Source organism: Penicillium hispanicum (genome assembly GCF_028827665.1).
Source record: "Penicillium hispanicum strain IBT 35686 chromosome Unknown utg000005l_segment0_segment0, whole genome shotgun sequence".
In the NCBI taxonomy this organism is placed as follows: Eukaryota; Fungi; Ascomycota; class Eurotiomycetes; order Eurotiales; family Aspergillaceae; genus Penicillium; species Penicillium hispanicum.
The window spans coordinates 1,220,972-1,757,805 of record NW_026623197.1 but is presented as its reverse complement, the minus strand read 5'-3'; the positions used below and the strand labels follow the sequence as shown (position 1 = coordinate 1,757,805).

Genomic DNA, 536,834 nt, shown 5'->3' with positions numbered 1-536,834 from the left:
TTATTTAAAAAATTTATTTTCTATAGCTTTAAAGATTAATAAATTTTAGTTTATAAGCTTCACTAGTAAATTAAAAAATATATTAGATTTAAGAATTTAATTTATATTAAATAGAATATTTATCTAAAAAAATTATATAATTAAGGTCTAGTTTTTTAAGCCAATTTTTTACCTAAATATACTGAAACTTTATATTTTTAGACTTTAAGAAAATCTGCTTTTTTAAGGCCTATTTTTAAATATTATATAGCTTTAAAATATATTAAATAGTTAACTTAGAGATATTTAAAGGTATAAATATAATTAGCTTATTCTATATAATTCTAGGGAACCTATAATAAAGATAATAGATATACTAAATAGTTTAATCTATAAGCTTTCTAGGTTTACTAGGTCTAGGTAAAGAAGCTAAAGTTTTATATATTTTGAACTATTCTAAAGTTCGATTAATAGTTTTATAGTTAATATTAAAATTGTATATAATCTAAGCTTTTTTTATACTATTTTCGACTATATAAAGAATTGCTGTCTATATCTGCTAGGATAATTCACCTCTAGTGCGTCGATTTAGATTAATTTTGGTCTTAAAAGCTCTTTTTTTAGCTATATTATAATGATTTAAAGTTAGTAGGTTGGTAAGTTCTACGAGCAATATAAAAGTAGGGCCAGACTTTTGATACCCTATATATATCTAGAACTATTTTTTTATATAGATCTAATATAAAAAGTTTATTATAAATATAAATATTTTAGTTTTTTAGGCTTAAATAAGATTATTAAGCCCTATATTTAGTGATTTAATATTTAATTAAATATTAAAGAAGCTATTTAAGAGTATTTAAATTACTAAATTTTATAGAATCTTAAGAAGTTTTTTAAAAAGGGAATAATATAGTATATAGTTACTGCTAATATATATCTATTTAAATATTTAAAAATAGATTTAGTTAGTTATTTATTAACTATTTTAAATAGGAATAGATAGATTATTATAATTATTTATTATATAACTAAATAGTTAGTAATTAAAGTTATTTTTAAGGCTATAGAGGAGGTATTTAGCTAATTTTTATATAAAAATATTTTCTTTTTATATAGCACTTTATAAAAGCTAATCTTTAATAATAGGCTAAATCTACTATTTAGTACTATTTAATATTTTTTTAAGAATCTTAAAGACTTATTATTAAATAATAATGTCTTATTATCTATAAATAAATAGGAAAATAAAAAATATAAATAAAGTATTTAGATAGATATTTATAAAATACCTTATAAATAAACTAATATATATTTAAGATCTATATTTATTATAGGCCTTTTTTACTATATATATATAAGAATATTTATTTATATATTTTAGTCCTTTTTTCTTTATCTCTAGTATCTATTTTTAGATTACTGAAGATCTAAATATATTTACTTTAGATAGTATTAAGAATATTAATTTTTATACTTAAGATATAGTAAATATATAGATAAAAGTAAATAAACTCTTTTTTATATATATTATTAAAAAGAAATAGATTTAGGATTTTATAGTAATAAAAACTAGTTTTTTTATAAAGAATTAAATATTTATCTAAAATAAAAATAAAAAGAAGTTTAAAAATAAATAGTTTAGTCTATATTAAATACTTAAAAACTATCTTTTAAGAATATATATATTTAAAAAATCTAGTAAATAAATACTTTATATATTAATTAATAGATTATATTTAATTATAGTAAATATAAATAGATAATATTTTATATAGTTATAGATATTTATAGTAGTTTATTTTATATTATAGTGAGTAAAAATATATATAAAAATATTTAAAGAAGTTTATATAATTATTAAAAATAACTTTTTTATATTTTTATATATTAATTTATCTATATTTATATATACTAAATAGAATAAATTTAAATAGTTAAGTATTTATTTTTATCTATTAAAAAAGAGAGATATTATTAATTATATTATTATAAAAATAAAAGTAAATATAAAAAAAATATAGAAAAAAATATAGAAAAAAATTTTATTTAAAAAACTATATAGTAAACTATATTTAAAATATTTAAAACCTTTAACTATAGAACTATACTATATTTATAAAAGCTTATTAGGGCTGTATTTAAAAAAATATAAGTTTTTAGTGCTAAATCTAAATTTAATAAATAGGATTTAAAAGTAAATAATTAAGAATCTATAGATTTAGACTTTAATAAAAAAGGTTTAAGAGAAAGTAAAAAAGATATTTTTTAAAATATAGAATTAAAAGAATTAGTATATTTATTAATATAAAAAGATAATATAGTATTTAATAGTCTATTTACTACAGTTATTTTTTATCTTTTTTTATCTATATATTAATAAATATAAAAAAAAAGAATAGTTTTATCTTAGAATAAAGATTAATAGCTTTTATAGAGTTTACTAAAAAACTATAATAATAAATATAAAAAGCCTTTATTAAATATTTTAAAAAATAGAAAATACTAAAAAAACCTAGAAAATAATAAAAAATTACTAAAATATTTATATATAAATATTTATTACTTTTTTTTATTTTTATTTATAATAAATATATTTTTTTTCTCTTTTTTTAATCTATATAAGGTTTTTAGTTTATTTATAGCTATAAATCTTTTAATAAACTAATTAATATCTAAATAAATCTAAATATTTATAGTTTTAATATATTAAAAAGTTAAATAAAAAACTATAGGATTATTATTTTTACTAAATTTATAGTTATTTAAAAATAATATATACTAATAAATATTAAAATTAAAACTAATTTTATATAATTTTTTATAACTAAATTTTAAACTAACTAAACTTTATAAATCTTTTTTTTTAAAGATTTTTAGTAATTTACTATTAGTTTATTTATACTTTTTATTTATAACTATAATATTACTAGATATAACTGAAAAAGTTACTATTTATATTTTATTAATTTATATATATCTATAAAAATAGCTAAATTAAACTTTATCTTTTTAGCTTTTAAAAAAAGATATTTAAGATTCTAAATATATAGAGGGTTTATAATAAATATAGATAATACTCTATAATCTATCTTAAATCCTACTATTAGTCTACTATACTAACTATATATAAAGATATAAAAATTTATAAAAAGAGTTATATTTACTATTTTAGCTAAATATATAGTTAGTATAAGTACTATTAAAAATAAATATATCTTTAATAACTAAAATATAATATAAAATAAATAAACTTAATATCTTTTTATAAGAGTTATATATCTTTTTAGTTAAAGCTTTTACTTTAATCTACTATATAAATATAGCTTAATATATAATAGCACTTTTTACTAGTTTTAGGATATTATCTTATTAGTCTATAAATATATATATAATTAGTATCTATAAAATTATTATATTTAAGAGATTTATTATTTTAGATATATTTATAGTATTAGTTATTATTAAGCTTTTAAGAGCTATAGATAGATTTATAACTATTTTAACTTTAGCTATATACTATATTAATATATATATATTTATATATATAAATAGCTCAAAACGTTTATTTATCTATAATAAAAGGAGATTTTAAAAAGAAAAAGTTAAAAAAAATAAAAATTAGATAGAATTTAAAAAAAGATAGCTAATTAAAAGCTAAAAAAAGTAAAAAAAAAATATAACAGAAAATATAGAAAAAAGATAGTATTTATATCCTTAAAAATAACTAAAATTATATTTATTTCTTAATTAGGATATTTATTTACTATTATAATATAAATATATTTATCTAATTATAGATAATAATTAACTTTCTTTTATTTACTAATTTAGCTAACTAAATACTAAAATTATAACTATTTATAGCTACTTTATTATTTTTTAATATTTATTAGGTTTTAGCCTTACTAATTAATATCTAGGATTAATATTTTATTTATTTTTATAATTAACTATATATAGTAGTTACTATATAACTAGATATATATACTATATATTTTAAAAGCTCCTTTTTTAGTAATAAAAAGGGGCCTTAGTGCTTTAAAAGTATTAACACTAGATAAATATATATTTATACCTTTACTATTATATTAATATAGCCTACACTATTTATACTAGGGCTTATACTATATTTCCTTTATTTATATCACTATATAGACCTTAGGTCTATAGCTCTTTTAATGAAAATAGTACTTTAAGAGTATTTAGATATAAATACTTTATTATATAAGAATATACTTAGATCTAGTAGGGGAGGATATAGTCTAGGAACCTAGGACCTATATAAGTGGTTTCTTTAGTAACTATATACTCCTATATAGTTGTGTATTTAAGCACTCTTCCCCTTAACTTAGAAATATTATGCTATTCCTATTTTATAAATCTCATTATAACTTAATCTTTTATTAAATACCTTATTTAACTATAAATAGTAAATAAATATAGTTATTAAATATATTAATTTTAATTTTATTAATTATAGCTTTTTTAGTAAACTAATCTATATACTTATTACTTTAGATACTATTATATATAAAAATCTATTAGAATATTAAATAAATATCTTTTAAAAAGAGCTATTCTAGAAGCTATATATATAATATTAAGTAAACCTAGCTAAAAGGTATTTAAGGTTAATAAATAGCTTATAAAGTAGTTTAATTATTAGTAAAAATAATTACTTTTTATTTAGTTTAGCTATTTAGTAACTAAAGATCTTTTTTAATAAATATAAAAATTACTTTTATATCTTTTAGTTCTATAGTATATATCACTAAAAAGCTAATCTACCTTATTTAAGATAAAAGATAATATTCTAGTACTACTAAACTAAATATTATAGCTATAGTATTAATATTATTCCTAAATCTACTATTATTAGTATAGATTATTAATGATATTTTATATAGACTTATCTTTATAATATATTTATAGTTTTTTTTAGCTTATTTATAGTCTTTAATAAATATTAATAAAGGTATTTATTATAATTTTTAGATAAATATCTTTTATTTTTCTTAGTTAATATTTATTAAGATAGTTTTTAAGTAAAATATAAAATATTCATTTATTTACTAAATTTAAACTTTTATTAATATCTATATAATTAATCTTTTTTATTTAATTTAGTATTATAATATTATCTTAAAGATAGTAAAAGATAGTTTAGTTCTAATTTTAAAAGTTATTTCTTTTACTAATTTATTTATATATAGTTTAATTAAAAATAGATTAAATTTTATATTAAAAATATTAATTACTATTATTTTAAATATTTTACTAATAAGATAAATAGTTTATTTTTAAATTAAAGTAAATTAGTAAATAATTTATTTATATATTTTTACTGTTATTAATAATAGTTAAAACTATACTAATATACTATATATTATTTATAAAATCACTACTATAAAATATATTTTTGATATAGTAGCTAAAGATATATTTTAGATTAATCTAGCTAGTTTTTATAGTATTTATAGATTAATATTAGTTCTAGCTAATATCTTTTATTAATATTACTAGAATAATAATTATAGATCTAGCTAAAAACTAAAATATCTTTTTATATCTTTATTAGTTTATATTATAGCTTTATTTAGTTAAAAAGAGATAAAATAAGATTTAATACTATTTACTAAATTAATAAAATAGATTAATAAATATTTCTTTAGATTAAAAATTAATATATAGTAATTAGCTTAAAGCTATATTAATTAATATTTTTAGTATAGTATATAAATATTTTTTTTTAAAAAATATTTAATTATAATTAAGTAGATATTATTAATTTAACTATATACTATTATTAATAGCTAATTATTAAGTTTATCTTTTAGATATATATTTAGCTATTTTATATTTAATCTTATTTAATAGTTTTTTATATTAATATACTATTATCTTTTTAGTATATATTTTTAAAATATATACTGTTTAATTAAATTAGTATTATAAAGGAGATATAAGATTGATAAGATTAATAAGCCTTAAAAGATATTTATTAATATAAATATGCTACTAAAAAAGCTTTTTAGTATATAGATATAGAAACTTTTATTAGTTAAAAATATTTTAATTTATAAAACTAGCTAGTTAAGACTTTTTTTAAATTATATAGTAATTAAATATAAAAAATATTATTATATATACTAAAAATATTAAGTATAAATATTAATATTATTAATATATCTCTTTTTTATATATATTTAATTTAATTAATAATTTAGTAAATAGTATAATTAATTAAAATACCTTTTTAGCTATCTAAATAAATATTTAGTAGTAAGCCTATCTCTTTTACAGTATAAGTAATTTAATGTATAATCACTAATTTAAAGAATTTACTAAAGATATTTAAAAAAGCTATTAGTTAGTATAATTTAACTAGTTAAAAATCTTATTTATCTTTTTTATATAGTATTACTATAATTAATCTTTAAAAATAAACTAAATTATAGCTAATTTATATATATATATATTAAATAATTAATAGAGAGTTTTTATAACTATTAATATTTTAATTAACTTTTATTAAAAGGAGTTTAGGAAATTATTTTTTCTTAAAATTTTATTTATATTAACTAATTTAATTATCTTTTTAATCTTATATTATATAATCTTTAAAAAATTAATATATTTTGAATAATATTATTAGCTAATATTTAATAAATTTAGTAAAAATAGTTATAGGAAAAAGATAGCCTTAAATATTTATATTCTTTAATAGCACTAGATAGTAGATTTAGTCTATTATTATTTATTTTATTATTTTATCTATTTATAGATAGAAAGCTATTAATAATTATTATTAAATTAATATTTTCTTATATATTATTTATTAAAAAATATTTATAAACTATAGTTTTTAATTATTTATTATTATTAAAAAAAGACTATAGTATATATAGAAGTATATTATAAAGGTTTCTATAATTTATAAAATAGTCTTTTATATTCTTATTAAGATTATATCTTTTATTAATTAGTTTATAATAATTAATAGATTTATTATTCTATTTTTTTACTAATAAAAAGCCTAAAAAAAACAACTCTTTCTTGGCAGAATCAAATTCTTACAATATCTCAATAACTAGAGGTCCTACAACCTCACTAAAGAGCTTAAATTACCTATAATAATAAGAGCTTTTATCTAATACCTATTTTATAGGTAAAGATAGCTATAATTATAGCTATAGGTGCGAATATATAAAAATTGCCTCCTAAGAGAGATACAAAACCTATAGCCCTATAACCACACTGCTAACCTAGCACTATTATAATAAAAGAACTAGTATATAGTATATAGATTATCCTAACCTATATTAAAAATTTAGGCCTATACCCTAATAAGATTATTATTAGCTTTATTAACTAGGTTTAATAGTATATATTAAGCACTTAATAGGGTAATACTGCTAATATAGCTAAAATTATTTAATCTTTTAATTAGCTAAACTAGTGTATAGAATATATTAAAACAGTAATATTAAATATATCTAGTGTATAAATAACGAACTCTTTAACTAATTCTACTGATTTCTAGTATAATTTCTATATCTATAAGTAGTAATAAAGTCTAGTTATAGCTATAGCTCTAATTAACTATAATAAAAATATATTATCCTTTAAAGTAAATAATATTAAACTATAAAAAGACTATAAAGTAGTAATTAAGATTAGTATATCTAAAAAATAGATATATACTAAAACCCTAAAAGAGTTAGTTAACTAAGTAAAAAGATAAAAAGTGATAGTAACTAAACAGAAAAACTCTATAGTATTAATTAGTAATATTTAGTTTATTATAGCTTAGAAACTATTTTTAAGGGATATAGTTATAATAGTAAACACTATTATTAATATAGAATTACTATAAAAGTACATTAGTTAGCTAAAGATATTTAGTGCTAGCTATATAATCTAGTAGCTAATATAAAAAGTAGTTATCTATAATATATCTATTTAGATAATTAAGTTTACTTTAGAGATAATAAAAAATATTATAAAAGAACTATTTTATTAAAACTCCTATATTTAGATATATAGTATAGATATAAATATATATATTATATATTTAAATTAGTTAATATAGTTTATATATTAATAGGAGTATAGCTCTTTTATTATTAAATTTAATAGTCTAGTTATAGTTAACTAAGCTATCTTTATAGATATAATCTAAAAAGGAGAAATCCACTAGATAATTTATTTTTACTATAAAGATCAGTTAAAGATATACTAGAAATACTAAAAACTAAAATATATCTATTTATACTATTTAAATCTATTTAAATATAGCTACTATATAATAGAATATCTAATCTAAAAATATCCTATCTATAAAAGCTAAACTGTCCTAATTAAATATACTAACTATAATAAAAGATATTATTTAATAAGCTAAAAATATAAGATTAAATAAAGGATTATAATAAAAATAAAAAAAGTATTAACTAAAAGCCTATCTTTTTATTAGATCCTACTTTACTTTTATAGTAACTAAAAGACTATAAATAGTAGTATTATTGCTCCCTAAACACTTTTTTAGATATACCCTCTCTTTTAATAATAGACTTAGTATCCTTTATAGGCTTAAACTACTAAAATAGACTTAAATATATTAATCTATACTTTAGTATTTAAGCTATTTATTATTATACCCTCCTAGTTTATTTTTTTAATAGACTTTATTAAACTAAAATATAAAATAGGTTATCTTAAAGATTTAAAGAATAAATCTAAAGATATTATATTAATATTAATAAAGTATATCTAAACTATATTAATTACTAGCTAAGGTATTAGCTAAGGTAGTAAAATAGGGTATAACTAAACTACTAATAAATAATATAAGACTAAAGCTAAGATTATAGATAAATAGTTAAATAATAATAATCTTGATAACCTAAAAAGACCTTATAATATAATTTACTACTATTAATAATATATTAGAATCTATAAACCCTCGTCTTAACTTAATAAATTTAGAATATTAATAAGCTATTATTAAATTAAAAGTCTATATATTATTATTATTATTACTATATTTCTCTATGATATTTATTAGTAATATACTTAGTATTAAAGAATAATAACTATTAATAAATCACTTTAAAATCCTTTAATATAATATATATAAGATATAACTAATAATAGTTATATTCTTAAAAGATAAAAAGATATTAAAAGTAGATATAATAATAATATAAAAGCTATAAAGAAATATAAATATATTTACTATATATTAACTAATAATAGTAATATTTTAGCTAGTTTACCTTAAATTATTACTAGACATTTTATTAAAGATATATTTTTTAATTTTGAACAAGATTTAGTTTTTATTAAATTAAAAGAATTATATTATCTAATATAAGATAGTACTAGTATTAGTATTAATAAAAAAATAAAGGATTTACTATAGATAATAGATAAATTTAGCTTAGATTTAACTATAGATAAAAGCTAGATTACCTAATAAAGAAACTAATATATATTAGTAATTAATCTTATAATAATTAGCTTTAGCCTTATAAGTAGATTAATCTACTATAAATAAACTAATAATATAGAATACTCCTTAGATCACTTTTTAGTATATACTAAGTTTAATATTACTATATTTTAATTTAAATAGCTAAAATAATAGAATTAAAGTATTATTAATTAAAAGATATTTACTAAATTTATTAAAGCCTACTAGAATATATATAGAAATAAAGAGTATAGGCCTACTATAAATAATTCATACTATAATAAAGAAATTAATACCCTAAATAAAACTATTAATATAGTTAAATCCTAACTTTAATAAAAACTATAAAAAATATATAAGTTAATATATTATCTTTAATATATATTTTAAAATATATACTCTTAGTATATATAAAAATAGTATATATTCGCCTATAATATTAAAATATATCTTATAATAAGATAGATAGTTTATATATATTAATAGTAAATATAGTATAGTAGATATATAATATTTATCTAAATAAGTAAGGAGTAAATTAAATATTTATAAATATAATATTATTCATTTAATTAAGATAGTTAGTATATTTATTTATAGAGATAGTTAAAAAAAGATATATTTAGAAAGGCCTTTTTCTTATAATTACTAAATATAGATTCAGCCAATATTAATAGATTTAATTATCTAAAAATAATAGATATACCCCTAATTAAACTATATAAGATTAAAAAAGTAATATATATAGTATTAATAAATAAAATACTAAAAAATAACTCTTATCTAAACTCTTTATAGTATAAACTAATTATAATCTTAGTTATTAAAAATATATATATTTAGCTATTTAATATTTATATATATATAGGATATAATTTATTATACTTCTAGTATTTAATTATAGTTATATTATAAAAAAAAAGAGAGTAAAACTTTTAATTTACTAAATTATATTAGCTTATAGTACTATTTAATATATTTAGTAAATTCCTTAAATTAATTATTATATACTAAATTAGTTATACTATTAAATAATATAGTTTATTATCTAAAATCTATTTTAGTAACTATTATAGAATCTTAACTAACTATATTATTTATAATATTATTAACTATATTAAGACTATATAGGGATAAATAAAGTTAGTAATACTAATATTATATTTAATATTTTTAGTATTTATAATAATATCTCTTATATATAGCTTATTTATAATCTAAAGAAATATTAATTAAAGGCTTTAATACCCTAGATATAAATATTTCTATTAAATTATAATATCTGTATTTATATATTAATAGGGATATCTAGCTAGATTCCTATATCTATAAATATCCTATAAGGCTTATTTATTTTATCTATCTTTTATCTAATTTATAATACTAATCTAATTAAAAACTATCTAAATAAAGTAGTTATTAATAGCTAGATAAATAATATATATTTTATTATAATAAGAGATAGTAAATAGAAGACTAATACTAAATTATATATAGTATATAAAAAAATAGATCTCTAGATAAACTAATATATATTAGTTTTTAACCCTAAGAAATATAACTTAATCTATTTTATTAATATAAAGAAGAACTATTTTTACTATATAAAGCTATAGCTATTTAATAATATAGTTATTTAACTAAGATAGTAAAGTAATATTTTAATTTTTAATCTAATTTAAAGCTAACTTTTTATTATTATTAAAAGATAATAATAATTAAAATAAATATCTCTTTTTAGGCCCTACATAGCCTAGCTAGGTCTATTTAAGATATATTACTATTAGTAATATATTAGATCTACTAAATAATAGTTATACTATATATACTATATAGTATATTAATATAGTTTTAGCCTTTTTTAATTAATAAAATTATCTATAACTTAATTTATAAGCTATTTATTTTTATTTAAAAATAAATTATATACTTAGTTAGTAAAATATTTAGGACTATAATAGTAAAGATTTTTAATATTAAGCTATATTTATTATTAATTGCTTTTTAAATAAACTAACTAATTAAAAAAACTATAGTTTAATTATATACTAAACTAATATTTACTATATCTCTAATAATAACTAAATAGTAATTAGAAGATAATTATCTCTAAAATATATAGATATTAATAAAAATATAAGCCTAAAAGATAGATAGATATTTTAAGGCTTTTTTAAAAACTTAGCTAAATCTTAGCTAAAAGCTAAAAATACTAAAAGATATTTATCTAGGCGCCCTAATAAATACTATTAAAAATACTTATTAATAATATAAAGATATAATAATATTATTATTATAAAAGTATATAAATAGCTATTAATAATCTTTATTAATAGTAGTAATTATAATAGTTAAATTAGAATAATAATAATAGTTAATATTAGATAATATTTTATCTATAGCTAGATAGATATTAAAAAGATTACTATAGTCTATATAGCTAAACTATATACTATTAAGATAGGCCTTTAGATCGCCCTAGACTATTTAGTAGTTATACTAATTAACTAATTTATATATAAGCTAATTATCTTCTTTAATAGCTAAATAGCCCTATAGGCCTTTTACTAGCTTTAAATATCCTTTAAATAGATCTACTTTATTAGCTACTATATCTTATTTTAATAACTAAATATATAAAGGATATAGTACTAATTTTAGTGGATTTTTATTTATTAAAAGATAGCTAAAAATAAACTAACTAATTAATATACTAAAAAAGCTATTTAAAAGCACTTTAACCCTTAAAATATCTAAAATTAATATATTATTTTTACTGTAATAGCTAAATCCTATATCTAAAAAGAGATAAATAAGATATAAAAGGACTAATAAATAAAAAAAAAGACTAAGTAGCTAATTAAATAGCTAATTAAGATATTAATAAAAAAATACTAAATTATTAGTCTAGCTAGTATAAAATAATATTATTAGTTATAATATAGCTTTAAACTAAATATATTAAGCTAGTAGCTTATTAAAAGAAAATTAGCTATTAAAAGACTAAATAATATAAATATAGCTTAACTAATAAAATAATAGATTATATCTAATAATATACCTTTAATATATAAATAAATAAATAGTTATATAGTAAGCCCTATTTAAATAAAGAGTAGCTATTAATTTTAGCTAAGATAAATTACTATTATAATATATAGTAATACTAATAATAACTAAATTTATAATTAAAATAGGGACCTTAAAATAATCTAGTAATAAATACTATAGCTATAAATAAGAAAAAAGTAGAAAAGAATAATTAATAAAACAGTATAATAGAAATAGAAAAATATATAAAATAAAAGGATAAAACTAAATCTTTTATACTTTTTTAATTATTAATAAATATAAAATTAGCTAATATAATATAAAGTAATAAATAGATACTAAGAGATAAATAAAGATAATTAAAGAATAATTTAAAGATAAAAGAGGTAGTAACAAAGCTATAGTAGTAAAAATATTAATAATAGTATAATACTAATAATACTTTTTAATAGAAGATATAACTATAAGAACTTAATAAACAGTAAGTAGTTAACTTTTTTTTACTATTTCCTTTATCAATTCAATTCTACTATACTTTACTATATAGAATAGGCTAGTTAACTACTTCTACACTATAGATAGGCCTATAGCACTCTTATATAATAATATATATTATAGCAAGCTATAACAGGAATAAGAATTTATTATTATCATTATATATCTATTATTTATTAAAATACTATATTTAGTTAAAATAATAAAAGTTTTTATAATTTATAATAATAATAAATTATAAAACTATTTTCAACTTTAATCTCTATCTTTATAAGATATATATAATTATAAGTAGCTCTTTATTATAGATTTTATAGTTTAACTTAGTAAAAAAGGATTTCTATAAGATAAATATATATAGAATAAATTTATTATTATTTTAGTATTAAGATAGTACTCTTTTAGTTATTTAATCTAATATATTAGTTTTAATAATTATTTTATAGTCTTTTTTAAAATATATTAATATTAATATAGATATAAATAACTTTTTTAGTTTAGTAAATATTTATTAATATTTTTTATTTTATTAGAATAGAATATTCTTTTTTATTAAATTTATTAATAAAGCTAATATACCTATAAATTAAAAGATAAATAACTAATAAAAATTAATAAAAATTAATAAATTCTAAAAATTCTTATATATTATAGCCTATTTATAATACTTCTTATAGATAGCTTTTATTTTTTTTAGATTAATATAGATATCTTTATTAATATATATAATAAATCTAAGATATTTAATAAATTATTATTTAAATTCTAATTTTTTAATATTATACTATAATCTAGTATTTTTTAATTTTTATAATATTTTATTTACTTTTTAGTAGTAATCTATTAATAATCTATTTAAATATATAGTAATATTATTAATATAAATAAAAATAAAATTATTAAAATATTTTTATAGTATTTAGTTAATAAACTATTAAAAAGTTACTAATATATTAATAAATCTAAATAGGGTAATATTTTATTTAAAAAGGCTATATTATATATAAAATATAGTCTTTTATTTTTTATCTAGAGATATTTAAATCTTATAAAAAGTAATAATAATATCTTATTTTATAAACTATTATATTTTATATATATTTTTTAAAATCTCTTAAATTAATAGTAAAAAGTACTAATCTTTTATATTTTATTTATTAATTTTTTAGTAGTTAATATAGAATTATATATCTCTTTTTAGTTTCTATATTAATAGTACTAAGACTATTATAAAAGATTTATTTATATAGATAAAATTCTTATTTAAGAGGTCTATTAATATCTTTTTTAAATATAATAGTTTTTTTTTATTTATATTATATAAAAGATTATAGGGTAATATTTTTTTAATACTATTTTAGATATATTTTAATAAAATCTTATAGTTAATTCTATATTAATAAAATAATAGTTTCTTTATTAGTTATTAATAAAATATATTTAGTTATAGCTAATATTATTTTAATAATTTTTTTTTAAATTAATAAGCTTTTTAAGTTATAAAGTATAATTAATATTATCTAATATAATCTTTTTAATTTATATATAATTTTATTATAGATTATTATTAAATAACTATTAAATTAATATAGCTATTACTTTTTTTATTTTTAGCCTTTTTATTTTTATTAGTCTAATTATATTATCTCTTCTATTCTAATATTATATTTTTTTATTTATCTTTATAAAGATATCTATATATCTTTTTTATAGTAAATATATTCTATTTATATCTTTTATCTAGGGTATATTTAAAATTATAGTATTTATTTAGTTTTTAATAATATAAATAAAAATAATTCTTTATTAGTAGTTATAGATATTAATATTAAAATATATTATATATATAATTTAACCTTAATTTAGTATTACTGTATTAAATTATTATAATTATATTAATATATATAAAAGATTAAAAGTTTTAATAAATTTTCTATTTATAATTATATAATTTAAATAATCTAAGTTAATTAAAGTTTTAATAAACTAAATTCTATTTATTTTAATATTAACTAAAAATACTAATTTTTTATTTTTAAGTAGTTTTTTAATTTTTTTTTACTTTTATTTATAGCTAAAAATAAAAGCTATTTATTTTTTAATTTACTTTTTTTAATAAATAATACTTCTTTTATATTATTAGAATTACTAATTTCTTTAATAGTAAAATATAATTTTTTTATATAGTTTTTTTATTTTATTTTTAGTAGCTTATTATTAGTATTTTAGTCTTTTAATAATTTTTTAGTAATATAGTTTTTTTTTAATATATAATTAAGGTTCTATACTAAAAAGACTAAATATTTTATAATTATATAGCTATATTTACTATATTATAAATATTTTTTTTTTATTTAGTAATAATTAATTTTTTTTTATTAATCTATTTAGCTTATTTAGATTAATTAGTTCTACTCTAAAAATAGTTTATATATAATTTAATATAGTTTATAGAAACTATTAAGGTCTAATTTATTTTATTTAACTTTAATTTATAAGATTTATCTAGATTAAAAGTTTTTATATCTATATTAATTTTATTAAAATAGCTAATTAAACTTTAAAAAATTAAAAATATATTATAATTTATAAGTAATCTATTTATTATTTAGTTTAAATAGCTTAATAAGATTTATTCTTTTATTTTATCTATTTAATCTAATATATTTATATTAATAAACTCTTTTTTTAGATAGAATAAAAACTTTAAAAAAGAAGCTTTTTTTAGCTAATAAAATTAGTATAATTATTTAATAGTTTATATTTAAATATCTAGATCTCTATAGATCTTTTTTAGATATTTAAAAAGATTATTTAGTCTAATAATATTTTAGTAGTATTTTATAAATATTCTATAATTCTTCTATATTAGCTTTTTAAGATAAAAATATATATATATAAACTAATTATTTAATAATCTAATAGCTTTATTATTAATTACTAATTTATTTTTTATTATAATTCTCTAAATTAGCTAATTATTTATATTTTTTATAAATAAAATAAGATTTAATAGATAGATTTTTAGTTAATATTATAGTATTTCTAGAATTAGTACTACTTTATTAGAAATTTTATTTATTTTTAATACTAATTTATTACTTTTTTCTTTTTATTAGTTTATATTTAGCTATTAAAATATTTTTTTAAAATACTATATTTTTTTTCAATAGTAATATACTATTAATACTATTTTATTATTTATTTCTATATATTTATTAAATATTTAATTATATATCTCTGCTAAAAAATAATCTTTTTTATTTATAAAAATATTTATTAAAGTTTTATTGCTATTTATTAAAGATTTATTATTAATTTATATAATTCCTAGTTTTTCTACTATATATCTAGAATATAGTTTTTTTAAGTCTTTTCTAATATATCTTAAGGACTTTTAGTAAATATAAGGTATTTTAATATATCTTAAAGATTTATAATAAATATAAGATATTCTAATATATCTTAAGGGCTCTTAGTAAGTATAAAAGATCTTTTATTATACTAAATTAGTAAAAATTTAAGTAGGTTTCTACTATATATTTAGGATAAAGGTCCTTTTAGGGCTTTTCTAATATATTTTAGGGACTCTTAGTGAGTATAAGAAAAGTTTTCGTTATTATTGCTAAATTAATAGCAATCTAGGGGTAATTCTGCTATAGGCCTAGGAGTAGGACTTAACTAGGGTTTTTTGTTGGTTTTTGTGATTTAACGATCAAGGATTGGAAGATTAATATATATAAAGGGCTATAGCTGAATTAATTTAATAGGACTAGGCCGATATATAGTTTATATTAATCTTAAGGAAATATAGTCTATCTGTGGTAAGTAAGGGTTTTTATATAGGTATAGGCATATGCCTCATGTGATCCATATTGGGCATAGGCCTATTACAATATTATTATAAATAAAAAAAAGATAAAAAAAGCTAGTTTTATTAAAAATATAGTTATATATATAAATAATATAATTTAATTAAAGGATCTAGATTTACTATATATTTAAGATATTAAAACTAATAAAATAGCTAATTTAGGTATAGGATATTAGTTTTCTTAAATATAGAAGATTCTTAATATAGATATATATTTTATATTTATAGACTTAAAGATTTAATAAATCTACTTTTAGTTTTATATAGCTAAATTATAATTAGCTAAATTAATTAAATAAAGCCTAATATAGTAATTTCTATTTTAATTAATAATTTTGGATTTAATTTAGGATATAAATTACTATATTAATAACTTTAAACTATAAATTTTTTAAAAGATTAGTATTTATATATATAGATCTAGCTAATAAAATAATTAATTTATTAGTATATTTTATATAATTATTTATTTTAAGACAATACAATAGGGTAATATCAATCTTAATTCCTTTTTTTTTAAGAAAATTTTATTAGTAGCTAAATAAATATATTATTATTAGTAATATAAATATATATTATTTAGTATAAGGTAGTACTAATATAGATATTAATAAGAAAGGATCTATTATAGATAATAAATAAATTTAGCTTACATTTAACTATAGATAAAAGCTAGATTATTTAATAGAGAAACTAATATATATTAGTAATTAATCTTATAATAATTAGTTTTAGCTTTATAGACAGATTAATCTACTATAAATAAACTAATAATATAGAACACTCTTTAAATCACTTTTTAGTATATATTAAACTTAATATTACTATATCTTAGTTGAAATATCTAAAATAATAGAACTAAAATACTACTAATTAAAAAGTATATACTAAATTTATTAAAGCCCACTAGACTAACTATAATCTAGTAAAAATAAATAAAATAGATATAGAAGTAAAGAGTATAAATTTACTATAAGTAATTAATATTATAGTAAAAAAATTAATACTCTAAGTAAAATTATTAGTATAGTTAAATCTTAACTTTAATAAAAACTATAAAAAAGTATATAAATTAGTACACTATCTCTAGTGTATCTTTTTAAATATATACTCTTAGTATATATAGAAGTAGTATATATTCACTTATAATATTAAAATATACCTTATAAAAAGATAGATAGCTTATATATATTAATAGTAAATATAGTAAATAATTAAAGCTAACCTAGTAAGTATATAGTATTACTGAAGGGTTAGAAATAGAATAGGAGAACCCTATTTCTGAGGTTATTACCCTATATAGAAGCCTAGAGGCTTCGAACCTAGAACCTATATTATTAGTCACTAAGAGTTTAAATCAATAATAAATCAATATTAACTCTTTAGCAATTTAGATTTAAGAGAAAAACCCCTAGATATCTCTAAATTAGATTTTATAAAAATTAGTTACTATTAAAATTAGATATAAAGAATATTATCTTTACTTAGCTAATAAATTATTTATTTTAATAACTTAAATATTTAGTTTTTAATAATTTCTAATTCTTCTTTTTTAGTTACTTAGAAATAAATATAGTATTTTAAATTTAATTAAAGGCTTTTTTAGAGATTATATATCTTTAAATAGGAATTTTTATATAAAAAAGAGCTTTTTTTAAATCTTTAATAATTTAAAACTAAAATCTGATAGAATTATATCTAAAAAAGATAAATAATATTTAGATTAATATAAAGTTAAATAAGATTTAAATAAAAATTATAAAATATAAATAACTTTCTTAGTTATAATAAGACTCTAAATAGTTATAAAAAGGGTTAATAAAAAAATTACTTTTAAAGATAATTTATATTAAAATTAATATTAGATTACTATAAAAATAAATCTATTTTATTAATTAATTAGTAAAAAAAAAAGATATTTTTTTAAAATATTAATATTTTTAATATTTATTTTATCTTTTAATAATACTAAATCTAATTTACTAATATATAAATTTTATAAAGATTAAAAATAATATTTTACTAATAAAAGAAAATTATTGGAAAACTAGATTATTTAGATTATATTTATTATAATTAATAATACTAAAAAATAGATAATAAAATATCTAAATAAGCTAAAAATAGCTAGAATTTATAAAAAGAATTTAAAAATTAAATTTTTTTATTTATTAAAAATATTATTTTTTTTAAAAACTAAAACTATATAAAAATTTATATTAACTTAGTAATAATTTAAATAAGATCTAAAAAAGTTTTATTTTTATTTTAATATTTTAAAGTGTTATTTTTTAAAAGCTTTTAAAAAGGAATATATATTTTTCTTTTTTACTAAACTTTATAATTTATTATAAAACTATATTTAAAAATATATACTATAACTCTTTTAAATATAATAAAAAATAGTATTTATTATATATTAATACTAAAACTTTATAAATAATATAAATTATAAATAAAACTATAATAAATTAATACTATATTAATAATTTAACTATTTTAAAAGTAATTTATATTATATTAATCCTTTTTATTTTTTATAATTATTTTATAAAAGGCTATAATCTTTTTAATAGAGATTTTTTTAATATTAAAATTAACTAATATCTTTTTATTAATTAAAAAAATACTTATTAATAAAAAAATAAAATAAATTTAATTAACTAACTCTATTTATAAAATTATATTTATAATAAATTAATAAATTATCTATAAAACCCTATTTAAACTATTATAGTCTAAATAAAAACTAGAATTAATATTATATATATAAAAATATTAAATATTATTTTTTAAATTATTTAAAAAATAAAAAGGCTATAATTTAATCTTTTTAGTAAAAGATAATAAATTATTAAAAAACTAAATTAATAAAATATTAAAAAATAATAGTAAACTAAAATAATATTTATAATTTTTATTTAATAGCTTTTAATAGATATTACTATATAATTTTATATTTTAATTACTATTTAAAATATTTTTAAAATATATATAGATTTTAATATCTATAAAAAGACTAATATAATTAGCTAGTAATTTATATAGAGATATAAATTTTAATAAATTAAATTTAATATTTTTAAAATCTTAAAAATCCGATAATCTTCTATATCTATATATAAAATATAAAAAATCTTTATTATATTAATAAATAGTAAAAGAACTAAAAAGTTATTTATTTAATCTTATATTATAATTAATTAAAATCTAAAATTTAAAAATAGTTTTATTCTTTTTTTTAGATTATTATTAATAATTATTAAATATATTTATTTTTATAAAATAAAAATTAGTAATTTAAATAATTTATATTCTTCCTTTTTATTATATATAAATTTATAAAATCTTATTAAAACTATATATATATATTTATATAGTTATTTAATTATAATTTAAAATATATTTTAAATATTACTAAATTATCTCTAAAATTATATTAATTTATTAATATTTTTTTTTAAAAAATCTAAAATCTTATTTTATAGTAAAAGTATTAATTATACTATTAATTTTAATTTTAATAAAAACTTTTTATATAGATTAATTAATTTATTTTTTAAATTAAATTAATAAAACTCTACTAATATATTAATAAAAATTTTATATTTTATTATATAATAATAAATTCTTATTCCTGTTATAGCTTACTATAATATATACTGTTATATAGGAGTACTATAGGCCTACCTATAGTGTGGAAGTGGTTAATCAGCCTATTCTATATAGTAAAATATAGTAGAATTGAATCAATAAAGGAAATAGTAAAAAAAGAGTTAATCACCTACTATCTACTAAATCTTTATAGTCGCACTTTCTATTAAAAAGTATTACTAGCACTGTGCTATTAATAGTATCTTTACTACTATAGCTTTTTTACTACTTTTTCTACCTTTAAATTACTTTTAAATTACCTTTATTTATCCTTTAGTACTTATATACTAATATCTATATACTATTTCTATATTATATTAGCTAATTTTATATTTATTAGTAATTAAAAGAGTATAAAAGACTTAGTCTTACCTTTTTATTTTATATATCTTTTAATTACCACTATACTACTCTATTAATCTTTTAGCTTTTATTTCTTTTTTATTTATAGCTATAATATCTATTACTAAAAACTACTTTAAAGTCCTTATTTTAACTATAAATTTAGCTATTATTAGTGCTATAGTATATTATAATAATAGTTTATTATAATTAAAGTTAATAATTATATTTTAGCTAAATAGTATATATTATATAGTTTCTTTTTTATTAATATACTAAAAATAGACTATTAAAATATAGTTTACTATTTTATTAGCTAAGCTATATTTATATTAGTTAGTCTTTTAATAGCTAATTTTCTTTAGATAAACTATTAATCTAATATATTTTATTTAAAGCTATATTATTATTAATAATATTATTTTATACTAATTAAACTAATAATTTAATATTTTTTTTATTAATATTTTAATTAGCTATTTTATTAGCTATCTAGTTTTTTTTTTATTTATTAGTCCTTTTATACCTTATTTATCTCTTTTTAGATATAGTATTTAGCTATTATAGTAAAAAAGATATACTAATTTTAGAGATTTTAAAAGTTAAAATACTTTTAAATAGCTTTTTTAATATATTAGTTAATTAGTTTATTTTTAGCTACCTTTTAATAAATAGAAATCTACTAAAACTAATACTATATTTTTTATATATTTAGCTATTAAAGTAAAATATAGTAACTAATAAAATAGATTTATTTAAAAGATATCTAGGGCTAATAGAAAGTCTATAAGGCTATTTAGTTATTAAAAAAGATAATTAATCTATATATAAGCTAGTTAATTAATATAACTACTAAATAATCTAAAGTAATCTAAAGGCCTATCTTAATAATATATAGTTTAGCTATATAAACTATAGTAATTCTTTTAGTATTTATTTAGCTATAAATAAAGTATTATCTAATATTAATTACTATTATTACTCTAATTTAACTATTATAATTACTATTATTAATAAAGATTATTAATAGCTATTTATATATTTTTATAATAATAATATTATTATACTTTTTTATTACTATTTTTTTATTATTAATAAGTACTTTTAATAGTATTTATTAAAATATTTAAATAAATATCTTTTAACTTTTTTAGTTTTTAGCTAAAATTTTTAAAGGAGTTTTAAGGTATTTATCTATTTTTTAAATTTATATTTTTATTAATATTTATCTATTTTAAAAATAATTATTTTTTTAGTGCTATTTAGCTATTATTAATAATATAGTAAATATTAAGCTAGTATATAACTAAATTACTGCTTTTTTAATTAATTAATTTATTTAAAAAATTATTAAAGATAGATATAATTTAATATTAAAAGCTTTTACTATAGTAATTTTAAATATTTTATTAATTAAATATACTATTTACTTTTAGATAAAAATAAATAGTTTATAGATTAAATTATAGATAGTTTTATTAATTAAAAAAAGCTAAAACTATATTAATATTTTATATAGTATCTATAGTATAACTACTATTTAGTAAATCTAATATATTATTAATAATAATATATCCTAAATAGACCTAATAAAGCTATATAAGGCCTAAAAAGAGATATCTATTTTAGCTACTATCTTTTTATAATAATAATAAAAGATTAGTTTTAGATTAAGCTAAAAACTAAAATATTATTTTACTATTTTAATTAATTAAATAACTATACTATTAAATAGTTATAGTTTTATATAATAAAAATAGTTCTTTTCTATATTAATAAAATAAATTAAACTATATTTTTTAGGGTTAAAAACTAATATATATTAGCTTATTTAGAGATTTACTTTTTTATATACTATATATAATTTAATATTAATTTTTTATTTATTATTTTTTATTATAATAAAATATATATTATTTATTTAACTACTAACTATTACTTTATTTAAGCAGTTTTTAATTAAGTTAGTATTATAAATTAAATAAAGGATAAATAAAATAAATAAATTTTATAAAATATCTATAGATATAGGAATCTAGCTAAATATCCCTTTTAATATATAAATATAAATACTACAGTTTAATAAAAATATCTATATTTAGGATATTAAAGCCTTTAATTAGTATTTCTTTAAGTTATAAATAAACTATATATAAAAAATATTATTAACTTCTTTTATCTCTATACTATCTTAATATAGTTAATAATATTATAGATAGTATAGTTAGTTAAGATTTTATAATAACCACTAAAATAGATTTTAGATAATAAACTATATTATTTAACTATATAGCTAATTTAATATATAATAATTAATTTAAAGAATTTACTAAATATATTAAATAGTACTATTAGCTAGTATAATTTAGTAAATTAAAAATCTTATTTATCTCTTTTTTATAGTATAACTATAATTAAATATTAGAAATATAATAGATTATATCTAATATATATATAAATATTAAATAGCTAGATAAATATATCTTTAATAACTAAGATTATAATTAGTTTATATTATAAAGAGTTTAAATAGGAGTTATTTTTTAGTGCTTTATTTATTAATACTATATATACTACTTTTTTAATTTTATATAGTTTAATTAAAAATATATTTACTAGGCTAGCTTTAATTATTTACTATACTTATTATTAATATATATAAGCTATTTATCTTTTTATAAGGTATACTTTAATATTATAAGTAAATATATACTACTTCTATATATACTAAAAGTATATATTTAAAAAGATATATTAAAGATAGTAAACTAATTTATATACTTTTTTATAGTTTTTATTAAAATTAGGATTTAACTATACTAATAGTTTTATTTAGGGTATTAATTTCTTTACTATAATATTAATTATTTATAGTAGGCCTATACTCTCTACTTCTATATGTATTTTATCTACTTTTATTAGATTATAGTTAGTTTAGTAAATTTTAATAAATTTAGTATTTTTTAATTAATAATATTTTAGTTTTATTATTTTAGCTATTTAAACTAAGATATAGTAATATTAAGCTTAGTATATATTAAAAAATAATCTAAAGAGTATTTTATATTATTAGCTTATTTATAGTAAATTAATCTATTTATAAAGCTAGAACTAATTAATATAAAGTTAATTACTAATAAATATTAATTTTTTTACTAGATAATTTAGCCCTTTTTTATAGTTAAATTTAAGCTAAATTTATTTATTATTTATAGTAGATCCTTTACTTTTTTATTAATATTAATACTAATATTACCCTATACTAAATAATATATATTTATATTACTAATAATAATATATTTATCTAGCTACTAATAAAATAGCTTTTACTAAATTAAAAGAACTATATTAGTATTAAATTAGTTATATATATTATAAATAAATAAAGATAAATCCTTTTTTTACTAAACTTTTAAAATTTAATAGTTAAATAAAACCTATTAATATAATTATTTAGTAAGATTAATCTTCTTTAAAACTAAAAAATATACTTTTAATAAGATATCTAATAATAATTTAGGATAAATTAACTAAAATATTACTATTATTAGTTAATATATAGTAAATATATTTATATTTCTTTATAGCTTTTATATTATTACTATATCTACTTTTAATATCTTTTTATCTTTTAGGAATATAGCTATTATTAGCTATATTTTATATATATTATATTAGAGGATTTTAAAGTAATTTATTAATAATCACTATTTTTTAATATAAAATAATACTTTTTATTATTTAAATCTTTTATACTAATTATATTATTAATAAATATTAAAAAAAATATAATAATAATAATAGTAGCTATATTATTTATTTTTTATAGGGTTTATAGATCTTTAATTTAATAATAGTTTATTAGTATTTTAGGCTTATTAGATTAAAAAAAGGATTTATTAGTTCTAATATATTATTAATAGTAATAAACTATATTATAAAATCTTTTTAGATTATTTCTTTATCTATTTTAATAACTAATAAATCCTTTTAAAGATTATTATTATCTAGCTATTTATCTATAATTTTAGTTTTAGTCTTATATTACTTATTAGTAATTTAGTTATATACTATTTTATTACCCTAATTAATATTTTAGCTAGTAGCTAATATAGTTTAAATATATTTTATTAGTATTAATATAGTATTTTTAGATTTATTTTTTAAATTTTTAAAATAACTTATTTTATAGTTTAGTTTAATAAAGTCTACTAAAGAAGTAGACTAAAAAAGTATCATAATATATAGTTTATATATTAAAGTATAAATTAATATATCTAAGTCTATTTTAGTAGTTTATAAGGCCTATAAAGGATACTAAATTTATTATTAAAAGGAAAGATATATTTAAAGAGATATTTAAAAAGCAATAATACTATTATTTATAGTCTTTTAATTACTATAAAGATAGAGTAGGATTTAATAAAAAAATAGGCTTTTAGCTAATATCTTTTTTACTTTTACTATAATCTTTTATTTAATTTTATACTCTTAGTTTATTAAATAATATCTTTTATTATAGTTAATATATTTAATTAGAATAGTTTAGCTTTTATAAATAGGATACTTCTAGATTAGCTATTTTACTATATAGTAGCTGTATTTAAATAGATTTAAATAGTATAAATAAATATATTTTAGTTTCTAGTATTTCTAATATATTTTTAATTAATCTTTATAGTAAAAATAAGTTATTTAGTGGATTTCTTCTTCCTAGATTATATCTATAAAAATAGCTTAGTTAGCTATAACTAGACTATTAAACTTAATAATAAAAAAACTATACTTTTATTAATATATAGACTATATTAACTAACTTAAATATATAATATATATATTTATATCTATATTATATATCTAAATATAAAAGTTCTAATAAAGTAGTTCTTTTATAATACCTTTTACTATCTCTAAAATAAGCTTAATTATCTAAATAAGTATACTATAAATAACTATTTTTTATATTAGCTACTAAATTATATAATTAACACTAAATACTTTTAGCTAGTTAATATATTTCTATAGTAGTTCTATACTAATAATAATATTTACTACTATAACTATATCTTTTAAAAGTAGTTTCTAAACTATAATAAATTAAATACCACTAACTAGCACTATAAAATTTTTTTATTTAGCCACTATTACTCTTTATCTCTTTATTTAATTAACTAGCTCCTTTAAAATCTTAGTATATATCTATTTTTTAAATATACTAATCTTAATTACTACCTTATAGTCTTTTTATAGTTTAATATCACTTATTTTAGGGGATAATATACTTTTACTATAGTTAATTAGAGCTATAGCTATAATTAGACTTTACTACCACTTATAAATATAAAAGTTACACTAGAAGTTAGTGGAATTAGTTAAAGAGTTTATTATTTATATACTAGATATATTTAATATCACTATTTTAATATATTTTATATACTAGTTTAGCTAATTAAAAGATTAAATAATCTTAACTATACTAACAGTATTATCTTATTAAGTGCTTAATATATACCACTAGACCTAGTTAATAAAACTAATAATAATCTTATTAGGGTATAGGCCTAAGTTTTTAATATAGATTAAGATAACCTATATACTATATACTAATTCTTTTATTATAATAGTGCTAGGTTAGTAGTATAGTCACAGGGCTATAGGTTTTATACCTCTTTTAAGAGGCAGTTTTTATATATTTGCACCTATAGCTATAATTATAGCTATCCTTATCTATAAAATAGATATCAGATAAAAGCTCTTATTATTATAGATAATTTAAGCTCTTTAGTGAGGTTATAGGACCTCTAGTTATTAAGATATTATAAGAATTCAATTCTGCTAAGAAAGAGTTGTTTTGTTAAACTGAAGGATTTACTATATTTTATTATATTTAATATTTAATAAATCCTATAAATACTTTAATTCTATTTATTTTTTTAAAAAAAATAGTAGTTTTTATTTATATATTAACTATTAAAGATTTAATAAAGTTTTAGTTAAAAATTAGTATCTTTTATCTTTTATTTTAGAAATCCTTAATTAGCTTTTTAAAATAAAATATTTTAGTAAAATTAATATTTAAATTATATACTATTAAATTTCAATTAAAAAAAAAAAGTAATAAATAAAAGATAGCTTTTTAGATTTAATATAAATATTTTAAATATATAATAATACTATTTAAATTAACTAATATATTAATAATCTTTTAAAATTATATTTATATAGTACTTTATAGATATTTTAATATTTTTATAATAATATATTTTAATAATATTTTAATCTTTTTAGTAGATTAAAAGTCCTATATATAATATTTTTATAAAGTTCTATAATAAATATAAAAAATAGAACTTTATATAAAACTTTTTAAATATATTTTCTATTAAAATTAAATAAAACTTTTTAATTATATTATTAATTTAAAAAATATTATAATAAATTTTTTATTTTTTCTATAATATCTCAATTTTTTTTAGATTTTATAATTTTTATTAGTATTTTATTAAAAACTATTTTTTAATTATATTATTATTAATTTTATTATTAAAAAGAAATATTAAAAGAAAAAAATCTAGATTTATTTAGCTTAATAATATTAAAATAATAATATTTTATAATTTTATTATTACTTTTAAGATAGCTTTTTTACTTTATTACTTTAATCTAAAAAAATAAATTTAATTAAAAATAGATATTTCCAACTATAGTATAGCTAATATAATATTTTAACTAAATAATAATAAAATTTACTATTTTATCTTATTTTAGTTATAAAAATTTTAAATAATTAAACTTAATTATAAAATACTAGATTAAAAACTATTTACTATTATTTAATTATTTAAATACTAGTAATACTATTTAAAAAAAATAAAATATAAAATTAATATTCTTTTTAATCACTTTAATCTATAAATATTTATAAAATAACTAAAACTAACTAGCTAATAAATATAATAGTATATATTTTTAAGTTTATTTAAATTTATAATTTAGCACTAAAAAAGAAAAAAAAATCTTATAAATATACTTTTATAAATTACTAATATAGATTTAAAAAATGTTTTAAATACTAAACTTCTAAATCTATTAAAAGATTATTTTACTACTAATTTAAAAAAGAATTAAATAAATATTATAAATTGTCAGATTAGAGAATTCCTATCAGGAATATCTATTTATCTAATTCCAATCTAACCAGTATTTAAACCAGAGATCTTTCCCTTTTCCATCTATTATTCTAGGTATCTATTCTTTCTGCCCTTCTATTCTACTAAATTAATATCTAGGGGATAACCCTCCTTCTATTTAAACTATCTACCCTTTTTTCTATTTAATAATATAGGAATTATATTATAAATTATATATTTATTCTAAATTATCTATTTTACTACTATCTAGCTAAATAGATCCTAATTTTCTATTATTTACCTCTATTATTATATAATCTTTTTTATATCCTATATAGACTACTAGCTTTTTTATCTAAAACTATTATCTTTTAATTAATTTAATTTGTCCTATCTGTTTAAAGTATCTTTCTAGATTAGAAGTAATACTATTCCAGCCTAAAATAGATCTTTATTTAAATCTTTAAACTCCTATAATTATAAGTCTAGATATCTTTTTTTTAAATATATATCTATTTTTATCTTAATTATATTATTATTTTTTTAACTAATTATCTTTCTTTTTTAGCTTTAATATCTAAATCTTTAACTTTTTAAATATTAATAAATACTAAAACTGTTATTATTTTATATATATTAAATAACTAAATTTTATAATTTAATTATATCTAATAAATTTCTGAAATCTATAATATATAGTAATATATTAATCTAGACTAATAGTTTATTTAGTTTTTTTATTTTAACTATATAAATCTATTATCTTTACTATCTAAAAAAATACTAGATCTCTATTTAATCTTAATAAAGTTTAATAATTAATATAAATTTAGATATACTATAATTATAAGATTAATTCTTAAGATTATAATTAAATCTTTAGCTATATTAGTTATATAATTAGTTATATTTTATCTACTTTTTTTATAGATAACTAATAAATTATCTTTAATCTTAATTAATCTTATAATATTATTATAATACTATATAATAAATATATTTTTTTTACTAAGACTTAAAAATATTATATAATTTATTAATAATATCTATTTTAGTAAAAACTTACTAAAAATTAACTAATTAATATATAACTAACTAAATAAAAAAGCCTATTTTTTAAAGTAAAAATACTAAATATAAATAAAATATAAGATTTTTAGTATTTATTATATAACTTTTTAGAATCTATTATATTTTTATCTCTATATTTTATAGAATTTTAGTATAATAATTTAATTAATTAAATAAAAAAAAGTAAATCTATTAATACCCTATTTTCTTTTTTTAGCTTAATTAAATATTATTATAAATTAATCTATTTTAATCTATTTTAATTAAAAATCTTATTATTAAAAATAGTTTATACTACTTTTTAGTTTAAATCTAATTAAAAAAATCTATAATAAAAAAAATAATATTATTTATATAATAAAGACCTATATAAAAATTTATATAATTTTACTAATTACTATTATATTAACTCTAAAACTTAACTAATTAATTAAAAGCTATCTAAAAAGGCTAAAGATTAAATTAAAAAAAATATATAACTACTCTAAATTTATTTATATATAAAAATAAACTATTAAATCTATATTATCTAAGTCTATAGATAATACTATATTTAATAAAAAATCAGTATTATATACCTATTTAATAATTTAAATATATTTATCTATTTAATTAAGAATTATTTTATAGGACTAATTAATATATAATATAATATTTAATATCTATATATATAATAATTATATATAATTTATTAATTATAAACTATATATATTAGTAGAAAAAGTCTTAGTTAAAGATAGCTTTACTATAATCTTTATATATAAAATAGTTTTATTTTAGCTTAACTAATTATATAATAAATAGCCCTTTTATCTTAGATAATATATATATATACTAAGATTCTATCTTAATATCTTCTTTATATTATATATAGAATCTATTAGAATCTTTTATTATATATATCTTTATCTCTTTAAAAATTAAATAAATATATATATCTATTCTATATATACTATCTAGAGCTTATACTATATAATTTAGGACTAAAGATTTATCTATTTTTACTAATAAATCTATATAATTAGATTAATAGAGCTTTATTTAGTCTTAAATATCTTTAATCTATAACACTAATAACTAAAATATATTAATACTAAAATTTTAATTTATCTAAAATTAGCTACTATAGGAGTCTTTATTAAATTAATTAATTATATATTTAAAAAAGATTAAATAAATATTATTAGATTATATAATATCTATTAAAAAAGTAAAATTAAATACTAGATATCTTACTATTTTATAAATATAAGATAAAAACTATTTAAAACCCTATATTAAGATTTTATATATATAATCTATATATTTAATTATAATACTTATATTAGCTATTTATTTTATTTTATTATTTAATACTATTTATTAAAAAATATTAGATTAAAGAATTAAATTTTTAAAGCCCTATTTAATAAAATATAATTTATTAATATTTATTTTAGTATTAAATTAAAGTAAATCTATTATAATAGAGATTAAAACTTTTTTTTATTAATTAATTTTCTTAAAAAAAAAAGAATTAACACTAATATTACTTTACTTTATTATTTTAAAATAAATAGTTATATCAAATATATTAATAAATTAATTATTTTATTAGCTAGATTTATATATATAAATATTAATCTTCTAGAAAATTTATAATTTAAGGTTATAAATATAGTAATTTATATCTTAAATTAAGTTTTAAATTATTAATTAGGATAAAAATTACTATATTAGGTTTTATTTAACTAATTTAGCTAATTATAATTTAGCTATATAAGATTAAAACTAGATTTATTAAATCTTTAAGTCTATAGATATAAGACCTATATCTATATTAGGAATCTTCTATATCTAAAAAAACTAATATTTTATACTTAAATTAGCTATTTTATTAGTTTTAATATCTTAAATATATAGTATATCTAGATTTTTTAATTAAATTATATTATTTATATATATAACTATATTTTTAATAAAACTAGCTTCTTTTATCCTTCTTTTATTTATAATAATATATTTATTTTTAATAATAATTACTACTAAATTAGGATATTTATACTATTTAAACTTAATAAGATTATTAAAGATATTAATATATTAGAATTTTCTTCTTTTATAAATATTATAAATAATATAAATAGTATAAATCTTAATATAAATAAAGTAAATAATAACTACTAAAGTCTTTAAAATTAACTAGAAAAAGAAATAATCTACTATTTTTATAATCTAAATAATAAGATTATTAAAGATATTTTACTTTTTCTTTTTATATCTAAAGAAATTAATAAATTAGAATTTTTTAATATATTAAATAATAATTATAATAATTATATATCTTTTTTATCTTAAGCACTTTTTATATATAATATAGAACTAATAGAATAGTAGTTTTTAAAACTAATAGTTATAATTAATAACACTAGATTTAATTAAAATATTTATCTTAGCCTAAAATATCCTAGATTATTATTATTTAATTTAATTAATAAATAATATTAGATTAATACTATTAATATATTACTATATTATTTTTTTATAATTTTACTAAATTAGCTAAAAAAGATTATTATTAATAATCTTCTTTTATTTTTTAATTCACTATATAATATTAATTGCTATATCTATAAATCTAAATTCTATAATATAATAGAAATAGAATATTAAAAGCTAAATTAGATAAATATATAGACTTTTATTTTAAAAAATAATATGATTTATTTATATTAGACTAATTATCTTAATATTAACTAATTAGATTATACTATTTATTAGATTTTATTATTTTAATAGGTTTTTTCTTATAAATTAGATAAAAATAGCTTTTTATTTTAATTTAAAATATATATATATATATATAGTAATCTTTAATTAATTAAATCTTTAAATATTTAAGCTATTATTTTTATTACTAGATTTTTTAAAATCTTATTAGTTATTATTACTATATTTAATCTAAATATATAATAGATAGATATAGTAAATATCTTTTTAAATAGTATTTTAAATAAAAAGATTTACTATTATACTTTATTTAGTTATAGTAAAGTAAATTATATATTTTATAGTTTTAAGATATTACCCTTTCTATAGTAAAAAAAGATTAGATTAAAACTAATTTAATTAAACCTTTTTCTTATTTTAAAAGATCTATATATCTATATAAATAAAAAATCTTTATTATAATTTTTATTAATAATCTATTTAGTATTTATTATTTTAATAACTATATCTATACTATAGAAATTAGGTAAAAACTATATATTTTTTATAATTTTAAAAAAATAAAAAAGCTTTTTTTATTTATTAATATAAAGATTATTTAAAATTAATTAGCTAAAAAGTTATAAATTTATTAAGATTTTTATATAGAGAAAATTATTTATTAATTTTAGATAATTAATTAAAAACTACTAAAAATCCTATTTTTAAATAAAAATCTTTACTAATTTAACTAATTAAATAAAAATATTATTATTAATTAAAACTAATATTATATTTATTAATAAATAGTTAGTTTTATTCTATTTATTACTATTATAACCTATTTTAATCTCGCTAAAATATACTAGATCCTCTTTAAATTTATTTATTAATCTTATTTATATTATCTCTATATAATAAAATATATAATTTTATACTAATATAGGACTAAAAACTATATAATTATATATAATAGTATATATTTTAATTTAATTTTTTAAGCAGTAAATGATACTAACTATAATAATAATATAAAATAAAAAAGTATTAAGAGTTATATATTTATTTTATTTAGTAGTTTTATTAATTAAATATTAAAAAAATAAAAAATTATTACTATATTAATTATTAAAGCTAAATTTCTTATTTTATTAGTAATATTTAAATAGCTTTCATAGATCTAGTATTTATTAAAAGTAATCTAATTTAATCTAGAATATAATATTACTATAATATATAATAACTAAAGAACTATTAATTTTTTAGTTAAAAAAGATTCTATTTTTATTACTAAACTATATTATATAAATATCTATTATTATTAGCTATAGTAAAAGATCTAAATAAATAGAATTAAGATTAAATAGATTCTATTTAATTAGTATCTAAAAAATAACCTTTCTTCTATTTAGACTATCTACCCCTTTTTTTTCTATTCAATAATATAGGAATTATATTACAAATTATATATTTATTCTAAATTATCTATTCTACTGCTACTTAGCTAGGTAGATCCTAATTTCCTATTATTTATCCCTATTATTATATAATCCTTTTTACACCCTATATAGACTGCTAGCTTTCCTATCTAGAACTATTATCCTTAATTAATTTAATTCATCCTATCTATTTAAAGCATCCTTCTAGATCAGGAGTAGTGCTATTCTGGCCTAAGGCAGACCCTTATCTAAGTCCTTAAACTCCTATAATTATATATTAAATTAGTATTTACTATATTTTTAATAATAACTAAATAGTGCTTAAAAAATCATTATCTTTAAAATAAATAAATATTAATAAAAATATAAATTTAAAAAATAGATAGATATTTTAAAGCTCTTTTAGATTTAATATTAATAAATAAGAACTAAAAGAGCTAAAAGGTATTTATCTAAATACTTTAATAAATATTACTAAAAGTATTTATTAATAATAGAGAGATAATAATAAAAAAATAAAATAATATTATTATAATAAGCTTATATAAATAACTATTAATAATCTTTATTAATAGTAATAACTATAAAAGCTAAATTAGTACCATAATAGTAATTAATATTAGCTAATATTATATCTATAGCTAAATAAAAACTAAAAATACTATTATAGTCTATATAGCTAAACTATATATTATTAAAATAGGCCTCTAGATTACTTTAAATTATTTAATAATTATACTAACTAATTTATATATAAATTAGTTATCTTCTTTAATAGCTAAATAGCCTTATAAGCCTTTTATTAACCCTAAATACACCTTTATATATATTTATAATCTAGGGGCACCTTTACAAAATAGCCTCCTAGACTGCTAAAATAGTTTATTTATCCTCAGATATATATTTTAAACCCTCTTTAATACTCCTAAGCTCTGCTATATATATTTCATTACTGTATATATTAGTTAAATAGAGGTTACTATATTAATATATCTATTTATAGGCCTTAACTTTAACTATATTTATTTTTAGGACCTTTTATCCCCTTTTAACCTATATACTGTAAAGAAATAATATCTAGAGTAAGGTTAGATATCCCCTTTAGTACTAAAAGGTGTTAGTATATCTAATAGTATTACTTCTACCCTCTTTTTATACCTTAAAAAGAAAAAATATTAAGTTAAACTCTACTATAAAATCTTTACTAAATTTATTATTAGTATTAACTCTTTTATCACTTTTTATAAATATACTAATATCTAAGTTTTTACTAAAAATATTAATAGCTAGTTTATATAGTTTATATTAACTATTTAATATATTAGTATAAATAATTTTATTTTTTTATAGATATATATTAAATCTTTCTAGGAAGTGCTAAATTAGTTTCCTAGATAAGAGTAGTTTTAACCCTAAAAAACTTAAAGGCTATTTAAAAGGGCTTTACTAAGATTTTTTCAATCTATAGCTCTATATTAGTAAAGAGTAGCTTTATAGTTTTAACTAACTAATATAAAAGCCTATATATCTTTATTATTTTTAAATATTTTAAATATAGTTTATATATAGAACCTTTTACTATCTATTAAGCTATCTATAGTGCTATTAAAGGTTTATTAATTACTATTACTATCTTTAAAGTAGACTATATCTATACTAGCTAGGCTATTATTCCTATTAATATTACTATTTATAATTTAATTATCTTATAAAAAGTAGCTATATATTAGATATTTAATACTATTATTATTTGTATCTAAAAGTACTAATTTAACTATACTGTTTTTAAGTTTTAGGCTTAATTATCTTTTTTAATAGTATATTAATCTTTATCTAAGATCTTATCTTAGATAAAATATAAATATAGATTAAGGCTTAGTTAGTTAGCTATAGATCTTTTTAGTATAATATATATCTAAAGATTAACTTTATAATCTAGATTATCTCTTTTCTATATCTAGTATATAGATTTAGCTTATTTAATATTAATAAGAATTTCTACTAAATTACTAAATAATCTACTTTATCTTAATATAATTTAAGCTATTAAAAATACTATTTCTTTTTTTACTATATATAAATACTATACTATTTAAACTATAGTAAATATACTACTAACTATAATAGTTTAATTAAAGTAAATTATATATAGCTCTTTTAATATATTAATTACTATAAGCCCCTTTTTATTATTTACTAAGATTATTTTATTATCTTTTAAATAGTTAATAGCTAATATTTAAAACCTTTAAAATTAGATTTAATTAGTATTTATTACTTTAGTAATTAATATTATTAATTAAAATACTAAAAGTTTAAAAATACTAATACTTTTTTAGCTTAGTTTTAGTTTTTAAAGTATATTAAAGCTTTTCTAATCTTTTTTACTAAGCTAGGATTAGCTTTTAACCTTTAAAAGTAAGATACTTTTAACTTTAGTTTAGATATAAATCTTTCTATTTTAGTAAATAAAAAAGAATTCTAAATAGTTATTAATAAGTACTAATACTATAGTATTATTTTTATAAATAATATAAACCTTTTTAGAATATTTTAATAGATAGCTATATTTAATATAAAAATAAATAATTTTAATACTAATCTTTTTTAATACTAAGATATTTATAATATTACTATAGTAAATACTATTTAAAATAGCTTATAGATTTTATACTTTATTAAATTAATATAGCTTAATATCCTTTTAGTTATATAACTATCCTCTAAATAGCTTTTAAGAATATTTATAATATTATTTATATTTAAAAGTTAGCTATTTTTCTTTATACTAAGATTTTTAACTATTTAGTATATTAATATTATATCTTAGTAGATTTTTAAAGGTCCCTTTTAGACTATCTTTTTAAGTAATAGCCCTAAATACTTATCTATATATATAAAAGTGCTAAACTAATAGTATAGTAATATTAGCTAATTAATAGCTAAGATTTTCTCTAGATTAATATTAATAGCTTTTAGATCTTTAATATTTACTATAAATCTACTACTCTTAAGACTATTAACTATTTAATAGGTCTTATTTTTAGCTTAAATTATTTAGTTAAGAATAATTTTAATATATAGTATAACTCTTTTAAACTTAGATTAAAGAATTTATATTAAGAAAGAGAGCTAATATACTAAGCTTTATTTAGTAATATAGATTTTATTAGTAAATCTAAGAATCCTATATACTAGACTAGCTATATACTAGACTTTTTCTTTTTTAATATCCTTTTTATTAGGACTATAGTCTAGCCTAATATATACTCTAGTTTTAACTATAAAACTTTATTAACTATTATCCTTTTTTATAAAGAGGTACCTTTTAACTAATTTTATTATTAAATCTTTAAAAAGTATTTATTAGCTTTTATTAGCTTAATCTAAAATAGTATAGCTACCCTTTTTTTACTAAATACTTATATAATACTTTTATAACTAAATTAGTATATTAAAGACTTTAGCTAAGCTTTTAAAAGTACTTTTTAGATATATAGTAGTTTTAAATTTCTTAACTAAATAACCCTTTAATAAACTATAATCCACTAAGATATACACTATAAATAAATCTAGTCCTAGACTAAAAATAATAAATAGATCTTTTACACTATAGTCTATATATTAAAATAAGCTTATTAGTAATATATTATTAATAATACTAAAGATAACTAAGCCTTATATAATATTATCTATTAATATAAACTAAGCTTTAATCTTATTATATTTTTTTATTATAAATAGGGAATACTTAAAAAATACCTCTAATAAAACTAAAATATTTTAGTGATATATCTTTAGCTAGTTTAATTTTATTAATAATCTTTTTAAAGACCCTTTAATAGAATAAGATAAATTAAGATATTTATTTTAGTTAACTAAGCTCTCTATAAAAAAGATTAAATAGACTATAATTAATTAATATTAATAGTATTTTTTTAAATATTAACTATATTACTATATATTTATTTAAGATATACTAAAAATATATTAAAAGCCTTTTTTATAGACTTTATATTTAATATTTTATTTTTAGCTATTTTTTTTATTACTAAAAGTTTATTAAAATAGCTATACTATTTAAACTTAATAAATATAATTAATCTTTAGTTTATTTTTAGTATTTTATTATTTTCCTCTTCTATATAAATAAAAGCTTAAAATATATTATTATATATTAGCTTAGCTAAATAGTATTTATTATTAGTATTTTTAATATTTTATTTTAATACTAACTCTTTTAATATTTAATAAAATAAAACTAGCTTTTATCTTTAATTAAGTTTATTAATAACTTTTTTACTATATACTATATATAAATTTATTTAAAAAGAGTCTATATATTTAATTATTTAGTTAACTATAGTACTTTTTAAAAATCTTTATTATTCTTTACATTTTATTTACTATATATAGCTATTTTAGCTTTTTAAGACTATTAATAGATCTTTTATTGTATTAATAATTTTAGCTCTTTTTAGGCTTTTTACTCTTTTTAAAAGAATACTTTAAGGTTTATTAAAGATATTTAAGGTATTTTATAATAAGATAAAGAGAATAAAGTCCTTTTTATACTTAAGAAGATAAAAATAATCTATATTATAATAAAATATATTAATAATAACTTTTTAATTATTATTAATAATAGATTTACTATTTATTTAGTTTTTTTATTTAGCCCTAAAAACTAGCTTTTAGCTCTATAATAGTTTAAAATCTAATTTAATTATAAATTTATTTAGTACTACTATATCTCTATTTAGATAGCTAAAGCCTAAAGTATTATTTAATATATCTAAGATCTTACTTATATTATTAATAGCCTTTTAGTTAATTTATTATAAAAAGCTATTATTATCTATATTCTACTTTTTTTACTCTATAGTATTAAAGCTTAGTATAAGGGCTATATTAAGCTTATTTATTATCTATATAATAGCTTTATATTTAGTATTTATATTAGCTAAATAGTTAATTTATATAATAAAATATTTATTTTTATTATATAGGGAGTTTCTTTAATATACTAGACTATATCTATAGTTACCTTTTTCTAAGATATTAGCCTTTTTATAGTAAATATAATCTTTAAAAAAGCTAAGCTCTATTTTATAATATATTTATAGACTATTAATCTAGGCTACCTTTTAATATACTATATTATATTTTTTATTATTAACTATAGCTATAGTATATATATATATTAGTATTTTAAGACTAAAATATAAATATTTAGCACTATTTTTCTTTTAGTCTTATATTTAGTCCTAACTAATCTATACTATATATCTAGCTACTATATTAATCTAATCTAAAGTATTAATAAAGATACTATATTAGTAATTTTTAAAAAGTAGTAGATTATATTTCTATATTTTTATATTACTATCTTCTTTAATAGCTCTAAATAGGCTTAAGATAAATAAAAATATATTAGCTATAACTATATTATTTACTAAAATAATATCTAAATTAATACTAGCTAAAACTAGATTAGTAATATTATTTATATTTATAATAGTAAGATTATTAATATTTAAAAAAGACTTAAATATACTTTTATCTTTATTTTAACCTTTAATCTATTATTTAAATAGTATTAGTTTTATATTAATAGTATATTAATTATATAATATATTTATAATATTACCTTATAATCTTTTTAATAAGCCTTTTTTAAGTACTATATTATAATAACTTAATATAATATAAATATCTAATAAGCCTTTAGCTATATTAGTATTAAAAGGAATAAAGAAGTAGATTACTTTATTAATATTAAGGCTTTTATACCCTATAACTATTTTATAAACCTAGCTTTTATAGATTAACCCTTTAACTTAGATTTAAACCTAATTAAATAATTAACTATTAGTAATATTAATATAATTTTTTAGTATTTTTACTATATTATTTAGGATAATTAATAAAACTTTATTTTACTTAAGTTATTTAAATAATACTAATAATAAGATATTAACTATAAAATTAAGCTATTTTTTATTTCTAAGCTCTTTTAGCTAATTCTATATTATTAGCTCGCCCTTTACTCCTTTTATAGGAACTTTAACTGATATTACTACTAATTTAACTATAAAAATATTAAATTTATCTATATTTATAGTTATAATAAAAATCCTAAATATATTATTTTATATTAGCTAGTTTAGCTATATTTTAGTTAGTGGCTATAATATCTAGTTTATTTATTAATTAATTATTATAAAGCTATTAAATATTTTTAGTGCTTTAAGCCTATAGATTTTATAGAGCTCTTCTAGGTTATAGGGTTCTATATTTAAATTTATACTTAATAGGGGCCTTTAAGCCTTATATACTCCTTTTTTATCTCTTTTATTATTATTCACTTTATATACTTTTTTATCCTCTCTTTTCTTTTAGCCTTAGCCTTACCCACTATTAGTATACTTTAATATCCTATACTAGCTAGCTTATATCTAGAATATATCTATAGGCCTTATCTACTAACTCTAGGGTTATATCTAGTCTAATCTATCTATTAATCTCTGTATATTAGGAGGGAAAACAGTTAACTAGCTATATACCTATATATATACTTAAGCTGCTTTCTGAGGTTAAAAAGAGACTAAGTCCTATATACTAATTGGTGTATATAACCCTTTATTTATATAATTACACCTTTAGCTTAGTATATCTATATACCCCTCAGAAGATAATAGGGGCACAGGCTACGCCTATGGCCTGCTGGACGTTAAACAATACCATACTATACTATACCATTAACCCTAAATACCCTCTAAATAAATCTACTTTATTAGCTATTATATTTTACTTTAAAAACTAAATATATAAAAGGTATAATATTAATTTTAATAGATTTTTACCTATTAAGAGGTAATTAAGAATAAACTAGCTAATTAGTATACTAAAAAAGCTACTTAAAAGTATTTTAACTTTTAAAACCCCTAAAATTAATATATCCTCTCTATTATAGTAATTAAATATTATATTTAAAAAGAGATAAATAAAATATAAAAAAACTAATAGGTAAAGAAAAAGACTAAATAGCTAATAAAATAGCTAATTAAAGTACTAATAAAAAAAATATTAGATTACTAATCTAATTAGTATAAAATAATATTATTAATTATAATATAGTTTTAAATTAGATATATTAAATTAGTGGCTTATTTAAAAAAAAATTAGCTATTAAAAGATAAAATAATATAAATATAGTTTAGCTAATAAAATAGTAGATTATATCTTAATAATATACTTTTAATATATAGATAAATAAATAACTATATAGTAAGCCCTATTTAAATAGAGAGTAGCTATTAATCTTAGCTATAATAAACTACTATTATAGTATATAGTAATATTAATAATAGCTAAATTTATAATTAAGATAAAAACCTTAGAGTAGTTTTTAATAGTAAATACTATAGCTATAGATAAAAAAGAAAAAGAAAAAAATAATTAATAAAGTAATATAATAAAAAGTGAAGGGTATATAAAATAGAAAAATAAGATTAAATCTTTTATACTTTTTTAATTACTAATAAATATAAAATTAGCTAATATAATATAGAAGTAATATATAAATATTAAAAGATAAATTAAGATAATCTAAAGGTAATTTAAAAATAAGAGAGGTAGTAAAAGAGTAACAGTAGTAAAGATATTATTAATAGTGTAGTGCTAATAATATTTTTTAATAGAAGGTATAACTATAAAGATTTAGTGGGTAATAGATAGTTAACTCTTTTTTTACTATTTCCTTTATTGATTTGATTCTACTATACTTTACTATATAGAATAGGCTGGTTAACCAATTCTATACTATAGGCAGGCCTATAGTACTCCTATATAGTAGTATATACCAGAGTGAGCTATAACAGGAATAAGAATTTATCATCGTCATCATCATCATCATCATCATCATCATCATCATCATTATCATCATCATAACTAATATAGCTAAAGATTTAATTATAATCTTAAAAATTAATTTTATAATTATAGTATATCTAAGTCTATATTAATTATTAAATTTTATTAAGATTAAATAAAGACCTAGTATCTTTTAAATAGTAAAAATAATAGATTTATATAGTTAAAATAAAAGAACTAAATAAATTAATTAGTCTATATTAATATATTATTATATATTATAAATTCTAAAAGCTTACTAAATATAGTTAATTTATAAAATCTAATTATTTAATATATATAGAATAATAATAATTTTAATATTTATTAATATATAAAGGATTAAAAGTTTAAATATTAAAGCTAAAAAAAATAATTAATTAAAAAATAATAATATAATTAAAATAAAAATAGATATATATTTAATAAAAAGGTATCTAGGCTTATAACTATAAGAGTTTAAAAACTTAAAGAAAGGTTTATTTTAAGCTAAAATAGCATTACTTCTAATCTAAAAAGATATTTTAAATAAATAAAATAAATTTAATTAATTAAAAATAATAGTTCTAGATAGAAAAGCTAGTAGTATATATAAGATATAAAAAGGATTATATAATAATAAAAGTAAATAATAGGAAATAAAAATCTACCTAGATAAACAGAGATAGAATAGATAATTTAGAATAAATATATAATTTATAATATAATTCCTATATTATTAAATAGAAAAAAGGGGTAGATAGTTAAGATAAAAGGAGGGTTACCCCTTAGATACTAATTAGGTGGAATAGAAGGACAGAAAGAATAGATACCTAGAAAATCAGGGAGAAAAAAGGAAAGGTTTCTAGTTTGAATCCTGGTTAGATCAGAATTAGTAAAATAGATATTCCTGATAGGAATTCTCTAATCTGATATAAAAAAATAAAGAACTATTAATTTTTTAATTAAAGAAGATTTTATTTTTATTACTAAACTATATTATATAGATATTTATTATTATTAGTTATGATAAGAGGTCTAAATAGATAGAATTAACATTAGATAGATTTTATCTAATTAGATAATTACAAATAAAATAATAAAAATCTTTTTATTTAAATAATATTTATCTTTTATAAATTAGATAAATCTAAGAGATATTACTATATTTCTTTTAATTTAATTAATCTTATTTTTATTTTTTAAACTAAAAAAGATATATTAGATTAAAGAATTCCTATTAAGAATATCTATTTAACTAATTCTAATCTAACTAAGATTTAAACTAGAAATCTCTTTTTTTTCTCCCTGATTTTCTAGATATCTATTTTTTTATCTTTCTATTTTATCTAATTAATATCTAAAAAGTAACCCTCCTTCTATCTTAACTATTCACCCTTTTTTTCTGTTTAATAATATAGGAATTATATTATAAATTATATATTTATTCTAAATTATCTGTTTTATCCCTACCTATCTAGGTAGATCCTTATTTCCTATTATTTACCCCTATTATTATATTATCCTTTTTATACCCTATATAGATTACCAGCTTTCCTATCTAGAACTATTATCCTTGATTAAATTCAATTCATCCTATCTATTCAAAACAAACTTCCAGACCCGGAGTAGTGCCATTCTGGTCTAAGGCAGACCCTTCTCTAAGTCCTTAAACTCCGACAGGACTATATAGGGGCCTACTACTTATTTAAATTCCTTTTTTATTATATTTAGTCGGTTTATACTCTTTTAATCTCGTTATTTAGTTTATATACTCGTTTATTCTATTTACATTATTTCTTTTATATAGGCAGAACCGGCTGGTCGACGGTTCAATTCCGCCCACAGCATAGGCAGCCACTTTTCTACTGCGGACTGGTTCTATTAGCACTCCCGCATAGCAGTATGTAAAGCTAGCTACATCGGGCAAATGAATCCATCATCATCATCATCATCATCATCACTTCTAAGAAAACGATTTTTGCCAAGAAAGAGTTGTTTTGATCTACTCCGACAATACAAGGGTCAAATTACTACTTCCTACTCTATAGTTAGACAGACCAGCAGTACTCCTATAGAGCGAGCTGCTATCATAAATACAGTAACTTTGATCTGGTTTATTGATCTATTAGGTCAAACGATATGATCATCACAATATTAATAGGCACATTAAAACATCGAGGGGGGTGCTCAAAGAGGTTACCAGAAAAGTGATTAAGCCTGGAGACCAGAAACCCCCCCCCCCCCCCCTAGAGTGTTCAAAAGTAAATCACGACGCCTGGGCAATCGCTAAAACTTGAACGGCGAGACAGGCAGGTCCCAGACCAGCTCACTGAGCCTTCTTAGAAGACGCCTTATTCTCCCTCCGCCGCTTCAAAGCATCGGGCGTATACTCCGTGTCCAGCAGGTAATCCCACCAACGGAAGCTGCTCGAGTAGTTTCCGATGAATTTCTCGTGATGAAGGTCATGGTGATCCGCACCGGCCCAGAATGGAAGGAAATGGTGGAGACTCCAGGGGAACTCATAGCCACTGTGGGCATCGATGGCCTGAAACAAACGCAGCACGATCCAGATATACATGGTGAGAATATGCAAATCGCCCGTAAATGCACACCAAAGGATCGGACATCCCACGGTTCCAAAGCCTAAGATCATAACTTCAATAGGCGACGCGTATTCTGCCGCCAAACCAAAAGGAGCCGAGTACTGGTGGTGGATTTTATGGATTGCCTTGTAGAGCGGGCCCCAGTGCAGGGCACGGTGGGAGAAGTAGTGCCAAGTGTCCTCCATCACGAAAAAAATCGCGATCTGATAGGCCATGGTCCAGAGGGAGGGGAATGGAATCGAGGTCGAGAGGCCAAAAAACTGGGCCATTGGATGGAAGAGCCTGGGAACGAGAGATGAGTAAGGCCTCGGATGGGGCGTCTGGAATAGATACGGCTCATACCAAATTTGAGGCAATTCAACGGTGAAATGGCTAAGGAGCACAAATTTGGCACAATCCCACTGCTCCCGCAGGGAAGGAATTTTGTTCTGTCTAATATATTAGCTGGAGCTCGCTGCGTAGATGCCGATAGACCACCCAGTCCTTTCCCGGTGACTCACGTTTTGAATTTTGTACCCCTTAAACAGGCCCAACGTGTCGATGAAGATCCATGGTAGCGATCGACCGAAGTAGACCAGCTCGTGCATCACGAAAGACATGATGCCAGTGGCTAGGACATCATTCTGCATCCAGGCATACCATGCGGCCCAGAGTCTTTCGGCGATATTGAGGTGGGTGTTGTATTTGGAGATATCCTCAAATTGGCCCCAATAAGTGCTCGAGGGCAGCACTGTGGAGTTCCTGCAATCATTAGAATAATAGTCAATCGGAGGGAACTTCTGGAATGAGAAGGAAATAGATGGGAAGGCGGGAGAGGAGAAGGGAGGTCGCGTACATTGCGTTTCCCGAGTGCTGCAGCTAGCAGGAGAAGTCAAAATCAAAATGGAAAAGTAAAGGGCGTCCAAGGGAATCTCGAAAGATTGTAGATTTGAGGGGTCGAGGTTCCTGTCTTTGAAAGGGAGGAGTAAAGGACAAAAAAAAAGCGTGGGTAGACAGAAGTAATTATTTTCCCAGCGACGGAGCAGGACTGGGCCAATCCCGAAGTGGCGAGACCCGGTTTCCCCTTAAACGTGACTCGGCAAAGCACGGCCCTCAGTGCTTAACGGCAGAACAGGGCCAAGGGGGGTACATAAGGCCACTGGTGAGCCGATCACCATCCGAGCCCCACGGGCCGGGATAATGGGCATTTGCGCACCGCTGGTTGGCTTCACCCAGTCAGGCCATACTGCTGTGTGCAGTATAGTCTACCTTTAGTAGTATACTATATACTACCATAATACTACTTCATATCCATCAATAGTAACGCCCAAAGCGGTATCCTCTGTCCAGCATACCAAGTAGACTCCGTCTGCAGCAGAGTATCGTTCTTGTCATATGATAATAAGTACTAAGAGTCATTCTGTCATGGCAGGGGAACTAAAGTCCCCTCACCCCTACTTCAATGTTAAACATGTATGGCATTTCGCCGTATCTAGCCACACCATACCAGTAATCGGCCCGGAATAATCTGTCGGTCACTACAGTAGTTAACTACCTAGGCAACTACTTGGTTAACACATAATCCAAGATCGTGGTAGCCAGCGGATCGGGATGGCCTGTGCCCGGTATTTCTGAGTACAGCCCTGGTTTGCTTGCTTTGAGTTGTTTGTCCCGTTTGTCCCGTCCATGACGCCATCAGCTGCCGTGCGGTTAACTACTGTAACTAGTTAATTAACCCCCTCAGGCAATTTTTTTTTTCTTTTTTTTTTTTTTTTTTTCGAATAGACACCATGTCCATTGTCCAAGAGTAGGTCTTACGATGTTCAATCGCTCGCTACAAACTGGGGACTGAGAGCCAAGAATTGGGGCACAGGAGCTAAGAGCTGACCGGTGTTAGGAATGCGTGCGGTGTAAACTTCCAGCTCGACCGTCTTCAGCAGCAGCTCATACGTCCTGACAAGCTCCCGCGACTGTACGAAGAGAATCAGAATCAACCCAGCCATCGCGTTCACCATCTACAGAATGTTGTCAGTTCCATATCACTATCATCCAAGACTCAGTCCCTCTTGTCGGCCAATCGACTGATAGATCTTCTATCTGACCCGGACTTCCCGCGTCAACCGCTCGCTCCCCCCGAGGTGGAGATAGAAGAGCATGTGTCGGACTATCTGTGGCTGGTTGCCGCCAAGGCAGCCATCCAAGCATCGGGCCTAGTCATGAATACACTGCTCCAGCATACTCTCCAACTTCAGGAGGAGACCGCCTATTGGAACGAGGCGTTGGGTTCCGTGTGGTATAGTGGGCTATATGCTGCCCAAACGTCGCCTATGCGACTATGGCACTGGACAAGAGAAATATATTTCGAGCAAGCTGTTCAAAGAGTGGCGCCGAGATCCATGTCACGGTCTGTTGCTGCCAGATGGGCGCAGTTCTACCAGATTGCTCGACAAAGCATGAGCACCGTGTCAGATCATTCCGTTCGCCTGAATTTATCTTCGCCGCTTCAATACTACCGATCAGAAATCCGGCAGAAGAGAGATTTTTTGTTGAGTTTAAAAGATATCCATACCAGTAGTCTCGGCCTCCTCATGGGGGGATGGCAATCTCTCCAGGCGGAGGACTTCATCCCGGGTGACTCTCACCGTTCACACCAACAGTGGCAGGAGGGCATCTCCAGAATTGTTATTTTGACTGAGGCCATTCTGTTACAAGTCGGAGGCCAGTCCAGCACTTCAGCGTTTGAACAACAGGTATTCGCAACCATTGAAAAGGACATGGCGAGCATGCAGGTTCAATCCGGTGACTCGGCCACTTCGCCCGTTCAAAAGCCTATGGAGCTGATTCAGCGCTTGGTCAACGCTCTCCGGCAGCACCTCCCGAGTCATACAGTCTCGGTGTCCGCTTTGATTGACGATCGTGGACGTCCCTCCGGAGTTGTTCGGTATTGGCTCCCCTTATCAGTGGCTTTTCTTTCGAGTAGTGCATCTGTCCGATTTCTGGCCCATCGCCAGAAGCAGATCACTCAATGGATTGTCGATATTGGTGCCACTATCATCGACTTTGGTGGCAATTGGGTGGTGGATCCAATTCGAAAACTCGTTGGCACTATCAGACATGATGAGAAAAGCGAGATCGCCATTATGAGTAAAAATAGCTTAGTGGCGGATCAAGCTAGTTTGGAAAGGATGGTGATTGACTTTGTTCGTGATCGCCCTGATCCAGGGAATGGTAGCCTGACCGTCGATGATACCACGGCCATTGCAAACGCAGTGAAGGAGGGAGACCTGACTCCGGTTTTAAGGGCATACGAGAGGGATTTACGTGCGCCGTTTGCCGGAACCGTCCGGGGTGATCTAGTTCGCGCCCTCTTGATCCAAATCCAGAAGACCAAGGTGGATGTGGAAATCGCCATCGGCGGTATTAACGCCCTGCTTAAGAGCCAGGAGCTTGTGTTTGGGTAAGTCGTTTGTTAGTGACTCTTCCCTACGGAATACCTTAGTTGACTCGGTGCAGGTTTGTCGGTCTCACACCGGGTATCTTGGTCTCGTATGCCACTCTGCAATGGTTGACCGGACTCTTTGGCAGCCGACGGGGTCTGCAGAAGGGGAAGCAACGACATGGCATTCGGCGTGGATTACGGTAAGCTGTCACCACTTGAAACACCCCGAGTATAGACTGATGCCCTGGCAGGAATATCACTCGAGTTTTGACGTCTGCCTCTCTATCTCATGGGATAATCTCCTATAAGGACTCAGGACGACTCCTTTTCGAGGCCGAGGCTTTACTTGAAAAAGTGAGATCTGTGTTGGGAGGTGTGCAATACTGGGAATTTCGGGAGGACATCCAGGACCTGCTGAATGTGCAGACCGGAGCCGAGCAGCAGCTCCGCGTAGTGGAAAGGATACGATGGACGTATTTTCAGTAAATCCTGATGTACCGGCAACCATATTATCTCAGCTCTATGTCTGTGTAGACAGAGTATCAATATTAATTCCATCTATCCTGAGGCTAGATCGTGGAAGGACACATAACCGGGAGGACAGCGTCGCTTACATAACCCCGGGGGGACATCGCCGGGCAACTGCAGTACCATCATCACTCCGCTCGATGTGACCACACATCCATCCACCCACCGTTTTCCTCTCGGATTTGAGACTGTATGCTTTGTCTGTTGACTTGAACCCGACTCCAATACAGGCTGAACCATCTCTCTTTCTGTGTCCTGGCCACATTGTAGACTGCTCCTGGCATTCGAGTGACCCTGACCCTCCTGATACTGTTCCTGGAGGTACTCCAGCCTGACGACTCTCTTGGCTACGATTCGCGATCTTCTATCCCCAATATCGAATCGTGCTCACTACTACAGGGAGCGGAAAGATTTCTGCCGAATACAATCTCTCTACTCCAATAATCGTGGAAACCGGCCTGACTTCTGCGTCTCCTATCTTATTCAACCCTTTTGACTTGGACGAACCCCGAAACAATCCAACATGGCAGGCACAAGGAATTATGACTTTCTGGTGAGTACCGCCTTACGGATATGCCGCAATCGTGCTAATCCGGACATTCGTGGTAGATCAAGTTATTGTTGATTGGGGACTCTGGCGTGGGCAAGTCGTGCTGTCTCCTACGATTTAGCGAGGACTCTTTCACTCCTTCCTTCATTACCACTATTGGCATTGATTTCAAGATTCGCACCATCGAATTGGACGGCAAGAGGGTGAAACTCCAGATCTGGGACACTGCAGGGCAGGAACGCTTTCGCACCATTACAACAGCGTACTACCGCGGAGCGATGGGCATTCTTCTTGTCTACGATGTGACTGACGAACGATCTTTCCAAAGTAAGTCGTCTCTTTTCCTTCCTCGCTTCCCTCCTTCCTTCCAGACCTGAGCTATAGCTGATCTGACCTACTTGAAAAGACATCCGAACCTGGTTTTCCAACGTCGAGCAGCATGCTAGTGAGGGAGTACACAAAATTCTTATTGGAAACAAGTGCGACTGGGAGGAGAAGAGAGCTGTTTCGACTGAACAGGGCCAGCAGCTTGCCGATGAGCTCGGTATCCCTTTCCTGGAGGTCTCGGCCAAGAACAACATCAACATCGAGAAGGCATTCTATAGCCTTGCGTCAGACATCAAGAAAGGGATGGATACCTCGAAGACCGAACAAACCGGTGCTGGTGGAGTCAGTATAGACCAGCAGGGCTCGGGCCTGAACGGTGGCACTGGAGGGAAGTGTTGTTAGGCTCTGTACCACTATCTCTCCTGCTTCTGTTCCCTTTATTTACCTACTTTATTCCTTATTTGCGTGCGTGTGTATGTATCCTGATCTTCTTCTCGTGTCCGCAATTGGTCGTTTTCTGCGTTGCTGCCACATATCCTCTTGTCCGCAATTTCATGTGCTAAGATCTGAATGTCCTGTCTGTGGAGAGTTGGCGCCCGTTACAAAACGCCTGAGTATCATACACATCTGTCTATAGCCTGTGGCAACTTGTCTCTATGTTTCACGTCGAGTAGTTGACCGCAAGATTTAATCTTAGTCCCACATTTATTCTCATACGTTCCTGTTTTCTATCGATGCAATCGATCAACAAGCAAACCTGGGCCACGACGTGGGACAGCACGAAAGAGAGAAACAAGACAAAGAGGGTTTTGGTAGGCGTACGTTGTCTGAGATCGTGGGCGGTGCCTCCCTATCGGTCCACTTTTTTTTTTTGCTATCAGCCGCCGATAAGATCCCACCACGCTTTCAGAAGCGATCAAACTGCTCCAAACTCTGGAATTACTTCGACCCTGAGAGGTTGTCCAAGACTACCTGAGACATTGATCGACTCTGAACTGGTATTGAACTGTCAGTAGACTCGGTCCTCGTGTGCTGCATTAAATTGCAGGCCTCGCAATCTCCAAGTGCCAGTCCATGCCCGTTACCAAGTTTTCATGTCAATTCGTGCATGCGATAGCCCTTCAAAACCACACCAAAAACCCTCAGCATCCATGGTCTCATACCAATAGTTCTCGTCCATTCAACTAGACAGTGGCTATTGTTGCCATCCACTACGTTTCTCAACGCTTGTGGCTAGTTCCTGCTTCAAGACAGCGCCATGTCGGACGTTCGCAGTTTCACGGCTCGGCCATTGTCGAAACAGGCCCGAAGTGATTTTAAGGATGCCTTCCGCGTTTATCTATCATCCTCCTCCTTAGCCGCCCTGAGACTCCGTGCTGATGATCTCTGCAATGTTACATCTGCGGAGGGCACACCCAAAACCGCCATTGCCTGGACTGCCGTGGAAAACATCCAAAGCACAGTTGTCCAGACCTCGAGAGCTCTCCAGGATTGCTATGGAATCAAGATTGGGGAGAAGGTTGCTATCAGCAAAATCGAGGGTGCTCTGGAAGACGTTGAATCGGTCATCCTGGTTGACTGTTCAGACCCCGAAAAGCTGTCCCGGTATGGTTCGATACCCACAGAAGAACAGGTTCACTGGCAATGGGCGTTGGAATTCCCACTTCTGAGATGCGAGGTTCTTGCCATAGGCCTGACCTTCGAGTTAGAGCTGAAGGGCCAACGCCGAAACTTCCAGGTGGTCAAAATTCACACACAGAACCCGCAGTCAAGTCGTACCATTTTTCGATTCACGAACAACTCCAAGGTCTCTATTGGTATGGACACAGAACAGCCGGTAGAGCTTCCTTCCAGCTTAGCTGTTCGGTCCACTAGCTTGGGAGGTCTTTCTCGACAGATTGACGACATCAATGAAAGCCTGTCCGATTTTAATATCGACCCAAGCAGACTGGTTATGCCATCATTCTATGAGCATAGTCGCGGGATCCTTCTCTATGGACCGAAGGGGACGGGTAAAACCGCATTACTACAACAGGTCGAGAAAGCCGGCTGGAGACAAGTCTTCAAGGTTGGCACTTCATCTCTCGGCAGGAGCATCAGCGAAGGAGAAGCCAAACTCCGTAATCTATTCCAGGAAGCCGTTCACTCAAAACCCAGTGTCATTATCATCGACCAGCTGGAGTTCATTGCGCCTAAACGCTCCTCTTTCGAATCGCAGTCACTGGCTTCTGTTCTCTGCGAAAATCTAGATGCAATCCGGACCGCCTCTATCCTAGTAGTGGCAGCAACACGCCATCCCAATGATGTGGATGATGCACTTAGAACTCCCCATCGATTGGGGACGGAGATTGAAATTCCAGTGCCCACGGCCCAGGACCGGGCTGAGATCCTACGTGCTATTCGTGGTCCAGCTTCTGCTGGCCTGAATGAGGAGCTCATTGACATGCTTGCAGAAAAGACTCATGGCTACGTCGGAGCAGACCTGTTCGCGCTCCTCCAGTTGGTCTGCCGGAAAGCACGACAGCGACAGCTGCTGCTATCAAGCTCTGTGCCCTCACCTGCAAATGCGTCACTCCAGATCCTGGATTCGTACAGTGAGATCCCTAATGATGAGAAAACACCTGTCAGTCTGGCCATTCAGGAGGTAGATATTGTATCATCTCTGCAGGAGATTCGTCCCACGGCCATGCGAGAAGTTTTCCTGGAGACGCCAAAAATAAGATGGACCGACATTGGCGGACAACATGAAATAAAGAAACGCCTACAGCAGGCGGTCGAGAGACCCCTAAAGGTAAACCCATTATCCCAAACCTTCTCTGGCATCGATCCTAATCATTCCTGCTCAGCATCCCCAACGAATGCAGCGTCTCAATGTCAAGAGCAAAAAAGGAGTGCTTTTGTATGGACCTCCAGGCTGTTCAAAAACTCTGACTGTCAAGGCACTAGCCACAGAGGCTGGATTAAATTTCTTGGCCGTCAAGGGAGCAGAAATTCTCAGCATGTACGTTGGCGAATCCGAGCGGTCACTGAGGGAAATTTTTCGCAAGGCCCGAGCTGCCAGGCCTAGCATCATCTTTTTTGACGAGATTGACGCCATTGCTGCTCGACGTAGCAGCAGCTCTCAAGGTGGAGTTAATGTTCTGACTACCCTTCTCAACGAGATGGATGGGATCGAAGAATTGCGGAACGTCCTGGTTATTGCGGCCACCAACAAGCCAGACGTCCTAGACCCTGCCCTCATGCGCCCTGGAAGATTGGATAACATTCTCTACATCGGTCCCCCGGACTTCGAGGCCAGAAGAGAAATCCTTCTGATTTGGGCTGGTAAGTCGGTTATTCACCCAGAGGTGGATATGGATGAATTGGCGCTTCAGACCGAGGGTTATTCAGGGGCGGAGCTCGTCAGTATTTGTGAGACTGCAGGCGATGCGGCACTGGATGAAGAGGAGCAGACCCATCAAGAGCAATCGGTGAAGCGAAAGCATTTTGAATACGCGTTGGGACAAGTGCGACGGCAGATCACCCATGCCATTATTCAAGAGTACGAGCAATGGCGAGATACGCAGGCATAGGGTTGTTAGATTGGCCTAGTGGGATTCCATTGTTCCTGCTCTACGAGGTGAAGGAGAAAACCATCAGAGGACCATTGCTCGCTGAGAATATATATAGTCATGGAGTCATTGCTGTTATTTGTTGTATCATTGTACACGTAGACCTTGACCTCCCACAATAGGTAAGGTTATTACCCAATAGGGGCTAGTGCTACATATTTCTGGACGGAAGCTTATGTAGTGAACCGGCCCTTGTTTGACTGCTGGACGCCCGCGACTTCACCTCACCATTTTACCTCACTGCAACTCGCCCCTCCCAAATCCTTTACTGTGAGCTATTCGTGCTGAACAGACTTCATGTCACTACGATCGCCTCGGGGGCGCTCGCCGCTTCGCTCCCCCGATGACCTTGCTCGGTCTCACTCATTACGCTCCAGAACTCCTCGCCAAGATTCTCGGCCGCGCAGCATCACTAGAAGTCCTTCGCTTGTTCACGACGCAGATTATCGTGATCGACACACCAGAAGTCACTCGCGATCTTCTTCTCGCGGTCGATCGCGAAGCCGCAGCAGAGGTGGTCGACGCTATCGGACTCGGAGTTACAGCCGTACCCCAAGTCCCAATCCAAGCCCTCCAAGGAGCGCTAAAGTGAGTCCATCATTGAACACCAACAACCTAGACCGGAAAATTGGCTAACAGCACTGAATATCATAGATTGTGGTAGAAAGGTTGACCAAAAATGTGACGGAGAACCATTTGCGAGAAATATTCGGTAGCTTTGGTGATATCGAGTATCTCGACCTTCCAATGAATCGAGCCTGTAAGGTGCCCATCCTCTTCATCGAGCGACCAATCTCTGATTTTGTTCTTTCCAAAGTTATGACCAATCGGGGCACTGCCTATATTCTGTATTATGACCCTGCCGACGCCGAGGCGGCTATTGCTCATATGCATGAAGCTCAGCTGGATGGGGCCATTTTAAACGTTTCCATCATTCTCCCCCGGCGAACATTTTCACGATCGCCACCACCAGTCTCCAACCGGAATGGAGGTCGCTCTAGATTTGGGAAAGGCCCGTTTGCAAAATCACCCCCTAGGAGATATGGCCGTGCACGAGCTCCAGAGCGACATGATGTGTATCGGCCTCAGTCTTTGTCCCGACCTCCATCAAGGTCATATTCCCGCTCGCGGTCTCCCCACAGACGAGGCAGTCTCCGCCCGGACAGCCCACGGCAGCGCCGACGCAGGAGTCCTAGCTACAGTAGTTACGGCTACAGTAGCCGGAGTGATCGGAGTCGAAGTCCAAACAGAAGCCATAGTCGGAATCGACATTGATTCCTCATAAATTCTGAACAGAGTTCAATTGCATTGTGCCTGGTGTATTCAAATTACTTCTCTAGTGTAGCCCCCTGATTGCACAAATCAGGTGTTCAGAATGATGGCTGATATCTTCAGCGGGCCAATCTAATCAATTCCAGTCATCGCCAGGTGCATAGTCAAAGACAAAAAACAAAAACATGCAAAATGGATTGTTCGTCGAGAGACCAAGTCCCCAAGTCCCTGGCTCTGACCAATGTTTTCGTGTCGATGAAATTGTTGAATATGCGCAAAGACGGCGAAGAAACACCGTCAATAGCCAACACCCGACGAATCGCAGGCCTCGCAAGTTAGAAGAAAGCACACCATCCAATGTACATAGCCGCTAGGTTTTTCTTATCCGTTGCTTGTATAATCAGCTCATCTACTTGGCCGTCCACTGAAAGTGGGATAGGCTGTTTGGACATAAACCCTCGTAGCTTGTTGCGAACATCCTCTAGGACACCGGCTGGCGTGTCCGGGACATTTGCATGGTTTCGTCGCTGGAGGAAGCCAGATCATTAGCTGAAGGCGATCATGCGTATTTTGGTTCAGACCTACCCTCTTGCCAATGAAGTCGGTAGTTGGGTCATGCAGAAAGGTTTCAAGGACTGTCATCAATGCATCTTCATTCTGTCGCAGAAGACTGAGTGTGATTTCGCAGGTTCTCCGGAAAGGCCCTGTGCCACAAATTAACAAACATCCCTTACATGCTCCCTGATATTCCCACCATTGTATCCGTATGCACCGAAGGCATCAATCATATTGTGCGTCAGCCGGAATGGAACCACCTCGGGCTTCTCAAACGTTTGTCCCTGTTTGGTTAAGTAATCTCGCTGTAATAGTTCACCTCTGGGGCTCTCTCACCTTATCGAATAGACAGTTGAAATCCACGTGGAGGATGCCTCCGGTTCCTTCTTCGAACGACAGGTTTTCACCATGTCGATCACCCAACCTATTGGATCATGGGTGAGTACAAGAGTTCTATACACAGACAGAAAGATAGATGCATCCAACGGACATACCCCAGAACATATCCAACCATGGACATCACCGCCGTGGATCGCGTATACCGTAACCTCGCCGTGAACCAGGCCTCCGTCTCTGGGAACATTTCAATAAACCACTCATGAAGAACCGGGGGTAGTCTAGATCTGTATCAGCAAATGCCGCTGGGAATTAGTGAGATGGAAAAGGATTCTGACTTGGCCAAGATTTTAGTTGTGAAAAGAGGAAGCTTCGACATCGTACGGTCAGCGCAAATTTCATTCAAATAATGCCTGATTTCAGTGTACTAGAAATGGGTGTGTTAGTTTGAGTGCTTGGAGGAAAGATGAGATAGGCTTGCAAGCATTGAAACCCACATTTGGTGCGATGCCTCTTTCACGCAGAAGTTTTATGACAATCTCTCTCAACGTGCGCAGGTTGTCAACCCATTCGATAAGGCCACACTCTTCATTGAGAGGCGTCACAGCGTAGGTTTTGATATCTTTCCCCGGTCAGTCTAGGGGGAGGATGAAATCTCTTGCAAAGGAGAGGCTACTTACACATTCGTCGTTTGCTGGACTCAACATCTCGTTTCAAAAAGCGATTGATCATGTTGTTGAACTCCATTAACCGTTGGTCCTTTCGTAAATCGTCCTTGGGCTTGCAGAGTGCATTGTATATCTTCCCATCAGAGCCACGGATGCTGATTTTGCGAGGCTTCTGGAGCGAATTTAATATCTGAGCCTCGTCGAGGACCGCTGAAAACAATTTAGTTCAGCTTTAGAAGTGGTTTTCTTTTTGGGGCAGACCGTACCTTCTATGGTCGTAGCATCTCGAGGGAAAGGCCTGAATCCCTTCAAGTACTCTGAATCATGGCTGGCAGGGAGACTGGGAATTAACATCGCCTGGAAGGGCACCACCAACCGGCAAGGGGCAACCTTGTGATTGAACCCCAGACTGCGAGCGAGGTTGACTCGAGAGACTCTTTCCTCAACGCGAGCAAGGCAAAGTTGGAGCAATTCTTCCGAGAACTTTTGACCCTGGTTGATCATGCGGCGCATGTCTGGGGGGGAATCCGTCTTATGCTTGCTGGTATATTCCTGCAAAAATTAACATTTGTTGAATTTTTCTCTCAGTAACTGACTCACTGTGATCTTTTGGAGGCAGTTGTAGCCCTTGGAGGCCCGTTCTTTGTTAGAAGATTTCACCACCGCCAGGACTGTCCACAGACCCTGCTGAGGAAAGTGATGAACAGCCTTGGCCACAATACGTGTCAATAGATCATAGACTACGTTGTTTGGATGACAGATACGAGCCACGACCTGGGGCAGGATTGTGAATAGCTGTGGTTGTTAGCTATTTTCTCTGAGAAGCTAAGACGATATCACTCACCAGAGCAGGCTGCAGGCGAGAAGATATGTATTTTTTCAGCTGGACATGCATGTCATCCAGGCTCTTCTGCCGTTGCGTCTTTGTGTGCCGTTGGAACTCTCTGGTTGATTTTGAGCCCCAAGATTAGCCAAGCGAAACCCCTCCAAGTTTGATAGCAACTCACTCATTGTCTCCTCTTTTTGGATCGATAGGCTGGTCGACGATGGAAGCATGCTCTAACCAAAGAGTCAGAAGTTTAGGGAGAGTTTGAAACACATATTTGCTCCCATAGGTCAGTGACCGAAGGTAGTTGTCAATCACGAGCTTTGTAGCTTCTCCAGTCAGGCTGCAATTTTTGTTAGCATAAGGCAGCCTCCGACATGTAAGTATCCAGCCGTACTATATTTGAGCCTCCTTCCCCATGGGCTTGACCTTCTCGGAGTCAAGAATCTTGTTGTAGTGTTTTCCCAGGTAGTAGTGCGCTTTCTCCCACCTGGATTTCACGATTAGACCCTGTAGATACTGAAAAGCAGGGGTAATTATTTGGCCGACCTCGGATATAGCTTGATGGCTTCCCGATATCGTTGGACAATGGCCTGAGAGTGCGTCTGGCCAGCTCTGTCTGTCCATTTGGCAAGCATTAGATGTGCCTAGTGATCTTCAGCATAATCGCACTCGACGTGTGCATGTCATCAGGTGTCATACCCTCGCGGTGACATCGTTTGGAGTATGCCCACGGCCTGAGAGGAAGGACACTGCTTCCGATTCTACGGAAGTCGAGGTTGCTGGGACCGCTTCATTGGCAGATATTGCACCTTCCAGGGTCTGGATCGCTTTTCGATGATGTCCATCTTTCCAGAGAAGCCGAGCATGCTCGATAGTAGCCGAAAGATCTTTAAGTCGGGCGGCATTGAGCATCGAATGATATGCTTGACCGACAAAGTTGCCCTTGCGTGAGAGGTGAGCGCTAGTGAGCCAAGTAGTAGAGATATCCGAATCGTCGAAGCCACCCCTGAAAAGAGTTAGTGAGAAGTACTGCGATAATGGCGTGGAAAACATACGACAACTCCATTGCCGCTCGTCTCAATCCTAGAAGATATTGCTTGTCTGAAATGTAGCCCCCAAGTACATCCAACCTTCGGCTTAAAGCAGAAGGCAGGTCCGCATACGACGGATTCCCAGCTCCTGCGTCAGCTATCGCCTCCACATCTGCTAGGGCATGTAGCCGTAACATATCATCGTGACAAGATTGCAATGAGGCCACAGAATTAGTCGTGAAAGACTTGGCAATGTTGAGTCGGAGATCGTTAACAATTCTTGTGAATACCTGGGATTTTACAGCGAATAAGTTGCCTTCACTCTCCTTTCGCTGCCTGAGAGAATGGAGAGCCGAGCCCATTCCAACATTGAAATCGCTGGCTCCTTGCTTTGCACACAAGTCCAGATAACCACTGAGACTCTCCCATCTTCCTGCTATCCAAGATGCCTCTACAGCAAAAGGCAAAAATCGGGACGTGGCTGAATCTTTGTCTTTCAAAGCCTCAAAGCGGGTGAGAATCGCGTCTAACAGAAGTGTTAGAAGACAATGATGAATAGAGGAACGAACGACGCGAGGATACCTTGCTGGCCAGATTCCTTCAGACAAGTGATCAAATTCCACTGAGCATCGGCATTCTCGGGTTCCTTCTCAAGCTGAAGCTCATACCAGCTCTGTGCGGTGGCCCATCTTCCTGCTTTTCGATGTTCAAGAACCTGCTGGTCGATATTAAGCGCAGATAAATGGCTTGAGATGCCCTCTATCCCATCAGGTTCGTCGATCTGGCTGTAAATGTCTTGAAGTCGTTGATAAAGAACCTCGGGACTGGAACGGTCTTGACACTCCACTTGGGAATTGTACTTCCGAATGTACTGTTCCCAATGAAATAGAGCTCTAGAAAATGATTTGCATTCCACGGCGCGCTTGGAAATGATCTCAGGAGGTATTGATGCCAGGAGAGCCTCGACAGACTTGATCTGTGCCGTATATTTGTCAATAAGCAAATCTCGGCCAGTATCTCTATGCGAGCGGCTTGATTGGTACGACTGGTGACCCATGCCATTGAGCTGCTTTTTCTTTCCCTGAAGCCATCTAGAAAGATAGTCCAAGACCTCAAAGACACACTGCAAGAGATATAAAATAAGCACTGAGGAGTCTGGTGTCATCATGAAAAGGGGATCATTACCTGGCTGCTAGATATGATTGTCTCTCGGGTGTTATTGTTGGTGTCAGGAAGAGCATGTGACAGAACGCTCATCAACTCCACCCGTAGATCTTGTTTCTCTTGCTCTGTGCCTCCGACAATGCGGTTCAGCACCGCAAATGGCAGAAGAAAAGAGGAGATAGAGATGTCTTGGCCTTTCACGACGCGACTGCATACAGCAAATATGAGCTTTGCATTGTCTGCAGTACCACTTTGAAGCAAATCTTGTACCAGAGTTCGGAGCCACTCGCTGTGAGGTCTTTTGGGAGAAAAGAGAGGGTACTCAACCTTTGGACTGGTTGCAACGACTGTGACTGTGTATGTTGACGTGAGAAACGGGGTAAGGGTATTCCGAACACTTTCAGGTAGCTCCATCCATCGTTGATATTTCTCATCATCTTGAAGGTCACGAGAGCGCTGCGTGACAGCCGTGTTCAGATGGCAGATTTTGAGAAGACCCTGCATGGCATATGCTAGAAAGCCTTGGGCCCTTGTGTTAGATGCGGACAAGAATGCTTCAACTAAAACATTCTGCAGAAAAAAGAGGACGAATTCCACTGTTTCCTCCATCCGATCAAAATTCGACAACACTAGGATGTCCTTTTTCTCCTTGATTGTCTCCACTCGATTTGGGTCCAGACAGCCGACAAGACCCAAGCACCTTGCTGTTAGCAAAGTAATACAGTCAGAAGTAGTGTTGAACTTGACGCAGCAGTCCAGCAAAGCTCTCGTTAGTTGAGCAATAACAGGGTCTGGTTGTTCGCTGAGGACGGATACATGCAGAAACTCCTCGTTCTCAGAGAGGAAAGGCAGAAGTTCCTTCAGAGCCTGTTCGACAACTGTCGCATTTTCACTCTGGCAGCGGCGAATAAGCGCTAGGAACCGGCTGCGAACATCCATATCTACCCCTAACTCGTTGATTCTGGTCTCAAAAGGGGCCATTTCGGGGATTGAAGCCAGTGAAGGCATGGCATTGAAGATGTCCCGCACAAGGTTGGGATGATGTGTCAAAATGTGGTCAATGAGCTGACAGGCCTGCCTTCTGCTTTCTCCGGTCAGTTTGTTCCAGTATTTGATCACAATCGCGAGTGTCTGGTCCACAAGCGGTTCGATATCTTCCTCCTTGAGCGAACTGATTAATGTCTTCCAGGCCGAAAATGCTTGATCACATAGCTCCTCGATATCAAGTGCAGAGCGCAAGCAGGCACACACTTGAGGCAAGGCATTACTGACATGGCCTTGAGCGATATTTATCATTGCCTCGATTGCCTGAAGATTGCGCCTCTTTTCCGCCAACGTTTGCCTTACTTGAAAGTCATTGATGGCGTTTGCAAATTGAGTGATGATGCCCAGAACATGCTCTTCGATGAAGTAGCTTAAAAGGTCGGCCTTTTTGGAGCTGCCATGCGCGAATTTTCGGGGAACGAATGATGCTAGACGGCGGAGTGCTTGGTGGAACTGAATTTTACCGAATTAAGTGGAATTCGCACACTTGAATGTAGTTAAGAGAAACTTACTCTCTCCTTGTTCTGCTCCCCAGCATTTCCTAAGCTCTTTAACAAATCGCAAGCAATAAGAATAGGTTCAATGCGCACCAGCTCCGCCAAGGTTCGGCCTTTGAATGCGGGATCTATGTCCGCTAAAAGAGACATGATCATGACCTCTGGATTCTTCGATTCCTGGGTCAGGAGAAACGCCAGAATGGCCGCAAGATTGTTCTTTTCAGAGCAAACATCGAAAGCGGATCCACCATCATGACTTGCGCTGATTCTGCAAATAATGTCTTTCTTTCGCATCAAGACCAAGTAAGGAAGAACATGAACTTCAGTCAACCGTAGGAAACTATCCACCTTCATGCCAAGAAGCTCACACAGCTGTTCAGCCATATATGGACGAGACTGAAGGTTCTTGACAACAGCGACCGAAAGCGTTCTCCAGTACGGTCGAAAAAGACCTGCGGGCGTCAAGGAAAATTGTTGCGCAAGCTTAGACAACTAATTACAATTGTTAGTAATACAAGAGCCATCAGAACCGAGATTTTCAATAGATAGTGTCGGACTAGCAATGTAATACGCACTGAAAGAAATGAAAGAAAGGAAGAGGGATGGAATAGGTCACGCAGATCACGCGTTTGGGCAACTTACCTCGTTGTAGGCCACTGCACATACGTACGTATTTGGGTGACCGAGATATTCTAACAGACGTAGGAAAATGATGTTTCTCTCTTCTTCGTCGGAGTCTCTGATGGAATGTCCAGTTAGCCAGATCATGGGGACAAGTGAGAATGACTAACTTGGCAAGTCGGCACATCGTGAAAATACATGCTTCCTGTAAAGGCATTTCATTTTTCTCGGAGAGGTTCTTGAGCCATTCCAGTACAATGACAAAGTTGGCTCGACGGACATCCGGTTGAAGGTTGGGGCTCACAAATGCTACAACCGAGTGGCTGAATATTGGTTAGCTAAAAAGGTCCTTGGCCATTCTTTGGGGGGGGGGGGGGTATTGCACAAAGCCTACCCAGTCGCGATTCGAAGCTCTCGGATAGAGCTTCGCAGAGAATGAAGGCAAAACTCTCCAGATGCCGATGACGAAAGATACATCTGATCTAGGATGGGGGAGTGTATCAGGATTCTCCTCAAAGCAACCATAGCGGCGATGCGCGGACCAGGTGCCCGTGTAAGTCTCGGTAGTATAACGTTGAAAATTGCCCAAAGCTTCTCAAATCCAGGACTTGTCCTTTGGGGGCGGATTTCAGACTCAAGTTGCTCGCCATCACATGTAGGGCAGAATAAAATGTCACGCGCTAGGACCTCGGATGGTTTCTGCACAAGCCTTTTTGCTAAGGCACAGGAGAGCTTGCCTATTATTTGCAGAATCTCGGGCTTTTGACCTTCGGTAAGTCGTTCATATGAGCCCCTGTCGAAAAATTAGAATGGCGTTTGTTTCTCATGAAAAATAAGGTTTGGGACTCACTCCACCGCGTTGTACAAGCTTGTCAGGCTTGAAGGACAATCCAGGTCCAGAAAGGAGGAACATGAATCCATCAGTTGCTGAAGTATGCTATTATTTAAGGATTCAGCAGACAGGCACAAACGCTTGGCTGCTCGTCTCTCCTCGCTCTGTTCTTTTTCTCCGCCCAAGTCGGCTGGTCTTTGGCTTATAGAAGAAGGTTCGATCCCTGGAACCTCAGTCAAATTATTGCCTTTCCACAGAGTGTGCTTTGGTTCAGTAAACAATTCAGTGTGAAGAGATCGGATGGATTGCTATAACTAAATTAGTTCCATATCACAATAATTTCTGGTGAACATAGGCCGATACATACCCAAAGACGTGGTTCTATTTGATGGGGATTGGGATTTTTGTTCTTGATGTCATCCAGAACAAGCATGAATGTTTCACCCAGGGACTGCGTAGATGACTTGGATCTTGCCTGCAACACTTCGTCTAGGAAATAACTCAATTTGATCCGAAAGGAAGGCCATGGGTGAATGATGCTAAGCGGAAGAAATTCGGTCAAGCACTGAACCCAGGTAGAAGTCAAACTCGTATCTGATAGCATGGTTGATGTGGATGAGTTGGGCATGCAGAGCCGGTGTATGGACTCCAGATATTGTAGAGAGACTTTCTCTCCATCAGAATGCACACTTGATCCACCCATTTGTAGCCATCGCATGATCACCTTTCGAAGACGGCTGTACGCATTTAGCACCAATGGAAGGGTTTGGCGAAGGTTGATGCCCTGTGGCTTTGTGAAGCTCTGTGCTGTCTGTTTTTGGCTCAACGAGTCTAGTAAAAGGATCACTAGGGAGACAGTCTGAACAAAACTCCCAAGGTACATATGATTTTCCATCAGACCCCTAGACAGGCCAAGGATCTCTAAATCCTTTAGAAGAGAGCCGTGGCTTGCGGGCATGAATAATTTGATAGGCCGAGCACTCCGTAAACTAGTTCCATGGAAAGTCTCCAGCGAGTCAATTATGTCTGTTGAGAAAGTCAGTCATGGTCCTGTTCACAACGTGCATTGAAACATGTACAGACCTGACAAACAAGCACGTAGGAATGCCGAGATACTGAAGGATGATGGTGAAAAACGGACTTGCTTGTGTTGGAAGAACACCATGCTGTCAAAGACTTGGCGTATTTTCTCCTGGACGGTTGAAAACGACCAAGTGCTGGCTAATTTGATCAGTCGAAGGACCAGCCAGGCAAATAATGGCGCTTGGACATCCTCGCCGAGGAGGAGGGGATCCGAGATATCCCACAGAGCCTGCGGGGTTTTATCAATGCTGGCTCGGATTATATCTAAACAGTCCAGGACTTGTTGTTCCAGCCCCTCGCCCAAAGTTCTGTTGCTTGGACTCGCTTCCAGACCAGCCTTCAAAACGATGCATATCAGCTTGTTAATGTCCGTGATGCCCTCATCAACCCGTAGCTGATTGTGCCTTTCGCCAAGAAGCTCCTCCCGAAGCTGTGAGAATGTTTCTCGCGACAGGTGGTGTGCACCGTGCCCTTGGGATACCAAACGTGAGGGGAAATGCGCCGCAAGAATGGACGAAGACGGCTCTGGGGCTCGCCATTCATCGGCAGATACAGAGGCTTGAGCCTTCTCTCGTTCAACTGCCATCGGGGGTGATCATGGCCACCAAATCCTGATTGAGATCAATACTGTGATGTCCGACGCGAGTTGGAGTCGAAAGAAATGCAGCGACGCGGGTGGGTGGGTGGGTGGTTGAGGGTGTCACAGACACCTGAGGCAGCGATACACCCTTACCTTGTCCCAATAATCTCCAATGAGTTCACAGCGAGCTTAGGTGGCTCCAGGCATGGAGATGATTATCTATACGCTCCATAGTCATTCCTGAATAAATCGTCCCTGCTGGTTCCTTTTGGCTGCTGGATACATCACCGGCAGGAATAAGAATTCAATGAGAGTACAAGCCATAACCCCCCGTTGGTAGTTGATTAAACTGGAAATGAAAAATGAAATTCCTCTCCTTCTTCAGCTGCATCAAACCGGTACTGCCCAAGAGCCTTGAACGCGCCGAGGAGATGTGTGTGGCTGAGGGTAAAAGCAGTACCCGCCTTAAGCCGTGATTCTGTTTGAAAATTTCCCACATTACTCTGTGGTCCGTCACTCCCAGACACTCGCAACTTCTCACTCACTATTGAACATACTGCCAGGGAGACATGGAGGTAGAGCCTTCAGCTTATTCGTGCCCTGCCTGAAACCGACTTTATCTCTGAATAGAAACAAGCCTAACCAAACCAGATTTACACCTGAACCCCTCAATGGCAGCAGAAGATTTGAGACATGAGTACTTCATGAAACAGGCGCTACTGATGGTAAGTAGCCTCTTTATTGGTCTATTCAGCTAATAATCATAAAACACAGGGCGAAAGGGCACTTCAGTATGGCGAAACTCCTGTTGGATGTGTCTTGGTTCATAATGGCCAGATTGTGGGGTACGGAATGAATGACACCAGTCGGTCCATGAACGTACGTGCCCCTACGAGGCATCCCGCCATTCGCAGAATAGATCGCTGATCGGCTTCGTAGGGAACACGACATGCCGAATTCCTCGCGATCGCGGAAATGCTCCAGACTTATCCCCGGTCCGCTCTTCAGGCTACCGATCTCTACGTGACGGTGGAACCGTGTCTGATGTGCGCTTCTGCCCTCAAGCAGTACCGCATCCGGAGTGTGTACTTTGGCTGTGCCAATGATCGGTTTGGAGGCACCGGAGGTGTGCTGTCACTCCATTCAGAGTGAGAATTACTCCCATCCAGTGTCAATGCAGTAACGATAAACTGACTGACCACAGCCCCTCTCTCGACCCAACTTACCTTGCGCATGGTGGGTTGTTTCGAAAAGAGGCCATCATGCTGCTCCGTCGATTCTACATACAAGAAAATGAGAAAGGTTAGAATCCAAACTTAGGCTTGGAATCAGGTGCTGACCGAAACACTAGCGCCCAATCCTAGGCCAAAGAAGAACCGCGAACTCAACACAAGGTTTGAGGATGAGGAATCGTTGCCACCGACATCGTAGATGGCCAGTCCATCTTGAGCCTCATACATTTTATCAGGGGCTCATTAGTTTATACATGAATATATTACCTAGCCTCTCAGGGTGTGTGTTGCAAGGATATTTTTGTGCGTAGAACAAGAAGAATTTGTATTGTGAATTGGGAATGCGCCTTATGAAAAAGAAAACACGAAAAGGATATGAGTACAAAACAGATTCTTGCAATCCCTAGTCGGGCATGGGCATTGTGTAGTGCTGAGGAATCATGCAGAGCCAGCCTTGGCTGTCCGATCGGCTTCCAATTCCCGCTCTGCTTGTTGATAATACTTAGCAGTGTCGACGCCGTGCTGATTGAGCAAGTCAATACCACCCTAAGGATGAGATCTGTACGGGAGAGACTGACCTGGTCATGGTTGACAATGTTGATCCACGGAAGGACGTGGATAAACAACTCAGAATACCGAGAGTTTCGGGCAGCCACACCCTGGATATAAGAGGACACTTTGGAAGGGCCGTACAAAGGCTCACCCTTTTTCACCTTGTCAACCATTTCCCGCATGTCCATATCCACTTCCCTAGAGTTCTCGGTGAATCCGTAGAAGCGCTCTGTAAGGATGTAAGCGAATCAATCAATTGACCAAGAATATCAGCGGTACTCACGGCAGGATCGCTGGTAAAAAATGTGGAGTCCTCCAAGGAGACCGACGGCGGCTGCCAGACGCATGACGGGGGAGAAGCCACCCCGGCCGACATGCGATGGGCTGACCCGTTCCATCACCCAAAAGGCAATCGGGGAGACTGACGCCATCCCACCGGCCACCGCATAATCAGAAGGTCGGGCATAACCAAACACACGGCGCAGATGACTGGAGTTTAGGTCAGTCTGGATCTTATATAGATAAACACGAGATTCGAGAATATATCGTACGGGTCGGAGTCAATGAGCTATGTGAGAAGAGAGAAATCAGCCTGGATCACACATTGGAGGGATAAATCCATACAGGATAATCAGTATTGGCCCGCTTGGGAGGGACAATGGCCGTGCTGGGACCAGACGCCATGGTGGAGGGATCTTTGGGGGGAATGAATGGCGTTGTGCAGAGTTGAAGTTCGGAAGTTGGAGGGAGCCAGTTCACTAGCCCCTTCTGGCTTAGTGCACCACGGGCGGGAGCTTGTCAACTAGCCAATCATAACGCTGATAACTCGGCGCGTCCAGCACGCGCTTCTCTGTGTTATCGTTATCGCAATGCTGAGGCTGTACACAGGCGTTCGGCTCTGTACGTGAACGCACGACAACTCCAAGACTCTTATCTTCCAACCTCAATCATGGACGACGATCCTGAACGGACCAACTCGCCCCACGATGTCAATGACCTTTTCGACTATGACGTTGGCTTGGATGAGATTTTCCAGGGAAACAGCGCGTCTGTGTCCGACGTCGCCGCCCAACAGCCGGCTGCGGACCCTACCTCGCTTGGGCTTGGTCTTGATGAAGAGGTCAAAGTAACTAAGAAACGGCAACCCGTGGCAAAGCTAGACGAGGGCCGGTAGGTGCTTCATCTTGAAACAGGCTGGATTAGAAACTGAACAAGGTCTCTTCCAGTTTACTCTCACAGCCAGGCATCCCGAAATTGCGAAGGACCGCGAAACAAAATCTCCGACTTAAAGGCAAAGGACATGAGGTTGGTGGATTCTCCGACGTACTATATGGGCGATCGTAATTGACAGCTCGCGTAGTTTGCAGATGCTGCCCGTCTATTGAACTTCTACCAGCTCTGGCTCGACGACCTGTTTCCTCGTGCGAAATTCGCAGACGGCTTGACAATAATCGAAAAACTGGGCCACACGAAACGTATGCAGACGATGAGACGGGAATGGATTGATGACGAGAAACGAAGGGTCTTCGATCACCTCGAGACCCCACGAGAGGTCCTGGAAAATCGTGACCTACCCACTAGGCTTTCCTCCAAACAGATTGCCGGGGAAGTGGTAGTACCTCGAGAGAATATTGATACTCGGCCGCTGCAGAATGAGGCTGATACGACAGACAAAGACCTGTTCATGCCAGAATCTAAGGGGATGACGCGGCCTCTGTTACCCAGTCATCCTGAGCCCGATGATGATGATCTTGATGATCTTCTGAGAGAACAGGATGAAGCCTTGTCCATGCAGCCTGACGCGATATCTAGTATGTTGAAGAAGGTGCACGATGACTTCGACGCTGAATACGAAGCTATGAATGAGTTGGGGATGTAGCTCTGACAACAGATACTTTGATCATACACGACCGTGATGAAACCCTTCTGAAGTCTTGATCTTTGTGCAGTCCTTGTTCAAATACTACAGAAACAAAATATTCCGTATTACTATGATAGGGTAGTGGAATTGTAGGAGTAGAACTAATTTCACATTGAACCTCTGAGTATTGGGAAAATAAATTGCCGAACGTAGCTATCACGACTGGGACTCCAGGTCCAAAAACACAGGACCGGTAAGATACCGGAAGGGGAAAGGGTGCCTCAGACATTGACAGGTTCGGTAAAAACGGAGAACTGGCCACCTGCGCCAGCCCAGTTCAGTTTCTTCCCACGCACGGCAGTGTTGTCGATAATGGTGGCGACTTCGATGTCGTCTTGGGTACCCTGTCCAGTCTGGTAGGTTGCAGAGAAACCCCATGACCAGGCACGGCCATCGGCGTCAACCGCAAGCGAGTGATCCGAGGCGGCTGCAATGACCTTGGCATGAATACCTGGAATTGGGGTAGGCTCAATCAAGATTCGGGGCCGTCCACGCTCATCCTTGATAAGCGCGTCATCAGCTATGGTGTCAACCTTCAAGCCGCTCTGAAAACCGTCCAGGCGGCCCCACACCAAGCACTCACCATCGGCAGTTCTGGCGATGGAATGATGTGAGCCACCACAAAGCTGGGTTATGTTCTTGCTAGAGAGCGATTTCACGACGATCGGGTGCACGATTGCAGCCTCGTCATCACCAGCGCCTTCACGAATAGCAGTCGCACCGAAGCTATTCAAACCCCACGCGTAAACTTTGCCAGATGCGTGAACAGCGAAGGAATGGTAAGAGCCACTGCCAATGTGTACGATGTTTTTGGGAAGCCCAAATTCGCGCGGCTGCAGCCCGTGTAGCTTGTTGCGCTCAACGATCCGACGGCCGAGCTGATTCTGTTGGCCAGAGCCCCAGGAGAAAACGCTTCCCTTGTCATTCAAGGCAAGAACATGATTCGCACCACACGTTAGGTGCTTGATCTTCTTTAGCTGTGGAATCAATATGGGTGTAGTCTGTACCCTATGGGTCGCGTCGAAGCCAAGAATTCCGTCATTGCTCTGTAAAAGCAATTAGCTCCAGATTGTAATCAAAAAGATTTGGTCAATCTTACGCGGAAAGTCCCCCAGCCGTAAACCTGGCCGTCATCTGTCAGAGCGAAGCTTGCGCTGTCCGCGGCGGCGACTTCAACAAAGACAGTTCCTTCGGGGAAGGCATCCGCAGGGATTGCGGCAGGGGTGGACTCTTTAGGGTTCAACCCACTGTCTTCGTCATCTGAATCCGAGTCGCTGTTGTCGTCGATATCCTTATAACCACCTTCCCAAGCAGTGTCTCGTCCAAGAGCGCCTTGGTCATTAACGCCCCAGGAGAAGATTTGGTTGTCTTGGGTCAAAGCAATACAATGCATACCTCCCACGGCGACCTGAACCACTCCCACCTTATCAGCGGCTAAGAGTTGATTCAGGCGCGGCCGCTTCACGTCAATGACATTCTTGGCCGTACCCAAACCAAGCTCGCCGGAGCTTCCTTCGCCACAGACGTACACGTTCAGTCGATCCTTCGGGGGCTCATTTATGACAACCTTCGGTTTCGGGGCGCGAGGCTGTACGACACGAGCTTTCTTGGGCTCGCGAGGCTTCACCTCGGCGTCGTCGGCCTTGCGTTTTCTCGTCGCGGTCGCGGTCGTGGTAGTGGTAGTGGCTGCAGCTTTCCGTTTACCTGTGCTTTCGGCTGTTTCTTTCTTTACCGTGGTCTTTGTCTTAACCTCGGTCTCCATCTTCTTGGGGCGTCCGCGGCCTATAGCAGCAGGTTTGGCTGAAGTCTTCGTAGGAGGCTTGGAGGTGGCCGCCTTTGCAGCAGTCTTTTTGGTGGCCGCAGCAGTCTTCTTTGGAGGCATATTTGTTGCTTTGGAATGCGAAGCACCGAGGGGATTGTGAGAGGGGAGGGGAAGAAGGGTGAAAACAAAGCTGGGTGGAAAGGGAAGAGACGCGACAAGGGGAAAAAATCCTGCCAAGACACGAAAAACGTAAATAATGCGGCATTCCGGCCCTCCGTATCCATAACATAAGCACGGGATAACCGGCCCGGGGGCCTTCCCCAAGCTCAACTAACGACACAAATCACCAACTATGGCTCCGAGGTCTGTTTAAGCCTAATATAATGTAAGCCGGGACAAGCTTTTGCAAGTTCGGAGTGAAATCCCAAGGTCATCATCTTCTATTATTATTATTATTATTATTATTATTATTATTATTATTATTATTATTATTATTATTATTATTATTATTATTATTATTATTATTATTATTATTATTATTATTATTATTATTCTTATTCTTATTATTATTCTTATTATTATTATTATTATTATTATTCTTATTATTATTATTCTTATTATTATTATTCTTATTATTATTATTATTATTCTTATTATTCTTATTATTCTTATTATTCTTATTTTTATTCTTATTTTTATTCTTATTTTTATTATTATTTTTATTATTATTTTTATTCTTATTTTTATTATTATTTTTATTCTTATTTTTATTCTTATTTTTATTATTATTTTTATTATTATTTTTGTTATTATTTCAATTTCTATCCAGGGAGAAAAGCTTCAATGATCTATTGACCTTCGATCGGGCGCTCAATCTCCTGCGGGCGGATCTTACCGCACATAATGACGTTCTGACCCAATGGTGTCCATTTCACGTCGCGTGGATTCAAGGCGGCATTAGGATTACCCCCCTTATCAAGCTTAGAGTCCGGACTGACTCCCACGCCGCCTCGACCGAGATACGTCGGCGCCACCGTCACGATGATCGAGTCAATGAAGTTCGTGTACTCGGGGTTCAGCAGCTCACTCAAGACTGTGCCGCCCCCTTCGATCATGACGCTTTTGATACCCTCGGAGGCCAGGGCTCGAAGCACTGCCTCCCAGCGCAATCGCCAGTGCTGGTTGTATTCCACAATGCGAAGAAAATCACCTCCGTGGCCCTTGAGCATCATGAGCCGCTGCGGGTTGATCTGAGCTCCGGGAGAGACCACAACCCATGGCGCCTTCCCTTTGCCCTCCACAGCAGTTCGGAGCATCCGGCAGTCAGGGTGAACAGGCCACCGTCCCATGGGATCAACGACTACCGGACGAGGCTGCCACATTCTTCCTAGACCTCCGAACCCGCCGGCCCCTTCGAGGCGGCAGTTCAATCCTGGATTGTCTGCGAGAACAGTCCCTACCCCAATAAGGATTGCATCATGCCGCGATCGAAGATAATGAGTCATCAGTTTTGCCTCCGGCCCTGACAGTACCGTTTGCATCCCGTGTCGAAGGGAGATTTTCGAGTCCATTGAGGAGGCATAAGAGAGTGTAACGTGAGGAAGCTCGCGCCGCTCAAAGTGGTTTGGGAGGTAAGGTTGTAGGAAGTCTAGTGGAAATTGAGGGAAAGATAAGGTATCTGGTGGTAACGAGGGAGATGACATTGATCGGGCGGTCTTTGCCTGCGTGCTCTCATTGCTGCTATCGGCGCCTCGGGACTTGACAATGCCATGACCTTTCTGGTACTCGTAACCTTCATGTGGGACAAGGTTGACCTCCGGATTCTGTATGCGCCACTTAGCAGAGACATTGCGCACGTCGGTCACAGTAAGGAAACGTCCCCCCGCTTCGTGAAGCTTTTCAGGCTCCTCTTGGAACTTGGTATATATTGAGGACGGCAGATATCCTTTGACGGATTCTCGGCGTGCGCATTCCATGAGCCCCGAATTGCGCTTGACCCGGTCGATGTAGTCAAGGTCATGGGAGTGGGCGCTGCTGCTCCCGGGTGTTCTTGCAATGGTGACCGTGGAATACGTTCCCTCAAATCGGACAACTTTAATTTGGAAATTGCAAGTACCACCTTCTCGTACGCGCTTGTTCCGAGGACGTTTTCCTTCCGGTAATGGACGGGTTTCGGACGTGCGATGCGTCGGTCGTCGTAATCGACACATGTAGTAATCCGTAGTGCAGTGACCCTCCTTGCTAGCATTTGATCTTTGCTTGACCCATACATTATCGATGAATGGCCAGTATGTCTCGAATTCCTCCAAGCTGATCTCAATTGGATCTCTGCACTCGAATAACACTCTGCGAATCCTTGATAGGTTGGGCGGGTTGCTGAATAAAGTATGTGCAGATTCGATCTCCGATACCCTTGAACTAGGCCCGCTGGGTTCGCTGGTTTCCGTGTTCTGTGAGCAGTCGGTTGCTTCACCTTGTCGGATTTGCTTCTCCAGTGCGCCGGACAAGTTCATGGGGGTCGCGACTGGTTTGAGCTTGGAAGCGTTCTCATCCGTGGCATCTTCTCGAGGCATGTCGAGTGCCAGTTCTGCGTCGTTGTTTTCTATTGATCTCGCAGCCTCTATCGATCGTATATCTTCGTGGTGCGGGGATGCTGAGCCGCTTCCAGATGCCACCACCTGTGGACTGGAGACTAACGCGTGGGAGACATGGTCCATGTTGTGCTAAGACCCATTGGCGATGCACACATAGGGCAATTCAGTGGTCTCCCAGTGAGCGATGGCGGTGTAACATCTGGTCGATTGGGGCACCTCCATAGTGCGAAGGTGGGACTGCCGGGGGCTGGAGGTCGAAAGTTGAAGAAATCCCCGGAGGCTTGGCATTGCTGGCGGACCGACAAGTCGATGTGCAATAATGAATACTGCGGAAAAGCAAAGAACTTCTTCCTACTTCCGGGAATGAAACACGATACGAAATTTTACCACGCATCTATCAGACGATTTGGTCGATTAAACGCTTCAACGCTAATATATTTCTGGCACAATGTATGGATTGCACAACAGCCAGAAAAGCTTTAGAAGCAATCGGAGAAAGTGCCACTGACAATTACGTTACATGAAGCTAATCTAACTGCAGCAACCTCTAATACGCTCCAATATCTGCTCCGGCACGAGCTAGTGCTTCGTAGACTTTGGGAGGCAATTTGTATTTTACCATGCCGGAAAACACCATGAGATCTTTGGCCATGCCCAGTAACTGTTCCGCAAACCCTTGATGCATATCAGTCTCATAAGGGCCCGAAGTCTGTCGGCGACGTTCATGGCCAATACACGCGATACACCACATGATGACATGGCCGATGTTGCGAGAGATGATCTCTGGGAAAGACGAGAATGCTTGGGCTGCACTGCGGATATGTGGCATAGATCCCCTGGCTTGCAACGGGAGCACTCCCAGTTGATCAATTGCCTGAATAGAAATTAGCATCTGGAACATAAGGAACATAGAACTACAAACACATACATCAAGTGCCGGTGCCCACCTGCCAGCTTCCACCTCAATCTTTGCTTGCATCATGCGTAGTAGCAGACCACAAGCATCCCGGTGAAACTGGCGAATCTTTGCGTAATACATTGGGTTAGAATCATAGAGGACAATCATATTCTTGCCCAAGATGACGGGGTCATCCATGGCAGCCAGGCTCAGGCTGTTTCCGGGTTCCACAGTTCTCGATTGATCGTCCGCATGGCCATCTTGGCTCTGCTCAACCCTGGGACGAAGAGGTTGAAGTTTTGGCATGGTACCTCCAAGCTCGACTGCAATCGCGTCCGACAATGCTCGGTTGATGATATCAATCACACGGTCATAATTCTCAGCCAGGTGGAAAAGAAGGACGGCGTCGGTGATCAAGCCTTTATCGTCCGCCACGCCTGCAGCTTGCACAGTAATGTTCCTGAGGAAATCTTGTTGGTCGACCAACTTGATAAGATCAATACGCCGTTCGATGGCACCCTTGATTCGGGTACCATCTGAACGAATGTCACCCAATAATTTAGCGAAGTCCCGAGTCTCAAGGATGAATTCGCGCAAAGCTTCATGGCACACCGATGACTGAGACTTGCCCAAGGAACCAGGTAGATCCGCATTGAGACAAATCAGGGTGAAGTAATCAATGGCTGCTTCCACGTAGCCAGTACGGAATTCCCGTGTGTATTGCGTGATAACATATCCGAAATTGATCTGTGGGTTCTGTTTCACTGTGAAAGACACTACGCCCGACGATAAGTATTGAGGTTAGTTTTTAACAAAAAGAGCAAGCCAAGTAATCCGGGGCTTGACTTACGAATTTCTTCTCCAGAGGCGTAGAAGTCGGACACGCGCAAAAGACCATAGTATGCCAATGAAATGGCAAAATGAACGGCGGTGACGGGAGCATAAGTCCCCAGATAAGCAACCGCCTGCTCAAACATGCCTCCTAGAATCTGGAGAAGGAAAAATGTCCCATATCCCCCAGATTCTTGGCCTTTAGTAAAATGCTTTTGGCCGATCTCGGTTATGTCAGTCTGGATGTCTTCAAGTCCAAAAACATCACCGGCAGCTTCCTCGGCCCGATCATCCTCTCGAGCGAGGGTAAACTGTAGCCACATCCAATCCTCGACGCTCTGGTTCAGGCCTTCTAGGCGACGCCTGGAGAGATCACAGCGGCCAATAATCTTGTAGCATGCCATCCGGTAAGGGTCAACAGTATTGTCAGGTGCATTTCGTGACCTTTGTTGATACTCCCCGTTAATTTTCTGCTGCAAATCCCGCGGTAGACGCCTATTCTGGGCGTAGGTTGTCATATATGTCACGAATTTGTGGTCCAGCGACCTAAATCCGGGATCCTGACTGACATATTCGGCAGCTTCTGTCACAAATCCGCATCGAAGAAGATAAAAAATCAGGATCCAGCAAAAGTCCTGGCCAACCATCTGCAGTTCTTCGCCATCTGGCGCTAGATCCTTTCTCGAAGCACGAATGCGAATGTAAGCACGGATTTTGTTGATCACAGTGGGAATGCCACCCAGCTGTGCCTCGCGCGGGTTTCTGGAGATGATGTTTTCAATCTCACTGTAGAAGTTCCGTTCGAGGAAACTCCGTGATCCCTCAAGGATCTGTTTTTTGAGGTTGATTGACCGGCGGGAATTGGTTGAATCATCCAAGTAGTCATCGGAATACTGTCGCTCTTTCACTGCGCCAGGTTCTGCAGGACTGGTGATGTTTGGACTCTCGTGAGTGATTTGGGCCAAAGCCTGGTATGCGTCAAAAAGTTGCCGCGGAGCCTGTCATGTAATTAGTGATGAGGCAACAGTAGTCTCAAGTTCAGAATCGTAGAGTTTGCTTACATCGCCCCCAGTATGTATTTCGACTTCCGAGAACTCGTGGAGGATGGGGTACGTCTGTCCCCGAAGCCGAGCGACATTCAATTGCTGAACTTTTTCCGCGTAGTGACCCATTTTCTCTCGCAGAAAACGTAGATCGGGTGTGGATGTAGTAGGTCCTTCAGTTCGCTCTGTCGGATCCTCGAAGAGCTGACGGCTGGCGAGGCCAGTCCCGGGAATACCTATGACGGATTTATCGAGAGCTGTACGGCCAAACACACTTCTACGGGATGCAGCAGGGCCGTGGATTGTCGCAGTTCCTCCTGGCTTGAACTGTCTCCCGGATCGACCGAAGGCACCACGTGTCGTTGATGTGATCCCAGCGCTGGCACCCTCCTTTTGAGAGAGCCCAAAATGTTCGAAGATTTTCTGGCGTTGCTCTTCCCAGTCCATATCCACTTTCTCCTCCAAGAATGTGTCGAAGTCCCTCTGGGCTCGTGAGAGACTTTCTGCGATTATCACCTGCCGGCCACGCTGCTGGATATTTCTTAGGAATCTTTGGTTGTCTGGGTCAAAGTTGTCGGGCTCCCTAGTCGTCACGACGGATGCCTGGGAATCCAGAGACCGAAGGTCCCGTAATGTCCGCCCTGGAGAGATGCCTGAGGATGCAAGAAGATAGTGGCTATTGGAGGACGGCCATAATATTAGCTACTGGCACTTACGAAGTCCTGATGTAAAAGAATTGGGGGAAATGCACTTACGCTTTTGTAGCTGTGGCATTCTGCTGAGGAACCTTGTTGCCCGATGTACCCAGTTCCCGGGCCTTTCTGCGGATATCATCTAGCCCTAATTGGAGTGTGGGAACGTCTTCGAAGTTCCCACTTTGCACAGCAGCAGACAAGGGTCGTTTTTTGCCACGTTCCAGCAGGCTGTTAAAGAATGCTGGCTGCGTTGCTTGGGTTGGAAGCCGTTCTTGGGATTGTCCGTTGCTGCCTAGAGGCTGAGGCCCCAGAATAGAAGACTGGGCAGGTGGTTGCTGAACCTGGGAGGAGCCAAAGGGCAAGGGTTGAGCGTTCTGTGTAGCAGAGGTACTTGCGGTCCCAGTAGCCGCATTGTTTGAGCCGAAAAGGTTGGATGTTTTGGGGGTTGTGGAGGCCCCAAGACTGCTTGCTCCAAAGATGGAACTCATAGTGGATTTCGTAGGCTGTTGCTGTGATCCTTGCCGGATGTTATGATTTTCAAAAAGGTTCTGTGCCAGGCCTGGGTAATGGTTGTAGTATTGCCGTTTTCGATGCGCTTTGCAGGGACCGCGGAAGGGAAAAACTGCGCTGGGCGCTGTCTTGGGAGGCTAAGTGAGAGACCAAAGAAATCCAGTCTGGACCTACACCCACACAATAGCCAATTGTTAGCAGAAGCAGCTTCCGTGATATTCTGCTTTGGCAGGAACCATATGCTGGCAGTTCTAATCCAGGAACGCCAAATTGGTGATGAAGAAAGCTCAAGCAACGCGACGCCCAAACAATTCCTTTCGGTAGCTCGGATAATCATTTCTCCGTGTGATTCGCCAGTCGCATTCACCGGCCTTCAAGTAAATCATCACAGCTCTCGGTCTGCGATTCGCCCCAGAATTTTGCAACAATGCCTACGTTCCAGTCCAAAACCTTCCGTCGAGCACCTACGGCGTCATCCTCACTAGGAGAACGCCTGGGTGCCGTTTACCGGGCACGTCTGCCTCGTCACCCTTTTCTTCTTTTCGGTCTTCCCTTCATTGCAGTCATTGTAGCAGGATCTTTTGCTCTAACTCCTGCCGCGGCCCTCCGTTATGAAAGATATGATCGCAAGGTTCAGCAACTAAGCCAGGATGAAGCATTTGAACTCGGGCTTAAGGGACCAGATGGAGAAGAGGGAATCAAGCGAAACCCACGACGGAGAGTGATTGGTGACGAACGAGAGGAATATTATGTATGAGTTTTCTACCCACGTTGTTTTCAATTACGTCTTTTTAAGATGATGATACTGACTTGTGCCTTCTCAGAGACTCATGGCAAAAGATTTGGACGATTGGGACCAGAAACGAGTAGAAAGATTCAAGGGCGAACCGGATGGGAGACTATGAATGGTTTCAATGATGGCAAATGATAGGCCTTGTGCTAAGACATGAGTCCCGTCCACCATTTGTCTTTGAATTGAACGCCGAGATCAGAACACACCTGTACCCAGAGGCTTCTTCTTTCATATAATATCTGGGATGAGATGTGTTTCTGCGGTCTGTCACATCATCATCATCATCCTTGACTCGACCTTTTCTCAGTCCTCAATTCTTGTACTGTGCCCGCCAACAGGCTTCAGGCCCGAATTCCCGGTGCATTACTCAGGTTCAAAACAGTCTCCTTCGATCAGTCCATCCTATTTGATGCGCACCACTGAAGTGGCTCCCATCGACCTGGATCCTTCTTTCCATGCATATCACACTGACGTGCGACCGGAGTGGATACACCAGCTTTCCTCCATCATACCGGCTTAGAGCACATCCAGGTTCCGACACTGAAGTAAATGGTCTTTGGAGAATCTGCGCTTTTATCGTTATTGATCCCGAAATGGTTGGATCTGGGCCCCTAGCCTCTTTCGAATGTTCTTAACCATGTATGTAGCTATTCGATCTAATGGAAGTTGAACCCACCTCGTTGACCGAGGAAACCGGTACGCATGGGGCTAGAGAGGTGTTGAGCGTATGTACATATATTGTTTGTACCCAGCAACGTGCAGTGCAATGATATATCAAGATACTACCTTTGTATAGTTTCAATAATTATTCAAAAAGGTCTATCTTTCAGCTCTAGTATCCAGATTAGCCGGGATTGTAGTATATCATCTTCCATTTGATGTGGCCAAAATCCAATGTTACCGAACCGAGGGTTGCCCGGACCCGTGGTCCCCACACAATAACGTCATATCCTTTTTTCTGGAAGCCACCCCCCGGTCGTCTTAATAATCATGGAATGACACCGATGCCTCTGATATCAGGTTCTTCCCCTCGCTTCCATTGGTGTATTCAGTTTCGGCCGTACTGGCCAGACCCTTCTCGCCTCTACCCCTCGATGTCATCCACCCCATCTTACGTCAAACAATATTGTCTACAACACACTGCTGCGGATGCGACTGAGTCGTAAGGCTTCGAGGATCCCTAGATCCTAATTTGAGTCCTTACTTGGAGCTTGCAGAGGATCACGACTCCTCGCTGGACTACAATCCCGAGGAAACCAATCAGATGGTGTAACTGATATCGTTTGCCTCGTTCCGATAAGCCACCTACATCTTCGACTCCAAGCGGTTGGACCACGATCAACTGCCATGACAGGCCCAGGGCAATCGCCCTCCTCGCCATGGATACAGGCCACACAGGGCTATCCTCACGATGGCCGGCCAGCACAAGCATTCCAACCCGCCCTGTCTCTATCAACTTCCGGCCTTCAGTCCAGCAGTTCTTTTTCCGAACGACCCAGCCCCAACTACTTCGGCATCGCAGTTGAAAACTCTAGCAATCCACCAACATCAAACCCAGGCCCACATACCCAAAGGAACTGGGGCTCCCAACCGCGCGCCCAGTCCTCTCTGCCTAGCCCCAAATTACAACTCTATTCACAAGAGTCGGTATCGGAGGGGTTGGTTAATCTTTTAAGGTCCGAGTCGGAAACCGACAAAGGACGGCGTGAATCGGCTCTTCAAGGTCACGCTCCCGGTGGTGAGACTCATTCAAAAAATTCATGGCCAAAGACATCTCATTCCTCCAATTTGAAAGACCGTGGGATGAACAGCTGGCCACAAGGGCACGTCAGTGGACCTGGGTTCTCGACTAGAAAAAGCGCGGTATCGTCCACTCAAGGTATGACAGGGAGATTGACAAGTGTCTTTTCATACACCAGATGCTTACTCGTCATTCCAACAGGCTTATCATCGGAGCCATCCCTGTGGATATCAGCTGAGCGCTGCGCTGACTTACTTCGATCCTCGCCACAGAAGGTCTTACTACTGGATGTCCGACCGTACGCTCATTTCTCTCAGGCCAACATCAAAGGCTCGTTGAATCTATGTATTCCTACCACTCTGCTCAAACGCCGCTCTTTTGACACGCAGAAGCTTGAGGGCACATTTACAAATGATCTGGAAAAGAGGAATTTTGCCCGATGGAGAGAGTGCAGCATTATTATTGTTTATGACTCTGCCACTGCCGATGTAAAAGATGCGGCTCCCTTGTTGAACGTCATATCTAAGTTTCAGATGGAAGGCTGGAAGGGTGAAGGATCAATTTTGCATTACGGCTTCAGGGGATTCTCGGCCAGTTTCCCGCTCTTGATACGCCGGCCCCAGTCACAGATGGCCGGATCATCTCCCAAGAAACGCTCTCCCATGAGTATCAACTTGCAATCTGTGGCTCCTGTTGTTGGAGGATGTGCTCTTCCTGAGTCAGCCTCAGCTGTGAATCCCTTTTTTGGAAACATTCGCCAGAACATGGATCTTATGGGAGGAGTTGGGCAGATACCTTTGAAATTACCGGATGGTTTGACAGAGGCAAAACGGCAACACCTTCCTACCTGGCTCCGAGAGGCCTCCGAAGCCAGAGATCAAGGACACGCTGTTTCAGAGAAGTTTTTGGACCTTGAAAAGAAGGAATTGGAACGTATGAAGCAAGCACTGTCATACGAAGGGCCCTCCACATCAGCTGGCGGGGTTTCGAAAACATACAGAGTGGCAGGAATCGAAAAGGGCACGAAGAACCGCTATAATGACATCTACCCCTTTGATCATTCTCGGGTACGGCTGGAGGGTATTCCGTTGGGGGGTTGCGACTACGTCAACGCAAATCACATCCAGGCTGAGTTCAGTAACCGACGATACATTGCAACCCAGGCCCCAGTCCCGGATACGTTCAATGTATGTGGTCCTGTCACTCCATCTTGACTATTGAATCTCTGACGTTCTCGTATAGGACTTTTGGCGTGTGGTTTGGGAGCAAGATGTCCGACTCCTTGTGTCATTGACTGCCGAAGTCGAACGCGGACAAGTGAAGTGTCACCCATTCTGGCGGTCTGGAAATTATGGGCCCTTCAAGGTCAAAGCCTATTCGGAACGATTCATCCATATCGAAACCCAAGGCCGGTCAATTGATCACACTTTCCAGAACCCTTCCGTTTCAGACGGGCAGACACAATGCCCCGACGAGACCAATGAAAACCCGTTCATCATTGTACGGCACTTTAGCCTCTACCACACGGCTTTCCCCTTCCAACCACTCCGAGACATCACACAGCTTCAGTATCCCTATTGGCCTGACTTTGGGACGACATCGCAGCCGACTCATTTACTCAACCTAATTGAACAGTGTAACAAGGTTATCCGTGCCACCAGCAACCCTGGCTTCGGGAGCCTTGATCCTGAGCCGACCGGCCAACGGCCAATATTAGTCCACTGCAGCGCAGGTTGTGGTCGCACCGGGACATTTTGTACGGTTGACAGTGTGCTGGACATACTGAAACGACAACGTGCACAGCGCGCTACATCAGAGGGACGCTCAGAGTGGACTCGGGACCTCCATTTAGATCTGATCACAAAGACGGTGGAGGATTTTCGCACTCAGCGGCCTAGCATGGTGCAAAACCTCAGTCAATTTGTGCTCTGTTATGAAAGTATACTTGAATGGCTTGTCTCTCAGATGGATGAGGGACAATTTTGACGCGGTAACCTTGACGACAGCAGATACCCATTGCTCTTCATTATGGATGCTCTGTATTTTCTTGATTTGCATTTTTGGGGTGTTCAGGCCCAAGAAAGGCTTTTGGTTATATAAATGGAAGTCAGAGAAATCGAGAATCTCGCTTCTCACTTTTCGCTTCTCTCTCTCTCTCTCTCTGTGTGTGTTGATTATACTCTGTGCACAGTGTAAGCAGTCTCACACGATTCCACGACTGGTACGAGGACACTGGCCGCCAACTTGGTACATACCTGCGAGTTTCCTAGCTAGGTAGCGTCATGAATGTGTACGTAGATACAGGCAAAACCCCACATTGGAGCCTATGTATGGATGCTAGTTAACAGAGGCGGCTCTGCCTGATCGCACGGACACCGAGCAGTGAGAGCGTGTGGATCCCCAGGCAACCGTGCGCCACTCCATCTTCCCACTCTATAAATATCAAGGCTCTATGAGCCCTGCCCGCCCTGTCCTCATTGTGTCTTTTCTTTCTCGTCTACAAAATGCTGCTCACCTTGCCCATTGAGCTGGTCCAGCTCGTGCTCCGAAGTTGTGAGCCATCAGCCTATTTGCAACTGGCTTTCTGCTGTCGCGCTCTGTTCGAGATCGCTTCCAACAGTCGTGATCTGCTCGTCACTCAAATATCTCAAACACCGAGCCGAATCGATGATACTGAATCTTTATCAACCAAGCAGCTGCTTCACTTACTCCTGAGATACTCTCATCGTCAATTGTTCGGCGCCGAGTTCCATTCCAAGTTTCAAGTGTTCGATTTTGGGGACAAGGTGATTGACTGCCGCGCATCTACTCTCGAGGTTGCAGATTCCGACAACCAGGCCCTCTTGGTGTTCAAGGACCACCCGGCTGTCTATGTGGGCCGTCTTGATGATGGAGTCTTCAACCTTCAGCGACGGCTAGAATCGCCCGCACGACATCTGGGGGAGATCAAAGTACTTCAAGCGGCCTATGATTCTCACGGAGTCTACGTGCTGCATCGTCTCCAACCCCGTATTGAACATTGTCTCGACACAAACCATCCTTTTGTTAAACAGGCGGTGCAGTCAAATTCAAACGGCAATGTATTCTTGGCCCACCATGAGCTAGGCTCCGTGACAAATACTATCATCCGCCTTTATGGATTCCAAGAAATGAACGGATACGAGCCCTTGGCTTTTGCGGCCCACCGCGAGAGATTTGTGATATCATGGCAACATTTACAGCACTCCCATGACCATCAAGTTGTGCTATACAAGACCCAAGATCAGGACGATGCCGATGGAGAAGATGAAGAGGACCGGATTTGTGATAAGATGGATTCCCCTCAAATCATCAGTACGCTCTAACCTACACTACTAGATATGCGTTCATGCGGTGTACTGATGCTTTCTAGACTCTCGGTATGACTCTTACGTCCTTGCAGAAATGAACGGAGCAGAGACTGAAAATGAGTCACCTGGACAAGGACCCTCCGTGAAGTTATCATTCAACGACAGAGGGTATCAACTACTCCACTACTACAGAGCGCATAGTCTCTATGGCTCCTTTCAGAGACTCCATGGGGTGCCTTCCATTGGCCGGCCGCAGCCAAGTATCAATGAGAATGCATGTAATGTGGTGTTCTCTGATTCGCTCTCACTTCGTTTCTCGATAGGGATTCCATTCTTCTATACTCATGAGGCAGAAAATGGATCTCTAGGGGCTCGTTGTCATTGGCAATATCTTGCAGTTGGGATTGCCACCCACCGAGTGCAACATTGGACTGTTGCATGTTTGCTCAAGTCAGAGGCCTTTACCCCGAGTCATCGTTGTGACCATGCCAGGAATCTTGAGCGAGGAAGGCGGTTTGATGACTGGGAAATCATGGCGCAATTAGGGGGATACCAGGAACCAAGTACTTCGCATGGACCGCCCATCGCTGCATCGCCCCTTGGAACCCGGATTGCCATTGCTAGCTGGAAGACTATCTCTGTCTGGGCTCTGGAGCCCCATGTTCTAATCACAGGGGACGATTCTTTTTACCCGGAGTCATGGCAACTGCCAGAGGGATTCCCGGAGCTGCGACCTACTGTGATCCAGCTAGACGCCGTGTGTTATCAGATGCGATTTATAGGCAAGGAGGATGAACTGCTTGCAATCACTGATCGTGGCCTCATGCTTTTGAGTTTGAAGTCCTACGGCACGGGCAGTCGGATGGTTGAAAGCCGCAGCAACTGGACTGCCGTGGAGGCAGCATCCTGACGGCCATAAGGGGGAAAGGCAATAGAGCAACATAGTGCCTTCGTCCGAGAGCAGGATTGTCCTCCAATGCCTTTGAATTCGACCATTGGGTAAATTTGATACCAACTGCATGGCAGCATTGACTTGGTGCATTTGGTTTTGATCTTCTAGATCTTCATCGAGAGACCTGCATATGTTCGCAGTAAACCCGCATAGTCGGAGGTAATACCGGCATTATCCCGGAGAAGAATTGACGTTTGCAAAAGTTGCCTCGATCTAATATGCGAACTATCATCCAACTCTATCCAATTCTATGACTGTCCCTCGCCGCCTCCAGACAAAGTCAGGAATGTGACAATCAACAGCACCCACCAATATCTGCAAGATAGAGAGCTTAGCTGAAGAAATGTGCCGTAATGCCGACTCTGTACTTACTTCTGCAATAGAGACTTCTCCCCTTCCTCTTCCGTGTCTTGTCCATCTGGTCCGATGATCACCGGTTTGTTTAACCGTGGCTGTGTTCCGGGAACATTCGGCACCAGCTCCACCTGGCGACTGGGAGTGGTTGAGGAAGCGACTAGCGATACGTGGTAGATCTCGGTGGCAGGGCCGAGATGGAGGCGAAAGCTGGGTCCGTGGTCATCATCTGTCAAGGATGACACTGACACGAGACTTCCGCTCCATTGCTTGGGAATTGTGAGGGGCATAGTATACAGGCCAACACGAACGAGGCCATCTTTGCTGGTATCGGTGGGAGGATGGTACGACACCAGGTTGGACTTCAACGAAACCGGATCGTAAGCGACGCGCGCGAGAAGAGAAGGTTGTGAAGCTCCGATGGGCCAGTAGAAGATTTCAGTTGAAGCGGGAAGGTCAGCGAGAGCAGATGCAATCAAGAGTAAGACCACCCCCAGCAGGGACAGAAGGTACATGTTGCGATATTGCAGTGGTGGTAGTGGCAGAGGAACTCCGAGGAAGTTCTGCCTATTCGCTGTTTTGCCGCCGAGCGGTCGGGGCCGTGCTTTGTCCCGCTATATTACTTGCTATACGCTATCAACTATGCGCTATGTACATATACACGACAGCTGCACCGTGGAAATCGGCAGTGTAAGTATGGACTGGTTCTGTCAAGGAGTAGTGTACGCGAGTCGGAGGATTTCATTGTGTAGGATGATAGATTCGGTGACTGGGCACTATCATGCAGTGTAATAATAAATATATACATCATTATTCGTACCGTAGTCTCTGATACGATCTCTTCCCAGGCATCTCGCTGTCTTTACTTTACTCCCAAGCCTCAACAAGGGCAAGGTAGCTCCATCACACAAGACCGTGAAACCGCAAGCCGGTCGGCTCTGTGTGGTCCGTCTTTCTACCCCACAGGCGCCCACTCCAGCGGACCGATGCTATCACATCCTCTCCTCCAACAAACTCAATTGACAGGGCGAAATTTTTCTCTCCAGGTCGATAGATTTTACTGCGCCCTTTATCATTGACAAGTGGTCGTGTATGTTCGCATCCCTACGTCTTTTTTTGGCCCGTGTTGTCAGCTAACCTTGCTTAGGAGCTCCCCCCCCCCCCCAATATTTCCTACGTTCCCCCCTCCGCCAGTTCTGAGCGAGATTGCAGTGACAATATCATGACCTCGCTGCCCTACCGTCGTCCCTCTCGCCAGGGCTCCCGGCAGGCCTCTACTGACCCCCGGGAAGACCTCACAGTGCACCTGGATCATTACATCGGCATCGACGTGGGGACTGGTAGTGCACGGGCATGTATTATTGACGCCAAGGGTGACATTGTGGGTTTGGCTTCTGAAAACATTGGACTCTGGCAACCAGAGCATGGCTATTATGTAGGTCATGATCCCAACTTTCATTCGGGCGACTAATTGACTCGCACGATTAGGAACAATCCACTTCCGATATCTGGCGCTGCATCTGTGTTGCTGTTCAGCGTGCTATCAGTCAGCACAACATTAGCCCTGAGACAGTCCGGGGCATTGGATTTGACGCCACTTGTTCCCTGTCCGTATTCAATCATGAAACCGATGAGCCGGTCTCAGTGACCGGCCCTAACTTCGACTCGGATCGCAACGTGATCCTGTGGCTGGATCATCGTCCGGTCCACGAAGCCGCAAAGATCAACGCCACCAACCACAATTTGCTTCGCTATGTCGGCGGAAAGATGTCTATTGAGATGGAGATCCCCAAAGTTCTGTGGTTGAAGAACCATATGCCCAAGGAGCTGTTTGACAAGTGTAGATTCTACGACTTGAGTGATGCCCTCACTCACATTGCGACCGGAAACGAGAAACGAAGCTTCTGCAGCGTTGTCTGCAAACAAGGTTATGTACCAGTCGGTGTCGACGGTAGTGTCAAAGGATGGCAGGAAGACTTCCTGAATCAAATCGGGTTGGGTGATTTGATCGAGGATAACTTTAAGCGCATGGGCGGAGTCGACGGGGTGGTGAGCCTTAAATATTATGAAGATTGGACGCATAGCTAACCAATGCGCTTTCATAAGATAGAACGGCGACTACCTGAGCGCTGGTGAACTTGTGGGTTACCTGTGTGAGAAGGCTGCAGCAGAGCTGGGCTTGCCAGCGGGCATTGCCATTGGCAGCGGCGTGATCGATGCATATGCTGGCTGGATTGGCACTGTCGGTGCCAAAGTCAACTTGGGAATAGGGCAGCTGAGTGCCGAGGTAGCCAAAAATGATAAGACGCAGGCATTCTCTCGCCTTGCCGCTGTTGCAGGAACCTCAACCTGTCATCTGGCGATGTCTCCCGACCCTGTCTTTGTGTCTGGTGTCTGGGGTCCATACCGGGACACTATTCTGCCCGGATATTGGATGGCCGAGGGTGGCCAGTCTGCAACGGGAGAGCTGCTCAAGCACGTCATCGAGACTCATCCAGCATTCAACCAAGCCACTTCGATCGCTGAGTCGTACCACGCCAATATATACGAATATCTGAACGAGCATCTCAAAGAGATGGTGCAAGATCAACAAGCTCCATGTGTGCCCTACCTCGGGCGTCACTTCTTTTTCTACGGTGATCTCTGGGGTAATCGGTCTCCCATTGCTGACCCCAATATGACTGGATCTATCTTCGGCCTAACGAGCGACAAGACTGTGGATGGTCTGGCCGTCTATTACTATGCCACTTTGGAATTCATTGCATTACAAACAAAACAAATTGTTGAGACAATGAACCAGGCTGGCCATAACATCACCTCAATCTTCATGTCTGGCTCACAATGTCAGAATGACATCCTCGTCAATCTTATTTCTTCGGCCTGCGACATGCCAGTCGTTATCCCACGGTACATCCATGCTGCCGTGTGCCATGGGGCAGCTATGCTAGGTGCTAAGGCTGCTAGCGCCGATTCTCAAGGCAGAACCGACAATTTATGGGACATCATGGATCGCATGAGTAAGCCCGGCAAGAAGGTGATGCCAACGGTAGATGCAAAGGAGAAATCTTTGCTCCAGGCTAAATACCAGGTTTTCCTGGAACAATGCTTCAAACAACAGAAGTATCGTCAGATGGTTGACGAGGCCGTTGGCGAGTGGAGCTCGATCTAGCTCTGTTTGTTACTTTTCTCTCTTATATGTCTCTCGCTGTTGTTTCAAACTTTTCATAAGGAGTGGATGGATGGATTCTACAGGCCTCAAGAATGGACTCAATGAAGTAGCTGGAAGATACTCGGGGCCGATCGGTCTTCATCATGCTTAATAGCCAAACAAGTACTAGGCAATTACGATTCAAGAATGTCTCTCGAATGCCCATCTTTGCATTGTACCGGATATAAAATTTTGCGGTCAAAGAGCCAGATGTCAAATCAATGCCCAACAGAGCAATACAAGGCAGATAGCCATTTGACAGTTCATTAATGTAAGCTATTGAAACTGCTATGCAAGTATTTGTATGCTATGCATCATCTGTGGGAATCAAAAAGACTTCTTGAAGAGAGCAATGATTACTGAAAAGTCACGCCTCAGTACGCCACGCCGGCGCGAGTTCGACCGATAGTATAGAAACTTTCAGACCGACTGGTACCCAGCGCGAGTGTATCGAATCGATCCACGCCCATGCTGTCCATGTTGCTGTAGCCTGATAGGTAGAATCCAATCACGACGACAAGATATGTCAAGACGAGGACAGATCCTTTGAAGTAGTTGCTTTTTCCTTCGCCGTAGACATACGACAATAGGAAAACACACAGGATCACGGTGATCATATCCCACTGAGGAAAGATCAGGCTGTGTTGCAAATTGTGAGAAATTGATGCTTTGTCTGTAGGTAGGACAGCAGGGGAAAAACACTTACTTGAAGGAGTGACTCGCGAGCTCAACTGGATCGAAAGAGCGAGTATATAGGGCACTGAAAAAAACCAAAGCGGGTACTTGTAATAGACAAACTTGCAATGCATAGGCTGAACCAATCTCCATAGACAAGGCAATATTTCCATTCATCGCGAACGAGATCGCATTCTGTTAGTTGTCAGTAAGATGCAGAAGCCCTTAGGGTAGTTCACCTTCGGTTTAACATACTAGGAACTCGGTCGTGTTGGGTACTAGAGCGAAAAGTGTGATGCCGAGGAATTTCTCATCGATATCCACGCTCTCGAGCACCACATCAACTGTGTTGACGAGAATTTCAGCAATTACTGCATAGAGGATTGTGGCTCCCAGTAAAATGATGGAGCTCTTAGCTTTGCTCCAGTTTGGAGCATCATGCCCTCCGCCAGCATGTGAGGGTTCCATGACGAGACCGATATCTTCGGGCTCTTCACCGGAAAGTTTGGCGTGTTCTGTGAGGGTGCGACCAGCCTGACGTCCAGCAAGCGGCTGTGTCGCGATCTTCCGATTCCGAGCAGCATCCCGAGCAGCCACTGCAGCAGCTGTGGCCGCAACTTCGGTGACCTGCCGCACAAGACGTTCGTTGTCCTCCCCAGTCAGACCATGAATTGTTTTCGGTACAAGATGGCGTTCATCTCCGTCTGTTCGTGGAGGAACTAGGTGAGGAATATTTCCTCTGTTTCCTGCCATAGAGCTGGTCTCCATCTGCTCCCAATTGGCCGCATTGGCATCCTCCAAGCCAACATGCCTGAGCGATTGGCCTAGAATCCGCTTGTACAGTTGTGATTCTCGAATTGAGTCTTTGTGACTTGAAGCAGCACCTGATGCTTCAGGGACTCCCGTTGGGAAAAGCAAGTGTCTGGGTTCGTAAGAGAATGATTCCGGGACAGTATGAGAAGCCTTCTTCTCTTCATTTTCAGTAGCCCATATCAGAGCAGCGTGAGTTCGAAGGGTGAACCAGAGGCCGATTATGTACGACAGGAAGAGAAACACGGCAGCAAACCATGCGTATGGTTGAACTGCTTTCTCAAAGAAGGTATCTTGAACCGCGGCGGTCTGGGTGAAATAGCACTGTCGACAGTCTCGGCTGTCCGCTCCAATGGAGCCAGCGCAAGCATGACAGTTCAGCTCATGCTATGACGACGGTCAGTATATGGTCGAATGAAACGGAGACATGACACCTACACTGCCATAGACCTGGTAGAAAAGCGTGGGACCAAAGGCCGCGATCACGGCAAAGAGCAGCATGGTCGAGGTCACTCCGGCGGATTTCACATTGAATCGCTGCGTCTTGCGCTTGATAGCACCGAAGCACATAGACAATCCGGGCAGAAACAGAATACCCGCAAAAATGCTGCCGATGATACTTCCCTCGACAAGTTGAGCCTTGCCCTCGGTCAAAGCCACGCAGTAAAGATAAACTTCTACGACAGTCGAGAAGAACGCGTTTATCGCGGCACCCAAGCCCATTGAAGATTGTGCTGAGATTGAGGCCACAGCTTGACCAATGAAATAGGCCAGAGGAATGATGGAGAAAAGGGCGAGGGTGAAGATGAGTCCAGGGTGCGTCAGCCAGCTCTGCACGCCTAAGAACTTCCTAAGAAGGAAGTAATCCACAACCACGAAGACGACAACGCCGAGCAGATTGATGAAGAAGATGTTTGTGCCGTCAATGGTGTATTTCCAATACCTTGTCCCCGCAGCTCGGTAGGTGCACAGGAGAATGGATGATGAAGAAGATCCACTACTGCTAAGTCTTGCATATGAGGTGTCGGAATGGAACGACAATGCAAGAGGATGACGTCGAAGATGGCTGACCAGGATGAGGGTCACACGACCCATCGGAATCCAGAAGACCAACAGCCAGCAGATGAGTGACACCGCGAGAATCAGGGGCCCCACCAGAAAATAGAAGAACACGAAGAACACGACACGGCCAAGGGTCCACTCGCCGCGGCCAAATAGACGGCGCTTTGAGTGAGGGAGCTGCGATTCTTCATATTGGCCCCGTTGAGGCCGGCCCAGCAGGCTGTCTTGTTCCCCAGCTGAGTCAACGCTGTTTCGCCGACGCCCAACAAGTGACCTGTCTCTGCGTGGACCGAAGAAAAGACGGCCATGTTCCAAGTCGCCATTTTGCCATTGTTCATATTCGCTGATGCTGCGCCCTTCGCCTTCATCTTCTTCCGCGTAATGCTCGTCGGTCTCCAGAAGAACGAAGCATCCAAAAGGGTAGAGAAGGTAACGTGAAAGCCCCGAGAAGACTCTTCCGTAGGCCACCGCGCTGGAGGAATAGGCGAAGAAAAAGCATGCAATCGCGGCGAACAGAGCAGCAAGAGCAAGCCACCATCCGAAGAACAATGACCACAAAAGATTTGTCAAGAAAAGCATGGGACTGACTCGGCCACCCGGGGATGAGTGAATATCACCCTCAGCGGTCTTTTCCACCGAGCGACTCTTCTTGTAAATGGCTGGCTTCCAAATTCTGATACCAAATGGATGAGTTTCGTTGATGGCCTGCTGCCGATCCTTAAGCGTGAAGCTCTCCGCATCACTGGTTGCACCTTCATCCTCCGAGTGGTGAGCTTCGTCAACACTGTCGATATCACTGCCTTCGTCGGACTGTCTCAGAGATGGAAGCTCCCCAGACGCGTCTAACCCAGGATCTGGCAATCCGGTATCATCTTCGCTAAAGTTGTCCGAGTCAGCTCTCGTCAGCGGGCTGGGCCGTACGCTGGGCCGTCGTCTCAGGGTGGAGCTTGGTGCACGTAAGGGACGGATTCTCGGAGAGGGTTGGGTAGTGGAGGCTTGCTTCAGAGCAAAGTCTTCCTCGACTTCTTTGAGATCGTCGTCGGTTGAGAACTCCTGTCCCTTATGGGGCACCTGTCGTTTGGACGACATGCGACGAGTCACTGAGGGTTTCCTCGGCCTTTCGGGACCCGCGGTGGCAGAGGTGAACGCTCGGCTCGAATGGTCCTCTTGGGTGTCGTCGAGGCGCACTTCTGAAGACGAATCGACGGCGGACAAATCCAGGGTCCCTGCTCTCAGTGTATTAGCCCAACTTTCACGTTACACGAAACCCCTCAAAACTCACCGTAGGTCCTTCGCACTGAGGCCGTGGATCTCCCAGGAGGTACTGACAGCCCCGAAGTATAGTCACTGCCCGGTGTCCCCAAGGGACGGGTTGGCTGGGGACTATCTGTGTCTCTCTTATCGCCTGCCATGTTGGCCGGTCCGTCTGAACAAATCGACAGGAGCAAAGAAAACAGAGAGAATCCTCAAAAAGCCAGTATCGTAATAGATATCGTGAGAAAGTCTGTTACATGACGGGAGCGCCTGAAACCAAAATAACTCAGATTTCGATCATCCACATCGCATCAGCTGAGATGCGTATCGAGGCTCGCCCAGGTTGCACACGGCCGCGTGGAGACTGGGAGCTTTCAGATGACCCGTGGTTGACTGCCGCCAATCAAAAGACACATGACTCATCCTGCGGGGAGCTGCCCACCTGGGCAGGCGGCTTCGGTCGCCTTTGTTTGGTTTGCTTTGTGGCTCTGCGGCCTGTGATTTTAGGCACCAATCATAGTCATGTGCTGGTTCCCGCAGCTTCGAGCTGGACCCAGCTCCAACGCCCTTTCAACATCGTCATCGCCTTTACGTCTCCTTTCATCCCCTGTCGGCGCCGTCCTGGACTGATTAGTGGGCAGTTTTATTCTCGATCTCATTCTATTCATTCTTTTTCTCTCCGTTCTAGCCTTGACTCTGCCGCCGATCGATCACGTTATCCCTCTGTCCACCATGGCGTTGGACAACTACTACCGCAATAAGATTGAGGGTATGAAGCTCGAAATCATTCAGGGCCAGGCAGTTCTCAGACGGTTAGAGGCACAGCGTAATGACTACAACTCGAGAGTACGTCTGTTGCGCGAGGAGCTGGGTCTGCTTCAGCAACCTGGCTCATACGTTGGCGAGGTGGTGAAGGTGATGAGTACCAAGAAGGTGTTGGTGAAAGTGCACCCGGAAGGAAAATATGGTACGTTGTTGGTGCACACAAGTTTTTCGCTCAGGTTAGGCTTCTAACAGGGGTATTCAATACAGTGGTGGATATTGCAGACGGCGTCGATATTGCCAAGCTCACAGTGGGCAAGCGAGTGGCCCTCCTTTCAGACTCTTACAAGTTGGAGAAGATGCTGCCATCCTCCGTCGACCCTCTGGTCTCGCTGATGATGGTGGAGAAGGTCCCCGACAGCACATATGATATGATTGGCGGTCTCGACCAGCAGATCAAGGAAATCAAGGAAGTGATCGAGCTCGGTCTCAAACACCCCGAACTGTTTGAGTCTCTAGGTATCGCACAGCCCAAGGGCGTTCTACTGTACGGGCCCCCGGGTACTGGCAAGACATTGCTGGCGCGAGCCGTGGCTCATCACACTGATTGTCGGTTCATCCGCGTGAGTGGTTCAGAGCTGGTGCAGAAGTACATTGGTGAAGGCAGTCGGATGGTCCGCGAGCTGTTCGTCATGGCCCGTGAGCACGCGCCGAGCATCATTTTCATGGATGAGATCGATAGTATTGGGTCTAGTCGGATAGACTCTGCGGGAGGTGGAGATTCAGAAGTGCAACGGACGATGCTTGAGTTGCTGAACCAACTGGACGGGTTTGAACCAACCAAGAACATCAAGATCATTATGGCGACCAACCGACTGGATATTCTCGACCCAGCCCTGCTCCGGCCAGGGCGAATCGACCGGAAGATTGAGTTCCCACCGCCATCGTAAGTCCTTTATTTCCCCGGAGTGGACGCTTGATTCTGGTTGGAATGATTATGTGATGATTTGGTTCTGACTTTTGATTCTTCCCACAGGGTCGAGGCTCGTGCCGACATCTTACGAATCCATTCTCGCTCTATGAATCTGACCCGCGGCATTAACTTGACCAAGATTGCCGAGAAGATGAATGGATGCTCCGGCGCCGAGCTCAAGGGTGTCTGTACCGAGGCCGGTATGTACGCGCTTCGTGAACGGCGAGTGCATGTTACACAGGAGGACTTTGACCTGGCTACCGCCAAGATCCTCAACAAGCATGACGATAAGGAGGTCGCAGTCTCAAAGTTGTGGAAGTAGAGGAATACCCACAATACGGAGAGTGCCCGGGGGCGGGGGGAGCATGGACGAGCCTGTACCACTAGTTTTCAATCCTACCCTAACCACTCGCCTCCCCAACTAGATTGACGTATGACAATCTTTTGCATTGATAGCCTCTTTGAGTGACCGTATCCAAAACCAATATCCGTACTCATGACTGGCTTACTCTTCTGAATCCTGGCGAGTGGCATGTGCATAATGCGCTGTCGCCTACCGGAAACCCGACCTGGCGCAGTAGACTCAGAGGTGGGTGAGAATGAGACAATCATCGGCTGCCAGCGGTTGACACATAAAGCAGGCCAACCTCGGTGCCCTCTGTGCGGACGCCTCGCGAGTAGGGGCTATGCAGGCCTGGGTCAATGGCTTGGCGGTCATCCCTATGCTCTTGGCCGAACTTGGATATGCTCTATATGGAATTGGAGTAAGTGCCGAAGGTCATACCCTAACGTTGGATTGATTGTAAGGTGAATAACATGCCCTGGGCGGAGTAGGGTGAACTCCTGGCGAATATCCACCAAGTCTGAAGTATACTACCGTGTACATAGTTCACCTCTTTCCCAAGAGACTTGGCATCATTATTGTGATTCGAACTATCGGGATCGACCGCTTGGCGCGGATCTCCCCAGTGTCCGGCCCATCCCAGCTGAATGTCTTGGCGGACGGCCATGAAATGACGAATGGGGTAAACTGGCAGCAAAAGCTACTGGAAAGGCATTTGAGATTCGTGGGGATCGTTTAGGTGGCATGCGAGCAAGGCAATGTGAGGACTTACAGCAGGTAGAGATCAATCTACCATATGAGTGTAGTGTACATACTGTGCACATCCTGTAAGCGTGTACTTCCAGACATGGTCCGCAACCATTGGACCACGATAGACTCGCCACCGATCGAATTCGAGAAGAGGAAGGGAAGCAAGTGGATCTCCGCACTGACGCGGCCCTAAAAGTGCCCGCGTGACCGGCGGATCGGTGGGGGCGCTTGGAATCATTTAGTCGTGGATTAAGCCCTGTCCGTAATATTCATGGTGTGGTCGATCGTACTCGGTAACATACAGAGTACCACCTCTATATACAGAGTATCTCGGGACGGATAGAGTGAAGACGGATGGAGAGTACTGGGGGAACGTACAATGGCAACTATATAACTAGGTATATACCGCCATCGTCAACCAGGGTCCACCCCCAACGCCCCTCCCCATATTTTGGCCCATACCGTGCCGATATCCCGCCCCAACGCCAAGTACATCCCGCGTACTCAATACTTCCAATCCTTTTCTCCCTTGCAAACTGTTTCAATTCGAGCATGCCATGATGCGCTATGGGCCCACTCTATCTCGGTGTCTTCTTCGGGGATCTTCATCCTCCCCCCTCCCTCCCCTCTGGTCGATTGCCTTGGTGTGCATGTTCTACATTTATGTATGTACATATATACGAGTCTAAGGGGCACCCGCAACCGGCCTCCGGACTTCCTACATTGGGATCTCCCGCGACGCTGACCGACTCTTCTCATTACTCAACCACGATATCAAACATACCTAGGTAGCCTTCCACCCCGGATCTTGCTTTCCGTCCCCACCGAAGCTTCACTGGTGCTACATACATATCCTCTCTCTCTCTCTTCCACCTCCTCTCTGCGCGGCACCCACTGCACTATATACATCTGGCGCGGGCCAGGGTCGGATGCTGAAGTACACCAGTATTTCAACCGTGGCATTTACCCGCGTCCCTGATTCTTTCCCCCTCAACCCATGGTTCTTGCCCCCCGGTCCTTTATTTCCGATAATAAAGCACCAACCGGACTATGTCCGACGATTTGTGGTTGTCTCAGGTTTCCACGATTAACCCCAACGTCGAAGCCATGCCCGCCGTGCTTCACTCCACCATCCATCTTCTCGAATCCGAGCTCGTCAATGCCCGTGCTGCCCTCCAGGAGATTCAACCCAATGCGCCGCTCTTGCGCATTGGCGACGATGTCGCTGTCGGGGCGATGGCAGCATATCGCCAGGACCTTATCGGCCGAGCCCCCGACTTTTACGGCACCCGTCGCTTGACGCCAAAAGAGCTAGGTCTTGAGCCAGTTGTGCACGATCTTCCGGTGAAGGAAATTGCCCCAGACCCTCTCTCCCAGCCTAAGGCCGTGGAGGCACAGCGATCGCCTCTTGAGGGTGTGTTGACCAACACCTTAATCCTCGATCATATCGCGCCCTACCTCTCTGCACCATCATTAATGGCGCTGGCGGCGACATCGCGAGTGATGCACCATATGATTACTCGAACCCCATATGTTTTCCGGCACCTCGATCTGACTCGCTGTCGAGGCACTCAGCTTTCCATCAAGTCGCAGAATGAGGACGGTTTACAAACCGAGGATGAGGTCTACTCCGCTCCGCTACGGCGGATATTTACCAGCCTTGAGAAGAGGTCGATACTGCAGGATGTGCGCACGTTGGTCTTGGATGGTCTTACAGTGCCCGCCGATCTCGTGGCAGATATCATTCTCACAGACCGTTTCAATGTCAACATTCTCTCTATCCGCGAATGCCGCCATTCGAATGAACGCAAGCTCATGCAGGTCATCCAGTATGCTGTTCGGCCCACACGCCCTGAGGGCACCCCCCGTGTGAAAGGCATCTATCATTTCTCCCCCACGCATAGACTACCGCGAACTGCAGTACGCCGCCGGTATCGAGATTGGTGGGGCTCTCGAGTGGAGTGTTCTCGTAGCTCCAGTCAGTCCTCATCAAACAACCCTCCGGACAATGAAAATGACGACCCCTCGAGCATATTGAAGCAGCAGCAGAATGAGTGGTATAGCCCTTCAGGAAAGCTCTTCAAACATAGTCTGGAGTATGGATGGGCGCAGACCCTCCAGAAATGCGAGGGCATCATTGCCTTTGATGCAGTGCTTTGTCGCGGACCTCGACACAATGCCAACCTCTACACTGCGGCCAGCGAAGAAAATCCTGCCCCTGAGGGCACCCTTCTCGGACCTGCTGTGGCCACTGTGGCTTTAGGGCCTCGCGGTTGTGATGGATGCCACAGCTCACCCGAGGGTCCCGCCATTTGGGGCCAGTCTCCAGACGCACAGTTCCCCTTACTAAGTCCGGTGCCACTGCACCTGTCAAGCGTGGCGGCCGCAAAATGCCCCGAAATCATTCCCGGGGAGCATCCGTTCCTGATTGCTCGCTGCACTGACTGTTTGACAGATCGCTGGTGCTACCGGTGTAACAAATGGTTCTGCTCGAACTGTCTCCCAAACCCGCAGCAGACCCGGGTCAATCTGTCGCCGCATCAGACAGCGGTCCGGCCACCCGGTGGCCAACTCAACCGAATTCCTCAACCACTAGATCTCCAGGTAGGTGTGATCGTTCAGGGAAAAGTCATGGGGTGGTCACTAATCTTCTTCTAGCCACTTGAACAAGGCGTGAGCAAAGATTGCTGGGAATGTGGCCCGACCGTGAGTAGCATTTCAGATTTAGGGCTATCATGTGTTTCTAACGTCTTTGCTAGTGCGCTTCGTGCAAGATGAGCTGTCAACACACCTGTCAAGGCTGTCAAGGGGAGTATTGTATCGACCACAATGAAGGCTGCTCCGCCACGATGGTGAGTCTTCGATAGCGTTCCTCCATAAATGCGCGCACCACTAATACAGATGATCAGTGTGATTGGTGTAACACATCAGCTCGTCATCGCATGCGGGGCTTCCAGTGACGCCGAAGTTTTTCTATTGGATTTCTAAGCGGGGAGTTTGGGGAGGGTTCCAACGTTGTTTGTAGTTTCTGTAATCGCAAGTGGGGGGCGGGGGAGGCTTCCAGAACTTCCCAAGAGCTTCCCGCTCCACCTTAAATTCGCAAAATGCACCTCTCTTTTCCTCCATCATGGCGGACGATATCTTGACTTGGTCTGTCCAGCTGACCGTGACTACTCCCCAAAAAGCCCCTCGACTCCCTGGCGATAAGATTACTTTGCCTCAATCTGCTCTCGAGCAGCTTCTCGCCGCCGCCCCCCTCCGAGCAATTGCCCCATCACGCGTGCACACCACCGCCTTTGACCCCTTCAACCCCCACACTTTTGCTGCCGAATCACAAGCTCGTCATCGGGTTGAAGAACGCCAGCAGCAGCTCCCCCATCCGCTCACGTTCCTTCTCGTGAACCCCCAAAATGGTCGCTTTGTATACGCGGGGATTCGAGAGTTCTCAGCTGCGGAGAATGAGGTGGTGCTGAGCGGTCTTCTCCGGGAATCACTGGGAATTCGAGATGATGAATTCCCAGCGGAAGCTGATGATGAGTTGCAAGGTATGGAGTTGGGCGACGAGGAAGTGCAGATGTCAAGAACTGGTCCTGCGGTCACCGTACATGCGAAGCAGCTGCCGAAAGGCACGTATGCACGTTTGCGCCCACTTGAGGCTGGCTACGATCCAGAGGATTGGAAGCCTCTGCTGGAGCGACACTTGCGCGACAACTTTACAACGCTGACAATTGGCGAGCTTTTGACCGTACCGGGAACGCGTAATGAGTCCTTCCGGTTCCTACTCGACAAGGTCTACCCAGAAGGTGACGGAATTTGCGTCGTTGACACAGACCTGGAGGTCGACATCGTAGCGCTGTCCGAGGAGCAGGCCCGGGAAACACTCCAAAGACGATTGGAACGGGCAGCGCGTGCACCGGGCACAACGAGTGGTAGCTCCGTTGGTGGTGTCCTCGCTTTTGGCGAAGATGTCGCAGCCCAGGTCGTACCGGGTGAATACGTGGACTACGAGCTTCGAGAGTGGAACCGCCGTGACACTCTTTGCGTCGAGCTTACCACGGAAGACCCAAGCTTATATCTTTTTGTGAGCCCCCTTGGTGCTCGCCAAAGACGCCGGCCCCGGTCAGACATACATGTCTGGGGCAATTTCTCGAATCAATGCCCCAAGCGACTGGAGATACGACCAACCAATGTGGCCCTGGAGGATACTGAGGCTCTTTACATATCTACATTTGCCGATCCTATTCTTGAAACTCTATCATCTGCTCAGGCACGGGAGCTAGCTCCCGTGCCATACCATGTGCGGATCACCGCATGCGCTTCCAATGAAGAATCCAAAGTTGAAGCGGACCATGAGCCCAACGATGTGCAATGCCAGAACTGCCGGCAATGGGTGCCTCAACGGACATTGGTTCTCCACGAGAATTTCTGTCAGCGAAATAACATTTTGTGCTATGAGTGTCACAATGTTTTCCAGAAACGATCTCCCGAGTGGGATAACCATTGGCACTGCCCTCGCGATTCCGCTTATGGCAACGATTCCTCCAGCCGACTCAAGCATGACTCGATTTTCCATCAATCTTATCCTTGTCCAGATTGCCCTGCTCAATATGAAGGGCTGGCGGCATTGGCACAACACCGCACCACCGAATGCCCAGGGAAGTTGATTCTGTGTCAGTTCTGCCACCTTCTTGTTCCACAGAAGAGTGATTCAGACCCGGACCTGCATGATCCAGAGGTTATGCTGTCTGGCCTGACCCCCCACGAGCTGGTAGATGGTGGGCGTACCACCGAATGTCATCTTTGCGGAAAGATTATTCGACTTCGGGATATGAAAACCCATCTCCGTCACCATGACCTAGAGCGTGTCTCACGCCCTATACCCCGGATCTGTCTGAACCAGAGTTGCGGCCGCACGCTCAGCAGCTCGAGCAATGAATCTCTTGGCCTGTGCAATATCTGCTTTGGTCCACTGTATGTGGATACATATGATCCAGAGGGTAAAGCTCTTAGGCGTCGTATCGAACGGCGCTATCTGTCACAAATGATGACGGGATGCGGCAAACCCTGGTGTCAAAATGAGTTCTGTAAAAGTGGGAAACAGAATTTGCAAGCTGCTCCAGGTTCCCCGGCAAGCTTGAGCGTGGCTGACATCATGAAACTGATACGCCCGCTGGCAGAGGCTGTCAACGTTCAACCGGGGGTACCCAACACCGCATTCTTCTATTTCTGCACCGACGAGACAGGTCAGCAACGCCGCAACCTTGCTGAAATGATCTGTGCAGAGGGTTCTGTAGCTGGTGGCAAGATGTATGATCTCGCATGGTGTGTGGCTGCTGCGGAAGCGGCGGGGCCCGACTTGGAGAAGACGCGGGAATGGCTCGCCAAATGGGCACCCGTAAAAGGTGAGACGATTGGATGAGCCCATGAGACTCTGAGAACAGGCTTTGATTGTAAACCAGTCGGCGTGGTCGAAAGAAAGGTATACATGAACATTAGAATAGAGAGGTGTCGACGAAACTTATAATGTATAATGAAATGTATAAAATCACTGGCTGAATCTCGTAATATTCATGATGATTAGATGCAGAGGAACCAAATGAGACATTGACACCCCCTGTCATGCGCGCCAACCACCGGATGACGCCCAGAAAGTACAATGGACGGCATACGGATGGTTAGAGAGGAAGGCCATCTAAGCTAACTGTTCTCACGAGGAACGAGGAACACGAAACTGCTGCACCCTCTTACGCAGCACCCGTCTTGGCCGCTAGAGAGCCTGTGCCTCTCGAAGAGAAGATACCCATGATGCCGAAGACAACATAAAACAAGGCCAAGGGGTATGCTACCAAGCCACGCATACCACTCATACGCGCGACAGCACAGAACATGCCTGATGAGCTGTAGGTGCACCAACCGACGGCCGCCGTAGTCAAGAGATAGCCGAACATGGTGTCCATTGGGATGAGAATGCCGATAAGACTGGTTAGAACAAGCGGCAGAAAACAATATCCCAAAACACTAGCGGAGCGAGGGAAAGTCAAAGTGGCAGAGAAGTGGCCAGCCGCCGAAGCGCCAGACAATGAGGGCTTGTGATGTGGGTTATAGTTGGTGGGGTCGGCAGCATGAGGGGCGGGGGCAGTGTCAAGGGCAGGAGACATGAGGCTGAGAATAAGGTGAAGCGCGACGGTTCCAAAGACAGCAACACCATAGATATAGCCGTAGAAGACCTTGCCGGAGAGGAGGAGGAAGGTTCCGTACAGGACAATGTAGAGTAGTGCACCATAGAGATCGCTGTCATCCATCAGGTGGTTGTCGATCGAGGCAAAGGGGTTCAGAACTGTCAGAGTCTTAAGAATGACAAAAATTAGCTTCTCGATCGACAAAAAGACGGTTCATACCGATCCAGTGACAGTCCACGAGGGATCTATAGTCTTGCAGGCCCGGCGCGTGTTGTTGCTTCTAAAGTATCGTGTCCCCAGCAACTCACCTTGGTTCGGATGTGTTCAAAATTGACCCCAAGCTCCTCCAGTAGTGGTGGCTCGCCATCATATCCTTCAGTCCCAAATGCAGCCAACCAACCTGTCCGCAATCCGGCTTGCTCGCCCATTCTTCCGCTCACACCAGCACCGGGAGACCCAAAGCCACCATAGCTGCCACTGACGGGATACGCCTGCGAGGATGAATTAAGGTCACCCACAAATCCACCACCGTATGATGCTTGCGAGGGCGTTGTGTGGCCGGATACCGAGGCGTACGATGAAGGGAAGAACTGGAGATTCTGTGCGGAGGCTTGGGGCCCATAGCCCTGTTGTTGCTGTTGAGGATAGTATTGGGCCATTGCCGCGAGACGGCGAGTGTCAATGAGCGTATCCTGATTTTCTCTCTTTGAAGACAACAGAGACCCAGGGGTTGAAGCTGAGACCTGAGAGCTCGGAAGCTTGGAATTGATGTGTCCAACTGGCGATTGCCCCGAGTAAACTGTGCTGAGTCAGCTAGGCTGGAGCCAGCCTTGGAGCCCTGACTCCCGGGCAGCAGAACTACGTATACGGCACCAAAACATTCAAGTAGAACCGTAAGGGAATAATAAGGTGAGGTATAATTGATTCCGCTAAGCTCTAATCAGGACATATTCCTACAGAAAATTAATGCCAATTCCGAGCTGAAGACCCTTCCGGCCCTCTTCGCCTTTCCGCAAGACCAGAGGAAGAGAGAAGTTCAGCTCGAACCGGGCCACCGGGTGGGCATACACGACACCGACACCGGCTGCGACGCTGGGAAGACCATCTTGCAATTCAGATAGAGTAGAAAGCATCGCATTTTGCACCTCTCCATTGTTTGAAGGTGCAGCTTTCTGCGATGTCCGCAGCGGAAGCAAGCGACCACCGTTCAAGAAAGCTTGCATACGAAAAGGCTTATCAGCACCCACTCTGGGAAGCGGGAACAGCAAGTTTGCACTTCCAGCAGCATAGACATCACCACCGAGAGCATCGGTGCCTTCACGAGGACCCAGGCCACACAGACGGAATCCACGAACGTCGGTGGGCCCGCCAAGCAAGAAGCGATCATTGATTCGGGAAAGCTGGGACTGAGAGTTTGAGTCCAATCCAAGGGGATACAGAAGGCCAGCACGGAAGCCGGTAGTAAAGCTGACACCACTGTCACCCTTGATCCCCGGAATGGGGATGGGAATTGCACCTTGCGTCTCGATCTCCGACTTCCAGAAAGATACATCACCCTTCAACGGTCCCCATCCAGCCACTTCATTGAAAACCTTTGCGTAGTACCCGCGAGACGGCAGCATGGGGTTGTCACGTTGATCATTGACCCAACTGTGGAAAATGCTGCTCTTCACACTGTCACCGGCATCTGCGCGAACTGTAGGAGAGGCATTCTCCCCAAGACCGGTGATTTGTCTCCAGAAACCATTGTAGCCGAGCTCATGGCGGTGCCCGGACTGGGAAAGCCATCGAAGTTTGCTCCAACCTCCTTTCACGACCTCCTCATGACTCGCCCAAGACTTCTGAGTGGAACTCGCAATGCCACCAACCTCGAGGCGGAGATCAGGGTTGCACAATATCGGCGTCTCAAAGGCGGCCTGATAAGCGGACCGAGTCCGAGTACCCAAGGAAGCATTCAAGTTAAGAGTCTCGGCGCCACCAAAGACGTTGCGCCACAAAAGATTACCGTAAGCCGACCCTTCGGCGTTTCCAAGATCTGTCCCGGTCTTCAGCAGGATGCGGGACTTCTCCCGGACGGCGAGAAGGACATCGATGTTGTGAAGACCAGACTGGGCGTCCTTTGTCGATTCATCCAGGTGGACTGAGATTGGCTGTTGGAACAGATCTATGATCCACATTAGAAACCAGAACCTCAGGTTTCCTACGGCTCGGAGTCACCATACCAAATCGCCCGAGCTTGTCTGCCGTTACCGACACCTCCCGCAATGCCTCCGACAGAGTATAAAGGCGGCCCTGATTTGCGCTAAGAAGGGGGTTGACAATGCTTTCAAGAAATCCTCGGCGGGTATGAGGTGCGCTGAGGATCTGGACCGAAGTGATCGTGCAAGGCAGGGTCGAGTTTTGATCGAGCTGATTGTGGAAACTGTTAGCCAGAAGCTCCGCAAGTTGGGCGTGAGTTCGTTGCTAATAGCACCCCCTCTTGAAATGTTGTTTCTCATACCATCTCAGAGAGACGAGCTTGAGCCTTCTGGAGGATCGCCTGCATCCGTTCATTCACGGCCTGCTGTTGCTCTTCCAGGACCTGCGGGTCCTTGCGCTGTTGCAAACGCTCGAAGATCTACCAGCGATAGGACGATTAGTATAATGTCGAATAGAAGCAATGCGTAGGAGAAATACGTACGTCGTCATCTCCGGCGGAGAGTGAGGAGGGCATTGTGACAGCTACAATGGCCAAAGCCTGCGACCTCTCCAGGAGCCGTTGATCGCGTGGAAAAGCGTATTGACACGTGACTCCGGGGCGATCGCGGATAGCAACGCAACGGCGACGCTGTCTCATCTTTGATCTCAGTGCACCTCATCTTGCATGGAGCCTTTGTCTTCCGTGTTCCTCTGACGCATCTGCTATCTCAACATATCTCTCACACAATCATCGAGACCTCTTGAGGAAATGGCAACCAAAGCAGCTTTCAAGCGGGTCTGTGGCTCAAGACACTATACGACGTAACTGCAGCATTCTAACAGCTGTCACAGCTCACTCGAGAGTACCAAAATATCCAAAAGAACCCGCCTCCATTCATTATCGCTCATCCATCCGAGACCAACATTTTGGAGTAAGCAATACCCCTCTTGATTATTTAGCCAAGAGCGCCCCTCCCCCCGACGACGAGCTGACTTTGGTGCAGATGGCACTATATTCTTACCGGCCCCCCTGGAACTCCTTACGAAAATGGACAATACTGGGGCACATTGATGTTCCCTCCCGAGTACCCATTTGCGCCTCCTGCCATCCGCATGCACACTCCCAGTGGCCGATTCCAACCCTCCACGCGCCTGTGCCTGAGTATCAGCGATTTTCACCCCAAATCCTTCAATCCCGCATGGGAAGTCTCGACGATTCTGATCGGACTGCTCTCTTTCATGACAAGCGAAGAGATGACCACTGGTAGTGTGAGTGCATCAGAAGGAGAACGTAGAGTACTGGCTGCTCGATCTCGCTGGTGGAACTCAACTGGTGGAGGTTCGCATGTCAGTGCCACTCCAGGTGTGACTCGAACTGCGAAGGGCATCAACAACGTCAAGGCGGGAGACGGAGGGTTAAAGTTCCGGACAGAATGGCCCGAGCTGGACCAGGAAAACTGGACATGGTTGAGGGAGCATCGCATCGATACCAACACTGGCCAGATCATGCCCGATCCTAGTGCCCCGGTCAAATGCTCTCCAGAGACTAGTGCTTTACGTCGACGTCCGAACGGCAGCGCCCCTGGGCTTGGAGCAGTCATGGAAGGCGGCCATGTGGCTCGGGAAGCCGGTCAGGGATGGGCACGACGGAACCGACTCTGGATCGGATTGGCGGTTCTTTTTGGCTACGCGTTGTTATCGCGACTCGTTAGCGACATGCAGGGATGAGCCTGAGAGAACATAGGAGCGAGATCGATGAGCTAGTGCAATTATGGGAAAGGGGCTTTTTTGTTGTTGTTAGCGGGTTCTTTTGCAGCATCTCCTGGCGCCTTACAGATATACGATTTCTTCCGCCCACTTGATTCTTTGGTCCCTTCTAGAAATGGGGTGCGGTGTTCAAAATTCGCTTCGTGTCTAAAACTATTCTCTAGAGGTTCTGTCGCGCCTTAGGTTAGGATGATGCCGGTGTAACCGGCCACTATCGGATCATCGTAGTTGATTTGGCTCGCTCAATCGGGCTTGTGCTCACCCCACATTGACAACGTAACTACATACTCCTTTTTTTCTCTTCGAAATTCGCCTCCCCCCGCTAAGCCTCTATCCACTTCTTCATTGGTTTACCCGCCTCTCTGTTTCTTCCTGGGCTTTGGGCCCACGATGGATCAGCTGCAGCCCTTCACCTTCACTGCGGGTGCTCAGCCTTCCTCTTCAGGTTCGTGCTCTTCTCGTTGTCGTTGCCTTTGCCCTTGTGTATTTGCAGCCGTGGAGCCCCACAAATATCCCGGCCTTGACCGTGGACCTGTGCGATGATTATTATTATTCCATGGTGCTTGTGTCAGATCCTCCCCCGGGGCCGTGTGGGGGGAAGTTGCTCGGGGCAAATGAATCCGTCAGTTCCCATTTGTCCTCACCTGCAGAATCTTCCTCCCCCTGTCAGGCTAGCAGATCAAATTGACAACGATCATTGGGACCAAGGACTTCTTGTGCTAAAAGCTCGGGCCCAGATCATGATTCAAGAGCCGCTGCGCCGCTGGATCGGCCGTCATTTACTTTCATCGATCATGATGATGACTTGACCTCCAAGCGCATCAAGGATGTCAATGCTCGCAAGGCAATTCGCTCCCACGTCATGCGCGACGTGCGCCGCCGGGAGAGACTTGCGGGGCTAAAACGAACCTCGAGGCGTGAGAATCGTGGGCAACGTCCTGATGTGAAATCACAGTGCAAGGTCACCGATGAATCCGAGGAGCGAAGGCTGGTTCTCCGAGCTGCATCTCAATCCTCCGCTTCGTCGCCGTCACCCGTTGAGACGGAGTCTAGGACCCAGTTCTCGACTTCCAACCATCGTCGAGGGCGCCCAACCAAATGGATGGCTGGCCATCCATTGTCATTACTGAGTCCCAGCCCTCGTTCCTTGCCAAATTCATGGTTCATGGACCCCTTCTGCTCACTGCCAGGGAGCAGTGAGCTGCCCTCTATGGTTGCCCATTTGGTATTCTATTGTAAGTGGTGCCTCATCTCCTACGCTAGCAGTCCCTCCTCTCTTCCTCTGCTTCTTAACGGGGTTTCCCGTTTGAAGCTAACTAGGAGCTAACCTCCACGTCAAGGGAAATCCGTATTCGTTCCCATGACTTTTCCGAGTGGTCTCAAAGACGCGGAAACCCCAGAAGTAGAGTTGATGGTCCGATCCTCTTTCTCGGACCCCGGCAGTTTCTTTGGTCTCATGAGCATGTGCGCTGCCCATCGAGCCGCTTTGGCGATCGATCATCTCGACGTATTGGATGATTCTGCAAGTGGCACTAACCGGGTTGTAAACGACCCCGACTACTTTGTTATGAAGGCAAAGTCTATACGAGAAATGAACGCCAAAGTAAAGGACCCGAAACGAGCGCTTACCAATGAGGCGTTTGATACTATTGTCAACCTTCTCACAGGCTCTGTACGCATTCTCCATCTTCGTGAAGCTCACGACTATGAGACCGCTGACTGATGTTCTGCAGTTGATCGCCGGTCTATTCGATGAAGTTCGTGTCCATTTAACAGGCCTTAAGCGAATGGTGGAACTGCGAGGTGGTATAACCGATGAAAGTATTCGCTATTCCTCAATACTATCAGCTATCCTCACGTAGGTTCGCCACCGCTATCGAATCGCGCCGGGAACGACCCGCTAACCATCCATAGCGCTGACGTGAAAGCTGGCTCTGGCCTGCTGGCCAAGCCGGTGTTCCCGCTAACGTGGCAGGCACAGCCCGTGCCCTGCGAGATACAGCAACGAATTCGACCGCCTGCTTCATCGCCAATTCGGAGACTCGGCTCTGGATTTTGGGCAAACACACTCCTCAGTCAACCATTACTTCGCATTCTCAACGTCCTTCGAGATATCGTTTTCTACGGCATTGCTGTCCAAATGAAACCGGCCGTCATTCATCCCAGTGACCACGATTTCTTTCGTTTAATCAACTGCGAGGTGGAGCATCAACTGCTAAGTTATGTCTACACCGAGACTGCAGAACCGGAATTTCCGAATTCTTTCAATCTAGACCTAGACCTTCACCCTATCGAAATCGTCACGCGTGTGGCTTCTATCTGCTTTATCAACCATTTTCTCATCGTTTCCCCTCCTTCGTCGGGCCTTGGCCGGGCTCTCACAAAACATCTTATGAAAGCCATCAATAGCTGCCACCTGTCCTTTCTCCTCAGCTTGCCGAAGGAGAATTTTGGACCGTTTGCGTGGGCCTTGTTTATAGGTGCTCAAGGTTCCCTGGGCCGGCCTGAGAGGCCGTGGTTTGTAGAGCGGCTGGCCCGAGTGGCGATGATTTGTGAATGGCAAACTTGGGATCAAGTCTCACGGATATTGTGTGACTATTTTTTTCTCCCAGTCGCTCAAGACACGACGTGGCGGTCTATTTGGGACGAGGCAATGGCAGTGTTTGTGATCTTCGCGGACGAATCTTGAATTAATGCTCTCTGATCCTTGAAATCTCCTTCAAATCAAGATCGATGTACATGATGTGTAACTAGGTAATGCTAATACTATGGAAAAGTCGAGTCGAGCAAGTGTGCATATATGGCATAGGTAGATTGCTTTGTGAAGTCCTTCTATTCGTCGCCGTAGGTATATATTTATGTATATATGTAGATGTAACCATGCATCGATCGCGTGATTGAGATTCGGTAAATGTGTTTATACCAAAGTATACCAAACCTGTTTCATACAAAGGGGATATATAAGGAATAGACTGGACTTATAAGCTCCGTAGCTCTCCGAGTCCTACGCGTATGTAAGCTGTGTACTAAAAAGGATGAGTACCCCAGTACCCTCCTAGGATGTCATGCTTGTGGTCCCAGAAGGTGTCAGGATAGAAGGGGACCCGACCAATTAGAATCAAGGAGAAGTCTGTTGCTATTCCGCCCAATCTGCCAATTTAGGGGGCGTACACTTAGCTAATCATAACATACATATCCATTCATTCCGACAGAAGGTGACTAGATAATGCTAATACCGAATGGGCCTAGTATATATACTACTAAAGAACAACTGATAACTCCAGTTGTCCTTATGACCTTTGAGCCTACCTATGTAGGTAGCAATTATTAGCTCTTATGTAATCTTGCTTAATAGGGAACCACGGGTACCTAGACGGGTAGTCCTATTTATTAGTCAGGATCACATGCTCGGGCCGTGCATAACATGTGACTTATTTTGTCATTCCCGCGATTTTCTTCCCGATCTTTTATCGCGCAGGGGAATTTGATTTTGCTTACAATTAACTTTCGCATTTTCTATTCAAAATGGGTTGGTTTTGGGCAGATTCGAAACCGCAGACTTCTGCGGTACCGCGCCAAAATTCATCTAACGCAGCTATTCCGGTACGCTTCTCCAAGCTTATGAATCGATCAGTATCGACTTGGACTGACCCTTATCGACAGCCTGGATGCCCGATGCACGAGTCGCGTTCAACGCCGTCTACAAAACCAGATAGCACTGAAAATTCCAGCTGCCCCATGCGACCTACGGATTCACCTTTTTATGCTTCTCCAAAATTGAATTCCGCTGAGACGGTGCCGGTGCCAGCCGCGCCGTCGAAGTCTTCTTCCACCCTGGCCAAACTGAATCCTCTGAACTACATGTTCGCCTCGATCTCCCAAGACCGCGCGCCAAATCAGACTGTCGATCTGTCCGTGGACCGTGAATTATCTTCGATTCCGAGAGGTGATACCGAGGGTAACTGGGAATATCCTTCTCCTCAGCAAATGTATAACGCCATGCTGCGCAAGGGCTACACTGATACACCCCAAGATGCTGTGGAATCTATGGTCGCAGTGCACAACTTTTTGAACGAAGGCGCTTGGAACGAAATTATTGGATGGGAGCGTACATTTGCCAAAGGCCTTGCGGGTGGATGGGAAAAGTGCCGTCGGGGCGAGGAGAATCTGAGCTACGAACTGGCCAAGCAGGAGATGACTGGACAGGTAGACGAGTCCTCTGAGCCTCGCTTGATCCGATTCCAAGGCCGTCCCAAGGAATTGAGCCCTAAAGCCCGGATATTCCAGGCACTAGGATGGGCGTATCCCGCCAGATTCGAGTACGTTGTAGCTATGGAAGATGAATGCTAGTTGCACGCTAACCCGAACTCAGAACCAATCCGCCCTTTGACCGACACGACTGGTTTGTCCAGCGTCAGACTTCGTGGGGTTCCAAAGAAGTTCGCTATGTCATCGATTACTACTCTGCCCCCCCCGAACCGACTGGAGAGCCTGTCTTTTATCTTGATATTCGTCCTGCTCTGGATTCTCCCACCGCTGCTGTCGAGCGACTTATGAGATGGGGAGGCGATGTGTGGTGGAGAGCAAGTGGAGGTGCTGCCAGGGAGTCTGGCCATCCCTGAACACCCACAACTAGCTATGAAATTCGGTGCTTCTCCACTCCACCTTGTACATTTAGCCACGGCACAGGCGTCCAAAGGCTTTCTTTCATCTCCGGCATTTCTCTTCTTTGTGTTATATTATACTTATGTGTCTTATCGTCTCGCTTGCAAACTCTTACGGATACTAGCAGACAATAATTGAAGGACAATGGCATCTTGACGTTGCATGGATATGACGGTAGTTGAGGAATGGTCTTCTTCTATCAATTGACTCTAATGGCAAGTCTATTTTGTGATATACTCCCTGTTTCTCCAGCATGATAGTCTTGTATCGACTCAATGTCTACTGACGATACGGCTTATAAAGTTTTTGCGTCTTTTACTTCACATCTTCTTTTACTTCACATCTTGGACTATGTTCCCCAGGCTACTGCAACGGCTCAGACTCGGCAGTCGTCGAAGCTGAATAAGATCATTATATCGTCCACGCACTTCAATCAGCAGGATTGTCATCTCATTGGTTCTTTCGTTTGAAGAAGGAACAAGAGAAGATCTATAGTACAAGAAAAGAGGTTCTCCTCAGATGTTGGGTGATAGCAGGTCATATTTGACGCAGTGCTCTACACTCTCGATACTGGCCTGCAGCATCCCTCGAGCTTCCAAGCCGACCCAGACTCGGAGCATCGAGGTGTCGCCCGAGCGCACCGTCTGCAGGAATGTAGCGCCAGAGCCTAGTTCGCGGAGAATGGGGAGCGCACTGCGGAACCTTTAAGTCAGCTCCCTTGTCGAGATCTGGCTCACAAACACAGACATGGTACTCACCTCTTGAAGAGATCCAAATCGGGATTTAGGCTCCGTCCAATCCCTTCAAGGAGAAGGCAGGAAATCACAACATTCACAAAGTCTCCTTCGAAGCGGACGTGATGGCCACGAACCATTGCGAGTACCTCACTGAGGACGTCGCCAATCTTTACATTGCCCAGGGCAAAGGTGCGCGATTTTATGCTCAAAACCAGATGCTGCATCTTCAAAGCGAAGATCTCCGGGTCAATAACCTGCTCTGGGGTGCGGCACCGTTCAACCATAAGATGGCCGGCTCGGTAGCCATCGAATTCCGCGATCGCCCGGAAGAGATCCAGGAAATTGTGGCGATTCGTATCATTCAGCTCGGTGACTAGGCCCGTATCAATGAAAATTAACTGCGGGCGATAACCCTCATTATTCAGCTGAGCGAGCGCGTTTTCCCAGTTCTGTTTACTGTCGGCATGCGGACGCAATCGCGCAAGCACGGATTCGGTCACGTCCAGTTCCGCTCGAGTCGGAGCATCTGTTGCGCGTGTATGCTTGCGAAGGGATAGATCAAGCTCGCTAGGCTGGTAGAAGCGAACCATAATGTTTCCCGGGTGTAGGTCCGCATGAATGAAGTTGTCAATCAAGAGCATATGCAGAAAAGCATCGAGGCCTTCATTGGCGATCTCGTGCTGATAGTCACCTCCTCCAATGTCCAGAAAAGTAGCCAATGGAATACCTTGCGCAAACTCCTCGACCAACACCTCACGAGTGGTGTAGTCTAGGTATGGATATGGGAACCAAGCTGTGGTGCGGGACTTGAACTTTTGACGGAACATAACAAGATTTGCAGCCTCGATGCGTAGGTCGAGCTGTAGTTTCATCATCTCCCCAAACTGCCGGACCTCATCGGGAAAAGAAAGCCAATGCATAGTGGGAATAGCATTGATCAAAGATGCAAAAAATGACATGATCCGTAAGTCTCGATGGATCACTTTCTCGACCCGGGGGTGCAAGACTTTGATCGCAACATAGGACGATGGCACCCGCTGCGGCGAGCTCTTCACCAGCACATCGACATTCCTCCGCACCTTTTCGCTCAGTGTGATGGGTTCCTGTCCCAGCTCCTGGGTGCTATTGGCCAGGCTCGGCTTGAGTTTCGCCTTGTAAACTTGAGCAATTGCTCCAACCCCAAGGGGCTCCTCTTGGAATTCCTCAAAGATGTCTTCAAACGGCAAGCCATTAAAGGCCTTCTGAATAGTCCGCTTGGTATCGTGAAGCGAATGAGCGGGCGCGTTCGAATGAAGTGAGGACATGACGATGCACATTTCGGGAGGGAAGATATCGGTGCGCGACGCAGCCCATTGTCCAAGCTATGGAGATTGATTTTCAGAAAATCCGTCCACTGGGCGGCGCAGTCAGCTAGGGCTAACATACCTTGATAAATGCAGGCCCTGCGCGCTCCATTGCCTCCACGAGAAAACGATACCACCACAGGGTCCCGCCTCTCGCGCTATTCTGGCTTCCAGCCGATCGGCCAAGCCATATCGCAGGAACCGTGATCACGACGGGCATAAAAATGACCACAAGGTGGAGAAACCGAAAGCCGATCGCGATAGGGTCATAAACATAACGATACCAAAAGACCCAAAGTGATTGGCAGAGCCTATTGAGACCTTTTGCATCTGGTGAAACAGCTTTTCGAATTTCTTCTCGGGAAGCCTCGAGCATGTACATCTCACTCGTCTTCCCATGGTCTTCCGAATTCCCCGCCAGTTCTAGAAATGCGCCAGGCGCCAGGGCGGCCATGATCACCCCGCGTATGACCGGCCCCCTTCTCGGGGTGTGTCTGATCGGAGGTCGCCATGACCAAATAAAATGATGCCGCGGAAGGCGCGAGAGCGAGAGCCCGCGTCTGAGACACAAGCGGCCGAGGAGGACCGTCCTCATGATCTGCAATGGAAGTTCATGGAGAGTAAAGAAGGCGGTTGACCGCGGCCAGCGATAACCTGATAAACGGCACGTGTTGCGACGTCATCATAAACACACCGCAGCTTGAACCCTCATGGTTCGTCATTTACTTTGAATCTCTGTATGCATTGTTCTCGGCTATCATTGGTGCTGCCGTATAGAATTCACCGTCATTTGCTCCGAATTGGACTCAAAGGGTCTTGCAGCAACGCACAAGCCCAACCCTCGAATCGCCACATTCCAGTGCGCATTCCTCGACTCTCCCCTTGTCCGCTTTCCTCGAACCAACCTTTACCTATTCCGGTGGTCGACGCCCATCACTTGGTCAAAGCAAAGACTGGCGTCGATCTTGGTGTTTTGCAGCGCTCAGCCTGTCTGGACAATCATCCCGATGTCCCGAAAACGGGTTCAATGTCTTATTGAACGGCGAGAAGGGATCCCAGCGGGTCTAGCATTAAAGGCGTTCCAAGACGCCGAAGCGATCATGATGAACTTTCCATCCACAAACTCCCAGGAGATCGCTCACTAGTGCCCGGATTGCTCACCATGGGTCGCCCGCTGGTTTCTTATGATGTCGAATCGAACCAAGACGAGCAATCCTCCTGGCGCGACTGGGCAGTTGTCTTCACTTGGAGCGTGGTGGGCTACCTGTGCATCATCCTCACCGTCATCGGCTATTTCAATCCCTCTCTGCTCCCTCTGGACCTGATGGGCATTATCTTCAACAAAGACATGTCGCCGTTCTTTGCGTTCTCGCACGGGTCGGGTCACTTCCCAAAACCGCATGGCTTCAAGATCGTCGCTCTAGTTCCTTTCAACTACTACGAGCGCACGGCAATTTTGGACTGTTATCTACAAGTGAGCTCAGATATTCGTCTTCGACGCATATGGTCGGGGCTAATTCATTCGTCAGAAAAATTTGGTCCATAATCATGGTCTCCTGGACCAAGTCGTCTTTATCCCCCAGACGGAGGACCCAGTCAGTCTGGAATGGCTCAACTCGATAGTCCAGCAAACCCCCGAGTATGCAGTTTCTCCGCCCGGTCCTGATATGGACTGGAAAATTGCTCAGGATAACGTCATGTACGTTCGCATTGACGGAGATGTTGTCTTTTTGGAGGATCACACTATCCCCACAATTGTCAAGACGAAGTTGGACAGCCCTGAAGCCCTGATGGTATCCGCCAACGTGATAAATGAAGCTGTGCTCGCTTCACTCCACCGCCATCCAGGCATCGCACTGCCGTATCTCCCAGAATTGTACCATGTCGAGCAGCCATCTCGATCCCGGTCGCAACTGAATCAAGATTGGCGCGCGTCAAGTCTTCCCCGGTGGGAAGGACCAGCAAGTTTCAAAGTGCGACAAGGGTTTACCCCGCCGTTTGAGGGTCATCGATGGCTGCTGCCGGCTGAAGCACTCCCCGATCGAGATCCCATTGCGACATCAGTCTACTCAGAGATTGGACCGGCCCTGCAGGACTGGACTGTGAGTGCCCAGCAGCACTACTCCTTCTTAAACCACCTTGAATCGAACCGATTGAGTCGATACAAATTCCCAATGTGGGTGGACCCGACCGAGCCCATAAGCCAGGATTTTGGGTGTTTTTGGGGTAAGGATGCGGAACGCCTTCGCGAAATCTTCCGCGACTCGAGCGATGAAGATCCTTTCAAGTCATGGATTAGGCCAGATGGCACTCGCCCGCGAGTCACCATCGACGGCAAAGGGCTGGTGTCGCATTACTCGGCGCGCCTGGGGGTTAAGGGTCTGGACTCGACCGATCTGTTAGATCGATATCGCGCGTATGCGCAGGAGAGAGTGTGTCGCCAAACATCATGACTAGAAAGGTTTAGCAGCGGCAGGGTTCAGCTGGGCTGACCGCGACAAGTAAATACATCCATGGATATATCCGTGTGCGGTGCATATCTCTTTACATTCACCTCGATTGCAGATGCAGAAACATAGGTCAATTCTACTTCGTGGTAACTGCTCTCGGGGTGGAATTTCCTTGCACAGTCTGGTTGTACTGAACGAGGGTTCGGCGGTCCCATTTACGTTGCGGCCGGTAACTTCGTCGTGAGGTCATGCAATCTCCTTCTAGCACAACAGCCAGCTTCCCACTTTCCCATCAGCTCTCTGCAGAGAACCAGCACCACATTCAGGCCCTCCTGGTAGAGGTCGTATCCTCGCGCAAATGTTTCGAGCGCAGGGGAATTAGGGCCAAGGAGAGTCATCGTTTCATTGGTGGGTGGGAGACCAAACATACCATAACGCCAGTGCATTTGTTGCCTTCATTCTTGCGGACAAAAATCTTCGAGAGACCGTTCAGCGGCAAGAAGTTCTCAAGAAGAGGAGCTTAGCTCTGCAACAGATGTGCATTACCGAAAAAGACGCGGCCCAACTTCAGCAGTTCGATGGCGAGCTGCAAGCTCTACAGAAGAAGTGTTGACACCAGGAGCAAGAAAGATACCGCCTGGAGTGCTTGCTCCCCTTCCCGTGAGCTCCATGAAAAATGACCATGGGACCTCCAGAAAGAACCCGAAATGCTATCTCCGCAAGAAATTGACGGAAGACTGCGCTGGTCGAGGCGGCTGTTGCAACCGTTCGTGTGGATGTTGCGAGAAGCGCCAAACCGATACCTACCCGGGCCAGAGACGCGGCGTGGGCCACTTTCACCGTGGAGTGTGGCTGTTGCTCCCACTCCCGCGGTTTCGAGCTGACGGAGAAGGAAAAGGAGGACAGTGCCAGCCAGTTCAAATCGATCCTGTGGGACAAAAACCCAGGTACTGTTTGAAGCTGGCCGAGGCCTTTTTCTCGGCGCCTCCAGAGCCTCCCAAGATGCCCGAGCCCCGTAAACCAAGCATCTTGAGCGAGTGTTTACCTAGGGATCGACATAGAAAGGGCGGGTTATGTTTTGCCTTCCATGGCTGTTCGTTCGATCCCGTGTTGGAAATAATGGTTTATTTTGCTATTCGCTACCATTGATAGGCATACCTGGTCAATAGGGATCTCATCTCTAGGGACTGTTTGGATAGTCAGTGTAGTTTTGTCTCTGCATAGTTCGGGCTCGAGGTTAGCTCTTGAACTACAGACTGTTTACATAGGTTTCATCTGCCGCCATAGGAGAATACACCACATTGTGAACCCAGTGATAGGATACTATGCCATAGACCAAGGGTCTAATACCTTCAGGCGACTATTCATCCACTCGGCGCGCATACGACCAAGGCAAATGGCTCCTCGGCCAAGGATAGGGCTGGGGTCTGAATAAACCGAGTGGGCTTGTTTCATTCCACCTCCAAGAGCCGATTCGAGCACATCATCCGAAGGTTGGTTGTGCCATTAGCGCTCCCCACTCGTCACCAAATGATCCTGCCTTATCCCAAACCAAAATTGGTCCTTGGTGATCCATGCGGGTAACCGAATTCCATGCAAAACTTTGAGCCATAGAGGAAGAAAAGAAGATCTTCAGTCAACTTGTCTGATGCCATTTCAAATTCTAATGATGCGAGAGCCCCTTTCATCTAGCGACCGCAAGCGCACACCATAGCCATGATAACCTAGACATGTCCGGGAATACTCCCAAATCTCGTTCAATCCCACGAACTCTTTTCGGCATTCACAACCACCCATGGCTTCCACAATCTCCCACGATGCTACCTATGGCAGCAATAAAGCGGTAGATTCGGTGGATGTTGAGCGACAGAGAGCATCAGATGTTGTGACCATTGAAGCTCCGAGGTCGCTAGGTGCTGGGGTAGGTCATCTTCATTCAAATCAAAATGAAAATGAAGGAGTTAAGAGTAATTATAGTCCGCGCTGGCGCTGGGTGCATTCGGTACCACGCTGACGACGCTCTCCTTGAGCCTGATGGAGTGGCGCGGCGTCACCACCCCAAACGCCTTCGTTGCCAACTTCTTCTTCATCGCCGCGTTCGGCCTGCTGATTACCGCGCAATGGGAGCTGTCGATTGGGAATGGCTTTGCGTACACGGTGTTCAGCGCATTCGGCAAGTCTCGACATATCAAGCTGCATGATGGCCCAGAGCCTAGCACTGACCGTGAAGCGACAGGTCTTTTCTATGCCGGCTACGGGGCTCTATTGACCCCGGCGCTTGGTGTTGCCCAAGCATATGGAGGGGATGACACAGCCCAGTACAACAACGCGGTCGGATTCTTTATGATCTTGTGGACCGTCTTCGTCTTCACGTTCCTCATTGCATCGCTCCCCAGCAACCTCGCATATATCCTTGCGTTCTTCTTCGTCGATCTCGGCTTTCTTACAGTTGCAGCGAGCTACTTTGCTCTTGCAGATGGCCATGTCGCATCTTCCGTCGCCTTGAAGAAGTCAGGGGGCGTGTTTTGCTTTTTGGCAGGATTGGTGGGATGGTACATTGTATTCCATCTTCTGCTGCAAGATTCCTTGCTGGATATTCCATTGGGCGACACTTCGCGGTATTTTGGCAAGAAGAAGAATAAGGGGGAGTAGATGGTTAGGTTGGGGGATAACCATGTTGGATTGCGTGATTGGATCTAGGATCGTTGGTGGGCTCGAAGCCGAGGGGAAACGAGATGTGGAGGGGCGTAGACTATGTGATCGTCTGAATCTTCTTGAAGTCTACAGCGAAATGCATGAATGCGTGTCCGCGGCTTCTCTCTTCCCTGATAGGTGCTAAGTAGGGATCTATTGGCAATGTAGTTCCAGAGGTTCATCCTGCTCGGTCCATACTTCGTCATCAACCCGCAGCGGGGTCCCCGCTGGTCTACATCGCGGTGATAACGACATCTGCTTCCAATGTGACGAAGCAAAGCTCCACTTTGTGTCGGCCGAGTCTCAGTTTTGAGTGCTCTTAGGACTGCACGTATGGTATCATCCTTCATGCCTAGCATGTCATTGGAACGAACGGGTGGCTCCTCGCGATGGGTAGATATACGGGCGCATTCCCGGCACTCCTCAACTAGAGGCATCTTGTTTACCAGACTGACCACCATCAGAATTTATTTATCTCGTTGTGGGAACTTGAAATGGCCCAGACAGAAATTCCAGTGACAGACCCTGCTGTCTACGCTTCATATGAGGCCAAATGGGCCACCCTTCCTGACTCTGCCGAAGCGTGGTTGGCCCGAGCACGCGAGGTGGGCGAAGTCCTGGCTCAAGATGCGGCGCAAAGAGACCAGGAAAATAAGTCACCCCGTGCTGAAATTGCGCTCCTCAAGCATTCCGGCTTGCTGAAGCTGCTGGGACCCAAGAAGTATGGTGGTGGGGAGCAACCTTGGACTGTTGGCTATCAGGCCATTCGAGAGGTCGCAAAGGCCGATGGGTACGTGTTTCGCTTTCATTCATAACGAAATTTCAATCTCCCAAGATCCCCAGCTCACGACAAAGCATAGTTCTATCGGCATGCTACTTGGTTACCACCTCTTGTGGTCGACCACAGCAAACATCGTGGGAACTCCCGAGCAGGCCGAACGTATCCAGCAATGGATCATCTCGAATAACTACTTCGTCGGTGGCGCCGTCAACCCTCGTGACAGTGACCTCAAGATTACCTCAGACGGTGACCACATTGTGTTCAATGGGGAGAAGCACTTCAACACCGGTGGTGTAGTTTCGGACCTGACTGTCCTGGAGGGCGTCTTGGAAGGCACAGATAGCCATATATTTGCCTTGGCTGAGACCCAGCAATCTGGCATCCAGTTCGCCCACAACTGGCATAATATTGGTCTGCGCCTGACCGAGTCTGGCGGCGTCAAGATTGAGAACATTCGAGTGCCTTGGGCAGACGCCTTGGGCTGGGATCAAGCCACCAAGAAGCCACGCGAGGATGTCTTGTTGATTCCGTTTGCCAGCTTGCTGCTTCCAACGTAAGGCTCCTCATTCCACGAGCTGCGTCTTCAAATATCTAACATGTTATTTGTTCGGCCAGGATTCAACTCGTCTTTAGCAACTTCTACCTGGGCATCGCCATTGGTGCCCTTGAGTTTGCATCCAAGTACACGGCCAAGTCTACCCGTCCCTGGCCCTTTGGAGGTGACAACAAAGAAGCCGCGACAGATGAGTTTTACATCCTTGAGCGATACGGCAACTTCTTCGCGCATCTGCGCGCCGCCGAGGCCTTGGCTGACCGTGCCGCTGAGCAATTATCTGCCCTGTACAATCGATACTCTGCCAACCGAGCTGGACTCACTGTCGAAGAGCGAGGAGAGGTTGCCGAGTGGATTGCAAGCGTCAAGGTGGTTACCACCGATGTTGGGCTGCGTGTTTCCTCGGGCATATTCGAGGTGACCGGGGCTCGGGCGACTGCACTGAAAGTCGGGCTCGACCGGTTCTGGCGAGATATCAGGACGCACACCCTGCATGATCCTGTGGCCTATAAGAACCGCGAACTCGGCCGGTACGTGCTCCTGCACGAATACCCCGCGCCCTCTTGGTACACGTAGATAGAGAAATGCGAGAGGGACAATGGGGGATGGCGAGCAGGTGATGAGAAGCGAATGGGTAGTGTCCATGAAGCCATTCTATATTTGAATGAATCAATGTGGTAATCAGACAACGAGCCGAGTGACCCGATAAGAGTGTCAATCGATGTTCCCTATAGAATGTCACCGAAAGCGGGCTCGGGGGGCGATAAACCCCGCGCTCCGATAACCAGAATGCCGATCCGAAAATTTCTCTCTTCCGTGACATTCAAGACTCTTAGATCTTGCGCCTCCGATCCCGTCCTGCTCCTCCGGCGAGATTCGCTCTCTGCGATTTGCCGTACTCAGCCACATCTGATTTCCCTCGGTCATTTTTTCAATCGCCAGCATGCCGCAGAAGGTCTACGTCACTTACAACCAGGTACGCCGGGATCTCCCCCTTCCTCTTTGCGTCGATCGACAGTCACGTCAAATGGACTTCCGTCCTATGCGCCAGAGGGGATCCAGCACGACTCAGATTGGCCTATACATTCTTGAAAAAGCGGGGAATGCTGACCAGGCACTATGTAGGTGCACAAACTGTGCCAGCAGTCGGCAGACACCATCCTGAAGGACTTCCACCCCAATCTGATGATTGCCATTGGCGGTGGTGGCTATGTCCCTGCTCGCATTCTCCGGTGGGTGCTCTCTACAGGGCTGGGCTATCTGCGCGATCCTGCAAGAAAAGCGCGTTTCCTAATCTAATCTAATCTAATCGCTTCACCAGCTCCTTCCTGAAGCGCCCCGGCGACCCCAACATTCCCATCCAGGCTATCGGTCTGTCACTCTACGAGGATCTTGGTCGCGGTGACCCCGAAGAGGTGCCTGGAACCAAGGTTACCCGTACACAGTGGCTCGACCTGAGCTCGCTTGAGATGGCCAATCTGATTGGCAAGAACATTCTGATTGTGGACGAGGTCGACGACACCCGGACAACGTTGGAGTATGCTGTGCGCGAGCTGGAGAAGGACGTTGAGCAGGCTCAGAAGCAGCTCGGGCGGGAGGGCGAGAAGACCAACTTCTTCATCTTCGTGCTGCACGTGAGTTGTCCTCCAGTCTTCCAAATCAGTTGGAATTTACAAGCTAATGCTCCGACTTGCGATAGAACAAGAACAAGTCCAAGAAGGGCGTTCTGCCCGCTGATATGATGGAGGGCGGCCGCTACCACGCCTCGGTCACCACCGACGACGTGTGGATCTGCTATCCTTGGGAGGCTAAGTATGTTCTAGCTTGCATAAACCTCCATACCGATGAGAGACTAACATTTAACAAAGGGACATTGACGAGCACGACGCCCTGGCGAAGGAGAACCCGCTCATCTAAACGGCCTTCGGAGCCGACCTCTAATTGCATAGTCGAACAGCATCGAACAGCATTCCATTCTGCGCGGCGCTTTGATACAGTTGGTGGCTGTTTTGGTCGCTTATTTTGGCGGCCCAGTTCCCGGTGCGGAAGTAGACCTGGGCCGGCCACTGTCAATATTACGATATCCTTGATGAATCTAGAAAAGTTACCCCACGAGACATGCAGCTCCGAATACACGTCAGTCTTTCTAGCGGGGGGTCTGCACATGCGCAATCTTTATCCGACAGCCGTAAATCGAAGGGTATCAAGTAGAGCTTTATTGATGGCGAAAATAGCAACTGAACAGAACCGGGTTTCAAATATGATGTCTGCGCGGAGACAAAAAGCCGCACCATCAAGTCGAACCAGTCTCGGGCCGGAGGACAGCCATGTGTGCCCATCAAATCCACTCCTGCACGCCGGTATCCATAATCTAATCCACATCAACCTTGCCCTGACGCAGCTCGACCTTGGCCAGTTCAATCTCCTTCTGCAGTTCTGCGTGTGCCTCGGGGACGTCGTTGAAGGTGAAGATGGCAAGGCCCAAGCGGCCAAGGAGATAGCAACCGAAACAAATGAGTGCGTAGAAGGGGAGCTAGTGAATCGAATAGAAATCAGTAATTGTTTCTCGTCGGGGAGAAGGGGGGGGGGGGGGGGGCGCGACGTACCACGGGGATAATTTCGGTTTGGACAGTCTCGTTCAGGGGAACAAGGCCAAGGTAGAGAACGAGGTAGAGCTGAAAAGAATTATTAGCCAAGCAGTTTCGGCTTCTTGCTTGAGGATCTGTAGATCCTGGGTGTGCGACGTACGGAGGAGACAAGGAGGAAGACGGAGAGAGTCTGCTGCGCGCGCGTCATGGTGAAGGTGTTGAGTGCGCAAATCAGGAATACTCCAGGACGACAAAAGAGAGAATGAAACTCGGAAAGGGTCTAGATTCCAGATCCAATTGACCACGGGGCACTAAAGGAGAGACGGGATTGAAGTTGGGGTTGGAGTTGCAGTTGGCGGAGTCAAAGCAAAGGCCAGCTTGGGGTGGCGCCGAAGGCGGAACTCCTGAGCCGCAGCGACGCAATGACACCGCCAGCAGCTACGATAAGAGACAAGCAGTGGCCTACTCGGACATAATCCCCCGACCGATCCTAGGCTACTGGGAGTGTAAAGTGCATCGTTCACCCGACGGATGGGAATTCCTGGATCTTCCATTGACGGACTTCCCGACTCATTCGATCGTTAGGCAGGGAAGCACCTTACCCAAACGAGGCGGATGCCTGAGTCCCTCTCAGGCAGCCCTCCCGCATCCACCGCGTGCCTGGTGCGTCGAGCTCCATAAAAAGTGCAAATCTCCAAGGCAGCCAACCTCCCTGTCCAAGCATCATGTCCTCCTCGGGTGGTATATCTACTGATGCCGCCCACAACGAGGCTGGCAGTCAGGATTCCACCATAACCGCGGGGTTTGACTTGCCCTCTGTGGACCAAGTACTCGCAAGCCTGTCTGGACCATCTAGTTCGCTGCCAACCCAAGACCTCAAAAAGATTGATCAAGGCAAACAGCACGACATGTTCTGTGCGCTGAAAAATGTCATCGAACATGCCGAGGGGACAACTGAAGCTGGAAACAGCTTTGACCTGAAGGAACTCCATGCATCCCTGGAGCAGGCCGATGCAGAGGCACGTCGTGGCCGTCGAGATGTCGACACACTAAGGAATGTTCATGCCATACTGGGTCATCTATGGTCGTGCAATTCTGGATATTTGATCCAGGCAGCTGAGATTCTAGCCAACGGGAGCCGAGATCGTGAGTCGTTCGGCTACCTGATAGACTTGTAGCAATGACTGATCTTTTTTAGCATCATGGCGGCTGCCATTTGGCCAATCCGGTATTCTGGAGTTTTTTCTGGAGGTGATTGCTTCGAAGCACCATGTTGAAACCACACTCTTGCTTCATTCATTGCGTCTCGTGGGCAACTCGTGTGCGGATACAGGTAAGTGGCAACGGAAGCTTGGTCTCATCAGCCAGCCTGAGCTGACATTCGTTCAGATGAGAACCGAGATATTGTTATCAAATACAACTACACGCTTGCAATTATTCGGCATTTTCTGAATCCCGATCTGATCCAAGTGGCCATCCCTGTGATCTACAACATCTGTATGGATTACGGTGAGGACGCTTTCCATTCATGGAAAAAAAAAAAAAAAAGGCAAGACAAACTGTTTACTTACATCAGACACAGAGCCTGCGCATGCCCAAATGGCAGCCAGTAGGACGGCGTATATCATTTTGAGACTGCTCAAAGATGGTTGTTCTATCAAGGATAACAGTGCCCTACTCAGCTTCTCATATGACCTCATTGAGTTGGCATCCGAGCAAGGTACTGTTATACCATATCTTATGAATTTCTTTCTTCTCAACTAACATGAGATACTCTCTCAGCCGAGGGTATCGAGAATTCTCCCGATGGAACAATTCTCCTGCTCATCCAACTTGCCTTGGACGAAAATACGACCTTTGAGTACTACTCGCCACTAGTCAACTGCCTCTCGATGTATCTTGAAAAAGAAAGGTTCCAGACTGCTTGCATTACAAATGGTGTAGTCGGAGAAGTTCTATCTGTTCTGCGCCGGTCTTATACCATCGAAGTCGATTCCTCTTCCGAAAATACCAAAACTCTTGCTCAGCTGCGACTGAAGACGAACCAAGCTCTTGCGGAGGTCTCCGCCTCGGCAGTGTTTGCCGAGTACTATCCTCTTGATTCCGAGCTCTCGCAAACTCTGAAATCCTGGATCGTTGCCAGAGAGGATCAACTTCAGATCTGTGCATGCGTGATGCTTGGCAATCTGGCTCGGTCCGACGAGGTCTGCCGGGTCATGGTACGTGATCTCAAGATCCACGAGGAACTTATCACTGTTCTCAAAAGCAATTCCCGCGGTGCTGTTCTTCATTCTGCGCTAGGGTTCTTGAAGAACCTGGCAATCGCTGGCGACAACCGAACAAGCCTCGCAGAAGCAGGCATAATTTCTGCTGTGTCCAGCCTTTGGGAATACGAATCTGTTCCCCAGGTCCAGTTCTCAGCTACAACGATTGCACGCCAAGTTATCATATCATCCACGGACAATATTGCCCGACTGCTAGCCCCGCTCTCAGATGACCCCGACTCTCCCGCCCATCGCAAGACATACCTTTCTTTACTTCTGTCGTTGTTTGAGAAGACAGATTCGTCCCCAATCAAGACCGAGATTGGGCGTACTATTGCTTCGATTTGCAGGACTGTGAGCCCAAAGGCTCGCGATGGCGATGAGCAAGCGATTCTGTTGTTGGAAAAGCTCTATACCCTCCACGAGGGAATTGCCCATCCGGTCGGTGCAATGATTACGCAATCTCAATGGCCTGTGGTTCGGAGTGAGGGCTGGTTTGCTTTAGCTCTAATGGCGACTAACAAGTCGGGATGTGTTGCGGTGGCAGACTGTCTTCACAACGAGGACGTGACCGAGCTGCTCAAGACCACTCTGGCTGCAGATACATCTAACCAGGATGAAACAGACGAAAGAGACCAAACCCAAGTGACCAAGGATCGTGAAAATTCTGTTGTCCTTGTGCAAGAGCTGTTGAAGAATGAGGTGGGAACACCCCTGAGCCTTTCGTCATTTATTATCCATACTAACCTCACGACAGTCTGGCATATTGTCAGTGGGCTTTCGGGGCATGATTGAAGATCTGGTAAAAGAACATACCTCGCGGCACATGCAAGGTACCAAGGACGCTTAGAGAGCAGATGAGCTGAGATATACATGGCCCTAACGAATATGACGTGGCAATGCTGTCAATGTGGTAGATAGCGATAGCGATGATCTCTGAGAATGAACGTTGGGTCCATAGGTTATAGATGAATTGCATTGTGAAGCCACAGCGGGCCTCTACGTGTTGTGGGTCAGCGACTTACCCAAATTCATACTTTCGTTGTGATAATCGATCCAGTGTTTTGAAGCCGGAAGATGGTGCGGTGACCTTGGCACAGATACTATGACAAGCTACCAAGGTAGTATAGCGCAGACTACAGATCTACAACCGAAGTCTCAAGACATCACCTCACACATTTCAGATCTCACATCCCCTTCCGATTAGGAATGATATAAAATGGTCATAGAAACACTCAAAGAATACAGTGACAAAAGAAAAGGTAAATGACACAGGACCTCACGCCGCAGCATCACAGCGTTTCTCTATCATGTCACTGTGATGAATCTACAGGTTCAATGCATGCCCCTTGTACATCGGATGTTTAGATGCCCAGAGTGAACTCAACGCCAACGTCGATCTCACGGGCCATCTTGACGACCTTGGAGAACTGAACAGACTTCTCAGCGGCGGTCTGCAGGTCCTCAATGGAGAAGATCTTCAGGCCGGACTCGTTGATCTATAAGATGTGAGTGATATGTTCTATATGAATTTGGATGACTGAAAAGGAAGGAAGCTTAATCATACCAGCTTGTGAGCTTGCTCCATGTTGGTACCCTGGAGACGGGCGATGATGGGGGTACGCAAACCCATCTCGTTGACGACGTTAATCAGACCCTGTGCGATGGCATCACAGCGAACGATACCACCGAAGATGTTAACAAAGATGGCAGACACCTTGGGGTCGCTGGTGATCAGCTCGAAAGCGCTCTTGATGGCAGCGGGGGTGGCACCACCGCCGACGTCAAGGAAGTTAGCGGGGCTACCGCCGTTCAGCTTGATGATATCCATGGTAGCCATTGCAAGACCGGCACCGTTGACTAGCTTGTATTAGCGCACAGCTGTGCAGAGTCTGGAAGGATCCTTACCCAGGCAGCCAATGTCACCATCCAGCTTGATGAAGTTCAGGCCGTGTCTAGATGAATGTCAGATAAAACGCCACTTGTTGTTTCAACCCCCATGGTTTTCCACATACTCGGCAGCCTTGACCTCATCGGCATCCTCCTGGGTGGTGTCGCGCCAGTCGAAGATCTCCTTCTGACGGAACTCGGCGTTCTCATCAAAGCCAAGCTTGGCGTCCATGGCCAGAACCTGATGATCCGAAGTCTCTGACAGGGGGTTGATCTCAATCTGAGTGGCATCCCTCTCCATGAAGACCTTGTAGAGGTTCTGGATAGTGCTCGTGGCCTCGTCAATGCACTGCTCGGAGAAACCAAGTTCGGTCGCGATGTTGCGGGCAATCTCATCGGTAACGCCAACGTTGATGTCAACGGCGGTTGTGATAATAGCCTCGGGGTTCTCCTTGGCAACGGTTTCAATATCCATACCACCCTGCGACGAGGCGACAATAACAGGGCTCTGGGTACCACGGTCCATCAGAACGGCGAGGTAAAATTCACGGCGGGCAAACTTGCGCTCGCAGATGTAGACGGAGTTGCAAGAACGGCCAGCAGCCCCAGTCTGCTTGGTGATGAGCTTGTGGCCGATCATCTGGTCGGCGAACATCTTGGCCTCGGTAGGGCTGGGAACAGGAATGAGTTAAAGCCGAGTCCAATATCAACAGCAGGCGTTATTGCTACTCACGAGTAGATCACACGGACACCGCCCTTAAGACCATTGTCGAAGTGACCCTTACCACGGCCACCAGCGAGGACCTGGGCCTTGATGACCAGATCGTCGTTACCTGGGACCAGGCGTTCAGCAGGGCGCAATGAAGGGGGGAAGAGTAACAAAACGGGTGTATGTACCGATCGACTTGGCGACAGCCTCAGCCTCCTCTGCAGAGCGAGCGACTTCACCCTTGGGAACACCGACACCATACTGTTCCCTTTATCAGCAACCCGAGGGGGGGGTCGAAAAATAGGTTCCTCCAACGCGACCGAGGGACCGGGACGCCGTTCACATACCTGCTTCAGAAGTCGCTGACCCAGATATTCGTGAATGGACAGATTCCGCTTCTGCTGCTGAGCAAGACGGGCCTGGACGGACGACTCCTATTGTGATTTGATCGTATCAGTCAAATGTCGACAGAAGCCGGGCACGGCCCGATCGCACGACATCGGGAGGGTCTCACCGTCGCAGCCCTGAGAGCCGCGGTAATGGGGCGACCACGGGCGAGCTTGTACATGATGAATAGGCGGGTGTGAGAGGAGAGAGTTGGGTCAAGGGAGAGGGCGCAAGTGACGAGAGAGCCCTTGGGGGATGGATACAAGTCGGATCGGGAGAACAGCTTTCTTTTTCTCTCGGGATGACATTGCGTCGCGGTAAAATCGGGTCTCGCAGCCCGGGAGCCAACCACAGCCCGTCCCTGGCTGACTCAGCCCCGCCTCGGGCGCAGGCGCGAATATCTCACGGAACCTGGCTGTGAGTCGGTATTCTCTTCCTGGCTACTTCCCAGCGCGTCAAATTCAATTACACAATGATTGATGGCCATGACATTTGATAAGGTCTCTTTGGCACAGAAAGAAATCATCTCATGTGCCCTCTAATCTAGACATGTACACAAGATCGGCAAGATTCGCTCTTCGAATCTCATTTGCCCACGGCATTGCGGAGCTTCGACAGCTTGAACATGTGCGTCAGGACTCCGCCAAACAGACCTGACCAGGCCCAGCCGCCGACCAGAAACCAGATGAGCCAGCTGCGATGACCTTCCCAGATCCAGGTCTTGCGACCACGTGCCCAGGGCCACAACCAACGCCACGGTGCCGATCCATGCAGCACTTGAGCGACAACGCTCTGCGCGTAGGCTTCATTGGACATGGCATCGTCCTGGCTATGTGTTACACGGCGAGTGTATTCGCTCTCGATTGGCATATACAGAGAGTTCGGCTTCAATGTGCGCTCAGTACGTGCAATGCGAGATTGCACTCCTCCCGTCACGATCGTGGTGACATTGACCCTAAATTATCGCCTGTGTCAATACTGGACAGCAATAATGGCCGGTTGGATCTGAATTATGCGTACCCATGCGGGGCCAGCTCAACTCGGAGAGTGTCGCTAAACGAGTGGAGTGCCGCTTTGGATGCGTTGTAGACTGATCCAAACACATAGGGGATGATCTGCTGGGCGTCAGCTGTCGTCGTCTCTTGTGTTTTTTGAGTCGAAATGACAGAAATAAAATAAGGAGACAAACCCCGGCTATCGAGCCAACTTGGACAATAGTGCCCTTGGCCTTCATCAGGAGTGGCAGGAAGATTTGGCACATGGTGATGACCGCAAAGAGGTTGGTCTCGAACGTCTGGCGTGCCTCCGATAGCTCCACCTCCATGGCAGGCACTGTGTAGTCTGAAGTTGTTTTAGTTTTCGCAAGACTTGATGTTAGCATGCAGCGACAGACATACTTCGGCCCCTGGTTATGCCCCCATTAGCCAAGAAGGGCCCGGAAGAGAGATGGAGGGACTCACGCATTGTTTACCAAGTAATCAAGGCCCTTATCGCCCAGACGAGTCTCAACTTCTGCAAAGCACGCCTTGGCGCTCTCGAGGTTGTCGACGACCAGACTTAGGGTCTCGATCCCAAGCTCAGCCAAGTCGGAGATTGTGGCCGCCTCTCGGGCCGTGGCCAAGACGCGTAAACCATTCCGATGGAATTCTCGCGCGAGGGCGTTCCCGATGCCGCCGGGAGAGCACCTATCGCCGTCATTAGCAAAGCCCTGCATCTTTACGCCGGCAGCACTCGCCCTGTGATCAGTACAGATTTGCGGTTATCCACGACTCCTGACATGATGGATATGGATCCCAGGGTAGATGCGATAATAAGGATCAAAGAGCATCCGATGTCATTTACGGGTGCAGATCCAGTTTCAGGACCCCGGCTTGTGGCGTCGAAGTTGAAATGCCTCGGCCCGTCACGAGGAACTGGGCCACACCGCCCTAAGCCCTATTGCTTCTCTGGGATCCTTTGCTCTGTGCATACATATCTTTATATGTATCGGTGGAATATCTTCTGAATAAAGCCTAGATAACCTGAAACCTCTCCCAGACAACTGTAACGGGCCAGTGCCCGATGTGGATCACGTAAGGCATATACCTACTACCTAGGTAGGTATCCATCCATGGATATATACACAAAACCCCCAGCTGCCACAGTTAGACTTCCTTTCCCTAAGATTAATGTAAACTGCTAGTCCTATTGAATTAATTCGGATACGGCCCCTCATAACAACAATCTTCAAACTGGATCTCCTTTGCAAACACCCACCTATATATATACTTGACCATCGCTAAAGCCGTGCATCGTTTTATTTGGGCTGAGTGATGTTTATCTTGAATATGTGATTATGTCTCCGTGGCCAAGAATGTCTTGATACCCACCGCTCTATCCCAGGTCTTTTCTATATATCTAGTTGGAATAATGCAGAGTCTATCAGTCTCGATCCATGACCCGTCGGAGCCAACTACTAGGGTGGGCAGAGTGGAGAGCGCTTGTGCCGAAACCCGAGAAACCCAACCGCAACAAATCACAGCGTCCGCTGCCATCCTGCGGGAAAAGTGTATCCGCATCGCAATGATCATGCTCGACGTAAAATCTTTCCGCTGGAATTCGTTCATCTTGCCGAGATCGTCAATGCCTTCTTTTCTCCGCGTTTCCGACTGGCGAAGACCTCTTACGTCGACCTGGGCGCAAGCAATAGGCCTCGCGACATCGTCATTGGAAGCCCACTCATCAAGAGAGGAGCAGTCTGGGAGCACTCATTCAATGGGCCGTGTCGATCCCAGCGTTAACTCTCCAAGTCTCCACGCATAGGAGCTACACATACTTCGTTGGCCCCCGCCGTGTATGGAGATCGCACCCAGCTTGACACCATTTCCCGATGATTAGTTCGCCTCCCGGCATTCCCACAGCCCACTTAATTGCTTCCGAGCCCCCAGAATTCCCGCCCATTTTGCTGTCATCCGCGAGAGGCCGAGGACTCGCGAAACGGGGAGCCCCGGGCAATACACGGTTGCGCTCGGCATTGCCTCCGATCGCTGCCCTCATCGACTCGACGTGACTTGCCATGGCCTCTGAGCTTCGAGTTCCTCGACACATGAGGAGCCCCGGCGACGATGGGTATCGCACACCGACTATTGAGGATGCAGAGCGCACACTCTCGATTCTCGGCGTCGGAGACAGCCCCGGTAGCCTCGCGCGAGAGGTCCACACCTCAGCTTTGGAGTCTGCTCTACAGAGAGCGCCCTCACGAGCGACTGAGAAAACCACCAACGGGGAATATAACCGTTGCGTGGAGAACGACGGCGTCAATCTGGGACGAAGTAATGACTCGCCGACTTCTACCCTCAGCTGGAAGAGACGGATTCGCCACGTTACTTGGGCATACTTCACGATCACCATGGCCACCGGCGGCTTGGCCAACGTGCTATACGAAGGTAACTGCCGGTCCATATCTTTATTGGCTGATGCTAATCCAACGTAGTGCCATATCGCTTCCGTGGTTTGAATACAATCGGAATTGTCGTGTTCCTGATTAATATTGCATTGTACCTTTTTGTCTGGGGTCTCTTGCTTGCAAGATTCTATTATTATCCATATACTTTCAAAGCCTCCTTTTTGCATCCGACAGAGTCTTTGTTTGTCCCCGCCTCGGTGGTCTCATTCGGGACCATCCTGATCAACATCTCCCAGTACGGCCCACAGAATGCCGGGCCATGGTTGCTCGAAGCGGTGGGTATACTGTTTTGGATTGATGCCATTCTTGCCGTGATATTTTCAGCGGGCATCTATCTCATTCTGTAAGATATAGTGCTCCTGCCGAGCTGGAAAACCCATGCTGACTCGCTTTAGATGGTCAACACAGACATTCACGATAGCTCAGATGACTCCAATTTGGATATTTCCCGCATATCCCATGCTCATCATCGGGCCTCACGCGGGGATACTGAGTGCAAAGCTGGAGCAATCGCGCTCGCTACGCATCATCGTCGGAGGGACGACTATCCAGGGTGTTGGTTTTTTGGTGTCGCTGATGGTCTACTCAGCCTTCATCTATCGACTTATGACTCAAAAGCTTCCTAAAGAAAATATGCGACCGGGTATGTTTGTTTCCGTAGGACCAAGTGGTTTCACAGTGGCTGGGCTGGTGAACATGGCATCCGAAACCAAACGCTCGTTCCCGTCTGATTTTATGGGCAATGGGGCCCTCGCTGCGGATGTGGTGAGGGTGATGGTTGACTTTGCTGCTCTCTGGCTATGGGGGTATGTATATTTTTCGGCCGACTCCGTTGGTTCCAGCGTTGACGTTGTGGTAGATTGGCAATCTTCTTTTTTATAATCGCAAGTGCGGCCCACTGGTCAGCAATCAGTCATGGTCGAATGGTCTTTTCGATGACCTGGTTCTCGTTTGTGTTCCCGAATACTGCCTTGATCACGGCTACCTTCGCCATTGGCAAGGCATTTTCTTGCAATGCTATCAACATCGTCGGGTGCGTGGCTGTCTTCCCACTGCTCCTGATATACTTTTTTGTCTGTTACATGATGGTGCGGGCCATCGTGACGCGTCAGATCCTGTGGCCTCAGAAAGGTGAAGATAGGGATGAGGGTGGCTTCGAGATCCAGCAAATCAAGGCACAGGCAGAAGTCCCTGGCACGAGTGCGACTGTGTAAGTCTCTAGAGCGCCGGAAGGACTTGAGGCTACGGCTTGGAAATTCTTTTAGTGCTGTGCTGTCATGTCATATGATTCCCCTTCTCATTCTGGTTACATCGTGTGTGAATATAGTAAATATGTAGAAACCTTGTGTCACAAATAATGATATCCCACCTAAGAAAATATTTCGAGCAGTAACCTTAGTATAAGCGAGGCTTCATCGATATCTAGAATACCGGTTGAATGCAACTGGGCTCCCAGTTCTCGTCAAAGCACCATATCTCCACCTCATCTAAATTGACCATAATCACAAAATCACTGTCACCAAATATCAAATGGCAGTCCATAAACGGCACTTCCCGCAAGACCATGTGTCGATAGAAGCTCGTCTGGGAAGGGGTGGAAGGAGATGCAGGAGAATCAGTAGGAATAGGTATAAAGGAAGTGCTCGTCTTCTCGATGCCCAGAATCATCAACTCATGAGTGGACTGAGTGGGAGCATATATCAAGCCCTGCTCTAGATGGGCGAGAGTTGAGATGTTTGGAAGAAACGGTAAAGAGTGGACTGTAACCTGATCACCCTCTAGAGCAAGATATAGCATCGCATGGCTCCAAGTTCCCCATTCACTTTCTTCTGATCTGGTTCTACGTCTTCGTACGATGACGCTGCTCTGTCCATCGCTCAGATCTTGCGCAAGAGCAAGTATCTGATCGGACCATCCGTCAAGCTCAACCAAGGGGAATAATTGATCCTGCGAGAAGATGGATCGAAATCTGTTGGATCCGACCAAGGCATATTTTTCAGTGTGAAGTCGATGAACTGGGGGCAAATTGCCCGGAAAGTCGTCATCCGAATCGGGAGCGTCATGGCTGTATTGTCTACAGAAACGGACCACGGTGAATTGGTCTTCGACGGGATGTAGTGCTAATACAAAGATGCAATCTCCGACCTGCACGGTGCGGGCGATTTGCGTATCAAAGCCCCACTGCACGATGTAGTCACGGTAACTGAGCGCAATCTTGAGTCCATGGACAATGAAGTGTTGGAACTTTAAGGAGGATAATCGGAATGATTGATGTTCCTGGGTGTTGAGATCCCAGGCATGGCAATACCCTCGGGTGGAGACGGCGGCGACAAGTTGTTTGGAGATCCGGAGCTCAGCTAGCTGCTCTCGGTTTTCGGTGGTCAGCCGAGTCAGTCTTCCTGACCAGAGATGCAGAAGTGTGATGGACGTGCGCCCATCGGAGCCTTCCAGCCAGGCGTAGATACCGTCTGAATACCCCACTCCGCGGAGGTTCATCAAGGTATCATGAACGGCGGACAACGGAGATGGCAGTGAAACCTTGGCAGTTGGTTGGCCGCGTTCCATTCGAAGTCGTTTCTTGATCGCCGAAGTAAAGCCCGAGACGGGTACTTCCTTGCCCGAGACGGCTCGCACGGCGACACCTAGCACTGGAGGCGAAGAGAGTACTCGTTGCCATCGACGCGAGACCCTCTGCAGCAGGACGACATCCGCCAGATCCATGTGCTCTGCGATGAGAGCCACAATCTCGAGGGGCAACTTGCCTAGCAGATCACACTGGAAGGTCTTGTCAGCCGTGCGATATTTCACTTCTCGCCATTCGTCTGGACGTAGTTGGTCCAAGATCCCATGGCATCTGGAGATAGTCAGCAGGGGCATCTACGACCCTTCGGCGAGGACAGATACATGACTCGACGACTCTGGTTGGGCAGACACGCGAAACAAGAAAGGATGGCCTGAAGATCTGAATCCATGAGGGTGGGATGCGAGAGTGGGATGAATGATGAAATGTGCAGGCATAGGCACAGGCGCAACGAGGAGGGAGGCGAGCGTCAGATAAGCTGAATACTTCAGCTGCGTGGGACCGGAGCTGCCATGTACATGTAGATCACCATGCGTCTGTCGCTAAGCTCTCGCCGATCAGGCAAAGAATAAGGGGGGAAACAGAGCAAAAAAGGAATACAAGGAAGGGTGTCAGCGCTGACGACCTCGGGATGGAGGCTGACGGTTATCTAATAAGGCCGGGCGGGTTCTGCAAAAAAGCTGAGTGTATATCGGGTGGAGCAGCAAAGGTCTCATTCCTTTCGACAGCCCCCTTTTCTTCTCCACCTCCCATCGCTTCGTCCTCCGCGGTACGCCCTGTGTCTCTTCCCCCTCAGCCTCATCGCCCTGTGCCCACCCAGGCCATTCTCTCGAGTCCATTTCTGCTGGGCTTTTGGGCTTCGGCTGCGCAGCCGTCTTGCGCATTTCCGCCCCCCTTCTTCCCCGCAGCCTCAACCTCAACTTCGACCTTGCGCAGACTTCGTGCTAGTCTATCCAGTCGTTCCTGGTCCTCAATTCGGTGGCGCGATGACAGACCAGATGTTATTGCTTGGTTGATCTGCGCCTCTCCGGGCTCCGCGAGAATTATTCTATTCCCACGTTTTGCCGCCACGAGCGTCCCAACGGTCAACGCATCCGAGCTGCAAACCCCTCCGATCCTGGGCCCGACCCAGTTCGATATATATTGGTGCCTATCGCCGGTTTGCCAAGTGTCGTCACTTCGTATACCCTGATCTCTCCTGTTTCGCGCGACATGAGTGGTCTCGCCGATCCTCCATCCTCCAGGAACGTCTTCGCTGGGCCTGCCCCCGGTAAAACACGAAACCTCCCGGTCCTTTCATCTTCCGCCCAACATTCCCCCAGAGCGATGGAAATCACCCCGCCCTCCTCCGGCGCAGCCGGTGGTGCGCCCGTTCACGGCAGTCCCGACGGCGACCGCGGCGCGATCAATACGAATGGCGCAGAAACTGGGAACCCGGGTAATGCCCCCAACCCGGCTGTTGGGGCAGCAGCAGCAGCACAGCAGCCCAAAGTGGTACAGACTGCGTTTATCCACAAGCTATACAAGTATGCCCTTGAATTTGAGTCCCTGAAACCCCATGTCGCCAACCTGCTAACCCTCTGGGCAGCATGCTAGAAGACTCCAGCATCCAGCACCTCATATCTTGGTCCAATACTAATGATAGCTTTGTGATGTCTCCAACATCGGAGTTCTCTAAAGTCCTAGCGTCAGTCCCAATTGCTTCCCTGTTTGAATCGGCATTCGCCACTGACGTTCCTAAAGCCAATACTTCAAGCACACCAATATATCTTCTTTTGTTCGACAGCTGAATATGTATGGATTCCACAAAGGTGTGTTGAACCGATGGTTTTGCTTCCTATGCAAGACGGCAGCCACTGACAGCATCTGGCAGTGAGCGATGTGTTTCACACGGGGTCTCCAGACTCTGCGCTTTGGGAATTCAAGCACGGCAATGGCAATTTCAAACGGGGTGATCTTGTTGGCCTACGAGAAATCAAACGGCGTGCTTCTCGACATGCCTTGATCCATCGCGACTCGTTTCCTGGTCACAAAGCTGCCACATCGCAGCCGGGTACCCCTGCGGAGCCTGTCCCGGATGCGACTGAAGCTAGACTGATGAATCTGGAACACTCTCTGTACGATATGCACAATCGTATGATTCGTGCTGAAGAAGGCAATGTGGCGTTGAACTCGAGATGCCAGAATCTGACGGAGGGTCTTGCAAAGTGTTATCATGTATGTTTGTCATTCATCACCGGGGTGTCCTCGCTAACCATATCGCAGTGGACCCATTCCATCTCTCGCTTTCTTTCAGCTGTGGTGCCTGATAGAGAGAGTCCGCTCTACCGTGAAAGTATGTCAAAAAGCCGCCCATGTGTTTCAGTGCCTTATCTGATAGTGCTCCAGTCTCGAACATGCAAAGAGAGATGGAGAAACATCTCGAAACCGTGCGTGCTATAGAGACTTCTCACGAGAATCTCATGCCGCCCCGCCAACCCTACTTTGGGAATATGCCCGTTGAATCTGGCCCACCTCTATCTCCTCGCCAGTTACCCCAAGATGATAGTCGGCGCCAGTCTATGATTCGGCCGCCCGTTCCGCCGCATCTTGCAGTTTCACCTCGTCGATATGGTTCTATTGGGGGTGCCAATGCTCCTCCTGCTTATAATCGGCCCCAGGCTCCTCCGGTTGCGCCTCCGCAACAACCGGCACCACACCCCTTATCAATCTCCACTCCTCCGGGGCCTAACCTTGGCCGTCGCCATACTTTTGCGGACATTCGCCAGCATGATTGGCCACCTACAGGCACCTCTCCTTTTCCACAAGGCCCCACTGCTGGTGGACCTTGGCCTTCGTCACCGCACCGGACGCCAGCCTCCAGTGATCAACAAGTCCGGGATGTTCTTGCCCAGTACGAAATGGGTGCTCCTCGACGGCTACAAGACCAATCCCTTCATGCCACTCCACCAGCGCACGCCGAGCCCTCGCCGTCAATGCTTAGCGCTGATAATGGATGGTCGCTTGGTGGCTCTCGATATGCCCGCCAAGAATCATCTCTACCCGCAACTCGTCGCTCCAGCATGGCAAGCAACGTGCATTCACTACTGAACCCCGCTGATACTGCTGAACGACCCGACGAGGATCAGCAAATGGGCGAGGACCGCAAGCGAAAGCGACTGGAATGACTCTCCTGATCGACTCTGTAGTCCCTCATGATTCGAGCCTTTTGAGTTGATCAACCGCAGCACCCACGCGCCGCAAGGGGGGCAAGTCTGCACGATTGAATTTAATTCTTGGATTCTTGTCCAAATTAATATACGACCACAACCCTGGCGCGCAGTATCTGTTCAATTGGAACAACATCTGTATACTGGAGCCATTCGCCCTCGTCCCTCTTTGGAGAATTATCGACAGCCACCCAAATTTCTGTTTTCTCTTCGTGTCTCTAGATCTCTCAATTATCTTCCGCCTCTTTCTTCTCACTGTTCCCTGTCTCTCTTCCTTCACTTTCTCATTGAATATTCCAGACGGAGGGACACTGTCGGTACTGGGGGACGAAAAGGTTCTGCGATTTTATACTTCATTCTCACCGCATATCTTATATACCCAGGGGTCGGGCGGAGCAACGAAAAATCGTGATGGTTCTAGAAGAAACTGGATTGGCATTTGTATTTTAACCTGAGCCCACTTAATTCGATCGAACCGAAAGGTTTCAAGAGATCTTGGTTGAAATGTTGCTGCTGATGGGCATGGAATTGCAGCGAGTCTCTGATCAGTAGGACAAGACAGGGCCCATCTGTTGTAGATACGACATCATTTGTCAATGATCGACTTTATCTTGTCTTGCCTGGTGGAATGGTTTGGATCGAGCCATACCAAGGCAATTTCCCAGCGGCGAAGAGCCAGGCGACGCTCTAGTGGTGACCTAGAGTTGTCTCGATGACGCCGCCACCACCACCAGATCGAGTGAATTGGGAGGACAAAAGGCCATGTCTAAGTGGCCCCTTCACCTCTTCTTTCGCTTCTTTGCTCTTTCTGCCAGGATTTCATCCAGGTAACTTGTTGCCTTCTTCCTTCCCTTTGAAGGCGCAGTTCGCGCAGATGCCTCCTTTGTAGAACCCGGCTCGTCAACGTCGCCTTCGACGTGAGGTTTTATTTCCAGCGCAGCACTAGCTTGCGGCCGCTTAGTATTGGGCTTCCTCTTCTTACCGACCATTGCAGCACGTCCTTCATCGTCGTCATCGTCATCGTCATTATTATTGGTTGGAGTAATGGACGCAGTGGTCCTCTCCGCCTGCGAGGAGGCCAGTCCGGTTTTCGGAGATGCCGCAGCCGCCTTCATGAACTTCTGATAGTTCTTGCCCAGCAATTGTTTCCGGAGTTGATCGTTCGAGCTCAGCTCGGTGCGGTTCCAGCTTCCATCGGCTGCTTTTTCGGGGAGAGGGGCGCCAATGCCGAGTCTGGGGTGAGCTTCGTAAGCGCACGCCTTGAATGGGCAGGGACATAAGCGGGGCCAAGTGGAATCGGTCAAGCTTACGTCTCTGGAACGGCTGTGAAGATCTCATCTTCCTCACGCTGGAGTTCCTCTTCGGATTTGGTGTGAGTCAATTCATCTTCGGTCTGTGCGGGCAGCCACGATGCAACCAGGCGCTGGCTGCGGGCGAGGGCGACGTTAGCACGATTGAGGATGACGTCTGACTCGCTTTTAGAGAGGGACATGTCTTGTTCATGGCGGGCAAGTGGAAGGTGAGAAGCGCAACTTTTTTGCGACCCGCCGGTGGTGTCCAGGGCGGTGAGTCGAGACCAACTACTCTTAACTAGATACAAGAACCATGGAATTGCAGGAACGAAACACACACTTCTATTTCAGGTCTATGGTACATGGTCCAAGTCGTCGAGGGCCTCGTATCTATGGAGATCATGCTCATCCCACAGCGAGGACGAGACTGCCGATGTCGGGAAGCGGCAGCGGTCCCGAGCCAAAATCTGCGTGACGGTGCGCTCTAGCGACGCAAACAAAGCGGCGCGAGATTTGCGGATCGTGGATCGCTTCGAGGGATGGTAAGATCGAAGATTAATAGAGAGCATTTGGAATGCGGCAGCCAGTGCCTGACATTTAGGATCAGCATCAGTACAAAGAAAGAACCCAACGAAATCTGCTTACCTGGTCGAGAGCTCTGTGAAGTTCAATTACGGTCTTGGCCACCTCATTGTCGGAGGCGAGTGCATTCTGGGTATCCAGATCCAAATGCATCCAAGAGTCCATAGAGATTATGTTATTCTTCCATTGGAGTCGGCCTCCAAAGAGGCACGCCATCAACGGGCTGACGAGAGAGAGATTGATGAGATCCAGGCCTGCCCTCGGATGCCAGAACTTGGTGTTGAAAGCGACTAAACAGTGCGATGGGCCCTGACTTCGAGCAACGCTGAATCCATGTAGCCTCACCTTAGGGTCCAGATTTGTGGAATAGAAATTGGACGTATCCCCTCTCGGTACTGCCACCCGTGGATACAGACAGTGGAGCAACAAGGCCTGGATAAGAGGATAATTTTGCGAATTGGTGTTGAGCTCCTTTCCGCCGTACTGATGCTCCCTGCTTTCACGCTCAGAGTGAAAGTGATGTGGAACCAGTTGTGGCAAGGTTCGATTCAGGACAGAGAGTATTTGACCGGCCGCCTTGGAAGCTTCTCGATAGGCGCGGAATGAGATATTGCGCGAAAAGGCGAAGTGAAACGCAGCCTGGTCGCCTTGCTCGTGCATTGCCTTCCGAACAGCTGAGAAACCATTGATGAGACTGATATGATCGCTAGAAGTCTGTTCCGAAAAATGGACACGATCATCCCGCACTTGAATGCGTTCATCCAAAGACTTTCCCCAGCGAAAGAGACGTGCGTCTTCCCCCATAACACCCAGGATCAAGAGCGGGTGTAAGCAGCGAAAGATAATGCCCAGAATAATCATTTTCCCAAAGGCGGGATCAAGAGGTAGTTGGACGAGAATTTTGCCGAGACTGGTGATGTTCTCATCCCGATCAAGGGCTTGCAGTTGCTTCAAAGACTGAATGGCCTCACGCACATTCACCCCCATAGGGGGGTCGATGGCCTGCTCCAAAAGCTTTGAGATCGGGGAATCGGGAACAATTTGCTTTGCGCGCAAACAAGTGCCTTGTAGGTTCGTTCGAAGCATCTCTGGAGCATTGGTGACCCGAAGAGAGTCGTATCGAGCTTTGGTTCCAAAAAAGAAATACTCTCCATCCTGGACTCGACCTGCTCGCCCAGCCCGTTGCCTTGCACTCGACTGACTAACCCAGCAACAAGCCAGTTTAGAAGTTTTTGTCCTGGAATTAAACGTCATTTGATGCACTTTGCCTGTGTCAACCACGTATTTCACGTCCGGGATTGTAACAGAGGCCTCAGCCACGTCAGTCGAGAAGAAGATTCTTCGGCAGCCAGGCGGCACCTCTAGAGACAATTTCTCCATCTCTTCTGGTAGCTGGGCATGCAAGGTCAAAATCTGGAATCGATTTGCATCCCAGAGATCGACTTTCACTTTTTTCGCAAAGTACTGGAGGTGTTGCTCGATGTCGAGGATTTGCTTCAGGCCCGGGAGAAAGACCAGGATGGCTCCGGTTTCAGTGGTAGATAGAATATGAAGGATTTTGGCACTGATCAACCCCAAAGGCATTAATGGATCTTCAGCATCTGACGTGAGATCCGAACCGATTGGGCGGGGCGACGAAAGCTTGGTTGATGTTTCTTCGGTGGTCTCGAAACTCTCACCATCCGGCATGTCCAGATCACCGAAAGTTTCGTAATGAAGCTGCAAGAACTTCCTTGTCTCGGGATGGCTCAAGAATGTCTCCAGAGACGCCGGCTCAAAGAAATTTGTTAGATCTTCAAGAACATCGTCAAGATAATGCTGTTTAACGTGATATTGACGCCCCGGGATCGAGATGTGTGGAGCAGGTACGAGCGTTCCCTCTGGCCCGCGGTTGCGAAAATAGGAAGAGAAAAGCTCAACGTCCATAGTTGCACTCATGATGGTGACTTTGGGGGTAGGAGCCCCTGATCCTAGGAGTTGGTCCATTTTCCGCTTCAGCAGAAGCATCACGAAGTCGATGGAAACGTCCCGCACATGAACTTCATCGAGAATAATGTGTGAAAACCAGTTGAGCATACTAGGGTTGTTCTGCAACATGTTCAACATGATCCCGGAGGTACAGTAGGTGATTGTCCCGCCTTGCACGGTGTAGTTGTGGTCAAATCTCACCGCATAGCCAACCGTGTCGCCCACACTTTCGTTTCTTTCATGCGCGACCCGTTCCGATAACAATCGCACTGCAAGCCGACGGGGTTGGACACAGAGCACCCTACATTCTCCTCCAGACCCTTGCTTGATCGCATGATTAAGAATGATCTGGGGGACCTGGGTCGATTTGCCCGAGCCTGTCTGCGCAACAATGATGCTGTAGGTATGATCATTGATGAGATCGAAGATCGGTTGCTCCAATTGATTCACAGGTAATTGCATCCTTTGGAACGGGTGGGCAATTACATCCTGTCCATCTGGTCCATGTAGCTTGTGTAGCTTCTTGCTCAACTCCTTGGATCTTCCCGGGTTGCAGTCATTTTCTATGATCAACTTCGGCTTCCAAGACGTGATCTGTTCGGGCTGTTGTAATATGGTAACCTTGGCCAAGTCTTCGGTATGGACCAGATCATTTTTTGCCCAATTCATCACCCAAAGCAGATCATCATCAACTGTGAGTTCGGCTTGAGAGATCCCAGGCTGTACCAATGACTCCCAAATTCCAGCCTCGCGCAACTTCAAAATCAGAGATAAGAATGCCTTCTGTCTCGCTGAGGCCTGTTTAGTGCGTTGTCAGAATAAATCATTTCATTTAAAGCTGAAAGAGGCGTGTACCTTTCCAGGAGCTTCCGCCGTGACTTCCAGTTCTTTGCCCCTGTCCGGTATAGAGAGATGTGCATAGCAAGTGAACATATCACCATCCTCACCAGAGAAAACTTCAAAATTTACCGAAACAGAGATCTTCTTTTGGGACCACAAAATATGGAAGGCTTGTAAGTCATCCTGCCTTGCCTTCTTAGAGATATCTTCCGAGGTATCTTTTGAAGTATCGTTTAGAGTAGGGTTCGAGAAGATCCGATCCCAGATGCCAGTTGCCTGTAACTTCTTGATAAGAAGCTGTAAAGCTTCTTTTTTGGCTTGTTTCTATATATGAGTCAGTGGATAGGAAAGACTTTAGTGAGGTAACAAGAGCATACCTTGGTTGCAGCTATCGCCGTAGCCTCAACCATCTGTTCGCTGTTTGGCACATGAAAAACCAAGTAACAAGTATGAGGAGTCTCACAAGTACTTGGTATCTTCACATCAATATTGGCTGGGTGGGCTTGCAGAAAGCCCTGTAGCCGGCTCAAGTCGTGGGGTAAAGCCAGCGACGGATACGCAGACAAAGGAGGATCAATCTGCAAGAGATGGTCCCAAATTCCAGCTTCCTCTAGTTTAGCAACCAGGATTAGACTAGCCTCTCGTCTGGCCTGTCGTATTTGGGTTCTCTTTTCATTATGTGATTAGTCTAATGCCTCGCCTTGGGTGAGTAAAACAAACCGTATTGTCTCTGGCCAATGTCCCAGCCTCGATCTCCTCCTTTTTGTCCGGCATGGAGAGACTCAGTCTAAGTGGGAAGCCATCATCGGTCTGAGTCAACATCTGCATATTGACAGTAAAGTGGTTTTTGCTGGTCCAGTAATGGAGATAAGAGAGCTTTGTCCTTTCAGTCGGCGGGGGAGGATTGTCGAGATTTGGGAAAGAAGAAACATCATCGCCAGGTTCTATTAGAGGCTGAATTTTTGCCTCGCTTTGTGTACTTTGAGTAGAGTCTATTACAACGGTATGGGACCTGAACTGGAACGCATTGAGCCTTCCAGCAGCGCTGCGCTGATTTCTCGGCCGATATGGGATACCACCTGCCGAACCCTCAGACTGTCCTAGCAATGTATAGTTTCCAGCCTCGATAGCAGCCGATGTCATCGGGTGGAGTGAATGGGAAGAAATCGCGAAGGTTCGACGGCTCGGTGTCGTACGTGTCGTATGCGCTTCTCGCCGAGATCGTGATGGTGATCCATGTGGTGTGCTTCTCCCGGAAGAGGTTTTGAGAGAGAAGAAACCATTTCCGAAATAGTATTGCGCGCGTGGAATACCACGAATGCAAGAGCGTGTGCTTGTTCCTGTTGTCATGTTGCGGAGTCGGTGGTTAACAGCCGACTCAGGAAGGAACACGCGCGCAGTACAGGGAGTTGTAGAGCTCCCAATTAAAGCATGTCTGTAGGTACATCAAAAGAGAAACAGCAGTCGGTACCGTCGAGGCCGCGCCATACTTCTGAAGGCGATGGTATGATGTTGTCTTGAGAAAAAGCAGGGGACAGAAAGGCCGCGACCAGAACTCTGCGGCGAGCGGGCTTGGCACCGTTCAAGTCTGGGGAATCCATGCATTCTTGCCACCCGCTTCAGATCAATTGAACTCGCTTCAGAGAGAAACCTCCGGTGTCTCATAGCAGACATTAGGATTGAGATATTTACAATGGGCTACGCACTGAAGTTATACGAAAATTCTATGTACACTCTATGTATATATATCATCTATGTATGTGCCAACCCATCTAGACTAGACATGCCATATTGGGTTTTTCCAACGTGAGAACCAATGAAAAGCTAGAAAGGTGTGTGGGATCAAGCGGTTGCCTCCTTCTGGTGTTTGATGCGTAGCTTCTTTTCAGTTTTCATGAACTCGCGGATTCCGACTGGAATGGTGGAAAAAAGGTCCTCGTCCTCGCGTGGTGGCGCTGGCCAATTTGCTTCACTGCCGCCACCATCATCATCCATACTCTGACTGGCCGAGTTGACCTCGGCCCTGGGCGCCGCGCGCATATCCTGAGTCCCCTTCTCGGGACCCCCTTTGGCCTTAGCACTCTCAACTCTCGCAGCCCAGTCCTCTATTTCGTCGCGGAAGTCATCCCAGACACAATGCACGCAGCCACTCATGCAGCAATTGTCAGGTTCCTCCGGGCGAGGCGGTATGGGCACCCCATTGACTGTTTTCCACTGGGACTCAGGTGGAATTTCGCCAGGATTGTAGCGTGACGAACGGCCGGGACCAGCCAGGCGAGTGCCAAACACAATGGCCATCTTTTCTTGAGGGGTTTGGGCATCTGTCGTCGAAGCCGTAGTGGGGTTGACCTCAAGCGGAGGGGTGGTCGATCGCGCTGTCGGCGCATTCCTCCGATATGGAGAGCGGCTGTTCAGAATCAAAGAGTAGTAGCCCGATAGAGGATATGCTTGGGCATTTTCATGCAAGGAACCATGGGCGCGATGAATGTCGGATCGGTCATGGGCGCCCTTACGCCGAGGAGTTGGGACCAGGATGAATCGTCGATATGAAACTGAGGAAGCGACCGGAATATGTGATAATAATTTGGAGCAGACTCTCGTCCTCCTGAGCGAGTGCCTGCCCGTTGAGAGACACTCCATCGTGAGTGGGGGAGTGGAAGATCCTCGGCAACTTTGGAATCTCTCAAGGCTGAAGTCATAGGTGTAAGCAAACAGTGCAAACACTATTGTTTATGCGCCGCCGTGGTTTGGCGCGAAAGTTGGAAACATGAAGACCCGAGGTCAAAAATGTTCTCGCCGCCAAAACGTCGCAAAACTAGTGATATAACGGCCGTCGCTGTAGGCGCTCCGGATTTTGTCGCGCCTCACAATGAGACGCGTTCTCCTCATCGGCCATCCTTCCAATCACCAACGAGGTCAAGCTTGGCCAAGTCGCACCCCGAAGTTCTCCAGCGCGCGCTCAGCAGATCCCCCGGTCGACGACCAGCAAGCCGAGAAAGCCAGGAAGGTTATCCAGAGCAGTCAAATTCAAGATCGGTTGGTCTTCGTGACCGCAAAGCATTGCGGCCCTCTTTGGGTGGCACTTCCAGTCCACTAAAAGCACCGCAAGTGTCCAGCGGCACGCCGACATTATCACCCAGCAAAAGTCTAGGTGGCATCCAGTCATTTTCAAAGCCGCCCCGCAGGCTCTCCAGGAAAATCCTACCCACGGACTTCACCTTTGGATCACCAGTCGGAAAGCGGGCACAGCCTGTGGAGCAGGATCTGTCAAATACCCCGGAGGGTCAATTAGCCCTGGAGTTGGGCAGCGCAACAAGAGAGTCGTCAAGGGAAGAGCCAATGGATACCAACCTGGATGTTGGATTCATGGACGGGGATCCCCTGGAACCGGACCTCCCCCCCACTCCAACACAACTAGGGCTCGAAAAAGCGCCCGATCGACCGCGGGGGCTGCTAAGTAGCAGTCCCAGCACGAGGCATGAAAAGCGAGTAAGGCGAAGAACTGCTGATGTGCTTAAAGGGAGTCCTTTAAAGTCATTGAATTTCTACCCCCCAGCACCAGACGAAGGACCAGACGACAAGGGTTCGTCCCAAGAAGCACCATCTACAGCTGTCTCTGGAAAGCGGAGAATGCGAAATAATCTCTTGGCAGAGTTAAGGAAGTTGAGGGAAGATGTTTCTGACTTGACGAAGTGGACGGAGAAGGTCGAGTCCGATGAAAATCTAGAGGACGACTCGAGAGAGCTCGATAAAATCCTGTGAGTCTGGTCTCAAGGTCGGAGTAGAGACGAGACACAGCTAACTGAGTCATAGAAAATTACTTCTCGAGGAGTCTTCGTATATGAATCGCCCAGTCCCTCGGCGGGCCCCTGTGCCGGTGTCATCGCTTCTTTCTACCTTGCTCCCGTTTTCCATCAATCTACCTCGTCCATCTCGACCAATATCACCTCTACCAACCAACCCCTTCGCTTTGGAGAACGCTCAGTATTCACCATACTTGACCTTATTTGCCCCGTTGACTCTCCGTACGCACACAAGTCGCCTGTCGGCCTCCCAAACCAACTCTCTTCTAGAGACGCATACTTTGACATTCACCGCACCATCTCCCTTTCCCTCTAATTTATACAACGTGTCTGTCGTCTATGGAACAAACCCAGAGACACAGTCTCTCATCTCCCTATCAGTGTCTACAGGAGCAGGTAGCAAAAAGCGAAAAGTTCCAGAACCACTTCGTCGGTGGGTTGATTCTCGACTATCAAACCCGCTGTTGAAGCTCGACGTGACTACTGTCTGCTGGGGTATAAATCGGTTTTGGGAAGTATCTTTGGCTCGCGCTCAGCTATGGGCACGAGTCGAGCATAAGTACGGCAAAATTGCTTCATCGCGCCGTGAAATTGATGCAGTGTCCGAGCCGCAATCTGGGATCGTTACCCTATCTGGACTCAAAAGGCTTATTCCGCACCTCGAGCGCAGTACAATGCTCGTCATGCCCAACTCTTCCAGTGCCGCTCCCCAAGTTCTCCTTTCAAACCCGTTGACTATGGAAGAATGGACTGGAGAGCCACAAATCCAGCCGGAACTCAGTGTCTCTGCCTCGGGTATTAAGGGTGCACCAAACAAGAATATTGACCAAGAGGCAAAGAAGCTGTTTCACGCTCTGTTGCGGGAGGAGGGGTCTGCCACCTCTCACACCGTAGGAGAGGGGATTCATGTTGATGCAATTTTACGAGCCACCGAAGGTGCTCTAGGTGCATTATTTGGCGGTTGCTGATACTTGGATTTTTCACTTCACGGATAGCGTTGGCGCACGGGAATGCATTGGCAGCGTCTGTTCGGATAGATACCATGACTATGATTTTACCTATAATAAACTGGGCTTGTACAAGCAAATAGAGTAATTGACATCGAGAAGCTGTCCGTTGTTCCATATACGCATGTAACTCTGTCATCATCACGAATTTCAAAGTACATATCTAGAATATATTTGGCCAGGGTTGGGAAATAAACATCCAAGTATGATCAAGTTAGAAAGATACAACAAAACAGCAACACCGCAGAGGCTTAGCCAGAATTCGTTTTTCATGAGGTTATTGATCTGGGAAAATTTCGGTCTACACAGTATCACAACCAGAAACAGGAAGGACGTGGAACATCGGAGACGTCTATTCATACCTAGGTATGCGAGACTACCCCCGAAAGATGCCTTGGCAAGGCCCGCCATCCTTCTCTGCCTAACAAATCCCTAGTCCCCCCTTATCCCTAGAGCCTCGCTGGAAGACCTTGATACAAAAACCGTAGCTTCTCAGTCCCTGACTGGTGTTTTCCAGAACAGAGAGAAAAGAAACAGAACCAAGGGACAAAGACAAACAACCAACACCAATAACTGCCGGGAGAAATTGAGAAAAATTGGGCGGTTTTGCATTTCGAGAGGATCTTCCGAGTTCTTTTCTTTTAGAGACAAAAAGGGTAAAAGGGGAGGTGGAGGAGGTTGGGGAAGGAAAGGTTTCAGTTTGAAAGGAGAAAAGGAAGAGGTGCCATGCCATGCCAGAGTACACTCATTCCCGATCCGAAAACCAACCCGATCATCATCATCAGCACGAGCAGAAAATTATCACATTTATTTCTTGGCGGCGGATTCCTCCTCAGCCTTGGCCTTGGCGCGCTTCTCGCGGATACCGCGGTGTCGGGCCTCGGAGCGGGCGTCACGCAGGCGGCGGTATGCAGCCTCCTCGCCCTTGGGAAGAGAGTCGCGCTTGACCTCGGTGATGGCGTTCTCAACGGCGGGGTTGACAATGGGGAAAGTGGCACCGACGCGAGTGGCGATACCCTCCCGCTTGCCGTCGGCAAGAGCAGCCTTGACGGCCTTGACGTCCTCAACAGAAGAGTCGAGCTTCTTGAACTGACCGCTCTTGCGGGGGAAGAGGATCAGACGGGCCTTGTAGTCCTTGAGGCGGGCAACGTTGTCGACCAGGGACTCCTTCGAGTAGTTGGTACGGCGGTGGTCGACCGAGATACCGACAGTGGAAGCAAGCTTCTTGGGGATGCCAGCCTCCTGGAAAAGCAGAAATATACAAATGAGCTTGTGGTCTTGGGATGTTCAAGGTAGCGAAGGTCAATTTACCTTCAGCTCAGCCAGGGTAAAACCACGACCGGCACGAACACGGCGGTTGTACTTGACAGTCGGGCAGCGCACAACGGGACGCAGCTTGTCCACCGGGCGGGGAGCAACCGCAGCAGCCTTGGCGATACGGTTCTCACGACGACGGTGCTTCCGGCCGGGCTATAGAGTCGCAAAAAGATCAGGTTAGTCGGGCCGTCTTCCAATCAAGATTTTTCCTCTTTCGTTCCCAGTTGGTGATATTGTTGCTGGGCGAGATAGGGCCGTGAGATGGGGAAGAGTTTTCGAAGTCGTACCTGGTCGAAGTGCACACGAACACGCTTCTGCCAGTCCTTGCGGAAGTCTATTGAAAATGCGTTAGCATACCAAAATGTACTTCACGATGCGATTCCAGATGAGCTAGACAAGCCGAGCCCGACGCTGGATCGAGTATTATCGGGCGTTCACTCACGGTTCTTCTGGATTTGGTTGTTGTGCTTGATCGCCTATATTCCCACACGAGAGTCCATCAGTCATTTGAGTTTCTCGACACACGTCCAACCAATTCATTTTCCCTCGAATCGTTCCATCCTTCTTCTCTTCCCAATCGCAAAAAGACACATCGAAGGGGGGAAACGCACCATGGTGACGGATGGGGATCGAGCCGGGTGGTGGTCGTCGGAGGGTTGCTGGTCAAATCTCCCTTCTCACGGCAGAAACTGAACGTGCCATTTTTCGTGTGGCCGCTTCCCCCCTCTCACCGCCTCGCTTAGCGAGCCCTAACTATTCCTATTTAGGATATCTGTCTGTGAATGATGACTCAGCGTATTTAGAGTTCCAACCTTGGAACCATTATTTACGTATGGTTACTTATTTCTAACCTTGGTTTCATCATCCATATTATGACACAAGGGGATCATAACAACTCAGGGTGTGATGGATTGGTAAAAGCTCTTTGAAACACTGATTCGTATCCATGTCAATTTACTGGATGAATTGTTTCTATTCCTAATGTACAGCCGCGCGAGGTAAATGCAGATTGAACCGCGTTCCTATTCCATGCAACTTGCCTCCAGGGGCTCCCGGCTGTCGGTGTCGAGTACACACCAAATACAACCACCTAGTGTTGCAACGTAAGCTCGATCTGAAACGCCATTGACAGTGAGGTGGTCATAACATGTACCACCGGCACCATGTAACATAGAAAGCAAACCCAAAGCAAGAAAAAGCAACCATTCCCGTTCGCTATTTGTAAAAGAATAACCCCATGCCATAACGTTCATCATTCATAACGGCCCCGAAGAAAGCATTATCGTAACCGATGAAGGCCAGGGGCAGAGAGCAGCGCTAGGTCGTGAATCGTATTCAAGAGGATCTCCGCACGTTCAATCTGGAGTGGAGGGAAAGCGAAATCAGGTCTCAATGCCCAGACCCACTTCGTTATTAGCCTTAGACTTCTTCGTGGCCACGTCACTCTCGTCAGAATCGACCTTGCGCTTGGTGCTCTGAGGTCGCTCCACGCCTGGCTTCTTCACTTGACCAAACAGCTTGGTCTGGAGAAGAGTGCTGGTCTTGGGGACAGTAGATCGCATCTGTGGATGCCGTACCCGCAGGTGTTCATCTTCGGACTCTGGGGCCGACAGAGAAACGGTGCTGTCACTGTCATACTGATGCTCATGCGAGTCACGGAGAGGAGTGAAATATGGGCGGCCCTGGCGAACAGAGCGCGGGTGGTTGGGAGTCACAGGAAGCGAAGAGTGGGTTCCATAAGAGTTCTGTGGCTCATGCATCCGGTTGGTGAATTTGTCCGCGAAGAGAAGAGCGGTCAGACCGTCAGTATGCTCCCCTCGGCAGATCGTGTGCAGCTCATTCTGCATGCCAGGAGAAAGACACCCATAATTGTAAATTTGAGAAAAGTGGCGGCGATTCTCTTCGATTCGTCGCTTGAGCATGTCATTGTGCTCGGCTAATTCCACAGATCTGGCGGTAGCATCGTCAATAGCACGCTTCGCTCTCCGGAGGCGCCGATCTAGAACCCCATTGACGCCTTCCAGCTCTTGCGAGCGGTGGACTGCAGCAAGGTAGTCCTCGGTGGACACCGACTGCGATTGCCTGGGAGTGATAGGCTCAGCGGGACGCGAGCGACTGCGATATTCGGCGCTCTGAAGGATTTCCACCTCCCGTTTGGTAAGTTGGTGCTCGACCTCGGCGCGCTTGACAGCCTCATTGCTGGCGAACGAAACCAGACTGTTCTGCAACTTGAAGTGCAGCGCGGACATGCGGGCCTCTTGGGCTACAGCGAGTAGGTCTTTGGCAATCGAGCGCAGTTGTGACTCATTGGCATTATCGATATCTTCTGCGGTTGGCAGGTTCTCCGAAGCACCGTAAGCATCGCACAGAGATTTGTCCAGATCCGAGGACATGACAAGAGGAGTGCCGGAGCGTGAGCGGGACTGGCGAAGAGGTGCCCCCGGAATCTGGGTGGACGGGGGAGGTGTCATATCAGACGATGAGAGAGGGGGAGGGGACATGAACTTCTTGTCCGAGGAGGAGGAACGGTCTTTGATAGAGACACTGAGGTCTGGCGAAGGCGACAAGGTAGCCCGGCGGACTGGCGTTGCCGGGGCGAGAATCTCGGCTGGTGCAGCGAGGGAAGACTGAGACAAATGGGTGTTTTGAGACATGACCGATGATGGTGGGATTGATAAGAGAACAAGGGGTGTCAGCCGTGGGGAACGGTGCCCTCGCACTAGAATCGGTGTTAGCTTGTCAGGCCGGGGGGGGGGGGCAGTTGATAAGCGGTCGAGCGCATACCGGAGAATGGGGCGATGGGAGAAATGCCGGTGAGGGAAAACCACCAGATTAGATTAGTAGAGGGTCAGGGAGGAGAAGAGTGTTTGAGAAATGGGGGAGTAAGGAGACAAGGAGACAAAGGAAGTAGGAAGGACGAGGTGGACGCATTTGAAGTGATATCGTGGAGGAGGGGGCTGGGAGGCTGGGAACGGCCAGTGCGGACATGCGGCTGGGGGTGCCCAGCCTCATGCCAGTATGGTGGCCAATGGGGGACTGGAATGGAGGACCCATCTTTCCCGATGCGGGTAGCTGGACGATCACGGGACGCTCAGGGCAAGTAAACAGCTGCAAACGACGGGCGGGTTGGGCTGGCAACCGATAAGCTTGTGTTTTATCGTACTCCGTTGTGCAAGTCTGCCGATAGAATCAACTATCACGCCATCGAGGGGCTATAACTATGTAGTTGCTTGGAGCAAGAACGCACCATAGAGAGGAAGAGTGGCCCAAACCACCTAATGTGTGCATAGAGGAGATGACCAATTTGGAGGCATTTGGGCAATATAGTTCGTTCTTAAGTAGAGATTCCCTTCATATTCAAGGTTTTCAAGATGTCCTGACCAAATATGTTCTCCATTCACGCTTACTCTCTCGGGATATACATATGACACGTCTGCTATCAAACAGAAGTGGGGCCGTATGCTAGGAGCTGAGAAGTGAGAAGTATTTGAAATTCTACAGCGACGGCGCTGACTGAATCATCTAGTGATATACTGCCCAGAGAATATTCCTAACTGCTGATGGTATCTATGTGGGTGGACAATGCAAACATGAATCTATAGCTGGTCCTGCGGGTGCACAGTCTCTAAGCAAGAAAACCCACCCCAGATATCCCCTAGGATGAACGAATATAGACGTTTCTGTGCCATATCCTTCTAACTGCCGTGAATGTACTGATACCCCTGGTTCTAAAGGCCCATAACCTGACTGTTTCTCTGGATGCCAAGGAGACACAATCCCATAAAGAACATTTAGGCACTACGTCCCTACTCCCTAACAATGTTTTACCATGGGTGTTGCCCCATGTAAGCTATCTTGTACTTACATAAAACTATTCTCCTCATTAGTTAGAGTCAGTCTTTAACCTTCTATTACAGGAAATGAACTACCTCTGTATCCCGATGCCATATCTGTATTTTACCTGTTAGAGTTGGGGACGTATCGGGGAAAAGAAAATAACAAAGGATGTCAGCAGAAAGCTGATTTTTCGGCGAGTAAAGATAAGTCACACAGAATCCAGTGATATAGCTTTTCATTTATTTTCATTCTTTTGTGCCTCGTTTGTTTCAAAGCGTCATCAGCCCCCTAGCTAATAGTACACAATGTCTATATATAGTTGCAAGACACAATGTATGTAGATGCCATCACTGCATGTAGGTTGACCATAACTGTAGCATCTAACTATCTGACAGATACCAGAAGACTAAGAATATAGTGATCGAGGCAAGGTATTCCTTTCATCTTATGATTATTTATGAACGTGAAAATATAATGTCAGTATCGCCATCCATGGATGTGCTCAGAGAGCTAGTCCTGGCAGACTGGTTTGATGTATGTATTGACCCCCGCATTCCACTTGGAGAATTGACGACACTTGCACAAATTAATATGGAAAACCACTTACACGACTCCGACTATTGTATTTCTGCAGGAATAAAGTAAATCCAAGCTGCAAGGCATGCTCAACAGTCAACTGTATGCCTCATTGATGCCTCAGGCTGCTATCACTGGATCGCGGGTGATATGTAAACAATCGTGGAGTTTCTAACAATCGCCATTTGATGCCCCGGGGTCCTCCACTGGTTCCTTTGTGGCACGAAAGTGGACTGTCCACTCTCCATCGAAAACTCTGTGATTAATTCCCCCTTTCACAGTCTTCGCCTTGAAGTGAGAACCGGACTTGTCCTCTGCGGCCTTGCCCACCCTGAAAATCGACCCCCAGAGATCGCGGACACACCATGGATGGGCAGCCTAGAACAGCGCACCGCCCTCCAAGTGGCATCCCTCGCCCGGTCTCAAGATTACCACTGCCGACGTCTACCGCATCACAATCAATCCGCCCATCACCCTCTCGAGAACGATTGCAGGCCGACCCAGGCCTGGACGACGGACGGCTGCGAAGGCCCTCCTACGAGTCCTTACTCAAGCAGCCAGCTTCCCGATATTCGTCGCAAGCAAAGTCTCCTGTGAGACGCCGCAACAATGTACCCCTCAAGCAACAGGAACTCCCAAGCGATATCGATGGAATGCACACACCAGAAGATGTGAACTCCACGATTGGAGATGAAGAGGTTGTTGCGCCAGCTCACCAGAGCCGCGGACGTCCCCGCCCCTCGCTGTCGGAACGGACAATCGAAACCCTCTCCCACATTCCACCGTCGCCTGCTTCCGTGAAAAGACAGTCAAGTTTTTTTAATGGCGCCAGTCCAATACGCTCCCCATCTCGAACACCGTCGAATGTGTCCAATTACTCCCGATCACCATCACGCTCGTCGTCTGGTCAGCCCAATGGCAATGATCTCCTATCACAGCCTGTCTCCAAACTTCGCCTTCCATCACGGTCCCGCATATCCGTTGCCTCGTCGTCTGGCCTTCCTGAGGCCTCAACCACTAGCGAGAGTCCGACGAGAACGGGAATGCCATCCGTAAAGCAAAGCACTAGAGTCGGGGGCAGCGCCTCTGAAACTAGCGCTTCGACCAAAAAATTGGGATCCAAAGCCATCCCCAAAGTCCCACATGTGCGCGCCTCTCCCAGCACGTCTACTAAGTCTTCTGTGTCGGATATGGGCCCACCAGAGCGACCACTTCATGTTCGAAAGACAAGAAAATCAGCAACGATTAGATCTACTTCAAATGCCTCACGATATGTGTCTGCCGCTTCTAATATGGAAGACTTGACCCCAGAGCAGCAGGCAGAAAACGAATCAAGGAAAGTTTCAAAGTCATCAACCGCTTTGCGTGAGAGCATCGCAAAGGCCAAGGCCGCTCGAAAAGCAGCGGCAGTGGAAGGGAAAAAAGAGCCCGCATCGCAGACCAAGCCTATGGTTGATTCATGGAGTGGCATTGATGTTGAGGACCCTTTCAACCAACTTCCCAAGGGCTCCAACACCAACGTGCTCCGAAAGCGTGTGGAAGGCGCACGCGTATCGGGTACTTTGAACATCGCGGCCCTATCTTTGGATGAGATTCCCAAAGAGGTCGTCAATATGTACGAGTTCGACCCAGAAAGCACCTCTAACTGGTTCGAGAACGTAGACCTGGTCAAGTTCATTGCCGCAGACAACGAACTTGCCCAAGTGTCGAATGCTGTATTCCCCGACATTGACCTCGAGGATTTCGATCCAGACAGCGGCGAGCGGGGTCCTCAATTCGCTGGATTGGAGACCCTAGATCTCCACGGAAATGTACTCCATTCCCTCCCAATGGGGATTCGGCGATTGCATCATCTGCGCTTTCTCAACCTTTCCAACAATGCGTTGACCATGGAAAATATTCCTGTCATCATGGAGATACCCTCTCTGGTAGATTTGAAGTTGGCCAATAACAAACTGCAAGGGTCGTTTTCTGCATCTGTGAGCCAGCTTTGCCAATTGGAGACACTGGACTTGCGTAGCAATGAGCTTACGTCGCTGCCGGCAGAACTCGGCGAGCTATCATGCCTGAAAACACTGGAATTGGGTGAAAACCAGTTGACAACACTGCCGTTCGAAGCGTTGAGCAAGGTGCCCTTGAGCACCCTCAACGCACCCAAGAACAAGCTCGGCGGCACTTTGATACCAGGGTCGGTCGATTCCCTTGAGAAATTGCAATTCTTGAATATCGCACACAATGCCGTGGAGGTTCTAGCAGCAAATAACATGCTGGCCCTTCCTAGCCTCCATAGCCTGTTCATCGGTGTGAACCGTATCAAGCACATGCCCTGCATATCTTCATGGCGATCACTCATGGTCCTCTCTGCTGAAGATAACAAACTAACAGAGCTTCCATCCGGCCTCGTGGACCTGAAGAACGTCAAGACCGTCGATTTCACTGGAAACGACATTACCCGACTGGATGACAAGATTGGGCTCATGCAAAGTCTTTCCTTGTTTCGCATTGCCAATAATCCATTGCGTGAGCGTAAGTTCTTGAGCATGGACACTGAGGATATCATACGCGACATGCGGAATCGATGCGAGCCCGACCCGCAAGACACAGACGATGAAGGGTCCGTGGCGACTCAGTTCACACTGGCACCAGAAACTCCGGCACTGGAGAGTGGCTGGAGAGTTAAGCCGGGCGGTGTTCTTGATCGATCATACTCGGACCTCACCGATCTCGGAACGGACAAGCTGGAACTGATCAATGCGCAAGACATTCGTTGCCTTTATCTACAGCATAATGAACTGCGTTTGTTCCCAAATCTAGCATTGGACATGGTGGCACAAGGCTTGATCGAACTCGACTTATCACACAACCCTTTGAGCAATCCAGATCTCTTGTCGTCATCCCTTGAGCTTCCAAAGCTTCAAACTCTCAATCTTGGTGCTGCTAGTCTGAGCACTCTGGAGCCTGTCTTGGCCAATCTTCAAGCGCCATCGCTCACTTTCCTCGATGTCTCCAACAATCGCTTGGCAGGTCCCCTTCTGCATATTCGGCAGACTTTCCCGGACCTCAAGACCTTCCTTGCCTCTGACAATCAGATCGCCAGCTTGACATTTGAGGCGGTGCAGGGCCTGCAGGTCCTGGACGTCAGCAATAACGACATTGATTACTTGCCACCAAAGATTGGCCTGCTAGGTCCAGAGCGGTCTCCAAAGAACTGGGGCACTGGATCGGCTTTGAGGCGCTTCGAGGTCGCAGGCAATCGTTTCCGTGTGCCTCGGTGGCAGACTGTGGCCAAAGGCACTGATGCAATTTTGGAGTACCTTCGAGAGCGCATTCGAAGCCACGAGCTACCTGAATGGGAGCTTGAACATGATGGCCCTGTTGATGAGTATTAAGCCCATGGTTGCTGGGTTGACAGGTGAATAATACCAGTGTCTGTGGGTTTCCACTGAAGCTCAGAATCCTTCAACTTGACATGCAAAAGCTGCTCCCATAGAGAGTGCCGTGTATAATAATATACTTCCTTTCTTCCGTGTATATACTCTCTATCTTCATATCCTTTCAACACTCTCTGGTCCCTCTCTTTGGGATGCATTCTATTCTCGGGCGAGTCTCGAGTGGATATCATTTGCAAAATGCCCTTCATCCCAGACTACAGGCTCCTTGCGACCATCCCAAGATCCCCATTCGTGTGTTCAGGGTCTATGTCTATTGTCTACCCAAGGAGCCAGTGACAGCGAACATACAGGTATCCGGACCGGATTGTCAATATATCAATCTTTTTAGATTTCCAGTCATAATTTCCTATCTACTCATTTGGCTCGGCATTGATCGACTTGCTGACTTCATCCATCACCTTGAGCCATGTCTTCGACCAAATCGTAAATTTGTCCTCTGGTTTTTGTTCTCCATCGGCCGTGTCCCAGAGTAAGGCGACTGAGTGAACAGCCTGTGTAGCGCTCTTTTGCGTCTTCTTCAAAAACTTGGCTGATTTGCTCACATTGTCCTCATAAAGCGCCCCGGCTGCTTCATCGACCTGCTCGGGTATGTTCTGCAGATTGGACATCAACGACTCCAACCGGGCCACGCCAGACACCGAAGACAGCGGCACCTCTCCGGTATTTTTCAACCGATAGCTGATAATGGTCGGGTAGATTTGAGCAACAGGCTTGAGGAAGCGAAGTGTGGCTTTCTTCTGTTCTTTCAAGGCAGCTGCTATCTCCGAATCGTTTTCTTCCGAGTCGTCCTCCTTATGATCATCGTCGGCATCCTTCTCATCACCCATGATGTCATCAAAGAAATCATCCTCTTCCTCTTCTGGGTCCCAATCTTCAATTTCTTCCACTGCATCCCGAACAAGATCCCTCCATTCCTCAACGCGGCGCATGACAAAGCCCACAACCCCTTTATTCGCGACATCGGCAACAGCATCGCATGCATCCCAGACACGACCGGTGGCTAGAGTGACGGCATCTTTCTCTGCCTTGACCAATTCGTCTTCTTTCTTGTTGGGGCCGTCCTTCTTCGCCTGCTCTTTCTTCTCATGGACGTTCTTGACCTCTTGCGTGAGAGTAGAGAATTCAGTCAAAGCTGTTCGGGCCAGCATCAGAACTTCGGAGTGGAACGCCTTTGTGTATCCGGCTGGGGTGACGAGGAGAGCGGCAGTCACAAGCGAGGGGAGGACTGAATCATTACAGGCGCGGAGCACATTGCTCACGGCAGAGTGCGTGAATGGAGTTGTGATTGCCAGCAGCGACAGCTTGGTGACCTGGGCTTTGAGAGCGCTGGAGGAGGTTGCTAGGAGGGGCAAGGCTTTGGCATCGTTGGATGACTCGGCGGCGTTGGGGGCAGAGGATGCGATGAGGGTGCCTTGGAATTGTTCCAGGAGAGCGAGAGTTGTTGAGAGAACTGTAGAAAGTTGTTTCGACATTTTGAGCGGCAGGTTTGAGCCGCTGCTGGTGGGTTGGTGCAGTTGATCGTTGGAGATGCTGGGAGAAATTTTGGCGGCGCGGCGGATCTCACTGACCGCGGGGCTGGTTAGGGTTCTGCGGGGCTATGTGTGGACGGTCTTGTTGGCCTACCTGGCTGTACGTTAATTCCCATGGTCATATTTTAATGAGATAAACGCATTCTGAAATTCTCTCACGGTGCGCAGCTCCGTGTCATATATCTCCTCAAGGGTTCCATGAGTAATGTATCGACTATTGCCATTAAACTACGCTGAGGGCATAGATGCCAACCTATAGAAAATGGTTATTGATCGCGATCTGCCCCTTCGGGATCATTATTGGATGAAATCCAGAAAATCTTGTGCTGGGAAGTTTCAGGTATATGCTACATGTGGCTCGTGAATCGGTCGTTCTTTACGAACATCACTTTTATCAGTCTAATGTAGGGAACTATATTCCAACTGTAAGTCCACCAACCCAGACCGAGACTCTGTGACGATATTGAGACGATCGCTTTCTGATTCCATAAACATGGACAGTATAAAAAAAGACCAACCCCACAACCTTGGGTTCTTTTAGAGAAATTAAAAAAATTCAAGGAAGCTCGGTCAAATCCATCGCGCGTCATGATCAATGAAGTGAACGGTGGAGCACGGCAGAAAACTAGATAGGCTGCAAACGCGACAAACATCGCGACGCTGGAGCTTTGCTGTTGTCGTTCTTGATCAAGTCTCCAGCATCCACGAGAATGGGAACGACAAAGGCCCGTACTGCTGCAAAGGCTGCAGCAAATTCTCCAGATGTACCGGCCCGGCATATTCCCGATAAGACCTTCGTGCTCGACAATGGCGCGTATACGATGAAAGCGGGCTGGGCTCCGGACGCCTCGTCTTCCGAAGAAGCTTTGTCCTTGTGCTCATCCATACCGAACACGCTCGTCAAAACCCGCGATAATCGGACCGTGATAGGCGCGCAGCTTTCAACTCACGTCACGGACTGGAACGAGGCGATGTTTCGGCGCCCAGTGGAGAAGGGATATATCGTGAATTGGGAAGCCGAGAAGGAGATTTGGGAGCAGTCTTTCTTCGAAGATAAGGCAACTGCGCGAAACAAAAATACTAGGATTACTGCACCGGAGGAGACGACATTGGTGCTTACTGAGGCACCAAATGCTATGCCGGTGTTACAGCGCAACACAGATGAAATGGTCATGGAAGAATGGGGATTTGGAGGATATGTGAGGTGCCTGGGTAAGAGAAGACACGTTCTTGGCCTCATTTCTCATGGCTCTTCCAACCTATGCTCATACTTGCTGTGTTAAACTCAGGACCAACACTTAATGCCTGGAATGAATTACACAGTCTATTCGGAGACCCGCTCGCCGGGAAACCGGACACTGATATTTTGCCCAAGGATTGCCTCCTCGTTGTCGACTCCGGCTACTCTCATACTACAGTCACCCCCGTTTACAAGGGACAGACCTTACAGCGAGCGATCCGGCGCCTTGACGTTGGAGGGAAGTTTCTCACGAACTATCTCAAAGAAATCGTGTCGATGAGGCAATACAACATGGTCGACGAGACATATATTATGAATGAAGTTAAAGAAGCAGCCTGCTTTGTGAGCAACAATTTCACGGATGATATGGAGAGAACCTGGAAGGCCAACCGCAGGCGCGAGGCTGAAGGTGTGGTGGTGGACTACGTGCTCCCTGATCCGAACGCAGGAAAGAAAGGGTTTATGCGACCGCATGACCCTATGATGCATGCCAAAAAGAAGAAGGGAGCCCTGTCTGGTCTCAGCGCTGAAGTGCTGTCCGAGGATGTACTAGTTTTGGGCAACGAGCGATTTACAGTCCCTGAGCTCTTGTTCACCCCGGGAGACATTGGTATGAGACAAGCTGGAATCCCTGACATGATCATGCAAAGCTTGTCCGTTTTGCCTCCTGGACTGCATGCTGCCTTTCTGGCAAACGTGCTGGTCGTGGGCGGCAACGCTTTGATCCCAGGGTTCATGGAGAGACTGTAGGTTTTCTGACGATCATCTACGGGTTCATATCCTGACCAGAGCTCTAGTGAAACGGAACTTCGACAGATCGCTTCGGCCGACTGCGTTGTGAGAGTACGTCGGGCTCAAGAGTAAGTTATCCTACCTGGACGCTGCAGTCTTATTATACATGCTGACGCGCACTGGAAAAGCCCTATTCGCTCAGCATGGGCTGGAGGAGCTCGCCTTGCCAAGAATCGAGAGGAACTGAACAAGGTGGCTATTTCTCGCCAGGAATATCAAGAATATGGGTCTGGATGGACCGGACGAAGATTTGCCGGCACGGCGTGAGTGAGTATCATTTGCCAACAGAACCACTGGACCCGAAGGCGCAGGCATTCAAGAGGAGTTGGGGGTTTTTATTGAACTGGAGATGCTTGATAACTTAGTGATACCCTTGTGATTTCAGTGATTGCTGTATGACGGTCGTGATGAAGTTGAACTCCTATCCAGGATCGACTAGGGAAGTTGGGATCTGGGTTGGTCGGGACCTGACAAGTCACGCTCGACCTGGCCCTTGTTGTACCCTGGTCTACCTTGTGTCTTTCCCTGGTCATAGTTGCGAGCTTCAACGGAACCACCGTCCAAAAAAAGAAGTCTCTTCTACATTATTGTCGTGCTCTTGCATGACGCAGTCTTGACTCGTCCTCATTCCCAATTCTTAAAAAAATCGTTTTACTGCCTAGCCTGCAACCATGGATCGCCTGGTCCGATAAAGAAGCTGCATGTCGTGCACGTTGAGAAGTATAACCACAGCCGCCTAGATAGATACGTGGTTGTCAATTTCCTAACTTTTAGCTAGAGCGGGATGAAAGGGTCATTCTAGAGTAACGTACCCATGTAGCTAGATTCGAATTGATGTATCCCTCTTGTCAGCTGTCACCCTCGGATTGAAGTCGCTAATACCTTTGACTTATGCAAGTGGGAATTGTTGTATAAGAGCGCCCAATCTGCCACCAGCAGTGGATCAATAGACCGTTGCTATCTGATTGTCACACTGCGATATCACGTTTACTGCAACTCCACACACCAAGCTGGCCAATTCCGATACCTGACACATATAGCGCATTCCATCTGTCTCTAAAGCATTCTTAGACGGGAAAGTGTCGATCCAGAGGGAAGAACCCAGCAATGAAGATCCTCACCTATCCCTGCCCTCCGTTGGTGTCAAATTACGGAGTCAACAGTATGGAGTCAACGGCCAAAGAACAGCCAGTTATCAACAACGCAGAGAGTTCCTCGACTTCGAAGCCAGACTCTAGCACTGGCTCAAAACACACGCAGACACAGAGCCATATGAAATTCGGGGAGATGCTGAAGAGAGCTCTCAGGAAAGTACTGCCCGACAAAGAGTACGGTATACTGGCCACATAGACATAATGTGATCATTGACGACCTACAGACAATGCGTTGGATGCTTCAAGCAGATTCAAGTTTCGAAGCTAATAACGGCACCGTGTGAGCACAGATACTGCTACCGCTGCCTCAACAAGATGGGGTGTTTAGCGTTGAAGAACATGGAGATGTTCCCGGTTCGATGTTGCTCACAGGAGATACCAGCCAAGCGAGTTGCGGCTACGATGGACTCTCGAACAAAGAAGATTTATACGTCGCGAATCGACGAACATGCAGTACCCCCAACAGAGAGATGGTATTGCCCACAGCTCAATTGTGGCGAATGGATCTCTCCCCGATATTTGGAAACCCGATCCAAGCCAAAGTGTTCTCGTTGCCGCACCCATATTTGCCTAAACTGTCGCGACGTTGCCCACGAGGACCGAGAATGTCTGGAGGATCCAAGACTGGGGGAATTGCTAGATGTGGCGCGGCGTCACCGTTGGCAGCGGTGCTATAACTGTCATGCCCTAGTTGAGAAGAATGGTGGATGCTCGCATATTCACTGTACCTGCTCTGCAGACTTCTGGTAGGTGTTCTATCTTCCAATCTTCGCTTTGTGATGAACGACTTCTTACTGAGATAGTTATAACTGTGGCCGTCGATATCCGGGATGCAGCTGCAGAGGAACTACGGAGGCCGCCGAAAATGTTGCTCAGCCACAAGATGGTGATCTTGATGTCACAACCGTAATTGCGGCAATGGAACAGGCCGAGATAGTGGAAGCCGAGGTTTTGGAGGAGCAACGGCTGTCTTTAGCGATTCAGCGGCAGCAGAACATGCGGCAGGCGCTCACAGTAGGAGATTGAGAGGGATCTAAGCAATCATTGGAAGGCCGGGCATGGGCGACTTTTGATTCTCTCGGACTCATATGTGACATTCGTGATTTACGAGTGGGAGAATATTATTGGGTTTTTGAAACGTCCTTCGCAAAAATATTTCACACAGACAACTGCGATATGTCAATCGATCATCTACAATTATAGCATTCATGATAAATAGCGTTATGGAACGATGGCGCTGACTGTGAAAATCATGGAGGTGATGACGGCGATTAGTACTCGTAGAAACCTCTGTTGGACTTCTTGCCCAACCAGCCAGCATCCACCATGCGGCGCAAAAGGCCAGCAGGCCTGTACTTGCTGTCGCCAGTCTCTTGGTGAAGGACATTCATAATTGCTAGGCAAGTGTCCAGTCCGATAAAGTCAGCCAAAGTCAATGGGCCCATGGGGACGTTGGTTCCAGTCTTCATAATGTTGTCGATGTCTTCGCGGCCACCGACTCCAGTTTCCAGACAAATGATGGCCTCGTTGATGTAAGGCATGAGGATACGGTTGGCCAAGAAACCGGGCGAGTCGGCAGAAACAGAGGCGACTTTCCCCATCCGCTGCACAAAGGCAATTGCCGTTTCCATGGTCTCCTGAGATGTCTGCAGACCTCGGATAATCTCCACGCCCTTCTGAATGGGCACAGGGTTCATGAAGTGGGTTGAGATCACTCGTGACGGGGCTTGCAGATCCGTTGGGTCTGTGCTAGTGGCTGCGGCAATCTTGGTGATGGAGATGGACGATGTATTGGTCGCCAAGATGGCGTGTTTGGGCGCAATTTGAGCAAGTTGGGAGAATATCGACTGTTTAAGGTCAGGGATCTCGGGCACTGCTTCAATGACAAAGTCTACTGAAGAGAGGTCATCCATCTTTAGACTCGGCGAGAGGAGCCCGCGGGCCGCATCTGCAGCTTCCCGGGTGATGCGCTGTTTAGAAACATCCTTTTCGAGGAGCTTGTCTAGTGACAGTCGTAGTATTAGTGAAATGATGCCAAGGGGCGGACCGGGGACGAAGAAGGCTAATGCAAGCGAGAAGGGGTGCTTTTAATTACCGGCGAACTTGAGACCCTTATCCAGCGAGGCCTGTGAGCTGTCAATCAAGGCTACAGGAACCTGGGCCTTCTGTGCAGCGACAAGAGCAATTCCTAAGCCCTATAATCTATTAGACACCCTGAAATCAGATAGACCATGGGCAACTGACCATTTGGCCGGCACCGATCACACCCAGCGATTTGACCTCGGCTACGCTTGTAGCTGCGGAACAGCTGAAGCTACGGGCCACCACACGGCCATTGTGAGAGAGTGAACGGAACGAGGAGGCAAACATTGGTGCAACCGAGAGAATAATTGCCCTGCAGACGGGAGAGGAGAGAAACGATTGAGAAGAGGAAGTTGGGCTATACATCTTCACGTGTCGGTCCAACGTCATCGGCTATCTTCGGCTCCGGCGGCGCTTTCAGTTTCTCCGAATCGCCGAGGCAGACGCGTCCGAGACGCGTTTCCCGTTCGAGTTACATTTGAGTGCCAGACTTCAGCACCCAAACCCACCATCCCATTATGGAGCAGGAGGCGGTCGCTCTGGGTCACGATGTCCAGGTCATCGACCCGGATGTGCGTGGCTATGTGTACAGCTTGGTCACCGCAGTAGGTGCTCTCCCCCGACCTTGTTGTATATCTCCAACTGACGCGACTGTTTTCTAGCTGGGAGGTTTCAATGGCGAAGATGCTGACCGCTATATGCTGGGCGACGATGCCCTGGCATGTCTGCGGGATATCAAACGGTGGTTGAAACTTTACGACGAGAAGAACAACCGAATGGACGTGGCGCGATGCCTTGGGGAAGCGAATCTGGTGAACGGCGATCTCCTTCCGATTCTCTCAGTTTGGTGGGCCAATGGACAAAAGAGCAAACATATGACACGGATTGCACTTGCATGCTGTAGGTTCTGGGTCGGGGATTGATTGCTCGCTGGTATATGCCGGGAGAAACTAACTTGAGCAGTGGAACTTCTTGTGCCTTTGACCTGGCCAGTCGAGTTCCATAGCCAGATGACGGTCAACCATCACCGACACACTCCGTATATTCAACAAGTTCAGGTTCAGTACAAACGCGGTGTCCTGAAATATGGCGGTTCGAATCTCCTGCGCGCCATTATCCGCATCGCCCTTCCTAGCATGGCGATTCCTCGTTCCGAACGCGAATCACGAGAGGAAGGAATCCTCAAGCTGATGCTGTACTTTCTACGAAACATTACGATCATATCCACGAATTCACGACTTGCGGCCGAAGGTGACGAAGAAGAGACGTCCAGGTCGGCTACCATTGATGCTTTTCAGGAGCAAGACGCTTTCGCTCTCATTCTCACCATGTGCTCCAACGTTGGCGATGATTTCAACTTGCAGGATGTGGTCTTGCTCGAGATCCTCTTTCATCTTGTCAAGGGCGTTAACGTGGATAAAATGTTCATGGACGAGGATCAGCAAAAGGTCAAGCGGACAGACGAGCTCGGCGACCTCCTGCGCCAGGAATCCTTGGTACGACGGGAATATGCGAAAAATGCGCCTACTCGACATGGTAGATTTGGTACGATGATTTGGGTCAAGCGAGATGATGCAAAGGTGTCTACCGTATCGGGACAAGATGTTTTGCGGGATGACCAAACCACTCTTCACAAAATGGACCAGAGCAAAAAGTGGAACAAACCTCGACCTCGCCGCAAAAAAGAAGATGTTGTCCAAAACAACAACTTCAATATGCCAGCCCCTCTTACGCCATCGGCATCCAAAAATCTAAGGACTTTTGTGGAAGAGTTCTTGGATTCTGGGTTCAATCCTCTTTTCACTCACGTTCGAAAGGCGATTGAGCGCGAGGCGGAGCGGATTCTGGATATCAACACCCGTCAATTCTTTTACACAGTTAGCTGGTTCCTTGAAGCCGAACGTACTCGCCGAAGTCGCCAAGCAGCCCAGCGCGCGGAGAAGGGCAAACAAACAAAAGATGCCGAACCTGATAGCTACGGCCTCGTCGCTGGTGTTTTGAACCAGGAGACTTTTGTATCCTTGAACCGAGCTATGCAGAATAGCCTGGACAACAAGGAATGGGATGATCTAACGGCTCAGATGCGTTGCTTCACCCAGATTCTGTTGACCGTACAGGAAATGGCCGTTTCCCCGATGGAAGATGATCAGGAGATCGCCGAAAACATCCAAAATCGAATTTTCTACGAAGAGACGACTCATGACCGAATTATTGCGATTGTGCGTGGATACAAGGACCAAGGCTTCGGCTACTTGGATGCTGCCACAGAACTTTCGCACGTGTTCTTGCGGATGCTAGAGCGCTACTCTAAAGAGAACGCTGACATGCAAATCCGGTCTCGGCGCAAAGCCAGACACAATAAGAAGAAAGCTGAGCAGACCGTCGCCCAAGATGGGGCGGAGAATGAGGAACCAAACTCCGAAGATGAGGATTTGGTCGATGCTGCGCAGGCAGTTAAAGAAAGAGCCTTTGACTTCAAGCGATTTGCAGCGAAATTCTGCAATCAGAGCTGCGTCGACACCTTTGTCGCTTTCACCGAGTTCTATCGCGAGTTGAACTCGGAGCAGCTGAAGCGAGCCCATCGCTATTTTTACCGCATTGCGTTCAAACATGAGATGACTGTTCTACTCTTTCGCCTGGATATCATCAATCTTTTCCACCGGATGATCAAGGGCCCAGGTGCTATGGATTCCAAGAAGCCAATTTTCAAAGAATGGGAGGAGCTTGTTCGCCAGATCATTCGACGACTGGTCAAGAAGCTCGAGCAACGCCCCGCTCTTATAACCGAATTACTCTTCAGCAAAATGAATTCAACAGTCTTCTACCTTGAGTTTGGACACGAACGGCAAACTATGTCGACAGCCAAACGTGCACCAGCAGAGTTGGAAATTACTTCTAAAGACGCGACAACACCCGAAGCCAAATTGGGAATTGTTGCTGCAGCCCTTGCTCTCGATGGACGAGCAGATCTCGTGAAATGGGTTGTCGACATTTTGAGCTCAGCTGCTTCAGAGAGGGAGTCGTGGGAAGCTCAAGACGAAGCCCGCCGAGCAGAGGACCCGGAGGCTGCTAGTGCTTCCAACCCCCTGATTTGTATGTACCCTGAAGATCTAATTGTCAAATTGGCGGCACACGGATCTAACCCCGTTGCAGATGTGAAAGCCCGTGATGAATCCTGCCAGAATGCTATGTTCTTGAATGCGAAGCTCCGTCTTCTTATGAACGTGGTTGGATTTGAACGACTCGGAGTAGAAGATGTGCCTGGTGCCTCTTGGATTGTTCCGGCAGGTCTGACATCAAAGGACCTCCGAGAAAGTATTTCGGCAGTCAACAAATCGCTTCTGAACCCAGTTCCCGAGGGCAGCGCCGAAGATCCCCGGCAGTTCCTTCGACGCAAGGAAACCGGCAGTGCTCGAGATAACACCATCCGAGGGACGCTTGACGTGGACTTTGGCTCGGATTCTGAGGGAGAAGACACTGTTCCTGATGGCCCTCTCTTTCCACCTAATCCCCGGTCGAAGTCTAATGCGTTGGATGAGTTGAAGAAGAAACGCAAGAAGAGAAGGAATACTGATTCCGAGAAAGACCCCGTGGACGACGAAACCCTGGAGGCCCGACGAGACGCGCGTCTCTCAAATGCACTGGCTCGACAAAAGAAGATCAAGAGTGATCTTTTCATCCATGCTAGCGACGAGGAAAGTGATGAAGAAGGAGACCAAGAATTCTTCCGCCTAGAAGAAGAGCGGCGCAAGGCCCAAGCGGACAATGTCAAGAAAGCGCTTCTGATAGGGTCAATCGAGAAAGCCACTGCCAGAGGCAAGAAAGCAAGCGTGCGCAAGCGCAAGAGTGACGAGGGCATCTCTACGCAACCGAAGCGACGTCGACGCGGGTCTGGATCTGCCGGCAGCGATACGGGCAGTGATGGCGATGATGATATTCTCATGGCAGAACTGGAGGCACACTCTCCTCGTTCCCAGCAGGAGGTGTCGACTAACCATGGTGCTCAAGAGGACGAGGATACCCCTCTCACATCCGCAGAGGACGATCTTGATTTTGACGATGATCTTGCTTTCCGTCGGGACCGACAGCAAAAACCATCGGTACCTGATAACCATGTGAATATGGACGAGGACGAGGAAGACGCACCCGTGGTGTCATCCCGTCGGCGTATGCGTGGAGGGTTCGTGATCGATAGTGATTCCGAGTAGAAAGCGCGGATGACACGTTTGATGACCATGATGAGGCGTTCGGCATTTGGAAGCGGATAAGGCTGTAACATGAAGAATACCTAGTTTAAATGCTCATATTGGTAAAGAATTATCCTCTTCTATTTTTACACTGCCCCGTCATTGCAATCTGTCTCTAGGGATCGAATGATAACTGGGACGGGCCACCCAGTTCGAGCACCCCAATCCCGCACACCGTCGATTACCTCGACGCCATCGGCCACCTGTGATATATGAACGACAAGTCTGGAGAGCGGAGTTTCATGGGAGCATACAGAAAGCTATAGGGCCAAAAGGCATTGACCCAGACGGCGGGGAATTCACTCGATAGAGCGAATTCACATATCCCAGCGGCGCGATGTTCGAGATCTCGGGTTAGACTTGTGATATACCTTATATTGTTCATTGTAGGACTCCCTTGCCATGTAGGTCTGGCTAAGAGATGCACAATCACTGCTGTCTGGTAGTATTGCCAAGCTGCCGCTTTCTCAGAGTCAGCCAGACATACAGAGCCAGTCTTACTAGAAGGACTTCACTCAGCATGCCAGCCGTGCAGAGTTCCTATAAACGGAAATGCTTTGCCATTGTCTATCGGATCGGCGTGAACGAAGTCGGAAGATGAGCCTTCCATTTGACTAAACTATCTTCCAGTAAAGTCCACGTCGAAAGGCTGGGGGGGGGGGGGGGGGATTTGAATTATTGCCAAAACAATGGTTAATGGCCTGTCGTAGCAGGACGGTCACGTAGTTCGCGTGGTCGGCATCAAATACAAGGTCTGTTAATAGATACATCGGGCAGCTCAATCATGAGTTTCCGCCGTTCAACTAGAGCCACTGTGATGTCTTCTCTCAGGTAGGCCCAAAAGGCAGCGCGGACTAAGCCCGAGTCAGACTGTAGTTTGATGGGATGGTCGGCCAAAAAGGAGTGACAGCCTTGAAGATGACTTTGGGAACTCAGATTCTCTCGAACGAGATTTAGCTGATGATCACCACTGTAGTGAGAGTAATCGAGACACCAACGTGAGATGATCTTATACAAGCGCAGCAGACAAATCGCTGCAAGAACTCCTCCGTTGGATGATAGGTCTTGGAAATTACTAGTGATGCGCAGCGGAATCTGCATACTTTGCAGGTGGTAAAACGAGGCCATTTGAATTGACTCACGGTTTAACAGGTACGAGGCATTGCTCTTCGCTTTGCCGACCCTGAATGGAGTTATTACCTTCCTTTTTGGCAAATTTGCATACTGCAGCCCGTTAACGCGTACGACCAATTCCAATGATCCGTGGCCGTTGCTGTGCAGTTGAACGAAAGCGAGATTCGGTGGAGTAACGGGCAGAGTGGCGAGAAGCGCTTGACGACGAGATGGGCCAAGGCGCCTAAGCCGCGGATTCCGGGATAGCAATCAGAAATAGTGAATTATTCTAATGGATCGTGGGTACTTTAAGACTGGATGTGTAGCCAGGTGGTTGCGGTAGTTGGCCACCAAGAGCGAAAGGCGAAAAGCGACAAATGAAACCCTATATTCCCATTTACGAGTGATGGCATATATGAGAAAAAGAAATAGAGGCAGAGACATGGAACATGCAGACCGAGTCGGGTAGAATGGTGCAGTGGTTATAAACCGGCCTGCGATTTTGCCTTCCTGAAGTCTTCGTCCGCTCCCACCTCAACCATTCTGCAGTCATTCCCAGTACGACACGCTCACGATGCTTCCAGGGAGACTATTCTTCCCTTGCTGGCGAACGGCGATCTTTTCGAGGTCTGCCATGTCAACTCGATCTTTGAAAATCATGCAGAGCCACCCTATCACCATAACTCCGACAAAGAATGAGATCGCGAATGGACGCCTGGCCTCCGAAAACCTCGAAGTCGCCATCCGAAGCTTGCACCGAGACGGTCTCGTCGTTGTAAACGACGTCATTCCTCACGAGATGCTTGATCGGCTGAACTCGAAAATGGTGAAGGATGCATACAAATTGTATGCGCGAAAAGAAAACAGTCCCTTCAACTACACCCCAAACAACCTTCAGCAAGATCCTCCTCCAATGCGCGAGCACTTCGAGTCGCAGATATTCCTGAGTAAGGAGCACATTGCTACTCCTCTGATGAACCTTGTACTGAGAGGGTCGATAGATTCCATTTCCATTCAAATCACATCGACTGCACTGGGGCCACGCCCCAAGTGGACTTTTTGTTCAGGAAATACGGCGATGCCCCCGACAGCAGAAAGCCCAGCTGTTTCCCAGCCAGTGCACTCCGACGCAGACTTTCAACATCCAGACCACCCATTTGCATACGTGGTCAATGTGCCGTTGATCACGATGACCCCCGAAAATGGCTCCACAGAGATTTGGCTGGGAACACACCAAGACACTAACCTGCATTTCCAAGAAGGTCTGCACGGTGAACGAGCCAGTGGCCGTATCAAATCGGAGAAATTGAACAAGCGCCGAGCTATCCGACCTCCATGCCAACCAACGGTTCCCAAAGGCTCCATCGTCATCCGGGATCTACGCCTGTGGCACGCTGGTATTGGCAACCAGACTGATACCGTGCGCGTGATGCTGGCAATGAGTAAGTTGTTCTTTGTGACTACCCTTGAAGAGCCCAGGCTGATAAGAGAACTTTGCAGTTCACTTTGCACCGTGGTATCGAAACCCTATGAAGTTGCAACTTGTGGACGATTTGAAAGAAGTGATTGAAAAGGAGCAGTCCTTAGAAATTCCCGTGGAGTGGGCTTCCAAAGATGCGATCGATGCACAGTACCTCAACAGAGCATTTGGCAATGCTTATGATTTCAGCCAGGGAGCCGGCTCTTGATAGTCTTTTTGCATCCGGGCTCTTTGCTTTCACCAGAAACCAATCTCGGTGGAGGCGTTATTTCCATAGAGATCCCACGAATGGAGGATATGGCCCATTGGCTAGACAATCCATGTGATGGAATTGACTCGTTTAACTCGTATTCCAACACGCACTGGGTTTGGCTCCATGCGTGCCAAGGCAGTATGCAATTCTGAGAATACGAGCCTCGGTGTATCATACTGTGATGCATAGGAAGATGTTTGAATGCCGGCCTGTGCACTGAATCGTCGACAGAAGAAAGACAGCTTTCCCGCCTTCTGATCCATCAAAGGATGATCATCTTGATGCATGTAGTTTCATCATTACCTCGAATATCAAGACGCCGACAGCTGAGTGTCATTGCCATAGCGTCCGTTTTCCTATCGCCATCCCGAACGAGTTTCTTCCGTTGAAGGTGCATCTGTGCCATTGCAGCATTTGCCGCTACACTCGTGGATCCTTTTGCAGCTTTCACGCCCGCTACCAGATGATGTCCAGCCGCAGTTTATTGCTCCCTCTCATCGGGATGAGCTGCCTACGGGCATTCCGCGTTCCAACCGACGAAATACTTCTGCAGCACATATGACTGTCATATTGGGTGACCTCGTCACGACGATGGGGCATGGGTGATATCCAATGCGCCGTTTGACGCCAATCGAGAAGACCCCGGGATTTGGGATTTCGCTATGCATCTGCACCCGAGCTTTGCACCAGATGGAGGATTATCGGCGCTCATTGCAGCGGTCGACGGGTTGATCCCGTGTAATCTCAGCAGTCCCCTATGGTGAATACAGGGATGAAGGGGACCCAGGAAAGGGAACTCCTAGCTCAATGTCATTACAGTGGTGGTCTTACACCATCTCCCGACTCAGACCAAAGTTTCTCACTCAACCTGCTAGCCAGGGACCTCCCCGATCGAAGTGACTGGCGAGCATGGACTTCTGTGATGAAGCCGTGGGGAAGCTAGCGTGGACACGCAGGATTTCATCGTGCTGTAGTAAACTACCTAGGTAGTTAGTTATTAAGAACCCACACGTCATATGGGACTTGTCCATTCCCGAGGAGGTTGGACTTGCCGATGATAAGCGGGAGGTTTTGGTACAGAGACCCACCACAGTGAGTCAATCCTAGCGCGCAGTGTATAAGACGAAGTCTGGCAGTCGTGGATTCTGGGGCGAGTGTCATCGGGAAGGAGTTCGAGACGCTGCATCAAAGCCCACGATGACTCAACTTAGATTCGTCACGCTGGATGTCTTCACGTCGCAGCCGTTTTCGGGCAACCAGCTGGCTGTGGTCTTCCTGCCCGAACGCACATCGGAGGCGTTGTCCCAGACCCAGAAACACATCATCACCAAGGAGTTCAATCTGTCCGAGACCATCTTCGTGTACCCTGCCAGCGACCAGGCCAAGCGCACCATCGACATCTTCACCATTGAATGCGAGATTCCGTTCGCGGGACACCCAACCATCGGCGCCGCAACATGGTTCCTCTGCCATGCCCCCGACGCCGCCACCGCAGGCGTCAACACCCTGGTGACCAAGTCTGGGGAGATCCCCATCTCAATCCAAGACCCGGCCACCCAGTTCGTCGCAGCGCAGATCGCGCACAACACTCGCATCCACGCCAACCGGTTCAGCCTCAAGGAGCTGCTGCGCCTGCACCCCACCGCGGCACCTTTCTTCCCGAAGGCGGACGTGTCCTTCCCCTTGTTCTCGATCGTGAATGGCATGAGCCAGGTGTTTATCGAACTGCCTTCCCTGGAAGCCCTGGCGACCATCACGACCGCCAGCGGCGGGGAGCTGGTCCCGTCCGAGAAGAGCGACTACCTCGACGAAGGCTGGAGAAACGGTCTGATCTGCGTGTACTTCTTCGTGCGGGACGTGGACGACAGCGTGATGGGCCAGAAGGTCATCCGAACCCGCATGATGCTGGGCTCCCTGGAAGATCCGGCGACGGGAAGTTCGGCCAGCGGCCTGGCTGCGTATCTCACTCTGACCGAGGGTCAGGCGGGACAGGAGCATCGGTACCATGTAGTGCAGGGGGTTGAGATGGGCCGACGCAGTGACATTGGAGTCAATGTCACCCTGGACAACGGCAAGAAGATCGAGCAGGTCGTGTTGACCGGCACGGCAGTGCAAGTATCGGAGGGCACCATCTCGGTGCCTATAGTCTGACGATGTGTCATGAGTAATGTGATCCTCAAACAATCACCGAGTGTGTATTCTCGCTCTGTATGCTAGATAGAGATACTAACGGAGGAGGATGGAGTGAGATAAAAGCGCTGCCGACAAGTCTCCCAGAAATTGGAGGCATTGGTGAAGCTGGAGCTGAAGATATCTCTCAAACGCTACAGAGGCCTGTCAAGCATGTCAAAACAAAGGATATTTGCAACCACAGCAATCGAGCGATGTTACGAGGAACTCAGCGAGAATGCAATCTTCTTGTTGACTTGGCCTGTTCTCTCATGGATTCTCTAGAGCTTGTTCTGGGCAGCCAGTTCGCGCAACACTCTGATCGTCCCTTCCACTGCCATCTGGCTCATCCGCCTCTCTTTCTCCAGCAGTGCTGCCAGTTCCTCCTGCGAGACCCCGGGATGCCTCCACTCGAAGATATAAGTCATGTAGAGGTCGCCGCCTGCACCTTCGCTAACCACATTGCTGATTCGGCTCCCATCTGGCTGCGCAAATTCCACCCGGCAATCGGGAAATGCCGTCACGACCTCCTTGACTTTCTTTTGGCTTTCGCGAAAGAGGACCTCGCGAACCGTGACGGCGTTGCCCGTGGCGGCGTCCACGGACTCGCTCAGCACGTCGGTGGATTGGATAGCTGCCGCGACAAAGGTTTCGGCAGAGCGAATCTTCAAGAGAAGACCAGCCCAGATTTGGCTGCGTGGGAGGGGGGTTTCGCCCGGTGGATTGATCGGGGCCGTAAAGGCGACATTATTGGTTGAGGACATGGTGATGTTGGAGATGAGAGGGGGCCAGCTTGATTTTTGGATGCGACAGGACTCGCAGGGGTTCAGCGATTGTTATATACAGTGGAAATCTCTTTCGAATCTTTGTTGCTGGCATCTCGGAGTGTGATGACGTCAACGCACTTCAGCTCGGGCATTTCGCGCGCCGAGCTCCCAACAATTATCAATCCGATCATCTGCATCCTCCCCCGAACCAGCTCAGCTTGAATCATTGGTGTACATGACATCGGTTCGCATGGTATACTTGACACCGCGAAAGACATCGTCACCAGCATGCATCAGGTTCCGTTGCTGGAAGAGGAGCACCGACCCCGTCCTGGGAAAGACGCGCACAGCCTCTTTCGCGCTATACCCGTCAGTAAACGAAGTCGCGCCCCCGAGAAGCTTCCCTTGCGATCTGAGCGACTCCAGGGCCGAAGCAGGCGCAGGGGTGCTGGGCTCGGCCTCCTCCGTCGCGATCTCCATCAAATCCACCTCCCCATTCTTCGCAAAGAGCCCATGTTTCTTCTCGGCACGCTCGATCTCCGGAAGTAACTCGGCCAGATCCTGCTCGCCATCCCCGTTCAGATACAGATGAATCGTAAAGAGCGACCTCTCTTTCCCGTCGGGCGTGACATAGCACCCATCCCAGTGCGGCCGAAAATAATCCCCGCCGTCGTAGCGCAGGAATCGCAGGCGCTCATTCAGCTGGGAGATATGGAAACTCTCGCCGCGCCGAGCGGGACCGAGACCCGTCACAAGCGGCTGGTTCTTGACGACGTCGATGTGGAAGTCGCGCAGAAAGGGCATCAGGCGGTCGAGCAGTCGCTGCGCGATCTCGCCCGAGTCGAGGATGATTCGACCGCTCTTGCGCGTGTCGACCGACATGACCTGCCTGCCGCCGCCCACGTTGATCATGGCCCGTTCCCACGCTGAGGTGTGGGTGCGCGACGGGTCGGCGTCGGCATCGGGGATGGGAGGATTGATGGATTCTTCTGCGAGTCGGAGAAGGTCTTTGCATTCGGCCTCGGTCATGAAGTCGTCAATCACGGCAGCGAACCTGTCTTTAAAGGACGGGATGGGCGGTGATGTCTTCTCAAAGTCGATGCGGTGGACTGTAGCGCCCCGGGGTGGGCCTCGTAGCAAGGAGTCTGAGATATTTGAAGCCATGGTGGTTAACTTCCTGCGTATGACTTGGTTAGTTCGAACACGAACAAAACGGTGCATTTATCTCGTGTTGAAAGCTCGATGCGAAGACGCTGAGGCTGAGTCTGAGTCTGAGTCAATCGCCACGCGAGGCTCTGCTGTTGCCTGCGGGGAAATCCTGCGGCAGACACGTTTAATCTGAGTAGAGATTGTCTAAATTCGCCGCGGTATTCTCGACTATGTATGTTTATTGTCTGCTCATACCATACCACCTTCGATCGCGTCGATAGGCGTAGTCAAATGTCGTGCCTACCGTCCATTTTTACTATGGGTTGATCTTGCGGTGCTTGTTATATACCTTCTAACGTCTCCGTAACAGGGACAGTTGAAACATAGATCGCGCCTGGGCAATGAGACTAGAATAAAGCAGAGACATTAGACGATAATGCATGGCATCGCAATAAACCCCAGAAATCCATTTTGCGTCCAGTGCGTAGAACTATACAGTGGATGTCCGACCCACGCCGAGGCTAAGCGCGTCTGCTTCGACCGGGCCGGTCTCGGTTGTGTTGATAAACGATAAGGTCTCCCACAATCCAAAAATGCAAGTAAGAAAAAAAAAAAGGAAGAGGGTATATTGATCTATAGTTGATATGTATAGGTGTGTATATGTGTATATGTGTATATGTGAAAAAGCGTAGCTCATGACGGGGCCCGCCGTTCATCCAGCTGCTCGTGTAGATACAGCCGTCCTTCCGTGTTGACGAAGCCTCCGATTCCAAACGCGGGGATGATCCGACACATACGGAGGAGGGACGCGCCAATCCAGTCGCGACTGATGCGGGAGATGCGATCTTTGGTCGGCATTGCCTGCGGTCGATTATAAAGATCTAGGCCGAATAGGTGGATCGGGGTGCTGACGAGCTGAATGGATGCCGGGATGGCGAGTTGGGCGATCAGGATCTTGAGATATTCCTGCGAGGCAATGGAGTCGGGGATGGTGGCAGAGACCATGGCGGGGAGACTAAAGGACCCGAAGATGGTCAATCCGTCGCGGAGAAGGAAGGCAGAGTAGGTGGCCAAGGGGATTCTGGTGCGGCCGATGGAGCGAGCGGTCTTGGGTGGCGGGGTGTCGGACTTGGGCTGTGCAGTAGAAGAGGTGGAAGGGGTAGAAGAGGCTGGAGGAGCGGTACGATTGTGTCCAAACATCTGTGCGAACTTGACGTCCTTCCAGATGCCCACGGAGGAGTTGACCACGAAGGTGGATGCGAATGTTGTCATGCCGGCGATGGCATGGTCAATGGCGGGATAGACCTTATTCAAAAGAGTTTCGGACATGTTGGCCGTCGCGAATGTGGCAGTATAAAGCGACCAGACCAGGAGACTGGGTCGTGATGTCAAGAAGGTCGCGGGCTGTGTGATGGAGAACCATAAATGCTTGCGAAATGCTGGAAGGAGAGGCTGATTGTAGAAGGACTTTTCCACGACGAGTCTGTAGAAAGGATGAGTCGCTTCTTCTTACAGTGATTCCCAGTCTGTGCAGCGTGTCGACTCACCTGTCAAAGATCATCACGGCGGGTGTTATAAGCGTTGCTGAACCTGCAGCAACGAGCGTGTCGGCCGCCAGAAGTTCTCCGAGCCGGCTCCGGCTTCGTTGAATCCCCAGCGGTAGGGGCTTCTCTTGTAGATCTTGCGTCACGTTGGCCATTCTATACTGAATCCTAGAAAGACACCGCTCTCCTCATCCAGTCCAGGGACCGATGGGCAGTCAAGTGATGGGGGCGGGGTTGTGAGCTGAGATACCGGCGACAAGACGTGTAGATATACAATCCGCCCAGCACGAGGGATTCTGTGAATTGCGATTAGATAAAGCAAACCCAACGCGGGGCAGTGCCGTCTGGCGAGACAACTCACGGTGGATCGGAGCAGGCTGAGCGGATTTTGCAGGCCGGTGAAGCAGTGTAGGGGAGAAAAAAAAGATAAGGAGTGGGGTGCGAGAGGAAGAAAGCTCCCCGTGACGCCAGCGAAGATATATGCTTCGCTCAGTCAATCATGATCCTATCCCACCACCATCTTATCGCCCAACCGGGGAGTATCAAGCCGCATCTGCCTTTATAGATCGCCCTCGCACTTTCACCCCCTCGTCGGCGATCTCGCCCAATCACATCGCCAACCGGCCCGGCTGCCGGTGTTGCAGGCGCCACGATGATTGGCGCAATCGCCGGCTGCGATCGGCCCGGTTTTTCAGGAACAAAGTCGTTCTAGAAGAACGGTGAGAGTGAGAATTGAGGGTGAAGGGGAAGACCACCGACGTGACTCCCAGCCGGTATCGCTGCACGCGTGGAATTGCCTCAAGCGGATTCGTTGTCATCTTTCCACACGTTTGGTCACTCTCTTCTGACGGGGTAGACCTTCGAGGGAAGCATGTCCGCCGTCTATGCCATTTCAAGTGATTGGGCATGTCGGGCCTTCACCGATTGGCATTGTGGAGTCGGCTTCTTCCCTGCTGGTTTCAACGAGGTCGCGCCAGAGGAAAGGTCGGTCTGAGGTCGATCTGGCTTGGCCGTCCTCTAATGGACCGGAAGCGCTTCGATTGAGGCTATGGGAAATCACATTGAATCCGGGGATAGCCAGAGTCCCAAGATCGATAGACACCCGCTATCACTTTCAGACCATACGGGCTTCAGGATCCCTTGGTTGCAGACTCATCGAGCCAAAAGGTTCACCCCCTTTTCGACCGCTACTTGTTATCGTCTGTACCACGAGCAGCTACATATACAGCTACGCGTATAGCTAGATGTGTCTGTCAACAGAGACATGCGACCGAACCATATATTTAGAATTCATGAGTGAAGTGGTCCAATATAGGCGAACATTGAGAGTGTGTGGCTGCCGCCTTGAGTCGCAAGATGCTTTTTGATTGTTTTATTAAAGGCTTCTTTGACCAAGGACCCAGGCATACCGTCTGTATTTGGCAGTAACAGGTAATCCGTAGAGCTTCTGAAAATATCTTGGAAGAGATTAGCTAGGCTGCTGGAGTCTTTTGTCGCTAGTGTCGCCGTCTTCCCAATCAAAAATAAGAGCCGTATCTGCATGGTATTCCACAATATTTTGTAGGCTTGCCTTCAGCCCTAATAGTGGGATCTTTGTACACAAGGTAGACGAGAAGGGCGTCAACGGTGAGATTTATGCAACTATATTGTTGGGAAGTTTGGTAGTGAAATAAAGCGGGTAGTTGATGAGAGGGATGAGAGGGATGAGAGGGTATCTATGGATATAGATTCCTAAATACCCCCAATATAAAGAAGCTACGTGTATTTATCAATTCATTGATTTATCTTGTCTATGGATTTGATTCTCCACCATTCTTTGCTATCCTCTCCCCTCCTTATGGTAAGAGTTGAATAAACACCATAGCGTAGTAACCTGAGCAGAGAATTCTGCTCGAAAGAGCTATTCTCAGTCTTGAAAGTCTAACAGTCACTATAGACAGCCTGTTATCAGAGGTCTGGGGAGCTGCCCGGTAGGAAACTTAAGAGGCAAGTCTATTCAAGGGAGTAGTGATAAGACGGGTAGACGGCGCAGATGGGCTGATGTGAGGCTTTGTATATGTCGGTGAGAGTTGAACGGATCTCGATAAGAGGAATGAATCGATATTCTGCGGATTACCTTAACCCAGAGCCAGGACTAGTTGATAATATCAGATATTTGTTTAATAAATATACCAAATCGTCGCAATAAGTAACTCTGCGCGTGACCCAGGCTCTCATTCTCTAAGCTTTATGCAAATAGTCCGTAGTCACTTAGGCCAGGCCAACGATGCTTACTACTCATTACACCTGGAGTTCCCCAGATTTGAAGCTGACTACAGTACTCAGGGAAATTGGAATATTAATGTGTAGAGCCCCAACTGTTTCCTTTGTACATACTGCCTTTCTGCACTGAACGATGCGACCAATCAACGTATTGCTGTTATCGCTTATCAACGAGGAAACGGACGAGTTTCCCATCTCATCCGCCTCTCCGCACTCGTCCTTCATGCACATATGACAATTCATGACACATTTTCAGCACTCCTGAAACGAGAAGGCCCATTCCACTAGCACAGATCCGATGCAATGCCCACAGAAGGGGATACCGCGGCCGCTCTGCGCGTCTCACAGCGCCGGCCCCTAGCATGCCGAGGTAGACCAACACGCTGTTTCTAAACAGAACCCGTCGCTGACATGGGCCAGAATGCACGAAACGGAAGAGAAAGTGCGATAAGCAGATTCCATGCTCAAGATGCCGACGACTTAATCTTCATTGCTCGGTGGAGATTGTTCAGCTACGACGGAATACAGTGCAACATGCATCTGAGATCCAATTTTTGGCATCGGTCCTAGATGATCTGGACTCATTTTCCACGGAGAAGCTCCCTCACATCACTTTCAGACTGAGGGAACGGATATCTCGCCTTCAAACTGGCCATTCTGGGGACTCTGACCAGACCGGTAGTGCTTCGGGACAAGAGCCCCCGGAATTCTCCACAAGCCACGAAGAGAAAAGTATACCCCATCGACTGACCGAGGTGGCTGTGGAAAATACAGATCCACCCCTGCTGACGGCGATAGAGCATCTCGCTTGGGGTCGAAATTCTGCAGGTTGCTTCCCCCACAGGAGATGCGGATGCCAATACCGCAGGGACAGTCCAGAGCAACTGTCGATGAACAGCGGGGCCTTCCAGTTTCGAGGATCGACTCTAGAGTCCTTACTCCGCATCCCAAAGCCTATCGATGCGCGAAAGCTCATTGATTTTCATCTCAACTACGTGACCTGGCACCATAATTGCTTCCATAGAGCCACATTTCTAGAACAATGCGAGCTGTTTTGGAAGACTGGAAGATGTGATCACCCTCTTTGGATAGCTCTTTACCTGTCTGTTCTGAGTTGTACGGTCAACTCGATTCAGCACAGTGCGAGATTGAAGAATCTGATCGATGTTGATCTTGACACTATGCAGTCCGTTCAACAGCTGTTTTCTGCCATGGTTCAGACCCTGTATAGCTCTCATTTTCTGAACGATCTCTCGATTTATTCGGTACAAGCAGTTGTGATCTCCACGGAGGTTGCTCATAACCTCGGCCTCAGCCAGTTGAATGCGACCCTTTTCAACGCTGCAGTCCGGATTGCTGAATGCCTCGGCGTGCATAAAATCAAGAACCACGCTACGGACGTGACCCAAACGACGGATGACTGGGAAGACAGAGTGGAGCGAGAGGTTGGGAGGCGTGTATGGTGTCAGATGGTCATTCAGGACCATTTTGCCATCCCTTTCACCGACACGTACAGTATCTCCCCGATGCACTATTCAACGAGCCGTCCAATGAACGCGGACGACCATGACCTGGCACCAATGCCCGACGATACACCAACAATTAGCACCTATGTTCGGGTTCTCGTAACACTGGCCGCTTTGATGCCAGGCTTAGTCGACGGACTGGGGCCGATGAATAGACGCAAGCCTCATCGTGAACAGTACGAGCATATTCTTCGCGTGGACCAAAGGATGCGAGCTGTTGTGAAGAATATCCCTTCGTTCTTGCTGCGTCCAGATGCACACAAAGAGGCCCTGGTTCCATGGCTGAGTATCGCCCGGCGGAGCCTGGCCATTACAGCGGCCGAGAAGATCATCATGATCCATCGACTGTTCCTGTTCCGCTCGTTCCATGAACCTACCTACAATCATTCAAGGCGGACATGTGTTGCAGCTGCAATGACCATTTTACGTGAACACGAAGCGATTGTCAAAGCGGACGATCTCTCTATATGGACACATACAGCATTCGCTATTACGGCAGCCGTCATCTTATGCTTTGAAGTAAATTCCAGCGGCGCAGATTCAAGGGAGCCAGACGTTGGAATGTATAGAATGGCTGTCCTCGCCGCTCGCGACCGCCTTGCTGCTCGACAGTATGATATCCTCGCTCAGCGTGGCGTTGCCCTGATCGATGCGATATTCATCACTGAACAGTCAAGCTCGGGTACTTCAAAGCGAAAACAGGGCTCACTGAATGATTTTAGTCGGATTTTCAACAACTTTTCAACATTGAGCAAAGTAACCATGAATCCCTATACCGATGAGGGGACACCAAGCAAGACGTCAGGCTGCAGCCCCGAGGATGTTATCAGAGCCGAACCAGATGAAATGCACCTAGCCTGGGATGAAGAGGAGATTGACTTCGATGCTTGGTTTAACGGAATATTTAATAGCCTTCAAGGGTCTCAACTATGAAGGACAAAAAGCGCCATTTCAAAATACCCACTCAGAGATTCAATCAGCATTGGAAGACTTTATTTCCCTCGTAAACTGAATGGGAATCAAACAAAGACATAACGCGTGTCACTGAGACCGTCATAATTCCAGAATGGCTTTCGTGCACTTGTACTGGTCATGGTATATTGCCTAAGCATTCTCTTATCTTCTTCCTCTTTATACTTGGCAAGTTGACCAGCGATGCTGTGCATGACTCCGCCGTTATGGAAGATGACCAAGTCACCTTCCCCCCAGCGCTGAGCATAGATGTCCTCAGCTGCAAATATTTTCTTCTGCATGCTATAGACAGCCTTTCGGACTTCTTCAACGTCGTCCATGACCGTCACTTCTCCGGTCTTGGGATTGCGTGTAGTCAGCTTGTATACGCAGCACCATTGAACCTGGAGGAAAGCCCTATCCGGCTTGAGGGGGGTTTCCCAGACCATCTATTCAAGTATTGTGGGCATTTGAAGGTACATAGTCGTAAACATGATTGTTTACTCACAGGATGCTCCGCAACCTTTCCCAGCTCTATGATGACAGTTTCTCATCTGGCATTTCGCGCCCAAGGTCGAAATTGTGAGATCATCGTGCGAGGCCTTGCACTATCTGAAGTACTCATAGGCTTGTAGATTGTAGGTGACAGCTGTATTGAGAGCGAGCTCTTGCTCCTCCAGGGTCAAAAGTGCGAAAGCCCGAGCACCCGAGAAAACCGTATATCATCTGAATGAGCACATGGAAGGGTAGACAGAAGACAAGGTCAACCCACAAGCTGTAGCTCCTGCACCGACTGGCTTTTCTTTTCCATCTGGGAATTTAAGTTTCTGACCAGGCATGTTGGGAATGCTGGTGGGATGCAAGATAGTCACCTCGCCCGGTAGTCGTTCACAGAATGGTGTATCCATGTGCCATCTATACGAACGGGTATAACTGCTGTCTACATAATGAGCCATCTCCTGGGCTCCCAACTGCTGCGAGATATCCAACATTGCGTGTCATAGACTACTGCAGTTCATCTCTTGGCGATCTTGGAGCCAGTGTTCATTTTAAGCCTCAATTGGCGCCGCCATGTGGGCGTTGGCGCTAGAACCTTCTTGGGCTCGGGTGGCTGCACAATGGCCCTTGTTTGGGATATCCTTGCGTTCCGAGCTGTCTGGAGTTCTAGTGAGAAGTGTCAGTCTTTTCTCATGGCGGGCTATTGTGATGATCGATAGCTGGAATGGAATTTCCCCAGACCTCGACGATAGGCTATCATCGGTGCCAGAATACGGTGACCCATGGTCCCCATCGCCTCTCATGGAGATAGACCTCAAAGTATGACTCGACCACGTTTTTGGTGGTCGATCTTCATGCTGAACGTCCAGGCCAGATTCAACTCGTCCAAGTGTTGTCTTGGGGGCCAGTTCAAGCTGGGCGGCAACAGGGAATGGGTGCATCGAGTTCACATTTCCGAATCGTCAGCAGCAGCCGTAAACGTCACTCCACCAGACTCAGTGGGAGTTGATTCTTTTTTCTCTTCACCTCGTTGCATCGCAGACGTGCGATGTTGAGATGAACGCTCCGAGGATGATTTTGCCGGCGCGCGCTCTCACCGACATCGCAACCGCTTCTTCCGGCCTAAGCAATCCAAGGATTCCGCCCGCGTCAAACCCCGGAATCGCGCAGACATCCATTGGCTTATACCCCGCGTTATCAATTAAGCCATTGAGTGTTGTTCAAGATGGCACTCTCAATCAATCCATTCTGGGGGCCGCCAACCTCCTATCTCAAGTAAGCTGTCATTTCAACCACGTTCCCGGAATGGTAATTGCTGACACGATTCCAGCTTTTGCGAAGAGGTATTCTCAAGACTCTCCAGAGTCACTTAGACTGACAGCTAACCTTGAAATGTTGTCGAAAAGGACTACGTAATAACTCGCTTTGTGGCAGAGTTCATCAACACATTGAGCAGCTTTGTCTTCAGTAAGTTGACACCACTCGAATCCGTGGATGTGAATGTCTCTGACGCCTTCCTAGTTGCCTACGGAATCTATGGACTGGGACGCCTCCGCCAGAAGCCACAGGCCGGTTTTCGCTCGATCTCATATCTCGGATTGATCGGAGTGGGTGTCTGCTCGGCTGGCTACCATATGACCCTAAAATACCACACTCAAATGTGTCAGTCCTGCCCGATTCTTCTATGTGTGATGATTTCTGTCGGCTGACAGTGTCGAGCCTCTAGCCGATGAATTATCGATGCACCTTCTCACCACGCCTCTCCTGTATCGCATTCTCACCTTCCAAGCTAGCCCCCAGCGTACTAGACTAGTGGGCATTGTGCTGCTTACGCTGTTCACCATTGTGATGGTCGTCCACATGGTCATGGACGAATTCCTGCTTCATGCCGTTAGCTTTGGCCTGGCAGTCTACTTGATTGCGACCCGAACTCTGAACATCATTCCTCAGCAAGTTCCTGATCCCGCCGTCAGGAAACCTCTTCGCAACATCGCGTTTTTCGGATGCTGTATGTATCCTATTTATTCATTCACTTAATGGATACTAACTTGTGCTATCAGTCTGCTTCCTCTTTGGCTACTTCATATGGCTGGTTGATGACTGGGCTTGTGGTTTCCTCACCAAAGCGAGACACACGGTTGGTGTGCCTTTGGCCTTTGTATTTGAATTCCACGGATGGTATGTCGGAACTTTCCTTGCTTGATGCACTTCGCGGCTACTTAACTGACTTAACCTAGGTGGCATATCTTCACTGCCATTGGTGGCTATGTCGCTGTGGCAATTGTGGACCAGATCACATCGGGTGAGGTGCACAAAGATCCCACGAGGGACCTTGCATGGCCTCTTCCTCTCGTGGCACGATTGATAGAAACAATGACAGCATCCAAGAAGCAGGCTTGAGTCGGATGCAACTTATCAGCAAGGCAGTATTAAAGTGGACAGATGAACTAGAGCAAATGGGATGCTACATACCTGGCACCTGTGTAAACTATGTCAAAGAAATTTGCCTTTCCCCTTAATTCCATCACTCCTAGTGGGACTGTTATGAACCAAGCTCAGCCTCACCAGCCCCGATTGATCTATATACATAATATAATATAGCAGCAGTAAACGTCTATCTTCTACTCCAGGTCCCTAGAATGTCTAATAATTGACTCGATATGTGCTCTGGAACTGACCAGGAGGCACTACAAGACTCCCCTTGTTTCTCCTCACAAAATTCCTTTACTGCACAGTAACGGCGCCTTAAAGTTTCTCGGTCGTAGAGGCGTAAGCTTTGCGTCACTTCTCAATGACAGCAGGTAATTAAATGTGTCCCAGTATCAAAACATCTTCTCTCCTCTCCCCCATCCCACTCACACCCTCTACACATCACATAACTCACTTAACACCATGGGTCGCTGGGGCTGGCGTACGTCTCACTCCGCCTCTCTTCTCCATACCCGGCCCTGTCCTTACTAAAACATCTATCTCAGGCCTCTTCGAAAGCGATCGAGATCTCGACTTCGCCTGTTCCATCAACGATCATCTCGAGATCAACACTGACAACTGGACACACCAACTAAGCCACATGATCCACCAGACCGACGCGCTCGCACCCGCCGAAGCGCGTCAATACTACCGCACACAGGAGTACACAACCCAGTTGAAGACAGAAATCGTGCCCTGGGTACGTGACAAGCTGAACACCGACAACCTCGGCGATGCCCTCTTCGCCAAGGCCCGTCTCAAGGAGGCCTCGGCCAAGGGAAAGTACATGACCATCATTCTAGGGGCGCTCATGATGCGGGCCGGCGCCAACATCAAGCCCGAGGACATACAGCACCTGCGCGATGTGGCGCCGCAGATCAACTGCAACGAGACCTACACGCTGCCCCTCTTTGACCAGGGATTTCGCAGCCCCGGTCGAGCTCAGTTCTGTGCTGCGCTGGACCACTACCAACCCGGTGTGCCGCGCAACTTCCAGGAGCCTAGGTGCGACCGTGCCCTGGAGAGACAGAAGTGCATGTAATAGGGGACTGACAGCCCTCTCATAGCTGCTTCCAGTGTGGAAAGGTCGGGGTTGACATTGGCCGCACGCCACAGAAGTGTGGCGGGTGCAAAGTCGCATGGTACTGTGACAGGGTAAGGATACCAAGGACTTCTGCCCCCTACTGGTCCCTATGTGTGTTCCTCATGACTGATTCCGGGCAGCAATGCCAGGTTCTACACCGACGCGTGCATCGACCCAGTTGCATTGCCCCGGAGCGGCGCGAATGGGCCAATGTCTAAGCTCCATCTCCACTTCTCCCGCGTACAGTCGCGCCGAAAGCAGAATATTGATCGTCGAGCTTGTCGTGGAAGACACCCAATACCCAGAGGAAGATCAAAGTCATGAGGCGGTGCCGCCAATTTTGGGCTCAGTAGCTGTGACGATCAACTCTTCAAGCATAGCCCACCACCCGCGAGTTTCTTCATAGTAAAGTAGCTATTCAATGAATACCCTCCCACTGAAGCGAGGACCATCCATGAAACGACGCAGTTCTCAAGGGATCATAGGAGATGCAGAGTTTGTCCTGTATTAGGGGCTGTTGGCACATCTAGACTGGCTTAGGCGTCTTGTTTTATATCACATTCTCCACTCTCAACGACTACGTAACTATGGACTCCACGGCGCTCAGCTACAATGGGGCAAGTCTTGTAGTGGAGCAAGAAAATACTAAATGCCAAGCGCAGCCATGTGCCGTGGTCCACCTTGGAAGGCCTCCAGATATCATTCTAGATTCCCCACCATCGTTACTGCTGGCGCGTCTACTTAAGAAAAGGGGGGAAACAGCTGATATCGTCAGGAATCGGGAAGCATTATTTAATTACATTTTAAAGCCAGGGTGGTATATTGGGCGAAATGAATACACAAGAAGGGAAGCGAGGAAGCCGAGAGAAAAAAAAAAAAGTCAATTATACCGACTGGGTATTCACCAAGCCACCCCCGACATGAACAAGAAAAGACCTACACCACCGGGGCGGTTACAGGCGCAGGAGGGAAGAGAAGCGAAGAGAGAAGTAGAATCACATAATGAAGAGCGGCGTGACATGGGGTGACGGCGTTTACTCGCTGTAGTCCAGAGTGACGGCGATACGAACGGGACCGGCGACGAGGTTGCCGCCAATACCGTCCTCCTTTGCCAAGGCGGCGGTGTAGGCGTTGTTGACGGAGCCCGCACCCGAAGTGATGGAAGAGCAGACCTCCGAGTTGTACTTGCTGCACATGCGCATACCCTGGACCTCCAAGTCGGCGTTCTGGGCCTGGATGGCGGAGACGTCGAAGCCGGACCAGCCCGAGTTGATGGTGGAGCCCAAGTCAAGCTCACCCCAGGTGGCGGCGTAACCACCGTACTTGTCCGTGGGGATGGAAGAGCCCTTGGCGGCGGCAAAGCCACTCTGGGTGTCCTCGTCGAAAGCCAAGTACTTGACCTCGCCGGCGGCAATGGTGAAGGTGTGGCAGGCGTTGCCGTACCAGCCGTCCATCTTACCAGTCTTGCCGATCTTGTTCCAGACTACGACGGTCCACTCGTCGGTGTTGGAGCCGGTGAACTCCAAAACGTGCTTGTAGTCGCCGGCAACGGAGGAATGGACCTCCTGGATGTTGCTGCCGTAGGGGTTGCCGACGTTGCCAGCGTAGGTGACGCCGGAGCCGGTGTTGTTGGTGATACCGCCGAAGCCGGCGGTCGAGAACTCGCCGTTGGAGGGCACCGAGGTCCAGTGGGGGTTGGCGCCCGAGGAGCCCGCCGAGGTGGTGGCGACCGTGGTCGAGGTGGACGAGGTCGAGGTCGAGGACCAGGTTTCCACCGAGGTGGTCGAGGTCTCTACGGACGAAGTGGTCGTCGGCTCAATGGTGGTTGAGGTGGTCGTGGGGGTGGGCGCGAAGCTGGTCCAGGTCGCATCCTCACAGGGGCACACATAGACCGTGTTGGTCAAGCGCAGGGTGCTGACATCGGCCTGGCGACGGGCGTGTTCTTCATGGTGAGCCTGGTGGCCGTGACGCGCGAGAGCGCCGCCAGAGAGTGCCAGCAACAGGAGCGAGTTGATGAGTTGCATTGCGATGATGGACTGGCTCGGACCACGCCGAAGCCACACAAGCTAGAAAAGAACTTCCTTGGAGGTCGCGAAAAGAGGCACCTAATGCATATACAGAAACGAACGACGAAAAGAGCGGCAGAAGTATGAAACTTCGGGGTAGAATTGAAGGAGCGAGTGAAGGTGACTGGAGTAAAGGAGTCGGCAGCGAAAGTTCTGGGGGGGCCTTTCAGTTTTAATTAAACGGGGCCAGAAGTATTTTAGCGCCAACGATGGTGCCCGGGGGGAACACGTACGAACGCCAGTCGGGATAGGGCTCAATACTGGGAGTTGACGTGTGCGCTCCAGCCGGTGGGGTCCGGCGCCGCCGCCGGACAGCGGCCATTGGCATCGCTGCAATACAAGCTTGAGACGAGAGTCCCACCCGCTCATCTCATCGGCTGAAAGACCGGAACGGAGGTGTGCCCACTCTCGGTGCGATCATCTCTAGCAGATATTTCATGAGGGCGACCGCGATGGCTGATGAAAAGCGAGGATGAGGCGCAACACCCATGATGGGCAGCAACCAGACCCCTGGATGGAAAACATCCCCAGACGTGCCCCTGACATGACTCGTAATGACGAGTTAGGGTGAGCGGCCCCAAAGAGGATGAGGATGCGAACGGGAGATGAATGCGACCCCCAATCCCAGCTCGCCCCCAGGTCGAGTCGAGGCCATGATTAGCAGCATTATTACTTGGAAAGGCGCGAATCTCTTGGCGTCGGGTACCTGGCACGTGATAGGGGGCCTCCCGCGGCGATCCATGGATCCAATGTTATGATTCGGTATTGCCGTACGACCTATATAACTTACTATTATGCACTATGGATCCTGGGGGGTATTAGACGAGCACGTTTATATGATTGTGATCACCAGCACGGCTCGTCGCTTGTCATCCTGAGTCAGGCCTTGGACCCTGAAACTGTTCGCTGGGGTGAACCAGTCTAGTCTCAGGGGTCCGGGGGAAGAGGCGTATTTTTACTTAGCCTGGCCGATCCTGCTGTTCACTTGGCCCGAGAATCGGTTTGTTGCCCCCCTATCTTTATACATATATAACGACTACACTGCCCGCGTCCAAGCCCCTATACCGCTTGCCAAGCATCTCTCTACTGGAGGATACGTACGCCTAGTGGGCTTTGGGCCGATGACGGCCTTGGGGGGAGCCTCAGGGGCATCGCGGGTCGGGCAATCAATGGCGGTATTTTCCATGGTTCGCCAAGCTGGGGCCTCACGAGGGCATCTGCGAGTACGGATGAGTGTAGAAAGGTGTATAATACCTACACAGCATACTGAAGCCAATCCACGCGCAACAACTCTATCACTGACAGCGATCGTCGCGATCGATGATCATTCCAGCCCTCCAACTTTCCGAGATGATTCCCGTCGCGCCACGTGATGCAAGGGGGTTGTGCTGATTCAGCGGATGTCGGCTTGTGCATTCAGCCTGGATAGTTTACATATATATATGTACATACATGGATGTATACCGTATCATTGAAGATAAATACGCTAGTAGGGCTATGAAATATCCCATAAGCTCGGTATCGCAGGTGGAATCTTCACGGCCCAGAAATCTATGGATGCATGTTAAAGCCTACTCCACCGCAGTAGCGAACGCCCGGTAATTCCACGACAACTCCTTATTTCTTTCGCGCCATCTGCTCCACAACTTTCACACGCTTCTCGTCCCATTCGTCCCACACTATCGAGTACATGGTAGTATGTCTGCCTCGCGGCTCCCCCGACGTCCCATTCCTCTTTTCCAGAGCTTCTACCGGGAGTCCCGCCATCGTTCCTGGCATCGTCTTATCCCACCGCAAAATCCCTTCCAACTCGAATCCCATCCGCTCAGCGACCTTGCGAGATGACTGGTTTCCCATATGGCACTGCCACTGCACCCGTCTCAGACCTAAGCCCCCCAGGGAGGGCGGGTCGAGCGTATACAGCAGCAGAAGCCCGATGGCATTGCTCGCCACGTGCGTGCGCTGGAACCCCGGAAAGATCATGACGCCGATTTCGGTGGATGCATTGGACGCGTTCGTGGCCGTCAGCGCGACGGTGCCGGCATAATTGGCGGTTGGGTCATGTTCTCCCGCGGCAGTGGTTTTGTCGATGACCGCGTATAGACACGCGCTGGGATCTGGACCAATATGCTTGTCGTAGAAGTCCCTCACGAACTCTTCTGCCGTTTCGATCTCCGGGAACATCACATAGTCAAACAGTTCCGGGTGTGCCTGCTTCGCTGCCATGAACTTGGCTGCGTGGAGGCTGGTCTACTCGGGTCAGGGCTTGCTTTCCGTTCACCTTGGCATGCAATGGCGATACTCACATCGAATGGCTCGATGGCGACTCGATCATTCTCCAGGCGTCGCTGCTCGTAAACGAACTCGTTCTCAGGCATGATGAGCGAAGAGGTGATACAAGAAGACTTGCCGTTCCTGCTACTTGTGCAGGTTCACGGCAGAACACCTGAGGTTATCCTACTGCCTGGTCAGGAGACTACCCCTCAGTATATATAGAAGGCTAACCCATTTCAGGTGCGGCTAGCCATCTGCGATTCTATTGGCCCTTGTTATATACGCGGGCAATGGGACGCCTGAGGCCGCAGGCACAGTATTTGTGGCCACCGCGAAGAACGACATGGCAACCTTGAGTGGAACTACTAGTTCAATTTCCAGATCCAGCAATATATGTTAATCATCAATCACACGCCTTGAGGACCAATCGGGCTCTGGCATCCAAGTTTGAAATCAATTTCAAGCTCTCGTGGAGCAACTGGCAACTGCGACGGCCCTTTCAAGGCCCAACATCAAAGTCTATAGAATCTCCAAACTGGCATATAGTCTGCATCCAGCGGCCGATTTTGAAGCAGGGCGCGCGCCAGCTCAATTGGCATGCAATTTCCTTTCAAAAAACGGTCATGAAAGTCCCTCTCTGCCATTAGTCCGGTATCGACCACTTCCTTGCGCAAAGCGTAGATCTGTAGTGCACCGAGCATATACCCAGCTTGATACAATGGTGAATAGTCGCCGTTGAGTGACCGTCTCACCTCCCCTTCGGCCGTTGCCCGTTCATGCCCCACTTCATCGACAAGCAGATCGATGCACTCCTGGGGAGACATTTGGCCGAGGTGGAATTTGATCGAGAACAAGATTCGGGCACATCGGTGCAGTCGCCAGAACAGCATTCCAATGCGATTTGAAGGGGTCTTCTTGAACCGGGCGTCATTCCACAACAGAAACTCCCAGTACAGCGCCCATCCCTCGATCCAGAAGGGCGTGTCAAAGAGACGGCGGTAGGGTCGGTGTCGCGCGTTCATAAACAGTTGCAGATGATGACCAGGAATCATCTCATGGAAGACCGTGGCCCGGGAGAAATGGATGTTGTTCCCGCGCATGCTCATCAGCTTGGCTTCGTGATCCATCGAGCTGACCGGGTACGAGACGATAATGCACTCGCCGCCTAGGAAAAACGGGTTCACCTTCTGGCGCTCCGGAGTCATCATAAACATCTGCCAGGTCTCCTTCGCGAGCGGTGGCACGGTAACGAGCGAGTGATCCTCGACGAACGAGACAGCTTCTTGCGCAAGATCACGCACCAGCTGCGTCTGTTTCCCCGGCTCAACAAAGTCATTCTTGACTTTCTCCAGTGCCGTCTTCCAGTGCGAGCACCCCATGCTGCGTGCGGCTGTTTTCATCTCCTCGACGCACCAGTCGAACTCCTTCTCTCCGATCCGAATGATCTCTTCCGGTGTATAAGAGACCATTTCGGCCTGGAGCTCGGCCATCAGCCCATCGCGCCCAATTGGCTGACCCACAATTGCGTCCTCGTCTCCCGGCTGGATTCCAACAAGGTGCTCCCGGATGGTCGCTGAAACCCGCTCGAGACTGTCGTCCACCACTCCGTAGGGATGGGACACCCACCAGTCGAACATGGGGTCGTAGCCCTTGTAAAAGCCAAACCATTCTTTCAGATGGCCGCGAAGAGAGTCGATTGTGTTGGCCGCCCGGAACGCGTTGGTCTTCTCCATCGACACTTCCATCGAGCCACTGTTGACCTTGTCGATCACCACCGTGATCTGCGCCTGCGACACTCGAACAGCTTCTGCGCCACACCTTGGGGCTCGATGGCTAGCACTAGGGCACGGGCCTCACAAAGGTCGATTATGGCGGGCGCGAATGGAAGCAGCGGCGTGGTCTTTTGGTCTTGCTTCTGATCGAGCTCCAGCTGGCGGAGTTGTCGTTCCAAGTAGTTCTTCACCAGAAGATAGTCCACTTTCTCCTCCTGATCGTACAGGTCAAATGGCTGGTTGCGGAGCGCATCAAGCTCCGTGGTGAGGAAGTGGTGCAGTCGCTGTGCTCTGTTGGGAGAGATCTCAATAGCGAAGAAGTTGGTGATCTCCTTCAGATCTTTCGTGATACGCTCAATCCTGTCGCGGATATTCTCTTCGCGGGCTCGCCAAAGGGCGATGCCTCGGGGCGTCGCGGTCGAAACCATCGCCGACGACGGAGTCTGTGTCTGTGTCTGTTCTGCTCTAGAAGATGGAGGGGATCACCTGCGAGGATACTGCAAGGCTTTGGCGGAGAAAGCGCGAGGAGTGATAGGGGCAGAAGATCGGATTCGCCCGTCGTGCAGGCATATCGTAGCAAGAGGCTTGGTGGGATGGCTTGACGACCCGACATCTTCACTAAAAGTCGCTGGGGAATCCGAGTGGCCGACGAGTCGACGTATCGAAGAGAGTCGTCGTGGCTCCGATAGAATAGCGCCGGGACTCCGCGTTTTTACCGGAATGGGCCACTTGGTTATCAGCCCAGTAGTGGTTATCTCGTCGTCTAGTCCACTTTTAGTCTTGTTCCAATGCATTGTGCGGGGAGAAAAGGAATGAAAGGGGACAGCTCCAAGGTTGCAGTGCTTATCTCGGTGTTGCGGACACATCCGACGAGGAGAGAGGACGAGGTTAAATACACGTGAGACGGTGGCATCTGCTTTCTTTTCACGCGGGCCCAGTTTGACGTGGATTTCCATTTCAATTCCATCCTCCCCTTTCCTTCAGACAGCGTCGAGATGTCGCAGTCGGTAATGGATCCCGACAACAATAAACATGCTCGCAACAACGTCAAGGAGTTGCACGGCATTCAAATGTCGCACCAGTGGGATCCCAATCTCCCACAGGAGAAGCTCGATGCAATCAATGAGACCGTCAAGGCCAACGACCAGGAAAAAGCATTCGAGATCGAAAAGTCTCTCGTGCAAGAATCTCAGTATGAGTCGGTTCGCGCGGCCGTGCGCAATACAGATGGCGGCGAGATCGCAAATACAGTGCGCGCCTGGATCTTAGGTATGATCTTCACGACTATTGGTAGTGGGCTGAACATGTTCTTGAGCATGCGGTGGGTTACAACTATCGATATGGCTCAAGTGTGCGCGGTCACTAACCCTCGGACAGGAGCCCTGCTATCTCATTTCCAGCCATCGTCGTCCAGTTGCTTGTGTATCCAATCGGATGTTTATGGGCCAGAGTAATCCCGACCAGGACGTTCACGACCTTCGGCGTGCGTTGGACCTTCAACCCAGGGCCTTTCACAATCAAGGAGCATACAGTGATTACGGTGAGTTGCCTCTGTCGCAATCCGACACTTTGACGACTTTTGACTGACTTCCTCAGATTATGGCCAAGTAAATAGCTTTTTATACTACACTCGAGCCATTTGCTAAAACGTGCTAGTGTCTCTATCGGTTACGCATATTGCACGGATGCCTTGTTGGCATTGAAAGCAAAACGTATGTAAAAAGCGACCTAGGGCCACTTGATGCATGTCTGACCGGAGTTAGCATTATACAATCTTGACATTGGCTGGGGCTTTCAGTTACTATTTGCACTAAGCAGTCAGGTTGTCGGAATCTCGTTGGCTGGAATTTTCCGTCGATTTCTCGTGTGGTAGGTCATATCCAAATTGATCTCCCTGATATGCGTCCTGACGGTGAGTGCCCAGGCCTGCTGCAATGGTGTGGCCCACCCAGTTTGCAAATACGTCTCTGTTCTATGCGCTCCATGATAAGAGCGCCTCCAACGCCTCCGAAACCAACGGCTGGAGTATCTCCCGCTACCGGTACTTCATGTACGTGATGCTGGGATCCTTTGCGTGGTACTGGTAAGTCGTCGAGAACCGAGACCTGATGTCCAATTCTCACCTACGACAGGCTGCCTGGCGTGATATGGCAGGGCCTCTCTGTCTTCGCCTTTGTTACTTGTAAGATCATGCTCCTGTGAAGGGGTTTGGCCAGTGCTGACACTCTCCCTGAATAAAGGGATCCGCCCGAACAATGTGGTCTTGAATCAGTTGTTCGGAGGCTTCACTGGCCTTTCGCTCATTCCTCTGACTTTTGACTGGACGTGAGTCTGCACTCCCAATCTGTTCGAATATCAAAGCTAAGGGTATTCAGATATGTGTCGGCCTACCTCCTCGATCCATTGCTCGCACCGGTCCACGCCATTGTCAACACAATGATCGGACTGGTTGTTTTTGTTATTATCACTACTGTTGGGATTGCCTATACAGGAGCTTTGTATGTTGCATTCCCCTTCGTACTGAGGAGCCTAGCTAACAGATACAAAGCTATTCCGACTATCTGCCTATCAACACTGCATCCACTTATGATAACAAGCAACAATCCTACAACGTGTCCCGGATCTTGGGTTCAGGGTTCACATTCGACGAGAAGGAGTACAAGGCATATTCTCCAATGTTCTTGCCACCAACATTTGCATTGAACTATGGGCTCTCCTTCGCAGCTCTCACCGCAGTCATTGTGCACATCATTCTCTACCATCGAAAGGAGATCTGGCATCGCTTACGAGCGGCCCGCAACCAGGAGCCGGATATACATTTGCTGCTCATGAAAAACTACAAAGAGGCTCCCGAGTGGTGGTATGCAGCGCTATTTCTGGCGTCCATGGCATTGGGCCTGGCCGGTATTCTAGCATACGACTCACAGCTCCCTTGTACGTGATTCCCGCTATTCGGTCACGAATCCATCAACTTCTAATATGCACTACAGGGTGGGGCTTTTTTGTGTCTATCATCATTGCGGTGGTTTTTATTGTGAGTACCCCATTGGAGCGTGAATATAATATTCATTACTGACTCGAGAAAGGTCCCGACGTGCATGGTTATGGCAGTCACCAACATCCAACTCTGTACGAGCTCCCCATACTGTGTTGGGTCCATACGACTTACTCTTCTAGCTCTCAATGTCCTGTCGCCTTTTTTGGCCGGGTTCATGATCCCAGGTAAACCGATTGGAGTGATGGTATTCAAGGTTTTCAGCACAATCACGTTAGGCCAAGCGTAAGTTATGGGAAATGCTTGAAAATGACAGAGCTGACTCGGCAACAGACAAGTCTATTGTCAATATCTAAAGGTATATCCTCACTAAACGGTTTTTATCAAATGATATCAAGTTAACGATCATTGATAGTTGGCACATTATATGAAAGTGCCACCTCGGGTCACCTTCATGTGCCAAACCGTTGCGACAGTCTGGGCATGCTTTGTTCAGATCGCAGTGATGAACTGGACATTAGGAAATATTGACAATGTCTGTACAACGTATGCCAGACTGCTCCGGTTCTAGTGTCTACGAGTAGCTAACAACGCCTAGCGATCAACCCGCACATTTCACCTGCCCCAACGGAAGTGCATTCTTCTCGTCCAGTATTGTCTGGGGTGAGTGCTATAAGTCCAGAAACTCCCTCTGGCTGATACTAACTGATGAACAGGGGTGATCGGCCCAAAGCGCATCTTTGGACCTAATGCGATCTACACGCCGATCATGTACTTCTGGCTGATCGGGGCAGCCTTGCCCGTCGCATTCTATGTCGTGATGCGAGTGTTCCCAAGATCCAAGGCCCGATACTTAAATGCTCCCGTGTACGTACGCTCAGCAGAAATCTGTCCACCACTGTTTCATTTGCTAATCTATCCTCCAGAATGCTTGGTGCCATGGCATGGTTGCCTCCGTAAGTACATTGACACTCATTGAGTGCCGGCCAATGCTAACGCTTGCGCAGCGCCACACCCCTGAGCTTCTCCTCATGGGTCATTTTTGGCTTGATCTTCAATTACTGGATCCGTCGGCGTTGGGGTGGGTGGTGGCATACCTACAACTACGTCACGGCCGCAGGACTGGACACTGGACTCATCCTATCCACAATCGTCATCTTCTTTGCAATCACCCTGCCCAACGTGTCAGTCCCAAATTGGTGGGGAAATACTGCTCCATTCGAGACGATGGTAAGTCCATCCTGAGAGGTGCAATCACTCATGCTGATCACAGTTTATAGGACTACCTGTACACTGCCGTTCGGAAGACGGTCGCAGATGGAGAGACCTTTGGGCCAACCAGCTGGTAAGTGTTGCAGGAAGTTTCCCTGGGCATCCTGTCATGTCGGATCCGCCTAGATTTTTAGGTCAATATAGGAAGCACTCTTCATGAACGAATCATTTTGTCCATTCAAAAACGCATAAGTACATCCATCAGTTACACATAGACACATATCGCCCGGCCAATTGGACCAGACAGCCAGAGATAAGAATGAAATCCGAGTATCATGTCAATATTTCCATCATCATCAAGAGAAAGCAAAGAAATAACTCCAGGGGAAATCAAACTCCGAAACGAGAACCAGAATCTACTTTCGCCAGAACATGGCTTTGCCGAACGTGCGGCTGACCGACCACCGCGCTTCGGAAATGCGATCCTTGAAGCTGGGACCGCCGTTGTAGCGGATGGGGCGGGAAGAGCTGCTTCCGTCGGAGCTGCCGCCAGAACTGCTTCCACCGTAGGCGCTCGGAGCAAAGTTGGTGATGTTCCCAGCATCGAACTTGGTCTTGCCCTCGACGATCTTGTGGATCAGATGCAAAAGGGCATAAGTGGTGGAACCGACAGCGCGGACGAAGGCCAGACCAGCCACGGACCAGAGGATGATGGAGAGGTAAATGTTTGTGCCACCAGAGTTGACGGGGTAGACTTCGGAGACGATCATGGCAAGGACAAGGTTGGCGATCATCCAGATAGAAACCATGTACGTACGTACGGCACGATAGTAGTCCTCCTGCATCTGGGCATCGCTCGGGGGCGACTCCGGAACTTCGAGGCGGTCACGAAGGTTGCGGAGGGCTGCATCGTAGCCACTGTCGATATCGAGCTGTTCGGAAGGCATGTCCATCAAGACGGTTGATCCATTGATGACCTTTGCAGTACCCAGATCAGTGTTGATGACATTGTCACCCTTTGTACCCCACGTCACGTCGTGGGTATTGCAGAAGGCATACACCTGCAATGTGCAAATGTAACTGGGCATGAGCAGGAAGTACTGGATGGATGAGGTGATCATGTGCCATGGATCCAGGTAAAGCAATGATGTCCAGAAGTACAGCCCGACGGTAGACAACATAGAGATGACGATCTCCACCATCAGCGTGTCACTAACGTCCAAAGACGAGTTAGACGCACCCGTGCGTGAGAGAACCTCCATGACCACGAGGTAGAGGGTACAGAATATTGTGTAGAACATGATAATGCTGTACACAATGATACCGGACAGGTAGAGGTTTTTGGCACCTTGAGGACGATTACCAAGGGAGATGATGAACTGCAGAGCGGTGACCAAGACGCAGGCGTAGCGCAATACATAGAAAATGTACTTCCCCATGCTGTGGCCAAAGGGATCAAGCTTCTTGTCGGTTAAAGAGCCTGCAATGAAGTAGAAAGCCAAATAGAAGTTTGCCTGTGATAGTTAGCCAATATTCTCTTAACTGAGAGACAAAACACATACCAGACCAAAGTAGGTGAACACAAGGTTGAAGAACTGGTAAAGGAATTCAATGTGAAGTAAAATCTTGCGACCCAGCGTATGATCTGTCTGCCAGATCTGCTTGGCATTGACGTTGGAGTACACGGCAGCGAAGAAGGCACCGTTGAGCCAACGTCGACGCTGAGAGATAAACTCAGGGACCGAGTCTGGTTGCTGTTAGCAAGATTGTCTTTATCGAAGTGATGAGTGAGAAGGGTCATACCAGGCACGTCAGTTTCTCCAACCGCACTCTTGACAAACTTCAAGACCCATCTCTCCTCACGCTTAGCCACCAACTCCCAGCAAAGAATACGATCTTCTGCCAGGTACATGTTGGCAGTGAAGACATCGGCATCTTGACCATGCAATGTCTCACCCTTGAAGTACTGGTTCAGAGGACCGTGTCCATCGGCGTCATTTTGCAGGGCGAAGAAGCGGTAGGCACTCAATGCACCAGGCAGCACAGTAATATAACCGAAGACAGACTCCAACGGTTTATCCAGGATGTTTGACATCTTGTACTCAAAGTTCTGACTGGCAACAAGCGGGTTGAGGAGACCAAGCCAGCCCTTGCCCTTACCAGCCTTGATCTCACCGGCGGCGCCGGCAACATTAGAGTCCTGATCGAAGGCCTTCCACAAGTGATACAGTGCAGTCGGATCCGGCTTGGTACCAACATCAAGCAGAATACAGATGTTGGGCTGAAGAGCACGACCGAAAGCATTGAAGAACCAACGGTGCGAGTTTAGCTTCTTCTGATTGTGCTCCTTTAGACAGAAGATGACCTGGCACGGGACGATGCCCTTCTCGGCACCCTTGAACTTGAGGTCAGAATCAAGCGAGACCTGTGTCGTGTATTCATAAACGTGTGCCTGCACTTCCTTCTGGTTGACAACGTTCTTCGCAATGCCCTCCTGGTAAACACCAAGAGCCGCCAACGCGTTGAGTGTGCGCGGGTGGACTTTCTTACGACCATCAGACACGATACACACCACGATCTTCTTCCAGCCGTCTTTGCCCCATGTACGCGACTTGGTACGGGAGCAGAAATGGCTGATGTTGCGCATGATGCCATGCATGGTACGAGTAAAGCCAACTTCGTCCTCGTTGTACATGGTCACACAAATGAACAGCTCAGTCTCGCGGGCAGTGCTGCCAATTTGTTGGCGAAGCTTGTATCCTCGGCTCGTGAAGTCATCAGGATCAGATGTGACGGCCGTGTACCGCATATGGGTGAATTCTCGGTCATCCCGGCGGGGCAGGAAGCTGTGCAGAATAGTTGGAATCTTACACTCCAGTACCAGCTCGCCGTTAATAAGCTGGACCTCCTTTTTGGCCATCTGGGCTGAGCGAACACCACGGCGGCTTTGCTTCTCGGGTGCTGGCCCATAGTGGAGATTGGGGTCGATCATGCTGGCTTCATCATCGTCCTCGTCTTCCAGGTCAACCTTTGCCATTTCGTCTTTTTCGTCTCCCATGACAGTCGACTCGCTCATGAATGACCTAACGCTGCTGCGTGAATTGTGGTTGATAGTCCGGCCACCACCTCCAAAGGGATCCTGGCCTGCTACACCATCGCCGATATCGATACTCGTGTCAGCCCCGGAAGATGGGGCAGGGCCAGAGAACAGAGGCGCCGGAGGCAAAGGTCGTCGAGGGCTGCCTCCATAACGCGAACTCGGCGTACCGGGTCGCGGACTGCCATTTATATCGGCTCGTTCATAGCCGACACTAGACACCGAAGGGGGTCGAACATGACCAGGGCTCCACGGACGGGTAGGAGAGCCTGTCCGAGGAGGAATTGAAGGATACACAGATGTGTCTGCTAGACTCGCAGTTGGTGGTGGGATGTTTGGGATGCTCGACAGACTCGACGGCGGACGCGATGGAGACGTGGCGCTAGGCACCTGGTAGAAACGGCTATCATAACCGGGCGCTTGACCGTTCCTAAGATTGCGAGTTCGAATGTTAGTACGCGGTCTCGCTGGATGCTCCATTCTGGCTCGAGCCGACGGAATTGTGGTCAATGTGGAGATGGAGACGAGGACAATGCGATACACAAGTACTATGTATGCATTGTTTACGAGAGAAGCAGCGCCCAGTGGTCTGCCCAAGGCCGTATGCTTTTATCCAGTAAAAGAACCCATTCTTGAACAGTCCACCAAGGCACCGCACACCCTCATTGGCCTCCTGTCAAGGGAGAAGCCAAAAGCGACCACAGGTGCATGTGGCCTGGTAACAGGGGCAACGCGTGGAATGTGGCAGGAATAAGGCTGCACTGGTTGGGAAGAGGGGAACATACGGAGTAGAGTCATCATATTCGGACTGATAATGGGACGGGGAGGGAGCCCTAGAGCTCCCACGCGGCTCTTCATAGTCGTCGCCGCTAGTGGGCAACAATCGCATCGTGGCACCATTCTGTCGTGACGCGGCGCTGGGCGACTCTGCATCAGAGACATAGGAGGATGCCTCGTGGTCGAAGTACGCGGGAGGCTCGTCCCCGTAACTGGATTGCGGGTGACGGTTCATGATGTGTGGAATGTGTTCGATTCGGCGAGCTCACGTCCTCATAGTAGAGTCCTGCACTGAAATTCAGGCTGCGCGATACACTCCCCACCAAGGCTCTCGACTAGCTGCACTGAGACAGAGATCTGGTGGCAGGTCTGACAGGTTGGCCGTTGTGTTAGCGGATAATTCGCAGCAAGCAGGAATGTGGGCCGGGACGAGGAATGCAAGCTACTCACCTCGAGCAATTGCACTTGGTGTTGGAAGATAGTAACTGAGGAAAACAAGAATTGAGGCCTCCGTGAGTACAGAGGAGAGAGAGAGAGAGCAATAAGAAGCGGCGGAATGCAAACAAGGCCAGCCCGGCGCATCCGTCACGCCGCGATCAACAGGCGGAGGTGCGGTTACTGTGGCAACGCTGTGCGCTTTGCAAGGGCGTCGCCTGCACGGGGCCGTCGATTATTCTTGAGCCCCGAGACTCGACAATAATCTAATTTCATAAAACACTTTAATGTCAAGTATCCCCTTGACTGCCAGATGCAATAGTCCCAATGATCTTCTCCGATCAGACTCTCCTTTCGACTTCTCGTGGTGTTTACGCCGAGCTTCCCAGTGCCGGCTCCACCGCAGTGGGTCTGGCGCTAAGTCTTTACACAGACTCACAACATCGCACGAGTTGCATTTCAGACGAACTGGACTAGACCGACTCCAAGTGGTATTGGGCATCTGGTCAACCAACATTGAATAATGAGATAGACCAACCTTCGTGAAATCAAAGCCATGGGCCAAAAAAGGAGAAAAGAGCAAAACGCCAAACCACAAGATCTGAAGTGGATTATTCACCAAAATACCCCAAGATATATTTCTGCATCCACCCCGCAATTTCCCATGCATGGCCAACGCTTCCACTATACTATCCCTAGGGTTAGAACCATGACTCGGTGCCTCCATCCACTTTCTCGGGAGAGCCTGTTCCCCCCCCCCCCCCCCCCCCGACCTAAACTCCCTCATTGAGCAGGGGCTGACGTTCACGGTCACTAGCCTCCGGGTGCGCAACGCGGCGGAAGAGACTGTCCCGGCCAGTATACTTGGTGGTAGAGATGTAGATCGAGACGACGAGGAAGACCGCAAAGATCACAAAGGCAAAGATCCACTGCAGAGCAATCACCTTGAGGGCGAATTGCCGCAGAGCCAGCGCTACAAACGGGATCAGCCCACTATCTCCACGTGTATCATACACACAAACGCATAGCTCGGCATCATTAGGAGCGACTTACACAGAGTGAGGAAACTCAAGCAGTATCCCAGGATATAGTCCTGTCGGTGGACGATGTCGAATAAGCCGACGACCAGGATGACCCAGATAAAGATGTTAGCCACGATCCGGCCCGGCAGATTGTGGCTGTGGGCGGCGACGGCGCCATTCCAGAACAACGCGGTCAACGTCCAAGCATAAGGGCCAGCGACGGCGGACAGGTGCACAAACGCGGGCAGGCCGCGGTGACGCCAGTAGGTGATGTACTGGTTGATGAGGTGGGCCACGAGGATGATCTCGGCGCCCCAGAAGAAGTTGCGGGTCCAGAGCAAGATCCAGGCAAAGACGAAGAGGTTGTTCAGGATAAAGTGAGTGGCCACATTGGCGGCAGCAGCCACCAGGGCCGTATCCTTGGAGAAGAGATGCCAGACATAGCTCAGCTGTGACAGGAGCAAGAGAATCCTGGCAATTGGACAAAATCAGCGCCTGCGTTTGCGACGTCGTGCATTGACGAGGGTCTTACCAATAGATTCCCGTCACGGTCGTGTTCTGGCTAAACGGAGTCTTGCGCTTGTGAGCCTGTTTCCAGAGCTTTTTACTCTTCTTGACATCATCGGGCGAGTGGATCGAGTAGTAAATGCCGACAATCACGACCAGCGCCCATGTGAGGGGGACAAAGATCCGATAGAGAGTTAGAGCGTGGGCGTGATGAGTCTCACGTCGAGCAAAAGGATTGTACGACGCCATGATACCAAGTCGGTCGATGGGCGATAGGCGAAGGGGAGTGCTGGGTGATGGGCGGGGGCAAAGGCGTTATATACAGGAAAAAGGCGAAAGGCAAAAGACAGCAGGCAGAGAGCGCTCCCCGCATGCATTGGCCACTCATGACGCAGAAGCCGCGAAAGCTGTGTGGCGCCAAGCAGCAGAATGAGGTCTGGAGGAACGGTGATGTCAAATCTTCCAAGGTTGACTTTCTTATCCGGGAGCTTAAAACCTTGGAATCTGGGAAACCTTGCGAGCGCCAGCGCGGTGGAGCCCCAATTCTTTTCGATTTCACTTCCAACTGACTCATGTCGCTCCTGGTGTCTCGACAGACACTCAGACAATCCCAGCTGAAAAGATTTAGTAATAGAGTTGCTGCAGCAGGTGCAACAACGCTGCGATCTTGAATAAGCTGTTGATCCCAGTGCACGGTCCCATTGGGGGGATCTGGGATGTTCGATTTGCAGGCATCCTGGGATGTATGATGATTGTCTACATACTGGGCGGATTTTCCAACCTTCATCGAAGTAGTCTATAGAACCGAAATAATGCACCCAACAAGGAAAAAAAAAAAAAAAAAACCAGGATCGCTACGTTGCAGCAGAGGATGAGGACCCCGGAGAGAGCGCGGGGCCAGGATGGTCAATGCCGCCGAGTCAAAACCACGTCTACGGGATCACTATGTCTAGCCAGGAAGCACCGAAGTAACAAATCAACGCTTTTGATGAAACACGGGGGTATCAATCATGCCTTGCGCAGGCTGACCGCCAAACCCAAAGAGAACAAAGGGGGTCTGCAACGGACTTCATGAATGTACTTCGTCGCCTTCCAGCGGGCCCGCCGCCTCCAGACCATCTAATTACTGGACTATCGACTGCCGAACAACCTTCACAGCCCCGAGGACCCGGGAATGGATGGAGGCAGGCGCCACGACCATACCATGGCAGCCTGCCAAGGTCCGGCCCAAGCCGCAGTCGACCGGGCGGCCCTCAAGATCGGTCACCAGACAGCCGAGCTCCTGCGCCAGCAACATCCCACCGGCATGATCCCAGATCTTCGAGCGGTATTTCTCGCTGCGCGGCACCTTGACGAAGGCGTTACACCCGCCCTGTACGGCGATCGCCACGTACCGCATTTGCGCCGACCAGAGATCTACCGAGTTGGGCCACGGACAGTCCAGCTGTGCAGCGACTCGGACGTGCGTCTCCAGGTTCTGAGAAGACGCCGCCTCCCGCGTATCGACGAGCCGGATGTCACGCGTGTCGGTGATCTGCACAATCGGATCAAGGGGTTGTGTCGGCAGGAGGCCGCCAGCACCCATTGGGCGGATGGTGGCGCCGTGGCCTGCGACTGCCGAGAGGAGCTGACCATACCCATCACGGTCCACAAGATCCTCTGCCACCAGTCCCGATCCGAGATGTAGGTTCGGACAGCCCAGGACTCCAATTCTCTGTGTGCCATTCTCCAGAAGGGCCAGACACACGGCGTATTGTTGTCCGCGCATAAAGGTGGCCGTGCCGTCGACCGGGTCGAGTGTCCACACTCGGCCGCTGCGACCACATTTGCCCTTGGCCCCAAGATCGATCAATTGTAGCATTTCCTCCCGAGTCCGCGGGATGGCGAGAAGAGCCTCGCTCGCTTCGTCGTCCAGGTGGACTGATGTAGCCAGCTCCCACGTTCGTTCGAGGAGACCCGGGTCCTCGCGCAGAGCGGTTGAGTCTTCCTCGCCGACGATGTCGTCATCGGGAAAGGTTTGGTGGATGGCGGCAATGATGGAGGCTTGCGCTGCGAAGTCGGCAATGGTCACCGGGGTGGCATCGCTCTTGTCGAAAGAGCCCTTGTCAACCGCGGAGAGCAATTGTCTCGTCAAGAGTGCGGCTCGCTGGACGGCCAGGCTCGCCAGAGTGAGCTCTTTGGCATAGGCGTGGGAGCTCATCTTGTACAGTTTCCGTTGCCAGGCAAGTAGTCGGTCTGGCCAACCCAAGGTGCGCGCCTGGGTAAAATGCAAGATCTGAGTTCCGGCGTGAATGAGCCGGCCCAGTTGAGAGCGGCTCGTCGGTGAGTGCGATTGATCCAAATATATGTATTTCCTTGCTGATCAGTTCAAGTGGGTCACGTGGGGACCGCTCGTCATCGTTTCACAGGACCGACGACTGTGTGGACGGAGATCTCCAGAGTGGATGCTACATATCAGGAAACCAATACGACTACAGAAGGAGCGTGTCCCACAGGTGGGTGGATTGAGTCTTGAGAGGAAATTCGTTGAGGATGTAGCGTATCTGAACCCAATCAATGCGGATTGACGATCGCCTCTCGCTAGAAAATGGAATCATGCCCATAGGTATATATCGCGGAACGCCAGAAAAAGATAACCGTGACAGAAGTGCGGTGTTCCAGGCACCACAAGGCCCAGCTCAAAATGGCGCAAATGCCAACTCGTAGGCAAAGGCCAGGCTCATCTTCGCATGCTGCAGCATGTGGTCAAAGCTCAAGTACTTGATCTGATCGTCGGTCGAGTGGATTTTCTTATCAGAATTCTCGAACTGAGACTCGATCACAAACGCGGAGGGATAGCCAAATCGGCTGGCAGAGGCGTGGTCGGAACAGGCGTACCCGCACTTGGTCTCGACATATGGGATGTCACAGTACTGCAAGGATCAGAATTAGCGAGACGGCTCGGGTTGACAATCATAGACAGATGTGAACTCACGGTGGTAATGACCTGCTTGATGAATGAGGTCAGGCCCTGATCGACGTAGTCGACGATCACCCCCACAGACTCCTTCAGGCCCGCGTCCAGGGTTCCCTGCACGTAACCTGTCATGTCTTGCTGCAGCATAGCCTTGACATTGCGAGACTGCTTGCGGTAATTGGAGTAAATAGCCTGAGAGCCCAAAAGACCACCTTCCTCGGCTGAGTACCAGTGGAACTCGACAGTGTTCTCTGCGCGTCCATGGGAGATGGTCTCGGACCGCAGCAGGGCCCGGAGAGACTCGAGGATGGTGACGGTTCCACTGCCATCGTCATCCGCCCCCGGCGCAGCCAGGATGGACGGAAGGAACAGATTGATGCTGTCCTGGTGGGCGCCCAGCACGACCGTGTTGTTGGTCCGACCGGGGATCCGCGCAATAATACTGAACTGACCCCACGGGTGGTCAAACCGCTCGACAGTAGCGCCGTACTCGCTCGCGCCAGAATCGTGCACCACGGCATTGACCTGGCCGTAGAGCCACTCGGCCGACTTGATGCCAGTCTCCGATTTGTAATAGCGTGTATGGAAGGAGGTGAAGTGCTCGAGATTGTCCCGCATGTTGCTCTTCGAGAGCTCCGTGGTCAGCGGGACCACCTGGTCCTCATGCTGCATAGCCCCTGGATATCGGACGACTCGCTGGGTGTGCATGAGGCCTTCAGACCCAGATAGGAACTCATCTGTAACGTCGATGAAGTTGACTCCGTCCTGTGAGAGGCACACATGCCTCGTTAGTCTCGAGCAAGAGCGGCATCCTGCAGAACTCAGGCGCAACCTACCAATTTCAACGCCCACTTCTCCTCCTCGGTGACCCATCGCGTTTGATACGGAGCCAGCTCGATCAGCCACTTGTCTTGCTGCGAATGATGGCTGAGGGACTGGGCGACCGGCTGTTGGGGGACTACCGCCGCCAGAGCGGTGGACGCAGTTGCGCTCAGCGCCAAGTGTGTGAGGAACTTCATGATGGCAGCACGCGCGCGTAGATAGACACACACAGGCACACCGGATAAGAATATGCGACCAGAAGGACGGAGACGGGCTTTTTAAGGGATTGAGGCAGCCAGGGATTGGGGGCGCCCGTCACACGCCCTCTCGTCAAGCCCCTTTTGGCCCCCGCGCTAAGCAATCAGGCGAAATGGATCAACCGTTAATGCGTCCCTCACCTATTCCGACCGAAACCGCCCCAACTGGCAGGGAGGAGCGATAGGGTTAAGGGGACTAGATTGGTTCATGCTAAGGCCGAGCTAGTGACTACCAATCGAAAAAAAAAATACTCACTAAATACTAGATACTCTGATCTCTCGCAGTAACATATTTCAGTCAAGCCATGGAAAGGATCTAGTCCCCCGCACTTTTCTCCCGGTCGGATTTGCCCTACATGGGGACTTGCGAGAGAGCCTCTTCTGCAGTTCTCCAGAGATGCGCTGGACTCCCTCAGCCGAGGATCTATACTCGGCTCTGTCCTGCTACCGGGGTGTCAAGGGAATTTTGTAGTAGATCGATCCGACTTAATACCCTTTCTCAACGGCTACTTCTAGTCGTGTAGCTACCATATAGATACATGTGTACCTATATAGGTAGGCAAATATATCTGTAAATATCGGTCTCTGAGGTTGCAACCGGAGGTAGAATGAGGCATTCTGAGGTATTCTGAGAGGAATGAGACTTGGGTGCTGAATGTGTGAAATGGTATACTGGGTCTGCGCCAAATTCATCAAGGTAAGAGGTACATAGAAAACCAAAATGTATACTGTATTCAATTAATTTGAACTCCATATTATTTCCGAAGTATCACCACTCTCATCACATCTAGTCATTAGTTGAGCTCTCGCCGTGAAATATTCCGCTGGTGAGACGAGCTCCAAGTCTTTCAACGGGACGAAACGCAGAGCCACAGTGGTAGCATCATTACGATCTCGTGAAGTTCATCTTTTAATGCGTTCTATACAATCCACCACTTCTCGCCGACACCATTCGTAACGCGATCGGGATTCCTCACGTTCGGAGAATGCCCGAGCAAAGCAATGCGGGGCCCCATTCTCAGTCTCAGGGACTTGACTCGCTGTTAACATGTTCGATATGAAATGCGCCATGCCGAAAGAATGAGCAATACTGAGGCTTGCAGCTCCCCCGCTTTCTTGTTACCTTTGTTTCTTTGCAGGTTCCTCGTTCGACAGCTTCCCTGTCACTATCACTATGGTGAAAAGTACGCGACATTGAACACGCCGCCAATGTATGTGTTGCGTTCCGTTCTTATTTTCCCCTGTGGAATACTTATATCGTGACGACAGGATGTCGAGTTCGATGCTACTGATCCAGGTCTTGAGAAGCGCGAGAAAGGCTTACCAGGAGAGCATATCTACCATTCACTGGCAGGCCTGGAGCACCGATGCGGTGGCGAGTAATGCCTCGGATTTTCTCTCTACTCGTTTGAGCAACGGACCTTGACAACCTTGGGCTTGGCGATATTGATTCTGGGCATCCAAGAGTCTTCTGCTGAGCCTGTCTTACCTTGCTTGATCATCCAAAGCACAAAAAGAATAGGAGAAGCGCTATGAGCAGGCACCGAAAGTCTAACTCTTGTCGAAAGGGAAAGAAAAGAGAATCTTACTAAACTCTATTCTCAGATTCCTTATAGACTACTTCTATGGAATTACTTAGCGTGTAAGGGTAACAGCACTGTAGGATCACTCTCTTGGGAGCCATTGAACAGGGTCAACATATCCGCGTTCGTTTTTAAACCTCAGGAAAAGGCATCCATGGATTTGACCCCTAGTTATGGCTAATAAGCCCCTTGAGAGGATTCTGGAATTTGTCGATGGCTATATTGGCTAATTCAGAATGGCTGGAACTAATTCGGGTCTCTCACTGTGTCTACCCTCCACAGGGACAAGCTTTAGTAACACATCAAGGACTTCCAGACCACTATTGAGAAAGCGCTCGCCAACCTCTGTTTAAGCCTAGCAAGGATTCCAACCTGTAGGGACCAAAATGCCCTAGTCGCCAATCATGAGGCAAGATCACTCATAAAACCCGTCAAACTCCATACGCACTACAATCAACCCATCCCTAATTAATCAGACCCCAGTCATCACACCCACGCTCGACCCAATCAAATAGCGCTAGCGGCAGCACAAACTGCGATGTTACGGCGACGTCTGCTTTTCGCCTTCTTCTGTTTTTTCCGCTCCAACTCCCACCGCTCGGCGTCCTTGATGTACCACTGGTAGTCCCTCTCGTTGTATATAGGCCGCCGGGGAGCGTATTTTTCGCTGTCGTGGGCGGAGCTGTGGAAACACATTGTATATAAATGGAGTCGGAGCGGGATTATAAGTTTGAATTGTCAAGGTCGGCCGTGGATGGAATTCGAGGCAGAGATATCCAGATATGCGAGGTGGTCCAGCGAAATTCTGGCTTTGGAATTATATAGAATGGATGGCTGATCGACCTACAGGCTCCAACAGTCGGGTGCTTTATATAAGGGACAGTATGAATTAGGCTACCAAGAACCAAATATAGCCACCACCGCTTAAGGCTGAGTTGTGGCGCGGGTTTGGCTCAGATCTTACGATCGGCGGCTCGTTTGGGGCCCGCTGGGACTGAATAGGGTAGACATGGCGGCGATCTGTCTGCCTCACGATCTAGATACTTTTTTTTAAAAGGGATATTCGCAGGCAGCTTTGGTGGCCAAGAGATGCTGGGAAAGTGATATATTCACTATAGAATTTTTACTCTCTTTTTACCACTCTGAGCGGTCTAAAGATATCATGCTTAGACTTTAGATTAGCTGTCTTGACGACTCCCGAGTGTCTAGAGTGATGACCAGCACTCTATTGATATTATTTATCATGACTGCAAATTGAAGATGGCTTCGTATTCAGGATTGGAAGACCAAGCGCATTGCTCCCATTTGGGTGTCTCTATTCGATAACTATGTCACTCTGGGCTATCATAACAGTGAGCGCTTGGTTTCAGATTCAAGTCGATGTCGGGTAGAATACTTTAATAAAAAGAATAGAGCATCGTCGGAGAATTACCCGCCCCTTTATATACGGACATGTCACACCCGGTCCTTCCAGGTCAACCATAGTAAGTCGGCAACTTGAAAAGTTGTAGCAATGCCCAGCTCAGATTATTTCAAGAATAGAGGCATACAAGACAAAGTAAACAGGAAGTGCAGTTCCTGTTTAGAGAAAGCCCGTCGTTATATCTTGTAGTAAACCAAGGAGACTTCAGCCAATCTGATAGACCCGATCCTAGCTCACACATCATAAGCAGAAGCAAAAGAGGAAAAAAGGAACAGAAAGAACCAAGGACAACCAATGACCGACCGATCCCAGACCCAGTGACTTCCCGTTCCCAGATCCCGCGCAGCCGTATAATAATATCCAAAGAAAACTCCCGTATCAGATTCACAACAGAAAATCCATATCCAAAGAGAAGCCAGAGCAAGAGAAGAGTTATCTCCAGGAAAATAATGCATAGGCAAGAAACGAAAGAAAAAAAAGATTTTCAAGCCTGCTTCCAGACCTTGTAACTCACCCACCCATTCCCCGCCTCTATCGAGCATATTCATTTCCTTGTCTCCCAGTCATGTCGTACCTGGATTCTTGAAATCCGGACGACCGGCTCCCGTTGCAGGTAACACAGACACGCTTATCTGCCTGGCTCTGGGACATCACGATACCATAGCCCGATCCAGCTGGTTTTTCATGACATTCTTGCAAGCAGCAAGACTGTCTGGTATATCACAGGGAGCATCACCTGCCATCCAGCAATATCGGCATGGGATTCCGGACCGTGTTTCAAGATTCTTGGAGGGGGCATTGTTGTTTGCTGGACGGCTAGGCGGGTGGCTTGACGGGAGAGACCCACACGAACCATTGTTGTCTTCGATGTGATGTGATGTGATGTGATGCGATTTGTCGGCCAGTCTCAGTGCACCTGTAGAACAGCATCACAACCAAGCAACCATGAATGCAGAAGCAGGAAAGGCAGGACCACTGCTGCTAGTGCGATCTCTCGCTATAGCATGGCATTCATCAAACTTTTGTCTTTTAGGAGGCAGGCAGGATGCTGGGATTGAGTGGACGCGCCCATAACTCTGCCGCACTGCAGGCAAGCCGGAGATTTCAGGAGATCTCGTTCCTGAGTTGTTGGGATTGAGAAGGTGTCACGAGCAAGTCGGCCTGTTGCACAAGGCCAAGACCCGGTGCAAGGTCATTTGTGGCCGGTCGCCTGGAGCTATAGCCCCTTGTTCTGTGTGTGTCTGCATGTCGACCCGGGGCCAGGAAAAAATCCGTCTGCAGCACAAGACGAGTGGTCCCATAATGCACACATGCACACACGCGTACATCTCCAGCACCAGCTGCCCTCGGCTTGCCATTCTTGTCCAGACCACCACCGGCCACGGCAACACGGGGAAGGAATCCTTGCTGGTTATTGCAGCGGGCCAGCTGTCATGATTTCACCGATGGACACGTTGTGCACATTTCCGATGCTCGGGGGTCGAAGGGACGAGGGCGCCCATGCGGGAGGGAGAGCGGTGCGTGGTTGATTTTTTTTTTCTTTCCTGCACACCAGTAACAAATGAGAGCAACAGTAAGGGAAAACTGTGTGTTGCTGTGGGCCCGCACAGGGAAGCGCGCAGAGCAGAAGAGAAAGAGAAAAAAAAGGAGATCAGAAAAGAAAAATTTCAAGAGGAACAGGGACACTTAGCCTCCCTCGGCCACACACGCGCATCCCCAGCGGACGGACACAGATTCAAATCAAAACACAGAAAGCCGCCCCAACAAAAGAAATGCATTCGAACCCGAGAGAAGAGGACAGATCAGAATCCACCGGCACCCCGGCCATAGCCCACAGTCTGCTGTGGGAACAGCTGGCCAGGATACACGGTGGAGGCTCGCGGCTGCTGCTTGAGCCGTGTCAGGGCCACCTCGGCGGCGTCCTCTTTGGCGTTGTTGATGAACTGGCCGTCATACCAGTAGCGGGCAGCGATATTCTGGCCCTGCACAGTCACGGTGCTTGACCAGGCGGTCCGTCCTCCTGCAGTTCCGACGCCAAGGGCAATCAGCATCCCGCTGTCAAGTTCGGAACTAAAAGTCGGTGTACAGGGTTCGTTTCTGCAGAGCTCCACTCTGCAATGCCGACGTGGTGTGCAGTCGGCATAGGCAAGGTGCGCGTTTGAACCGGGGAAGAGAGATAGAGGGGAAAAACCAGTCTTCACATCCCCACCGAACAACCGTTCAGGGAGGGAAAAGACGGTGGTGAGGGTAGAAAGGGGAGACAAGAACGAAAGTGGGTAGGTACCTCGCCGATCGGACACGATGTTGAACACCGGGGAAGGCAGCTTGTTTTGTATGCAGTGGTCTTCAGAGAGTCAGTAGATGTGAGGTGGTGAAATGGTTCTCAGCTCGCTGGCGCTGGGGCCGACTCGAGGAGGGGTGTTCCAATGGCTTACCCTGCAGTTTATCCTGCCAGCTAAGTCGGCCTCCAACACTAGTCCCTTGGGGGCTGTTTGGTAGAGACATGGTCAATTGAAAAGGGATCGAAAGGGCCGTTTATAGTTGACGCAGAACGACGGTAGGGAGGAAGCGCTGTCAACGGAGGTCTTGTAGGGGTAGGCAGGATAGTCCAATCCACAACTGTCGAGATGAAGAGGAACAGGCTGGAATTGAGGGTGGAGGGTGGAGGATAGAATGGTAAAGAAAAGAATCCACCCAAATCTCAATGGACGAGGAAGTTTGCGGGACCTTTTTAAATCATCGGCGTTGGGCCTGGGGCGCGGGGAGTCATATAAACGGTTGACGGTGGGCCATATCTGTTGCCCACGCCCCAAGAGAGCGTGAAAATTGAAATAAAAAAAACACCGTTTAGAAAATGGGAAGCAATCCTTGCTTTTTTTTTTTTTTTTCTCTCTCTTTTCCCTTTTTCATTTTTCTGTTCCCATTTTTCTTCCCCTGGACAAACATGGAGCCTAACCGTCAAACCTAACCCGGGCTTATGCATCCAAGTGGACATGGTACAGCATCAGCCAGCAAAGAGAAAAACAAATCACAAATCCACCTCTCTTATCCACCAGTCATGGCAAATCGAAACGGGGGCGGGAAGGGACATGCGGATCATTTTGGAGGCTGCAAGCTGGAACGGCCCGGCGCACGCCGACCAGACCAACTCTTGACGAAACGCTAGGTCGGCGTAAGGGTTGAATGATTGAGAAAGCCGGATATCGGCCTGCAGACCCGGGACCCCCCGTGGAGTCTTGATTCACGGCAAGGGGACCGGAAAATGGCCGCGATGGAAAGGAATAGGAAGCCCGAGAAGATCGATGGCAATCAGGGCGCATGGTCAGGATGCCGACTCTGCGACAGAATGGAAATCAAACCACCGAGGCGCGGATTGGAGAGGGGAATGGTGAACAACTCAGCGCACCCCACGTTGATACCTTGAGGACTCACGCCCTAGGCATGTTTCTACCATGACAGTCCCACGGCCACAAGAAGATTAGCTCTGCGCATGGACATAACCACATCGGCGGGAAGGGTGTTGTTCTTCCAGAACAAGCTGATGAATTGCATGGTGGCGGGGGACGTGGGTGATCTCTGCCCAAGCGGAGCTGCCAGGGGACTAAGAGCACTAGAGCACTAGAGCACTAGAGCACTAAAAGCACCCAAGAACACTAAGAATAATCAGCCCTCTGCCGCCGTCATAGCTTTGAAATGACGAATGGCCGATGCCCAAAGGACTTTCTTGACACAACCGCGTTGGGCCGCACCAGAGGAATCGTTTCTTTTGCCTGTTGTTCTTTTCCCCCTTCGATGCTTAACTACTTCGAGCTTCCTTGCCAGCTCATCCCATATAGTCATAGTTGGTGTTAATCTGCCACCAGCCTCAGATTGGCGAGCCAACCCGCCACCGTGATACTCTCCGGAGTCCACGATACTTGTATATTCTGGATTCAATATCTTCGTCGAACACCCATGATCTTCGGTCGAATTCACCGCGCGAGTAGGTGTACTGCAGAGCTTCAAGCTACTGTACCTCGAGTGTGTCTGACAGTAGTCTCGTCCCAACCTCGACTCCCCATTAGCCACAGACCGGGCCGCCCTGCATGAACATCTGCCCCGGGAATGACGCGAAGAGAATGCCATTCTGCTCCACCAAGCCCTCCGGTTCGCTCCTCTCCCTCCTTTTTCTTCCCTCACCCCCCGGTCTTCTCATTTTTTTTTTCTCTCCCCCTGCCCGAACAGCCTCCTGCGCGGGCTTAACCGCCCTGGCCCGGCATCGCAGCCGCCCAAAAACAGACCAGGCCGCGACCACGCGAAACCGCCCGTAGACCTCGAGCCTGATTCGCCGCTTCCCTTTGACAATGCGAGTGTTGGGCATTCATACCTGCAGCCTCAACCACGATGATGCTGGTGCTGGTGCTGATTCTGTGCATCCTGCGTCCTCGCCGTCCGGAACCATGGTTCTCGACAATGCGGCTACAGCCTCGGCGGATGAAATCCAACCGCTTAAGCCAAGCGCCTCGCCGCCTTGCACAAGCTTAAAAAAAAGAAACGGAAAAAGAAAATGTTGAAGCTCAGGCAGCAAAAAAAAACCCCCGGGGTGTACACTCAGCCACAGATTCATCAGGGGCCAATCGATGCCTAGTCGAAGAGCTCGAGGCGAGCACACCGAGGCATGTGCCACCGTGTGTTGTCTTTCTTCACAGCTCGCGCTAACGTCCTCGAGCTGGGGGAGAGGAAAGACACCCCAAATGGACTGGATGCTAGCATCGAATTCTAGATCCTGCGTCGTGCCGTCAGACCGACTCCGAGGTGCACACGGGAGAGTCGGTGTGCCACCAGAAATGGCTACTACCAGCACCCACTACCGCCATCCTAGAAGCAACGGCACTTTCATCGTCACCGTCATGGTTTTTGGGATGGGAGGAAAGCGGCGGTCAGACGTTCGAATCTACAAGATATGCATCGCCAGCGGAGCAGCGCAGGACGAGAATGCCATGTACACGCAAGGCCCTGCACACAGAGAAGGACAAAGTCGACAATGGCAGGGAACCAGAGCAGGAGGGGTGAAAAAGAAATCGAAAAAAGCCAAGTATGCGTTTTCATGGTCCTAGTCGTCCGTGGTTTCTTGCCAATTGCCAAAATGCAAGCTAGATCGAATGTCGAAACGGAAACGCCCAACGCCCTCCGAGCCTCCGAAAGCTCCTGTCCAATCGATCCGTCTGGAGCAGGTCGGATAGATCTCCCATGCATATTCACCCAACATGGACGTGGTTCCTAATCAGAAAGAGGTGGCAGAAGCTGAAAATAGAGAACAGGATGGACTCGACATCAAAGCAACAGAAAAAATGAGGGGGAGAAAATAGATCCTCGGGTTGTCATCACCAAGTCATAACTGTCGTTTCGTTTACGCATCTCGGCCAGATGCAAGAAAGCGAGAAAACAAATGTACAAAAAAAGCAAGGACCCGAAGAAAAAAAAAGAACTCGTAGCCAAGTCATGGGTCTCATGATTGCTTGGGATGGTTCGTCAGCACGCCTCTCGCAACCCCTACCGGTGTTCCTAGGGCGTCACTAAATCGTGAACTAGGGCGCAACATCTAGGCGGATCCCCGCCGGTGGAGGACCTCGCCGATCAGGCGTCGAGGGCCCATGCGTTCCAGGCTCTTCGTGAACGATGATCCTGCGGGGAGCATCCATGATCCGCGGCGTTCGTGGTGCCAGCGCCGACGGATGCAATCGTCCACGAGCGCCACTAATCCCGTCGCGACTATCGCGCTATGATACCGACCGGATCAGCCTCACTGTTGCCCTGTAAATCTGGCATGGGTGGATATGTGCTGCCCATGCCCATACCAATGCGCGGCCATGTTGTAACCGCCCATGCAAGTATGGTGGGGAAGGGGAAGCACGGAAGTGGGAACGAGAGACCGGGGATGGATAGGCGTAAGGGAACAAAAAAAGTACGAGGGCAATCGGTTCTAATTCAAAAAAGAGAACTCAAAACCAGGGCCAACGGAGTCAACTTACTCGGCAACATCAGGCATCCGTTCGTACACCGACGGATCGCGAATCCACAACGAACAGGGCGGCACCCACCCACCCTTGCTCTCCTCCTCGACGACTTCTAGCGGCGCCATGATCTCGGGCACCAGATGTGCAATAGTCTGTGACGTGCGCGTGTCGACGAGGTAGTACGACACCTCGCGCAGATCGCCCTCCTTGCGGAACTCGCGTCGCCACTGATACTTGGTCGACCAGTATTCATATTCGTAACGCTTCGCTGCGCCGGGTCCGCGTCTTCGCAACTCGACGTGTGCGTAGTTGGAGAACTCCAACAGGATGGTGTCGGCCAGCGCTGGCCCCTTCTCCACGGCTTCTTCCGTTGTTGAACCCACCTCTTCGTGTTTCCCGGACTCGAGGCGCTTCCACTCCTCCGGGGGCGACGATGCATGTCCACTCGAGCCGGGCCGCAGACTGGCCAGTACGCTGCTCCACGACCGCCGGAAGGCAGGATGCATTGGTCCCGGCGACGCTTCCTTGCGAGAGCAATGGCAAACCTCGCGCCCGGAATCGCGACAGTACCGCCTCAGCGAGAACTTGCGTGAGAAGAGGTCGTACATGCGGAGGTGGAACAGGATCACGTCCTGCTGGTACCCGCCACGACAGGGTACGACGGTGTCCACACGCAGGTTCATGTTCCCGTCCAGCGTGGCGTCATCATGCCGGATCAGCAACCTCCGAGATGATGGGAACAGCCCGGCGAACGACGACGGCGTGGACGCCAGTGCATCTGTCGGGAAGGCCTCCTGGCGGTCGTCAACTTCGTACTGGGGTCCCTCCGGTGCTAGCTTTGACGTTGATCCGGTGGTCGATGCATATGTCGAAGTGGAATCACGGGGCCCGCCGTCGTCGTCCTTGATATCGGACCATTCGGTGTGCTTGGACGCCGACGCTGTTCGGTCGCTGGCAACGGTCGGCGCGGTACTTTTTGACCGGTCTGAGTCATTAGTGTCTGTTGAACTCGAGCTGCCACCGCTCCCTGTGCGGTCCTGGCAGGTTTTATAGGAACGCATGGCGGATGGCACGGGCAGGGACGTCTTGATGGATCCGCTGTTGATAAGGCAGTGGTGTATAGAATGGGGGAGGATCACAAGGATGAGCTGGTGTCAAGTGTTTGAAGGGGAAGTATATAAGAGTAACCGAGGGAGATAGCTGGTGGGGATCGGATCCCAGGGAGTATCAAAATAAGATCAATAAGAGTCAGCCCGATCACGTTGGGCGGATCGAACACCAGGTTGCCCGGTCGATGGTTGATGATTGCAATAAATACGGGCGCAAGGCGGGGCTATCAGATTCCCATGACGCAGTCGGCGATGGGAAAAGCTGGCATGAAGGGAAGAAAGGGATGCTGTTTACACCACGCTGTGCGAGAAATGTCGGAGAGGATCCTTGGGAATCATATGACAGGACCAGAGCCGGGGGATTCGACGCGCCAGGGATCGAGGATTCTCCGGGGAAGGAAGTATAGAAAGGTAGCGACGCAAGATCGTCCTCCACTGAGGACGGATGGTAGATGGGAAGGGAAAGACTGGATGGAAATTGGAGCATGTAGAATGTAGACAAAGCGGAGAGGGAGAGGGAGGAAGAGAGGGGTGCTCAAAGGAAGAGTCGACGGTTCAGCACCTCACAAACGAGGCCAGCAATGTCTCCCGACGTGCTTCCTCAAACTGGAATTCGGGCGTGATCGCCCTTTTTCTACTTTGTCTACAATGGGGAGATCCGCGTTTTTGCATTCGATGTTCTCGACCACTTGGATCTCCAATCTCTTTTCTTCCCACACGATTCTCGCTCTTCCTCCAACAGCGCCTTCAATCCACTCGCATCATCATCGCCAGCAGGAGTGATTGACACAACCGCCGTCACCCAAGAAGCTCGGGCGGCAACACAAGCACACACACCCTGGTGTCGCGGACGAATCATCGCAGCCAGGGAGGATTCGAGCCTATGGAGCAAGGCAGGCAGACAACACGCCTCACACCTACCACAGACCAGCAACAACACACCTATGGAACCGCGATGCCACTCTCGTGTGATGGGGGCCCAGGAGTTCGCTTTTTGTCTTTGAGTCTCTGGTGTGTCGGTTCTTCATTCGTCGCCGAACCCCCCTCCAGCGTCGGCCCCGCTCCCAACTCGTCCTCCGTCCGCCAGTGAGCGTCGAGGGATAGGCGTAGACCTGGTCTGGACACGAGTCTGCATTCTGGAATCGCGCCCCGCGAATGCGCTATGTCATAAGGGTCCGATCGCCCCCCGGTGATCTTGGGGTTTCCCTTCGAGCTTGGAGGCTGTCCTGTCTGGTTCAGTGCTGAAGGTGTGCCTGTTCTTTCCTTGCCGTTCTTTGCGCGCCTCCGCCATGCAAAGCTGCGGCACCTTTGGGCGTACAGCGATGCCTGGCATACATTGACCGGGTGCCCGACGTCAGGAAAACGGTGGGCCCGCGGTCCGATCCGGAACCGCTCTTTGCTGGTTCCTACGACGCGTGTGGGATTGTACGCCTTTCTAGCCGCGGCATCGTTGACAGATGATATTACGAGATGGCCATATCGCTAGGGGCCGTTCGACCGTTCAAGGTCCGTGGGGGGGGGGGGGGGGGCATGCTGCGAACGAGTTCCTCCTGGCTTTGAACCTCGAGTGCGGGGGGATGGCCGATAACGGAGCAATCTGGCAGCGAAACTGGTGGATCATCATGCCGGCTCATCGTCACCCTGAAATCTGATAAACCAACTCACTCGGGCACGGGGGATTCACGCCGCTCCTAGCATGACGCCATGGATCGTCGCGTCGAGATGCACGGATGGGCATCGATGACTTTACGGCGGCCCTTCAAACCAGCGTCTACGTCTACAAACATGTTCATTCCAACCTAGAAAGGTTGAGATGACAAAGAGTCAACGTTCTCAATCTCACCGCCAGTCTCAAAGTCATCTGGGCTCAAAAGAGATCTGTCCAATGAGAACTTGATGTATATAAAGAATGTAACCCATCAGACCAGAACTGGTCCCTACCAATATCACGTCATTACAACCAAGTGACAAACCTTTGCCCGGCCGCAAAACCGAAAGCCTGGAATCCGAAGTTCAATCTGCAATGCACGCAGCCAAGACGATTATGAAGGCTTAGACCTGCGCATACAGCGGCTGCGGAAGCTCCTCGCCTGGCCGGAGCAGGTCCTCTGCACGACAGGCCGGATGGGTGACGAGACCAGCTCGGCTGCCCGGAACCGGTGGACGGAAACCCACGTAGGCCTCCCGTCGGGCAGGCTCGCCCACGGTGACGGACCAGGTGTGCAAGCCATAATACGAGGCAATGGAATGCACGAGCCAGCGCCTGCCCATGGGGGAAACGAGTCAGTGCCTGATACAACCAGCAACCATCAACCATTGATGCAAACTCACCCGAAGCCTGCCGCACGGTCGTCGACTAGACTTTCAAACACCATCTTCTCACCGTCACGCTCATGGTGCCTACTCAACTCCTCCCGCAACTGCTGGAGTTTCTTCTTGCGCTCGGGGGAGTCATGCATCTGCCCATTCCGACCAACAAAGACAATTTCGTCTTCCGAGTCGTCACTGACTGAGGCGTCGGGGGCATCCTGCAGACCCTCAGTTTGAAGGAAGAGTTGCTTCTCATTCCACTTGCGAATGAAGAGTCGGATCTCGTTTTCCAGATCCTGAAGCATACCACGGGCGGCCCGCGTGTGCTTGAGTTTCACCCGAAGATCCTTGGGAATGCGATGCTTCTCGTTAGCCGCTTTAGCAGCGTGCTTCCTGGCGGAGTGGTGGGCGGCTATGCGGGAATAGTGAACATCCCAGAGCGGCGCCAGGTAGTATGGCATTGGATCGTGACGTGTGTACGTCGGCTGGACCTCCCAGTCATTTGGAGACGGAGGCTCCGCCCAGGGGTTGTGCAACAAGCGGTCTTCATGACCTGTCAGCATGGTTCATCTCCAGTACTCGCGCCTTAGGGCACGATGAACATGTCGCGATCGCGGGTCAATACCGTTTTCCCAGCGCTGTCTCCGCCGGCTGCCATCTTTGCCCTTCAGCAGAGCCTCTCGGCGCTTCAGACTATCCCGGCGCAGGGGTTCTCGACGTCGGAAGCTGACCGTGGGTGCCGTACGAGTCTCGCTCGATGCAGAGCCGACTACCTTGACTCTGGAAGGCGTCGCGGGAGGCTCATCATCGATGGGAATCGACAGGGACACGGTAGCTCCGCGGAGGCTCGAACGTGTCGGAGTCGGCGCTGGCGCGGTTTCCTGGGCGGGGGTCGACTCGGACAAAGACAGATGTTGCAGCGATGCGGCGGCTTGTTCGGTCCAGGCGGAAATAGCCATTGTCTGCTGGGGCGACAGGCTCCCCTGGGAAGCCTCAGGGCGCAGTCTCGGATGGATCGCCATGATGCAAGGCTCACTTAGATGGGGATGTTGAAGGGGATAAGAATAGGGATTAAAGGATACAAGAGGGAGATAAGACAGATAAGGGGCGATCGCCTCCGGATGGACGATGCACGGGAGGCAGCGACTGCGCTGATTGGCGGGACGAGGGCCCTAGCCCTGGTTTCCTGATTGGGTCACCCTTGGACCTCGACTTGGAAGGAACGGAGTAGTGACGGTCAGAGATGGTAGTTGGTGCAGCGCGGTCGTGCTCTTCATTAATACGGGTCTATATCGGTAGTCCTAGTCAAAAAAATCCGCATATGGGTACATCGTGATATCCAGAGGGCTATGACTCACTGTTCGAGCTCCACTCATTCCGATCCTCGCCGAGGATGACTCGACATGGGGGGAGGCAACCTTGTACAGGCTTCGATCGCGTTGGGAATATTCCCACATTTGGATAATCCATTTTGAAAATTCGGTGACTCAGTGTGGCGAAATTCCGGAAGAATTGTGTGGAGATTCTACTGTACCTGGCTCGATAATATTCCAAGGTTATCTTTATTGCTCATCTTTATTGCTTACAAGCAAGGTATTTACTTCCAAGGTTGTCTACTATACAGTATACTAAGAGAGATCAAATCATTATAGCAACTACGCTATCTTACAGCAAAAGAAGACCACGTAGTATATTAGATCGTCATAGTTAAGATGCTCCAAGCTTATCGTGCTAGGCTCACAAGGACCGCCTAGTGCAATCCCTATGTTAGAGGAAAAGTGATAGGACTTATAGACGCTCACCACGGGTGTAATAGCGCTGGAGCCTGAACCAAAGGTTCTGATAGAAGGAGCCCATAGAGTAGAGAAATGATGTCCTATTCAAGAGAGGAAGAGAGAGAGATCTTCATGGGGCAACTTGGGTCACTCCCAAACCACCCGGTGGCTATACCTGATTCTACCTCCCCGGCCTCGGGTATATATACATCGCCCACTAAGTTGACACAAGGAATTTCTGGCATAATAGGGGCATCCACAAGCTCTATTCTAAGCAAAGAGACTAGAGTATGAGCAGACCTAGAGGCTGGAATCGCTAAATAAATCCCTTCAGGGCTCGTTGTTCATGGCAAAAATCCGCATCACGCCCTCGAATGCAACCAGCGCCATCGCGTTCGTGGGGAACGCTCTCAGGAAGCATGGCAGGAGCCCCCACTAGTATCTTCTCCACTCAGGCTCCCTTCAGAAAGCCACTATGGCATCCGAGTATGAAAATGGACAGAGAAGTCGAAAGGGCAATGGTGGTGCGGCATTCTTCCGCCCTCTCATTTGCGCAAACCAAGCAAACACCTTATCACGCATTTCTGATTGCATCGCAAAGGCTGCGCTCGCGACAATTCGATTGTCTCTATGCAAGGTCAGCGATCACTAGTACGACTTCATCCCAGATCGCTTCGCATGGTACCATCCGTTTCCATTGCAGCCATGTCGACTACCGCCGAGCCCGCCCGCAAGCCCATGCCCTCCGCGTTGACTTTCGATCGTCACGCGAAATGCTCGGTATATTCTTGTTTCCCCAAATTCCGAATGAGAGCATGCAAAGCGGCTGACTCAATTCCCCATTAATTATCATAGACGACCAAGGCTCGTGCGACGACTCTCCATCTCCCCCATGGCTCCGTGCAGCTGCCGATTTTCATGCCCGTCGCGACCCAAGCATCTCTCAAAGGCCTGACGTACGACCAGCTCCGAGAGACGGGGTGCATGCTTTGCTTGAACAACACATATCACCTTGGACTGAAGCCCGGTCAAGAGGTTTTGGATGCAGTGGGCGGTGCCCATAAGTTGCAAGGTTGGGACCGGAATCTGTTGACAGACAGCGGCGGGTAAGGTCACCACGCTTCCCGCAGTGAAGATTGTCGGCTGACCCGAGGCTTTGTGGCCTCGAACAGCTTCCAGATGGTGTCTCTGCTGAAATTAGCGACCGTCACCGAAGAAGGGGTGCGGTTTCTGAGTCCGCATGACGGCTCGCCCATGTATGATGCCCCGCCTTTCGTGGTGTTGCTCGAAGAACCAGACCACTGATGTCCAACCAGGCTGCTGACACCAGAACACTCCATATCGCTTCAGAACTCCATCGGGTCGGATATTATCATGCAACTCGATGACGTGATCGCAACGACCTCCCCAGACCATGCCCGAATCAAGGAAGCCATGGAGCGTTCTGTGCGGTGGTTAGATCGCTGCATTGACGCCCATAAATACCCCGAGAGACAAAATCTTTTCTGTATCGTCCAGGGCGGTTTAGATTTGGAGCTTCGGAAACAGTGCTGCGCTGAAATGGTGGCTCGAGATACCCCCGGAATCGCGATTGGTGGGTTGTCTGGAGGTGAAGCCAAGGAGGAATTTTGCAAGGTGTATGTGGTTCTCCTGGACCCGTTCTACTCATTCAGACTGACACTTTCATAGTGTGGATACTTGTACCGGGCTTCTGCCAGAGCACAAGCCTCGATATGTAATGGGCGTGGTATGTTTCATCTGGAACTCGGGCAATACCTGGTTTAACATTGCTCTGCAGGGATACCCCGAGGATATTGTTGTGGCGGTGGCCCTGGGGGCCGATATGTTTGACTGTGTCTGGCCGACTCGCACAGCGGTAGGTCGCCTCCATCTATGAGTCCCAGAATCTTGTACTGATCCCACGTAGCGTTTCGGAAACGCCATCGTCTCCTCAGGTACATTGAATCTCCGGAACCAACCGTTCTCAAATGATTTCAGTCCCATCGAAGAGGGATGTACCTGCGCTTGCTGCCTTCCCGCAGATCAAGGTGGCCTTGGGATCACCAAGGCGTACATGCACCACGTTACCGCAAAGGAAACCGTCGGTGCTCACCTGTAAGATGCGTCTTCTGATTGATATGCCTATTGCAATTTCATAAAATACTAACGCAGAATCAGTCTGACTATCCACAACGTCCACTTTCTCTTGAACTTGATGGCCTCTGCCCGACAGGCCATTCTAGAGGATCGTTATCCGGCATTCGTGCGTGACTTTTTCCGGAAGATTTATAAGGGCGACAAGTCCAAGTACCCTCAGTGGGCTGTTGGTGCGCTGCAGGGAGTCGGGATGGACTTGCTAGAAGATTAATGTGAGTCTCGGGGCGCGATGATGAACGGCAAGCGGGAATGACGATACGAGATTCTTGATCTGATATAAACATGTGCATTCAAAGGTGTCGCGGTTGGTTAATCTATTTGAATCATGATTCAACGTGACTGACAAATTCCTTCTTCTTTCGCATTTTCTCGCACTTGCAGAGGCCATTTAGCCATCTGGCCCTTGGCGGACTGCCCTATACATAGACGGATCCAAACGGACTTGATGATACAAATGAGATTCACCTGTGCTAGCGCATTCTGAGTATATCAGTCGCATGTCATTAACCTTCTACCAGACACCAGGGGCTGTCATTGGTATCACAAGTGCGAATTGTTGTAGCTTCTTCTTCTCCGGATAGAATTTAAATGACCGGTACGGAATACACCACGACAGACCATCCACACGATTAAAAAGCACCCAATTCTGGACGATATCTCTTTTAGAAAGTATTCACAATTCAATACCACAATTATCGAAGCTGAAGTAAAAGTAGATTAGACCGATAAGATAGCCGGTGTCCCACGTGACGACGTGTCGCGCTTCGACGCGACGTGGAGATCTGCGGATTTCCTCAGTTCCCACATTAGCAAGTGCATCGTCAGGCAAAGGAAAGAATAGAAGCACGAGGCAGTGGTATCACACCTTCAGTCTACCATCCCAAAACCCCGACAATGACCCAAGAACAAGTCCCTACCGCCCCGGCGCCATCGGCGCCACACAACCCTTCGCACGAAGAGCACCAGTACCTCAACCTGATCCGCGACATACTTGCGCAGGGTGAGCACCGACCTGATCGCACTGGCACAGGCACAAGGGCACTCTTCGCTCCCCCACAACTTCGATTCTCCCTCTCAAAGCCCAACCCCGAAGGCGGCGCTCCGATTCCCGTGTTGCCCCTCCTCACCACAAAACGGGTCTTTCTGCGCGCTGTGCTTGCCGAACTACTCTGGTTCATTGCCGGCAGTACATCCTCCCTGCCCCTCTCCGAAGCTGGCATTAAGATCTGGGATGGCAACGGGAGCCGTGAGTTCCTCGATAAGGTCGGACTGGGACACCGCGAGGAAGGCGACCTGGGCCCCGTGTATGGCTTCCAGTGGCGGCATTTCGGGGCCGAGTACGTCGACGCCAAGACAGACTACACAGGCCAGGGCGTGGACCAGCTCAAGGACGTGGTGGACAAGATCATGAACTCGCCCTTTGACCGCCGCATTATCATGAGCGCGTGGAACCCGGCCGATCTACGCAAGATGGCTCTGCCCCCGTGCCACATGTTTGCGCAGTTCTATGTGTCATTCCCACCGGGCATGAAGCTGGATGAGAAGACGGGGCGGCCTGATCAGAAGGGCATGCTCTCTTGTCTTCTCTACCAGCGGTCTTGTGATATGGGCCTCGGTGTCCCATTCAATATAGCCTCCTACGCGCTTCTTACTCACATTCTAGCGCATGCTGCTGATCTTCACCCCGGAACCCTGATCCACACTATGGGCGATGCTCATGTCTACCTCGATCACATCGATGCACTGAACGAGCAGCTCGCTCGTGAGCCAACGGAGTTCCCGGAGCTACACATCAAGCGGGATGACCGCGGCAGCGCGGTCATTGATGGCTGGAAGGAGGACGAGTTTGAGGTGGTTGGGTACAAGCCGCATAAGACGATCAAGATGAAGATGAGCGTTTGATTTGATCACTGTCCATGTTTGATGTCTAAAGGATACCAGTTTTTCGGAACAACGTAAATGCCATGAATTATATACCGTTCAGTCAGCAAACAAATTGTCGCTAGAGTTTCATGCAGTATGGGCAAAAATGCTGCCATCTATCATGAAAATATGAAGAAGAAAGAGAAAGAACAACGCTTCTGGGTGTATCAAGATGCATACGCTCCGGAACCCTAGAATGAAAACAGAAATAGGCTGAAATGCACATCACGACTTCTCCAGAACCGCCCCAGCACCCCGTAGCAAGACAATCGTATCACCCTGCTTCACTTTACCCGCTCCAATGGAATCCGAGAACTCCAGGAAATCGCCCGACTCGACATGGAAAACCCGGAGCCGCGCCTCTTCTCCTCCGCTCCGGTTATTCAAATTCTCGACCCGCAGCCTCTTAGCAGCATCATCGAGCACCCGGCCCACCTTCCACCGCGAGTCGAAGAAGAAATCCCCCGACGGCGGCTCCGCAGCCTGCGTATCCGCCGTGCCAACCGTATGCAGATACAACCGCTTATCGGCGGGGACGCCTGCCTCGCCTTTCGCCGAGCGCTTCATATTGTTCACGCTCACGGCCCGCGCGGCAGGGCTGTTCGGCTTAGGTTTCGTCTTCGGAATCAGATTGGCGCCGGCGGCCTGTTTATCCCGGCCCCAGGTGCGCACGCGCGCAAACATTGACTTGATGGTCTCGTTCGGTGCTGCGCCAGGGCCCTGCCGCGCGCCCAGCGGGGTAAGCTTGGCGCAGTCATGCTCCTCGCGGAGGCGGTGTTTCAGGCAGTACTGGTGGTTGCAGTTGGGGCAGCGCACGCCGGGGTCTTTGAGGGTGTTGATGAGGGTCTTGCAGGCGAGGTGGGCGCACTGGTCTGAGTTGTAGATGGTGGGTTTCTCCGGTGCGGAGCGGTTCTCTTTCTGGTTGGATGTGCCGTTGCGACGGCGGGCCCATTCGCCGGCACGGGCGCATTTATGGGCAGTTTCGGAGCGGTGCTCGAGGCAGAAGGTACCGCGACAGGATTCGCAGCGGAAGGGGAGGAAGTCGAGCTGGCCGCAGTACTCGAGTTGGCAGTGGCGGCCGATCGATTCGAGGTCTTCATCGGCCATTTGCGTGAATGATTCCTTGGGCGCGGCGGAGGGCGCGCGGCCCTTGGAGACGGTAATGGGTGACATAGGTGTATGCAGATGGCTAAAAGAAAGTGCGAGGAGAAAGATTGAAAAGCAGAAACCGAGATTGTATGCAGAGTTGATAGACGCAGATCGCAAGGTGTAGAAGCTGCTGGTTCAGTTGACTAATGTGGAGAAGCGTCCAGCCGTTTGGGCGCCACCGATCGCGTTACGTCAGCACGGAGATCGGAGATCGGCTCTCCGAACTATAGAGAGGCAATAACGTAGGTAAAGATGTATATACTGTATAGATGGGTGGACCTTCGGTAGCCAGGTTCTATTCTTGTTGATTAGGACAGAAAAATGCTCGACAAACAAAATAAACTAAATTCTTTCTACTCCGCCAAAAATAAAAAAGTCGATTTACATTTCTATTGGCTGGTACCGACGCCTCCCAGTCTTGCTGCTGATATGCCTTAGCAGCCTCAACAGAGCCCAGCGCGGTATATACCGCCCGGCATATTGTGAGAATGAGGCTTAACCCTAAAGCCCAACGCCCAGTAACTCGCGGAAATTTAGAAGCACTGTTTATCGCCTTGTGAGTATTCCAATGTCTGCATCTAGCCAGCAGCGACCCTGAACAGTGTTTCCGAAAGAATGATTGAAGAGATATCACAATCGTGCATGTTTCTACATACTACCCCGATCAACTAGAAGAATGACCGAGAGAGGAAGATTAAAAACAAAAAAGATTGTCCTTCACCGACGAGCCTCCACAGAAAGCCCAGCAGAAAGCAAATAAGAAGCAGAAAACCATTCCGGACGCAAGGGGTATATGACGCAAAACATGGAACTGACAACCAAGGACATATGGGTATGACACTAGAGCCCATCCATGACGCCAAATAGAATCGGAAGACCACCCAAGGAAGATAGGAAGATAGGAAAAAGGAAAAGTAAGGCAAGAAAGCGATTGCAGGGATATTTTCAGACATCACAGTGGGGCATAGAAAGAGCGATCGTTTTGAGGATCAGATTGATTTTGTTGTCCCTGGCCCGGCGCAGAGGTATTTGGTGGATGATTGCCACGATGTCCCTGGTCTAAATGTTCCGGCGTAGCGAAGGGGATAGGACTGCTGGATGTGAAGACAGGAAGGCCATTTTTAGTCTGTGCTGCAGACATGGGAGGTGAAAAGATATTCGAGTGAGGATGCGAGGCGTCCGGATTCGGGGTGATGTTGTCAGGGGTCAAAGGTGGAGATGCTTGTGTAGCGAATGTCGTTGTTTGCTGGACTGCAGAAGTAGAAACTAATGGAGCTGTCCATTCAGATGGCTTGGAAGCTGGAACTATCCCATCCGTGGCACTCGAGTCAATAGACTCTGCAGCGGATGCCAACGGCGAAGACGCAAAAGGTGCATCAGACGACATCCCAAACTTCGAAGCTGGGTTTTCCTGCTTCATGACCACCACATTAGGCAAATTTTCCAAGGAAGGCGTCGGCAGTGGAGGTAGCGAGCTGGTAGGCGTGGTCTCTGAACGGACGGCGGACCTGCTACGAGCAGATTTAGAACCACTTGTCTTCCGCGGAGACTTGGGTGACTTTGGAGCTCTTGTTCCTTTCGATGTCTGTTTGCGCTCCTCAGATGTCTTCTTCTCACGCGCAGCCTGCACCTCGGGGGAGGGCATTTTCAGCTTAAGCCTCTGTATACCAACAGACAAATTCTCCACCTCGCTTGAGGGCTGGGTGACCTCGTCAGCAAGCTTTGAAGGTAGGAAAGCAGTAGGAACTTTGGGAACTGGAGGTTGCTTTCTGGGGCTAGCGGAGCGTTTGGGAGTGCCGGGACGTGATCCACTGGTCTTTCGAGAGCCAGTTGCAGAAACGGACCTAACAGATGGTGTCGGGGCCCTAGCATCCACAGGAGTCTCTTGATCATTCAAATCGCCCATGGCAACAGGTGCTGCTGCTGTAGCGCTCTTTCTACGACTGGCATCTAAGGATGGGGATGACTCTCGAGATACGTCTGGCAGGTCGTTGCCATCGATAGTTGTTCGTCGATTTTTGCGCATCGCCTGCTGTCGAGGTGTAGCTGGCCGGGGAGAATAAGGCGTTGGCGACTTTGTCTTCCTCACTCGAAGCTGTCGTTTTTCCTCAATCGGTGGTGGAGGAGGCGGAGGTGGAATCACAGCGGGATTGATGCCACCGTCCAACGCTACCTGGCGTTCACGTCGTTGGCGAGAAGCCTCAGCATTGAGATCCTCTGGTCGACAGCTCATTGTCTGCCTATGCTTGGGAATGAGAACCTTTGATAGCTCGTGTACGGCTGTTGCCCACCCCACTTCTGGCAACGGAGGACGGTTGGGATCCAGGCCTGGATACGAGGAAAAGTATTTCCGGTCGCGAGTAGGAGCGACCACCTTCGCTGAGAATGAGCGAGTCGGGGCAAAGTATGTCGGAGCAGCTTTCTGGCCTTTGCTGGGCGGCGAAACAAGTGCGTCTAGCTCAGCGAGCATGTTCGGAGACCACCAATTGATATCGTATTCGGGTTGCGTTGAAGGCTGCTTGAGAGCATCCTTGGGAGATGTTGCAGTGACACTCGGCCGGCGTGGAATGTCAGAATCACTCGCAGTCACGTTCCCCAATCCAGATAAATGGCTGAGAACGCCACTAGTCAAAGCTCGATCACTATAGCCACCTTCCAGCACACTGATGACCCGGCCATCCACGCCAAGGCCTTCCTCCTGGGACATCCGCACGACATCGGCCGTGAATTTGGCATAAAATTCGGTTGGCACGTTGACCTTGTGGCGCTGCATTCCAGTGCTTTCCCATTCACTTGCATCAAAGCCCGCAGAGATAAAGATAGCAGCCTTCGGGGGAGGCCCATTGGGTGTTTCGGCAAGTCGCTTGGTCTGATTTCGAAGGAAGGCACGAGCTTTGTTGATCAAGACCGTGTATTTTGCGCGGTACAATTTCCAGAATTCAGACTCGGCCTCCCAGGTGTCCAGATGCACATTCCAGATAGACTGACCATGCGCGCCATCAATACATACACTCGCGTTGCGTACTTTATCGGGGTCACCGCCTTCGCAAGGGTATGAGTTAATATCGTGCAAACTGTAATATCCAATCGCCGTTTTCTTGTAAGGCGCAGCATTTCGTGGAGCTGTCGATGCTTTGAGGTTGTGATCCCATGTGATGTCCTGTGAGCCATCGCCGTGGTGGAGATCGAAATCCAAGATGGCGGCATGTGTCAAGCCATGGTTCATGGCCGCGTACGAGATACCAACGTGAACATTGTTGATCCAGCAGAACCCGGATGGGAAATCAGCCGAGCAATGATGGCCCGGAGGACGGATACAGACAAATGCACGAGTGGTTGGGCCAGGGCCGAGAACGGCGTCGATGCCATCACAAACACCACCCAACGCACCCTCAAAGGCGTTCAGAGATTCAGCGCACAGATAAAGATCGCCGGAGTGGAGCGGTGGTCCACCGAATGCCAGGCCATCATTACCTTGAGTGCGCGGCCGAACTAATTCCTTTCCCGTCAGAGCCAAGCGCGACTCTGCGACATCACACATGCTCTTCAAGTCAGCCATCCATTGCGTCCCATGAACATTCGTCACAGCGACGTCGGAAAGCGCCAATGACCGAGACGTTCGGCGGATCTGGAATGGTGGCGGGGGCAACAGATGTAGATCGAGATCAGGGTGCGGGGCGAAGAGTTCCCCTGCATGCCGACGACCAAGGCGCACATATGCCGCAGAGATTCCCAATACACAAGCACGAATGCGCTCCGGTCTCTCGACGATTGACGATAACAGAGCCTTGGAAGCCCGCGGGCGCGAGAAACGGTGGCCGTAACAGGCGTCGTGGACCACCACGACGGTCTTGGATTGAAGATCGACCACTTGGTGCAGGTCCACCTCTTTCTGGAAATGTTCTGCTGCGATCGAGGCAGCAGTGGGGCCCTGTGGCTCCGTTGGACCAAATGCCAACCGCTGTGGCAACATCGCGGGCGACGCGGCGGTGGTCGGGGACCCCGCGATGTTCACGGAGGAGCGACGCGACGAGTCCGCGAGCGGGGAGGACGGACCGTTGCTGGCAGAAACAGATCGCAGAGACGCGGTGGACTGGCGTTTTTGGAGGGCAGGAATAGATTTGCGTCGTTCGTCGCGTAGAGAGCTGGTGCTGGGGATGCGGCGCGGCGCGGGTTGGTTGGGAGGAAAGGGACGCGACGAGACATCTTTGGGGGATAAGAGAGAGGGAGAGGTGGGCAGCGGCGTCGCGGCAGCGTTCGCCAGCGTCAGGCGGTTTAAAGAATCCGAAAGCTCACAATGCGACGGAGGCATTGTGGCGTGGTTGTTTTGGGTGTTATCAATGGGCCTTGGAGGCGGATCATCCTGAGGGGGGTTGGAAGGCTCCATGATGCAGAATCATAAATTATAGATCGGGCATGAGCAGAGTCCCTACTGGTACAAGAGAACAAAGGACTTTGTCGCGCGAATCAAAGGGAAAAGGGGTGAAAGAGGAAGAAAAGGAGATGCGGGATGAACATTGGTTCCCTCCCTGTGGTCTATTCCTGCTCGTATGGGGCAAGGGGTCAGTCGATCCCATCCATTCCAACAACACCGGGCATTCTTCTATACCATCTGGACGCTGGATGAAAACTGTTTCAGTGGGATATGCCTGGTAGGAAATCACATTCTTTCCTAACCATACAGGATCTCTATCAGAAAAAAATAATAACATGAACATGACCATCACCTGTCGACGAGGTCTGGTTGAAACCGATCAATCCAATGGACAAACGCCTTGGAACCCCTGGAAAAGTCCATCTTTTCCAGTAAAAAGGCAACAGATTTCAGCCAAAACACCTAGGCTGGAACGATGAACACGAAAGGAAATCCAAAACCGATTTGACAAGAAAAAAAAAACCAGGGATGCGATCATCTACCGCGATCGCAGACCCCGCCATTGATACCACTGGTACCACCGGCGGCCAAGAGAGGCCTTCTCATCCATGGAATCTTCAGATCGGCGCCGACCCTTTCCCTCTTCCCTTCGAGTCTTGCTCTCCGTTTTGAATCCACGTGTAGCGTGTGAATTGCAGAAGCAGTGCATGTGGACGGTCTCAATGCTGACTCCCGGGCAGTTGTTGCGACGGCGGCTGGCGCAGATGCTCTGACCGGCGTCTTCTTCACAATGGCACCACTCGTAGAGCGTGAAGTATTGACGACACATTGTGAATTCTGCTCTGGTGATTATCCAGTTGGGCGGTAGTTTTCAATTCAGTGTTCTCATCTAACGGCCCGCGCGGGACGATGACGATAGTGGAGTCGTGGAGAGGCAGGGCTGCGAAGACCGTGTGCCAATCCAATAGTCGGTGATGCGAAGACTTGGATGTTCAGTTGCAGAGTAGTAAATCAATCACCACCTGAAGTGACAATTTTCGATACACTCGGGGCAAAACTGCGTCGTTCGAGAGTGGAGTATAGCGGAAGAGTCGGGTCGGAATGGTGCTGCCACTGACGAGATCGAGAAACAGGAAAATGAGAGGAAGCGAGGTTCAGACCAGCTGAAGAGAAATGCGGAGGTTGGAAAGGTCCAAAAAGAGAGGGAAAAGATGTCTGCAGCCCGCAGGGCTCTTTATGGTCTAGAATGTGTGGTGAAGAAGGGCAGGCTGGGGATGGTCAGCCTGCAGTAATAATGAGTGAATGGGACCGCGTCATGAAAGAACCATGGTCAGAGTCCCCAAATCTGACGTCAAAGAGACTATGACCCTGTCTGTAGAGCAGCCGGGATGGCCGGTACAATAAATAGGAGGGTCTACGAGGTGGTGAATTGCCTCATCCGTCCGGCGCTTAATGTTACATTTTCCACCGGCAAGTGGTATTTGCAGCGCTGGAGCCCAACTGGGAGATTTGGTACCACTCTTGTGCCCCTGGTTGAGAACAGTTGCCTGGGTCGTACCTTGGCAAGTGCCATTTTTAGCGTGGCTTGACTGGCTGACAGGTAATGTGAGGCATGATCTATTGTCTTGGCCTAGGCATAAAGATAATGGCCGCAGGATGCAAAAAAAGAAACACAAGCCTCCCGGTGGAAGGGGGTTGGCTCACAAGGACGCAAAGGAAACAAGTGCTGGCGGCTCAGGTAAAAATAGGGCTTTTTGGGGAACAAAGATCTCAGATCTCTTGGACGGCAGGACGTTAGTTTGAAACGTAATGGGCGACAATCCGATCGACAGGGCAGGCAGATCGAGACGAGCAGTCTTATTCTGTGACGAACAGGGATCCGCGCTAACCCGAGCGGCTCTCAGGTGTTGATTTCCGGTGCTGCAGATCCTTGATTGGACCGGGTTGGCTGTCTGAGTTGCCGCCAGCCCCCGGGCAGGTTGGGCCGGGAGTCCGTTGGACGTGTCAGTTGGCGCCGAGGTTCGACCGGTGACTGAACAGTCTGGTGTCACTCGGGCATTCCTAGCGTCGCATGGTTTTGCGATCTGGAGACGGGGATGAGATCATGTCGATCATCCCCGGACGCAAGCGGAAAAGCGGAAGATCGAGGCGCAAAAGAAAGTGTGAATGTGGCGCAGCACCGGCAAGGTTGGAGATGGCGACTGTGGCGGGTGAGGCGTGGCGGTGCAAATGGGACATGGGCATTGTCACATGACACGGAATTCTCCGCGGAATTTAAGCCTCAGGCCACAATGGGGCGTATCGCATCGGCTCCGTTGTGAGTCGACGTTTCCCCATTGCCGCGGGCTGCTGGGAAGAAGGCGCCTTCCAGCTACCTCATAGATACAACCAGCGACTTTTCTATCCTCTGGAATCTTCACGCCGCCAATCCCTGATTTCCAACCGCTCAATTCCCACTTTTGGAATTGCCATGACCACCTCAGAGGACCAGATGCCCAATATGGCCGCCACCCCCGCGCGAACCTCGACATTGATCGCAAACCTCTCCGCCGTCGCAGCGCGTGTCAGCACCGCGGCAACACAATCGCCAAGCCCAAACAAGCCTGTTCGGCTCGTGGCCGTCTCCAAACTCAAACCAGCCTCGGACATCCTGGCCCTGCACCAGTCCCCACCATCGCAGCTCCACTTCGGTGAAAACTACCTGCAAGAGCTCCTCGAGAAATCCCGACTGCTCCCAGCAAGCATCAAATGGCACTTCATCGGCGGCCTACAGTCAAATAAGTGCGTGACGCTGGCCCGCGACGTGCGCGGGCTGTGGGCCGTGGAGAGCGTCGACACGGAGAAAAAGGCCGGCTTACTCGACAAGGGCTGGGGAGAGCGCCGGGCAGAGCAAGTCCAAGAGCAGGAACAAGCCCATTCAGCCGACCCGTCTCAAACGGGCGCAGAAGCAGACACTCGACTCCGGATCTACGTGCAGGTCAACACCTCGGGCGAAGAGAATAAGGCCGGAATCGACCCCGACGCCGCACCGGGACTGTGCCGCCATATTAGAGAAAATTGCCCGCGTCTCAAACTCCAGGGTCTAATGACTATTGGCGCTATCGCGCGGTCCAAGGCGACGACGCCGGAGAACGAGAATGAGGATTTCGTGTGTCTGCGTGAGACGCGGGATCGGATCGTCTCGGAACTGGGACTGACGGGCCCCGAGGCTGATTTGGAGTTGAGTATGGGGATGAGCTCTGATTTCGAGGGTGCGATTGCGCTGGGCTCGAATCAGGTGCGTGTCGGTACGACGATTTTTGGGGATAGACCGCCGAAGGCCGAGGCCCGAGTTGTTTAGTTTCAATGCCTCAGGGTGGGCTTGCATTTCTAGGTTGGCGGTATTCTACGAGTTATGAATTGTTGCATTGGGGCGTCGAGTCAAAAGATTGGGCGGACTAAAGATTGTCCTGGTGGATGAGCCAGCTGCAGGTCTAATATGGCTTCGCGCAAGACGTCAGCCTGGTGGAAAAAGGATGCTGGTCACTGTACATCACTATCACTCTGGTCCAAAATTATACATGAACAAACGAGCTATAAAGTTTTGGAGAACGTTCGCTGATATTTGGCTCGGGAGTTGGTGGAAGATATACATGCATGCATCGTCGCCGTGTAAATGCCATAATTACAGCTCGCGGGACCCTACACCCCGCGCTGAAACCCCCTGCGCCAGCTTCTGCTCCATCTGCTTGACCAGTGCCTGCGGGACGCCTTCTTGTGTAGCGCGAATGGTAACCCGATACATCTGGAGGTCAAGTTAGTACTCTAGAAGATCACAGCACAGGGGGGGGGGGGGGGGGGTTGGTCATATACCGATTTCTCGTAATTGGGCTCCAGTCGCAACAAACATCCCGTTTTACCACCTTCGAACTGGAAAACTCCGCATCCAACAATATTGTTGGCGTTGGGGTCCACGCCCTCCAGAATTTTCCATGCGAACCCTTCCACAATCTGGCGAGTGTGAGATTGGTTGGTGGTTTTGTTCTTACTGCTCAGTCCGAAAGTCTTCTGAGCCTCGAGGGGTGCACCACCGATCTGGCGCCAGCGTTTAAAGAAGTCCTCAGCAGACAGTGAAGATGGCTCCATGTACCGGTGCATCAAGACGGGCAGCTGGAGCGTGTACGCTTGGAGGGCACCAGCCAAGTACGAGATACGAATAGTGGGCGCATCCGAGAACGGGCCGTGTGTAGCGCAGAACAGTGTCTGCTGAGTCTGGCCAGCAGCAGCGACGGTTGAGTCGGGAAGATTCTTGCTGTCAATCTTCAGGTTAGGAGAAGCAGGGTTGTCAAGGGTCGTGGTCAAGGATGCGATAGAATAGGTCGACTTGTTGGAGATATAGATCTTGACAACACCCATATGGCCACGGTACTCGGAGCGCAATCCCACGTGGATCTGCGCATCCTCGAATAGCACACCTTGCTGCGCAAAGTACAGGCGGTTAAAGCCAATGTCCCACTCTGGTGTGAGATGTGCTGCACTGGCCATGTTCGGAGGAGGCGCCGGGGGTCCGCTAAGATCCAGGCCCGCCAAGTCACCCGATGCACTCGTGGCACTCGTGGGAGTTCCATTGGAGCCAGTTCTGTTGCCATTGACAATCGTGGTAAAGGAGCGCTTGAGACCGGTGGTCTGCGCCATCAGGACTTCTTGTTTATCAGCGTTTGCATCCTTGCCGCCAACGACCCAAGTCTTCCTCTCCGTTGTACCGGCTGTCTTCTGGTGCAGTCGCGACAGGAGAATCGAAGTCCTTTCTGAAAAGGGTGGCATTTCATCACAAACGGTCCGTAGGAGGTCATCTGTCGGAAGGGTGGCCAATGAGAGGTATTCAAATGCTCGTTGTTGCAATTCGGAATCGGGAGAGTGGCTGTAGAGTCGGAAGATCTGCAAGAGCTGGGGCTTAATCTCCGGGAACAAGTTGACGAACTTGACAAATGATGACAGAATCATGGCTCGGGCGTTATCAGAGCCGGTGAACATCTTGGCCTGGAGGGCTAGGAATTGCTCAATCGGACTCGACCCAGCACTGTCGGCAATGAGATGACCGAACTCGCCCAGGACATAACACCCGATTTTCACCAAGCTCTCATGGCAATCAGTCTTGAGGTAGGTGAGAAGTGTGTGGGCCGCATATGCCTGCAGCTCTTCGTTGTTGGTCACAATCTGAATGACGCGCTGCCAAACTTCATCGTTGACATGATCGCCGGCGAGCGACAGCAGTTTCAGGGTCATATCAATGTACCATTGCGCATCTGTAGCATATTTCTCAGTGAGAATGGCCACCTTCAATACCATTTCCTCGCGAATGGCATAGTCGGCCGTTTGCAGGTAGCGCAAAAGTTCGTTGACGATTGGGCCCGCGTTGGATGTATCACACATGCTGTATAGCAGATCCAATCCCTTGCGGCGAACACTGATGTCTCGGTCACGGAGGGATCCCAGGATGATGTTCTGGTGCTTCTTTATAGGATCAAGGGTCTCTGCTCGAGCAGCAAAATGGGTCATCGCATCGAGGCCAAGATATCGAACATTCGTTTCACGGGATTGAATGTATTTGCCCAGGCGGGACGAGATCTGCATCATGAGACTGTGCTCGGAGTCAAGATGAATAAGGAGGTTGATGGCTTCAAAAAGAATTGCGTTCTGTGCGTTGTTCTGTTGGACATTCTTGGGGGTCTCCATAGCAGAGTGCATAATTTGCGCCAAGGACTCGCGGATAATTTGGCGGACGTGGCTGTCTTCTGCAACGGGAGTGAGCAACTATAACGAGAATCACCTGGTGAAGACCGACATACCTGACGGAGGATAATACTGCAATAGGCGCAGAAGCTTGACCTGAATCCACGGGCACGGCACTCGGTAGTAAAGGTAATCAGGCGCAATATCATTGTCAACCACAATTCGCTTCAGCCGCTGTGCGGCCTTGACATAGCTACCTCTATATTCCTCTGGCATATCCTGAGCCAGCGCCATGACCAGCGATGTCACAGACAGAGTGACACCCATGTCCGGATCATCCATGATGGAGATAATTCTTTCAGCCCATTCGTTTCGAACGATGTCGGGGTATTTGCGGTATAGACGAAGTAGTGTGAGGGCCGCCTTCTTTTTGACAAAGGCTTTGGAGGTCCTGAAAGATTTTCAGTTGGCAACGCTCTTCAAATATAGTCCAGGATATACTCACGGTGAGATCAGGAGTCGATGGACCTCGGTGCCTAGGGCCTCTCCGAGTTCCCGACCACCCACGTTGGCCACCGCATGCAGCGCCAGACAATTGTTCAATTCATTATGATCCAAGAGATCCTTTCGAATGCTGTTGACAACCAGGTGCAGTAATTCATGCTGCTCGTGGAGGAACAGCGTCACAGACAGATAACCAATTTGCTTCTCGGAGTACTTGGTAGATGAGATCAGGTTGACCGCTTCAAGATGACCAAAATCGACTTCGTAGCCCTGGATATAGACATAAAGCAGCTTGCAGACGTATTTCTTTTTTTGATAGCCGTTGAGGGAGCCCGACTTGAACTTCTGTCGGATGTTGGCGAGCTCCTTGTTCACACGCTTTTCCTCCAATTCTCGCGCCCGCGCATTCCGCAGGTCCGCGATGAATTGCACCAGTCCTCGCATAGACGACATGATCAGATCTCGCCGTAGGCTGCGGGGGAGAGCGCGCTCTCGAACACACAGTAAACACTAATTCCGGGGGGGTGGGGTCGAGGGACCAGGCTCGCATGCCACGCGGAGTTCAACCTCAGGGGTTTGCGATCGGACTGACGACGTCACACAACCATGTCCCTACAGCGTCGTGGCGTCGATGGTACATTGGCCACCCGGGGTCGAGGACGGGCAATGAAATGGGTTGGTGGGAGAACTGAGAAACAGGGGGTTTGCAGGTCGCAGGGGTTCTAAAGTCAGAAGCGGGAGGTCAGCGTTAGGCGAGCCGCGCAGGAGGCGGGAGGGAGAGGAATGAAGCAGGAACCACCATACAAGAGCACGGCCAGGCAAGTCGAGCCTTCAGGAAAGCGCGGGAGCAAGTCGAGTCGAGATCCCCCATAACAGCGGTGCGCCGTCCTGCTTGGGGCCGCTTCCGCTGTCGATCGTCCGGGTTCCGCGGTGTGGCGCAGGAACAATGTTGATGCGCAGTGGCGGTGCAACGATACTACTTTCGGTAACTACGGCACGCTGCTCTGACGTTATCACGTCCAGTAGATCTCGATCGACACTCATTTACAGCCCGGCGGTTGATTCTCAAACCATAAGAGCTGGAAAAAAAAAACATCTTTGAGCATGCGTAGTGACGTTTTCATGTTTCGTAACGAATCACACATCGAATGCGTGTGAATTAGACTATTGTACACCAAGCAATTCACCGAGACGCCACCCTCCCTAAGCCTAAACCATAGAAATGCAAGTCATGATGAGAGAAAAACGAGAGGCCAGTGTGGCCTAAGTGCTGATCAAATCAAGCAATTCAAGCGCGAGTGGTGAAGTCCACCTCGAGGGCAGAATCGATACCCTCAGCCTTTTCGCAGGTGCAGGAGGCTACATAAAGATATTAGACTCTGCTGGCTCCACTCATGTTTGCAATGTGCAGTCTTGGGTGCTTTGAAGACTTACCAGAGGGACGACTGCCACAGGCGCAGGTCTCGCCTTGCACGGGCTTGTTCTCAGTGACTGAGCGCTCACAGGTACACTGGCCAGCGGGACGGGCGCCTGAATGGTATGTTAGCCTACGATATTCCAATCAGTTACTTGGGTTGCATGGATGAAACATACGGCAAGAGCATCGAGGTCCAGCAGTGACATTCTCGGTGGAAGCCTTGTTGCAGGAACAGTGCAGGGCGCTCTCCTTGCCGCAGGAGCACTTGGCCTGGGCAGCACAGACGCAACCTCCGTCTTGGGAGGTCTTGCAGCAGGTAGAAGTGGGGTGGACCATTTTGGAAGGTGATTGGTTGTTGGATTTGTAGATCGGGAATGAGAAGTGTTCTGGAGTGATGTGCTTGCTGTTGTCAAACTCAAGGAGTCGCAGGAATCAAGATCACCGAGTAAATGGAAGAGAAGCTGTGAATACTGGAAAAAAGAAAAGAAAGGCCAGTCTCGTCCGGGACCAACTGACATTTATACTGGATTGCATGCGTCAGAGCCCAATGGCTGGATTATCAATGACCTCCCGCTGATTGGTCAATGACATATATCACGTGATGTATTACCTTCCCTTTCGGGGTTGCCAGGCGAGGCGGCTGAACCGCGCTGCAAATTCACCCCTTCTGAATGGCTGCAGCCCTGGTCAGCGCGGCTGTTGATGACCTTCATCGCTCTTCTGATTCGATGAGCGGCCTATATTGGATGATCTTCACGGCTGGGTTGGCCCTGCCAATTCCCCATGACAGGCAGAAGGTTCCAGAATGGGTCTTTGAGTTCAGAAGTAGGAATTCACAGCACGCAGAGCTCAATCGCGTGGTTGTGCCATGGTTAGAAAACGGTAGTCATACTAGGTCGGATTAAAATAAGGAATCGCCAGCGTGATTCCTGGAATACTGTGAATGCCTAAATTTCTCCATCCTCTACAGACCATTCTTCATTCAAGAACACCCGATCAGCCTCAAGGCGCGGGGATATCCTTCGGTATGTACGAACCGACCATTCTGAATTAGGGTAATTAGGGCAAGGCGGCAATCTCGGAGTTCTCCGATTTAAACTTCAACTCAACTCCTGTTTTGGTGTACAGATAGTCCTATCGTGTCGGATAGTTCTCTTGTGGATCGACAACATGCAAATCGACACCGCAGTGCAATCACCACCTTCCGCCGGCGAGCTCGACAGCAATTCCCATCTCTGTAAAATTAAGGTGGCACCCGTTACATTTGACATGCATCGCCAAGCCGCGGTTCGCTCCCAGATAAGAGAAAATAGCCATCGCTCATCAACCAGTCAAATGGTGTGATTGGCCTTCTCCTCTCCAGCCTAGCGTGGAAGCCTTTTTCTGCGCTTCGCCGAGAGAACTCAATCTCTGTTCCTAGTTTGTATCTTGGGGATTTCCTTGTGGTCCCGACTAGTTGCTGCGGCTATGGCTGGCTTATCCGAGCAGCAGGAGAGCTCTGGCAAGACGGCGAGCCAGTATGTCGTGCACGACATTGAAGATCAATCAGCCCCGCAGTCCTTTTTCCCGTCCAGGCAAATCGTCCCCGACGATGACGGACAGGTCGTGTCCCAGCATGAACGGCTGAGTTTGATTCGAGGATTGTCGCAGCGACATGTGCAAATGATTGCGATTGCTGGTGCGATTGTAGGTGCTCCCGATGGCGGGGAGTCAAGAAAACATCTTCGGATTCCCGCCGAACACCCTTTGTTTTGATCGCTTTGTACACTGACATGAGCGGAGTGCTATAGGGTACTGGTCTCTTTCTCGGCCTCGGCGGCTCCATCGCCACGGGGGGTCCCTTGGGCGCTCTACTAGGCTACTTGTTCGTCGGCCTGGTGGTCTGCGCGATCCAGTTTGCGCTGGGAGAAGTCTCCGCGCTGCTCCCAGTGACGGGTTCCTTCGTGCGCCATGCCGAGGTCCTCGTCGATCCCGCGCTGGCATTCGCCGTCGGCTGGAACATCGTCTACGGATGCTTCATCAGCGTGCCCAGCGAGATCTCCGCCGGCGTGGTGCTGATCCAGTACTGGACCGACATCAACGCCGCGGTGTGGGTGACCATCCTCATCGTGGTGTCCGTGGCCGTCGCCATCTCCTTCATCCGGGTGTACGGCGAGGTGGAATTCATCTTCGCCATCCTCAAGATCCTGCTGGTCATCTTTGTTGTCATTCTGGGCCTGGTCATCGACCTCGGCGGCGTCCCGGGCGTCCCGCGACGGGGATTTCACTACTGGAAAGACCCCGGCCCGTTCGTCGAGTATCTGTCCACCGGCTCGTGGGGCCGCTTCCTCGGCTTCTGGGCCGTCATGACCAACGCGGTGTACTCCTTCGCCGGCGTGGAGTCCCTGGCGATGGCGGCGGCGGAAACGAAGAACCCGCGCCAGAATATCCCCAAGGCCTGCAAGCGGGTGTTCGCGCGGGTGACGCTCTTCTATCTTGCGGCCGTCTTGATCGTGGGCATGCTGGTGCCGAGCTCAGACGAGCGCCTGAGCGACGACTCAGGCACTGCAGCGCAGAGCCCGTTCGTGATCGCGGCCGGCGATGCGGGAATCAAGGCCATCCCATCAATTGTGAACGCCGTATGTCTGACGTCGGCGTGGTCGTCCTCGAATCAAAGTATTCTGGCGGGTACGCGGACCCTGTACGGTCTCGCGATCAAGGGCCACGCGCCCAAGATCTTCCTGTGGACGACCAAGTGGGGTGTACCCTACATGTGTGTCTTGCTCCAGGTCGCCTTCTCGTTCCTGGCGTACATGTGTGTGTCCAATGACGCGTTGACAGTCTTCTGGTGGTTCGTGGACCTGACGGCGGCCGGCACCTTGGTCTCGTGGATCACTATTGCGTTGAATCACATCCGGCTGCTGCAAGCCCTGGACAAACAGGGCATTTCACCCGATGCTCTGCCGTGGCATAATCGTATCACCAGTGCGTACTCACGGTTCCCGTTATTGATCCCGCTCCGTATTAACGTGTCCTGCAGGATATACTAGCTGGTTCGCTCTAATATCCTGCGTCATTATCCTCCTCACCGGAGGATTCGCGGTCTTTACGACCGGCAACTGGGACCCTGCTACCTTCGTATCCTCATATTTGTGAGTCTCCGTCAACATTTGTTTCCGGTTTCAGAACAACGTACTCATATCAGTATCAGAGATATCCCTCTCGTCCTCTTCGCCTACGGAGGGTACAAGCTGATCCGAGGCACAAAGATCATCTCGCTGCACATGGTTCCCGTCCAACAAGCCATAGATGAAGCAAACAACGATCCAGAGAACATTCCAATCGCGAAGGACAGTACCTGGTCGAGGTTGAACATCCTATGGGGATGAAATGCTCTGAGGACAAGGATGAATATCAGGCTCTAGGATACTTTGGAGTACAGCATACAGAAGCCACGCGAAGAGGGCTCGAAAGTAATGGGCTGCTTGAGTCGACCGTGTTGATGGTGACGATTAAATCGAATAAGCACAATTAACACTAAACACAATTTTCCGCTCACGCTCGATGGTAAAACAGCGCTTAAAATGACACGAGTCGCTAGGCCGCCATGAACAATTGAACAAACCCGGAAACCACCTGCCTCCAACAAATGCAGCCAACAGAGATGGGCAGTTGGAAATGATAACATGCAGAGATAGAAGTCAAAAAGAAATTAAATGAAAATAAAAGCCAGAAACCGAAAAGAAAAACGCTATAAGAAACACTATGATTAAAACAGGCCGGTGGATATAGATCGAGTGTGGACCGACAGATGAGAAGAAAGAAGGGGAGAAAGAGAAAGGCACCAAATGAAGTTCCAGTACCTAGAGAGAAAACGCCAGACCAGGCTGGATCAGATGACTCGCCAAATAGAGTGTAACAAATGCTTTTGTGACCCTGCCGCGCATCAGTTCATTGCTGAATATAGCTTGCGTAATTGTAAGAGGGATTGTCGAATTTGGTTCGGAGAGATTCAAGGGTGTGCGGAGTCTGCTGCATGGAGTCATGTGCAGCAGGTCCTTGTTCGGAGGGTGCGAATGAGGTCGGAAGGCTCAGAGTTGACGCATTGGCTTGTGTATAGGGCATTCTACCTAATGAGCCGGAGGCGCTTCCGTAAGAGTACAGGCGGTGGTATTCTTGGGGAGCAGAGACAGGCATGGAAGACGTCTGTTGCCCGCACGGTGGGAGCTGTGAGCCCATTCCTATCCCAGTGTAGTCTTTGGGTGCTGACATTGCGAGCTGGGTCTGGTAGTTTTGTGGCTGTGTACCTGTTTGGAGGACGATGGATTAGGGCTTTGCTCTAGCCGTGCTTGGTTTCCAATTAAAAGAAAGAACCAACCTAGACTGCTTATGTCGTATGTCATCTGGGCTCCCTGAGAGTCAGTTGGTGAAACGGAACCTTCGAAGGGCTGATGCTGCTCGTATGGGATCATGCTGCTGGGATGTCGAGGGACGCCGTAGTCCATTGGTGGGCGCACGTACGGGACGCCATGCTGGTTTGAATGGGACCCATATCGGCTAGGAAATGAGAGTCCAGGGTGGAAGGACGGCGGTCGAGAGGAGGCGTCGGATAGACTACTTGATCGGGTGATGGAATAGTCGTTTCTGATGGTCCGGTGCAGATCGGACATTGACGCAGAGGCGGCCGGTCGGCTAAACATCATGCTCGTTTGCGGCAGACCGTCACTCCGTCCCTGTCCAGCAGAAGACATATAAGTTCCTGCGGTCGATGCAGAACTGAGGGGTGAAACAAGGTAATCTTCGTCGTTGGGGTGCTGGAAACAATCGGTCCGAAGTGCCCTCAAAACCGGAAAATCCGGATTAGGGACACCGTAGTCGTGCGGCGAGGCAACGGCTGTGTGGCCTGTTGATTTGCCCTCAAATGGTGCGCGGAGGACTTTAGTGGTGTCGAAGTCATCCGGGAGCGCTCGCGACTTGAGCATCCTCTCGCGATCATTCGACGTGAGACGTTTGAGCTTCGCTCGCCTGCAGTGTGGACTACGGTTAGACCTGGAACGCACGAGAATCTGCAGTGCAACAGGGAAGAACTACCTGTTCTGAAACCACACTTGGACTTGACGCGGAGTCAAACCAGGAATCTCCCGCGACAGGCGTTCCCGATGAGCAGCATCGGGATGTGCCTGGCGCGTGAACTCACTCATCAGGAAGCGGGTCTGGTTATGCGTCAAACTGTCAATAGTGTCAACGGTTTTGTCTCCAACGGTTCCACTCGTGTTGGGAACGTCTTGAACCCTACCGGAATCGCTTCATTTTCTTCTTCTCCAGCCCCGGTGATCTATGATTTTCATCACTTCCCGCGGTTTCGGCCTTCTCATCGGAAGGACTAATGGTGGACTCGTTGTCGTGTTCGTCCTTTGGGTCAAGATCTAGCTGTGAAGCACCAGTCGAGTCTTCCAGCTGATCGCCAACGACCTGCGGCCCAGCCATCGGATAGCTTGCATTGCTGCTGTTGCCACTGGGGATCTCTAGCTTAACCCGTGGCAGATCTCTCTCTATGCCAGCCTTCTGACCGATCGTATTGCGCGATGGGGTTTCTCCCTCGGGATAAGGCCCGGACCAGGTCGTTCTCACAGGCACCGGAGGCGTAGATGAGGCATTTTCAGCCTTCGTACCGGGCTGTTGCATCTCAGCCGACTGTCCGATAGAGTCACCAAGGTCTCGATTCATCTGGAGGGACAACAACGGCGAGGCAATTCGTGGCCCCGAAGCCCGCTCTCCGGGACGAGCAACTGCGGACAGATGAGAGGTGACTGCAGACAAAGATGACGGGATCGGAGAGGACAGTGAAGGCAGCCAAAGACAAGGGCCGCCGATTGACATGGTAAGTTTGACCCTGTTTTTTTTTTCTGGGCTGGACGGAAATCGAGTCGTGATCAAGTTCAGTTCCACGCCCGAGGGTCCTGGTGGATGAGAACTCCAAATATGCGCCAGACCACAACCACCACACTCGAAACAGAACCAGAGCCGGAAAGCAAAAGGGAGGGAAAGGGACAGCAGAAACACCTAATGCGTTCTTTCCCCGAGATGAGACACGAAGGGGAGTGGGTCTGATCAAAGTGCCGGGGCGCTTGCGCAACAAGTTCAGGGTTCCTTCTGCAATTAAACGGAGTAAAAGGGGAAGCCAAATCAAACGTGCGTGATGCAGGCCTCGTTATAAGGAGTTGACCGGTCTCAGAAGCCCGAGAAGCGCCAGAGGGAGAGGGGAGGGGATGTGGATGGGCTTGAGGCGCCAGTTGGTCCGGGTTGCAGATGGCAAGTTCACAAGCAGCGATGTCACGAAGGCGGGACACCAACACTCCCTCTTCAGAGCTCAGCGCGCGGCGTTTCTACCTCGCACGTCTTCGGGTTGCGTCCCTTTTGAAGATCGTTACGCAGCTGGTAGACAAGCCACGAAAAGAAAACACACCCACACCTACTATGTATGTGGTGCCTGGGCAAAATTCGGCAACTGGGTCTCAGCCGGATCGGCTGGAGATCTCTTAATGAGGGAAGAGGGAAAAGCGAGAGACTGGGGGGGGGGGGGGGGGGGGGGAGTGGAAATAGCAGTCGGGTCGACGTATGCTAAGTTTCAAGCCGGACGCCCGCAATGGCCCAGGGTCCACCGTGAAGTCAGAAGTTGGCCACTCTCAGTACTGATGACCAGGAATGTCTGTCGATCTGTCCACGGCGTCATCCACCAGGCCTGCACGTTGGGGAAGTTATACGCTATACGCCTGGGTGTGCGTGCGTAGTCGACGACGATCCTTGCAATGGCCAAAATGGTCGAGATGCGCGAGGAGTCAAAACGGCGTCAGGAAGCCACCCGACGAAGACCGGTGGGGGAGGGGACGGTTCCAAGCCAATATGATGCGCCGAATAGAATCTGCCAAGGTGCGTTGTGTTGGTTAAGAAATAGGATGGCCAAGATGGGAAGGGAAGCAGCAGAGAGGAAAACGGAAGCAAGTCAACGGGTCCTGGAATCAGGAACGCATCGGAAGACGAAGGATTCTCCCGAACCGTCTAGTGGAAAGCCCGGGGTCTAAGACGCGCGAGAGAAGTACATTATCCGAAAGCTATCAACTATGAGAGATCATCGAAGCCTGGAGATCTCACCCCTATCCGGAATCAGGTGCGACACAACCCCAGACAGAGAAGCCCACATGCGTGTATATAGACCAGCAAAGTACGGGGTAATTCCAAAAAGATATGTACCTACTGTAAGTATGGTTATCCACTGGAGTCCGTGGCCAGAGCACAGGGCTCTTCCACTTCCAAGTATGACCACGGCCAGCATCGATTGCTACTCTTGTGGCGAATCGCGGTTGGCGCAAGCTGAAAAAGAAGCCGCGCGAGATGGGAAAAAAACAGCTAGAATAATCTGGGCGTTTTCTTTTACTCTTTTTTTTTTCTTGTCTCAGACTAGGACCCAGATAAGCTCTAGCAGGACCACCTAAACGACAAGAGACTGGATCCGGATCAGGTCCCACGCGGGCCCAGTCGCAACGTATAATAAATAAGAATAATATAATATATACTGTCGCAGTAGTGTAGGAGGAACACCATGATCATGCTCCGGCAAATGACACCAGGAGATTCGCATCTTTCCACCAGAATGGCCGAATGAGCGCGAAGGTCGATACAAAATAAAATCTCCGACGTGGACCAAAGCGGGCGATCTGTTTGGCCCGTTCACGCCTCGAGAGCTGCATGGACCACTCAGCTCGGAGGATAGACCCTTTGCTCACTGCGTTACTTGACCATGTGGTTCTCTTGGCGTGGTGGCTTCATAAGCAGACTAATGCGGACCCTTGGGGCCATCAATCAGGAAACACGCAGCCACTCAGCGAGCTGTCCGCTACAGCTGCAACTGCGGAATATACTAAGTGATGTGAGGCGCTGGAAGACTTGGTCCCAAGGGAATGGTCCAAGATAAAGAAGGAATAGAGAGGGGAAAATGCCGCCAGTGCAGTAGTAGAATGGGGTCATTTTTCCTTTGGTTTTATTTTCTTTGCTCTGTTCATGATGACCCTCGCGATCGTCCATGGTCCAACCAAACACCCTTATAACACACGTTAGCCGTGGCCGTGCCGAAACCCGATGGGGCGAGGGCGGTACAGGAACAAAGCACAGCTGAAACTAGAAACCGGGTCGGCACCAGAGCCTCCCACAGTGGCCAATTCCAACCTCCTCCCCTGACCAACTTTCCTCACGATCAGCCGATGGTGCTGTTCCTAAAAGAATGGGGGGCAACTGCGCCGTCAATCAATCACGCTAATCACGGAGTCCGGGCCTTTAGGGTTCCGTGGCCCAGTCTGTCGCAACTGACCCCCAGTTAGCTCTTCCCCCCCCCCCCCCCCCCACCGAGGCGAAACAATCCGAGTCACAGTTGGGAAATGAGCCCCCCTGCGCGCTGAGTGAAGGTGCTTACAGCGACGACTCAGGGCCCCTGGAGGTTGAAAAATCCACTGCTTCTGGCCTGGCCGGCGACGATTGGTCCGGCATTATTGCGGCAATATACTGGCATGATCCATCGCCGGCATGGAAAACTTGGTGGATCCGGAAGGATGGACAGCGTGGGAAGACATGGAAGTGCATATTCCTGTCAGTGGCAGCATCAGACGGTACTTGATACCCTGTGCTCAACCGTACGCAGCAGAGATATCCATATATGCGTCTCTATCCGCCTCCTCCTGCCCCCCCGGTCCGCACAGCATCTCTTGTTTGGACGGAATGAGGCCACCTCAGTGCCACCGTGCCACACCCGCACTACAGACTAGAGAACGGTCGTCACTCTGGAACCATCCGTCGCGCCGTTGAACAATGTGCCTGTCTAAAAAATAGCCGATCCAATAGTCGGGTGGAGCCTGCACAGCGCCAGGCGCACTTCGGAGCCTTTTTGATCGGGGGCCAACGTGGAGCAACTGGGGATTGCTTTCGCCCGGGACTCGGGGAGAAAACTCGGAAACGTTGCCGCTGCGACCCCGAATCACGGTGCGCTGCGCTCACTTCTACGGCCGAAAGTGTACTGTTATGAGCACGGAGATCAGTCTGGTTGTACTTTTGACTGAGTCCGATCGTGGGTTCCTCTCGTTTCTATTCGGACACGACGCAGTGCGTTGTTTGCCAGGGGGGGCGGAAAGTATAATCAAAACCTGTGAGGGAAGTCAGAATGTCTCGATTCTTGGTAAAGCCTCCATTATCTGTTCCATTATCTCTCTCCATGCATCCAGATCGCCAACCTCAGGGCCAGAGCGGGAGATTATCTGATCGATTTGGTCGATGGCTGGGAGTTTCTTTCGCATCCACACCCATTGGCCGCGCCTAGGGAGACCGCTTCATCTACTCAACACTCGGTGTGGGGAATGATTGGATCGAGACCTCGCGATCGCGTTATCGCGTGGAAATCGTTGAGCGCAACTTTAATTTCGGGCGCGAGCTTCACGGCACTGATACTACTGCCCAGCCACCCTTTCATTTCCTGCAGCCCGTCCGGGTGCATTAGTTTCCGCATCGACGACTTGTGCGTCTGTGAATGCATCTGGTCATAGCGGGCGGAAGGGGTCTCAGAGGTGACGCAAGCCGATCGCTGGGCGATAGAGTTCTCTTCTCGCACGTTCACCCGGCTAAATGGGCTGACGAGTGTCTATAGTAGACCGCGAGCAATGCCGCCACCGATGTACAGCCGTATACGACGGCGTCTATATCAATAATACATTATTACTGGCAATCATCGACCCAGCGTCGGCCACTCTCGCCTCTTCATCCGCCACTAGCGTTGTAGTACGTGAGCATGGCCACCATCGGACAACTCCCCCCCTTTTCCATCTCTTGCGAGCGCGTAAATCCGATTGACCCCGATGAATCCACGGATCGACCTATCAACTTAGGAAAGGTTGCCAAGCTGGCCTCGTGGCAGGGTATGTACTCCTACTACCGTACATACTCCTTATGTACACGGGAGAATAGTTCCACTTACAGGCTGGCTGAGGGATTGGCTAGAAGCAATCTCCGCTCTACTTCCCGTAGGACAGAATAAATCTGAATGAGCTGTCGCAGTGGAACAAGCCAGATACATATCTGTATATCTGTAGTTCTTAGACAATGTGGCCAGTGCGTCCAACTATCCCAACCGTCTCAATTCCAGATCGCAGCTGAGGTCGCACCACCGGCACGAATCATCAACGAGCGACTTCCGACTCCTGTATAGCATGTACCTTGAAGCTCCACAGTGGAGATTCGCAACTCTCCGACCCAAGCGTCGTGCCACTCAGCGCACCGAGTGCCCACCCTCACGGCACTCTGTATGATCAGTGCGCCTTTTTTTTTCTCGAACAATCTTCCTGCGAACGTTGATGCAAGGCTCTCTCGGTAAGCCGGGTAAGCACGGCGGAGTTTTACCCTTCTGGGTAAGCCCGTCTATACTGTCGCTGACTTGTCGGCTAGAGAATCGACGTGCCGAAGTATTTTCCGCAGACTACCTAGCTGTAGATAGCCAGATCCCCCAAGTCACCAAGTCAGTCGCAGGGGCCAAAACAATTCAATGAAAACGAACGAGTCCACCTGTGACTCCCGCTCATTTCGTTCAAAGCCTCGTGCGATCCTGACGCCAACGTCCTCCTAATCTCACCCCCGGGTTGTGAGGCGCGAGAATGTGAAACATGGCTGGGACGGTTCGACGCCCCAGCCTTCCCACTGTAATTAGACCAGGGGCAAGCGCACCCAGGATTCGACAGCGCACGAGAAAGAAAAATAAACGATTATTGGAAAAAGGAAAAAGATACGGAAAATTTGTGAGGATGGTGGTATATTTCATGCAGGAACCTCTCTTCAAGTTCATTAGAGTTGCCGATCAACTAGAGAAACCTGGTCCCCACGTCGGTAGCTAATTCGACATCTGAAGCGCCCATTTGAGTCCCGCTGATGCCCGACTCGCTGCATATTCTAACCTACTTCTGCTGGATGGGATGACAGGTGCGACTCGGGTGGCATCACCGATCCCACGCCAAAGCCCTGATCCAGAGCTGATCGGATCGAAAAAAGGCATGCCGTCGTATACCGAAGCATGGCCTGGTGTGCGGTCAGGGTCGACCCAGGCAGAAGGAATTTCATCTCCTAGCTCCAGCCGCTGCAAGCGGACCCTCTCTCATTTCCCCGGAAATTGCATGAAGGTGGAAGGAGTCTCAGAAGCCAGGTATCACGTCGGTAGTGGCTTCTTACACCACTCAGAAAGGTTGAAGGAAAAGCAATCTCTTGTGGTCGTAGTTGGGCGGCAAATGAAGCACAAGGCGTGCCAGCCTTGAAGAAGGGTGATGCGTCAAATATCCGTCAGTTTCCTGGATTGCAAGATCGAAGATGCAGTGCAACTGCAGCCGCGTGATATCGATGCATTAGAAAGACGTCAGCGACCCGAGTAGTTGGATGTGGCATCTAGAACGCTACCATCCCCGCCGAACGATACCCGTTGCGGGTATTGCTCCGCAGTTCCGATGGAAGGGGTTAACGCCATAAGCATCCTGCCAAGAAAGCTTTCACATGCGACAAAGCCGCTACTTCATCAGGATGCTGGGTCCTCTTTTGTGTTATCTCCGGATGGCGCGTTGGAGCTGTCGGGGCCTTGCTCGCTAGTCGCATTATTGTCTTCGTTGGCGACAGTCATTTCTTGCTGGGTGTTGGCGGTCTCGTCTTTGTTCTGCTCAGGGGCATCCTCCAGCTCGACATCTTCTTGTGAGGCATCTCTAGGTCCCTGAAGGGCCTCGTCGTGGGATTGAGCAGTGCCATCGGCCCCTTCGCCAGGCTGGGGGGTTTCTGTTGGTGCTGCTGGACTTTCAAATAGGGCTTTGAGATTGTTGCCATCGTCGATCTTGTCAAATGCAGCAAGTTTCGATTTGGCTGACAGACGAAGGACGCGCCAGGTCTTGCTGGATTTGGACCTTTGTGCTGTTTCCTTGTCGTCGGATGTCTGCGCCATGTCGATGTCCATTTCGTCGTCCATGATACCCATCATGAGTGAATCCGCGGCGGGGACAGAGAATCGATCTGATTCCTTGAGCCGCTCAATATTGGTCAAGGCCTCGCTGTCAGAAAGGAACTTGAGGTCCAGAGACCCCATTGGAGAAGGACGAAGACGCTTGTTGGCATATGTCTTCGAAGCGCTCTCACGCGCAGTCACGTAGTCCGGCAAAGAGACAGCCGGCCGCTCAATGGGTGGACAAGCTTCGGCTTTCCAGCGTGCCCAGTTCTTGTCTCTAGACAGGACAGTGTCTACCATGCGGAAGTAGAATTTGCCAATGGCACCGTCTTGCAGATACACCCCAATTTCTTTCCGCATGTTCGATGCCCACTTTGCGTCTTCCTCACTCAACACAAAGCCGTAGAGGACAGACTTATTCGTTGCATCGGCCAAACGCGCCTTGCTCTGCGGGGTGAGAGACAGCATGAAGTCCAGAAGAATAAGGGCCTGAACAAGGACGTGCCGTCTGAATGCCATATCGCTGACTTCAAGGCCAAATAGGTCACGACTGGTGAGATACTTGGGATTGAAGCTGGTGCCGACTTCACCTTCGTCAGCAGTGCGCTTGCGCTTGTGGGATTTGCGTGCCTCCTCGGAAGAACGCGCGGTGCCCTGGTTTTCCATTTCTGGTCTGATCTTCTTGAAAGCAGATAAGGTTGCCTCTAGCCCAGCCTTAAACGATGCCAGTCGCTCTGGGTCAAACGTCTTGATCGGAGTTGAGAAATAGGATTGTAGGCTCCAGAATATGGGGTAGAGAGCATCGAGGTCAACCTCGCCTTTGGGCCTTTCTCCCTGTTCCGCAGAAACGATGACATTGGGCACTTTCGCCGGTTCCTCGGGTGCAGTTGCTGCATCTGGGCCTTCAGATTGAGCGGTCCCCTCCGTTTTGCCTTCGGTCGTAGTAGAGCCTTCGTTGCCTTCGGCCATTGCCGTGTCCCCCTCATCATTGCCAGGAGCAGGTGTCGTGATTTCATCGAAAGTAGTGACATTTTCCGTGTGGAACTCGCCGCGAAGGTTGACTGAGCTCTTGTCTCCAAGCGGGAAGCTTTGGAAGAGGAAGATGAACACGCGCCCACAAAATACGGTATCTTCCGCTCGGGATAATCTTCGAAGGAGTTCGTTGCAAGATCTCAGTATAACCAAACTCTTCTGCTTGAAATGTTTCTTTGCGATAGGTCAGTCGACGTTGTCCAGATCGTAGCGGTCAAGCGGATATGCGAACCTTGATATTCCGCTCACGTCGCGATTCGAGATAGTCAAAGACTTTCCGGCAACCATCAATTGTCTGACTGTCGAGAAGCTCTTCGATGAGCCAGAAGATCAAACCCGGCTCACATTTTTCTGGTCGGTGTTAGCAAGGGCGTTATTGGGTTTCGGTATCGTGCCAGGCGACTGACCGTTGTCGGAGAAAATGGAGACGATGTCAAGTAAATTCCAGATGTGAATGAAGGCAGGATCGTCGATAGATGTAGACGCCTAGATGTTTCATGGTAGATGAGCAACTATCCCAGCTTTCATGGGCTCGTGGGCAAAGCGATCCTTACCAAGACGCGATAGAACTTCTCGCGGAAGGCAATCTCGACGGCAGCAAACTGCGTCTGCTGATTCAAGCTCTGCACGGCTCCTTGAAGCTCCTCTGGAACTTGCCAGATTGATTCGCCCAGGAGCGTCTCGGTCAACGGGGGTTCGATTTGCTTGTCAGACTTGATCTGCGCCGCGCGATCCAAGAGACTGTCCACCAGCCCCTTGTAGACTTGCACTGCTTCAACTCCCGCGGTCGCCATCTTCCAGAGGCGCAAAAAAGGTCGAGAGTGCAATTGTGGTCGCGACGAGTAGGGAGGAAAACAGAGAAGTCGGAGTGACGGGGTTTGCGGCTCGGCGGAGAGGGAAAGCCAAGACTTTCTGAAAAAGCTCCCCCCAGCTTCAACTCTGATGTTGCCGACGTGCGCAGATCCACCTCACGTCCTCGACCAGCCCCAATCTATCAGGATCAGGCACAATATCGAGTGCTGCGATGGCGCAGAGTCTCGAATCCAGGCCGACGGTGGTGGACTTTCGCGAGGACAGCCCGTGGGTGAAGCTGGCCAAGGCTCACTGGTTGAACACGACTGTCCGCAAGGCGAAGCCCGATGTGATCAAGCAGCAATTGTGGGATCCGCTGGAGGCGGAAGGTTTTAGCAGTCGCTCGCTTTTGATTCTGGAGAACTTGAATGTCTTGGAGAAGTATGGTGTCCGGATGCGATGGTCGTTTTGGGCTGCAAGGCTAACCCGATCGCTTCCAGATTCTTATGGCCGACGTACACCGAAGATGCTTCGAATCACCACATTCTTCTGATTGCTTTAATCGTCAGCGTCAAGTATCGCGAACATTTGCCGATATGGGGTGAGTGAATGCGACAACGCTTTGCGCGCCTGAGGCTGGCCAAAAAACTGACTGTAGATGCAGACATTTTCTCCGACCGCGGCGATGATTTCTCGACCCTATTTCATCGCATCCTATCGATGAGCATCGACCCTTCGTTGCCGACGCATTCGCGCATCTCCATTACTTCATTCATCATCGGAGCTTTCCAATCGCTGGAGAATGTCTTGATTCGGAAGGAATGCGCTCCGCTGGTTTCGATCTCCATCTGGCACAACCTGGCCAGTGAGGAAGCTAGAGATAGTATCATTACCAAGTCGCCAATTCTCAAGAAGGCCTGGAGAGCCGCAGGAAAACGATACGATGCCGGTGACGAGGCGGCGAAGGCGAAGATTCGATTTGAGAGGTCCTGGCTGTATACAATGCTCCTGGACTTCCTGCATAAATTGAACGGCCCGGATAAGGAACAGGCTGAAAATTTGCTCTACTGCGAACGCTTTCTGGAGCTTTTGGTCGACCTTTTGAGCCAACTCCCGACTCGTCGTTATGTCAATACACTGCTGAAAGACCTCAACCTGCTGTCTATAATTCGCCTTTCTCAGCTCTACCGTGTACCAGAGAATGCCCTCTTCCGCGACTTCTACAAACTCCTCAAGCACTTCATCGATTTTGCCATCGATGACCACTCTGGAGAAGCGCTCTCGCCTGAGGCAGTATATGATCTGCACTGCCAGGAGTTAATGCGTCTACAGAGAGCAGCCATGAAGTCCTTCAAGGATAAATTGATGATTCTCGCTTTGTCAAATCTTGGATCAATTGAGCAACGTTCTGAATTGGAAGGACAACTTTCCTCTCTGGACGAAGCTGAACTTCAAAGTTTATGCTCACAATTGGGATTCCGAACCAACTATCCCAAAGCATCAAACATTGTACCCAGTCGCCCGCTATACTTGGAAATTCTCTCGTCATTTTACGCGCGCAAGCTCCCGTTCCAGGAAGTTGCGGCGCAGCTGAACATTCTACCCACCGAGGACAGCCTCTACGAGCCGGCCTTGTTAAGGAATGAGACATATGATGGATCGAGACCTCTTGCCATCCCTAAGCTAAACTTACAGTATCTGAGTCTTGGCGACTTTCTTTGGCGGTCATTCCTTCTTTACCGATCGGAAGCTTTTTTCCAAATTCGCAAGGATATGGAAGCCATTGTCAAGCGTATGCAACCGCGTGCCAATCGAGACGGAAGTTTGACATTCGAGGGATTTTCTCGGATGGCAATTCCTATCTCCAAACCTGCCATCGTTGAAGTTGCCCCTGCAAAGGTTGGCTCTCCGACCCCGGCCTTTGTTCGCGCTGAGATCGCAATCGAGGTAGGAAGGCTCGCAGATCATATTCGGAAAGAGTGGGAGTCTCTCCGTCCCGATGATGTGATCTATTTGTTGGCTGTTCAATCGAGTTCCCCCGCACAACTAGGTATCCGAGACAACACAGCAGAGGGGCCGCACCTGACTCACCTTCGTACTGCGGAAGTTGTTCAGATACTTGACGAACAAGGACGCCAGTTACGGCAGCCGGCAGCCGGCCAAACAAATGGGTATCACTCCCGCCCGCGGGTGCGGCGATTTCTCGTCAATTTGGATGCTACCGCATTCAAAGCAGACAAAGAGCGCCAGCTGCAGGGCAAGCCGGATATCTATCCCCTGATCAATGTAATCGCGCGAAGGAAAGGCAGAGAGAACAACTTCAAGTCCATTCTGGAGACTATGCAAAAGCTTATTGTCTCGGACATGACGCTGCCATCTTGGCTTCAGGATATTTTCCTTGGATATGGCGACCCCACGAGTGCTCAATATACTCAGCTGCCAAACCGACTTCCGTCTGTTGATTTCCGAGATACTTTCTTGGACTGGTCCCATTTGGTGGAAAGCTTTCCCGGCAAAACCATCGAACCTTCCGATACGGAGACTTCTAGTTTTGGACCGCCTTACGTCCTGGAATATGCCAAGACTGAATCTCCTGAGGCTCCTGTGGCGCCTGCGAAGAAACGTCGACGCGCTCAAGATGATCAGGCGGAGCAAGCCCTTAGCACCATGCGTGTCTCCACATACAAGCCACCAAATCCTGGTCCTTACCCCGTCGATGCTCCAAAACTGAATACTGTCCGCTTCACGCCTGCCCAAGTTGAAGCAATTGCCTCGGGTACTCAGCCAGGCCTCACGGTCATCGTCGGACCTCCCGGCACTGGAAAGACTGACGTCGCCACCCAAATCATAAATAATCTTTATCATAATTTCCCTTCTGAACGAACCCTACTCATTGCGCACAGCAATCAAGCGCTTAACCAGCTCTTCCAAAAAATCATTGCTCTTGACATTGATGAACGCCACCTGCTGCGACTTGGACACGGTGAGGAAGAGCTAGACAGTGATTCCAGCTATGGCAAATATGGCCGTGTCGAATCCTTCCTTGACAATCGTAACCTCTATCTGTCAGAGGTCATGCGACTGGCGGCATCTATGAGGGCCGAGGGCGCACACGGAAACTCTTGTGAGACTGCGGGCTATTTCTACACGGTCTATGTTCAGCCAGCCTGGGCGAAGTTCTGGGATCGGGCTCACGCCGAAGAAACTTCTAACGAAGACATCATCGCGTCGTTCCCATTCCACGAATATTTCTCTAATGCTCCTCAGCCTTTGTTTGATGCCGGTGCTTCCAAGGAGACACTCCTGGACACTGCTACAGGTTGTCAAAGACACATCGATCGGATTTTCTCCGAGCTTGAGGACATACGACCATTCGAGATCTTGCGACAACCTCGTGACAAGGCCAACTATCTTCTTATTAAGGAAGCCCGAGTAATTGCAATGACTTCGACACATGCAGCAATGCGCCGTCAAGAGATCGCCGACCTGGGCTTCCATTATGATAACGTGGTAATGGAAGAAGCGGCACAGATTACTGAAATTGAGAGCTTCATCCCCACCGCGCTTCAGAACATGAAGAATGGTGAACTTCCTCTCAAACGAGTTGTGCTTTGTGGAGACCATTTCCAGAACTCCCCCATCATTCAGAATCTCGCGTTCCGCCAATATGCACACTTCGAACAGAGCCTTTTCCTGCGCCTAACGCGTCTCGGCGTCCCGGTGATCACTCTTGATAAGCAAGGCAGAGCCAGGTCGAGCATTGCAGAGTTGTTCCGGTGGCGCTACCGGGAGCTGGGAGATCTGCCCTCCGTTGAGACGGTACAAGAATTCAAGCAGGCCAATGCAGGCTTCAAGTTCGACTACCAATTCATCAACGTTCCTGATTATCAGGGTACCGGTGAGCGTGAGCCTACACCGCACTTTGTTCAGAACTTGGGTGAGGCAGAATACACGGTGGCTCTGTACCAGTACATGCGGCTGCTGGGCTACCCAGCCGCCAAGATATCAATTCTAGCCACGTATGCTGGGCAGACTGCTTTGATTCGGGATGTGCTAAACCACCGTTGCGCGAAAAACCCCTTGTTTGGAATGCCGAAGATCGTCACAACCGTGGACAGGTACCAAGGAGAGCAGAATGACTGTGAGTTGCCCTTCGCCAATCTAATCATTTCTGATAATGTACTAATCCATTTCGCTTAGATGTTCTTCTCTCTTTGACACGCACCCGTACAGTTGGATATCTGCGCGACGTCCGTCGTCTTACGGTTGCCCTGTCCCGTGCCCGCTTAGGACTATACATCCTCGGCCGTAGGGAGGTCTTTGAATCCTGCTACGAGCTGAAGCCTGCCTTTGACCTTCTCCTGCAACGGCCGGACAAGCTTATGCTTGCACCTGGTGAGATGTTTCCAACTACGCGAGCGCTGGACGCTGATGTCGAGGGTACACCCATGGAGAGCGTGGAGCATCTTGGCCAGTATGTGTTCGAGATGACCCAGGCCAAGGTGAAAGCCATGGGTGATGGGCAAATGGTTCTTGATGATACTGTTGCTGATGGTGATGATGGTCTCCTTGACGAGGATGCGGAAATGCTGGGTGCCGATGAAGATGAGGATGTTGATATTGTATGAACATGAGATTTCTAGTGCGGGTGTCTACAAAAGCGGATTACAACGGATTCTGCGTGAATGATATTTTGTCTTGATTTCTCTTAATTCTCACTTTGCTGAGTCGTAGAGTATGCGCCTGTCTCTTATATGATACTTAAATTGAAAATTTCTCATAGCTCCATGCTTCATTGGGCCGTGGATCTCGATATATACACCTACAGTCGCCCCATTCGTACCCACTCACCCAGTGTACAATTCATCTGAATATACACCCACCACTTGTCATTTAACAGACAGCACGCTTTGGTTTCGCAGTGTTCCAGACTGAGAGGCTGATACTGAAGATGGAGTAGAAGTGCGTAATAAATACATGCCGTGATTTGTTTCTTTATGTAAATCTACTCGAGTTTGTTGATTTCCTCGACAATGTTCTGGGGATCCTTCCATGCCAAAGTCACATACCTAGAAAGCCAATTAGTTTTCTATTGAAGCCAAATCAAGACGATGCAATATAAGCTTACTTCGTGTGGCTTCCTCGTGCGACAATGTCACCTTTGGCGTTGGTGAACTTGATGTTGGTAAAGGCAAGGGTCTTGCCGACTGCAAAACATTAGCTCGAATCTCACTAAGACAAATTTCAATAAAGTACACTTGTCACAGGTAACCTCCTAGAGTAGAGTTAGCGAAAGTTACGTCCTATGAATCAAGACAAGAGGTTGGCTTCTTACCGCGAGAATCCGGTCACCAATCTTCCCCCCAGAATTGAGGTAGGTTACTGATGAAGACAAAATATGTTAGGCAAATCACAACGAGGGGATTTATTCTTCTGTAGTAGGGATTGTCGCTATGCTTGACCTACCATTCAGGTCAGTCGAGACGCCTGTTGCAAACAGACCTCGGGAGGCCACGGCCAAGGAGCCACCAAGATCAACTACAGAAGACATCAGCCAAAAGAGCATGATAGATCTGTATGAAAATGGATATACCCATGCTTGCAATGGTACCACCATGGAGGATATTGAGGCGGTTCTAGGTGCGATGTCAGTAGTGGAGTATGAAAAGATGGGCGAATACGATAAGTAATGCATAGAGGGGACCAATCTGTCCCAGTCATATTCCAGAACAAGGACTTCCACAATCCGCAATATCTGCATGTCTGCATGTACTTACAGTGTGTTCTTTCTTGATCTCCAGCTCGAAGTTGACAGTCCCTGGACGAGCGGCAGTGACGCGGAGCTAGATGCACGGATGTGAGCTCATACATTGGGCTCAGAGAAACATATGCGTATAGAACAAGTCAAACTCACACCATCCAAGAGTCTTCATGAGCACAGTATACCAGCCTTATCAGTCACGAACACTCGAAATGTAAGATAGGCTGCATTCACTTACCGAGGTTCTAGACCCGAAGTAGCCCGAAAGGACTCCCATACCTGCAGAGACGAGACGGGTCAGCAGTAGAATGACTTATGTTAGGATGATAGTTTGAAAACTCACGGATCTCACAAATCGAAAAGCCGTCATCTTGATAATTGCCTGTAGCTGGGGAGTGAAGAGGCAGAGATGCAGCTCGGCAGTCGATCGGCGTGTCCATCCCGGGAACTGCGCAAGATGGCCGCTGCGCCCACCGGAGCATCGACATTGACCATGACTTCACTGCGCGTTTTCCTCGCCAAAGAAACACAGGCACCAGGGTCTCTCAGGTCTCCCAGCATGGCGGCATCGACGTCCCGTCCTCTCGAGTACCTGGAAGGCCTGCCTGGTACCACCTTCTACAAGCTGTACCAGCAACCATCCACCGCCCTTGCCATTTTCCGGCGCATGCTGCCTGATCTGGGTATCTGGAGCTCTCCACAATTCAAGCACAATAGCTAGACTGACCCTGGGGAACAGCAAAATGTTTTGTCATGGCACTTCTGTACTTGAAGGATCCTCTTCCGACGGCAGACTTGGAGGTTTGGGTTAAATCGGAGAGCAAAAGGTGAGAATAGCGCCTGTCTCACTCGCTCAAATCATTGCGCTAACCGTTTGGACATGACCCCGACAGGCAACGGGACAATGCGCTGTCAATATTGGGCCGACTTCATATTTTATCCACGACCCTCACCGGTGATAATGTGCGGGCATACATGGTCACCAACCCATTCGCGTCTTCCCTGCGCCAAGCTCTCATGGGTTCGCAAGATTCTCAGTCCTTTGGTGTCTTCTCCCAAATCCCAGACGAAAGCCCGATCTCGGTCCCCGACCTGGACGAGTATGCGCGACGGCAATGGGAAGGAGTGATGGGATACATGGTGGGAACAAGCGCACTGAATGGACAGCGGGACGTCGTGAATCTCAGCAAGGGTGTGAAGCAATTGCTTCAAGCAGGCCATCTCGTTGAGATTCACGATCGTCGCGTGGATATCACCAAAGATGGCTTTGGGTTCGTGCTGCAAGATGTCAATACCCAGGTCTGGCACATCCTGATCCTCTATGTGGAGAGTGCCGAGGCGATAGGCATGGACAGTGTCGAAGTTCTCTCATTTCTGTTCTTGCTGAGTAGCTTGGAGCTGGGTCAATCCTACGAGAAGAAGCATCTGTCCTCGGTTCAGTTGCGAACTTTGGCCGATTTGGCCGACTTCGGAATCGTCTACCAAGAATCACCGGAGGCGACACGCTTCTATCCTACACGCCTTGCGACAACCCTGACCTCTGATTCGAGTGCCCTAAGCAATCCTGTAACAGGCTCTTTGAATGGGCCAGCAGGGCAGTCCGGCGGTCCGACGTCCGGCTTCATCATTGTCGAAACCAACTACCGTCTTTATGCATACACCTCATCCCCACTTCAGATCTCTCTTATTTCCCTTTTCACAAACCTGAAATACCGCTTCCCCAATTTGGTCACAGGCAAGATTACCAGGCAGTCGGTGCGCCGAGCAATTGAGATGGGTATCACGGCTGACCAAATTATTTCGTACCTATTATCCCACGCACACCCCCAGTTACGCAAGCACAACGCTGGCCACTCTACCTCGAACACGTCCGGAATCCAACCCTCAGTGCTTCCACCAACTGTGACCGATCAAATTCGACTGTGGCAACTCGAGCGCGACCGTCTCCGAGCTACCGCAGGGTTTCTCTTCAAAGATTTCACCAGCTTGGCCGAATACCAGGCTCCATGCCAGTATGCCGAAGAAATTGGTGTGCTTGTCTGGAAGTCTGATCGGAAGCGCATGTTCTTTGTCTCGCGGCATGAACAAGTCGCAGCGTTCCTGAGAACCAGGAGATGATGGCCAATGACAAGGAAGCAAAGTCACTTCCTGGTTATCTTGCATTTGAACGGTCAAAAATGGATTTGAGAAGGGCCTTTATTTAGAGAACCGGCTGGCGTTTCTTAGATCTGGAGTGGGCATCTTACGAAATAACGACTTTCTGACTTGCAGTGCGTATCTGCTAGCTTGTACAAAACTCCAAAATCCATTATATTCACCCACATATTAACGGTATCGCTCGTCTCCTTGAGTCGATAAGTAGAGGCCGTGTATCGACGTAGGTCCGACATTGGACAGCTCGGAAACTACGGGTTCTCATTGGCTGCAGGGTGTAGAAGTGGATGCAGTTGGGATCCACGCTGTTTGATTGGCCGAGTCTTTCTCTAAAGCCCTCTTCTTAAACCCGCCGTGAGGACAAAATAGAGCGGACACGAAGAATACGGGGCGATCCATTATCAGCAGCGGAATTAACGGAGAATGGGTTGAGGAGATTATTTCTAAGCTGCGGCGTGCCATGGGATTCTATGATTATCTCCGAGAATGAAGGGATATATAAAGATCGATGGGACCTGGAGGAGTCATTCTTCAGACCTAGCTTTCAAGCTTCCCTTCAAAATATCAAGAAGTCCTTACCGCTTCCCCCATCAAGGTTCCAAGCAGCCCAAAATGCCTTCTCCTGTTCGCACTCTTGGTAAAAACGGACCTCAGGTTAATGCCGTGGGCCTCGGTCTCATGAGCCTCGGCGGCATGTATGGATCAGCCGGCTCTCTCGATGGGAAGGTGGCCTTCCTGGACCATGCACATGCCACCGGACAACGGTTCTGGGATACTGCAGATATGTATCTGGACAGTGAAGATGTTGTGGGAGAATGGATCAAGCGGAACCCTGGCAAGCGTGATGACATCTTCCTCGCAACCAAGTTTGGCATTCAGTACACCCCCGGTTCGCCGCACACGATCCGGTCCGACCCCGAATATGTCAAGGAGGCATGTGAGAAGAGTCTGAAGAGACTCGGCGTCGAGACTATTGATCTGTATTATTGCCATCGAGTGGATGGAGTCACACCCGTGGAGAAAACCATCGAAGCCATGGTGGAGCTGAAAAGGTAAGATCTGATCTTGTCCACGGCACTCTTGTCAGCCTGGATTAACACGTGGAATGGCACAGACGAGGAAAGATTCGATATCTCGGTATTTCGGAGGCCTCGTCAGCAACCTTGCGCCGAGCTCACGCGGTTCACCCCATTTCTGCTCAGCAGATCGAATACAGCGCCTTTGCGTTGGATATCGAGTCCTCGACCAACGACGTTCTGAAGACATGCCGTGAACTGGGCATTACGGTTGTTGCCTACAGCCCCATCGGGCGGGGCGTCTTGACTGGACAGATCCAGTCTTTGGACGACATCCCCGAAGATGACTTCCGCCGTTGGCTACCCAAGTACTCGAAGGAGAACTTCCCCAAGATCGTTGAACTGGCACAAGGCTTCCAAAACGTGGCAAAAGCTCACGGCTGCACTGCGGGCCAAGTTGCGATCGCATGGCTATTGGCGCAGGGCTCGGATGTTATCCCACTCCCTGGGACGAAGTCGATTGGGCGAATGGACGAGAACGCGAACTCTGCCTTGGTGGAATTGACCGACAAGGAGGTGCAAGATCTCCGGGACCTGGCTGAGCGCAGTGAAATTGCTGGCGACCGTTATGCTGCTTCGTAAGTTCGCGTCAGCTGTGATGATTGCTTCATAGAACTCCCTGCTGATCAGTCTTCTAGGATGGTGAACTTTACCCTTAGCGAGACACCGCCGCTGTGAGTGTGGTCTGGGTGTCACCCCCATATCGTGTTCTCTATAGTGAAATAGGTCAATTCAAGCCGTTTCCACTATGGCCAGTTTCGGCGAGGTGGTAGAAGTAGTCTCATCAGTCCGTAGTTGGACAAGTAGAGTGGAGTAGGAGTGACAGGCGGGTAAGCATATAGACCGGCGCCCGGGAATCCATCGACCGGCTCCCGCCGATCTTTTTCTCTCCCTTCCACAACTCCCGTTCATGAACCTCAGGTCGCATCTGCCATCTCCGATCGAACGATCTGAGAGCGCGACCCCTGCTCAGCCACGAGATAAGCTTAAAAAGTCAGACCGCGAGGCCCAAGTGCCTCGACCATTCACTTGGTCTGAACCACACCGCGCACGACAAAGGGGAGTCCAGTGGGGCGCCGTGGCGCATCCCCTTCGCAGGAACCAACCGCAGCTCGCCGACGATGCTTTGGTTTGGATCTCTGAATCCTTTTACCTAAAGGGTTTCCTCCAGGCTAACCGGCCTAGGCAACTCTGGGGACTTTCAGCCCCCTCCTTTCGTCGGGCAACCCCGCGAAAAGGCGCCTTTAGGCCCGTGTGTTTCTCCCCCTTCTTTGCAAGTCTGAAATCCCTGTGTTTGGCGCTACCCGATCTCTTCCCCGGCTTCGCACAAATGAAATGTCCTCGTCCAGCGAAGCGAGTCCTGGGAACTGGATCACCGGTAGCTATACTGGCAACAGCAACGGGGTGCGTATCACCATCGCGACCTTTGTGGGTGTCGCATGGTACAACGTGTTGGAGCTCGTTGTCCTCGTCTTCCTCACCTTCCAGCGCTACCATGGGCCGTATTTCTGGAGCATGCTGGTCTCCTCGGTCGGCATCCTCCCGTACTCTGTCGGCTACCTGATCAAGTTCTTCGATTTGACCTCTGCGACCTGGGTCCCTGTCACCTTGCTCACGGTCGGCTGGTGGACAATGGTCACCGGCCAATCATTCGTGCTCTACTCCCGGCTGCATCTGGTCTTGGAGAATCGCAAAGTGTTGCGCACGGTGAAAAGTATGATCATCATGAACATCTTTCTGCTCCATATCCCGACCACGGTCTTGACTTACGCTGCCAATTTCTCTCCTCATTCCTACTCGGCGGTCGCAGGATATGACATAATGGAGAAGCTGCAACTCACCGGATTCTGCGTCCAAGAGGTCATCATCTCCAGTCTGTACATGTGGGAGACCAACCGCATGCTGCAGTTGAATCCCGACCGGGGGACCCGCAAGACCATCATGCAGCTGCTCGCCGTCAACGTCGCCTGTATTCTGATGGATATTGCGCTCATGATCATCGAATTCATGAACTTCTACATCTACCAAACAACCCTCAAGGCCACCCTTTACAGCATCAAACTAAAACTGGAGATTGCCGTCCTCGGAAAATTGGTCAACATCGCCCATCAACACGTCTGGCGGTCATCCTTGAACCCCGTCGGCGGCGGCGGCCAGTATCCCTCCTTCGTTGACCCTAGCCAGATTGCCGGCGACGAGTTCGATCCACCAGGGTCGACGGGGACGAGCGCAGCTTCCAAGGGGCGTGCGACCGGCCTTGAGACAATCGATTTTGACGAGGTTCGATGAGATACATCCTCATTGCTCTCAGCACCATACATACACAACTTACCGCCGACAACTCAGCCCTAGTCCGACCATCTATCTCCCAGGGATCCGGTACACCTGCTCCACAACTGTCACGTCTTACAGCAGAGTAGGGCCGTCGTACTGGCGCCCAAACTTAACAGCCGTCGGAGGCCAATAAATCAAAGGACGGGGAACATGTCGTCTCTCCTTCCAAGGCGGAACTAGCGACATAGGGTCGCTGTCCTGGGGCACTGCAGATTACCACGATCATGGCTAACAGAGAGCCACGGCACCAGTGATGCGGCACTGGACGGAAGCACAGTCGTTTACCGAGATGAACGAAAAGCGGCACTCCATTGGCAAGCCAGGCGATGGACCAGACTACCCTTATTTACCGATCTTCTGTCTGCACGACTGTTACGACATTACGATGAAAACGGGATTTTGTACACTTAGGTATCTAATAGTGAATGCTGGAATTGTCCAATGTTGAATTCTCGTCCAATGATGCAAACTTGACCCGAGCATGAGACTCATGATCTCTGCGATGAAGCTTAAACGATGAACCAGCCCCCGGGTCATTTCACCATCTCGTGCCCCGGTACCTTGTCTTCGCTTTCATGGTCGTTCTGCTCGACGGCTCTGTGAATCCGAAGTAGTTCCGCGATCTTCGCATTGCCCTTTTCCTGTGCCCTCTGCAAAGGATACCAACTATGAGTCGGCAAACACTGATAGGAGTATGTTTCCTTTTTCAGATTTGGATCGGCGCCATGCATCAGAAGGGCCTCGACGGAAGCCTCATTTTCCTCCTCAATGGAATTGTAGAGCGGTGTCCAGAATAGATAGTCTGGTATGTCTAGGTCGGCTCCGAGCTCCAGAAGCTGCCGCGTGTTCTCGACATGCTTAGGCTTTGTCACCAGGCGTAACAGTTTTCACTCTCTGTGTCCCCGGACATCGACAACAAAGGTTGTTTGCTATGACGAGGAGCAGCTCGTATGGGAGGTTGAGCAGAAGCATGGTGGCGGTGATGAGATGGAACTCGCAGGGGAATCCTGGCAGGGCAGTTGGTTGTGCAAGTTGGTGGTGCACTAGAGATAGAAGGAAAGTGAATGGCGTTCATTTGGAGCAAACGAAGGCCCGATCGAAAAGGTTATCTCCATCGACATATGAATGCTCACCTTGACTACGAGTATAGCCACCAAAACCCCAAGGTTCCTAGGCAGGTATTTGCTTGGCTATTGCAGTGGTCGCGATGTGATATGAAGATTGCTTATTGAACCCTAGATATAAACACCCTCACAGTCAAGCTGACCCCCGGAGGATAATATCGAGCAGCCTCAAAATACGCCGGACAGGTGAGCAGCGGAAGCTTTAGGATGAATAAGGAAAGCTGTATCTTGGATATTGGTATGTACAGTCAAGTCGGCTTTCGAAATACAGAAAAAAGTAATTGGACTGATATCTGCAGAATAGGCCTGGAAGGTGAGGACGGTTTCTGTCGATAGTGTCAACACGTTACAATTTTTCAGAGCCACCGATTGATTTGCTTCAAGTTCGTTCAGTCTTTCCTCATCCCAGAGAGCATATCCCCATGCCCAGGTTTTCTCCCATTCACTGTGAAGAATTGCTTCTTCAAAAAACTGGGTTTGCTCCGAAAACCTCAATGCTGCCCTTTTCCAGCCGTAGTTGGGTTGTTCGAGAGGAGTATAACAGACCAGAGTTCGTCAGAAGTGGCAACATTGTTGCATTTGTCCGCAGGATAAACCCAAGGAATATTCTCATCCCAGGACCCTGCTACCTGGTACCCAATCCAAGGCCAAGGATAGTCACTGGCATTGGTAAAGATCAAATCACGACGAATTCGAGGCGTGGCGTGAAGGACACGATAGAGAAACCTTGGGCCAATGCTAGCCAGGCCCTCCGTAAAGCGTGGAAGTTGATACAAGTCGTCAACACACTCAATTTGTGCGCCCGGTGGTTGTTCGTCTTCTGGAAGATCCCAGAAAAAAAATACTTGCCGCAGTCTTTAAGACTGTCAATAATCTCCGGATACAGCGGTGGGTACTTTGTCTTGAGATATGACCACACACATCCGATTTCTTCAGACTCCCAAGGAAGAAGGGCGCCATACCAGAGGCGCCATGCGTCTTCGTCTGAAAGCTCCTGAAACCATTGATTATAGTGCCCACTGTAAGAGCCGTCGGGCTTCTCCTCGGGTTTGTGAAAGATGTGGGAGAGGATCTGCAGGCGACACAACGCTCTGAGGAAGCGCCGCTTCTCGATACCAGACAGCTGGAGAGGTAGCATTTGAGTCCATCGCGAAGGATCGATCCATGCTGGCCGGGGTGCATTTTTGGAGTAGTCGTCCAGAAAGAAATGCATTTCCTTGTGGAAATGCAACAAGTCGATGATCTCTTCCAGGCTGGTTGGCTCATCTGCTCGCGACTCTGGGGTTATTGCTAGGTTGTTAATTTCTTTGCTGCGACGACGGATGTCCAGCAAAGCGATGGCTTGTTCCTTGTGCAACTCCATATAGTCCCCCTTAGATCGAATCGCAACGAGCGCCTCCGAGAGGTCCAAAAACTCGCCATATTGCCGTTTCATGATGTAATGGAGTAGCTCATGCCGTATCATGAGATAGGACTGATGGCATGCTGGGGATGCAAACACGAGGGACTGTAGAGTATTGTGATCAGGTATCTGAAATAAGATGAGGATGAGCAGCTCCGTGGGGAGTTGTTCTAGCGCTGGTCTGGTCTGGGAGAGGGGTCAGTGAAGTTGCTTGACGAAGAAAAGAAAGACGTACCATGTCGCTTGCACATTCAGGAACGAAGCTCTTTGCGTGGGAGATGGAAAGGTAAGAATGTTCCGAACAGATGTTGAAGTACAACTTGGGAAGACTCGCGGTCGCGTCCAGCCATTACATAACGGCTCTAAAAATACGCCCCGCATGGGTTGGAAGGTTGAAAGTGACGTTGGTTGGCGGTTGGCATAGAGTAGGCGCCCAAGATATCTAACTGCCGGCGAGTGGACTGGTGGAGATTTGAGGATCGCCATGGACCGCGCGCGTACTGGATGTCCTCCTACCCAGTCAAGCGCGCGACACCATTTGCATTAGCGTGTTTGGAAACCGCCATCGATAGGCGGCCAACTCCTGGTGGCCGGATTTGACTATTTGTGTGCTGGATGATTCTATTTTGGTGCTCCTTTCTGTAAGGTCCAATCTGAGATACGCGATTGGTGATACTAGCTCATTATTTTGAAGACAGGCGACTGAGACCATATCTGTCAGAGCTAACGCCGAGGCAGAGCCAGGTGAAGAGTAGAACCAACTGATTCCTAGATACTCGAAAGGTCTAGGTGCTGTTCCTGTTTCAGAGAGTGGCACAGCGCATAGGCGATTGTTCTAGACGATCTATATTCAATGTGAGATGTCTGAAGTACAACTACACTTGGCTATGAAAAGGCTATAAGATGCCTTCGATTCTATGGAAGTTCACGACTCACCTTGATCCCGACTTTGAAAATCTGTCGTGACCTTTTTGAGAGCCCCCCAAAGCCTGGGGTACTGTTTTTTATCTTTACCATCTTGGTTATATTCACTCTTTGATTCCACGAGCACGAGATCCCCTCGACTCTATTGCGTGTGCAGCTTCAAGTCTTCCTTCTTGGGGCTATTCATTGCCATACCCACCCACTTCGAACCTCTCTCCTTCAGATCATGGGCCTCTTCAGTACTAGACCAAAGGCCACCAGGCCGTCGAACTTTGAGAGAAAGAGACCCATCGAAGACAGACGATATACGGAGACGGCCTATGATATTCGAAGCCCTCGCAATGCACATGCGGAGAATCGACCACCGCAAGGCTATCACGGTCCACACTTTCAGAAAGGGCCACTCCAAAGTCAGATATTTGATCAAAGACTGGCAAAGGAAGCAGTGCCACCAGAAACTCTACGAGGCAGAGCCCACTCCTTTAGCCCCCCACGATGCGAGCACCAATTTTCAAATCCATATGTAACGCAGCCATGGCTGTGGACTAACCAGATGGCTCACGAATACAGAGAGTACAAGACTCTGGAGCAGAATTCTGGAAATGCTGCTGGTCACAGAGATACTATTTCCCACACAAGATATTGGTCTCAAGAGACCCCTTATACTGCTGAGCAAGGGCGCGAAGTTTACGAAAGTCTGCAGCATATAAAAACCGGCTAAGTGGTGGCTAATAGGTACATCATTAAAGCCACCTAGAAAGTCGAACGTGAAGACTGATCCAATCAATACAGGGCCACGCAAGCCTGTGTGGGATTTGACCAAAAGTATCCACAAGCATACAAAAATCCAGCTAAAACTGAAACTCATGGTAATCAGGCCAAAGATCGAAAGAAAGATGCTTTCAGACTTGGCCAAGAGCAAAAGCACTTTGAGGTGAAATATGTCTCATGGCAACAGAAGATGCAACAGCAAGAAGCGCGACAGAGAAGGTAAAACGTGGATATTGGGGGATTTGAGCAACTTGTTCATATTTTGATTTGATCTGTTTTGTACTCGTCCTGTTATTTTTATACTGTTTTTGTTGCACTCCCATATGCCTTTGTCTTTTACACAATTGATCGCGTTAGTCTATTTTACATCGATCTCTCCTCTTATGTCGTGATATTGGTGATAATCTTCACTTAATGTGACTTCTTTACAAGATGCTCTTCTGTGTGATCATTCTCTTTTTCTGTAATCTCTATCTTGGATATCAGGCCAGAAGCTTTTCGATTCACATTAACCAGGCCCTAGTTCTATAGCCGCAGCTTAACAGAGTTGACTGTAAAAGAAGACTTGGTTTTGGCCTAACACCAAAGTCAGGTTGTGTGACTGATTAATTGGGTGCGATAACTTCCAAAAACAAGGTACAGATACAAGAAGACCACGAATATATCATAACAGCATAGGTGTATATCTGTGGGTCATCGCAAATCTCAAAACTACTATAAGTTTCATTTTCAGGTGCATTTACATACCAAGTTACCACTTAATAGATATAAAGACATATTCACTATAAAGAAAGAATTATGGCCACAGTAGATTTGAATGCTTCACTGTTTAAAAACATGAAGAAACCAAGCCCTCCCTGAATCGATGCAATTTATATCGAGAGGTTACACTGAATCCTCAGTTCAGGACACCGCACTCTATGCAAAACCTGCTGGTGGAAGCAACACCACACTGACCACAGTATTTAACCGCAGTCGTAGTGGCTGTCGCCTCCTTTGGTGGAGGGACACCAGCACCCAACGAGGGTTGATTGTTCATCTCGGCATGGATATCCCGACGAGGCGGGCGAGCGCGGGGCGAAAGGCACCTCTTATTGCGGAGGCAGATGGGTGGGTTGAGGAGCAGCATAAGGTTGCTGGCCGGCGAAGGGCTGGTTGGTGGTTTCCGGCATGGGAGCACTGGTATAAATCACAGTTGTATGCTCGGCGCGGCGGCGCTTCACACAGTAGACGATGAGGAGGACCCAAGCAATGAGCTTCAGGATGCCGCCAATTACAAGGCAGGCGACCCCGCCGTAGAACTCGCCAGTGTTGCCCACCGAGCAGGAGTAGTTGGAGTAGTAATAGCTGTCGTAGGAGTAGCTGTTGTAGCAGTCCGAGTAGGCGTTGGAGACATAAGTGCCGATGAGGGCGCCGCCAATCACGAAGAAGACAACTGCGCCGATGAAAAAGCCGATTGGCCACCACTTGGAGAAGCGCGAGGTCGCGGAGGGTGCTGGATGTGTCTGTGACATGGTGGGACGTGAAGCTTGCACGCGTGCACTGGATATGAGTGAAAAGAGAGTAAAAGGAGAGTAAAGGAGTGAATGAGTCCTAAACCAGGCTGAGAGAAGACCTTGATATTTAAGGGAAAGAACTTCCTACCCAACTCGAACTAGGATACCGTGAATACGAAGCGATCGTGGATTCGGGGGCTAAAATAAGGTGCTGAGCCTGTTGGCGTGGCCGCCAGACACATTTTGGGATTAGCGAGGCAGATATTTAGGGTTGGATGGAACGATCTCGTATTCCAAGATGACTAGATGAAGACGACTCTATCTAGCACAGGCTGGGTCATGTTCCCGTGCACTACATTATGGATAAGTGAGATTTGGCGCCACATGCGACGCTTACCATGAGTAGAACATCTATGGATTTGGGCGAGCTAGTTACCCGTTGAAAACGGCATTCATAACAGCAACAATAGGATCGACACTGATCGACAGGGTCAATTCACCGAAATACGATTGTAGATGGTCCCACACGGCCTGACCTTGAGCCAAGGCCAAAGAGCCGCCCCTTGATGCCAACAATAGAATAGTCTTTTCTCTTTTTCTCTCGCTGGGCTACATGATCATCACTCGATTCACGTTAGCCTCAGTAACCGCCGAGAACCGCCATCGTATTTAGGTGGCCCGCGCGTTCAACAGACCTACAACGTGGTGCTTGTATGGCAATGATCGTCAATGAGGCTCATTACCAGAAGTCTCATTGATCAACCGAAATTGATTCATCGTATCTCTGCCCGAAGCAATCTTGATCCCTTGTAGATCAATATATGGCCCGATTGTCACTAACAACCACCTGATACACTTGAGCCATATTGTTAAGGGAGCCGCTTGGCTTAAGTATTGGTTCTGACTGCTGATGAAAAGTGAATTTGATCATTTCTATATCTCATAGAGTCCGGTCACGAAAAGACGAAGGTGTATGCAAATAAAAGCCTTACCAGCCAAAAATGACAGACTGCCATGGCGCATATTTTCCAATCATTATCCCAAACAGAGCTGACTAGGCTGCAAGAGCTTTCAAGAATGCTGGACTTTCATGGCCCTGCACAACCTTCGAGATGGGAGTCAGATATGCGTCGGGTGCTTGCTGACTTTCTTGCAACCAGCGGATATAGGACTGGGCGACTTTGATCCACAAAGCCTTCTCTCGTTCACTCGCACCCAGACCCTGCCAAACCCAGAGTCTGCTGCCCACGTCATAGAGGAAGACATCGTTTCCATCAAGATCTGCTTGGTTGACGCGTTGTTCATCCTTGACCAGGTCAAAAGCGAGTTGACCCGAGGCGTCGCTAAGGCGGAACAATCTGCGAGGACGAGCGAGGCGACTCTCGTCACTGGCAGGCTTCGAAAAGGGACCTGGTCGCGGGGCCTGGAAAGTGGGTTGGTCCGCGTCTTTGCCGCCTAGCAAGTCCACGATGATCTTGGACCGCGATTCAAGCTGGGAAAGAACCTCCACGTCGATGTGTTTGGCGAGCGTCATGTCGTTCACGACCTGTGCTGCCTTGGCCTTTTCCATCGGGCTGCATTTCTTGCCCTGCCAGACCCAGATCTTCTCGCCCTTGTCGAGGACGAAGACGTCGTTTTCGTCGAGACTCTGCCAGGTGGGCTCCACTTCATGGACGATGATACCGTTGGAGCGAGTGGCAGTGGGGTGCTTGAAGATACGGAGTAGCGTGAGCACCTCCTTTGGAGCTTCCGGCTCGACGTGGGTGAAGCCCGAGCGCACACCTCCGGACCGGATGGAAAAGTGAGGGAACAGTCCCAGAAACTCTTCCGAGGGGTGGTGCTGCGTCTCGCGATGTTGGGTTGCGGCGCCATGCAGGAACTCGTCGAGCTCGACCGTTTTGTAGGCGGCAGTGCCGGCCTCATCCTGCGTGGTCTTGCTTCCGAGCCAGAAAAAGATGTCATGGCCGAGCTTGTCGTCGCCGACCTTGTACGAGTGCAGAACAATGAAACTGTCGCCGTCGTAGAAAACACCCTTCTTCTCCTGGGGCCAGGGAACGACTTCGAAGTTCTCAATTCGCCAAACAAGGAGTCCGGGTGTCTGTCCCACGGTTCCGTTGTTCCAGGCTGGTTCTGAGGCGGCTGAGTTGTACTTGACTCGATGGTCAAGGTCGGATCCAATGAGTTCTACATTGCTGTCTTTGATATCGTATTCCTTTGGGTGGACCAATCCTTCGTGGGGAGCCATGTTGACGTCTAGTTGTCGAAGTTTAGATATCTTCCCAAGGGTCCAATGTTGACGACTTGACAATAATCCATGGATATAATAGTTAACTGACTGCGCAGGTGGGCTGTCCGCTGATGTCATCAAGGATCACATGATCTATCGGGAAAACATTGTCCCGTTGCACAGCCCCGCACAGCCACGACGCCACATGGCGTTTCTAGAACGTTTCTGTATACATCAAAAATGCAAAGAGCTTGACTTGACGAGGTGGTGCTCAAAGAGGTAATGAGTATCGTACACATCATGATATTACACATATAGATAGCTACAATGCAATGAAACAACGACTTCAAGAGTTCTAGTCTCACGGACGGCGATGCTCTTTGAAGTGCGACAGTTCCACCCACCCTTCGGGATCGCCCGTGCTGCTCAGAACCGTGGCTGGAGTATCGGGTTCTTCTCCATATCTGGATATCGAATCCGAGGAGGAAGCTTCGCCCACAGGCACTGCTCCACTCGACACACCCTTGGTGGAGGAGATGGAGATCGTAGTGGTGATGATGGGCGGCGCACCGGCTGAGGTAAGATCCCCTCGTGTTGAGCCGTAAGGGTCGTACTGCTTGTAGCGCGGCTGGCTCCGAGAACCGTTGGACCTGATGAATCGGTGCGTGAAGGGCCGAAATAGCGGCCACACCGGTGGAATGGACATTGAGATGAGGACGACCCATTCCTCGACCTCGCCCCAGCAGAACAGGATGCCGATGCCGTCTTGAATAATGTCAGCGGCGGCGTTGACGCGCAGAAGAAGAAGCAAGGTTTACTCACAAGAAGCGTCGTCGCTCATAATGAACTTGGCGGCCCATGTTCGGACGATGGCCGCGGCTCCGGCGAAGACACCGCAGCCCATGAGGAAGCTTAAGCCCCATTTCAGTTTGCGATCGATCTGCAGGGGCGCCAGCATCGTGACTGGGATGATGGCGAGGTAAAAATCCGACAGCGCTGCGACCGCGCCGACGAAATAGGTGTAGTGTATACTGGTGCTGTGGTTACACTGGCTCTGTCGTGCGGGATCCCAGAGGGCGCTGGGCGGGCTGCATTGAAACCAGGCCAGCAGGATTTGCGGGATATTGATGACGATGTTCAGAGCAGCGACGAAAATCAGACTGTGTCGAATCTTGGGATCTTCACGAACGATGAGTGTTAGATGCGGCCGGGAAGACCAGAAGAACGAATGGAGGGAGACGCACTGCCTTGTCCGTTCATCTCAATCAAAAACGCGGCCACTGCAACCTTGCCGACTGGGATAGCCATGTTGAAAAAGAAGACGGTAATCCAGGTGAAGAGGAGGAAGTTGCGCAACTGCCCGGCTTCTTCCACGATTGTCATCTTGTTGCCGAGCCCGTGGAGAATAGAAATCACGCCGAAGCATTGTGTGACCGCAGTCAGCAACTACCAGTCGATTAGTCGGCGATCAAAACATGCCACTGCGAGAGGCCCATACCCAAGCCACGAGCGACCAAATCAATGCCGTCGTGCCGAACTTGTTGACGCGAAGCCGGACGTAGACGCGCAATGCCATGAAAATGGTGGCCACGGCACCCAGTCCGAGTCCCAGGCGTAGGTCGCTGGGCCCCCGGCCACCGTATGCAGGGTATCGCGCATGTAAGCCCATGATGGGGAGGATAGATGCCAGTGTCAGGTCCGGGCCGGAAGGACAGACATGTCTGAATTTGCAAACCCTCCCAGGGGAGGCGGCGTGCTTCAAGGCCGATTGTGATTCTATGGCTCCAGCCCACAGGCACCACGAAGGTGGAGATGGAGGGGATCCAGCAGGATCAAAAGACTCGGATGGCCGCTGTAAACGGTCTCGTCCGATCCAGTGGAGTCGAAAGTATCCGAGTGAAGAGTCGCACGCCACATTGATTGATCCGCCTGGCTCCGATTTCATCTACCGGTTCTGTGACAGAATCTTCAGCTGAGATCATACTAACTGCTGATTCGCGGTACTATACTGTCCATTGGGCTAGTGTGGTAGTTTCCCAGTCTCTGCCATCACCAATAATGATGATCCGGCTGGCAATTCTCCCATACGGGAATTTCGATTCAGCACATATTCTAGAGACTGTGATTCTCTCAGCGGGAAAGCTCGACGCCACCTAAGCGAGAACCAGAGAATATCGGCGCGACTAGTTGTGGCCGAGCCGTGGAACTCGGCGGAGAAAGCCTCCTTTTCAGCTACTTCTTAGTCAATGAATACTGATCCACTTCCATCGGCGAATGGCGACCGACGAACTGTGTTCATCCCGCAGATTTCATCCCGGCGCAGAAATGGGAGCCGATAATTCCTATTATTGAGTCGGGTTGATCGAGACCATTCCACACGATGTGGGCGACACCATTGGCTGACCCATTTTACCCGAGTCACGCATACATTGTGCTTCAAGGAGAACAGAGATCGATTGGCGTCGTGTCACTAGCCGTGTAGGTTTGGTGGCCTTGACCTGCCTCTGTCAAGTTGGTCATGGCAGTCAGATAGCAGTCATATAGAATAGCTACTCCATCGATTTTCTTCCGACATGTTGCAGCCGCTGGCTGAGCGCCCAGAAATAGATCCAAAACAATAACTGCAGGCATCGCATGAAAAAGATAAGATTGATAAGCAAGGCTAGTAGAGGTATCAAGTATCAAGTTATATAAAATCAAGCTTGGACGTCGACTCTGTTCCCAGCTAGATCGGGTCCTTCCGATCACTTGGATAGGATGGCGGTCCAGCTGGATAGGATGGGGGGTCAGTTGGATGGGATGGGGACTCGGTGGGATGGGATAGTTGCCCCGTTGGGTAGGCCGGCTGCGACGAGGGACCACTCTGATTAGACGAGTGTGTCGATTCCATACTCATATTGTACAGAGACTCAACGAGATGAACAGCCATCACGGCCGCCTATACGTCTACGTTAGCACACGCACAACCGTACCACGGCGGACCAAAGCACCTACCAGGGACAGATCCATTCCCTCGGCGACATCGACAATCCATTCGCGCTTGATTCCCGGAACGTATGGGGTGAGCTTGTTTGCCATCTTCGCCGTCACCACCACCGCGCCGTTGTAGTAGATGTTGGTTCTCAATTTCCAGATGTCTTGGCCGCGCGCTTCGAGAACGACCTCCCGCCCGTAGTCTGCGGCGTTGGCGAGAAAGACGTCAAACTTGTCTTTGAAGATATTCAATCGCGGCGCAATGGTCGCGATCGATGGCGCATCGGGCGGGGCACCAGGTAGCTGGACAAAGTGGGTCACGCCAGTCGCCTTGCGCGTGAGCTCGAAGAGTGGAAGGCCCGAGGCGTCTCGGAAATGACGCCGCTCGCGAATGCTGGCAACCCGGCCTTCTACAAAGAACAGGTCGGAACGCTGCGCGGAGGAAGAGTCCCCGTCGCCGGATGGTATAGTGGAAATAGTAAAGTCGCCGCCGGTCAGGCCGATGCGTTTCTGCACGACGGAAAGCTTTGTCGGACGGGTAGCAACATAGTCGGGGCGAAGGGCGATGGGTTGTTTTAGGGTGGCCAGCGTGGGCGCCATTGTGGTTGCAGAATTGTGCTGACCAGAGAGCCCTGGCGGAGCAGGCTTTTGTAGAAGTTGTTCAATCTTTAATTTTCAGCTGCCCAGGAAAGATGGCTTGCTTAGAATACGAAGCCAGAGCTACGCCACAATGGGGGCGGAAACTATACAGTGACACGGGAATCAGAGCGCAGCTTAAAGTCGGCCGAGCGCCAGATCCAACCAAGTTCGGGCTATCCACGACCACCACACGATGTGATTCGACGGGCTGAAAAGGGCTCCTTGGCAGTGACGTGATGTTTTGGACGATCCCCGAACGTCGACCCACTAGGGCGTTGGCTCTGGGGCCATAGAGCGTTATTCCCCCAGAAAACGCGGGATCCGCCATGTAAATAGACGGGTACGGTATATATATGCATTCACGATGCAATATGAATAGACGAAGCATGCCGAGAGTGAACGAGGTGCGGGCATCGATTTGTATCTTCCTTGTTTAGGAAGGCAATATGACATTTCACTATCCAGTGGAATCCCAGGCTGAACATCTGAATGGATATGACTGGTAGGAAGCCAATATTCATTCCATGGTGGTGATGACCGAGAGCTTTGATTTCATGCTCTGTACCTGGCTTGGTCAACTTCCTCACGATAACTTCGAGACTGGGCTTGTGGAAGAGGAAGAGACGTCAATCTGGCTCTAATCACAGCCCCCACATGTCGTCACAAAGTGCTTGCCAGGCTTGATACTGATTGACTGGCCAAATACTATATTCCTGCCTGACAGCTCGATCAAGGATTTCCGCTACCCGCGGGCAGCGGCATAGGGATGTGAGATTGGAGGTCTCATCCAGGGTCGCCATGCAAACACTAGCGGTGTCTAGACGCGGTGGATTTCCAGCGTGGCGCAATCATTCGTTCGTTTATTGTGTTTCGTCGAGCGCACGCCACAATATATTTATATGAGATGCTTAATGCCTGCAGTCCAGCTTTCCGTGCTCGTGCCGCCTTAAATCCAGATCTCCAGGTGGCAGCGTAGTCGATGCGCGGAAAGCTTCACGGGTCACTAAATAGCATGGCAGCCGGGTTGAAGTCCGGAATGTTGATATGCGATTCCGAAGGCATGAATGGTGAGAAGAGCACGCCGTCATAGATATCGTTGGACGAGCGGGCACTCTCGAGCTCCGCCGGGGCCCTCTGCTGTTCGTCGATCAGCGACGTAAAGAGATCACCGCCCGCCGAGGCATCATTGGCAACACCGCACGAGCTGTGCATTATCATGTTCTGCAGCTTGCTGGCGAGCGACTGCACAATGTCCCTTGCAGGGAGAGCGGACGGGCAGTTGGGGGAGAAGGACTCGAAAACGGCCTGGGCGCGCGTAAGCGACTCGAGCGCCTGCGGCACTGCTGAGCTCAGCGAATTGGTGTAGACGTAAGCCATGATAGCCAGCGTCGCATTCCAGAGTGGCTGCAGGATATCTGACCAGCCGTAGAGGACGTCGGACATGGAGCAAACGACAAAGACCGTGTCCACGATTATGGTGGCGTGATGGAGGGCGCTGGCAATATGTAGATCCACGTGTGGCTGTTGGGAGTCGGGTAGGGGGATCGTGCTGATGGCATCATTGGACTGGACATGGCGCAGACGGATAAAGGGACGCTGGATCAGGATATATGCGTTATGGTAGTGGAGGCTCAAGAGTACCTTTTGCCGCTGCAGCCAGGCGGGCAAGACCAGGTCGCGATCAAAGTCGAACATCTCGATACTGTCAGAACCATTCCCACACTGGCATGGCAGCAACTCTGAGGGTAACTGGTCGCGCCAGACCTCGAGGCTTTGCAGAGCAGACGAGAGGTTGGCGGCATGATGTTCAAAAGCGGCCGGGCTATTCCCGTCGTCGTCGACAAGGTCCGCGGTCGAGACGCACGCACTAATATCGGCGACAATGACGGCGAGCTTGAACAGACGGATGGAGTACGTATAAGCGTTCGTGCCTTCTTCGCGATGGCGGGGGGAGACATAACGGGCGAGGGCGTCCTCGGCAGGAAAGGAGCATTTGACAAGGCTCTTCTGGCTGGCGGCGGGCATGCCAAGCTGCAGCGAACACTGGACATCCAGGGAGAAGAGCGTCCACCACAGTTGCATTCGAGCTGTCTTTTCCGCCTCGGACAGATGACTCGGCGGCAGTCGATGGAGTTTGGCCATGTAGGCCTTGCGAACGGCAATGCCCAGCAGGTTGTAAGCGTCGCGGAAAGCATTGCCCTTCATAAGGTAGAGGGCCATGAGAGCGTGGCATCGTAGGGCATCCAAAGTCAACTCTGCATTGGTCCTCATGCGCTCACGACAGCGATGAAAGTATTCGAAGCCGGGCCAGGAAGCTTCCGGCGACGGGGCTGCGTGGTGATCCTGCCGAGATGGTAGCTGTTGCAGGCCCAATATCCGTCCAGCGAGGCCAGTGGCGTGGCTGTGCTGTATACCCAGTGCGATCACCGAATCGACGAGGGCGGTCCTTGTCGAATACTCATCCGATGTGGTCGGCGGTGGCAGGGCGTCGAGCTCGGCAAATTCTGTCTCGTTCATGATCTGCAGAAGCGGGTGGTAAACGTTCCAGAATAGTCGGAGATAGTAGCCCCGCCGGGTCTTGGGCGTGTTTGACGCCAGGGGGCGTTCGCCCGAAGGAATTGCAGGATGTGGGAGCTGGGGAAAGAGACAGCCAGCATGCGAGGAGGGATGTGAGGAGGCCAGCTGCCCACTGGCGAAGAAGCTCTGGGCATGAGAGGCGATAGTGGAAGATTCCTTGGGGACATTGTTTGGTGGGATTCCTGTCGGCCACGAGCTCGCCTGGTTCATGCTCGTGCGAGCGGGAGAAACAGATGCGCTCGGGCTAGCGCTGGCGCTATGGAAGGAACATGCAGTGTGAGTAGACAAGAGCGATCGTGAGCGTGCATGGAGGGAGTACTAACGATGACTCGCATGTCCTGGGATCGTTTTCGTTATTGCCGGCCTGAGGAGAGGGAGGAGGCGCGTAGGTTACAAGGCACTTTGCCTGGATGCCGACGCAGTTGGCGCACGGCTTCAGCTGGTCGCACTTGATGCGGAGCACGCGGCAGCGAACACAGGCTTTGGCGACCTTTTGTCGCTGGGCAGGAAGGACTTTGTGATTAGGAGTGGAATTGGAGTCGGCGTCGCTGTTCTTGTTCTTGTTGCTGGCGCGAGTCGAGCCTTTCTGGCCGCGAGTCTTTGCAGGCGCAGCTGAGAATTTATGAAACATGGAGGATCTGCTGCGCTCGAAGCGATCGGGATGTGTAATGCGAAGGATGTCATGGTCAAGAGTGAGTTATAGCAAGATTGCGGCCGGTGCAGCTCAAGACCCGCCCTGACTTGATTACAAATTAATCAATGCATCCACGATGGATCTAGGATCCAATCATAACAGTTCATCTGCAGATAGATCGACATGTGGAGCCGTCAATGGTCTATGGTCTAGCAAGATTGAATGTCGAGAGTCACGACGTGGAAAACATCAAAGGCTGTCACTTGTCGTGGCTCGACTAGATCGGTCCGTTACCTCTATAGCTTCTGGGATGTCTCTTGATCGATTATTCTCCATTGATAGCTGTCATGGTGAAACTGTCCATTTCTACATAGATGGGGAATCTAATCTGATCATCGACACCGACTGTTCATCCGGGTTGGCATTTGAAAGATACAAAAACACCCTTTCTAACCTCCACCTTCAGACCTTCTCATTCGCTCCAAAAACCTGCACCTTCTGGTCCAAAGGAAGCTTCTGCGACTTCTCTCCCGGCGCGCTGTCTTTCTTGGGGACGCCAAACACCATCTGAGCCCTCAGTTTCCAGTCCGACGGGACGCTCCACGTCTTCTGCACCACAGCGTCGATAAGGGGGTTGTAGTGCTGCAGGTTGACCCCCAGCCCTAGGGCCTCGAGAGCAGTCCACAGATAGTACTGGTGCATGCCGTTGCTCTGGTGCACCCACTCCTCCACCTTGTCTTGGAAGACATCCGGGGCATTTTCTTTCATCGCAGTCGCGCTTAACTGGTCATCCCAGAACATGATGGTTCCGTAGCCGTTGGCGAAGTTAGCAATGCGGTCCTTAGTACCCCCGTTCCAGCGCTCCTCGCCAAGCTTCGCTAGGAGCACCTCAGCGGTGAGGGACCAGAGTCTTTTGTGGTCATTCCCCAAGAGCACAGTCAGTCGGGTCGTTTGACTGTCAAAGGCTGATGGGACGGTGAGGACGGCGGCCTCGGCTAGCTTGACAATGGTGCTGTCAGGGACCGTCGTCTTTGGCTCCAGGGCGCGGATAGAGCGACGCTGCTGGGTCGCCTCGCTGAAGCTCATTGTGACAATTGGAGACGCCATTGTGAGAGTGGCGAGACTGGCTGATGCCGGTGCTTTGGTCAAGGCTCGAAAAGTTGAGTGAAACATGAGAGCGGCCGCGGCGACGGAAAACAGCCTTGCAAGGCGAGCAAGTCTTATAGCCTTGGCCATCGCTGCGAATTTGTCAGCCGCAGAATACAAGTTGGTTGATAAAAAATAATGGGAGATGGCGACAATTGGGTAGTCCAGCCATATACATTCGACAAGCTCGAAAGGGTATTCCGGAGCCGTGCCAAGCATTGCCGCATTGAGAATGCGGTCCCACATCGGCCCAGGACTCGCACTAATCGAGTTAGGCAGAATTACCAGATGTGGTAATATGCCAGAATAGGAGATTGGCCTATTGACAGCCTACTTGTTTCCCTACATAGGACACAGGGGCTTCCTGACTCGGGGGCATTCTCCCGAGTCTGATTATTGTAGGGTATTAATGATATTGTTTATACGACTAAGCTTGAATGTATGTTCGTAATACTTCGAAACCCATGTCTGTAGTTGAGAAGTCCTGGATTCTTGAGGCGCTGTTCCAGACGAACTCCGGGTCTTATCTTTTACAGCTTAATTCATAGAATTGAGCGAGATAATGCTGCTGACATCTACGTTTCTGAAGTTCCTGCAAATATTGCGATTCAAATTGGTGCTGCATCAGAAATACAGAAACCATGCCTGCCTATTTAGGCAGGGGTGATCTCTCCGGAATCATACCTAAAATAGTAGAACCTCTAGGTCTAATTAGAAATGCGATTATCTCTTATTGATTTCTATCATCCTAGAAATGATTTAACTGTGTTAGAGCCCTCCGGAGAAACTCGGTCTTCGATACAACTCGAGACGTGTGAGACTGACAGTTACTTCTTTTCGACGCCATCGCGAACAATGGACTTTGTCAGACGCAACCTCCGACTGTCCCCCTCAACGACTGTGGTCGGATCTGACGAAAAGTTGTTCTTCGACAAGGATGGCCACCTCGAGTTTGCACCGGACGACCCCGAGAACCCAAAGAACTACTCGTTGGGACGGAAGTGCTATATCACCGCGGTCGCCATCTCCCTCGTCATGAATGCCACCTTCTCCTCCTCGGCACCATCCGGCTCCTTCCAGAGCGTCAGCGACGACCTTCACGTCTCAGTCGAAGCCGCCGGTCTCGTCACCACTCTCTTCCTCCTAGGCTACTGCGCCGGTCCGCTCTTCTGGGCACCTTTGTCCGAGTTCTACGGCCGTCGCTGGATCTTCTACATCTCCTTCACCATCTACCTCGCCTTTGGCTTTCTCTGCGCATTCACGCCCAATTTCGGCGGGCTCTTGGCTGGCCGCTTCCTGACCGGCACGGCCGCCAGTGCTGCCCTGACGAATGCGCCAGGCGTCCTCGCGGATGTCTGGGGGCCTGTCGAGCGTGGAAACGCCATGATTCTGTTTGCTACCATGACATTCGTGGGACCAGCTCTGGGGCCAGTGGTCAGTGGATTCCTTCAACTGAAGGAGACATGGCGCTGGACCTTCTACGTCTTGCTCTGGATGGCGGGTGCCACCGAGCTTCTGCTCTTCACTCTTCCGGAGACCCTTCCCATGATGGTTCTACGTAATAAGGCTCGTCGCCTACGCAAAATACCAGGCAAGGAGAGCGTCAAGGCTCCAATCGAGGCATCAGATCGCTCCCTGGGAGGCATCTTCAAGGTCGCTCTCACGAGACCTTGGAGACTTCTCATCGACCCAATCAGCTTCCTCGTCGCCATATACTACGCCGTCGTGTACACCCTGCTATATATGCTCTTCAGCATCTACCCCATCGTCTTCCAGCAGAAACGAGGTTGGAACGCCGGCGTCGGGGAGCTGCCACTGATTGGCACAATCATCGGCGCGTGTCTCGGCGGCCTGGTGCTATTTATCCTTAGCCAAAGGAACCAAAGAAAGTCCCCTCACAACCGCCAGCCCGTCCCTGAAGATCGTCTTCCGGGCGCCATGGTCGGCGGGGTCATGTTCGCCGTGACGATATTCTGGTTCGCCTGGACGGCGGAATACAACTCGGTCCACTGGGCCGTGCCAACTGTAGCGGGCATCTTCCTGGCAACGTCCATCCTGCTCATTTTTGTCGTCTTCATCAACTATATCATCGACTCGTACTTGATGTACGCCGCGTCCGCCGTTGCAGCCAACACCATCCTGCGGTCCGCCTGCGCCGCGGCGTCCCCACTGTTCACGCAGTACCTGTTCGACGCGCTCGGTGTGGGCGGAGCTGGCTCGCTCATCGGAGGCGTGGGTGTGCTGCTAATGCCCATGCCTTTCGTCTTTTACAAGTACGGCGCTGCGATTCGGGCGAGGTCCAAGTTTGCACCGGCGAACAAGACGCCGCGCCCGCCGGCGGATGAGGAGAAGGCTGTAAAGAGCAGATCGCGCAGCCAGATCAGTGAAAACTTGGGGATACGAGCGAGTGAGTAACTCGAATGAGTGGAATTTCCTCAGCCTGGTGCCAGTGGCGTATCTGATTTTGTAGCCATTCAAGGATCAAAGTCTAGTAAGCATATATATCAAATTCGTCATGCCGATCTCGTCTCACATTCGTCTTGAAATTCCCATTCCCGTAGCAGAACCCTCTTAGGGCTCTAGCACACCTTTCTTCAACGTCGCGCTTGGCTCTGGCTTGGGCGCCCTTGCCACATGCTCTCTTTTCTGGCGGAGATGTCTTGTGCCGTATCGTAGGAGCTCACCAAAGGTATTCGGGGCTGCATCTTTGCCTTCATTCTCGGGCATATCCAGTAGCATCCCGAGTTGGGGGGTATGTGTCAGACCCTTTGCATGCGTCACCTTCCATATGGTGGAATTGGCCAGCATGTCCCATATCATCTTCTCGGCCTCTTTGTACTTGTCTGATGTCGGATCCGCGTCTGGTCCCGAGTATGGGAGCGTCAGAGTGTCGAGAGCACGCTGGCCAAATCCCACAAAGGTGCCATGCCACTCTACACGCGCCGTCTCCTCCCCTCCATCCAACGCTAACACATTGTTGCGCCAATAGTCAACTCCAGAGAATCCTTCTCCGGTGTCTTCTAGACAGAACAGCCGAGTGATGCATATAATCTGGGCCGCGTAATTCAGAGCCACGTTGAAATCAATCCAGTCATAGTCGAAACTCTCCGTCATGTTCTCGAATGTCTGGGGTAGAATTGGCGCGATGAGAGGGTGAGATAAAATCTCATCAATACTTTTCTTATCGCCCCAAAGGTGCGAAAAGAGGCGATGCCTATCATCAATGTGAGCCTCGTCCTGATCGCCAGGATCAACGGGAACTCTCGCGAACCTACCATTGGTAAATCAACGGGTCGTTCTTTCGAGCCGCCACGAAGAAGTTGCCCGGTGCAAGTCCCCAGAGCATGAACATGGCCACTTTATAGGGCGAGTTGGGATCTTCTAGCTCATTCCAACAGACACGATCCAGGTGTCGAACGAGGAAACTTCCCACATCCATCCACACCCCGCCGTGCTCATAGAGACACGCGGTGCGTGTCAAGTCAGCTCCGTGCTGGCCGACAAATGGTCCGTCCATGGTCCGATCCACGAAGGCTCGAGGCATCAGACTCTCTGGGGCGAAACGAAGGACGTGATTCACTGATCCCGCGACACTGTCCAACACACGGACGGTCCATTCGGGACCCAGGATGCGAACCCAGTCAATGACATTTCTCTGATTCCACTTGGGCATGTTGCTCAATCCAGAATCCCAGTAAGCCCACACATTCTTCTCCGAGGTGACTGGCTTGTATTCCGAGAGGCTTGCTAGGATTTGTTCATCGCCCGGGGAATCCGTTGGCTCAATCAATTCCAGCTTGTCGCGGTACTCCTCTGGAATATTGAGGATCATGGTGGCGGAGATCTGAAGGGTGGCTGATGGAGATGTAAGAAATGGTCGGGCTGGGTAGATCTCTACTCTTGAACTGGGAAACGTGTCTTTGGATTTTCGGGTCGTGATACCTAACAGTGGTCGAGAATAAATGGTCTTCAGAGAAGCTTCATGTGCACTGGCTACGTGTTATACCAACCCTCTTCTGATTCTTTGGGATTTCTCCCGTCCATTCTAACTAGTCTTGTATAAGGCTGGGGGCCAAAGAGAAATCCATCTGCAGATTTGAGTTATAGGGCCAATCCCACACCGGATTCCTTCCGCTTCACGCTCCACTATCAGCGTGCGCCTTGCCCGTTGTCCCGTTGGGCTCTTGAATGGGGCTAGCTCCGGGGCCAAAACCATACCTGGATTGCGTACCTTCTGTAGGTCTACTATAACTAATCGGTAAGCGAGTCGGCCATGTAAGCGAGCCGGCCACCCCAAAACACATACTAAATGTGATATTTTACAACTTGATATCTCAACACTCAAAGCTTGGTATGAGGTCACATGATATCTTCATGATTAATAGGTTATACTAAGTATGTTTACCTGGTCAAGAAGTATTTTGAGGTATGACAACGGAGATATATATATCTGCATCACCCGCTTAGAGGGTATTCTTCGTAAAAATACTCGCTTACTCTATATCTTAGTCAAGCTATACGATTTCTTATTATAAGAAACGCCATCCCCCCAAAAATCAAGTAAAACCAACTCGTTGTTGTTGATCCACTATATCGTATTTACTATGGTGTTTTGGGGTGGCCGGCTCGCTTACCGATTACGTTAGTAACCTATCAAGTCTATCAAGTTCTATCATTTTATATATAAACTATATAGATTTAGAGAGCTTATCCTGTCCATATGTCCCTTTCTCTCGATGCCGCCTGGCCCAAGATGCCTACTATCGTATCTGGGAGATAGCGGCAAAGGCTGCAGTAGGCGCGGCTGGGGCTATTTGGAGTGTAGGTCCGAGGATGGCCTTTTTCCACGTATGTTACTGAGGGTTAGGTAGAAATTGGACTTCATAAGCTCTCTCTTCCCTTGGAGAATCTCTATATGATCTTCCAGGTCGAACTATTTAATAAACCACCGCCTCTCATATCAATGCCAAGGCATCACGTGCGGGGGCGCAGGGATTCCGTTTTCGGCTCAGCTTCAGGCGATCTTGATCGTGCTTTCCCACCACCCTGCTTTCTCGTCAGCTTGCTAACTTCTCAGTGCTTTCTTTGCATCCGCGGCTGGTCGCGCTGGCTTTCCCACTCTACCCTCACATGGCCCCCTTGGCGCTCTGAGTGCGCTTCTGGAATGCTGTCAAGATGCCCGTAAGCCCACCAATCTCCTGGAAGGGCCGCTCATCCGGACCCAGATCCAAATTGGGCTGCAGAACATGCAAGTAGGCAATCATCTTCATTCCACCATAGCGATTTTATGTTAAGCGTGTGCTAGAATTCGAAGAGTCAAATGCGGAGAGGAAAAGCCCAACTGTGTCCGGTGCACCAATACAGGTCGCAAATGCGAGTATGAGGTGACAAAGCCTGGCATGATCGCGGCAGAACCCTGGAACGTGGTCGTCCTTGGCAAGCAGCTTTCGTCGTCGCCAACTACAGTTTGGCGGGAGCGCCGCGCCTTTGCCTACTATTTTGAACGTGCCGCACCGCTTCTGGGCGGCGAACTAGACGTGGATTTCTGGCGCGTCGTCGTGCCGCAGGTTTGCCGCAGTGAGCCTGCCGTGTGGGATGCGATCAACTCCATCAGCGTGTTGTTTGAGAGCCCCGGGCCAGGCGCGGATCCCCAACTACTACGCGATGAGCAATCTGGCCCTCTCAGTCAAAATCATCGAGACGCATTGAGTTGGTACTCACGCTCGGTCTCGGCTGTCCGTCAGCGTATTGAGCGCGGTGGCGTGGACCTCTTTGTCGGACTTGTCAGCTGCGTGCTGTTTATCTGCGTAGAGGCCCTGCAGGGAGGTCTGGAGGAGGCCATACGACTCTATTCCCAAGGTGTCCAGCTCATCGTGGCTCTACGGAGTCAAATCGCCAGTGGGGATATGCTATCAGCCAAATCTTCTCTCTTGGAAGACACGATCGTCCCCATCTTTGTCCGCATGGGAGCACTCGCTCTGAGCATCTCTGGGGTCCCAGTGGTCGCGTTACTACGAGACACTGAACATGCACCGGCCCAAGAATTTGTCTCCCTGAAAGCCGCTAGGGATGCTATTGCTCCCCTCGCCACGGAAATCCAGATCTTCCAGGGGATATGTGAAGAGCATCCATTCCAGTCCCGTGTGTCCGGTGTTCTCCAGCAATTGATGAACCAACAGGGAACTCTTTCAGCTAGGCTGGGCGACTGGCACACTTCGTTTATGAGTACGATGGCACGCCTGTGTACAAAAGGTGCCTTGTCGCCTCAGCAGATCTGCGTCAGTGCTCGTCTCCTGTCTTATTATGAAATGCTCTTCGTCTTGCTAGAGGTTTCCATCTCGCCATTACAGATGATAACAGACAAATACTTCCCCAACTTCCAACGCATAGTGGAACAATCTCGCATCGCTCTCGATATTGCCGAGTCGGATGGCACCCAGGTACCGTTTACATTTGAGCTCAGTATCGGCCTCCCGCTTTGGTTCACGTGTCTCAGGTGCCGCGAGCCAGCCATCCGACGATCGGCTCTAGCTTTGCTACGACGAGGTCCCCGGGTGCAGGGGTTCTATCCAATGACTCCAACCCTAGCCTTGTGCGAAAGGATCATAGCGTTGGAAGAAACATACGGCGTGCCAGTGAACACGGGCCAGGAAATGATGAATTTCCCGTCGCCGGACTCATTGGATGCAACCAACGACTTCAACATTTCAAAGTCGACTGCTTCGGAAATGGGATTTAGAGCACAGACAGCAGCCCAGATCCCCGAAGAGGCGCGTTGTGGCCCAATCGTCATCATTCGATCAAGCGGCCGGATTCCCCTCGGAATGACGGAGAGTCATTTCGCACTGTTGAATCAAGGCGATAAATCGTTTCTGCAATTCGCACGGAACGAGCGTGATCCGACTAGCGGCGCCTGGCAAAGAGTCTACGGATATGTTCCCCTGGACTTTGATATATAACTGATACTGCTTTTCTGTGATCTATATGCAATTTTGAATGAGTAACGCCGTATGATGATCTATAATAGCAAGCGAATCTCCATGTCCATGATTGATTGCATCATCGATTTCCGCCCGAATGGTATAACTTCGAAAGCAGACTTTGCCCAGTGAGCAATTCGCCCGTTTTGCCGAACTCAACCAGAGACCCTTTGTCGAAAACTGCAGTTTGATCATAAGACGCAATATGTTCCAAGCGATGCATAACGGAAACAACAGTGCAACTGGCGAAATCCGAGTCGATGATATCTTGCATAAGCGCCTGTGTCGCGGTATCCACGCTGGACGCATGTTAGCTTTCGTACAGGAGCCCGGAACCGGAGCTCTTACCTGCTCATTGCCTCATCCAGAAGCAGGAGTTTGCAGTCTTTTACCATCGCCCTAGCAAAGCAGAACAGTTGTACCTGACCGGTGGACCAGGCATTGGAATCTACCAGCATGTCCAGTCCGCCCTTAGCAGCAACCAACGGCCAAAGCTGGACTCGCTGAAGGGCACTTGTGATTCTCTCGTCCGACACAACTCCGAAAGGGTCGATATTAAACCGCAGAGTGCCATGCAGGAGGAACGGATCCTGGGGTATCACGTTGATCCGCGAGCGATAATCATCGCAAGTCAGAACAGACACGTCAATATCGTCAACCAGTATCCTACCACCTCGGACATCCATCATCCGCATCAGACTGAGCAGAAATGAGCTCTTTCCGCTCCCAGAGCGCCCGCAGACAGCAACATGCTGTCCAGGCTGAATGGAAAGTGAAATATTCCTGATAGTCGAGTCTGCATTTGGCCTGTACAAAGATGTTAGTATCTGACGCATCGCTTCGACCGAGGCTTGCCTTACCCGTATGAAGCATCCAAATCGACGAGCTCGACCGCCCCAGCCAACGGCCATCCCAGAGGCGGGATCGCTGCCTGCTCAGCCTGGTCTTCGGACTCTGTGTCTTCCGAGTATTGCTTGACCCTGGCCACAGCCCCGATGCTGGACTCGAGTTCCGTCCACGTTTGGATGAGACGCACCAGGGTCTCGCTGAAACTCACCAATGCCACCAGACTGACGCCGACTCCGCCAGCACTAAACTGTTTGGTCAGGGTGACAACCATCGCCACTAGGCCAGTAGCCAGAACAGCAGTGATGACCTCCAATACGAATCCGAGACAGTACTGAATACATGACAACATGTAAAAAGGCTGCTGAGATTTGTCGATGACGGAGTAGCCTTGCTCCTGGTATTGAGATTCCCACCCAAAGGCACGGATAGTCACTGCACCAGCCACTGACTCGGTGAAGTAGCTGTATAGCGGTGCTTTTGCTTCTATGCCAAGCAGCCGAACTTGGCGAGATGTTTGGAGGTAGAAATGCTGCAGGAAGTAGATTAAGATGCCCAGAACTGGTATGGCCAACCCAAGGTACTTGGAGAAGATCGCAATGACGATTATTTTCGAAAAGCACATGAAAACGGCTGCCGTGTTTATTTAGCCACTTTCTTCGCCGAATCTCGAAAGCAGACAACTCACTTGATGAATAGTTAACCATGGTAGTTGGTAACTCCATGTCGATAAGCTCCATGTCCTCGCTGAATCTACGAATAGGAAATGATCAGCTTTGCATGCGTTGCACGAGCATACTCATCACGAGCTATAAAGAGCATACCGGTTCAAAATTTCACCACTATCTGTCTTGGTGAAGAAGTGGAAGGGTGCTCTGGTGTTCTTGTAAGCTTGTCGGAACCAAAGCAGGGTGGATATTCACGACTAACTTGAGAGTTGTCTTGAGCACGTCAGAATGCATCTCAGAAGAGGAGTTCGATATCATAGGGACGATGGCAATCCTGTCGCCCCGTGTTCAGTCCCAACTTCATTCACGATAGAAATAATGTTTCCAGCTTACCAGGCAGCGAGGCAGACCCCGATGGTTCCAACCACGCCCAGCATCGCATACATGCCCACGTAAAGGCCGACGCTCTGATTTGGTCGTTCACTATTAGCTGCTGCCCACCACTTTACCCAGATCGCTAATTTCAACGTCAGTCACTGGTCGTAGTGGTCTTCGCGAGGTTGCACTCACTGGAGAATTCGGTACAGAATACCCAAATCGCAACCGTAGCAACATAAAGTGCGACCAGAAGGTAGCCGGAGCGTGCAAGATAGAATTGATAAACTCGCATGTCTCCCTTTTTGCGCTGCAGATCATCAACAGACTGACCGGCGGGCAGCTCTTCAGCATCTGTTTCTGTGTAGCGGATTGGCTGGTTGGTCTCGTGGGCTTGAGGAATTTCAGGCGTCGGCTCGCCATCATGCAACAGTCGGGATCCGAGATTGGCCAAACCATCACGTTCTTGTGGCAGTCTTGCGGACTCTGATGTCTTGATGATTTCTCCATTTTGCAGTATAACAACACTATCTGCGTGATGCAAGGCTTCTTCTGTTTCGTCTGTCAGCATGGTCACCCAGAAACATCGTGTCGGCTATGCACCAACCGCTATTAGTAGCCAAAACGACGGTCACCTCGTTCTTGCGCAAAAGGCCCTCGTCTCCAAGGAGCTGAATCGCAATTGCTTTCAGCGTATTTGCATCTATCCCGCTGAAGACATCGTCAAGTAAGAGTAACTGCGGCCGGGAGTAGATTGCTCGTGCCAAAGCCTACACCAGAGGGGCACATTAGTATTCCCTTTGTCAAGCAAAATTGCAGGGGTGTCCTCCGACTCACAATCCGTTGCTTCTGGCCACCGCTCAGGCTGAGTCCCTGGCTTCCAATCTTAGTCTTGTCTCCCCTCTTCAGCTGTTTCAAGTCTGCGTCCAATGCGCATGCCGTCTTGACAGTCTCGTACCACTTCCACTCGAACGGGAGACTGCCGACGATGTTCCCACGGACTGTTTTATTCTCCAGCCATGGCTGCTGGCCGCAGTATGCAATCTTTCTGGTGCACAGTTGTCGGTGTAAGTCCTGGCCGGTCCAGCTCGGGATCGGGATTGTTTCGCCAAGGAGACTCATCAGAAAAGCCGATTTGCCGCTGCCAATTGGCCCCATAACTGCCGTTATGGCCTTTTGCTTGATCTCTAGTTTCAACCCCTTCAATACCGGCAGGCTGGTTCTGCCCCAGGCAAAGCTTTGGCCATCAAGGAGGATGCCGTGATTCGACGGTTCCTGGCTCGAATCAGATTGGTTTATCGGCGTTGACGGTCTCAAATCGATCAATGGCCCGTTCAGCGGATCGGCTTTCAGGGTCTGTTCTCCAGTTTCTGTCGTTGGCCTCGATGCCGTGTTGCAATATGTTTGAATGCGATCGAAGCTTCCGATGCATTGGGTGACCTTGGGGAGTGTCTGGATTAAGACCGTCACCGGCGTGGTGAGCAGGGAAATAAGAGCGATAGATGTAAACGCTTGGGCTGTTAGGAGAGTTGCATCTTTCCAGTAAACAGCAATAATCACGTAAATGGCCAATGTAAACGCCGGGGCGAGATTGATCGGGCCCAGAGCTGCGAGTGATGGGATTAGTAAATCAGGAGAACACGACACACATGTCAGCGACTTACAAAGGCACAATGTCGCAACAAGGATCTTCCTGAAGATACTGGACGTCTTGATCTCAGCTTGTCGCAAGTTGCTGATCACAGATGAAACGACGGGGGATATTCCCAGCATCTTCACGGACTTGATTCCCGCTAATGTCGCGGAGGTTACCCGAAGACGCTCTTGGACCCTCTCGATCCACTGACGTTGCGCGGAGCTTGCTGCTGCTGAAATCTTTGATGCGCCCACTGTCAGGACTAATGAGGAAATATCCAAGTCAGCGGCTGTTTCATCCAGTCATAGGGGAAGACGCAATTCTGCGGCATACCAAGCACGAGCGCAATGGGTGCGAGACATGCTAGGGAAAGTTGACGTTCCAGCAACCAACAAGCAATGGCAATGTCAACAGTCGAACCCCAGACTTCGTTGAGCAGCTGCAGACCACTGACGATTCGCTCAACATCGGTGCCCATCAGAGTAACTGCAGTGATATCGCCCCCGTCCGCAGCTCGAATTTGCAACATTCGCTCATAGATGAGGGCATCGAGGCCTCCTCGAAACTTGGTCACAAATCGCAGGTTCTGGTATTTGTAGACCGAGTTCGATACCTTTTTTTAATTATCGTTAGTCCTGTTAGTCTAATGTATTAGCCTTCCAAGGGAAGACGACGTTCACTAACCGCAATGCCCAGATAGCCAAGGGCCCATGCGCCTATCAGGCCCTTGCCGTAATTCTCATTGCGATGCCTACCATCCACGAACTGGAGCGTCGTATTGATAAGAAAGGGCTGCATGAAGGTGAAACCAGTCACGGCGAGCCGAGGGAGAATCGTTGACAAGAACGGGCGGGTGTATGCTCTGAAACAGGCTCGGATGAGACTATGGCGCTCCTGGTGATTTCCTATAATGAAGAAATATGAGTCTTCTATATGGAGTACTGAATGCGATATCAAATCGGACTCACTCGATGTCCCCCATGTTGACAGAAGCTCAAAATGCGAGACACGGCTTTCAAGCTTCCGGTCAAGCATTGGAAGATCGTCCAATACGATCACCTTGCGGTATCCCGTTTGGAAGATATCCAATAGCCAGACAAAAGCGGTCCTGTTCCAAAAGCCACTATATTCCTCTCGGCTCTTGTGATTTGGGGTCGTATTCGACTTTACCCGTTGGCAGGTTGATTCCAGCAGCAGTGCTGTCGTTGTCAGCACAAATAAGCTCGTCATGACCCCTGCGTCCAGGCTATAGGGTGCTTTGAGCCATGCTGTATGTACTCGAGCAATACCAAACAATGAGCATGTTGACAGATATAGACTGAGTAATGTCGAGGGCCGAAGTGCTCGCTGATGGTTGAAGAAAGACAGCGGCACTGCAGCTCCTGTGGCCACGACGCTAAGTGTATCTGTCGCAAGAGATGCACTTGTCGAGAATGCTTCATTTGTGATTCGGAGGATGAGATACGCAAGCTGCGCTACCAGGATTGCCATCCAAACCGTCTATGTCAATTTGTCAGTGCCTAGATTACGTGCATTGTATTGACTCGGCAACCTACCAGCTTCGAGAGCAAAAGGCCGTCAAGCTGACCAGACTGCACGATCTGCTTCCGGGATAGCGATCGAATCTCGGCCAGAGACAGACAGAGAAATAGACCCGCCGGTATGCATGTCAACACGACGTCCTCGAATTGCAGGGTCAAGTCGAACGACCGGCAGTCCGGGTCGACTCGCGGCCCCAAGAGGCGATCACTCCATGGCGAACAAGTCATTGCGTCCAGGAGAGATCACTGTTTCCCAACAGCGCCCATCACTACTGGGGAAGCTAGACATTTTCAATGGGGCCATCGGACCCTGAAGCGCAATTGAGTTGCAGTGCGTATGCCGATGGCTGCCTCCGAGGGCACCGCGCCAGCCAATGATGCGAGCATGATAACCGTGACTGTGGGTCTAAAGCGAGCCTCGCGTTGCTTGTCTTCGCGAAAGACCGATCCCAGTGGAGCTGGATGGATGCAATTATCGCCCTCGATTGGCTGCTGTTGAACCGTGACGCTGTCTATAGGTGGGTTGCCCCCGTTCGCACGAACGCGTCACGACGGACGCCTGGTGGTTCCAGGCAAAAACCGCTGGCGCAATCCGAATTGCAACGCGCCCGATCAATCCAAGTCGTGATGCAACGACAGTGGCAAGGCTAGTGGCACATCCACTTGTTTTTAGAGTGATAGCCCCTGAATTTAGCGTCCGATATTTGTGTCTCCATGCGACAGCCCATACCTTGCCCGATCGAACGCAGATAATAGTATTACCATGCACTTCCATCGACGCAGCTGGCGAAGTCTTGTCTACTCAATCTCCGGCCAGGTGCCATATCAAAACATATAATCCACGATTCTCGGGCGTGAAATACGGCAGCTCGGCCGACGTCAGTCTGCCCGACCACTTGACAACTCCTATCCTCGTTGCCGAAATTGTAGAATGTATATTGGTCCTAATGTAATGTACAGATCGCGGAGCCAGTCAGCGGGTCGTCTTGAGAGGAATATTAGCATCCATCTCCGGGTCCGTCTCCAGGTCCATGGCCGGGTCCATCTCCGGGTCGTCCGATTGAACCTGAGAGTATGTCCATCGCGCATATTGCTTGAAACGCGGATACAACAGCTGAATCAGATAATACCCAGCCAGACTGAACAGGCACCCAGCAAGGAAAGTCACCGCGTATAATACCCTACGCTTAGATTTCGTGGGCTCCACGGTGGAATAGGAGGCGTCCTCCACCACTTCCGTCACGGCCTCTGGATCATCGGGCTCTGGCAATTTCGCATCCTGGGGCCAATACTCGGGCGGTGTGGTGTGCACGACAGGCGATTGGCTCAGAACGACATGATTCTCATCTAATGCCTCGACCGAGACCAGGTCCATGAATCCGCGGGCAATGTACGATGTCTCAAAGCCCGTCTTTGGAACGGTCCCGATCTCCGTGTTGAAGCTCCATCCGTCTGCACGGGCGTAGAACCGCCAGTACTTCACCTCCGTGGCGCCGTTCCAGCTGACGTGGAAGACGGTTGACAGCTCCGAGCCGTTGACCCCGTAGACGCCGTAGCACGATGCCACCAGAGTCGGTGGGTACGACGGACGACTCCACCAAGGGAACTTGTAGGCTCGGTAGGTGCTGTATCGCTCGGACACAAAGGTGGCGTCCATGAGGAGTCTCCCGTCGTGGGCGAACTCGCTCATGTACCCGTTCTTACTCCAGGAGACCAGGACATTCCCGTTGGAGAGGGCCTGCATGCTGCCACGTTTGTCGGTGCTGCCGCCGTCCGGGCGGGAATATCGGTTCAAGACGGTTGCCGTCATGGCGACGGTGTCGAGCTCGATATACAACCCGGCCGAAGTGGGCTTCTCGGGTGCAAAGGGGTCGGCATTGAGATAGTCGTCGGCGCCGTTGTCCAGAACAGACACGACCATCCGTGGTCCGTCCACGGAGACGAACCGGGCATGGTGTTGTCGCGCGAACCCAAAATCCTTGGCGAAGTCGTTCTTCTTGCCTCCTAGTCGCCAGATGATATGGCCATCTTGGCCCGATATCAGGTAGAGGGTGTCGGAATGCCGACACGACATCAGATAGTCGCCATTCTCGTTCTTGTCGATGGAATTAACATGTATATAGTCGACGGTGCCTTCCAGGTCGTCAGGGTTCATCCTGGTAGATTCGTCCAAGGGGATTTGATTCGTTAAGCGCCACTCCCACAAAACCTGACCCGATGTGGGGTCGAAGGCGATGAAACCGCCTGAAAGGACACCCATTGACCGTTCCGGCTGTCCAAAGGCCGATAGGTCCCTCTCCTCGCCAAAGTAGACCATCGCGAGAGCCTCGTGTGGCCCCTTGACATTGATGTCATGTAGATCCAGCCCCATGGCGGGGTCGGGGATGGTATAAGCGGGTTTATATTGGTTGTCGTAGAAGACCGCGGTGACACGGCTCTCGGGGTTGCCCCATTCTGGTTGGAGCATCATAGCAAGATATGGTTTGTCGCCGAGGTTATCGACCATATGGAAATCAAAGACATTGCGATTCTCGAACTCGCAGGATCCTGCCCATACGAGTTCCTTGAGGGTGTCAGCACGGAATTCATCTCCCCATGAATACGTGAGCATCATCAAGGCACGCAGAAACATACCCCATCTTGATCAAAGATATACGGTCCGATCTGACATGGCATCCACCGGTTGGTCTTGGGCTCGACTTCGTTAACAAAGTATGGCGAGACGAACCAGTACCCCGGAGCCACGGCAGACCGATCGTAATAGGAGACATCCCATTTCAGAGCTCGAATTTGGGGAAGCTAGCGATATGTCAGTTTCTCAAGACGTTTTGGATGGCTGCTCGCCGATGCTCACCGTCTTGTAGGTGACCAGATCGTCATCCTGCAATGAATCGAACGCCGACACCCCGCAAAAGAGCAGGAGAAAGCTGAGGATCATCATCTCGTATTCGCGACGCCGACCCTCGCAGTGCGCGGAAGAGAAAAGACACCACAGCAGATCAGGACAGTAGGACAAGAGATGGGCGCAGACCGGGTGGTCGACGCGACATGCCTGGCTTATGAAAAGGGGCGTCTACGCAAGCCTAACGAGGCCAGCAAGAAAAACCGATCGCCCGATGGCCGACCGACCGTGCAAAAATGGCCGGAAGGCTCGGTCCTCTCAGCCCGCAAGCCAAGATGGGGACCATCTCCACTTAGAGAGTCAATGGGCTGCGTAATCTCAGCCCATCCCCGGAAGAAGGCAGCTGGCTCGTGACGTCTGCCGCCCTATCGGTACATGTATCAGCCACCAGGGCTAATTGGGAAGGCGAAACGAGTTGAGTGGCCCGATGAATACGTATGTCCGCCCCGCCGATGGGCTTGGCTGCCCCCGGGTGCGTCGTGGCTGAATTGACCCGCAGTTAGTACGATGCCAAGCATCCCAGCATTGCCGAGTCGAACTGCATAGCTGAACCTTAGATACTTCACTAGACACCTGCCACGTCTGGTGTTCACGCATCTTCATCATGGATATGAATGTTCAATCCGATGCCGGTCTCGTCTGCTCCAGAAGCCCCGGTGAGCCTCACTATTCCGGGTATTGGGCACTCCACGATCTTGGCTGATGCGGTACCAATCCTCAGGAAGTATAAACTTCTTTTTCGTCCCTCTTGGTCGAGTAGATCAGGTATGAATTTGTTCATTGCTTTGCAGCCACACCTGGCGATCCCCTCTAGGGAAGTTAGCAAGTGTCCATTGCAAGAACTCTGCTATAACAAGTTGAATAGCGATTTTCCATGGATCCTGCTCCAGGATTCTCCTGTCAGTGTTGTCTCCAGACTTGAAAGTACGATGCAGTATCCCCAGAGGTGAAAGGGAACGTACTTGCCATCCAGTAATCGACTCAATCCACGATACAGAGGATGATGGGATGAATCGCCCTTCCGATATGCAGAAGCTGCTCAAGAATGACACTCAGTAGTGATTCTCAATCGGTGATCGCTGGAATCAGCCTGTCAAGCGGATCCGTTTTTTTAACTTGACGATGGACATCGTGGAGGTGCTCCATACGGCCCTAGAGGACCTCCTAGCCCTATTTCAAGGCTGTTCTAGGATACCGGGTCGTATATCGGCAAAATAAACACTGTCAGAAAGATGCGCCCCGGGAGAAGAATCGGTCTGATGAATCTGTGCGAGTTGATAAGGTCGAATGTCAAAGTGAAACATGAGATCGATGCTTTCATCCCAAGTTTGCCCATCAGTGTAAATTGACGCTAGCCTTAATAGAGCCAGCAGCATCAGCAAATTAGCGAAGGGCTTTCCTGGAACAGTTGTTCGCGAGCTCATAAATCCGTCAATATCAACATCTCCCCGCAGCCTTCACCACTTGGTATCGAAGGTGAAGAATTGATACACTCGCCAGAGGCTTGTCTCCTTTCTCTCTTCATGCAGATTCGTCCATCGAAGCCCAATCGTCTTTATCGTTCGTTCATCGTCTGTTGCCATCTTCGTCTCTGATACCTTGCTGAGCATTTGCATCCTTTATCTGGGTCAGCACCTGGCTCTTTGTTCCCATCTGGATCTGGATCTGCATCTTTATCTGCAAGATCATAAGCATGTCATCGTCTCAAACAGTTCCATCCATCCCAAGTGCATCCCCATCTCCCAGCATGGCCCCAGTGCCAATCGACACCACTCCCAAGGCATTCATGGAGCTAGGCTTGGCGAGTTTGCCCTTCGACATCATCTTCGAAATCGGTGGCCTAATCGGATCGGCAAAGGATCTCAACTCTCTCGCTCAAGTCTGTCGTGCACTGTATTCCCAGGTCAACGGGCTTTTATATGCCCGTGATGTACGCCATCGCAAGGCGTACTCCTTATCGTGGGGCATCATCCACGGGTACTTCTCAACGGTTCAACACTGCATCGATGCAGGTGCCAACTTGCAGACCATTCGCTTTGCTCCCTACTCCGAATCACCCTTACACCGCGCGGTATCCATGAACGATGCACCCATGGTACAATTCCTCATAGATAACGGCGCTGAAGTCGAGGGGTTTGATGTGATAGGGAACACCACGCTGCACCATGCCGCCTCGAATGGCAATGTCGATATCGCCAGACTGCTCCTCCACTACGGCATCAGCCCTGACGTCTGTTCCCGCAACAGAACCTCTCCACTGTACCTGCAGACCCCCCTCCACCGAGCGGTGAAAATGGGCCGCGAAGGAGTGGTGCGAGTGCTGTGCCGGTCCGGCGCCGACGTCAACCAGCGTAATAAGAGAGGAAAGACGGCGCTTCACCTTGCTCTGCGAGCCCCGGAACTCACTAGGTGGAGCATCCTCCAAGACCTAGAAGATTCCGATGCCTCCTCAGGCACGTCTGCACGGGACAGTCAACAGGAAGAGAGCCGGAAGCGCCAGGAGATCGCGCTCTTCTTGATCCGGGAGGGCGCCCATCTCGACGTCAAAGACAAGAACAGCACAACCCCCGTGCTCCTGGCGGCACGGGGCGGTTATCTGAACGTGCTGAACCTGCTGCTGAGGAGGGGCGCAAGCCCGGAGCCGCTGAAGTCTGCCATGCGCAGGGAGGGCTGGGATCAGCTGGACCACACGCTGAGTATTCTGGGCACGACCCCAGAATGCGAGTGTGCAGAGGGGTCCTGTGATTTTTGTGCCTCGGCGATACTCAACCTGCAATATGTGGGTGAGTATGGCGGGTGGTGAAACGGGGGTGTCGAGGACTTGGGATCGTGGGTGGAGGGGGTTGAGAGGGAGGTGCTTTGTTTGTGGCCCTCGAGGGCTTAGAGCCTGACGACTAATCATGTCGACGACCAAGCGCCAAACGTGCGCAATACAGAAAGTTCACGCCCATCTTTGCTTCTGTGTAACTTGCATGTAGATGTGCTCTCGACTTGAGTTCAATCTCGACTGATGGGACGGATTGCTCTCTAGCGCCGCTTCCCTGGAACTATAGGTAAGCACTATAAGCACTTCAGGGCTATAAACCATTTGGAAACGACTCGGATTGTTTCAATGGCCTCGAGGACACTGCAGAAGTTCCCGAGTCAACCGTGTAGTTACAAGTGGTTCTGTCATAACACAACCTATTAAACAGCCCTCAGTCCAGTCTGTCTTAGCTGTCAGTCAGTGCACACCTAATGCATGATTGTTATGTCCACGCCGGACAATATCAGGGACAAGGTGACTCGAGAGTGCACCCTGCACTTACTGCCCCAATCAGTTAATTGATCAACATCCTGAAGCTTATGCAACTTAACTATATCCCTCACTCTCCATGATTGATGTTGATGTCTTTTTCTAGCCGCATCTACTACCCAAGCCCAGTTCACATGATCTTGCGTCTTGCCAGATCACTGCCAGGTGGAGATAGTTCAAGGTGCCAATCTAGTATTTGAGTGACTCACATTTGCAATAATTGCATTGCAGAAACCATTAACAAACGTTTAGATGAGCTATCACATCGCTGTCATCCATCTTCATATCATGAGTCATGAATGCAATGCATAGAATCAGAGTTTCACATTCCTCCTTCCATCTTTGATGAGTTCCTCAACAAGCTTGGCAGCAGCCAGCGTCTCTTCATCCTTAAAATGCCGACCCGCAATCTGGAGAGCGACGGGCGCACCTTCGTACCGCTCAGGACCTGGATATTTCAGCCACTCGCGCTCGTCCACTTCACTCCGGGGTTTGTAGCTCTTATCCTGCTCTGCCAGAGCATCCAGCGTCGGGTCGACAGTTAGACCCGTCGGGAATACGGCGGAAGGCAAGTCCAGGACGTTCCAGATGGCCGTGTAGTTCCAGTAGTGCGATTCACCCATAACGGCAGCCGCAGCAGGGTAGGTCGGTGAGATGATAAAGTCGACTCCGCGGCTCTTGAGAAGCGCATGATACTCGTCGCGGTAGCTGTCGCGCTGACATTGCAACTCCCAGGCTTCGGGGTGGGTTAGTGGTGTTGCGCGGCTGTATGAGAAGGCCCAGTCACTGAGGGGACGGGCGGGTTCGCCGGACTCGCGCAACATTTGGCGTTGCAGACTGGCCGCGTCAGGGTAATATAGAGAAGACTGATGTGACACGTCAGTGGTGGATTGGACGGATGCAAGAGTCGAGGCCTACAATGATATGCCATCCGTGATCATGCTTGTACGGTTCCCAGTCGACGACCTTGATGCCTGCTGCGAACAAACTTTCTTTCGCAAGACGCAAAGCGCGAGTAATTGGTGGATGTGGCCGAACACAGCTACATGATATAGTTAGTCTGTCTTCGGAGACATCTATCGGGAAGGGGACCCGCTTACCCATCATCCCACATAATGGCCACAGTCATATCTCTCGTCGGAGCCACGGACTTCCAGGGTACAGGCACCAAGGAGGTCTCGGTATCCCAGGGCTCCTGCTCAAGCATCGCCTTTTGGAAAAGCTCGAGATCTTCAAGTGAACTGCTAGCCATCGGTCCAACTACACCGTGAATGGTCTCCTGTCCAATGCAGGCAACCTGAATGCCTAGCATCGGGTTACGCATCGCAGTGGGCCGGAATCCATATACGCCGCAAAAAGCCGCGGGGCAGCGAATAGATCCCCCAATGTCGGTGCCAATACCAAGTGGAGAGCATCGGAAGCCCATGGACGCCCCTTCGCCGCCGGATGAACCACCCGGAGTCAACGTCCGGTTGTGGGGGTTGAGGGTGGTGCCGGTGATGTTGTTGCTACAGCAGAGGTGCTATGCGGTGTTAGTGGGAGACATGTCACAACGGCTCGGCTCTATAGGATATGCGTACCATGAGTGTTTGGGGCTGGTTGGTGCGCACATGGAATACAGCACCCGCATTGGCGAGTAGCTGCACCAAGTATGCGTCCTCGGTAGCGACCTTGTCGACCCTACAGCGCAAGCATCAGCCGTAGTCCCGGTTCTGATTTGGATTTTCGACCGACCAAGCCACGAATCCCGTATTGCATGTCCTATTCTTGAATCCAATGTGCTCCTTCACGCTGATAGGCACCCCGTGCTGTAGGCGGTCGTCAGTACCGAATTGGCGAGTATCTCTCGAGAAACATGACGCACCAATGGCCCAACCAGCTTTCCGGTTTGTTGGTAGTATGTATCCAACTCTTTGGCCCGAGCAATCGCTTCCTCGGCCATGAATTCGGTTGCGAAATTCAGCTACATCTCGCTGATGAGTACTCGGCAGTTCGAGAAGACACAAGATAAGCGATGCTCACCAGCTGGTGTCCCAGGACAGCCCTCTTCAGAAATGCAACAACCACCTCTTCAGCACTCAGCTTCCCTGTCCCCATTTCCGAAACTAGCTGCGTTGCGGACATATCCGTGATGGTCAGCTCGCGCTCGCTCAAAAGCCCGCTCTGTCTCGGGAAATCGAGCACATTCTTCTGCGCGGCGGGGGGCAGTTGGTCGGCGGGCAGAAGCCATTGCTTCGGTACCGAGTTGTGCAGGATATCTCTGCCTTTCTGAGCTTGGTGCTGCCAGCGGTCGAGGGACATGTTAACGGCGAAGACACGGCGATCGTATATTGAGCGCGAGTTCCCGGCGGGGGGGGGGGGGGGGGTGAGATAAAGAAGAAGGGTGGGACGAGGCTCGCTCCCCCTCCTCGCTGCGGGTCCCGCATACAGGCGCGTGGTGCTCTAACTATCGGAATGGGAAGGACGATCGTGAACTGTTGATAGGCAATGATATGCGCGGGGAGAGGGCATCCCCGCGCCAGCAAGTGGAGCTGGTTGGTGGCGTCTCTTATCAGTCGAGAGCGACATGAGGGGAGTCGGAGGAATTCCGCATCGGCAGAGCAACTCATTACTGGGTGCCGATAAGCCATTTCCAGGTGTGTGGTAAGAGATACTCGAGAATCCAGGTTGGGCTTCACTCCTGTCTTTCTAGTCAAGAGGCCACAGCCCACGGCAGTATCGGGCAACCTTGGAACTCCTTAAGAATTACATGCAATAATATTGAGGGATCAAATCAGGGAGCAGGCTGTGGCTTAGTCCGATGGACGACCCGTTTCTTGATATCATCCATGAGATCGAGGGCCCCGAGAGAGGAAGTCCAAGTCAGGCAGTAGCTTCGTGAATATAGGTCAATCGTCTTAGAGCTAGTTTTCGTCTAGTCGAGTCCGCTATGTTCCTAGATTTTTCCGGAATCTAGAAATATACCCAACAACTCTAGTATAGACCGCCTGAGATGATTCTGTTGGTGAAAGGTTCTCTGAATGGGGTGTGCTAAGCGCGCCACCCGGCGGCATAACGCATGATTCTTCTGAATTGCCTTTCTCTGGGATAGGAAATATTGCGAAAGCGTAGTGATGGTTTGGTAGAAGCCCGAATGCGACGCAGTGAATGTTCCCCAGCTATTTTGCCCGATCTTGTCGCCCATTAGGGCACGCCGAGAGGGTTGTTCCTCCATTAGCGGCTGTGCCCAGCCTGTAACTTCAATAGTTCCTGGATATATTTTTGGCCTGTTTCTAGATATCTCGTCACTCAGATATAGGTACTTCTCACGAGGAGTAGTGGTATTATCAACGCCCTCGTCTCTTCCTCCTATGAAATATGGACCTTTTGGAACCGAAAAGATGGACACGCCTCGACAGAAACAAGGTATTTACTGCCAGATGACACAAGAAAACAACAGAGGAAACGGTTCCTCTCCTAACAATATCTTCTCACGTCCCAGGAAGGTTGGCCCCTGTGCCCCTTCACCCACAGCAGGTCAGTGCCTCGCACAGCGTGCCACACACCACTTGACATCGTGGTCCCTTCTCCCCGTCGACATACACGGTACTCCCCTCCACCATCACCTCGGGCTGCAGGGTGGCCGAATGGATTCCATACGCGTGGAAACACTCGTTGATCGTCTTCGCCGTCTTGATGAAGCTCGCGACCGACGGGTCGGCGACCACAACGTGCACGGATGCAAGGGTCTTCTGCTGGTTGAGACGCCAGACATGCAGCTCGTGGATGGCGTGGACACCGGGGACCTGGGCGATGGATTAGCCAGATCACATACCTGCAACAGAAGCAGGGGTCATTACCTTCTCCAGGTCATGTTGCACGTCGCCGAGGTCGACGCCCGTGGGAACACTTTCCAGCAGGATGTGTCCGGATCTCCGTACTACCAAGGTGTGAGCTTCGATCCTTGCTCCGTCAATGATGTGGAAAGTGGTACTCACTGAGTGGAATGGACGAGAGAATGATCATCAGCGCTATCCCCATGCTCACCCCGGGATCGGCGTAGTACCGGCCATCATATTTCGCCAGCCAGATTACCAGGGCGGCGGCAATGACACCAAGATTGTTTGCTGCGTCACACACAACATGCAGAAGAACCCCCATCATCCCCAAGTCACCATGATCGTGGCTGTGAGCATGACCGTGATCATGACTATGGCTGTGGCTGCCGTCGTCGTGGCAATGGCCAGAGGCAGGCGCATTGAATTTCTCGAAATGCAGATGTTTGTGATTCTCGTGCTAGATGCCGTCAGTGTGTCGACCACACTCATACAGAGCTCTAACATACCTTGGGAATGGTGTCCTCATCGTCCTCGCTCACTGGTGACACTCCATCCTCAATCGTGGGAGGTGGAGCATGGCTGTGACCATGTCCGTGTTCTGGACGGCGTCAGATTAACTTGCAACCACCAGATCGAAGAGCATCTACCGTGGAGAAACAGCACGCTGATGATGTTCAATCCTAGGCCAATACACCCCACAATGAGCATCATCATGGGGCTCTCAACGCCTGCATTCAATGCGTCATCAGTCACCCAAGAAATACCAATCCAAGACACAGGGCCATACGCACGTTGCAAGGCAATGAACCGCTCAATTGACTGTAAGAAGATGCTAATGCCGAGTGCAAATAGCAAGACGCCATTGAAGAATGCGCCGAGTAGCTGTGCCCGCTGCCAGCCAAAGGACAAATCCTTGGGCGAATCGCCATTTTCCGACACCTGGTTCCGCGACATCAGCATTGCCATCTCTAGCGCAAAGCCAAAGCGATGTGTGACCTACCTTCAAGGCCACAAGGGCAATCACAAAACCGACAAGGTCATTCAACTAGCAGGAGTCAGCCACTGCGAGAGTCTTCACTCAGGGTGACATCGCCTATGGCATCATACATAGTGGAACGCATCAGCTATCAGCGCAAGCGAATGAGTATAGAATCCCACTAACATCCAGTCAGCATCATTTCCATGAAAAGGACAAGCGGTCACGAACAAGAGATCTCTCCCAGGAAAAAGCAGGTCGATATGCCAATGACCACGGTCAGTCGCGTCGAGCGCGATAGCCGGAATGGCATGGCTTATTCCCGTTTGAAGCCCAAAGCCAAACAAAAGCAAGCCCGGTCGCATCAATTGGTCGACACGACACCTTGCAATGGCCAAGAGTGAGAGCCAGGAGATAAGTTGCAAAGGGCAATAGAGTCGCCAATCCTGTAAGGGTCGCAAAGTACTACTGATTTGACAGGTAAATTCCCGGTGGCGATGCAAGAGGGCAACCACGGCTAAAGGCAAAGGTTCTGTAAGGAAGAAAAGTCCCAGCAGCCACCGATGAAGGACTTTTTGTTCCCGGTGCTGAATTCTTCTGCCTCGGCTTGTCAGGAAATCAATGGCTGGGGCACGCGTAGTGGTCGTGTAACTGTGGTGCAGATGGCAGGGAAGTATGTATGTCCTCAGTCGCGGTATGCGGGAGGCCATGGTCAGTTTTCCACGTATTTAGCGCCCTTGATATTCCCCTGGGCTTTCCTGGGCTTTCTTGACTAAAACTGTCACAGATACTTCGTATTGGTCAGTCAATCTTGTCTTGAATTAGCAATAGTCACCACCACCTAGTTCATAGTGTCAACGCACAGGAAGGATACAGCTGGTAGCTTCATCCTCACAAACCAGGAGCTTGGCTGTGAGATCCCGATCTAGTGGATTCCAGAGACCAATAGGCATACGTGACGGAGAATTTCAAATGCATCCCAGCCTTATACAAACGTGTGGGACCACAATTAGGTTTGGCATTCTACAGATCGACCCGTGAGGAATGCACACCTGCTATGCGACCTTCATCTACAGCTACAAGGATACCAAGGTCCCCAACAGCATGAATGCAAGATTCCGCTCCTGTCTACCATTCACAAGCAGTGTCGTCTACAAGAAAATGCTTTATGGTTATTTTGCCAGTGGGAGTAACAACCCAGTTGTAAGGTGAATTCACGTCATAATCATCATTTAAGCATGACAGGATAGAAGCTCAAGAAACCATCGAAATTATACACATCGTCTCACATTTTCATTTAGGCCGCAATCTGATCCGACAGCCCATCAAGCTCGCGCTGCCAGTTCCGGTGTCGCGAGACATGCCAAATAAACTGCTCAGCCAGACCCTTCGAATCAGGACCAACCTTGGCCACCTTGAGGGTTGCCGCAGCATCACCATGGCCCGTCACAACGCCATAAGACTCTGCCAGTGCAGCACCATTGGCGGCAACCTGGACGTCCTCGAGCCCAATCTGCTTCGCGATGAACGGCACCGCCTCGTTGACACCAGCGATAGCCTTGAGATGCGCAAAGGACTCGGTGATCCAGAACTTGGCCACGCCGTTCTTCGCTAGCACAGTGCTGATGTGCTTTCCACCCGGCACGAATACCGCGTCAAACAGCGTGGAGCGCATGCCCGAGAAGAAGTTGTCGGGCACGACCTTCTGGCCCGTCTGGGCGGTGACGCCCTGTCGCTGGGTGCCAATCGTGAAGACAAAGGCCCCGCGAGCCTCGAGCACCTCCTTCATGGTGATGTAGGAGGAATAGTCGAACCCGTCACCAATGAGAATGGAGATGCGGCGGGTGTCGATCGTCGGGGTCTCGGGCTGGTACTCCAGCTGGCTGAGGCCCTTGGCTGTCTGGCCCTTGTTCTCCTTCAAGGCCTTGGCTGGCGGGTCGCCGCCCACGTTTTTCGCGACGGTCTTCGCGAGGTCCAGGCTGACTGCGGCCACGCGCTCGGACATGCGCTTGTAGACGACGGGGTCGTCGCAGTGGTCCAGTTCGAAAGAGAAGGCCTTGGCCAGGTGCATCTTCTCGATCTCCGAGAGCGAGTTGTAGAAGACCTGGGCCTGGTTGTAGTGCTCCTTGAACTTGTCGGACAAGGCTCGGGTCTTGATACCTTGCTGCTTCGATGGATACGTGGTGAATCCGCCCTGGGAGGGCGCCGCGGGAGGATTTGCTTCAAAGCGGTTGGGCCAGTAGTTGACGGTGCCTTTCGTGACGCGGTGACGCATCGCGCCGTCGCGATTGACCAGATTCATGTAAGGACACACAGGGCGGTTCACAGGCAGCTCCTCCCAGTTCGGGCCCAGACGCGAGATCTGGGTGTCAAAGTATGAGAAGTTGCGGCCCTGGAGCAGGGGATCGTCCGAGAAGTCAATGCCGGGCACGATATGACTGGTGCAAAAGGCAGCCTGCTCGGTCTGCGGGAAGAACTCGTCGACGTTCCGGTTGAGCTCCATTTCGCCAATGTACCGGATGGGCACGAGTTCCTCGGGCCAGACCTTGGTGGCATCCAGGATATCAAATTCGAAGTCATCCTGTTTCTCTTCTGGGATCAACTGCATGCCAAACTTCCAGCGGGGGAAGTGACCGGCATCGATGGCGGAGATGAGATCCTTGCGGTGGAAATCCGGGTCTTGGCCACAGATCTTCAAGGCTTCATCCCACACGAGGGAGTGCACACCCAGCTCCGGGGTGAAATGGAACTTGACAAAGTGGCGCTTGCCCTCCTTATTGACAAGAGAATAGGTGTTCACGCCGAATCCTTGCATCATTCGGTAAGAACGCGGGATGGCTCGATCAGACATTTGCTATACCATCGTTAATAGCCTGGATCGAAACACGCAGCAGACGAGATGGGCTTACCCAATAGTTCATGTGCGTCGTCTCAGAGTGCATATATATAAAGTCCCAGAAGTTATTATGGGCGCTCTGGCCCTGCGGCACCTCGTTATGCGGCTCGGGCTTCACCGAGTGGATGACATCGGGAAATTTGATCGCATCCTGAATAAAGAACACGGGGATATTGTTCCCGACAATATCCCAGTTGCCCTCGGAAGTATACATCTTGATGGCGAACCCGCGCACATCACGGACGGTGTCGGCACTGCCCTTGCTTCCCTGGACGGTCGAGAAACGCAGGAACAGCGGCGTGGTGCGGCTGGTGTCGGTCAAGACGCCAGCGGTGGTGACGTCCTCGGCGCTCTCGAAGAGCTTGAATGTGCCGAATGCACCCGTCCCGCGGGCATGCACGACTCGTTCGGGGATGCGCTCATGGTCGAAGCGCATAATCTAGGCATGGAACGCGTGGTTAGTCAAATGCCGGGCTCTGCACGGTGCGAGTTGGAGAAAGAGACCAACCTTCTCCCGCGCAATTTGATCCTCTAGTAGCATTGGACCGGTGCTGGAGTCATTGGCAACTCGCAGCCAGTGATCCGGGTCGGAGATTTTGATGCCATAGTCGGTGGTCATATGCTGCTTGCCGTTGACCTCGATAGTGTCCTTCTGCATGTCGACGAACTTGCCGTCTGCATTTTTGACATTAGTAGTCGCTGCCATATTGATTTGTCGCTCGCCAATCTTTTGAGAGCCGAAGGTGTGGGAAGTCAGCTAGATGGGTATAGAAGATAGCAACGCAAGATCAAAAAGACCCAGTCTTGGGGGGCGATAGCTGTATATATGGAGAGCAGTCCTGTTCTCTCATACGGATTCGTCAAGGACACGCGCTACGTCAATGATGTAATTCAACCCCAGTCGAAACATACCAATCAGCAGGCTCCAAAATGAAATCCAATGCCGAATCCGATTATTCAGGTCGACTCTTCTCGATCGAGAACCACCTTGAAGGTGTCATAGCCGACAGTGGGGAAGTCGTAGCTATGAGGGCGAGCTATAGGAAAGGTTGACTGGATGAGCAGTCCATGGGTCGAGAACTGACCCGGTTTTCTGGTCATCGTGGCCAACTATTAGCCTTAGCTAGGACACGAAACCTGTCATGCAGCCAGCATCAGAGCAAGAAATATTGCGAATCTGCCGAAGCTGATTCGCGGGTTCTACCTGGGGCCTGGTTCTTCGTCGATCTGAAGCTGTGGGTGGCTGACCTTCCTATGTGACTGCAGTCTCAGCTTCCTGTTGGGCAATCGTTGCCCTGCTCACCTTCCTCAGTGGAGCTTCCGATTACAAAATGGATGACGTGCAAGGCTGCTTTCTGGATCTCTGGAATCGTAGGAGTAGCAGCTTGCTTGATGTGGCATCATGAGAACTTGAATCCGGTGAACAACGGATGACGTCACCGCATACTGAAATCGAATGTGCAACTATGACTAGTCAGCCAATTCATCAATTCATATCGGCGAGAAATCTCGACGCTGGTCGGCTGTCTAATTTATGTACTATCTAAAGCTGCCATGAGTAAAACAGTGTAGCTGTACCGGCATCTATGTATGTCACAGCAGGTTGGGCCTGCGATCGGCCAACAAGGGCGGAACGGAATTCACATCTAGGACAACGATCTACATGTTATCCTCGCTCCAGTGACTGCGAGTCTTCAACCAAGCGTCCCGCTCTTCTTTGCTCTCCTGAGTTGTCTTTCCGACTCCGAGGCCGCGCTCGACCCATTCTCGACTACCCATTTCGGAAAGGCGAGAAAGTGCACGGGCAAAGGCGAATCGCTCCTCGTCGCCGCTGAAGATGGAGGTGTTCTTGAGCGCTTGCACGGACATACCTAGATCATCCATAAGGTTGCGCATCGCATCGGAGAGATCGGAGTGGTCATCGCCGCCTTTCAGCGAATCCTGAACGTCCGAGTCGGAAAGGAAAAGATGTGAAAGAGGGACTTCGGTCGTGAGGACTAACTTGGCCTTTGAAACAAGAGTCAGCTGGATTCACCTAACAAGAGGCACTGCGTTACAACAGAACATACTCTGCTCTCATATACCGCATCGATAAAGGTGATGAAACGCCGAGCCAGATCACGTTGGTTGAGGTCCATGCCCGGAACATCTGTCACGATGAATGCGTCGTAATGTCGCACCAGTTCCAGATAATCGGCAGCACCGGTCGCAGTACCAATCAGTTGATTGAAGGTAAACTGCGCGGCCTTGCCACTGGCTTGCGGCACCTTAATCTGACGGCCCCAGACAACCTGGGTGGCCGGGTGAGGAGGGTCATTGATTGGGTCGCCCAGGAAGTCGAACCATTTCCGTGCATGTTGCTCTGCGTCTGCGCCGAGGGGATGGTGGTAGACTGCGGCCGGAGGGCGGGGGATTTTGCGGTAGTCCGTCGGCGAGTTCAAGTTGATGACATTCAGATCGGTTTTGAGGAGATTGATGCAAGGGATAAAGGATTCGCGCTGAATGCCATTTTTGTACAGATCGTCGGGGTGGCGGTTGGAGGTGGTTACGAGAACGACACCGTGGGACATGAGAAACTCCAGCAGTCTACAACTATCAGCAAACAGAAAAAAAGCCATGCCAACGCGCAACAGGCGCAATCTATGAGCACTTACCTCCGCAGGATCATTGCATCAGCAACATCCGTGCATTGAAACTCATCAAAACAGAGCACGCTTGCCGTCTCTGCAATGTCAGCGGCAACCATTGGCAACGCATCGAAGTCATTGCCATGCTTCATCTTGACGACATGCACGCGCTTATGTACATCCTGCATGAAGTTATGGAAATGAATGCGCGTCTTGTGCTGGATATTGGACGGCAGCGTATCGAAGAACAGATCCATGAGCATGGTTTTTCCGCAGCCCACATCGCCATACATGTACAATCCCTTTGGCAGATTGTCTGGGATGTTCGATTTCACATCGCGACCCGCGCCTCCGCGTCCAAACAGCGACCCGAAGAACGACTGCTTGGGTCGAGGGTCCAAGGACTCGATCGTTGGGTGGACAACCTTGGGCGGGTGGTAGCATTTGAGGGCCTGGAACAGATCTTGGAGGCCTTGGATAATACCTGTCCGCCGCCATCTCCAGTCAGCCGTCCGTTCTCGCTTATGTGTTCAAGTCAAGATGATGTCTGCGCACCTCTTTGGTATGGGTCATCCCGTAGCCGGCCCTCCTCCACTCTGGTATCGTACTCCTTCAACGGTCCATCTTGCGGTTGACTTGATGCCGTCTCGGTCTCCGTATCCTTGAGTGTCGCCCCGTCGCTCACAGTCGCCAATCCCCGGCCCCTCTCCGGAGATCGCAACGGCAGCTGAGCACGGCCTATGCGTCCAGCGCGAATATCTCTGCGCGAGGATTGACACTGGTGAGCACCAACCCCCGAAAGCTCGCTCCGTTGAGTGGCATAGGATCGCTCGCGAGCAACGCCCCGCAACGCTCCGGCATGGCGTATCCTCCGCGACGGCCGCAGGGCGCCCAGGAAGCAGTCAGCGCAAACCCTTGCGCACGGCCGACTCATTTGCGATAGTGATGCGTATGTACAGGAGAAGACAAAGAGCGCTGGACCGCCGTCGTACCTCGCGAATGGCGACTGGAACAAAGGCGTAGCCGAGGTAGTCTCGCCGCAGGAATTGCATTCTTCCGGGGAAGCGGCGAGGTACAGGCAACTCCTGGGCGGTGAGTGGCGGAGAGTGATCGGGCTCCACTCCTAACTGAACTATGTAGTTAGAACCACTGAGAACTATATGCCCTCTCTAGGATTTTATGATCCGCGTTTTTGGCTTGTTTATCCCATATTTTTGTGTCAATTTCTGGCTCTCTTTTTGGCTGTTCGCGTGTGCAGGACTGGTTGGAGATGGCGTAGAGTCGGTGATTCAAGCGGGCCAAGGGATGCAGGGTATGGGGAGGTATCATGAGTTCCAGGAACTAAGTAATTCCATTCAAAGAGAAGGAGTCAGCGCTCATACGATGTAACCCCTGGGAAAGACTAATACAGAGGTTGAAATGGAAATGAAGGCGTAGGGCTTGTTGTGACGTTTTCTTGTATGTCCCTGAGATCACTGGTTGGATAACACTGTGGAACTCAGGATTCAATGTCAATTACGCTAGATCTAAATTCAGTCTTAGTTCATATCGTTGCTGGATGCGTGTAAAGGAAACGGCAATTTAAATCAATGTGGGAGTCACTGACAGAACTAACCTTGGAAGCCAGTGCAACGGGGCTTGAAATCCCGGACAGATCCCACCGAACAAAGCTAGGAGATAAAGTACGAGTTTGTGACCAGATAGCCATGCTTACACTAGTCTTGTGGGTTGGTGATACGGTACACTCGTATACAATCACCGCCTAGCGCAAGACAAGACTGTGTGGCATTGAAGCCGCTGGTTAAGAAGTGGTTGAAGCCCGATGGGTCGGAATTGTCCTCCCTCCAAAGACTGTGGAACAAGGCCCGGGTTTGCAGATACATGAGAAGGCATTCTAGGGAGTATGATATTGACTGCTGAATGGCAAGTAGGCAAAGAGCTCCCTTGTGTATGCACGAGAAAGAGAGCATATGTACACGTCACCGAAGCAGACAGACTTGAGAGTATGTCATCCGGGAACAAAACTCGGAAAAGCTATAGATCAGAAAGGATGGAAGAGAGATGACAAGAGATAAAAGACGCCCGCGGAAGGTAAGATATCGAATCAGCTCCATATATCATGACAAAGGGAAGTCGAGGATGACGAGATGAGATATGGCTGAAAAGGCGAGGACGATGGTGAGAAACAAGATTGCAGAGGATTGCAAAAAGATAAGACAACAAGCCTGAACCATATGAAAGGGACAGAGAAAACAAACCATGCCATCCATAACGCATCATATTCGTAACACCGCGATCATCCTTCCCATCTCGAAGTAATTGCATCGCCGAAAAGGCTGATGGACCACGGCAAGCCTTGGGGTTTGGATGCCGGAACGCCAATGCACCGTACCTGTTGCAAAAACAAACAATATAGTTGAGAACTGACAGAAAATCCCAAAACACAACGGAAGACAGAAAACAAAACCCGCTCCACAATGGACAGCAGGATAGGGCAGGTCTATCGCCACAACGCACGGATCCAGAAAAAAAAAACATTGCTTTTATGCGATGCTGACGAAGAGGGTCAACTTGAGGTTGCGCTGCATGGCGTTCTCGAGGTCTTGGTCGCTGATCAGATCGACGTACGTCCCGGACGACTCGTCGCGGTACTGGACAATAATATCCTCCTGGATCTTGAGTCGATCCGAGAGCTTGTCCTTGAGATGCTGCATGCTGACACCGGACGGGATGCGGATGGCAATGAGATCATCTTGGAAGAATACCTTGACCTTCATCGCGCTGGAATTCGAGGCTGAGGAGACCTGCGTAAGGGAACTAGCTTGGCGGTTCATGGGTGGCGGGGCTCCGTTGGAGTACCCTACGGGCGTTTGGGCGCGCAGCTGCTGCTGCGAGACGCGGTCTTGAGGCGCGTTCATCGGCACCTGGGACGATTGGCGGGATACGCTGCGGGAGTGATCCATGCCGCCGGACGAGTGGTGTGACTCGCCCGAGTACCGCGCTTCCTCGCCAAAAGCGTTCGGGTCGATTTCAAAGTCACCTTGGCGGGGCGCAAACAGCTGCCGGACCAGTTGGCAACGGGCGATGTGCGGGGGCATTGACAGCAGCTTCTTGATGTACTCGTCGAGGTTCTGCCGGCGGCCGTTGGAGATTGCATCAGTGACGTGAGTGACCGGACCTGGCATGAACGGCAGAGTCCGGGGGCGTCCTCGGTTGCCAGCTTCTTCTTCAAACTGTGTTAGGAGAGCAATCTGGAAGTCATAGAAATCATGGTAATATCGCGACAGTTCCCAGCATCGGCCATCTTCCATCTTCGCCTCGATGATATACCAGTACTTGTCATTGTCGAAGCAGTAGCGGGGAATAGAAGCGGCGACGGGTGCGAGGAGGGGTTGGTAGCCCTGAGACATGGGGGCCTGCGACGCCAGAGTGCCTCTGCTCGCATTGCGCTGATGATATCCCTGAGAAAGCGAGTAATCAGGACGGAGGCCGCGAGCGAAAAAGAGAAGAGAAAGAGAAGCTTACGTAGTTGTTTCCATTTTGGCTCATGTGGCCAGCATTCTGATGGCCCATAGACATCTTATCCATGCCAGTCGTCAAGGCGACCACACCGCTGCCGCCGCCGCCCCCACCAGCGCCGGACTCAATCTTGCCCAGCGTGATGCTGCTGTTCTTATACTCCGCGGTCATCTTCTTCCACTCCTCGACCTTGGGGACACCGGCGCGTCGGACCGCCTCCAGCGGGTCCGTGACAGCCTGGCCGGTCTGCATGTCACGCAGTTCGATGAACGAGACGGGAATCAAACCGGGGCCCCCGAGACGACCGATGGGTTTGGCGACGAACCATTCCGGGTTGGACTGGGCGATAACGATGATAGCCTCGCCGGCGCGGGCATCGAGCTCGTCGGGGCGCTCGGCCTGGAAATCGTACTGGACAATGCCATAGACCATGGCGCCCTGGCCCTTGCCGAGTGCGGACATCCTGAAGGCGGCTTGTCGGGTGGTGTTGGTGGAGGAGTCAGAGGCGGGACTGCGGTCGGAAAAGCCCGAGTCGTGGTGGTCCTTTTTATGCAGGTCGACGGAACCCCCGCTATTCCTTTCGTTCTTGCCGATGACTTCGAAGAAGGAGACGGGGACGAGCCCTCGGGCACTAGGGATGAGCGGGTTACACGCCTCGTACCAGTCCAAGTCGTCCTCCCTGCTGATAACGTGGAAAAAGTCGCCCTTGCTAAAGGCCAATTCCTGGTTGGTGCCGGGCTCGGGAATGTAATCGTAAAGAGCCTTGATGACCTGCAGCGGGGAGGGTCAGCCAGCAGTCACCGACGCCAAGCGCACGAAGGTGGAAGTGGGACGCTGGAAGGGGCGAGAGGAAGGAGGGGCAGAAAAAAAACGAGGGTTTCGGTAGTGCGCGCGGTGGCTGGGAAAGGGCAAAGGGAAAAAAAGAGCAAGGGCAGCATTCTTGCCCTCGATATCTCTCGGGCGCTCGTCCAGAACTCACCTTTTTAGGAGGGAGGATGGCGATGGCGGATTTGGGAGTAATGGAGATGTGGTGGTGGTGCTTGGGATCTTTCTCCCCCTTCAAGGATCGCCGGATGGCCTGAGTCGAACCCGGGTTAATTTATGACACACCATGGCCTCCCGGTTTCGCGCGCGCGCGCGCGATATCTCATCATTCATGATTTCGCGAGAGAAGGGTAGGGAGGGTTGGAAACACTCACCTTCATCGCGACAGCACAAGGGAGAAGAGGGGGACGGGAAGGGAGAAAGAAGGAAACGAAGACCGTGGACGGTCGAGCATCTGGAAACAGGGGAATCTTGCGTATTGCGGTTCCAACCAGGGCTGGATTGCGATTGCGTTTGGCCCGCTTTTCTCTCTCGTTGCTTATGGGCGAGATCTATTTCTTTTGTCGTCGCTGGTTCCTGTTCTTTTCCAGAATCGCCGTGTACCTTGGAACCGTTCGCGTGGCGAGATTCCTTCTGGTTGCTATCAAGGTTTCTAAGGCTGGGGTCAAAGAGGATCAAAGATTACTCAAGGCATCGCTGCGCCCCCAATCGACTCAAGCCGCCATCGATCATCACTAGAAATTACATGGCGTAATACCATGCGATACCCGCCGTGCTGGGTCGGAGTCTAGAGGACTGAAGTATCAGCATCGCCCCGTTGGGCAGACATGGTGATTCCCTCGAGACTCCTCGACTCAATGCAGATTGGCCCCGGTGGCGGCAATAATTCCAGTCACACATACCCCAACTCCTCCCATCCTCCCATCCTCCCATCCTCCCATCCTCTCGCCCTCCGCAACCCGTGGTCCGGCCACCCTGGGAGCCGTGGATCTGACCACCGTGGATCGGCGCGTTTCTTTGTGGGCACCGAAGGCTGATCAACAAAGAACGTGAGATGTCAAAAAGGTACAAAAGCGTCTCGGTACAGGTCTGTTCGACCAGGCCACGATGCCATCCAACCGAGAAGCAGAAGAACGCCAACGCAGGTTCCTGCGTCAATCCATTCATCCCCACGAGGGCATGATGGCTGGCCACAAGCACCAGCACCACCGAGCGGCGCTACTGTAATCGACCGATAAACTCCATCCATACGGAGTCGTTGCAGAGGCCCGGATGCCAATGGCTGCAGCCTGCAGCCTGCAGCCTGCAGCCTGCAGCCTGCACTCTGCCCGGGCAGTGGCCACCCCTTCTCCAGGAGAGGCCCTGTACGGCCTCGGCGACCGATTTACCTGACACGACATCCAGGGACCGGCGTGTGTACCCGTCGGCTGCCCACTCCTGGGTACACTATATACGCAAGTACGTACCTACAGATGGGATCGGGTCCGTCAAGGGTGTCCATGGCCAGCTGAGGCAGCTCAGCCGCAGGTGAGCAGGAGCGCCGATCGCGGGCGATGATGTCAACCGCGGTGCCAGGAAGCGAGTTCCTGGTGCATTGACTCGTCCAATCCGCTGGAGCCCGGCGTCTAATCAAAGGCCCGGAAGAAGGACAGGTCATCAATCTGGAGCAGACCGGGGGACCATCACAGGGCTGCGTTGCCTCCCCATGCTGCGTGAAGGTGACCAAATGCGTTCCGCATCGCCAAGGGCGCCATGACAAGGCGTGGGCCCCACGCGACGGCGGGGCGGCGATTGCGCTTCCATGGAAGCCGCGTGGAAGGAGATTCGTGTACAGTGGGAGTCGACGGTGTGTGGCGAGTGGGTGGGTAGACTTGGGGAGGAAAGGGGATCAACGGGGTAAAAGCAACGGGAACTCGTGGCCCATCCAACGGTCCTGGTGGCGGGCAAGTAGCATCAAGGTACTGGTTATATGTAGACCGAATCCAGTAAGAATATGGGTGGTGATGGTAGCCTGGAGAGTCAGGCATCTAGCGCCGGTTCCCCTTATTCGCAATAGATCAATCGTGTTCATCAATTAATCAATACTCCGCCACGCAAGATACAATACTACAGTGTCTCGCTATGATCGGTCGTGGCAAGGATCCATGGGAACAATGTCAGTTTGCTTTGAGAAAGGAATTCTATACTGCTGGAATCGGACAAGAAACAATATCTACCTCGGGGGGGCACCACCTGACGCCCACTCCCAGCCATTCATTCCATCTCATCCCCGTCTTCAAAATGCAAAATGCGATGCCAGCAGGTATTAGTATGTTTGCAACTGCGCAGATGGAAGATAACCCTCAGAACTGGACTCCGGAAAATAGAACCAACTTCAAAACAAACGGGGGACGAGGGGAAAAATGCGACCACTCCGGGGATGAAAAGCTGGATGGGACGAAAAGTTTTGCGCAACCAAAAACGCCTGTCGCTGTCGCTCTGGAATGAAAAGAAAGCGGATCGAAACGAACCAAGGCAGTGGCTAAGGATGAAAGCCCCACGGGCAGCCCAGCCTAGGTGTATGTGTGATTAATCTGAAACTCCGGAACGGGGAGACGGGCCTTAGATCTGCCCCTTGATATCGACGACGCGGTGGGCTTCGGTCTTGGCTTGCTCGAAGAGTAGGCCGGCCTTGCCGGTCAATAGCCTCACAGTCCCGTTCTTTTCCTCAAGCAGCTCCGCGGAGGAGTGATCGAGGACGAAACGTGCGGTCTGCTCATCGGACTCGAACCCCAGTTCTTCCGTAATGAATCTGATATTCAAATCTGGTTTATACCTGTGGTCTCGCGTCAGTACAGTTTCTCTCTCCAGCTAGATGATGAAAGTCACTCACGCTCTACAAATGGCGGCAAGAGCAGTCAGCCGCTCACGGTCGACAAACATGTCCATGAGATAGGCTCCCATGTTCGGTGTGTCGAGATAGAGCTGGAAGAAGCGATGGTAGTTCCCGAGAGCGAGAGCGGAGCGGACGTCGAGAGCATGCTTGACGGCAGGGTCTTTCTTGTCTTCTGCAGTCACGTCGGCTAGCGCATCGTTCATGGCCGTCCAGTTGCGGGTGTAAATGAAATAGAGAATACGATACGCCTTGAATTCCGTCGGGTTTCCGCCCAACTGCTGCGCGTACAGGACCCGCAGCTGGGTCTGACACTGATTATACTCACCAAGGTCCCCTCTCTCCAGGGCAATGCGTGCGTGGATCTCATAGACATTGACAGTAAACGCATTCCGTATGTGCTGGACCGTCAAGTCCTGGCGTAGTGACTTGAATTGGTCACAGATGTATCCATAGTTGCTCTCTTGCCGCCATTTCTTTTTCAAAAGATCTAAGGTCTTGCGGAGCACGGACAAGGGACGGACGGTATCCGGGTTGGGAGCAGAAGTCAACCGGAAATAGTTCTTTTCCAGGGTTTGGGATCGGCCGACAACGGGTCCTTGGTCTGCTTCGGCACGGGGCGAGTCGACAGGGGAAGAGGTACCAGAGTTGCCGTAACTGGCCCCTGTCCCTTCAAATCGCTTCCTCCGCATCTCCAAATTAGCTTTGGACTTACTAGACTCATCTGGGGCCATGCGTTGTCTCTTCTCTGTGGTCGGGTAAGTGACACGGTCCTCAAAACGATTGCGATTGTTAGCTTTTCTCCATGGTGGCGACCCGGTCTCTGACTGGTGGTTCTCGGTCGACTTTCGCTTGCGCGCACTGTCTCCGGGGGACGATGGTTGACTGGATATCCCCCAGTTGGAAACACTGGGGTTGGCCAGGATCTTGTTGCGTTCGCTGAGAACCATATGCTGGGGAAGCGGCAGCCTCTCCCAGTCAATCATGTTGATAGTCTGTTTCTCAGCCGCGTCGGTAATGACGTGTCGCAGCTTCTCTTGCATTTCCGTATTGCTCACGCTGGAGATTTGGTTCTCGGGAGCAAAGGACCGCTGCACGTAGAGGCGTACAGCGGGCGAGAACTCCACGCGAGGCCGGGAGTCTGCATCCGCTGTGGACATAGTGGGTTGAGAGGGTGTGCTTTCGTTGGTAGCTGGGTGGCTGGTCTTGTTATGGGCAAGGCTACGACGTGCTTGGACTGGAATATAGGCAGGCGTCGCTGGGAGGCGGTTAGCGCTAGGAACAGAAACTGACACAGGCTGGGAGGCTTTGCCACTTACCAGAAGTTGGGAACGCAGACGTTGGAGCCGAGGCCGTGGCACGCCACGGCGGGACGCTAGAGTTCATTCCGAAATCTCTCGAAGATGGGTGTGGTGAAGCAATAAGGAAAGAAGAGATCGGAAAACGGAGGACGAGGGAAACAGAAGAAAATAAGGCTACGTGGGGTCTGTGGGGATGGAGCAATAGTCGAAAAAGAGACGAAAGGGCTCCTACGTCGCAGACTAGGTGGGTTGGGGGCAAGAAGAGGTAAAGGGTGTCGAGGTGAAGGCGCTGGGGGAGCGAACACACATTCTTCCACGAGATCGAACATCGCAGCTCGCTTACCTGCCGGAACTTCCTTTCTCCGCTGGCTTCCGGGCTATCTCGTTATCGCGACGCAGCCCACCTGCTCCTCGAGATGTCGTGTAAACCAGATGTTTTTGAAGTCCCTGGATCTGACTACTGCTCTCCGACCGTTGCTGTTACCTGACGAGGCTCTTCTCTTTGTCCAGGATGCAGTCGGGTTGTATGAGGGGTAAGTGGTTACTCATTCCCCGCGGCGCTGTCGGCAACATATATAGCTGATACGGGCTGGCGGACTAGGAGATACAAGATTCCCAACTACCAGAATGGCCATGCTTATTTGACATCCCATCGAGTGTGCTACGTTGCGGCTGATGAGCCAAGAAAGTATTCCGTCGGAATTGATCTGAAGGAAATTGACCGTGCCGAATACCAGGTTGGAGCTCTTGTAGAACCCCCATGCCAACAAGGCTGATGCAGTGACAGGCCGGTTTCCTGAAGTCGTCGCCTAAGATCACCATCTACCCGAAACCGCAGAAGAACAAGACAGACAAGTCGCGGAGTGCAACGGCCAGTCCTGCCGCCACCCAGCGGTCAATCCTCCACTCCCTGCACGCGAACGACACTCTTCCTCCGACAGCCGTGCAACAACATTCACCATCCCCAAAGCCTGTAAATGCGACATGGATCTGCCCCATCTGTTCATTCTCCAACCCTGTCCCCTCGAATTTCGACTCGGCAACTGCCACGGCAGCGACACCTCTGCCCCCATGTCTCGCGTGTGGCATCAAACCACCTTTTACAACGGTCTTGAAAGCAGCAATTAGCGCTGCAACCAGCAGAGATTCTCCCATACCTCGACCGAGCTCATTACCCGTCGACAATCATACAGCCCCCAGCACTGGTGCGCAATCGACCGCACTTCCCTCGGGAGGATCGGTGTCATGCCCTCGGTGCACCTTTGTGAACCACCCGTCTCTCATGGAGTGCGAGATGTGTGGAGCACCGCTGGGGATTACAGCGCTTTCAATTGCTGCCACCGGGGATACTCGTGCAGACTCCCCAGCCCCGTTATTCAGACAGACCCGTGTTTCGAATACAGAAGTGACTGAGAGCATCAAGCTCTCGTTCCGTGACGGCGGGGAGAAAACCTTCCATGAACGACTCAAAGGGGCATTGATTCAACGAAAATGGCTACTCCAGAATGCGCCTCCCGTGCCTCCACCATCACAAGCTTCGATAGCGAATGCGCCGGCCACTGCTACCCTACAGAGTCCCCAGCCTGCCGCCCCCCGCACAATGAGTGTGGGGATTGCCGGTCTAGAACAGCGCGGCCTGGAAGCTCGAATCAACAACCAACTGGTCATCGGCAACGCCTTTGAGGATCTCGAGGCCCTCATGGCATCCGCCAAGCAGATTGTTGCTCTCGCTGAAACGCTCGCACGGGAGTCAGGCATGGCTACCAGCGAGGGATCCGCGGAAACCAATGAGGTGCTGTCTGAATCCGCAGCCGCATTGGGCATGGTGACTACCAAGGACATGCTCAGTTCGGGGTCGGGGAACCTCTACCTCTCTGAGCTCTCGCGCAACCTGGCGGAGTATCTCACGGATGATCGACAGGGAATATTGCATCGTGAGGGAGGCATTATGAGCCTTATCGATCTCTGGGCGGTCTTCAATCGATCCCGGAACGGGGTCGAGCTAGTCAGCCCGTCGGATTTCCAGCGCGCGGCGGAGCTGTGGGAGAAGCTGAAATTACCGGTTCGACTACGCCGGTTCAAGAGCGGGCTCTTGGTGGTTCAGCGCTATGACTGGAGCGACGACAAGACGGTGCATCAACTGCAGGAGTGGATGGCCGAGCTGCGACAAGTCCCACCGGATGACGCCGTGCCTTGGGACTGGACGGTGTTCGGCCGGGCCGTGACTGCCCAGGAGGCAGCCCAGCGGTTCAAATGGAGTATCGGTGTGGCTGTCGAGGAGCTGGAGATGGCCGAAGATCGCGGAGCGCTCTGCCGGGAAGAAGGGATCGAGGGTCTGCGCTTCTGGAGCAACCTGTTGTGAGAATCACATCCATACTACAACGAGTAACCAATCACGCCAGCCATCCGTAATGATGTATTTCCCCGCTCGAAAGGGGCTAGGATCCCCCGCGTGCATACTGATGACGATAGAAGGATTCCCGCGTTGCGCTCTGCCCCGGGATTCGTAGGAATCTCTAAGCCCAACTTGGGGAATCCGGGAACCTCGGTGACGTCAGACTCCGATGAGGTCAGCCAGGTTGCTTGCGGGGGAAGTGCGGGTGCGAGCGCTGATTGGTGCTTTCCCCGGTTGATCCTGCTGCACGACTCCACTGCGCCGGAGGCCTGTGGTCCTGCGAGCTCGTCTACCATACAATATGTATTTCCTCACTTTCCCCCCCTTCTTCACCCTTCTCAATCACCAACCTTCATCCATCTTGCATCTTCCACCTCTCGTCTCCCTACCCTGCTCTCACCACTTCACACTTTATTTGCCTCTTGCCCTCTTTACCCAAGTCTATCGGCCTCCAGCGGACTGCTTGGAGCCCAGATAAGCCGACCCGCTTTAGATCGCGTGGATTTCGGGTGGATATGATCGACAGCGCCCCAGAGCCATCGGTCACCACGCGCATTATCCTGTCACTCCCACTTGCTACTCCTTCTTCGTGAACCCCGATCCCGCATTTACCCCAGATTCCTCTTCTTGGCTGCATCATGAGTTCCTCGATCGCCATATCCACCGCCGCTGGGTCGAGGGCCTCTGCCTCCCGCCCCGCGCTCTCCCAGTTGGTGGCTACTCATACTTCCCAGACCCGAAGCATTTGGCGCTGTGCCCGGAACTCCCAGGGCAGCGGCGACAAAGTGGAACGGATCTCGCGACGTATCGATAAGTACCACCGTCACCCAGAAGCCAACTTCCGACGCAAGGCGGAGGTACGCCACGACTGGCCATCCACCGCCCACCGAACCTCCAGTGGGCCCGGTGGATGGGCACTGTGGCGGTCTCGTTCCAGCTTCTCTGATTTCTCGGCCGGCCGAGAAAGGAGTTTCTGGGATAACGAGCGCGAACAGATGCAGCAGCGGATGGCGCACCTCAAGAAGCACATCGCTGAGGACCCGTACGGTGCGATCTTTGGACGCAGACTGGACTCCTTCACTCATCTGGACAAGAATGAGAGTGCCTGGCCGGGGTTTCTACGGTCGTTTACCACGTCCGACCACCCCGCAAAGGCCCATCTTCAAGACTTCAACTTCGCCCAATCTCCCCAGACTGTGCACGGCGGGCTCCGCTACGATCCCATCAGTGGGCGGATGGCCCCCGCGCCCCCGCAACCCTCTGGTGGTCATGCGGAAACCTCTATGCCAGACACCAATGTTGTCATTGACTGCCCTCCAGGAAGCGAAGTCGAGGCCAAGTTCGCATCCAATCCCCCCGTGGTGGAGGATGAACAGTTCCAGCCTGCAGCTTCAACCGCCTCCGAGCACTACTCCCCTTTGAACCCCCAGTCAGTTGATTGTCCCCCCGGAGGCGAAATCGAGGCGCTCTTCACCTCTGACCCAACCAGCTTCAAGGATGCTCAAGTGCTGGCTGGTGTTCCCGAAGAGTCTGCTCACAAGCCCAACATTAACATTGCCTGCCCTCCCGGTAATGAGCTGGAGGCGCTTCTTATCTCGGAGTCTGTGCAGTCGAGTCAACCCCAAGCTGAAACCTTCAAGGTCCGGAACTCCACCAAGCGACTTGATGCTGACGGGGGCCTGAACTCCCGGAGAAGCATCGAGTGCGCCCCTGGTAGCGAGCTTGAAGCCATGTTCATCTCTCACCCCGCTGCTCGCGAGGACGAGAGTCGTCCCTTGGATGCATTTGAGGCACACCCGCTCGTCAAGCAGGCGAGCGTCTCAGTTGACTGCCCTCCCGGCAGTGAGATTGAGGCCAAATTTGCTTCCACGTCCCTCGATACGCCCTCCCAGTCTGAGAACCTTCGCATTAATGCCACTTCCACTGGTGAGGCCAGTATTGACTGTTCCCCTGGCAGCGAAGTAGAGGCCAAGATCCTTGCAGACTCAGCTAGTCGTCGTACTGAACCGGCGGATGCAACTGTCGACTGTCCCCCTGGAAGTGAACTGGAGGCAAAATTCATTGCTGACCCAGCTGCTACTGAGGATGGACCATTTCAGCCATCCATGGTTGCGGAGCCGCCCAACGCCAAGAAGGCGAACATCACCGTGGACTGCCAACCTGGTAATGAATTGGAGGCCATGTTCATCTCTGACGCTGCCAGTGCCGGTCGTGGCGAAAGCGACGATCTCGGCGCTTTGCAAGCCAAGGACATCCGTGCTCGCTACGCCGCGATGAGCAGGAATTTAGCTGCTGATATGCGTGAGTCTCGTCACACGCAGAACCTTGACTTCGATGGCTCTGAGGACCGCGTGGGAGATTTCCTTATGCAGAGCCAGAAGATCGGGAGCCCCAAAATGGAGGAGTTGTCCGCGGAGTATTGTATACTGGCTTATGACAACTCCACATCGGAGGTCACCACAGCCGAGGCCGAGTCTTTCTTCGGTGCGCATGAGACTGTGCAGCCCACCGAAGTTCTTGCCCGGTTGCACAACCCGGCCAAGTTTGTGCCATACTTCGCGCAGCTGCAGCGGGATGGCTACGAGATTGCCACCGGTGGCGGTGATATCCTGGTCTTTCGTAAGGCCGGCCACGCCCGCAAGAGCGCGGTCACCGCAGAGCCAGAGGTTGACCCAAAGGTTCAGTCCCAGGCCGCCCAATATCTCCGACACGACTCGTACCCGGCCGACTCCTTCGCCAGCACCTCCCAGGTGAGTAGACAGTGAAGCTGTCTATTCCAGTGGCCCTCCTAACTGGTCAACTTAGCCACCCTCAGCACCCGGATCTCAATCCAGCTCTAGTACCAACAGCGAACCCGCATCCCCGAAGACCGAGTCTTCGGTTCGCAAGGCCCTTCGCAGGATGATCTTCGCTGGTACAGCCACCGCGGCGTCGTGCTATGCCATTGGAGTCGTAACAGAGTACTTCCGCACTGGCAGCCGAGACGGACGTCGCATTGACGGGTTTACTGCATTCGAGTCGGAGCGGCGTCAACGCGAATAAACCTCATCGGTCTAGGTTTCTTGCTGCCTTTTGTGTACGTCTTCCTTTTCCCAGACCGCCAGTCGGTCATGAATTTGCTTTCTTCTGGGGGAGGAATTGAGACGCAGGCTTCCAATTCCACTGTTCAATATACCCCATCATCCCCCACTTGTGTTTCTTCAACTTTATGATATCTTGTCCAGTTTCGTCACTTGATTCCAGGTTTAGATTGAAGACAATGGAGACCTAGATTCATTCACACTCGCTCTCTAGTAATACACCATCGCATAGAGATAATAATAAGAGTAGTACACACCGAACTCCTCCCCAACCCTCACCTCACTCCACTGTAGCCCTCGATATCAAAGCCTAGTCCCTCAAATTCCCCACGATCATCTCCTCCCCATCCGCCCCAACCTTCCTCGCCTCCCGCTCCTCCGGATCCTCCCAAACGTAATCCCACCAGGACTGTCTCGCGCCCCCAAACCCCCGGATTGATATCATCCTTGTCCACAAACCGCATCGCCTCACGCACCCGCACCGCCTCCTTCCCCGCCACCCTCCTCCGCGCCTCCGCCTCCCTCATCTCGATCTCCACCTTCGCCAACTTGCGCTCCTCCCTCTCCACCTCCGCCTGCAGCCGCGCATCCCGCTCCTCCAGCGACAACGCCGACTCGCAGTAGAAATCCGAGTCGGAGTCGGAGTCCGTCCCGCCCCCGCTCCCCGCATTGCCCGTGCCCCCTCGCTCGTTCTCCCGCCGCACCGGGTGCCGCAGGAACGTCTCCTGCAGCGCGCCGCACCGCGCGTGTCCGCTAAGCAGGTACATCTGCAACGCGACGAGCACGTGCACCGCGGCCGTGAAGTCGTCCCGCAGCCACAGGTCGTACTCGCGGGTCGCGAGGATGCGGATCGTGCGCGGGTGCGGCTCGTGCGCGGGTGCGGCTCGTCGTCGAGCGTGCGCAGCTTGAGCGCGTCTAGGTGCAGGCGCAGGCGTTCGATGTTCTCGGCCGTGTAGAAGCGGGCGCTGTTGCCTGCGCGGAAGTGCGGGTGGCGTGGTATCTCTGGGTTGGGAGTGCTGCTTTCGTTTCCTTGGGGATGGGTTGGCGCTGTTTCGTGGCTGGTTGGGGCTGCGGGTGCGGTTGGAGTTGGAGATGCGGTATCTTTGGTTGGGACTTGGTCTTGAGCGTGCTCTTGCGCTCGGGTGCCACGATTGGGGTGTGAGGCTGCGCTGTCACAGTCTTCGATGTGTGTTGCATAAGGCTCTTTTGGCGAGGGTGGTGACTGCGGGTTCTGTGGTCTTGGTGCCAGAGGCGCTGGTAGGAGGAGAGGCTGGGAATGGAAGACGGGGCTTGGACCGGGGACATCACGACGGCACAATATTGATGACATCTTTTGGCCTGGGAAGAAGGCGCGCATGATGTGTAGCTTGGAGCCGTGTAGACCGACGAGGAAGATTTCCTGGTCCGGGAGCTTGTCGGCTGGCAGGGGGAGAGGGCGGAGGTGCATCAAGAGTTGGCCGAGGATGAGCTTGAATTTGCCGTTCAGGGCTTCCGGGAGGGATTCTTCTTCTACTGTCTGTCTGTTGTTAGTAATGAGCAAAGGTATCCGAGGCTTAGTGGCTGTAGTGTATGCCAGGTTTTGTGCCAGTGAACGAAGCAGACAGGAGTAGATTTAGGGCTGGACTGGTCAGGCTTACCGTGGATACGGGGAGAAGTGGAATGGAAGTGCCGTCCTCGTCGGGATCATATTCAAGCGAGAGGAATCCCGCTGTGTAGGGGCCATCTTTGTGCTTTTCGCGGTATCCAGTCCAGTATTCGAGATGGCAGGAGAGTAATCGAGGCCTGTGGTAGTCAAAACATGTTAGTCCATATACTATACCACGTCCCGATCCACACAGCAGCAAGATAAACCAGGCCAGCACCGTCATCAACAGCTTCAAGCCGTTCTCCATAAATTCACACTCCGAAGAAGGATGCAGTCATAACCCTGCTCACCTCAACTCAAAGATAGCATCCCCATTCTTTGTCGGCCGCTGCAGATCCAGCATGTCGCCAACCTCGTTCATCAACGCATAAATCACCTGTGCCTGTGCACTCGGTCTGCCATCATCCAGCTCCTGCTGGCAATCCTCACAGCCGCCATCCCACAAGCATTTCGAGAAGCACGGGACCTTAGCGAGCGTCTTGAACACGCCGCGGTAGCGGATATCGACCTTGGACCAGGCATTCAAGTCAACGTGGTGGGCGTCCTCGGCACCGTTACGGAAGACCCAGGCTTTGCGCTGGACAGTTGCTGTGATTGCATGAGTTTGTCGATCCTTGGAAAGAAAGAGATGAAGAGAGTGGAGAGACAATAGATGGGAGGGAACGATCTGGGACTTACGAGTGCGTTCTGCACGTCGCAGGTACCGTGCTGGAACGAGGTCTTCTGCGGGTCTGTTGAGGAAGATTTTGGCAGTCAGGTTATGAACGGTACACTCGAGTGGTCCTGGCTGTGTGGGCTTGACGTCTATGGTGAGCTGGTGAGCCGGCGTAGCTTCAGCAGAGGTCTCCATGGTGGGTGACGGAGAAGAGAGCTTGGGATATTAGAGGCTGACGAAGAGTGCGATAGCACGTCGCGTATTTTTGAGCGTGGGGATGGAAAGCAGTGGGTGCGGTTGGGGTGAGAGTGAGCATGGGAGAGGCAGCGCGACTGTTTGGGTGGGTTGTTGCAGTTCATCTCTCAACGTCAATAGTGAGCTCCCTCTTTGACTCTACGTTCATGACACCAGTTGAATCAGGTGGAGTGAGTTGAGAATATCTGTCTAGAGCGTAGTCTCGAGAGGTCGGGATTGGCCATCAGATTCGTAGAATGCCAGTTGAGAACGTCGTGTAGCCCATCTCAGTATCAAAATAGGAAGGCAGTGTCCTGTGTTAAGGGTGGAGCTTCTGGTATAACATGCTTTAGAAGGCACTTCAAGGCTGTATTTTGATTAATTGTTGCTCATTACCTTGAGATATCCTAATAGCAAGCGTGAGAAGCCCAACATATGATGCGAATGGCAGGTGGGATACCACGCGCAAAGAGACCTGGATATCTCCACGATGTATATCAAGATAGCCCTCGAATATTGTACTCATGTTTTAACTGACACGGTTTCTAAGTGATGCCCAAAACACATTTCGAATGGAGCCTTTCACATGAAGCCGAGAGAAGAGTTGATGGGAAGAAATGGTTTAGAGTACAATGTTGTGGACAGACTGTACTGAGGACTGGACATCGAAACGACGCGTCCCTGAAAGATACCTAGGAAACTACGTTGAAGAGTTTCCCTCAATTATTACATGTTTATACGCACTTTAATTCAATCGAGATTCATATGCACGAGGGTTGAACTTGTTACGGGATCGGAAGGTCGTTTGTCGGAGAGAGGTCGAGCTAACATGGGTGGAATCCATGGATATATTTCCATCCCAGCCCTAGACGAACCACACCACACCACACCACCACTGAAATTCTCGACCACTCTGGGGACGCCTCAGCTCCAGACCTCCCACACGTCACCCCGTGGACTCTGGCTGTAGAACCTCCACCGGTCTTCACAATTCGACGGTCTAGAACTCTTGTCGACGGTCGAGAACCGCGCGCTTCTCCACTAAAGCCTAGTCTAGCCCGGGCGCCCATTCGATCTGCACGATGACATAAGCAACAAGCGAGATGAGCCACGGATCAATGTGGAGCCGACAGCCGGTTCTCAGGCATCAAGGCATCAAGGCACCCACCGCCCGCAGGAATCGCTCAGGAACAGGTCTAGCGTGCGTGGCCGGTCCTTGGTACCGCCCTTTATTTACCTCTTTCTGCCTAGCTGTCGTCGTACGGGAACTGCCTGATCAGGCTTCGCTCTCTCCCCCCGCTTCACTCGATGCACCGGTGGGATCCGCGCAGTGAACGGTGATCCTCGATGGCGTGGCATCTCCTCAAAGAAAGAGGCGAGTCATTCTGCACGCTCTCAGCCTCGGTGGAGATTACTCAGTCGGGGGGACGAGGGTAGGTGTTCTTTGTTGCTGATGCATTTCGCCGGGCCGGCTTCTACAATTCCCAGTACGGGAGCCTAGGTATATGCCCTGTACTTACTCGGTACTCATTTGGTACGGAGTTCGGGTCCAACTGGCAGGATGCAAAGCAGGGCGATCCTCGAGGCACGACGCAGAGAAGGCAGAGATTGCGCAGGAAGAATCCGCACACTCCACCGGTTTCAAACGCGTCAAGAATGTGCAAATCCGACTCAACAGGGCTCTGGGGCGGGGACACACGTGGAAGACATTTTCGATCAGAGATTTAGAGAATGTACACCTACGCACTCGGAGTACGCACTCAGTACACCACCACGATTGCAATGGGAGCACTTTTCCTCGTCTCGGTCGCCAATAGCGAGGTGGGATCTCGCTAGTGGTGAATCCTGCAGAAAACGAGGAAACGAACCATTCCGTGCGAAGGAATATGGTACGGTACATATCCGGAGGTGTTCGTTCCTGACTAGGATACAGCAGTCTCCTACACCGTCAGGAGGTCCAATCATGCCATCCAAGATGATTATTCTCATGTGGTGTGCTTCATCTACTCCGTCCCAATTATTACGCACTGCTCTACTCCCCTCTCTTCAACCAGTTCTATCTACTTCACACCGTACTACTTGGACGCCATTCTATTAGGGGCCGCCCCGAAGGCCTAAGCCGCTCGCTAGCCCAGAGCAAAGAAAGAAACAAGCAGGACAAGGCGCACTGGGAAGCGGCTAGTTGCTCCGCAGCGCTGCTTCTGATTCGACTTGGCCCCTTGCCCGACCGCGAGCGACGCTGCACTAACGCTCCAGCGGGCAAGATGGCTGGCCGGTCTCCGCGTGGTATGGCGTGGTACGGCGTGGTATGGTGCCGTACCGCCTTTGCTCGGGAAGGACCATGGGTCCAGCTGGCCTGTTTGCCCACGCACAGCGAGCCTATGCTCACGACACAGATGGAATATAGGCAGCGCCGGCGAGCACTGTGTTGCTGATCGCAGGGGTTGATTGGGATGCGCCTCGAATGGCATTTGACACCGTGAGTCGTAGTACTGCAGCCCCTGCCAACATAACTAGCTCGCTACATGTACTTGTGCTTGTGCTTGTGCGACGGCCTGGTGCAGAACGGGATGATCGACGAGGCCACGCAAAGCTGGAAATTCGAGACCCAGACTGAAGACCCTGAGTGCGAGTCAATCAATTATTGACCACGAAGGAATGTGTGATCTGTCAGGACGAGGCCAGGTGGCTGGACGATACGCATCTATAGGTGTATCTATCTATCCCTATCATCATAAAACTGATGCATCTCTACATGGACAGGAACCTGGGTTTGGCTTCCGGCGTCACGATGAATACCGCATGGCACATCCCAGACTTACAGAGCTCAAACTTCTCCGAGTGCCGATCCCTATCTTGCCCCTAAGTGGTGCCCGGCACAACGGTGGAAACCGTGCAGACATGCCCCGAATGCATCCGTCGGTGATTTGCCTCTCTGTTGCTTTTGCTGAACGGACCTCAGGGGATAAATAGTATGAATCCTGATGGAGAGAGTTCAGGAAATTTCGGGAGGTGTCATCCCGGGTCCTTGCATTGGATCGTGTCAATTCCTCGGGGACTTGGCTGCTAAGTGGCACGAGCATAATAAAACCGATTGAGATCAACAGAAGTCACGATCGGCAAAGGCATATATAGTAGCTCAGGAAGAAAACCCTACTTATTGCGACGAACATCACGTATAGCGAGGACGATCATGGTTGTAGAGAGGACGAGTGCGTGGGCACAGCCCACCCCGGGCTCGAAGCCCGGCCAATTTACGGTAAAACGGGCGTATAGATTACCGTTGTTGTGTTTCCACACGTGTCCCACTGCCCCCATTTCTCTCCTTTCGCCCCCCTACACTCTTCCCCCTCCTAATCCTCTCCTTCATTCACCTTATTCACTCCTTTCTCGTCGTTTACGACGCGCCTTTGACCTGGGTCCAGCCAATTCACGCCCTCCCCTTGCATCCCACGGTCGCGCTTTGCTTTACTCCCCCGGTTTCTTTGATTATTTCGCCTGTTGCCCCGACATCTTGCGCCTCAAGACGCAGTCGTTCGCTCCTTACAGCTCTACAGCTACCACACTCGCTATTTTGCCGCTTCGCCGAGTCATTCCGTCTCGTGGCCGACTCTCCCTTCCATTCGTTTATTCCGGCTTGATCGTCCGCTCGATTCCGTTCTGTTTCACCTGGATTCGGTTGCCCATCGAGACGCCGGGTTTCTTTGTCTATAATTAAAGAACAAGAAAGAGGAAAGGTGCATTCGCCGAGGCGGTTGCGACTGTGTCCCAACCGTTCCCCTCGATTGTATCATTGCGCCAGCTACGTCTTGGAGTTGGATTGATATCGAAAAGGAAAAGAAGGAAGGGGTTTGGGTTGCTGTTTCAGGAGGTGTTGACAGACGAGAACCTTTTGCTCTCGTTCTGTGATACCCCCCGGAGCATCGGACGTGCCTACTTGTGAAGTCGTTTCAAGTCAGACCCGTCGAGCAACAATGCGTCCCGGATCTCTCTCGGCCATTACGGTCTTCGCCCTCGGGGGGCTCCAGCTGGTGGCTGCTGCTCAGGGGACTCAACCCCGGCAACACCCGCAGTACCTCCCTCGCGACATCAAGCGAAACATCCGAAATCGCGCTTACAGCTACGGCCCCCAGTACAACATTCGCTCCTCTGCCGCTGTCGTTGCCGGCGATTCCACCACTGATACTGATACTGATACTGATACTGCTACGATTTCAACCTCGACAACTGGGCAGGATGTTGTTGTAACTACTTCCTCTGAAGAGCAGAAAGACAGGCTTATCTCACCCACAACCCCAGTGCTGGTTGAGCCTACTGGAACGACTACAACAGCGAGCGTGAAGAAAGTCAATCTAGCCATCAACAACAAGCAGTTCGAGGCGGTAAACACTCCTGGCGGTACTGGCAGCACGACGACTGCCAAGCCGGATCAGGGCACTTTGACCACGTCGAGCAGCACCTCCGCCAAGCCTGAGGGAGGTTCTACTCCTGTTGTGCAGCCGACCAGCTCGACCACGTCGCAGGGAGGCTCTGTTCCTATTGTACAGCCAGGCAGCTCGACCACATCGCAGGGAGGCTCTGTTCCTGTCGTGCAGTCGACCAGCTCGACCACATCGCAGGGAGGATCTGTTCCTGTTGTGCAGCCGGGCAGCTCGACCACATCACAGGGAGGATCTGTTCCTGTTGTGCAGCCGACCAGCTCGACCACGTCGCAGGGAGGATCTGTTCCTGTCGTGCAGTCGACCAGCTCGACCACATCGCAGGGAGGATCTGTTCCTGTTGTGCAGCCGGGTAGCTCGACCACATCAAAGGGAGGATCTGTTCCTGTTGTGCAGCCGACCAGCTCGACCACGTCGCAGGGAGGATCTGTCCCTATTGTACAGCCAGGCAGCTCGACCACATCGCAGGGAGGATCTGTTCCTATCGTACAGCCAACGAGCTCAACTACGTCACAGGGAGACTCTGTTCCTATTGTGCAGCCGACCAGCTCGACCACGTCGCAGGGAGGATCTGTCCCTATTGTACAGCCAGGCAGCTCGACCATATCGCAGGGAGGATCTGTTCCTGTCGTGCAGTCGTGGTCGCAGGGAGGCTCTGTTCCTGTTGTGCAGTCAGGCAGCTCGACCACATCACAAGGAGGATCTGTTCCTATCGTACAGCCAACGAGCTCAACTACGTCACAGGGAGACTCTGTTCCTATTGTGCAGCCGACGAGCTCGACCACATCGCAGGCAGGATCTGTCCCTATTGTACAGCCAGGCAGCTCGACCACATCGCAGGGAGGCTCTGTTCCTGTCGTGCAGTCGTGGTCGCAGGGAGACCCTGTCCCTATTGTACAGTCGACCAGCTCGACCACATCACAGGGAGGCTCTGTTCCTGTTGTACAGCCGACGAGCTCGACTACGTCACAGGGAGACCCTATCCCTATTGTACAGTCGACCAGCTCGACCACATCACAGGGAGGCTCTGTTCCTGTTATACAGCCAGGCAGCTCGACCACATCACAGGGGGGATCTGTTCCTATTGTGCAGCCGACGAGCTCGACCACATCGCAGGCAGGATCTGTCCCTATTATACAGCCAGGCAGCTCGACCACATCGCAGGGAGGCTCTGTTCCTATCGTGCAGCCAACGAGCTCGACTACGTCACAGGGAGACCCTATCCCTATTGTGCAGCCGACGAGCTCGACCACATCGCAGGCAGGATCTGTCCCTATTGTACAGCCAGGCAGCTCGACCACATCGCAGGGAGGATCTGTTCCTGTCGTGCAGTCGTGGTCGCAGGGAGGCTCTGTTCCTGTTGTGCAGTCAGGCAGCTCAACTACGTCACAGGGAGGCTCTGTTCCTATCGTGCAGCCAACGAGCTCGACTACGTCACAGGGAGACCCTATCCCTATTGTGCAGCCGACGAGCTCGACCACATCGCAGGCAGGATCTGTCCCTATTGTACAGCCAGGCAGCTCGACCACATCGCAGGGAGGATCTGTTGCTATCGTGCAGCAGAACACCGGTACCACGTCGAGCAGCACTTTCACACCTCCGTTCGGTGGAAGCGTTCCACCCTTCGTCGAACAGAGCACCGCTTCTACACCGAGCAGCACCTTCACGCCCAGGTCTGTGGAAACCACTACTCCCAACCTGGAAGTGTCCCTCCCTAGCTGGCTGAACGGCACCAGCACGAGGTCAGATGAAAGCAGTATCACCAAGAAGGACAATACATTGACCACCACCGCTTCGCCATCTGAGGGCAGCAGCGGTCAGTTGTGGAGCGAGTTCACTTCTGAGATCAACAACCTATCTAATGTCCCTTCCAAGCTGTCGACTGCTCTTTTTGGTACCAGCGAAGCCAAGGCTATTGGTGGATTCGGCTCCACAACCACTACTTCCGCTCCTGCCTCTTCAACCGGCTCTGCCTGGGATCCGCTGGCTGGTGTAGGCGGCACGGACACGACCACAACGCCTACTCACTCCGAATCATTGTCCGTGCCGACCATCTCTGTGCCGACCATCTCTGTGCCGACCATCTCTGTGCCGACCATCTCTGTGCCGACCCTCTCTTTGCCGACCATCTCTGTGCCGACCCTCTCGGTCAGCGTCCCGACCTTCACTCCAGCGATACCGACCCCAACAGGTGACCTTGCCTCGAGCGTCGCTAACGGTGCCAGCTCTCTCTTGAACGGCGCCAGCTCTCTTGTCAACGGCGCCACCTCTCTCGTGAATGCTGCCACTTCTCTCGCGAGTGGTGCCGTGAGTCCCGTCGTTGGTCCAAGCTCCACTGGTGGCTTTGGTGTGATCCCAACACCTCTCATCGAGTCGACTTCCACTGGTGGTCTTGGTCCAGTGCAGACTCCGGGCGGTAGTGTAAACCCCCACAAGTCGATTGGCCCGATCGGTACTGGCTCTCTCATCCCTGCCGCATCTGCGACCAATTCGTTTGGAAGTGTTCCCGCGTCTGGCACCCAGTCTGGCATCGAGGCTTCCGGAACCGGCTCATCTGGCGTTAATCCTGTTCCTACCCCCGTGGGTGCCGCCCATGATACTACTAAGGCTGTTGTCCCCACCACTTCTACCCCCGTCGCAGTTCCTGTTCCGGTAGAGACCACAACTAGCACCCCGATTGAGCCTGCTGTGACGGAGACGCCTACCCCGCCTAGTACTACCGACTCCAGCAACTGGTTGCCGTCTACCGTTCTCATTGTGCCCACCAGCAGTGCGTCCGAGAGCAGCAGCAGCAGCGATGGCGCTGGCGGCAGTAGCAGCAGCAGCAGCAGTAGCCAGACCTCGGAGTCCAGTGAGCCTACGTCGCTTCCTGGCTCGATCACCCCATCCAACGGCGTGTCCGAGGCTCCTGCAGACTCCACTCTCCTCCAGCTTGGTTTTGATGGCAGCCTCCCTTGGTCTTTCGTGGCTACCACTCCCCTGTCTTCATCCCAGATCTTCGATTTCGTTCCACAGGCTTTGAAGTACGCGGTGCCCACCTGGGGTGCCAAGGCTACGATGTGGGCTCTGGAGCCGTACTACAACTGGCAGAAGACTGGCTACAATGCCACTCTTGCAATCTTCTACTTCCCTCGCGATGGCATTGAGAAGCTCCAGGAGCTTAAATCGAATCCCAACTCTGCTCTTTACCAGCAGGACGAGAGCCAGGCTGTCAAGTCGCTCATGTCCATGGTTGACTCGTCCATCCCTCTGATCTTTAACGGCAACTACCCGACTGACGGCAATGACTCCACTGGCTCCGGCAGCGGCTCTAACGGCAATGGCAACAACTCCAACGGTGGTAACCCGAACACCAATGCCGGCTCTGCCTCTAGCTCCAAGGCCAAGGCCAGCTCCGCGGGAATTGCTGCCGGTGTGGTTGCTGGTGCTGCCGCCTATGGTGCCGGTATGTTCTGGGTTGCCCGCCGCTACCGTCAGAAGAAGCAGCTCCACCAGCGCTCCAGCTCGCTTGGTGGCTCCATGGGCCAGGGATCCCACGGCGGCTCCATCTTTGCTGCCGGTGGCCGTATGTCTGGCAGCCAGGGTACTGGCCGTTCCCAGATGATCAGTGCCCCCGTCATGGCCGAGAACTCCCTGGGTTGGAACTAGATGTTTCGAGCAAAGAGTCGACAGCAGGCCGGAGTAGACGCGATCGCTACTGTGCTCCAGCCCCGGCAAGGAAAAGGAGCACTTGTGTCCAAACGCCGTGCGGTTTCCGCCCCGAGCCGCATTCCTCTTTGATTGATCAATGTCGAGGCCGGAAAGTCGTGAGACTGCACAAAATCTGTTTTTCATTGTCCATCCTCCCATCCTAGGATTTCCATGTCATATATCACGTATCTTCTCTCTGTGAAATTTTTGATTGGCCATTTCATTTCATTTCATTTCTTGTGACACTGCGCGACGTCCTCGCGGCGTCCGTGTGTTTTCCCTTTTTCATTTTGGAATATTCCCCCTTCTGTTGCCCTACTTTTATTCTTATATACTTTTTATGTTTGGTTTTCGGATGGCACTGTGACAACTGAATGCGATGAACTGATCCTTAATTCCTGCCCCTGTGCCGCTGGAAATCTTACCCTTTTACTGGCCATACTCAGCTCGGATTTCCCATTTTGCAACTCTTACCGCATTTCTAATGGTCGGGGTGGCCAGGATCCTTGACGAGCCGACGCTATCTTTCCACCCCCTTTTTCTCTTCCGCTGTTCCCCCATCATCTGTCTTTATCCCAACTGCCGCATCATGGCTTGTTTGTTTATCCTTTGTGTTTCTTTTTTACATGTACAGAAATGTGTTGTGTGTGTTCTGGAAGGCGGTTGAAGTAGATGGAAAGTGAGAATGAAGAGGTGTAGAAGTTCTTGTTTCTTTTCTTTACATCCCTGGTCGCCCTGGTCGTTCTGTAAGTCTTCCGGTTGCTGGACTGCCACTAAGTGAGGAGACGCTCCTTGCTGCATCTAGAGCTAGGCAGTGGACAGGCAACACGATGTGTGGGTGATTGTGCGCCTATGGCTGACACCGATGGATCTTGGACTCATCTCCCAGCATCATAGTCAGCCTTGGTAGTTTCTTGTTTCTATATGCCTCGGCCCACCCAGACTTCGTTACCCCGGATGGCTCACTAGCCTAGTGAACCTCATATGGCCGAGTTCACTTGTAGCTTTACGGCAGGCCAATGGCCCTGGATTCTGTTTAAACATGAAAGATGCCAGACCTTCCATTAGTGCCCAATCTAAGCCAACCCATGTAGGCAAGTTCGTGTGATCGCGGTGAGCGACCACCAGCGCTCAACGGGGCTCATCTACTAGTCTTATCGAAAGCCAGAGATATCACCCGGGCACCTGGACAGAGCCATTGCCGAAGGAAGCTTGATTGAGTAGAATGTTATGCCATATGTACAGGAAGGAGAGCGGGGTGGAAATGGATGCAAGCACAGAAAACAACGGCAAGAAAGGCCCGGCTCAGAAGGTCAACGCCATGAAGATGGAAGCAAGCAACACCACCCGGCGCTTACTCCTTCTTCGTCTTCTCGTCCGCACTCGCCCGCGCAGACCCCCCAAACCAACTCGAAAGCGAGAATGGCGTGCTGCCCGCTTGTTCGCGGCGCAGCTCGCGGGCTTTTGAGCGGTCGCTCTTGTACTCTTCCCAGGAGAGTTGGGCGGCGGCCGAGGTGATGGCACCTTCGTCACTGGCGGTGGTCTGGGGTAAGGTGTGGTGAGGGAGGGGACGGACGGCGTCTTCGCCGCCGTAGAGGCGTAGCGCGGTGCCGAAGCACCAGTCCACGGCTTCTTCGACAGGGTGGTCGAAGAGGTACGGGAGGAAGGGGACGACCGAGAGGCCGAGCTGGAATTTGATACCGGTTAGCCAGGGATCGAAATCGTCCACCGCGACGAAAGATCATTGCGACGAAAGGAGGGAGAAATAAAGAAGAACGCGATACATACCCCGATAGGCACCCAGGTGCGCACAAGCGACATCTTCGCATTCCGCACCATGCGGCCCGAGTACCGCACGACGCTGTGGATGGTGAATGCCGGCAGGCCCATGCTCGCAATGCTCTGGAAAACGGCCCGCTTCGCCATGACCATGCGATAGTCCTCCGCCAGCGAGATCTCCGTGGTCGGCCACGGGGTCAGCGAGTCCCTGGCCTCCCAGTCTTTCGACTCGCTCAGCGGCCGGCCCAGGTTGCCCGTCGCCATGCCGCGGATGATCTGGTCCTGGGTGAGCTCGCTGGCATCCTTGTACGCCTCGCCGGGCGGGGCGAGCGCGTGGCGATTGCGCAGGTACGCCTTGTACCCCTCGTGGCCGACGTCGCCGAGCAGGTAGGCCCAGGAGATACCGTAGGCAGAGCGCACCAGCCAGGGGTGTGCGATTGGGCGGAATGACTCGCCAATGTCGGAGGTGTAGGCGACGTAGCGGTGGGCGGAGAGGAGGATGGTGCGGATGCGGTTGGCGTATGCGGCGTAGCGGTATGGGGTCTCGGTCGAGTCGACGGAGCTGTCGGAGGGGGCAGAGGTCATGGTCAGCTGCGTGTTCTGGTCTGATTCTTGGTGCTTGGAGTCTTGGGGCGCCATGGTGATGGTAGCTGGAGAAGTTGTGTCATGGACTGCCCGCAACGGCACTGGGAAGTGGAGCTCCCGCCGGAGTTGCGCAGCGCAATGCTTTCACTGCGTGCAGTTGGCGTTCCTCTTGCTACAACTCCGGCCTTGTCTCATGCGCACGAGAAAACCACTGTACTTGGGTGTGAAGTTTGGGCTGTCGCAGAATCAAGGGAAGTTGGTGGACAATCAGAACGTATAAACCCGGAGGTTCAGTTGGCGAGCTTACTGCCCGGATTACCTCGGGCTGCTGGCTTGTGGCACGATTGTTGGGCATCCAACCACGAGGTTCATATCACATTGTGAAAGATCCAAGACCGAGAGATGATGAATGAAATGGTGGCAGAGCTGGCACCTACTATGAAGAATAAAGGTCATCGTAGAAATCGTCATCGCGGTCGATGAGCTGCTGCAGCGGCGCCGGGAGCTTCTCGCGCGCGATGGCCTCATCCACCATATCTGGCGGGGGCGCTTGGGGGTCTTTCTGCTGGCGTGAACCCCACATCTCAGAGGCTGTAATATCGGACGCGATGTAGTATCGGTTTATCGCTGTGAAAATAAAGGCCGCCGGGAACGAACAACAGTAATGCTGGTATAATCGGACTCGGTGGATGCTAAATGCTCATGCAAGGAGGGAAAAGAGGTCTCAAGAGTAAATAGCAAAAGACAAGAGGATAGGAAACAGCACGGGATCACGCTAGGGCAATCACCCGGCTTATATAGACGCTGGCTGCAATAACCGTCAGTTGCAGCCGAAGAGCCACCGCCATAGCCGGGGTATAGAGTGCTGCCCATGGAAGAGTGTACTTCCCGCCGGGGTTCGGCGGAGAGGTTCCTGGTTGCTGGAACCAACCTAGATATTTTGCAGCCCAACCGTTCACGTGGTCATAGCATGCCAAAGCTCTTTTACGGGTTTCTATGTATCTATATTGCCAATATACTTCTAAATGCATAGTTACTTGTATAACTAGTGGCTTAATGCAGCAGTTCCCACTTATGACGTCTTTCTTGCAGTCACATGATACCGGGCCTTTCCGGGACATCACCTGATATTCTCACGTGCCAATTAATTGCTGAGTCATGCTGTTTCCAGAGCTAACCCAATCAGGAAAGGCGGTCGCCGAGCCGACTTCGACTCTGTCGAGCCTGAGGATTCCGCTTCCACATCGCTGCATTGTCCTTCCAGCTGCTCTCCCATCCCACTCCCTCAAGATGGTCGTCTACTACCAGATTGCCGGCAAGAAGGTCGGCTCCCACGTCGTAAGTGACCTGACCATCTGCCCTCGGGATCCCCCGCTGCGCCTGCCCCCATCCCTTTCTACATCCGGTCCGGCCACCGGTGGAACCAACATGAGCTGACCGGGTCCCTTTGATGTGATTTAGCTCGCCATGGCCACCCTCGGCGCTCTCTTCACCGGATCCTGGGCTGCCAGCCGTGGCGGTGACAAGCCCAAGACCGCCGCCGGCCCCCCGATCAACGCTTCGTCCAAGGAAGAGGGAGACTTCATCCAGTACGTTGCTCTGCTTCCCAACCAGAACCAAACAAAGCGATGCGATGCACCATTCAGATGAACCGAGCATGTGTAATTGGACCTCATGAATAGATGGTGCTAACTACTTCCTACTAGGAATTTCCTGAAAGAGGTTGACGGCGGCGACAAGAAGTCCGAGGCTAAGCACTAAACTCCCTTCGCTCGCAAAATGGATTATATCGGTGGATCGACCTGGCATGAAACCCCGTGACGCCTAGTCGAGTAGTCCCATCCTGTTCGTCTGTCGCTTCCATTCCAACGCGCAATTGAGATCTATCGGCCTGGATGACGTGTTGTCCAGCTCGGTTTTTGCGAAGCTGGATGTGGCCGACTTGCGGTAGTCGGTAGATGGAGCTCTCTGGATCTGTACATAAGAGGCGTGTACGCTGCATAGAAGAAATGCTCCTTCTGCTGGTTCCTGGTGTTGTTTTCGCCTAGAGTTTACTTGGAAGCAGGTTGGCAAGGGAGTGGTGGTATCAAGGTGCTCGAGATGGCCACCGCAAGGAGCTTGTGTAGAAGAGCATCTTGAGGCTCCAGTTTCTGTCCAGTTTCTGTCTGCCGACGCTTTGGAGATCGGGGAAGCTGCAAATAGCTTCGCGCCCTGTCGGAGAGCTGCTTCTAACCAAATCCATATGTAGACTGGATGGAATCATAGCAATGTAGAACTGCAATGGACTCGGGCAGGCGTTCATAGCCAAACCTGCGCTATCAATGCATGGCTGCGAATGCTTCGCGTGCCGGTGCTCTCCCGCGTCCAGCTCCCGTCTTCTCCGTCGGCAACCCTCAACCCTCAGCTTTTCTCCTTCAACCACTCCTTGCCACAAGTCCTATTCCCCACACGACGACCCGGACCATTTTGCCAAATGAAACCACGTCCCTTTCCGCTAGCCCTCAACATCGGCACCGACATCGTCCACCTCCCTCGGGTCGCCGCCCTCCTCACTCGCCGCAACACCAATCTCACGCGCTTCACCCACCGCATCCTCTGCGCCCAAGAACAGCGCGACTTCCACGCGCGCTTCAAAGACACACTCCAACCCCACTCCCATGTCTCCCCTCCCACCCAGCCTGCGCAATCCATCACGCCCGACATGACGCGCTGGTTAGCAGGCAGGTTCGCGGCGAAAGAAGCGGCGCGCAAAGCCGCGCCCGACGGGGCGGCCTCGATTGGCTGGAAAGACGTCATGGTCCAGATCCAGAAGGATGGAAGAGCAGATGTTCACGGAGAGGGCGTCAGTCGCCGACCGGAGATTGTATATATGGGGCGGGAGGAGGACGGAAGTCCTGGCCGTGTGGCGCGGCTTTCTATCTCACACGATGGGGAGTATGTGGTTGCGACTGTTTTGGCGGCGGGGTGAAATTGCGCCTGAAGTGGGCATTCTTTCATATGGCCGTTTTTCTGGCGGGGAGATGCCCATTTCCCCTTGCGCGGGGATTTCTTTTTACTCGTTGGATATGCCCAATGCGGAGTTGCACCTTCGAATATACTCCGGCCTGGATGGGCGCACCGGCTTGGCCCACTGGAGGCATCTCTGGGTGCTGCTTTTTTCTTGGCGAGGGCATCATGGATGCCATTGGAGACGAGCATCTTGGTCCTTGGGGCCCATATAGCATATGATACGCTGAAGACACGACGAAGTATTACCGATTGAGACCTCGGATACTCTGATGATCGTGAACAAAAGAGGGATCCATTCTCAAGTTGAAATAAAGACGCGACAGGCCATGGGAATTCTAGAGATGGCATCGCGGAGATATCATGAAAAAGCGCATATATCCAAATCAACCAAACTCAGTCCTAACGCTATAAATCTGTAATGGAAACTGGATTTGATGAAACCCCACCAATGATTGCCAAAGCCAGATTAATTCTCTCCCATTAAACTCATATCTACCAGCTGTGAGTATGGCTTGAAAGCTGGGTTGCATCCCATCCCGCTTCGGCCGCAGCGGGGCGGAAATCCTTATCGGTCTCTATCAACTGTGCTTCTGCATGACCTGGTCTCTGCCTCGACTACTTCTCCAGGTCGCCCAGCAAAAGAGAGAAGTAGAGAAGGATCGTAAGTTCAAAGTTAACTACATTCTGCTTCATACTCGTCTTCCCATACTGCGGTTATTATTGGGCCATGAATGCCTACACAAATCCTGGCCAGCATCACTGACCATCGCGCAGACATCCCACCGCAATGCCTTTCTCTCATCACAGCCATTCGGGCCAGTTCTGCCCTGGACATGCAAAGGACTCTCTGGAAGAAGTCATCCAGACTGCTATCAGCAAGAAGATGCAACTCTTCTGCCTGACAGAGCACATGCCCCGCCACAAAGAGGACTTTTATCCCGAGGAAGTAGGTCGAGATTCTCTACATGGCCTACACTTTTGGACAATTGAATCACATCACAACACGTATACTAACAACACACCAGGCTGAAGCCGGCCAAACCGAAGCCTGGCATGAATCCAACGAAGCTGCATACTGGACCGAAGCGCTCCGCCTCCGCGAGAAATACGCCTCGCAGATCGACATCATCATCGGCTTCGAATGCGACTGGATCCGGCCCGAGTCCAAGGCCCTGATCGACCGGTCGCTCTCTCGCTTCGCCTTTGAGTTCTTCGTCGGTTCCGTCCACCACATGCACACCGTGCCGATCGACTACGACCGGCCGATGTACGAGCGCGCACGCGAGATCGCCGGCGGCACGGACGAGCGGCTCTTCGAGGACTACTTTGACGCACAGCTGGACATGCTCCGGCAGCTGAAGCCGCTGGTGGTGGGGCATTTCGATCTGATTCGGCTCAAGAGCGACGATATGGAGCGCAGCTTTACGACGTGGCCGGGGGTTTGGAGTCGGATTCTCCGGAATCTGGAATTTGTCGTCTCTTACGGGGGGATGTTGGAGATTAATGGGGCTGCGTTGAGGAAGGGGATGAGCGAGCCGTATCCCAAAGCGGAGATTTGCAAGGTGAGACTCCATTGCTGCGTGTTCCTCCTTTTCTTTCCTTGGAGATGATGGCTGATTTCTCGCTAGGAGTTTATGGCGCGTGGCGGCCGCTTCTGTCTGTCGGATGATAGCCACGGCGTGGATCAGGTTAGTCTGAACTTCCACCGCGTGCTAGAGTTCTTGGACACTGCAGGCATCTCGACGGTGCACTATTTGCAACTGGCGGAGTCGACGGCGCAGTCGACTGCTCCCGACGCCCGTTTCCCCCGTACGCAGATTGCCACGATTTCCGCGGATGATTTGAGGCAGCTGGCCTTCTGGAAGGCCGTATGATCTGACGAGAAATGACCATTGTATAGAAGCTATGTTCCTAGATAGCCTGTTCTACATCTATCTAGGTGCATATCTTACATTGGTGCTACGATTGAGAATAGTGCGACGAAGAGCATCAAACTCGACCATCTACCATCCTCCTCTCACAGTCGAAAACACTGCATCTCCGCCACTTTGCGGAGCGGCCTCGAGAACATCGTTGAGTGAGCCAGCCTTGTCCTCCAGAACGCACAGCTCGGGGAATGGCGGGGAAACCATTCATCACGCCCATTGTAAAGCATCTGCACGCCACCACGATGACCATCGGCGCAGATTGGATCCTTCTGCTGTACGTTACTCCGATCTGATCCGTTCAGCTAGCCTAGAATGTGTGTCTGGTATCGCATGCACCCTATAGACCAGTCTTTTCATCCGAGTGGGACGCCAATGCGCGAAACTTCCAAGGTCCCAGCTCGCCACTCACAAGAAGCTTCGCACGCAACCCACCAGCGGAGAGGCGTCATCCGGAGCATCCAGAAAATGAACAGTAATAGACGAGGCGAGACCGAAGGATCGACAGGCGAAGGGGAGCACAGTAGAGAGTAGAGAGTCGAGCTGGAAGCGTCGAACCTTGAGACCCCCACTTGAAGCCAAAGCGGATAAGCCGCGGTGCCCCGCGCTTTTCACTTGCGCTTTTGCTTTTTGGACAACCTTCATCCTTCATCCTTCGTTCATCTCCGATAATCCGTTTTCATCCTGAAACTACCTCCTGCACTTCACAATGGGTGTCGAGAAGCAGACTCTGGCCGCCGGCAACGGCGTTGACTTCCCCAAGAAGGGCGACAACGTCGCCATCCACTACACTGGCTGCCTGTACGACGCCAGCCAGGCTGCCAACCACTTCATGGGCAAGAAGTAAGTTCCCGCTCAGGATATTTCTGGTGTCTCGACTGTCGTGGTGTCTTTGCAATGCTAATGCGGTCTATGTGGCAGGTTCGACAGCTCCCTCGACCGCGGCCAGCCTCTGGCCACCCCCATCGGCGTCGGCCGTCTCATCAAGGGTGCGTATCTGGGTTCTGCTCGGAGTGACTGCTTCTGCGTGGACACAACAATCCCAGTTGCGAGCTGGTATACGGAATAGCTGACGCGACCCGTTACACAGGCTGGGATGAGGGTGTTCCCCAAATGAGCCTGGGCGAGAAGGCCATCCTGACCATTAGCCCGTAAGTGAAATGCCATTTCTGGATGCCGTTGTATCCCATAATACTGATTCTGATATTTCTATCTATCAGGGACTACGGCTACGGTCCTCGGTACGTGAACATCCATGCTCTATGTCGCCTTCTCTCCGCTTCCTACCCTCTCGACCATTCTACGGAACATACAAGAAAATATGATGGTGAAATGAGGCAGTGACTGACGTGTGGCTCTACAGTGGATTCCCCGGTCTGATTCCCGCGAACTCTCCGCTGGTCTTGTAAGTGTCATCCTCGATTGGAGCATCCCGCTCCACCATTATACTCCTGGGCCGCGTGAGAATGTGCAAGCTGACCGGGTTTACAGCAACGTCGAGCTCGTCAGCATCAACGGCAAGACTGCTTAAGCAGACTTTGATCGTGATTGTGCGATTCCTCTTACTCTTTATTCGTATTCTCGAAGAAGATTCGGTGTTCACTCCAGATGAGTGCCACAGTGGGCTAGGTTCCAAAGAAATCAAAAGTTCGGCGGCAGCTCTCTACAACCGGCTCGACTCATGGCTTACGAGAAGAACCGGGTGGAGCAGCGTGCTGCATCAGTGCTCTGTTGTCTCTACAGCTCCGTAGATCCTCGGTTATAGCCGTAATGCAGCTCCCGAGGCTTCTGTAGGTTACTGTGCAGGGAGCAACCGACGCAGGAAAATGCGAGGCATAGTACAGATGCCTAGGGTGCGCTCGACATCATCTACAGGCGGATTGGCTACCTAGCCCCTCTCCCCTGTCTATCCATGTTTATCCCATTCTACCGAGCAATGCTGTTGATATAGTCGATGCCTTCTGCACGGTACGTATCGGCTTCCACATAGCTCTCGCTCCGCGGCAGTCGAAAGACAAAGTTCGCAGCCTGCGATGAGTACCGCGGCCACGTTGGGATAGCTGGGACTACGATAACTAGTCAGACCGCAATCTACCTGAGCGCAAGCCCTGCGACTGCAGGCGACAGTGATAAAGAATGCTTACCCCCAACACCATTTGGATCCAAGTCCGCCACAAACGAGGTCCACATTCGTGCAGCCATCTGCCCAAGCTCCAGACGCGCTGGGTCAGATCCTAGCGCTGTGATATTCTGTACCGGGTTGGCAAAGACAAATGGAATCTATGCGAGTGCGAGTCACTATAATGAAGGACATGTCCAGAACGGGACAGAAAGAAAATCCCTACCTCTGCAAAATGCTGCACCCCGATACGCGTCGTGTCATTCAAAGCCGCAACGTCCCAGCGGTACGAGAAGATGTTCTCCTCGAAAGCAGACATGGTATGTGCCAGCATTCGACGAGGCGCGACCATCGCCACATCGCCAGCCATAGACTCGTAGCGCTTGTACTGGAGGCCCAGAGCCGGCCAGGTAACATTGCCCCAGCCGTAAGGACATCCCAGGGCAGGAATGTCGGGATAGTAGGATACGATCTTGGTGGCTTCGTCGCGGGTGAGGACCCAGCGTTTAGACGCTGTGGATGGGTCTTGTTAGCATGCTGCATGTTTCCATTCCTAGAACCAGTCCCCGGGGAGTACTAAACTGATCAGCTGCTCGATGCAGTCCTCCGAGGTATTTGTGCCCGTTGTTCCAAAGCTGGTACCTTCGTCTGTATTCGTCCCTAGTAGAAGGGGTACCTTGGCGATCTTCCCTTCGCGGTAGCTGATCTGGGGGTATTGGGTGATGAAAGCTCCGTCGATGGTGGCAAACCATTCCAGCCCTTCATAGGCTACGTCGTAGATCGTCTCATATGGGAGATTACGCAGACATTGGAGTGTATTCGTGGCATCGGTGCATCTGCAGAATTGTTAGTTCTGGGAATGTAAGAGATTAGATCAAGCAAAACATACCCGGCTCGCTCAACGATTCGGTCATACATCGGCTGATGCCACTCTGTACCGTTATACGATGGCCCGACAGCATTTCCAGAGTCCATAATCGCTGTCAAATGGATGCTGTCAGTTCCTCTCCGGGTTCGCAGTGACACAGTTCCTACCGGCTCGAAACAGGCCCTCGTTATCGCCGCCATTGGTGACTAAATGTGCACCGACGCTGTAGGCACCCCTTTAAAGAGGTCAGTTTCTGCAATGGGAGGCATATCATCATCGATTTACCTACGCAGACTCGCCCCAGATAGTGATCCGGTCGGGGTCACCACCAAACACCTGAATATTCCGCTTCACCCACCGCATGGCAGTGCGTTGGTCCCGGAGAGCCAGATTGGTGTTGCCCTCATCCTGACCCCAGATTAGCCCAGCCAAGCTCGACACCATCGACGAATAAACAGAGAAACTCACCCGCACTTCCCTGGAATCCAAGAATCCGAACGCTGCGAGTCGGTAGTTGATCGAGACGCCCAGCACTGGCTTGCCATTCTCGGCGCTCTGTTGGATAATATAGCTCATATTGTATCTAGCCCAACCAGTGCAATTTCGTCAGGACAGTTGCATCATTACTATCGACGACAGCTTTTCACATACCTCGGATCTGCCGTTGCTCCCTGTTGCCACCCACCACCAAAGATCCAGATCATCACCGGCAGCAGCGTTGATGAATCTCCATTACGGGCCTGCGGTCGAATGACGTTTAGATTCAGACAGTCTTCACTCAGACGGATCAGGCCCATGTCGACCAACTCCGTGGTGTCAGATCCATAGCCGGGACAGTCGTATCCATACTCCGTCGCATTGTAATAGACCGAACCAGAGCTGGAATTGGTGCCAATAGCTGCCAGACCGTAGACGCCGGAGTTGCTGTCGCTAGAGGCGTACTTGGTTTTCAGCTCCGCTGGCGTGAAGCGAACTGGTTCGTCGGCGAACTTGATTCCCAAGAAGACATCCTGGTCAAAGCCAGGGAGAGCGCGGCCAACGAAGATTGTGTCGGTGTCTGCTTTGCTGCTTGCAGGTAGGGTGGCTGTTGGGGGTTGGGCGGGGGTTGAGATAGCTCCATTGGATAATGGGTTGCACCATGTCACTGGAACTAGAGACCAGAGAGAGAGGGTGAGCAGGAGCATTTTGGAGGCGTCCCAGGTTTTGTTGGTTTTCTGCAAGCAGGACAAGGTCTTGTGAGGTTTTATATTGATTGCTTCCCCTAGTCGACCCCTCAGTGGGGATATTATCAGCGGATGGGGTCCGGAAAGCAGGAAGAAAGCCCGACTTGGACCGGGAAAACTGTGTTGAAAATGAAACCCCCACAGCTGCTCTGGTCTTCGGTGTGATGAAACTAGAGGAGTGGAGGGCCATCGGGGTGGTTATAGGTGGGAAAATATAACCGAGGCTATCCCGTAGTAGATTAAGGGGGAATGGTCTATCTTGACCTCCTCGACCTCCATTATCCAGATGAACCCTTGATGCGTATGCTCTCATTATAAGTGAAGCAACGCATAGTCGCACAGTTTCACTTCGCAGCTTTTCTTATAATGGCCACCTATAGCATTTGGGCTCCAAAATCAATACCAAAGTTATCAGAGAATTGCATCGCAATATCGTCCCAGTCCTGTTGCACAGACCAGTAATCCTCTAATCCGGACTGGCCACCCAATGTCGGGTCTACAGAGCCAAATGCAGTATGGAAGTCGGCGTCAGTATCCCAAGAGAATGTCGTCGAATATTGACTTGAAGAGGCTGTCTCCTGCCCGGACTGGTCGGGGTCAATATCAATGGTCAGGATCTGGTCAATGTATTGGTCCACCGCGTGGCGGGATTTATGAGTCGACTGCCGCCGGTAGGCACTAATTGTGTCCATAAAAGCGCCGAGGGTCTCACTATACAATCTGGACTGCGGACTCGCTTCGCCGATTTTGTTCAGCATTTCGAGGATCCCCTTGAAGGACTCTTGGATATCAGTTCCTGACTCGGATGCAAACAGCGAAAGGCCAAGAATCAGGCCAGCCCCGAAGGTCCATGCTCTAAGGAAACGTCAGCGTCAGCAGATCCGATTGCGGTGGCTGGATGGTTTGTCCCACGTGAATAGGCAGAGGTTCCCGAACGGTAGCTCCGACGTCATAACGGCCAGCCCGGTCTTCCGAGCCAAGTCACCCATATAGGCCGCTGAGCTCAGGCATACCTGGGCCAGCGAGGCTTCGTCCGGGTGCAGGTTGATATTATAATTGTGTCCGGAGCGACGGCGAATCTTGGCCATCGAATATCGAATTAAAAAGGGGCGAGTGACCAGCATCACAGAGAAATAGTAAACGCTGGACATGTGTATTCGACCGAGGAAAGTCTGCCGATCCACGGAGCTCATGGAGGCACAACTGGGGCATGAGAACTGCCGTAGACAAGGAGGGAGATCCTGGCTCCATCGGCGGAGCTTTTTGAGGAGATCCTCGGCGGTGGGTACATCTATCATGACACCCCGGCTAAGTATGCCGCAGATGTCGTCGAGAAGGGCTGCTCCTTTGAGGACGGCATTGAAAGCCGGAGTGTTGGGGTCCAGAGGGAGGGCGTGGAGATCGTGTCGGGTCGCCCTCGGGACCGTACAGGGCCGGCCGAGGAGGGAGCTTGTCAACACATCCAGGGTACAGAGGCTGTGCCATATTCGCAATCTGGACCGGGGATGTGAGCAGATCTACGCAAATAGATGACACGATGGACCGGCTTACCTCAAGCTTGGCCACTCGGCCTGCTTTTGGAGTCTTCTCCAGCTCATGGGTTGATGCAGACCTAACACAATCGCCGCCTTGGATGCCACCCCAAGATAGATGAAGGCCGCGTTCTGCCGACAGGCCCCGAGCGTAAAGAAGGCCAGGAGCAGAAACAGCCGGACCATACTTATGCTGGGATCCGCCAGCATCCCCTCGAAAGCGACCGAGCGAGCGCGGGCGAAATACACCGCAGCGCATTGGGCGTCTTGAGCGTCAGAAGCACGAGCCTGTGCACCTATGGCCAATATCATATCCAATGCGGCGCGATCAATCTTCTTCATATCTTGACTAGAGTCATCTAGACTTTTCCCCTCGAGTGTCTCAATCTCCGCTGGTGAGAAAAGACACAGAATGGCGCTTGTCTTGACCAGAGTGTTAGCCACGGCGGAAGAAGTTGTTGTTCACAGTAGGGGGCAATGAAGAGAAGCGCTCACAGCCTCGGAGTATGAATGGACCAGAGATTCTTTTTCTTGGGTGGTGAGATCGATATTCGTATTTGTCGAGTCGTCCACATCAAGTTCAAGCATGAGATTCTGTCGTTCGCCATCCGTGAAGCACGTTGTCCCAACGTACGGTCTCAACGCGTGTCGCAGAAAGTCCAGGAAAGACAAGGAAGCGGTATCTCCGATGTATACTGAAGAGCCGTATTAGCAGACCACTTCCCACAACACAACAGCAGGACTAACGGTTCTCTCCGTTCGATCCAGTGATGAACTTCTCGCTTGGCGAGTCCTGGTCCCCGTCTTTGATCGACTCATCGCCCCCGTCCTTGGTGGACTGTGGCGATGGTTGAGCGATCAGTGGCGACTGGCTGTGATTGGACTCCTCGGGACTCCCTATCCATCCGCCTTGACTCAATTGAGGGAGTGCTGGAGGTGTTGACGCGAGCGCTCCATCCCCGGTCTGAGGCCGGGCACGGCGACTGCGCGAGATGCCATAGTTGCAGTCATTGGGACGGTTCCGTTTGACACATGCAGCGCAGGGGATGCGCGCATCGCAGCGGATCTTCGACGCTTTGCATAGGTCGCAGGCCCGCGATGAACGAAGTCGATTCTCCGGCCGAACCTTCGGTCGGGGCATGATGGACTGCTATTCGAAGGCTGTGATGAGGCGACGTTCGCGCAGCCTCGTGAGTTTGGGCCAAAAAGCGTGGTGTCCGGAAGATCTTGGAGGCGTTAAGTGGGCTGGAATGGGAACACTCGTCAGATATCTGACAATTAGAGTCGAAGTTGGGGAGTTGAATGGGGATCGTGAGGGTCCGTTCACCGTCGCCGGCAAAGGTGGTTGAGCAGGGCCCCATTGGTATCCAAGCACCATGAATCCCATCGCGTTTATCATTTGATTGGAATGGTTGTGATTGGAGAGTGCGAATAGCCGGATCTCGATAGGCTCGTCCAAACGTTGATCTCTCTTATCTGCCGGATCCTCCTATCTCTCATTCGCGGGGCCTGTTTTCCCCAGCCATTTGATAAAAAGCATACGCGTTCCAAGGTTGACTCATTCATGTTCGGCAATTCTACGTAGGTATAGGCGTAGCTAGAGATGTGGCGACAGTTGTCTATGCATGTCCTAGTCCAAGTACTGTGTCGTTCAGCAACCCGAAATAGTAAAGCCCTTGATCCCTTGGACAGGCGAGAGGTGCATAACACTAGGTTTAATCCGGGTCTTCCCTACACCTGTCATGTCTTTCACAGTCAAGAGCTATTCATTGAATAGCCGTTTATCATTTATCCCGGTCAATAATGAGAATTCCTTTGGTGCTCGGGCCGAGTCCGGTGCGCTATCCGGCCATATCGCAGTCCTAGCCTGGTAAGAACCCCGATGACTTCGAAACATGGCACATAAAAAAACACCGGCCCAACTACGATGCCTGATTCGCGCTCTTTGATCATACGGAATAACTGACCTAGTCCTCAAATATTCTCCCCGATCAACATGGACCAATTATTCGCCAAAATCGCCGCAAACACGGTCACGGCCAATCTCGGGGATGAAGAGGTGAGTGGGAATTGAACATAGCTACAAGGGACAGCTGCTTACCTCTCTGGTCTAGATCTGGCGCCGACATTGGGAGCCGTTCCACAGTGGCGAGCAACCCCAGGACGTGAGAGTTGTCCGAGACCAGAGATATGGACCAGCGCAACGGAACCTCTTGGATGTGTACATCCCAACGGCCGATTCGCAGAAGGACAGACCCGTTCTACTGTTCGTGCACGGTGGTGGCTTTTTCTCAGGTGATAAGGGATGGAGCGACAAGGTAGGCCCTCGACTCTTCACGCGTCAGATCAAAAGCTGCAGAGTACTGACCGTACTCAGCTCTGGGCCAATATAGGGAATTACTTCGCACAGCAGGGCATGGTCGTCGTGACTGCTAACCATCAATTCGTCCCCTTTGACAACAACGAATCCAGCGACGCAGAGGTCAAGTCAACTGTGCAGTATCCAGCGGGAGCCGATGATATGCAACTCGTTCGAGAATGGATCTATGAGAACATCGCCTCTGAGAAATTTGGAAATGGCTCAGTTGACAAGGTCGTCCTGTTTGGCCACTCGTCAGGAGGCGCGCATATCGCCATGAACCTCTATGCTGCTGGTATGTCCCCAAATCAAGCATTCTGCGCTTACAATGTAGTCGTAAGAGTCAATTATGGCTCAGGGAGCAAAATAAAACTAACGCGTCAGTCTAGGCGACCCTCAGAGGGCTTCATCGAAAGTCGTACATCCCCCCGTGGCCGGCATCATCTACTTGAGCGTTCCATTCTGGTACGACCGGATGAGACCGATCCGACGAAAGATTCTACAGCGCTACTATGGCTCAGATGCCGAGGAGATCTGGGGGGTAAGCTAGCCGTGTAATCTCTACGTGACGCTTCAAACTGACACTCCCTGACAGCCCCGATGTGCACTGGGATTATTTAGAAACCTACCGGACGATTCACCTCTTCTGTAAGCCACACCAGCGCTGCGTGGCCCCTACCACCGACTTACCATTTGCGACTAGGGACTCTTCTCAGATTCCGACCTATATCGGTATCACCAAGTGGGAGGTGTAAGCACCCTGGAAGCTGCAACACCTCATCATACCTGCGCTGACAATGAGTCTCACAGAAAGGAAGCTTGCGATGGCGCGATTGCGTTCTTCAATGCCTATCGCGCTCGTAGCCGGCCCTCGGGGACCCTTCCCATCTTTCACGTCATGGATAAGCATAACCACTTTACGTAGGTCTCTCCAAAGGAAGGGTCATCACAGAAGGCTAATATGTTATAGCAATGTGATGTCGATTGGAACAAGCGATAATACTCAAGCCTCGAAGCTGCTCGAGTTTATCAAGACTTGTACAGACTCAGATTCGAATCCCCCGAGTAAGCCGTCAGTATTCAAGCATGCCACACTTGAAATCACCGAGCCATTACGATTAAAATGTTTGTTTGACTGACCTATCGTGTAGATGTAATTAGAAGTGACAACTCAGCGCTGCGCCCAAAGCTTTGAGCTATTTCGGGAACAGAACTTGTCCCAGCGGGTACATTGGGCCCAGGGCAATTTTTTGTCGAAACCTCGTAATACCTCTAGAAGAGAAAGGACTCAGAGCACCGATAATATGAGATTTCAAGAACTCCTGATATTTCTTACCACAATGATAGTCTCCAGTGGAGATCGACCTCGGAGCCACGTATGCTTAGAGAAACCTACCAAGCTACATTGCAGAGAAAAAGGGAGGGGACTGGATATCCAGGTGACTGAATGTTGTGAAAAACTTGTACATATTGAGCGTGAATGTTCTCTTCCAACACTACCTAATCTCAATATTCGAAAAAACCTATACCGAGAGAGGTCTCATAGACTTGGTTACTGAAGAATTTATTGCTTCGACCATATCAGTCGATTGGAAAAGATCATAGCAGTGGAACTAGCTGCATTGGTCGTCACTATCCGTTGTTTATTCCATCAGCACATCCGACCACACGTAGCTTGAAACAGTGACAAGAGTTCACGACGAGCCTCCTTCCTAACAGAATCCAAATTGAGAAATCATCAAATGGAATATACACACTCTCTCTCCCAAAGGGATGCACGCCTCATCACTCCGGGTATCTCAAGGACTTCTGGTTGAAATCAGTCAAGTCGGCAAACTCTTCGTTCTCGACATGTCTACGAGGGACCCCATCTAGTAAAAGTGGAAGAATTTGTCAGTAAACCAACCAAAAGTCCGGATTATCACATACTTTGCTCGTCGACTGCATCCTGCTTATCACGCTTTATATTCCACAGTCTGTGAATAAGACCGAATAGCGCGAAGAGAAATAGTGAGAATATCAGAAAGGCCAGCATCGTATACTTGGCAATCTGCACAGAAAATTGTTAACAAGCCACCTTGACCAGCATGGAGTTCGGATACTTCACTTACAGGGTAGTCCGGTGCGTCAGAAGCCCTGTAGGTCTGTGGCCCGATGATATTGCCGACTGTGTAGCCGAGCTGATAGGAAGCGCTGAAGGCCAGCTTCTTTGTCGTACCGCCAACCCCAGCAGTCATGAAAGCAACGAGGAAGAGTACACAAATTGGAACTGGGATTTGTTAGATATTGTCAGCATAGATCTAGGGCTTGGACGTACATTGCATAGTCAAAATATACCCGCCATAGCGAGAAACATAGTGGGCCGGATCGATGGTCAGCATCATGATAACGCCAATGCAGGAAAGAAGGAGCGTGAAAATGGCGCCGCCGGTTCGGTTCGTATATTTGGCAACACCAAGCGCAACGAATGTGCCCAGAATTGCAGCAGCGCCTGGCACCATACTCAAGAGCGTAGTCTGCTCATCATTGAATCCAAACGCGGAGATAATGGCAGGTCCTGTGCCGATTGATGAGCACGAGCGCGATAGAAAGTGGAAAATTAAACATTCGGCTTACCGAAGACCGTAATCCCGCCATTGGGAAGGCCGATGGAGACCAGAATCATGAAAACCAAGTAGAAGCGAACGTCGCAAAAGGCTTCGATGAGCTGCGATTTGTTGAACCGCCAAACCTCAGTGCCGGTTTTGTTTTCTCGAACTCTCTCCAGAGCAAGGACTTTTTCCTCTTCGGATAACCATGTGGCCTCTGTAGGAGAGGCAGCCAGAACAAACCACAGCAAGATACCAATACCAAGGGTCAAGCCGCCTTCGTACAGAAACAGTGCTTGCCAGCGGAACGACTGGGCGTGGTAGATGATCCAGGCGAAGAAGCCACCGACTACCGTTCCCAACCCAGAGCTGACATACCAGATCGCCACTCGGGACACTTGCTCTTCCTTGGTGTACCAGGAACCAAGAATGTAAATGACGACCGGAGCGGTGCTTACTTCGATCATACCGAGCAGAAATCTCACGGCCAGGAGACCGCCGAAGTTGTGGCAAGCAGCATGAAGCATCTCGATTATTCCCCATATCATCGACATGACGGCAAAGAACTTTCCAATAGGAACCCTCTGCATGAGAAATGTGACCGGGATTTCCCCAGCAAGGTACCCGAAGCTATGATGGTGCAGATGTCAGTAAACAGTGTAGCAGCTACCGGGGGAAGTCAAAGTGCGGAGGAGCTGAGCATACTAGACGATAGATCCGAGCCAAGAGTACTGGCTGTCTGTGAGATTGGTATCTTCTTTGATGTTCATGATGTTGGCAAATGAGAGACTGTTCTTGTCCACAAGCATGAGGGTATAAATCCCGATGATCAGGGGCATGATCCTGTAGTCGATCTTTTGCAATACGCGCTTCGCTTCAGGAGAGCTTGGATCGAAAGAGACATGGTGCTCTGCTAAGAGTGCCAGAGCTTTGTCGTGCCTGGCGTTGTCGAGGTCTTCCACAACCTTCTCTAGCTGGCCGTCTCCGATGGAGGCGCGCTGTTGGAGTGTCAGTTGACGTGGATACCTCGTGAGGCATTGAAGCACATACCTCACTATCCGGGACCATCTTCATGCCGACGTCCACCTTATCGTTCGCCATTTGAGAAGTAAAATGTAGAAAACGTCGGAAAGCACGCTGGAGCCGATTGTTGCGGATGGCTGCTTGGTGCGATATAAGAACAATATGTTATAAGCGATGATCCCAGTAGGGTGACGGGATGCAGAAACATGAGCTTATTTCAACTATTCTCGACTGTTTGCCAGCCATTGATATTGTGAACATTTCTTATCTCATTCCCGTCCTTGGTCCAATCTTCGCGCTAGGGGCATATCCCTTCCAGATGAGGGGAAGGACTTGTCAAGCAGACTTGTAGACTATGGAGAGCAAGCGTGTTGGCGTTCTGAATGGCAGTACTTGACGAAAGCTTACAGGTACACGAGGAAAAGGAGTAGATAGCTTTAGATAGCTTCGTATCCTTTATCCAATCGCCATTTAGGTGTTATCTGCATCTTATCAAGCCCTCAGCCGAGTGCTCGGTCCGGGACGGGTTAGTCCCCTCGACGGCGTAGTTTCAGCTTCTCCGAGCCTAGAGCCACATCGCGAGTCAAAGGGCCCTGTGATTAAGGGGAGTTGTCAAAATGGATTGCTCACTCAGTACAGGAGAAGCTTACCCTCCGGATGAACATCATTTGCGATAGCCCCTCAAATGGTTGATCCTTTATTTCTAGGTGGCGAGCTCGACATGGTATCAAGGTAGAAATCCTGGAAATGGAGTTTCCGAGAGGCCTTTCGATGGATTGTTCTCTAATTTGATACAGATTGGAGACAAGTCGTCATAAATCCCAGGACAGTTGCTGGGTCATCGTTCATGGCTTCGTGTACGATGTGACAGACTTCCTGGGCGCCCATCCTGGTGGGAAGGAGGTTATCCTCAAGCATGCAGGCGGCGATGCCACAAGGATATTCGATTCATTTCACTCGAGCGATACGATCGACAAGTACCTCAAGCCAGAGTCAGTTTATACAAGCATTCAATGGACCAAGGCTTACTTTTGAGTGCCCACAGGCAAAAGCTTGGACCGGCGACTGGCCCAGAGCCTCCAAGCAAAAACGACCCACCACTGGAGAAGCCAAAAGAAGCGAGGCTCGGTCAAATTTCTCTTCGCAATATTATCAACATTCCCGATTTCGAGGTGGCTGCCTCGAAGGTCTTATCGCCCAAGGCGTTTGCATGTAGGTGATGCAGACTTTGTCTATGATCGAGACTGGCTAATGATTTCACTATAGTCTTCAAGGCTGGCGCCGACGCCGAGATCACCAGTCGCTGGAATCAAAAGGCCTGGCAAGCTATTCGGTTCCGCCCCCGGGTCCTGGAACCAATCACCAAGATCGACACGTCTACGGCGATATTAAACAACCACTTCTCGGCGCCATTCTTCATCGGCCCTGCCGGCGGTGGCAAGCTTGCACATGGAAGCGGAGAAATTCTGTTAACAAAAGCAGCCGCTAAACATGGCATTCTGCATTGGGTGTGCAACAACGCGGGATGCACCCAGCAAGAGATGGCAGACGCTCGAAGTCCCGGCCAGGTCCTGTACTGGCAGATCTATGCGATGAGAGACCTGACTGTCACGGAGAAGGAGATAAGACAGGCTGTGGCATCTGGATATCGCGGCTTCTGTCTTACTGTCGACGCCATCCACGTGGGCAAGCGTGAGCGAGACATGCGTCTGGTTATTTCAGAGTCAGATGTAAGCTCCTCCAGGCCGGCAAGGAAGAAACGATCACTGACTTGAACTGCAAAGAGCTCTGGTGTACAAGATGAGGATGATGGTCTTTCTGGGGGTGTTTCCGTGAATCGCCCGTAAGTGAAGTACAGTCTCGAGCTTGTCCTCGGAAACTGACCCATTCAAGCGCCGTGTATGCCGACTTCACTTGGACGTCAGCCATCGAATGGCTGAGATCGATCACCGACCTTCCCATCGCCATCAAAGGGATCCAATGCTGGGAAGATGCGGCACTGTGCATGCATTATGGGGTTCATCCCTGGCTATCCAACCACGGCGGTCGCCAACTAGAGGGTGCGCCTGCCGCCGCCGAGACACTGGTGGAAATCCGCCAACACTGCCCTGCAGTCTTCGAGCGATGCGAGGTCATTGTGGACGGAGGAATCACTCGGGGAAGCGACATTGTGAAGGCGCTCGCACTGGGTGCAAAAGGCGTGGCGCTTGGTCGTGGGTTCCTCTTCCCCTTGGTGTTTGGTGAAGTCGGGGTTTCTCGGGCAATCCGAATCTTAAAACAGGAGGTCGAGGTTGCAATGGCTCTTTTGGGAGTCTCGTCAATTGACCAAATCAAGCCTTCCCATGTGAGTTCCTCGATCGTTCACACTCAAGGTAATGATGCTGACTGGCGATTTCAGGTGGATTTCTCTAGCCTAGCATATGCTGGTGCTGTCGCTCGAGCACATCTGTAAATTAGCAACCCTTCTGATCGCGTAGCGAACCTTAGATACTTGGCCAAATTGTGAAATAGAACTGCTCTTGGTTTTTCCTTTTTCTCTGGTAATTCAAATATACGAAGGTGATGGCTGACTTTAAAGAAAACCATGCTGAAATGACTGGGGATGGAGAACACCGAGTGGGTGGAAACTATCAACTGTCTAAGAGAGGAGGGAGAGAGAGAGAGAGAGAGAGAGAGAGAGAGAGAGAGAGATATTTACATGGCTGGGGCGACGGCTGCAAACCTCAGGCCGCCATCAGATTATACCAAGACCTTCAATAATGACCACGCGTCAACGAGAACTCTTCTTTGGGTGTATTTTCGTACATTGCTCTATATGGGCTGGCCGTGGTGGATCTCATGTTGACAAGTCTTCAATATTAAATAGCGAAATTTGGTTGCAATAAGTTATTGATGACTAGCTCTAACTGAGAAAAGCGTCGTACTGGTGTTGTTCTACTTAAACAGGTTCGGATCCGCGCCCACAAGGCGCAATCAACTCTTGATCTTTCCAATATTCTCACGCCTGGCTGATTGGCTGCTTTCGGAAGTTGTGTCCAAATTGAGTTTCCGTCTTCTCGCGGAAGTAGTCGCCACAAGTGATAGGGGGGCTGGAGTATAAAGTTAGCCCTGATTACAGAGTCGAGGTCAGAAGTTCGAGGGTTATACGGACTATTTCTTCAACGGCCCTTGCATCACAACATGCTTTCTGCCAGTGTTGAAATACGCGATGGAGTATCGATCCGGGCTTTTACCCGTGTCCTTCGCTCGGACGCGATGGAAATTCGCCTTTAGACGGTCATCAGACCAAGCCACTGGAGAAATCAAGTCAGCATGGGTGATCAAACACACAGATTTGAAGGTAACCAACTCAACATATCCCCAATATTGACAACGATCGGGCCTGTCACCGCTGGCAAGGGCGTGAAGATATCGCCAATACCGTGGTCGTTGTGGCTCTCTCGCCCCGGACAGATCTCCAATCCATCCTCGCCATCGCGTTGAAACAGCAGAGTCAAACAGCCGACATCAGTGTGGCTTCCTGCTCTCCACGTTCCAGTCGCATTCTCAGATGCCATGTAGTGAAGCATACGGAGCTGGGTGAGATTGTCGGGTGCGTGAACATCCATAGCGTTGTTGAGATGATCCTCAGGAAAGCCGAGAGCGAGCGAAAAACATTTCACTGATCACCCGCGTTAGCATGGGCTCCACCTCATCACTCTGCATATATGGCGCTCCGGGCTACTTACGCACTTGCTCAGAGATGTGCTCGCACTTGGCAATGAATTTCTGGGTGGTCTCCCGGAAGTTGGGGACCTCTTCGTCCGTGGGCCATTCAGAGTTGCGCTGGAGCCAGAATGACTCCTTCTGGTCGGGCGAGCCGGTGCTTGGTCGAATTTGGGACTGGAAGGCCGATTAGTTCAGGATGCTCATGAAATGGGTCGTGGCGCATAGGTCGACGACCGAGACAGCTGAATCGATTCTCTGTCATACCTTGTACTCCCAGCCGTTGTTGGTCTGGATGCTGTGAGGTATTCTAGCCTTGATCTCCTTGGGTAAGTCAAAGTAGGCCTTTGAAAGGGCAAATTGAGCGTTGATTTCGTCGATGCTGATCTCGTGGTCGATGATAGTAAAGAATCCAGCCGTTTGAGCTGCTTCGACAAGATGCTGCGTGATCTCTTCTCTCCGGGATTCAAAATCTGTGGGATTTGAGCATTCCCTTCCACTACATGATAATTGAACAGACCGTCTTACCCTTGAGAGAAATCGCAGGGACAGCTGGCGGCGCAGACATGATGACAGTTTACTGCTATGAGTATCTCAGTTGAGCCGTGTGAGATGTCGAGTTGAATAGTGAATGGAAGGCAAGTTTAACAACATACCAGGTAGGTATTTAACAGCAGTCAAAACAGTTGAAACGATTGCCGACTTCCCACTCTGCACGAGGTAGGAATTGGGCTTCCCGTGGGGGTTTAGAGCTGAAACATGCTCGGAACATGGCACAGAGCTAGGAAGAACACTTGACAACTCGGGCCGGAGCACTTTCAACGTTCCTATCGCGAGGTGCTCAGAAGTGCTCGGCCCGAGCACAAGCACCGATTCCTATCAAAGGGTAATTGCCGACCATGGTGATTCTTTCCGGGTCTAGCTTGGTTCCGATTAGATAGTAGTGCTCTCTGAATCATTACGACAACCTACTAAGTGTTAGAATAACTAGCCGGTATTGCCTTATCACCAGTCCATTGCATTCCGCTCTCCTGGTCATTCTCCCGATCAGGCAAAGGACACCGTGAAGTTAAATAGCCAAAATATGTAATGGCCCAGGAGGATCGGCCAAATTTCCTGGGAGTCAGTGATGTCCTGGGAGCAGGCAGATACGTCTCTAGGAGTGGTCTAGCTCCTGTAAACTCTCACTTAGACGATCCATGCATATAGGCCCTTAAGAGTCTAGCATTAACTAGATTATCTTACATAAATAATAACTAGTGGCCAACCGTCAATGATGTCTTATAGAGCGAGAATAGAAGGGACCAATTTAGACTCGGGTTGAGATAAAACGACACTCCAATCCAAGCAACTGAACTATCACCTCGCTTTCCGCCTGGATAAACAGATGAGTCTTTCGAATATCCCTGAATCATTGACAGAAATCCTCAATCAGATCCCAACTTTGACAACAAGGAAATCAATTGCTCTTCATCCGCGATCGCATTCCTTTTGGCAGCCTGGATGAGGCAATCTGTAACAGGCTTGCTGTTATCGGCGGCTTGAATGAGGCGATCTGCAACTGTCTCGCCGAACCCAGCCTCTAGGAATGTCTCCACAGTCGTCGTGTCGCATCTTTCGACAAATATTTCTGCCACTCGCTCAATATCAGAGATTGGAACTTCCAGCCCACGATTCACAAACATGCGGTCAACAACTTCGTCAAGGCCGTAGTTTTCCTTCAGCTTGTAGCCGTAGGGATAAATCTCCAGCATCGAAGCGAACAATTTCTCTTCAGACAACTCTTCACTCTCGCCTTGGAGTTCAACAAAGTCATCTAAAGCTTGAATCTTTTCATCGACTGGGATTTCCTGGCTGCGCCAAATGTCTTCAACAAGTTCCTTGACGGGAACTTTGAGATCTGGCTGCAGCTCATAGAGCCAAGGAAGCACACCAGCTGAGCCGTTTCTCAATGCTGCTTGCAACACCTTCTTTGTGATAGGAACAGATCCAGCTCGACGAATGATAGATTCGATACTTTCCCGACAGCTCTCTGGGTCGCTGTTTGTCGCACCAATGATAATATCCTCTGTAATTGGTGTCGTATTACCTCGCTTCTCTAGAAGCAGGCGTATTGATCGAGGATCTCTGGCTCCCTGTACCAACGCATTGTGTGTAATTGTGGCATTAGGGGCCCAAGTGAGCAAGCTGTTCAATGCTTCAAAACTTCCAGCCACATTCTCAAGTAGCGTCTCACTCACATCCACGAGCTTTCGGTCAAGAAGAAGTTCCAAGACAGCGGGTGCAGGTGGAAAATCCCTGAAGTGCGCGACTATAGCATCGATGGGGACACAGCTACCGCGTTTCTCTAGAAGGAGACTTAGAGACCGGGTTTCGCCGCTCCAGCTACTGGAACAGGCTTCGAACCAAACTTGATCGGAAATGGGCCGATCAGGATAATTCTGCAGCAGAATTTCCAACCCATTAGATCCGCTCGCAATTGCGATAATTAGCGCATCGTCTGGGACAGGGATAGGATCCTCCTGCATCTGGGCCAAATAATTAATCAAAGAATGTGCATCCTTCTCATTCTGCGCCGCAATCTCCACATGAGTCTCAGTGATGGGAATTTCTGACGTGGAATAGTTCACGAGAAGCTCAAGGATTTCCACTGTATTATCAGGTTTGAAAAGAATGCTCTTGATCAAACTGTCAGAGAATTCTATTGTGACCACATGGCTTTCCATGATCATTCTCATCATGGTCAATCCGCTCAGATCGTTGAACAGTACTTGGCCGATGACACTTTCGCTCAACCGGGTGCCAGGCTCAAGTTGGTCGATCAAGAACTGTAGGACAGACGGATCTGATCGATTGTTTGCTGCGCGACACAGAAGATTCTCAGTGATGGACGTGTCCGGTTCGCGACGAGCCCATAGCAGCCGAAAAACGGCTGCTGAGCCCGACTCATTCTGTGCAGCTGCAGCTAAAACCTTTTCTGTCACCTGAATATCTGGGCGAGCCTGGAGTAAAAACTCCATATCCTCAAGATCGACTACGGCAGCCACTCCCTGAATGAGACTATCGCTCATAGTGAGCTCACCTGCCCGCCTGTGTATAAGGACAGAGACTCCACTGGAATTATATGGAAGCATGCGATCACCACAGAAGAGTGTCGGGGGTATAGAGATCTCGTCATTGCATCTTTCGAACAGCACGTCCAAAAGTTCACCAGCAAGATAGAAGTGATGAATTGCCAGTTCCACAGCGTTATCGGGGAGAGAGAACGAGACCAATCCTGTATCTCGCCAGTCAAGAAGCTCGTTCATGATAAGATTCGCTGCGGCTTGATTCATCATTGCATGGCGAATGAAATCGTCGCAAACAAAGTCATCAGCGCTTTGTGAGCTATCACGCATAAGCCCCAGCTCTCGCATAGTCTTCATGACTTCTTTCACTTCCAACTCTGAAGCGTCAGTGAATTCCGCACCGTAAGCGCTAAACATGAATCGAATAATCTCTTTGGCAGTTTCCTCAGTGACTGGAAGTTTCTTCCTGAGCAGCATATTGACTACCGCAAGGTGACCCTCTTCAGCAGCCTCCATCAGAGGAGAGCTCCAGTCCCTGTAAGGCTTCAGAGGATCCATGCCCTGGTTGACAAGAATATCCACCGTACGGAGCAAGGAAGATTCCGACGCACGGTATATAGGTGGTGGGCACTCCTCCGGAAGCCAATTCCATTGGCCCTCGTTAAGATGAGCGTGGTTTTCAGCTATACGCACCCAATTGAAGTAAATTGTAGGCACAGTGAACAGCTGATCAACCTTATCCGGCAGATCTTGGGGCCAAAGAGAGGTATCTCCCAGTGCGCTGACATAAGTCGGCCAGTGGATTGCAGCATGGACCAAAAAGGGCTGCTTCATGGCAGTCTCTCCGGTCAGATTTTCGGTCTGCTTAAGAAGCAAGTCGACGGTCATCCTGGCCAGGGTTTCACGTGCAGCAATTTCAGTGAAACGGCAGCTATCTTCAGAATCGACACCTTGTTTTATAACGAGATATTCCTTCACGGAGAAGTGGGCCAGCCTGACCATCTCGCCTGATAGACTGAGCAGCGATGACGTGCAGATCTTGAGAACGAAGGCAGGAGAACTCAAGTCCACTGAATCAGCCACGGTATTTACATCCAAAGGACCAGCTGGAAAGCTGAGAAGCATCAGCATACGGCGTGCGAGATGTCCATGACCGTCCTTTTCGATCTTGTCCAAGATGCGTTGGTAGGTCCCTGCCAGATCTTTGGGAATATTGCGCAGAGCTTCTTCGATCAGCTTATCGCTGGGGCAATTCTGAAGTCGTTTGATCTGGAGGTCAGCCCAACGGAAGCGCCTGGTTGGTGGCAAGTTAGCACGCCGCGCGTATTGAAGACCACGGTCGAATGATCTTCATGCCATACCGTTCTCCAGTATTCAAAAGCGCATCCACGATAGAGGATTTGATCTTCTGGCTCGCGTCGACCAGAGTACTGTCTCCATCATTGAGTTCCGCGAGGATAAATGTTTCCACATCCTTCGCCAGTCGTTCTTCCAGCTTGATTGATGGAAATTGCTTCATGGCTGCATTAATATCTTGTTCCGGTCGGCTGGTAGCAAGAACCCGAATATTCTGGCAATGTCGCTTGGCAAGATCGACCAAGAGGGCAAGAAGGTGCTGTCGCTCCTTTTTGTTTGTTGGGCATTCGTCAAGGGCATCAAACACAATAAAAACATCGCCTGGGCTGCTTGCGATCACATCATCGAGCATGGAAGTCACGGTTGCGCGGTTTGGCTGGCTTCCTTTCCTGTCGTGCTCATCCCAGCTCTCGCTGACTGAGCTCGCCAAGGGACTTCGACTGAGTTGTCGAATCAAAGATCTCATCATTTTGTCCACAGCGTGCTTCTGTTCGAACTGAAAGTACCAGTAGCCCAGCGACTTGGATGGGTCCGTCTTACAGAGAGTTTCGATATCCTGGATGACGGTAGAACTAGCACCAGTTAGACGTCGTCATACACAGCTATATAGTACATACCAGAGGACTGATTTTCCACAACCCACTAACACAAAAAATGGCCGTTAGTGTGAAACTTTCAGAGTTGGTTAGAGAGAGAGGAAGGGGATCAACGTACCAACCCCGGGAAGCCAGAGCACACTTCCAGCAGAGCCCTTCCATTCTTTATATTCCTCCGACTCGAGTAGCCAGTTACCTGTACCGGAGGCTCGGGACTCCTGTGTATCCGTCTGGATGCCTGAATATGGCTCACTCGACACCCATTTCAGGATATCCTTCTCTTCGTTGCCTAGAAGGAGCCAATTAGCTGACATGCACAGTTCCAGAGTGATAATAGACGTACTCAACATTTTGGAATGGACATTTCTCGTTAGCGCGATCTGCTCGTCCAATTTGCTGAGCGTCTGCATCGCCGCCTCTCGATTGCCTGCATTGTATCAATCACCGTTTTCATTTCTTCGATGAGGCTGACTTACGGAGAGTGTTAATGACATCTGCCCATCTTTCCGTGCCGAGACGATGCTCCTCAATGGTAATTTTCAGTTGAGTAAGGGGTTGATCGGCGATGGCTGTTATGCTTCTAACCATTTGACCTAGAGAATTGTTAGCGAAGCCCGCTCAAATGAGGTAGGTATACAAGAACTACAGAGATCTTACCGATCGTACTTTCCTTCTGGGCTTTGGTCACTTCGGCCGTATAATCCAAAATTGCAATATACACTCGAAGGAGGGCGCGGTCAAAGTTCTGGCCTCCTTCCACTTTTTCATCACGGTAGCGCGCATCGACGATGGCATAATAGGCGAGTGTTTCAGCAAGATATTCCGAGGATGCAAACATAGCATCTCGACGGTCCTTGTTGTTCGAAATCATCTGCTCTTCTTTCAGCACACTGCACGGACTTGGGAACATCCCAATAGGAAGAAATTCTTACTGTCAGACCGAGGGACACAATCGTCCACGCAGCCGAAGCTAAGAAGGAAAAACATCTCGTCAGCGCCAGTCCTTCCATGAGGGGACAGAAGACTTACCTTTGCCCGTCGGATCAAAGGCCGCCAAAGCAGAAACGAGATCCTTGGCCTGCATGGCCGCATTCAGGATCTTCGCCGACGTATCACGAATGTCAATATCGCTTCCGTCCTTACGCTTGATCTTGAGGCCGCTTTCCTCCCACTCCCTATATTTTTTCGTCGTCTGACTGATAACTCCCTCGATGGCATCGGTAGTTGAGCCGGTGCCATTCAATGGCACAAACTTCTTGCGGTCTTCGGGAAGACTATCGAATGCCTGCTTCCAGAGATCCGGCTTGACAGACTGCTTCTCTTTGATGGGTGCCACATCTGTGCTGGGAGGGGTAGGTGTTGAAATTGTAGCAGGTTTGCCTTTGTCAGGGTTGTGGTTGGGCCGAACATGACGATCGTCGTCGTCGGCTGTCTCGCCTTTACTACAGCAGAAGAGTCTCATGGCGTGCTATCCGTGACTTGGAGAAAGCAGAAATGTGTTACCCCATGGAGGGTCGGCACGATGTGAAAGCGAGCCACGGCTCCGAGTCTCCACATAAACACGATGAACTGCTGAGCTGAAGCGGTTGCAAATTTGTCCGCTGTTGATCCCTTCCACTGTGGATATCGGCATATCTGATTGGGCCCCATAGTCCCACCGCGATGGCACGATTCAGCTCGCCGCTTTTGATCATCGCAGACTGGGAGTGAAGGTGGGAGTGACGAAGTGGAGATTCTCACCCGCATCACCCACGCTCGCCCTAACGCAAACCTGTCTCCAAGACAAGGACGCTTGGAGAATTGACGGCGTTTAGTATGTGGCTAGAATGCGGCTAATAGTCGGCGTGTCGCCCAGGTGAGAAGGGTGAGGAAGAGACTAGACTAATCAGGGTGTATGGGCCAAACACTTCCCTTGAAAAAATGGGTATCTTGGCATCTGCACATCGTCATTAGAAATGTTCTAACTATATCGCACTCGACTCGGCTTGCTCCCGCTACGACGGACCCAGAGTCCCATTTACCTCTGCCAACCTACTCTCCTTACCACAATGGAAGATCTTCACCGAAACCAGCTCGAGACTAAAACAAGAAAACGCACAGCGCGAACTTGTAACAAACCACATCCGCAACAGAGTTAATTGTCGCGGTTCCTAGCAGCGATGCAGCCAAAATCGGATACTACTGTCGTCTCATTCGCACTGGCCGCGCCACGAGGGCAGCCTAACACCACGAACAGCAAACTAGCCACGGACTTCTTAGGTAAGGCTCAAATTTCACTATTCAGAGGGCTTAGAACTTTCCTAGTGGATCAATTATCATGTATTTACAAAGTTGTTGTAGCATGCATATCGCTTTCCGTGAGGGGTCAGGATAAATGACAGCATCCATAGACGCTACATCAGCAACCACGACTTATTTTCCCTTGTTTTTAGTATACCAAGGCCTTGTTTCTCAGGCTAATCACTATATTAGTTAATTTATGGAACCGCGCTGTTAAGCTCGGGCGGCCCGTGAAGATCTCCCGATCTGGTTCCAAGGAGCCACGAAGCAACTATGAAGACCCGTACTACCTGTATATACGATACGGTATAAATCCCTCTGCAGTGGAACCTGAAAACTCCAGATTAACTGAGACCTACTTTGTCACCTTGGTGGAAAGTGAAGGCTGAATGGGCTCTACGAGGGATTGGGATGACTGGGTGCATATTACCCCCGTTTCATTTCCCATAACTAGTGTATCTGTAATTAGGCTATGATTCAGCTGGATATTGGGCATAATGCAATGCAAATATCAGGGCGAGGGGTTTTCAGCCGAAATGTAGGGAAAGCTGTCGACTGGGGATAGGATCTAATCGAGTCCAGACTGGCGGATACTTCCGCTCGATTTGACTGATTTCGCTTTCGTGGAACGGTGGGTTGAGGGTTGTGGGCTGGGAAGGTTAAGTCTTCCCGCCAATCTGATAAGAACATTAGTAAAGCAATTCCAGCTTAGAAGTTCTAACACATACCTCGATTGCGTACAATATCAAGCCTTTGATCCTTTGACTCATCAATCAATATATGCAACATTTCGGTCCATTCAGCGTCTCCTGACGGCTTTTTGGCGAGTTCTTTGGACTTGGTCCAAAGTTGTTCAGATATCTGATCCAAACGGGTATCATTTTCAATATCATGCATGGTGTTGGGACATCACCCATAGACAAGTCGGCGTGCTATAGTATTCACGTCTAACCGCTATAATGAATATAGGAGCTACGTGTACTCGAAGACCCTCAGGCGAAGAGTATTAAACCCCCGCCACTCTATCACATCAGATGTGACAAGCATCGACGAGCTGGTGGAGGCGTTCGACGCTGAGGTTAGCACAGCCACCCAGCCTGTTAGGACTAGGACTGGTCCACCCTAGCCTAACGATTCGCGCTACTTATATCGGGCATGTTAGAACATAGCGTTCTAGCATATTCAGTCTTTTGGCTTGCTTGGTTAGTGCGCCCGGGCTCGTGCCGTAACACAGCCTGACTCGAAATACAATGTGTGCAAGTGCTACGCTGGGATTGCAGGAAATTCAGGTGCAAAGCAGTGGTTTTTTAGGGTATTTCGGTAAAGCTGAAGAGGCTGAAGAGTGGGCTAGGACAATGAATAAAAAGACAAAACAATAAAAACAAAACATACAACAGCGAGGATTCGCATGTGGTCACCCACCATACTACTAACTCGCCGGCGTGTGGCTTAAGTACGGCTGAGCGGACGGGAAGCCCTGTTCTCCACACCCTGTGGTCGTATGTACTAGACAGAGCGGGATCTTTAGTCTTTCACGGGATCGCTGCGATGCAATTACCAAGCTATGCAATATTTTCGCCATTGGGCCAGGAAACTGGACCCCAGACGGATGCATTGTCTGCGAGTGTTTTCTGCGCTGCTGTGCTTCGCTAGTGCAGGGTCCTTTCCGTCTAATGAGCCCGAGTCTACTTGTCGTAGGTGGAGATTTCCAGTGTTATCCAACCAAGTCATCCTCATGGTAGCGTCTATCTTGCTGGGAACGGATGGAAAGCCAATTATTTGGATAGACGGGGGTATCAATCCAGGCATCAACCCAGCTATATATAATATCAGGGCGAAGCAGTGGCCCCTACAAAAGGATCCGTAGTAGAGAGTGATCAGCACGGAACCGGGAGCGAAGCCCAAGCAACGGCCTCTCCCGTATAGTTAGCGGACAGGTAACTGATTTTTGTATTTACACAAAAATATGATCGCGATGCGAATCCAGGCGGCGCACAAGAGGGGAATCATATCCATCGAAGGCTACCTGTGAGCGAAAGTAAAGCAAGAGACCATGCGAATTGAGCCCAATTCTATTCGAAGGTAGGTATCAAGACATAGAAAGGCCAATGAAAAAGGAATTGGCTTAATAGCAACAGTGATTGTACATACAGCATGCTAGACAAACCAGGAACAGACAGGACAAGACATGCATCGCCACTATGTTTTCGGCTCTGGACGTCCTAGGAGATCAGGCACCTCGGGTAGTGTAGCTCCATTATTATCAACGGATTAATCGAGTGGCCGGTTGCGATATTTGCATGAATCCGCAAGACCCATCCAGCCTGCTTCTGAAACGTCAATGCAGTGCTGCAGAAGATCCGAACTCAGTAGATGGGACCAGTAGTCGAAGAGACAAGGCCATGGGAATAGACGAAAATAGAAAGAGACACCAAGCCGCTCATGGAAAAAAAAAACAAGAGATCTGAATGACCAGAAAGAAAGAAGGGGGAAAAGAACAAAGAAATGCAAAAAATGGGCCCATCCAACCGGCCCACGCACGCGCAAAAGGGTCTCTATTATGTACGCTTTCAAGGAGACTCAATCAATCACTTCAATCATCCTTCACTCGATCACCATACGAACTTGATCCCGAGGCGAACGCGGCTGCACGAGACCTGCTCGTCGCAGTCGCGGAGGAGATCGTCAAACCGAGGGATGAAGAGGACGAACTATTTTGCGGACCAGGCCTTCGTGTAGCGCTTCTCACCCTGCTAGGTGACCTGCCGCCCTCCGACGTGTCGTCAAGCTCGATAAGATCACCGCCTGAACCCCATAGGCCCATACTGCGACCTCGAACACTGGCTTGCTGACCTGGGGAGCCTTGCTGCAGCTCATTGATGCCGGCTTTTGCGCGAGTTGCCACCTTGCGAACCCAACCTTCGAGAGCCCCACCGATGTTTTCAAGTCCTGTCGACGCATTAGATATGACTGTCGACTCTGACCCGAATGAAGGTCTCCGGAGGTCCTGCGGCGGCGGTGGTGCTAGATGGGGCATATGTTGCGAGAAGAATTTGCTCAATCCATCCATAGCCGGACCAGGCCCAGTTGCAGTACGATCGAGGGTTCCAACTCCTGTGCCAGAAATGTGAATGCTGCTGCGTTGACGGCGGTGCTGAGATCGGACAGGGTGCGTACCACCGGGCTTGTATTGCTCCCCACGTGCTCGAGACTTAGGAAGGATGCTCTGGGATGGGCCCAGTTGTGGAGAACCAGCCGGGGAAGGAGACCTGGTGGGGTCTTGGGAAGAGCCAGAGAAAGGGTCAGCGTCGGTATAAGAGACTGACTTCCGGCGTGTGCGCGGAAAAAAACCAAGCGCCTTTCGCGGGACACGGCCAATCTCAATTGCCGTGGGAAACCCATCTATTTGTACCCATGATTCGTGTTTCCATGCCTGTTTGTTTTGCGTGTCACAAGATCCAGGCGTATCTAGACCAGATGTTCGATCATCTGTAGAGGTCTCTGTAGGAACGATTGAGCTAGTACTCGGATCTTCTGCGTCCGTACTCAAGAGATCCACGGGCTCGGCCGACCTTATTGGCCGCCCTTTCACAGAGCACTCATCGACTGGCAGAAGAACGATGTTTCTGCTTTGGATATTATCGTTGGGCCAGAAGCCATTCGCTTTGTGGAAGGCAGCAGGCCGACAACCATATTTGATTGTCACACCAGTGATAGTATCCGCCTTCTGAACGGGGTGGACATATACCAGCGCATCCTCCTTCGGCTCAGGAGCAAGCGGTTGGTCCGAGTAATCCCCAGAGTCACGTCTTTTGTGTCGAAAAGTCTGGCTCGCGATAGGATCCGAGTCGGCCAGTAAAAGCGCCTCCCGCTTCTTTGCTTGCACTAACGCCTGTCGTTCCTCTTTGGTCCCTGTTCCGATTTCTGGGGTAGCGGGTGCGGAGGGACCCCACGTCGAAGGTGACGAACGTGGAATACTTCGTATATATACGTCCGATCGTGACGGCTTCCGCCTGGTATGTGCCTTCGCCGCGTTCGTTGGCGTGTTTCTTCCGATGTCACTCCCTAGAACCGATGAGGCGAGATTTTGCAGTGATGACCAAGGGGAGTCTAGAAAGTCCGCGGCCGCTCGCGAGGACGTCCCCTTGGAGGCTCCATTCCAGCCAAACGATGAAAGTTCACTGCGACCGCGATTGACCGTTTCTGTGACACGGGAAGGGTGCGTCATGGGCAACGGCGATGTTCCACGGGATGACAGCGGCGAGGGGGTGGCGCCGCGCGACCGAGTCGTCCCAGCTTCGGCAGACAGAGTAGTGGACAAACCCGATGCGAAAGGTTGGGCGTCATGATAGGAGGACTGGCTGTTTGTATTGACAGCGGCGTCATCTGCACCGTCCATGAAGGAGACCAAGCGACGAGGGCGCGATCGGACCGCGGAGGCGGAGGTGGAACTAGCGCCGACAGTATTGGAGCTGAGGGAAGCATTGACAAGGCTACTTTGAGAACTCATTCCTGTCAGCGAGATCCGAGGATGTCTTCTTCCAAGGATGCTAGTCAAGAGCTCCCGAACGAGATGTGGGTGTTGCCAAGGCAGTGATTGCCATCAGTCGTCTCCTAGGAGAGGCCCATTCGTCATCCACCAACCGTGTCGCATTCGTGGCCTCAGAGCGGGACCGAGACAATGAGGCGGACCATGTAACTTGACGAGCAGTGGACTCAGAGTGTATATCGAGGATACAGGGTTCCAAGTGAAGGAAGTGGGGGGCCGTAGGGAAGGCTATGCTCAACAATGCGATAGGAGAAGTAACTAGAGGAGGCGTGGTAAGTAGTGACGATAACGACCCACAACTGTAACGCTCCGAACCGAGCAGAGAGGGCGCGGTCAACACTCAAAGATCGCGTTGGTGGGAAAATTCCTGTACAGAGTATGAAAGGTTACTGAGAAGAAGCGAGTGTCAGGAGTGGGTTTCGGTTTGTTGAATGATCGGCAGGTGACTTCGCCGCTCGCCAAGGTCGCGGGTACATGACGTTGCCCGGGCGCACCCTGCTATTGCGTGTACTGGTACTTTATCACCAGATCTCTGCGGACATATCAATCCTTGGATAGAATGTGTATTATATCAAAATCATGGGATCCTAAGCAAAATGTACAGGAAGGTCACCCGTGTCGGACAGTTCTTCTATGAACAAACAAGAAACCGGCCCTGCCAGTGCAGCATAATTCGAGGCCAAACAGTAGAGAAACCCGCAGTTGAGGGAGCCATAACACCCTTCGCTTCCATCTGCGCACCAGAAAATAGAAAAAAAAAAAGGGAACCGTAAATGGGTCATCTAAATTAACATTTGACATCGGAGAATTCGGAGGAATTACTCTGGAGGTTCAACCATCCCAGAGGAGCGAGCATCCGCTTCCGATGCGGCCTCGGATTCGGTGCTCCAATCCGCTTCCTCCTTCTCGGTCTCTCCCTTGCCGATCACGGTGGGCAACTTAACAGGTCGTGGAGTTGCCTGGACTCCTATGCCGCGGAAATCCGAGGTCCGAAGGCCACGCAGATCGTCCGGGTTGACGGCGGTCAAGGGCACACCCTTCGACTTCATGTCCCTGATGATTTCCTGCACGGGTGCCATAGCTGCCTCACGGCATGCATCTTTGATTGCACTGCCCGACAAGCCTGCCATTCTGTAGACCAGAAGGGGGACATCAAATTCACTCCGGTCAATTTTGGTATCCTTGAGAATCAGACTGAGAATGCGGAGACGCTCCTCATCGCCCGGAAGGGGCACCTCGATCTTCTTTCCGAAACGTCGCAAAATAGCATCGTCGATAGCATCTTTGCGATTAGTCGCTCCAAGTACGACTATCCTGTGGGCATCCCCGTTGGAGTTAGCTGAGCCCAGACCGTCCCATTCTGTCATGAACTTGGTCTTGACCTGTGTAGTCGCATCGAGATCGCCGCTCCGGCGAGTTGAAAGGAGAGCATCGATTTCATCAATAAAAATAATCGTGGGCTGAAGTTTGCGCGCAAGGGTGAAGACCGCCTCGACGAATTTATTTGATTCGCCATAATACTTGTCCGTCAGCGTGGATATGTTGACATTCAAGAAACAAGCGCCACTTTCGTGCGCCAGCGCTTTGGCAAGCATAGTCTTTCCGCAGCCAGGCGGGCCATACAGCAGAACTCCGTCGGGGGCTCTTAGAAGGGGAGATGCGGAAGCATAGAGGTGAGGCATTGTCAACGGATAGATGACTTTTTGGTTGAGGTCGTCAATGGTGTGGCTAAGGCCACCGATGTCCTCGAATGATACCGGGATATCGTCTGGTGCAATGAGGCCCATGGCCACTTGTTGTTCGTGGTGATTCAGAGTCAGGTCGCTCCTTCGTGCGCCACGCTTGGAATCGCTTCGAGTAGGCGACTCGTCATCTGATTCATCTCCATCTAACCTGCGCAAGACGGCCGCTGCTTTCCGCCGGGACTCTTCCTTTTTCTGGCTATCGGGATCAAAGTCGAGGCGGGATAAGAGGTGACGGATGAGGAAATACGCCGAAACAGACTATGCAGACAGCGAGATTTAGTTATGCTTGAGGCAGAGTACCGAGAACGTGAACTTACTGTACCGGCGATCATCACCAGCTCTTGCAGGAACTGTTGCCATCTCCGGCCTCCTGCTGAAGCCATGACGACAGCGGTAAAGATAGACGAAAAGAATTGAATGGGACCAAGGGTATCAAGCCACAAAACAGAAAAAAAAGGACACAAAGAAGAATACGGGCCCGTCACCACGGGGATGATGGAGGTCCAAAGTGTTTCCCAAGATATCTCGGGCAGCTGTGGCGCGGACGATCGCAGTGGCTCGGAATGTCACATGTCACGCAGGGCGGAGAGTTGTTGATGTTCGCGCGCCGCGTCCTCCACACTTCCACATCGGACGACAACTCTATTGCATCATGCCCAAACGGAAGGCTCCGACAAAAATCTCTGGCCTGGTGGGCTCGGATGATGAGGATCTCATGCACACCACGGACAATGAAGGCGCGCCTCCCCAAGAGACCCGCGACGAACCCCCCACCAAGAAGCGACGAGGCCGACCGCGTACTTCGAACGAGACCGCCACCGCGACAAAGCCAAGCACCCAGGCAAACAAGCGAGAGTCTGCAACGACTGCTGCCGCACCCCCAGCAGTGGAGCCGAAGAAGAGTAGTCGCCGTGGAAGACCGCGTGGAAGCAGTCGTACTTCAGAGACCGCGGAAAGTCGTGCGCGGGCAGCGGTGACAGAAGAGCCCCTTGATGAGGATACCTATGAGCAAGAGAATACAGATCCACTGGCATCGAATGGCGTGAAGACTTCTCGATCCACGAGGGCTACAAAGCCACCGGCGACTCGCCGCAGAGGCCGAGCAGCTAGCACCGCGAAGCAACTCCGGACGGATGGCGAGTTCGAATACACGCCGACAAGTGCTCGACAAACCGCTTCCCAGGAAGCGTCGCATGGAGATGTGGAACCTAGCCCGCGTCCCCGTGCCGCTCAGCGACGGAAAAATGAACCCGAAGAAACGCACCAAGACGACAACCTCGCCGAAGAATTCGTAGACGAGTCGATACTTCCAGATGATCAGCCTTCCGCCCGTCACGTCCCCTCGTCCATCGCGAGGAACGCGCGGGTCCGTCTCGCCACCATTGGCAACGCTCAAGAGTCTTCTCCTCGTAAGCGCAAGTCAGGAATTGAGCCTGACCAAGGCGGAGACCCGGAATTACGGCGTAGGATTGGAGATCTTACAAAGAAGCATGATACCTTGGAGTCCAAATATCGCAATCTTCGAGAAATCGGGATTGTGGAGGCCAACACCAACATGGAGAAGCTGCGTAAACAGTGTGAAAGCATCACAACAGGTATGTTCTCTGCTCCCTGTGCGCTATTGGTTGGACCTTATTTAATGATTCATTTTTTGCAGCTTCAAATGAACTAGTTGCCTCACTCAAGTCTGAGCTGGATGCGCAAAGGTCATTGGGACAGCAGAGTCGGGGCCTTCAGAAACAGCTGAAGGACCGGGATGCCGAAATGACTCGGCTGACGGCCCAAGCGGAAGAGGCGCAGGCCAAACTTGCTGCCTCACAGTCCGAGATTAAAGCCCTGCAGACCAAGCTTGCTGCCGCACGGAATACAGCCGCTAGTCTAGAGAACACGGCCAGAGCCCCGGGTAGTGCCATGAAGGGTGGCGCTGCCAATCGTGCTAATGCAGCTGCCAATGCAGAGGCAGTACAGCTGGCACAGACCGCGCAGCTTAAGCAGGAACTCTACAGCGATTTGACTGGATTGATTGTTCTTGATGTCAGGCCTCGAGAGTCAGACCACCTATACGATTGCATCCAGACTGGCGTCAACGGAAGTAAGTGTTCTCTACGAGAATCCAAAGGTCATTTTTCAGTGTGTTAACAATCTTATAGCACTTCACTTCAAGCTGGCCGTTCCCAAAATCTCAACCACCGATTATGAATCTGCAGAGTTCCAGTATTTGCCCCTACTGGATGCTAATCGGGACCGCGACCTGGTCAACATTCTGCCTGACTTTTTGACGGTAGAAATCACCTTCAGTCGGCAGCATGCATCGAAGTTCTACACCCGGGTGATCGATGCCTTGACCAAGCGGCGGAGCACCTCTGCACAGTAGGATTTTGGGTCTGGAGACTATATAGCATGAGCATTGTTGGCAGCTGTTGGCGTTATCATGTTGGATTATGTTGGAATTGTTTTTCTTCCTTAGGCAGCTGGTGTGATTGAATTAGTTGAATGTTTATGTTCTATTCCAAAGCGCAGTAAACACGGCACGTTCTGCCGTGCACCATTGGGGGCTCGTGATTGGCTCTCACCGCCTCCCGTCCGCAAGTTCCCCGGAGCTTTCAAGCCAAGTGGTCGCAAGTGCTGCATCCGCCATGAACTCCTTTTAATCACCCTTTGCTTGTCCTCTTTCCTTTTCACCAGGGCCCCAATTACACTCCTTCGCCTGTTCTGAGCCCGTTCCCCGTGTGAAAAGTGGATCATGGCGCGTCTCGGCCGCGTTGGGTTCCTTGCCCTCGCGGTGGTCTTCCACCTGATCTATACATATTCAATTTTCGATATTTACTTCGTTAGCCCCATCGTGAATGGAATGCGCTCGTATGGTGTCGAACGATCTGCCGGTACGACTGCTCCCGCCCAACGTCTCGTCCTATTCGTCGCCGACGGCCTGCGCGCCGACAAGGCCTTCCAGGCCTTCCCTGATCCTTCTCCCGAAAACCCCGCCGAACAGAACGACGAGTTGATCCGGCTGTCACCGTTCATCAGATCCAAGGTTCTTTCGCATGGAACCTTTGGTGTTTCCCATACTCGAGTCCCCACCGAGTCTCGGCCCGGTCATGTTGCCCTTATCGCGGGCTTGTACGAGGATGTCTCAGCGGTCACCACTGGGTGGAAGCTTAACCCGGTCAATTTTGACAGTCTGTTCAATAAGAGTCGGCATACATGGAGCTGGGGCAGTCCGGATATCCTGCCAATGTTCAAGGAGGGTGCGGAGCCTGGCCGTGTGTATGCAGACACATACAACGAAGAAGCCGAGGATTTCAGCAAGAACGCAGTACACTTGGATACATGGGTATTTGACAGAGTCCACGAGCTCTTTGAGTCTGCCAAGAATGACCCGGAGCTGAACCGCCAACTGCGGGAAGACAAGGTGGTTTTCTTCTTGCACCTACTCGGATTGGACACTACCGGTCACGGCCACCGGCCTTACTCCAACGAATACCTCCATAATATCAAAGTGGTGGATCAGGGCGTGCAGGCGGTTGCGAAGTTGATAGAGGATTTTTATGCCGATGACAAGACCGCATTCGTTTTCACCGCTGACCATGGCATGAGCGACTTGGGAAGTCACGGTGATGGCCACCCAGACAACACGCGAACACCCTTGGTTGTTTGGGGCTCTGGCGTTGCCCAGCCAGTGACCAACACTCCGGGAGAGGTCACTGGGCACGAAGACGGCTTCTCGTCGGATTGGGGATTCGACCATATTCGACGACACGATGTCGATCAGGCCGACGTTGCCGCGCTCATGGCGTATCTGGTCGGTGTTGATTATCCTGTCAACTCAGTCGGCCGGCTCCCACTGGACTACATTGATGCCAGCCCCAAAGAGAAAGCTCTTGCCGCTCTGTCGAACACGCAGGGTGTGCTGGAGATGTACCGCGTCAAGGAAGAGCAGAAGAGAGCAGCAGTACTTCGCTTCGTGCCCTTTGAGCCTCTCTCCAGCTATGGCGAGACTTCCATCGAGGGTCGCTTTGCGACCTTGAAGACACTCATCTCCAATGGTGCTTACGAGGACTCTATCGTTCTCTCTTCCGAGCTATTAGTTCTTGGTCTAGAGGGTTTGCGCTATTTGCAAACCTATGACTGGCTATTCCTGCGGACTATTGTCACGCTTGGATACCTAGGATGGATTGCTTATGCGCTGACGACGGTCATTGACTTGCATGTCTTGCATGGAACCTCTGATTCGCACCGAACCACGGCCAGCATCTCATTCTTCTCGTCCATCTTGGTGGCTCTGTTTTCCGTCTTCTTATACCAAGGCTCGTCCTGGCGTTATTACCTGTACGGCCTTTTCCCAGTTTATTTCTGGGAGGAGGTTTTTGCTCGCCGCAAAGCCCTCGTTGTCGGCCGCCAGATTGTGCTAGGGCACGTCCGCTCGTTCACCGGCTACTTAAGCTTTGGCCTGCAACTGCTGGCGTTTATTGGTGTTCTGGAGGCACTCGTACGTCCAAAAGACCCTATTCGTGGAGGCTGTGCGCTCATTTGAATTCTTCTTGCGCAGGTCCTTTCATATTTCCACCGAGAGATCTTCACCATCTGCTTTGCACTGGCTATCTTTTGGCCGATTGTGTATGGCTTTGCCTTTGTCCGCAATCATGTGTATGTCATGGTGACTTGGGCCATCGGCTGCGGTCTGATGAGTACTTTCACTCTTCTGCCAGTCATCAAGGTCGAGAACATCGATACCATGTGAGTGTACTTGGAGTTCATGTGAAGTATAGCAGTAGCTAATGCTGCGTCACTAGCACCTATGGTGGACTACTTATGTTTTTCACCGGTGTACTGTATCTACTGTTCGAGGATACCATCATTGGATTCAGTAGTTCGGGGCCAAAAGGCTCAGGAACCGTTACCAACAGCCTTGGATCACGAGTCATCATGGGTGTCCAGGTAGGCATGGTTCTTCTTTCCCTGATAGTTACACGATCGAGTGTCTCTTTTCTTCAAGCTCGGGAAGGCCTGCCCGCCGGCAATCAAATCGTGGGTTGGTCTGTTTTGGGTGAGTTTAAAAACAAGCGATATCCCTATATATCCTTATAGTTGGGCCCCAGGCTGATTATGGTATAGTGATCTCGCTCGCACTGCCTCTCTTCCACCGATTGTATCCCAACAGTCACTACGTGCACCGCCTCGTGGTCATTTTCTTGACCTTTTCGCCCACTTTCATCATCCTGACCATCTCGTGGGAAGGGTTGTTCTACTTCGTGTTCTGCATGACCATCGTGACGTGGGTCCGTCTCGAGCATGCTATCTACCTCCATACAGCAGGCACCAATGCGCTCAAATCACAAAACTCTTCCAGCAACGGATCGGCTGCTCCCTCCAAACCAGCCCCTGCCGCCAAGGCTGTGGTGGACGGGCAGACCTATCACTACCGTGCCCTCACGGTCTCCGATACCCGTGTAGCACTTTTCTTCCTTTTCCTGATCCAGTCGGCGTTCTTCAGCACTGGCAACGTCGCTTCTATTTCCACCTTCTCGTTGGCTAGCGTCCAGCGTCTCATCCCCGTTTTCGCGCCCTTCAGCCAGGGTGCGCTCCTGATCCTCCAGATCTTGATCCCCTTTGCCATCATCAGCGCCAACCTTGGGATTCTCAACCGCCGCTTGGAGGTGGCGCCCAGTGCTCTGTTCATGGTGGTCATGTCCATCTCGGACGTGATGACCCTGAACTTCTTCTACATGGTGCGCGACGAAGGCTCGTGGCTGGACATCGGCATGACCATCAGCCACTTCTGTATTGGCAGTCTGCTCAGCACCTTTGTGGCCGGATTGGAGTTCCTGAGTGAGCAGTTTGTCAGTGGCGTGGAGTTTGGTCCCGCCGCGTCCGTCGTGGCCCAGGCCGTGGGCGACTCGGTCGAGTGCGGCCATGAGGCGACGGCAACGGCGACAGCCGAGCGCGGCCAGTCTAAGACGACGCCGACATCGAGTGTCAATGCCAAAGGCAAAGGCAAGAAGGGCCGGAAAGCCCAACCATAAATGATGAGCGATCCGCGATACGTGATTTAATTGCATTCATGTACTTTAATCTCACGGCCATCTGCGCCGACCACCTTTGTTAATATAGAATACGCTATTGGTCGATCCGATCATGGATTTGTTCAGGTGTCTATTTCCTGCTAAGCGTAAACATCCCCGTGATCGATGGCATCCCACACAAAGCTCGTTTTCTTATCCCATCCGACTGGCACACCGGCCCCCTTCGACCACGCACGCAGGTTCGGGACACGTCCCTATGTAATCGATCCTCCAACTAGCACAGCTCCACCGAGTGGTGCCTGGCAGCGGACCCCGCCAGGGCCAACCAGTGCGTATCGTGGCGTTCTCCAATGCTTGTGCCAGGGTGTCAGACATCCCCGTGCTGATTGGTCCTGCAGAGTTACCGAGGCATCACAAGCTCGAGGGCGCAAGGTCTGTCACTCACATTCGTCACTGACGAGTCTGCAGTTCCCGCCGCATCCAATTCCTGTCATTCCCGGATTCAAGATATCGTTCCCCGCAAATGGCGTCGGCCCCGGGGCTGTGGTCCCCACAATCGGGGATCCTGAACCTTTGACGTGGGGCAGCGCTGTCCCGCGTATATTATACAAAGGTGTCCACGGTATAGATAAGTAGTAGGCGGACCAGCATCTCTGGAGCGTGGAGTGTGGCTACTGAGATGCTATCTATTGACGCAGGTGGTTGAGAATAAGTGGCTTGCATGGCTCGCTTCGGACCTACACTATCTCTGCCATGCAGTGCGGTGGATGGGGCACGAGGCACACTGCATCCACCGAGTTCCAGTTATGCCACCTGCGCGACATTCAGCACCCTGGATAGGTCGGGGCCTAGTCTCCCCATAGCTCCTTTGCCCTCCAGCGAATGTGATACGAGGCAATCGGGTGACACTGCAGGAGTCCGCCGTGCATATATCGCACATACACCTAGGGCCGTGTCCGAATCCTCGAGCAACCCGGAGCATACCTCCGACGCTGGTCTGGTGCATACTCTACTTCCATACTCCGTACTCTGCGGCGACGCCGAATTACACGAGAGAGTTTAGCGTTCCTATTTTAGTTGAGCTTTGCTATTAGCCCCCTCCTGTGCGTGTTTCCAGTCAAGTCCCCTCTATCGCCGCTTTAACTTCTTGCTGTTTCTCGCCCCTTCTGCTCTTCTTTCTAGAGTATATCTATTTAGCTAACCTATATCAAATTCACAATCAGATCAAAAAATATCTTAATAGCTCTAAGAATAGAGGAATCTTATTAAAAATAGCCTATTTAGGTAGTTCTTACGGATTAATCTGGGTATAACTGGACTAATGAAGTACCCGTACTTCCTCGACTAGCCGCGATCTTGATCCATCTCCTCTCTAGTCCTCTTCCCATACTTCTTCCGGGGGCTCCCATTTTTATCCTGCAGGTCTCTTAATGCTATCGCAGCCGCTCTCTGGGCCTCACCTACACGCTCGGCAAAAACCATGACATCCTCCTTGATCGGCTTGTACTCGTCCACCTTCTTCCCTAGGGTAGTTTCGATCCGCAACCACAGTTCAACATCATACTGCGTGACAAATGAGATGGCAATGCCACTTTTACCGGCACGGGCAGTTCTTCCCACCCGATGTATGTACGTCTTGCTATCTTGAGGCAGGTCATAGTTCAGGACAAAATCCACGGAAGGGATGTCGAGCCCACGAGCGGCCACATCAGTAGCAATGAGTAGATTGCGAGACCGTGCTCGAAATTTATTCATCGATGCCAGTCGAACACTTTGCGACAGCTGACCATGAATCGGAATGGCGGGAAATCCCATATTTCGCAGCAGGATGGACAGTCGTTGGGTTTCATGGACTGTGCGGGTGAAGATGATGGCCATTTGTCCCGCTCTCTCATTCAGTAAATGAACAAGATAGACATCTTTGGACTTGTGCGGGATGAAAGCATATGACTGTAACAGCGTCGAAGCCGTCTGATGCTTGGTGGATGCAGAGACCCGAACGGGATTAGACAGGGACGCCCGCTGGAGTGATTCGACCTTACTGGACATCGTGGCAGAGAAAAGGTATGTCGTCCTCCTCTTGGGCAAAACCCGGAGAAGTTTGTCCAATATCGGACCAAAATCCAGATCGAGAAGCCTATCTGCCTCATCTAAAACAAGGTACTTCAAGTGCTGCAGTGAGAATCCCTTGGTATTTTCCAAGTGGTCAAGCAGGCGCCCGGGCGTGGCAACGACGACATGCGGTTTCTTCCCCAATGCAATGGCTTGCGAGACCATATCGAAGCCGCCAATCAATAGCGTACATCGCACTGATAGAAAGGCCCCTAGAGCTTCGACGGTATGAACGATTTGCTGAGCTAACTCTCGAGTTGGTGCAAGGATCAGAGTGTGTAGTTGCTGCGGTTTGTCCATCAGCGCCTGGAGAAGCGGCAGCACAAACGCAGCTGTCTTGCCACTTCCGGTCTCTGCCACGCCGATCAAGTCCCCGCCCTGTAAAGCTATGGGAATGCACTGGGCTTGAATAGGTGTTGGTGTTTTGTAACCCAGGGATTCACAAGCTTCGCATAATGAATCCATGACACCCAGGTCCCGAAATGTCTGCGACGAACTTGTGGATGGTTGCTCTAATTTGGATAAGGTGGCATTTGAAAGTGCAGGTTTCACCGAGGAAACTGCTTCATTGCCGGCTTCTTCCTTTGACGGTGGCATATTAAAGAGGATTGCGAGGGCGTTATTAGCGAAGCTTCGGATTGTGGTATTGTGGTGCGTAGAACCGAGGAGGGCAGGCTATCTAAGGCAAAAGCAAAACCAAGACAGTCTCGAACCACAATGTTGTTCAAGATTAGACGATTAAAGATTTCTTGGACAATATAAACAAAGAGCTTTCGTGCGCAATCCTAGTCGGGACTTGAAGAAAATTCTTTCCGCCGAGTTCACAGACTGCTGATATGATTATATAATAGTGTTCTTGGCGAACTTGGGAGATTTCTAGATATTTTACTCGATCAGAATTCTGTGACTATTATGAGATGACGATATATTGTTTTGCCCGATCTAGCTAGCTTTATATACATTCTGCTATACAGGAGTGCTAACAGGACCGACCGTAGTAGGAAAGTAGCTGACCACTAGTGGGGGATGTGTAGGAAACTCGGGTCCTGCAGTTGCAAGACGTTAAGATAAAAAACAACTCTTTCTTGGCAGAATCGTTTCTTGGAATAACTCTCCAACGCGGGGCTTTCAGGCCTTAAAAATTTTATTCAATTTTAACCCATCACCGGCGCTATCGATTGATCCTAGTTTTATTAGGGTGAATCATAGCTATCGTTAGTAGTAGGTCAGTACTGACGTAGCTCCCTACCCGTAGGTGAGTGCCTTGGAGAATCAAAAGTAAACACCAAGTGACAATGAGATTGATCGTGAAGAATTAAATACACGCTGGTAAAAGAATGTCCTTATATACCCGTCATTATATGACTCAGACTCCTGTTATGTCTCCCACGCCTCAGAATCGGTTGTGTCTCGGTTTTCTGTCTCCTTATGCTGATGCGCCAGTTGTGACTGGATCCGTAACAAGTTCCTTCATTGTGAGGATATTAAACATACTAGGCACTTATCGTAGTAGAACAACGGTGGCTTATTAAGGGTTATCCGTGGACACTTTGTGGTAGGATCATAAATTCCTGCTGCTCTATTCATCATTTGCCATATGTCGTGTGCGTTCTGTTGAAAGACCTCGTCGTATGGCTTGCAGGAGGTTATGAGGTACTCCTCATGGGTGCACAAATATATAATATAATTGACGTGATATATACTTTTTCAAGCAGTTCTATTAGTAATTGGTAATTATGAATGTAGACAAATTGTAGCTCAGGAAGGGTTGATCACATACTTTGAACAATGATGAGATCGAATTTGGGAATTGTCTTAGTTTCGAATTGGACGTTTGACGAGTTGGATCTTTGAGACAAAAACAAACCCCTTAGGGGTAAGGTGCCTGATTTTATATCCTTTTCTCAAGATATCTAATCCGTTGAGCTTGTGTGGCAGGTGAGATCAAGCAATCTTTCGCATATCAAACGGGTACAGTCTATCAGCCCAGTTATCTCTGGTTAAGGAAGGATGATCGCCCAAGGGAACGATATCTCTACTTGATTATCCATCATCATACACCGATGAAAATGGCCAGGAAGGCCAATATGAGAATCAATTGCTCTCTCTATATAATTTGACTTTCTTCACAAGCCCCTTCAATCCAACTATAAGCCAAATTAAGCGGGGATAGAAGTGGCTATGGTAGCGTATACACTAAGTATGCAAGACTGGGATCAAGTTGTGATTTTAGGGGCTGAATCACAACTTGATCCCTGCCTTTCATACTAAGTGTATGCGCTGAAGATCAGCGGAACACAGAATATAAATCACTTGCCTTTTGAGCCTGTGCTAAGCTCTGAGAATACCGCCTGTTTCCCTGGTTTGTTTCCTGTTTACTTGTGTTACTTGCTTTCTTATTTTACTTTTTCAATGTCGGCTAAAAATAGGACAGATAGCTACATAAAACTTGTAATAAAGCTCTCACTTCATACAATCGCTTCCCTCACTTGGTTCACCTCCCTCATCCTTCCATCTTCCCATCTCTTCTCCTATCACCCTACCATCTTATCTGCTACACACTCCCACTTCTTTTTTTATCTTCATCATATACCATCGTCATATTTCATCTCTTAGATCATGGATCCAGAGAACCCTGTCACTCCACCACGCTCGGCCTCCAAGGCCAGGCCTAGTCAAAGTGACCAGCGCAGGTATGATGATACCTCTGCCTTTCCTGAGCGTGAGAGTCAGCAGAATAGCCCATCTCGCCCTCCCCCTCCGCCCCCACCGCAACCTCGCCCCCGCCATGGAGCGCTTGACTCCGAGGAATAGTAAGAGCATTTCTGGAGATGACCATGGTATATACTGGCTAACAACTTATATAGCGCTCCAGTGGGTCCTCAGAATACGACTTATGGCGGCCCTGTGGCAATTCCAGTTGCCCAGATGGGTATTGAGCATATCGAGCCTGGTCCATGGCCACACTGCATTGTGTTCCCTAATGACCTGGGGATTATCACCGCCTGCGCCAATTGCACGTGGAATGGGCAGCATAAGCGCTGCACATTCTACATTGCACCGGCCACCTTGACACCCGCGAACCGCCGTGGCCAGCTCTCACAGGCTGCCCAGGCCGTCCAGGACAGCTGGGTTGAGCGCCTTATGGGCCGGACGGAGCAGCTGGTGCGATCAGTCCAGGAATTGCGAACAACAGAGGCCAGACAGCATCCTTTTTACGAGTCACTTCAGCGATTTGCCCTTGAGCAGGCTGACATCTACCAAAACACATCGGCCCAACTTCTTACTGCCTCTGTCAACATGTCCGACAATAACCCGCTCCCAAACCAAATTGATGACGTCCTTGCCCAACTAGACGCCCTGGAAGGAGAAATTCGCGGTGGCCACAGTGATGGTCGATGGTCTACCTTTGCCCTTTTTTTTTTTTTCTTGTCCGTCATCCTGGCCATGGAGATAAGCATGGAACTAATCCTCTCGGCTAAAACCAGCCTAATAACACTCTCTCATGACCCGAGTAACGACATGCGAAGTCGATCATGTTCCCCGTAGGCATGTATACATATCACCTTTTTTGATCCCCCAAGCTCGACCGTAGAGCCCTTCATCTCTAAGCATGTTGCCCTCCTGATCACTTTCCCATCTCCCCCTAAATATACTCTATGAATTTGACAAAGTATACAGTAGTCGAGAATATTTAAACTAGACAGAATAGTTCGTAAATATTAGATTAGAAGACTAAAAAGAAAGAATACTACGCCTATGATAATTTTTTTAGAGGGGCTATTTTAATAAGTTTAATATACAATACTATATATATTACTAAATCTATTATAATTTAGGCTAGAATTTAATCTAATTAAAACTGTGTAGAATCTTATATAGGAATATATGTAGGTACACGATCTAGAGTATATTATATAGGAGGTATAGCTATAAAATATTATTAAAAAGGTATAGGAATCGATCAGTAGAGATTCGCTAAGTGTTACTAAGCCCGTGCCCGGGCGCACTAACTAAACAAGCCAAAAGACATATGGTAGAACGCTATGTTCTAGCATGCCCGGGACCGATATAAGAAGCATGGGCCAATGTCTTCAGGGCCTCACGAAAGGCGCGCAAACTGGTATTCACTCCCTCATCCCGGGCGATTTTGTTTCCCAGCCACGCTTTGTACACCCACTGATACCAGGCCCGCTTCTGTTGAACGGCAAAATCGACCTTGGCCTCAATCTCCTCCCAGGACAGGCCTGAGTGCATAATAGCCAGGCTGGGACATCGTGATGATATGGAGGTGTGGTTGATGAAGCGGGTGTGAGTAGAGAAAGTGGTGTGGTGGGAGGAGCAGAGGAAGTAGGGTGGGTGGTTGCTTATATGCCCTCACTTCTCACCCAGACCATCCCTACTGTGGTCGGCTCTCCTTTTGGCACGGTCGATACTGCGGCCATGGCCTGGCCGTACACACTTCCGACCGCAGACTAGGACGACCAGGCCCGTCTAGACAGGGAAGGACAAAGTGGGTTGGGGATGGATTAATAGCCATACCTTGGGAGAGGAGGGACGACGGTTGAGATTCTCGAAATGGGAGATCAAGTCGAATGAAGCACACAGTAGAGACCGGAGTGCAAAAAGTAGTCCTAAGCAGGGCATCAGCCACTCACAGCGATGATGATCCCCGAAGCCCCAAGACACGGGGAAATCTCCACAAGTTGACGGATGGGCGTTATTGCCACACCCGCTCCCTCTTCTCGCCGTCTCTCTCCAACGGCTTTCCATCTCCCCAAACTGGCCCTTTCAGCCTGCGCTCCTTCGTCGCCGGTCTTTTTTCTTCCCTCTCCATCGCGTGGCGTTTTTCGGTTTATGTGATCTGGACGCACTCCCCCCCCTTTTCCCCGGTCTCTAGCTCTCATATATCACCATCCTCACCGTCACCTCTCCTTCACTTCTCCTTCACCTCCTCTCTCCTCCTCGCGCCGTTCTCGACTGGATGGGGTTTGCGCGGCCATGAGCACTACGATCGAGTCTCACCCCGACCCATCCGCGGCCACTCACCCTAGCCCTGCTCCCAGCGCTACCGGCTCGACTGGAACCTCCGGCATCACGGTGCGCAATGGCCCCGGCGGCCAGGCAGTGAGTTTCAGAAGGTAAGCAATCTGTTACTTGTCTAGCCTTGTGTGCCCGCTATGGACCAAGACCCCACGATGGCGGGGTGGGAAAGCCAGAAGATGGCAAGCTGGTCGCGGGGTTCCAAACGTGGGTGCGACGGTGAATGCCTGTTCAGCCTGCCATCTCGCACAGGATTTTCACCCAGATTCCTCCGGTCGGGACGAAGCTGAAATTGAGATCGGATGCTGATTGCTTTTATCTGATTTCTAGGCAGCGGGCATCACGCGCGTGCGAGGTACGTTTTTATAATGTTCGATGCTCGAGACGCGCTGGGCTGGGGAAGCCGAGGCTGCTGTGTGCCTCGGTCCCTCGCCAGCTCTTATCGCGATGGCGAGCGGCGCCCCATACTGGCCGGCGCATACATCCTGGACCCCAATCAAGAAAGATATCACTAACACTTGTACTCGCTGGCATGTAGACTTGTCATGCTCGCAAAGTAAGTCGGTTTTTTTTTTTTTTTTTTTTTTTTTTTTTTTTTTATCTTTCATCGGTCGCATCTTCCTTGTGGGTCTCGTGTTAACCGTCGCTCCGCGCCGACCAGGTCCGCTGCGATGCCGCCAGCCTAGGAGTTCCCTGCACCAACTGCGTCGCTTTCTCCATCGAATGCAAGATCCCCACTCCAAAACGCAAAAAGAATCAGACCAAGTCCAAGGACGACGGTCGGTACGTCGACAGCCCACCCAACACTGCCTCGGCCCTCATCGACGCGGCGGTCGCTCACTTCCAACCCTCCAGCACCGAGGAGCCCACCGAGACCACGTCTGGCGACCAGCGAGGACAATCTCAAGAATCTGAAGAGAAGGATGATACGTTTGGTTACCGGAAGAGCCGCATGGGCGTCGACGGCATGCCAGTCACCTCCCTCACAGAGACCGAGGCAAGCCAACAGGCGTCCGGTGAAAACGTCTATGCCCAGTTCATGAAGCCCAAGTTTGCGCGGGCCCCCATTAAAGAAGCCGGCCGGGTCGCATATCTCGGAGAATCGTCGAATCTGTCACTGCTCGTCCAGGACCGCCATGGAACCACCGACGTGGTGCACTACCCCCTGCCGCCGAATATCCGAGGATCGCGGGCACGCTTGACCGACCTGGATAATCTGGAAATTGACATACTTCACCAACGGGGCGCGTTCTTGCTGCCGCCCAAACCGCTGTGTGACGAGCTCGTCGACGCTTATTTTAAATGGGTTGCGCCCGTGGTGCCGATCGTGAACCGCAGCCGCTTCATGCGTCACTATCGCGACCCCAAGAACCCGCCTTCGCTGCTCCTACTGCAGGCTATCCTGCTAGCTGGATCAAGGGTTTGCACAAATCCCCAGCTTATGGATGCGAATGGCTCGACCACACCAGCTGCGATGACTTTCTATAAACGTGCCAAGGCGCTATACGATGCGAACTACGAGGACGATCGCGTCACGATCGTCCAAGCCTTGGTTCTCCTGGGTTGGTATTGGGAAGGACCTGAGGGTGAGTTCTAGCACCACCAATGCTAAAGGGGTCTTCTTTAACAATTTGCAGATGTGACCAAAAACGTGTTCTATTGGACTCGGGTTGCAATGGTAGTTGCCCAAGGCTCTGGTATGCACAGAAGGTAGGTCCTGATGTTCCTGCTCCACGCATTCATTGGACGAATCTAATATCTATACAGTGTGGAAACCTCACAGCTCAGCAAGCCCGACAAGAGGCTTTGGAAGCGGATCTGGTGGACCCTGTTCACGCGAGACCGCTCGGTAGCTGTGGCATTGGGTCGGCCGATTGGAATCAACACAGACGACTCAGACGTCGAGATGGTCACAGAGGAGGACTTCGTTGAAGACGAGCTCGATATTGTCGCTGAGTACCCGCCAGACCCGGTACACGTGCAGTTCTTCCTACAGTATGTCAAGCTGTGTGAGATCATGGGTCTGGTTCTTTCGCAGCAGTACTCCGTGGCGTCCAAATCACGGCGTATGAATGCCATGGATCTCACCCATTCCGACATGGCGCTGGCGGATTGGCTCCAGAACTGCCCCAAGGAAGTCTGCTGGCAACGATCGCGACACCATTTCTGGGCCGCTCTTCTTCATTCCAACTACTAGTAGGTGATCACTAGCGTGTGGATTTCCGAATAGGTGACTGATCATTCTCTAGTACCACACTTTGCCTTCTACACCGGGCTCATATGCCTCCTGCTTCGTCGGCGCCCAGCAGCTACCGAGTCGAAGAAATGGCGTATCCTTCACGCACGATAGCTTTCCAGGCCGCGGGCATGATGACTTCTATTATTGAAAATCTGCAGGCTCACAATGAGCTGCGCTTTACCCCTGCTTTTATGTATGTTGGCATCTTATGAAACGAAACATTCATATGAGGCTTATATTGACTTTCTTTTGCAGTGTCTACAGCTTGTTCTCGGCCTTGATTATGCACGTCTATCAGATGCGCTCCTCAGTTCCCTCGATCGTAGCCACCTGTCAAGAACGCATCAATGTGTGCATGGGTGCTCTCAAGGATGTGTCGAAGGTGTGGCTGGTGGCCAAGATGGTCTGTACCCTGTTTGAATCTATTTTGGGCAACAAGGTCTTGGAGGAGCGCCTTCAGAAGGCCGCGGGCAGGAGACACCAGCGCCGTCCGCAGGACAGTGCACCTCCACCGAGGAAGCCGGACCCCCCGAAACGGAAGTTTGACGATATGGATCTCGGACTACCCAATGGCGGTCCCACGCCGCCTGTATCGTACGAACGATCACGTCCGCAAACCCCGGCGGTGACTCCGTCGCGGGAATTGAATCAGCCTCTGCTTGGCCATGCGTCCCCTCGTCCCCAGCGTGGCCCGCAGGATCCCATCTCCGGCGCGGCCAATTCGCGGGGCAACACTCGACCGACCACTCCCTTCAACGCCCAGTTCTCTCTACCTGCCACGCCCCCTGACTTCTTCCTTGTGACTCGTACCTCGCCCAACCTCTCACCGTCCCTCTGGGAGAACTTCCAGCCTGATCAGCTATTCCCTGATGGCACAGCCATCTTCCCCGAGCTGACCTCTCCACCCCCAAGCGCCGTCGATCCAGCACTGCAGATTCCGTCGCAGCTGCAGCCTCCGAACATGGGCCAACCGCCCATGATGGGCGCCCAGCCGCCCGCGGTCCCGGGACGCAGGATGTCTGTTTCCCAGGGCAGCCCGCCGATGATGCCAGGAGTGGCACCAGGCATGGGCATCCAGCCAGGCCAAGGCGGGCAGCAGATGTTCGGCCAAACATGGCCGATGCAGGGCATGGACGGGACCATGAGCGGGGCGGCGATGGACGCGGCCAGTCAAGATGACAACTGGAGCAGCAGTTCCCGCAGCGGCCCAACTGCGCCGACGACCTTGAACGTGGAAGACTGGTACGTTCCACCCCGCTCTTTTCCATTTTGTTTCCATCTCTTTTCTCTGCGTGCCGACCTCACTGCTAACCCTTCTCTCCTAGGTTTCAATTCTTTGGTATCAACGGCGGCTTCGGCGATCTGGCCGCGTAGCGCCCTGTGTATACCATGTTCTAGTTTAATGTAATCCCCTCGTCCCGGTACATATTTCCTTGGGCTATGCTGCGCTGTGTTCTGCTGTGTTCTTCTTGTGCCGGCCACTCAAAACGGAAAATTTGGGGATCTGGACGGATTTTGCTGGGCGTTCTGTGGCGTGGCGATTCGGCGGACTTGATGACTTGTCTGAATGGATGTGTATGCTAGGGCTTCGCCGTTTGGACTCTAGCTGCGGTTATATTCACCTTGGATGTCTTCTGATCATGACTTTGACCATGACTTGTGGTATACAATTGATCTAGTATGTGCCTTGAAGTAGGTGGTAGTCAATTTTGGGGACGATGGGATTGAAGGTGTACTACCTAGGGGCAAGGCATGCATGCAGGGGCAGAAGACCGTATACGATTCGTGCTGGGGCGTAGTATCCTCTATATCCGGGACAAGTCTTGTCGTATAATGATCTTGCATAGCTGTCCAGCTGGTAGCTGCGAATAAACACGGAAGTCTATTAGCATGAGTCACGGTAACAGCGAATGAAGCATCTTCGACTACAGTGGACATGAACATGGGAACGGGGACGAAATGATATTAACAGCCAAGATGGACCGACCATCTAAAGCCCCGGTAGATATACCAGACCCGGAAGTGTATCGGACAATATAGAAGAAGCAGTATAACACAGGGCAAGAATGGGAAGATGAGAAACGCAAGTATATCAGAAACCAGTCTAAAATGTCCCATAATCTCGTAACGCCATGGCCGGTGAATGCAGTGCGGTGTAAGTGTATGTGCTGTCCGTCTCGAACAACAGGCAGAGGCAAAGAAGCAGGCCAAACTCCGTGCGCGAAACACCGTATCCCAAGTCTGAGAATTCTAGAGCGGAGAGGGTCATGACAGCAAGTTCTAAAAAGAGAAACGGAAAAAAGAAAAAGAAATAAGGTGGAGAAACGGAAACGAAGAAGTCATCAGGTCATCAATGCCCACAAAATCCGATCATCGTACCCTGCAGCTACTTCGGAGCGGAAGTAGGCACCCGGTGTGGAGATGAATGTACAACGCCCGCTGACTGTGTACCAGCCACGCGTGCAACATATCGTATCAAAGGACTTGCTTAATCCCGCTTCCCCTCAAGTTTCCCCATCAGCGCCGCACGTAGCCGGACATTCGCGACGCCGCCCACGCCATACGCAGGCACGATCTTGCCCATGCGCGCAAACGAGCTGGAGATGTAATCGCGGCGAATGCGTGCCACGCGATCCGTCCAGCGCAGACCACCAGGCGGCTGGCGGTTATACAGGTCCAGCCCCAGCAGGTGCATTGGGGTGGAGACGAACTGCATCAGCGCGGGACAGGCGAACTGCGCGGTTGCGGCTTTCATGGCAGGCGTCGTGGCGACGAAGTCTGGGATTGAGGGGGCGATGAGGGCGGGGACGTTGAAGGAGGCGAAGATGGTGACGCTGTCACGGAGGCAGAAGAGGGTGTAGGAGACTTTCGGGATTCGGGGGGTTGGTGGTGTTGCGGCGGACGGCGTGGGCGGGCGGAGGGTTGTTCTTGTTAAGGGTGCGGGTGATGTTGATGGTCCTGAGCTTGATACTGGAGCTGGGGGAGGATTGGCGCCGAAGATCTTGGCGAAGCGTGCATCTTTGTAGACGCAGATGGCCATGTTCACGGTGGTCGTGGCAATGAACTTGGCTGGGCCCGGCGTGATGGTAGAATAGGACTGGTTGCGAAGGGTGGAGGTGACGGTGTCAATTGCGTTTGCCGTGAGGTAGGTCGAGCTGTAGAGCGTGTAGATGAGGAGGAAGGGCGTGCTCAAGAAGAACCCGCTAGGCCGGCTGATCATGGACTTGAGGCAGCTGGTGATGGTCTGCCGGATAGGGAAGCCTTTGGAAGCTTTTTCGATGATGGCCCTAGCAAATGGCAATCTGTGTTAGCTGATGCCCCCTTCATACAGGACGACCTTGTATCTTTCGTCTACTTCGAACTGAGATGAAACTCACCGATCAATGATGGTAATCAATGGACATGTCAGCGCGCCGGCAGTTGCTGCGCTGGCAACATCCACGCCGAGCCGAAGACTCAAGTCCTTTGTATTCCATGTCGGGGCTGCCTTCAGCGCTGCAGCTTGCTTCACCGATGTTGTCGGGGCGGGCGCTGGTGTTGAGCGCGCAACAGGACGTTCGGAGACGGTAGTCATGGCGAAAGTATCCTGCGCGATAGCATCGCGAGTCATACTCATGTGGCTTGAGGGAGTTCCTGGGAAGGTGAAGACGAGACCTGGGAAGGTGAAGACGAGAGTTCACCGAGGCTGGTGCCATTCACCATGAACAACAAGACCAAGAGCCGGAGATAGCGGAGAAACAGCCAGACACACCAAATGAAGGAGAAGCAATTACAAATGAGAGATGTGAGATGCGCGATCTCACAGCTCGGCACGAGAATGGCCCGGGCGTTCGGGGCTCCGATGCCGGAGAGTTCCCGGATAAACGCTACGCTACGCGACATTGAGCAATGAAGGAGATCTAGAGATGTACGATCATGATATTCATATTTTGGTCCCCGGAACGCCCAGTATTCACATATGAAATTAACATCACGTCTACGCCGAGGTCGCGTTCGATGCCGCGAATCCATCCAGCGTGACGTTGACTGCGCCGGCTTGTACGAGCTGTGAGAGGAAGTGTCAGTACGCTGGGATCTTGCTTTACCCCGTGGCTCCTTGGGCGGCAGGGGAAAGGCATCAACACATACCGCGCGTTGCAGGTCATCAATCAAGTCATCGACATCCTCAATGCCAACACACAGCCGGATGAGATCCTCCGGCATGGCGCGTTCCGCCCGCGTCTTCGCGTCAATGCTGGCATGGCTCATACGGCAGGGCATGCTGATCAGACTGTTCACGCAGCCAAAGCTGACACTGATCGCCCAGATCTTTGCGCTCTCGACAATGCGCTCGCTGACATTCACGTCGCCCGTCTCGAAGGAGAGCACAGCGCCAGCGCCGCGTGCCATCGAGTTGTGCAGCTCGTACTGTGGGTGCGAGCGAAGCCCCGGGTAGCGCACCTTGAAGCCGTGCGACTCGAGGAAGTCCGCGATGCGCTGCGCGTTGCTCTGCTGCTGGTCCATGCGCACCTTGAGCGTCTTCACGCCACGCATCAACAGCCAGGAGTCGAACGGCGACAGGCCGCAGCCCGAGGCGTTGATCGGGAAGTACAGGCGCTCGCCGAGGGACAGGTCGTTCACGGCGATCACGCCCGCCATCAGGTCGTGGTGACCGGACAGGTACTTGGTGCCGCTCTCGTAGACAATGTCCGCGCCCAGCTCGAGCGGGTTGAGGAGCAGCGGCGACATCATTGTGTTGTCCACGGACACCAGGCAGTTCGGGTTGGCCTCATGGGCAGCCGCGGCGATCCGGCCGATATCCACAATCTTGATCAAGGGGTTGGTGGGGGTCTCCAGGAGCACCATGGCGGTCTTGGGGTTCAGCACCTCGGAGACCTTCTCCGGCTGAGTCGTGTCGACGTGGTGCACGGTAATGCCGCCGTTGGTCGAGAGGAACTTCAGTAAGCGGTGGGAGCCGCCGTAGAGATCGTCACCAGTGACGACCTCGTCTCCCGGGCGCAAGAGTCGCGTGATCACATCCAGAGCCGCCATGCCGGAGGACACGACAAGGGCACGCTGGGCCGACATGATCTTGGCCAAGTGTCGCTCGAGGTGGGTGCGAGTCGGGTTGCCGGACCGGGTGTAGTCATATTCGCCGCCTCCGCCGCCGGAGGTTTGCTTGAACGTGGCACTCTGAATAGCGTCAGTCAGTGATCTTTGCTGGGATTGGAGGGAACCTAGCGGTCGGTTGTACCTGGTAGATTGGCACGCTGCTGGCGTTGTACTGGTCACTGCCTTCGGTATAGACCAACTCGGTGGCAATGTTGTAGCGGCGACCGGCGTGCGGGCTGGAGGGAGCTGGGGACGGAGGGAGATCATTTCCCTGTAGATCAACGTGTGGGCACGACTTCTTCGCAGAGCTCGACGACCCCGACGCAGCGCTAGGCACTCCGGATCCTGACGCCGACATCGCTGCAAGGCGGGGCAGAAACTGCAAGAGGAAGAACGAGAGGAGCGGGAGGTGGGAGAAGGGAGGAGGGAAGAGGACAATGCAAGAGGGTACAAGGCAGAGTCGGTCGCCCAAGGGATATAATGCAATGGGAATGACAATGGAGAAAGAGAAAAAAGAATGTGCTTCGCATCCCCCGGACACTCACTTGCTATGACTCCCTCGACGGGCGTTGGATTGGCCAATCACAGCCCCCGGCGATTCCGTCATTCGCAAGTGGGGATTGGCGGTGACGCGGTGTTTTTATACCTTTGTATACTGGATATATAGTAGGACGATGTGATAGTAAAAGAATTACTTGAGTGCTTCTCCTCTAGTTAAGTAGTTAACTAGTTATTTAACTAGTATCTCGATACTGACATCATGATGAAGCGCTCACATAGTTAGTTAACTCGTTATTAATCAGCTCGAGTAAATGATCAGCATCACCAACCCCCATCTTCACCTTTCTCTATGCCCAGCACCAGCTACGCTAATCATCATCTCTCCCCATGGACTGGCCTTTTCGCACTCGAGCGCCATCGCCATCGCCGCCGCCACGTCCGCGTTCACGTCCACCTCCACGTCCACCTGGCGAAATATCCCCAGAGGAAGCCGGGTTCGATACAAGAGGGAACGTAAACGCCCTCCAAAGATTCAGATTGAACTGGTGGGAGAAACACAGCAAAGATTCACCGCGTTTCACGGTCGGTGCTGCATTTTTGCGCACAGAAGAGTCCCTCCGGAAACTCTGTCAAAAGGAGATCGCCGTGAAGCAGGAGCCTGCGACCCTTTCTCAGATACGGCAGTTGAAGGAATTACACCATGACGCTTGGCTTCTGGTACGTGAATGGCACTACCTACGAAGCGAAATCATAGAATATCCTTCCGTGCTTGCGAGGGGGTTCTATGAATGCAGGTCTGAACCTGATTGGTATATGCATCCTGTCCTTGTCGAAGATTGCGTGAATCGAGGGGGCTGTTGCGGCCGTCGCTGTGGATGCTGCACAAGCAGTGAACGTGAAGTCAGCTCGGGAGGTAAGCTTGGAATTGGGCATTGCACTGTCGAATGTGGGTGTTGTCGTAAAGCTCGAGGGTTTGAGCTTACGTCGGAGGAAAAGAAAGACCTGGAAAGGAGGTTCGGATTCCTGGATATGACCGAAGAAGGGATATACAACGACTATGCCTACCAACATCGGATTTACCTTGCGTCGGTGTGGGGGCTCTTCAGGAACACGTCGATATTCGACTTCAATCGTACTTATGAAAAAAGGGCTTCAGACCCGATTTTCCAGTCTCACCCAGTTGAATCCGAGGGAGCAAGCGTCTTGGATGATTCGAAATGGTCGCTTGAAGATAACCCGGAAAAAGAATTCGCTTGGTAGTGTCCTCATGCTTCTGGATGCTATCGTACGATGATCTTTGCTGGCTTTTCTACCTTGGCTTTGTTAGTTCTAGCCATGTATTCCGCAAGACTGGCTTTCACCTTAACAGTTCATACTAGTTAGATCTAGTGATTCGGCAATTCTTGCTTTCTGCCAATTGGATCTATTCTCCCCAATTATCCATCTACAGCCGCATGCCACTGGACAGGACCGGAAAGCTCAAAAGGTACATCTTATGACGTTGGTCCTCATCATCGTAATCGTACAAAGTGATTCATAAACCATTTATCCCTTCCAGTCAAGTCTGCAAAGCCAATTAGGGTCTAGAGCCAGTAACGAGAATCGAGAATCGAGAAGCCTTTTCAGAAATGGCCGTGAAGTCTTTTTAGCAGCGATTGGGAGTTTCGAACTTGTCCTCGTGAGGAAAGCTAGGAAACTGTGAAGTAGATCAGCAGTGCATGCAGAATCACGAAATGGTCACAGAAGCGTTCGGTCTGCAGTTATCAACGATTTGACCACTGGATTGCGAATTGCGGATTCGACGGGGACCAGAGGAAACACCCCTCCAAATTCAGCCCTGGCGAAGATATCGACAATATAGGGCCAGCTTGCCTGTACTCTTCCTGTATGATCAACTCTCTGCAGAAAGTACTCTCACACTTACCTAGTCATTATACTTCATAAACTCATCTAATAGAGCTTTTCGCTTGTCCTCGTCGGGGTGGTCGCTGGCCATGAGACTCGTAAGAGTTCCGGTGCCGGCCGTATCTTTGCCGGCCACCTCTTAGGGTGAGTCCAGGGTTTGATGGAGTCGCCTGTATCTTCTGTCAGCCTTTTATATCGTTTAGTTCATACTCTAGCGTAACATAGTGCAAGCGATGGGAAAGGCAGAGAGAGCAAAGTAGGCTGACGGTCGTCTCATCTCAAAGTGTATCAGCTGTCATAATGATCTTACCTGTTAACCCGTAGTTTCAAAAATTTCAAGTAAATAGATATAACCCCATAGCTAGCCAAATGACTAGAAAAAGACCCACAAAGGCATATATCTCTCTCCATACAGCAGATTATATCAATTTGGCGAGAGCAACTTCCAGGTCGGAGATGATACTGGGTTCATCATAGCCCGCGGGGGATAGTTGGCGGCGTGGGAGGAATGCATGGTCATTGTCTCCATCGTTTTAACTGTCTTTCGATTAGAACGGTGTCAGATCAGGAGGCCAGGTCATAGACCATCAACCAACGGGAGAATTTAATAGATATATAGTAGTTTTTGAAACTCAGTTGGGTGTTGAGCTCGCGAGGGTTCTGCGCAGTCTATAACAGCATTGGTGGTTAATTATTCTGGAAGGCAACTACCGCAAGAAACCACGGCTCTCACCGCGAGTCCACGTCCCATGGAACATGAGAAGGCTACCTAGGTACCTTTCCGTTTACAAGACGCGAACCTAGTCATGTAGAGATAGGTGTGTAGTTAGCTAGGTGGTTCAAAAATATGAATTAGTACTCTTTTGATACTATCCCGAAGACTTGGGAAGCGAGATTTATGATACTACGCCGATCTGTTTTTTTAGCGAAGAGGGCATTCTGATATAATTAGCTGGCAAATACCCTCGGGCTTATATAGTATATACAAAAATGACAAGTATATTACTTGCGAAAGAGCAAATAGCAACCCAGCTGATGTCCACAACGAATCACATCACCACCTGTAACAAGTCATGTTAGCCAGAGCAGCCCCAAAAGCGAGTGCTAAATACCGGAAGCAAAAAAGACTTACGCAAAAGGCTCCGAGTGCAAATACAGCTCCTCAACCTCACCCCCAAGAGTCCTCGTCTGCGCCCACGCGGCCGCATTCCGTGTATCATGCAGCATGGATGCGGGGCCACACACCAACACCCCAATGCGCGGTTTTGTCGCACTAGGTGCGCTCTGCGCATGCGCTGTTGCGACGGTGCGCGCCACGAGACCCACAATATCCGGGCGGCAGTTGCGGTGCACATTTAGGCTGAAGGACCCCGTGGTTGTGATCTCGGCCTGGGGCATCTTGGGGGACTCGCCTTTCTCGGAGGAAGCGAGCGTGGAGGACGAGGAGAGGGTAGAGGTGCGGTGGGAGGTGACGTGCACGGAGACGGAGGTATCGTAGCCTTGGTCCGAGTCGGAAGTGAGCATTGTCGAGCGCGAAAGTCGGGACGCAATCTCGTCCGTGTACCAATCTGCCATGGCAACGTCGCGGGTGGAGAAGACCACTTGCAGGTTGCGTCGGCCACGGTGGGTGGATGAAGAGGCTTCGAGGCTGGACAGGCGGAGGGCTTCGTCGACCATTGCGAGGGAGAACCCGCCACCTGATCCGCCAGCGATAACGAGGAGGGTGTCGAAGCGGGCCAAGTGGTGGGTACTGACGCCGCCGTACGGTCCTTCGATGAAGACTCGCTTCTTGATGCCGGGTTGTTTTGCGGCGAGGGCGGCAAGCCGGCCGGTGACACCGCTGCGTGGCTTGATGTAGAAGATAAGCTCGGATGCTTTACCGGTTTCGTCTGGGTTGCGGCAGACGGAGGAAATGGTGAATGGGTGAGCTGTGAGGAGGTGCAGGTCTGATGTTAGGAACCGTACGAATACGTGCTGGCCGGGTGTCCAGCTGATGACTGTCGGGACTGCGACGCGGAGGAGGCCGCTGGGAAGTAGCTCGAGAGTTGCAGTGTGGATGCCATGCATCAGATAGGTGCGGGAATGTGCCGTGAATAAACACAAGAAGTAAATCACTCCCGTTGCGATGAAGTAATCCCTGTTTTGTATTAGCGAGAGGAATTGATAGGGCCACACCGGTCGAGCATACCATGAACTGAGACGGAAATCACAGTGGATGAAAAAGAATACTACGAATAGCACTGCAGCAATAATATGCGTGGACTTGAAGAATTCATAGAACCGGTTTCTGCGAGTTGTCAGTACAGCTCTCCCAATTCGAATAACTGATCGGCAATCTTACCGTATGAAAGGAAGCGACATGATGGTCAGATAGGCCTGTGGAATGATGGCACCGATCCCCGTCCAATAGACAACACTCGTCTTCCACTGCTTGACCATATCACCTTTCCAGATGTGATAGATGATATATGGAAAAGTGTGAACCAAGGCTAGAACAAACATGGCGTAGCTAGTCCAGTGGTGGAAGACCTGCAGTTTCTCATGGGGGATCCCCGTCAACGCCGAGATCATGTTGGCTTTGGTGCTTAGGGCTCTGTCCATGGTCAGTGGACATACTCTTGAATTCATGTTCTCGACTTACAGCACAAAGGGCAACAGCGCGAGAGCCATCCACCCAGCCCGCGTGGCAATTGGCGGACTGCTTCCGTAGCTCGCATCAGTCGGCCAGTAGTAGGGTTTTGGGCCGAGAGTCATGGCTGGGAGATCACCAGTAAGTGATCACTATCGAGCTAGACGTCGATACTGCATTGGTCCACCTACCCAAGAAAAAGACGGCCCCTGCCAGCCCTAACACAATCACGCCCAATGACGGCGACCAGTATCGCAAGACCGGAAAGCGATAGCCGCGATATGCCAGGTACCGAGAGAGCGAGGTCGTTGCGCGCCACACTCTGGTCCGCTTCAACCAATCGGGCGCAAACTTGACCAGAAAATTCGAGACGGCAAACACGCCAATCACCGCACACAAGAAATAAACCGTGTTCAAAGCATACACATGGTCGGCCTGGTACCTGAAATTTTGGTCAGTTTGTGGCTATCAACGACGGGCGGGGATCTGGAATGAGGCGCATACCAGTATCGCCAGTGATTGTTGCGATAAGCACACTGGGCGGGCGTCAACTTGCACTTGTCGGCGCGAGAAGAGTGTAGCAGAACTGGCTGATCCAGCCAGGGGACACCGCCGCCTGACATATCCATATCATTCATCATCTTCAACGTCGTCACAACCGCCAACCTCACAGCATCACAGGGATGGAGAAAAGCAGAAACCGCATGGACGGAGGGTTGTTAATGAGGACAACCGGAGGAGCCGATGAACGACAGGGACTAAAGTTGACCAAGCACAGTGAAAGTAGTGAACTCATCACAGTCAGTTCCTCTCGTTAGTACCCCGTATCTCGATCAGGATGTTTCCCGGAAACGGGGGTGGAAGCGTTTGCACGATGACGGCTGGAACCACGGATGAGCGTCGATGACATTCCCGACCCTGCCGATCCCTGCCTGGAGCTGCTCGCAATTGAGCGGGTTTCGCGGAGAGATCGGATTGTTGAGATGAGTCTGAGCACATTTGCGCGCGATCCCACCCGGATTCAACGAACAACCCGGTTCTATAGACAGGAATTGCTGGTCTTGCAGATTACTTTAGGAAATCAGGCACGTATTCATTCATTGCGTTCTCATGGTCTCTCCATCCACGCGACTCTTTAGTCCCATCAGATACAAAAAATACCGTGTGCCATCTCCCGATCTGCAGATGGGGGCCCACTAGTTTGAGCGGAGTGCTTGACATCCTGACGTATCCCCAGATCGCCCACTTCATACGTATTCGATGAGAAAATCAACGCGCACGAGGAGTTCAAAGTTTTCGCAGCGTTGTATGCACCAGAAGAACGAGCGTGATGAATCAACGAAGCGCAGCCAATCGCGTCCACGTACTATGAACACGGCCGCATCAGGTCTAGCGCCTCACATGGCCGAGCCAGCCCTACATTCTCCCGTTTCCATTCTCGGAGTCCCTGACGACGGGATTCCCAGATTCCTGCGGTCATCCACGATGCCCCCTGCCGATGACGACCCGCTCCCTCAATCAAGGGGCACGGCTGCAACAGACACCGTGGCCGCAACAGGCACTTTGGCGGGGAAGCGCCCCTCATTCCCATTCGCATTCCTATCCCCATCCCCATCCCCGATCCCGATCCCGATCCCATATCTCTGCAGCGCGTGGTGGCCTCCGCACACACTGTCCGCTTCCAGACCCTTCGCCCGAAGCACGCTGGTGGCCACGCGCGCCGTGTCTCCATCGTAGCACACGACCAATACATGCTGTGCGCCCAGATCGCCGACCAGCCGGTCGTCGCCGAAGATCTGCTCCAGCTCCACCCACTGCGCCTCGAGCACCGCCGGGTCCGAAAACGGCGACGGCGTCTGCGAGCTAATACTGCGCAGCGGCAGGTTGATCGCCTCGGGCAGATGCCAGCTGGCAAAGTCGGCCGCGTGCCGTAGGTCAATGACCCGGTGCTGCGGCCTGAGTGTGATCTCACTGAGCGAGCTCTCCGCGAGTGGCCGCGCAGAACTGTATACCTGCGGCAGCACTTCGAGTGCGTCCCGCTCCCAGCTCTCGTCGTACCGATGCAGATCGACCTTGGTCAGCCGCTAGTCGGTGGTTAGCTTTGTACGGGGGCATGCCTCGACACATCCAAGGGATGAAGAAGGGAGGGGGAGAACAAACCTCGTTGCGGATGGGAGGGAACTGCTCCGGCCCAAGTTTCTGAAAATACTCTCCTAGATACTGGTAAGGCAGGTCGCAGCACAAGAACACGCAGTGCGTCACGCCGTCCGGCCCAGCCAGGTCTCCGAGTGTCCCGGCGGCCTTGCGTTTCTGCAGCATCTGGAACAAGCCTTGCAAATTGAATCCGGAGGAAGGGCCGCATACCAGTCCCTCGCGACACAGCCGGAGAGAGATGCCGAAGGAGTCTGCCGACCCGACTTCCTCGATGGAATCCACCGCCTCTTTCCAGGGGAACTCGACCGGTCGCAACAAAGCAAAAGACCGAGGGCCAGGCACTCGGTCCCCGGGCGCGGTGCAGACCCCGAGCCGCACGACAGAAGGCTTGACAGCCTTGAAGTACGTCCCGAGTCCGGTCATCGTCCCCGAGGTCCCCATGCCAGCGCATAGCACGTTGATCTCGGGCAACTGCTTAAAGATCTGTGGGCCGGTCCACCGGATGTGCGACTGCCAGTTGTGATCATTCTCGTACTGGTTCGGGTTGACGATGGCCTCGGACTCTTGCGCCCTGCGGTGTGCGGTCTGGATGCCGCCGCGGGTATCTGTGGGCTCGGGCTGTGAGGGGCCCCCGAACAAGGTGATGTCCAGACCGAAGAATTGCATCAGCTTTAATTTAGCGTCGCTGGTCTTGTTGCTCAGGAACGCCTGCGTATCCTGAATGCCATGCATGACCCGGGCGATCATCGACATTGAGATGACGGTGGACCCGGAGCTGTATTCGATGATGGTGCTGGTCTTGTTAGGCACGACGCTTGTCTCGAGCATGTTCATCGCTAGGAACCCGTCAGTGTTAACCCCCGTGTATGGTGCTGCATAGACTCCCTCCCACCGGTGAGCTTTTACCTGGCATGGCCTTGACATTATTGGCGGGATGCATCGTCATCATCTTGGCATATATCCGAATGCCATCGTGATAGTATGGATTCAGATGCGGCGGAAGTTCCACCAGAGGCAACGGAGGCTGGCAGTCCGGATCAAAGTATTTCTTCAACGAGTCCGCGCCGAAGTAGACGTTGCGGTCATTCGAGTTCGCCATGGGATTTGGCGACGGTGCCATCTTGCTCGCGCCAGTACCCATGGTGAATGGGCAAGCGGCAGTTGGCGGTCTTTCTGAATGGGTGCGCAAGTACGCGGGGCACGAGCCGGGCAGGTATAGGTATAGATATAGATTTAGTTCGCGGTCCCTCTTGCAATCCCGCTGCTTGGATCCCCGCTATGTATTATATCCAACTCAGCGCGCAACCCGCGAGCCAAACAGCGCGATCTTCGCAGTCCCACCGCGGTCAGCCCACGACACAAGGACCCGGGTTGACAAGAGGGGCGTGGTGCATGGCAGGCCCCAGTCCAAGCATCCCCCAGCGAATGCGAATACTGCAAGCGCCCAGGAAAACTAGAAATTCTGAAAAATCCCGCGCTGCGGCTGCGAGGAATCTCATCGATCATCCTGATCAGGACTATCTTCGACCATCTTCACCTCGGCATGTACTATCGTTAGATACCTCGCTCGGGATAAGTCCGTGGTCGCTGAATCGGGCAATTCGCAAACGGCGAGATCTACAGCCGCAGCTGCGTCATGAGCATGTCTGCCGTGGTATTTGGCGCGTGGAAAAAATGTTCTAGAAAGTCAATCCTGCCTGCACATACCTCCATGACTAGCGATAGCGCTGTGGCCTAAAAAAAAGTCTTCCTCGATCATCAAGGTCCTCACAGGAACACCGAGTCGCACACAATTCGTACACGAGAATGTCCAAAATTTCCATCGCGGATGACACACCAAAACACGAGGACCTTGAGGGCGTTTGAGCAGGTTTGCGCCTCCGCAAAAGTGAGCGCGCCGATCGCTGCCAAAGCTCGTGCGGGCGTGAGCCGATCCCGGCGCAGATCGGTTGATGCGGGATTGCGCAGTGGAAAGGCATAAAGGGATATCGAGCCGTCCATGGGAGACAGTCTGAATGCAGTAGGCTTTTTTCATCGCCGTTGCGATTACCACTGCGAAGTGTAAGCGCGATGGCCGGAGTGCTGGGAAATTCATCAGGTCATTCCAGCGCGAAGGTTTCAATGGCATCCGAGGATGAAAACGGGGCACCGGTGCTGTTCAACGAGCAGACGAATTATGTGCCCCGGCGTACTATCGTCACTGTGAGTCGAATGAGCCACCGAAGAAGAGAAACAATGTATGGTCGCGACCATGGCTGATCTCGAGCTAGATCTTTTTGGCATGTTCCACCGTAGACCTGCTGGCCCTGATGGACCAGACGACGCTGGCATCGAGTCTGTACATCATCGGCAATGCATTGGGCGCCAGTGACCAGGCATCGTGGATCTCGGGGGGTTATTTCGTGTGAGTAACAGCTCCTAGGGAACTCGATCTCGCATTCGATCTATCCGTTGATTCAGCCCCCCGCTAATCGTGCCCTCGTGCAGCACGTCCACATGCTTCCAGCTGCTCTACGGCAAGCTCTCCGACATCTGGTCGCGGAAACTCATCCTCTTCGTCGGGCTGGCCATCTTCTTCCTCGGCTCGCTGGCCGCCTCGCTCGCGCAGACCGTCACCCAGCTCATCGTCTTCCGGGCAATCACCGGCGTCGGCGGCGGCGGCCTGATGACCGTCGCGCAGATGATCGTCAGCGACGTCGTGCCGCTCCGTGAACGAGGCAAGTACCAAGGCATCCTGGGCGCGGTGGTGGCCGTCGCGAATGGGATCGGGCCCGTCATCGGCGGCGCGCTGGCGTCGCGCTCGCACGACTCGTGGCGCTGGATTTTCCGTCTGAACCTGCCGCTGACGGCGCTCACGACGCTGTGCGTGCTGTTCTTCATGCCGCTCCGCAAGGTCGTGGGTGACTGGAAGGTGAAGCTCAAGGCGGTAGACTTCTTGGGCGCGCTGCTGGCGCTCGGGGGAACGTCGGTGCTGCTGCTGGGGCTGAACTGGGGTGATGGTGAGTATGCGTGGGACTCGGCGCATGTGGTTGCGGCGCTGGTGGTGGGCGTCGCGATTTCGGGGGCGTTTGTGGCGTGGCAGTGGAAGGGCGCGGCAGTGCCGTTGGTGCCGATGCATATCTTTCGGGGCCGCATTGTCCAGGGCGCTTGTCTCACGATGTTCATCAATGGCTGGAACTTCTTGGTCCAGATCTACTATATCCCGACCTTCTACCAGCTGGTCTTTGGCTACTCGACTGTCAAGGCGGGAGCGATGTTGCTCCCTGTCACCTTGATGCAGAGTACGTAGACTACTCTCCGCGGACATGATCAGCTAGAGCTAACTGCCCCAAGCGCTGAGTAGCTCGGGCTCCGGTCTCGTTGTCCACTGGCTCGGTCGCTATCGGGAGTGCATCTTGTTCGGCTGGCTGGTTTGGGCGATTGGCCTAGGCCTCTTCTCAACACTGGACCAGACCTCAGGAATTGGAAAGCAAATCGGCTACGGCTTCTTGACTGGCGTGGGCGTTGGAAATACCCTCCAGCCGTAAGTGCCATGTTCACCTACTATGGGACCTCACTCACGCGAAAATTACAAAGCTCCCTCATCGCCGTCCAAGCCGGCGTCGAACGACGAGACATGGCCGTCGTCACCTCCTTCCGGAAGTACTTCTCACCTACCATCTACACGGAGGACCAGCATCTAACTTCACCTAGCTTCGTCCGCAATCTTGGCGGCACCCTCGGTCTTGCAATAGCGGGCACGATCCTGTAAGTCCGGGACTGCATACTCCATCCTCCGCGCCGTGAGACGTATGTCACTGAGAACTTCTGGCTTGAAATATAGTAACAACATTCTCGGGTCGTCCATCGCAACCCTTGATCTCGACGCGTCCGAGTCTCGGTCTCTATTGGCAAGCCCCCAGACCTTTTTGTCAAAGCAGTCCGCCGACGATGCGGCGCATATTCGCAGTGTCTTGATTCCTGCGTATCAGAGGGGGTTCCGCATTATCTTTCTCGTCGGGGCGGCTCTTGCGGCTGTCGCCTGTTTCTTCTCGTGGGGACTTATGCCACAGGTTGGATTGAGGCGGGCCGATGACGACGCGCTAAAGGAGGAAGCGAAGAAACGGGTACAGCGACATTTAGACGAAGAAAAGACAGGGTGAGACTTCCCTGTTAATGTAATTGATTGTACAATAGAGTTGGCGCCGTCATTTCCGGGTCACTTGTGCCTATTTATGCGGGTTTACCAAGCGCGATCTACATGGGAGCGAAGTACTTTAGAGCGTAAAAGAATCTAGACCATTGGAAGCATTCATCATACTTTATATAAGTCTTTCACGGTCATTAAAGCTGGAAGCATACTCGTCCACCTCAAACAGTCCTCTGAAGCGCGAAGAAATATCCCCATATTCAACACTTCATCCTACCTACCGTTAGTATCCAGGCGCCTTATCGCACAGGTGCTTCGGGCTCTTGAACCCATTCATGTTAGTGGCGCTGATGAAATCCCGCGTCTTCTGGATATCACCATCGCAGATGGCCCCACACCAGCAAGGCCGGCTATCATGCCCATACGGCTGGAGAATGAACTCCTTGAGCTGGTAGTCCGAGTCAATGGCCGCAGCGACATTGCACACCGGCACGGTGAAGATGCCCTCCCAGGCAGCCCCCTTCGTGCCCGGGTTCGCCCACGCGCTGGCGATGGCGTCTTCCGCACGGGACTTCGCAGTATCAGCGTCATAGTTGTAGCCGGCGACGTTGTACGCGTCCACCGACGAGTTGATAATATCCTGTCAAGCAGAGTATGAGAATGGATGATACAAATACGATAGCGGTGCGGAAGAGGGATGCGACGTACTTCAACGGTCACGCCGCTATACTCGTTCTGTCCCAGCTGGTCCGCTCCGGGCGGCGACGCAACCCATCCCCACTGGTGCGAGGTGGTCGAGATCACGTCGTTCTCCTGCCAGTAGTACAGGTACCAGGCCACGCCGTCGCGGCACACGGATGCCTCCGCCGGCCCGCTGCCGATGCCCTGTCCGTCTCCGCAGGCGCCGCCGCCCATGACGAAGATCTTCTGCGTGCGGTAGAGCTGGTTGACGGCGGTGCCGACGAGCATGCTGGTCATGGCGTCGGTGACGGCGTTCTTGTCGACGCCTTCGTAGTCGAGGAACGCGCCGCCGGAGAGGTAGCTCCGGATGTCGGCGTTGTTGTAGCTCTGGCCGCCCATCAGCTGGTTGTTGGCGGTTGTGAAGGACTTGAGGGCGCCGGTGACGATGTTGCCCAGGATGCCGCCCAGGTCGGCCGATTTCTCAAAGGTGTCATCCTGGCTGCGACAGGGAAGATCGTGAGTAGGAGTTGACGAGGGTAGGGAACGAGGGATGAATGATAGGAGGTAGTGAGGATATGATCGACGTACTGTGCTCCAACGATGACACCAGCAGCGCCCACGGCGCCTGTCATAATGGCTGACCCGGCTCCAGCTAGGGCACCAACGGCCGGGTCTGCGACACCGGCAAATGCTGCTCCAATGCCGACCACGGTGGCTGCGAGGTTCAGCACCTCCTTGAGGGTCGTGACGCTCTTGTCATCCTTGTCCTTGTAGAAGGTGGTAGCCCACGAATCCTTGGACAGCGCAGCGCCCAGCGCAGCGGTAGTAAACGCCTCGCTGACTCCAGTGAAGTAGGTGTGCAGCCGGTTCACCGACTCCAGCACGTAGTACGCGGGACGGACATCGCTGCCACGGTCATTCAGCACACGGTTATCGCATAGCTTGAGGTCGCAGTCCGAGTCTGAACCATCGTCGCGGCAGGACCAGTCCGGGTTGCCCATTGCCCATTGGCCAAAGGCACCGGCGAATCCGGCAGTGTTGTTGCCCATGAGGTCGGTGTTATTGTCCCACCAGCCGTTCAGCCAGTCGCCGGTGTTGTAGGTATCCCAGTCGGATGTCTGCTGGTCATAGTAATTTCCCACAGCACCGCAGCGCCGGAAGAGACCGTGAGAGGAACTGAGCGGGCTGGAAGTTGCGGGGGCGCCCTGAACTACAGGCAGGATGGCCAACGCGGCGAGAGCGACGGTGGAAAACATCGTGGCCGTGATGCGGGAGAGCAATCTATATAAGCGACGCAATAACAACCAACGACTAGCCAACGGGGCCTAACGCTCCCACTCGAAGTGGCCACGAAGCGAATGGTATGTGATTGACTACACAAGGAGATGCGCGTATCCATGGATTTATTTATCCTGAGCATCGGGATCGAGTAGACGAAAACATCGTCTGAATTAAGCCCATAACGGAAACTGGTCTCCCGATTTTTAACACGACCCACGCTGGAGCACACACGGCAGAGAGAACTGCTAAGCAGCCATCGGAGACACCGCGACCATACCGAATCCTGCATAGACTGAACTCAAGGTGAATGTTTCAGATCGTCAGGGACTTAGGGCATTTTCAGTCGAGCGGGTGCTGCTATCCCGTATCCAGAGCCTTGGGGGCCGCAATGGCGGGGTGGGGGCTGCTAGGAGAGTGGCATCTAATCGCTTGGCACTGGAGTAGCTGCAGAAGAACTGGCTGGCGTGGGGCTGAAAGCTGCTTGTTCAGTTTCTTTTTTTCAAGGAAATTGGTCCGGAGAATTGACATCAGCGATGCAGGCACCGCTAGTGTTGGAGTAATTCTAGCCGGTTGCCAAGTGGCTGTGTTGTGACTGCGGTTGATCATTTCGACCGAATTTGGGAAGATAATACTGCAATATATGATAATTGACTCTCTGGAATGGGCCTAGAGTTCTGATAGGTGTGGGTCGCCAGTCATTGATAAACAGGCACAGCACGATACAAAGAGGATTGAGAGGTTGAGCACAGGGCCCACCAAAGTATAGCCTGGTCAATTGAAGAACCCTGGAGAAGAGATCCATACGTGTATCAAAGAGAGTCGACTTCTCGGTTCGAGAAAGTCATCCATAATAAGGAGTGTCATGTCGGTCATCACGTCGTCCAAGTATCGGCCCGTCCATGGACGCCAGCTCAGCCCCAATAGTGTTCCCTCAAGGTGTCAGAAGAAGTCAGAAAAGGTGGGGAAAAAGAAACGCTAAATCCGTGACTGTCAGAAACCAATCCATGACCGTGTCAGAAACCAAATGCAAAGCTACAAGCCCGGTGAAACGGGAAACGGGAAATGGCAGGCTCCTAAAAGCTCTCAATTACAACGACTCGCTCCACAATCCAGTCGATCAAAGCCTGACCTTCTAATTTCCATCGGCCATCTGTCCAGACATCGCGGAGCCAGTACCCCCAGGGTTTGCCGGGTGTAGTGAGATGAAGATCCCAAAGAGACGCAGGGCCGCGACGCCCGGTGGAGCTGCCTTCGGCGCCAGCGGAAAGATCATGATTCACATTGCGCAGTCCAAGAGCTATAGCAGAGCTGCTGGGAGCAGAAGTCCCCTGCCGGAGTCGCCATTCCCGCTCAGCTTTTTCTCCCGCCCGGCGGGCAACGGCTTCCTCATCCTCGGCTTGGTAGAGGTCGCATTTGGTGCATTCGGTGCAGCGCGAGCCCGGGTTGATACGGAAATGCTCGCAAAAGTGTTTGTAGCCCTCGGGCTCCTCAAATTCGTCTTCCTCGGAGAGACTCCCATCGTCTCCCTCTACCGCGCCATCGAGACCGTCCGCAACGCCACGGTAGGCATCGAGATCCCGCGGGCGTCGTCTACCGCCGCCACGCGATTGGGCCGGTCGTATAGGAGAGCCAAGTGCTTTGCGGCACAGGTAGCACATTGAATATCCACATACGCAGGTGAGTTTGTTACAGCCCGAGGACTTGACGAAAGAGAGACCACAGCGCGGACAGGTGCGCTTGACAGCAGCAGTGCGAGCAGCCTCGACGGTGGCACGTAGGTCCAGCAACAGCGGTTCATGACAGACGTGTGGATCTCGCCATGGCTTCCGACAGGTCATGCAGCTAACACGTCGGCAGATAGGATTGGCACAGACGAACCGCTTGGGACGGATCTTGAGGCAGAGGTGGCGGAGGGCGTTGTGGAACATAGTGGCCACAGAGGAAGCATCCAAGAGAAGAAGGCCCAGTAGAGGGATTAAAAGCAAGGGCACGAGATCGAGTACAAACAGGGTCATTAGTACGGTTGGGAGAATGCCTCCGTCACGACGGAGACGCCAGCCAATGCCCCGAGAGGAAGGATGATATACGGGATCGGCTTCGGCGTAGGAGCAGAACGGACATCGGACGAGCTTCAACTGTGATTTCAACAGGGCTTCCGATGCTAGTCGATCCTCGAACTTGCGATAGATCTCAAGTCCAGCAGTGTCCAGTAGAATGGCCTGTCGCACAATCTGCGGGTGAAGACATCCCTCGCACGAGCCAACAGACAACGGAGCGAGACATTTCAGTGTCGAACGTTCCAGATCCACCGACTTGCCCCATCCTTGGCCAAACAACGCCTCGTGGATAGTCCTCTGAATGCAGTGGTGGCAGATGATATGAACACTCGCAGAGCATGTCGCTATCTGCTCGAAAGTCACGTCGGCAAAGCAACACTCGCATTCGTACAGGGCATCCGCAGCGAGAGCCTCCTTCTCATTCAAGTCAGAAGCAACTTGGAAATCTTCGCTCACTTGTTCCTCGCGCCTTTGCTGCAACACTGGGCCTAAGAGGGCGGCATATAACTCGGCGTCCAACTCATCGCACCCGGTTTCTTTGAGGCGCGGCAGCAGCTCGCCATCAACACGCTGCCAGACCATGAGAGGATGCTCTTCTCTATCCTTTTTCCGCTTGAAGGACGGCAATAAGCTGTTAAACGCAGCTCGCCAAGTCCTGCGTGAGAGATCCCGTAATGTCGGCCTCGCGCGCGCGTAGCTAAAGTTCCCTTCCGCCAACACCGCATCGACCGTGCTTTTGCTCAGGCTGCTAAACTCTTTCGCCAGCGCCAGCCGTACCGCCGCCTTGTACTCCTCAGAACGAAAGCGTTCCTCTGGGGGTACCAGACTTTCGTCCGCGGCGGCATCGAAGGGATTCCCAGCCGAACAGCCACGAGCAGCTGCACGATCACCTGGACCCGCGTCATCCCCTGATTTGTGACCCTCGGGGATATTCCACCGTCCCGAAACCCACTCCTTCTTATGCCGCAGTAGTTGCTCCACGCAAACCTGGAGTCGACTCTGCCCATCGAAGCGCACAAGTAGTTCCCGGAATACCTCGATTCGGACATCAGGGAAGATCCGGGCCAGCGTTTCAAGCGCCGTGTTCAGTTCATCCTGTTCGCGCTTCTGCTCTTCCGTCTCGTGGGCGGAGATCTGGATCGAGCGGGACCGTGACGTGCTGCCAAACGGGTTGTTCCGCAGCGCTTCACTCAGTGTAATCGAATGGCTGTTCGGAGAGGCAGACGAGGACAAGCTGCCTCCAGTTGCACCGCCTGTACTGGACGGCTTCCAGACATTTCGGCTGGATGAGCTCGTGGAGGAGCCGCGGTGTCGGTGGGATTGGGGTACGGGTGCAGTGGCATCAGCGGGGCGCGTGGGGGAAGTGGAGGATCTGGCGAAGCTGGGGACCGGGAGCGAGAGCACCATTGTTGGGGTCGGTAAGGCGCTGCTACATCGTCGGTCCTGAGGAAGGGCTTCTGCTTGCTTGGAGGGGTTGGTTTGTTGGAGGTTGGATGGGGAGAAAAGACAGAAATGCGAGATCGCGAGATCGCGGTTACATAAGATGGTTCGGCTGATGCCTGGTCCCGAGGTCGCCTATACACTAGGTACCTCTATGTAGGGGATTTCTCCTCCCGGGTGGGGCTTTCCTGCTCAAGCTCACTGAGTAATTTTCAGTCTGGGCTCAGGCTCAGTGAGCGCTCATTCCAAGGGTGGGTGCCCACTGGTTACTCAGAGGCATCTATGTATTTCCAAGGTTACCTAGGTAGTCCCTAGGTACCTAGTCCGCACTCCTCAATGGTCCACCCACAGCGGAACGGTGCGGTCGGAGCCACGGGTATTAGAGTCAGATCCACTTTCTACTGTACAGATCGGTTTTTACTTCTTTTTACCGCAGGGCATGTGATGAGTCAGGTACCCTGTCTTCTTTTTCAGTCTCTCTTCTCCCTTTGTCAATCACTGTCAAAGTCTCTACGAGCTTTTAATGTGGGATGCTCCTTCTGCCATCTTTACGGTCTGCGAACATCAATTGAATCCCGAACCATACGACGGTTGCCGGTTACCATGGATCCTCGCAAGCAACCCCCTTGGGAACAACCGCCAACCTATTCCACCACTCAACTACCACCGTTGAGTGTGTGGAACTCTTTGACTCGATCGAAGACAAACTTTGTGCCGTTAGATCCCGAAGGGCGCAAGGTTACCTGGTATGCTTGCGGACCGACCGTATACGATGACGCGCACTTGGGACACGCGCGCAATTATGTGAGCACGGATATTCTGCGCCGGATAATGAAGGACTACTTCAAGTTCGATGTAAGATTCGTGATGAACATTACGGATGTGGACGACAAGGTATGTCGCAAGGCCAGGCAATCTCATTACCGCTTGTCGGGGTTCTAACGACTCGTTCTAAAGATTATCATCCGGGGAAGACAGCGGCATTTGTTTTCCGAATACGTGAAAGAACACCAAACAGTCACTCGACATGTCCTTCAGACTGCACAAGCTGCGTACAGCTTTTATATCAAAGAAAACCTTCGCCTAGTTGATTCCGACACGAATCCTGAACACTTTGCCTCGGAATCCGAAAAGGTGTATGGGGTGGTACTGCGAGGCGGGGCATTGGACCCTGAGAGAAAACCCGGCGATGCTGAAGCAAAAATCAGAATGCACGTCAACACTGTTGCGCCTGCGGCTAAAATAATTGCCGAGGTCGCACGGCGCTTCAGTGAGGAATTGAAAGACTCGACGACGCTTGAAGGAGATATCACGAGTGATGATTTCTATGATGAAACCCGTGAAGTCTACCTGCCTTACCTTGATAGGCTCAGGGGCTCAACTGTACCAGGAGATGCCCACAGCATCTTCACAAAGCTCACTCAGAAATACGAAGATCATTTTATGAGAGACATGCGGGATCTCAACGTCCTCGATCCTGATGAGATTACCAGAGTCACTGAGTATGGCCGAGAGATTGCGGACTTCGTGGAGAAGATCGTGGCAAATAAATTTGGCTACGTTACTTCAGACGGATCTGTATACTTTGATATACAGCAATTTGAGAAAGCCGGTAATAATTACGCAAGGCTGGAGCCGTGGAATCGAAACAACCAGCCCCTTCAGCGAGATGGAGAGGGGGCGTTGACCACGGCAGTGGAGAAGAGGTCTCCCGATGATTTCGCCCTCTGGAAGGCGTCTCGACCAGGCGAGCCATCTTGGCAAAGTATGTGGGGTCAGGGGCGCCCCGGGTGGCATATTGAGTGCTCAGCAATGGCTTCTAGTCGACTGGGAAGTCAAATTGACATTCATTCTGGAGGTATCGATCTTGCATTCCCTCATCACGATAATGAACTTGCTCAGAGCGAGGCCTATTGGTCAAACCACCAACAATGGGTTAATTACTTCCTTCATATGGGACATTTGTCGATACAGGGCTATAAAATGTCGAAAAGCTTGAAAAACTTCACCACTGTCAGAGATGCCCTTGATCGAGGCGATTGGACACCGCGTGGGTTGAGAATCGTTTTTTTGTTAGGTGGTTGGCGCGATGGAATTGAGATCTCGGAGGAAGTTGTCAAGGCCTCATCATCCTGGGAAGATAAACTAACCAATTTCTTCGTCAAGGCGAAGGATGTCTTGAGCCGAGATGATCAGTGCAACTTCGGGTCATCTTTAAACGAATCCCCTCTGTCGGAAGCTCTCAATGTGGCGCGGGATAAGATTCACGAATACTTCTGTGACTCATTCAATACGCCGAAAGTCATGGGTACAATTTCAGACTTGATTTCGGAGTTTAACGCTCAAAATCTTCGATCCTTACAACCGAAGGTGGTGGACGCTACAGCAAAATGGGTGACTCAGATCGTAACCATTCTAGGGCTCAACGGTACAACTGCTCCTGACAGTGCGACCATTGGCTGGGAGGGGACTGATGTCCCTGATGCTGCAAAAGCGTTCTTATATCCGCTTTCGGCTATGCGAGACACATTACGCCGCGCTGCTAATCGCAAACCCCCATCACCTCTGATGAGATCAAACGAATAATCGAGAAATCGAACACCGCCGTCGCAGGAGGTGTTTCTGACCCTGCTAGACCGTATTCCGAGCTCCTGAAAAATTTCCAGTCCAGCATTTCTTCGTTGAAACCCGAGCAGTCGACAATTTCGAAAACAATTCTTTCATTGTGTGATCGCTTGCGTGATGTTGATCTCTTCAATCTCGGCATTTATCTCGAGGACCGGGATGACATGCCTGCTCTAGTTCGTCCAGTGACCAGGGACATCTTACAAGCCCGTGAAGAACTAGCCCAAAAAGCCAAGCAAAAGCAGCAGGAGAAAGAGAAACAAGAGGAACTTGCACGCCAGAAACTGGAGAAAGGAAAACTGAGTCACTTGGAAATGTTCAAGACAAACGAGTTTAGCGCTTGGGATGAGGACGGGATTCCAACCAAAGATGCAGAGGGTGAACCCGTCAATAAGAGTCGCGCCAAGAAGCTACGAAAGGACTGGGAGCGGCAGAAAAAGGCTCACAATGCCTGGCTTGCTGCCAATATTTGATTTCCTGCCCATTTGTCTACTTTGTCTTTATCAGTATGCTGCTTCCTATTTTCCTGAGATATCATGGAGTTTCGCAATCAATCTCTAAAGCCTCATACTATATGAAAGGCTTTTGCTGACCGTGGGATTTACCCTCTTAATGCAACGCCAATACTCGTTAACAAAAAAAAGTGAGGTGCCCCGAACAATTCCCAGTCAGGATGTTTATGTAACAATCACTGATCAGATCAGGTCCTGAGGCGTGCTCAGTTCTACTCAGTGAGCAAAAGCGGCGAGGGGTGAGCACTAAAACAGAACTTCAAAGAATCCCGAATCCAGGGTTTGCCGTCGGAAATGGTCTCGACCACACTCTGTGACTTGGCGGATCTAATTATATTGATCTCGATGAGTCGGCTGCGATCTAGTTCTCTTATCCCTTGCGCGGTCCACAATAGGCCAGATCGCTTCTGGCACGGCTGCACCACGCTAGGGGGACGCACGACATGACGAATTCTTCTACATCCTGCTGGATAGTTGGGATTCGGAAGCCGACAGCATCCAAGACAGATATACTGGTTTTGAAGATAAAAGGAAATTCCATACACTTGAGCATGCCAAAAACAAACGATAAGGTATATACAATCAGGAAACCACATTCTGACCGGAGTATTGCACCTCACATTGCCAGGGTATATCGCTTCAACCAGAGATTCCATATTTTACAGCTTGGCCTTGGCGCCCTCGAGGAGCTCGGCACCAGCGCCACTGATAGCTGGCTTGCCGGTCTCGACGACAGTAGTCTGGAAGAGGACGGTGTTGCCCTCCTTCCACATCTCGGTGCGTAGAGTCTGGCCAGGCAGAACGACGCCGGCAAAGCGGACTTTAAGGTTCTTGTAGGCGCCGTACTTGCCAAAGACGTGCTTACCAGAGACACCCAGCGAGCACAGGCCGTGCAGAATGGGAATCTTGAAGCCCCCGACCTTGCTAAAATCGGGGTCAATGTGTAGAGGGTTGCGGTCGCCGTTCAGGCGGTACAGGGCCGCCTGGTCCTCTGAAGTCTTCTCCTCGACCACGGCATCGGGCTTGCGCTGAGGGGGCTTGTAAGAGGCAGTGGCTGCCTTGGGGCGGGCAGCAGTGGGCTTGGGAGAGCCACCAAAGCCACCGCTGCCGCGAATAAAGACGGTGGACTCGTTGTAGAACAGGTCCTCGCCGGTCTTCGCATCCTTGGTAGTGTAGCCAGCCACAACAAGGGCGGCATTCCCCTTGTCGACGACGTCGATAAGCTTCGGGTAGGTCAGGGTGTTGGCGGTCGTGGGGATGGGGAACTTGCGGACCTCCATATACTGCTCACCGTGGAGCAGCATCATGGGCGAGAAGTCCTTGACGATATCATCCATGTTCCAGGGGGTGGCGGTGTTAAACCAAGGGATCACACCATAAGACGGCAGGGCCTGGAACTGCTCGTGGTTTTCGTAAACCAGAGGCAGGTCGGTGCGCTTGGCACCCAAGCTGAGGTTGTAGAGAATAACGTCGCGGTCGACATAGTCGAAGGCGGTACCCTCAGTCGACAGAGCCTTGGCCTTTGCGATATTCTGAAGAATCTCGTTTTCGCCGCTCGACTCGCCGCCAGCACGGTTGGACATGTTGGCCATGATCTTCTCGGCGCCAGATTGGCCATCCTCGGGGTGATCGGCACGGCCATCTTCGAAGTTGGTGATCTCCTTCCACTTGGCAACGACTTCTTCTGGGGTCAGCTTGATATCCACGGGGAATCCGTGGCCACCGGAGCGCTGCCAGCGAGTGCGGCCGAACCAGCCACTACCGCACTCAAACAGGCCCTTGGTGGAAGGCTCAGGGGCGGCATCAGAGCAGAGCAGGACGACCAGAGGGGCAACGTAGTCAGGCTTGAAGGCCTGAACCATCTCCTCGGGCATTATCGTACGGGTCATATTGGTACCAGCATTGGGAGCGATGGTGTTGACCTTGATGTTGTACTTGGCACCCTCCAGAGCGAGCGTGCGGGAAAGGCCCAGAATACCGAGTTTCTAAATTAATATCAGTGCCACTCATGATAGGCAAGCAGGGAGGTGTTACATACCGCGGCAGCGTAGTTGGCCTGGCCGAAGTTACCATAGATACCGCTGGTACTGGCGGTGTTGACGACACGACCGTACTTCTGCTTAAGGAAGTAGGGCCAGGCAGCCTTGGTGACCTTGTAGGTACCACGCAGATGAACGTTGACAACGGAGTTCCAGAGGTTGTCATCCATGTTAGTAAATGCCTTGTCACGGAGGATACCGGCATTGTTAACCAGAATATCGACGCGACCAAAGGCATCGATGGCAGACTTGACGACCGCATCGCCATCCTCGCATGAGGCCTTGTTGCCGACCGCCTGACCACCCATCTTTTTGATCTCCTCGACCACGGGTTCGGGATTCACTAGGTCGTTCACAACGACCGAAGCACCGTACTTAGCGAACAACAGACAATATGCGCGACCAAGACCAGCACCACCGCCGGTGACCAGCGCCACGCGGCCCTTGAAGTCAGCCTCCTGGGCCTTAGGAGCACTGGGGAGCTTCAATCCATCTTCCAAAAAGCCCATGAAATCAGCGGGGCCGGTAGGGTAGTCGGGCTTGGAGAAATCATTGACCTCGTTCCACTTGGCGGCGATGGCACCCGGGGTCAGGGAGTCATCAGCCTTCAGGAGGGCACCCTTAGCGCGCTCCCAGCGCAGCTTAGCCACATGTCCACCGCCAACCTCATAGATGCCACCGCTCTCAGTAGTATTGGAGGAGTGGACGAGAGCCGCCACGAGGGGAACGACCCAGTCAGGCTTGAGGTTCTCCAGGACGTCCGGAGGCATGACGGTAGCCGTCATACGACTAGCAGCGATAGGAGCAATAACGTTCGCAATGATGTTATACTTGGCACCTTCCTTGGCCAACGTCTCAGTGAAACCGACCTGGCCAAGCTTGGCGGCCGAGTAGTTGGCCTGGCCGAAGCTGCCGAAGAGTCCAGCAGCCGAAGCGGTGTTGATCACGCGGCCATACTTTTGTTTGCGGAAGTGAGGCCATGCAGCTCGGGCACACTATCCAACACACATCCAAGTCAGTCTTGTGCCCGACCCAGATCCTTTGTATGGATGGATCCTACCTTGTATGCACCGTATGTGTGGACCCGGTTGATCAGGTCCCAGTCGGAATCTTTCATGTTCTTGAAGCTGACATCCCGCAGAATGCCCGCATTGTTCAGCAGCACATCAATGCGACCGAAGTTCTTGATCGCAGTGTCAATGATCGCCTCGCCGTTCTCGACGCTATCATAGTTGGCGACCGCCTTTCCACCGGCGGCGCGGATCTCTTCAACAACGACATCTGCAGCCTTGGCAGCGTTAATATATGGCCGGCAGAGTCGGAAATCATGCATACCTTTGATGATTGGCCCTCGCCCTTATGTGAGCCACCGAGATCATTCACCACGACGTTGGCGCCCCTTGAGGCGAAGAAGAGGGCATATGCTTTCCCCAGACCACCACCGGCGCCTGTCACAACGACAGTCTGGTTATCAAAACGCAACTCGGACATTCTGACAAGAATATAGGGTCACAGTCCGACTAGTTCAGTCTATGGGAAGTCAGAACTAGAAGTTGAGGGGAGAGGGAGGGAGGGGAGGTTTAAAGACGGAGCTCGGTTGAAGCTGGGGGACCTCGGCACGTTTGGCCTGTAACAAATGTGGAGGCCGCGTATTGTTACGCGGGCAGATGCGCCTGCTTCACATGCCGACGATCTGCATTACGTCGCTTCGCGGCATACAAGATGATGCATTTCATTCACAATGTATTCTAGTTGTATTGCTGGGGTTTTTTTTTAAGAAATGATATTTAAGGTCACTCTCACTTTTCTCTTGTTTCGTCGTCATACTTAAGCTTGCATTTCTTTCTTTTCCTGCACAAAACTTCGTATTAAACCCCGAGTTCGTGCTGAGTTGGACATGTGACAGCCGACGTCATTGCCATGTGCAACCCTCCGTCAACTAATTACATAGGTCTTTTTCGAATCCATGGATGATTATACAATATCATCTCGCGTCCACCCACCTGGAGAGTCATGCTATAAATACCCTATTGCTAACACTCATTGGATATTTGTATTCTGGGGTAGAGGGCTAGCCCGCGGGGTCCAACCCCAGATTCCCGCCGATCGGGGGACCTTGCCGGGCGTCGTAACCAAGCGATGGGAGCTCTCACGCTGCACTAGATCACCACGTCGAATCTAGGCTGTACCATAGAGTGTAGCGAATAAGTCCTAGCATACCCCCTTTCCAGTCAAGCACTTCCGTAGTTATTCCGAGCGACACCGTAACTCCGATCATATAATAAATGCCCTGTTCTTCTCGCCTCTCCACTGCGGACAAGGCCGGTAAAGTGGTGCTAGGGGGCGCCAAACTCCAGCCTCGATCCTTGCCCTACCTCGGGCCAGGGAGCTAGTCTGGGTTCCTCGGGACAAGGGATTGCAGGTACCAGACTGGGGCTTTTTCGACTTATCATCATATAGCGATATATGTAGGCACACGTGTAGGTATACTTGTAGCTAGAGATATCTATGGATATTTTGGAGCACATCTTTCCCACCCGTTTTCGGGACATATGCATAAACCGATTAAATCCGCTATAATCTATTATACATCTCTCGCTGCCCATTAAATTGTTCCTAAATATCCCTCTCCTCATACCAAACACATTGACTAAATACCTCAAGAGAAATATACGAGTATTCCAGACCCACTTCCATAGACGATCGCCTGTTCACTCCGATGTGGAGTCCTCCTTCTCAGTAGTGACAGTTGCCTGCCGCATCTGCATTTTCCTCATCATCTTCGCCGCCTCAAACGAATACTTGCACTTCATGCGCAAGGCTGCACCATAGCGATACATGATCAGCGGGAACGGCAGACACACCAACGTCATAAAGGCCGGAATAGAGGAAGCCCAATGAATTCCAAGACCGTGGTACATTTGCTCGGTGAACAGCGGGAAAACAGCGCCAACAACAGAGCGGAATATGGCGGCCGCTGCGAGGACAGAGGCTGCGAAGATCGTGTAGGAGTCGATGAGATAGTTCATCATAGGCAGAATGACAAGCACGCACCCGAAGCCGAAGGGAGCGGAGAGAATAATGCAGACGGACCAGTGAATGCTAGGGTAATTGGTCCAGGCAAAGGCGAACATGCCGACGGGCAATGCGAGTGCGCCGACGATGGCAGGTGGCAGGCGCGACTCGGCTGTTGCGGTCTTGGACACGGATAACTTCATATACCGCCCATTGTTGTCCCACACCGCGTAGAAGAGTCCAAAGATAATTCCCACCGCAATACCCATGAATGAGAGCCCCCCGATACCCTCGCTCCAGCCACGGTCTTCGTTGAAGACGATCGTCATGGCTGACATGAACATGTAGACAGTGCCGTAAATGATCGCCATGTAGAGCGATGCTACTAACACGATCGGCTCGCTAAAGAGCAAAACCCAGGGCCGGAACAGTGCTCGCTGGAAGACTTCAGAGGCTTTCTTTTTACCCTGGCTCTTCTCCAGGACACTGACGTAGACCTTGCCATCGGCTTTGGATGATTGGCGCGCCCGCTTCTGCAGCAGGATCGGACCGTATGTCTCGGGAATAAAGACCACACCTAGAATGCCGACAACCCCGATGAATATTGTGCACATGCCTTGCACCCATCTCCATCCGACATTTTCAGACACAAATCCACCAATGACCGGACCGAGCACGGGCCCAAGGAACGGGGCGACACAGTATATCGTCAAGGCAAGGCCGCGTTGAGCGGGAGGGAAGAGATCGGTAATTGTACCGCCAGAGTTGACAAGTGGTGAGCCACCAAATGTGCCAGCGAAAAATCGCAGGATCAGCAGTGTGGCGACATTTTGGCTTCCGGCAGATCCTCCGAGGAAGGCTACCATGGCGATGTGGGAGATGATCCAGAGGATCTTTCTTCCATACAACTCGGACCTTAGTGTACAGATTAGGTCCACAGCTAGAAAGAATATGCATGTAATTGACAAGTTAGCAACTCACTAAAGAACACCAACGTCAGATTCGGTCCTTTAGAGTCTTTAATGGGATATAGATCCTCTCACCAATGGTCCCCATACTGCTGGCCCAATTGCAAACCCGAGCACAAAGAGAGAAAGACCGAGAGTAAATACCTCAGTACTAACGTCAAAGGATTCGAAGACTTCATTGGCGGAGACCGAGTATGCGGAGGAAGTCAAGGTGACGGCGAAGACGGAGAAGGTCGCAATGGTCGTGATGAACCATTTTCGAGACGAGGACCAGTTCATAGGATTACCGGGATCATCTTTTTGGAACTCAACCACAAACGGGTCGTCTTCCATACCTTGGCCTTCGTATGCATGGTTTTGCTCGGCTTCGCCCAGGTCGACTGAGGTCTGAAGTTCAGGTTTTGACATCTTCTGCTTGTCTAGAAATAATGATTGGAGCTGCACCAATGCAAGTATTAGGGTTAAAAGAGAGGTTGTAATAAACCAAAGTTGGTGATAGATTCAAGGAAGCCTTTGGGATCCCTGCGATTAAATAGGATCCATGTCGGAGTATAGAGTGTTCTTTCTTGATGCCGTGAGAGGCGGAATGCTCTTCTATTGGCTTTCAGGCAATATGCGGATGCGCTTTCCATTGGTTGAATAGACATAGTGTGTAGGAAACAAGCCAATGGAAAGTCTTCCCGCGATGGATCGACTTTCTGGCGGAACACATCTTGATTGGACAGATGGCCAGGCAAGATCCTATGGTGCTATTAGAAATACCCCCCGGGGCCAACATTCGATCGTGGGAATTTGCGACTTTCCATTATCTTCTCAACCTGCTAAATGATAAATTAGTAGAGCCAAGTTTATGGTAAATTCGGGATGTGATGATGGTTGAAAAACACCAGAACTCACCGGTCAAGCCATTACGAAGGCAGCGGTTAAGAATCTCAGCCGCTTGTGAAGACTGTCGTTCGAGGAAGGCGAAATGCGATGGCGGTCGCCCGGGTATGCTTTCCCAAGCCCTTCTAGTCCATCATAAAATTTTCCATATAAATCGGGCTGATATCTGTCATATCGATAGCATGTGCCCGATGCCAGGAGCGAGGGAAAACGTGCATTTACACTCGCGACTCTGCGAGGAAACAAACTGATCGGAAACTGTCCGCCAGACAAGCACGACCAGTTCACAGTTTGGCTCACCTCCTGGCCTCACCACCAACTTCACCTGCTCACTCGCTTGAGCTTCCTCTCATATCAAAGGGCGAGACGCCCTCGGCACTTGGACCGACCTCAAGACTGCACCACTTGTCTGAACACCAAAAGCAAGAGCCGAATCCAGATCCAGATCAAAGTCGTGTCCACTACACTGCCCATGGACGCTTTGCTGGTCAGGTTGCCACTGCGATAGATCTCGAAGCAGGGATTGTTCCTCCCGCAGCTTCGCACCGGGTCCCTTTCGTGGACGCGCCTTTGTTCGGAGAGATCGACCTGCCGTCCCAATCTTGCCTTCTGCACTTGTCGACTGAACTACCTGCCCGAGATCGTGCTGATAAGCTTATTGATATATACTGGCAGTACATCGACCCCGTGGAGTCTATTTTAGATCGCAAACGCTTCCAGTTGAGATATGAGGCATTGTACTCCGTATCACCTGCATGTTCATCGCTTCGCGCAGACTTCGACAACGAAGTTTGGCTGGGTATCCTCAATGTCGTGTTTGCGCTGGCAGTGCAGAGACTAGAGTCTATTCCATTTCACAAACGGGACGAAGAGGCCAATGGTTATTTTCAACGCGCCTGGGCCCTTCTTCCTCTTGAGTCCATCCTTTGGAAACCTGGATCGCTTGAACTGGTACAACTTCTAATGCTGACCAACCGATACCTTCACTGCACCAGCAATCAACAGAAGACGTGGATGACGGCGGGACTGGCGATCCGAATAGCCCAAAATATGTGTTGCCATTTGTCTGGGCCTTCGGCCAAGGACTCCAGTGAGGACAAAAGGTTGAAACGGAAGGTTTGGGCCAGCTGTGTCGGTCTAGACCGGTATGTCTTATTCCCCTCAGAGTCATGCTGCACTTACTGACTGGCAGTAGATGCGTGTCCTGGTCGCTCGGTAAGACGTCGGCGCTGGCATTGATTCCTTCACCAAGCGGGGGCAGTCGGCAAGAGAATATACAAGGAAAAGCCGATTCCTTGGGACTGGAATTACATGAAATTGGCAATCAGATTCAGCTAGCGCAGCTGCAGACCCAAAATAATCTAGTCACTAATCTGGGATTGCCGCATTTGCATCAACAGGACGAATACCATACCGTGGCCATGAAGCTAGACTCATGTCTCAATGAATGGGAGCATCGGCTTCCCAACGACTGGCAGTTGCAGAACCTCGCATTCGTTACAGACAGGACGTCTCGAGCGGAGCGATACTTGCTTCATCTTCGGTACGTAGTGGCCTCCGTGCGCATGTTCTCCATGATTGGTACTAATAAGGATGTCCCGCCCAGTCTCCTCCATCATCGAATTTTCCTATATAGGCCCATGCTCTCTCGCTTCTACTCCATGAAGCTCGAACCCCAAAAGACACCCACCAGAACCAAAAGTCTAAGTGATCGACTTTTCAGGGAGTGTGCCGGAATGTGTGTTGAAACTGCACAGACGGTCACATCGCTGATCACCAACATACTTGAACCGGATACGCCTATCGGCTTGGTTCCCTGGTGGTATCGAATTTATTATCTCCACATCGCGGGGGCCATCTTCCTCGCAGCCATGATCGGACCAGACCTCTTCACCGAATCGGTTTCACGATCATGGCAGGACCTTTTATCGGCCCTACGCGCACACGAGTACCTTAGTCTGTATGTTCAGCAATGCGTTCAGACCTTTGAGACGCTTTCAGCGAGGATCCTCCAGACACGATGCCTTAATTCCAATGGCAGTGGGAGTACTCCACCTCTAGAGGATCAGTCGGGTTGTTCCTTTGATGAGATGTTTCAAGATATCGGATTTGACTTTGACAACTTTCTTTTCGGAACTGGGGATGCAGTTGAGTGGTTGTTTTAGTACGGAGGTTACCTTGTTCACGGCGCATTTTATACTTGGCGCCCATGAATAAGAATTGTTCAACTATCTATACCTTTTTCTTTCTTTTGATTTGTTCCATTGAAGAATAGGCGGACTGAGGCGTGTTGTGGCTTCCAACCTACAACTTTCTGGGGGCCAAATTGCTGCCTGGTTTCTGCCTAACGGCAGCACACACCTTCGGCATTCCAGCTTTTCCACGCGTCCATTGCGCCCCCGAAAAGTGCATCACGGCCACAATGCACCGCTGGCGCTCATCTGCCCGAATATCATGGCGCTCAGTTCAAACGAGGACTTCTTCCTCAGTGGCATATACTCCTTTGGAGATGCCGGGGTTCAACGTGCCCCTGAATTTTCACCCAGAGGTATGCCTTCTGCGATTCTCCTGACAGTCTCAATCGCTGATGCAGCGGGAAACCTAGGGAAATGTCAATGACATGAGCATCTGCGGCTTTCCAAATGCTTTGGATGCGAATCACTATAATTACGGCTGCTTTAGGTAAGGATCAGCAGTACTTATCCCGACGACTCAGCTTCTGTATTGACATGGACTTCTCTAGCGATCTTACTGTACACAGAGAAATCCTCATGATGCGGGTGATGAACAGCATCACTGATAAGGCTGAGTGGGATCGAAAGGTGTCTTCTGCTATCACAATGACAGCCTCCACGGTGTTTGTCCAATCGCTGACTAGCTGTAGGTCTTCGATGACCAGATTACTGCCAAATGGCGCCATGAAGTTTCCCAAAGCGGTCAGGACGTCACTCCCAAGATGATGGATTGGATTATTAAGGAGTTGCAATGGAAAGCCGGTATCTATCGGAAGACCGGAATGCTCCGAGTCTTCGATATTGGGGTCGTCAAGTCTGACACCGTCATCTCCAATCAAGTGCAGCAGGCTTTGAAAGATGCAGTGATCCCATTGGAAAGCCTCCCAGAGGATCAAAAGGACTTCCATCCAGGATCTGATCAGAAGGTCGTTGATCTAGTGCACCCTTCGCTGTTCCCAGTCATTTACGGCCGCACTCGCGTCCTTCCGGACAGAGTGATAGGTGTTGACGATTGCATAGATAGTATGGGTCAGGGCCAGTTGATTCCTATACCATCAGATGCTGATGCCACTCCTGATATTTTTGAATCTTACGGGTCTCATCGCCTCGCGGTATCGCCGCTCAGCCAACGGTTCCAATGGCTCCCTTGCGACATCGAACTCACGGAGCATTCCAAGTGTCGGATTGTCTCCTACATCAACAATGCTCATCCCGTCAAACATCGGGCTCTATATGGAGTCGTGGAAGATGTGATTGCCAAGGCACTTCCACTATGGAATCAGAGTCTGACCGAAAAGCCCTTTCGCTCAGATCGCATCAAGTTTGTAGAGGTTGAATATGGTGAGAGTTCTGAGCCTGAGCCAATCTATCCCGAAGACGCTGGTGATGACTTCGATGAAGAGGCGTGTTTCGAGCGCTTCGAAGCGTGGGAAGCTTCTCGTCCAATCGTACGTCCTGAACCAGGAGAATTCCAAGCAACCAAGGAAGACGATTGGGATATTGTCAACTTGCAAAAGCAATTTCCGGGCAGAAGACTCCAAGTGATTGTGAAGCTAGCCAATATTGAATTGACCCCCGAGAAGCCGGATTATGAAGGAGGATCCTGGCATATCGAGGGACAGCTGGTGAATATGTCTCTGTCCTTTATAGGAACAGCGCTAATATTACCTAGAACGAGCGTATCTGTGCCACTGCCATTTATTACTACGACAGCGAAAACATCACGGAGAGCGCTCTAGGCTTCCGTCAGCGGGGAATGAGCGACATGAACGACATCAACTATGAACAAGATCGACATGAGTTCCTCCAAGAAGTCTACGGACTTAGGGAGGATGTCGACGGTCGGAACGCTGCGCATATCACGCAAGAGCTTGGAAATGTACTTTGCAAGGAAGGCCGTCTCATCACGTTCCCCAACACACTTCAGCACCGTGTTCTACCGTTCTCGCTGGCTGACCGATCAAAGCCGGGGCATCGCAAAATCCTCGCACTCTTCCTCGTGGTTCCACACAGACGCATTGTCTCGTCCGCTAATGTTCCCCCGCAAAGGGAAGATTGGACTCCGGAAGATCCAGAGCGACAAGACGGGGTGACTGAAGATATACCCAGCTCGCTCATGACCATGGCGGAGGCGAAGGAGCATCGGGTTGCAATCATGGAAGAGCGCGGTCTCCGACACAATCGCCAGAACGAATCGTTCGAGGTGTCCAGTTTTAGTCTCTGCGAACACTAGGAGCTTGGGTAGATGACTTATACTGTGATAGTGAGCGTGGCAACCTTGGAACTACCTATGTATATATTATATTGGGCCCAACCAGCAGCATCTATGTTCCATCTTGGGTCTCCACCGACATATTGAATCGGGGAGGAGACGCTCGACTCCGTGAGATTCAACCATTGAAGACGCTAATGCACCAGTGGATCTTCTCCCCCAATCAGCGACGCCGCGCATCTTCATGCATCGAATCGGCGTCGAAACTATCTTGCGATCAACAAGCAATCTCCTTGATCTAGGCTCAATTATGTGGGCTGCGAGCCTTTGGCCCAATCCTCAACAGGCCGGTTGATTTCTTCTTCAGATCCAACCTGCACGGAGAACAGCTGAAAGCATTCACCCGCGTTCCCAGTGTGGATCCGAGGATCTTCCCAAGCACTTTTCACATTCCCCGAGGAATTTCTCTTCTCCTACCCCAGACCGTGCGCGATCTCGCCTTCCCTTGCGGATCGACTCGATTTTTGCGTCGTATGTTTACGTCGCCCTTTGCCGGAGTGTACAGTACCAAGGTAGCCTCAAGCTTGCGAATCCCACCATGGTTCTAAACAAGGCGCAAGGCGCGAGCCTTCAACGCATGATCGCCGTGCTGGGATCGGTCGCGTTCCTGGTCCAAGGGTACAACCAGGCTGTGATGAATGGCTTCACCACCCTGCCGAATTTCCTGAGTACGATTCCGCAGGTCGACACGGTCAACACCACAGGGGGCCAGAAATCGCACAATTCCACGATCCTAGGTCAGTGACTCATTTTACCGGCTCCCATCTTAAGTACCTATTCACTTATTTACTTACTAATCTCTGCCTGCAGGCCTGGTAGTCGCCATTTTCGAACTTGGTTCTGCAATAGGGGCCCTTTCTTGCCTCGCTGTGGGCGACAGACTGGGTCGTCCTAAGACCATGCTGCTTGCTGGTTGCATCTGTGCCGTGGGGGCAGTAATTCAAGCCACTACTTACTCCCTTGCACAAATACTTGTCGGGAGGATTGTCACCGGTACATCGTCGAAGAAGATTTTTTTTTCCTTCAAGTTTCATTTGGCTAATTTAAGTAAATAGGCATTGGAATGGGCATTTATACGGGCACTATCCCCATGTACGTCAGTGAGACTGCCAGTGCCGAGAAGCGCGGCCAGCTGGTCCTCGTGGAGGGTGTCTTTGCCCTGAGTGGTTTCGTTCTCGCGGCATGGGTCAACTTCGGCATGTATTATACGACAGGCCCCGTGAGCTGGAGATTTCCCATTGCTCTCCAGCTGGTATTTATCATTTTTCTTGTCACCCTGACTCCGTTCCTCCCGGAGTCACCGCGATGGTTGGTCAAGAAGGAGAGACTAGAGGAAGCGACATCTATCATGGCAAGATTGATGGGCCTCCCTGTCGACGATCCACAGGTCGCGAAGGAGATCTCTATTATTCATGCCGCCATTGCCCGGAATGCCGGCCACGGCAACCAGCACTCAGGCAATCCGTTCTCTTTGAACAAACACCGCCATCTCCATCGTCTCATCATTGCGATGACGGTGACCATGTTCACCCAGCTGAGCGGCATCAACGTGGTTACCTTCTATTCGACGTCGATCTTCGAGCAGACTCTCGGGTATGCCGGTACGTACGCTAGAATATTTGCCGCCTGTCTGCAAATTGCCCTGGCCCTCGGCGGATTGACAGCCGTCTTCGTGGTTGATCGATTTGGCCGCCGCCCTCTCATGATGTTCTCCCTGGCATCCATGGTTGTAGGCCAGGCTGCCGTCGCCGGCTTGACCTCGAATCTGAGCAATCACTCAGCTGGCAAAGCAGCTATTTTCTTCTACTTCTGGGCCGACTACACACTCACCATTGGCATGTTCATGATACCGTTCATGTACGGGGCGGAGGTTGCGCCGCCCAACATTCGTCACAAGATCACTGCGTTGGGAGCCACGTCCAGCTGGCTTTTCAATTTCATGGTAGCTGAAGTCACGCCCGTTGCGTTCGCCAACATCAAATGGAGGTATAATATTGTCTACGCCGCTACGAGTGCTGCAGGGTGTGTTTGCATATTTCTTTTCTACCCCGAAACGCGGGGAAGAAGCCTTGAGGAGATCGATGAGATTTTCCTCCAGTCCAAATCGATCTTCGATCCCCCTCGCGTTGCCAAGAGGCTGCCAGTGGGACTTGATTTGCTTGAGAGGATTCAGATATCCGAAGAAAAGGATGACTGTTCCAACCAGGCCTGAACGAGTTAACATTCGATGACATTCCGTGGACTTGTTTGGGATGTGATAGGAAACAAAAGCATTTATATACCAGGGGACTAACGGCGCTCCCCGGACTCCGCCTAACCTGCGGCTTTCAATAAATAGTTAATCTATAATTCATGGATCTGTACATATGAGTCAATAATACTGCAATTTCTTATCTAGGACCTTGAGTAATGTTGACTCGGCTTGCCAGTGCTCTCTTTCGCCCATCTTTCCTTCAAGCAGCGCGCCCCCCCCCCCCCGGGTTGCAGTCGAATCCAGTTGGATCTGTGGAGGATGAAGAATGCTCTGTGCCCCACCACTTTCCTTCGCTGCCTTTGCCTCGATATCCACCAGCTCATTGTCGTGAACACCCACGTATGCGGATATCCCTCCGACTTTGATGAGTGACTTGAATCGGTCTCTCGGGTTCTCCACGCAAGCGGTCTACACCGTCTCATCACTATTGGGAAAATAGGTAAAAATGTCCTGAATACGGATTTGTAAAGCCACGTTGAACAGGAATCATAGATCATTGAAATTCAAAGCCCGTGAATATTCCCCTGAGTTTCGTACGACTGAGCAAAAGTGCATCGAGAGCTATGGCATTGAAATCACCTCCTTTGGCCAAACAGCCTAGTCGTGATAAGGGCAGAAGTAGGTGGCTCTTCCTGTGTTCTCGTGTTTGACAGAAACGAGTTGACTGAACAACAACAACTTGGGATTCAAGAACGAGTAAATTACTTAGGCAAAGAAAAGGCATCAAATCCAATAGAATGAAGCGGCACTTCTACCCTCACGTGGCGTGTTCTGCCTCCGACTGATATTTGGGAATCTTCTCTCCTGCTCGCCATTTATACTGGCTCCCAGGATGGTCGTCAGGAAGACGCCGCGATCCGATATATGCTTCTCGTGCAGTCGCTCCCTCCTGCTCGACCGTCGCCCGGAAAATGCCTCGTCGTCGCAGCTCGGGGAGCAGAAACTCGATGATGTCCTCAAACGTGCCCGGATTGGTGATATGAGCCAGGTTGAATCCATCCACCCCCGAGATCTCAACCCATCTCTCCAACTCATCTGCGACTTTCGTGGGACCCCCGACCACTTTGGCCTGCAGTCCGCCGACGCTGATGTATTCAACGATCCTTCGCTTCGTCCACGGTAGACTCTCCGTGCCTGGCACCGTTGCTGACCATCTCCGAACAATAGACTGCACCCGTGGAGAGTCACTGAAGCGAAAGTCCTCGTCGTCGGAATAGCTGGACAGATCCACGCCAGTCCAGCCACCGAACAGCGCCAGCGCACCCTCGTCGTCCGCATACTGAAGATATTCTTCCCGCTTGGCCGTCGCTTCGTCATCCGTGGCTGCGACTATCACATTGATTCCCACGAGCACCTTCAGATGGTTTGGATCGCGACCCTCTTGTCGAGCGATGTTCCGGATATTGTCAACAGTCCCTCGAGTAGCTTCGGGTGTCTGTCCGCCGATGAAAATCGCTTCGCCGTGCTTGCCGCCAAATCCATTGCCTGCCTCAGAGACACCGGCCTGAAACAAGAATGGCGTCCGCTGAGGTGACGGCTCACAAAAGTGAGGACCGGGGACCTCAAAGTACTTGCCCTTATGATTGATCTCTCGAACGGCGTCGCTGGCGATGTATGTTCCGAGCCGACGATCGGCTACCACCGCATCGTCTCGAAAACTGCCTTCCCATAGCTTATAGAGCACCTCCATATACTCATGTGCGATCGCATATCGCTCATCATGTGGGATCTGCTCTTTCAAGCCGTGGTTTCGAGCCGCGCTATCAAGATACGAGGTGACTATGTTCCATGCCACACGACCTTGGCTGAGATGATCCACTGTCGAGAGCCTCCGGGCGAGCGCATATGGTTTCTCATACGTCAAGCTAGCCGTCACGCCGAAAATAAGGTTCTTCGTCACTGCGGCCATGGCAGGAACAAGGTACAACGGGTCGTTGACGGGAAACTGTGCGCCAGATGCTAGTGCAGGGACAACATTCGCAGGGCCTTTGTACACATCATATGGACCTAAGGTGTCGGCGATGAACATCGCATGGAAATTGGCCTTGTCCAGCAACTGCGCCAGGTCCGTCCAGAAGGACAGTGTCTTGTACTGATCCGTCTTGTTCCGAGGATGCTTCCACAGCCCAGGAGCCAAATGGCCGGGGGTGTTCATCACGAAGGCATTCAGAATAATTTGTTTCCTGCCGCCCGAATCTCCAAGGCTGGCTTCTTGGTTGTTTCTCGTCATCTTGCTCGGCAATTTTCGAGATAGGTGTTCGATCAAACGAGTCTGCTAAGTCGGTTTCTCCGTTTCCACGTCAAGGGTAGGGACCGCCAGTGTTATACCACCACCCGAGTAGGACAAGACTGCTCGGGAATGGTTCTCCATTCGCAATCAATCCCAGCTCGCTATTTTCTGGATCTATGTCGAATATAGTTTCTATCGGCCGATAGAGTATGACATGGATGTTCTAGCGATGGCGTTGTGGAGTAGACGCCGACTTCTGCTGTGCGTGATCGCGCGTCCTTTTCTCGCCATCGCGTCGTGATGGCACGCAATCCTCACAACATAAGCCCCTCACGCTCACCTCTTATTCGTGAAGACAACTTAACTTCCGTCTAGCTTACTATCTTGCCTTTTTACCTTCTTGCAGCCTGATGCCTAGCCCTCTTATCTACATCCATCGCCATTCTTAGCCGTGCCGTGTCACGCAATTGAGCACATGGACGACGTGAGAACATCATCCACACGGCGCTTGAACTATTGCCCTAAACTTTCTCAACGACCCAATTCAGCCAGTCTTGGCATACAGCAGAGTTAGCATCTCAAGGCGCGATGGACCCTGCAGTAAATAAATATTTCGACTATTCCGCCCTTCCGGGAACTGCGGTCTGCCAGTCCAACAACGAGCCACAATGTCCAACACAATTGACACGGCCAAGCTGGCCCTGATCTCTCAGGGTGCAGCCTACGGACTTCTTATTGGCCTTGGAGTCCTGTTCTGCGGTGTTGTTTTAATTGCTGTCAAGGTTCAGAAGGCCTACTTATCTGAAGACTCCGGCAAGTCGGAGATGTTCATGGTTGCCAATCGATCCGTCGGAACAGGTTTGACAGCTTCAGCTGTCTTCTCATCATGGATGTGGATCAACGAGACAGTACTGGCGGCAGCTATGTGCTACAATTATGGATTGGCGGTTCCTCTGGTATGTCGAGTCTTTCACTATGGCATTATCAACCATCCAGCGTGACTGACAATATCAAAATAGTGGTGGGGCTCCGGTCTCTGCTTCCAAATTGCTCTGATGGCTGCCCTTGGAGTCATGGCAAAGATTCGGGTCCCATACGCCCACACATCCTTGGAGATTGTTCGTATGCGATATGGCAGGATTGGACATCTTGTTTTTATTGTGCTGAACCTGGTGAACAATGTTTTCGGGTGTGCCTCCATGATCATGACTGGCTCGCAGCTGATCTATGGTGTCTCTGGGATGAACTTCGTCGCCGCCACAATCCTCATCCCGCTAGGAGGTAAGTTCTACGCGATCCGAAATACCCCCGGACAGGCTTTTTAACTCCCTACAGTCGTTCTTTATACTGCGGTTGGCGGATTGAAGGCCACCTTTCTCACGGACTTTCTGCACACAGCCATTGCCTTGATCTTGATCATATACTTTACTATTGCAGTCCTGACCAACTCTTCGGTTGGCGGGTTAAGTGGCCTATATGACAAAGTGGCTGCTACTGCTGGCGAGAACTATGTCTCAGGCAATTACGCCGGATCACTGCTCACATTCAAGTCAAAGGGCGCCATCATTTGGGGATTGATTCTCAAGTTCGGGAACTTGGCCCTTGTTGTTATGGTAAGGCTCGAGCATCAGTTACCCATCACCAGTCTTTCCGATCGTATCTAATATCCATCATCCAGGATACTGCATTCTGGCAAAAGTCCTTCGCAACAGAAGTTAAATCCACCGTGCCTGGCTATAACATCGCCGCGCTAGCAGTGTTCGGTATACCGTGGGGACTTGGAACCGTCATCGGGTTGACAGCCCGAGCGATCCATAACACGCCCATCTTCCCAACTTACCCTGGCGAACTCACCTCCACGGAAGTCAGCATGGGCATGGTCATGCCATATACTCTCAAAGCACTCATCGGCGACAAGGCAATTGTTGGCTTCTTTTTCCTACTCTTCATGGCTCTCACCAGCACGGTGTCTTCATCCATGATTGCGGTCAGCAGCATTCTATCGTACGATCTCTATAAGACATACCTTAATCCCACGGTGACCGACAAGAAGCTCGTGCGAGTGAGCCACCTGACTGTGGTGATTCACGGTGTGTTCATCACGGGTATCTCGATCGCCATGAACTACGGAGGTGCCAACATGACCTGGATCAATTACCTCCGGCCAATCATCTCATGTCCCGGCATCATCCCGCTTATATTGACCTTATTTTGGTCCCGTCAGACCCGCACGGCCGCAATTGTATCGCCAATTCTTGGATTCTTCAGCGGTCTTGCTGTTTGGCTGGCAAGCGCCAAGTCGATGTACGGCGCTATCAACATCGAGACCACATCAAACGAATACCCGGCTCTCTACGCAGCGATCGCGTCTTGCTTCTCACCTGCTCTGTACTCGGTCATTCTGTCACTCTATAAGCCTTACAAATTCGACTGGAGGGAGTTCCTGCGCATTGAGCTGGCTGACGAAGCCCAGCTCCACGCAGCATCAGACACCAGCACCCTCAACGATAGCAGCGAGGAAGAACAGCCGAAAGACTCCAAAGATGCTTCCAGCGTCACCAAAGCAACTCCTGGCAGCCCACCTTCGGAGGGAACCGACAACGATCTCGAGCGCACTGGAGTAGTAAGCGAGAAAAACCAGGAGTCCGCGCAAGCAGCCCTGTCCAGCGCGCGTCCCAGCCTCGACGATATCCAACATCCTTTCGATGAGCCAACACTCAAAGAGCTGCACCGATGGCTCAAGATTGCAGTGGTCACATTCGTGGTTCTTGTCTTGGTCACATTTGTCGCTTGGCCGATGCCGCTGTATCGCGACTACATCTTTACAAAGTCATTCTTCTCCGGGTGGACGACCGTCGCCATTATCTGGCAGTTTGCTGCATTTGGTGCGGTGGTGATCTTCCCACTTTATGATGGGAGACACGCGATCGCGACAGGCGTAAGGGGCGTGTGGAATTCCTCCCGGGAGTACGTTTCTCGAAAAGGAAGGGCATAGACAGAATCAGAATAGAATTGATGTCCAAGCGTCAGAAAATGGAATTGAATATTCTTTTCTCTAAAATACAAGTTTGTTACAAAAGTCCTAAGGGTCATGAATAGTCACGAACTCGTGGTTGCGCGTTCTGGGAGTTCTATAGACTCGTCTCGGATGCTAAGCTGCACAGTTTTCACAATGTGAAGCCCTCCGCTAGCTTCAGCTGGGTCAATTATCGGATCTTCTTCCCGTTCCCATCCCCTCAATTGCTCACCACGCGTAGATGCGTTGGATCCGATCTTGGTAGACACTGTGTTCTCCGAGCCAAAATTAATCGACTTCGACTTGCCCGACCTCGATCGAGACTTCGATGCCGACGTGCCCTCTGTGTATGAAATTCCGTTCTCGTCCACATAGGCGGCAACAAAAGTTTTGATGAACGCCGTTACGAGGCAGATGACGCTCAGCGCGAGGTATATCTCGGTAGCGACAGTTGCGTAGGATCCAGTGAGGGTCGGGTAGTTTGAATCGATCTGAGCCTTCGTGAAGTAGAGACGAACTCCTGCCAGGGGTACGAGTCTATTGATTGATATGGGTCAGTGGACAAAACTAATACAGCATCTTAGGATGAAACTCACAGAATCCGACTCTCCAGAGCCATGAACACCAACAGCTTCTTTGCTGCTGATATCCTGACATTTTGAATCGCAAGCCCCGAGTAAAGAAACAGTAGGACTTCCGTCACAACGTCAATGGCTGTGATGGCTTGCCATCGTGGGAACTATACGGCATTCAGTGTTCTGATACCAAGCATATCCCACACATGCAAGGTCTTACCAAGGTGGAACACTGGGCAGCACTGATATCATGCCACGGGTCATGGCTGCAGCGAATCGCAAGTAGAATCACAGATAGCAGGATCCAAATGATAGTGCTTCCAAATATCGCGCGGATGAACCGAAGATTTATGGTTGAAAAAAGCGTCTGATAAAATAAGCAGGTAGTGAGCTTAGAGAAGCCCAGCACAAATATGGAAAGAATGTCGGCAGTGTATGTCATCTATTCCAAGATCCCATTAGGATTTCCTAAATAAGGAGCAACGGCCGGGTCAAACTTGCCTTGAGCATTCGCTCGTCTCTGTCCGTAGATGCCTCTATCCGAGTTCCCCAGCCATAATGAACCTCGCCGAGCACTACCGATGCTTGGGCAAAGGACATGGCCTGATACATGGTCAGTCAACAAAAAAGATATCGCCTCTCGGCGGCGCGGACATTTTACCTACCACGAGTACGCCAAATACGTAGTCATCTCGTTGCATACTAGGCCTATGCCTGTTGTATGATGCGAAAATACGTGCTGTGAGAGCAGCCAGCACCAGAACCAAATAGAACGCGGTGATCACAACGATCAGTCCGCTATGATTGTTGTCGTTGTCCGTCGTCAGTGGAGGGCTTACCCCGGAGGGGAGCGCCGCCGCAGAGGTCGACATGGCGGGCTAAAGACAGGCATAGACGTGAACAAGACATCAGGATAATGCCTCATTTCATATGAGGGCGTAGACCAGCATCGGGCGCCTGAGCTGTATTTTTTCTTTTTTTCCCTCTTCTTGACGAAGGGGGTGGGGGGGCATTGAATCAGAGCTGTGAATTATTACTAGGCTTTTCGAACGACCAGGGCCAAAAGTCAAAATGGGCATTTGGTGCTCGTCAGGCCACTAAAATCGCGAACCACGCTGACGCAAGGATACTATTTGGCGGTGGATGGCCAGGGTATGTGGCGATCATACCTTACTCAGGATGGCCGAGGGCTCGGCAGTTGCAATGTACAGGGATCGAGTCGAGCCTGCGCCGGCCAGCTGGCCGGCTGCCTTTCCACCCTAGGGACCGCGCAGTGGGGGCAAGCGATGGTTATCATAAGAGATAGTGTAAATCCATTTCCATACTGGGTTCTGTGAAGGTTTGAGGTAGTCAAACATCCTCCCAGGTCTATCTGGAAAGATTAAATAAGGGGCTGGGTCAACTGCGACACTTCTCGCGAATGTCCAGGTAGCTTGGCTCATATATAAGAGACTCGAGGCTCTAACAACCTTCGCGTTCGAGATCTTATCCAGCGGCTAGTTCACGGGTACCACATACGCTTGATATCCTTGTGAAGATTACCAACTTCTGTCGCATTGCTTACTGTTGCACATTCCCCACATGGTCGCTGCACGATGGAATGGACCCATGCGACGTGGACCTAGAGTCGCAGATCTAAAGTCTTGAGAAGCATGTAAGATGGCCTTGGCCCCGATCACTTTCTACAATGGTTTGCTGTTTTCGCCTCCTCGCATGTCACCGTCACTGCACCTAGGGTCCTCCCCAGACCAGGGTGCCCCCCCGATGTGGAATATAAGCGTAAGGCGGGCCGGCGGGCACGCGGGTGGCGGCGCGGGCCCCGGCTTGGGAGGCCCCACCCACCCAAACTCGGGCCTCGTGGAGGGCTGGTCGCCGGGCATGCGAGCGTGGTATTCCAGGTGTATTCCGAAAAGTTTAATATCTTACTAGCTGGGGTCTTGGCCGGTAGACTCGACCCGTGGAGTTTCTCTTTTCTCTTTCTCTTCTCCTCCCTCTCTTCTATAGACAGGCCCTTACTACTCAGTCCTGATGCAGGGGCCTCTGAAAGCACCAAGCCCACGGGCGGTGGACATGGAGCTCCAGCCAGGGGGTCTCGATGCGCCTCAATACAAACCGGCGGCCATCTTGGATGATAATGACATGCATCGAATGGGAAAGGTCCAGGAGTTGAAGGTATGTCTATTTACCCAACCTATATCGGTGCGATTCTGACGGTCGCGATTCGCAACAGAGAAATCTACGACCGCTGGCGGCGTTGAGTTTTGCTTCAGTCCTGCAAGCCACCTGGGAGTTTATTTTAATGTAGGCTGACCCCGCTGTTACCTCGTCCGGGGATGTCTTGTTTCTCTGACTCGTGGGTGCTTTGGTTTTAGATCTAACTCTGACGGTTTGGAGAATGGAGGCCTCCCTGGCATGTTCTGGTCCTATGTTTGGACTTTCGTCGGGTTTGGATTCATCATCGCCTCTCTTTCTGAAATGGCCTCAATGGCACCAACCTCGGGCGGGCAATATCATTGGGTCTCGGAGTTCTCTTCACCTCGTTGGCAAAAGTTCCTCAGCTATATTACAGGTGATACACTGCCTTACCCAGTCATTAGTTGCCTCACTAATTGGTTCTATGCGCAGGCTGGATGTCAGTGTTGGCATGGCAGGCGGGCGCCGCCTCTGGCTCATTCCTCACTGGTACCATTATCCAAGGACTGATCAGCGTCCGAGATCCGGCTTACGAGCCTCAGAACTGGCAGGGTACTCTATTCGTCTTTGCGATGGTTCTCGTCATCTATATTTTCAATGTCTACGCAGCCGATCTAATGCCCGTCCTGAACAATCTCTTGATGATTCTCCACGTGCTATCATGGGCCGTCATCTTGATCGTTTTGTGGGCAATGGCTCCTCATCGCACTGCCAAAGCGGTTTTTGTAACGGCATGGCAGAATGATGGTGGCTGGTCCACTATGGGCTTGAGTGTGATGATCGGTCAGATCTCAGCAATCTACGGCTCTTTGAGTATGTGCAACGTCTAACTTCTAAGCGCCCTCTAATTCACCATATCAAAAATGCTCATAAGAGTCACAGGTTCCGATGCAACAGCCCACATGTCCGAGGAGGTGAAAGATGCCGGTCGAAATGTGCCCATTGCGATCGCCTGGGGATATTTCAGCAATGGCATCATGGCCACCATTATTTTGATCGCATATCTCTTTGCCACGCCGTCCGTCGAAGACTCTCTCAAAGACGTCACTGGCTTTCCCTTCCTCTACGTCTTCAAACAAGCAACGTCGACAGCCGGAGTCAATGGGTTGACAGCGATCATTCTGTTGCCCGTAATTTTCAGCAACATCATGTTCAACGCCTCGACCTCTCGCCAGACATTCGCCTTTGCGCGTGATAAGGGTCTTCCCTTTGCTCGATGGATTGGAAAGGTAAATGAGAAGCGCCAGATCCCTGTGAACGCAATTGCCTTGTCCTGTATCATCAGCTGCGCACTCTCCCTCATCAATATCGGCTCCGATACGGCATTCAATGCCATTATCTCTCTCAATGTGGCCGCACTGATGTACACATACATCATTTCGATCAGTTGCGTTATCTACCGAAAAGTTTGGCATCCGAACAGTCTCCCCCCTCGCCGGTGGGATATGGGACGGTGGGGTTTAGCCGTCAACATCATTGCGCTCTTCTATTCTTGCTTTGCCCTTTTCTGGGCATTATGGCCTAGTGATGTCTCGGTCACGCTGGATAATTTCAACTGGAGTGTGGTTATGTTTGGAGGTGTATTCATAATTAGTCTGGTGATGTATGTGATTAAGGGACGAAAAGAATATTCAGGGCCGGCCGTGATAGTTCAGCAATGATCGGTCGATTGCGGTTTCGTGGACTGTACAAACTCATATATTTTGCAGATGAATACCAATGCAATGAAAAGTACGACAGTATTCAGATTTTTGAGACGTCCCAGACCGCGAAGAGTTATGGACTATCTCCAGGGTACGCAGTGCTGAGACGGTGTAAGGTTCCTTTCTTTTCATCGATTTGTGAAAGATCTTGTTGCTTTTTCTTGTATTTCCGCTGCGTCATGTTTCGCTTGTTCGCCAGTGCTTGTCTATTCCAATTTGAATTGAGAAAGTAGGTATATTTGGATTAGTACAGTATGTACCGCTTCGTTAGTAAAGCACCTTCGTAGATTCTTAGGTGCAGGCTCATTCGATATAAGGCCTTTCCAGCCGGACGTTGATATGCAGTGATAGAGAGGTGGGGTTGGGGCTGGTGTGGAAGCCAATTTGCCTTTGCACACCAGGTATGCGATGCAATATGGACGTGTCGACAATCAAGGTCACCCTCGATGTCTCGTTGGACTGAAGCCCGAGAGCAATATTGTCAGGTCACCGGGCAGGCTTCCTATAGCTTTTCCGGTGCGTCTGTGGGAAGGATTGAGAGAGCAAAAGAAATAAATTCCAAGCTCCATGGAACCGATCAAGTAAAATCGTCACTCATCATGAGCTTGGTGTCAAATTTTGTTCAAAATGTTGCATCATTCATGCGGCGAGTGACCAGATTGGATCCACTGCAACAGCTGCGTGAGGCGATAATAAGTAGTGAGGGGTCAATGAAAGATAAATCAGACCATCCAAACGGTTGCTGGCCTCATCCTGAAAGCGGATCGGTATTCACAGAGTAGTGTGGCGAATCAGAATCAGACCGAAGCAAGCCTAATCCTCAACTGGTATCATCCAGCAGGTTCTGGGGTGACCAATACTCTTTCTCGGGGCCTTGGGTATCCACCCAGACGAGGCCATCGGCAAGTAAATCGTCAATCACCGTCTGTGCTCGAGCCTTTTCCCAATTGAGGTTGAGTCGTAGCATTGAAACACTAACGAAGCCAAGAACTTGAATGACTTCAAGAACCGTGGCTTGGTCGGTGTTAAGTTCCTTTGGTATAGATCGGATATATTGCTTGCTACCAACGTGGACGATTGAGAACCCTGAACCGAGAGGCTCAAGAGATCGAACAGCGCGAAGAATGTCATCTCTGTAAATGGGTGATTTTGTGTAAGCAAGACTTTGAATTCGACTTTACGTGATAAAGGGACGAGGGCAACATACTCCGAGACCTCCAGTCCGCTTCCAATGGCTTTCCCCTTTCCCACACGCTTGCGGCATTCCTCAACACCGATGAGCCCTCCGTTCTCATTCCTAGTTTCTCGGCACAATTCGACGACTCGGACAGCAACTTCGAAGTAGAAGTCGTTCATGTCCCCACCTAAGATCTGGGTCCAGAAACTGCCCCCTTCGCCCAGTCCGCGGCGACCATTCTTGCCTTTGATGTTGCTAGCAGCGAGCGGATCTACACCAATGGTATTGCACATGCGCGCAAACTCTGCTCGGAAAGTCGGGTTGGACTTGATAGTAGAACTGTGCTCCAGCGCGAAGGTGTGGAGTAGTGACTGGAAGACGGAGAGTTGCGTTTGGAGGGAGGCCAGATGGGTGGAGCGCAGGTTGGCGCCATGAGTCGCATAGGACTGGGTTGCCTGGTTGCGATTAGCAAAGGCCCCAAGGCCAACCCCGCGACGCGACATGATGGTATATAGAGCTAAGGAGTAAGCACGCACAGCAGACGAAGAGATTCCCCGCGCGGAAGGGGGGACCCGTGGATGAAGTCATCCGATGAGCGGCAGCCCTAATCAGGTGGTGATAAGGGCTTCAACGTCCATAACGAGCCTAGCGTGGAGAGAACGGAATACCGTTCCAATACGGTTTAGCGCCGGCCCGGCACCCACACAAGCGATTTCTTCTTTTCTCGCGCTTTTCTTCCGCTCGAACTTTTCCCTCGACAACCCTCGCCGACCAGCCAACATCGCCGGACCTTCGCAATGGCCCCTACCACCACGTATGCTTCCCTATTCCCCTTCTGACTGATTCAATCTTTCGAGATTGTAAGGTTGCAGGTATAGTCGTCCTTCTCGCTGGAGATGCTACGGCCTCGGCATCGTCGATGGCCGCGGAGCACCAGCTCGATCCTTCCTGCGCCCTCTTCCGGCTCGAATAATCTTGGATATGCATTGGCGTTTCAACGAGTATCGCCGGCACAGAGGAGGGGTACGGAGTCTTGAGGTTGAAGGCAAACCCATGTCTTCTCCTCCAAAGCTATTGTTGTACAGCTATCGTGATCCAGTGCATTTGATGCGGCAAAAGCAGTCACTGCAATCGGAGCGAAAAGCGTCAACACATATTTCCTGGACATTTGTCCGGGGTGTTGTCGGATGAGGATAAACATGGCATTTTTGCGGGTGGTCAGAAGAAGTTTGTTCTTGCAACCCTTGAGCTGAAACATTGCACAAGATGTATCGAGAAGCCACAATTCGGCCATGAAACCCCAGTGCTTTGGTCCTCACTGACTAAAGTCATTTCGTCGAGTTTTTGTTTTACTTTTGCCTTCAGTCAGAGAATGTGGCGCTATATGCTGCAATTCTTGCACTCGGCGAATTGTTTTGATGTCGTTGTGTCTCGTGCGGACAGACTATACTGACCTTATCAGCTCCATCCCCACCAAGGACCAGGTCCTCGTCCCCGAGACCCTCCTGAAGAAGCGCAAGAGCCAGGAGCAGGCTCGCGCTGAGCGCCGTGCTGAGGCCGAGAAGAAGAAGCAGGTTGGTACCCTTATTTGTTACTATATTCCCTCTTCCCTTTCCAACTACATGATGACAACACCAACCACGCGACTAGACCAAAAGGTCAATGCTGTCGCATCGTTAACCATCTTTCGGGGCTGATACATTGTTGATGCCACCTGCACGTTTATGTCATGAGCATCAAGGTGAATCTCATGCTAACTCAAAGATTCATCCAGGCCAACAAGGAGAAGCGTGGTGTTATCTTCAAGCGCGCTGAGTCCTACGTCAAGGAGTACCGCGATGCCGAGCGTGAGAAGATCCGCCTGGCCCGCGCTGCCCGCCAGGAGGGCAACTTCTACGTTGACGATGAGCCCAAGCTGGTCTTCGTTGTCCGTATCAAGGGGTATGTCCACCATGATATCGCCCGTACTCAAGCGCAATCACTAACTCCATGCGTAGTATCAACAAGATTGCTCCCAAGCCCCGCAAGATCCTCCAGCTGCTCCGTCTGCTGCAGATCAACAGCGGTACCTTCATCCGCCTGACCAAGGCCACCCAGGAGATGTTGACCATCGTCAACCCCTACATTGCCTACGGTTACCCCAACCTGAAGTCCGTCCGCGAGCTCCTGTACAAGCGTGGCTACGGCAAGGTTGACAAGCAGCGTGTTGCTCTGACCGACAACCAGCTGATCGAGGAGCACCTCGGCAAGTACGGCATTGTCTGCATGGAGGACCTGATTCACGAGATCTACACTGTTGGCCCCAACTTCAAGCAGGCCAACAACTTCCTGTGGCCCTTCAAGCTGTCCAACCCCAACGGTGGCTTCCACGCCCGCAAGTTCAAGCACTTCATCCAGGGTGGTGACACCGGTAACCGTGAGGAGAACATCAACGGTCTCATCCGCCAGATGAACTAGATGTAGTCCGCTCTCCACGGGGTGTAGGTGCCAACAAAAAAATGAAGTTCATCTTCAGTAAAAATTCTCTTCACGACGTTCTGTCACGGGTTGTTTTTAGCAGACCGGCTGTGTGTATCTTCTGTCAATTAGCGATACTGGTCTGGGATTTCCGTTAATGCATTGCTTCAGACAACCCGCAATCGCATGTCCATGCCTTGTAGACGTAAAGATTTATAGCGTATTCAAGTAGGACATTTGAATGCCCAGGTGGTTGTCTTTTCTTGTTTCAAAGTGTGAGTTGTAGAATTTCGACCGCTTGGTAATCGTGCTCTCCCGAGTTCAACCCCTCAAGACAACCACCGTCCTGCCACGCAATAAGTAGATAGCCTATCATGAGTATAACCCCCGAGCATAAGAGATCTCTCGTTCGTGGATGAAAAGCGCAATGGCATTTCAATGTATTGGCTAGACAAACAAATTAAAAGGGAATATTGGTGAACCTCGACTGTTTCCTCCACACATATATATTGAGCCTGATGCAGGGTAACCAGTGAGAGCCAGTCTACCAAGGACCCCAAATCGCGACGCACGATGTGAAAATATGTTTTTCGTACGCTGTAGGCTGGATTTTTGTAACATGTCTTTGTGGACAGCCAAAAGTGGAATCCATCTCATGCCCAAGCCCTTAAGGTGGATGAAGGATAGCCACAACGGGTTTCTCCTTGCCGGGACCTGATGCACGCCCAGCTATGTGGCAACAAGCGAGAGATACCACCACTTGAGTACAGGACATCATGCCCGGCTTGGCTCGTTCGGCTAGACTGCAAGGTTGGACAACTGGTCCAGTGTTTGGTGTTATATGCCAGTCTGCCGGACCACGCCAGGCTGAACAACACCGATTCCTCCAATTAGCCATCAGCCATCTTGCACCTCTACAAAATCTTACGAGTAAAAACGAAGAAATTTCTAACCATTTATATTCATTCATTTTGAGTCATCCAACGGACACGAGGGATTCTACTCGCGTTCGGAAACGGCATGAGAAAGAACGGGAAAACCATGACAAGGCAGCAAAGGTGGAAAGGGGGCGAGAGGGCGAGAGATGAGGTGGAATAAAAGAAAAGAAAAGAAGAGAGGAAAGGCATGCCATTACATCAGAAAACATTTAAGCCTTGATTGCACCGCCCAATGCGCCACCGCTGAATTGCTGACCACCAGGTCTCCGGCCCTGCTGGCCGCCCGGCAGCCGTGGGCCACCGCGAGCCTGGCCACCACCACGACCACCGCGGCCACCGCGGGCACCAGGGCCCTGCTCACGCTGGAAGGCATTGGCCATGCCTTGGGTGCGCTGCTCGAGGGTCTTCTCGTTGGACTCGAGGAGACCCATGGACTTGTCGGCGAGAGTGACAATCTGGGATTGGAGACGGGAGAGCTCGACGCCCTTGCGGAAGACGATGGCGTCGTTGACCTGGTCCAGCGCGGCGGCCAGCTCCTCGTGGGAGATCATGCGGCTGATGATCGCGGCAATCTTCTTGGCAGGCAGCTCGAACATGTCGGCCAGCGAGGAGATGGAGAGGCTGTCGTAGAAGGGGGCGTAGGTGAAGAGATAGGTGCGCAGACCCTCCTCCTGAGTCTGCTGGGACAGCATCTCCTTGATCTTCTCGGGCTGGGGCATCAGATCCCAAATCTTGATCGAGGCCAACATGGAAGCGGCCTTCTTCCAGTCCCCAGCGGCGAGGAACTTGGCGCTCATGATGACACCGTCGCGGGTGTTCTCCGGAGGACCGGTGAATACCTGGCGCTCGTTGTAGTCGAGCATGCGGCGGAAGGTCTTGGAGATCATCCGGCGGCGCACCTCAGGAGCGGAGGAGGTCTGAGCCATGAGGGGCACCTCGAGGAACATACTCGAGGTCAGGTAGATACACTCAAGCAGCTCGAGGTTAATGTGCATGTGGAAGGGCAACTGGCGCTGGCGCTCCAGACGCTCCTGCTCCGGGGAAACGGTCGAGTAACGCTGGAGAATGATACCCTGGGCGAGGAGCTCCTTTTGCCGACCGCTACCACAGATATCACCCAAAGTATTCTGGGCCTCGTAGATGAGACCAGCACGGAAGGCACATAGACCAATCTGAACAAGGGTGCGGTTGAAGAGGATCTGGGTGCTGACGTCGAAGTTGGAGATGTTTTCGGACAGATGCGACATGAGCATCAGGTCACGGGAGCGGTAGTATTGGTCGTGCAGAGCAAGGAAGTAAATTTGACACAGCATGGAGCGGGCACGAATGATACCGTCGCTGTTCTGGAACAGGTAGTTGCAGAGGGTCTGGATCAGGACAGGCACATCGCCAGCCTGGGCACGGGGAGTGACGGCAGATTCGAGATTTGGGGGCAGCGCCTTCCATGTGGCATCCTCCAAGATCGAGACAACCTGGGAGGGCTTGAAGTAGACGTGCTCCAATCGTCGAATCACCACTCGGTTCACGCTGTCTTGCCGGGTGTCGTTCTTGTCGCCAGTGTTCAGGCTCTCCACGTAAAGCTGGGTGCGAGCAATGTTGTTGTAAAGCTGCTGCTCGTCACTGAGGCGCTCAATATACTCAGCAGTGTGAGGATCGATTTGCTGCAGGGAGCGGGTGAGCTCGTCATCGAGACGCTCAATGTATGAGACAAGACTGCCCGGGACGTAGAAAGTCTCGTTGTCCGCAACCTGGGGCTGCTTCTCATCATCCTCCCACTCATCGGCACCCTCGCTCACAATGAAGTTGCGGTGCTTCTCCAGGACAGACAAAAGAGTGCCAAACTCTTGGTCGGCCAGCTTCCACTGGTCGGGACTCATATAGTTGGCGGAGGAGGCTGTGAGGTCAAAGCGGGTTGAGATAAGGGTGAGGTAGACGCGGATACGCTGATAGGGGGTCTGGGAGACCTCAAGGAGCTTCTCCATGGTGCGGATCTGCTCGGCGCGGTCGGTGTTCTTCTTTCCGCGCGACTCGACAATGACACGCAGGTGCTTCAGGATGCTCTCGGGAGTGTACTGCAGAGCCTTGCCGCCGCGGCCAACGGTGGCGAAGCCGTCATCGTCAATGGGAGCAGCTGCGGCCGCAGCAAAGTTCTGAATCTTCTCAACCTTCGTGGGCTTCGGAACGGGAGCAGGAGCGGGCTTCTCGGCTTCTTCTTCGCTCTCCATGAAATCGTCCTTGGCGGCGCGGTACTTCTCGATCTGAACGGCATAGTCCTTGTTGTTCTTCTTGATACGCTGCTTGACGGCATTGAATCCCTTCTGATTGCTGGCGTTCATCTTCTTGTTGGAGGACTTCTGCTTGGTGACGGTCTCGTTGACCAAGTCCTCGAGATCGGCGACAGCCTTGATGTAGACCTTAGGGGTCGGGCCCGACTGGGCAATCTTGACGATCTGGCGGTTCAAACTGTCGAACTCTGCGATGCCCTACGTCAGTCCCGACTGTGTACTCCAAAAGGCTTCCTCCGGTCCTCCGCATTTGCCACCGCCAGCTGAGGACGCGATGCGATCGAGTAGACTCACCTGTAGCGATAACAGCCCAATCACCAATCTTCTCCGCATTCTCGATCAGACGGATCGTGTTCTCCAGGCCCTCCAGCCGCTTGTCCTTCGCACTCTTGACGATTGTGACTTTTTCCTCATCCTCGCTCTCCTCGCTGTCGGAGTCATCCCGCAAGAAGTTGGCAGCACCGCCGCGAGCCTCCTTCTCATCGTCAGAGTCGTCACCGCCGGACTCGGTACCGGAGGAGTCGTCGTCGGTGGATTCCTCGGCGTCGGTCTCCTCTTCCCCCTCGGAGTGGTCATAGACATCCTCCTCCTCATCCGAGGAGCTGGACTCGCTGTCGCTACCGCCGCGGTAGAAGAATCGTGACATCGTTGCGGGTCAAGACGAAAAATCCGAGTGCACGAGGGCGTAAAGGCAGATCCGTCAAAAGTTGGATGGAGTTGGACGGCGGATGAGAGCCACACACGAAATTTAAGCGAGGGGTTGACTATACCAGATCAGGATTAGTGCCACCACGTATCGACGGGTTCGATTGGACTCTCCTATACTTCCACAGCAAGAACAAAGAATGAGAATGAGACTAGCAGGGAAAAAGAAAGGGAGATATGGTATGTTCGATGTGGGCTTCTCTTTTCCCCTCCTGAGTCACCAAAGATATAAGAAGACTTGGACAACTGTATCTAAGTACAGATCCACCAGGGAAAATAGATCCAGAACCTCCCTAAGCAACTTCCCCAGGACGAGTATTCGGGCTTACTGAGACAGGCAAAGGGGAGGGATGTGTTCGTTCTTTCATACTCCAGGCTATGCCGAAAGAAGGAGACGGCACGGAAAAGAAAGGGACAGGATAATCATGGCGGCCGCTCAGATAGAACGGTCGCGTTACACGTTTGCGAGACAGGTACGATAGAATCACAATCTAGCAAGACACAAGAATCGAGAAAAGTGGCAATGCGATCAAGACCCTCAAAGGGTCACACTACTCTCAGATTCCCCCGGCACAATGATGGTGAGCGAGTAAAGCGACCATGGGGGATCGACACAAGGCTACGGAAGGCAGGTCTCGAACCTGCCTTCTCAACCATGTCTGCAAGCCCATACGTGTGAGTTACTGGAGGATCCTTGGGGGGGTTGGGTCTGAGTAGTGACTCAGAGCAAGGAAAACCAGCTGTCAGGTGGAAGGCGGGCTGGCAGGATCGGAGTGGATCGAGATCGGGTCGAGCATATCGGGCAAAATTCCATGTATGAACCGGATGCTGCAGGCCACAAAGGAACACTCCGTTAGAGAAGATGCACGCACCAGGCGTATGTACTCGGCTGCGTTGAGGGGAAAAGACGATCAGAATACCGAACTCCAAGGCACGCTCGGAGAAACCCACATGAATCGCGGGTACACCGGGTGCCTTGAATGCCTTTTTTAGTGCCACTGATTTTGGCCCATGTAGCTCTCACCCAGGACTCCATCCTCAAGAGTGCGAATGAAATCTCGGTTTCGCTGGGTAGCACCAGCACGGCTTGCGCGACGGCGTTGATTGGAATTTGTGTCCACATATCCGTCGGGAGGTGGGGGATAGTATGCAGGGCTGGGTTGCAGGCGGATAGGAGCGTTGGGGTCCAGGTGGCTCGCCACACGCTGGATCGTCGGCGGAATTCCCCCTCCCTGGGGATCCATAGTAGATGCACGTTGACGACCTGCCCTGGTCGTTGCTTGCGCATACAGGCTCTGCGATGGAGCATACTGCGACTGAGGCATCTGGCCTGGCACCAGACCCATCTGGGGGCCATAGCCCGGCGGCTGAGTCGGGTACGGCGGCGGCGCACCTTGTTGAAACATGCCATTGTACATAGGCGGGGCCTGTGCATGCGCCGGACTATGATATTGGTTCATCTGCATGTTGTATGCGGACTGGGCATGTGCTGCTTGGGCTGCCCTTTGCTTGCTCGCAGCCTCAGCCTGCTGTTGCTGCTGAACGCCCGGGGCAACCGTCTTATTGAGAGACGAGTACTTCAGGTTCATTGGTGGCATGAAGGGGCCAGTGAACTTCTGCTGGGTGATGAATGGATGCAGTTTGGCTTGCTGGGGCGACCATCGCTCAAGAGGATTGATCGCCAATAGACCTCGCACAAAATCGATGAATGCGACTCGATTATTCAATTCTGATGACGAAGAAGCTTAGTTGGAGAATTTTGGAGATTAGAGAGTCAGAAATCTTACCTCGCTCAATCTCTGCTTGCTTCATGTTCTTTCTCGGCATGGGGTAGCTGCGGATGATCTCCTCCAATGTCGAGGCAGAGAAGTACTTCTTGCTGGGTTGTTCTTTGGTGTTATGCTCTCGCGAATACTGCTCCAGACCCTTGAGACGGTATGTCTTTCGCCCAAATTCATCCTGTGTTTTCTCGAAGAACTCGCCCGATTGTTTCCCCATCTCCAACATCCAGGTTTGGGGCAAACCCAGCATTTCCACAATACGACAAACCTGATTGTATTCCGAGGAACCGGGGAAAAGGGGCAGACCTAGGAAGAGCTCAACGACGATACATCCAAGCGACCACATGTCGATTGCAGATGAGTACCTGGTTTCGGTTAGACCAAACGTCGAATTTCAGAAAATGATGATACAATGACATACGGCAAACCGAGCAATACCTCGGGTGAGCGATAAAACCGAGATTGAATGTATGTATAGACCGTCTGGCGCTCGTCACAGGCAGAGCCGAAATCAATGACCTTGATGATCGGACTCTCAAGGCTATAGAGGGTGTCGAATGTCAGCACACTACACGATGATAGCCAGAGAATGAAGAGACCGACTTTTTCAAAAGGATGTTTTCCGGTTTCAAATCGCAATGGATCAGATGGGCCTTGTTCAACAGACTCAGGGCATTCAACAACTGTTGTGCGAATACTCGCACGAGCGTTGTGCTCAATCCACGGAATTGATTCTGTTTGATGAGCTCGTAAAGGTTGACACTGAGGAGTTCAAACGCAAGACAAAGATGCTGTCGATGGATGAACGTATCCTTCAAGCGGAGAAGGTGGTGATCGTCATTTTTATCGTATTTGCTGTTAAGCTGTAGGTAAGGGTGGTAAGCAGAAGCGCACCTTGACAGATGTTTGCAGTGATACTTACCAGATCCAACACAGAGACTTCCATCATGCTCTGATTGAAGTATGCAGTCTTGTTTTTGATGACCTTGACAGCCACGACTTCCTGCGTCTTCAAGTTTTGACATTTGACTACCTGGCCGAAAGTGCCCTGGCCGAGGACATCAAGGATGAGATAACGGTTCCTACAAGCATGCGTTAGATAGCCCTGGGCTGATATGTGGGCGAAGGAGGCATACTTGTGGCCGGCCTCTTCACTACCCAGTATATCATTGACGTAGAGGATGTAGTCACTGTCTTCGTTGTCATAACCGTCATTCTTCACACCCTTGCTTGGCTTCGTCAACACGCGCCGTGGGTTCCTCGAGGACTCGTAGTTGAAGTTTGGATTGCAAATACGGTACGTCGCAGGAAGGTGGCTGGTCAGCGCATGGAGGGGCTGTGAAGGGGTGGATAATTAGTATGTGATGGGAGGAGAGGATTGGTGGTTTCTTACGCTGATGAAGCCACCTTCTGGGTTAGCCCGCCGATATGCGGGCTGGGTATGAACCCGTGGTTGCAACTCCTGCACCGACTTGATCTTCTGAAACTTGGGGACTGGCCCGCGACCCGGAACTTGGGATGGTAGAGAGCCAGATCGTGGAGATCTTGACCCCTGCCCAAATGCACCGCTCATATGCGAGGAGGCAGAAGGTGGGTAGTATTGATCAGGGCTGAGGTCGCCCGCCTGGAGCGGGGGGAGTCTTGGAGGACGGTTCGCTGGAAAGTATTAGCAGCAGGCTCGCGACTACGAGAGCGACCGACAACTCACACGGCGGCGATTGATATCCTTGCATAGGCGACGAGTAGTCAGCGGCTCTGGCCGGTGACCGTCGCGACTGGCCCTGAGCATTGGGTGGGAAGCCGTACGTGCTCTGGGTCTTTCCGGGGCTGGTGGGGTATGACATCGGCGGCGACAGAACGTTCATTGGCGAGTATCTGCGAGCAGCCGATGACTCTTCGGCCTGAGCCAGGAATTGGGACGAGGCGCGGTTGTGATTATTTGGCCTCGAGGCGTACTTGGCGCGGTTGTAGGGGTCTGCGTCCTCCATGGTGGTGTCGGCGTCGGTGACATAATCCCGACTACGTGGCGTGGCAGTGGGAGACGAAGCCATGGATACTGGCCTGGAGTTGGGGCCGTTTGAGGGAGCCTTGGATGTCGTGTTGGGGGTCTGGAAGGACTCGTAGGTATATCCGACGGGCGGCTGTGCCTGTGGTGGCTGACCGTACTTCGACGCTAGCTGTTGGGGATGAGACGCCAACCCGGTATTGAACTGCGCGGGATGACCCATCAGGGGATCCTGGTATGGTTGCCAGCCCGAATCCATCGTGAGAACCGATCACAATCAGACTTAGATGGCGAGGGCTGGAGAAGGGAGGGAAGGAGGAATTGAAGCTCCGTCACCACCGTCGCTGTTGACAGTGCAGTGGACACACCCGCACTGCGATCGGGGGGGGAAGCGTGGGATGCCGGCGGGGAGAGACAACACACGCGAGAGGCACGATCGCAGGCAAGGGGGGGCAGCTGCAATGCGAGCGATTGGGAGGAGAAAGCGAAGGTTAATTCGGAGGTGTGTAGCACTTCATCATCTGCAGGAGTAGAGTTGCAGACAAGTCCGAGGTGCGAGGACAGGGCGGGATACAAGTGGGCGGTCGCAGTCCCGCCGAGCCGACGTGAAGGACGGGCGAGGGCAGCGGGCAGAAGAGTGGAAGGGAATCGTCGAACGCCCGGGTGAAGGGGAGGAGGCCAGAAGACACTCGCACGATCATCCACGGGGGAGTCTTAGAGCATTGTCGAGGGGGAAGGAGAGGGAAGAGAAGGCGGAGGTTGGCATCAACCGTGAACTTTGCCCATGGGAACCCGTCCGAGTGGGAAAGATCGCCGCCAACTCGACTTCACCTCTCCAGCACGGGGACGAGAACTGGGTGAGTTCGAGTCTCGCAATCCAATGGTGACACTACGTCTCTCCATCGTCTTTCTGAACTATCCCTCCCCAGATCCGTGCCTACGTCCGTCTCTACGATTCACCGGGACTCGGTGATCTCACGACTTGACACTCTCCACCATCTGGTCTCCTCGGCGACGTGTCTAGGGTCGTCACTGCATACCCAACTCCGGGGCACGCGGCCTTGAATGCCTAATTCGCAATCACCCCTCGGGCGAGACCGATAATAGGTCGCATAGAGACAACTCATAGTGTTAGTTTGGCCGTATTCAGTTCCCAGTTCCCAGTTCTGAAGTGATGTGGTCTGACGCGGGTCACTATAACTAGCATGTATGGAAATGAATTGGGGGACGATGGGAGAAGGCCACATCATGGCCCCATTCAACATCGTGATTACTTTGTCCCTCTCAGCAGGCACCAGCGCTGACGGCCCCGATATTCTCATTGAAGGATGTAGAAGGATAATTGTATGTCAATCTTCAATCTGCTACGAATCAAGGTCGACGACGACGAACCTTGGAAATGCTCTCGCCTGCGATGAGTCATGGATCATGTGATTGGGCGGCCTCAGCGGTGGGCATTTTCTGCCGCCCATTGCCTTCGATAACAAATCCAGATTCCCTCGAGGTTTGAGACTCACCATTCACTGCTGGCTATCACTGCGGGTGGTTGGCGCTCGTCAAATTACCATGTCTGTACTAATTTAGACCTAACTGACTACTTAAATCCATCCTTTGATCGGACCATATCCATTCTCTTTCTTCCAACTTGTCCTCACACGATGGCGTCACCCCATGGAACCGATGCGCAGGCGGCCGCGGAGGCAAGCCGTCTGCAAGAACTGAACGCCGAGGTGCAGAACCAGGATGACCTTGAAAGAGACATCACCCGCAAGGTCAGTTTGATCTCATTTCCTATACCCTTCCGTACTCACCCCTTCACATAGGCGGAAAGACTCCTGGCTGAGAAGGCCGAGGAGAATGATACCAAGCGGCTGGAAAAAGCCCTTTTGGATGTGGAGTAAGCTGCCGATGGACTCTCGCTTGCCCTTAGTGAGCAACCACTTACTTTTGTCTCAGGAAGATCGAAGCCCAGATTCGGCAGGTCCACCATCGCCTGGCCCAGCCCGCCGGTGCCACCTCTCGGCGCCGTAACGAAAACGAGCTGCAAAAACTGAAGTCTCGACAGGCGGACTCGGCTAGGGATGTGAGCGACATCCAGAAGCGAATTGATGAGCGACGAAAGACCCGGGAGAATGCATCATCGAGCCACGGTCCGGGCCGTCTCCCGAATGAGTCTCGGCGCAACTATCTGCTGCGGACGGGCAAGATCACGCCATTTGAGCTCATGAATGCCGGGGGTCCTGACGGAGTCTCCAACCTTCGTGATGCCCTCGTTGACGCCGAGGATCAGCATGACGAGGAGGAAGAACGCAAGCAGGCACAACACGAGGCCTCACATCGCAATTTGATGCGCCCTGGCCTCAATTTTGACGATGTGAGTGAGGGGAGCCGGGCTGAAAGCAGCAGTAGCAGCAGCAAACGCAGGAAGTTAGACACGATCGCCCCAACCAAGAAAACTACACCCCAACAAAAGCCGCCAAATATTCGTGCCTCAAGCTCCCCCGATTTTGATTCTTCTGCCAGCTATGTTGCCTCGGATGCTGCTAGTGCCGAGTCGGACGATGACGATTTTATGCCTGATACCGTTCCCGACTCCACCTCACATCGCAAACGCAAACAGATAATGACTGAAACTGAGCTTGACGACCTGAGCAATGTGGATGACGGTAATGAAACCGTCTATCAAACTCGTCTCCAGAGATGGATACACGTTCGCAGCGCCGCCCGCAAGCGGGCCCAGCCAGATCTCGTTGAAAATGACGATGACGAAGAATGGCACAAGCCCCATCCGAAGGAGCCTGATTTGGAGTTTCGAAACGGTCTACGCATCCCTGGAGATATCGCCCGTTATCTCTTTTCCTATCAGCGAACGGGTGTGCAGTGGCTCTGGGAGTTGCATCAGCAAACAGTTGGTGGCATCATTGGCGATGAAATGGGGCTGGGGAAGACCGTTCAGGCCATTTCTTATCTGGCTGGCTTGCACTACAGCAAGAAACTCACCAAGCCTGCCATTGTTGTATGCCCCGCAACTCTCATGGTACAATGGGTCACTGAATTTCACCGATGGTGGCCAGCATTCCGTGTTTCCATCCTGCACGCTTCTGGGAGTGGCATGATGAATCTAGGGAAAGAGAAAAGTCGAGAGAACGTACTGTCATCTGAGAAGATGGGCAGCTACAATTCTCGTCACCTCTCTGCTGGCCAACAAGCCGCCAACAAGATCATCAGGCGCGTTGTCGAAGAGGGCCATGTCCTGGTGACTACTTATTCTGGTCTGCAATCATATGCTGATGCTCTTGTTGACGTCGAATGGGGCTGTGCCATTCTCGACGAAGGTCATAAAATCCGCAACCCAGATGCTGGTATTACATTCAGTTGCAAGGAGCTTCGCACTCCTCACCGCATCATCTTGTCGGGGACTCCTATCCAGAACAGTCTGATTGACCTGTGGTCCCTGTTCGATTTCGTTTTCCCGCTGCGTCTTGGAAACCTCGTGAATTTTAAGAATCAATTCGAAATCCCCATTCGCCAGGGCGGATACGCATCAGCATCCAATCTGCAGGTTCAGACTGCTGCCAAATGCGCAGAGACCTTGAAGGAGGCCATTAGTCCTTATCTTCTTCAGCGTTTCAAGACTGATGTGGCGGCTGATCTCCCTAAGAAGACAGAGCAAGTCATCTTCTGCAAACTCACACAGTACCAGCGCACGATCTACAAACGGTTTCTTGGATCGGACGATATGCGATCGATTTACAAGGGGAAGATGAAGTCTCTCTACGGAATCGATATTATTCGCAAGATCTGCAACCATGGTGATCTTGTCGATCACGAGTTCCGAAAGAACGAATCCAATTATGGCCAAGTCGAGCGATCTGGCAAAATGCAAGTGCTGCAAGGGCTGCTGGAGGTGTGGAAGGATACCGGCCATAAGACCCTTCTATTTGCCCAGACAGTCCAAATGCTCAACATCCTTGAAAAATTCATCGCCTCTCTAGGTGGATTTCGATACAGCCGGATGGATGGAGAAACAGCGATCGCGAAGCGTCACGGCATCGTGGATGAATTCAACACCGACCCTGACATCCACGTGTTCCTGTTGACCACAAAGGTCGGGGGAATTGGTGTGAATCTGACCGGAGCCGACCGAGTCATCATCTATGATCCCGACTGGAACCCGTCGACCGATATGCAAGCCTGCGAGCGTGCGTGGCGACTGGGTCAAAAACGCGACGTTACTATCTTCCGCCTGATGACCAAAGGCACCATTGAAGAAAAGATCTATCACCGTCAGATCTTTAAGCAGTATTTGACCAACAAGATCACCAAGGATCCACACCAGCGGGAGGGATTCCAGCTGAACGATCTCTATGACCTGTTCTCGCTTACGGAGGAGGATGATAAGGAGCTGGAGACGACCAAGTTGTTCAAGAACGCGGAAGTTACCTATCAGGGAGAAGAGGAGACCCCTGCCCCTACTACGGGTCGACGTGGAAGCAAGTCCAAGGCACCCGAATCTGCGCCTGTGAAAGTTGAAGATGTCAGTGACCTCCAGGGAGTTGCCAACGTCGAAGACTTTAGGTACAAAAGCACCCTTGAAGGCGTCAAGGAGGAAAATACAGAGCAAGCGGACCTGGCAGATGCTGGAAACGCCACCAAGTCTGAAGATCGCCTCATGCACAGCATCTTCGCTCGCGCGGGCGTGCACGCCGCTCTCGAGCATGATCAAATCGTGAACGGGAAGCGCGTCGTTCGTGCCGATCCAAAGATGATCGAAGCTGAAGCACGTCGCGTGGCCAACGAGGCCGCCGCCGAGCTTCGAAAGGCCGAAGAGGCTGCTCGCTCTGTTCCCATCGGGCTTCCGACCTGGACCGGCCAGTTCGGTGTGGCTGGTCGCCCCGGCTACGAAGGAAGCTCGGCTCGCCCAGCTCGAGCTGGTCCGTCGTCATCAAATCTTCTTGCGAATCTTAATCCTGCTTCTGTGGCTTCCGCCAGCGGGAGTCCCTCTCGCCAGACGCCGGTTCGTATGCCGCGTGGCAAAGAGTTCATCCCTCTCATCAGAGACTTTTTGCGATCGCGCGGTGGCCCCGTTTTCACCCAGACGATTATCGACCACTTCAACGCTTATTGTGCCAACCAGCAGCGAGCCGATGAATTCAAGAAGATGCTCAAGGAGGTGGCGGACTTTACCCGCAACGGGCCAAGGGAGCGTGGCCGGTGGACGCTGAAGAAGCCGATGAAGAAGAATCCTTCGACCGAAGGGGCTTCTCCCGCGTAAGCGGCATTTGCAAAGAGCAGGGCTGGCCGGAGAGAGTGCGCGGAGGTAGCCAGAGAAGTGAGCACAGTTTGATGGCATTCTGATCAGAAGGGGACATGTCCATGAAAGATTCGCTGGAAGGTGGTACTTGTACAATAGAAAGGACTCACGACGCGATGACCAAGAATATGCTGATGACAATCAACCCATTGAGAACTAGAACTATGTCTGCATTTATCTCTGTCCATTACGAAGACCGGGTTGGGCAGTATCTGCATTGTCAAAATTGTGATGCCTGTCAGAAAACCCACGAGGTTACTCAGGGATATCTGAGTAGTACCATATCGGGGTTGAACGCCGGGCCTATTGTTGGGGCAATGCTGCTTGTCTCACCCTAGCAGCCATATCTTTCTCTGTACTATAAGCAATATCATATGTATCCCGGGGCTAAAGTCTTTCCCTGGTGGTCAAGACAGCGGAGTTTCAGGGGACACGGGTGGACATAGGGGCATTCACACATGCAGGACCAATCAGTCTGAGTGAACCGGGCCCCGTCCATAGAGTGGCTGTGAACGATCTTGAAAAAACATTCACGGCATCCATCAGGTATTGACACTGCGCCACCATCTGGCAAAGCGGATGCCTTTCACAACGCAACAGGGATTCGGGTACGCCTTATTGGCAGTCTAGTTCACTGCATGCTTTTACGCCCCGCTGGTTAGGGCTGTTGGCGATAGAGAATGACATTGCGCCCCCAGTAAGCGCAGAATGGTTCTAGATCCACTACTCTCCCCAGGGAGAATGCAATGGATACACCTACAGATGTAGGTATCTACTAATAGTACAATAGCACAGCACAGTGGTTTCCATTTTAGGCGACATGCTGATTTCCCCCATAATTCAGGAAAAGAGATTATCATTGCCAAAAGCCCCGACTGGGGCGCAATGACGACCTGCCGAGCCCCCAAGGAAGGTTCATATAGATTACAGGTGTTACCCTCCATTGACTCCGGATCATCAAGGGCGAATGAGCAACCCGTCGCGCAATATACAGGAATCGAGATCCAGGGACATAAGGTGCCAAGTCCTATCAACAACTCGCCAAGCAGATGGACGAGAACCCATCTAGCCTGTTCTTGGGGTCCAAAATTAGCACAGAGGTGGGACCTGCGTGGGTCAACCCTTCACATTCATACTATACAGAGTAAGGTATTCGATGCTGTCTGGGTCATAGCAATCCAGGATTTCCGACCTCCAAGGAACGCTAATGTTAGTTCCCTTTGAAGTTGGTTTCAGGCTTCCTGAAAGCTCTCGCAGAAGACTTTGCGTTGGCGGGCCAGAACTCGGTGGATAGTGGGGACGATCCTCTTTCATTCCAACAGTCTCACTGGCCCAGAGACGCTGCTACAGCAGGTACCAGAGGCGATGGACGCCCAATGAACGGCATTCAGGCTTTGTAATGGATGTTTGACCCACTTCGTTTGGGGTCGAAGGAATCAGGGCGATGTCAGACACGGTTGCTGTTCAGAGCTGGGTTGAGATGGTGATTGGGATCACGACGAGTTCAGGTCAATTAGTTGTTCTTCTCCTCTGCTGTGCACCGCCCTATATAGATCACCAGCCATGCACAAGCCGAGTGCTGAATCCACGACAGGAACGAAGCACGCTGCTGTAATATTGTAATCGTGATCGACGATCCTTCGCCCCTCGGCCCTATTCAGCTCTTTCTAGGGTCTTAGGTCATGGTCTCATTCGCCCGTTCGGTTCGCACATCCACTCTGATCCTGACTCGCTCCCTTAAAAGCTGGGCGTTGCTCCCCGTCGCCCTCCCCTGATTCCATATATCTACGGCACTTGCTTCTCCCCATCCACACCCCATTCCCTTCTCCCCCCATTTTCAATCCTCACCTCCTCATCATGAAGTTCCTCGCCAGTCTCGCGCTGCTCGCAGCGACCGTCATTGCGGCACCTGCACCTGCACCTGCACCCGCTCGCACCCGAATTGGTGGCACTCCACGCGCCAGTGTCACTCCTAGCGCCAGTGTCACTCCAAGCGCAAAATTCACTCCAAGCGCAAGAGTAACTGCAAGCACAAGCGCCATCCCCTCGCCAAGCGCAAGCTCCGCTCCCTACACCTTCAAGCTGCAGGTGCTGCAGGATCCCACCGGCTACAACTACAATGGGAGATATATCGGCTCTTACCACGTGAATGACCCGGATAACAGCCTCGCCATTCTGGAAACCACCTCCGGCATTCCGGGCAATTTCACTTTCAGCCGCGGCACCGTTAAGTACCAGGCGCCCAACGGGACCCCCTGGGAGCTGGCTTTGGTTCAGGGAAGCAGTGAGTTGGACCCTTAGTCTGATCTTCTGGGATGCTTCGAGGATGCAGTGTCGCTAATTCACCACTCAATGCTTTAGGTGTCGCATCTCCGGTGGATATTGGTGTCAGCCCGAGCTCCGGAACCCAGGGCTTTACCATCAGCAAGGACGGTTTGCTGACGGTCCAGGGCCCGAACTTTGGTGGCTGGTTTGGTAAGTCTTCCTAGTGCTGGCCTACCAGTACATGTTCCACCCTGTGCGCGATAGATATGCTGACTGTTTTTGTTTGCTCCAATGTAGCTTGCTTGAAGAAGGAGGCTGATCACACCACCCAAAACCAGCTTATGTGGCACAATACCTCCGGCAAGGACGCCATCCCCACCAACTGCCAGTCAGTCCAGCTGAAGGTGCAGAAGAACGCCAAGTCCCTCAAGCATTGAGCGGCCAAGCAGGGGAAGAATTAGGGGAAGTGCTGGTTTCTACAGCGATGACTTGGCCTGGGGGAATCCATGGCTGGGGTGGTGTATAGTTGTGTCGATAGTACAGTTTCATCTAGATAATGGGCCGAGAGGGCTGATAGACTGTGTTAATGATATTGATGACTGATTCGTCATGGATCACGAGTCGTGAACTGGTTTTGATTGCTTGATGTCCTCTTGTATTGACTCTTTGCGACCGGCGATTGTATGCGTGCATCCACTGCCTATGCCACTGGGCAGTCAATGAGAAGCATGAATGTTGAAGATCATGGGGTCCCCAGGTCTAGACCCTGTCAGTTTGCCCCGGTGCAAAATAGATACTGAGCACTCTGTGTATAACTCGATCATACCCACGATGAACCGCAGTTCCTATATTTCCCAGGATGTTGGACTCGAACATTCCCACTTTGAACTTTTTTAGAAGCTAGTGGAGATTTCATTGCCATACCAGCTCTGAATCGCGGTTTCCAGGCGAGGTTTATTGACCGATCTCATTCAGCCGAAAATGCGGATTGCGGATTGGCCGAATACTTTTCGATAAGCATTCCAACACCGGGATTTGCAGAGTGTGGCAGGCGGCACTCCCGAGCTGTAGAATACGTATGGACTGGGATATTTTATCTGCCTGCCCGAGGTCGCATTGGATGGCGAGTCGAGAAGACTCCTCGCCATCGACAGCACCAAGAGACCTAGTGTTTCTGGTTGATTCGGTGTGGGGCAGCGAGGGGCAGGTCGACTTGCAAAACAATCTAGGAAAGCAACAGCGGTATTGACCAGCGACGAGGTATATAGCTGGATTGATAGCAAGGTTGAATCCATCCAGGTTGATAGCATGGACATCCCACGACACTATCGAGACGATCACGACTATAAATAGGCGATTGTCTCTCCCTTGACAGCCACCATTGCCTGTTTGGGCTTAGTCCCACCATCCACCAACACTCGCTTTCTGCACTTCACTTTCTCTCATTCTCACTCTTACTTGCCCTCTCCCTCTGACTCCCACCCTCGCCCTCGCCTCACCTTCGTTTCAGTCGCTCGTTTGACTCCCTCGTTGTCGTGGTCGTGTTGTTGTGTCCAGGAACCCGCCGATCCTCCCCGGGTCCCACGCATTCCGGTGATCTGCACGTCTCAGGGTCCAGAACTGATCGGAGTCCTTTGACATTCTTGCCTCGCCCTGTGTCGTCGTCGCCATCTTTCCCGGTATAGCACCTGCTGGACGGTCTAGTGAATTCATCGAGAGAAACAACAACGGACCCGTGGACACAGATCGCCTTCGGTTCTCCGTCTCCATCATCTCCACAGCTGACAGCTGGTGCAAGGGGTTGTTGACTCGTCTTTTTTTTTCCGATTAGGAGTCTTACACCATCCTAAATCCCTGATCTCCCCGCCCCAAGGCCTCGACGAAAAAATTTCCATCCACAATCATCGCCATGCGGTCCCTTATTTTCAGCGTGTTGTGCACGGTTTTGCTTCTGGGGACGATCGCCTCGGCCTGGCAGCCATATGGGATGATCCTGGGCAATGGCATGCTAGATCGGCGAGCAGGTACATACTCTTTTTTTTTTTTTTACTGTCCAAGGTCACTCTGACCTTCAACCGCAGACTCCACCGATGCCTCCACCTCTGAAGCCACCTCCACCGACTCCGCCTCTCAGACTTCTGCCTCTGAGACCTCCACCGACACTGCCTCCGCCAGCGATGCAACCATCACTGGCACAGCCAGCAAGTCTGAAAGCAAGACGGATAGCAAGTCTGACAGCAAGACCACCTCGACCTCGTCGATCTCCATCGATCCCGCTGCCGGCGATGGCGGAATTTCCATGCTCACCCCGGCGTCGACATCGACCACCTACTATAAGATTGGCCAAGATGTGACCTTCGTCTGGAACTACACCTCGCTTTCCGTGACTCCGACGGCTGTGGATGTCGTTGCCACCTGCAGCTTGAACAGTGCCACCTACACACTGACCCAGAACATGAGCGTGGAAGCTACTGGCAGTGTGGTGTGGGACACGGGCAAGTACCAGGCGTCCGCGACCATCCCGCTCCTAACAGCGACCTACACCCTCTTCGTCTACGACGCGAGCAAGTCGCTCACCGACACCGCCAGCGCGGGCTACCTGAGCTCCAATATTGGGTACAGCTTCGGCATGTACATCCCGCAATCTTACACTCCACTCAACAGTATGTTTCCACATTTCCTGCTCTGACTTTTGATGTATCTCTTCAGCTTCGCTAACATTGCCCAGAATTCTCTTGCGCCACTTGCAACAGCGCCATATCCGAAGTCCAACGCCAGGGCATCAAATTTGCCGTCGGCATGGCAGCCATCACTGTGTTTTCCTTTACCTGGTTCGCTGGTACCTTCGGTCTCTTCTCCCTCTAACGAGCCACCTCCGATCGCTGGGGTGTGGAAAGCGACATTCTCATGGATATTCATGGATATATTTGTTTGACCGCTAGGCGTGTTCCATTGTTTGAAAGCGACTTTTGGATTTCTCTTTACGATAATAGCAAGAAAATCGGCGTTTGTTGATTTGTGGACTTCAGGATGGGAACATTTATCGTGCTGCTGTTTTCTATTGATTCATCTCCGCTGCATGTTCTGCATCCCCCCCCCCAATGGCCAGTGTATTTCGGATTGGGTTCTTTTATGTCTTTTAATTCATTGCATTTCTCGGCGCTTGCCTTTCCAACTTGATTATGTGCGTCTGTCTATGGAAAGAGACGGAAAGGGCCAGCGAGACTTGTCTCGGTCTTGTCTCGGTCCATGTCTTGTCTATCACCCGCGTGACCGTTGCTTGAACGCCTCTTTGTAGACCTCATTGTCACTGCCTGCAGGATTGAAGTAGTAATGGAGCCATAGCACCATTGACCCCTTGGCTACAGATCTCACCAGACTGAACCTCTCAGTCCTTTGGATGCGGCATGGCGTGTCGACCGCATTGTGTCCGTAGCACCACTCACAAACAGTGTAGCCACAGTACTCTGCAACCTCACCACAACGAGAAGAGAAAGCCCTATTCAAGGAAATAGTGGTGAACCAGAGAAAGCCAGAGTACACTGCCCGTCAAAGCAGGCAAGCAGCCCCGATGGTCAGAATGTAAATCAAGCACATGCCGTACCAGGACCAAGTATGAAAGCATCCAGAGCGTTTGATTGTCTGCCTCAAGCAGGAAGCAGGTATATACCAGCCCAGCCCTCCCCAGCGCTAGTCTCACACCACCATCCTCCGTTCTTCCTGGCAAGTCCCACGCCCACAACACCTGCACACCAAGGCTGTCCACCACCATACCCCCAATTCCTGCAATGGCTCCTCCCCCAACACTGGGCTTCATCTGGCCCAAAGACCCCCGGCCAGGAAACCCCCCGACCTGGCCGCGCCGCTGGCGCCTCTTCGACCTCCTCACCAACAAGGGCCCGGACATCTACGTCGGCGTCCTCCGCCACAACACCCCCACCGGCCCCAAGAAAGCGGCGAAAACGCACTGGACGCGGTGGGAGCCGGAGGCGCACGCCTCGCGCCGCGCGGCGCCGTGGGCGCGCCGCCCCGACGCGCAGCGCTACGACTTCCGGCAGCGAAAGTACGTCGTGCCGGACCATGGGACGTGGAGCGCGGTGCAGTATTGCAGTGCGAAGGGGGCTGGCGGGTTGATGCGGGTTGTGCGCGGGGAGAGGCATCGGGTGCCGAGGCGGTATTGGGATCGGAATGGGGAGGAGTATCCGGCGAACCAGTGGCATGATATGATTTATGGGGTGCATGCGGATTAGGGCGGTGGTGGATGGATGGATTTCTATGGGAGTGGTCTTGATAGATGGAGGTTCCGGGTATATTCTTGGTTTGAGTGGGTTCAGCAATGTGAGCATGATGAGCGTGTCTGTTGATGGAGAAGTTCTTGCTATATCTGGGCAGAAGTGTGGTTGATAGTAGGTGGGTAGCTGAATTGGATTGGATACTTTCTATCAAACCCTGCTTGATACTGCTGTCTAGGTCATTACGCAGGACCAGAGGAGTTAACGAATTTGTATCTATAGTTATGTATCTACGAGAAAACGCCACCATCTCATCTACACACTTGCTATCAATCACATAACGTAGCTGAAGATGGCTTGTCGGTGGTTGGTGTCTGGATTGGGAGTACTTGCTCAGCCCTCGATGTCTTTACAGAGCTACCTGCAAAAGAGGTGCCTATTCATTGTAAATCAAAGCTTAAGATCAGAATGGAGACTACACAAAGCGTTTGAGCTCTAGTAGTTGTGTGTTGCATTGTTCTGTTGAACTTCCGAAGCTCCCTACCTTCCATACGTCCTGAAAATAGAGGATCTCTAACCACTTCGAAGCTTTGTCCATGAATGCTCACGAAGCCTCACAATGAGTCCATCCAGGTGAAATCTTTTTTCACCCAGGTCTACCACGCAAAGAAGTCGTTCCCGTGTCTGTCTCCAAGCAAGACAAGGCTTTCTCTATTCTTCAAGAGGAACAAGGGACAACAAGGGAATATCGAACGATTTGCAACAGGATAATGAACTCAATTATCTCGGGGTAGCTCACTCAATGCCTCTTTTGCATGCGGCATTGTTGAGATGGGTAGCTCTCGGTGCATGTCTCACGGTCTGATACTCTTTGTTGTTAGCCTTCGGGCTTGCAATTCTCGCAGCTTCGATGGCTACACCCGAAGACTGCATAGTTATATAAGTCCAGTCGTTTACCTCCATGGAGAACAGAAATCATCACAGCTCAGCACTCTCCCCTTCCCTGACTACATCCCCATCCACTCAAGCACTACTTCCCTCATCATCCCTCCATCAACCATCTGCCGTCACGAACAATTCCTCTCCACCATGGCTGTCAATTCCGCACGACGCAATTCCACCACCCGAGCAACCCGCCCACGCAAAACAGCAACTCGCAAAACACTGACCCGACAGTCTCCCCGACGTCCCCGCGCCACTTCAATCACGCACAGTGCGCCCTGTCTCCAATGTGTCCTTGCGATGAAGAACAACCCTCACCAAGTTTGCATCCAAAGCCGTGGCCACACTGCTTGCCAGCCTTGCATGCGGCTGCGGCAACCCTGCACTCCTGTCAGTGGATCCCCCCCCTCCCTTTGGTTGAGATTGGAAGCTAACTGTGGCATAGGTTCCTGATGAGTTTATGACCCTGACCGAAGTGATTCTGAACAGTACCGGTAACGAGAAGCAGGCTCTGATTCGACGACTTCGCATTATGATGCGCACGCGCACTCGCGCAGCTAACCTGGCAGCGGCAGAGGCGGCAACCAACGAGGACCGTTCCGATGCGACGAGTCCGTGAGTGGGCTATCTAGCTACGATGAGCTCCTGCCAGACCGATCATTCGATGTTAGGTTCAATATGTAGCAGACCAACATTCCAGCATCCACCGCAGTGGATTGACAGCATGGAGAAGTGGAATGCCAGGATGACATTGAGGAATCTTGGATCTTCTTTCTTTTGTCGTGGCCCTTTTTTAACTGATTTTCTATGTTATAGACGGACTGGTTCTTGACGCTGTACCTTTCGCTTTCTGTTCATTCCGAGGATGCACTTTTGACAGACATTTCTTGTATTAACTGGGCTGAATGGAATCGACTTGACCTCAACCAAGACTCATAGTAGACGGTGTCATGATAGATGCATTGCAACGTCAATCGAAGAGAATCAACATAAACCCGTCACAACGATGGAAGTAAGCCACACAATCCGTCATACACCTCCGCAACACGCCACGCCCGCTCCCAACACCGTCAACACCGACTCAGCAGATCCCACACCCATCGAGTCAGCCCGCCTTCGCAGCTTTGGGCGGGTACTTCTTCCCATCCTTCTCGACCTGCGGCGCGCAAGCGCACCACTCGCTTTCCGGCACCGCGTCCATCACCGAGGGGATATGGCTGCCGCAACCCCACCAAGTGACCTTGTCTGCGACGCGCGATGAGTGACAGTTGCGGGGACTGGGCCCGGGTCTCGCACTTACTGCAGGTAGAGCACTGGACTTTCATGCACATGTTGAGGGAGGAATGTGTTCTGGATGAGAGGAGGATGGAGATAACCAGCGGGAGATGGTTTTGACGGCTTCGGCGGTCTTAGTCATGGACGCCGAGTGTGAAGCCCGAAAGCCCGATCTGCTATCGGGGTTCACTTCATCTGGGGTTGATCACCGCAGAGACAGATCTCTCGGGGTCTAGAAAGTTGGTTCTAGCATCTTGCAGGGCGGTCTCTTTCGACTCTTGGCCTCGCTCTCCAACGTCATCGAGAGCCGCTGCAAAAGGCGAAGCGGATCTGCGTCTGGCGGGACAGCGCGGGGTGGAACCCGACTCGGAACTCTGCGCTTGCATCTACGCGGTCGACGCATACAGAGGTGTCGCAGAGAAAGATCTGACAGCATAGAGACTCGAACCCAATGGCCGTCATCGCAGTGGCCGGTGGCACGGGGGGTGTCGGCAAAACCCTCATCGAGAGGCTGGCGCAAGAGCCCAAGTTCCAGGTAGTCTTGCTGTCTCGAAACGTGGGCGTTGCCAGAAATCCAATGCATCAAAGCCATTCTGACAGCCTGATAGGAGAGTCTAGAGCCAACCGCTCACGCAGTGTCGCATGTACGCATCAACTACAACGACATCTCTGCCATCACCCACCAGCTCGAGCACCACAACGTCCACACTGTGATATCCGCCATCGGTCTCGTCTCAGAAGAGACCAGCCGGTCCCAGCTGAACCTGATCGAGGCAGCGGACAAGTCCAAGGTGACGGAACGATTCATCCCAAGTGAATACTCCTTCATTCAGACCGCGGCGTGAGTGCTCCCCAGCAACACACGCTGCCCGACTTGGCCCTAACGTGGACTTGAATCCTGGCCAGCCTGTTGCCGATCGACCCCAGTATCCAGTGGTGGCTGGACGCTGCCGACCGCCTCAAGTCAAGCTCGCTTGCCTACACCCGCGTCATCCCGGGTTTCTTCATGGACTACTGGGGAATGCCCCACGTCCCCACCAACCTCGCGCCTCACACGTTCGGAATCAGTATAGCTAGTCGCACGGCCGCCATCCCCGGTGATGGCAATGATGTGATCTGTATGACCTATACGTATGACCTGGCCGCATACATGGTCAAACTGCTGGATCTCAACAAATGGCCGGAATTCAGCGTGGTCGTGGGTGACGAGGTCACGTACAACCAGCTTCTGCGCATGGCAGAGGATATAACAGGCAAGTCCCTCATTCACCAGTGCGTCTCCCCTGCAGGCGTATCATTGCTAATAACACATTGGAGCAGGGACTAAATTCAAAGTCACCTACGACAGTCATGATCAGATCAACGCGGGAAATGTCACCGTCCCTCCGATGCCAGATGGCACCGAGGGCTCACCCGAGGAACTCCAGGAGATCACTGCCTTGGTCAGCCGGCTTACAGTCAATGGGGTGTTTGATCTGCGCAGGGAGGAGAATCTCAACACACTCTTTCCCGAAGTGAAGCCTATTACGATGAAAGAGTTTCTCGAGAAAGCATGGACGGGTCATGAACTGTGACATACACGTCCACTATCACATCGCCGCAAGGAGGACAAGTTATCGGCGTATAGTTTGTTCAGTATATAAAACCAGCAGCACCTCGCGATTATCCAAGTTCCATTCGTCCGTCAATATGCAGGTGAAATCGCTCAAAGCACATCCCCAAAGTACGCTGTGCCAACGTCACTCAACACACAGGACCCGGATAGACAACTCCCACGCAGACATCACGGCCAGGAATCAGATTCGTGCACGACGGGTTGACATCCGGGTTCCAGCAGAGGAACTGTGTCAATGTGATGGTGTCGTCGGTGCGATCGATGATGTCGAAGCAAGTATCTCCACGGCGGATTCGAGCCACGAGATTGCCTGCAGAACATCGATCAGTCCATGTGCCATTCCGAAACCACGGTGAAGCTTACAGTAGGGCGTAACTCGGTACGGCGCCACGTTCTGCGCGCTCGCATTCTTCGCGGCTTCATTGCTGATGGCAGCCGATAGCGCGAGGGGCACGAGTCCCAGCGTCCAAAACAGTCGAGTGCACGATAGGAGCATGGCTGTTAGAGCCCCAGGTGGCAGTAAGAGTTGTAAGGAAGAAAGCCGGTTATTCTCGATGGTTTGAGGGGATTCGATATGAACGAGAAGAAAGCACGCCGCCACGTTGTCCTTGCTGCCAGTATTAATACTCGGGGACCTTCGGTTCTGTCGGCAGGTGAGTTCCCGGAGTAAACTTCACAGTATTACCAGTGTCTGATATCCATTGCAGTCATACAGCGTGTCGCCTGGGTGTGGAGTATTTCACGTAGCATGATGCATGTATTCGGCCTCCATCACGGGCTACAGTCATTCATCGGCGTTGCAACCCTGTAGCTTGACAAGGGAAGCCTAGCAAACAGGTTCAACGCAGAGTAGAAAGAAGCTGGCCAATCAATTGACTGATCCTCAAAGGCTTCAGTATATCTAAACAGCCAGTGCAGATGTCTCGGATAGATCGAGTAACTGTTACATTGCCTGGATGCTGACCAGTGCGCCCATCATTGAGGAAACGGTTACCTCCTCCAAGGACGCACAGCCAAATGCATGGCATTTGTAGCACCATTGGCACTTTCTGTTGTGGGGGAAGCAAGAAACCTGGAGCTGCTGATCGAGACCTTTCGATTATGCACGACGGATCTGTGTTACTCGAGGCCGTAGAGGCTGGGGTTTGTACGAGTCAAGGCCAATAGACCTCGTCAATACAGCTTCAGTGGCGCCATAATCGGATGAGTGCGTATAGTGACACTGCGAGTCGAATGACACGAATCTGGGGGCTATGCTGTGGCAGTCTACATAGTGTCCGAGACGTGGAATCGCATTTGGGCATGTATCCAGAGTGTCACTATATGATGGTTAATATATTAATCATTTTCTAAGAGCTGTCGGTCGATTTGTCGTGATATTCTACCACTGGGCATATTATCCTGGATGCAAAGAAGAAAAACCCTGACTCCCCATCTTCTCTTTCCTTCACGCCACCCATCCCTGGCTATGGACACCACCTCATCCAAGCACATCCCCAGACGAAACCAGAAGAAAAAATGCCTCTTTCCAATTGCACGGCACCTCACGAGTGCCTGACACTAGAAAACGCGTGAAAATCAACAGCTGAGACGGGGGATGGAGACCATCCCGGGACTCTCAAGCGCCACCGTCTCTGTGTCCACGACAACCCATGTCGTCTTCCCCTCCTTTCCCCTTGTCTCCCTAAAATACCATCCTCGACAATCCCCAACCCCAAAGCATCTCGAATCAAGACATGACCTCGTTACCAACCGTCGTCCTGGTGCACGGCGCCTGGCACACTCCACCGAATTACCAGAGCTACATCACCGCCCTGCAAGCACAGGGCTTCACCGTTCACTGCCCCCACCTGCCAACATGCAACGGCGCAAGACCCCCCACAGCCTCACAACCCGACGATATCGCATGCGTGCGAGCGCTAGTCCAGCAGCTCGTAGACGCAGGCAAGCGCGTGCTGATGATCATGCATTCCTACGGCGGCGTCGTCGGAACCGGCGCCGTTGAAGGACTCTCCTTCGCCGAGCGCAAGTCGGCCGGGCAAGCCGGCGGCGTGATCCACCTGCTCTACATGTGCGCGTATATCCTTGCGCCCGGGTCGACGGTCTGGGGCATCATACGCGAAGCCAAGTTCGATCACCTGTGGGACCGGTATCTCGACACCGCCGAGGACGGCACGTCGGTCTTCAAAGATCCTGGGCTGGCGTTATTCAGTGGGAATGCGGACGCACAGGTCGTCGACGCGGCGCTGGCTTCGCTGGTACCATTTCCGGAGTCTGCCTTCCACTGTCCTACGGCGGGCAGTTCGTGGAGAACGGTGCCGACTACTTATGTTTCTACGACGAAGGACTACACGGTCCCACATATATATCAAGAGATCATGCTTGGGAGGGTGCGGGAGGAGGGCGTTGAGGTGAAGATAGTCACCTATCATGCGGACCACTCGCTGTTCATCACGATGGAGAAGGAAATGGTGCAGACGGCATTGGAAGCTGCAGCGGATGAGAGGAATTCGCGTGAGTAGCCTTGACATGGATACTGTAGATGCAAGCCCGGGGCGGGATGGGCATGATGCTTCTGCCCCTGTGAGGGACTAGTCGTACTACATGGACGAACTTCAATTTAAAAAGCCCGACTACTGGAATATATCAGAGATCTGCCGGGGCAGTCTATGTTTGTTGGAAAGTACGGTGCCGATTAAACCGCTTCGGGACTGGGAAGTCTACAGCGAAAGGGTGGGCACCACACACAGTGGCTGTCGTAGGAAAAGGAGTGATCGTAATTCAAATAACGAAGCTTTATTGAGGAGCATCAAAAGGGGTGGAATGGCTAAGCTTTGATTTTAGGGATGTCAGTTTGGTAGCATATCTTGGTGCCTGATCCCGCAGGTTGTCCGGCCGGCCACATTTTGCAAGCCATGGCATACCTCAGTTGAGCTTATAGATAACCAAAAAGAAGTTTGGTCAAATGTGTATCTGAAGAGGAACAAATCCATATTTCGTTGATTCTCACAGCGACTTGGATGTGTTGAAATGGAAGGTGAAGAATGCCGATGAATGGTCATCGTTGTGCCGGAGCAAAGGACTGATGTATAAAGTATAGCGGGTTAGTTAACTGTTTAGTTATTGTTAATGATTAGGATATACTCCAGACGCATCCACTGTTAGCCCCGGCAAATATCGGAGACGTGCTCGAGTCTTGTCAGGCCCGTCCGAGGCTCAACTGCGACTCCGAAGTATTTCGGAACGCCACCCTCGGCCAGTCCCACAGCGAGCATCGTCTGCGATCAATGATAGGTTGAAAGAGATGCGCTACACGTCTTTATTTTGCTTACGTCTGTCCCTATGCCATCATACGGATTCACTCTTAGCTCGCATTGGCCTAGCGATCGCATGTGGAGTCAATAGGTTACTGGACGATGCTGCGGACAGGACGAGAACAAGAGCTATGAGTTGTGCTGGCAAAAGGAAGAGGGAAGAGATAAATAGGACTCCATTCCCATTGAATCTCAACATCTTCAGATCCAGAATCACACAACTCTCCCCCGCCCCGACCATTTCATCTTCTCTTCCATTTCCTACAACGCCATGTCTCAAGTCTGGCTGATTACCGGCACCTCCTCTGGCCTCGGCATGGAGTTTGTCAAAGCAGTCCTGGATCGTGGTGACAAAGTAATTGCAACAGCCCGCAATGTGGACCGAATTGCCCATTTCAAGGACCTCGGAGCTACAACGATGCAGCTCGACGTCACTGCGCCTCAAGATGAACTGGACCGCAAGGCGCAAGAAGCCATTGCGACTTACGGCAAAATTGACGTTTTGGTCAACAACGCTGGCTACGTACATTTCGGAGTGGTGGAAGAAGCTAGGTGAGTTGCTACACTCTCATCAAGGTGGAATTCACAACCGTGGCTAATATAGACCTTGATACCATTGCAGCCATGACCAGTGGCAGACACAATTCAATACAAATGTCTTCGGAACCTTGAACACCACACGGTCTTTCCTCCCCCACATGCGCAGCAAAAAGGCTGGCACCATCGTCTTTATTGGATCAATGGTGGCCTGGGATGGGGTTCCAACCGTCGGGGTCTACTGCGCCTCCAAGGCCGCGATTCATTGTACGCCCACAGACATTCAAGAGCCCTCATTTAAACACTGAGCTGACAGGAGTTACAGATGCCGTCGAGTCACTTTCTCGGGAACTTGCGCCAATCGGTCTCAAGACTCTCCTCGTGGAGCCTGGGACTTTCCGCACCGATTTCCTGCTTGAAACGAATAAGAAGACCGCACCATCCAAGTTCGAAGACTACCGCGAGATCTCGGAGACCCTGAAGGGTCAATTTGACAGTCTACACGGTAACCAGGCCGGCGACGCTAGAAGGGGCGTCGAACGTGTCATCGATGTCGTAAAGGGTGAGAATGGCGCAGCGGGCAAAGAATGGCCGGCCTCACTTGCGTTGGGAACGGACGCCGTCGCGACCATTCGCAAGAAGTGTGAAGACACACTGCGTCAGTTGAGTGAATGGGAGCAGTTGTCGACGTCGACGGATGTCTAAGCTTTGAGTAGATACTTCCCCGGGCTACGTTCAGCTTTAGACAATTGAAGATCCTCGCAACTCTTTTATTCTGGAATGGCATCGCGTAGAATACTCTGAACGGAAATAAACAAACACACCCAAAACCCTTATTGTACAGCACTCTCTACCGGGGCTCTGTCTATATACGGACCATTCAAGTTCTATGTGGCTATGAGACAATGCAGGGAGGACGAATGGATGTAACACACCCGGGAGATAATGAGTCTTGTCCAAGTTGGACGAGCCAACGAATTCCAAGCTTGACTTCTTGTAAGGTGCTCAGCAGTGGCTTACATAACCCTCCTCCCCTGCACCTTCCAAGGTTCCAACCTTGGAAGCTTGCCTACTTCAATCAACATCATCTCCATCGTCGGACCGTCCAACAGCGGACAGAAGTATATGAGACATTGATAGTACACTCTGCGCTGGTCCTCGAGAATGACACCTCTCCTAGGAAGGTATAATGCCACTATCCGGCTAATTGAATCCACCCAACTCACACCAATCGAGCACTCGATCTGGTGGTCCTTTCTCGACGGGGCCGTCGACCCAGAATATGCTGCTCAGTATATTTGGAAAATGATCCAAGGCCACCCCGGCCAATCTCCTGAGCAAGTGTTGCGAGAATTAAAGCTTGAATGGAAGCTGCTCGTCACTAAGTGTCCGTCAGAGCCTAACGCGATGCTCTTCCTCCACTAAAGATCAAGTCAGTGGCCCGGCGAGACCATGTATCGCCCGAAGCGCGAGCTTTAGTCGAATCTCGGGACGATTCTCAGTGCTTTATGCTGAAACAGAAGCCGTCGGACCCCGACATATCCATTTTTGTCGATTATGCCTGGGTAATCCCACCAAGCCTTTTTGATGGCAGTGACATGGATCCGCAGGTAGGCTCTGATCAGGCACCTAGAACTGAAAGTAAATTGATGACCTGGCTGAAATGGTATTCTGCTACTACTAGGGCTCTCTTTACCCCCTTCTGCAAGCCTTCTTGAGCCCTGCCAAGACATCCGAGCTTCAGGCCCTCTTGCAGAAGAAAACGTTGGAATCCCAACTGAGAAACCTAATCTTGCTCTCCCCTAGCATACATTCTGCTTTTCGGAATGGACATATCCAAGTGTTTCCCCCAACAGATACTGAGGACCAGTGGAATGATGAGACCGAGATGAAAATCAAATTGGCCAGCGAAGTTTTTGTCGGTATCCCTGTGAATCTGACTCACACTACAAGCATTCCCCACTGACGTCTTTCCAGTACTTTGTCTCTAGGCAATGGCCTGAACCTTGTGATGGGCTCTTTCTCAGTGATGGAAACCCATGGAACCAGTCAATTCAGATGTTCAACATGAAGACTCGAGACGCCAATCTTCCTCTTCCAGATCCATTTTTATTCCGAACTCATCACAGAATTGCGACCGCTTTGCACTTGTTCTATGTTGAAGAGCGAATCTCCAAGGGTTGGCCGTCACCTCCGTTATGTATAAGACACTGACCCCCGGAATAAGAACCTCTTGAGGCTGACTTGGCCACTTCGTTTAGTCTGCCTGAACAAAACGACACAGAAGATTTTCCGATCTCTCTGGAATCTCGTGCCGAGGTTTATACGTCTTCAATGTTACCGGGTCCTCCTAAAACTAGGTAGCTACCTCTACCCGCGGTCCTTCACCGGCCTCGTCCATCGGCTACCACTTGGGCTATATGCAAAAGAATGCACTGGCTCTTCTCAGAACGAGGTTGAGGCGTTGAGGTTAGTGGAGCGATACACTTCGATCCCAGCGCCCCTGTGGGTGGATGATTACCAAGGGACGCACCCCGTTCTTATCATGACAGCCATTCCCGGACAAACACTGGATACGGTCTTCCATCGCCTCTCGTACGCAGAGCGTGAGCGGTTATCAAAAGATCTGAGGGGGTGTTTGTCACAGCTGTGGAGGATTCCGAACCAGACTTCGCACCTCTTCAGCAACAGTCATGGAGGCCCGTTGAAGGATCACCGTTTACCATGCGGCACCTGTGGTCCGTTCAACCTGATTTCTGAGTTCAATCGCTTCCTCGTCCACAGATACGTGCGCAATGAGACAAAAGCTAAGATTGCGGCCGTCCACGGTCGTCCGTACCGATCTGTGTTCACCCATGCCGATCTTCACCCTAGCAATATTATCATCGACCGCGGACGCCTGTCTGGGATTGTGGACTGGGAATGCGCTGGTTTCTATCCTGAATACTGGGAGTTCACAGAGCTTATGTATGGTGCAGAAGGATCTCCGGGGATTCAGCGGATCGTTCGAGATGCATTCGCAGGCAATGACTATGAGGAGGAGCTAGAGGCTGAGACGTCATTATGGAATGACACACCACTAGGTATATAACCCTGGGAGATCCTAGCCGTGCGTTGCTATCGTACCGTATGTAATAAACATACGCTCCAAAGGTAAGGTAAACCCGTATGTAGAGACCTAGATCATCGACATGTATTTTCCTTTTTAGAGATTACAAGGTTGCAGAAACTCGGAGGCCTGGGTGTATCCAGGTGGCCTCTACTCTGTGATCACGTAGCCTCCGCTGACAGCGAGCTAGACGATCAGGTCTAGTGTCTACCGTCTCTTTTTTCTATGAAGAATTCCACTTCTAGAAATTATTCAGCCATTTCACTCAGAACAAGGGCATTTCTTCCTATCATCATGAGCTTGACGAGCTTAGAGCGCACATCAACACTCGAAGGCACTTCTATCAGAAGCGAGACCTCCACAATTTCTCTCCGTTCCGTGCAAAGAATATACTAATTGGCCATATAAAATGTCCCTTATTTACAAGGCAAAGCCCTAAAGTGGCAGAATTACAACATTGGATGATATATTTGGTGCAATCTTCACAGCTAGCTTCGCAGTGTATTTTCCGTCTCCGCTCCCAGGTCCAGCTCCTCCCTTACGACCCTGAAATGAAGAACTTTAAGGCAAGGAATAGCCTCCTTTCCACTCATGACATTTTGAGCGGCCCCCCATTTGACAGTCCACCGCCTGTATCATACTATGAATATTAATGACAGAATTTATGGTACATGAACGTGCAATCGCCCGTGGTGTCGCAGTTAAGCGGGATTTCAATGCCCTGGAAACTATACGATGTTAGCTATAAAGCTCCCTATTAAAATAATCAATGAGTGATATACCAATTTTCAGGGTTGCAGTAGGTGATTGGCAGATGCCCAGAATGGTAGTTATCAGTGAGGTCATAATTCAGCGAGTAGCCATCGATGCAGGCTTTATATCAAGGATTAGTTTATAACACAGAATGGGGAACGGAATCCATGGCCTTGAGACATACGAAGATTCTTGTCCCTTGATTTGATAGGGCCATAGCATGTCTGGACTTCGCCCGCTGTTTCCGTCGCTAAGATATACGAGGTACCATCATCAACGTAGGTCGTCTTGCCACTGAGTTCAAGACATGCCAGAGCAGCAGAGGAGAGATCCATGATGATGACAGTTATAGCCAAAGCCTTTTGGCTGAAAGCGATCATTTTGGACGACCAAATCACAGTAAAGCAAAAGATAGATGTTTGTGGAGTGAATTAATTCTTTCTTGAACAGCGCAACTGCAGTGCCTTTAATATATTAGGTAAACACGGGTCTCTGTGCATATACAAGACCCATGATATTCATTTCGTCCTCTATGAAAATAGCCAATCTGAGTCTACTAGATAGACCTGTCAGCCCCCTGAATCTGACTGTTAAGTACTGGATGCCTTATATCACTGAGTGAGTTTCATCCGTATCATAGGGATCCGTATATCGCTGGGTGCCTTAAGTACTTTCTATACGAGGAATAGCCGAATCGTTTAGGGCCAAAAATGGACCCTGCCGCCATAATTCAATTGTCTTATGCGAGTCCTGAAATAGCTATGGTTTATTCGAAATAAGAAAACTAACTTGGATTGACATGGATGAGGAGTGGATAGATTCCTTATAATTCTCGTTGGCTGGGATTGTGAATACCTTTCATAGAATCTAAGAGATCTTCTATACTTGGGCTCCTGTTACGACCCCGGCCCTCGCAGGACAGCACATATGGTCTCTATGGGCCGCCGTACCGCGCAGGGACTTACACCCCTGCGCACACACAGATAGCACGCCAGCGATTAGTTTACACTCAGAATCGAGTCATTGGTTTCTTCACTCTAATCCTTTTATCAGCTCATCGGACTGCCTCGCAGAGCCAGTCCTAACAGCTCCACCCTTCGATATTTTGGGGCACCAAAGATTACGACGCCTGAATAGGGGCCTGACTTGTGGATTTATGCTAATACAAGGTTTAGACAAATTTTACCACCAAAAAAACTAATTATAGACCTTACCTATTCGGGAAATCATAAAGGGGTGGGGCTCTCCTGGGTCAGGACCTTACATGTATGTATGTATGTATATATATATATCTACATATATATCTTCTATTTATAGTATAAGCGATTCCTGGGCGCTTAATAAACGCTTATACTATCACCTTGTTAACTTACTTTTTCTTTACCTTAATATATACCTAGGTAAGATAATAGCTAAGTCCGATCTGTATTTATAATATGTAATAGCATGTTAAAGCACGCTAACTGTAATATTAGATTTTCCGCCCCCTTCGAATTGAGTAGGCTTACTGGAGACCCACATTCTACTGTAGGTGTCACAGTTATACTACTCCTACTAGGAGTAGTACTAATTCCTACACGGGTTTAAGACGCAATTTTCGCTACACAGGGGCCATCCGGTCTTGCCGCAGGATTCACGGGGAACTTAAAAGCAGTGAATCACACCAAACGGCGCATTTTGAAACCAGATAATAGACCTGGCTGGGAGATCCAGCCCTGGAAGTTGTGGCGCAAATGCTGCTTAGCATTCTACTACAAGTCTTTTTGGCAGCGGTTGTGTTGGCCGTGCCTGCATTCTTCAAACGAGACAGCCCGACGATATCGGACAAATTCGCCACCGCTCAACAGCGAGTCCAGGCCGTCGACGCCGCCAGCGATGCCTTGACTATATCCAAATCTGTGCTGACTGCACCGGAGACCATCATCGATGCAATCCTGCCCAATTGGTTCTACCCAACCGATAAATCTACAGTCCTGGGTGTGTTCGACACTAGACTTATAACATCTAATTGAGAATTAAGTGCTAATCATTTTATAGAGGTCTTTCAAGATATCACCGGCCCGTCGCCGTACGACGGGAGTGAGCTTCTAGGTGAAGGTTTTATTCGGCCGGACTATCCAGATTCCCAAGGGAACTACAATTGTCTGCCAGAGGACGACGCGGAAACGACTACTTATGAAGGACATGACGCCGCCAGTATAGTCATCTGCGACCGTGGTTTTCGCAATGGCGGGATCGATAAGAGTTATGGGACGGGCAACTCCAGAGTTGAGGCAGTTACTTGCGATTCTTTGGACACTCGGGTGTCAGATGCGATGGTCACGCTCGGGTCGATTCTCATCCATGAATACTCGCATTGGACGGCGCTAGTCTCGCCACCGTTGAAGGAAGGAACTGATGACCACACACATGCGACGGCGTACGATACCTTTGTCGGGGACAAAGCACTTGCTCTTGATAATGCCGAAAGCTTCCACTGGTTTGCAAATCAGGTCTTTTGGACGGTGAAATGCGGTCGTGCCTTTGCTGCCCCCGAGCCAGGGTGTGATAACTGATGGTACGAGGATGACTTTGAAACATGTCTGTATAATAATCAATATCAATGGCCAGTATCTTGGCAAGACGATGACTTCCTGTTGTTACTATAATCTTCATAAAATGTGCTTCATCGCTTATCTGGTCTCGTCGCGACGAAGAGCGGCACTCGCATATAATATATACCCACGCAGGAGGTCGAGATGAATGCGACGTGAAGATCTCGGTCAAGGACACCTTTCCTGCTTCTTCAGAGTGGAGAAACTCAAGACCAGGTGGAGCCAATGTGTCAAAGCTCGACCATTTCACATCACAAATCAGAATGCGCAGGCTTGAATTCTTTGGAGTTCGTCTTGCTTTATTCGCCTGCTTTCCCCCTCCATCTTTTCCACTCATTTGGGACTCATGAAATAGAGCCAGGTCACGTGTTCACCGACTGCATCTCCCGTGTGGATTCGATTCCAACTTGATTGCAAACCCTCTTGGAGCGCCAACTGACTTCCTTCAAGGACAGCTGCTCAATAAGATGGCTCAAGAGAACCCGGGACCTGTTAGTGGAGGCCGACTCCTCAATACGTTTATTAATCGGTTAGTGGGGTGACCGACTAACGCTATCGATGAAGCGAAAACAGTCTGCGTTTCACCAGTATGGACGATCAAGGCTGAACACTCACTAGGTCAGTCGAGGATTATGTTTCCGGTTGGTCTAAATTATGGGATGCGGGCGAGAGTGACCTTTGGGATCGGGGAAAGGCATCTCCAGCATTGGTCGATCTCGTCGAGAAGGAGAAGCAGCTCCTCAACCCGATGACTCCAGAGGGTCGAAGAAAAAAGGCCTTGGTCCCAGTCAGTATTGTTTCAATTGCAGCGACTAGTAAGTCTGAAAAGAAGGCTCCCACTAACTCGCGGGTAACAGGGCTGCGGTCGAGGTTATGACGTGGTCATGTTAGCACTGCATGGATTCGACGCGTACGGTCTGGAGATATCAGAGACGGCAGTCAAAGAGGCGGAAGCCTATGCAGATGCCGAAATAGCGAGCCCCTCGTCATACCATTTCGGGCCTGACCAGCATTGGTCTGGTTCCCGCGGCTCTGCCACCTTTCTCCAAGGGGATTTCTTTTCCTCTCAATGGGCCTTGAAAAGCAGTGTCGATCATTCGACCAAATTCGATGTCATATATGACTATACTGTGAGCGTGCTCCAGCCCTCTGGTTTGAATGTTTGAGCGACTAATATACTGGCTAGTTTCTGTGTGCTCTTCACCCAGAACAGCGAAAAAGCTGGGCCAAGAGTATGGCGCGGGCCGTTAAGCCAGGTGGTCTGCTTATTTGTCTGGAATTTCCAATGTATAAAAGCCCCAGGCTTCCGGGGCCTCCGTGGGGCCTTAAGGGGGTGCACTGGAATCTACTCTCTCAGGGACTGGACGGCGTGGTTGTCGGGGACGTGGGAGATGACGGAAAAGAAAAAGATGCCGAAGAAAGGGAGGACGGGGAATTTCGTAGAATATTGTACATGAAGCCTGCTCGTTCTTATGAGGTGGCGAAAGGAACAGACATGCTGAGTGTGTATACGCGGAAGTGAGGACTGCGCATTGAATAGCACAGCTTTTGCCTTATTATTTATTAAACCATGTTGCAAACCCACCCCTCGGCTGGCGTGACAATACAATTGGCCGAGCAGATTTGATCTTTGCTGTGTTTATCGGGCAGGGGCGAGATAACCCCCCCCCCCATGATGGTAGATTCTTGTATAGCGGCTGTACTGGCTGCGAGTAAACAACCATTATGGAAACCGAAGGTTGGAGATAACCTCGGGATTCTCACAGAACGCAATTGCCCTGTGAGCTTACAGCCTGGTATGTTGTCGAATATGTCCTAACTTAGATAGTACCAGTCTGAAGTCGTTCAGCCTTTGATATTTAGGCTTTGCCATTGGGGAGGAAAGGTAGGACGCTTTTGGTGCCTTGCCAGATATGACTGGGAGATAATTGGATTTGGCATTTTGTCGCATCCCTTTCTCCAAACATACTCTATCCACATGGGTCGTTGACCTAGCTCGCCGAGTTCTGAGCGCTGCCGGAGAATCCAAGGCCCAAGGCTGCCGAAAGCATATCATCTTGCTTGAAATTGGGCTCCGAAAGAATCTCTCCAAAGAAACCTCTCCCACTTTTCATCTCTGAGCATCTTCCTGCACGTTCCCATCCACCTTCACGTTCGGCGTGGGCCATTGAATGACGCACGATCAATCCCCAACGCCGCCAAGCGCCCGTCCCCTCACGTGACGCTCCCCATAAGCGACACCTCAGCAACGACAACAGCCGGACCTCCTGAGGTCACTTCCGCTTCATCAGATTCCCCCATTCCCCCTCCCTTCCACTCCATCTTCCTCACTCCTTCCTGACTTCATTTCTCCCTTTCTCTCCTTTCTTTCATTTATCTACTTTACTTGCGTGGCGTTGCCTGGGGTGGTCAAGGTCGTACTGCGGCCTAAGTAAATATGGCGCCGCTTCCCATCAAGTTTACAGAGCTGGTCAATGTACGTTGCCTCTCCGAGTGCACCCCCAATTTCCTACATCCAGAACACTGACAGCTTAATCTCCACAGTTGACCAATGTCGGCATTGCGGTACGTCCCTCAGCCCTCCTGCGCTTCCCCTCGGGGGTTGCTTCGCGACAAGCTCCTGTTGCCAGACAGATGCACCGGTCGCCCCGGAGGACATCTCGACACCTTTATTGCGGCTTACTGACATTCTTTCTTCTCTCTAGCCGGCATCTATTGGCTTCACGTCATGTGTGAGTACCCTACGCCCAACCAAAACAAAGACGGTCGGACGCGGCTAACGGGCCAATTCCTTCACAGACTTTAGAATCGGATCACTATGTCTGTGTCCGCCAAAAGCTCGATGAGGACGAGAAGCCGCAGGTTATCATCATCGACCTGAAGAACAACAACGACGTCATGCGCCGACCGATTAACGCCGACAGTGCGATCATGCACTGGAACAAGAATATTATCGCTCTCAAGGCTCAAGGGCGAACAATTCAGATCTTCGACCTTGGCGCAAAGTCAAAGCTCAAGTCTGCGGTGATGAACGAGGACATCGTCTACTGGAAGTGGTACAGCGAGAGGTCCCTGGGTCTGGTTACCGACACTGCCGTCTACCACTGGGATGTCTACGATGCCACCCAGCAAAGCCCTGTGAAGATGTTCGATAGACTTCCCAATCTCTCGGTACGTGCAGCATGATGTGAAAAGGGATGAACAATGAGTTCAGTCATTCTGACTTGCGAATGCGTTGACTTTAGGGATGCCAAATCATCAACTACCGCGTGAACTCCGAAGAGAAGTGGATGGTGGTGGTTGGTATCAGTCAACAGCAGGGTCGTGTTGTCGGTTCAATGCAGCTCTACTCGAAAGACCGCGGGATTTCGCAATTCATTGAGGGCCACGCAGCCGCTTTCGCCTCCATCAACGTTGAGGGCTCTCCCCTACCCCACCACCTCTTTACCTTTGCTGTCCGCTCTTCAACCGGCGCAAAGCTCCAGATTGCCGAGATCGACCACCAAGAACCCAACCCTCGATTCCCGAAGAAGGCCGTAGAGGTTTATTTCCCTCAGGAGGCGGTCAATGACTTCCCTGTAGCCATGCAGGTGTCCACCAAATACGATGTTGTTTACCTCGTTACGAAGTACGGCTTCATCCACCTGTACGATCTCGAGACCGGTACTTGCATCTTCATGAACCGCATTTCCAGCGAAACGATCTTCACCACCGCCCCCGATGACGACGGCGCTGGCCTGGTCGGTGTGAACCGGAAGGGTCAAGTCCTGTCCGTCAGCGTTGATGAGAACACCATCATCGATTATCTGATGGGCAACCCGGCTATGTCGCCTCTCGCGGTCAAGCTTGCCTCTCGAGCTGGACTCCCGGGCGCCGACCACCTCTACCAGCAGCAATTTGACACCCTCATTAACAGTGGGAACTACCCCGAGGCTGCCAAGGTTGCTGCCAACTCGCCGCGTGGTTTCCTCCGCACACCAGAAACTATCAACCGTTTCAAGAATGCTCCCCAGACGGGCCAGATGTCCGTCATCTTGCAGTACTTCGGAATGCTGCTGGACAAAGGATCTCTCAACCGCTACGAGAGCGTGGAGCTGGTTCGTCCTGTGTTGCAGCAGAACCGCAAGCATTTGCTGGAGAAGTGGATGCGTGAGAACAAGCTGGAGGCCTCTGAGGAACTTGGAGATATCATTCGCCCGTACGACATGTCTCTTGCTTTGACTGTGTATCTCCAGGCCAATATCCCCCACAAGGTCGTCGCTGGGTTCGCGGAGACGGGCCAGTTCGAGAAAATTCTCTCTTACTCCAACCAAGTGGGCTACCAGCCAGACTACACCCAGCTTCTCCAGCACATTGTGCGGGTCAACCCCGATAAGGGTGCGGAGTTCGCTACTCAGCTTGCCAACGAAGAGAGCGGCGCTCTAGTGGATCTTGATCGTGTGGTTGATGTGTTCCTGTCCCAGAACATGATTCAGCAGGCCACCTCGTTCCTCCTTGATGCTCTGAAGGACAACAAGCCCGAACATGGTCACCTCCAGACCCGACTTTTGGAGATGAATCTAGTGAATGCGCCCCAGGTTGCGGACGCTATCCTCGGCAACGAGATTTTCACCCACTACGATCGTCCCCGTGTCGCTCAGCTTTGCGAGAATGCTGGGCTCATTCAGCGCGCCCTGGAGAACACCGATGACCCTGCTGTCATCAAGCGCAACATTGTCCGGACTGACAAGCTGACCCCTGAGTGGCTGATGTCCTACTTTGGCCGCCTGTCTGTTGAGCAAACCCTTGACTGCATGGACACCATGCTCGAGATCAACATCCGCCAGAACCTGCAGGCTGTGGTCCAAATTGCCACCAAGTTCTCCGACCTTCTCGGCTCTAACCGCCTCATCGATCTCTTCGAGAAGTACCGTACTGCTGAGGGTCTTTACTACTACCTTGGAAGCATCGTCAACCTCAGCGAGGACGCCGAGGTGCACTTCAAGTACATTGAGGCCGCCACTGCCATGAGCCAACTCACCGAGGTCGAACGTATTTGCCGTGAGAGCAACTATTACAACGCGGAGAAGGTCAAGAACTTCCTAAAGGAAGCTCACCTGACCGAGCAACTGCCCCTCATCATTGTCTGCGATCGATTCAACTTCATCCATGACTTGGTCCTGTACCTCTACCAGAACCAGCAGTTTAAGTCCATTGAGGTGTACGTGCAACGTGTGAACCCTTCGCGTGCCCCTGCTGTGGTTGGCGGCTTACTGGATGTCGACTGTGACGAGAGTATCATTAAGAACCTGCTGTCCACGGTTGACCCATCCGTCATCCCCATCGACGAGCTTGTTTCCGAGGTTGAGAGCCGCAACCGTCTCAAGCTGCTCCTGCCATTCCTTGAGGCCACCCTGGCTAGCGGCAACCAGCAGCAGGCTGTCTACAATGCCCTTGCAAAGATTTACATTGACAGCAACAACAACCCCGAGAAATTCCTCAAGGAAAACGATCTGTATGATACCTTGACTGTCGGAAAGTACTGCGAGAAGCGCGACCCCAACCTCGCATACATCGCCTACCGCAAGGGCCAGAACGATTTGGAGCTCATCAGCATTACAAACGAGAACTCCATGTACCGTGCTCAGGCTCGTTACCTTGTTGAACGTGCCGATGCTGAAGTCTGGAACTTCGTTCTGAGCGAGAACAACATCCATCGCCGTTCTCTTGTTGACCAGGTTGTCGCCACTGCGGTGCCGGAGTCCACTGAGCCTGACAAGGTTTCCGTTGCCGTCAAGTGTTTCCTCGATGCTGATCTCCCAGGTGAGCTGATTGAGCTGCTGGAGAAGATTATCCTCGAGCCCTCGCCCTTCAGCGACAATACCAGCTTGCAGAACTTGCTCATGCTTACTGCTGCCAAGGCTGACAAGGGCCGCTTGATGGACTACATCCACCAGCTCAATGAATTCTCCGCTGACGAGATTGCGGAGATGTGTATCAGCGTTGGACTTTATGAGGAGGCTTTCGAGATCTATAAGAAGGTCACCAACCACCTCGCTGCAGTCAACGTGCTCGTTGAGAACATCGTCAGCATCGACCGCGCACAGGAGTTCGCCGAGCGTGTCGAGCTGCCTGATGTCTGGAGCAAGGTTGCCAAGGCGCAACTCGATGGTCTTCGTGTCTCCGACTCGATTGAATCTTACATCCGCGCCGGTGACCCGTCCAATTACAACGAGGTGATCGAGACTGCCACTCATGCTGGCAAGGATGAGGACCTTGTCAAGTTCCTTCGCATGGCTCGCAAGACTCTTCGGGAGCCTGCCATCGACACTGGTCTCGCCTTCTGCTTCGCTCGTCTGGACCAGCTCAACGAGCTTGAGGACTTCCTCCGCTCCACTAATGTGGCTGATGTTGAAGCGTCCGGTGACAAGGCCTACGCGGAGGGATATCACCAGGCCGCCAAAATTTTCTTCACTAGCATTTCGAACTGGGCCAAGTTGGCGACCACTTTGGTGCATCTTGAGGAATACCAGGCTGCCGTGGAGTGTGCCCGCAAAGCCAACAGCGTGAAGGTCTGGAAGCAGGTCAACGAGGCCTGTGTTGACAAGAAAGAATTCCGCCTAGCTCAGATCTGTGGTCTCAACCTTATCGTTCACGCCGAAGAGTTGCAGACTCTCGTTCGTCAGTACGAGCGCAATGGCTACTTCGATGAGCTCATTTCCGTCCTCGAGGCTGGTCTGGGCTTGGAGCGTGCTCACATGGGTATGTTCACCGAGCTGGGCATTGCTCTGTCCAAGTACCATCCCGACCGCGTGATGGAACACCTCAAGCTTTTCTGGTCTCGCATCAATATCCCCAAGATGATCCGCGCCTGCGAGGAGGCCAACCTGTGGCCGGAGCTTGTCTTCCTGTACTGTCATTACGATGAGTGGGACAATGCCGCTCTTGCGATGATGGAGCGTGCTGCCGACGCCTGGGAGCACCACTCGTTCAAGGATATCATCGTCAAGGTTGCCAACCTGGAGATCTACTACCGTTCACTGAACTTCTACTTGCAAGAGCAGCCGCTCCTGATCACCGACCTGCTTCAAGTTTTGACTCCCCGCATTGACGTCAACCGCGTCGTGCGCATTTTCCAGAGTTCGGACAACATCCCTCTGATCAAGCCCTTCCTGCTGAACGTGCAGACCCAGAACAAGCGGGCTGTCAACGACGCTATCAACGAGCTTCTGATCGAGGAGGAGGATTACAAGACTCTGCGTGACTCAGTCGACAACTACGACAACTTTGATGCCGTGGACCTTGCGCAGCGCCTGGAGAAGCATGACCTCATCTTCTTCCGCCAGATTGCGGCCAACATCTACCGCAACAACAAGCGCTGGGAGAAGTCGATTGCCCTCTCCAAGCAAGACAAGCTCTACAAGGATGCTATTGAGACGGCGGCTATCTCTGCCAAGTCTGAGGTTGTGGAAGATCTTCTACGCTACGTATGTCTTCTTCTCTTCTTGATGATTACGACAAAGCTAACTCTGAATAGTTTGTGGACATCGGAAGTCGTGAGTGCTACGTGGGCATGCTCTATGCCTGCTACGACCTTATCCGCCCCGACGTGATCATGGAAATCTCATGGCGCAAGGGCCTGCACGACTTCACCATGCCGTTCATGATCAACTTCCTCTGCGAGCAGACCCGCACGATCGAGTTGCTCAAGAAGGACAACGAGGAGCGCAAATCCAAGGAGAAGACCCAGAAGACCGAGGAGGACAACACCCCAATCCTGGGTGGCTCGCGCCTCATGCTGACCCAGGGCCCTGCGCCCCCCGCCAGCCCGATGCCGTACGGGCAACAGGCCAACGGTATCGCACCGCAAGTCACCGGATACCGTGCGTTCTAGAGCGATGCAACGATTCGACCCTCGACCCTGTTTTGCCCTTTTTCTCTTCACCCCCTTCTTCTACCTTTTTCCCCTACTTTTTTCTATTATGTGTAACATAAAGCGCAGTGATGACCTCTTTGGTGCGAAAAGACACGAAGATCCATAGCAGAGGAGAGTGGGGAGATGATCGGAGGCGCATTCTTCATGACGGCCCGCTAATTTGTGTTTTTCTTTCCCTCTTGAACTGTATCAATGTATTCTGATAGGCTTTGCTTCTTGATCCTGCGGTCTCCAGCCGGGGCCGCGGGCGGCTGTGTTCCCGTAATCGCAGTGCGCTGCATGCTCCCCCATCCTTCGCCGTTGCCTCGACTTGTACAGAGTATGATTGGAGTGGTCGCCCTCTCGATCCGGCGTTGCACCGGGGGTGCCTCGCCAAGCCGCCAAGCTCTATCATTTCAGACTACCGACTCCGTGCAAATCGTATTCTCGCCTGACGACCGCTGCGCGCAAGGAACGCCCAGCCTCGGCGGTCGCACCGTCAGTATCCATCCGGCTCCGCCACCGCTGGGACGTCCTTGGCGGCGCCGAGCGCCCTAGGTTGTTCAAGGGGTTATGGAGACATCCGTGGATGCTTTGCTTTTGCTGGATGATCCTACGTCGTTCATCTGCGTCCACTTTGCGTCTCCCGGCACCGATCCCGGTCTTCGCGCTCCCGCCGCTATCTCTCCATCATCCGTCACCCTCGGCCTCGGGCGAATGGACCCCAGATCTAGGTCCGGGGTAATCTTTACCCTGTGGAGAAGTAGCGACGCTGCTCGCGATACGCGGGATGGATTGTGGTAGTGACTTTTTCCGTCGGCGGTGCTGTGCTGCCTGCGATACGCGCGCTGCAGATTCCCTTCGTGCGAAAAGGCCATGGCTGCTGACGTGGAGGGGCAGAGGCAACCTTAGGTTCGGTATGTACCTCGTGGGGACCCACAGGTATTGTACTGACGATAGTTACTGGAGGAGCCTAGGTCGATCGGGATGACGTCGAGGCACGCAGGAGACTACAGTAACCAACTCGTTCGCTAGTCCGGCATGACCTATGGAGCTCCGGTGGAGGATGCAGATAAGCGGTGATGTGCGTGCGCGATGCGACGCTCTGGGCGCGGCTTATCAGCGAGACGGCGTCGAATTGGACGAGGAGTCTGGGCATCTGCAGGCGATCATTCGCATTTTTGAGTTGCCAATTCATCCCGGTGGTGTCGCCAGACGAGCTACTGCACGGTGGGGATGGCCGAGGGAATCCTGCGTCAGATGCAGCGAACGTCGTCCGACATCCACCAAATATAGCTCGCTTGGCGGCTGCGCTGACAATCATGCCAGCATGTCTCGACCCTCCTGGGCCTGCAGGAAGGGTGAGCGTCGCGTCCTCCCGAGGCGGGAGATCACCGCAGCGCCAAGCAGCCGGGAGAAGCAGACGGCGCGAGGAACGGGGCGACCGGACGAAGCTCTGGTGGTCTGCACGCAACGGGTACACCGGCGAGGACAAAAGTCCCCAGAGGAGATCCTTTCCTCTAGAGAACGGACTCGCATGACCCGAAACAGATTTCAGGTCGGCCAGGCATGTTCGCTGGAGCAACGAACGAGACAAGCGGGCGCATCTAGCGCGATTCGTGTGCCGAACAGGATCGGGGTGGATTGCCCCGAGGGGAGAGCCTCGCTGGACGAGCGTAAAAGAAAAGGGTCCTTTTATATGTACCACGACCCCGGTCAATTGGCAGCATGAAGAAGTCTGCAATGCTTGCATGACAGCCAATCTGATTGGAAGAGTGGAAGGGGCTGAATATTTCTTCAACGTCAAACGGGTCAAGTGCCAGTTATTGCCCCGACGGTCCACTCCTCTATATCCTAGACTAGCGGCTTCCAACCGGTCAAGACTCGTCTCGACATGAAGAACCATTCGAGCGAGGAGACAACTGTTCCGCATCAGGACATGTTGAATAACTATATCGGCGAGGTTTTGCCCGATCCGCCCCCGGGGCCAGCGCTCACCCTTTATAAATCCTGTCGAGGGATTGAAAAGGCAGGGTGAAGCAGGAATGGGGCCAGGGCTGTATATAGCAAGTGATATACTGCCAAATGCGTACAAGTTTGATTGCCTGGCCCCTTCCATCATCAATCCCCCTAGGACTAGTCGCTCCGAACTCACACCCGCTGCTTTAAAATATCCAGGACATGTAACGCTCTTCTCTCGTCATCTGCTCACCCCAAACCCGTTGGACATGGCTGGCCTCTCCTGGGTGCTTCGGGGCCCATGTCTCTGGGTGCTCATCCTCGCGTTGTTGATACCCGGGTCCGCGGCCCACATGGTTGATGAGGATTCCTGCAGAGACGTGAGACAGTATGATGATTCAGGGACGGTCATCAGCTACGGCGACTACTATGACGTTGTTCGTAATGCTCTCAGGGAAACGAATATGATAACTAAGAAGGCCACGAACACGATGAAAAAAGTTGAAACTCGTCAGGCGAACAGTTTTGATAGCCAGAGGGTGAAAGGGATCTTCAGCGAACTCCAGGGGTTTTACGGTTCTCCCATCACACGCCAGCCTCATTGGGCCAACGTTGCAAGTGAGATTCTACCCTTCTATGCCTGCGGGCCCCGTCTCCGATTCTCCCTGATGTTCTGGCTTATGCTAATAACGTGGTAGCAAATACTCAAAAGTTGTACGATTATCTCAGGGGCCGGGACAGCAGAGGATCTGTAGTCTATTGCGGGGACGCGTATCTCGACCGATGGTACTTTTATCAAGATGGAAGAAAAACGAAAACCGTGCCCGCCCAGGATAAAGACAAGATCGTTGGTTACAGATACTGGGGTAGGTTGCCGGCTTGCGCCCTCGGTCCTTTCTACTCCTGCGTGCCTGATCGCTCTTGTTGACTGTCTTGAAGACCCGATTCTTGCGGCACACGGTGAAGACCCATGGTACGATCTCAATGAAGAGTCCTGTTCTACCTCTCAAGACACAATTGCCAGAGCGGAGAAAGTCTACATCCGGGTCTGCCAGAGCGCGTTTACGAGGATACGCCCAACGATTGGCGAGGCCAATAGCAGGACGGATTGGGGCGCTGCACGCTGGGATAACGCGATGGGCAGGTACTTGAATCACTGGACTGACTACCTCAGCTATGTCATTCTTCACGAACTGATCCACCTGCTATTTGACTGTGAGTTTTCGGCCGTATACCGCATCATGCGGATCTCAGTTGACTGAGTTGATCACCTACAGATGAGGATGAGGAACTGCGACGACCGGTCTGGGATGAAGCATTCAAGTACGAAATCAAAAAAGCCTACCGCTACTATGGCGCGAAGGCGCTTTTAGAGCAAAGACCGTCTCTGGTCGACACGAATGTCGATAGCCTTGGGATGATCATTGTGGGTAAGTAATCTGGTTTATCCCGTATAGTGGTTCACTCATACTGAGTTGACCGAAAACAGCGATTTATATGAGGGGCACGTATTGGCAAGATGGACTCGCCTATAGGGATAACTGCGATGGTTGATATGGATATTGCCCTGGACAATCAGGCCGGGTGCGAGATCCCCTCGTTTCCCGAAAAGAATTCGCGATACGGCGTTGGCCCTTCTCCCACGTATGTACATAACTTTTTCCGTTCATGGTTTGGAGGACGGGGAGCAAGGCCGTTGCTGGCATCCATACAAATATAATTTGATACCTAGGTATGCTTCATCTCCCTAGATTCAAACTTGGTATTTCCACCTTGGACATTCTCGTCATCACATTCAACCCACCACCATTGCCATCGGCAAATAAGAGAATCGCTGACGATGTCTGTCACTTGTAAATGCAAAGTCATAAGGTGGAGTGGTGAGAAACTCGCAACTTCCAAGCTTGGCTGCCACCTGGGGCCTGTCAGCTTATGTCAGCCATATAGTCGAGCCCCGACGCTATCCGCCCTATCGAAACGGAGCGCGTTCGCCGATGCCCCGGACTCGACCTAAGTCTTCCGTCTGCGACATTCGAAAACCCGAGGTTAATGGGGGGCGGGGGGTGGACCTAATCCACTCTGGACCTTCACGGTGTGGAATGAGATCATTGGTTTAGCGCCGACCTCGCTTGGCGGGGATTGGGGGGGGGGGAAAACTAGCAAGTCGATCCTAGAAGGAATTTCCCCCGGTGTATGGAATATGGATTATTGCTTTTTTCTGGGTCTCGGTGTAGGAGTGTATTTTACCTTTAGTACCAGGATTGCTTGGGACTAGACCAATCCTTGGATCTTGGAATCGCAGCGGCCGGTGTACCGGTGAGACTCGCCAAGTACCTGTTACCTCATTCCGGCAGTCACTACGCGCCCCGGAAAGTATCTGGGACTTGCAGAACGGCCTCCACGGCCTTCCCCCCCTCCTGCATTTATCTACCCTTCCTTTCCCTTCTCCTTCACGCTCGCCTTTTTCTTTTCTCCCATCCACTCTCCTCCCCTCCGCCCCATTCGAGCCCTCACCGGGGTTTCCGTGCTAGTGCAGAGCGATTGCCTTGCGTTCTGCCGAAACCGGCCCGGGGTTCTATCCGGAGCTCCTCGCCAGCTTCTATAGTGAGTCACTTCTCGCGCTCTCCCTTGCGGTTGCTGTCAATTGAGTAATTGAGTTTGCCTTCTATCGGACCGAGAGATTGACGGGCTTCCTTTTACAGTCTCTGTGTCTTGAACCCGCCATCCTCCCTTTCTCCCAACTTCTCTTCCCCCCCCCCCCCCCCCCCCCACCATGGCTGCCCCGCATCGCCAATCCGAGAACGCCATCGATGAGTCCGAGTTCATCGAGGACCATGAGGAACACCACCAGGACTCGGTTCACCGGCGCCTGCGTGCCAACTCCACCATCATGCACTTCCAGAAGATCCTGGTGGCCAACCGGGGTGAGATCCCCATTCGGATCTTCCGGACAGCGCACGAGCTGTCCCTGCAGACGGTCGCCGTCTTCTCACATGAGGATCGTCTGTCCATGCACCGTCAAAAGGCGGACGAGGCCTACATGATCGGCCACCGTGGCCAGTACACCCCCGTCGGGGCCTACCTGGCTGGCGATGAGATCATCAAGATCGCCCAAGAGCACAACGTGCACCTGATCCACCCCGGCTACGGCTTCTTGTCGGAAAACGCCGGCTTTGCCCGAAAAGTCGAGAAGGCGGGCATCGTTTTCGTGGGCCCGACTCCCGACACCATTGACAACCTCGGTGATAAGGTTTCCGCTCGCCGACTGGCCATCAAGTGCGGCGTCCCGGTTGTCCCCGGTACGGAGGGCCCCGTCGAACACTACGACGAGGTCAAGTCCTTCACCGATGAGTATGGCTTCCCCATCATCATCAAGGCCGCCTTCGGTGGTGGTGGCCGTGGCATGCGGGTCGTCCGCGACCAGGCCTCGCTGCGCGACTCCTTCGAGCGTGCCACGTCCGAGGCTCGCTCCGCCTTCGGCAACGGCACCGTCTTTGTCGAGCGCTTCCTTGACAAGCCCAAGCACATCGAAGTTCAGCTCCTGGGTGACAACCAGGGCAACGTCGTCCACCTGTTCGAGCGTGACTGCTCCGTCCAGCGTCGTCACCAGAAAGTCGTCGAGATCGCGCCGGCCAAGGACCTCCCCATCGATGTGCGCGACAAGATTCTGGCCGATGCCGTGAAGCTGGCCAAGTCCGTCAAGTACCGCAACGCCGGTACCGCCGAGTTCCTGGTCGACCAGCAGAACCGCTACTACTTCATTGAGATCAATCCCCGTATCCAGGTCGAGCACACCATCACCGAGGAGATCACCGGTATCGATATCGTCGCTGCCCAGATCCAGATTGCTGCGGGCGCGACCCTCGAGCAGCTTGGTCTGACCCAGGACCGCATCTCCACGCGCGGCTTTGCCATCCAATGCCGTATCACCACCGAGGACCCCGCCAAGGGTTTCTCCCCCGACACTGGCAAGATCGAGGTCTACCGGTCTGCCGGTGGTAACGGTGTCCGTCTGGACGGAGGCAATGGTTTCGCCGGTGCCATTATCACCCCGCATTATGACTCCATGCTGGTCAAGTGTACCTGCCGTGGCTCAACCTACGAGATTGTCCGCCGCAAGATGCTACGTGCCCTGGTGGAGTTCCGTATCCGGGGGGTCAAGACCAACATCCCCTTCTTGGCGTCACTGCTGAGCCACAGCACTTTCATCGATGGTACCTGCTGGACCACCTTCATTGATGACACTCCCGAGCTCTTCGCTCTCGTCGGCTCTCAGAACCGTGCCCAGAAGCTGCTGGCGTACCTGGGTGATGTCGCTGTCAACGGCAGCAGCATCAAGGGCCAGATCGGCGAGCCCAAGTTCAAGGGCGAGATCATCAAGCCGGTGCTGAAGGATGCCGCGGGCAAGCCCCTAGACGTTACTAAGCCTTCAACCAAGGGCTGGAAGCAGATTCTGGACAGCGAAGGCCCGGATGCCTTTGCCCGCGCTGTGCGCGCCAACAAGGGCTGCTTGATCATGGACACCACCTGGCGTGACGCCCACCAGTCGTTGCTCGCTACCCGTGTGCGTACCATCGACATGCTCAACATTGCCCACGAGACCAGCCACGCCCTCCAGAACGCGTACGCCCTGGAGTGCTGGGGTGGTGCTACCTTCGACGTCGCCATGCGTTTCCTCTACGAGGACCCCTGGGACCGTCTGCGCAAGCTCCGCAAGGCCGTCCCCAACATTCCCTTCCAGATGCTGTTGCGCGGCGCCAATGGTGTGGCCTACTCCTCCCTCCCCGACAACGCCATCTACCACTTCTGCAAGCAGGCTAAGAAGTACGGTGTTGACATCTTCCGTGTCTTTGATGCTCTCAATGATGTCGACCAACTCGAGGTGGGCATTAAGGCTGTCCAGCAGGCTGGCGGTGTGGTTGAGGCCACCGTCTGCTACAGCGGTGACATGCTGAACCCCAGCAAGAAGTACAACCTCGAGTACTACCTGGCTCTGGTCGAGAAGATTGTTAGCCTCGGAACTCACGTTCTCGGCATCAAGGATATGGCCGGTGTTCTGAAGCCCCAGGCGGCCCGTCTGCTGATTGGCGCCATCCGTGAGCGCTACCCCGATCTCCCCATCCACGTCCACACCCACGACTCCGCCGGTACCGGTGTGGCTTCGATGATTGCTTGCGCCCAGGCCGGTGCGGACGCCGTCGACGCTGCCACCGACAGCTTGTCTGGTATGACTTCGCAGCCCAGCATTGGTGCCATCGCTGCCTCGCTGCAGGGCACCGAGCACGACCCCCAGCTCGACTTGGCGCAGGTGCGCGCCCTGGACACCTACTGGGCTCAGCTCCGTCTGCTCTACTCGCCCTTCGAGGCTGGTCTGACGGGCCCCGATCCCGAAGTCTACGAGCACGAGATCCCCGGTGGCCAGCTGACCAACCTGATCTTCCAGGCCAGCCAGCTGGGACTCGGCCAGCAGTGGGCCCAGACCAAGAAGGCCTACGAGTCTGCCAACGACCTGCTGGGTGACATTGTCAAGGTCACTCCCACCTCCAAGGTGGTCGGTGATCTGGCCCAGTTCATGGTCTCCAACAAGCTGTCCGCCGAGGACGTCGTTGCCCGCGCCGATCAGCTGGACTTCCCCGGCTCTGTCCTGGAGTTCCTGGAAGGTCTCATGGGTCAGCCCTTCGGCGGCTTCCCCGAGCCCCTCCGTTCCAAGGCGCTGCGCAACCGCCGCAAGCTGGAGAAGCGGCCCGGTCTGTATCTGGAGCCGCTGGACTTGGCCCAGATCAAGAGCAGCATCCGTGAGAAGTTCGGTGCCGCCACCGAGTGCGATGTCGCCAGTTACGCCATGTACCCCAAGGTGTTCGAGGACTACCGCAAGTTCGTCCAGAAGTTCGGTGATCTCTCTGTGCTGCCGACCCGCTACTTCCTAGCCCGCCCTGAGATTGGCGAGGAGTTCCACGTCGAGCTGGAGCAGGGTAAGGTGCTCATCCTGAAGCTTCTGGCCATTGGTCCTCTCTCCGAGCAGACCGGCCAGCGTGAGGTCTTCTACGAGGTCAACGGTGAAGTCCGCCAGGTCGCCGTTGACGACAAGAACGCGTCCATTGACAACGTTGCCCGTCCCAAGGCCGACGCTGCAGACAGCAGCCAGGTCGGCGCGCCCATGAGCGGTGTGGTGGTGGAGATCCGCGTTCACGACGGCCACGACGTGAAGAAGGGCGACCCGATTGCCGTCCTGAGTGCCATGAAGATGGTGAGTCTATCCTACCATATGCTAAACATCCATTTCGATCGATCGATATACTCATTCATCTCTAGGAAATGGTCATCTCCGCTCCGCACAGCGGCAAGGTCTCCGGCCTCCTCGTCAAGGAGGGCGACTCCGTCGACGGCCAGGACTTGATCTGCAAGATCGGCAAGGCGTAATTGTGAACGGAAAAGGAAATAGGTTGCTTCTGTGTATAAGGCGTGCACGACTCTGATGCTCAAGATGTGAACGATAGCTCCAGCGTTGGTTGTTTTTCCCGTGTCCGGATTGGGCTTGGTTATTGGTCTCATGGTTATTTCCTACTGGTTACATGAATGGTATATCTTTTCTCATCGGTACTATCATTTCTAGACTTGGCTATATTTCTTTGGTGATTTAGGCAATGATCCGAGGTATCTTGTCCGCATAGCCCGCTTCGTCATCAACGCGTGCTTTTGCCATCGAGCTTTCCCCGCATTATGTGTAGCTGCAGCTGCTTCGGCCACGGGGTACTTCGCTTCCCATATTCACTGGCTGAGGACAGAGGTATCTTTCGCCCGCTCGTCTCAGCTGAGGCATGCCGAATGCTTGCGTGTCTGTTGGTGGGGATTCCGGCACTGGCCGAGTACATCGAGGCGTATAGTAAAATCGCTGCGAGAATTGGGACTGCCGCCAATCAGGGTATTATTAAACAGATGGCGCTGACGATCACTGGATTGGGGTTTGGCGGATCATCGCAACGAAGATGGAAACCCGGGGTTCTTTTCAAAGCGAACTTGTCCTATAAGCCCTTTCCCCTCTCGTCTTAATTCTTCCCTCTCGACTTCTTCATTCAGATCCAATCCTTCCACACAATACCTAGGTATCTCATCCCTTTCCTATTCATATCTTCACATCGATGTACATCTCCATCTCTCCACATCCACGGTTCCCACACCCGCATAACCACAACTCACCCCAATGACGTCTTTGACTCAACCCCAACCACATGCCCTCGTGACACTATAACAAAAGTCTTCCGAGTCACTCGTATTACACTTGAGCTGATCCTCTCATCGTCCACTGAAACTACACATTCTCCATCCTCCCACTAACCCCCTCGATCTATACCAGAACACAGCACCACCTGCTCCCATCCCGAATTCTCCAAGATGACCGACGACCCCCGTCGCCACTGGCACGGCAATCCCGGTAACCGCTACGAGCACACCAACGTCTGGGTGCAGGGCGGCCCCAAGGGTCCCACGGCGCGCGCTCCGTGGGCGCTGACGCCCGAGATGATTGCGAATACTCGCCGTGTACGTAATTCCCCTCCTCACACCTCTCGTCTCTGCCAGACGTCTGATCCAATCCAATCCACTCTGATCCTCTATAATACCCCATCAATACCAAATCAACATCAATACCATTCTAACATGGCACCACGCCACGACCAACAGAGCTCCAGCACCTCCACCTCCTCCACCGGAAGCGCAAGCAACAGCAACTCCAACAGCAATACTACCAAAAACAACGCCGCCAATGAATCGCCGACCCTCCCCTCCGTCAAAGACCGCCGCCGCTCCAGCGCCTCCTCCGGCGGCCCGCTGTTCTCCACCCTGCAGACGCAGAAGCGGGAGTCGAGTGACCCCGGCATGGCCGGCCGTCGGGCGAGTTGGAACGAGCAGGCGCAGAAGGGCGGGGTTTTCTCGCGGCTTTGGGAGGGATATACGCGGGGCAAGTAGGAGTGGGAGAAGTGGTGGCCCCGGGCCGTATTATGGATGAGATCAATTGTGGATGAATTATCGATGAGGTTTTGTTCTTTGGTTCGCTTTGTCTTGCGGAATGGAAATATTGAAATGAAGGACTTTGGGTATTTGAATCTTTGAATAGGAGATCTGAAGTCGGTTCGTAGTAGTAGATGGAAACGACTTGGAGAAATATATCCGCCGTGGATGTCGTCACCTTGTTCGCGAGAAGCGTGGCGGGATTATTAGCAAACCCGGACTCCATACTCGGGTTCGCCAGTGGCATGCTGTAGGAGGGCTTCGTTGAATACATTTTTCGATTGAGGACTGCCTTTTCGACTGCGCAGTAGAATGCGTATAGTGTTCATGATTGATGGATCCCCACTATCATGATCCGCCAGCTCAAATCCACAATATCAAGTTTCTCTCGTATCGCCATGATGGATCTTCTCCAAGTGTAAAAATAGAGCGCTGTCGGGCGTGTGGTCAAGGTGAGCTCAGAGCTTGGCTCAGGTTCCATGCTACAGCTACAGATATCAGAGCACCAGGAGCAGCCCATTGGACGTGCATCGCGTTGTCCAAATATACACAGCGCCAGGCACCATTGCTTGGTTTCTGCTGTCTCATGCTGATGGTAGTTTAACGGAGACATTCGCAGCCTTCGGGGAGGTCTCCCGTATACCAAGACCTCGGAGACCATCCAGAGTATCCGGGTGTCCGAGCCTCCACAAGTAATGGGCAGCTCGTCTGGTCCTAGCCGGACTTTCCATCATTGCATGAGAGGATTCAGTGGCTGGTATCAGACTTTTGCTGTGAAGCTGATATTGTTGGAGGTAAAGGATGGGAGTGGCAACGCCGGCAGTGTGATGCGACCGGAGATGAGGGCCTTACATGAACTACGCACTACGACATACTGCTACGCTGAGCGCGGCACCAGGTATAGACAGCAACGGACAGAGAGAGGCCAGTGGTCAACCTTCCGAGGAAGAGACCGACTCTTTGACAGGATCCGGAGATCGAGTCAAGCGAGTCGCGGCCGACACCAGACTGCAGAGCAGTCCGGCGCCGGCCAGTCTTTTCAACAATGGTTATGCGGAGAACAACACCTTTCGTGCAGCCATCATTGTGAAAAGAAAATGCAGTTTGGGTAAAGGTGGTAGTGGATTCATGTCTCTAACACGCCTATCCTGGTTGCCGTGGTAGAAAAGGATAAAAAAAAGGGATTCCAAACACCATATCCGACGCAGGGATCAGGAGCCCGGCCGGTTGTAGGCGGAGGGTCTGTCCTGGGCCGATTTTTTGTTTCTTTTCGGACGGAAGAAATTTTTGGCTCCCTTCGATGCATCGTAAATCACAAGAGTCAACTCCCCCCGCGTCCTCACATATGTCGAGGCATTTACCGGACAATACCGTCGAAGCGGTTCTTGAACCACTTGATAGTCTCGCCCTGGCTGATCTTGTGGTGGGTGCCGATGGTGGACTTGCAGCGACGGCGCTTGGCAACACGCTCACCGGGACGGGTCCTATCGAGACAAGATCGATTAGTGCTGGCCCTAATTGAGGGGTATCGAGCATCCCCTCCGGAGCCGAGTCGGGTGAAACTCACATGCAGCAGTAGAAGTCCATGCCGTAGATACCAATGCCGGGGTCGTACTTGATACCCAGATCGATGTGCTCGCTGATACCGAAGCCGAAGTTGCCGGTCTCGGAGAAGTTGCGCTTGCGGAGCTCGTACTCCTTGACCTTAAGGCCACGCTCGAGGATCTCCTCGGCCTTGGGGCCACGGACGGTGACGTGGACGGAGATCTTCTCGTTACGACGGATACCGAAGGTACGGACGGTGTAGCGGGCCTTGGAGTAGACGGGGGTCTGACCAGAGAGCTGCTCCAGCACCTTGGCGGCACGGGTCAGTCTGTCACCAGACTCGCCGACCGAGATGTTCAGCACGAGCTTCTGGATGCGCAGCTCGCGCATGGGGTTTGCGCTCTTGTCCTTTCCGTCCGACTGCATGGTTGTTAGAACCTGTGATGCGATTGAGGGTGGTGGTGGTTGGGGTATACCATGGCGACTGGTGTTGGCGTGATGTGGTTGTCGACGAGATGGAGGATTCTGTGAAAACGCACAAAAGCGGTTTGTGTGGGCGGCGGGTCACGGGATTTGGGTCACGGGAGTTGGGAAGCGAGCCCTCAAAATGGCTTGGCACTTGCTTATGTCATCGGCTCCCAGGTGCGACCCGTGATCGCTGAGTCAGCCCTTTATCCAGAACCTGAGTCCAGCAGCAGCCAAAGCTAAGCTTCTTGCCGGATCTCGCGTTTCGCTCGATCTCTTTGCAGTTCAAAGACCGCTTCGGCTGTCTTGCTGGTATTTTTTTGGGCCTTTCAAGTCGCATTCGTGCGCGCTATCATTGCCAATCATGGCCGCCAATAAGCAGGGCAAGATGGTGAGTCCCCGGTCTCTCTTTGCATCCCGGCTCGTGTGCTCAATGGCTGTCGCTAACCCCTCCGTTTTAGCAAAATCTCGTGAGTTCAACCAGGCAGACTCTTTATATTGTACTCCCCGGCCTAATGTATCTCCCAGATCAATTATCGGATGAGGGTAACCCTGAACGATGGTCGCCAGATGACCGGCCAGATGCTGGCTTTTGATAAGGTCCGTTGTCCTTGTCAGCCATGCGAGGCACCGATACTGACTTGATCGTTCTGTTCTAGCACATGAACCTCGTTCTTGCCGACACAGAAGAGTTCCGTCGCATCAAGCGAAAGTCGAAGCCCGCCGCCGGTCCCACAAACGCCCCGCAGGTAGAAGCCGAGGAGAAGCGTACCCTTGGTCTGACCATCGTGCGCGGTACTCAGGTCGTCTCCTGCTCCGTCGATGGTCCTCCTCCCGCCGATCCCTCTGCGCGACTCGGTACTGCCGGTCCCGGTCCTGCTGGCGCCGCTGCGACACTCGTTGCCGGCCCCGGTATCAGCAAGCCCGCTGGTCGTGGCCTGCCCGTTGGACTCGGTGGCCCTGCTGCTGGTGTTGGTGGCCCGCCTCCTCCAGGTGGATTTGGAGCGTTCCCCCCGGGCGGTTTCCCAGGTGCCCCGCCGCCCGGATTTGCTGGCCGTGGAGGACCCCCTGGTGGACCTCGTAAGTTATCCGCGGATCTATTTCGACGCAATTGCAGAAGCTGATCTGTCTCTTTCCCAGCTGGTTTTGCCCCGCCTCCCGGCTTTGCTCCTCAAGGTGCTCCTCGTAAGTTACTCTTCTTCCCTCCGTCAAATTCCGCATTTGTCCCTCGGGGCTAACTTTCGTCGCTCGCAGCGGGTGCTTTCCAACCGCCGCCGGGCTTCCAGCCTCCGGGTCAGGGTCGAGGATACCCGCCGCCCGGTTTTGGCGGCAGATGATTGATCGGTATGCTTTGGAAGGGGATTCCACGCTTCATATCATCAGCAATCTGCTCTCAACTGAGGAAAAGGAGCCAATCCATTCGTGGTCCTATGGGAAACACGCTCCTTGAGTTCAGCGAGAGTAGCTCGCTTACAGGCTAGATTAGCCCAGAATCTACCGGGCAAGGCGTTGCGGCGCATGCGGATGGAGGTCGTGTCAAGGATTGGAAAGAAAAAAGCCGAGAAATCCTTTTGAGATTTGCATTCAGTACCAAAATAATGCTAGCTAGCTCCTATGACCTCTTGTCGCAAAAATGCAATACATACGAGTTCCATTTGATTGTGACGCTCTCTGCTCTGTTGGATTCAACAATGAGTTGATACCCAGATTTAATAGGGATTGGTTCATTGACCGGCGCTTATCTCCGGGCATATATAACGGGAGACCGGTGAGCACCTTGGATATGCCTCTGCCCATCAATGAGATCAATTGAAGCGATAGAGTATATTTCCCACTTAAAGAAAACCCCAGGATTTTGCTGGAATACCACAATATTGATTTGAATCTTCCAAAATAGCGTAGAGAGTCAATTCTCCAAGGCTGTTATAGGGCACGTGATATGCGGCCGACGCCGGGTGAGTCGAGTAATTCCGCACCCGCCGACTCCAATCCTCAACCTCACCGCGACCCTTTCCCCCCATTTGTGACCCCCAGCAAACGTCGTCATGGCCGCCGCTATCAAGGCACTCAATGCCAAGATCCGCTCTAACAAGGTGGCCGACTATGTCTGCTCAACCCGTACGTGACGATCCCATCCCCGAGTTTCCCGCTGTGCATCCGGTACCGAGATCGGCCAGCAGCGCCAAGCTGCAGGGCAAAGGATCTAGAAAGAACCAACCCAGTCAAAGAAGTGCCGAAGCGAGACCGTGCCAACTGCTCGGCAGCAGCAGAAGAAATGCAATATCTCGTAATTTCCACTGGATAGAGCGCTAACAACTCCATGCTGCAGACTTCTGGGGCCCCGTCTCCAACTTCGGTATTCCCTTTGCCGCCGTGATGGACACCAAGAAAGACCCCGAGATGTACGTGCTTGATTGTAGATGGGATGGTATTCCCTATGGTCCCATCTACAACCGATGGCATAGGGCAGCTGGTCATTGGTGCTAACCCTTATCTCGCTTCGCAGTATCTCCGGCACCATGACTGGTGTCCTGATCGTCTACGCTGCCACTTTCATGCGCTACTCCCTCGCCATCACGCCCAAGAACTACCTTCTCTTTGCCTGCCACATGACCAACTTCGGTGCTCAGACTGTCCAGGGATACCGATACCTCTCCTACTGGAAGTACGTGTGACCTGGGACTCCTGGACGGATATATATATCCCCACAGTCCAATTCTATTCCTACCCATCGAGAGTGTTCCACTAACAATGGATTTCTATTTACAGCTGGGGTGGCCGGGAAGCCAAGCTCGCCGAGGAGGCTAAGCAGGGCAAGCAGGCTGCCGAGGCCGGTGCGTAAAACGCCCCGGACCCAGTGCCAGGGAGGACCGCTGTACTTTTTACGCTCATCTTGTTCTCGGGATGTCTCTACCTCATTTCGCAGCATTGGATCTCTATGCACCTTTTTGTCTTCTGTTTCAATATCGACAAGCTTGACTGGTCCTTTGATGAACCCGAGGAGAAAAATAGAGCTATATAGAGAGCGCATGGCAGTGGCGAGGGTCGGACGCGACAGGGGGAACTGGGTGGTTCTTTTGGCCAAGGCATACGGATTCTTATGAACCTGTGTTGTGCTTCCCTGGCCATTGTACATAGACTATATTGAATGGAACCTTTTCAACAAAGTTATTCTACGCAGCTGCTACCAAATCCATTTAGACATCATCCCATTCACTCGCGACATAGTCAAATACACCTTTAAGGCTAATGAAGGAAAATAATGTATACAGGAAGAGCGCTTGGACCCAAGAACACCGCCGGACACAGTGGCAGACTATGAAGAAACCAGAACACCCCAATTGCAGTTGTTCTCCGCACATGCGAGGAAGGAGTTTCAATGCTATGCCCCCATCTAGTGTTGAAATGGTAGGTAGAATTTCAGTATCCAACGTGAGAACCCCGCGAGAAGAGGCCCACGTTCAGTTATTGCGAATCGCAGTAACCCGGGCTGGGTGGTACGTCGGCGCCAATCCAGTTCTGAATCGTCAGCGCAGTCGTATAGACACAGCAAATTGCACCGAAAGCGGCGAGGGCGATGTCGGCAATTGCTTGGCGCCTGGACTGGGCACAAGCTCGGAGATGGAGAAGAGGCTACGCAGATAGACCGTCAGAACCAGTTGGGGTCGGTATGGAAAAGGGTACCATGATAAGACTTACCGGGTATACATAGATCAACGGAACACAAGCAAAGCTCCCAACCAGCGAAACGAACTTGTCCAGATCGTCGGCACCACACCAGGCAATAACAGCACATACAATCACCAGGAAGAAACGAAAAGCGTTCTTCTGCCACTTGATGTAGGGATTGTACTTGCCGCTGCGGGTGAAGAGCTCATTCTCCATAATGCGAATAGCAGGAAAGAGCTGAAGTGGTGTGCTCAGCAGAATGGCGAGCGAGTAGAGGAGCTGGACCACATTGACAAACTTATCGTCCTGAGGTAGATTGAGTAGGATGACGGTCTTGGTGGCCGATCCGTAGGCTGCGTAGCTCAGGGCACCTGCGGAAAGGAAGATCAAAGTAATGATGATCATGACACCGGCAAGAACGCCTGGGAATCTCCGCGGCTGCTTCATTGACTCCTGAATTGGAATGATCAGGCCGATCCCCTCATAGGTGAAGATAGCAGTGCCAATGAACATAGACCAGGTCGCCGGGTTGAAACTGATAACATCTGAAATGCCACCATTGCCAATCAGGGTGCGGGCATCATAGTAGTAAATGTACAGCAGACCCAAAAGGATGAAGACGTCCGCGATCAGAGCAGTGAAACCAAGCTTACTGATGTCACGGATCAGGGAGAGTGGCAGGAATATAACCAGCTGCATCAACACCATAAACTTGATGTCAATGAAGGACTTGCACTTGCTCACAGCTAGCACAAACGCCTGTAGGTTCTGCGAGACGAAGACAATGTAAGCCGCCACGAAACCCAGTTGGCTTAGCACAATGGACCCGAGAATGATGCGCCTCATGTGCTTTCCGAAAAGAATGCCACCAATGTCACCGAAAGAACCTTCGATCTTCATGCGGGTGTTGACCAACAGGATGAAGGCGTAGTAACTCAGAATCGACACTCCCAAGAGTACCATGCTGCTAAACAGCATTCCTCCATTCAGGAACGCCCGAGGCAAGAAAAGGATACCAGTACCAACAAAAGACTTGAGCAGTAAGAGGACAGCACCTGTTGTGGTAGTGGTTCCCGGAGGAGCGCGCTGTTTATGCTTTCGCTTTCTGCGACCCGGCGTCTCCCCCTGAAGCAGCGCCGCCTCCTCTCCAGACTCGCGGCCTTCCTCTGCTTCGTCCCAGGTATCGGATGAGAAGTATTCGTCAGGTCCCAAGACTTCGTCATCTTCTTCCAGTTCTTCTCCAGCAAAATGACCATATAGCGTCAAAAATTCCAGAAAGCTGGAAGTTGGAAGCTGAGGTTGAGCTGGCAGTCCCCCTGAATTCGAGCCCTGTACACTCCCACGGTGCGGACTGCCCGCAGTTCTCCTCAAGTAATCTCTTCGGAAGCCTCCCGGCACGCGGATGGTGTGGATGTCCTCCGTTTCGACTTCAGGCGCGGGCCGACTAAAACTGAAACTCTTGCTGCGCGCAAATCGCCCTGATGCCTCAGCCTCGGCGTCCTCCGCCCACCGATAAACCTGCCGGGTAATATCACCTCCTTGAAGCCGCAAACTTGAGAACTCGTCACCGCCGTAGCTAGTTCCAAGCTCCGATCCCGTTTCTCGGTGTTCCGAGGCATTCTGCGGGAGCACAAGATGGCGTTTCACGACTTCCGGGTCTTCATATGGAACTGCGGAGTCGTAGCCATTCTTGTTATCGATGGAACCATATTGGGAGGTTACGGGCCGGTTGTCGAGAGTCGAATGCACTGTGGGCGACCCACCCAGTCGTGAGGGCGTCCCGAACCGGGGAGGTGAGCGACCAAGACTTTCTTGTAGTTGCGAGGCAATCATAGACTGGCCCGGTCCAGGAAGAGAAGACGGATTGTCAACTGCTCGGAAATTGTGTTCGCTAGAGGCGGTGGTTGTGACTGGCCGACTGGCCGGGACACCTTGGCGAGATGACAGAGACGTTCCGAAGGACGGCGAGGGCACCGGTGAGGCCAGACGAGCGATCGACGCCTGTCTACTGCCTTGGTCTGGCGCAGGGGACGAGGATCGAATCGATGTCGTGGAAATAGGCACTGACCTAGGCGGATTCAGCGACGAACCCTCTCCGTTGTCCGCCATGTTGTAGTGGCTCCTGATCGTTTCAGGGCGAGGGCGTTCAGCGAGGAATTGGCGACGAGGGCATGGGAGAAGGGAGTGAGCGAAGTGCCAAGAAGTAAGCGGCTACCATGCAGCCTGCAGACTCGAAGCAACTCAGACGATACAGTTGGTTCATACGGACGAAAGAGTGCGAGGAGACGGTCGATCGTGACCCAGAACGGGCGGAGGCTTTTGCACCGTTTGTCCCTTCCCACGTCACCGAGTCGATACCGCGCGCGGTGACGCAGGTGGTGATCCTTTTCTTTGTACAGGAGGCTGCATTTGCATTGCTCACCCTTGCCCTTCGCTATACTCGTACAGTCCCACTCGAGCTGGTGGGGGTTGTGTGCGTCCTCATGCTGGCTTAAGAACGTTCCAGTGTTGTACAGAGAGCTCCCGCGATGTCTCGCCGACGCCCGAATTTCTCGACTCGAACTGCCCAAGAAGATGTCGCGCGTCTTGACCCGAGTGAACCGGGGGATCGAGGTGGATTTCTACATTGGCCACCCACCATTTGGCCTCGTCAACACGAACTGAACGCGACCGAGCCTACAGACCGTCAGCACCATTCTTGGCACCCTGTCAGCTGTACCGGATTGTCTCAATGGTTTGGCGGGAAATCAGTGGAGCCACAAGGGCCCCAGAGTAACGAGGAGAGGCCTCTGTCACACATGCCTTTCCGTGATGCTGGCGCTGATAAGAAAAACGGACATCGGTCTCGTTCAGTGGAGGAATCGAAGAAGCTGGGCACTTTCTCCGGCGTCTTCGTGCCTACAACGCTGAATGTTCTTAGCATTCTCATGTTCCTTCGTTTCGGATTCATTCTCGGTCAGGCGGGTCTATTGGGTATAATAGGTAAAGCCTCCTTCCCTGGTTTCTCACAGCTGGTGGCATGACTGACTCTACCTAGGTCTGCTGGTTGTTTCCTACTTGATTAATCTGGTGACAACAATGTCCCTGTCTGCCATCGCAACAAATGGCACTGTCCGCGGTGGTGGTGCGTACTACTTGATATCCCGCTCACTGGGCCCAGAGTTCGGTGGCTCCATTGGGATTGTATTCTATCTGGGTTATGTCTTCAACACTGGCATGAATGCTGTCGGTCTGATCGACTGCTTTACCCAAAACTTTGGAGTCGATTCCGGCACATGGGCCAATATCCTCCTAGAAGGGTTTTGGTGGCAGTACCTCTGGGGCACTGTCATCTTGGTTCTTTGCACAGCCATCTGCCTGGCAGGCAGCTCCATCTTTTCGAGAGCGAGCAACGGTCTTTTGGTGATTCTTCTCATTGCCACATTTAGTATTCCATTATCTGCCGTCTTCATGAAACCCTTCTACCGGCCTGAAGAAGGCGTTGAGTTTACAGGGTTGAGTTTGCGGACTCTTGCGGAGAACCTCAAGCCGAATCTGACCAAGGGCGCGGCCGGAAGTCAATTGAAACACAAAGAAAACTTCCAGGATCTCTTTGGTATCCTGTTTCCTGCAACCGGGGGAATCTTTGCGTGAGTCAAAATTCCAAGGGCGATTATGATTTCCACTGACTCTTCATAGTGGTGCTAGTATGTCGGGCGACTTGAGGAACCCAAGCAAGTCTATTCCGAAGGGTACACTCACAGGCCTTGCCTTGACCTTCATCACTTATACACTGGTCATTATTGCCATGGCAGCCTCGATCACCCGACAGTCATTCTATAACAATATCAATGTTATTCAGATCGTGAGAGTTGGCTTCCAAAATGCTTCCTAGTTCATGACTAATCTTTTGTTGAGGTCAATGTCTCTGATACCGTCATCCTGCTCGGTGAATTTGCGACTAGTTTCTTTTCTGCGTTGATGGGAGTGATCGGGTCTGCGAAGCTCCTGCAAGCGATTTCGCGAGATAGCCTGCTTCCCGGTCTCAACATCTTCAGTCAAGGGACCAAGAAGAATGATGAGCCAGTCTATGCAATCTTAGTGACCTTCATATTTGCGCAGATTACGATGCTGTTCGACATCAATCGTATTGCGTCTTTTGTCACTATGGCTTATTTGATGACGTTCCTCGTGACGAACTTGGCCTGTTTTCTCCTGAAAATTGGGTCTGCTCCCAATTTCAGACCGTCTTTCCACTACTTCAACTGGCAGACCGCAGCAGCAGGGACTCTCGTCAGCGGGGTCAGTATGTTCTTTGTGGATGGTCTGTATGCTGCCGGCTGCGTGGGCATCTTGCTCATGCTTTTTCTATTGATCCACTATAGCTCGCCGCCCAAGTCCTGGGGCGATGTAAGTCAGAGTCTGATCTATCATCAAGTGCGCAAGTATCTTCTTCGCCTGCGCCAGGAGCACGTGAAGTTTTGGCGACCGCAAATCTTGCTCTTTGTCAGTGATCTTGATCGGCAGTATAAGATGGTTTCCTTTTGCAACTCACTGAAAAAAGGAGCTCTGTTCGTCTTGGGTCATGTCATTGTGACGGATGACTTTTCATCGGCTGTTCCCGAGGCACGCCGACAGCAGACAGCCTGGACGAAACTGATCGAGTACTCTAAGATCAAGGCCTTTGTTAACATTGCCATCTCTCCCGCCGCAGAATGGGGTATGCGAAATATCGTTCTCAATTCAGGCCTGGGGGGCATGCGGCCCAACATCGTCGTGATTGATCAGTTTCGGGAGAATCAGTCCCTCGTCGAAAATTTGTCGCTCAGCAGCTTTTCCAAGTCTAGGCGTCGCTCGTCGGTCTTTGGCTCGAGAACTGATGGGTCAGACGATCATGGCACAGCGAAAAATTCGATGAGCCGTCAAAGCTATGTGACAGTTCTTGAAGATCTTCTTTTCAAACTGCGCATCAACGTTGCCGTCGCAAAAGGATTTGAAGAGCTTGAACTACCGGACCCGCATGACCGCCACACAAAGAAGTATATAGACTTGTGGCCCATTCAAATGTCTGCTGAGCTGGGTGCGGACAGCGAGAGCAAGCAGAACGTCTTGACTACGAACTTCGACACTTATACCCTCATTTTGCAACTAGGCTGCATTCTCAATACGGTACATTCATGGAAGAAAACCTACCAATTGCGGGTCGCGGTCTTTGTCGAGTATGAAACAGACGTGGAAGATGAACGGGGTCGAGTGGAGGCCCTTCTCGAAAAGCTCCGTATCCAGGCTGAAGTGCTTGTCTTTTGGCTTGCATGCGGAAGTCTCAAGGCATACCGCATCATTGTCAACGGGGACACTTCCCCGGAGGTTGCCGACGCCCAAAAGAACGTCGATTCTGCTTTGAAGAATGAAGAATGGTGGCAAAGTGTCCAACGAGCTCGCAATCCTGCCCAGAAACCCCAGAACCAGGATGGAACGAGCGACGATATTGAAAGACATGACGGTCCTTCTACCTGGCAAGGTCCAGCTAGCCAAGAAAGTGGTAATAGGCCTTTGCGTCAAAGAGTGACAGGGCTGAAGAGACTGATTCAGTCGTCTAAACACCGACGTTCTGTTTCAAGCTTTCGGGCTATTGGAGGCGTCAATTTGGGCATGAAGACACACCGCCTGTTAGATGCGTTTGTTGATTACGAGGGCGACAATTCGAGCAGTGAGAGTAGTGAAGACAGTGATCTCGAACCATATGCAAGTGATTCGGAAGTTGACAATGCCGATGACGAGGGTGACGGCATCGATGATGCGGCCTCCAGCAGGCGCCTTGGGCGCGAATCTAACATTGGCCATTCAAGACCATCTACACGGCCACAGAGCACTGACAGTGACGATAGCTCTAATGTGAGCCCGTCGACTCCTGCGCCAGCTCGGCCGAGCTCTTATTTCGACCAGGGATCCACATCAAGCCAGGTGATCCCACCAATAATTACCACTGGTGATAACACATCTCCAAAGAGCAAGTCGCCTGTCCGTCGTTCCACTCGCCCGCATGTTAGCCGCTCTGCGTCTAGCAACCGCTTCAGCTCCTCTCCAATACCAGAAACCAAGGTGAACGTGGATGAGGGTGTAGGCCCGTCGATCATGTTCGCCCCGAATGCGTCCCCCCTCGCTCCCAGCAGAACAAACTTGAATCAATCTACGCAAGGCGCCCGTCTGCCATATCGCCCACATCTCCAAGCACAAACAACAATCAGACAGCATCGGGCTTCCCTGGTCCTGCCTCGGTCCCACTGTCATTCAATGACCTGCCTAGCCGGGCACAGCATCTGATTCTCAACGAGCTGATGGTGCAACAGAGTAGTGAGACAGCCGTCATCTTCACCACGCTTCCCTCGCCCGTGGAGGGGACGTCCCTCCGCGATACAGACAGCTCTTCATACCTGAGTGATCTGGAAGTCCTCTGGCAGGACCTGCCGCCATGCTTGCTGGTCCACAGCAACAGCATGACCGTGACTATGAATCTCTAACGACCTGACGATTGTACATTGTGTTACATATAGTTTTGTATAGAGGTGAATATATTATCCATACACTGAATTTATGGTACGACGACTTGTAGCTCCGCGATCTCTTATGGCCTCCCTTTTTCCTGTCTATGAGAAGCCACCAGTGCTGCGTTCTCTCCAAATTCTACAACTTTCTGCCCAGGTACCAAACAGTTACATATTCCTGAACCGTTGCTGTTATCGGAGCTGCCGGAGGGCGGCACGTACTAAGGGAAATATACTTCATATGACGGCCAATGATTGCTTCGCAGAGTAGCCGGTTAAAGGTACATGAAGGGAATTGTTGGTCAGGTATGAGTAATCGCCAGAAAAAGCTGTTCTGACCAACCTATTTGCATTTATATAGATAGGACGCTAACTTTGGCACCACACAGAAGTCGCAAAAACAAGCTAAGTATAGATTGAGATTGGGTAAACCGCTGTGTCACACCCACTGAACGCATCTTATTCGTCACCGTCTCCTAGTGACGCACTGTCAACTGTCACTCCTGCAGGTCAGAGCCGCCACTGGGGATCAGCGGGGCTGGAGTGAACTATGGTGAGTTCTGTGCATGTAGCCAAATTCTCAGCCATTTGGCATGTACTCTCCAAAGCCCGTAATCACAGTTGGGACCTTTAGATCATTCCGTACTAACTATGGCGGGCAGCCGCCGTTAAGCGAAGCATCCACAGGGAAATGAACCAACGCGAGAGCGCACCCAATCATCGACTAGAAAACTGCGTTGGACCTGGTGGATGACCAATAGCAATTGCAGCTGCGATGATTGGCAACCACGCGTGCCCTGGTACACTCTGTAAATTGGAGCATGGAAGTCGCTCATTCCTGATACCCAAGCCCGATTTCGCACATCATCCCCAAAGCCTCTAATTGAGAGCTGGCTGTCAGAATTCTAAGCTAAGAGAAGTTAGCTTCTGGCACTGGCAATGACTAACGTTGGTATACTAATGATCACTTCTATCCTATTTCCCTGGATCACCGGCATTCATGTACCTCATCTCTCACTCGTGTCCCATTTTTTGTATACATTTCCACCTATATACATTATACACCCCAATTTGTGATTGTGATTGTCATTGTGGGCCTGGATTTACGAGTCCTCGGAGCCCCTGCTTGTTCATATCTTTGTCCTACAACCGGTCGAGATCTCTCTATAATCTTTCTTTGCATCTCGGGCTCTTCGCATAAGCATGTCTGGCGTAGGTGTGTTCCGCTGGGTAAATATGGGCAGCTTGGAATAGTAATACCAATACCAACTGGAAACAATCCATCTGTCTACTTGCCTCGAGTACATGGAATAGTGCTTAGCAAATCCAATTTTTGCATTGACAGGGACAACCAAGTACAAGAAGTTCCATAACTATCTACCAGACTATTCATCACTCGTAGAAACGCCGCAGCGCAAGGAACGGCAGAGCATCATCATACACCATTTTCAAGGACTTTAGAATATGACCGGAACAACAGACGTGGGCCTAGCCCATCGTCGTTTCCCACCCTTTCTCGATCATAACGTCGATCCAGTACGTATCGGGTTGCCCGGCATCCATGCGCTTCCAAACCTCCTTGACCAGCTTCAGACACACATTAATCGGTTTCGGGGGCAAGACGTGCAGAAAAGACGTAAGACGGCCGAGGATAAAGCGCCGTGTACGTGAGACTTCAATCGCCTCCATTGAAACGCTGGGTGTGTCGGTGCCAGACTCGGGTGCACTGGCAGCCGGTTCGGTGTTCCGATGCGCGTTGTTGTGTTCATTATTGGGTTGATGGTGGTTTGGCGAGTTGAATGTCGGTGGGAGACGAAGTTCGCTGCAGCTGGCGACGAGCAGGAAGGGCTGGAGACAGCGGGTGCGGGATTCGAAGGGGATTGTTTTGAGACGGGAGAGGGTTGTCATGGCGAATTCGGTGAGCCAGGTATCATACAGTGTCTCGGAATGCGAGTCCTGGGGGAAGGATGAGGAGGTTTCATGATTTTGCTCGTGGGCCTGGGAGGCGGCTGGGAAGATATGGATGGGCGGGGAGGGCGAGGGTTGGGGATGGGGAGGTTGGTTTAGGGGATGACTTGAATCTTGGGACTGATCTCTAGTCCCAGTCGGAGCAGGACTGGCATCGCAAAAGTTGGAGGGTATGTTCATACTGTCTAGATCGATGGGAAAGAATGGATCGAGGGACGTGGACGGCACAGAGCCAGGGTAGTGCGCTTCACTCGGATTTGGGAGACGGTGACGAAGTAGATCTGGGAAGACGCGATACAGCTGCATAAGTCCTGTGCACCGGTAGACCTCAGCCATGGTGAGCAGGTGCCAGACGGGAGTTTCATCGTCGCCGGGACTGACGATCTCGGCTTCGGTGGGATGCGCAAGACCCAAGAGACGCTCCTCTAACTCGCGAGCCTTCTCGATGGCCATCTGTGCACGTCTGATCTCCTCTTGAGAGGTGAAACTCCTTGTACGGATGCGTTTGCGCTCACGCCGAACGAGGCGACCGACCTCGTGGACGGTGAACTGCGTGTCCCGCGCAATGCCCGTCCAGGGGTGCGGGACTCGTTGCAAGACGAGCGACTCGCCCATGGATGAGGCGCATGAGTTATCGGAGAAAACCATTGCGTCGTTATCAGCGACGAACGAGAGGAGCATCTCCCAATATATGAGGGCCTCGTCGAAGAAGCGGTAGTTGTTACTGTAATTCTTGACGGACCCCAAGCCCGGGGCGTTGGGCGTGGACGCGGTCGAATCGAGCTGTTTGCGAAGGAGATTGAAGAAGGCAATACCGAGATCGTTTGGGTCATGCCAGCTAGCAGTCTGGCCAAGCATGAGCAGTGCCAATAGAGCCTTGTCATCCATAACGGCCTCCCGCGTAATGATATCTACAGCTTCGTCGCGCATCTTGCGGCCCATCGGACCAAATTGCGGAAAGTCGTTGACGAGACTCGCAGCTGCCATGCTCTGCATCGTGCGACACATGGCCAAGGAAGATCCCCATAGACGAGATACCGTGGTGCGGAATGGGTTCATCTGGCTATCATAGCTGGAGAATAGTGCGGCAACTTCTTTGAAATAGTATTCAATCAGTGTCCATGATGGGTTATTGAGTGGACGCGAAATTGACAAAGAGTCTCGTGGAGCAGGTCGCTGGGCTGAGGGTAGATAACTGCGGATGATTGCGGCGGGAGAGAATCCTCGATACACGCTACCGCGATGCTCCTCTTCATCCTGAGCTGGCTCGATCAGCGATAGGAACCGAGAGAGGTCCGTAGCTGCATCATCCGAGTCCAGGGGATTATATTCCGAGCCTCGAGGCTGCGTGAAGGTTGACGCCGAGGCTGGGATGGGAGAAGGTGGGCACAAATCAGTTAGTTCCGGCAGCGAGCCACTGCCGGGGAGATCCCATAGATTGTCGCAGAGGGGATTAGGGCTTTCTAGCCTAAATCCTGGAGGATCAGGGTCAGTCGAAGGACCCGCGTTACCATTTTCGAGCGACAATGCGTCTTCAGTTCGCTGCGATGGCTGTTTCGATGGGTTTGTGGCAGCTGCAGAAGCCGCAGGACTTGGGGCTTTGCCATCGGACGAAGCACCGGGACTAGCTCCTTCGTATTTGGTGACCCAGCGTAGAGACTGGGTATAACCAGGACACCGCACTCCTAGGCGGGTACAGCGGTTACAGTGAGGCTTTTCCTCTCCGCATTTGACCTATTGATCCGGGGACGTTAGGCAGTGGACACAGCCGGGGAACAAGCATACCGACCCGTTTACTCTTGCACCTGGCACATCCGTTTCGGGACTTTTTGACTCTTCGCATCACTGGCTATCTCAATCCGAGTCTGTCAGGGACGACGAGACCTGGCATTGCGAAAGACACAGGTTGATGGGATATGCAGGACGTGCGGGGATCATCGGCGTATCGCGACTGCACTGATAGCGGAACTTTTTGCCTGTTTGAGACAGACGCGCTCCGCGGATGGAGGTTGACCTAGCAATGGTCGGGTTTCATACCTTTCTAGTCTTATTCGATCATGAATCCTGAAGTGAAAGTATCATTGTCTTCGATTCCAAATCTATGGAGGAAACAAGACATCCAGGGAAGGTCTCTGGACGAGGGCCAAGAGTCGCTGACTCAGCCGGTCTCGGGCATCGCGCGTGAATGCCGGGGAAACAGCTTGATCTTCACCAGACCATGGCCCGTCTGGTACCCTGGAACAAGGTAAAGCTTCTCCATAAGGTACACGTATCGTGGACGATCTGATGCGGTACACAGTTACGCGCGGCGAAAACGTTGTCACGGTACAGCTCGTGGAGATCGGCCGTGCTGCCGAAGACCACACTGTTAACCACATATCAGCTTCGAGCGCCTGTACCAAGACAGCCGCAGGCGCAGAAGGTAATTCGCACAAATCCTGGGCTCAGAAAGCTTCACACGTCCTCGCCTTCAATGGCGACTGTACCCACAGAGCTGCAACAAGTCCTCACTCCTGCTCTTCTCCGAAATGTCCGCAACTTCTGGTTCGACCACCTTAACGGAGACACGGCTTTGATTCTCCCGGGCCAGAGTGATATGCAGCGTTGGTTTACCCGTGATGATAGCTTTGATGATGCTTGCGTGTAAGCTCGCCAGCCATTTCGACGCAGCATAGATCTGACCGGGTCATCCAGGACCCAATTCAAGCCTGCTTTGGAAGCCATCATCGCTTCTGGGGCAACTGCCAACGAGATTCTCAATGTGGTAGATACCTCCAACCCTCTCAACTGGCTCAGCATTCTCCTCCTCCTGGACCAAGTCCCTCGAAACTGCTACCGCGGCAACGAGTCAAAGCTGGTGTTCGGTCTGTTCGACCCACTAGCTGAGGAGATTGCAGTACGTGCCGTTGAGGCCACTATTCCGACCCAGTCCTCCGGTGTGCGATACCGGCTCGCGTATCGATTCTGGTTCAATCTGCCCTTGATGCATTCAGAGAATCTTGCTGTGCATGAACAAGCCATCAAGCAGTACGAGCAGACAACAAGAGAGATGGAGGATTTTCTTGACAAAGATGTCGCTGTCCTAAATGAGGACGAGAGGAAGTGCCATGAGGTTCTGTCAAGCCAGCAGGATGCACTACGGGGGTTTTTAAGCAGTACGTTCGATTTCGAGAAGCGGCACAAGGTTATTATCGAGCAATTCGGGCGGTACCCGCACCGCAACCAAGCGCTGGGTAGGGTCTCGACTCCAGAGGAGATTGAATATCTAGAGAACGGAGGTGAGACCTTCGGTTGATGGGATCCATCAGCATACACATGTAAAATAGTCATATTGCATACCAAAATAGACGCCGCTGTTCAAAAAACCGCATTTTTTCTAGATGCGCGCTCTCGCATGCACCTATGCACCCCAGCAGCATCAGATGGACCGAACACATCTCACCAATGCAAGCTGTCCACGAATGGGGGAATGATTACGAAAAAGTAAAGAAAGACTCGCCAACTCAGAAAGCAAATTGAAACCTAGACTTTGGGGGCCTTTGAAACAGTTCTAGAAGCGCTTAGGACTCAATGATCCCTGGATATCGCACGTTGTCCGACTTTCGCCTTCTCCACAGTGGTGGGTGGCGGAGCACGAAAGACTGGAATTCCGAGGCATGAGAGCTGTCACCAGTACCTGCGGGCCTCTGCAGGCTCACAAAAGTGGTCTGGTTCGTCTCATGGAACGATAAAATGGGCAAGAAGAATGGACGAAGTGGATGGCGTTAATATTGTTCTCGCCGCTTTGTTTGCGCCTCAGGCCGCCGTGTGCCCCACCTTCACCTCTTCTCGCGATCGATGACACTTAAGAACGGCCATCCTCGTCTGCTGCGCACTGAATGTTCGAGCATTCGTATCGGAACACATACTGACGCTTTTGCTTGGGGCCGTACGCCCAAAGCCATCTGAAGCCCAGCGCCAAGTGTCGGGCTGTTCCATTGCAACCCCTCGGGCCATATCTGATACCTCAAGAGGACCACGCCGAAATGGACGGCAAATATGCCAATGACCCCGAGTGGGCATCCATCACCCCAATTCCTCTCGACGATGGCGCCAATTCCGGTGCTATGCCGCTGGCTGCCATCGCCTATCCACCCGAGTATCTCGAGGCGACGTCTTACCTGCGGGCCGTGATGGCCGCGAATGAGATGTCCGAGCGGGCATTGAAGTTGACCCAGGACATAATTTCCATGAACCCGGCACACTACACCGTGTGGTAAGTGAGGCTCTCGGTCAGGAACTCCGGCTTCTTGTCTCCTGTTATATTTTCAATGGACAATGGCTAACCACCCACAGGATCTACCGCGCCAAGATCCTCTTCGCGCTGGACAAGAACCTCGAGGAAGAACTAGCCTGGCTGAACGAAATCTCTCTCAAATATCTGAAGAATTACCAAATCTGGTACGCACAGCAACAGTGATCCCCGGGCGAAGCGGGGGAAATAAAAAGAAGAGAAGAGGCTAACACACAACCCCAGGCACCACCGTCAAGTCCTAACGTCTTCGCGGACACATTTCCCATTCCTGCCACCCAAGGAACTCGATTTCCTGATGCAGATGTTCGCCCAAGACTCCAAGAACTACCACGTCTGGACCTACCGGCACTGGCTGGTTCGTCACTTCAAGCTGTGGGACCACCCACGAGAAATTGAAGACGTCAACGCCCTGCTCAAGGCCGACGTGCGCAACAACTCCGCCTGGAGCCACCGCTACATGCTGCGCTTCGGGCCGCGCGGGGACGACGAGCCAGATGCCGGCATGGCGAATGCGGGTGACATGGCGACCACTCCCGCTGACAAGGGCCGGCTTCCCGTTGTGGACGAAGACCTGGTTGATGCGGAGCTGCTGTTCGCGCAGGAGCAGATTGTGCGCGCGCCAGAGAATCGGAGTCCGTGGTGGTATGCGCGCGGGGTGCTGTTTGCTGCTGGGAGGGGGCTGGGCGAGTGGGAGGAATTCGCATCAAAGTTTGTGGATGGGGAGGTGGTCAAGAGTAGTCATGCTGTTGAGTGGCTGGCGGATGTGTATGCCGAGGATGGGGAGCGTGGGGAGAAAGCAGCTGGGATGTTTACATTGCTGAAGGAGAAGTATGATCCTATTCGGAAGAATTATTGGGATTATCGGATTCGGCAGGTTGTGGCATGATGGGGCAAGATTCTAATGTCTTGGTCCTTTTTGTTCATCCAGGAAAGATGACTATCTAAAACCATTTTGTATTGACTTGCAAGAATGGAATGTATTATTGCAATTACTCTTCTAAAGCGAGTATGCTGGCCTGTATGCTGAATGGAAGCGAGATGCAAAGCAACAAATTATGTCAAGAAGGGCGATCAACAAGAAGACACGCCATAAGCAAGAAGGCCGAAAGACTGGAAGGTATATAAAGAAGCTCAAGGACTGCAGGATTTCGAATAAATGGCATCATCAAATTGTATATCACGCCCACCCTTGCTCCAGCATCTTCCGGTATTCGCCGGCCATGTCGATGGTGACATTGCTTCCACCACAAACGATGATGACGACCCTGCTCTGCGAGTTCAGGTCCGGAACTAGTTGCTTCAGCTTCGACTTGAACTGAGGAGGCTTGGATGGAGCAACATCAGCGTCGTCGCCGACCTCTGGCTCAGGCTCAGCATCCGTCTCGTTTTCCGTCGAGGATAGTCGGTCATCTCCGTAGCCCTCGTCCCGGTGCGAAACAGAGGAGCCATTCGATTCCCTCTTCCGCTTCTTGACGCTTTGGCTCCGGACCACAGGGTGCGCTGATCCAGAAGACGCGGTGGCGGCATCGCCGATGGCTGCCTCGATGCAGACGCCGCAGGCAAGCTCGACGAGGAGGCGCTCATCATCAGCCAGACGGAGGACGCCTCGAGCAGCATCAGCGTCCGACAGGACGGTACTGTGCACCTTGATGCCGGGTGGAGGGGCGACTGCGTATTTGAATGTGGTTTCCGACACACGAATGGCACCGAGGGAGGTCGCCTGGGATGTGATTTTGGGGAGGGATATGAGTGAGTTTTTGGCGACGGCGGCGGCCAAAGAGTCGGTGCCGGCCGTTTCGATGGCAAGCAGGTGAATGGGACTAGGGTGTGAGTTCGGAGAAACAGCAGACGCAGTTTTGGTGGAAGAGGTGTCGAGGTAAGAATGGCTGGTACTGGAGTAGTCGTTCTGCTTCAGAGACCGCCGTTTCTCAAGACCCATTACCAGCCCATTAAGGAGGCCACCACCACCAACACTGCACATCACGGCATCGAGAGGAAGGGCTCGCCCGCGGTAAACTTCCTCTTCCTCGGCACTAGCAGCTGGTGGGAGTTGCTTCTCCAACTCATCGACAATAGTGCTGTTTCCCTCCCAGATAGGCTCATTGTCGAACGGGTGAAGGGCAATCTTGACCACATCCTCATCGTCACCGGGGCCATTCTTCATAATGACATCTTTCATGTACGAGCCAGCCTCGAAGAAAGTCTCGCCGTGACGGATGACATCCGCAGCACCAGCCGCCCGTAGCTTCTCCAGCATTAACGGCTTCGTGGAGAGCGGCACCACGACTGTGCAAGGGTATCCTAGGCTTCGAGCAGCGCATACAGCTGCAAGCCCGGCGTTTCCGCCGGACGAGGCGAAGAAATGGACTCGACGGTTGGCATATTCTGGCTTGCGAAGATGGGACAGTATTTGATTACCCATAGCGCGAGACTTGAAAGAGCCGCTAGGTTGAACATTCTCTAGCTTCAAAAAGATCCTGCATCCAGCAGCGCGGGAAAGACAGGCCGACTCGACAAGCGGAGTCTCGATCCATGGTGTCTTGAAGGCGGGCTTGTAATCGTCGACGGAAGGCATGATGCTCCCCATGGCCAGATTGAGGGCGGAGGAAAGAGAAAAAGGAAGAAAAAGGTTATATTGTTCAGGAGGCAAGCCGCTGAGGATCGAGTATAGATAGAGGCCGTCAGGTTTCGAAGTAAGAAAATGGATTGGGTGAAGTTGTTACACGGGGTCGGCGTAGTATAAAATGACAAAAATAGAGAGAGTGCAAGCTGCACCACAAGCGATAAGAAGACACTCTCGTACCGCTTCAGCGCGCAAGATCCAGTAGTATACAAATATTGCGACGTGTTTTGATATACAAACGAAAGGCCTAGTTCGAGGGTCGCCACCAGGTTTTCCGACGGGAAACGGGCGACTTTCCCGTTCCGAGCTGACCGTAACATGGGAGATAAGACGCCATCCACGGTTCTGGCCCATTCTTTCCCGTCGATAACCTTATGGGGGGCGCCAATCTCAGCCAAGCCATCAATGACATACTGTACACGCCAGGCTGAGGGGGCACGCTGGAAAACCTGGCAACTCAGCATCCGCGGTGTGGAGGACCCGGGAAATATTCTCAATGCAGCTGTTGCACCTAGGCGGAGATGATGCAAATCTTTATTTAGACGGGCCTTGTGCTCGCGCATGATTGGCCTGTGGGCCATTCCTCTTATCAAATCGAAAGCTTGGAGCACCGCAAACTCATTCCTCTGCGGTCAAGGGAGGGAAAAGAATGCCTTTCTTGATGCCCTCGCCATAATCTGGGTCCGACCCATAGACCGCAGCGGAGAATGTTCGCTTGGAGAGATTCGAAGTATCTACTCGGAGAAGCTCCAGAAGCTCCAGAGCTTTTCCCGGCATGAATGGCTGGAGCAGGATAGCAGAGATGCGAAGTGATTCTGCCACATTGAAAAGAATCCACTCAGGGTTGGAGGCTTTCCAAGGCTCCGATGTGTGAAAGTATTTGTTGGTCTAAAGGGACGCAGAAAATGTTACTACTTTCTCGCCGGCGTGCGGGGATCGATGTGACCATACCTTCTCAATTATGCCCATAATTTCCTGCAGTGCGGCACGCGGATTGAGGCCAGTCATATGCTCGGCAACCCTCGGGGGTGTCTGAACGAGCATGGACTGGTGGGCCACATCCTCCGGGGTTGGAGCCGGGAGCTTATTGGAGGTGGCGTCCGCGATATACGAGCGCAGTTTTCCCTTAGCGCAGCCGATTGTGCGGTGAGCAAGGTTGCCGATGCCTCCCTGGAGGAGCTTTTTGTAATCACGGATAATAAAAGAGTTGTCATAGTCTGCGTCGTCTGAAAGACCTCCCTGATAGGCTAGGAAGAAGCGCATGCCATCAACTCCGAATCGCTCGATGGCGAAAAACGGATTCACAACATTCCCGGTGGACTTGGACATCTTCTCACGATTCATTGTCCAATGTCCGTGCACGAGAACGTTCCGGGGAAGAGGAAGATCCAAGGCCATAAGGAAAGCGGGCCAATAGACACAGTGAAAGCTGGCAGATGATCAGCAGAGAGCGCTGAGCTGGGAGGCCAAAGCGTGCACTAACCGAACGATATCTTTTCCGACGACGTGAACATTGGCAGGCCAGATGGAGGCGTTCTCCTGCCCGGGAGTGAAAGGGTAGCCGGCTCTGGTCAAGTAGTTGACGAGGGCATCCAACCACACATAGATGGTTTGAGTATCATCGCCGGGAACAGGAATGCCCCATGTCAACCGCTCCGCTGGTCGAGAGATTGAGAGATCTTGCAAGCCGGAGGAAACCCACTGGATGACGGCAGTGGCATGCTTTGACGGCGTGATAAAAGAATCCGGCCTCTGGTACAACTCTAGCAGGCGCTCTCGAAACGCTGAAAGTCGGAAGTGATAGTTCGTCTCAGATGACCATTCAACCTCTTTGCCCGTCTCAACAGAGACCTGAAATGGTGTGAGAAATTGTATGTGTCATAATCGCTTGGTGTCTTACCATCCGTTTCCTGCCCGTTGATGGATCCAGGGAATTCTGTACTTGTGTTTGGGGGTAAAATGTTTCATCACTGACTGAGTACCAACCCTCGTGTTTGGAGGTATAGATATAGCCTCGGTGGTTTAGCATTTCCTACCTCGTCATCAGAGGTGTTCCAATCGATTCGGGGAATGTACCTACCCAAAAATACTGGACGGCGTCACGATGCGCAGGATCGGTAGTACGAATGAAGTGGTCATGATCGAGATCGGCGGCTTTGGCCAAAGCCTGTAATAAACCAAGCTGGATTAGACGACGACAGACAGCATTGCATGGAGCTTCACATACCTCGAACGTTCGGCAGTTCATGTCGCAAAAAGCTTGGGTGTCCATCCCAGCTTCAAGAGCAGCTTGCTGAATCTAAAAACGACTGTTCAGCCAAGGGAATACTGCATCTGAACTTTTGTGTATCGTACCTTCATTCCGTGTTCATCGGTTCCGGTCAACAGCTGCGCATCTGCGTTTCCGAGGAGGACCTGCCATCGCTTCAAGATATCGGCGATGACCATGGTGTAGAGATGACCGACGTGGGGTGCTGATTGATATCAGGGACGTTAGCATATATGAATATAGGTGGAGATTTGGAAGTACTGACCAGCATTGACATAAAAAATCGGAGTGGTCACATAGTAAGGCTTCTTGAACTTCCCCGGTGTCGGAGTTGTCGCAGTCGCAATTCGGCGCTGGAAAGGTCTGGTCATTCCATGCCTACATGATAAGCACGTCCATGGCCGTCTTGGACTGAGAAGCTGAGAAGCTCTCGAGAAAGCGCGGAATGGCGTCTTTGCGGAGGCCATTGTGAGCGTTGTGGAGGAGAAGAAGACCCCCGGCGTCGCATGTTATTCCGCATCGCGATCCGCGGCTGGTCCAAGCTCCCGCCGTCATTTTTCTTCGGCCCAGCCGGCTCCGCGACAGCTGCCTACCTGCCAACTTCGCCGCGAATCTCATATTCATATATATATTGTTATATATCCACCTAATCATATGCAGCCTCTTCGACGGTCAATTTCCCAGAATTTCAGCACGGCCACCCGACTACCAAGTTCTACCTTGCCGCCCTGTTGCCATTGAACTTAGTTTAATACCTATTGCAATGGCTGCTGCCAACGATGACACGCTGACCAAAGTGTCCACTGACGGTGAGTGGAAAATCTAGTCATTCTTGTACTATAGAGAAAATTGCTGACAATATATCTCTGCACAGCTGCCACCGAGCTCGTTCAATCATTCTACTCGGCCCTTCAATCCAACCGCGACGCGATTGGCTCCTTCTACTCTCCAACACCATCGACAATCCTCTTCAATGGCAATACGGTCGCCGACGGAGCCGCTGTACAAGACATCTTCGTGAACCAGATGCCCGCCGCGCACTATGAAGTTCAGTCCTTCGATTGCCAGATCATCAACCGCGCATACCCAACAGCCACGGCAGCCGGCGTAAAACCGCCCGCCCAGATGACCGTGAAGGACATGTCGGTGCTCGTGATTGTGAGCGGGCATGTGCGATACGGCGAGAGCCGTGACCTGCCGCAGCGCGGCTTCAGCGAGACATTTGTGCTCGTTCCAACCCCGTCGACCGACAGAGTCAAGCGCCGTCGCGAATGGCTTATCCAGAGCCAGAACTTCCGACTAGTGGTTTGATCTGCTTCATGCTATCCGATAGTTGTGGTAAAAGAGGATAGGTCGCTACGAATTGGTCGCTACATGATGCATACGATACAGACGAGATTGGGAAACCGTTACGACATTTACAACGATCTTCTGAAAAATCATCGATCTAAGAAGGGGAACATTAAATATCACCATTTGATCTTATGAGCTGGGGGGATACTGTCTGGGAATTGCCTGTTGGGAACTATGACTGTGACTGTGATGTTGATGGTTTTGAACTGCGCGGCACTCGCAAATTTGCTTTGACTCGCTCCAGAAGCTCTTCCCGCGACGCATTTTCACTTGGCAAAAGCCCTCGCTGCAAGATATTTGTCAGAGCGAGGCCCGGAACTGTGTTTACAGGGCAGCACATTTACTGGAAGTGGAACATACCGCGCGAAGCCATCTCTTCATCTCCTCCACTGTCCAGTTCTCCGGGTCTGTCTTCAGTTAGACTTCGTTCAGATGACAGGGATTTTCTCTACTTACTGCCGGTTGGATCTGCCTCGGCTGGGAACACATCGGTGCCCCAGATGGACCAGGCCGCCACGGCAGTGACCATTCCAGCGAATCCTGCACGTTATAGAATAATTAGAGATCTGTCTTGCTGTCTCTGATGGCAGATATCATGCTGTATATTCACCCATAAAGAGATTCTAGATCTTATCAGCCATTGCTTGTCGTCTTTCTCGAAATGGAGCGGAGGGGAGTACCTTGGAATTAAGGGCTCGATCGAGCGGAGTCGGCATCGTGATATTCAGCAGTTCAAACCCCTTTGATGGCTGGGGTGTCCGGAAAACCAAAGCGTATTAAGAGAGGCAGGCTATGGCACGTCTGATGAACTGAGTTGTTCACCGGGTGATGTGTGATGTGTAGTCCAGTAGAGTTGGACACCTCGACCACAGCGAGTGCACCGCCACCAACGCCACTTCGCTGCTGCCTCGACTCCCTTGCACCGAACGTCGTGTACCTGCCTCTGGATGGCGTCGCTCCTTCTTTTCTAGACGATGGAAAGCTCGCAGCCCAGGACTGTAGAACGGTAATGGCTTTCCTGCCAGTGTACGCTTCGTGCTGTAAACGACTATCTGCTACCACTGCATCCCAGCGCACATCATTCGGTCTTTACAGGATTTCATATCTATATCATTCATGACCGGCTCTCACAGATCAGCCATCGACGCTCCTCCACATGACTGAGGCTAAGATGGAAGCGGTGATCTTCCTGTCGTCGGTCACTTGCTTTATTGCCCTTGGAGGTGTGGTGGTCCTGGGGTGAGTCTTCAGGTTCCCAACATGATGCCACAAAGACCTGAACTTTTGCTAGAATAGCGTTCTGGAAACGATATCGAATCCAGCTGCACGTTACCGACAAGGTCCTGTCCACCAGTAGTCGAGACGTGGAGAATGGGGAGGTCCGGCATGCCTTGGTCCAGCCGCCGCCGGTATTCCACGGGCGAGCGGAAGGTGTGCAGGGTATGCAGGGTGCGCAGAGCTGGACACCTCCTGTTGAGCGCCGGGCGCATTCCATGGCCCACCAGAGGCCGATGGCTCCCCTCGAACACCCGTACAGCTTGGACGCCGGCGCGAGAACGCCGGCGCAGATGTTTGAGCGCAGCGCCACGCCCGGCACGGTCAGCCACTTCGTTGCCACAGACGCACGTGATCACCAGGGCTACCCGCTGCAGAAACCCTAATCCGATCCACACAACTTGGACTTCACTTCTGTGTCGCGATCCTCTCATTCAGCAACCCATCTGCATCCACCGTCACCATGCCTCGCGAAGTCTCCGATATCAAGCAGTTCCTCGAGATCTGCCGCCGGAAGGACGCCTCCTGTACGTGACTGCCCGATCCCAACCCGAGGAGAAGAGAAGAGACATGGAAATATCCAAGATCGATCGGAGCATCAAAACTGACATTGGTGACTCGTTTAGCCGCCCGGATCAAGCGCAACCGCAAGTCCCAGCAGATCAAGTTCAAGGTCCGCTGCCAGCGCTTCATCTACACTCTGGTCCTGAAGGAGTCCGACAAGGCCGACAAGCTGAAGCAGTCCCTCCCCCCTGGTACGTTCAACCCCACACTTTCGTCCATCAATACCTACCTGCGACCGTTCGGCGTAGCGTGCGAGAAATATCCGGGAGAAGGTGTACCAACATCTTGCCGATACCACCGCCCTCAATGAATTGTCAGGACCTCTGCTGACAGCTCTCTTTTTTCTACCCCACAGCCCTGAAGGTTGTTGACGTCTCCAACGGCGAGAAGAAGTCCCTGTAAATGCAATAGCAATGCAATGAAAAGAGTCTTGGAGTGCGGCGCGGACTGGTTGTCGATGCATGCAACACCAACTGTTGGAGGGACATATGGCACGAGCTTAATCTCTCTGCGGGCCGACACGAGGATGGCTCCGGGGGCGCGGGGTGTCCGTGCCTTTTTTCGATCGTGAACGGTTTCATCCTTGCGTCTGTCGACCGCTGTGATAATCCACCGGTTAGACGACTCGCATTTTTCGGAAGCACTTGAGGAACACCTTTATCGGAGCTTCCGGTCCCTACACACCAATTAAAAAAAAACAGTTGAAATATCCTTATCGGGAGTCTGGCGATAATATCGTATTCTTTCGGGTATTGATATTATTCTATCCCTCCATTCACTTCTTTCGAATCACCGTAGACTTTGTCATTGTTGACTTTGTAGTGGGATAGCTTCGCAATAAAGGTACTGGATAGAATTCTTGCTTATTATCCATTATACCGATCTAGTTCGACGCCACCGTCCTACACCATGCTCGGTCTGGCGATCAGTCTTGATTGGCGTTGTTCTATTGTGCATGGCAGCATATGCAATTGACTGCCCAGCAATCACAGACGGCTTTTGTCTCACTGGACTTTGTTCCTATTGAGTAGCCTTTGAGAGAGCACTGCCCGTCCTCCTTGTGGCTCGTTGTTGGTGGTACCTTACGCTACTCAGGCGACTTTCTTTGTCAAAGTCAAATCTCATTGCTTGCCTCGGCTTATGGCTATTGCAGATTATATAAACAGACGAGGTGACCACCTGGGCACCTTGTTCGTGTGCGGGTCACAGGACCTGCCTACACACATAAGCTCCCTCACTCTGTAGATAGCTTCATCCTCCATCATCATCACTTATGTTGATCACATCCTTTCTTCCTTCCATCATATCTTCGGGTTATGAGCCCTCCTGCTCGTACTTTAGAGATTTACATTTCTACTATGCCCTTCACTCTCGCTAGCTTTCACCCCCTTCTTGAGAGAACCCCCCCCCCAAGCTTACTCCTGACTAGCTGGGTCTCTGCGGAGGTCGTCTTGTTCCATATACTGTCTTTTTGAAAGGGTCGGCGTGCACCATCACGCCGACACACCTCGTCCATCTTACCTTTAGGCTGTCCGCTATCCTTACGAGCCCCCAACTTTGACTTCAATGGAAGTCTCATCTGGACTGCTAAGGTCTCGTCCACTTGCACCTAGTATCAGGGGTCCATCCTGTTCGAGCGCACCGAGCATACTGTTGAATTGAGCTCCAGCTTTCTGAGGGAGCTTGGGGTCACCATTTGTACCACCTGCAACCAGAATATATTTATACGAAATTCTATTCTGGCTGGACACTGCGACGACAACGGTATCCGATTCGACTCCATATGGTCGACAGCAAGTCCGGCACTAGCCCATTTATCACCGTTGGTAATCTGGCGTCGCTTGCGAAACATATCCACCAGCTCGCTATCGACGAATTTGACGAGTGCGATTACAACGTTAGCAGCTACGATATCGACACCAAGTATAGCTGCACCGTGGGTATTACATTCCACACTCGTATAGTGGCCGACTACTCCGACGCCGCAAACTTTGATGCGGGACGGCTTCGCGACAACCGCCAAGCACGCCAAGCTCTTATATAACGCCTTGCTATACCCAAATCATTCCCACCGACAAGTACTCGACAATGATATCTTTTTGTGACAGCTAAGCCAGCATCGACGAAGATCTTTATGGCCATCACTGCCGCCCTTGGATTCACTCGTTTTCAGCCGGACTACTCTATCTTCAGTCTACACCCCAAAACCGTTATATATATATCCATGTCTTTGTGGATAATAGTGCTATACATAGGACGAAGTCTACAAGACAACCTGACTGGGCTGCGAGCGCGTCGTAACTCCCTATTCTGGACAGCAGTGCTCGAAAAATGGCCAGACAAGTGTATACTGGAGTTCATGTCGACTCACGGCGTCTCGAGCGAAAGAGACATTGAGTCAGGAAAAGCCACCAACAACCCAAGATATTAAATCTCTCGGATGCAAGAAACCAAAAGAATGGGTGTCTATATGAAGCTGATACTTTCTACAAGATAACGTATTAATTCTATTAGATCCTCTTGGTTAAATCCATAGGTCGCCAACAGCGTAACTAAGCGACCTAAGAGCGGGATTAAATATAACCATTTTATTAAACTACTAGATCGCACAACCTAAATCCAGTCTTACGTAGTAAGCAAATACTACTTGGTTTACCTACACAGATTCCTAGCCTGTGATAACAGTTTACTACTATAGGCATTATGTTCCACCATGTCACGACGACTCTTTCAACAAACTCGTACTATACTGCTGAACTATCTAAAGCGAAACTCAACACTATCGATGACAGCTCGCAACACAAATGGCGACATGCCACTGCATTATACTGTAACTGCTAACCAGTTAGACTCCATCAATGCCTCAAGAAGCACGTCGCCGCCTAAGTCGTATACAAAACCTCAACTAGAGTGAAGGGGCTAGTCCCGGGCTCATGCATTGGGACAAGACAGCAGCCCATCTTGCCGCAGAGCTCACGACACCAGAAAGCGAGCTGATTTTTTCGGAGCTGCTCCCCGATCCGCAGCTTCATTGAACCCCCTGATCTCAGCGAGTCTGTTACGATCCTTATGGATGGTCTTCGCAAAGCCTTGCAAGCTCATGATGGCACAGGGAGCGCCGACCCGGATACTCGCTCAGCTTACTTGAATCAGCATGAGCAACGACCTACCATGAAGTGCTAATGCATTCTCCTCGTCAACGAGAACCGCAGCGCTGCCAAATACGAGGGTTCCTTTCCGACTCTTGCGGACCGTGCAGCGATCGCTGAGCACCGTTGGTTCTTCAAATGGCAAAAGACATCGGCTTCTGGCACAAGGTATACAGGGACCTTGCAATGGGTCGCTCATGCTGTGGTAGTTGTCTATGCTATCTAGGATTGACTTCATTATGTACCCCAGGGTCAAAACCGGTGAGTTGGGAGCCGAATATAGCCTCGTTGGGACATTTCCAGTGGCGCAGGCTCTTTGTTGGGTAAATTCGAGTATTCAATTTCAGAAGCTGGATAGTCTGGTTTTCTGTTTTTGCTACTAAGTTTTGCCTGATTTCTTAGACTGAGATTTGCGTAGCCCGCAAGAGGTTCAACAGCTTAAGGCCCGTCTCCTGGCCCGCAAATGATGACTTTCAATCCTTCCCATTATTCTCCCGGAAGTCTGGAAATCCAGCAGAGTATGCGCTCGAGTCTTCTAGCAAGCTGACCTTTTCAACTACAAATTTATAGTCCTACATCGATCCTTTCTATTTAGCCTCTCATTATAAATCTATTCCTTGCGTTCATATGGTACCTCTACATAACCTTCGACATTCGCGCTCACCAGCGCCTCGTCGATAGACTTGTAGCTCAGCTCCCCGCGCCGAAGCTCAAACTCCCCAAAGAAATTTGGTTCTGCAGAGACCTTCACAAACCCAATCCCCTCAAATAAAGCCAGGCTGCGCTCATTCTTTTGCCCGATTTTCACACTCAAACAAGAGAACTGGAGGTCCGACCCGTCAACAGTCTTCAACTTATCCGCCATCGACGCGTCAACGCCGCCCGCAACAAACTCCGCAAGAATGCGAGCTTGTTGCACGGCGATGTATCTCAAAAATACCAGCAGGGAAGCTTTGCCAAACCCGCGACGTTGATTCGTCTTCTCGGCAATCATCAGCTCGATTTCGCCCACTATCTGGGGCGGGGCATCCCCCTCGTCGCCATCGTCAATGCGAAGAAACAGGTTGATGTCTCCAACCATTTTATCTGGAGAGTCATGTTCCGGAGTGAGTGGAACGGGGCACCCTTCAGCCCCTGTCACAGGCCGACAGGTGATGAAGGTCAGCTTGTCCGGGTCTTGCCGCCAGCTGCGCTGCATGGCGTATTCCTCTTCGAGAGTTAGAGGCTCTGAGGCAGTTGCCTCTTGAATTTCCTACGTTTTCTTTCAGTCTTTGACGCTGCAATTCTTCGACGCGTCTGTCAGCTAGATCGTTAACTAACCTCATCCTTCATCCATTCGTGGTATCGTGGAACGTGCCATGCCGAGTAAGGAACCAGCAGAACCTTTGAAGTTGAAATAGCTGTTTTCATGCCATTGTGGCTGCTTCGTCAGACGCTCGCTGTAGTTCATTCGGCAGAGCCAGGCTGGAGCAGGTATGTCGCTGGGGAGGGGTGTACCGGTTTCTGCATTGAGTAACATCGTCAAGGAGCTCCGGGTTGTTGAACTGAGCAATGTCCACTGTTCCAATCGACCAGAGCCAATGTGCGAGACAGGCCCGGTGTTGGTGTTCGTGGCAGAGAAATGCACAGGTTTGCAGAGTCGACGTTCCGCTGGCGATGATTCGGATTGCGGGGCTTGGCGGTGCGGCAATGAGTTAGAGTCTGTCGACAACTCACAGCAGCATCCATGGATTGTGATTAAGAGTTTGATGGAATAAAATATCTAAACATTTTGCAGTATAGGCTGAATGACGGCTACATTTCCTTCCATATCTAAATCACATGGGTTGCTCGTCCTCTAGCACAAACTGAGCTGTACCCTAGCCTCATCCTTTGCGCATTCTCCATCATCCTCCTCGATCTTTGCGGGAATGGGTTTGTTGGCGAGGGGAGTCAGTCTGAACCCATGTCTCCGGTCTCCAACCGGATAATCGAGCGTCTGCGAGTGATTGGTGACACGTTGGTCCCAGACAAGAACGGTGCCGGCTTCGTAACGAATGCGACATGAAAAATCCTGTCGCTTGGCGATGTGATCGAATAAGAACTTCAGAATGCAATCCGACTCCTCCTGGTCGAACCCGACAATCTTCTTGGTATATACCGGATTGACATCTATCGCACCACACGTTAGCAGGCGGAAGCGAAAAGCGAACCATTCAGCACCGTCGAAAGAGGAAACTCACAGAGAGCCTTCTGCTTCGTCACAGGGTGGACCAGCACCACAGGATGCTCAGCCTGGAGAACTCCGCGACGCATCACGGCTTGTTGACCATGCTTGAGCTCCTGGCTGACGCCGTCGTTGTTTGTGTGGATGGCAGTGAGACCTTCTAGGCGCTTCCGGAATCGAGGAGAGAGACTACTAAAGGCCCTCACACTCGAGCTGACGAGCGTGTCGCCACCGGCGGTGGTTGGCGATTCAAGCATCGCGATGAAGGTCGTTCCGGGCGGTTGCTGCTCCGGGCTCTGATCCGTGTGCCACTGAACGGGGCTTCGACCTGCCCAAGATTGTCGGACGCGAAGATCGCTGGCAGGGCATTAGCGATACTTTCGCTTCTTTCAAGATAAAGGGTCGCCTACTCTTTGTGGTCGTAGATAATCATGTGCTCATGGGAGCCTGCCGCTGGATGAGGAGCCCAGCCATGGATATGCAGTGGGCCAAAATGGCGGACGATCTTCTTTTGCGCTTCGAAGCCGATGTTGACAAAATCCTGGTCGCGGAAAACTAAGGCGCCTCTCTGCGCAGCGAGGAAAGCGAGCTCGTCCAAGCCGGCACTGTCGAGCTGAGAGAGCTGCACGCCGTGAATCTCCGTCCCGACATGAGGCGACAAATCCCACATCTTTGTCACATTCTTCAGCAGGTTGGGCAGCTTGGGATCTGCTCGGTGACCGGGGTCGACGTGCTCAAAGGCGCCGATGTCTTCCACTTTCTCAAGGGGATCGTAGAATGCTACAAGGGGAATTTCCGTCAGCAGTCACAACACGCAGCGGTGGTTATCGAGAACATACGCATGTATTCCGGGTACAAGGGACCGCCATTTTCGTTCTTTTGTCGAGTGACGATGGTCGGGCTGAGCGTTGTGGTCGACATGTTGCCGCGAGAAGGTCCGGGTCGCGTTGTCGAGTTACAAGCCACCCAATCCCGGTTATGTACAGAGCCACAATCCCCATTCGGGCATATGGACTTCTCCCCCGCCGTTATCATTCTTGTTAAAGTTGGCCGCGCCGTGAAGCTCTGATAAACCCCGTGGGGCTTATCGTGCATATCGCCCCACCGCGGCCAAGTAATCTGGTTTGATGCCAGTTGATAAATGTGACTGTGTACGATCTAGCAGGGATTGGTGCATTCAGGGAATACGCCAGATAGCAAAGTATCAAAAGCCGTATCGCAGAGATAGACTATCTATACATTAGAGATCATAAGAGTAATGGACGATTCCAATCGAATGTAATTCGGCAAAGAATACCCTGAAGTTGACTCTCGCTCACCTTTCGCGAAAGCCACTTGTTGCCTAGGTATTGGCGTTCAAACATGGCTTTATCGGAGTCTTCAAACTCGTCGTCCATGCATGACATGGAAAAAAATGGAACAACGGCGGTCTCGGTGGCAGACCAGAATGCCACGCTTGAATATGATCGGTTCCTTCAATTGGACAATCTCTTCAATGGGAAACCAAAGGCAAAGCTTCTCCGAAAGCGTACGTCAGCCCTAACTATCTTTTTTCAGGTTTTGGAATGCTAAGCTTGTCGCAACAGTGGATGCACGGTTACTTCCCGTTCTGAGCTTTCTCTACTTGATGTGCTCGCTTGACAAGTCCAATGCAGGCAATGCCAAGGTAAGTAAAGAGACCATCTGAGCTCTCAACGGCGAGCATAGGAAGCTGAACCATCCTTAGCTGTTTGGTTTTCTTGAAGACGTAGGCATGGCCGGCACCCAATACAACCTGGCCCTCATGTATTTCTTCTTCACCTACGGACTCTTCGAGCCAGTCTCCAACATCATGCTGCGACAAGTCGGACCCAAGATCTGGTTCCCTCTCATCGTGTGTGCGTGGGGTCTGATAACAACTCTGACCTCCCAAGTGAGCTCCTACGGAGGCTTTATCGTCATTCGTCTCATGCTGGGAATCGCAGAGGCCGGTCTATATCCCGGAGCGTACTTTATTCTCTCGATGTGGTATACACCCAAGGAGATTGGCACTCGCATGGCTATCTTCTACGGCGCGAACACCACCGCTGGTGCCTTTGGCGGAGTGATTGCCTACGGCGTCGGCTCCCTTGATGGTAATCTCGGGTGGCGAGCGTGGCGATGGCTGTTCTTGATCGAAGGGTGCATCACCATCTTTGCGGGACTTTGTTGCACCTTCGGCCTACCGTGAGACTTCAATGTTGACCCAGACGGGAGATATGTTCTGCTAATCCACTTCACTAGGTCATTTCCTCACCAGTACAACGAGAAGAGAAGCACGAGTTGGCTTACCGCTGACGAGCTCGAATATGCATCGCTGCGCGTCAAGTACGCCAACGGTCCGCTTGCGTCCACTTATACCTTTCGCTGGAGCGATGTCATTGCGGCTGCAAAGGACAAGAAGACGTATTTCATGTATGCTTGCGCTACTATGACCGGCGTTACTCAGCCACTAACTCCCTCGCAGGATGATGCTGTTCTGGTGGGGAGGTTCCGTGCCAACGTACTCGCTGTCTTACACGCTGCCCACCATGGTTGCAAACCTGGGATACACTGCAGTGAAGGCGCAGGCCTTGACTACGCCTCCTTATATATTTGCCACTTGTGTCTGCGTGGCAGTTGGGTACATTAGCGACCGGCAACAATCGCGATACTTGTGCCTTATGGGTGCATACATCCTCGGACTAATGTAAGTTGTATCTTCCTTCGCTCTGAAGGCAATTCTGACATGGGGAATCAGTGGAATCATCATCTTGTGGATCACGGTCCACCATCCCAGCCTTCCTGGAGTCAGTTATTTTGCTATCTTCCTAGCGGCAGCTGGCTATTCCGCACAGGCCCCAATCGTGAGTTCATTTAACAATTCTTCAAACCTACTGGAGGTCAAAAGCAGTGGCTAACTTTGTCGATATAGGTCGGTGCATGGACGAGTTCCAATATCCCCAATCCCTCCAAACGAGCAGCCGCGATCGGTTTCCTAATGCTATTCGGGAGTGTGGGTGGTGGTAGCATCGGATCCAACATCTACATCTCCAGCGAGGTCGGACAAACTATCCATTTCATGAAATGGTCTCATGCTAACTGTTTTGCAGGCCCCTGTGTATCCTCTGGGATTCGGATTCTCGGTCGGAGCGACCGTTATCGGAGCGATGATTCCGGCCAGTATACATTGGTACTTGCTGAAGAAAGAGAACAAGCGCAGAGAGGGTATGGACGTGGGGGAGATCGAGAGGACGTATAGCCCGGAGGAACTTGGTGAAATGGGCGAAGATAGTCCCTTGTTCCGATTTGTTCTGTGAGATAGTGGTATAGGCCGTCTCCAAATTGAATGGTGATTCTTCCACCGTTATCAATGTAACAAAGATGGGTCTATACCCGGCGAGTATCGGCCGCCCCTTGGCCTATCTTCCTTGGATCACGTCTTATCAATTGTTATCTCGACTTGCTGAGATCATATCATGTTCCGAAGGCTTTTTCGGCTGCATTCAGAGCAGAATAAAATGGGCGGCAAAACTGGAAATTAGCTTAAGGAATTCGAAGACTACAAACATCAGCCCAATTGAATCGATTTTGACCATGCGCCCCTTGCCCACCGGAATTTACACGCCTTTGCCGTGTTTCTTCCAAGACAACGAAGATCTAGGTCTGCATTGTCGACTTCGTTTGTGAACTGATGCTAATGCTATGGCCAGACCTTGATGCTTTCCAGAGCCATGTTAAGTGTACGGATTCCGCCTGCATATCTGGAATGCTCAATAAGCTAATCATTCCATCTATAGTCATCGCGACTGCGGGGACCATCCCAGTGGTGTCGGGCTCAATGGGGGAAGCCGTTCATTTGGTGAGACCAGCAGCTCATACTGGAAATGAGCGAGGCTAATCCAAGGACACTTCCTAGAGCAACACCGAAAGAAAGCAGCTCATCCAATCTGCCAGACAGGCGTTGGATCAGGTGGAGCTATGCGATGTCCCCATCGTTGCCGGCACCGGTGCTTCAAGCACCCGTGAATCCATCCAGCTTTGCAAGGACGCTGCAGATGCCGGCGCCGACTACGTGATGGTCATCCCACCGGGATACTATGCAGGTGCTCTGTTGTCGAACTCTAAGTCGATAGTGAAATTCTTCGTGGACATTGCAGAAGCGTCGCCCCTGCCAGTGTATGCTTGCTTCTCACCATCAGACGCTGCGGCATCTTCTCACGTTTTGCAGGATTATCTATAACTTTCCGTCCGTATCAGGTGGAATTGATATGGATAGCGACCTGATTGTCAAAATCATCAAGTCCTCCCCAAATATCTGCGGCGTGAAGCTGACGTGCGTATCTGGCCACTCGTGCCACCTCCATTTGACTATTTCCCGGCTGATCAGGAGGTTCTGGCCACCATAGATGCGCGAATGTCGGCAAGTTAACTCGAATCATGGCCGAGGTCTCGACTCCCGAATTTCACCAGCTGTACCCTCGGTCCATCGCGACTCCTTTCAGGGCTATTGATGGGTTTATTGATTTCTTGCTGCCGTCTATCTCCGTCGGATCCTCGGGTGCAATCAGTGGACTGCCGAATATTGCACCAGTAAGTTTCACCACAAATCAGCAACAGAAGATGTAGAGTCGCATGGAACTCCCATCTAACCGTCATAAGAAATCATGCGTGAAATTGTGGAATCTGTCCCAAGAGGCAGACTCGGCCAAAGAAGCAGCCGAGTTGCAGCAACTCATTGCTTTGGCAGATGGCGTGGCTCTGAAGATTGGAGTGAGTCGTGCCTATATCCGTTCCCAGCTCCTGCATTTTCTGTCTGTCTAACGGGTTTTTGTAGATCGCAGGGATGAAAAAGCTGCTGCATCGTCACTTCGGATACGGCGATAAGCCTCGGTTGCCCCTACTACCGATGGAGGACCAAACAGCGGATGAAATTCTTTCAAGCCCTTTCCTGAATGCACTGTTAGAGTTGGAGGGCAGGATCTGACAGGCAGCGAAAGAGAAACGAATTGAGATCGGGGATGTGTAGAAGGAAGAAGTGAAGGAGGAAAGAGGAAGGAAAACGCGTCCCCGCAAATCCCGCATTGATAAGGCCCGTCCGTGCACGAGATAAAGGCCGTTTCCTATCTCCTTCTGCTCTCTCCCAATCCTCTTCTCTTATTCGTACCAGAATGGATTTTGTTGCTTCTCCCGTGCTCGGCCGTCTGTACAAGTCCCGGAAATCTCGACCGTGCGATGCCTGTCGCAAACGTAAGGTGACCTGCGACATGCCCCATGGGCCTCCTTGTCACCGCTGCACCAGCAAAGACCAAGAATGCACATTTAATGAAGGACCTGGACCCCGAAAGAGAAGAAAGACATTCGCATCCTTTGAAGACTCAAGAACAATGTATGGGGATTCGGAACGATGGCTATATCTTCTTGCCCACAATCAGCCAGGCGATGGAGAAGACGGACCGACTATACAAGACCTCTTGAGGCCTGAGCTAGAGACGGAGATGCATACACAAGGCATGCAACAGGCGCCAAGTCTCGGGAGCTTTCATGGAAGTGATATTGCGTTAGAAGCAGCCCACGACACGCCCAAAACCACTTCCGCCAGCGCAGTCTCACCCCGTCCGGCAAATTCGCCATCCACACCAGATCAATACTCATGCAGTGGCTCACCACCGAGGGTCGACTCACTGGAGTTTATCAACGGAGCATTCAGCTTCTATATCGGCCCAACGGGTGTTTCTGACATTCACATATTAAGCCACCAGCCTTACGATGAACAGAATGTCGCGTTACCCAAGGTAAATGGCCTCAGGTACAGAATCCTGAGCGCTCGACCCCAAAACGATCGGGAAGCTCATGATTTTATACAACCTACGGTTTTTGGGATAACCGATAACTCTCTGTTGGCCAATGCTGAGCCCAAACTTGATCCAGAAGCCTCGGACAATGCCTGGTCTCGTTTGTGGAAAATGATGGACTCCACTGCAGCATGGCATCTTGTCCAGCTATACGCTCGCCACGTGGATCCATATTATCCCATAATATCGCAGCATCAGATTCCGTCATCTCCAGATGAGCTGAGCAACATGCCGCTGCCCCTACTGACGGCGATATGTGCCACCGCACTTCCCTTCATCATGTATGATGAAGCTCTCTTTACGTTATTGCTGCATCCACCGCAGAGCCAGGAGCTTTATCACCTCTGCTGGCTTTCCTTATCCCAAGAGCTCCATGCCCCTACTTTAGCAACGCTCCAGGCTTGTCTTCTTTTGCAGCAGCGCCTGCCGACGAACATGTATTTGTCCGATACCGCCTTTGCATGGTCACTCATGTCAACCAGTTTGGCTGTTGGACAAACGATTGGCCTCCATCGCGATCCCATCTCCTGGAAATCGGTTCCCGCTTGGGAGCGAAGACTACGACGTCGACTCTGGTGGGGGCTTTACGTGATGGAAAAGTGGGTTGCACTTGCGCGAGGCATGCCCAGCCACCTGAGCGATGACAACTTCGACGTGTCGCCACTCACGTCCGAGGATATAGAAGATACACTGTCTCAATCACTCGACACAAAGGCTCATATAACCCATCTGACAACATTGACGGCGATCCTGTCGGACATCCAGAACACTTTCTATACAGTGAGGGCGATCAGAAGAACATCCAACGATCTCCAGTATTCTTTGGATGCAGCAAAATCACTACGCGCTAAATTGAGAGACTGGCGCAACGACCTGCCAATCTGCTTAAGTCTAAAGGGTGGCGTTGCAAGCTCAGGAGCCATCCCAAATGGTCATGACCTTGACGGAAACGGAGCACTGTATCTTTCCTATATTGTCACACATGTCGTCCTATTGCGTGCACTACTGCGACCATTAGATCAATGGCCAGCCTTGGCTTTGAAATTCCCAGACAAGGGTGAAGGTATATACGAAAGCGCCAAAGCCGTCGTCAAGGGGGCACTACTGTGTGTGAAAGAGTTTGTGGAGTTTCTCGAAAAATTGACCGGGGCTCAATGGAACGGATTTTGGCACAGCTGTCAGTATCTCACCACACCTCGTCCCTTCTCAAGTTCTGCTCATTCTTACACTGACGATCCAGGGAGTCGCCCTAATTTTGCCATCGCCGGTTCATTCATGGTACATTTGTTACAAACTATCGCACCGAAGGACCTCCCTTCACACCAAAGAAGCACCTCTTGCGCGCATTTTACCTTTGACGAGGAATATTCCGAGCTCCAGGGTTGGATACAAAGATGGCGCTGGGTGACTCGCATTTCCGCCAACGGAGCCGCTGGCGTCAAAGGCCTCACTAACCTGGGGTTTATTAAGGTGGAAAGCTTGATGGGAAACAATATATAATAGCACCTTGCAAATAGATTGATTTAGAATCAAGTCAGACTAGCAAAGATTGAGGATCACCCGAGCTTCATCTTTCGCACACTCCCCGTCATCCTCCTCCACAAGGCTGGGAATCGGTACATTCGCCAACGGCGTCAGGCGGAAGGCATGTCGCCTCGCGCCAGCTGTGTAGTCCAGAGTCTGCGAATGCTGTGTCACTCGCTGATCCCAGATGACAACGGTTCCCGGCTCGTACCGCACTCGGCAGCAGAAATCATGGCCGCGGTTGATATGGTCAAAAAGGAATTTCAACAGGTAATCGGACTCCTCGTCATCCCATCCGACAATGCTCTGCGTGTAGGAGGAGTTGACAAACAGGGCCTTTTTCTTGGTGACCGGGTGAACGACGACGACGGGATGGATTGACCGAGTGATCGGTCGACGAAGAACGGCATTGTTGCCATTGTCGCGAATTTCACGCATGATCGGATTGGCCGTGGTATGGATTGCGCGCAGGCCCTCGAGGCGTTTGCGGAATGACGGGGAGAGCCGCTCAAATGCTCTTGTCATCTGGTATACGCTCTTTTGTTAGCGATATTGCGATGGATCGTGATCGGTTGCGGCTGCAGCAAACTCACGTTGGAGATGACGGTGTCGCCGCCAGCACCGGGCGGAGACTCTAGCATGCAGAAAAATGTTGCTCCGGGAGGTTGGGCTTCGGGAGACTATTGAAAATTGTTGGATTTGAATTCTTGGGAGACGACCTTTGAGTTTTATTGATCGTATCTTACCTGATCAACATGGAACTGAATGGGACTTTTTCTGGCCCAGGATTTGCGAATCCGTAGATCACTATTGTTTGCGGGTCAGCATCCATATCCCGTGGGACATTTGCCGATATTCCAGGCAGATATATCAGAATGGTTGGGCTTACTCCTTCGAATCATAGACGATCACAAATTCCTCCGGTCCGTTCTTAGGATGAGGCATCCACCCATGCTTGTGAAGAGGGCCGAAATGCCTGGAGGAGACAGTCAGCAAATCGATAATTGGCAAATCCAGACGCGTAACGTACGAGGCAATTCTTTTCTGCTCCTCGAAGCCTAGGTCGGTGAATTCTTGATCGCGAAACACCAGACATCCTCGCTCCGCTACCAAAAGAGCCAGCTCGTCAAGGCCTTCGCTGGAAAGTTGTGACTGATGAAATCGTTCGCAAAGTCAGTCTCTGCTTATTGGAAGCATCGTGTTCGTAGTTCCATACTATTTGGACACCCCGAAGCTCTGTGCCGCAATGCGGGCTCAGTTCCACAGCCTTCGCGCCCTTCAACAGGTTGGGGAATGCGGGATCGGCTCGATGTCCTGGATCATCATGTTCAAAAGACCCGACAGGCTCGACTTTCTCAAGGGGATCGTAGAAGGCTATGGCAAGGTTAGTGCATAGGATTTCAATTGAGAGAGGATAACCAACGCAAATAGTCGGGGTATAGAGGCGCCTCCCCGTCAACAGTCTCGGACACCATCGTGTATTCGGATAAGGAAACAAAGGAGCGCAAAGTTGATCCGACTGGGTGAAGCACAGCAAGCCTCACACACAATCCGGTAGATATAGCCCGCAGACCAGAGTCTTGGAATCGGGCCATTTCCGCATGCCGCCTCCATGCCCTATCGAGCCTCTGGTTGGCCGATGGTCTGACGCTTGCCCGCGCGGCCAACTATAAACTAGCGCCATCTTTTATCATGTTTTATCGGTCGCCGGCGATAAGCATGATTGCCACGGCAAGACTCGGATTGGCCGGATTCCGACCACGCGCAAGGGGAAGATAAGCTTATCGTGGCATGCATGGCTGATAAACGAGCTGCGCTTGGATTGTGCAAGGCCGAACTACGCATGGCCGCTGATATATTCAGTAATCAGCAACGCACATTCCGTGACTGGAGCACACCTCGTCAGGCAGAGAAACTCACACCGACAGGATCACCAGCAATATGGCAGCAGGTCCAGTGGAGGTCAGCGACGAGGCCAAAAAGCCAGCAATCACACCCGACGCAGCCGTGCAGGCCGTGAAAGCTGGACGAAACAAAGACGTGGATATCGCAGCGCAGATCGTGAGCGACTATGCCGACCAAATGGATGGCGACAGCTGGAGTGTCGAGGAGGAGAAGAAACTCATTCGCAGAATCGATTGGAGGCTGATCCCCACGGTAGGCGAGCGTCAAATGAGCACAAGCCAACGCAGACGCTCATCATTCACCTAGCTTTTTGTGTGCGCAACGTTGTCTGGACTCGATAAGACGGCGATCTCCGCAGCTGCAATCTACAACATCAAGACCGACCTCCATCTGACTGGCGATCAGTACTCATGGATTGGCTCGGCGCCGTTCTTTGGAGGCCTTGCCTTCATGGGCCCTTCTGCATACATGTTACAAAAGTAAGAGTCTCATCCAAAGGCCACACATCAACCTGTCGAGCTCCTCTCTAACCAGTGGCCGTCACAGGGTCCCCGCGGTGACATTCTTCTCCCTGAATGTCCTGTGTTGGGGAATCTTGGAAATGTGCATGGCGGCATGCACCAGTTTCGGGGGTCTTTTTGCGTGCCGCTTCCTTCTTGGTGGCTGCGAAGCGTTGCTCATTCCTGCTGTCACCTTGGTGGTGTCGATGTGGTATCGACCTGAGGAGCAACCAAAACGAAACAGGTAGGCCAGTCCCAAATATTTGGTTTGGGCAGGATCTCTAACCGAGGTAGTATCATTCTCAACGTCGTTGCGCCTATTATTAACGGCTTCGTGGCATGGGTGGTCGGATACTACAAAGGCCCATTTGAGACATGGAAGATTATTTTCCTCCTCATCGGCGGCATCACAGTGGTCTGGGCCTTGGTCGTCTACCTTCTCTTGTATGGCCGTCTTGTTCCTCGTGGAGAACGATTGAGCTGATCACCCATAGGCCCAACAACCCTCTCGAGGCAAAATTCCTGACCAGCCGCGAGAAATACATCATCATTCAACGCAAAGCCGCCGACAACACCGGCATTGAGTCCAAGACCTTCAAGGTCGAGCAGGTCTGGGAGGCATTTTGGGATGTCAAGACGTGGTTGATCTGGATAGCAATTGCTGCATTGCAAGTGAGTCTCCAAAATTCGTCGTACGGCGCAGTCATGTTGACCTCCGCCAGGTTCCAAACGGTGGCCTCACAACCTTTAATACCATCATTATCTCGGGCCTTGGGTTCGATTCTCTCCAGACGTCCCTTCTGGCCATGCCCCCTGGAGCGATGAGCACACTATCTGGAATCGCCCTCTCATACTTTGCCGCAACGACTAGACGATACCGTACGCCTATTGTGGCTGTCTCGATCTTGCTGCCCCTTCTTGGGGCTGTGTTGTGCTATGCCCTGCCTCGAACCAATCTTGCCGGACAATTGGTAGGACTATAGTAAGTCAGCCACAATCTGCATTCTGCACACATCTGCTAACAGTTATCTCTTGCAGTATTCTCTAGTGAGTCTTAGAATTCAAAGATGGCCCGTGAAGCCGACTGACTCTCTTCAGCACCTACTGGGCACCATACGTTACGCTCGTCTCAGTCTACCAAGCCAATGTGGCCGGTCATACCAAGAAGTAAGCAGTTGTGACGGCTCGCATGCAATGGTCCCGCTAACCATATCACAGGATCGTGCTCTATGCCTGGTTCTACATTGCGTGGACGGTGGGCAACATCATCGGTCCACAGACTTTCCGCGCCGACCAAGCCCCAGAGTATACCGGCGGCACTGTGGCCATGATTGTCTGCTACGTGGTTGCCATCGTTGCCGTGCTGGCCTACGGATATGTCTGCCATTCCAGCAATGTCAAGCGCAAAGATGCCATTGAAAGTCAAATGGCCGCCGACCAAGACTGGCTAGATCTGACGGACAAGGAGAATGAAGGCTTCAAATACACGACGTAGACCCCGGGTTGGCTAGAAAGAACAAGTATACATGGTGGTGGATATAATACAAACGCTCAGAACATTACAGACGTGGAATGGAAGATGCTCAGCACCAAAAAGTTTGCTTTCCGTGCTCGGGAGTTCGAATAGGTGGCAACGAGACTGGTACGTCGGGCGGCGTGAAGCTCGCGATGGGTGTATCTCGCGCAAAGTCTTCCTGCATCTTCTGAATATACAGCAAGATTTCATGGTGCGGCTTCGGTGTTGAGCAGATGATGGTCACCGAGTATGGGCTGGCGTTGATGCTTTCAATCACGTAGGCCCGGTCCCTCACGTGGTCGGCGACGGCGATGAAAATATCATTCATTGAGGCATTGAAGGCGCCGCCGATGTGGAATTTGGTGATGGGGTGGATGTTGATCCAGGTCGTTTGCACAGATGGTGGGCCCAGATATGCGGCGATGTTGCCGGCTTCTTCGATGCGGCCGGTGTTTGGATTTTGGTATTTCCCATCGACGATGGGCACTCTGTGGTCGGGATGCCATAGTGATAGGTACTTCATCCTGGCAGGGGTGGTTGATACAGGCCAGGTGGAAAGCGTGCCAGGCATGAGAGTTGCGACCGGGGATTCTGCTCAATCAACCAAGGCTGGCGAATTCTTCGGAAAGCAACGAGAAGCTGTCTTGAATCGATGGCAGTCTCTGGTTGCGCGTGCCTGTGTAGATAATATAGGTCTGAGATTTTGGGAGTGTCGAATGGGGTGCCTATCTAGGTAATCATATAGTTCTCCATTCTCCCGCAAGACGGCGGAGTCCTCGATTCTGTCCACGCTCATTGGCTGATAGTGCGTAGTTATTGTCGAATCGGGTAATCCGTCTGTCCACAGACGACCCACATGGATCACTTTGCAACATTCTTACCCATTTCGATCACCTCGGCCTGTAGCTGACTAGTGAATTAGACTTGGGGCTATGGCCCCGAACCCAGCTGGGGCGAGGATCAGCCAAATTCTGGTGTTTATTTCACATCGTCGATCCATCCCCAGCTTCTTAGGCTGCGTTGCACAACTCAGTTTCCTTGCATGGTATAGATGGACCGGGCTTGTGAGCCCGACGCCAGAAGTTCCAGATACCCAGCTTGGCTCACAAACCCACCGAATTGTATGCTAGCTATAAGCCATACTTTCTAGATTCAAAGGGCATGCCCTTCACCACAATACGTTAGTGTCTGGTTCTGCGACGGACCTGTCATGTTGAGGCAGTAGCAATGACCAAGAAACCGCAAATAAGGGAAAGCAATGGGAGAAACACAATATGGGCGCCACCCGGGCTCTAGGGATCTTGGGGCATCATGATTATTTTAGAAAGTCTAACACGCCCGGTCTAGGCCCTTGCATGTGTCCGATGCCATGTGGGAACTCTGATTGGAATATACCAGGACTTGGCAGTGTACCAAGGAATCATCCATGCGCCTCTGGGCACACGACACCTGCTGTCAATGATGTATGTAGCAAGAGAGACGGAAGAGCTCTCCTAGATGCATATGGTGAGGATATCCACCCTTAGCGAGGTAGACTAACGCACGGATTTAGAAATGCTGCATCATCTTGAACTATTTGACTGCAAAACGGGTTCTGACAACGCGTACCTCTGCTGTCTTATTCAGGCTGTATGTCACGCCGCTTTTAGCCCGCTGCGGAGCTAGTCCTTCCCCAACCTCCAGGCGGCCATGGTGAGCCCCCTTTGCTTGTATGCGTATCACCTCAATATCCTGAATTTGGGCTGTGGGCATTCCCATGCATTGGTTCCACCTCCCCCAGGGAACCCGCAATCAAGTCACTGGTGCACAATGAGCCGGGCCCCCGGCTTGACCATGCCGGCCTACCAACAGCCAAATGAAAACTTCCTGATCCGTCCCATGCAACTCTCAGACACATGGCTGGTGGCGCCCTTGGCAGCGACCGAGTACTTCGATTCCGATCTCAATGCCTATCTCTGTTCACGGCGCCATGAGTATCCCGACCACGTCACCCGCCGCTTCGCGCGCATGATCCAGGGCCGATACTTCAATCCGCGGAGCCTTGGCTTCGTGGCCGTGACTGCGTCCAGCCCGTACAAGCCAATCGCCTATGCGCAGTTTGCCCGGCTGGGGAACGACGAGGCTGCCCTGGACCTGGTCGCACAGCGAGCTTCGTTCTGGCGCACACTGCAGAAATGGTGGCTGGCGATCCAGGCCTCGATCGTGGATTTCTTCTGGCCGGACCGGTCTGTTGATCACCGTGCAATGCGTAAATTCATGAGGTCGGTGGAACGCGACCGGCTGCAGTACTGGGACTCTCCCGAGATGAAGGCCAAGTACGAGAATCGCTGGCAAGCGCAAAGCGTGGTGGTGTCGTCGGCCTACCAACGCCGAGGCATTGGCCGGATGCTGATGGCGGAGGTGTTGGGGAGAGCACAGGAGGAAGGCGTGGTGGTGGGATTAGAAGCCAGTGGTGAAGGAGAGAGGCTGTACAGCTCGTTGGGATTTGCGCTGCGAGGACCATTTTCCATGAACGTTGGCCCACCCGCAGGAGGCGTCATGATGTGGACACCGAGCAAGAATCAATAGTGCCATAGCCAAAGGCAGGGTCCGTTGAATCGACCACTACTTGTGAGTTGCCACTGTACCTATTTAGGTAATGTTGAAGAACTGCGCGAAGGTTTGGACTAAACGGGGGCCAAAACTGGCGGGGACGACGGCGTGAATGCATCCTTAAGCCATAAAATGACTTGCCTCCCCCCCCCCCCCCCTTATGCATCGTAGAGCCCAACTTCATTCCGAGGAGGGTTATATTGAGCGCTGCGTCTTTGCCTCTCCACAAGAGGGCGTCGCAACGAGCGTCACAGCATTGGGCAAGGAGACGATCTAGAGAGGCTTGCTTTGGGATGTGCATCCTAGATGGGATTTACAATCTACATGATATTTCCACCTTGAAAAATTGGATTGTGTCATTAGGATTGCTACTTCATTTTAGAGAGGCCGTCTAGATGGTTTCATTTGCCCTCCTCTTTGCCCGCAAAAATACCGAACTTGATGACTTCCACCTCCAAGGTCTCAGTATCCACCAGGATCAACTCACCCGTGTCCTTGAAGCGGGGAATAGATAATAGTCGAACGCGGACACCGGAGGCATCGCCGGCGGTGTCCATCTTGTCAGTATCACCTCCATCTAGGCGAAGAGGGATGTCACCCTCAATCACCACAGTCTTGAAGACTGGCTGGTTGCCCGTAAAGAAAATATGGGGGCATGACTCAAGTACGAATGGATCAATAGTCTGGAACGGATAGGACCCTGCAAACGCGTCAGCATGAATTGATGAAAGGACATCCGGGGCGCGCGGCATACAGAGTGTGTCGGGGGCAGTGGGAACGCCGCACCGCCATCGGAGCATCGCTTCCATGATACGAAGTCGGGCCTCCGAGTCGTCACTCTCTTGCCCCAACCCACCGTCATCACTTGGAAAATCCAAGTATCGCAGCACGTCGTCGACGTTTTGGCCGCTGGAACCCCATACCCGCCACCCCTCCACATCACCCTCCCACGGATTGGTGACGCTATCAAACCATCCTGCTTCCGAGTTTTCCTCGCCAGGCTGCGGCGGGGCGCAATACGCCCGAGCTTGTGGAAACATCGCGCGATGAATCCCTTGCTGGGGAAGGGAAAAGTTCGCTGGGTCTTGATCACCTGGCATTAGTGTCACAGGAATGCTCGGCAGGATCTCCGCCAGGAAATTGTCCAGTTGGGTGATCGGCGACGCATTGTATGTAGAGGCGTCGTAGCCGTACTTCTTCGGTGCGGCTTTTTTCTTGCCTGCGTTATCTGTGCTCCCCGAGGCTACCTCCGTGGTCACGCTGGCGCCGAGGGAGTTGCCTGCGATGACAAGTCGAGTAATCTTCGAGGCATTCGATGATGGACCATGTTCTTCATTCCCCGAAAACCCGGTATATCCAAGAAGGTACTCGGTGAGCAACTCCAAGGTCAACGTGTCGCTTGATGTTCCAGTGATCCCTAGGCCACTGATAAACGCAATCTTGCCATGTTCTCTTGGAATTGCATTTTTCCCGTTCTGTTTCCCATCGGCCTCGTCTCTCTCCCATCGTTGAGGCTGTGGGGCCAAGTCTGGAACCTTGATATCGATAACCTCAAAATCTCCACTCGAGGTCTCTGTTCCCAATGCTGCGATGATAGCACCTGTAGCCAATTGTGTGGATGAAAGAAAAGCCCCAGTCAAGCGGATACGGCCAGACTCGTCCTCCATCATAATCTGTGTTGCTGATGGATTTGAGGGATCGGCGTATGTGCGGCGGGGAGGGGGGGCGGACGTGAAATTCTGCTGCGGTGTCAGCCACGGTATATTGATCCTGGGCATAGGAAAGCAGAACAGACCTCTTTCGTCAGATCGTCGAGAATATTCGGCTTCAATGGCATGTCCATGTATACTGTACCGGCGACCCAGCACAGCTCACCCTGTCGCACGTCAAGCACTCGGTCCACACGTCGCGCATGTTCGCCGGCGACCTGATTTCGAGGTAATTGCATGTCAGATCAATCGATTCTTCGTGGGCTGGGAAATGCCCGTCCGGCCAGTTGTGCTCTTACACTGAACCCTTCCCATGCCTCCGTCGCGACTTGTTCCACTGCGGGCTTCAGACTGGCGAGACGCAAGAAGTACATGTCGCCATATTGTTGCTGGTAGTGCCGGCCCGAGCCAGCGGGAAGTTTGAAGGTATGGAGGGGGTTGTAATGCGAGGGAACGCGGTAGGTGGGTTCATGATCCTCGTTGCTGTCCAAACAAAGGGCATAAAATGGTCAGCTCCGAGCTCGAGCGTCGGGGAAAAGGGCGCGGGTGGCCGAGAAGAGATGTAAGCAATGAAAGAGGAAGAAATACCTGAGAGCACGCAAGAACCCGTAATCGTCGTCTAGTGGCATTGTGCGAATCTGATCGCCAGACCCGGCAGTAGAAGAGTTGGTGAAGGGAAAGAAGCTTGGACGCGAACCCCACGCGATCCGGCGCGTCCAAAAGCACCCAATTACATTCCCGCTTCGGGCATCGCCTCGGCTGCTGGTTTCACCCTGGGGGTTTTGAGACCAAATAGAAAATCGTTCTAAGCACAATTATAGTCCAAGAAAGGTGCTATTCTTCTAATTTGCCGCTACTCACCACCTTTAGACCTGATCATTGTTTCCGGTAAGAATCCGGATGCAGTTCAAGTCCTAGGAACTGCAATAATTGATCACCACTCTTATATAGTTTTGAAACGAAAGGCGATACATAAGAATCATCGACTGGAAGGCAAAGGAATTAACCAGTATTTGATGAGTTGATGTCATGACGGAGATCTCCCAGCGAACGACAGCAGGAACGAGTCGGCTATATAGGACGCATCTGGAATGCATAAAACGTGATGATAACTCGCCAATTTCCACAGAAAATTAGAACACGAGTTCTAATAAAAATCGCTTACTATGCCTGTGGATAAAAATATCAACTCCTACTACCCACCATTCATAAGCCCGCGACTCGCTCTGCTCGAAGCCTCGGTCCGCAAGCTTCCCCGCATTCTGCACCGCCAACGCCGACACCAACTACGAGTATAGGCGAGTATAGATACGCCACCACGCCCGTGGATCCCCACAGCATAACTTCTGCTGGTGCAGATTAAATGATTCCAATTTTAGTCCTCACTGATCACCCGATTGTGCACACACAACCCTGCACCATTCCCACTCTCCAACACACGCCGGCAACATGCCTCTCCAAACGCCTCTCTGCTCACTCCTCAAAATCCAGCACCCCGTCCTCCTAGCAGGAATGGCCCGCGCCTCCGGTGCTCCATTAGCCGCCGCCGTCTCCAACGCCGGCGGCCTCGGCACCGTGGGCGGCCTGGGCTACACGCCACAGCAACTATCGGAGATGCTCACAGAACTCAAATCTCTCCTCCAGGACCCCTCGCTACCCTTCGGCGTCGACCTCGCCCTCCCTCAAGTCGGCGGCGGAGCGCGTGCCACAAACCACGACTACACGCACGGCCAACTGGATGAGCTGGTGGAAGTCGCCATCTCACATGGCGCGAGGCTCTTCGTCTCGGCCGTGGGCGTGCCCCCCGCGAAAACGATCAGCCGGCTCCACGAGGCCGGCATCCTCGTGATGAACATGGTGGGCGCGCCGAAGCACGCCGAGAAGGCGCTTCAGCGGGGCGTCGATATCGTGTGCGCGCAGGGCGGCGAGGGTGGCGGGCATACCGGTGATATCCCGTTCTCGGTGCTGGTTCCTGCGGTGGTGGACGTGGCGAGCCGGTATAAGAGTCCGCTGACGGGGCGGCCGGCGCAGGTTGTTGCGGCTGGGGGCATCAACGATGGGCGCAGTCTGGCTGCGTCGTTGATGCTCGGTGCGTCTGGTGTCTGGGTTGGGACGCGGTTTGTCGCATCGGAAGAGAGCGGCGCGAGTCGGCTGCATAAGGAGGCGGTTGTTGGAGCGCAGTATGGTGATACGCGACGGACACTCGTCGTATCGGGGCGGCCGCTGCGTATGCTGCCCAATGACTATGTCAAGGAATGGGAGAGTCGGCCTGCGGATATTGCGGCGCTGACGGCGAAGGGAATTGTGCCGATGATGCACGATCTTGAGAATGAGAAGGATATCGATATGCCGTTCTTGATGGGTGATGTCTCGGCCAGCATCAAGGAGATCAAGCCGGCGGGTGTGATTGTGGAGGAAATGGTCCAGCAGGCAGTGGAAGTTCTCAAGACTGGAAGTTCCTACATCACGGTAGGTGGCCAAGCAAGTAAGCTATAGATCTACAGGCCTCGAGATGGCAAGGCAGGGGTGGATATCCTTTGATTCTTAATATGACATGTTACTTGTACATAAACATTGAATTTCATTGAACTCACGGCAAGTTAGATTTCTGCAATAACGCATTCCAGCCTTCCTGTGTAGCATAGCCTGCAACGCTGCCCTTTTGCTTGATGCTAAGCAGCAGATGCAGGCTTCTTCCATAGCAGCCAGGACTGTGATCGCATCCAATCTATCCACCCGTGAGCCAATTTCGTATCTTTCCGCATGAGGGTGTTCATCCGACACTTCGAAACAGCTAGGCGTACAGAAATGGTGGCCATGTTACTATCGCCCTCTTGAAATCTGAAATCGAAAATACCGTAGCATGAGCTCTCCAAGAACAACCAATTAATGACACCCGTTCAGGACGGCAGTGTTTTTGGTAGCTCGAGCCTCCAGAATGCTGGGTGGTGGAGGCGGCCCAAAGACGGGCTTCTCGGAAGGCACGCCGGGATGGGGGATGCCACCATCAGTGTCATCAAGGTCACCCTCTTCACTCAGTTCCTCTTCATCCTCATAATCGTCATCGTACTCGCTTTCGGTGCCTTCGTCATCGTTGTCCAGGTGGTCGTCCCCTTCAGCTAGGCCTTCACCACGACCTTGCGCCTGCATACGACGGCATAGGGTCTCGAGGTGTTGACACTTCCGGCGCCATCTTTCCAATTCTTCTTGATTTCGTGTGCGTTCTTCGGCCATCTCGAGAATGTTGCGGTTCGTCTGTTCATGCTTGCGGTTGAGGGTATGGTTCTCTTTCTCTAGGCGCTTAGTCTTCTTGGACATCTCTTCCATTTCCTTGCGGAAAGTGAGGAAAAGTTCGTTGCTGTTGTTCAGAGTATCCTCAACCTGCTTCCCGTTAGCCTCCGGAGAATGACGGCACCGTGCCAAGAGCCCCGTACCTGCTTGAATTTCTCCACGTAGATGTTAAGTTGGCTGCGTAGCTCCGCTTCGGTGTGGGAAAAGGTGGAGACCTGGGCACTCAGGGCACGACCTCGAGCAGACTCATTATCAGCAGATCGCCGTTGCTCCTCGTACTTGGAGGTCAGGCTCTGAATCTCGGAGTCCTTGCTTCGGAGGAGACCCTTGTAATGCAGCTCACGGGTGTCGAACTGCTCACTGATGGTCTTGAGCTTTAGACGAAGTCTGCATATTTTGGGTCAGTCTCAATCCAGCTTCCCCCAACCAGGAGTAATGACACGTCATTGCGTCCGGGTGCAAGACGTACGCTTCATCCAAATCAATGTCCACCTTCTCATTGCGAGTGTTCCCCTTGGCGGTCAGCACGTCTTGAATGTCGTAAAGCAGAGTGTCAAGTCGCTCGTTGACGAGTAGGCGGGCTTTCTTTTCGGTGTCTTCGAGTTTCTTGTTTTCGTCCTACCCCACCGTCAGCACTCAAACCGCTTCTCCAGAGCTAGCTGGACTCCGTACCTTCACTTTCTTGTTCTCCTTCGTCAACTCGCGGCACAGCTTCTCCAGCTTATCCTTCATCGTGACCGTCTTGTTCAGCTCCGCTTTTCCCTTCTCTTGGTCCTTTTGCATCTGATCCGCGCGCTTCTTGCTCTTGGCGTGATCGCGATCCAACTTTTTCATGTCCGCCAAAAGCTCGGTGTACTTTTTTTGAACAGTCTCCAGGCGGGTCATCGGGGACTCAATATGGTTGAGAAGCTGATTGAGGTCTCGGGTCGCCTTCTTCACCTCGCGCTCTATACATTGGGACCCAGGTTAGTGGCCATCTCAAACTCCAGACTAAAGCATGTAGACAGGCGGGATACGCGGGGGCCGGAAGGACCGCGATACACGACTGCGCACCGCCAGGGCTTCACGCACCAATCTCGGCTTCCTGGTCCTTCTCGCCGGCAGCATCCTGCTCGAGTTGCGAGATCTTGGCAGCCAGCAGCTTCGAGGTTTCGTTCGGATCGGCAGCTTTCTTCCCCTTGTGCTTCTTCGCCAGGCTGGCCGACGACATGATGAATTGTTCTCAGGAGTCTCCGGGGCTTCAAAAAGGTGTCAATATGGGTATGCGGTGGTCGCGTGAACAGCTCAAGGCCGAAAAATTGTGCAGGACTGGGCGGGATACACGTCGTCGGAGGGGGCGGAGAGCGTGGTTCAATCGGGGGAGGAGTGAAGGGAACGCAAAGGAATGAACCCAGAGGCAAGACGGGTTGGAGCAAGAGATCACCTCTGGGGTCAACGAAAGAGAGGGCGCTTCCTGTTTGAGACGGAGGTGACTGGTTCCTTCTCGGATTCGCAGAACTCGACGAGGGGGGCCTTAGTCATCGAACCAGCCGCACTGCAGAGATCACCCAGCCACGGGTTGCGAGACTCTGAAACGACCGACAAAAGCCTAGGCGACTGAGCCGTTGATGAACAGATCCAAGCGGTGTTTCTACTTGTCCGCAACTGCCTCCAGCCGATACATCGCCGTCACGAGGATCCAGCATCTAGTCTCGATGACATAAGCCCGGTGTGCTCGGTCCAGCCTCGACGTCACTTCCTATGGCAGCGGTCTTTTGCGCTTGAACATCATCCAGCCTGCCCGGCGGTGCAAAATGTAATCTCGGTTGTCCGCCATCTAACAGCTCATCCCGGTGGTGTTCATTTCGGTTCTACTGCCTCTATATTGTAGTCCATCTGAGCAGCTGTGTAGGGCGTTCGGGACTTGCTAAAATCATGTACCGGGGCAACAATAGTGGCATATTGTGACTGGCTTTACTGGTGTCTCATTATATAATGTTCCTGCCATCATTCGTGCTTCGATCATATCTGTGACTTATCCGGAATATTTCATTTCGATATTGAATTACCCGACAATAAGTCACTGAATATCATTGGGCTACGTGTGCAAACAAATATTGTGCAGGGAGACATGAATAGGCATACAGGAACAGGACTAGGGACAAATACAGTCCGCATGACAGGCAGCAGGAACGACCAGGCCAATTCTGAATAGTACGCCGGCGGAAGTGCTTCTCAACCAAACGAGTTACCGGCTTAGGGCCCCTGCTATGCTCTGATTTCTTTATCCAATCACTGTGAAATCCGCTCTATGTTAAAAACTCATGAGCAGGTTGTCGATATGCCCTGACTTTCAATCAGAATCGGACTCGTCCTTGCTGCCTGTCACGCAGACTACGTTTGTTCCTAGCCCTGTTGAAAATCTAGCTAGAGTTCAAGAAGTGTATTGTGGCTAGCTGATTAACACGCAAATTCAAGAAAAAAGAAACATCACAATAGATGAAGCCGCATGGAAGAGTATATACAATGGACAGGATATGCAGAGATCAGTTACAGCCACTCCAACACTGCTTTCATTCCCCCTCGGCGCGGTGCCGCAAGCTTTGAGACTTGAAAATCCGAGAGAACAAATGCAACAAAGGGTGTGAATGGAGCAACAAGACGGTTAATGCCTAGAGTGAGCTAGTCCCCAGCCAGCCTGTATGCAGCAAGATTACGCATCGATAAGGTTGGAATTTTGCTGTGCCGAGGTATTCTGCTGCCCGCCCGAGTTGTCGCGGGTATCCTTGCTAGCAATCTTGCGAGCAGAACGGGCGTAGAATTCATCCAGAGTGCGCTTGGGGATACGGTTGAGAAGCTCCTTGGGGTAAATGCGGAGGAGGTTCCAGGCGATGTCCAAAGACTCGAAAATGCTGCGAGACTCGTAGGCAGACTGGCTAATGAAGGTGCGCTCAAACTTGTCGAGGAACTCCAGAGAAAGTTTGTCTTCAGAAGAAAGAGCTTCCTCGCCAACAACGGCCTTCATGGCGGCTATGTGGTGAATCTTATCAGTATGATGAACAGGGCAGGCGCAGGCAGAAAAGCTTACCGGCATCACGACCAATGGCGTACTTCGCGTAGAGTTGGTTGGACACATCGGAGTGATCCTTACGCGTGCGGCCCTCGCCAATGGCAGATTTCATAAGACGAGAAAGTGAGGGCAGCACGTTGATTGGCGGGTAAACACCCTTGTTAGCTAGTTGGCGGTCGATGAAGATTTGCCCCTCCTGTATAGAATGTTAGTCTCGCTAATCGCTTTTTAGCCAGCAAGGTAGTAGACTAACAGTGATGTAGCCTGTTAAATCAGGGATCGGATGGGTGATATCTTTTATAGAAGGAGAGATTAGTTATGGAACAATCGAAAAGTGGGGAAGGAAGTGGGGGCTCATACCATCGTTAGGCATGGTCAAGATAGGGATCTGAGTAATAGAGCCGTTACGACCCTCAACACGACCGGCACGCTCGTAGATAGTCGACAAATCTGTGTACATGTAACCAGGATAACCACGACGGCCAGGGACTTCTTCACGGGCAGCGGAGACTTCACGTAAAGCATCACAGTATGCCGAAAGGTCGGTCAAGATGACGAGAACGTGCTTCTCGAGCTGGTAGGCATAGTATTCAGCGGTCGTCAAAGCCAGACGAGGAGTGATAATACGCTCGATAGTCGGATCGTTGGCCAAGTTCAGGAAGAGAGTGGTACGCTCCATACTGCCGTTCTCTTCGAACTCGCGAGTAAAGAATCGGGCAGTCTCCATGTTAACACCCATGGCAGCAAAGACAATGGAGAAGTTCTCGTCGTGATCATCATGAATACCCTTGGAGGGTTTCTTAACCAGACTGGCTTGCCTAGCTATACTTGCTGCGATCTCGTTGTGGGGAAGACCGGCGGCAGAGAAGATAGGAATCTTCTGGCCACGAGCAATAGAGTTCATCGTATCAATAGCAGAGATTCCGGTAGAGATCATCTCCTCGGGGTAGACCTAGAGCATTATGTCAGCTCAGATGTCGAAGTTTGTCGAGTTGGCAATGTTTTATACCCGGGAGTAGGGGTTGATAGGCTGGCCATTGATATCCAAGTAATCTTCCGCAAGCACTTTGGGGCCTTTGTCGATAGCACGCCCTGAACCATCGAACACACGACCCAGCATATCCTCAGATACACCGAGCTTCAAGCTGTGACCGGTGAACTCGACTTTGGTCTGATCCCAGTGTTAGTGACTCTATCGGTGAGAAGCCTTCTCAGAGTTCTGACCTTCTTCACATCAATACCCGAAGTGCCCTCGAACACCTAGCCAACCGGTATACTGTTAATCTCTATCACGGAAAGCGGATCAAAACGGCAGTACTCTCAATGCGTACCTGCACAACAGCTCGGTTCCCTGTAGTAAAGATCACAGAGGTTAGCAGGTACACATGTACCACAGCCAGTCGGGGAGCTTACCTCTCGCCTCCAACACTTGACCGGAGCGCTCCGTGCCATCGGGCAGTGTCAGGGAGACAATTTCATTGTAGCGGGGGAATTTCACCTATACGGCACCACAGTACATTAGCATATAGCTCCAATTCCTGTGTCAATCTGTCCCCGAACGTCTCACATTCTCGAGGACGACCAACGGTCCATTGATTCCCCCAACGGTGTTGTAGCGGATACGAGGCTTGATGTTGGCCATCCGGGGGTCGACAAACTCAGCCATGGTGGGTGAATCAGATCCTCCACAGACACAGCACGAGAATCAAGGGTTGGATGGGAGTCGAGCAAGGTGGGATGAACCGGGGGTTGGCCAAGCTGTCCGCTGAAGCTCGGGCGGTGACGCAGCACGTGATGGCTTGTGACTTGATGCCCCAGGCAAACAGCTGTCCCAAAGGGGAAAGGCTGTGATGAGATAAGGGAGTCACTTCCAGCGCTACAATGACGGATTCACCATGATAGTTCGGATCACATCTGATGGTGTGGCCTAGAATGTTCCTCCCAGATTACCTGCCATTCCTTCTTGCCCCAATGATTTCGGGAGTACCGACAAGTGTAGATCACTGTCCAGGCAGTGGTTCTGTTTGATTGACTCGTACCTTCAAGGATGGTAGCCAGAGGGCTAATCCAAGATCTCCTTTACAGTGGAGGTTCATGTCTGTGATAGAATTTTTGTTGCCACTGCCGCTAATTTGAAATAGTGAATTCAGAATACATGTGTATTTGATCATGATGGTGTTGTAAAGTGATTTAATTTAGGGACAGCCAAACACCGAGAGAATTACTTACTGAATGATAGGTATATATACCTTTTCCACACTGGCTCTAGTACATACGACCACAGGGTGTGGAGAACAGGGCTTCCCGTCCGCTCAGCCGTACTTAAGCCACACGCCGGCGAGTTAGTAGTATGGTGGGTGACCACATGCGAATCCTCGCTGTTGTATGTTTTGTTTTTATTGTTTTGTCTTTTTATCTATTGTCCTAGCCTACTCTTCATCCTTCACCAATGCCCTGGACTACTTTGAACTGAATATCATGCATACTGACTGACGTGATCTTTCCCCATGCTTCTTCCCTGCAGATGCGTTGTCGCAATCGCTACTCCGGTCTGGGCTGGGTTACATTTTTCGCCCGGGCGCTGTCAAAATTCTACAATGAAAAATGTGAGGCTCCAGATCGATGATCTCCGACAAATAGTCTTCCCACAGCAGATTTTTGCTGCCACGAGAAGGAGTCTGGTGGTGACCACCTAGCAGACGGGATTGGCATGGGAACGTACTGTACATATAGCAGCA

The 536,834-nt window shown here is 49.5% G+C and overlaps 197 protein-coding genes across 197 annotated transcripts; 95 read left to right on the top strand and 102 right to left on the bottom strand.

The window, feature by feature from the left end:
* Positions 1–43,423: 43,423 nt before the first annotated feature.
* On the bottom strand, positions 43,424–44,887 carry N7459_006115 (sterol desaturase family protein; the record flags this gene model as incomplete). Its single annotated transcript, XM_056945299.1, has 4 exons — positions 43,424–44,128; positions 44,201–44,441; positions 44,536–44,558; positions 44,855–44,887. 4 exons carry the CDS (start codon positions 44,885–44,887, stop codon positions 43,424–43,426), a joined length of 1,002 nt encoding a protein of 333 aa, XP_056799634.1.
* Positions 44,888–45,469: 582 nt separating this feature from the next.
* On the top strand, positions 45,470–47,604 carry N7459_006114 (NCA2 family protein; the record flags this gene model as incomplete). Its single annotated transcript, XM_056945298.1, has 4 exons — positions 45,470–45,486; positions 45,577–47,136; positions 47,193–47,318; positions 47,370–47,604. 4 exons carry the CDS (start codon positions 45,470–45,472, stop codon positions 47,602–47,604), a joined length of 1,938 nt encoding a protein of 645 aa, XP_056799633.1.
* Positions 47,605–48,169: 565 nt separating this feature from the next.
* On the top strand, positions 48,170–48,925 carry srgA (Rab family GTPase srgA; the record flags this gene model as incomplete). Its single annotated transcript, XM_056945297.1, has 3 exons — positions 48,170–48,199; positions 48,256–48,523; positions 48,603–48,925. The coding sequence occupies 3 exons, from the start codon at positions 48,170–48,172 to the stop codon at positions 48,923–48,925; spliced, it is 621 nt and encodes a 206-aa protein (XP_056799632.1).
* Positions 48,926–49,781: 856 nt separating this feature from the next.
* Positions 49,782–52,095, top strand: N7459_006112 (putative AAA family ATPase; the record flags this gene model as incomplete). The annotated part of the gene is made up of 2 exons (XM_056945296.1): positions 49,782–51,314; positions 51,370–52,095. The coding sequence occupies 2 exons, from the start codon at positions 49,782–49,784 to the stop codon at positions 52,093–52,095; spliced, it is 2,259 nt and encodes a 752-aa protein (XP_056799631.1).
* A 336-nt stretch (positions 52,096–52,431) lies between these two features.
* On the top strand, positions 52,432–53,409 carry N7459_006111 (uncharacterized protein; the record flags this gene model as incomplete). The annotated part of the gene is made up of 2 exons (XM_056945295.1): positions 52,432–52,722; positions 52,789–53,409. 2 exons carry the CDS (start codon positions 52,432–52,434, stop codon positions 53,407–53,409), a joined length of 912 nt encoding a protein of 303 aa, XP_056799630.1.
* Positions 53,410–53,741: 332 nt separating this feature from the next.
* atrA (protein kinase MEC1) lies at positions 53,742–62,652 on the bottom strand (the record flags this gene model as incomplete). The annotated part of the gene is made up of 25 exons (XM_056945294.1): positions 53,742–53,933; positions 53,992–54,110; positions 54,161–54,245; positions 54,298–54,385; positions 54,456–54,578; positions 54,636–54,724; positions 54,795–54,919; positions 54,978–55,175; positions 55,232–55,517; positions 55,566–55,760; positions 55,810–55,909; positions 55,973–56,134; positions 56,189–56,281; positions 56,341–56,438; positions 56,494–56,800; positions 56,850–57,351; positions 57,408–57,948; positions 58,011–59,486; positions 59,546–60,022; positions 60,173–60,269; positions 60,322–60,474; positions 60,546–60,944; positions 61,002–61,291; positions 61,351–62,009; positions 62,067–62,652. The coding sequence occupies 25 exons, from the start codon at positions 62,650–62,652 to the stop codon at positions 53,742–53,744; spliced, it is 7,440 nt and encodes a 2,479-aa protein (XP_056799629.1).
* Positions 62,653–63,317: 665 nt separating this feature from the next.
* On the top strand, positions 63,318–64,077 carry N7459_006109 (nucleoside deaminase; the record flags this gene model as incomplete). The annotated part of the gene is made up of 5 exons (XM_056945293.1): positions 63,318–63,371; positions 63,421–63,525; positions 63,586–63,794; positions 63,851–63,948; positions 63,998–64,077. The coding sequence occupies 5 exons, from the start codon at positions 63,318–63,320 to the stop codon at positions 64,075–64,077; spliced, it is 546 nt and encodes a 181-aa protein (XP_056799628.1).
* A 239-nt stretch (positions 64,078–64,316) lies between these two features.
* Positions 64,317–65,114, bottom strand: N7459_006108 (putative NADH-ubiquinone oxidoreductase 21 kDa subunit; the record flags this gene model as incomplete). Its single annotated transcript, XM_056945292.1, has 5 exons — positions 64,317–64,400; positions 64,457–64,659; positions 64,714–64,919; positions 64,982–64,998; positions 65,055–65,114. The coding sequence occupies 5 exons, from the start codon at positions 65,112–65,114 to the stop codon at positions 64,317–64,319; spliced, it is 570 nt and encodes a 189-aa protein (XP_056799627.1).
* A 265-nt stretch (positions 65,115–65,379) lies between these two features.
* N7459_006107 (Chromosome segregation in meiosis protein 3) lies at positions 65,380–66,309 on the top strand (the record flags this gene model as incomplete). The annotated part of the gene is made up of 3 exons (XM_056945291.1): positions 65,380–65,600; positions 65,657–65,735; positions 65,791–66,309. The coding sequence occupies 3 exons, from the start codon at positions 65,380–65,382 to the stop codon at positions 66,307–66,309; spliced, it is 819 nt and encodes a 272-aa protein (XP_056799626.1).
* A 263-nt stretch (positions 66,310–66,572) lies between these two features.
* N7459_006106 (RCC1 domain-containing protein) lies at positions 66,573–68,233 on the bottom strand (the record flags this gene model as incomplete). Its single annotated transcript, XM_056945290.1, has 2 exons — positions 66,573–67,397; positions 67,451–68,233. 2 exons carry the CDS (start codon positions 68,231–68,233, stop codon positions 66,573–66,575), a joined length of 1,608 nt encoding a protein of 535 aa, XP_056799625.1.
* A 728-nt stretch (positions 68,234–68,961) lies between these two features.
* On the bottom strand, positions 68,962–70,830 carry N7459_006105 (RibD family protein; the record flags this gene model as incomplete). The annotated part of the gene is made up of 1 exon (XM_056945289.1): positions 68,962–70,830. The coding sequence occupies one exon, from the start codon at positions 70,828–70,830 to the stop codon at positions 68,962–68,964; it is 1,869 nt and encodes a 622-aa protein (XP_056799624.1).
* A 424-nt stretch (positions 70,831–71,254) lies between these two features.
* On the bottom strand, positions 71,255–74,662 carry nic96 (linker nucleoporin NIC96; the record flags this gene model as incomplete). The annotated part of the gene is made up of 5 exons (XM_056945288.1): positions 71,255–71,581; positions 71,636–72,381; positions 72,456–73,434; positions 73,498–74,155; positions 74,235–74,662. The coding sequence occupies 5 exons, from the start codon at positions 74,660–74,662 to the stop codon at positions 71,255–71,257; spliced, it is 3,138 nt and encodes a 1,045-aa protein (XP_056799623.1).
* Positions 74,663–75,111: 449 nt separating this feature from the next.
* On the top strand, positions 75,112–75,589 carry N7459_006103 (cytochrome c oxidase assembly protein COX16; the record flags this gene model as incomplete). Its single annotated transcript, XM_056945287.1, has 2 exons — positions 75,112–75,435; positions 75,509–75,589. The coding sequence occupies 2 exons, from the start codon at positions 75,112–75,114 to the stop codon at positions 75,587–75,589; spliced, it is 405 nt and encodes a 134-aa protein (XP_056799622.1).
* Positions 75,590–76,571: 982 nt separating this feature from the next.
* ptpA (uncharacterized protein) lies at positions 76,572–79,204 on the top strand (the record flags this gene model as incomplete). The annotated part of the gene is made up of 3 exons (XM_056945286.1): positions 76,572–76,639; positions 76,695–78,405; positions 78,461–79,204. 3 exons carry the CDS (start codon positions 76,572–76,574, stop codon positions 79,202–79,204), a joined length of 2,523 nt encoding a protein of 840 aa, XP_056799621.1.
* Positions 79,205–79,722: 518 nt separating this feature from the next.
* Positions 79,723–81,457, top strand: N7459_006101 (F-box domain protein; the record flags this gene model as incomplete). Its single annotated transcript, XM_056945285.1, has 2 exons — positions 79,723–80,551; positions 80,610–81,457. The coding sequence occupies 2 exons, from the start codon at positions 79,723–79,725 to the stop codon at positions 81,455–81,457; spliced, it is 1,677 nt and encodes a 558-aa protein (XP_056799620.1).
* Positions 81,458–81,747: 290 nt separating this feature from the next.
* N7459_006100 (uncharacterized protein) lies at positions 81,748–82,368 on the bottom strand (the record flags this gene model as incomplete). The annotated part of the gene is made up of 2 exons (XM_056945284.1): positions 81,748–81,814; positions 81,872–82,368. The coding sequence occupies 2 exons, from the start codon at positions 82,366–82,368 to the stop codon at positions 81,748–81,750; spliced, it is 564 nt and encodes a 187-aa protein (XP_056799619.1).
* A 707-nt stretch (positions 82,369–83,075) lies between these two features.
* On the top strand, positions 83,076–85,022 carry N7459_006099 (FGGY-family carbohydrate kinase; the record flags this gene model as incomplete). The annotated part of the gene is made up of 3 exons (XM_056945283.1): positions 83,076–83,288; positions 83,342–83,902; positions 83,964–85,022. The coding sequence occupies 3 exons, from the start codon at positions 83,076–83,078 to the stop codon at positions 85,020–85,022; spliced, it is 1,833 nt and encodes a 610-aa protein (XP_056799618.1).
* Positions 85,023–85,435: 413 nt separating this feature from the next.
* N7459_006098 (calcium/hydrogen antiporter) lies at positions 85,436–89,020 on the bottom strand (the record flags this gene model as incomplete). The annotated part of the gene is made up of 5 exons (XM_056945282.1): positions 85,436–85,700; positions 85,768–85,931; positions 85,992–86,933; positions 86,985–88,834; positions 88,891–89,020. The coding sequence occupies 5 exons, from the start codon at positions 89,018–89,020 to the stop codon at positions 85,436–85,438; spliced, it is 3,351 nt and encodes a 1,116-aa protein (XP_056799617.1).
* A 574-nt stretch (positions 89,021–89,594) lies between these two features.
* Positions 89,595–90,919, top strand: N7459_006097 (proteasome regulatory particle base subunit RPT6; the record flags this gene model as incomplete). Its single annotated transcript, XM_056945281.1, has 3 exons — positions 89,595–89,829; positions 89,895–90,570; positions 90,661–90,919. 3 exons carry the CDS (start codon positions 89,595–89,597, stop codon positions 90,917–90,919), a joined length of 1,170 nt encoding a protein of 389 aa, XP_056799616.1.
* A 286-nt stretch (positions 90,920–91,205) lies between these two features.
* Positions 91,206–91,789, bottom strand: N7459_006096 (uncharacterized protein; the record flags this gene model as incomplete). Its single annotated transcript, XM_056945280.1, has 3 exons — positions 91,206–91,346; positions 91,491–91,627; positions 91,756–91,789. The coding sequence occupies 3 exons, from the start codon at positions 91,787–91,789 to the stop codon at positions 91,206–91,208; spliced, it is 312 nt and encodes a 103-aa protein (XP_056799615.1).
* Positions 91,790–92,740: 951 nt separating this feature from the next.
* N7459_006095 (uncharacterized protein) lies at positions 92,741–94,650 on the top strand (the record flags this gene model as incomplete). The annotated part of the gene is given in 4 exon segments (XM_056945279.1): positions 92,741–94,294; positions 94,349–94,396; positions 94,450–94,542; positions 94,558–94,650. 4 exon segments carry the CDS (start codon positions 92,741–92,743, stop codon positions 94,648–94,650), a joined length of 1,788 nt encoding a protein of 595 aa, XP_056799614.1.
* A 167-nt stretch (positions 94,651–94,817) lies between these two features.
* N7459_006094 (putative ubiquitin fusion degradation protein (Ufd1)) lies at positions 94,818–97,109 on the top strand (the record flags this gene model as incomplete). The annotated part of the gene is made up of 1 exon (XM_056945278.1): positions 94,818–97,109. The coding sequence occupies one exon, from the start codon at positions 94,818–94,820 to the stop codon at positions 97,107–97,109; it is 2,292 nt and encodes a 763-aa protein (XP_056799613.1).
* A 325-nt stretch (positions 97,110–97,434) lies between these two features.
* On the bottom strand, positions 97,435–98,528 carry N7459_006093 (transporter YIP1; the record flags this gene model as incomplete). The annotated part of the gene is made up of 2 exons (XM_056945277.1): positions 97,435–98,037; positions 98,178–98,528. 2 exons carry the CDS (start codon positions 98,526–98,528, stop codon positions 97,435–97,437), a joined length of 954 nt encoding a protein of 317 aa, XP_056799612.1.
* Positions 98,529–98,822: 294 nt separating this feature from the next.
* On the bottom strand, positions 98,823–100,582 carry sam50 (SAM complex subunit SAM50; the record flags this gene model as incomplete). The annotated part of the gene is made up of 4 exons (XM_056945276.1): positions 98,823–100,033; positions 100,092–100,278; positions 100,370–100,486; positions 100,550–100,582. The coding sequence occupies 4 exons, from the start codon at positions 100,580–100,582 to the stop codon at positions 98,823–98,825; spliced, it is 1,548 nt and encodes a 515-aa protein (XP_056799611.1).
* Positions 100,583–100,816: 234 nt separating this feature from the next.
* N7459_006091 (ubiquitin-conjugating enzyme E2) lies at positions 100,817–101,775 on the top strand (the record flags this gene model as incomplete). The annotated part of the gene is made up of 3 exons (XM_056945275.1): positions 100,817–100,843; positions 100,900–100,979; positions 101,052–101,775. The coding sequence occupies 3 exons, from the start codon at positions 100,817–100,819 to the stop codon at positions 101,773–101,775; spliced, it is 831 nt and encodes a 276-aa protein (XP_056799610.1).
* A 429-nt stretch (positions 101,776–102,204) lies between these two features.
* N7459_006090 (uncharacterized protein) lies at positions 102,205–104,503 on the top strand (the record flags this gene model as incomplete). The annotated part of the gene is made up of 5 exons (XM_056945274.1): positions 102,205–102,259; positions 102,552–103,049; positions 103,155–103,486; positions 103,548–103,672; positions 103,729–104,503. 5 exons carry the CDS (start codon positions 102,205–102,207, stop codon positions 104,501–104,503), a joined length of 1,785 nt encoding a protein of 594 aa, XP_056799609.1.
* An 836-nt stretch (positions 104,504–105,339) lies between these two features.
* N7459_006089 (holocytochrome c synthase CYC3) lies at positions 105,340–106,436 on the top strand (the record flags this gene model as incomplete). Its single annotated transcript, XM_056945273.1, has 3 exons — positions 105,340–105,417; positions 105,478–106,133; positions 106,187–106,436. 3 exons carry the CDS (start codon positions 105,340–105,342, stop codon positions 106,434–106,436), a joined length of 984 nt encoding a protein of 327 aa, XP_056799608.1.
* A 558-nt stretch (positions 106,437–106,994) lies between these two features.
* On the bottom strand, positions 106,995–109,154 carry N7459_006088 (ABC1 kinase family protein; the record flags this gene model as incomplete). Its single annotated transcript, XM_056945272.1, has 3 exons — positions 106,995–107,172; positions 107,238–108,577; positions 108,642–109,154. The coding sequence occupies 3 exons, from the start codon at positions 109,152–109,154 to the stop codon at positions 106,995–106,997; spliced, it is 2,031 nt and encodes a 676-aa protein (XP_056799607.1).
* A 567-nt stretch (positions 109,155–109,721) lies between these two features.
* On the top strand, positions 109,722–111,012 carry N7459_006087 (uncharacterized protein; the record flags this gene model as incomplete). The annotated part of the gene is made up of 2 exons (XM_056945271.1): positions 109,722–110,033; positions 110,089–111,012. The coding sequence occupies 2 exons, from the start codon at positions 109,722–109,724 to the stop codon at positions 111,010–111,012; spliced, it is 1,236 nt and encodes a 411-aa protein (XP_056799606.1).
* Positions 111,013–112,804: 1,792 nt separating this feature from the next.
* Positions 112,805–113,661, top strand: N7459_006086 (uncharacterized protein; the record flags this gene model as incomplete). The annotated part of the gene is made up of 2 exons (XM_056945270.1): positions 112,805–112,930; positions 112,987–113,661. 2 exons carry the CDS (start codon positions 112,805–112,807, stop codon positions 113,659–113,661), a joined length of 801 nt encoding a protein of 266 aa, XP_056799605.1.
* A 536-nt stretch (positions 113,662–114,197) lies between these two features.
* On the top strand, positions 114,198–115,613 carry N7459_006085 (thermophilic desulfurizing enzyme family protein; the record flags this gene model as incomplete). The annotated part of the gene is made up of 3 exons (XM_056945269.1): positions 114,198–114,493; positions 114,564–115,037; positions 115,100–115,613. 3 exons carry the CDS (start codon positions 114,198–114,200, stop codon positions 115,611–115,613), a joined length of 1,284 nt encoding a protein of 427 aa, XP_056799604.1.
* Positions 115,614–115,980: 367 nt separating this feature from the next.
* On the top strand, positions 115,981–116,954 carry N7459_006084 (xanthine phosphoribosyltransferase; the record flags this gene model as incomplete). Its single annotated transcript, XM_056945268.1, has 5 exons — positions 115,981–116,013; positions 116,163–116,269; positions 116,359–116,671; positions 116,737–116,849; positions 116,906–116,954. The coding sequence occupies 5 exons, from the start codon at positions 115,981–115,983 to the stop codon at positions 116,952–116,954; spliced, it is 615 nt and encodes a 204-aa protein (XP_056799603.1).
* A 454-nt stretch (positions 116,955–117,408) lies between these two features.
* N7459_006083 (dolichol-phosphate mannosyltransferase subunit 3) lies at positions 117,409–117,833 on the bottom strand (the record flags this gene model as incomplete). The annotated part of the gene is made up of 3 exons (XM_056945267.1): positions 117,409–117,570; positions 117,644–117,712; positions 117,786–117,833. 3 exons carry the CDS (start codon positions 117,831–117,833, stop codon positions 117,409–117,411), a joined length of 279 nt encoding a protein of 92 aa, XP_056799602.1.
* Positions 117,834–118,350: 517 nt separating this feature from the next.
* Positions 118,351–120,739, top strand: N7459_006082 (uncharacterized protein; the record flags this gene model as incomplete). The annotated part of the gene is made up of 6 exons (XM_056945266.1): positions 118,351–118,771; positions 118,824–118,958; positions 119,015–119,134; positions 119,208–119,345; positions 119,408–120,591; positions 120,647–120,739. 6 exons carry the CDS (start codon positions 118,351–118,353, stop codon positions 120,737–120,739), a joined length of 2,091 nt encoding a protein of 696 aa, XP_056799601.1.
* A 514-nt stretch (positions 120,740–121,253) lies between these two features.
* Positions 121,254–123,056, bottom strand: N7459_006081 (succinate--CoA ligase (GDP-forming) subunit beta; the record flags this gene model as incomplete). The annotated part of the gene is made up of 8 exons (XM_056945265.1): positions 121,254–121,388; positions 121,457–121,749; positions 121,798–121,844; positions 121,905–122,450; positions 122,513–122,612; positions 122,677–122,749; positions 122,836–122,922; positions 123,003–123,056. 8 exons carry the CDS (start codon positions 123,054–123,056, stop codon positions 121,254–121,256), a joined length of 1,335 nt encoding a protein of 444 aa, XP_056799600.1.
* Positions 123,057–123,460: 404 nt separating this feature from the next.
* N7459_006080 (Glucose/ribitol dehydrogenase) lies at positions 123,461–124,589 on the bottom strand (the record flags this gene model as incomplete). The annotated part of the gene is made up of 5 exons (XM_056945264.1): positions 123,461–123,830; positions 123,896–123,990; positions 124,065–124,216; positions 124,273–124,280; positions 124,336–124,589. 5 exons carry the CDS (start codon positions 124,587–124,589, stop codon positions 123,461–123,463), a joined length of 879 nt encoding a protein of 292 aa, XP_056799599.1.
* A 1,371-nt stretch (positions 124,590–125,960) lies between these two features.
* N7459_006079 (tellurite-resistance/dicarboxylate transporter family protein) lies at positions 125,961–127,534 on the top strand (the record flags this gene model as incomplete). The annotated part of the gene is made up of 4 exons (XM_056945263.1): positions 125,961–126,300; positions 126,348–126,663; positions 126,716–127,126; positions 127,180–127,534. The coding sequence occupies 4 exons, from the start codon at positions 125,961–125,963 to the stop codon at positions 127,532–127,534; spliced, it is 1,422 nt and encodes a 473-aa protein (XP_056799598.1).
* Positions 127,535–127,742: 208 nt separating this feature from the next.
* N7459_006078 (F-box domain protein) lies at positions 127,743–129,197 on the bottom strand (the record flags this gene model as incomplete). The annotated part of the gene is made up of 1 exon (XM_056945262.1): positions 127,743–129,197. The coding sequence occupies one exon, from the start codon at positions 129,195–129,197 to the stop codon at positions 127,743–127,745; it is 1,455 nt and encodes a 484-aa protein (XP_056799597.1).
* A 916-nt stretch (positions 129,198–130,113) lies between these two features.
* Positions 130,114–132,068, top strand: N7459_006077 (heat shock factor family protein; the record flags this gene model as incomplete). The annotated part of the gene is made up of 6 exons (XM_056945261.1): positions 130,114–130,427; positions 130,490–130,588; positions 130,645–130,712; positions 130,775–131,118; positions 131,167–131,236; positions 131,290–132,068. 6 exons carry the CDS (start codon positions 130,114–130,116, stop codon positions 132,066–132,068), a joined length of 1,674 nt encoding a protein of 557 aa, XP_056799596.1.
* Positions 132,069–132,889: 821 nt separating this feature from the next.
* On the bottom strand, positions 132,890–133,602 carry N7459_006076 (DUF3245 domain-containing protein; the record flags this gene model as incomplete). Its single annotated transcript, XM_056945260.1, has 2 exons — positions 132,890–133,343; positions 133,421–133,602. The coding sequence occupies 2 exons, from the start codon at positions 133,600–133,602 to the stop codon at positions 132,890–132,892; spliced, it is 636 nt and encodes a 211-aa protein (XP_056799595.1).
* Positions 133,603–133,755: 153 nt separating this feature from the next.
* N7459_006075 (uncharacterized protein) lies at positions 133,756–137,620 on the bottom strand (the record flags this gene model as incomplete). The annotated part of the gene is made up of 5 exons (XM_056945259.1): positions 133,756–133,992; positions 134,048–136,750; positions 136,808–137,116; positions 137,170–137,442; positions 137,513–137,620. The coding sequence occupies 5 exons, from the start codon at positions 137,618–137,620 to the stop codon at positions 133,756–133,758; spliced, it is 3,630 nt and encodes a 1,209-aa protein (XP_056799594.1).
* A 1,014-nt stretch (positions 137,621–138,634) lies between these two features.
* On the bottom strand, positions 138,635–139,432 carry N7459_006074 (oxidoreductase-like domain-containing protein; the record flags this gene model as incomplete). Its single annotated transcript, XM_056945258.1, has 1 exon — positions 138,635–139,432. One exon carries the CDS (start codon positions 139,430–139,432, stop codon positions 138,635–138,637), a length of 798 nt encoding a protein of 265 aa, XP_056799593.1.
* A 147-nt stretch (positions 139,433–139,579) lies between these two features.
* On the top strand, positions 139,580–141,563 carry N7459_006073 (uncharacterized protein; the record flags this gene model as incomplete). Its single annotated transcript, XM_056945257.1, has 2 exons — positions 139,580–140,550; positions 140,606–141,563. 2 exons carry the CDS (start codon positions 139,580–139,582, stop codon positions 141,561–141,563), a joined length of 1,929 nt encoding a protein of 642 aa, XP_056799592.1.
* An 846-nt stretch (positions 141,564–142,409) lies between these two features.
* On the bottom strand, positions 142,410–143,596 carry N7459_006072 (60S ribosomal protein eL13; the record flags this gene model as incomplete). The annotated part of the gene is made up of 5 exons (XM_056945256.1): positions 143,531–143,596; positions 143,362–143,395; positions 143,207–143,253; positions 142,914–143,072; positions 142,410–142,844 (listed from the first exon to the last, which is right to left on the bottom strand). The coding sequence occupies exons 1-5, from the start codon at positions 143,531–143,533 to the stop codon at positions 142,410–142,412; spliced, it is 678 nt and encodes a 225-aa protein (XP_056799591.1). The 5' UTR covers positions 143,534–143,596.
* Positions 143,597–144,301: 705 nt separating this feature from the next.
* N7459_006071 (uncharacterized protein) lies at positions 144,302–145,573 on the bottom strand (the record flags this gene model as incomplete). Its single annotated transcript, XM_056945255.1, has 1 exon — positions 144,302–145,573. One exon carries the CDS (start codon positions 145,571–145,573, stop codon positions 144,302–144,304), a length of 1,272 nt encoding a protein of 423 aa, XP_056799590.1.
* Positions 145,574–147,697: 2,124 nt separating this feature from the next.
* Positions 147,698–150,721, top strand: N7459_006070 (uncharacterized protein; the record flags this gene model as incomplete). Its single annotated transcript, XM_056945254.1, has 1 exon — positions 147,698–150,721. One exon carries the CDS (start codon positions 147,698–147,700, stop codon positions 150,719–150,721), a length of 3,024 nt encoding a protein of 1,007 aa, XP_056799589.1.
* A 413-nt stretch (positions 150,722–151,134) lies between these two features.
* N7459_006069 (uncharacterized protein) lies at positions 151,135–152,256 on the bottom strand (the record flags this gene model as incomplete). Its single annotated transcript, XM_056945253.1, has 1 exon — positions 151,135–152,256. One exon carries the CDS (start codon positions 152,254–152,256, stop codon positions 151,135–151,137), a length of 1,122 nt encoding a protein of 373 aa, XP_056799588.1.
* Positions 152,257–153,023: 767 nt separating this feature from the next.
* On the top strand, positions 153,024–154,606 carry arp6 (actin family protein; the record flags this gene model as incomplete). The annotated part of the gene is made up of 4 exons (XM_056945252.1): positions 153,024–153,525; positions 153,603–154,299; positions 154,351–154,413; positions 154,474–154,606. Coding segments are annotated over 4 exons (1,395 nt in total), but the record flags the coding sequence as incomplete, so codon positions are not given.
* A 2,164-nt stretch (positions 154,607–156,770) lies between these two features.
* Positions 156,771–157,869, bottom strand: N7459_006067 (3-hydroxyacyl-CoA dehydrogenase family protein; the record flags this gene model as incomplete). Its single annotated transcript, XM_056945251.1, has 3 exons — positions 156,771–157,501; positions 157,595–157,694; positions 157,744–157,869. The coding sequence occupies 3 exons, from the start codon at positions 157,867–157,869 to the stop codon at positions 156,771–156,773; spliced, it is 957 nt and encodes a 318-aa protein (XP_056799586.1).
* A 230-nt stretch (positions 157,870–158,099) lies between these two features.
* Positions 158,100–161,789, top strand: tof1 (putative DNA repair protein (Tof1); the record flags this gene model as incomplete). The annotated part of the gene is made up of 3 exons (XM_056945250.1): positions 158,100–158,186; positions 158,244–158,481; positions 158,545–161,789. 3 exons carry the CDS (start codon positions 158,100–158,102, stop codon positions 161,787–161,789), a joined length of 3,570 nt encoding a protein of 1,189 aa, XP_056799585.1.
* Positions 161,790–162,009: 220 nt separating this feature from the next.
* Positions 162,010–163,011, bottom strand: N7459_006065 (uncharacterized protein; the record flags this gene model as incomplete). The annotated part of the gene is given in 3 exon segments (XM_056945249.1): positions 162,010–162,328; positions 162,344–162,447; positions 162,597–163,011. 3 exon segments carry the CDS (start codon positions 162,954–162,956, stop codon positions 162,010–162,012), a joined length of 783 nt encoding a protein of 260 aa, XP_056799584.1. The 5' UTR covers positions 162,957–163,011.
* Positions 163,012–163,599: 588 nt separating this feature from the next.
* Positions 163,600–164,629, top strand: N7459_006064 (phytanoyl-CoA dioxygenase family protein; the record flags this gene model as incomplete). Its single annotated transcript, XM_056945248.1, has 2 exons — positions 163,600–164,383; positions 164,442–164,629. The coding sequence occupies 2 exons, from the start codon at positions 163,600–163,602 to the stop codon at positions 164,627–164,629; spliced, it is 972 nt and encodes a 323-aa protein (XP_056799583.1).
* A 1,242-nt stretch (positions 164,630–165,871) lies between these two features.
* Positions 165,872–166,825, top strand: N7459_006063 (PhzF family phenazine biosynthesis protein; the record flags this gene model as incomplete). The annotated part of the gene is made up of 1 exon (XM_056945247.1): positions 165,872–166,825. One exon carries the CDS (start codon positions 165,872–165,874, stop codon positions 166,823–166,825), a length of 954 nt encoding a protein of 317 aa, XP_056799582.1.
* A 299-nt stretch (positions 166,826–167,124) lies between these two features.
* On the bottom strand, positions 167,125–167,607 carry N7459_006062 (SRPBCC family protein; the record flags this gene model as incomplete). Its single annotated transcript, XM_056945246.1, has 1 exon — positions 167,125–167,607. One exon carries the CDS (start codon positions 167,605–167,607, stop codon positions 167,125–167,127), a length of 483 nt encoding a protein of 160 aa, XP_056799581.1.
* Positions 167,608–167,823: 216 nt separating this feature from the next.
* Positions 167,824–168,774, bottom strand: N7459_006061 (uncharacterized protein; the record flags this gene model as incomplete). Its single annotated transcript, XM_056945245.1, has 1 exon — positions 167,824–168,774. One exon carries the CDS (start codon positions 168,772–168,774, stop codon positions 167,824–167,826), a length of 951 nt encoding a protein of 316 aa, XP_056799580.1.
* A 678-nt stretch (positions 168,775–169,452) lies between these two features.
* N7459_006060 (uncharacterized protein) lies at positions 169,453–170,458 on the bottom strand (the record flags this gene model as incomplete). The annotated part of the gene is made up of 2 exons (XM_056945244.1): positions 169,453–170,242; positions 170,307–170,458. The coding sequence occupies 2 exons, from the start codon at positions 170,456–170,458 to the stop codon at positions 169,453–169,455; spliced, it is 942 nt and encodes a 313-aa protein (XP_056799579.1).
* Positions 170,459–172,868: 2,410 nt separating this feature from the next.
* On the top strand, positions 172,869–175,024 carry N7459_006059 (uncharacterized protein; the record flags this gene model as incomplete). The annotated part of the gene is made up of 2 exons (XM_056945243.1): positions 172,869–172,935; positions 172,986–175,024. 2 exons carry the CDS (start codon positions 172,869–172,871, stop codon positions 175,022–175,024), a joined length of 2,106 nt encoding a protein of 701 aa, XP_056799578.1.
* Positions 175,025–175,110: 86 nt separating this feature from the next.
* Positions 175,111–175,881, bottom strand: N7459_006058 (uncharacterized protein; the record flags this gene model as incomplete). Its single annotated transcript, XM_056945242.1, has 3 exons — positions 175,815–175,881; positions 175,551–175,576; positions 175,111–175,491 (listed from the first exon to the last, which is right to left on the bottom strand). Exon 3 carries the CDS (start codon positions 175,489–175,491, stop codon positions 175,111–175,113), a length of 381 nt encoding a protein of 126 aa, XP_056799577.1. The 5' UTR covers positions 175,551–175,576; positions 175,815–175,881.
* Positions 175,882–176,611: 730 nt separating this feature from the next.
* On the top strand, positions 176,612–177,940 carry N7459_006057 (ceramidase; the record flags this gene model as incomplete). The annotated part of the gene is made up of 6 exons (XM_056945241.1): positions 176,612–176,815; positions 176,947–177,007; positions 177,062–177,202; positions 177,267–177,548; positions 177,601–177,718; positions 177,778–177,940. 6 exons carry the CDS (start codon positions 176,612–176,614, stop codon positions 177,938–177,940), a joined length of 969 nt encoding a protein of 322 aa, XP_056799576.1.
* A 492-nt stretch (positions 177,941–178,432) lies between these two features.
* N7459_006056 (zinc finger MYND domain-containing protein) lies at positions 178,433–179,311 on the top strand (the record flags this gene model as incomplete). The annotated part of the gene is made up of 4 exons (XM_056945240.1): positions 178,433–178,451; positions 178,516–179,014; positions 179,077–179,164; positions 179,234–179,311. The coding sequence occupies 4 exons, from the start codon at positions 178,433–178,435 to the stop codon at positions 179,309–179,311; spliced, it is 684 nt and encodes a 227-aa protein (XP_056799575.1).
* Positions 179,312–180,127: 816 nt separating this feature from the next.
* On the bottom strand, positions 180,128–181,117 carry N7459_006055 (uncharacterized protein; the record flags this gene model as incomplete). Its single annotated transcript, XM_056945239.1, has 1 exon — positions 180,128–181,117. One exon carries the CDS (start codon positions 181,115–181,117, stop codon positions 180,128–180,130), a length of 990 nt encoding a protein of 329 aa, XP_056799574.1.
* A 1,659-nt stretch (positions 181,118–182,776) lies between these two features.
* N7459_006054 (GNAT family N-acetyltransferase) lies at positions 182,777–183,537 on the bottom strand (the record flags this gene model as incomplete). Its single annotated transcript, XM_056945238.1, has 2 exons — positions 182,777–183,409; positions 183,466–183,537. 2 exons carry the CDS (start codon positions 183,535–183,537, stop codon positions 182,777–182,779), a joined length of 705 nt encoding a protein of 234 aa, XP_056799573.1.
* Positions 183,538–183,945: 408 nt separating this feature from the next.
* N7459_006053 (uncharacterized protein) lies at positions 183,946–185,633 on the bottom strand (the record flags this gene model as incomplete). Its single annotated transcript, XM_056945237.1, is given in 2 exon segments — positions 183,946–185,240; positions 185,252–185,633. 2 exon segments carry the CDS (start codon positions 185,631–185,633, stop codon positions 183,946–183,948), a joined length of 1,677 nt encoding a protein of 558 aa, XP_056799572.1.
* Positions 185,634–186,143: 510 nt separating this feature from the next.
* Positions 186,144–189,549, top strand: N7459_006052 (uncharacterized protein; the record flags this gene model as incomplete). The annotated part of the gene is made up of 20 exons (XM_056945236.1): positions 186,144–186,526; positions 186,583–186,745; positions 186,802–186,812; positions 186,862–186,917; positions 186,969–187,074; positions 187,130–187,288; positions 187,338–187,387; positions 187,446–187,530; positions 187,581–187,703; positions 187,754–188,139; positions 188,196–188,239; positions 188,292–188,334; positions 188,383–188,485; positions 188,534–188,558; positions 188,616–188,746; positions 188,799–188,863; positions 188,917–189,067; positions 189,127–189,156; positions 189,208–189,430; positions 189,481–189,549. Coding segments are annotated over 20 exons (2,406 nt in total), but the record flags the coding sequence as incomplete, so codon positions are not given.
* Positions 189,550–189,828: 279 nt separating this feature from the next.
* Positions 189,829–193,521, bottom strand: chsB (chitin synthase class II; the record flags this gene model as incomplete). Its single annotated transcript, XM_056945235.1, has 4 exons — positions 189,829–190,926; positions 190,975–191,159; positions 191,216–192,939; positions 193,295–193,521. 4 exons carry the CDS (start codon positions 193,519–193,521, stop codon positions 189,829–189,831), a joined length of 3,234 nt encoding a protein of 1,077 aa, XP_056799570.1.
* Positions 193,522–194,494: 973 nt separating this feature from the next.
* On the bottom strand, positions 194,495–195,499 carry N7459_006050 (DUF1774 domain-containing protein; the record flags this gene model as incomplete). The annotated part of the gene is made up of 3 exons (XM_056945234.1): positions 194,495–194,694; positions 194,775–195,214; positions 195,276–195,499. The coding sequence occupies 3 exons, from the start codon at positions 195,497–195,499 to the stop codon at positions 194,495–194,497; spliced, it is 864 nt and encodes a 287-aa protein (XP_056799569.1).
* An 874-nt stretch (positions 195,500–196,373) lies between these two features.
* On the bottom strand, positions 196,374–197,450 carry N7459_006049 (uncharacterized protein; the record flags this gene model as incomplete). The annotated part of the gene is made up of 1 exon (XM_056945233.1): positions 196,374–197,450. One exon carries the CDS (start codon positions 197,448–197,450, stop codon positions 196,374–196,376), a length of 1,077 nt encoding a protein of 358 aa, XP_056799568.1.
* A 478-nt stretch (positions 197,451–197,928) lies between these two features.
* Positions 197,929–199,225, bottom strand: lap1 (putative aminopeptidase; the record flags this gene model as incomplete). Its single annotated transcript, XM_056945232.1, has 3 exons — positions 197,929–198,162; positions 198,225–198,971; positions 199,043–199,225. The coding sequence occupies 3 exons, from the start codon at positions 199,223–199,225 to the stop codon at positions 197,929–197,931; spliced, it is 1,164 nt and encodes a 387-aa protein (XP_056799567.1).
* Positions 199,226–204,093: 4,868 nt separating this feature from the next.
* Positions 204,094–204,342, bottom strand: N7459_006047 (uncharacterized protein; the record flags this gene model as incomplete). Its single annotated transcript, XM_056945231.1, has 1 exon — positions 204,094–204,342. The coding sequence occupies one exon, from the start codon at positions 204,340–204,342 to the stop codon at positions 204,094–204,096; it is 249 nt and encodes an 82-aa protein (XP_056799566.1).
* A 3,530-nt stretch (positions 204,343–207,872) lies between these two features.
* N7459_006046 (uncharacterized protein) lies at positions 207,873–209,348 on the bottom strand (the record flags this gene model as incomplete). Its single annotated transcript, XM_056945230.1, has 2 exons — positions 207,873–208,050; positions 208,303–209,348. 2 exons carry the CDS (start codon positions 209,346–209,348, stop codon positions 207,873–207,875), a joined length of 1,224 nt encoding a protein of 407 aa, XP_056799565.1.
* Positions 209,349–211,448: 2,100 nt separating this feature from the next.
* Positions 211,449–212,728, bottom strand: N7459_006045 (uncharacterized protein; the record flags this gene model as incomplete). The annotated part of the gene is made up of 3 exons (XM_056945229.1): positions 211,449–211,659; positions 211,728–212,259; positions 212,332–212,728. 3 exons carry the CDS (start codon positions 212,726–212,728, stop codon positions 211,449–211,451), a joined length of 1,140 nt encoding a protein of 379 aa, XP_056799564.1.
* A 1,431-nt stretch (positions 212,729–214,159) lies between these two features.
* On the top strand, positions 214,160–215,849 carry N7459_006044 (tRNA-ribosyltransferase family protein; the record flags this gene model as incomplete). The annotated part of the gene is made up of 8 exons (XM_056945228.1): positions 214,160–214,261; positions 214,337–214,587; positions 214,654–214,737; positions 214,798–215,118; positions 215,171–215,228; positions 215,280–215,357; positions 215,409–215,596; positions 215,660–215,849. The coding sequence occupies 8 exons, from the start codon at positions 214,160–214,162 to the stop codon at positions 215,847–215,849; spliced, it is 1,272 nt and encodes a 423-aa protein (XP_056799563.1).
* A 683-nt stretch (positions 215,850–216,532) lies between these two features.
* Positions 216,533–217,540, top strand: N7459_006043 (thymidylate synthase; the record flags this gene model as incomplete). Its single annotated transcript, XM_056945227.1, has 1 exon — positions 216,533–217,540. The coding sequence occupies one exon, from the start codon at positions 216,533–216,535 to the stop codon at positions 217,538–217,540; it is 1,008 nt and encodes a 335-aa protein (XP_056799562.1).
* Positions 217,541–217,786: 246 nt separating this feature from the next.
* Positions 217,787–218,734, bottom strand: N7459_006042 (AN1-type zinc finger protein; the record flags this gene model as incomplete). The annotated part of the gene is made up of 1 exon (XM_056945226.1): positions 217,787–218,734. The coding sequence occupies one exon, from the start codon at positions 218,732–218,734 to the stop codon at positions 217,787–217,789; it is 948 nt and encodes a 315-aa protein (XP_056799561.1).
* Positions 218,735–219,662: 928 nt separating this feature from the next.
* Positions 219,663–223,097, bottom strand: N7459_006041 (histone deacetylase hosB; the record flags this gene model as incomplete). Its single annotated transcript, XM_056945225.1, has 1 exon — positions 219,663–223,097. One exon carries the CDS (start codon positions 223,095–223,097, stop codon positions 219,663–219,665), a length of 3,435 nt encoding a protein of 1,144 aa, XP_056799560.1.
* A 526-nt stretch (positions 223,098–223,623) lies between these two features.
* N7459_006040 (uncharacterized protein) lies at positions 223,624–223,914 on the bottom strand (the record flags this gene model as incomplete). Its single annotated transcript, XM_056945224.1, has 1 exon — positions 223,624–223,914. The coding sequence occupies one exon, from the start codon at positions 223,912–223,914 to the stop codon at positions 223,624–223,626; it is 291 nt and encodes a 96-aa protein (XP_056799559.1).
* A 1,641-nt stretch (positions 223,915–225,555) lies between these two features.
* Positions 225,556–226,425, top strand: N7459_006039 (YggS family pyridoxal phosphate enzyme; the record flags this gene model as incomplete). The annotated part of the gene is made up of 1 exon (XM_056945223.1): positions 225,556–226,425. One exon carries the CDS (start codon positions 225,556–225,558, stop codon positions 226,423–226,425), a length of 870 nt encoding a protein of 289 aa, XP_056799558.1.
* A 324-nt stretch (positions 226,426–226,749) lies between these two features.
* On the bottom strand, positions 226,750–229,754 carry N7459_006038 (AP-2 complex subunit alpha; the record flags this gene model as incomplete). The annotated part of the gene is made up of 4 exons (XM_056945222.1): positions 226,750–226,869; positions 226,938–228,859; positions 228,914–229,248; positions 229,303–229,754. The coding sequence occupies 4 exons, from the start codon at positions 229,752–229,754 to the stop codon at positions 226,750–226,752; spliced, it is 2,829 nt and encodes a 942-aa protein (XP_056799557.1).
* An 835-nt stretch (positions 229,755–230,589) lies between these two features.
* On the bottom strand, positions 230,590–231,054 carry N7459_006037 (putative copper resistance protein Crd2; the record flags this gene model as incomplete). The annotated part of the gene is made up of 3 exons (XM_056945221.1): positions 230,590–230,660; positions 230,736–230,831; positions 230,895–231,054. 3 exons carry the CDS (start codon positions 231,052–231,054, stop codon positions 230,590–230,592), a joined length of 327 nt encoding a protein of 108 aa, XP_056799556.1.
* Positions 231,055–231,888: 834 nt separating this feature from the next.
* N7459_006036 (uncharacterized protein) lies at positions 231,889–234,086 on the top strand (the record flags this gene model as incomplete). Its single annotated transcript, XM_056945220.1, has 5 exons — positions 231,889–232,005; positions 232,207–232,404; positions 232,509–233,682; positions 233,738–233,849; positions 233,909–234,086. The coding sequence occupies 5 exons, from the start codon at positions 231,889–231,891 to the stop codon at positions 234,084–234,086; spliced, it is 1,779 nt and encodes a 592-aa protein (XP_056799555.1).
* Positions 234,087–234,648: 562 nt separating this feature from the next.
* Positions 234,649–236,424, bottom strand: N7459_006035 (homeobox domain-containing protein; the record flags this gene model as incomplete). Its single annotated transcript, XM_056945219.1, has 4 exons — positions 234,649–235,004; positions 235,076–235,722; positions 235,789–235,926; positions 235,994–236,424. The coding sequence occupies 4 exons, from the start codon at positions 236,422–236,424 to the stop codon at positions 234,649–234,651; spliced, it is 1,572 nt and encodes a 523-aa protein (XP_056799554.1).
* A 5,866-nt stretch (positions 236,425–242,290) lies between these two features.
* On the bottom strand, positions 242,291–244,530 carry N7459_006034 (THO complex subunit THO1/HPR1; the record flags this gene model as incomplete). Its single annotated transcript, XM_056945218.1, has 4 exons — positions 242,291–243,910; positions 243,969–244,087; positions 244,144–244,222; positions 244,291–244,530. The coding sequence occupies 4 exons, from the start codon at positions 244,528–244,530 to the stop codon at positions 242,291–242,293; spliced, it is 2,058 nt and encodes a 685-aa protein (XP_056799553.1).
* Positions 244,531–244,760: 230 nt separating this feature from the next.
* N7459_006033 (RNA helicase aquarius) lies at positions 244,761–249,156 on the top strand (the record flags this gene model as incomplete). Its single annotated transcript, XM_056945217.1, has 4 exons — positions 244,761–244,969; positions 245,029–245,129; positions 245,193–248,669; positions 248,729–249,156. 4 exons carry the CDS (start codon positions 244,761–244,763, stop codon positions 249,154–249,156), a joined length of 4,215 nt encoding a protein of 1,404 aa, XP_056799552.1.
* A 377-nt stretch (positions 249,157–249,533) lies between these two features.
* N7459_006032 (PaaI family thioesterase) lies at positions 249,534–250,659 on the bottom strand (the record flags this gene model as incomplete). The annotated part of the gene is made up of 6 exons (XM_056945216.1): positions 249,534–249,597; positions 249,657–249,735; positions 249,995–250,066; positions 250,122–250,164; positions 250,306–250,371; positions 250,633–250,659. The coding sequence occupies 6 exons, from the start codon at positions 250,657–250,659 to the stop codon at positions 249,534–249,536; spliced, it is 351 nt and encodes a 116-aa protein (XP_056799551.1).
* Positions 250,660–250,746: 87 nt separating this feature from the next.
* On the top strand, positions 250,747–252,407 carry N7459_006031 (TFIIH/NER complex subunit TFB2; the record flags this gene model as incomplete). Its single annotated transcript, XM_056945215.1, has 3 exons — positions 250,747–250,972; positions 251,029–251,116; positions 251,183–252,407. 3 exons carry the CDS (start codon positions 250,747–250,749, stop codon positions 252,405–252,407), a joined length of 1,539 nt encoding a protein of 512 aa, XP_056799550.1.
* Positions 252,408–253,055: 648 nt separating this feature from the next.
* N7459_006030 (Aldo/keto reductase subgroup) lies at positions 253,056–254,197 on the top strand (the record flags this gene model as incomplete). Its single annotated transcript, XM_056945214.1, has 3 exons — positions 253,056–253,495; positions 253,558–254,097; positions 254,158–254,197. The coding sequence occupies 3 exons, from the start codon at positions 253,056–253,058 to the stop codon at positions 254,195–254,197; spliced, it is 1,020 nt and encodes a 339-aa protein (XP_056799549.1).
* A 657-nt stretch (positions 254,198–254,854) lies between these two features.
* On the top strand, positions 254,855–255,808 carry N7459_006029 (uncharacterized protein; the record flags this gene model as incomplete). Its single annotated transcript, XM_056945213.1, has 1 exon — positions 254,855–255,808. One exon carries the CDS (start codon positions 254,855–254,857, stop codon positions 255,806–255,808), a length of 954 nt encoding a protein of 317 aa, XP_056799548.1.
* Positions 255,809–256,386: 578 nt separating this feature from the next.
* On the bottom strand, positions 256,387–256,825 carry N7459_006028 (Ankyrin repeat and protein kinase domain-containing protein 1; the record flags this gene model as incomplete). The annotated part of the gene is made up of 2 exons (XM_056945212.1): positions 256,387–256,716; positions 256,790–256,825. The coding sequence occupies 2 exons, from the start codon at positions 256,823–256,825 to the stop codon at positions 256,387–256,389; spliced, it is 366 nt and encodes a 121-aa protein (XP_056799547.1).
* Positions 256,826–257,468: 643 nt separating this feature from the next.
* N7459_006027 (uncharacterized protein) lies at positions 257,469–258,630 on the bottom strand (the record flags this gene model as incomplete). The annotated part of the gene is made up of 3 exons (XM_056945211.1): positions 257,469–257,797; positions 257,842–258,555; positions 258,615–258,630. The coding sequence occupies 3 exons, from the start codon at positions 258,628–258,630 to the stop codon at positions 257,469–257,471; spliced, it is 1,059 nt and encodes a 352-aa protein (XP_056799546.1).
* A 2,535-nt stretch (positions 258,631–261,165) lies between these two features.
* N7459_006026 (uncharacterized protein) lies at positions 261,166–261,588 on the bottom strand (the record flags this gene model as incomplete). The annotated part of the gene is made up of 1 exon (XM_056945210.1): positions 261,166–261,588. The coding sequence occupies one exon, from the start codon at positions 261,586–261,588 to the stop codon at positions 261,166–261,168; it is 423 nt and encodes a 140-aa protein (XP_056799545.1).
* A 1,036-nt stretch (positions 261,589–262,624) lies between these two features.
* Positions 262,625–263,815, bottom strand: N7459_006025 (gelsolin family protein; the record flags this gene model as incomplete). Its single annotated transcript, XM_056945209.1, has 1 exon — positions 262,625–263,815. One exon carries the CDS (start codon positions 263,813–263,815, stop codon positions 262,625–262,627), a length of 1,191 nt encoding a protein of 396 aa, XP_056799544.1.
* Positions 263,816–264,158: 343 nt separating this feature from the next.
* N7459_006024 (uncharacterized protein) lies at positions 264,159–265,466 on the bottom strand (the record flags this gene model as incomplete). The annotated part of the gene is made up of 4 exons (XM_056945208.1): positions 264,159–264,562; positions 264,620–264,976; positions 265,042–265,243; positions 265,296–265,466. The coding sequence occupies 4 exons, from the start codon at positions 265,464–265,466 to the stop codon at positions 264,159–264,161; spliced, it is 1,134 nt and encodes a 377-aa protein (XP_056799543.1).
* Positions 265,467–266,522: 1,056 nt separating this feature from the next.
* On the bottom strand, positions 266,523–267,370 carry N7459_006023 (uncharacterized protein; the record flags this gene model as incomplete). The annotated part of the gene is made up of 2 exons (XM_056945207.1): positions 266,523–266,735; positions 266,792–267,370. 2 exons carry the CDS (start codon positions 267,368–267,370, stop codon positions 266,523–266,525), a joined length of 792 nt encoding a protein of 263 aa, XP_056799542.1.
* Positions 267,371–268,402: 1,032 nt separating this feature from the next.
* On the bottom strand, positions 268,403–270,617 carry N7459_006022 (uncharacterized protein; the record flags this gene model as incomplete). The annotated part of the gene is made up of 2 exons (XM_056945206.1): positions 268,403–270,236; positions 270,310–270,617. 2 exons carry the CDS (start codon positions 270,615–270,617, stop codon positions 268,403–268,405), a joined length of 2,142 nt encoding a protein of 713 aa, XP_056799541.1.
* A 465-nt stretch (positions 270,618–271,082) lies between these two features.
* On the bottom strand, positions 271,083–271,727 carry N7459_006021 (Nitroreductase; the record flags this gene model as incomplete). The annotated part of the gene is made up of 1 exon (XM_056945205.1): positions 271,083–271,727. The coding sequence occupies one exon, from the start codon at positions 271,725–271,727 to the stop codon at positions 271,083–271,085; it is 645 nt and encodes a 214-aa protein (XP_056799540.1).
* Positions 271,728–272,621: 894 nt separating this feature from the next.
* Positions 272,622–274,181, top strand: N7459_006020 (MFS transporter; the record flags this gene model as incomplete). The annotated part of the gene is made up of 1 exon (XM_056945204.1): positions 272,622–274,181. The coding sequence occupies one exon, from the start codon at positions 272,622–272,624 to the stop codon at positions 274,179–274,181; it is 1,560 nt and encodes a 519-aa protein (XP_056799539.1).
* A 156-nt stretch (positions 274,182–274,337) lies between these two features.
* Positions 274,338–275,598, bottom strand: N7459_006019 (uncharacterized protein; the record flags this gene model as incomplete). Its single annotated transcript, XM_056945203.1, has 2 exons — positions 274,338–274,941; positions 275,042–275,598. The coding sequence occupies 2 exons, from the start codon at positions 275,596–275,598 to the stop codon at positions 274,338–274,340; spliced, it is 1,161 nt and encodes a 386-aa protein (XP_056799538.1).
* Positions 275,599–276,941: 1,343 nt separating this feature from the next.
* N7459_006018 (uncharacterized protein) lies at positions 276,942–278,725 on the top strand (the record flags this gene model as incomplete). Its single annotated transcript, XM_056945202.1, is given in 3 exon segments — positions 276,942–276,947; positions 277,047–277,116; positions 277,131–278,725. 3 exon segments carry the CDS (start codon positions 276,942–276,944, stop codon positions 278,723–278,725), a joined length of 1,671 nt encoding a protein of 556 aa, XP_056799537.1.
* Positions 278,726–278,825: 100 nt separating this feature from the next.
* N7459_006017 (uncharacterized protein) lies at positions 278,826–284,040 on the bottom strand (the record flags this gene model as incomplete). Its single annotated transcript, XM_056945201.1, has 14 exons — positions 278,826–279,045; positions 279,095–279,553; positions 279,607–280,225; positions 280,281–280,345; positions 280,417–280,467; positions 280,523–280,594; positions 280,654–280,777; positions 280,831–281,187; positions 281,243–281,405; positions 281,473–282,560; positions 282,605–282,884; positions 282,956–283,176; positions 283,240–283,771; positions 283,828–284,040. The coding sequence occupies 14 exons, from the start codon at positions 284,038–284,040 to the stop codon at positions 278,826–278,828; spliced, it is 4,464 nt and encodes a 1,487-aa protein (XP_056799536.1).
* Positions 284,041–284,785: 745 nt separating this feature from the next.
* On the bottom strand, positions 284,786–286,753 carry N7459_006016 (uncharacterized protein; the record flags this gene model as incomplete). The annotated part of the gene is made up of 3 exons (XM_056945200.1): positions 284,786–286,375; positions 286,447–286,611; positions 286,667–286,753. The coding sequence occupies 3 exons, from the start codon at positions 286,751–286,753 to the stop codon at positions 284,786–284,788; spliced, it is 1,842 nt and encodes a 613-aa protein (XP_056799535.1).
* Positions 286,754–288,461: 1,708 nt separating this feature from the next.
* N7459_006015 (ankyrin repeat domain-containing protein) lies at positions 288,462–289,517 on the top strand (the record flags this gene model as incomplete). The annotated part of the gene is made up of 1 exon (XM_056945199.1): positions 288,462–289,517. One exon carries the CDS (start codon positions 288,462–288,464, stop codon positions 289,515–289,517), a length of 1,056 nt encoding a protein of 351 aa, XP_056799534.1.
* An 806-nt stretch (positions 289,518–290,323) lies between these two features.
* Positions 290,324–292,310, bottom strand: N7459_006014 (putative glutamyl-tRNA(Gln) amidotransferase subunit A; the record flags this gene model as incomplete). The annotated part of the gene is made up of 7 exons (XM_056945198.1): positions 290,324–290,875; positions 290,928–291,051; positions 291,110–291,531; positions 291,590–291,689; positions 291,744–291,817; positions 291,874–291,972; positions 292,032–292,310. 7 exons carry the CDS (start codon positions 292,308–292,310, stop codon positions 290,324–290,326), a joined length of 1,650 nt encoding a protein of 549 aa, XP_056799533.1.
* Positions 292,311–293,512: 1,202 nt separating this feature from the next.
* On the bottom strand, positions 293,513–295,116 carry N7459_006013 (putative di-, tri-valent inorganic cation transporter; the record flags this gene model as incomplete). Its single annotated transcript, XM_056945197.1, has 9 exons — positions 293,513–293,794; positions 293,849–293,928; positions 293,987–294,284; positions 294,334–294,425; positions 294,475–294,555; positions 294,619–294,766; positions 294,828–294,872; positions 294,935–294,984; positions 295,035–295,116. The coding sequence occupies 9 exons, from the start codon at positions 295,114–295,116 to the stop codon at positions 293,513–293,515; spliced, it is 1,158 nt and encodes a 385-aa protein (XP_056799532.1).
* A 984-nt stretch (positions 295,117–296,100) lies between these two features.
* On the bottom strand, positions 296,101–298,405 carry N7459_006012 (uncharacterized protein; the record flags this gene model as incomplete). The annotated part of the gene is made up of 3 exons (XM_056945196.1): positions 296,101–297,657; positions 297,713–298,138; positions 298,208–298,405. 3 exons carry the CDS (start codon positions 298,403–298,405, stop codon positions 296,101–296,103), a joined length of 2,181 nt encoding a protein of 726 aa, XP_056799531.1.
* Positions 298,406–299,358: 953 nt separating this feature from the next.
* N7459_006011 (AFG1/ZapE family ATPase) lies at positions 299,359–301,378 on the bottom strand (the record flags this gene model as incomplete). The annotated part of the gene is made up of 5 exons (XM_056945195.1): positions 299,359–299,700; positions 299,769–300,291; positions 300,354–300,810; positions 300,882–301,155; positions 301,319–301,378. 5 exons carry the CDS (start codon positions 301,376–301,378, stop codon positions 299,359–299,361), a joined length of 1,656 nt encoding a protein of 551 aa, XP_056799530.1.
* Positions 301,379–302,869: 1,491 nt separating this feature from the next.
* On the bottom strand, positions 302,870–305,050 carry N7459_006010 (phosphatidylinositol-3-phosphate-binding protein BEM1; the record flags this gene model as incomplete). Its single annotated transcript, XM_056945194.1, has 4 exons — positions 302,870–303,787; positions 303,852–304,616; positions 304,825–304,923; positions 305,045–305,050. 4 exons carry the CDS (start codon positions 305,048–305,050, stop codon positions 302,870–302,872), a joined length of 1,788 nt encoding a protein of 595 aa, XP_056799529.1.
* A 2,221-nt stretch (positions 305,051–307,271) lies between these two features.
* Positions 307,272–308,928, bottom strand: N7459_006009 (uncharacterized protein; the record flags this gene model as incomplete). Its single annotated transcript, XM_056945193.1, has 3 exons — positions 307,272–307,485; positions 307,543–308,800; positions 308,862–308,928. 3 exons carry the CDS (start codon positions 308,926–308,928, stop codon positions 307,272–307,274), a joined length of 1,539 nt encoding a protein of 512 aa, XP_056799528.1.
* Positions 308,929–309,275: 347 nt separating this feature from the next.
* N7459_006008 (ESCRT-II subunit protein VPS36) lies at positions 309,276–311,205 on the top strand (the record flags this gene model as incomplete). Its single annotated transcript, XM_056945192.1, has 3 exons — positions 309,276–309,376; positions 309,445–309,580; positions 309,631–311,205. 3 exons carry the CDS (start codon positions 309,276–309,278, stop codon positions 311,203–311,205), a joined length of 1,812 nt encoding a protein of 603 aa, XP_056799527.1.
* Positions 311,206–311,876: 671 nt separating this feature from the next.
* Positions 311,877–314,280, top strand: N7459_006007 (uncharacterized protein; the record flags this gene model as incomplete). The annotated part of the gene is made up of 2 exons (XM_056945191.1): positions 311,877–313,988; positions 314,044–314,280. 2 exons carry the CDS (start codon positions 311,877–311,879, stop codon positions 314,278–314,280), a joined length of 2,349 nt encoding a protein of 782 aa, XP_056799526.1.
* A 313-nt stretch (positions 314,281–314,593) lies between these two features.
* Positions 314,594–316,813, bottom strand: N7459_006006 (uncharacterized protein; the record flags this gene model as incomplete). Its single annotated transcript, XM_056945190.1, has 5 exons — positions 314,594–315,071; positions 315,110–315,834; positions 315,956–316,100; positions 316,254–316,551; positions 316,642–316,813. 5 exons carry the CDS (start codon positions 316,811–316,813, stop codon positions 314,594–314,596), a joined length of 1,818 nt encoding a protein of 605 aa, XP_056799525.1.
* Positions 316,814–320,826: 4,013 nt separating this feature from the next.
* N7459_006005 (putative mucin family signaling protein Msb2) lies at positions 320,827–324,939 on the top strand (the record flags this gene model as incomplete). Its single annotated transcript, XM_056945189.1, has 1 exon — positions 320,827–324,939. One exon carries the CDS (start codon positions 320,827–320,829, stop codon positions 324,937–324,939), a length of 4,113 nt encoding a protein of 1,370 aa, XP_056799524.1.
* Positions 324,940–326,335: 1,396 nt separating this feature from the next.
* Positions 326,336–327,928, bottom strand: N7459_006004 (uncharacterized protein; the record flags this gene model as incomplete). Its single annotated transcript, XM_056945188.1, has 3 exons — positions 326,336–326,668; positions 326,770–327,322; positions 327,783–327,928. 3 exons carry the CDS (start codon positions 327,926–327,928, stop codon positions 326,336–326,338), a joined length of 1,032 nt encoding a protein of 343 aa, XP_056799523.1.
* A 707-nt stretch (positions 327,929–328,635) lies between these two features.
* On the top strand, positions 328,636–329,106 carry N7459_006003 (ATP19 family protein; the record flags this gene model as incomplete). The annotated part of the gene is made up of 3 exons (XM_056945187.1): positions 328,636–328,683; positions 328,807–328,934; positions 329,052–329,106. 3 exons carry the CDS (start codon positions 328,636–328,638, stop codon positions 329,104–329,106), a joined length of 231 nt encoding a protein of 76 aa, XP_056799522.1.
* Positions 329,107–329,818: 712 nt separating this feature from the next.
* N7459_006002 (uncharacterized protein) lies at positions 329,819–330,313 on the top strand (the record flags this gene model as incomplete). Its single annotated transcript, XM_056945186.1, has 1 exon — positions 329,819–330,313. One exon carries the CDS (start codon positions 329,819–329,821, stop codon positions 330,311–330,313), a length of 495 nt encoding a protein of 164 aa, XP_056799521.1.
* Positions 330,314–331,141: 828 nt separating this feature from the next.
* N7459_006001 (histidinol-phosphatase) lies at positions 331,142–332,228 on the top strand (the record flags this gene model as incomplete). The annotated part of the gene is made up of 3 exons (XM_056945185.1): positions 331,142–331,300; positions 331,380–331,916; positions 331,983–332,228. The coding sequence occupies 3 exons, from the start codon at positions 331,142–331,144 to the stop codon at positions 332,226–332,228; spliced, it is 942 nt and encodes a 313-aa protein (XP_056799520.1).
* Positions 332,229–332,988: 760 nt separating this feature from the next.
* N7459_006000 (FKBP-type peptidyl-prolyl cis-trans isomerase) lies at positions 332,989–333,810 on the top strand (the record flags this gene model as incomplete). Its single annotated transcript, XM_056945184.1, has 6 exons — positions 332,989–333,122; positions 333,201–333,268; positions 333,370–333,430; positions 333,500–333,520; positions 333,643–333,684; positions 333,771–333,810. 6 exons carry the CDS (start codon positions 332,989–332,991, stop codon positions 333,808–333,810), a joined length of 366 nt encoding a protein of 121 aa, XP_056799519.1.
* A 395-nt stretch (positions 333,811–334,205) lies between these two features.
* Positions 334,206–336,450, bottom strand: N7459_005999 (putative triacylglycerol lipase (LipA); the record flags this gene model as incomplete). The annotated part of the gene is made up of 9 exons (XM_056945183.1): positions 334,206–334,345; positions 334,424–334,559; positions 334,625–334,911; positions 334,981–335,234; positions 335,288–335,378; positions 335,434–335,501; positions 335,556–335,674; positions 335,735–335,849; positions 335,918–336,450. The coding sequence occupies 9 exons, from the start codon at positions 336,448–336,450 to the stop codon at positions 334,206–334,208; spliced, it is 1,743 nt and encodes a 580-aa protein (XP_056799518.1).
* A 413-nt stretch (positions 336,451–336,863) lies between these two features.
* Positions 336,864–339,162, bottom strand: N7459_005998 (uncharacterized protein; the record flags this gene model as incomplete). The annotated part of the gene is made up of 5 exons (XM_056945182.1): positions 336,864–337,344; positions 337,402–337,983; positions 338,041–338,444; positions 338,517–338,716; positions 338,769–339,162. The coding sequence occupies 5 exons, from the start codon at positions 339,160–339,162 to the stop codon at positions 336,864–336,866; spliced, it is 2,061 nt and encodes a 686-aa protein (XP_056799517.1).
* Positions 339,163–340,017: 855 nt separating this feature from the next.
* Positions 340,018–341,575, top strand: N7459_005997 (alpha/beta hydrolase; the record flags this gene model as incomplete). Its single annotated transcript, XM_056945181.1, has 9 exons — positions 340,018–340,080; positions 340,136–340,339; positions 340,399–340,675; positions 340,770–340,921; positions 340,976–341,028; positions 341,084–341,131; positions 341,191–341,301; positions 341,351–341,445; positions 341,532–341,575. The coding sequence occupies 9 exons, from the start codon at positions 340,018–340,020 to the stop codon at positions 341,573–341,575; spliced, it is 1,047 nt and encodes a 348-aa protein (XP_056799516.1).
* Positions 341,576–342,165: 590 nt separating this feature from the next.
* On the bottom strand, positions 342,166–344,069 carry N7459_005996 (major facilitator superfamily domain-containing protein; the record flags this gene model as incomplete). The annotated part of the gene is made up of 7 exons (XM_056945180.1): positions 342,166–342,251; positions 342,310–342,430; positions 342,492–342,649; positions 342,698–342,937; positions 342,997–343,598; positions 343,674–343,966; positions 344,019–344,069. The coding sequence occupies 7 exons, from the start codon at positions 344,067–344,069 to the stop codon at positions 342,166–342,168; spliced, it is 1,551 nt and encodes a 516-aa protein (XP_056799515.1).
* Positions 344,070–344,676: 607 nt separating this feature from the next.
* On the top strand, positions 344,677–346,443 carry N7459_005995 (FMN-dependent alpha-hydroxy acid dehydrogenase family protein; the record flags this gene model as incomplete). The annotated part of the gene is made up of 7 exons (XM_056945179.1): positions 344,677–344,723; positions 344,789–344,983; positions 345,037–345,203; positions 345,258–345,721; positions 345,776–345,834; positions 345,885–346,335; positions 346,390–346,443. 7 exons carry the CDS (start codon positions 344,677–344,679, stop codon positions 346,441–346,443), a joined length of 1,437 nt encoding a protein of 478 aa, XP_056799514.1.
* A 546-nt stretch (positions 346,444–346,989) lies between these two features.
* On the bottom strand, positions 346,990–347,599 carry N7459_005994 (leucoanthocyanidin dioxygenase; the record flags this gene model as incomplete). Its single annotated transcript, XM_056945178.1, has 3 exons — positions 346,990–347,080; positions 347,143–347,284; positions 347,341–347,599. 3 exons carry the CDS (start codon positions 347,597–347,599, stop codon positions 346,990–346,992), a joined length of 492 nt encoding a protein of 163 aa, XP_056799513.1.
* A 112-nt stretch (positions 347,600–347,711) lies between these two features.
* N7459_005993 (leucoanthocyanidin dioxygenase) lies at positions 347,712–348,264 on the bottom strand (the record flags this gene model as incomplete). The annotated part of the gene is made up of 3 exons (XM_056945177.1): positions 347,712–347,873; positions 347,964–348,169; positions 348,225–348,264. The coding sequence occupies 3 exons, from the start codon at positions 348,262–348,264 to the stop codon at positions 347,712–347,714; spliced, it is 408 nt and encodes a 135-aa protein (XP_056799512.1).
* An 859-nt stretch (positions 348,265–349,123) lies between these two features.
* Positions 349,124–354,178, bottom strand: N7459_005992 (uncharacterized protein; the record flags this gene model as incomplete). The annotated part of the gene is made up of 8 exons (XM_056945176.1): positions 349,124–352,058; positions 352,126–352,692; positions 352,738–352,762; positions 352,835–353,005; positions 353,193–353,285; positions 353,374–353,587; positions 353,649–353,686; positions 353,746–354,178. The coding sequence occupies 8 exons, from the start codon at positions 354,176–354,178 to the stop codon at positions 349,124–349,126; spliced, it is 4,476 nt and encodes a 1,491-aa protein (XP_056799511.1).
* A 3,411-nt stretch (positions 354,179–357,589) lies between these two features.
* On the bottom strand, positions 357,590–359,506 carry N7459_005991 (putative LysM domain protein; the record flags this gene model as incomplete). Its single annotated transcript, XM_056945175.1, has 1 exon — positions 357,590–359,506. The coding sequence occupies one exon, from the start codon at positions 359,504–359,506 to the stop codon at positions 357,590–357,592; it is 1,917 nt and encodes a 638-aa protein (XP_056799510.1).
* An 857-nt stretch (positions 359,507–360,363) lies between these two features.
* Positions 360,364–361,673, bottom strand: N7459_005990 (protein-degrading AAA family ATPase MSP1; the record flags this gene model as incomplete). The annotated part of the gene is made up of 2 exons (XM_056945174.1): positions 360,364–361,548; positions 361,608–361,673. The coding sequence occupies 2 exons, from the start codon at positions 361,671–361,673 to the stop codon at positions 360,364–360,366; spliced, it is 1,251 nt and encodes a 416-aa protein (XP_056799509.1).
* A 269-nt stretch (positions 361,674–361,942) lies between these two features.
* Positions 361,943–363,664, top strand: N7459_005989 (putative chromosome segregation protein (Pcs1); the record flags this gene model as incomplete). Its single annotated transcript, XM_056945173.1, has 3 exons — positions 361,943–362,885; positions 362,948–363,382; positions 363,441–363,664. 3 exons carry the CDS (start codon positions 361,943–361,945, stop codon positions 363,662–363,664), a joined length of 1,602 nt encoding a protein of 533 aa, XP_056799508.1.
* A 369-nt stretch (positions 363,665–364,033) lies between these two features.
* N7459_005988 (mannose-ethanolamine phosphotransferase MCD4) lies at positions 364,034–367,313 on the top strand (the record flags this gene model as incomplete). Its single annotated transcript, XM_056945172.1, has 4 exons — positions 364,034–365,779; positions 365,840–366,027; positions 366,084–366,337; positions 366,406–367,313. The coding sequence occupies 4 exons, from the start codon at positions 364,034–364,036 to the stop codon at positions 367,311–367,313; spliced, it is 3,096 nt and encodes a 1,031-aa protein (XP_056799507.1).
* A 1,344-nt stretch (positions 367,314–368,657) lies between these two features.
* Positions 368,658–370,022, bottom strand: N7459_005987 (DEAD/DEAH box helicase; the record flags this gene model as incomplete). Its single annotated transcript, XM_056945171.1, has 1 exon — positions 368,658–370,022. One exon carries the CDS (start codon positions 370,020–370,022, stop codon positions 368,658–368,660), a length of 1,365 nt encoding a protein of 454 aa, XP_056799506.1.
* Positions 370,023–372,044: 2,022 nt separating this feature from the next.
* Positions 372,045–372,974, top strand: N7459_005986 (DUF3716 domain-containing protein; the record flags this gene model as incomplete). Its single annotated transcript, XM_056945170.1, has 2 exons — positions 372,045–372,118; positions 372,293–372,974. 2 exons carry the CDS (start codon positions 372,045–372,047, stop codon positions 372,972–372,974), a joined length of 756 nt encoding a protein of 251 aa, XP_056799505.1.
* Positions 372,975–374,426: 1,452 nt separating this feature from the next.
* farA (CeGAL family transcription factor) lies at positions 374,427–378,081 on the top strand (the record flags this gene model as incomplete). The annotated part of the gene is made up of 9 exons (XM_056945169.1): positions 374,427–374,552; positions 374,591–374,679; positions 374,799–374,823; positions 375,130–376,054; positions 376,106–376,178; positions 376,236–376,664; positions 376,718–376,900; positions 376,963–377,949; positions 378,033–378,081. 9 exons carry the CDS (start codon positions 374,427–374,429, stop codon positions 378,079–378,081), a joined length of 2,886 nt encoding a protein of 961 aa, XP_056799504.1.
* Positions 378,082–379,195: 1,114 nt separating this feature from the next.
* Positions 379,196–380,281, bottom strand: N7459_005984 (uncharacterized protein; the record flags this gene model as incomplete). The annotated part of the gene is made up of 2 exons (XM_056945168.1): positions 379,196–379,994; positions 380,085–380,281. 2 exons carry the CDS (start codon positions 380,279–380,281, stop codon positions 379,196–379,198), a joined length of 996 nt encoding a protein of 331 aa, XP_056799503.1.
* A 402-nt stretch (positions 380,282–380,683) lies between these two features.
* N7459_005983 (cystathionine beta-lyase STR3) lies at positions 380,684–382,156 on the bottom strand (the record flags this gene model as incomplete). Its single annotated transcript, XM_056945167.1, has 3 exons — positions 380,684–380,752; positions 380,836–381,879; positions 381,941–382,156. The coding sequence occupies 3 exons, from the start codon at positions 382,154–382,156 to the stop codon at positions 380,684–380,686; spliced, it is 1,329 nt and encodes a 442-aa protein (XP_056799502.1).
* A 3,102-nt stretch (positions 382,157–385,258) lies between these two features.
* On the bottom strand, positions 385,259–387,474 carry N7459_005982 (Riboflavin synthase-like beta-barrel; the record flags this gene model as incomplete). The annotated part of the gene is made up of 7 exons (XM_056945166.1): positions 385,259–385,265; positions 385,337–386,341; positions 386,393–386,491; positions 386,546–386,797; positions 386,846–386,960; positions 387,025–387,275; positions 387,338–387,474. The coding sequence occupies 7 exons, from the start codon at positions 387,472–387,474 to the stop codon at positions 385,259–385,261; spliced, it is 1,866 nt and encodes a 621-aa protein (XP_056799501.1).
* An 873-nt stretch (positions 387,475–388,347) lies between these two features.
* Positions 388,348–390,128, bottom strand: N7459_005981 (putative cysteine synthase B; the record flags this gene model as incomplete). The annotated part of the gene is made up of 3 exons (XM_056945165.1): positions 388,348–388,917; positions 388,994–389,823; positions 389,894–390,128. The coding sequence occupies 3 exons, from the start codon at positions 390,126–390,128 to the stop codon at positions 388,348–388,350; spliced, it is 1,635 nt and encodes a 544-aa protein (XP_056799500.1).
* A 929-nt stretch (positions 390,129–391,057) lies between these two features.
* On the top strand, positions 391,058–393,129 carry N7459_005980 (MDR family MFS transporter; the record flags this gene model as incomplete). Its single annotated transcript, XM_056945164.1, has 6 exons — positions 391,058–391,189; positions 391,258–391,391; positions 391,475–392,268; positions 392,321–392,510; positions 392,564–392,734; positions 392,811–393,129. The coding sequence occupies 6 exons, from the start codon at positions 391,058–391,060 to the stop codon at positions 393,127–393,129; spliced, it is 1,740 nt and encodes a 579-aa protein (XP_056799499.1).
* Positions 393,130–393,399: 270 nt separating this feature from the next.
* Positions 393,400–395,053, bottom strand: N7459_005979 (uncharacterized protein; the record flags this gene model as incomplete). Its single annotated transcript, XM_056945163.1, has 3 exons — positions 393,400–393,756; positions 393,825–394,296; positions 394,386–395,053. 3 exons carry the CDS (start codon positions 395,051–395,053, stop codon positions 393,400–393,402), a joined length of 1,497 nt encoding a protein of 498 aa, XP_056799498.1.
* Positions 395,054–396,151: 1,098 nt separating this feature from the next.
* Positions 396,152–398,542, bottom strand: N7459_005978 (E3 ubiquitin-protein ligase; the record flags this gene model as incomplete). Its single annotated transcript, XM_056945162.1, has 1 exon — positions 396,152–398,542. The coding sequence occupies one exon, from the start codon at positions 398,540–398,542 to the stop codon at positions 396,152–396,154; it is 2,391 nt and encodes a 796-aa protein (XP_056799497.1).
* Positions 398,543–399,178: 636 nt separating this feature from the next.
* N7459_005977 (uncharacterized protein) lies at positions 399,179–401,673 on the top strand (the record flags this gene model as incomplete). Its single annotated transcript, XM_056945161.1, has 3 exons — positions 399,179–399,469; positions 399,533–401,070; positions 401,211–401,673. The coding sequence occupies 3 exons, from the start codon at positions 399,179–399,181 to the stop codon at positions 401,671–401,673; spliced, it is 2,292 nt and encodes a 763-aa protein (XP_056799496.1).
* Positions 401,674–402,371: 698 nt separating this feature from the next.
* Positions 402,372–405,242, bottom strand: mfp (putative peroxisomal multifunctional beta-oxidation protein (MFP); the record flags this gene model as incomplete). The annotated part of the gene is made up of 4 exons (XM_056945160.1): positions 402,372–403,697; positions 403,751–404,746; positions 404,812–405,039; positions 405,087–405,242. The coding sequence occupies 4 exons, from the start codon at positions 405,240–405,242 to the stop codon at positions 402,372–402,374; spliced, it is 2,706 nt and encodes a 901-aa protein (XP_056799495.1).
* Positions 405,243–406,462: 1,220 nt separating this feature from the next.
* Positions 406,463–408,142, bottom strand: N7459_005975 (MFS transporter; the record flags this gene model as incomplete). Its single annotated transcript, XM_056945159.1, has 2 exons — positions 406,463–407,681; positions 407,844–408,142. 2 exons carry the CDS (start codon positions 408,140–408,142, stop codon positions 406,463–406,465), a joined length of 1,518 nt encoding a protein of 505 aa, XP_056799494.1.
* Positions 408,143–408,704: 562 nt separating this feature from the next.
* Positions 408,705–410,784, top strand: N7459_005974 (putative transcription factor; the record flags this gene model as incomplete). Its single annotated transcript, XM_056945158.1, has 4 exons — positions 408,705–408,724; positions 408,910–409,764; positions 409,815–409,834; positions 409,958–410,784. The coding sequence occupies 4 exons, from the start codon at positions 408,705–408,707 to the stop codon at positions 410,782–410,784; spliced, it is 1,722 nt and encodes a 573-aa protein (XP_056799493.1).
* Positions 410,785–411,575: 791 nt separating this feature from the next.
* On the top strand, positions 411,576–413,086 carry N7459_005973 (DUF4246 domain-containing protein; the record flags this gene model as incomplete). The annotated part of the gene is made up of 2 exons (XM_056945157.1): positions 411,576–412,301; positions 412,532–413,086. 2 exons carry the CDS (start codon positions 411,576–411,578, stop codon positions 413,084–413,086), a joined length of 1,281 nt encoding a protein of 426 aa, XP_056799492.1.
* Positions 413,087–413,663: 577 nt separating this feature from the next.
* On the top strand, positions 413,664–415,337 carry N7459_005972 (sugar porter family MFS transporter; the record flags this gene model as incomplete). The annotated part of the gene is made up of 3 exons (XM_056945156.1): positions 413,664–413,862; positions 413,936–414,118; positions 414,181–415,337. 3 exons carry the CDS (start codon positions 413,664–413,666, stop codon positions 415,335–415,337), a joined length of 1,539 nt encoding a protein of 512 aa, XP_056799491.1.
* Positions 415,338–416,136: 799 nt separating this feature from the next.
* Positions 416,137–417,609, bottom strand: N7459_005971 (LLM class flavin-dependent oxidoreductase; the record flags this gene model as incomplete). Its single annotated transcript, XM_056945155.1, has 1 exon — positions 416,137–417,609. One exon carries the CDS (start codon positions 417,607–417,609, stop codon positions 416,137–416,139), a length of 1,473 nt encoding a protein of 490 aa, XP_056799490.1.
* A 668-nt stretch (positions 417,610–418,277) lies between these two features.
* On the top strand, positions 418,278–420,604 carry N7459_005970 (sodium:solute symporter family protein; the record flags this gene model as incomplete). Its single annotated transcript, XM_056945154.1, has 4 exons — positions 418,278–418,565; positions 418,629–418,890; positions 418,945–419,222; positions 419,288–420,604. 4 exons carry the CDS (start codon positions 418,278–418,280, stop codon positions 420,602–420,604), a joined length of 2,145 nt encoding a protein of 714 aa, XP_056799489.1.
* A 104-nt stretch (positions 420,605–420,708) lies between these two features.
* Positions 420,709–422,072, bottom strand: N7459_005969 (uncharacterized protein; the record flags this gene model as incomplete). Its single annotated transcript, XM_056945153.1, has 5 exons — positions 420,709–421,162; positions 421,222–421,364; positions 421,421–421,642; positions 421,702–421,803; positions 421,866–422,072. 5 exons carry the CDS (start codon positions 422,070–422,072, stop codon positions 420,709–420,711), a joined length of 1,128 nt encoding a protein of 375 aa, XP_056799488.1.
* Positions 422,073–423,270: 1,198 nt separating this feature from the next.
* On the top strand, positions 423,271–425,054 carry N7459_005968 (GABA permease; the record flags this gene model as incomplete). Its single annotated transcript, XM_056945152.1, has 5 exons — positions 423,271–423,372; positions 423,431–423,501; positions 423,573–423,769; positions 423,826–424,206; positions 424,276–425,054. 5 exons carry the CDS (start codon positions 423,271–423,273, stop codon positions 425,052–425,054), a joined length of 1,530 nt encoding a protein of 509 aa, XP_056799487.1.
* An 862-nt stretch (positions 425,055–425,916) lies between these two features.
* N7459_005967 (ESCRT-II subunit protein SNF8) lies at positions 425,917–426,776 on the bottom strand (the record flags this gene model as incomplete). Its single annotated transcript, XM_056945151.1, has 2 exons — positions 425,917–426,229; positions 426,304–426,776. 2 exons carry the CDS (start codon positions 426,774–426,776, stop codon positions 425,917–425,919), a joined length of 786 nt encoding a protein of 261 aa, XP_056799486.1.
* Positions 426,777–427,691: 915 nt separating this feature from the next.
* On the top strand, positions 427,692–428,730 carry N7459_005966 (60S ribosomal protein uL30; the record flags this gene model as incomplete). The annotated part of the gene is made up of 3 exons (XM_056945150.1): positions 427,692–427,847; positions 428,048–428,214; positions 428,271–428,730. 3 exons carry the CDS (start codon positions 427,692–427,694, stop codon positions 428,728–428,730), a joined length of 783 nt encoding a protein of 260 aa, XP_056799485.1.
* Positions 428,731–429,877: 1,147 nt separating this feature from the next.
* nip1 (translation initiation factor eIF3 core subunit c) lies at positions 429,878–432,599 on the bottom strand (the record flags this gene model as incomplete). The annotated part of the gene is made up of 2 exons (XM_056945149.1): positions 429,878–432,141; positions 432,248–432,599. The coding sequence occupies 2 exons, from the start codon at positions 432,597–432,599 to the stop codon at positions 429,878–429,880; spliced, it is 2,616 nt and encodes an 871-aa protein (XP_056799484.1).
* Positions 432,600–433,647: 1,048 nt separating this feature from the next.
* N7459_005964 (putative protein kinase Yak1) lies at positions 433,648–436,703 on the bottom strand (the record flags this gene model as incomplete). Its single annotated transcript, XM_056945148.1, has 7 exons — positions 433,648–434,387; positions 434,446–434,804; positions 434,861–434,980; positions 435,043–435,302; positions 435,362–435,775; positions 435,833–436,095; positions 436,148–436,703. The coding sequence occupies 7 exons, from the start codon at positions 436,701–436,703 to the stop codon at positions 433,648–433,650; spliced, it is 2,712 nt and encodes a 903-aa protein (XP_056799483.1).
* Positions 436,704–438,102: 1,399 nt separating this feature from the next.
* Positions 438,103–441,713, top strand: N7459_005963 (DNA-dependent ATPase RAD26; the record flags this gene model as incomplete). The annotated part of the gene is made up of 3 exons (XM_056945147.1): positions 438,103–438,216; positions 438,268–438,341; positions 438,401–441,713. Coding segments are annotated over 3 exons (3,501 nt in total), but the record flags the coding sequence as incomplete, so codon positions are not given.
* Positions 441,714–443,615: 1,902 nt separating this feature from the next.
* Positions 443,616–444,460, top strand: N7459_005962 (uncharacterized protein; the record flags this gene model as incomplete). The annotated part of the gene is made up of 3 exons (XM_056945146.1): positions 443,616–444,042; positions 444,120–444,233; positions 444,321–444,460. The coding sequence occupies 3 exons, from the start codon at positions 443,616–443,618 to the stop codon at positions 444,458–444,460; spliced, it is 681 nt and encodes a 226-aa protein (XP_056799481.1).
* Positions 444,461–445,932: 1,472 nt separating this feature from the next.
* Positions 445,933–446,888, top strand: N7459_005961 (uncharacterized protein; the record flags this gene model as incomplete). Its single annotated transcript, XM_056945145.1, has 3 exons — positions 445,933–446,047; positions 446,105–446,686; positions 446,752–446,888. The coding sequence occupies 3 exons, from the start codon at positions 445,933–445,935 to the stop codon at positions 446,886–446,888; spliced, it is 834 nt and encodes a 277-aa protein (XP_056799480.1).
* A 923-nt stretch (positions 446,889–447,811) lies between these two features.
* N7459_005960 (uncharacterized protein) lies at positions 447,812–448,273 on the top strand (the record flags this gene model as incomplete). Its single annotated transcript, XM_056945144.1, has 1 exon — positions 447,812–448,273. One exon carries the CDS (start codon positions 447,812–447,814, stop codon positions 448,271–448,273), a length of 462 nt encoding a protein of 153 aa, XP_056799479.1.
* Positions 448,274–449,344: 1,071 nt separating this feature from the next.
* N7459_005959 (uncharacterized protein) lies at positions 449,345–449,816 on the top strand (the record flags this gene model as incomplete). The annotated part of the gene is made up of 2 exons (XM_056945143.1): positions 449,345–449,587; positions 449,655–449,816. The coding sequence occupies 2 exons, from the start codon at positions 449,345–449,347 to the stop codon at positions 449,814–449,816; spliced, it is 405 nt and encodes a 134-aa protein (XP_056799478.1).
* Positions 449,817–450,923: 1,107 nt separating this feature from the next.
* N7459_005958 (uncharacterized protein) lies at positions 450,924–452,046 on the top strand (the record flags this gene model as incomplete). Its single annotated transcript, XM_056945142.1, has 4 exons — positions 450,924–451,028; positions 451,081–451,313; positions 451,379–451,744; positions 451,821–452,046. The coding sequence occupies 4 exons, from the start codon at positions 450,924–450,926 to the stop codon at positions 452,044–452,046; spliced, it is 930 nt and encodes a 309-aa protein (XP_056799477.1).
* A 169-nt stretch (positions 452,047–452,215) lies between these two features.
* N7459_005957 (LysM peptidoglycan-binding domain-containing protein) lies at positions 452,216–452,583 on the bottom strand (the record flags this gene model as incomplete). Its single annotated transcript, XM_056945141.1, has 2 exons — positions 452,216–452,397; positions 452,451–452,583. The coding sequence occupies 2 exons, from the start codon at positions 452,581–452,583 to the stop codon at positions 452,216–452,218; spliced, it is 315 nt and encodes a 104-aa protein (XP_056799476.1).
* A 1,240-nt stretch (positions 452,584–453,823) lies between these two features.
* Positions 453,824–454,609, top strand: N7459_005956 (alpha/beta hydrolase; the record flags this gene model as incomplete). Its single annotated transcript, XM_056945140.1, has 1 exon — positions 453,824–454,609. The coding sequence occupies one exon, from the start codon at positions 453,824–453,826 to the stop codon at positions 454,607–454,609; it is 786 nt and encodes a 261-aa protein (XP_056799475.1).
* A 1,063-nt stretch (positions 454,610–455,672) lies between these two features.
* Positions 455,673–456,643, top strand: N7459_005955 (SDR family oxidoreductase; the record flags this gene model as incomplete). Its single annotated transcript, XM_056945139.1, has 3 exons — positions 455,673–455,953; positions 456,024–456,205; positions 456,264–456,643. The coding sequence occupies 3 exons, from the start codon at positions 455,673–455,675 to the stop codon at positions 456,641–456,643; spliced, it is 843 nt and encodes a 280-aa protein (XP_056799474.1).
* Positions 456,644–457,102: 459 nt separating this feature from the next.
* On the top strand, positions 457,103–459,029 carry N7459_005954 (uncharacterized protein; the record flags this gene model as incomplete). The annotated part of the gene is made up of 4 exons (XM_056945138.1): positions 457,103–457,325; positions 457,376–457,548; positions 457,623–457,860; positions 458,200–459,029. 4 exons carry the CDS (start codon positions 457,103–457,105, stop codon positions 459,027–459,029), a joined length of 1,464 nt encoding a protein of 487 aa, XP_056799473.1.
* A 667-nt stretch (positions 459,030–459,696) lies between these two features.
* N7459_005953 (uncharacterized protein) lies at positions 459,697–460,180 on the bottom strand (the record flags this gene model as incomplete). Its single annotated transcript, XM_056945137.1, has 3 exons — positions 459,697–459,775; positions 459,830–459,920; positions 459,985–460,180. The coding sequence occupies 3 exons, from the start codon at positions 460,178–460,180 to the stop codon at positions 459,697–459,699; spliced, it is 366 nt and encodes a 121-aa protein (XP_056799472.1).
* Positions 460,181–461,533: 1,353 nt separating this feature from the next.
* On the top strand, positions 461,534–463,916 carry N7459_005952 (uncharacterized protein; the record flags this gene model as incomplete). The annotated part of the gene is made up of 6 exons (XM_056945136.1): positions 461,534–461,777; positions 461,838–462,342; positions 462,750–462,923; positions 463,013–463,181; positions 463,252–463,524; positions 463,581–463,916. 6 exons carry the CDS (start codon positions 461,534–461,536, stop codon positions 463,914–463,916), a joined length of 1,701 nt encoding a protein of 566 aa, XP_056799471.1.
* A 915-nt stretch (positions 463,917–464,831) lies between these two features.
* N7459_005951 (uncharacterized protein) lies at positions 464,832–470,267 on the top strand (the record flags this gene model as incomplete). Its single annotated transcript, XM_056945135.1, has 6 exons — positions 464,832–464,870; positions 464,939–464,959; positions 465,100–465,126; positions 465,194–465,565; positions 465,640–469,860; positions 469,911–470,267. The coding sequence occupies 6 exons, from the start codon at positions 464,832–464,834 to the stop codon at positions 470,265–470,267; spliced, it is 5,037 nt and encodes a 1,678-aa protein (XP_056799470.1).
* Positions 470,268–473,383: 3,116 nt separating this feature from the next.
* N7459_005950 (uncharacterized protein) lies at positions 473,384–473,685 on the top strand (the record flags this gene model as incomplete). The annotated part of the gene is made up of 2 exons (XM_056945134.1): positions 473,384–473,462; positions 473,525–473,685. The coding sequence occupies 2 exons, from the start codon at positions 473,384–473,386 to the stop codon at positions 473,683–473,685; spliced, it is 240 nt and encodes a 79-aa protein (XP_056799469.1).
* A 1,335-nt stretch (positions 473,686–475,020) lies between these two features.
* On the top strand, positions 475,021–478,667 carry N7459_005949 (pyruvate carboxylase; the record flags this gene model as incomplete). Its single annotated transcript, XM_056945133.1, has 2 exons — positions 475,021–478,494; positions 478,560–478,667. 2 exons carry the CDS (start codon positions 475,021–475,023, stop codon positions 478,665–478,667), a joined length of 3,582 nt encoding a protein of 1,193 aa, XP_056799468.1.
* A 972-nt stretch (positions 478,668–479,639) lies between these two features.
* On the top strand, positions 479,640–480,212 carry N7459_005948 (uncharacterized protein; the record flags this gene model as incomplete). Its single annotated transcript, XM_056945132.1, has 1 exon — positions 479,640–480,212. The coding sequence occupies one exon, from the start codon at positions 479,640–479,642 to the stop codon at positions 480,210–480,212; it is 573 nt and encodes a 190-aa protein (XP_056799467.1).
* A 1,399-nt stretch (positions 480,213–481,611) lies between these two features.
* On the bottom strand, positions 481,612–482,278 carry N7459_005947 (60S ribosomal protein uL5; the record flags this gene model as incomplete). Its single annotated transcript, XM_056945131.1, has 3 exons — positions 481,612–481,738; positions 481,822–482,219; positions 482,276–482,278. 3 exons carry the CDS (start codon positions 482,276–482,278, stop codon positions 481,612–481,614), a joined length of 528 nt encoding a protein of 175 aa, XP_056799466.1.
* Positions 482,279–482,628: 350 nt separating this feature from the next.
* On the top strand, positions 482,629–483,601 carry N7459_005946 (small nuclear ribonucleoprotein-associated protein; the record flags this gene model as incomplete). The annotated part of the gene is made up of 6 exons (XM_056945130.1): positions 482,629–482,655; positions 482,726–482,734; positions 482,793–482,864; positions 482,924–483,344; positions 483,405–483,449; positions 483,519–483,601. 6 exons carry the CDS (start codon positions 482,629–482,631, stop codon positions 483,599–483,601), a joined length of 657 nt encoding a protein of 218 aa, XP_056799465.1.
* Positions 483,602–484,309: 708 nt separating this feature from the next.
* N7459_005945 (pyruvate transporter MPC1) lies at positions 484,310–485,106 on the top strand (the record flags this gene model as incomplete). The annotated part of the gene is made up of 4 exons (XM_056945129.1): positions 484,310–484,382; positions 484,594–484,666; positions 484,771–484,929; positions 485,034–485,106. 4 exons carry the CDS (start codon positions 484,310–484,312, stop codon positions 485,104–485,106), a joined length of 378 nt encoding a protein of 125 aa, XP_056799464.1.
* A 623-nt stretch (positions 485,107–485,729) lies between these two features.
* Positions 485,730–488,042, bottom strand: N7459_005944 (putative amino acid transporter; the record flags this gene model as incomplete). Its single annotated transcript, XM_056945128.1, has 2 exons — positions 485,730–485,897; positions 485,964–488,042. The coding sequence occupies 2 exons, from the start codon at positions 488,040–488,042 to the stop codon at positions 485,730–485,732; spliced, it is 2,247 nt and encodes a 748-aa protein (XP_056799463.1).
* A 26-nt stretch (positions 488,043–488,068) lies between these two features.
* On the top strand, positions 488,069–492,433 carry N7459_005943 (putative cation chloride cotransporter; the record flags this gene model as incomplete). Its single annotated transcript, XM_056945127.1, has 6 exons — positions 488,069–488,136; positions 488,440–488,933; positions 488,971–489,562; positions 489,612–489,777; positions 489,831–492,032; positions 492,083–492,433. Coding segments are annotated over 6 exons (3,873 nt in total), but the record flags the coding sequence as incomplete, so codon positions are not given.
* Positions 492,434–493,945: 1,512 nt separating this feature from the next.
* On the bottom strand, positions 493,946–496,268 carry N7459_005942 (Zn(II)2Cys6 transcription factor; the record flags this gene model as incomplete). The annotated part of the gene is made up of 2 exons (XM_056945126.1): positions 493,946–496,159; positions 496,215–496,268. 2 exons carry the CDS (start codon positions 496,266–496,268, stop codon positions 493,946–493,948), a joined length of 2,268 nt encoding a protein of 755 aa, XP_056799461.1.
* A 375-nt stretch (positions 496,269–496,643) lies between these two features.
* Positions 496,644–497,720, top strand: N7459_005941 (DUF924 family protein; the record flags this gene model as incomplete). Its single annotated transcript, XM_056945125.1, has 3 exons — positions 496,644–496,670; positions 496,725–497,068; positions 497,120–497,720. The coding sequence occupies 3 exons, from the start codon at positions 496,644–496,646 to the stop codon at positions 497,718–497,720; spliced, it is 972 nt and encodes a 323-aa protein (XP_056799460.1).
* A 730-nt stretch (positions 497,721–498,450) lies between these two features.
* On the top strand, positions 498,451–499,605 carry ramB (bifunctional protein farnesyltransferase/protein geranylgeranyltransferase; the record flags this gene model as incomplete). The annotated part of the gene is made up of 3 exons (XM_056945124.1): positions 498,451–498,680; positions 498,761–498,865; positions 498,942–499,605. The coding sequence occupies 3 exons, from the start codon at positions 498,451–498,453 to the stop codon at positions 499,603–499,605; spliced, it is 999 nt and encodes a 332-aa protein (XP_056799459.1).
* Positions 499,606–499,896: 291 nt separating this feature from the next.
* Positions 499,897–501,306, bottom strand: N7459_005939 (putative L-serine dehydratase; the record flags this gene model as incomplete). The annotated part of the gene is made up of 1 exon (XM_056945123.1): positions 499,897–501,306. The coding sequence occupies one exon, from the start codon at positions 501,304–501,306 to the stop codon at positions 499,897–499,899; it is 1,410 nt and encodes a 469-aa protein (XP_056799458.1).
* Positions 501,307–501,960: 654 nt separating this feature from the next.
* Positions 501,961–504,078, bottom strand: N7459_005938 (methionine--tRNA ligase MSM1; the record flags this gene model as incomplete). The annotated part of the gene is made up of 8 exons (XM_056945122.1): positions 501,961–502,230; positions 502,294–502,771; positions 502,826–503,193; positions 503,243–503,374; positions 503,423–503,509; positions 503,570–503,641; positions 503,698–503,816; positions 503,877–504,078. 8 exons carry the CDS (start codon positions 504,076–504,078, stop codon positions 501,961–501,963), a joined length of 1,728 nt encoding a protein of 575 aa, XP_056799457.1.
* Positions 504,079–504,374: 296 nt separating this feature from the next.
* On the top strand, positions 504,375–504,922 carry N7459_005937 (putative nuclear transport factor 2 domain protein; the record flags this gene model as incomplete). Its single annotated transcript, XM_056945121.1, has 2 exons — positions 504,375–504,420; positions 504,486–504,922. 2 exons carry the CDS (start codon positions 504,375–504,377, stop codon positions 504,920–504,922), a joined length of 483 nt encoding a protein of 160 aa, XP_056799456.1.
* A 214-nt stretch (positions 504,923–505,136) lies between these two features.
* Positions 505,137–505,493, bottom strand: N7459_005936 (Ish1 domain-containing protein; the record flags this gene model as incomplete). Its single annotated transcript, XM_056945120.1, has 3 exons — positions 505,137–505,250; positions 505,325–505,371; positions 505,421–505,493. 3 exons carry the CDS (start codon positions 505,491–505,493, stop codon positions 505,137–505,139), a joined length of 234 nt encoding a protein of 77 aa, XP_056799455.1.
* A 642-nt stretch (positions 505,494–506,135) lies between these two features.
* N7459_005935 (uncharacterized protein) lies at positions 506,136–506,625 on the top strand (the record flags this gene model as incomplete). Its single annotated transcript, XM_056945119.1, has 2 exons — positions 506,136–506,203; positions 506,256–506,625. 2 exons carry the CDS (start codon positions 506,136–506,138, stop codon positions 506,623–506,625), a joined length of 438 nt encoding a protein of 145 aa, XP_056799454.1.
* A 77-nt stretch (positions 506,626–506,702) lies between these two features.
* Positions 506,703–507,205, top strand: N7459_005934 (60S ribosomal protein eL38; the record flags this gene model as incomplete). The annotated part of the gene is made up of 3 exons (XM_056945118.1): positions 506,703–506,766; positions 506,866–506,994; positions 507,159–507,205. The coding sequence occupies 3 exons, from the start codon at positions 506,703–506,705 to the stop codon at positions 507,203–507,205; spliced, it is 240 nt and encodes a 79-aa protein (XP_056799453.1).
* A 1,381-nt stretch (positions 507,206–508,586) lies between these two features.
* On the top strand, positions 508,587–508,847 carry N7459_005933 (uncharacterized protein; the record flags this gene model as incomplete). Its single annotated transcript, XM_056945117.1, has 1 exon — positions 508,587–508,847. One exon carries the CDS (start codon positions 508,587–508,589, stop codon positions 508,845–508,847), a length of 261 nt encoding a protein of 86 aa, XP_056799452.1.
* Positions 508,848–510,562: 1,715 nt separating this feature from the next.
* Positions 510,563–511,362, bottom strand: N7459_005932 (uncharacterized protein; the record flags this gene model as incomplete). The annotated part of the gene is made up of 2 exons (XM_056945116.1): positions 510,563–511,204; positions 511,273–511,362. The coding sequence occupies 2 exons, from the start codon at positions 511,360–511,362 to the stop codon at positions 510,563–510,565; spliced, it is 732 nt and encodes a 243-aa protein (XP_056799451.1).
* Positions 511,363–511,789: 427 nt separating this feature from the next.
* N7459_005931 (TauD/TfdA dioxygenase family protein) lies at positions 511,790–513,079 on the bottom strand (the record flags this gene model as incomplete). The annotated part of the gene is made up of 4 exons (XM_056945115.1): positions 511,790–512,103; positions 512,175–512,515; positions 512,569–512,938; positions 512,998–513,079. The coding sequence occupies 4 exons, from the start codon at positions 513,077–513,079 to the stop codon at positions 511,790–511,792; spliced, it is 1,107 nt and encodes a 368-aa protein (XP_056799450.1).
* Positions 513,080–513,520: 441 nt separating this feature from the next.
* Positions 513,521–515,475, top strand: N7459_005930 (Major facilitator superfamily domain general substrate transporter; the record flags this gene model as incomplete). The annotated part of the gene is made up of 8 exons (XM_056945114.1): positions 513,521–513,686; positions 513,745–513,824; positions 513,885–514,363; positions 514,421–514,591; positions 514,644–514,865; positions 514,917–515,022; positions 515,091–515,216; positions 515,269–515,475. 8 exons carry the CDS (start codon positions 513,521–513,523, stop codon positions 515,473–515,475), a joined length of 1,557 nt encoding a protein of 518 aa, XP_056799449.1.
* A 277-nt stretch (positions 515,476–515,752) lies between these two features.
* N7459_005929 (dihydrodipicolinate synthase family protein) lies at positions 515,753–516,398 on the top strand (the record flags this gene model as incomplete). The annotated part of the gene is made up of 3 exons (XM_056945113.1): positions 515,753–515,819; positions 515,956–516,017; positions 516,075–516,398. The coding sequence occupies 3 exons, from the start codon at positions 515,753–515,755 to the stop codon at positions 516,396–516,398; spliced, it is 453 nt and encodes a 150-aa protein (XP_056799448.1).
* Positions 516,399–516,595: 197 nt separating this feature from the next.
* Positions 516,596–516,979, top strand: N7459_005928 (uncharacterized protein; the record flags this gene model as incomplete). Its single annotated transcript, XM_056945112.1, has 2 exons — positions 516,596–516,748; positions 516,785–516,979. 2 exons carry the CDS (start codon positions 516,596–516,598, stop codon positions 516,977–516,979), a joined length of 348 nt encoding a protein of 115 aa, XP_056799447.1.
* Positions 516,980–517,542: 563 nt separating this feature from the next.
* Positions 517,543–519,510, top strand: N7459_005927 (fungal specific transcription factor domain-containing protein; the record flags this gene model as incomplete). The annotated part of the gene is made up of 1 exon (XM_056945111.1): positions 517,543–519,510. The coding sequence occupies one exon, from the start codon at positions 517,543–517,545 to the stop codon at positions 519,508–519,510; it is 1,968 nt and encodes a 655-aa protein (XP_056799446.1).
* A 39-nt stretch (positions 519,511–519,549) lies between these two features.
* On the bottom strand, positions 519,550–521,009 carry N7459_005926 (TauD/TfdA dioxygenase family protein; the record flags this gene model as incomplete). Its single annotated transcript, XM_056945110.1, has 7 exons — positions 519,550–520,059; positions 520,128–520,214; positions 520,281–520,341; positions 520,424–520,510; positions 520,565–520,686; positions 520,751–520,908; positions 520,958–521,009. 7 exons carry the CDS (start codon positions 521,007–521,009, stop codon positions 519,550–519,552), a joined length of 1,077 nt encoding a protein of 358 aa, XP_056799445.1.
* Positions 521,010–521,475: 466 nt separating this feature from the next.
* On the top strand, positions 521,476–523,434 carry N7459_005925 (uncharacterized protein; the record flags this gene model as incomplete). Its single annotated transcript, XM_056945109.1, has 9 exons — positions 521,476–521,691; positions 521,746–521,918; positions 521,986–522,183; positions 522,234–522,383; positions 522,434–522,611; positions 522,662–522,921; positions 522,978–522,986; positions 523,038–523,106; positions 523,158–523,434. 9 exons carry the CDS (start codon positions 521,476–521,478, stop codon positions 523,432–523,434), a joined length of 1,530 nt encoding a protein of 509 aa, XP_056799444.1.
* An 88-nt stretch (positions 523,435–523,522) lies between these two features.
* On the bottom strand, positions 523,523–524,026 carry N7459_005924 (uncharacterized protein; the record flags this gene model as incomplete). The annotated part of the gene is made up of 1 exon (XM_056945108.1): positions 523,523–524,026. The coding sequence occupies one exon, from the start codon at positions 524,024–524,026 to the stop codon at positions 523,523–523,525; it is 504 nt and encodes a 167-aa protein (XP_056799443.1).
* Positions 524,027–525,264: 1,238 nt separating this feature from the next.
* N7459_005923 (GNAT family N-acetyltransferase) lies at positions 525,265–526,023 on the top strand (the record flags this gene model as incomplete). Its single annotated transcript, XM_056945107.1, has 1 exon — positions 525,265–526,023. The coding sequence occupies one exon, from the start codon at positions 525,265–525,267 to the stop codon at positions 526,021–526,023; it is 759 nt and encodes a 252-aa protein (XP_056799442.1).
* Positions 526,024–526,448: 425 nt separating this feature from the next.
* On the bottom strand, positions 526,449–528,385 carry N7459_005922 (DNA-directed DNA polymerase delta subunit POL31; the record flags this gene model as incomplete). Its single annotated transcript, XM_056945106.1, has 4 exons — positions 526,449–527,786; positions 527,843–527,974; positions 528,056–528,239; positions 528,345–528,385. The coding sequence occupies 4 exons, from the start codon at positions 528,383–528,385 to the stop codon at positions 526,449–526,451; spliced, it is 1,695 nt and encodes a 564-aa protein (XP_056799441.1).
* An 820-nt stretch (positions 528,386–529,205) lies between these two features.
* N7459_005921 (NAD(P)H-dependent flavin oxidoreductase) lies at positions 529,206–530,252 on the top strand (the record flags this gene model as incomplete). The annotated part of the gene is made up of 1 exon (XM_056945105.1): positions 529,206–530,252. One exon carries the CDS (start codon positions 529,206–529,208, stop codon positions 530,250–530,252), a length of 1,047 nt encoding a protein of 348 aa, XP_056799440.1.
* Positions 530,253–530,642: 390 nt separating this feature from the next.
* Positions 530,643–532,257, bottom strand: N7459_005920 (taxilin; the record flags this gene model as incomplete). Its single annotated transcript, XM_056945104.1, has 5 exons — positions 530,643–531,137; positions 531,191–531,434; positions 531,517–531,665; positions 531,720–531,994; positions 532,119–532,257. 5 exons carry the CDS (start codon positions 532,255–532,257, stop codon positions 530,643–530,645), a joined length of 1,302 nt encoding a protein of 433 aa, XP_056799439.1.
* A 1,482-nt stretch (positions 532,258–533,739) lies between these two features.
* On the bottom strand, positions 533,740–535,762 carry N7459_005919 (H(+)-transporting V1 sector ATPase subunit B; the record flags this gene model as incomplete). The annotated part of the gene is made up of 9 exons (XM_056945103.1): positions 533,740–534,056; positions 534,115–534,292; positions 534,350–534,390; positions 534,457–535,048; positions 535,106–535,267; positions 535,321–535,356; positions 535,428–535,447; positions 535,510–535,594; positions 535,664–535,762. The coding sequence occupies 9 exons, from the start codon at positions 535,760–535,762 to the stop codon at positions 533,740–533,742; spliced, it is 1,530 nt and encodes a 509-aa protein (XP_056799438.1).
* Positions 535,763–536,834: the final 1,072 nt, after the last annotated feature.